Source organism: Mirounga angustirostris, unplaced genomic scaffold (assembly GCF_029215605.1).
Source record: "Mirounga angustirostris isolate CCGP_5_RB_7025 unplaced genomic scaffold, mMirAng1.0.hap1 SCAF_2, whole genome shotgun sequence".
Classification (NCBI taxonomy): domain Eukaryota; kingdom Metazoa; phylum Chordata; class Mammalia; order Carnivora; family Phocidae; genus Mirounga; species Mirounga angustirostris.
Genome location: NW_026991710.1, coordinates 159121405 through 159685910, shown reverse-complemented (window position 1 = coordinate 159685910; position 564506 = coordinate 159121405). Strand labels below are relative to the sequence as shown.

The 564506-nt window shown below is 50.6% G+C and overlaps 17 protein-coding genes and 2 long non-coding RNA genes across 48 annotated transcripts; 9 read left to right on the top strand and 10 right to left on the bottom strand.

Moving 5' to 3' along the window:
- Positions 1-46500: 46500 nt before the first annotated feature.
- GFRA2 (GDNF family receptor alpha 2) lies at positions 46501-132326 on the bottom strand. 3 transcript variants are annotated; one of them, XM_045879970.2, is made up of 9 exons: positions 131230-132326; positions 125658-125972; positions 119876-119959; positions 99484-99838; positions 61810-61919; positions 60912-61052; positions 58862-59034; positions 49133-49186; positions 46501-48239 (listed from the first exon to the last, which is right to left on the bottom strand). In XM_045879970.2, the coding sequence occupies exons 1-9, from the start codon at positions 131267-131269 to the stop codon at positions 48117-48119; spliced, it is 1395 nt and encodes a 464-aa protein (XP_045735926.1). In that variant the 5' UTR covers positions 131270-132326; the 3' UTR covers positions 46501-48116. The 3 variants fall into 3 exon arrangements, with proteins under 3 accessions (XP_045735926.1, XP_064441511.1, XP_064441510.1); XM_064585441.1 differs by lacking the exon at positions 60912-61052; XM_064585440.1 differs by lacking the exons at positions 46501-48239; positions 49133-49186 and adding an exon at positions 54124-56003.
- Positions 132327-223133: 90807 nt separating this feature from the next.
- Positions 223134-227701, bottom strand: DOK2 (docking protein 2). Of its 4 annotated transcripts, none has more exons than XM_045879971.3 (5): positions 227470-227701; positions 226143-226439; positions 225824-225911; positions 224787-224971; positions 223134-224280 (listed from the first exon to the last, which is right to left on the bottom strand). In XM_045879971.3, exons 1-5 carry the CDS (start codon positions 227530-227532, stop codon positions 223660-223662), a joined length of 1254 nt encoding a protein of 417 aa, XP_045735927.1. In that variant the 5' UTR covers positions 227533-227701; the 3' UTR covers positions 223134-223659. The 4 variants fall into 4 exon arrangements, with proteins under 4 accessions (XP_045735927.1, XP_045735928.1, XP_045735929.1 ...); XM_045879972.3 differs by having other exon boundaries at positions 224787-224968; XM_045879973.3 differs by having other exon boundaries at positions 226158-226439.
- A 53456-nt stretch (positions 227702-281157) lies between these two features.
- On the top strand, positions 281158-320908 carry XPO7 (exportin 7). Its single transcript, XM_064585438.1, has 28 exons — positions 281158-281715; positions 282250-282396; positions 284681-284774; positions 285358-285524; positions 286559-286651; positions 289325-289429; positions 290794-290959; positions 291569-291642; positions 293723-293842; positions 296199-296345; positions 297505-297677; positions 299401-299594; positions 300054-300159; positions 303035-303170; positions 303679-303752; positions 304914-304997; positions 305938-305998; positions 306380-306488; positions 307431-307537; positions 309871-309959; positions 310699-310806; positions 313237-313319; positions 313531-313745; positions 314222-314360; positions 316361-316521; positions 317027-317125; positions 317795-317922; positions 319308-320908. The coding sequence occupies exons 1-28, from the start codon at positions 281695-281697 to the stop codon at positions 319399-319401; spliced, it is 3294 nt and encodes a 1097-aa protein (XP_064441508.1). The 5' UTR covers positions 281158-281694; the 3' UTR covers positions 319402-320908.
- Positions 320909-329191: 8283 nt separating this feature from the next.
- On the top strand, positions 329192-351726 carry NPM2 (nucleophosmin/nucleoplasmin 2). 2 transcript variants are annotated; one of them, XM_045879309.2, is made up of 8 exons: positions 329192-330407; positions 330501-330586; positions 330744-330869; positions 348282-348375; positions 349155-349330; positions 349459-349493; positions 350286-350319; positions 350434-351726. In XM_045879309.2, the coding sequence occupies exons 1-8, from the start codon at positions 330236-330238 to the stop codon at positions 350476-350478; spliced, it is 768 nt and encodes a 255-aa protein (XP_045735265.2). In that variant the 5' UTR covers positions 329192-330235; the 3' UTR covers positions 350479-351726. The 2 variants fall into 2 exon arrangements, with proteins under 2 accessions (XP_045735265.2, XP_054364495.2); XM_054508520.2 differs by lacking the exon at positions 330744-330869.
- A 6161-nt stretch (positions 351727-357887) lies between these two features.
- FGF17 (fibroblast growth factor 17) lies at positions 357888-361398 on the top strand. Of its 7 annotated transcripts, none has more exons than XM_064585435.1 (4): positions 357888-358375; positions 359012-359156; positions 359372-359478; positions 360539-361398. In XM_064585435.1, exons 2-4 carry the CDS (start codon positions 359033-359035, stop codon positions 360830-360832), a joined length of 525 nt encoding a protein of 174 aa, XP_064441505.1. In that variant the 5' UTR covers positions 357888-358375; positions 359012-359032; the 3' UTR covers positions 360833-361398. The 7 variants fall into 7 exon arrangements, with proteins under 7 accessions (XP_064441505.1, XP_064441506.1, XP_064441504.1 ...); XM_064585436.1 differs by having other exon boundaries at positions 357901-358307; positions 358979-359156; XM_064585434.1 differs by having other exon boundaries at positions 357901-358375; positions 358979-359156.
- A 220-nt stretch (positions 361399-361618) lies between these two features.
- Positions 361619-390289, top strand: DMTN (dematin actin binding protein). 5 transcript variants are annotated; one of them, XM_064585431.1, is made up of 16 exons: positions 369489-369729; positions 378326-378530; positions 378813-378887; positions 379310-379465; positions 380387-380431; positions 380761-380860; positions 381247-381303; positions 381516-381668; positions 382622-382746; positions 383343-383448; positions 387914-387978; positions 388119-388167; positions 388349-388356; positions 388537-388602; positions 388874-388954; positions 389069-390289. In XM_064585431.1, the coding sequence occupies exons 2-16, from the start codon at positions 378513-378515 to the stop codon at positions 389180-389182; spliced, it is 1218 nt and encodes a 405-aa protein (XP_064441501.1). In that variant the 5' UTR covers positions 369489-369729; positions 378326-378512; the 3' UTR covers positions 389183-390289. The 5 variants fall into 5 exon arrangements, with proteins under 5 accessions (XP_064441498.1, XP_064441499.1, XP_064441500.1 ...); XM_064585428.1 differs by lacking the exons at positions 369489-369729; positions 388537-388602 and adding an exon at positions 361619-361889 and having other exon boundaries at positions 388349-388405; XM_064585429.1 differs by lacking the exons at positions 369489-369729; positions 388537-388602 and adding an exon at positions 369377-369394 and having other exon boundaries at positions 388349-388405.
- A 3051-nt stretch (positions 390290-393340) lies between these two features.
- Positions 393341-396331, bottom strand: LOC123841654 (uncharacterized). Its single transcript, XR_010409666.1, has 3 exons — positions 396182-396331; positions 394928-395003; positions 393341-393984 (listed from the first exon to the last, which is right to left on the bottom strand). It is a non-coding gene; the product is annotated as an uncharacterized LOC123841654 (long non-coding RNA).
- FHIP2B (FHF complex subunit HOOK interacting protein 2B) lies at positions 395602-411420 on the top strand. 6 transcript variants are annotated; one of them, XM_064585422.1, is made up of 17 exons: positions 395602-395743; positions 399571-399649; positions 402099-402271; positions 405044-405148; positions 405245-405367; positions 405592-405822; positions 405929-406125; positions 406374-406482; positions 406702-406778; positions 407143-407332; positions 407809-407954; positions 408054-408182; positions 408353-408443; positions 408649-408792; positions 409129-409269; positions 409461-409561; positions 409792-411420. In XM_064585422.1, exons 1-17 carry the CDS (start codon positions 395699-395701, stop codon positions 409928-409930), a joined length of 2220 nt encoding a protein of 739 aa, XP_064441492.1. In that variant the 5' UTR covers positions 395602-395698; the 3' UTR covers positions 409931-411420. The 6 variants fall into 6 exon arrangements, with proteins under 6 accessions (XP_064441492.1, XP_064441495.1, XP_064441493.1 ...); XM_064585423.1 differs by having other exon boundaries at positions 395605-395743; positions 399450-399649; XM_064585425.1 differs by lacking the exon at positions 405044-405148.
- Positions 411421-412883: 1463 nt separating this feature from the next.
- On the bottom strand, positions 412884-415597 carry NUDT18 (nudix hydrolase 18). Its single transcript, XM_045879984.2, has 3 exons — positions 415303-415597; positions 414196-414409; positions 412884-413925 (listed from the first exon to the last, which is right to left on the bottom strand). Exons 1-3 carry the CDS (start codon positions 415462-415464, stop codon positions 413330-413332), a joined length of 972 nt encoding a protein of 323 aa, XP_045735940.1. The 5' UTR covers positions 415465-415597; the 3' UTR covers positions 412884-413329.
- Positions 415598-419911: 4314 nt separating this feature from the next.
- Positions 419912-435673, bottom strand: HR (HR lysine demethylase and nuclear receptor corepressor). Its single transcript, XM_045879986.3, has 19 exons — positions 435548-435673; positions 433629-434279; positions 432086-432866; positions 430500-430650; positions 430233-430420; positions 428634-428798; positions 427781-427870; positions 427506-427621; positions 426625-426706; positions 426066-426229; positions 425711-425947; positions 425329-425494; positions 425066-425135; positions 424776-424906; positions 424533-424652; positions 424315-424430; positions 422190-422354; positions 421636-421764; positions 419912-421481 (listed from the first exon to the last, which is right to left on the bottom strand). Exons 2-19 carry the CDS (start codon positions 434238-434240, stop codon positions 421419-421421), a joined length of 3546 nt encoding a protein of 1181 aa, XP_045735942.1. The 5' UTR covers positions 434241-434279; positions 435548-435673; the 3' UTR covers positions 419912-421418.
- A 48-nt stretch (positions 435674-435721) lies between these two features.
- On the bottom strand, positions 435722-438525 carry HRURF (HR upstream open reading frame). Its single transcript, XM_045879311.3, has 2 exons — positions 438417-438525; positions 435722-436175 (listed from the first exon to the last, which is right to left on the bottom strand). The coding sequence occupies exon 2, from the start codon at positions 435824-435826 to the stop codon at positions 435722-435724; it is 105 nt and encodes a 34-aa protein (XP_045735267.1). The 5' UTR covers positions 435827-436175; positions 438417-438525.
- A 3834-nt stretch (positions 438526-442359) lies between these two features.
- REEP4 (receptor accessory protein 4) lies at positions 442360-446395 on the bottom strand. 2 transcript variants are annotated; one of them, XM_054508654.2, is made up of 8 exons: positions 445879-446395; positions 444997-445069; positions 444540-444616; positions 444334-444454; positions 443811-443924; positions 443285-443449; positions 442970-443124; positions 442360-442881 (listed from the first exon to the last, which is right to left on the bottom strand). In XM_054508654.2, the coding sequence occupies exons 1-8, from the start codon at positions 445908-445910 to the stop codon at positions 442860-442862; spliced, it is 759 nt and encodes a 252-aa protein (XP_054364629.1). In that variant the 5' UTR covers positions 445911-446395; the 3' UTR covers positions 442360-442859. The 2 variants fall into 2 exon arrangements, with proteins under 2 accessions (XP_054364629.1, XP_045735943.1); XM_045879987.3 differs by having other exon boundaries at positions 443285-443420.
- Positions 446396-450060: 3665 nt separating this feature from the next.
- LGI3 (leucine rich repeat LGI family member 3) lies at positions 450061-457951 on the bottom strand. The gene is made up of 8 exons (XM_045879988.3): positions 457427-457951; positions 456477-456548; positions 455575-455646; positions 455166-455237; positions 454968-455039; positions 454193-454362; positions 453885-454049; positions 450061-451787 (listed from the first exon to the last, which is right to left on the bottom strand). The coding sequence occupies exons 1-8, from the start codon at positions 457630-457632 to the stop codon at positions 450970-450972; spliced, it is 1647 nt and encodes a 548-aa protein (XP_045735944.1). The 5' UTR covers positions 457633-457951; the 3' UTR covers positions 450061-450969.
- A 5635-nt stretch (positions 457952-463586) lies between these two features.
- SFTPC (surfactant protein C) lies at positions 463587-465768 on the top strand. The gene is made up of 5 exons (XM_045879313.1): positions 463587-463655; positions 464359-464520; positions 464774-464896; positions 465152-465262; positions 465631-465768. The coding sequence occupies exons 1-5, from the start codon at positions 463587-463589 to the stop codon at positions 465766-465768; spliced, it is 603 nt and encodes a 200-aa protein (XP_045735269.1).
- Positions 465769-466995: 1227 nt separating this feature from the next.
- BMP1 (bone morphogenetic protein 1) lies at positions 466996-510037 on the top strand. Of its 4 annotated transcripts, XM_045879989.3 has the most exons (21): positions 466997-467364; positions 474333-474446; positions 476733-476897; positions 477086-477203; positions 477512-477690; positions 478447-478552; positions 480013-480137; positions 480711-480826; positions 488926-489028; positions 491634-491750; positions 491979-492124; positions 492223-492418; positions 496075-496200; positions 496935-497095; positions 497475-497655; positions 501717-501842; positions 504794-504921; positions 505293-505506; positions 507132-507382; positions 507834-507996; positions 509288-510037. In XM_045879989.3, the coding sequence occupies exons 1-21, from the start codon at positions 467211-467213 to the stop codon at positions 509293-509295; spliced, it is 2997 nt and encodes a 998-aa protein (XP_045735945.1). In that variant the 5' UTR covers positions 466997-467210; the 3' UTR covers positions 509296-510037. The 4 variants fall into 4 exon arrangements, 3 of the variants coding, with proteins under 3 accessions (XP_064441489.1, XP_045735945.1, XP_045735946.1); XM_064585419.1 differs by lacking the exon at positions 491634-491750 and having other exon boundaries at positions 466996-467364; XM_045879990.3 differs by lacking the exon at positions 507834-507996 and having other exon boundaries at positions 466999-467364.
- Positions 510038-515036: 4999 nt separating this feature from the next.
- Positions 515037-526696, bottom strand: PHYHIP (phytanoyl-CoA 2-hydroxylase interacting protein). 2 transcript variants are annotated; one of them, XM_054508656.2, is made up of 5 exons: positions 526500-526696; positions 522614-522807; positions 521204-521378; positions 518937-519054; positions 515037-517241 (listed from the first exon to the last, which is right to left on the bottom strand). In XM_054508656.2, the coding sequence occupies exons 2-5, from the start codon at positions 522776-522778 to the stop codon at positions 516707-516709; spliced, it is 993 nt and encodes a 330-aa protein (XP_054364631.1). In that variant the 5' UTR covers positions 522779-522807; positions 526500-526696; the 3' UTR covers positions 515037-516706. The 2 variants fall into 2 exon arrangements, with proteins under 2 accessions (XP_054364631.1, XP_045735272.2); XM_045879316.3 differs by lacking the exon at positions 526500-526696 and having other exon boundaries at positions 522614-523540.
- Positions 516866-521153, top strand: LOC135363685 (uncharacterized). Its single transcript, XR_010409665.1, has 3 exons — positions 516866-517003; positions 517146-517210; positions 517631-521153. It is a non-coding gene; the product is annotated as an uncharacterized LOC135363685 (long non-coding RNA).
- Positions 526697-535715: 9019 nt separating the features above from the next.
- POLR3D (RNA polymerase III subunit D) lies at positions 535716-540813 on the top strand. 4 transcript variants are annotated; one of them, XM_045879991.3, is made up of 9 exons: positions 535716-535857; positions 536064-536233; positions 537190-537233; positions 537851-538002; positions 538162-538286; positions 538475-538643; positions 538985-539250; positions 539699-539851; positions 540019-540813. In XM_045879991.3, the coding sequence occupies exons 2-9, from the start codon at positions 536069-536071 to the stop codon at positions 540139-540141; spliced, it is 1197 nt and encodes a 398-aa protein (XP_045735947.1). In that variant the 5' UTR covers positions 535716-535857; positions 536064-536068; the 3' UTR covers positions 540142-540813. The 4 variants fall into 4 exon arrangements, with proteins under 4 accessions (XP_045735947.1, XP_064441491.1, XP_045735948.1 ...); XM_064585421.1 differs by having other exon boundaries at positions 539699-539890; XM_045879992.3 differs by having other exon boundaries at positions 535722-535847.
- Positions 540814-555943: 15130 nt separating this feature from the next.
- Positions 555944-556260, bottom strand: LOC123847434 (small ribosomal subunit protein eS27-like). Its single transcript, XM_045879317.3, has one exon. The coding sequence runs from the start codon at positions 556258-556260 to the stop codon at positions 556006-556008; it is 255 nt and encodes an 84-aa protein (XP_045735273.1). The 3' UTR covers positions 555944-556005.
- Between the last annotated feature and the right edge of the window lie 8246 nt (positions 556261-564506).

Sequence of the window (564506 nt, the reverse complement as noted above, 5' to 3'; positions counted from 1 at the left end):
ACCCATTTAGGGACACAGGTCAACAGAAGGGCCTTCCTCTTCAGTGTGTGGCCCTGATCATTGACATCCAGCCAGAGAGAGAAAGGGAGAGAGTGGGGAGGTCACAGGGGAGGCTCTGGGGAGCCGGGTGTGGGGGTGACGGAAGATCTGGCAAACGTGGCTCCCGGCTGGGCAGTTGGCACACTGCAATGGCGCTGAACTATGGAAGGGCAGGATGAATCTTTGGTAGATCCAACCATCTCTGCCATGCTGAACTTGGTATTGTCTTGTATAAACAAGCAGGAGACTTGGCCCTGCCCTACTGGGATTGGGGGTTGGGGGGGTAGCCTGGGTTGAGAGTAGAAGGATGTATCCACCATGCATTTATTATTACTGTCGTGCATTTATGGTGCATCTACCATGTGATAGGATGTCAGCACCGATGGTAGCATTTCCTGAAGACTAAGCATGGGTGCCAGAGCTGGGCTGCCTGCTTGCTAACTGAGGCATGAGCTCCCCGAATCTCAGTTTCCCCTGCTGTGACTTGGGATCAGTGAGCTGGGTTTTGCCAAAATGAAATGAAGTAATCCACCTAAAGTTCTGCCTGGTTCACAGTATGTGTTCTGTAACATTAGGTATTGTCACAACACATTTACCTGATTGAATTTAATCCCACAACAACCCACTCTGATAAGCTGAAAGAAGCTAACTATGTTAGTCAAGTTTAAAACCCACTAAGCAATAGAGCTGGGAATCCATTCCATATCTATCTGACTAATAAGAAACGAACGGAGCTCTGGGGGTTTGGGGAGAGGGGTGTATGGGGGCCCCCAGGAGGAGTCTGGGTGACTGGAAGAAGCCTGTGCCAGAACACAGGGAGATTAGAAAGCACTGGACCCAAGCCCCCACCTGTGACAGGCTCTCAGACTAGAGAAGAGGACAGCAAAGAGAGCTGGTCCTGAAGCCCCCAGGACATGAAGACATGGGGTAGGTGCTCCCTTAACTCCATTGACGGGGGCCCGCAGCCCACTGAGTACCAGTAATCCCTGGGGCCCCTCTCCCAACAGTGATTATCTCTTTACCAGGCATCTGTTGCCAGTTGTACTTATTACTATTGATTATGCAGCTAGATTAAAGATTATGCAAAGTAATAAACTAGAAATGTGAAAAGGAAGTCAGTGATTCCAAGTGCAGCATATTGAATGCTCCTTGATAAGGAGTGGCATTCAAAATGTTGTTAAATAAGGTGGGGCTGAGCCCACTATGAAGAGTGGGGTCTGGGGAGCAGGGCAGGGAGGTGGTGAGAGTAGTCCTAAAAATCTAGAATTCTGCATTTATATTGTTTTGCATGGGTCGTGAAGTTTGTGCTCTACTTTCATGAAACCCAAACTAGACTTGGCTGGTGCATCACAGGTGTGGTTGATGCCCGTAAGGTGAGGGGACTCTAATTACCAGACCCTCATTCAGAGACTAGGCTTTGACCCTTCATGGAAGGATTGGCAAATATGTGCACATTTAGGGGCGCCTGGGTGGCTCAGTCTTTAAGCATCTGCCTTCAGCTCAGGTCATGACCCCGGGGTCCTGGGATCGAGCCCCACATCAGGCTCCCTGCTTCGCGGGAAGCCTGCTTCTCCCTCTCCCACTTCCTCTGCTTGTGTTCCCTCTCTCGTTCTGTCAAATAAATAAAGAAAATCTTTTAAAAAATATATGTGCACATTTAGATGTTTCAAATTAAAACAAAATGCTTCTGAGGCATACATATCTCTTTTGCCACAATACCCTGCTTCGGTAGTCTTTCTGGATTTACCATCTACCGGTGTCTGTTAAGTCAGATAGAGCATGCTCTGGTCTTGGAAGGCTAGGCTCCAGGGGAAAACATGGGCCCAGAGAAGTCTGTCTCACCCTTCCATCTGGGATTTTTCTGAAATGCCCAGCAATCAGGGAGCCTGGTGACCTTGCTTGGGGATGCACCTTGGGGCCCTCTTGACATGTGACCTTCCTTTAGGTGCCACAAGTTTTCAAATCATAGTCTCCCCCTCAGTCACTATGCTAATCAAAGACCTTACCCTCTACTTAGGACCACATAGTGCCCTTGGTACCTTGCCTGGCCCAGCCCCGGGGCAGGCCGTGCTGCCTTCCTCAGCATCTTCTGCCAACCCCAGGGGAGAGCCTGAGCACAGAGCACACAAACCCTCATCCTTCCACCTGTTCATTTGACGAACATTCATTGAACAGCTATTACATTCAGGGATGACTTCTGATATGATGAAGATGGTTTCTGTCCACTGCCCAGTAGAGGAGACAGTAAACGATGATAAAGTCAGTGAGATCAGTGCTGGAGTAGATGCTAAGTGAATAGAGAGGAGAGAATAACTCGGGCACTGGTTGGTTAATGCCAAGCTCACAGTTATGGACCATCACATGTGGTGCACGACGCACACACACACACACACACACACCCCATTCCTCCAACCCTGTAGCAGCTCCCAGCTGTCCCCAAGGTGCTCAGGAGTAGCAAACTCTAAACCTCCAGAAAAAAATGAACCTGGAGTCGGCTGCTGGGTTGGGAATGCCTCCCTCCGGCACTGCAGTTCCTGGGATGCAAGTACAGTTACATCCTGCAGACCCAGAAGCAGCCCCTCTAAGAATGATTCCTCTGACATTGTGTATGGAGATCAGAGAGTTCCCAGGAATTTCATCAGGACCCCCTCCACACAGCCGGCTCCCCAGAGAACACTGATCTGACCGTGTCACTCCTCGGCTTGAAACAGTTCAGTGGTTCTGCCACTACAGAGCTAATTAAGTCCTCGCCCCTCAACCTACTGTGGACGGCTCTCCAGGATTTGTTGACCACTTCACCTCATCCGCCAGCATTTTGACCTCTAATTCCAAGCCACTGTTAGACACACACTCACACACACATACACACTCACACATACGCACACACACACACACACGTTTTACGCATCCGTGATTCCATGTATACTTTTCCCCCTGCCAGGACTTGTTGGCAGTGTTTTGTTTGGTTGGTTGGTTGGATGGTTTTCTTGGTTTGGTCCTGACTACTCTCCTCCACTCTTCACAAGCCAACTCCAGCACCATCTTTTCTTGGAGGGCTTCCCGACGCTCCAGGCCCTCCAGGTGCTACCATAAAATCCAGCGTCTACCCCACTTATTCTTCACCATAATATATTAACATCTCTTTGCACACTCCTTGAGGACATGAGTCTCTCTGGCCCCCGCCCACGGAAAGCCCAGCACCCACTGGTCAGTTAATGTCGGTCATCTGAGGCAGACAACCCAAGGTGAAACGCATGTCCTCCATGTAATGAAATCTGCTACATAAGGAAGGGCAGGTTGCAATGAATTCCGCGGGTAGTGTCTCCACTGGGCTGGAGAGTGAAAGCACAAGGAGGAGCATCCCCCGGGAAGGTGTCCTGACCTACTGACCTAAATACACTGACTGCTTGGTAGGCAGAACTCAGAGGAAAGGATTGGGTTGGGTTACCGCAGCTCGGTAATAAACCCTCACACCCACCCTGATCCCATCGGTCTCTTTCCACGTTTGCTAACTTTCAGTTAGTAAATTGCTTCTCAAAGACTGAGATGAGCATGTGCTGTCCAGGAGCCACAGCTATTCAGTCTTCTTGGCAACCGTATCTCATTGTATATTAATAAATCAGCATTCTGGCTTATCAAGAATTTTGTGAGTTGAGCGAGTATAAATCAATTTGCCAAGGCCTGATGCCCCCCTGGAGAAAGGAAGATGCAGAGCTCCTGACCTCAAAACAGAGGCCCCGGGCTGCCTGTTTTACCCAGGAGGCAAGCTGCTCAGCACTGACCCATTCCCCCGTCTGTACTACGCGTATCACGGACCAACTCTGTGAATAATCACACAACTCCTGATGGAAAGTAAAGCAGCAGTCAAAAGGGAGTGTAGAAACTACAGCAGTTTAGAGATTGTCTAGGAAAGCCTGGGCATTTCATCACAAAGAACTGGAAGGGATGTCTACAATGAATTGTAATCGATCTGCATAGTGAGAAGAATGTACAAGAGTTCTGCTCACTTGAGCTTACAAACAAGTTTGGGAGTTATGTGGTAAAACAGAGAGAAACTGAACTTTAGACTCAAATAGGCAGGGTCTCAGATCCCAGTTCTGCCACCTACTAGCTATATGGTCTTGAGCAAGTTTCAGAACACCTCTAAGCATCTATTTCTTCACTTAATCTCACTAAAATGAGATTAATAATACCTATTTCACAGAGTCATGATTGAGATATTATGTATATCACATGCCTCATATATACAGTAGGTACTCAATCATTGTTTCCTTACGTGAACCAAAAAATAGGATAAGGACATAATTAAGGGCTAAACTGTGATGCCCACTCTATATACTGTCAGAGTTCAAAGAAGAGGAAACACCCACTGGGGGCTTCGTGTGAAACAGATGGATGGGTTTAAGGAGTGTTCAGCCTGGAACTCTCTAGAGCTATTTCACACCCATCAAAAAACCATCCCAAGCCCCCACTGAGTCCTGCGATCAAACTAACTATCTTATAGCCCAGCCCCCTCACCCCATTATGGGTTTAATGGTGTCCCTCCAAAATTCGTATGTCAAAGCTCTAACTGCCATAATGTGAACTTATTTGAAAATAAAGTCTTTCCAGATATATAAATCAGTTCAGGTGAGGTCATACTTGAGGCGGGGGGACCCCATTCCAGTGTGCATGGTGTCCTTTAAAAGGCGGAAATTTGGACACACTCCCACAGGGAGGGCACCATGTGAAGCTTGGAGTTAGGCTGCCACAAGCCTAGAAGCCACCTGAAGCCAGGATGGTGGCCTGAAATAAATCCCTCCTAGCGCCTGCAGAGGGAGCATGGCGCTACTGACACCTTGACCTCAGACTTGCAGCCTCCGTAAGTGTGAGACCATAAATTTCTGTGGGTGAAGCTGCTCGGCTTGTGGTACTTTGTCATGGCAGCCCTAGGAAACTGTTACACACCCATGCCCACTGCCTCCATTGCTGTCCTGCCCTGAGGGGACACGAAGCCCAAGCCAAGGCAGGGAGGGCGGCAACAGACCCTACACGTACTCTCTCGGCTCGGGGACTGCGAGCTAAGACCTGTGGTCTTCGTCTCCCATTGGCAAGAAAGAGTGGAGGAAGTCCACACTTCAGGTCCACAGTTCCTGAAGACAGAGGCAGGGTGGCCAGGGATAAAAGCTCGGGTAGGCAGCATTTTCAAAGTCTCTGGTCCTGTCTGGTTCTAAAGTCCACTTCGGCTTCCTTGTCCGTGGCTGTCCAGGCTTTGCTTAAGCACAGATGGTTGAGCAAAATTTATTATCTCTTTAAGTTGAAGATTTCATTAAAGGGGTGCCTGGGTGGCTCAGTCAGTTAGGCGTCTGCCTTCAGCTCAGGTCATGATCCAGGAGTCCTGCTCAGCGGGGAGCCTGCTTTTCCCTCTGCCCCTCCCCACTACTTGTGCCCATGCACGCACGCATGCTCACTCTCAAACAGATAAATAAATAAAATCTTTTTTTAATTTAAAAAGATTTCATTAGAAACAACAAATTTTAGGGGCGCCTGGGTGACTCAATCGGTTAAGCATCTGCCTTTGGCTCGGGTCATGATCCCAGGGTCCTGGGATCGAGCCCCACATCGGGCTCCCTGCTCAGCAGGAAGCCTGCTTCTCCCTCTCCCACTCCCCCTGCTTGTGTTCCCTCTCTCGCTGTCTCTCTCTCTGTCAAATAAATAAATAAAGTCTTTAAAAAAAAAAAAAAAAACAACAAACTTTGATCAATGCCAAGTTCTTCCTGTACAGAAATCCAGTTCTTTCTTCCCATAACTTCATCCCTTAGCCTAATATTTCTACACTCAAGGGTCATGTGGAAAAGAAAAGGAAAAATCCAATCCCACAACTTCTAGGCAGCTCTTGCAGTTCTTGAGGACTGAGTATGTCCCCCTTAGTCTTCTCTTTTCTCAGCAAAACATCTCTTCCTCCTCACCTCCTCCCTGAAAGGGAGGTGGCCATGTGTTCACACATAATGGAAGCATTTTACTTAGCCCATATGTCTCAGTCACTATTTCTCCTGCCTTGGGGCTCAGAGTTGAGTTCGTCGGGTCACATGGCTACAGCCCCACCTCATTTCCCAGCCCAGCTCTCACTTGGCGAGAGTCTACTACCAGGTAGGCACTGGCAGGGGTTTGGGAGTACCAAGGGGTTAGGACATAATACATAATATCATTCAGACTACCAGCTCTTAGGCAGGGGGACCTGGACTGTCGGTACAATGTAGGAGGAATAAACCTATTTACCCAAACAGGCAGTAAATGAAAGTTACAGATAGAAAAAAATCAGATACCCTCCAATTGACGTCACACTCCCCAAAAGCTCAGTTAAGCAGAAGATTATTGTTCCCAAAGAGGAAGAAGAGGGAAAACTGAATTGACCTGAAAACCACCCTTGACCTCATTTAAAAACTCCTTTTTCTTTTCAGTCCAATACCCAGGATCCCTTCTTGGGGTGTAAATTCCCTGAAAAGCCAGATCTTTTCAGGACATGAAACTGTTGGCTGCCCTTTTGAGGGCTGAGAGCAAAGAGCTCCAAAATTTATGCACTACATTAAGCAAGATGCCTCAGTATCCAACTAGGTTAAATTGCTTTCTATATTTAAATTGCCTGCTAGCTGGTTAGATGTGGGAGCCACAGCTGTGAAATGGATAGTTCCAGCCAGTAAATAGAAAAGCATAAATCCTAATGGATTAATCTGTTATAATTAGACAATTCTGGATGACTCTGAAACAGAGCCAACTCTTGAAAGAACTGGGAGAGAGGTGGGGGTGCCCGCAGGTGTGGGGGGGGACGTGGCAAGAGAAGAGCAGGAAGATGAAAGGCAAGGTCTGAGGATCAGAGAAAGGTTGACAAGCCACATCCAGGAATGCCTGAGAAAAGTCTGAGATGGGGGGACAGAGGGTTTAAAGAAATATTCCTCTCCACAAAAGAAATTCACACCAAAACCAGAAATTTAAATTATAGATAAGAAAGGAAATACAGAGCATTGGACTCCTCCTCCTTTTCTCATCCCTCTCCTTTTACCTATAGAAGTTCTTTCCTTCTACTTCTCAAAGGGACAAACCCTTTTGACAAGTTTTCTTTGGAGCGATTAGAACTCTCGAGCAGCTAGCCTAAAGCACTTCACTCTGCTCTTGCCTTCCTCCTGCAACAGTTCCCTCTGGCCAAGACCAGGAAACCCAGAGGAGAGGAGACACCCAGCAGTGACAGCCATTCCAGCCACCATCCCAAAGTGAGCAGGGGTGAAGCTGAGAAGTTGAGGTCCGGTTACAGCGGACTAGAGGATGGAGCTGGCCGTGGAATGAGGGCACATCTCTCTGCCGTGAGCAATCCGGGCAAATCCCTCCTCACCCTAGATCAGGAGAGTGAGGATGCCTCGAGAATAAGGGTTGGTTATCTGGGTTTAATCTAATTTGTGGTCTTTTCAATTTGGAGTTCCAGGACAGTCTGAATGCCTGGGTGCTCCCTGGGACCATCTTCTGTCTCAAGACAACCTCCAGGACCAGAATGATCTCCTCACCCAACTTGTCCACCCTATTGCTCCTGTTTCCAATACAAGCCCTTGGCCCCAGGGAGACTGGCCTCTCTATTCAAAGAGACCTCAAAGAGAGAGGAGGTAGGGAGCTGAGGGTGCTCCTGATAAAGAATAGGGACCAGAGGCTATGCAGGCTCAGAGTTTCCTAAGTAACTCACACACACACACACACACACACACACACACGCACGCACACACGCCAAGAGGTACAACTTTGGCTTTATCTGGAGATGAAAGAGAGAGACTGACAAGATAGACTAACAAGACTAACAAGTTAGACAGCAGGCAATGGTCAAGGAATAAGCTGGATTCTTAATTTAGTGACTTACTAGGGACACTGAGAGCCAGGAAATCACAGCTGGGCATCATTTTGAATAATCAGAGCCTGTATTTTGCCAGCTCTATATAGAATGTGTACCAAATCAAGACTCATACCTACAGTGATGCTCTTCTATAATAAAACAGATAAAGTACCAGCTAACCACCCATCTGCCCAGAGCTATGCAAAACTATAAATCCAGAGCCAGATAAATAATCAGAAATGAAGAAAGTGGAATTAAGACATGAGCAGCAGCAAAAAAAAAAAAAGATCTAGAAATAGAGGCCATGCCTGCTATAGGTTCCCAGATCAGGTGTGAGCAGCCCTGGGCCTCCAGGCAGATGCAGGTGCCCCCCACCATGAAAGAGAGCCCATGGGGGGCTTTGGGGAGAGGCCATGGGTCAAAGTGAGGATAGATGGTAGGTAACAAGCTGCAACCAGCCTCTCTCTGTCTCTTAACACCTCCGTCTCCTGCTCCCATCCTCCTGGTGAGCCAGGAAGGTCACCCTATCCTGTATAAATGAAACAATATCCTATGGAAAGAACACTTGAGTAAGTATGGTATATCCATGGCTGGGATAGCTGACTGTTGTAAAGAATATTTAGTTCTTCACATATTAATTTATAAACTTAGTGCAACTCCAACCAAAATCCCAAGGGAATTTTTTTTCTTTAAACCTTAACTAAGTGATTCAATGGTCATCTGTAAAAATAAACATGCATTGATTCCCCAAAAAAATTACAAAAAATAGGAATGATAATCAGAGGAATTTGCTGTGGCAAGTATTAAAAACTGGCCATAACAACAGGGATCAAATGGCATGGAACTTATGGAAGGATCCACAAACAGTTCACAGAAAACCCAAGTGTGTAATGAAGCACATGATTCACACACATATATGAATGTATTTTACAAGTAGATGCCATCTTCAATCTGTCAGAAAAGGGTTATTTGGGACATTTGGTTAATTATTTGGTTAATAATTGAAATTTTTTCATCAAAATTAATGGATAGATGAATTTTATAACCTAAAAATCATAATAAAATCATAAAATAAGTAGAAAAATATAGGTGAAAATTTAATTCCTCTTGGGGAGGAGAAGACTATCTAAGCATAAAGAGAATGACTGAGAAAATATTCCACATGCAAAATTAAAGTTTGTGCATGTTAAAAATCCCTGTTATAAACAAACAGGCAAATGACACATTAGAATAAAATAAGATAAGGATATAATTAAACAGTCCTTTTTACATTATTTATAGAACTTGTATTTAAAAAGAAAAAGAAAAACAACCAATTAAAAATAGGCGAAGGAGGGGCGCCTGGGTGGCTCAGTTGGTTAAGCGACTGCCTTCGGCTCAGGTCATGATCCTGGAGTCCCGGGATCGAGTCCCACGTCGGGCTCCCTGCTCAGCAGGGAGTCTGCTTCTCCCTCTGACCCTCCTCCCTCTCATGCTCTCTCTCTCTCATTCTCTCTCTCAAATAAATAAATAAAATCTTAAAAAAAAATAAAATAAAATAAAATAAAAATAGGCAAAGGATAGAGATCACTATGTAAAAATAAAAATGGCCATTAAACATTTTTAATAATAATATTTAATGCCATAAAATGATCATTCTCAATCATTGCTGATAGGAGTATAAATTGATTAAAGCAAAACAAAAAAGAGCACACACACACACACATAAATGTTCTGGAAAGTGAGTTGGCAGTAAATAACAAGAACCCTACTTCTAAGACTGTCTCCTAAATAATCAGAGATACAGGCAAAGACTTAGGAGCAATGTCTTTTATTGAAGTATTATTTACAAGAATAAAAAATTGGAAATATTCTTAAAGTTCACTAATTGGGGACTGGTTTAAAAACACATCATGCACCTACAAGGTGGATGATTTAAGATCAATGGCATAGGAAAAGGCTCAAAATATAATCTTAAATTTTTAAAAATCAGAGCAGACTGGAAAAGTAGTAAGTAAGGAATTCTGTGAATTTTTTTATTTTTATTTTTATTTTATTTTTAATTTTTTTAATTATGTTATGTTAATCACCATACATTCATCATTAGTTTTTGATGTAGTGATCCATGATTCATTGTTTGCATATAACACCAGGGCTCCATGCAGAACGTGCCCTCTTTAATACCCATCAAAATGCAATATATACATAGAAAAAAAGACTGGAAGGAATTCTTTCAAATGTTAACAGTGGTTATCTCCGGCTGGTAGAATTGTAGTAATTTCACTTTTTGTCTTTAAACTGTTCCACATTTCTCAAATGTAATACATTGACCACGTTCCACATTGGTAATTAGAAATTTAAAGCAATCAAGCTTATTTATGAAAGAGTAGTCCTCCAGTGTTCCAGGAAGAGAAAAAGGGAAAAGGGCCCTCCGTCTAAAAGCACTCTGAAATGGCCCGGATGCTTCCTCCTTGGGCACGGAACAGCGTAACCGAGGCTTTAACTCGGGCTGACAGCAGGATTATTTGTACCTGTGGCCACGCTGCTGCTCACTCACCTGAAGGGAGCTCCCTGCCGGATCCCCTCCTGCCCTAAATAAATCAGACCCCACAAGCCAAGCCTCACTGGCTGCACTTACCCATGTAAATTAGCTTGATTTGATGTTCATAATTGCTCTCCTCAGCTGCCGCACGCACACACGCACACACACCTGCTGTCTCCTCGCATGTGGTCGGCACCCACTGAGCTGTCACCATCCCGGGCTTTCGTAACTCAAACCCTCAGCCGGGTCCACTCTCGGGCTCACACACACCAGGCTCCCTGCTCTGCGGTGTTCGCTCACACTGCGCTGCCTGGAATGCCATGCCCCCTCCCATCTGCCAGGGCACACCCTACCCCCGGTGTAAGTGGCTCTGTAGCTCCCAACCCAAACCATGTGAGCGCTTCTCTGGGCCAGCACTGTGCAGCAGGGACAGAAATGGGCAAGGCCCACCCTCACTGCCTGCAAGGAGCTCCACATCTAGTGCAGCAGACACACAGATGAAGAAATCGTTTTGAACCCAATGAGGAGGGAGCTGTGAAGGAGATAGATGCTGGATGCTAAATGATCGTGGAGGACTTCCTGGAAAAGGTTGTGCCTGAGCTGAGTCTAGAAGGCCATGTAGGAATCAGTCAGGCAGAGGGAGTGGGAGAGAATCTCAGAGAGGAAACAGACTCAATGAAAGCTGGAGTATGGGCAGCGGAAGCTACAGGACACCCCAAACTGAAAGTTGGCGTTCAGGGAACTAGAAGCAGGAGGAAAGGATCAAAGGAAGGAACGAGGTTGGAGAATCAAACAAAGACCAAGTAGTAAAGAACATGGTATGGTGAGCTGTGCTAAAGAGCTGGGTATGGCCCAGGACTTCCACCAAGCTGTCTCTCCCTCCCCAGCCCCCAGTGATCTGCCCAAGAGCACAGTCTTGGACCTGGCTCAAGAAAAACAGCTCTGTGTCTGGCAGGATTAACTGGTCACACTGAGTCAGCTGCCCTGACTGCGACTTCCCTGTACCTCCCATGTTTCCAGATTACTGATGCCTGGCCTGGGTTCTTGTGCATCTGGGCCACATGTGGGGGGCTGCCAGCGGTGGTCCTCTATTTGGTCCAGGTCATCCTCATCTGAACCCTCTCCAATCAAGCTTTCATCTTCATCGTCCTCCAAAACGGTGCTCATCAATGTCACCAATGACCTCCACATTGCTAAATCCAAGGTTCACTTTCCAGCACTCATCAGCAGCATCCAACACAACGCTGACCACACTCTTGTCCCTGATCCACATCTTCACCAGCCCTCCAGGACACCCCCTCCTCGGTAGTCCTCCCATTCTGCTGGGTCCTCGCTCAACCTCCTTTTCTGGTTCCTCCTCATCCAGGACTCTCAACGTGGTTGTGCCTTAGGGCTCAGTACTTGGTCTCTTTTCTAAGGTTTTCATACTGTCTTTCTGATGACCTAACTCCTGAGCTCTTACTCATATATCCAAATACATGAGGGCCTATGTGAAATTCCACTTGGACATCTAATACTCATCTCAAATTTCACATACCCAAAACTGTACTCTCCACCTTCCCCCCACGCCTCAGGAGCCCATTACCCGTGGTCTTCCCCATCTTAATTGCTAGCAACTCCATCCTTCCCATTGCTTGGGTCAAAACCTTCTAGAATGAAATACAGTACAGAAGTTTCAGGATTCTGGCTCAGGCAAAGATTTCCTAAACAGGGTACAAAAGTACTAACCATAAAGGAAATACCAGTAACATTACAAATAAGAACTTCTGTTCTTAAAAAAATATATCCTTAAGAAAGTGAAAGGCAGGGCGCCTGGGTGGCTCAGTCGTTAAGCGTCTGCCTTCGGCTCAGGTCATGATCCTGGAGTCCCTGGATCAAGTCCCGCATCGGGCTCCCTGCTTGGCAGGGAGTCTGCTTCTCCCTCTGATCCTCCCCCTTCTCATGTGCTCTCTTTCATTCTCTCTCTCAAATAAATAAATAAAATCTTTAAAAAAAAAGAAAGTGAAAGGCAATCTAGAGTGGGAAGTGGTATTTACATTGTATATAACAACAAAGGACTGGGGCGCCTGGATGGCTTAGTCAGTTAGACAGCTGCCTTCGGCTCAGGTCATGATCTCGGGGTCCTGGATTGAGCACCACATCGGGCTCCCTGCTCAGCGGGAAACATGCTTCTCCCTCTCCCTCTGCCCCTCCCCACCACTTATGCTCTCTCTCTCTCTCAAATAAATAAATAAAATCTTTAAAAAAAAAAAAAAAAAGGACTTGTGCCCAGAATACATTAAAAAAAAAAAAAAAAGTCCTCCCCAGTGTCAAGAAAAGAAAGACAGGCCACCCATTTTTTAAATGGGCAAAAGACATGAACAAGCATTTTACAAAAATAAACATATCCAAATGGCCAATAAATACGTAAAGACCTGTTCAATTTTATCAGTCATCAGGGAAATGCAAATTAAAACCACAATGAAACATTGCTGTACACACAGCAGAATTGTTAAAATGGAAAAACACAGACGATACCAAATGTGAATAATGGTGTGGAACAACTGGAACACTCAGACATTGTTGGTAGGGGAGTAAGTTGGTACAAACACCGTAAAACTGCTTAGCAATATCTATTAAAACTAAATGTATTTGTATATCCTATGACCTAGAAATTCCATGCTTTAATATACACTCAGCAAAAATGCCTACATATGCAGCAAAAGTCATGTACAAGAATATTCACAGCATCATTATTTGTCATAGCAAAAACCTGGAAACAGTCCAAAATGTCCATTGAGATTAGATAGGATAAGAAATTGTGGTACAGACACACAGCACAATACAGCAATGAGGGAGAGTGAATTAGCAGTGCCTGCAACATGATGAATAAATGCCATAATTTCAAGCGTGGACATCAGACAAAAAGAGTGCATTCCATGTAATTGCATTTATATAAAGTTTTAAAGCAGACAAAATTAATTTATGGTGTTGTAATTCAGATTTATGGCAACCTTTGGGAAGGGGCATGAGATCCCTTCAAAGGAGTGCTGACAGTGGTCAAGTTTGGGATGCAGATGGTGGTTATGTGGATGCGTTCACTTGGCCAGAGTTTATCAGCTTCATTCAGGGTCCTTAGAAGTAAAGCCTAAGGGGGGGCTCCTGTGTAACTGGTTTACAGAGGGGCACTCTCAGGAGGAGCTTGAGGAAAGTAGGAAGAGCAGGGAAGGAGCTAAGCAAGGATGTGCTCTCAGTGGATCACTGGCTTCAGCACGGTCCACAGGGAATGCTGGGGCAGGAATTGCACCATGGATTTGGTCTCACTGTGAGGCAAGGGGGCTGGCCTCTTGTCCCCAGCACCAGTCAGTCATCAGCTGGGAGAGGACAGTGTGTAACTTCCCAGGTGCAGTGCCTCTCACTAGCTGAGGGCAACGCTTTATTGATTACTGTTATCTTCTCTGGCCCCACTACACACACACACACACACACACACACACACAAATTGCACAAGACATTGGTCTGCTTTGTATCCCTAGCACCCAGATCCATATGGAGTTCTTCAGGCACATGGTGGACCTAACACAGTACTTGTGGAATGCATGAGCCTCCCCCTCACATTGCTTTTGGGATGCTGCACAGAATCTGGCCCTCCCATGCTGCTCCTCTGGCAAGGACCCTCCCTGTCTCTGGATTCCCACCCTGGCGGCCACATGCTGCATCAGGGATCAGTATTAGTATCAGGCATGAGTATCAGCCATTCAGTTAGACAGTTTTCCTGTCCTGAAAAGTGCCCTTTCATGGGTCACCCCTTACTTAGATCCCAGGCTCTAGGAGAGCGTGGAGCACAATTTAGACATCTCTTTTACTCCCCACAGTGCTGGGCACGGAGTAGGAGCCCTATAAGGACTAGTGGGAAGGATGAACAAATGTCATTTAAAATTTAATTTAGAAGGTAGCTTCTGTACTAACTTTATAAAAGGATTTTATTTATTTTTTTTAAGATTTTATTTATTTATGAGAGAGAGAATGAGAGAGAGAGAGCATATGAGAGGGGGGAGGGTCAGAGGGAGAAGCAGACTCCCTGCCGAGCAGGGAGCCCGATGCGGGACTCGATCCGGAGACTCCAGGATCATGACCTGAGCCGAAGGCAGTCGCTTAACCAACTGAGCCACCCAGGCGCCCTGTACTAACTTTAAAAGAGCTAATGAAGGGCGCCTGGGTGGCTCAGTTGGTTAAGCGACTGCCTTCGGCTCAGGTCATGATCCCAGGGTCCTGGGATCGAGTCCCACATCGGGCTCCTGGCTCAGCGGGAAGCCTGCTTCTCCCTCTCCCACTCCCCCTGCTTGTGGTCCTGCTCTCGCTGTCTCTGTCTCTGTCAAATAAATAAATAAAATCTTTAAAAAAAAAAAAAAAGAGCTAATGAAGGTATATCATCTTCACCCCCAAAGAGAACACAGGAGACTTCAACAAAATTTCCTCTTTGACTAGCAAGCAAGTTATAGGTGGAAAGTAATGGTAATAAACTGCCTGCAGTTCATTCTGGTTTTAAAAAGTCCACCCAGTGCTCACACACCATTGGCCGGAGATAATCAGTGGTGTGGAGCCGAGGTGAGAGGTCGCCCTCAGCTCGCAGGGCAGGTGGAGACAGCGTCCCCCTCACTGTGATGGATGGCAGCAACCTTCAGCTTTTAATTGCTCCCAAAGAATTCATGTATGATTCAAGCTCCAAATCACACACATGGGGAGAGGAAGGACAGAAGCCAAGGCAAGAGGTTCCATCAGCAAAATTGGAATCACTTGAGAAATGGAGGCAGAAGAATCCCCCATCTTTGCTGCTCTATAAAAGCCTAAGTGATGTTTCTTCCCTGGTTGACTTTTTTTAATTGTCTCTCTCATAAGCTATTAATAACTAATTTCACAATCACTGCATCATGTGATAGTCATAAAATATTGCCTGCACTTTTTCCCAGCAAATTTTAGTATTGAGCCAATAATTGAATCCAAATTATCTATGAAGTTAATTCTTTAGTAGACAATATTTTACACTTGAAGTCATTTTTCACAAGTATTCCGGGATGAAGTAATTGTGGAATTAGCAATGACTTCTTCCCCCTCCTGAGCAAGTAAAAATAAAATGGCTAGGTTCAGTCTGGAGGGTGTCAAGCTGTTATGAATTTTGTTTCTACGCTTCCTCTTCCTAGTTAGAGCCAGCCCTGCGTCCTCAGAAACCACCAGACAACCGGCCATTGCTACTATAGTCTGCTTCTCAGCCAGAGCAGTCCGGGGACCACCTCACAGGTACCTGTCACCCTCTTCAGCCACACTCTGGCTTGTAGCATTCGTCCTTTTCAACTTTTAAGACTGGTGCAGAGTGAACCTGGGGAGTCCAGCCAAGCCACACCTCCCTTGTCTGAGATCCAACCTCCCTTCCACAGAGATAGACCCCTCTAGCCATGCTTGTGTCAATGACCCTGGTCCGTCCACCCCTTCACACTCTCCCACCTCTGGCCACACAGGTTGGAACAGGGTGGACAGTGACCCCGTTGGGGCAATCCGAGTTCCTTCCTCTAAGAAATTGAACTTAGGTCAAAGAAGCACCAGCCGGTCTCTGTTGGTCCTTTGAAATAAGGAAGCGAAATTTCCCCGCGCTTTGCACAGGGTCTTTGCTTCACAATCCCCAAATCTTCGTGGATCTGGGGGAAGAAAAGAACAAGAGCAAGAGGGAGAAGAAGACTGGAGAGGCAGAGCGTGAAGGGAGCACACACATGAGAGGATGTGAGGTCCCAGAGGGGCAGGGTCAGCCACAGAGCCCAGACCCCATTCCAGGAGCCAGGGTTCCGTGAGATCCTCCATCCTCACGCGGCTCAAATAAAATTTGGGGGTTGTTTGGCTCCTGTTTTATTATGAGGACACATTGGGGGAAAAAAAAAAACCTCACATATCTAAACACCAAAAGGCCCAAAGATGAACCATAGCTCCTGACTAAAGGTCTTGAGGATTAAGGGAAAAGGAGGCTCTGCCTAGCAGTACCAGCAAAATTTCTAGAAGTGCCTTTAACAATCTCCCTTCGGAGTCCCCCACATCAGGGTTGCTGCTCAGACCTCTCCACCCCTTCCTCCTTCGCCCTCGACCAAATGCTTCCAGAAGGCATCTGTGGAGCAATACACCCTCTCTCTTATGGAAGCCACCACCCTCTCTCCCCTCACTGCCAAACACTCATGACTCATCCATGACCCCACGCACTGTGAGTGGGTGTCGCTTACAGGACCTGCTCACAGGCAAGGCACAGACAAGGTACATGACCATCCAGGAAGACTTGTAACTTAACACTTGTGTCCCTGTCACAGCTACGATCAAGCCCCTGCTTTTTACAGAACTGAGTTAAGTGATTTTCTGTTATAACAACCGAAAGGGCCTTGATCCAAAAATCCCTGAAAGTTGGCCACACCTCAGCCTTTGCCCCACCCACCTGGGAAACAGCATGAGATTTGGGGCCAAACAGACATGGGTGCAACACGTCAGCTTAAAAAATAAAACAACGAAGCTCATGTTTCTCCATAGGTTTGGGGTAAGCCGCTTTTCCAGAGTCAGGGAAGTTCCCTTCCATTCCTGGTTTCCTGAGAAATTTGTCATGTCAGATGGTTATTGTTCTAAGTGCATATTGAACTTCATCAAATGCTTTTTTGCAAATCTTGAGCTAATCATATGATTTTTTTTCTCCTTTGGCCTAATGTGGTGAATTGCTAGACTTTCTGCTGTTAAACCACCCCTCTATTTTTCAAATAAAGCCAGCATAATTGCAGCAATTGTTTTTAATACGTACATTACCGGCTTCCATTAGCTAATGTTTTATTTACTATTGTTTTCATCTATTTTTGCAAGTGAAATGTGCCTACAGTTTTTTCCTCCTGTCCTTGTCTGGTTTAAGAGGAACAATTAAACAATTCCATTCAATGAATCAGACAGCTTTTGTTTTTCTTTTTCTATTTTCTAGGACAGAAATAGTCCCCATCTTGTAGATTTCATGAATTTCTCCATGAATTCTCTGTAGAACTCCACTGGAACGTGGTCTGGGCTCCCGGCTCTAAAGGGAGGGGTTAGTCATGATTTTAATTTCTTTACTCATTACTGGTCTGTTTGAGGTTTCTTTTTGTTCTTTGACAATTTTGGCATTTCTCATTTTCCTGGAGAGCTATCCAATTCATTTAATTTTTCACATTTATTGGTGCTCCATAATATTTGTTTGTAATATGATTTCTTATTTAAAAAATCTTTTATGTCTGTCATTTTCCTTTTTCATTCAGTTTTATTTGATTATGTCCTTTTTTTTCTCAGGCTTGTCAGGGGTTTGTGTAATCTTATGAATCTTTTCAAAAGACCTACATTCAGCTTTGCTAAGCTTCTGTGATTTTTAATTGTAATTTGCTCTTCGTGTGTTCCTGTCTTTACATCCAGCATTCCCTTTTTTTCTGGAGGCTCATTCTGCCACTACCTTCTCAGCCCCCATAGATGTGTGCTTAGCTCGTATGTTTTCAGCCTTCTAATAAGTGGATGTAAGGCTACACATTTTCCCCTACATGCTGCTTTATCTTTGCCCCACAAATTTTTCCATATGGCTTATTCATTTAGTTCTAAATATTTTGCAGCTGTCTTTACTATTTCTTCTTTAGTCCATAGACTTCTTAATAGTGCTATTTTTTAGTTTCCATACATACATGTTTTTGGGTTTTTTACTGATTTCGAGTCAGAAAACATCATCTGTGTGATGTCAGTCCTTTGGAATTTACTGAGGTTGCCTTTGCACCCTGATTTATGGTGAATGAGAATGTTCTGCCTATAATCAAAATAATGTGCATTTTCTGTTTAAGTACAGTTATATATGTGTGTGACTAGACACACATATTTAAGCATAAGCTTAATAATAAACAAGTTGTTCCATGCTTCTATATATTTAACAAATTTTGTCTGCCTGCTCTATCAACTTTTGGAGAAACATGTTAAAATATTCAACTAAAATATTGATTTATCTCTTTTTCCCTATGTTACTGCAGCTATTTTTATATGTGTGTGCATGTGTATAAGTACACACATACATTTGAGGGTGTATTGTAGATGGGGGTATACTTTTTACGATTGTTATAGTTTTATGATCTTTCATTCCTTACTGAATATTCCTCTTTTTATTTTCTCATAAATTTTCTTTTGCTCCTATTTGCTCACTATATTTTCTTCTACACCTTTATTTCCATCTTCTTGTTGTGTCTCCTATAAAAAATATATTCCTAAATCCTGTGTTTTTCAATCCAATTTAAGAGTCTCTGTCTTTTAGATTGAGTTGAATCCATCTATACCATTGTAAATGGATGTTATGTTAAGAATTGGGTTTGCCATTTTATTTCACCTTTTCTATTTTCCTTACTCTTTCCTCCCTCCTTCTTTCCCACCGGATAGATAAAATTTTCCTCGGCTAGTTTGAAAGTTCTACATTATATTTTTATGGTTCTGACACCAAGTTCCTCTAGTTGTTCATGCCAAAAATGGCATCATCCTTGAGTCCTCTCTTTCTCTCACCAATTCATCAGGCTATCCCATTGGTTCTTCCTTCAAAATATGTCCAGAACCTGACCCCTTACTTCTCACCGACTCTGCTGACACCACCCTGCTCCAAGTCACCACTGTCTCTCATCTGAATTAATGTCATCGCTTCCTAACTGGTCTCCAGTCTTCTATCTTGGCTGCCTAGAGCCTACTCTTCAACCTCAACACAGGGACACACTGATCCTTTTAAGACATAAGAGCATGTCACTCCCCTCCTCAAACCCTCCAAAGTCTCTTCACGTCACTCAGAGTAAAAGCTACATCCTTACAGTGGTTACAGGCTTCCCCATCTCAGATGCCTTCTTCTATCAATCTCTTGGCTCACTCCACTCCACATATGTCTGCTTCCTTGCTGTTCTTCCTACATGCCAAGTGTGATCCTACCTCAGGGTATTTGCACTGGCTCTTCCCTCTTCAGAGAACACTCTTCCCCACATATCCACCTAACTACTTCCTCATTTCCTTCAGGGCTTGGCTTCAGGACATGAGAAGGAGACCTGCTCTGCTCATCCTAGTTAAGGTGTAAGAGTGCCCACCCTGGTACTTCCAATCTCCTTCATATCACTCCATTTTTGCATAGTACTCACGGACTTGTATTGTTAGTTCGTTTATTATATCTACGGAGTACTGTCTGTCTTCCCTCACCCTGTGAGAATAAGAACTTTTGTCTGTTGTGGCCATGAAAATGTGTTGTTCAGATCTCTGCCGCGAGAAGTGTAATTGACCAACAGTCTGACCCCTTTGGGATCCACCACCACGCTCATGTGGAGGCCACACTCCTTAGGGGCTGCTCCTAGTCAGCAGCTGAGCACAGCAAAATGCAAGACTCCTCCGATGGCCAAATTTGGTTCAAGGACTCCCCATCAGCCAGGCCAAACCAGTCCTGGAACTGTGCTTTGGTTGGAAACTCTTTCCACCCCAAGCCTCCTTCCTTCCCTCTCTCCTTCTGCCGGTTATCTGGCCTGTATCACAGTAAGAAGGCTCTCCCTGTCTTTCCTCATTCCTTCCCCAGGAAATCTGATCCCACTGCGGCATTTCCTTGCTGGACTGTGCCTGTTTTGTCCACTGCTGTACCCAAGTGCCACTTGTAACAGGTGTTCAGTAAGCATCTGTGAAGTGCATGTCTAATGATGGCCAAGTGCAAGTCAGTGGCGTTCATCTTAGAGCCCGCCCCCAAGCCCCACCTCAACACTCCCTCAACTGGGGTTTGTAATAGGGAAGGTGAGAGTCTGTCCTTTACAGCCTGGTTCTTCTGACAAGTTGGCTAGCTACATGCTCAGCTAGGATGAACCCAGGGTCCAACTAAATAATCATAACCATTACTTGCCTAGTGGTTTAGAATGTGCAAAGTACCTTTACAGATTATCATATAATCCTCATCCCATTATCTATTTTAAATTTGGTAAAAATAAACACAGAGAGGTTGAGCTGTCCAAGATCATACCACAGAGCCAGGCTTCAAATGAGGTGTTTGTGTCCTAGGCCCTTGATCTTCCCATCATATCCTATGGGCCACACCGAATGAGTCCCAGAGTGGGAGAAGAGTAAAAGTTAGTGACTTCTGGAGAAGTCTTGTTACAGACTATATAGGCTTGCTGATAAGAGACAGAGCAGGCCTGGAGAACCATCTTGGGGACAGGCCCCGTGCTCATAGCTCTATGATGGGGTGCTATTAGTTCTCCCTGGAGTTGAGTTAACATTGAGGTTACAAGCAGCCATTTCCTTGGGCTCAAGGAGTGTAGTGAAGACTTAGCTAAATAAGAAGGTAAGTAGAAAAGAGACACAGAGGGAATGCAGGCTTCTAATCAAGCCTGGGAAGATAAGACTGGACGTTGGACAGAGAAGACTCTAGAATAGACTTCAAAAAAGCCCTCCCATCACCCCCAATTGAACTGAGGTGAGCTCTCTTCCAATCCCATAAACCTAGGAGTACCTTTCATCCCTGCCATCTTGAGGACACTCTTGTACTCAGAACAGAGGAGCAGAACCTGTTCAGCGAACTATGGGTACTTTGGAGCAGGGGAGGGGGCAGGGGACCTAGGAGGGAGGGACAACGTTGATAAGCCCCCACCCCACCCCAAGCATGCAGTGTCAGTGCTCCAATAAGGGCCCAGCTTGGCCTTCAATCTCTGAACTGCCCTAGTGCGGAGCGGTACCCATGATCAGTGGTGGGACAAACATCTATGCTGCCAGCCAAATGAGCCCTTCTCTCCTTTGAAGCCTGGAATAGAAATTACCAGTCTCTCTTCTACTCCGGCCATATCCCCAACCCCTGAGGCCTGCGTGCGCTTCCAGCCAGCTCCATAGCCCCGCTGTGCAAGGCGGCATCCAGAGCTTCCCAACCCACCTGCAGCAGCACCCCGGTGGGGCAACAGTGGGTTACAGCGTATGACATGGAGCCCTGAAGCCCTAGTGGCACCTGGGCAGGGGCTGGTCTCTGGTTGCAAATAGCCTCCAGCATTCATTCTAGAATGCCCTACTGCTGTTATCATTGTCCCTGCAGGCCATGAGGCTGCAAGGGGGGAGGGAGGACAAGAAAAAGGGCCGGAGCTGTAGACCTCTAGTTGAATCTCCTCCACCCTCACCAGCGCACCCACCACTCATTCATTCATTCATTCATTCATTCAGTTAAAATGTATTAGACACCTACCACATGCCAGGCACATTCTGGTATTCTGCAAACTCTTCTTCCAGAGGAAGGCACCCTCTGCCACTAAGAAGCTATCGACCTGTGGGCTTCGAACTTCCATCTATAAACTAGGGATTGAATAGAAGCTGGCCAAGGTCCCTGTTAATTCTGACATTCTCAATGATGGTGGGGAAAATTTGTGGGATATCAACACACTTTTCCATTTACTCTTTGTTCTCCTCCCCACCCCCGCTTTCCTTGACCATTGTCTCAGGAAGAGGACAAACACATCTCCCTGCAGCCTCCTCCTGCCTCTAGAGTGTCAAAATCTTGTGTCCCTAAGTCACTGAGAGTACTCCAGGGTCTGCCTAAATGACTGAGGGGTCGAGGATGCCCTCCTTTCTTTCTAAATAACTTTCCCCCAGTACTGACAGGGAAGAGGAGGTCGACATCTGAAAGGGAGCAGGGATGACCTGGCAGCAACCTCACGGGGGGCTGCCTAGGGACAGCTGGGATGGTGACATCTCAGTGTACGCCTGCATGGGCAGTTACGTCAAGGACCAGAGGGGCCACCCACGCCCCACAGTTTGACATACATTTCAGGAGCCCGGGATGCCTAACTTGAGGCATCCCACGTGGCTGGGGGGCGGGGAGCGAGAGGATGGCTGGAATACCTAAGTCCTTCCTGCCTCAGGTGGGATTGGCTCAGAATCTGGGGCTGTGGGTGGGATGAGGCCCTATAGGACCTGCCCAGAAAGAGCTGGGGAGTGGAACATGCCAGAAAATGCCTCCCAGGGACAAGACTCACCAGCCAGCCAGCTCCCTGGAGAGCTCCCTCTGAGGCAACCACAGCCCAGTTGGATTTTCGCCCGGGTCCCCCTCACCCCACAGCATTCCTTTCCTTAGACCCCTCCATACTCCCAGCAGGCCTCATTCATCCAGGCTGAACCCCGTGTCTGGGCAGCCTTGGTGCCAACCCACTGTCTCTGCCAGCAACAGCTGCACTTTGCCAGCAGCCTGCCGATCAACCGGCACAGGGTCCCCCCGGGTGCCATGAGCCTAGCAACCCCACCTGGTCCCAGTGATGAGAGTTAGAGCCTTGTCTCCCAGGCTGCCCCTGCCCTCGCAGGCCTGTACTGCCCCTCACCACCCCAGCCCAAATTTTGCTCAGAGGACATCGGGCAACTCATGTTCCCATCTGGAGAACCCAGCCAAGCCCCCCAGGGGCTGCCCCTGTTCCTCTCGTGACCTTATTGTGTAGGTCTAACTACCTAACAACTGCAATGTAATTGCATCCTGCCTTCGAAGCTGCCTGCCCAGCAGCTCCCAGGGAATTATGCACTACTTAAGGGGAAAGTGTTGCTAATAGAAAGCAATAGATGAGCAAGGGCTGTCGCAGTCACCTCGCTTCCTTTCCTTAATTTACAACAAACCTCTGTTTATTGAGCCGGTAACATATTTGAACACTGACTCATAAGAGGCCCTTCTTGCAGACGCTGTATATCTGGCAAATAAATCCCCCTCCACTGAGGTGTGTGCAGAATTCAGCCCAGGCAATTTACGGGGCTCTTCGGGGAGGGGCGTGCAGGGGACACTTAAGTTGCGGACCAGACTGCATAGCAGCTGGGGGTGCCTTGCCCTGTGGAGGATCCACCCCTGCAGTGTGGAGCCTAATCCCCACCCCATGGGCAACTCCAGGGAGGGCCCTCTGCTCTCACATTGGAAGGCAGAGATGCAGAGACAGCACCGGACTCTCTGTGGGTGGTCTCCCTGCTAGCACTTCTCCGCCTGCTCCCTCACTCTTTCCTCGACCGACTCCATGAAGAAGGCCAGGCAGGTGTGACCACGTCCATTTTACAGGTGAATAAACAGAGGCCCAAAAAGCAGACGGGCTCAAGGTCACGAAGCTTTTTGCTCATCATTTGTTCTGCACCCTGGGAGGACATCCATATCTTCTTTCTTGAGAAAGGGCAAGGAGAAAAGGTAACACCTGCCCCCCAACTCCCTCCCACTGGCAGGAGAAGGAGCAGTGTGCCAGCGCCTGGTTGAGAGACTCACCATCAACAGTGAAGCTGGGGGACAAAAGGCATCTGGTCGGTGTTAGAGCAGGTTATGACAGAGAAGATTAGAAACCAGTTCGTCTCCCCGCTTGTCACCCTCAAAGCCCTTGAAAGGCAGTTGATAATTAAACCTCATTACCATAGAAAAAGGATGCCTTCCGCCCCAGCCCCACCCTCTGTACACACGCACACGTGCACACACGCATACACCCCACACACGCACACACCCGCACACGCACATGTGCGCACGCGCATACACACATGCCCACACACACACACGCACATGCGCACACCCCCACACACACATTGCTCTCTAGAAGAGAAATAAAAGGCTCCCAAAGTTGTCTCATATTCAAGGATATGACTATAGGGGGGCTATACTCAGGCCCAGTCCAGCCCAAGGAGATGCCTTATGGGTGCCCCCCAAAGCCAGCCCAGGCACCCCAAAATCACGGCAGACCAGGGAGACAACAGAACACAGCAGAGAGTGTGGAACCCGAGTTCCAAGTATCACTTGCTAACTTAGTTACCTGGCTATTCAACTCTCTGAGCTTCGGTTTCTTCAACTATAAAATGGAAAGTATAGCAATCATACAGATTTTTTTTTTTTTTGAGGATCAGGTGACATATTAGACATTTAACACAGTGCCTGGCATAGAGTTGGTGCTTAGTAACTATTCAACAACTTTCCCTTCCTCTTCACTCTTCCTTCCCTGCTAAAATATAACAGCTCATTATCTCCAGAAAACTTTCCCCCAGGTCAAGCTCCCTAGAAAGAGATCCCAGCATTCGGAGCTGGGATTCATGTGGGAGTGACTTCCCAAGGGTGTGCTCCCTGGAGAAATCTGTAAGGAAGAAGGAGCCAGGGTGAGAGCAGCTTCGGCCAGGCCCAGGAAGGTAACCTCAGCAGGGCCCTCCGGGGTCCATTACACATCCGAGATGTCCTGACGCTGAGGCCGGGCGTGAGCCTTATACTCTTGTACTCCTCAGTCACTGACAAAGAGCCCAGAGCAAGGGCGCGAGGAGGTGTGGTTCCTGGCACTTTGGGAAGCAGCTCCCAAACCCCCAGGGCTACCCTCGTCAGGGCCAGTGTTGGAAGCTCACTGGAGCCAGGAAGGGACTCACAGAAACATTCACAGAGTGGGTATCTGTGGGATCGTGGGCCGGGGGAACCCCAGCTGCTAATCAGTTCCAGGCTGCCAAATGGCGTGAGACCAGTACTGCCAAGCACATCAGGATAAGCAAGGGAGAGCTCTAGTAGTCAGAAGACTCCTTGTCGAGCACTGGGAACACCGACAGACACTCTGATCATCTCCCAGGATTACTTCTCATGAAGTGAACAGGGCAGATTGCATTACCTTCTCTTATAAAGAAAGCGAGGTCCAGAGAGGTGTGATGAATCACCCCAGGTCACAAAGCTAATTAACAGCAATCTTAATCCAGGTTTCTGGACTCCTGGCGCCGGCCTCTTTCCAAAAATAGTGCTCAAACACACCCACACGCGTGCACACCATGTGTTGACCATCTACATGAGATTCTGGCCACTTTGCAGCAGGAAGGTGCAGGTTGATGATGTGGAGAGGAGAGGGGCCGAAACCAGAGGGGCCAGAGCCACAAGGAACGGTCCTTCCCTCCAGGAAGTGCAATTCTCAGCTCCCTTGTGGGAGGTGGAAGGAATCCCGGGGAGAATAATGGGGACTTCACATCTCAGCGTGCATTTTTTCCATTTAGTTGCTCTCCTGGAAACATCAGGATGCTGCGGGCACATGAACTCAGGGGAAGGAAAGGAATGGGAGCCTCTGCTGAACACTGTGGACTGGGGGCAGGCCAGGCAGCACTCGCGGCCCCACTTGACCATCGGTCCCTCAGAGGCAGGGTTGCCATGCCCCCCGCGTGCCCACACTTATGCACAGACGCCCACCTCTGCGTGTCAACAGAGTACATGAGTACAGGACACAGGGAGCAGAGCTCTGCGGTGGGGCCCATGTCAGCCCACGTGAGCGGTAAAGACAGGGTCAACGAGAGAGGGGACACTGAAGAGGTTCGGAGGGGGCACAAAGGAAAGTAGGAACTTTCCAAAGATAACCTTGGCTGCTACAAAATCATCTCCATGGGCAGCAGTTCCTGCCAAATACCTTGCACACATGCCAGTCCGTTTGTTTATGTCAGAGCCCTCTGGGCCCCTAACTATGAGAATGTTCCTAAGAGCTCCAGTCCCTGGAGCTTCTCCAGACTGCCCGCCCTGGCCCCCGGAGGACCGAGCTGGGCTCATCTGCCTGGATGCCCCCCTAATGCTTTGGCTCCAGAACCTGGGAGAATGGGCTGCTCTCCATCCAGCCAAGGTGGGGCGGGGGGTGTGGCAGGAAATGGAGCCTGAACTCCTGCAAAATGTGAAGAGACTAGTGGAACAAAAGGTCTGTGTCCAAACAGGGTTGAAGTTTGACACATTGTTGATCCTCCCTCAGTGCTGAAGGTTCAAAGCCACACTGAGAACAGACCAGTGAGAGGTGGGTGGGCAGCCAGGCCACACCCCGCCCCCGCATGCATGTGCTGTCGGCCTGGGGACAGCTGGCCCATCGTCCCCAGGAGCCCCCTCTTTGAGCCTGCCTGTCCGTGCTTTGCTCTGGCCATGGTAGGAAGTCCAGCAAAAGCTGCTCTGTCCTCTAGGGCAAGGGGCTGAGAGATGCTGCCTCTCGAAGGGCCTTCCCTTTACCCCCAAACGCTTGCTGCAGAGAGGTGCCGGTGGAGGCCAGGTGCCAGGCAGGAATGCCAGCTGGCAGGGGCTCTGCAGAAGGACCTGGAGCAGCCCCCCATTTCACAGGGGAGGAAAGGGCAGAGGAGAAGGGCACGCCCCCAGTCTCACAGCTACTCCTTCTCCCTACTCCGAGATGTTCTGCCAACGGGGTGCCGGGATCACAGGTGGAATCCAGGCAGGGTAGGGTGCTGGCGAGGGGGCTGCTCTTGCCAGCATCACACACCCAACGCCTACTACAGGCCGGGCTTGGCAAAAGTAATCTCTGGCTCATGATTCCTTGTTGTTCGCACATTTTGTTGGAAAACCCAAGTTTTCCCAGGACACGTTCTCATTAGTCCTCGGGGACTTCAGAGAGAAAGAGGAAGGAAATAGACTTTTTCCTCCTGACACCAAAAAACAAAAACAAAAAACCCACACACAAAAACTCAAAAACAACCAAGCTGCAAGAGCAGCCAAGAGAGGGTGGGGCAAAGGGCCAGGCTGCAGAGAACCACCACTGTCCTTGGGGATGGCTGGCCTCCACAGCTCGAAGCCCACTTTCTTTCCGTGTCTTGCCCCTCTGGCTGTGGTCCCACAGCGAGCCCTCGCTGGACGCCGCTCAGCCAGAGCCCCTCCGGGTCCCCCTGGCACATTCTCGGCAGCTGAGGGGCTTACAGGGCCGACACTTAGCACAGGGTCTCCAGGAACATCTCCCTAACTTCCAGAGCCCACCCCAGAGACGGCCTCAAAACTGACGCCTGAGGACCAAGACCATGGTCTTGTTTCCTCAGCCTCTGTACCTCCTGCGTGGTCATTACTTGGGTTACTCCTTACTGCTCCCCCATGGGGATTACCAATAAAACCCTTACAAAGGGGGAGCCTGGGTGGCTCAGTTAAGCGTCTGACTCTTGATTTCAGCTCAGATCATGATCTCGGGGTCACGCGATCAAGCCCCACAGCAGGCCTCACGCTGGGCATGGAGCCTGCTTAAGGATTCTCTCTCTCCCTCTCCCTCTGCCCCCCACCTCCCGCTCGCACTCTCTCTCTCTCTCTCTCTCTAAAAAAATAGTTAATTAATTAATTATAAAAACCCTTTAAAGAAAAAGTGGAGGGAGGCTTATGTGCCTAGGCAGCAAGGAGGTGAGGCAACACAGGTAACCTGCCCATGGGACACACGGCCCTGGGGACACACAGCCTGTGGGCAGGGAGGAGACCTCCAGGAGGAGAGAAAGGGGAGGCGGCCCGGTGCCAGGAGATCGCCCCAGGCCACGGAGCTGCCACTGTGACCCAAAGCCCGCCTCTCAGGACTAGGGGCTCCCTCTGCATTATCCCCTCCATAGACACGAAGGCCGTGCTTCCTGGAAGGAGAAGAAAGACCAGAGGGGTCACTTGAAGCATCTTCCATCGGTTTCCTTGAGCGAGGTTTGGGGGTAGGAGAGGGACACTGCTGGGTGGGTGAATAGAGAGATTCATCGGAGCTTTCAGAATGCCCTGGGGAACGGGCCAGGGTAGGGGTAGTTTGAAAAAGTATCTTCAAGAGTATAATACTTCATATTTAAAAACAAAAATAAATGTATGTCATTTTCATAATGCAAAACTGTGGAAAATGAAATCCAACATGCTTTTGATTGCTGGAGAAAGGCACATAACGGCCGTGCTTCTCCGTGGGATGGGAGGACCAGCCTCATGGGGGAGCAGAGCAGGATCCCCAGGGGAAGGAGCAAGATTTCCATGCCCATCCCATTGAAACCAGGGTTTTCGGGACTCAGGTCATGACACAGGGCTGGTCTTGTCCGCCTGGCTCCTGTGGCCACAGATGGGCTTCAGCACTCCCCTAGCTTCCCCCCTCGCAGGGAAACCTGGTGCCTGTGGGAAAACGCACATTCTCAGGGCCCACTGCAAACAGAGGCCTGGGATCTGGATTCATTTTAACAAGTAACCCAAGTGATTCTTAAGATCAAGCTAGGTTAGAACATACGGACTTCCAGGACAAGTCAGATAAAAAATGTATTCATCAAAAGCCCCAACTAACTAAAGAAACCCAAAGAAGACTTGTTCCGTACCTCCCCTGTTCCCCACCACAGAGAACCCTTTGATCCAATCCTTGTTACCCCCCCAATGTTTCTTCATGCAAATACAAGCACGAATGAATATATATATATTCGTATTTCTTCCCATTTTTCCACAAAAGATATGATACTGTTTACATATTCTCTACCTAGCTTTCTTCACTTAACAAAAATAACCTGCAGATCTCCACACATCCCTGCATGGAGATTTCCCTGTTTTTCCCCGCTGCAGTTTTCCACTGGGTAGATGTACCATAGTGTATTCATCCCCTCCCCTGTTGCCAGACATGGGGGTGTTCCCAGTGCTCTGTCAGCAGCAACACCGTCATGAATGGCTTTGTACATATGTGATGTCACACCTGTGTAGCTGTGTCTGTAGGACAGACCCCCACAGTGGGATGGCTGGGCGGGGGGGGCAGAAGCATTTGTGATGGGGGAAGACATTACCAGGGTTTCACCCAGGGAAGCACTTTGCTTTACACCCCACCAGCCATGGCGGAGGCCGCGTGCTTCCCCACAATTTAGCCAGCACTGTGTATCGTCAAGATCTGGGAATTTGCCAGAGCTTAGAGGTGAAAACTGGTATCTCCCGGTGTCGTTTTCATTTGCACCCCTCCCACTGTGAACAGGGTGTGCATCTGTTGGAAGAGGAAAAGACCATTTGCATTTCTGTTTTGTGAATTTGCACCCCTCCCACTATGAACAGGGTGTGCATCTGTTGGAAGAGGAAAAGACCATTTGCATTTCTGTTTTGTGAATTTGCACCCCTCCCACTATGAACAGGGTGTGCATCTGTTGGAAGAGGAAAAGACCATTTGCATTTCTGTTTTGTGAACTCAGTGTTCATATCCCCTGTCCATTTTCCTACTGGGTATGGATCTTTCTGAATTCTAATTCTTTTCAGGTTAGAAGGATTAGCTTTGTGATATGCATTGCAAGTACCTTTTCTCAGTTTGTCATTTGCCTTTTGACTCTACTTACGGTGTTTCAGACATGCATAAACTTTTTTATTTTCACATAATCAAATTTACCCATCTTTTCCTTGGCTTCTAGATTTTGAATCATAGTTAGAAAGGCTGTCCTCATCCAAGGTGATCTCCATGTTTCCTCATAGCATATGTGTGTGTGTTTAACATTTAAATCTTTGTTCCACCTGGAGAGTTTCCCAATGCATGGTATGAAGCACAGAACCAAATTTATCTTTTTCCAAAAATGGCTATTTTGTGGTCCCCATAGCCTTTATTTAAAATTGATCTTTACCATATTGATTTGGGAGGCCACCTGTATCATTTACTAATTTCTTATATATGTGCTGGGCCTATCTCAGGAGCGTTCTGTCCCTTTGGTCTATCTGTCCATGCCACCGCCACACCATTCCAATTACTGAGGCTGTATAGTGTTTGCAAGTTGTCTGGTAGGGCTAGTCTCCACTCCCTGCTCTTTCTATTTTTTTTAGTTATTTCTCAGGGTTTTTGGCTTGTTTAAATTTTCATATAAACTTCTAAGATGCTTTGTCTAGTTCTAGGGGGAAAATAAGACCCATTGGTATGTTATTGGAATTATATTAAATGTATACATTAACCCAGGGAGTACGGGCCTTTTCATGATATGGAATCTTCCCATCCAAGAACACAGGTGGAGCTGGGGGCAGGGGAGAATGAGATTCAGCTTCAGGGTCTGGAGGCCGGTGTGGAATGGGGTGATAAGCATGGTGAGTGTGAAGCCTGAATTGACCGTGTCCTTCACCGCCCCCCTCCAACTAATCCTGCTATGATAATATTTGGGGCCAACATTCATCCCAACTATTCCTAGTTCACTCCTATTACTTGAGATTTTCCAAGAGGACATAAGAGACACTGAAGAAGTTCAGCAGAACACACTAATTTCATCATCTCCTGAACATCCAATTTAGGATTGAGACTGCTCAGTGTCGCTGTGGTGGTTGGTGGGCAGTGGGGAGGACCGAGAAAGACAAGTGACGAGTATAGTAGGTACTTCCCATGTGTTAAGACTGTGGGGTGAGGGCGGGGGGAGGTTTTACAAGGAGAGAGAGATTCCCAGATCCCAGATGGCCCAGAGCACGTAGCTGGGTTCAGCAGCTTGCACCTGCTTAATGCATGTCTGAGAGCCTGTAACACTGACACCAAAGGGGACCATATGCAAAATGGGTTTTAAGTTGAAGAGAAAGGCATTGATGGATAGCAGAGATGGGCCTTGGCACGACGTTGAGATCCATGGACTTAACTTTCCCCTTGTCTTTCCATGTAGGCCCTTCCCTCCGTCCATATGAGACTTCCTCCAGACATATGAGCCTGCCATTGGTCCTGGGCCTGTCATAGTCCAGCCACACCAAACAACTCAAGGTGCTCAGCGGCAGCACTAGCTTCATCCCTCTGTGCGTCCGCAGAGGCTGTTCCTTCTGCCGGGTGCCCTTTTCCCCGGGGCTGCCTGGCATCTCTTGCCCATTCTTCCAGACTCAGTTCAAGCACCCTCTGCTTCCATGAAGCCTGAGCCTTTCCTGTATGCCAAGAGTCGCTGATGCTTAGCCTACCCTTGTGGGGCCCTCCAGGGCTGTGTGCTCTGCACACCCTCTCCGAGCACTTTCCCCTCGACTGTGCCCACACAGTGCGCTTCGAGGACAGCCTCCCCCCTTAGACTCTGAGCTTCTCCAGGGCAAGGACTTCAGAGCTGGATTTAGAGAAAACATCCAGTCTGTGCGTGTACCAATGGACAAGCTAACAAAGCATTACATAGGAGGCCCCAGCTTCAAATCCCAGCCATCTGCCACCACCACTTACCACAACTAAGTGACCTTGGACAAGGTATTAAACCTGTTAGCCTCAGTTTCCATGCTCGTAAGATGGAGAGAATGATACCAGCTCCTCATAGGAACATGAATAGGATTAAATAAGATAACACATGTAAAATGCCTAAAAGGCACTCAATTAATGTTAGTTACTATTGTTGCCATTAATGAGATCTTAGGTAATGAGGTCTGAAGTGGGAGCATTACATTGAACAAGAGGGCGCGGGGCTGGCTTGGGCTCACATTTCCTGTAGGAGAGCTCTTTCTACCACACTCTGCCCCTTGCCATAAATGTCCCTGCTCCCACCGAGGCCAGAGCTAGGTGTGCTGGGCCCAGCCAGTGCAGACGCACTCAGGGGGGCTCGGGGACTCAGGGGCTTTCGGGGATTGAGCGTGCTCAGGAGCAGCTGCCTCAGGGACAGAGAGCACCACAAAGGTTTGGAAGCCTGAGTTAGAGCCCCAGTGGCATGCGGAGCCCAGCAGGACAGAAGCACAATTACAGCACCATGGCCTTTCTGGAGCTTTCCTCAGAAATGCTTACTGAACAGCCAACCCCAACGTCACATAAGGTCCCACTGGAAAACCACTGACAAAGGCCCAGTTATGTAACTGAGACTGCAAATTATTAGCACAAATGCTCCCCAACAGAAGTGGAAGAAATACCCCCTAAGGCCCGAGTCGTTCTCCAGAAGGACACCGCAGAGAAAGTCGCTTGCATTAGCCCAAGTGTCAGGAAAGGATTTTCCTCCCTAGGACAGACTTAATTGAAAACCGTCAGAGAACAGCCTGCCCACCCAAAGGAGCTAAGCCAAGGCCTGGGGGTCTTCCTGGGGGACTGCCACGTCTTTCTTCACTCCCCAGGAAGGTGCGGGGAGGAGGCTGGGGGGAAGAGTTCATGGCACCAGTCACCCATGCATGTGAAGGGGAAGCCCACCCTGCCGGCTGGCCCATGTCCTCCTTGGGCTCCCCCCTGGTCAGCACACAGTGGGCTCTAGATAAATGGTGTTGAATGAGTCAATTTTTCTGCATCTCAGACTCCAGGCCCGCAGGGATTTCCAGAGGACGAGGAGAAGTAGGTCATCAGGGCAAGGGGCAGGGTACACACAGATCACCTCCCCCTACCAGGTGCCTATCGGCCTCCTTGAGGGAGCAGCAACCCCTGGGCCTCCATCGTCTTGCAGACCCAGGTTACTGAGACTGGCTCCGTCTGGGGAGAGATGATTCTTCCAGGTAAGGGTTAACACCCAGCTCTCAGCAGTGTGGAGTGAGTTACCGCATAGATTATAAATTGGTGAGGGCTTCATAAAGAGCCACTGAATAAATAGGCTATGCTTTAAAAGCCCTTAAATGTGGATTTAATTTTATACTGCAATTCGAATTTGGAAAGTTGCTAAATGCCAATCCGTGCGTGTGTCTGGGTGGCCACTCCGAACGGAGGCCTGTGTGTATACATGATAGAGCTTCACAGGCAAACTTCAGAGCCTTTACTCCCCACACCGCCCCCCCTCCACCCAGCCCCGGCCACATTAATACTGTCTTCGGCAACACTGCCTGTCAGAGCTTTTGCCTTTGAACCCAGCCCCAGAGACAAATCAAGTCCTTCAAAGCTAAGCCCCCTGTCTTCCCCTGACGCCAGCATCCCGTGTAAGCCGTGGGCAGAGGTGGCCTTACCAGAAGGCCAGGCCCTCTTGGCTTCTGCAGGCTGGACTGGTTGGTGTTCAGGCTCTGACCTCCTTCCGAGCAAACTTCAGAGACTGTACCAGCTGCCAGACACAGCCCCTGGAGGCGCTCCCACCAGGCACAGGGCAGAGAGCCCTGAACCAGGGGCCCCGCGGCACTTTCTACTCCAGCCGGGCCGCGAGCTGGCTGGGAGATCTCCACCGCAGCACTTGACCTCTCTGGGCCTTGAGCTGCTCGCAGAGAATCCAGATCAAAACACCCGCCGGCCTGCTTCACACAGTCCCTGCGAGGATGAAATGAGATCACGGCTGTGAAACAGCACTTGGGAAACATAAAGCTCCAAGCCTACACCATGGGTAATTACTGTGGCTTAGGACAGAGCCCCGAAGCCATGAACTGGGAGGGCCAATATCCTGGGCCAGGCTCAGTCCGTCCGGGCCAGGGGCCCAACGGAGGGGAAGGTGTTCTCACCTGATGTCAGGAACCCAGGGTCTGGGTCAGGCCGTCTGCCCAGCAGTGTGGCCTGGGGTACCTGCCTAGACCCCAATTTCTCCCACAAAAAGTGAGAAGCTGATCCCTGACCTCAAGGGCCAATCCCAGGTCCATGTGCTGCAAATTCATGAACCAGACCGGTATTTGTCTGGACAGTGTCTCCAGTGTGTTCAGAAGTTTATTCAGGGGTTTGCAGAGCCAGTGTGTCCAGCCAGGCAGTCAAGCTTATACAAAAGAAGTGTCAGACAGAGTACTGGCCTCGAGGAGCTTCCAGGGAAGTAAGAATGACAGGACACGTACGGTGCATCACATCACCACGCTGGACTCCTTCATCAGAAATGTTTGCTGAGCACTCGCTATGCGCCAAATGGACACACTTCACCATTGTGGTCTGTTTAGTCTCCCACTGCCCTTTGAAGGAAATTTCTTTACCTCCATTTTTATAAATAAGACAACAAGAGGTCAGAGAGGCAGAAAAGCTTGCCCAAGTGCACACAGCGGCTAAGTGACAGAGCCAAGAAAATGCGAGTCCTGCACTACTCCAAAGACTATGGTCCGGAACACAAGGCGCTCTCGGGCTGGAGCTGGTGCAGGAGGCGTCGTGGCCAAGAAAGTTGGTTATTCATTTGTTCATTTATTTACATCCCTAACCCCACATAATTCCAAAAGCTTTAGAGTTGTATTTACAATGAAAGGTGCACACTAATTGTAAAAGATCGAAATGTGAAAGATCAAGCCTCATTGAATAGAAAAGCTGATTATGTCTGATGCCTGAACTGAAATGTCTTATATAACCATTTGTTCATTCATTCACCTCTGGTCGATGAGCATTTATTGAGTATCTGGTAGATTTCAGATGCCAGGTGTTCTGTGCTGAGGTACTGAGCTGAAAGACATTCTCTGGCCTCAAGGAACTTAGAGCTGGGGGTGGGGGTGAGCACATGTGTGTGCATGCACACCTGTGTGTACATGTATGTGTTGACTGCGTTGTGCTTGTGTGTGTGTGTGTGTTGAGAGAAAGGGGGGGACATCAGCCTGACAGTGCTCTGTCTGAGGAAAGCATGAATACCACAAGCGCTAAAGTGGGCCTCTGTCCCAGACTCAGGGAGTCCGAGGTTTCCCTGAAGGATGTGTGAGAGAGGTTAGGTAGTACGAGTACTTAAAGTATTATAGCTCCTAAGCACAAAATTTAATTGAGTTTTCTGGCAACCAAGGCCAAAAGGGGAAATATGATCTGTCTATAGTGGTCTAACATCAAGGAGGACTTCATTTTTCCTGTACTAAAATCTAAGATCGTGTACTTCAGGGACATTGCCTATAATGGGCAGTGTCTTCCAGAATGGGCTTACAGACAAAGCAAACCTTCATCAAGCCGCTGTGACTTACAGCGATCCCCCAAGAGAGCCAAGAGTAGAATGTTAGAATGTCCCCCAATGCACCTATTTATACAGGGAATCAAACTCATACAGTCTCCGTATCTGGCTTTCCAATTCTCAAACCTGGTGCAGCAAGTGAGTGAGAAAGACTTGGGTGCGGGCAATGAGGAAATAAGGACACGAGAAGGCAACCTATTCTGTTAAGAGCCTACTATGTGCCAGGCCCCGCACTACATTCACATTAGCTCATTCAATACTCCCAACTCTTCAAAAGAAGGGTCACTTATCCCCCTTTACGGGTGACAAATTGAGACGTACAGAGGTTTGGTGGCTTCCCAGGGTCACTTCGCGGGAGCTTGTCTTTGAAGGAGCTGGATCCGGAACTGGCCCCACTGAGACAGCCCATCCGCTCCAGTGGGTCACCCACAGCTCGCACCCATTCCACTCATTCTAGATTGCCTGAGCACATGCTCCAAACCACTCATTGGCAGAAGACAAGGCAGTCCCCTGGACCAGCACAGGGACCACAGCCTTGCTTTCCTGACTCAGTCAGATACCGCCTCCTTCACACCTTTTCCTCCAGGCCCAGCAAAAGGCCTTGCCCATACTAGTGGAGCAGTCAGTCAAAAACGGGGCACCTGGGTGGTGCAGTCGGTTGAGAATCAGATTTTTGGTTTCGGTTCAGGCTGTGATCTCGGGGTCATGAGATCGAGCCCAGCGTCAGACTCCATGCTCAGTGCAGAGTCTACTTGGGATTCTCTCTCCCTCTCCCTCTGCTCCTCCCCTTCTCTCTCTCTCTTTCTCTCTCAAATGAATAAATAAATCTTAAAAAAAAAAAAAAGCCCCCACCAATGACTACCCTCAGTGATGAGGAACTCGTTAGAACCCCTCTGCCCTTTGCCTGTTTCCCATCTGAGGGACACTGCCACTTCAATGCAGCTCTGAGGGCCATGCACAGAATTCCCCAAAGGGCAAATACTTCCTAGACCCCATCCAAAGGGATGCAGTCTCAAAATCTTATCCATCTTTTATTGTGAGGCAATCTCCCCCATGCACAGGGAAGCCAATTAAAGTGAAAGGGGAAATTCCTCTACAGCCTTCCCTGGGGATGCTTTTCTCCCCATCCACTCTTCTTTTGATTTCTCTCTGAGTTCATGTGCAAATAGGTAATGACATTTTTAAAAGCCAAATGAAGGGGTTAGCAAAATTCTTCACTAGCTGCAAATTATCACAGGAAGAGTGCCATCACGGGGGCCACTGAAGGAAATGCCCTGGACTGACAGGCTCTCAGTCGGATTTGAGACAGGAAGGCAGGTGGACAGGCAGCAGGACCCCCGTCCCTGCAGCGTCGGCTTCCCCCCTGCCTGCTGCCAGGCCCAACCGCAGTCCCCCTGGTCACCTGAGACCACAAGCATCTGGGTGGCTGCAGGGCTGGACCGAAGAGCCGGGTCTCCAGGGCCGTGCCCTGTCTCAGCCCACTGCCCTTCGACTTGTCAGGCAGTCAGCTTCCCCCAAAGGAACTTGGGTTTGGTTCAGAGAATTGTCAGAGTCAACAAGTCCACCCACCCTCATTGTTCTGCCAAGAAGAAATGTGAGCGTGTGTGCCTGTATATATATACCCACTGGTGCGCACACCCCCACCCCCAGCTCACAGCAGAGCAGGGGCACAGGGAAGAGAGGACGGAGAGGAGGGCCCCGCGTCATGCACACGAAGCAGTTTCTTAAGTAGAAGACTGCCAGTAAATTTCAAAACCTTAAGACCCAGGGTTTGCCATTCCTGGTCCCGGACTTCTCCTTTGTCTTGAAAAGTCAGCAGCTTTGTGCACCCGACGGGAGGCCAGGAAACTTTGCCTCTGACCCCTGACTCCGGCCCCCTGACCAGTGCCCCTCACGCCCTATCACCGGTGGCTGGGGGGATAATTATGATAAGGAGGCTGCTTACCCAAATAGACTTTGGATGAGGTTCTGTTTGTTCACCAGGTCACACTGGAACCTTCCCATTTTATCACCTTCCTGAGATTGTATCTATGTCCTCCCCATTTCAAGAGGCAGCTGTTGATCTCGGCTGCAATGGCCTGGTGATTTCTAACAAGCTCCTCGTCCCTCTGCTGACGGCCTTTCTCAATCACATACCTGAACAAGCAAGACTTAATTTTCTCCTTTTATTATCAGTAGCTCCACAAAGTGAATACGCCCCCTGCCCCCTTCTTCTGCCTCTCCATTCAGGGCCCCTCTTTAACCCTTCCCAGCTCAGGCTCCTACCCCAGGTAGGTTTTTCCTTACTAACTTCCCAATTTTTTAACTAGGAGGGTGAACCTGGGTAAACCAGGACACAGAGTGATTTGGAGGGACGGGATGGAGAAATCCAGATGCATGCCAGCTTGATTATAAAATAAGCTTCCTGCAGAGGAACTCCGCTGAATTTGTTTAAAACAGATGTTCGAGTCTCCATCCTCGGCCAAGGATTTTCTTTAGACCCCCTCACCAAATCTGACCAGGTGTAAATCCGTGGTGCTTCACTGGCTCCATGGAAATTTCCCTTTGTTCTACCCACCGGAAGAGTTTGCTAAGCAAATTAATTCCTTTAAATGAGATCATACCTACATACCGCTAGGGTATGTAGGCAACCACCTGAGAGAAGAAACCATCGTTCAGGGTGGAAGGAGGAAGATCAGACTAAGAGAGTCCTGAGTTCTAGGCTCGGCCCTGCTGTTAAGGATGCACTGTGTGGCCCTGGGAGAGAATACAGATTTTGGACTTGTTTCTTTTCTTTTTTTTTAAGATTTTATTTATTTTTTTGTCAGAGAGAGGGTAAGAGCACAAGCACAGGGAGTGGCAGGCAGAGGGAGAAGCAGGCTCCCTGCTGAGGAGGGAGCCCGATGTGGGACTCGATCCCAGGACCCTGGGACCATGACCTGAGCCGAAGGTAGACGCTTAACCAACTGAGCCACCCAGGCGTCCCAGTTTCAACAATAAGGAAAAGCTGTCCCAGGCCAGCACTCTCTGGGCTTCTGCTTTGATATGCTAATTCAAGATTCTCTTTGTTCCTCCCACACCCTGTCGTCTCTCAATGTGCCCCCTGCACATTCTCCTGGGACCCACTGAAACTCCTTATCTACTTTCTTTCAGTCAGTCAACAGACTTTTGCTGAGGTTCCCTCTCTGCCAGGCACTGTTCCAGGTGCCTGGAGATGGCAATGAAAAAACAACAGATGGAGATCCGGCCCTCTTGGAGTTTACACTGTAGTGGAAGGAGACAGGTCATAAATACCGGATATACATACATACACGCACACCCCAAACACACATGAACATACATGTGTATGTATAGTCTGTCAGAAGGGGACACGTGCTTTGGAGAAGTGGAGGGTTAAGAAATGGGAAGTCCTGAAGGAGTGGGCTGAGAGAGGTGTCCTGGACAAGAAGGGACTCATTAACTGGATGACATGTGAGCAGGGACTTGAAGTAGGGGGCAGGGAAGGTAGCTATCATGATTAGGAGAAGAACACTCTAGACAAGGGGAAGAGCCACTGCACAGACCCTGAGGTGGGAGCCAACTGGGCATGTTCAAAGAAGAGCGAGGAGGCAGTGTGGCTGGGGCGAGTGAGCAGGGGAGCGCAACTGGGAAGGAGGTGGGAAGGCGGCCAGCCAGATCCCATGGGTCTCACAGGCCGTTACAAGGGCTTTGGCCTACTACAAAGAGATCATATTACTTGTTAAGCAAGATTCTAAAGTTCAATTTTTTTTTATTCATTCAGATGAGTCTCCCTTGACCTCCCATTTCATTCAAATGAGAAGAGTTTGGTCCCAGCTGATGGAAGAAAATGCATAGGAAAAGTTGAAGAGGCTACTAGTGGGGGAGATGGCGCTCCTAGGGTGAACCCCGTGGGTGGAGGGAGGCTGCCTACCATGCTGACGGGAACCCCATAGTTCCTGCTCTCAACTCCACAGCCCACGGAGAGGATGCTGCCAACGGGCGGAACCGGATGGTGGGGGCAGCGCAGATGGCATAATTGAGATGGAAGCAGACAGCAGCTAGTTCAAGGATCTTGTGGGGACACATCCCCCAAGATGGTTCAGGTGGGCCCAGCCGCTAAGAGGAAGAGCAACCTGACACGAAGGAGAGGGCTCGGAGGAGGAAAGCCCTTACTTCTCCCATTTCTTTACTGAACAAACTCTCCCACGTGAGGAGGTGACACCAGAGAAATGCAGCCCAGCAGAAGACGATGGAAAGGAAGAGGAGGAAAGACAGAATTGCAGGAAGAGAATGACCGTGACAATAAGCCTGAGTTCCGGTGCCGCACAGCACCTCGGCACCAGCTAACCTGCTGAGCCCACCCAGAGTCAAACCCCGCATCTGCCTACCCGAGGTGCAGGCTCTGGACTGGCTTCAACAAAGCAAGTGCCCGAGGCCACAGCCCTTGCCCAACCACAGAGGGTGAAGTAAGGAGAAAGGGGAGGGCCTCTGGCCAGCAGCCCCCAGGGTGGAAGGTGGAGGGATCCCAGGGAGCCCCCATCTTCTGCTCTCAACGCCACAGCCCAGTTCAGAAGGAGGTAGTACCCGTCCCCAGCCCTCCCACTGTCCTGACGCCATCGGACGTCACGCCGGAGCCGTGAATCCCCAAGTCCACATGGAGATGCCCAGGGCCAGGCTGAATTGTCCCCCAGATGTATGTGGTCTTTGCCCAGCGGACTCGGCGGCAGGTGCCAGGGTGCCAGCTAACTCCCAGAGGACTGAGGGCCACTGCCTGGGCTCAGCCCCATCCCACCCACGACAGGGACCCAGCAGTTGTGGCTGCCCCCACAGGCACTCCTCCCACCGCCCGGTGGTCTTTCTAGACCTGTCCTCTCCGCGGCTGCCCAGGCCCCAGACATTGAGATGCGCGCGCCTGGACAGGTTTGAGGGGCTGCCGAGGGGTCACCCCATCACCGGGACAACAGCCCCTCTGGACCATTTCCAGGAGCCAATAAAGTTGCCTCCTCATTTGTTAGAGAAGTTTATTTCAGCAGCGCCCAGGTTGACATGCTATAAACAAACTTCCGGGGCACGGGCATTTTAGAGTCCTTCATGTCCTGTGGCCTCACACTCACCCAGCTTTCTAACACAATGAGAATTAAGAGTGATTTCAGGTTGTGGAGGCCCCTGAAAAAAAGGCCTTTCATCTTCCACAGAGGATAAAAGTGAAGGATGGACCGGGCCAGAAGTGTCATCCCACAAGGATTTGTTCGGCCCACCAGACTAGACTCTGGTTTTTAAATGAAGGACAGTGAGAGTTGCAGCCTTTATTTTAAGTTGTCAACCTCCTGCATGAGGCTGGGCAGGGAGGGGAGGAGGCGAGTCCACGGTGAACCCAGGGAAAACCACGGGGGAGGGTTCCCCAGACCCTCTCTTCTGGCTGCAAGAGCTTCCGCACCCCAAATCATGCTGGCCATGGGGGCTGGGCAAACTCCTCCTGCAGAGATACCTGATGAGGATTAGTCACTTCAGGCCTGGGTGGTCCAAGCGGAAACAGCTCCAGACCCCTGACTGCAAGGCAGCATCCAGGTTAGTTGGGGATGCAAGCGCGGCCTCCCCGGGGAGGCCAGGACATGGTAGGCACAGCTCCATGTGGCCCCAGCAGGTGTCGACTTTCTGGGAAATGCTGCCTTGAAAGGGGAAGAAATGGAGCCAAGCATGAGGGGCGCCACCATAGCCATACCCAGAACGAGCCCCACGGCAGCTGTCCGAAGCTCTGCACAAGACATTTGGTGAAAAATCGGAGCAACCAAGCAGGTGGTGGTGTTTATTGAAAGCGAGATGAATTCCGTCTCCTTCCAAGTCATCCTGTGCCGGGCTGGTGAGTTCAGAAATAGCCGGCAATCATAAAATCACAGAAGCCCATTTGTGGAAAGGAACCTTGGGGAGCAGTGTCTCTGACCCTTCCCTTTGTAGATGAGGAAAGGGAGGCCCGGCCAGGTTAAGTGACTTGCTGACAGCCAGACGGGGGCTCTTGGGGGCCCCATTGCCACACCCCGCCTTCTCTGTGTGCGCGTGTGACCCTTCTTCCCTCCCAGCCCTGGAACGGCAGCTTCCCTTGCTCTTGGCCACAGGTCCTACTGCAGCACATTCAGGAGCCCTCGTGCAAACCAGCAAGCGGCGCCCCCTCCTCAAGCAGGCCCAGGGTGGGCCTACGGATGGGTGAGTTGAGTGCAGCTGAATGTCAGCCCCATCTGCCGCCTGGCCCAAAGCCCCTGCACAGAGCACGACCACAGCCCCCACGCTCTGGATCACACTGCTGTGAGCACAGCCCACAGGGTACCTGGTTTCTCTCCTCTTTCCCGCCCTTCACAGGGCCCTTCCTTCTGGTGCCTTCTCCCAACAATTTCACCTCCCTTGTCACAGCAGCAGACTGCCCTCTCTCTTCCTCCAACCCCAGGATGATTCCAGCCCTGCCATCCATCAGCACTCCTGCCACCAAAGCTCAGTGGTCAGGCTGCCGGGGATCGAGAGCTTGGCTTCAGAGACTAATTAGAGCAAGGAGTGGTAAACGATGACCCCTAGGCCAAGTCTACCTTTGTAAATACAGTTTTATTGGAACACAGGCCCCATGATTTACATATTGCCTATGAAAGGCCGAGCTGGTAGTTGGCAGCCAAGACGGCATGACACACAAAGCTTAAGATACTTATTATGGGGCCCTTTACAGACAAAAATTTGCTGATCTCTGATCTAGAGCAACCTTCCTATGGCTCAGAGAAGTTCAGTGACTTAGCTGATGGATGGCCAGGCAGACTTTGCATGCAGGTCCTCTGACACCCTTCCAGGTGTACCTATACTTCTTGAGGAGAGCCTATGAGCTTGAACATGGCCAGACTCACACCTCATTGCCAGCCTTGTTTCTATAGGGAAATCGCAGAGGAGAGCCAGTTCTGCTCAGAAAGCATGGAGGTAACTCAGAATTCATCTCAAAAGAGGAGCCTGGGTCTCCCTCCCCACAGGTTGTTCCCAAGAGCCCATGGCAGCTAAGTCGCTCTGCTCTTGCCTTGGGCCCACCAGGACCCCATGCCAGCCTGTCGCCCGTGGGTGCTGACATTGCCCTCAGGCCCCACGGCCGATCAATGCTTCCTGGTCTCCATTTGGAGCTGGTGACCTGAGATGCATTTGCCCTGGTGTCTTTGAGCTGAGATGTCACTGCAGCGGCATGTCCTCTGCCTTCATGCATGGAGAGGGGGTGGCCAATCAAAAGGACTCCAGAGAACATGACATTTAGCTGTTCTGTAGCCACTGTCCCCAGTGACCCGTAGATCAAGTCAACTCTGCTCTACAAATAACAAAGAAGTTTCCCTTTTTTCTCTCCCCACCCCTCCTGCCCTCTCAACCCCACTCTGCAATGGTTCAAAGAGTGCAGCCCAGGGGCCTAATGACCACCATGTTCTTGTGTTTGCCACAAGGAACCTGGCTGCTAAGAGGAGCCCTGGCGGGCCGGGCAGGTGCCAAGAATCTGTGGAGGTCCAGGGTACCATGCCCACTGGTGAAGGGAGAGGCCTGGCTGAGTGCCTGCCCACCGTGTGCCAGGCCCTTGGCCATTTAATCCCAACAAGTGTTGCTATGAGGCAGGGACGGCCATCCCCATTTTACCGACGAGAAGCCTGAAGCTCATGCTGGACATGATCAGCCAGCTGGTCGGCAGCATGTACCCTCTTTCCTTTACACCATGGTGTCCCCGAGGCAAGAGCAGTTCAGCGTCAAATGAGCAGGTTCCTAGATGGTGCGGCTCCTTCCTCAAGGGGCCCTCTTGCGGCCAAAGCTGTTTCCCCACAAGGTCCACACCCATCCCAGCACACACGGAGGGGGACCTGGGGTCAGCCACGTCCGCGGCAGCCATGTCTGGTGAGCATGTTCCTTGCGCTTCTCTCCCTTCTTGAGTCCACGCTGTCCTGGACTTAATGAGCTTCGCTTACAAAACTCCCTCACCGTGTGCCCTGGAGGCTGTAGAGAGAAGGGCAAGCACAGTGATGGGGCCCAGATTACCTGGAGACCCCAGGGAAGGGACTGCCTCGGTCAGGCCAGCTGCAGGCCAGCACAGAGCAGGGCGCAAATGTGTGGGCTCCGCTCCGCAACAGCCTGGCCGGGCGGCTCGCGCCCCGACCCACAAGGCAGCCCATCCACACTCGCCGCCGCCAGCCCTCTGTACAATCTTGGGCAGGGTCGCCCCTTGTCTGTGCTTCAGTCTGCTCGTCTGCAGAATGGGGAGACAGAGCCAGCCCCGCTGCGTCCCCGTGGGAAGGAAATGAGTGGATGTTCATGCAATTTTGGAACCGTGTCTGGCACACAGTGGGGGCTATGGAAGCATTAGTTAAATCTCACATATACGTGTTTTTAAATAGCCACATTTCGTTTCAGTTTTGAGTAATGCTATTAAAATCCTCCTAAAATGTTCAACCGCCCTTTCTCTGCTCTGGAAGGTACAGCACAAGAAGGCACTTCACTCCAGAAGTGGAATGTGGCAAATCATGTTCTGATTAACTGATGCTTCCCTGCACAGCCTTGATTCTATAAACCACATCTTTGCAAAGATTTCAAAGCCCTTTCTACTCACGCACTTGTTTTAAGATAGGAGTGGAACAATGAAATAGTATGGCTGGGCTTTTAGAAAACACAACTGAGGGCGCCTGGATGGCTCAGTTGGTTAAGCGACTGCCTTCGGCTCAGGTCATGATCCTGGAGTCCCCAGATCGAGTCCCGCATCGGGCTCCCTGCTCAGCAGGGAGTCTGCTTCTCCCTCTCCCGCTCCCCCCCTCTTGTGCTCTCTCTCTCTCTCACTCTCTCAAATAAATAAATAAAATCTTTTAAAATAAATAAATAAATAAAAATAAAAAAGAAAACACAACTGAACTTAGAAGTTCCAAATGGCTACTTGGGCAGATGGGGCTGCCCCACCTTGCTCAGAACGAGGGTGGCTCCCCAGGCAGGAAAAGCCCCGGGTGTGGGCCTCTGTCTGTCCGTGTGTCTCTCTCCCCCTCCAGAGCTGATGCTGAGTTGAGAAGGGCCTTCATTATCACCTAACAGAACTTTGTAGATGGAAGTAACCAAGGTTGAACAAGATGACAGTAACCAGCCTTTTTAAACCCACCACTTTGATAGCAACTTTTTACCAGTTTTGGCTCCAAATGACTTTGGTTTTTCCTTAAAAAATTAAATCTATTTCTAAAAAATATCTACTCCCCATTGAGACTTTAAAAGAATGGGCAACAGACTATGAATACATTTACTTGTACTAACACGGAGCGTGTGGCCAGTTTTATCCCCTGGTATCCTAGCCTACAAGAAAGGGAAGACCCAGCTTGAACTCACTTCACAAGTTAGAAAAGGCTGACAAAGCATTTCCCCCGCACCAGGCAACACTGGGGCTTTGCGCTTATGTGAGGAAAGGCAAGTCTTTGTCTTATACAGGCATTTGGCAGTCCCTGGGACAGGCCTAGGAAATAGGGACAGGCACACGCACGCTTGTGTGCATGCACACCACCCCCCATGAGGCCCTTGGGCATGAAGTTAAGCCATTACAGGTGGACCGTCGGACCCTGAGAGCCCAGTGACCAGCAGTTAACTAGCATAGGGGGTGGGCAAGAGCCAGGACACAGGTGACAGTTGGCCACCCTGGCAGCCCTGGAGAAGCTTGGCATCAAGAAAGTCTGGTGCAGACAGCAGGACCCAGCTAGGGCCTGAGGATGGAGTCAGGGCTTGTGTCTTAAAAGGACTCAAGAGAGCAGGGTTGGGCTCAGTCCTACAAAACCCATGTTGGCAAGCAGGTTATGAAGGTAGGTGTGGGATGCAGGGACCTGATAATGACCCTGTGTCTGGTCTCAGAACAAGGCAGAGGTCCAGCTATGCAGCCTGCCACTCAGGTCAGCTCAGGACCCGGGCGCAGCTCACTTAATGGAGTCCTCTGTGATCCTGAACTGGCCTTCTTGGATCCACCGCCATCATAGGTCTCCACTGGGCCTTCAGCCCAGTCCCAATGGTCCCAGCTACGTTAGTTAGAGGATGGCAGCAGGGCATGAGCCAGGCAGGAAGTGGATGTCTGGGTTCTTGACTGAGCAAAACTGTCCCAGGCTGGAGGCTTCCCCAGGGAGGGGAAAAGCATTCCTATGTGGTCTCAGTCTCGACAAGGTATGGGGCCTAGCTGCAGATAGATGCATGCCCCAGATCAGGAATCCCCAAGGGGCCAGTGGCAAAGAAAGCACATTGTACAGACTATGCTGACTGGGTAAAGGCACAGTGAGCCTATTCTTCATGCAGCTGACTCTCCCCAGAAGAACCCTAAAATAATTTCAGCTCTATCTCCGGAGCCCCTACCAATCTTCTCCTGATTCCGTTCCTGCTCCTCTTCACTTAACTGTCCCCCAAGCCCAATCTCAATGTCTAGGCCCAAATGTCTTAATGTTAACTAAGATTCATTCAAACCATTAACCTAATTAGCATTAAGGGAGTAGCATTTTATTCTTCCCAGTGTTATTTACATATTTTGAGAGGATCACAGAGAACAGGAATCATCTCAACCAAAGGAATGAATATTTAATAGTAAAATTTCAGCTAGGTGATACCTGGATAGGGAGAGGTTTTAAGGCACAGTAAAGCTGCCCCGCATCCATCCCTCCTTCCTAATGGCACCTCCATTTCCTTTTGGGAAATTTTCTCTCCTTCATTATGCAAGCCAAGGGCTTAAACCACATTAGGAATGTCAGACAGGACACATTCTCCTGTCCCACCAAAGTATGGCAGGAGGTAGGCACAAAGCCCCAGTGCAGCCAGTTGGACAACAGTTGCTGGTCGTTCATCCCAGAGGCAGCAGCATGCTGACCCTGTAGATCATGCCTTCTGTCCCTTCGGATGTCCTTTGGTTCCTGCCCCAGCCTCCCCTGGTCCCCCCACCTTCCACTGATTATGTGAGCCTTTTTCCCCCAAAGCCTTTTAAGTTAACCAGTCTTCGCTGTTCACAAAGAACATGGATTCCCAAGCAAACTCCACAGCCACCGCTACCCGGAGTAAGGCCAGTGGTGGCCGGGGAAGAGAGCTGGCTGTGCACTGTCCCTCCAGGCACAGGCTGGAACACATACATCACACTTATAACCACCATAAGCCAATGGTGGCCAGTGTCTCTGCAACTGGAACCAAGAGCCATTGGGGAACCCAGAATCGGGAGGCGGAAGAACAGCACCTCATCTCCCGGTGGTGACAGGATGGGATCACATGCAGCCCTGACAGTGGGAACACCCCCCACGTGGCAGTCTTCCTCCTCCCTCCCTGCCCTGTGCACACACTCATATGTGCATGCGAACACTCACAAGCCTGCATGTGGGGGTGTGCGCACACACTCAGCCAGCAGGCATCCTCCCAGTCTTTTCCAGGGAGAATCTCTCCAGGAGAATATGGCAGGCCCAGGGTCCAGGTGGAGCCTGGGCAGTAAACGGAGAAAAAGAGAAGAAGAGATGGACCACAGTCATCTTCTTTCTCTGATGGGATCCAGAAGGCCAGGTCTCTGCCTTCGCAATCACATACCTTACATAAACCAGGAGTCCCAGTGGGAATATACCACCTCACTCTATGTAACACCAACAGGACCACTTAATAGGACCACCCAGGCAGCCTTAAAACCCAAACAGACCCGAGGTGTCAAGGTCAAGTTGTCTCCTGGTCCAACCCCATGGCTGCTTTCTTTCTCGTCAAGGCTGGGGCCAAGGGACATTGGCACTGATTGGTAATGGGGGGCGGGAGAGGATGGGTGAAGAAGGGCCCAGCAGGCTCAGCAGAGCCGGGATGCAGAGATCCACCAAGTGGAAAATCATCTCCTAAAGGAGCTCCCTCACCCACACCGAAGACACATGACGGATGGAGACACGTGTGCACGCACACATGCACACACACTCTCCCCAAGGCCCGTCAAGAGCCCAGGTAAGCGGCCAAGAGGTGGCACTGGGCCAAGAACAAAACAGGGGGAGAAAGCACGCCCGGAGTGAGGCAGAAGGCAAACTGCTTCCTAGTATGTTTATTGGAGCCTTGGCTAAGTATGAATACGGATCAGGAACCCCCCTCCACAGCCCAGTCAGCCCGATGGGGGCAGAGACACAGGGAGGCAATCTCCGTTTTTTTCCCATTATAGACAACATTATTAAAAAAAATAAACTTTACAATAATACATTTTCGCTCATCTGTGGGGGTATTATTTCCATAGTTTTGCTTCTTAAAAAAAGGAAAAAAGGGGAAACCACACGATATATGTATACGGATGTGTATATACATATATGTTGAGAAAAGAGTCGCGTTACGTACATACGGTTGGCGTTCGTCTGGGAAATGAGGAGAGAATGTGGAAAAGAGGAAAAGGGATCCATGGCCCCCAGAGCACGACGCCAGCAGGAGTCCCACCAGGCTCTTCTCTGCCCCCTCGGGGACCCCTTTCCCTGGGGCGGGGGAGGGGGGAGACCCACCAAATGGACCCACAAGAAACCAAAAGAGCCAACAAAGGATCACTTCTCTTTGATTTCAAAATTCCTACCACGGAGGAGGAAGCATCAGCCTTGAGCTGGTGCCCAAGGTTTGCTCCCTCAGCCCAAGGGGATGTCCCAGGAGGGCTGAGCCCCCAAGCCCCCTGGAGCTGGCCCCAGCCCCACCTCCAGCCACAGTCAGGGAGCCCGGCGCCACACCCTCCACAGGCATCACTGGGGGTTCCCAGGTCAGCCGCAGACCCACTCAACCCAGACAGAGAGGGCGAAATAAACTCCATTCTCAAAGCCAAGTGGGGGTGCCAAGGTACCCGGCTGGACCCCCAGCAGCCAGCCTCACCGCCCCACTGCCCGACGCCCTCTGCCAGGTCCCCCGCAGGTCCCTGGAGTGGGTGGCTGGAGAGGAGCCACCACCCTGACCCCAGTTCACATCAGCACAGCCTCAAGTCCCTTGGGCCACAGGGGTGTCATCTTGGTCTCTTATGTCAGCAGGATGCAGAGATGAAAACACCAGCAGAAAATGAAGGGCATTTCTAGACCCTCGGACCCTTCCTCAGCACTGGGTTTCCCTTGCCGAGGGACCTCTGGGCCAGCTCTCTGGCTGCCCACCTGCTTGTCTGTTTGGTTTAGAAAAACTTCTCCAGAGAAGAAACCTGGGAGGAGACAGGTTCAGAGACAAGGTGGGGGACAAAAATTTTTTTGCAAGGTGTGTGTGTGTGTCTGTGTGTGTTTCCATTTTGCCAGGCGGGTGTTCTCATCTGTGTAGTTTCCAGAAATCTCCCGACATGGTTCCCAGAGCCTACAAGGCCAGCTTCAGCATCAGGAAGGAGACAGCGGTCAAGGCAGCCGACGGTGTGGCTCTGCGGGGCCCTGAGTTAGGTTTGATCACCTTGTTACTCCCTGGGATGATATTGGTCGTGAGCTGCGGCCATGGCACAAGGGGGGACAGAAGCAAAGACACAACAAGAGATAGAAAACCAAATGAGTCGGCAGGCCCGTGGTCAGGCAAAGAAAAGGACTCAAGAAGGAAAGTCCTCGAACCCCTGCCCTCCTGGTCCACCCAGGGTGCCCTGCTTTCTGCTCCCCTGGAGACAAAGCTGGGCTTCCATGGGGCTGAGCCGAGCCCTCCAGGAGCCAGGGCAGCAGTCCCCAGGAAAAGGGGCTGATGCTGCCAAGTGAGGAAGGGGGTCTATGGACACAGACCAGAGAGGAGGGCCATGGTACTAAGATCTCAAGGAGAAGTTCCCAGGGTCCACCAAGCACCTGCTTCTTGAGAGGAGAGGAGGGAGAAGCTCTGTTCTTCCTGTTCCTAAATTACTTTGAATCCCTCTGCTCCATGAAGCTTCCTTGCCCATCTCTGTCCGAACTCTCTCCTCCTCTAGAAGCTTATGCTTTCTTTCCTTTTTATACATATATAAATACCTACACACACGCTATAGATGTAGTCAAAGATAGACTCCTGTGTTGGGCCTCCTTCAAGGAAGGGACCGTGTCTTTTTCCATCTCTCTCTCTCTTCAATATCATAAAAACAACATAGAGCAGGTGCTCAGGACAGATGTCATGAAGAGTCAGGAAGGCTTGAGAGGGCCTCTGCTCAAGCAGCTGCTTGTGTCTCACCCAAGGAGACAGCCGAGGGCCCCGGGTACAGCCCTGCCTGCACCCCGAGCAGTGAGTGCCCACCCCAATCTAGGCGGGCCAGAAGCTCAACTAGCCCAGCCCATGCAATGGGATCTGGGGGCTCCAAGTCCGAGACTCACCCGAGAAACACCCCCTGCTGGACCCTGCACCCACCCCCCACTCTGCCCCTCACTCACCTCTGTGAAGCACATGCTTAACTCTTTGGAGTTATTGGCCTTCAGCCCCTGTTCCTGTGGAAGAGAAGGTGCTAGTAAGGACGGGCCACCAGAGCCGGCTCTCTGGCCAACTTTGTCCCGTGACTCAAATGAAACCAAATATTCCATGGCCCTGCCACCCACCACTGATGTCATTAAGCACAGGGTGCATGAGAAGATGCTGGCTGAATCCCAGGCAGCTTCTCACACCATCAGCACTGAGGTCCTGTCTCCCCTGGGCTCCTGGACAAGAGACTGCTAACTCTGCTCCCCAACTTAAGGCATTATATAGTAATAAGCCATTTGCATGTCTGTCGACTATGCTCAGAGCTCCTCTTGACGAGGCAGGGACCATGGCTTCTTTTCCTTGCATGGGGCAGTGTCTGGCCTGTAACATCAGCTCAGTAAATGCTTTCCTAGATGCATAAAAGGATGAGTCAATGAACGAATGTCATAGATCAGAACGGGGATCCAAGTGCCAGCTCCAAAAAGCTCTTAAGCCCTTATCTGGGCTTGTGGGGAAGAGAACTGTAATTGATTAGTGATGTCTGCCACTGGTGCATGTTAGGAAGGCATCGGGCAACAGGGCCAGGTGCTGGCCAGTCTACCCTGAACAGATGTGTGGCACCTGGGAGCTCGGGGGCCAAGGCGAGGAATGAAAAAGGAACGCTGGCTTGCTGATGATTCCAGGGTTCTCTATTCCTGGCATAACCACTTGGATGTGGGACCAGAGGGTGTGCATGAGGAACCATCCTTTGTTACTGTCATAAAAATGATCCATGGGAACCAGCTGGGGGACATGGTGTTTCTACCCTGGCTTCAAACGGCTTGGTTCCCAAGGCACTTGCGGGGAATCTCTGGCCACCAAAAGCACCGGGAAGCCCAAGAAATTATTCCTAAATCACTGCTCTTGGCCAGAAGTATCAATAATCCCTTAAACATCATAGGCAATCTACCACCCAGGGCATCTGGTCAGCCAAACAAGGCCCCAGCTGTCACACAGAGGCCAGCCAAAATCAAAGTCTCTACCAATGGTGGAGACGTGAGCACGGTGACGATGAGCACAACAGGAATAGAACCGGGGACCTGACCCAGGAAGATCTCGTTCAAGACTATGGTGCCAGTGACTTCAGGTGCCAAGATCCAGCCCGGTCAAGCCACCCACCTTTGTCCCTGCCGAAGGGCCCTCTGGAACCCAAGGACTGGATTCTAGCACCCCCCCCCCAAGCGCAGCTCCAGCCAGGGCGGTGGGAGGCCACTGCGGGACAGAGCCTGCCCACTCCGCCTAGGGGCTGTGCTGTCATCACAATCTTCCATCCAACTGCCCTCCTCTTCAGCAATCCACCCTCGGGCACCCCTCTGAGCAACTCGCAGCATCTGTGCCATCCTGTGCCATCCTGCGCCACGTGGCCCAGCCCCCGCTTCTCCTGGCATTCTCTCCGCGCTGTCTCTGCTTCCAGGTCTGGCAGGCCTCTGTCCCCTCCACACAGGTCCTCTTCCGGTGCGCCCCCCCCCCCCCAGTGTCACTAAGCAGCCTGCGTGGAAGCAGAGTCAGGATAAACGTCTTCACCCCCACTCCAACCAAAGCAAGTCTGTTTGGGTTTTGTATGTTGGAGTTATACACAAAAATGATTTTTAAAAATAGTCTACTGCTTCCAAAAAAAAAAATAATAATAAGGTTGGAGAAGACAACTAAACTAAGTTACCTCTGAGGCCTGGCAAGCTGCTATGCTGGGACGCCAGTTGTCAGGGTCCTCGGCACAGGCACGGCCACCTCTGGCTCTGGAGGGTCGTGCCCCAGGTCACCCCACGCGGGGGGAAGCCCGGGGAGCACAGGAGCACTGGGACCAGGGGCTCAGCCAGCAGGAAGGAGGTGAGATCTGAATGCGGACACCCGGCAGCCACGGGCCTGGGGCTGGATTTGCCCCTCAGAGCGAGTGGACTTGACAGGCTCCTCTTAAAAGTAGAGAGGAGAGGGGGCTGGTGGCAAATATTTGAGGAAAAAGGAGGCAGGGTAGGAGCAGGAGGAAAGAAGTCAGTGAGAGAAAAGAGAGTAGAGAGAAAAAGGAGAGGCATACCCTAGGAGCCAAGGAGCACACGGGGGGGGGGGGGCGATAGGGAGGAGCAGGTGGGAGCCTAGGGGGCAAGAGGGAGAAGGGGGCAAGGAACGGAGAGGAAGGGAGGGCACAGAAGAGGAGGAGGGTAACAGAGAAGGAGAGGGAGCTGCAGAGGAGGAGTCTCCATCCTCTCATCAGACCCATGTTAACATGAGAAAAGTGACACAGCTCCCTGGGCCAGCCCCAAGGCAATCCAACCCCAGGGTGGTCTCTGACAGGTGCCTCAGGGATTTCGGTGGGAGAGAAGGACTGGCCTCCACAGAGATCAGGGCTAGGACCCGTGCCCCTGCCCCATGTCACCCACTGTGCATCCATCATCCACAGCATTGACCTGAGTCCTTCTGAACCAATGACAAGTCAGTCCAGCAGGCTCCGGGCCGCCGGCCATACGCTGAACGTGTGCTGAATGCCCAGGTGACATCCGGGGCTTCCTCTTGCTGTCCTGAAGTACTTTCTTCGGGAGCTCAGAGATCTAGCTCACAGACTTTTATCCTCACAGACCCGTCCAGCCTGTCCCTTTTAAGCCAAAGGGTCCATGGGGCGCCTGGGTGGCTCAGTCAGTTAAGCGTCTGCCTTCAGCTCAGGTCATGATCCCAGGGTCCTGGGATCGAGTCCCGCATCAGGCTCCCTGCTCAGCGGGAAGTCTGCTTCTCCCTCTCCCTCTGCCTACTCCCCCTTCTTGTGCTCTCTCTCTCTGTCAAATAAATAAATAAATAAAATATTAAGCCAAAGGGTCCTAATCCTTGGTGTCCATCCCCACAGAACCACTCCTGGATCTGAGGAAGGAAGAGCCTGAGAGGCCAGAGCCCTGGGCTCGAGTCTTGCTCATCCAGTGACCCAGGCAAGTCACTTCATCTCCTGTAACCTCAGTTTTGTCATCTATAAAATAGGGACAGACCAACGTACCTCACTGGCCCACTGTGACAACTGCACGAGACAGGGCGCACGGCACAGCAAGGCTCCGCACACCCGTAAGGGCTCCTTAATGCCACGAGGCGTGTGGCTGAGCCAAGCTTAGTTTTACATCCTAACACAGGGCCTATGACAAATGCAGGCAGGGCCCAGGAAGGGGCTGGGAGGTGCAACCCAGGGCCGGCTGGAGCCTGGGGCTTCCCCCGCCCCTCCCCCAGAGGAGCAGCCTCTGCCCCAGCCGGACAGGAGCACCTGACTTCCAGCGGACACAGAGCAGACAGTGAAGGCTGCAGTGATCTCCCCAGGGGCCACCCTGAGACCCTCACCCAGCCCTGGCCACACAGAGCAGGGCAGGGGTTTGCCCACCAGCTGACCTTCTCTGAAAGCAGCCTACGGGCAAGGTACAGAGAGAAGGTTCCACTACCTAATGGCAAAACCACCAATGGCTCAAATCCACTGCCTCTCTCGCCCACCATTAACTTTCCCCCACGGTTCCGCAAGGAGTTCCAAAGATGAATGAGTCACAGCCCTGCTGGCACCCTAGTGAGAGAAATAAACATCCACATAGTCACCTCAGCACCAGTAAAGAATACAGGAGCAAGAGAGGCCGCCTCCCTCCCCAAATCCGCCAGGCTGTAGGCTGCCCTCTGAGGCCGTGCCCCCCTAAGGCTGCCTGTGATGCCCATCCCACCCAGTTTTCTTGGACTCCTATGCAACAAGTTTAGGGGAACAGAGGTGAGTTGCTTCAACCCCTGCCCCACCCCCACCCCAACTCTGAGCCTCTGCTCTCCTCAAGGCCAGCTCGGGGACTGTGGGGCTACGGTGTCCCAAAGGCACAGGTTTGGGCTGCAAGGACAGCAGGGGGCAGACCCTTGAATAGTAAATCCCTCCAACGTGGAGGCAGGCACAGGGACTTTGTGCCTTTGGCTGTACTGCACGTTGCTTCCAGAAGGATGAAGTAGCAGGTGGCACTAGGAGACCTGACTGGGGGAAGGGGCACAGACAGAGGGAGAATGGCAGCAAAGGCAAAGTTCATCCTTCTAGAAATTTCTCCCAGAGGGGTTCCTGCCCAGGCAGTTGGAAGGAATTATCTTCCTCCTCTTCCTTGCCCACCTCTGTCCCCACTCCCAAAGCTGGGTCTGGCAGTCCCAGGGCCCTACCAGTCTGGCCTAGGTGCTGGGGACCAAGCCCAGGATTGCATCCATGGCAACACTGTGTCCTCTGCTTCTGTTCCTGGCCCCAGCCCCAGATCTCAGTGTCCTTGGCCACCTCCCTCCTGCCTGGCCCGCCTAGTAACTCACTCCTCTTCCCTTCCACTCCTTGCCACCCCCTCATCCAGCCCTCCTATCTTGCCTACCTATGACTGTCAATGGTGACAAAGATCAAACAGGTCTGCAGGCGTGTCTCCCTTGCCAACCAATGTCTACCTGCGGTCCCAGGTAGAGGCCTTCCCAGATCACAGGGCTCATCTTCCCACCACCACAGTCCCCAGTTAAAGGCCCTCAGTGGCCCCTCCACACTCCCCATCTCAGCCTGCTCATCAGATTGCATTCCCATCCGTCCTTCCCATGTAAGTACCTGGTGTTCTCACCCAACCCAGGGCCCGAGGCTCCTCTAGACCAGGGAGCAGGCAAACATTTTCTGCAAAGGGCCTGGTTAGTATTTTAGGCAACTCTGCCTGTAGCACATGGATTATACATAAACAATGGAGTGTGACTGTGTTCCAATAAAACTTGATTTATCCAAACAAGTAGCAGGCCAGACTCCCTAGTGGACCTGTTCTGTGCTATGCTGACTGCAAGCCCTTGCTCCCACGTGCCCCTCTGCCTGGACACCCCCACCCACTCTGCTCCAATTCCACGGCGCCACATACTCAGCACTCCCTGTTCTCCCAGGCCTAGCAGTGGGGTTAACTCGGCCCGTGGGTCCTCTGCTTCCACTCCCAGTCCAAAGTAGCCCTCCCTCCTCTGGATCCCATGTCACTTTCTCAGTCTTCCTGGTGTGCTGACAGCTTCCTCCCCCAGCTATCTGAGCATGCATCGTGCCCATCCTACCAGCGTGGGGCCAAGGTACTGGCCAAGTGAGCTGGTCAGCCTCGGAGCCTGGAACAGAGTCACACGCAGTAAGAATCTATGTTGAATAAACGAATGAAGGTCCTGATGGACAAATAAATAAACGACTACAAGGGGAACTAGAGCAAGGGAAGAAAATAAGGACTGCATTCAAGTCTTTCAAAGCTTGGAAAGGAGCCATATTAGTGTATCAGAACTGTTGGACACACTGCCAGGCCTCTCTGATGCCCACGGGCCTGGGCACAGAGATCCATCCCGACAGAAGGCAGCATGAGGAGGGGACAAAAGCATCTGAGGGCTGCTGAGCCTCTTGTAGGTGCGTGATGAGTGGGGCTTGCATCAACCCCTCCAAATGCATTTCTAATGCTCCCACATGTGATGGGAAGTATCAAGGGTAAGAGCCAAAACTGGCTGGCAGAGACAAAAACAGCAAAGGAGACTGTGTGGCCAGGGCCCTGCAGCCCCGGGAAAGGCGAGACTTGAGTCCCAGCATACTGGCCTAGAGAAAACCACAGGGAATGCCAAGGACACTGGAAACAAACCATGAGCAGAGAAAGCAAGAGCCCGCTGCCAATCTCGCTGCCTCTCCATCCACACGGCACCGCCCTGGTCCAGGCCCCATCATGTGTCAGAAGAGCCTTCTAAACAATCTTCACGGATCCTCCATAGAAAGACTTCTTCACCTCCCTACCCTCGTGGCAGGCACACAGACAGCAGCTATGAGAAGGAGGGAAGCTGAACAGAGTTGCCTGCAAGCAAGAATGCACACAGAGCCTGTTCTAGAATGGGGAGCAGGAAGTTCCAATGAACCCCATGAACTGGGGACTCTGGGTTCTCTCCCTCAGCCTCTCTGGAGTACCCACTCAGTGCCACGCACTGAGCACCAGGGTACACAGGGCAACAAAGAGGGTGAGAGGCAGCCCCTGTCCCTCAGGGACGCGCACCTGCGAGAGGGAGCCAAACACATCATGATGGGGGCTGAAGTGAGGCGAGGCAGGAGCAGAGTCAGGGGGAACACCCTGAAAGGTGAATCCAAGCAGGAATCACCAGGCAGAGAGAGGAAGGACAGGCACTTGGCTCCAAGGGACTGACAAGTGCACGGGCCAGCATCTTGCTCACCGCAGCCCTCAGGCCTACCCCAGGGGACAGGATGGCTAGGCTTCAGATCAGGGAGGGGACTCACATAGGGGTGTGTGTATGCACACACATATAGGCAAGGCCAGAGGGAGGGGGAGAGACCATTTTGCACACATTTCCTGCCATGCTTTCTCCAAGTTCTAGAGTGTTCCAGGCAGGCAGGGCTGCCTGGAGCGTGGGCTACAGTCAGGAGTGGAAGCATAGGAGAACAGGACTCAAAACAGCATCCAGGATGCCCAGACACAGGGCCAAGTCGGGGGCCTCCTAGCCCCTGGCTCCTCTGTGGACACCCATATTTTTGCTCGGCAGCCCCACGATGTGGACAAGAGTTCTTCCAGCTGTAGACCCCGCCCCCCACCATGGAAAAGCCCTCTAGGGTAGCAGATCTGGAGGAGGATCCAAGGCAGTGCAGCCAGAGGAAACTGTTCAGGAGCTGCAGGCTGGGGGCTCTGGATAAGTTACTATCCTCGCCGAGCTTCCATCCTTTGGGGTTTCAGGAGGAGATCTCAGAAGGCCCTCTGGTCCTTATGTCCAATCACTTATGTGGGGTCCCCAACTGGCTGCCATCTCTGGGTCAGTGAAGGGGGTCCCAAAGGCTTCCCCAAGGGCCTGGGCCTATTGATGGGGAGGAGGACAGAAATAAGTAAAGTGACCTTGCCTCTCCCTCTCCAGGGGCTGTGTGGGGTACACAGTCCCCCCCACCCTCTCTCCCACCCTGGCCTCAGCCTCTTGTCTCTGCCCTCACTCAGGGACCCCCTTCTGTAGCCGTGGGTGACTGTCACTCCCAAAGCCCCCACAAAGGCCACCACAGAGCCATTCCAAGCCAGCAGAGCTGAGGGAGAGGGTACGAGCTGGGGAGGGGACAAACCACCCACACGGGCCTCCAGCAGGAAGGAGGGCAGGGAGGAGGGTTTATTCACTCTGCACTCCCAACATCTGGCACAAAGTAGTAGGTGCTCACTGAAGATCGTGATGAAAACAGAAGCAGGGGCCCTTCCCCTTCAGGTTCAGTGAGAAAGAACCAGGTATGATGGTTGCCCCACCCCACCCCCGGGTCTGCATCTCTTCCTTTTCTCCTGGAATGGCCATTCTCAGCTGTCCTGCCCACAGTGACTTAGTCACTAGACTGTGAGTGGGCGGTCACGGGGGCCAGGCCTGGGGAGCCCCCTGCCAGTCAGCCTCCCCAGCCCAGCCACCCCCTCCCACATCCGTAACACCCAGCACGCATGGAGCACTGCTCTGTGCGCAAGCATTTCCCCGTACATTAGCTGACTTGCAGATCGTGTATTAACTCCACTGGAATCAAACCAAGCCTAAGACCAGCCCCCAGATGGTGAGTCTGCAGAAAACCAGGCTGAGGCCAAAAGAAACCAGGCAACAGTTTAGCAAACTGCTGAGGGAAAACCGGGGGTTTTGGGGCGGGGGGAGAGTCAGCCATCAGGCCCTGAGCAGGCTGCAGTGGGGGCAGGAGGCCACGGCCTTGAACTCTTCCACACCCACAGTGAGTCACAGCAAGCGTCCTGGAAAAGCTCAGCAGCCACCTGCTGAGTCACATCTCCCCGTGTAAGCCGGCCCCGAGGGACTCAGGACATGGGGGCCAGGGCAGCGCCTGGTCACCTGACAGGGAGTCCAGCCCTGACCAACGAGCTGCCCAGCACTCTAGCATGAAATTGAGGTGTACTTGTGCAGCAGGCCCCGAGCCCCCGCTGGCAGCCACTCACGCATGGCTAGTGTAATTAGGAGCTGCCCAAGGGTGACAGAAACACCTCAGCGCAGATCCAGAGGGGTGACCTCATGGAGGGGTGCAGGGCACGGGAGGGCCCACCCTGAGTCTGACACGAGGGTACTTGGAGGTCAGCTGTTACAGCACAGAGGGGCCCACCAGGAGGGAAGGGGGGGTGGGCTTCCCAACCAGGACGGGCACCCGCACCTGCTCCCACGGTACGATGGGTCCCAGGGCACCGGAACGCCTCCCCCAGGCCCCAAGTCCTCATCCTAGCACTGGGGGTTTTTCCAGCTTTACTGCGGTTATAACTGACCATCAAAAATTGTATACATTTAAAGGGTACAACCTGATGACCCAAGATACGTATACGCATACTGTGAAATATTCACAGCCAATCAACATATCCATCTCTCCACATCTTTACCATTTGCCTTCTCTTTCCCTTTTTGTGGTGAACACACCTAAGGTTTACTCGCTTAGCATATTTCAAGTACACGGCAGGTCACCATCAGCTAGTCTCACGGCTGTACACCCCCCGTGGATGCCGTGAGCCAGCCACCCCCTCAGACCGTGTCCTCACTGCCTCACAGCCAGGCCCTGCTCTCCCCGCCCCCCGACTGTACTTCAGAGCCCCCCAGCCTTCTTGGGAACTCTGGGCCCGACTCCCCCACTGTACCCCACCACCCTCAATCTCACTGATATCCTTCCTCTGTGCTGACATTCTGCATGAGGACCTCTTTTGCACTCTGTTCTGGGGGGGGGGGGTGTGAAAGAAAGTGTCTGTCTGTGCGTGTATGTGTATGCGGGCGAAAACGTGTATACGTGAGTTGAGCGTCGGAGAAGTGAGTTGAGTGTGTGTGTGACAGCGTGTGGTGTGTTGTGTGAGTGTCCGTGAGTATGTATGCATGTGTTCTGACTAGAACGAACCTCCTAAGCAAAGCATCTACGTAGCCACCGGCAGGAAGGCCTGAGGGCGGTCAGCAGCAGGGAGAAAGGCTGAGTGGGGAGCCCTGTGACGTGCCCCCCCCACGGTGCCACACGTGTCCCCTGTTGTGGTACTGACCACAGCCCATGCCTGATGCTCGTTGATTTGTTTGGCCCCAGACAAGACCATAAGGGCCACAAAACCCAGGACTGTGTCCGTTTCATTCACCAGTGTCTCCCTTGCACCTCACATTCATCCTGGCACACGATGCGTACATAACACATGCTAGGTGGATGGATGGATGGACAGATGGACAAACCAATGAGCATCATGGGTTCTGGAGTCTGACATAGGTTTGAAATCTCATTCTACCACTAACCGGCTGTGTGACCTTGGGTATGCTGCCCAACCCTCCTGGGCCAGTTTCCCGTGAGTAAAACAAGAAGACCAACACCTCGCTGTGTGAAAATGCAATGAAACAGGTAGAGAATCTGCTAGCACAACACCTGGTGATTAGCAGATGGTTCGTAATGGTAGCGCTTACATTTCTATGGAGCCCCATGGCATCTAGCACAATCCTCTGATAGGACAGGTGCTTCACGCTTGTAAGGTGAATGCCCAGGGAACGTCTACACAGAAAACCAGCCCCCAACAGCTCCTCCCTGCCTCAGGGTCCCGATCCAAAGAAAGGAACTCTCGCACCCGGTCCCTGGCCCCCAGCTTGCTAATGTCCCACCCCCACCTCTGGTGTCATGGTGTTTCTCTAGGCCCTCAGCCTGCCCCCGGCTCCTTTCCCCCAGCTGCAGAGCCACGTCCCCTCACCTGGACAGATGTGCAGGTGGTGATGACGCTGGTCCCCAGGCTGGTGCTATCGCTGAGGTCATCTGGCAAAGAAGGTGTTTTCTCCACCCGAGGGGCCTGTGTGGCCTGGAATGAGGGGCTCTTAGGGGACAGGTTCACATCTGTGCCGTTGCCAAAGGCCTGGATGGCATTCCCTGTGGGGGGAGAGAGCAGGTAGGCGCAGAGAACTCGGGGGCTGCCCCTCACATCCCAAGGCCGCCTTCTCTGGAACAACCCAGAGCTGGGGAAAGGCTGTGGCTTGTCCTAACTTAACTTCTCCAGAGCTCCTTTTCAGACACTACTTACATCTCACATGTAGAAAATAAAACAGCAAAAGGGAGGTTGGAGAAGACAAAGAAACCACAAGAGAAAGACATGTGGAAGAGGAAGGGAACAGGGGCAGTGGATATGGGGAGCCTGGAAGGAGGCAGCAGGCTGGGCCCAGGGCACCCGGTGCCGCGGACCACTCCCCCATACCAATCCCCCACCCCCCAAGCCCCGCTTGGCTCCTGCACAGGTTCTCCTGGCTCCAGGTTCCACTGCTGGCGTTCCAGGAGCCCCCGACTCAGCCCTCCTCCCAGTGTGGCCTCACCCACTCCCACACCCTTAGCACCAATGCACTGAGGACTATATAATGGGACCTTTCGGACAAAACTGTCCCTAAGACTTGACCCTGGAACAAAGTGCCTCCAGACATCTCCACCTCCAAGTCCAAGACGCACCTCAAGGTCATCATGTCTACGCCCCAACTAGGCATCGCTCCTTCCCGTAGCATCACCGCTTTCTGGCCATGTGAACAGTCTTGGAGGGGCCAACTCTCCCACCCAGGTCCCACACTGTGCCTCCCTAACCGCCCACTTGCCACTGGTGAAACCCACCTCCTAAAGATCTGTCCACTCCATCTCCCCTCGCCCCTCCCTGCCACTGCTCTGCTTCAATCACACTGTCCTCTCTGTGAGCAGGCCTCTGCCCTCTGAGCAGACGTGTATTGGGTCACCTGTCAGAACCACATCCCCACCCCTCCACACCAGAACCAGAGAGTGGGCCTTCTGCAATGCGGGTCTGGCACAGTGCCACCTGCTGACGCCCCTTCAGTGGCCTGCACCACCATCTCCACCACATGCAGGACTACAAGATCCTAACATCTTTAGGACTGCAAGGCCCTTCGTGAGAAGGACTCTCCCTCCCTCTCCAGGTAACTCCGGGCATCCTCACACTCTCTAGTAAGACTAAGTGGTCTGCAGTTCCTATAAACCACCTCTGCCCAAGGTGGACTGGCATGCCCTCCCTGCCTCGTCAGCTGACAGATGCCCACTGTCCCTCAATGCACCAGCTTCTGAGAAGCTTCCAGGGCCTTCTTCTCTGGGCTGACTGGTATCACCGGTCTGGGCTCCTGAAGAGCCCGGTGCAGACCTCCACCCTAGCATCATTCACCCCATCCTGTGATCGTAGTGACCCCCTGATGGTGTACCTCCATGAGACTGTGAGCTTCTCAATGACAGGCACTGTGACTCATCTCTCTGAATGCCCAGTGCTATAAAGAAAGGGAGGATGGACTGATGGAGTGAAGGAAGAAAGGACAGAAGGAGGGAGGAAGGAGATTTTCAAGTGGGTGGGAGATTGAGCAGATCAAGGCAGGCGGGACTTGTAGCCCACCTCTGTAGCCTTTTGAATAGCAATCCGAAGACTTGAAAAGAAACTCACCAATTCTAAGGGGGAATGGATCCTTAAAGGGACAAGTGACAAATGCCAAGAAGGAACCTGGCTGAAGCTGTCAGGATAACAGACCAGAAACTTTTGACCCTGACTTGACATAGGTTCAAGACCCCCAGTGGTAAACTGAGGCTGGCCTACTGACCATTCAGGAGGATGGAGTCTCCAAGAGCACAAAACCCAAGGTCTCTGTAGGTTGCTGGGGAAGCCCCATATATCCCACTGAGCATCCCGGCGGAGAAAGAAGGGGATGGCTAAGGCAGCTGTGAAGGGCCCCTCTGGGACTCGAGGGGCACAGGGAGGAGCTGGTAGGACTTACGGAGGCACGGGTTCTCAGTGAAGTCCCTGAGGAACTTCTCACACTCCTCCTCCATGTTCCCACTCCCACGACAACTGCACCAGGGGGACACCACGATGCCAGTGGGGCTGGAGTCCACATAGTTGGGTGTCATATCAAACCCTGGGCAGGGAGAAAGGGAAGGCAAAGGAGAGAGGAACAGTGAGGCCTTCTCTTTGGGCCCTGGGCCCCAGACACAACAGAGAAGCAGCTTGGGAACACCCCTCCCTCCAACCTGCCCCCGCAAACACACACACACCCCAACTCACAAACACACTCTGAGCATGACTAGCTCTGCGACCAGGGGACCATGGCCACAGGGGGCAGAAGGGTGCGGACACCGAGGACAGAGCAAGACAGCAGAGGAGGTATCCAGGAGCTGCCCCCACCCTGCTTCCTGGAGCGTGGGCCTTTGCATTCTCCACCAGAAGAGTGTGTGGTCTAGAGCCAGGGAGACAAAGGTCCGCATCCTGGGTGTAGATCCCAGGGCCAACATTTACTAGCTAGGTGAACCTGCACAAGTTCCTCAACCTCTCTAAGCCTCAGTTTCCCCATCTATAGAATGGAGATACCAACCCCTCCCTAGCAAGCACTGGTGTGAGAACTAAAATAAGACAGTCGGTATATACCGCTCAGTGCAGTACCTGGAATGCCCGAGCCATGCAATAAACGTTACTTTCTCATTTCAAAAGCCTTATAAGACCTCAGGGCACCCCTCCACCCATGATCAAGGGCTGACCTCTCTTCTGCTTTCCCACTGCAGAGAAGAGCGAGCTCAGGCCATCCACCCTCTGGCCCTGAGCCGGGTGCCCTGCCCGCGGGGAGCAGGGAGCAGGCAGCCAGGAGGCCCCCTGAGCCCAGGTGCACGGGGGCGGCTTACCAATCATGCCAGCGTACGAGCCCAGACACGCCTGGTAATTGTCGGCAGGGCAGCTGGTGAGCGTCTGGTAGGAGGCACGACAATTGGCGTGGAAGTCAGCCAGCCGGGACCTGGTGTCAGGAGAAGACCCAACGGAGAGAACAGGTTAGTCTGGCTGTCTTCCCACCCTGTCTGCGACAGGGCGGCTCCTCCCCGCAGGTCCCCAGGGCGGGAAGAAGCTAGGAAGATGGAGAGGACAAATACAGGGGGACCCAAGGCTTTGGGGGGCTTCAGGCTGGGAGCTCCTTGAGGGCAGGACTTCCTGGACAGCCAGGGACACAGCTGAGGCATGGCGGGCTCAGGCTGGACCTTTCAGTCAGAGGAACATGGAGAGAACCTGGGGTGGGTTTGCCAGGAATGCCCGGGACCAAGGCAGGAAAGTGGGCTCTGCTCTCTGCTTGGCCACACTCCTGCCCAAGGCCTTCAACACATCACTCTTCCTCCCTGCAAAATGTGCCACCTCATAGGATCTATCTGAGGGTAATGGGAGCCAGGCCCCAGGCAGGTTAAAAAAAAAAAAAGAATCCCCCTAAGGTGAGACACCCATGGCTTTCTTGACTGGCCTCTTCTGAATCAGGTCAGAGCAAAGCCTCCCCTGCTGGCCCTCCCCCTGCTTCCCTGTCCCACGAGGGCAGAATCAGCCCTTTCTTCCCCTGGTGACATCACCTGCCGTCACCCCTTCCCCTCTGTTGGCACCCATGATACTGCTTCATAACCACCTGGGCACCTCCCTCCTTTACCATGAGCCGCCTGAAGGCAGACGCTCTCTGACCCGGGTCTGTCTCCAGCACCTGATGTGGAAGGTCCCACGGAGCCCAGGGCACCCAAGTCTAACCTTCCCCAGCACCGGGCTCCCATCAGGGTGGGCACGGCCATCTCACCTCCCCCCACGCCCTGTCGTCACTTCCTACAGGTGAGTGCCCTTTGCCATGGGGTCCTCATGTACCATACCATTTGTGTCTCATAGCAGCTCCAAGCAGGGAGGAATAAGGTCTTGCTCACTGGTATTTTCCCAATGATGGGCACACAGTAGGACCTCAACAAATAGGTGCTCATTGAGAAGGCTGTGGTAGCTACAGGAAGGGCCAGAGCCCAGCCCTTGACTCCCTGCCCCCACTCTCTCCACACCGTAAGGTACCTCACGAAGCCATCCCAAAGGGTGCCCCAAATTCAGCGTCCCTGGTCCTCCACTGGAGCTCTGTCCCATCTGAGAAAGGAGTGGGTAGAGACAAGAGGTTGAGAGGAACACCCTCAGAGCAGACAGCTGTGTGTGTCCCACCACGGGACACATTCTGGTTTGTCCTGGGGGGTGCGGTTTGGGGGAGAGGAAGCTCTTCAGAGGAATTCAACCCAAGGATGCCTCACACAGAGGTTTGGGAGACAGAAGATGAGCACCAAACTAACTGGCCGGGGACCAGGGTTCTCACTTCAGCTGTACCCCTAATTCACGGAGTGACTCGGGCAAGCCCTTACATCTCTGGGACTCAGTTTCCTTATTTATCAAGTGAATAGAAAGTGCTCTTCGTAAAAGACATTTTCACAGTCTGGGCAGATGAACAAGTTCCGTAGAGGGATGGTGGTGTTGGTTGCACAACAACGTGAATATACTTAATGCCACTGAGCTGCACACTCAAAAATAGTTAAAGTGGGAAGCTTTACGTAATGTATAATTTACCACCATAAAAAAATGATTTAAGAAAAGATACTTCCTCATTCATCCATTTATCATTCAATCCTCACAAACACTGAGATCCGAACTCTTTGAGATATGACAAGCAATTGTTGTTACTATCCCACGTTACAGAGGAGGTAGCTGAGACTCAGAGAAGCTACTTGCCCAAGATCACAGAGCTCCTGAGCAGGGGGGCCAGGCTCCGCCCCAGAACTAAGGACAGGGTGGGGGCCCTTTCCAGCAGGTCTCACTGCTCCCGCGCAGAAGCCCTTGAAGGGTCCTTCCACAGCCAACATCCTGCATCCCTGAGAAAAGGAAATCTGCAGTTGTCTTCCCTCTCACTCCTGCCCAGAAAGACACCCTCTACTCCTCACCACCCAGCCCCGAAACAGGGAGAAGCAGCATTTCTACCCACGGCTTCAGCCCCTGCAGAGTAAGACCTGGTCTTGAAGAGCAAGAGCGTCTGTCCTACCGTGTGCCCTGCACATGCACAAAGGCGCTCTGACAGTGTGAGTGAGGTGGCCTCTGCCCACACCTCAGTCCCCCAGAGACTTGAGGGGGGCGGCAGGGACTTTACGAGGTAGAGGGGATTTGGAGGCAAGTGAAACAACAGCTCTAGGCACATGCTGTGGGCTGAAGTGCATCCTGACTCCCAGTACCAGTGGTGGGACCTTACTTCGGAATGAGCTCCTTGCAGGTGCGACTGAGGTGAGGGCAGAGTGGATGAGGGTGGGCCCTCAAGCCAATGACGGCTGTCCTTATAAGAAGGGGGAAAGGGACACAGACATAGTGAGAACACATGTGAAGATGGAGGCAGAGACTAGAGGGACACACCTGCAAGCCCAGAAGGCCAAGGATTGCAGGCAACACAAGCAGCTGAGAGAGAGGCGTGGAACACATTCTTCCTTCGAGCCTTCGAGGGCAGGGTGTCCTGCCGACACCTTGATTTAGGCTACTGGCCTCCAGAACTGTGAGAGATTAAATTTCTCTTTTAAGCCTCCCAGCTTGTGGGACTTTGTGACAGCGGCCACAGGAAACTCTTACAGCCCCTTCAGGGACTTCACTGGTCACTTTGGCCAAGTGCCTCCCTCCAGAAGGAGCCCAGGGCACATAGTCAGGGCCAACGCTAAGGAGCGCTGCAGGTGGGCAGCATAAAGCCAGAACGGAGTTCCTGCGGGGTGTGAGCAAGGAAGCTACTGGATAACAAGCCAAGCCCCTAGTTTCCATCTCCTCCCCACCAAAGGCGTTCAAGTCATCTCTTAGCCCAAATACAGGAGTGCATTCCTATGCCACTTGATCACATTAAGGCCTGACTCCCTCTCAGCGCCTCCCCAAGGCCCACCTGCAGCCCTTCCCCCTGAAGCCCTTTCTGAGTGCCCCGCTGTGTGGATTTCTCCCATCTCCATAGTCCAGCTACACAGAGAGTCTGGACCATGCAATTCATACTGAACTGTAGAGAGAGTCACTGATACCGCCCTATTTGGTCTCTCCAACTGGAATGTATGTTCCCAGAGTGGCAGACTTTACTGATTTCCTCATCCTTCCTCTAAACACGTATTGAACTCCTGCCACGTGACTGACAAAGGATGGGAAGGGTCTGCGTGTCAGTGCAATGTCAGAAGGGAAATCCCAGCTCAGGGGGTCAGGGCAGAATGGCCACCAGGCCAGGACCCAGGGCTTGAAGAGAAGCACAATGCCCACTGCAGCAGACCTGAGGGGAGCCTCCCAGGCAGTTCCACTCCCTGTGGGCACACGGGGCCTCCTTCCCTTCTGCGAGGTGAGTTCTCCACTCACTGACACCGGGAACCTTGAGGATCTTGCCTGGCCCCACCATCCACGAGGCCTCTCAAAATGTCACTGGGCCCCACAGGCTGGAGGAGGTGCAAAGCATGAGCAAGGAGAATGTGACTGTCCACGAAGAGAGACAAGGCCACTGGACAAGAGATGAGAGAAAAGGAAGCCGAAACTAGGTGAAGGAGTCCCAAGTGAGGGTGGGGGGAAGGGCACATCCAGCTGCTGGGAGATGAGAGAGTATCTGTCCCATGGCCATTCTCTATCGCTCACCGCTGAGTGACCTTGGGCAGGCCTGTCATGGCTCTGAGCTGTGTCCCCAGTTATCAAATTGGGTGAGCCATGCCTGCCCATCTCCCTCACGGGGCTACGTTAGATAGCTGGGGCACTTAAAGGAGGAGTCACCTCATCTTCCTTCTCTATCCAGACATCTTGTCCCCAGCACTGTGCCTGCAAAGCACCGGCAAGTGCAAACAGGGAACAGTGTTTCTTGTGTCCAGTAGAGAAGAAGAAATACCTGTTCAACCTGGTTAGGTGGGTCTGCGTCCCATTCAAGGCAACCTGGAAAGACGGCCCCCTCACCCTGTCCCTCACCACAAGGCTCCAGAGTCACCCTGCTGGCCCCAGGTGCACGATGGCCTCCCTACCCCACTGTTACTCTTCATGTCATTCTGAGGACACAGGAAGAGGAATACAGGCCCCCGAAGCTAGGCAACATGCACAAGGCTCCTTTGCCAGACCCCTCAAAACCATGGCCTACTTCCTGTAAGCTGGCCCGCCGGCTCCGTTCAGAGCACAGGGAAGAGAGGAGGTAGGCCCGGGCCCAGCAGCCAGCAGAGGGGCAGGGAAAGGGAAGGGCCGTGGTAGGCCTTCTGGAATCCTGCGTTTCTCCGTTCTCAGCGTCAAAGCAGCCTTGGCAAGAGAGAGGGCCAAACGGGGCCAGTTAGGAGGATGCCACATCCAAGTCTCCAGAAGGTCTTTGATTGCTCCAACTGTCTGCCCCTCAAGACAGGCTGAAGTCCATGGCGGCGGCCCCCTCTGTCAGCATCAGAGACCCAGTGGTGTCAGTTTCCTTCAAGCCAGCAACACGCTGGACTCCAACCCCCAAGCAAACCAGGCCCATGAACGCTCCTGGCCCAGCCCTGGGAGGTGCATTCTCCAAGGCAAATGTTATCCTTTTCATGATGCACAGCCAGCCACCGGGGCCCCCTGCGCCATCCTCGGCCCCTACTGCAGCTCTTCCCTGCAGACACTGTAAGGCCAGCCCTCTGGACTGCTAGGAACACGCTTTTTCCTTGGCCCACCCCCATCACTCTGCCAGTTTCTGCCTTTAAGAATCCCCACAAGAACAACGGCATAGAAGAAAGCACGAGAGAAAGAGAGACAGACAGACAGATGAAGAAAAGCACAGAGAGCCAGCAAGAGAACCAATATGAACATAAGCCAAGTCCATCCCAGTGAGTGAAGGCTGCCAAATGAGCTCAGGGGCAGCAGGTGGCTCTGTCCGAAAAACACAAACCCTCTTTGAGCTGGTTTCACCAGCAGCTGTAGCCTATTCCATCACAGGGAAGCGACAGGAGAGGCACGGAGAGACACTTGACCCCCAATCTGATGAAACAGTTGCCAGATTAAATACAGGATGTCCATTTAATTTGAATTTCAGGTAAACAATGAATTTTTTAGTGTAAATATATCCCATGAACTATCTGGGACATACTAACATTAAGCCAAACATAACTAATACTAATACTAAGAACTTTTTCATTGTTCACCTGGAATTCAAATCCTGAATTTTTATTTGTTAGATCTGACAACCCTATTTGATAGGAAGATGTGCTCTCATAGAGGGAAGAGGCAAGGCTGGATGTGCAAAGATCAACCCACACAAGCGGAAATCACCCAGACAGGAGAGGTGGGGTAGCCTTCCTACAGGTTAGCAATTCTCAAAGTGTGGTCTACAGAACAACAGCATCAGCATCAACTGGGAACCTGGGAGAAATGCAAATTCTCCAGGCCCACCCCAAACATACAAGATCTGAAATTCTAGGGGCAGGGCCCAGCCATCTGTGCTTTCACAAGCCCTCCAGGTGATCCTGAGGCACACTGAAGTTTGGGGATGTGCCAATCTGCACAGGCTGCAGAGCGGGGCTTCTGGGGACCCTTCAGACCCCACTCCCTGGTCTCAGCTTTAATTATCCCCACTTTAGAGGCACCTGGGTGGCTCAGTCAGTTAAGCGTCTGCCTTCGGCTCAGGTCACGATCCCAGGGTCCTGGGATTGAGTCCCACATCGGGCTCCCTGCTCAGTGGGGAGCCTGCTTCTCCCTCTGTCCCTCCCCCCACTCTCCTACTCTCTCTCACTCTCAAATAAATATCCCCACTTCATGACCTAGTCAGGGAAGAAAGTAATGCTTCAGGCCACGACCTGAGAAGGCTCTTGGTCACGAGGCAAAGAGTGCTTGTGTTATACAAACACACACACACACACACACACCAATCCCCACACAGACATACACTTACACTTGGATATATTCTTCTCGGTTCTATGCTTTGGTCTTAGCCAAGAAAAATTACAGGAACCTGTACTTGCCCTTGATCCGAATTATAAATACTTTCCCAAACACATATAGTTTCTCAAATCTGTCTACCCTAAAATAATAAAAGGTGAATCACTGCACAGAATCCCAAAGCATTCCAATGCCAGCCAGTATGTGGCTTTTTGGTTTAAAGTTCTTGTCAGCTTCCCAAAGTTCCCATTTATCAGATTATACCTGTTACACTACTGCCATGGAAACCAATGGGATTCTATCGGTCTATTCGATCTATTCTATCTTCTTCTATAGAAGTGAAGAAGGAGAAAAGGAAGCTAATATTTATTGAGAACCTATGATGTGGTAGACACTGTTACCTCATTTAATTTTCTGAGCAATCCCACAAAGTAGACGTATTACCCAGCAAGGCCACAGCAGCTCTGAGAGGCAGACCACACAGCCTATATGCCCGACAGCCAGCACACCAAGACCAGGCACCTGCTAATGAGGACACGGTCTTTTCTCCGGCTCTGCTGACGATGATTCCAGAGGCAGCCACCAGCACTGCCTCATGCAAATGAACAGGGCACTTGAATATTTCATGGAGGGGAAAAGGGGCTCCCAAGAAGTGCAAATCACTCATGATAGGCCTCATAGACAATTTATGGGAATGCAGAGAAAACGGCTTTAATAGACCCAAGTGCCTCTGGAATGGCTTTCTGAGTCCCCCTCCAGCAGTGCAGGGCTTGGTTAAGTGGGTTCAATGTTATGTGACACTGAGAAAGGGGAAAATGGATTTCACCCACATGGCTGCTTTCTGACACCTCCAGGGCTCACCGTGGACAGCCTGATCCTCCGTCCTTCCCAGGACACTGCCACCACTGATTTCATGAAGTCAAGTCCCAACCTGGCTTCCTTCCCTTCTGTTTATTCTTCAAGTGTGCAGTGAATATTTATTCTATCTGCCCAGAATAGCAGCTCCCCTGGGGGCGGACTGAGAGAAGGGACTTCCTCCTCCAGCCAGGTAGTTCTAGTAAAGGCTATCAACCATGGCACTGTACCGTCCTGGGCCAAAGGTGGCCACGTGACCCAGGCTGGGCCAACCCTACAACTCTGTCCCCGGCCACCCTGACTAGTGCTTTAGGGATAAGGAAGTAACACAAGTGAGGCTAAACAGTGTCCTTCCCTGAGGTTTTCCTGATGGAGCTGTCAAGGAAGAACATTCTTTTCTCTCTGGTTATGAGACACCATAGATGTGAGCCCAGATAAATCAGGACCACAGTTCTAGCCTCACGGTCACAATAAGAATAAACATGCAGCTAACCTGCAGAGAGAAGCAGAAACGAGACAAGGAGAGACAGAGACAGGCCTATTTGTATCTGAGTCCTGGAATACACTCCTACCCTTTCTATATTTTATTGGAAGCCAATAAATTCCTTTTTAATTTTCTTAAGGTAGTGGGGCTCTGTCCCTTAAAACAGAAAAAGCCTTGACTAACGTGTAGCTTTACTGTCTGATTTTATATGATCTTCTCTGTCCAAGTTCAAAGCAACCAAAAAAGGCATACACTGAAAAGGACACAGATTGAAAACCAAACCCACAAAGGGTCTGACTAACCCGTGAGAAAGCCAGCATTGCAGGAGCACCTTAGTGAGAGCTTTGGAAAACAGATGCTAATAAAATTCACGAAGGAAGATGGACCTGGCCTTGGATTCTTTCCCCAGCTTAACTAGAGGGAAATGGCTCAGATGGATGAGCCACAGAAAGCTGCATTGCTATTAAAAATGACAAGGATGTAGATTGTGCCAACATATGAAAATTCAGACATGAAATCACGTGAAGGGATTAAAAATCAGGAGACAATACAGTCTGTGCACCCTGGTTGCAAAAACAGGGAAAAAATGGTAAATATATAAACTAATGAGATCCAGAAGTAAATTTCAAAGATGCTAATAGAATACACTGTTCATTATGTTCTCTTTTAATAAAGTTGCTTTAAGATTGCAATTATTTCTTCAAGTTTAATTGAATGAGGCCTCAGGAATCCTGAGTTATTATAAACAATGATTTTTCTAAGCCTTTGTTTAGAGAAAGTGTTATTGGTTCCAGGAGCATCAGCAAATTTAACTGACCCTCTGTCCCGACAAAGAGGCTGAGAGAGAAAAGCTACCATCTCAGAGAACCGGCTCCTCACTCCGGAGCAGCTCCAATACCTAGGAGCTTACAGGCTGGAGAAAGAAGCTGGTGCCAGGCTGAGAAATGCAGACCAGGCCCTTCTGGACACGAACACGACCCCAGAGCAGGCTGCCACAAGTGGAAATGTCGGCTCTCCTCCCACAGGAGGTCCTGAATTCTTCGAGAGGCCCTCTCCCCTCCACTCCAGCCAGAAGCACACTCGGCCACAAGGTCCAATTTTGACATCCCGACTGCCGACTGGATTGGAGGCTTGGCTTTAGCGACTCACTAGCTGTGTAACCTTGAGTAGGTCATTAAACCTCCATTTCTTCACCAGAAAACTGAGGTAATGATAGTATTTACCTCATATGGTCATGGCAAGGATTGAATGAGAAGATGTCCAACGAGCAAATGTCCATAAGTACTTGGACGGTGCCTGGCACGTAGCGGATGCCCCGGCCGCGTTTGCTGCCGCTGCTGTTGAAATCAGAAGACCCCACTATCCACTCCTGAGCACGCAACATGGTGCCCTCTCCCTTCGGGCCCAGGCACACAACACCTCGGATCTACTAAAAAGCACCTTCTGCATTTGTACAGTGTCACACAAAGTACTTCTCCTGACATCCTCACATTTTACTCTGACGACAGTTCTCTGAAGCTGGGGTTACTACCTCTGCTTTACAGATAGGGAAACAAAGACCTAGAGAGGTTAATTAACTCAGTTGCTATCTCAGCAGCGAGGCCAGAAGACTGAGCTTCAAATCTTAGCTCGGAACCCAATGCGTTTTCCCTTCCATCATGCGGCCCGCCCCCTCACCCTCCATCTTTTTCCCAGCCCACCACCCCCTCCCCTTCTCCCAGCATTCTGAAGCCACAGAACAAGGGGGGTTTGTTTCTCTCTGGTGTCACCCAAGGGAATCAGTGGTGTGCCACCTTGCTCCTTGCCCCCCTTGCCATTTAGCCTGGAGATCCCACGGCATCCCCCTCTCCCCTCCAGGTGAACCTGGAGGGCATCCGTAAGAAATGGCCTGGGGAATGCCATGGTTGGAGCCTCTGCGCCTCCAGCTGACCAGAAACAATCAATTAGACCCAGGCCACCATCAAGAGACAGCTACACCAACCACAGTGGTCAGCCCAAGCCTGCTTTGGGAGAGGATCGGGAGTGTCTGGATGGCTCTCCCACCTGGGGCCCAGAGATGGAAGCCAAGACCATCTCCATCTTCCCAAGACCACCACTGGGTATACTCCTTCATGTCCTCTGAAAACACAAGCAGATAGGCAGATAACCTTTTCTCCATTTTTTCCCAATCCCTTCACCTATGTTCCAAACCTATTATTACCCAGTAAGAAGAGAAAAGAATTAAACATATGCATCATTTGATTTTAATTGAAGGACTGTTCTATTTCATTGAACTGCTAAGTAAGCTGAACAAGAGATTGTGTTTACATAAGCAAACCCCAAGTCACTATAGACTTGCTGTCACATTAAGTCAATACTTATGAAGGCTCTCTATTTAATTATTCAGTGAGGATTGACTTATTATTGTGTTAAGAGTGTGGTTAGCCTTGAGCTAGGTAGCCGGCCAGCTGAAAGATTTCTTTCAACTTTCTCTGAATGCTGATATGGTGGTTCTTGTTGGTGGTATGAGGTTAGGTTTCTTCCCTCTCTCTCTCCCTACCACTACCCTCCCTCCTGCTCCAGAGCAAAAAGCTCCAGATCCACTGCCCTCCAGGTGGGCACAGCAGGAGATCCTGCAGGGCCAGGGAGCAGGCAAGGTCCCAGTTCTCAGTGGCCAGCCACTCACATGGTCTTCCAGGGTTAGTAACCCTAGGAATTAGTCCTGAGATGCTGACACCTAAAGTCCCATTAGCTTACTTTCTCTGTTCTAGCAGTTCCAACATTCATTTTTCCCCTTTCTGATGATGAGGACCTCCTACTCAAAGACCCAGATCCCTCCCCATCTTTGTTATTCTCAGCATTTCCCCTCCCTTCAACCTCCACAGAATGTGTTTCTCGGCCTTTGCAATCCATCCAAGCCCTATTATTCCATGGCATATTGTTATAGAGATTCAGATAGATTCTTACATCAAATAACATTTCCTGAAACCTAACATATGAGAAAAATCTAGACGTAGATGCTTAGCCTAAACTTCAGAGCAACAGAAGAGGCAGAACAGCATCATGGCTAAGAGCAAATCACCTTCAAACCCCAACTCTGCAAATTACAAAGGATACAATCTTGGGCAAGTACTCACCCCTCTGTGAGCATCCTAATCCATAAAAAAGGTCTAGTAGTTTCTGAGAAGGTAACCGAGCTTCCCATATTACACCTAGGGCTATGCCCTGCATGCTAGTTTGCTAGGCTTTTATGAAGGGTCCATTATGACCTGGTGACTACAGCCCCACTGATGCCCCAGACTTCTTCAGCCCATCATGTACCACCCTGATCCCCACCCATAATCTGGACTCCACTGATGTCTATCCTCTCATCTCTCCTCACACTCCTCCTCTCTCCCACCCCAAACCTTGCAGCAATATCGAAGAGCACACATTCCCCAACCACGATGTTTCACAGATTCTTATCCTGTGGAGCTGCTTCTACCAGGAAAGCCACCCCCCAACCATGTCCTCCTTAAACTTCCCCAGTTCACCCTTCTAAACCCAGTTCAGTTGCCAGCTCCCACAGAGCACTTTCTGTGAATGCTCTGCTCCAACTCTGCACATGTTTCACAAACTCCAATTACTGAGTTTGTGCCACCAACCATATCACAACTTATACTTTTCATGTCTGTTTCTCCCATTAAACCATAAGCTCTTTCAGAACAGAAACAATCTTATTCGTGTTTGAATCTTCAGTGTCCAGAGTAGTACCTGACACCAAATAGGGACTCAACAGCCACTGGATAGAAGGAGAAAGGGAAGGAGGGAGGAAAAGATGGGTGAATGGATGGATGGATGGTTAGGTGGGTGGGTGGATGGATGGATGGATGGATGAGTGGATGGATGAGTGGATGGGATGGATGGATGGATGGATGGATGGATGGATGGATGGATGGATGGATGGATGGATGGATGGATGGATGGATGGATGGATGAAGAGTTAGGTGGACAGATGGTTAGGTGGGTGGGTGGAGGAATGGGTGGGTGGGTGGGTGGGTGCGTGGATGGATGGATGGATGGATGGATGGACAGATAAATGAGTGAGTAGTTAGGTGCATGGATGGATGGATGGTTAGGTGGAAAGATGGATGGTTAGATGGGTGAGTGGATGAATGGGTGGGTGGGTGGACGGATGGGAACTATTCTGGAGGCCTGGAAGAACTTCCTCAAAGCAGGAGGAGAGCCAAGAACTCCCTAATACCTCCTCTTGAAAAATAAAATTACTCCAGATTTCCAGCTGACAGCACAGCAAAATGTGTCAACATTGCATTAACTTAGGCACCAAGACCCTTTGGTGGGTCTGTGTTCCTCCTCCTCCAATCCTGCCTGGTGGTTGTTAGGAATTTGGAAAAGTATCTTCGCTATCTCTGGTAATAGCCATCTGCTAAAGGAGGCCCCGGTGGCCTGCAAGAATTAACATACATTCTTAAGCACCACTCTTAACATGAAGAAGTACCTTGGGGCCCTAGAGAGAAAAACACAATGGGTCCCTGTGGAGAAAGGCTGGGTAAATTGCCCATTCTCAAACAAGCAGAAGAGCAAAAGGAATCCGTGATGGGACCGAGTATTTGGGTCAAAATGCCGCTGCTTACAAGCCATAAACCCTAGAACTATCACTGCATCTCTCAGTACCTAAGCGGCTCTGTGACATCTACACGGAAGAGTGGTTGGAATGAAACCACATGTGCAAAAGTACTTTGCAAAACAGAATTCACTCTGTATATGCATACTCTTTTTTTTTTTTTTCGGAATAATAAATAAAGAACAAGGCAGGACTATAGCATCCAAATTCTCTTCTTCAGCTGACTCAAAAGACCAGGTCCCAATCAATGCAGGCAGCCGGACCAGGGGACAGGAGAGGGCTGGGGTGGCAGCGCAGGTAAAAAGCCAGTACACCACAGCCTGTGCCCACCAGGAAGCAGGAAGAACCCCATGTGGCTGGGGTCTGCTCTCAGAGAACACTGGGAGATCACACCCTCAGAGCCACAGAGCCTGCAGGGAGCCTTGAGCCCTCAGCCCCTTCCCCCCTGCCCTCCATCCCAGGCCTTCTAGAGTAGACTGCATAGGCAAATATTCTTCCAATCAGGCAAATATCTGGGCAGCTATGTCACCACTAAGAGTCTTTCTCATTATATAGACTAATGAGAACGCTATGCTTCTCGGGAGCAATTTATCCAGGCAACATCCATTATAAATGACATTTTTCCTGAACTAACAAAGAATGTGAGGCTGGGGAAACTGGTTAAAAGGAAATGTTTAGCTGATACCAGAAATCATTCCAAAATTAATGACCTACCCTCTTGCTGGTCAGTGCTCTCTCTGTGCTCCGCCTCCCACCTGGACCCCCTGCCCTGGCCACCCACGTCCGTCCAGACCACCTGAGCCAGCAGGCTGGGGAAGGGGAGCGATGCCAGCTCCCAGGAATACCCTGTCTTAGGAGGAGAGCACGGTCTTGAGCAGGAGCATCACTGAAGCATAGAAGACCAGATTATTTGTGGTCCCAACTTGCTGAGGCAAGATGAAAAATACAGCAAACTGCAGTTGCTGAACTCAGCTTTTTTTCTTTTTCTTCCTTCTTTCTCCTTCGCTGAGGTTAGTGTTTTACAAAAAGGGCTTTAAAAAAATAAAATCTATAAATGAAGGGGTTCCAACCTGTCAGCTTAAGGTCAAGCACACAGAATGCAGCATCCAGGGAGGAGAGAGCACTGCCATTTGGTTCACCCGCAAGCAGGACACTTACCCATAAACATGCCCACATGCATGCCCATGTGAGGGCCCTGCCACCCTGACACACGCCCCGTACCCCCCAACCACAGGCCCTTCCCCTATGCTCTGACTTACGTGGGTCCTCCCTGTTGCTACCCTCCAATTCCAAAGCAAATGACAACTTCAAGTACCCCTCCAACATCAGAGAGCCGGGAGCCATGCCCCTCCCATGTGGGCGGTACGTGCAGCAGTGCTGATCACAGGGAGCGGCGGTCTTGCAATGGGTCAGCACGTATCAGGGCCTCCCATGGGGAGTGGGCGGGATGGAAATCAAAGGGGACATGGCAAACCACTCAGGGAAGCAGATGGCCATGGGTCCCATGGGCTAGTCACTAGCCCCCTGAAAACCTCTACTGTAAGGCAATGAAACATCAAGACCCTGGAGCTTCTGAGAATTTGAACTGAAGCCTCTGGCTTCACCTGAGAAGAAGATAAAGCGGGCAGACAGACATGCCCACATGGCAAGAAAAGGATGGTGATTCCTATGTGAAGATATAACACCAGGTGAGGAGTAAGAAGACCCTTCGTGAGCTCATCAAGTATTTAAATGAATTTATCTTAGAATAAGCAGACTCTGGGACCCAGTCAAGTTCCTCACTGCTTCTACTGAGGCTCTCACACATACCCTGTGGGGCTCTGCCAAGGCTGAGGTTCAAATGATGGGGGACAGGACACAGGAGTACAAAATACAAAGGAAAGAAAAGCCTGAGTCAAAAATGAGACACAGATAAGGGCAGACACAGGAACAAAGGGAAGGCCATCACAGCCAATGGTGGGATGCGGAGTAGGAAGTGGATCCAGCAAGGAGTGTGAATGAGTGGATTCTTGGGGCAGAATCTAGAGCGATGTCCCAGAGTCTGGATGCAACAAACAGAGGGCTTTCCAGAGCACCCATGCTCCAGCCCAAGCAGAAGAAAGCCCCTGAGGGGGTCTGCTACAGACTGAATGTTTGTGTCATCACAAAATGTGTATGTTGAAACTTAATCCCCAGTATGATAGCACTAGGATGGTGGGGCGCAGTGGGAGAAAAATCACAAACCACCACCCAGACCCACCAGGAAATAAGAGGGGCCAGGGGCAGGCACGTTCTGCTCAAAGAGAGCCACAAGAGAACTATACCACAGGGACAAAAGTCGATCAGGCTGATACATCCAACCCCAGGCCCCAAGGAGCAGTCCTCCAGCTTCCTGCACAGGAAGGTAGCATGTCCCAGCAGGAAAGCCTGATGGTGTCCACGCACAGATGGTCTTCCAGAGGGCATGGTGTTTCATGGTGTTCTTTCTTACTGTCCCTTGGCCTACTGGACATCCTTAGGGGCAACCTGTGTCTCATCTGGATATTGCTGGTGGTGATGTTGGTGTTCAAATAAAGAAGGAGTAGAATCTACCATTGCACTGGAATGAGGTGCAATGAGTTTTGATATATATGAATCTATGGTAATGAAGAAGGTAGACCAGTTGTATAGCTGACAGGAGAGCTATTCTTTGAATACCCAGTTGATATGCTCCTCTGTAATAGTGGGTCTGCAACTAGTGGGTAGATACCCAGGCTATCAAAGGCCTTAAACAGAGCCTTCTCAAACCAGGAGGTAAACTGGGAATGGCAATTTGAGATCAGGTGGCTGATGATCTGTAGGCAAAGGATCTGCAAAGGGTGAAAGCTGCTATTTTAATGAAGGCGTCCAGTACCCCCAAACAATGGTAAGTCGATGTGCACAGAACTGAATATAAATGAAATAAAAAATAATCATACCCCAGGAGGCATTCAGGAGTTCATAGGCTGCAACAGTCTCCCTAGCCTCCTGACCCACCTCTAGGCTCAAATATGCGTAGCATATCTAATGGCAACACACAGAGCGTCACTCCTGGTAGAAGGGGGACACATTCAACATCTTGACAAGGCGGTAATGGCCAGCTGCAGCGGGGCCATGGCCCACACATCATCTCTGGACGCCAGCCTTCCAGGCCAGGAGCCTGGAACAGGAACACCTTTCTATAGCAGACCTTCTCAAAACCCATCCCTTCTGACCCCTCCTGCTTTGAAAAGGAGCAAAGGGGGACAGCAACAGGCACAAGAGAGAACAAGATGCCACCCAGCTTCCATCTTCAGAGCAGAGCCAGCCAGCCTGGAGAAGTTGAAGAGTCAAAGATGAATACCACTTAGTTCATCCCAAAGGAGATTTTTGAGTTTCTCCCAGAACTGAGACCTCAGAGCTGGGTCCCTTGAATCCAGTTCCTGACAAAAAGCTAGACCGGCAGCAGCCCTGCTCCCCCTCCATGATATGGGCTGCTACCACCAGCAACAGGGGCCTGAAGAGGCTGAGAGGCTTCCAGGTCAGGGGCCAGAGTGGAAGCCCGCTTCACAGAAGCCCAGCACCCAGCCCAGAGAGAGGGAGAGCCATGAGGGAGCTGAGCCAGCCCAGGCACTCGGGATCTGAAACCTAGACCTTGGAAACCTATATTTTTATGCTGTTTCGGTTTTCTATAATTACTTCCTTTCAGTCTTGCCTTTGCATGTACTGAGGCCTACCAAACTAATACTAAATAGCAACAGCTAACAATCTGGAGTGTTTACTACGTGCCCTCGAAGCGCCTCTAAAAGCATTACCTTGTTTACCCCTCACAAACACCTGAGACAGGAACCACGAGATTCCCCCACTTTCCAGAGAAGGAAACCCAGCCTTGGAGACAGGAAATGACTCGAGGCATGGCTGGAAAGTGCAGGGGCTGGGACTCGAACCCAGGTGAGTCCAAGGCTGCTGGTCCTTTCAGGGTTTGGATGGCTGCTCCCTTGTGGGATGGAGATTGCCCTCCGGGGTTGGCTAGGACAGCTGCAGTAGAATCTGAGAAGGAGGCCCCAGGGTAGGGTGCAGGTCACAAGGGCAGAGCCAATGCTGCCTGAGCTGGATCACACCGGCCGCTTCCCCCCTGAGGGTCACACCCAGGCTCCACCCAGAGGGCGCTGGGCTTGGCTGCCAGGAGGAAGGTGCACCCCTCACAGGACTACAGCACACCTGCTCCGGGTCTCTGTCCACAAAATCGTGGCCTTTTCCAGCTCCCCGCTCTGCCAGGGGAGGTCACAGTAACTCCTCACCCCAAAACGGACCCCAGCCCATGCTCTCCCAGCCAAGCGCCCTGGCACCCACCATCTCACTCCCACTCCCTTTCCTCAGAAAGCCCCCCTCAGAATCTCCCAGCCTTTCTTGAACACCTGCCCATCTGAGCCCCCTCCTACCTGCCTCTCATGGGATATGAACTGTTATGACCTTTGCCAGGGCCCCCCAGCCTTGGGGGTCACAGTGAGAGCAGCAAGACAGCCTTTCCCTGGCTAATGACCACCCCGGAGAAGTGTGGGAGACCCTGCCTCAGTGTATTAGTGTCCTAGGGCTGCCCGAACAAATCACTGCCAACCGAATGGCTTATAATAACAGAAATTAATTCCCTCACGGTCCTGGAGGCTAGCTGTCTGGGGTCAAAGGTCAGCACTGTGAAGCTGCCAGAGGAGGAGGCTTCCTCCGCTCCTATAGGGGCTGGTGGCTCCCAGCAGTCCTAGTGTTCCTTGGCTTGTAGCCCCATCTCTCCAGCCTCTGCCTGTCTTCACTGGCTTCTTCCCAGCATGCCTTTACGGTTGCTCTCCCCTTCTCATAAGGACACCCTAATCCAGTACGCCTCAGCTAATTCCATCTGCAAAGACCCTATTCAAACAAGCCCAGGTTCCAAGTGGACATGAATGTTTGGAGGGATGCTGTTCAACCCACTGACACTCACCAACCACCTTCCCCTTGCAGCAGGTGCTTGATCTCCCCTCCCACCACCCCCCAGCTCGGTTCAGATGTGGGCTGAGACCCCAGTGTGTGCCCAACCTGGCTGACCACCCCTCCCAGGGCAGCTTTTACTCTCCGGGATCTGACTCTGCTGCCCACTGAGGGATGGCCAGCTCCCCTGCCCCTGCTGGGGGCCTTCCCTGGGAGCTGCCCTGGGGGTCGGAACTCCTCCCAGACCGGTGCCCCAGGACCCGCGTGCTGCAGCGACACCCCACAGGAACAATTCTCACTGCGCTCTCCCCATTCCCTGGGTCCTGCCAGGGAAAGACAGCTACAGGCCTTAGCCTCTCTTCCTGCAGGTCCTCAGACTCCAATCCTATATCCCCTGAGGGCCAGGTGGGCCCCAGCATGGCAGTTAGAGAGGCCATGCAGGATGCTGTTTGGCCGCCAACTCACTATAACGGGCCAGCCAGACCCATGCGGGAGCGTCACCACTCTGTATGACGACAAGCCCAAGTCTCCACACTGGGCTTAGCTCAGTTTTGGAGGCTCAGGCCCATCCATCTGTCCCACTCACACCACAGTGGCTCTCTGCACTGACATTCCATTTCCAATGACTGGGCTCACGGCAAACACCTTGATCGTTTTCCAAAGGATAAACAAGCAGAGGTCATTTTAATAGTAAAAATGCCAGCTGGATAAACAGCAGATACATCCAGGCTACTCTCCCGCCCCGGCATACTCCATCTGCCATTGGAAGAGAGCTCTAGAGAATGCAGAGAAGGCGAAGACATGGGCACACAAACGGCCCCTTGCAGGCGGAACTAGGAAATAGATTCATCAGACTGCCTGTTCCAGGACCTTCTCTAGAGGCCCCCGGTATGGCACTGACCATGGGCACAGCATGCCTGCAAGCATCAAGTTCTTAACCCTCACTGTGAGGACAATCATCCAGGGAGCCAGACAGAATTGGATTTCTGGGCCCCAAACCCGGGAATTCTGTTTCAATAGGTTTTAGGAGGGACCTGGGAATCAGTGTTTTAATAAACATCACAGCTGATTGCAATAGGGGCCACATCTGGGGAGACAATGCAGAATAACAGAAAACACAGCCTTGGGAGGCAGCCTGCTTCAAGCTTCTGCTCACCTTATTAGCTGTGTGGTCTTGGGCAAGTCACTGAAAATCTCTGGTCTGGGTGTCCTTACCTGAGCATAGAGAAATAGTAACAGTGCCTGCCTCAAAGGGTCCTAAGAACATGTGAGGTTGGGTGTGAAAATTCCTAACACAGTGACACGGTGTCTCACATACAAGAGCTCCATCAATGTCACCTGCCTTGGAAGGCCACGTCCTTCTGGGCAAGGCTGGCCGCCCTGAAGGGGATGGCAATCCAGCATCAACTACAAGGGGAAGGGACAGGTCCCCTTTGGCAGCCTTGTTCTCTGGGGTCTGGACAGCAGGGTCGGGCACTTAGGCCTATGCCCAGGTAGTAGATCCCAAGTGGTGCCCACCACATGGGGCAGACAAGATCAGAGCAGGACGGGCACAGGCTGGCCCCAGAGAGCATGCTAGGCCCAAAAAGCAGGTAACTCAGATGCAGCTTATTCCCCATGCACATCTTCCTTTGCCACCCTGAGGCTTTATTCAGTGTCTGTGAACATCTCAGCCTGATCCTGACTGTGACTGGGGGTATCAGCAGGTGGAGAGGCACTCCCAAAGGAGCCTTCGAGCTGCCCAGCCCCCTCACACAGAGGGAGGAGTGCTGGCCATCCATGGAATGTCCCTCAGGGAAAGGGCCCCAGGAGACAAGGGTGGGATCTAGAGGCCCACCTGCCATTCCTTCTCCCGTTGCAGATTTCCCCATTTTACAACAGTGGAGAGCGTAGGTTTCATTACAATTGAAGAAGAAGGCAATTCTGTACAGAAGTGGCCCCTGCAGTTCAGAAACACCTTGGGGGAGCACACTGACAAAATCCACAGACAGCACGCAGACTTACTCACGGGAGGAATTCCTCTTGACTGCGTACAGACACATTCATTCCCTCACGCCCCTCTTGTAACTGCACACTCCTCCCCCAGAGAACACATACACCGACTCTCCTTCCCTCCCACGGTCACCCCTGAAGGGCACAGTGACCCAGGCAGAGTCACCAGGGAAGGACTCTCTCCAGTGTGCTCTTCCGAGAATTAGGAGGCCATCTCCCACCCTGCCCTGCCTGGCCCCCATGTTTCTGAGTCTGGGAGGCCCAAATGCTACCAAGAAAAGCCTACAGGCCCGCAGACGTGTGTTCATACCTGGAAAACCCAGACTCAGACATGCAGCACACACGAGGCCCTGGAGAGATGAGCTGTCATGGGTCACACCACCCAGAGGATTCGAGGAAAGGATGGGCCCACAGGCAGAACCTCCCTGGGCTGGAGGAGGAGGGACTGTAAAGGCAATTTCTCCGGTTGTCAGTGTGGTGGCACAAGAAGAACCCTAGAGACCGGTGAGCCCACGACCCTCACTCCAGAAATGAAGTTGTTGCCCAAAGGGGCGAGCAGCTAACCCAAGGCCGCTCTTTCAGCTCCTGTGTGTGGGCCAGCATGGGCAAAGTTCGAGCCTCATAGAGCACTGCGAAGTACAGGTCCTGTCCTGACACTCAGCAGTTCCAGCACAGTCTCACGTGCCGCTGGGATCTCTCTGTCCCCCACACCTCACACATCCACGCACGCACAGCACCCATAAACACGCATAAACACTAACCAACCATGTCTTCTCGTGCAAACTTATGGAATCATAAGACAGACGTCAACGCAAAGCCCTCAGTTGTTTGTTTTTAACCTCACTGGATGGCAGAAACTTTACTAATGCTCTGAGCCCAGGGTTCTCCTCAGATCACCTACTCCCTCTGTCCCTGCCCCCAATTCTAGAAATAATGCATACCAATTTGTGAAACACAAAAGCTGGGATAAGTGTCATTTCATTCAGCCCTTCTGTTTTCAGATAAAAGGAGCAAACCCCGACAGGTTACATAACACCCCTGAAGTTTCCCAGCAAGAAGGGCTGATGTCGGGGTAGGACTCAGAAATTCTGGCTGAGGCCTTGTCCCTTCCAGTAAGCTGCCAACACCAACCTACTGGCGCTGGCCTCATATTTGAAACAAAGCCCTCACCATGCCTCATTTCCTTCTGGTTCTTTCTATCACGGCACCCCTGCCTAGGACGGACATTACTGTCACTGTCACCGACGCAGTGCTCACCGTCACAGGGTGGGGAAGCGACACGAGGATGCCCGCACGGGTCCCCAACCCCACCGGACACCAAAACTGCCTGCAACCCGATCCCTGGGCCCACAGGCGGTGAGGAAAAGACAGGGCAAAATTGTGCTGTTACCCAAGGTCATCAGGGAAAACAGGACTATGAGGATTTGGTCACATTCTTCCGTGGAGAAAACAGAGTTTGCTTATCCTTATCCATCTCAATAGCCAACTCTAATTCCAAAAGGTCTTAATATGCTCTCTTGTCCCTTTTCCAAAGTCATCTCCCAATATATATTTTTAATCTGAAAGGGCCCCAGCACAAGAGCCCTTCTGTAGGTCACTCATCGGGCAGCCTGCCAGGGGCAAGGAAGCCGCCGGCATGGAGTATAAAGTTTGCACACTGAAACAGATATTTTACTCCTACGAAAATCCTTTCTCTCTTCACTTAGAGTCTAATGGCTCCTGGTGCATACATAATTCTAATACATCGGTGATCTGGTTTTCTGTTCCACGGAAACCCCAAGAACGAGGAAGGGTGACAGAAGGAACCTCCCAGGGGCAGAAAGAGCCTTCAGCAGGAAATGACAGCAAACACGAAGAAGGAGACAGAATGACCAGAAAAGCAAAAACACAGTGACTCGAAATCCACAGTATCTGGGACTAATTAGTGCAGGGGCAAACAGTTCTAAGTCAGGGACACCTGAAGGCATCAACACGCGCTGTCTGCACGACGTAACCAGTAGTCACGGAGAGCACCGTGTCATCAAGAAAAGGTTAAGCTACCTTCTACAACCTCTGTTTAAGGAGACAAAAAGCATTCAAGAACTCAAGTACTCCTGGCCCCTTGCACTGTGCCAGGCCCTGGGCTAGATGCAGAGGTACGAGAACAAGCCCTGGTCTGAGCAGGACAGCCATACACCGGGAACGCCGTGGAAAAGGCAGCCGTGTCTCACGTTCCTCAAGGTGCAGCAGAATATGAATCAAAATGATGAAAGGTGTTTTCCTTTCCTCCCTGCACACCCATGTGCCCCTTCTAGAAAGCGAGCAGGATTCAGAGGCCAGCAGGCCTGGGCATCCCCGCCACTGGAAGGCCTTATTTCCAGACACCTCGTGCAAAGCAGGCTGAGAGCCAGAGCTGCCCAGGGCTTGGCGAGCAGGGCGGGAGAGTAGGCCACTTCCCTCGGGCTGGACGAAACCTGGGGCCACTGCCCTGGGGCCCAGCTGAGGGACCACTGGGAGCAGCTGAACAGGGAGGCCCATGGCCTGGAGGGAAATGCCTCTGGGCAAGTCTGGAGTCAGTAGAGTTTACTGCTGTGACGGCACAGGGGTGCCCAGCAGACACTGAGGGACCCAGGCCCACTGTGGGGCCGGCAGGAGGAACACCACCACAGGCTGAAGACCAGCCTCCCCCGCCCCTTCAGGCTTCCCCGCCTGAGCCTGGGCTCCTGTGTGCCACAGACAGGGGGAGCTCCATTAACTGGGACTGCATTTCCTGTTGGCCAGGATGGGCGGTGGGGAGGGGAGACTGTAGCTGGTTTAGAAATATCAGGATATGTGATCTGACCCCAGAGTGTTGTGGAGTAAAATCCCACACGCTTTACAAGTACAATGCATCCTAAGAATAGCTCTGACTGGTTGGGACGAAGTCGTGTTGGAGCACAGGCAACAGAACACGGCTTCCTGGAAGACAGAGAAGCTCCAAAGAGGTGATGACCTCCAAGGGTCTCCGAAGATGATCGGGCAGGCACTTTCCGTTCCGCAGGGAAACGTCCCCTGCAGGGGCCTGTCCCTGCAAGATCCCAGAGACAAGTTAAGTGCCCAGGGAGGCTTAAGCACAGGCACCTGGAAGGAGTGCTGGGAAAGGGGGGTACAGACGGGGTCCCCGGCAAAGGGCTCAAATCCCAGGCTCTTCAGGAACCTGAGGCAGGAGGGCCCCGGGGTTTGAGTGCTTTGAAAAGTTCATTCTGAGGACTTCTCTGATGGCTGCTCACTGCCAAGGTGTTTGATTGCAAAATCCATTTCCAAATGGCCTGCTCGCCTGTGAGAAGCTACAAGGACTGCGAATCAGGAGCAGCCATCCTCCCAAGGTTCCACAGCCCACCCCGCCTCCCCGCTTCCTCAGGCTGTGGTCGCTCCTGCTTCACACCGACCCAGCCGGCCCCGGCCCCCCTCCGGCTCCCCAGAATCCCCACAGATCACCAGGCACCTGGCCTGCCCACAGCCCAAGCTCAGGAAGGTCATTCCTCATTAGAATGAGCAGATTACAACCCCTGCTTTATCCACAGTATGTGGTTACAACAGAGGGTTGAAGCCCACAGTCCCACCGCTGTGGCCTCTGCCCAGCACCCCACACCTGAAGATGTGCCCTTTCAATTCTCCAAGGAGAAAAGAGGCAAGGGAGAGAACGCCCTGTCTTCCCCCCTCCCACCCCACCCCATTCTAACCACCTGGCAGGTTATCCCAGGCCCAGCAGGGCCCACGGCTGAGCTGGGGGCCACTGGAAACCCTGCTCTAGTTAAAATACATCTATCTGCAGCATTCAGAAAATAGCTATCTACAGCATTGCTTTCAGCTATAATGGAAAACTGATGGCTTTTATCTCCCCAACTTTATGACTATTGATGGGATAGAGGCTGAGGTTTGATGACCATTTAATAGCCGACCCTGTGCAGTTAAAGGAGCATCAGAAAGCAATGAAAGCGCCGAGATGATTGTCTGGCAGAGAATTCTCCGCTGAGGTCCAGGAAGCAAAACAACCACCCTCCCCAGGCTCCGACAGAAGAAAAAAATCAAAGTCATCATCATTTCTGTTTCTCCCCCCTCCTTTCTGCCATTGACCTCTGGGAGGTTGATCCAAAGGGGAGAGAGGAGCAGGGGACGAGAGCAACGTAGGTGTGAGCCCTTACAAAGAAAGGGAGGGCGAGGGAGTCGCTGACTGATGGACACCCCCGCCCCCCACCCCTTCCTGCCCAGTCTTGAGTCCGTCATGGACTGGCTGGGCTTCTGGCCAGACTACAGGGGCTCTGGACTGTCTGAGGGGCTCCCTGGAAAAGAACTAGAAGGAAAGGGAAGGAAGCAGAAGTCTGGTCTAGCCCGTGATCCAGTTGGTCTTCGACCTTCTGTCCACGGCCAGAAGCCAAAAGCCATTCCAGGGCTCTGCGAGTACTCAAGCCTCAAGCCTTCCCTGACATTCCGTCCCTTCCCAGTCTGAGGGAATCTGCCCAGTAGCCCCATCATGGCCCACCTTCCTCTCCAGGTTACTGGCCAGGGCTCTGTCTAGGGGTGGGGGTGAGCACATCATGCTTTTTTTTTTTAAGATGTATTTATTAGAGAGAGAGCATGCCTATGTGAGTGAGGGGCAGAGGGAGAGAGAGTCTTAAGCAGACTCCTCACTGAGCACGGAGCCTGACATGGGGCTCGATCTCCCAACCCTGAGATCATGACCCCTGAAACCAAGAGTCAGTCGTTCAACCGCCTGTGCCACCCAGGCACCCCCACATCACCCTTTCATACATGCAGGGAGGGAATACTGGCATGGCTTCTTTACAGCATTACAAGCACCTTCACTGATCTCTTATTTTCTACAGCAGCCATGTAGGGTGGACAGGACAGATTTGACTCTGTACTCTTTTCAAGAAGGGAACAGAGGCTCAGAAATGTTCCATGTCCCAAGTGTGGGACCCCGGTTTTTGAATCCAATGCACCCACGGCCAAGCCAAGATGCCTCGCACTGCCCCGGGGAAGGTGAGACTGACCTTCTGTCTGGGGTCTGCCACTCCCTGGCTACATGGCTCTGGGCAGATAATTTTACCTCCCTGGACCTCAGCATCTTCATCTATAAATGAAATTTTGTTGGGATGAGTTTCAAGATCTCCTGCAGCTCTGTTTCCAAGTGAACTCCTAGATCGTTGGGGGCTCCACCTAGACACGTTTTCAGGCACAATGTCTTGTTCTTCCCATAGCTGCCACCTTCCAGACCATGCACCTTTGTCCTGTCATGAATAAGGCTGAGAACACTAAGGACAGAGAAACCAAGGCCCTACCCCTGCAGCCCCCCTTGTTATACACCATCACACCAGGGTCCCTCCAAACCACCCTTCCTTCAAGCAGCACAGAAGAAAGGAGGGTGCTCAGGCCAGTGGACGGGGACCCCCAGGGCTCTCCCTTTCCCACCTTTGGGCCAGTTAAAGTGCTTAGATTCACTCTCTCTCTGAGGATCCCTCTACCAGCCCAACCTCCTTAATGACACAGGCCTTAGTTAAAACAACTAGAATACAAAAGCAGAGACAGGCAGAAGAGGTGGCCAAAGTGCATCCTCCTCCACGGGGCTTCTGGGGACACGTTCCCAGCAGGAGGAAGGAGGAGGCAGGGGTCCCCCAGACCTGGTCACCTGCCCAGCTTTCTTCCCACCCTGGCTATCTCCTGGGAGATGAGAGCCCACCTCTGCTCCAAGCGCAGCTCTACACCTCGGTCCATTAGCAGGGAGAGCAGGCGGCTTAACTGCCTCTGTGACAGCACACCCAGGTCTTCTGAGCCCACTGGTTACCACTCGATAGCTACTAGTTGATTTCTCAGGGATTTCCAATCATCCCTGCTGAAACTAGGGGAGGATTAGCAAGCAGCAGGCAATGATCCTTGCTTAGTTTACTTAAAACTCCCCCAGAGAAGCAAAGCACTTAGGAAAACCAAGTGGAGAAAATACACCACCGCCCCAGACCTTCCTTCCAGGCTCAGCCTGCCAGGACTCTCCAGGCCAGGCCTCTCCCATGGGCCCCATGGGCCCACGGCCCCTCACTCTCAACGTCAGCAGCCAGCTCATTTTTTAATGGTGCCAATACCCATACCGATTCCTAAAATTTTCCACGTTGGGCATCATCTTTCCTTGTCTTTGGATAGCTGCTAAAGAGTCCTCTACATATTCCATTCTAAATTCACAGGCTCCATTACAGGCCTCTCCCTGCACACTGCCTCTCAGAAGTTAGAGGAAACAGACCACACTCTCCTTAGCGACCTCCTCCAGCTGAGAGAACCCCAACCAAAAAGAGAAACTAGCCACAAGCACTCACACCCACCGTGGAGACCCTGCTCCATTCCAGTCCCCGTCCTCCCCTCCACCTTAAGGAGGTCCTGAGTCAGGCCCCCAAGAGCTCTCCGGGGTCTTGCTGCCTGGTACCCCTCCCCTCCAAGGGCCTAGAGTGTGCTGTCCCCTACCATCCCACAGGCTTGGATCCTGACACAAGGTTCTCCCATGAGAAGAGTGAATGCACACATGTACGAAGAATTAGTGGGGCATGTCATCTCCCCTCTAAAGCCATAGGGAAGACCAGACCTCCATCAAAATCTGGAAAACCTGTTCGTATGGAGATGTTGACAAAGGTTGAATGCTAACAATATATTTAGAGAAAAAAATAGCTTACAAAACAACATGTACATCATGACATCGTTTTTGTTAAAATAGGTGTATGCATATTTAAAAAGTCCAGAAGTATGTTTTCTGCAAAATGTTTGCCATGGTTTATTTCAGGGTGTTAGAGTTGAAGATGATTTCTACTCTCTTTAGTATGCCTATCTTGCCTGAACAATGTGTTATAGTGAGTGCATATCATTTTATAATCAGCAAAAATGGTAAAGTGAATTCCATTTTAAAAATCAGGGGGAAAAAAAAGAAAGGCGAGGGCAGGGAGTCTCCTGGATCACATATCCATTCTCTTCACTGGACCCCTAAAGACAGGAAGGAGATCTGTGTCACACCTGCTCAGAAGGAACCTACAAAGCCCATCCAACCTGACACTCATTTGAGGCTTGGTGAGGGGCCTCAAGCCTCTGCTTGGTACCTCTGAGGATGGGGAACTCACTACCTAAAAAAGCAACCCATCCCAGTTTCCAGCAAGATCCCAGTCTAGTATCAGCAAAGGGAGGAAGTAGGCCTGCAGCAGAATTAGGATTTAGTATAACTGCTAATCCAGGACCCATCTCACCTGACTCTCTCTCTTCCTCTTACTAAGGAACAAGTTTGGAAACCCCTGAGTCTGCTGGAATTGGGACCAACAGTGGGAGGCCTGGAAGGGGCTAGGGGGAGACCCTCTCTGCTCTGTGTCTCCCCTGGGCATCTCAAAGCTGCAACCACACACACACACACACACACACACACACACACACACACGCATAACCACTCTCCTCCCTCCACCTGTGGCACCTTCTGCTCCAAGGAGGACATTTCTCCCTGCCTGGAAAAGCCAATCCTGCTTCTCCCTCTTGTGCCCCTCCCCTGGAAGCTTCTGCCCGCTAGGACACCCAGCCCTCCCTCCCGCCCCGGCCACAGGACCCTGACTCTACACCACCTTCCATGGCTCTTCAAGCCACAGGGCTCCCCTTCTCTGAATGCCTAGGGCAAGCAGTTTAATCCTTACAACACTTAATTAAGTGTGGCCTCCTCTTCCTATTTAATGTTTTCATACGTGTGAGCCTTGTCTCCTCAAATGAGCTTATACGCTCTTTGAAGGAACTAATGTTTACCTCGTGCCTATCTGCCAGGCCCCACGCTCACTGCTCTTCCTGTATTACTTCCCTTAATCTCATAATCTCGATCCCAAGCCCCAGCCTCTCTCCGGAACTCCCACATACACAAACACTTCACTGGATTTCTACTTGCTTCCAACAACAGGTTTGAGACTCAGACATCTTCCCTCTGTGCCTAGACCTCCTCCTCTTCCTCTCATCTCTCAGGTGATGGCTTTACCAGTCAGCAGACATCCAGGCCAGAGACCATGGCACCAATCTGGACTCCCCCCTCCCTCCGGTCCCGGTCCTGTAAGTCCCCCGGAAGTGACCTCTGAGGGTTTCCGAAGTGTGCCTCGGACCCAGCCCCTCCGCACTAGTCGTCTGCCTCAGCCTGACCTCAGGCCCCATCGCAATGTGGGCCTGGTGGGGCTCTCTGTCTCCAGCCTCACTCTCCTCAGACGCTGTGTACACAGCAGCGCAAGAAATCTTTCCAAAACGCCGGCAGATCAGGTCGTTCTCTTGCTTAAGACCCCATGATTTCCCACTGTCTTCTGGAGGAAATCAGACTGGTTCTCCCGTGCTTCCATCAGGCCCCCACTTAACACACACACGCCCTCTGTGAGGACCAGCGGCCTGCCCCCTTGTGTAGGCCTATTCCTCCCTCAAACTCGGCTCAGATATCCCCCCAAAGCTGCCCTCCGCAACGGCCCCCGGCAGCCTCAGTGGGGAAGGCCTGCCCCTCAAACCAGTACTAGGGCAGGCCTGTGGTTTACCTGAGCATCCTGGGAGCTCCACACCCACAGGAGTCCGCTGAATGGTTACCAAGCGTCAACGTGGCATCATCGTGTTACTGCCCTTATTCTGACGAGGAACACAGAGGCTCCGTGATGTCAAAGAAACTGCCCAAGCTCACGCAACTGCCAAGGTGGGGATCTGAAGCCAGGACTGGCTCCAGCTGCTTCGTTCCGCCCTCTGAAGAACACATCTGGGGAGCCTTTTCTCAAGCAAGTCACAGTGCTCAGAGAGCACCCGCCATGGGCCAAGCAGTGGAGAAGTCGCCCACTCGGGAGGACCCCTGCCAGACTGAAGCAGTGCACCTTGGACAAGGCAGGCTGTGAACAGCTATCCCTGAATTCCCTGTGGCGCCATAATGAAGAGTGAATATCTTACTCTTCCTTCATGCATAACTCAGTGTCCTGCTTCTACTCTAGGTGAGGGCACCTCAGAGACCCTGGGATAACAGGGCCACCAGCACGAGGGCTGTGAGTCTTCCATAAGAGCCTCCGAAAGGGCCCTGAGGGGGACGGCCAGCTCCGGGATACCATGAAGAAGGGGAACAGGGCTGCCTCTTCGCTGTGGATACCACCCCAAGAGGACAAAGAACGAATCCTGGCTGACCATGGGAAAAGGCACACCCCACCCCCTGAACACCACAGAGAGGAAAGCCCATGCAGGCAGCCCCAGGGGCACCTCTCAAGCACTCCTCAGTGTTGTAGTGTCTCTCCTCGCTGAGGACAGCTGAAAAAGCAAGGCTCCTCGGGCAGCACCAGGCTGTCTTCTCTGGGAGGGTGGGTCATGTAGGTTGATCAGAAGAGCATGGGGCTTGAAGAAAGGTCTCTTCTCACATTTTAAGGACCCTTTTGGTCATAGCTAGAAAAGCTGAGTTGGTGGCAGCCATGGCATGGCCCCTCAGAGCCCAGGGAGGACATAGAAGGTGGGGATGTTCAGCGTTCTAATCATATTGCAGTATATGGATCAGCATCAGAGACCATCCGGCAAATGGGGCCCACACCATGGGCTCTCCCCAGGGCTGAGCAGCCTCAGAATCACAGACTGCCCCTGGCCAAGGGTGCGGCCCCAGGCCCTGCAGAGTACCACGGAGGAGCGCCTGAGAGTGCCCACGGGGGCAGTGACCCCCACACTACGCTTCTCAAAGCCAAGCCAGTGGACAGGCTCCCCTTGGCCATTTCTCCACTGAACACACAGATGAGCAACTTCTCCATGCTGCATGGGCTTCCTTTCCTTGAGGATCTTCCCCAGGAAGCTCTGACCAACAAACTGACGAACATTTCTTTAGCTCTGATCAAGCCTCCATAATCACCTCTTCGCCCAAACTGCTAGAAGAAGTCACCAGTGCCTTCCACTTTCCCAAATCCAATCATTAGCTGTGTGTCCTCATCTTTCTGGACCTTTCAACAGCATCTGGCACAGCTATCCACTCCCTCTTTCTCAAAAGTCTCCTTCTGACTCCTGGGGCACCACAAGACCACCACCAACCCCTTAGCAGGCACTTAAAGGTGCCAGGCGCATTCTCAGTGCCTCTGCCCAGGCCAGCCTCTCCCTGGGAGACCCTGCCCATTGCCCTCGCCTTGAATACCAGAAATATGCTAATGACCCCCAGAATTTATAACCCCTGTCAAGCTCCAGATAGGAATGTCTCAAAGGCATCTCAAAATTAACATGCCCAAAATGGAATCCCTGATTTACCTCCCTGCCAAGCCTTTGCCATCTCAGAAAATGGCACAATCACACAGCAAGCTGCTCAAGCCAGAAGGCAGCAGGTTATCCCTAAATTCCTCCATCTCCTCCACTCCATCAAGGTATATCAATTCCATCTCCAAAATATCTCACATCTGCCCACTTATCTCCCTGCACACGGCCACCCCTTGGCCTGAGCGGCCATCACCTCCAGTCTGGTGATACTAGGATAACTTCTTCCCGGCTCTCTGAGGCCATTCTTGCCTCCTCCCTTGGCTCTCCAAACAGCAGCCCAAGTAATCTTTTCATATCATGATTTTAATAATGTCACTAGTTGGCTTCAAAGCTTCCTTCTAATTGTACTCAGAAAAAAATCCAAATTCCTTGTTATAAAACAAATATGTCACGGGGATGTAACAAATAGCACAGGGAACAGAGTCAATAATAGTGTAGTTACTTTGTCAGGTGACAGAGAGTGACTACACTTATCACAGCAAACACTGCGTAATGTATAGAATTGTCAAATCACTGTCACATACCTGAAACTAATATAACATTGTATGTCAACTATACTTCAATCTACAACAAAATCCAAACTCCTTGCCATGGCCGGCAAGGCCCTGTGTGACGTGGCCCTGCCTCCCCGCTCCCAGCTCCACCTGCTCCTCTCTCCCTGGTCCCCTCTGCTCCAGCCATTCTGGCAATGCCAAGCTCCCACCTTCCTCCAAACTTCTGCACATGCTATTCCCTCTGTATGAAATGTTCTCTCCCATCTGCCTTACTTCTGGCTGCTTCGTGCTTCAGGTCTCAGCTTAAATGTCATCTCCTCAGATAAACTTTTCCTGACCCCTGTCCATGTAGCTCCCCCCTTCTTTCCCCATTATCTTCTATTTCTACATCCTGCTCATTTTGCAAATGTTTACTCCTATCTCCTCCATCAGATTATATGCTCCAGGGGGACAAGGACCATTTCTATTATGTTCTCCAGTAAGTACCTAGTGTCTAGCGCAGTGCCTGGCCCCTACTAAATATTTGTTAAGTAAACAAGTCAACACAGTAGTAATATAAGAGTATAAAAACCAGAGACCTCACTGGGAAGATAAAGTATTAAAGGAAAGTCATGCGATCGGTGCCACATGAGGGATCCAGACAAGTTCTAGAAAGCATCGGTAGAAGATAGAGCTAGGAGATGAGGACCAAACAGGGCTGTGAATGAAGGGTAAGTCTTCATGCCATAGATTGCATGTTCATGTCCCTCCAAACTGATGTGTCAAAATCCTGATCCCCATTGTGATGGCATCTGGAGGTGATTAGGTCATGAGGGTAGAACCCTCAGGATGGAATGTGTGCCTTTATATAAAAAGGAAGAACACCAGACCTCTCTCTGCATGCACATTCCAAGGGAGGCCACATGAGGACATAATCGCAAAGAGGGCCCTCTCCAAGAACCTAACCATGCTGGCACCCTGACCTCAGACCACTAGCCTCCAGAGCTGTGAGAAAGCTGTTTGTTGTTTCAGCCCCCCAGACTATGATATTCTGTTCCAGCAGCAGCAAACTAAGACACTAACTAGCAAAGCAGGAGAGCACCCACGTCAATGAGTGCAAGTGGAAATAATCAAGGAGCCCAAGGAACGGTGCAAGATGAGGGTAGCCGAAAGTGTGCCCTAGTCCTGTGTCAGCAAACACACACACAACTAGAAGGGATGCCTCTGGTGTGACCAAAACTTACTGACTTGTACTGATTCTCCCTGCATAGTGGCATCTCCCCCCAATGGGTCATTCCTCCTGCTGATCATCCAGTAACGCAGGGGTTCTCGCGCAGGTGCGCCACCACATCTCTGTGGGGTGTGAGCTTTATGGAGCCCAGACGCCCAGACAGCAAGCCTGGAGAGTAAAGGTGAAAGGCACTCTTTGCCCAGCCATGCAAATACCCCTGCCGTGGGCAGAGCCGGAAGATGTAAACTATATATGCAGGCGGCAGTTTCTCACCCTGTTTACTTTCCCAAAGCCTTCAGCAAAATAATGTTCAACATTCCAACTGGGTCTCAAGGCACCACAGGAAATTCCAAGAGGAGTCACTTGGGCATCCTTGGCCCACAGCTCAAGGGCAAGCAGGACCCCTACTGAGGTCAGCCGCAGGAGCCAGCATGGGATCCTCGGTGCGAAGTTGGGTTTCGGGGTCACCAGCAAGGCTGAAGATCCCATAATGCTGCCCACATAAAGAGTCTCCCTCCACTGGCGAGGAAGATGGTGACTTCTCTACCCCATGGCACTCCTGGGCACAGCTCTGCTCTGGGAAAAGACTGGAATTTTCAGCTCTGAGCTCTGCTCAAGCCCGGGCAGGCCCCTAAGCCAGGTTCATGTGTGGTGGCTCCTCTCCACAAGGGCTGCTCTCAGTGTCACCAAAGTGACCCCGGGAAGACCTGGTAGGTAGCAGAGCAGAACTGTGATGGCAAGAGAACCTGAGTGCAAATGCAATCATCTAGTTTCTCGCTGTAGAGGCAATAACAATAAACACTGTTCTGGCACAGACTCGTAAGCGCCCTGAGGATAAGGACGTCCACCTACTTCACGGCTCTCTAATCCAGTAAAAGACCTGGCCCACAGTGGAGGATCAACAAATGGCTGTCAAATGAACAAAGGAATGTCCCTAAGACCCCCATTCCTCCTGCCCCGGGTGACCCACTGGGCCCAGGAGCGCTGGCTGGAATCCATCAGGGCATCCATTTTGCCCCACCCATGCCTATGGCAGGCATCCTCAATCAGTCACTCACAATCCTCCAGACAGCCCATCCAAGCTGGCCATCTAGAGAAGGCAGAGGTTTGTAAGCTTTGAGAGGTCAAGAAACCCTTTGAGGATCTAATGAAAGCAATGCATTTCTCTCTGGAACATACATGTGAAACGTTGTATATGATTTCAAGATATTCAAGACCTTCTCCTTTGAAAGAAGTGAAGGCTTCGAAGCCCCAGAGCCCACATACCCCCTGCAAATAATCATTTGCTCCTGTTTAGAGATAACCCGCTAAAAACATCAGCCAACAGATTCTATAAAGAGTCCAAAGGATGCTGAGGGACCACTCCAGGGAGCCAAGAATCAAATTTGGACCTGTCCATACACACTGCCTACAGACACCAGACATGCCCCAAGCTAAGCAAGAGGGCTAGCTTGCCAAAGGGACTCCTCCCCATTCCCTGTGGACAACCTTGATGGAGGGGACCCCAACCCCTCTGCCTTCCCAGCAGTCCTTCTGGACAAGGACAGTAGCCACTGCTTGAAGAGACCCAGGCAGCCAGGGTAGCCCCAGGCTAGAATCTATTTATACACATCCTCAGCACCCAGAGGTTAAATTACAGCCCAGGATATGGCACAGGGCCAGCACCGAGTTATTTATGTCCTCTTGGTAGACCAAGAGGAACACGACGTTTCAGAGAGCCTCTTCCAAACAAGGCCTGAAAGGGACACAGTTTACAGGACAACAGAATCATCCTCCCCACAGCTTCACAGCCACACACAACCCACCCCCATGCATGCACATGCGTATACACACACACACACACACACACAATCCAGACCATCCTTCCAATGAGTGTAAGTTGAGAGTAGCAATCAAAAGATTGTTTTTAAAGGAAAAAAAAAGTAGGTCATGGCCCACTGCGGGGCTGGGGTGAGAGAATTGAGCCAGATTCCATGGATTCATTCCAAGAGATTCTCCGGGCTTTCCAGACTCCATATCAGAAGACTTTAAAAGGAAAAGCCTCTCCTGGTCTTAAGTTTACAGGTCTAAAGGCTCAGCGGATATGAACCAGACAAAGGCTAGAGATAGAGTATGCAACTTCTGGGCCAGTTGGAATCTTGGCTAGAGTAGGAAGCTTCCATGCTGATCCTGGTCCAAAGAACCAGGGGAGGACTCTGAAGTGCTTCCCCTTTACCCCCAGCCCCACAAGGAGATGTCCTTGTTAGTGACATTTCACAAGACGGCACAGCAGAGTCTGCTCAATAGCACACTGGGGATGGACAAGGCCTGCCTCTGGGTATGCCCCAAAGCAGACTAACAGGCCTGCTTTAATGTAGTGCCAGGTGAGGTGGGCCAGGAAGGCTTAACAGAGTGAGGACTGGGTGCTAGAGCACTGGGATACAGGGCAGGTTCTGAGAGCTGCCTGCAGGCCAGGGCCTCATCCTCAAAGAGTCAGCTCAAAGAAGCTTCCCCATGGCCCCCATCGAAGCCAGCTTTGCCCATTAAAGTATCCAGGAAAGGAAGGCTTGGGGTCTCCACTTCCTGATCCAAACACCCCAGCACTGTGCTCTCCCATTTCACAGCAAAGATTTCCACCCATGATGCCCACCCTGGAGGACAGAAACCTAAAAGGATCCATTGCTAGGAAGGGAAAGGAGGGCACTCCTTCCTGGGCATAGTGGAGAATGAAGCCTGAGCTGCCTCTTCTCTACATGCCCCCCTCCCGCCACCCGTCTCCACTAGGCTCCTCCGTGGACATGGGGAAAGGGTCTGTGGGTCAGTAAGTCAGGCTTGCAGGAGCATGGAAAAACAATCAGCTCCTCTCCTTGCAGGCTTGCCCCTAGGTCCTTCAAATCTGCCCTCCCAGATCCTCTACCCCAAGGAGGTGTCTCTGCCGTGTCCTCTTGTGCTGAGAGCTCATTTCTCCAGGTATATAACCTCGAGTGGAGCAGGTGCAGTGGGAGAAGGCTACCCCAACAGACTGACTCACAGACCTGGAGGGGCCCTTGGAGATTGGTGAGCATCCCTCTGGGATCAATGAAGAAAAGGAAAGCATAAAGAGTGAAATGGCCCATCCAGGACCACCCGGGAGAATAAGGGCAGGTCTTCCAGCTCGAGTGTGTCCACGACGACCACTTCCGCCCCCCACCATCACTCTGTTTCACCCAAGGGCACCTTTCCCACCCCAACTCAAGCCTCAACGCTGATAGGCAAAGCTCCCCAGAGGACACCTGGCCAGGCCGGAACAATGCTCCAGGCCATCCTCCATCCTTGCCCTTCCACTTGCACGACCACACTTTATAGCCATGTGGGGCGAGGGACTGGGCAGGGAGGGGTGGAGGGATGCCCTGGTTCTAGACCAAGAGCTCACCCTGTCACATCCTGGAGCACCTAGAACTTCTACCCTGGACCCAGTTCAAACATGTAGAGACTGCACTGTCGTGGGTCCTGCGGCGGCTGCTATCCCACTTTTCGTCCTGACGCCCAGAGACCCCTCCATCTGGCTCAGTGCCTCAGACACCATCAGCCCTTAGCCCCGGGGACGCCTCATTCCTGACCCTCCCGACACTGAAACTTGTTGAAACACCCCTCTGGTTCTATGACATGAGGCTTATTCCCCAATCTCGTTCCTGGCTCCCCCCACCCCTGGGAAAACAAACAAAAAGCCCCTCTGGCTCTTCAAACAGACACAGAGCTTCTATAAGCCTGAAACCACCCTACTCTGAAGTCTCCCCCCTCCCTCAGGGCCACAGATGCCCCCAGGAGCCACACATGTCCTTCCGTAACAGAGGACTCATGAAGGGGGTGCTGGGGTTCCTCTGCTACCACTCGCTCATCAAGATGGCTGGGGGGGCCCGCTGCCGTGGTGCACCCGGCCCACATGTGTGCACAGGCTCCTGAAGGCCCTGGCCTGCCATCCCCAGGCTTGGACTCAGCTGGCCCTCCAGCTTCCTCCCAGAACCAGCTCCTGGCCCATCTGTCATTGCACTGACACTGGGTAAGGCAGCCTGGCAGGTCGTGTTAGCACCTAGAAGGAGAGAATGCCTCTCCATCCAAGAACCACTCTGCCCCCTTCCATCGTGTTTTGGGACTCATAGTGCCACTTTATCCCAGGCACCACGAGGCTCAGAGCTCCAGCTCGGTGACTGCTAGATTGCACACCTGTGGCATTCACTCCTGACTTCCTTTGCAAGGCCCTCGGTTTTTTCTTCCAACCATGCTCCTGTTGTATGCAAAGTTTCTTTTGTTTCCTTTTTAAAGATTTATTTATTTATTTTAGAGAGGGAGGGAGAGTGTGTTTGAGCAGGAGGAGGGAAAGAGGGAAAGGGAGAGAGAATCCCCAGGCTCCAGCATGAAGCCTTATGTGGGCTTGATCCCAGGACCCTGAGACGTGACCTGAGCCAAAATCAAGAGTCAGCCACATAACTGACTGAGCCACCCAAGCACCTCAATCAGTGTCCGTAGGCGATAAGGCCTATTTTTTTAAGCAAGCAAAAGAGAAAGGCCCACCTTCTTCACAGTTTTCCAGAGCCCTGCAGCTAGCTCTGGGGATCAGGACCAGAGCCCTCTGAACTCAGGCACTGCCTGTTTTCCAAACCAAACTAGCACTCCCCCTTCATCCAACATAGCCCCAGCACTCCCATGGTACAAAGAGGCCTCCCTTCCCTCTGCAGCCTCTGCCTCGGTACTCCACATCTGCCTCCTGCCAGGCCTAGACCAACCACAACTGGCTTCCACCCTCCACTATTCACTCACTCACATGGATTCACACACTCCCTCACACATATACATCATACACATACACTTTGCTACACCCTCACACTCACACTCACACACATACACGCACATACACACCACGAGGCACCACGTCTCAGTCACTGCCTCCCTCAGGAACCCTTGTCTTCTGGATTCTGGCCCACTCTCTCCTGGCTGTCCTTCCACCTCCGAGCTTCCCTGTCACAGGTTTTCCTTCCTCTGCCCCTCCCTGAAGAACTCGTGTGTCTAGCAGAGTTCTGCCTCACTATCCACACCAATGGCTTCTCTTATCACCAAAACACTGAGGATGCCCAAATCTGTAGGCATCTCCAGCCTAGACTCCCTCTTGGGCTCCACCAACCCACCCTGCACCATTCCACTCACTGATGGAGCTTTAATCACCAACAAGGCACCCAACAGCTCCCAAACCCACTTCTCCACTTCACTCCCTTTACTGGGCATGCCCCCAGGCATAGCCAAGGGGATGACAACGGTCCTCCAGGCACTGCAAATGCTGCACATCCAAACCTCCCCCCACCACACGCTGAATGGCTCCTTCGTCCCATAATTACTCTACTAGGAAACATGGTGGTCCCCATTCATTTGTCCATTCAAGTAATGATTGTGGAGGGCTCACCATGTGCCAGGCTCTCTGTGTAGGACGAGGTGTGGTGTAAACAAAACAGAAATGACTTCTGCCTCTGGGGAACGAAATTTCAACCAATCACCCAGTCTGTCGAGTCTACTTACCAATCATATCTGAAATGATAAACTTCTCTCCACTCCTGCGGCTGCCGTCTTAGTGCAGGCCAGGGCGCTACGCTGGAAAGCAGCGGGATGGATGGATCCCAGCTCCGAAATGCATGAGCTGTGTGACCTTAGGCAAACTACCTTCTGTATCTCAATCTCCTCATGTGACAGATAAAAATGGTAATAGTCATCTACCTTGTAGCTTTGTTGTGAGAATTAAATTCGATAAACCATATAATAAACCGACGTCCAGCACAGAGTAAGCAAACTTCTTGCGGCCCCCCACCTCACAGCCCTCACCACGTGCGCCCACCATCTGCAGCGCCCCGTAAGGCCAGGCTCTCTCCTACCCTCCAGCCTCTGCATATGCTTCTCCAGCTGACAACATTCCCTGGCTTTCTCCTTCTCATTTTTCAAGGTTCAGCTCAAGGCCCCCTCCCCTAGGCTCCCAGGCTGAGGCAGATGTCCCTTCCCGATGCAGCCTCATCTGAGAGCCCACAGCCCTCATCCCCTACCCTGGGATCGCTGCCTCGTCTGTCTCCCCTTCTGCACTGGCTGTTCCTCGCAGAGCACAGCGTTCACCTCTGCACACCCTTAGAACTGAGTGCTTGCTGGGCGCCACGGCGGCTAGAGAAGTGCTTAACAACAAACAGGGAAGGCAAAAGAACTCTAAAGAAGCACATTTCAACTCACTCTAACGACAACCAAAAAAACCCTCCTGATAATTACGCTACACTTACTAAGCATTTCCTCTAAGCCAGGCTCTGTGCTGAAATTTGGGCACACATCACATCCTCTAATCCTCAGGATAACCCTGTGATGTGGGCACGTTTACTCCCGTTTACAGGTGAACGAATGGCGACTCAAAAAAAGTTTACAACTTGCTCCGAGTCACGCAGCTAGTGAGCGGGAAAGTCAAACCCAGGCAGTCAGACTCCAACCCGCACGGCACGGCAGCACCAGCCTACTGGGAGCTACCTCTGTGATTTACCGGAGCCCCGTCCTGGTGGCCACATGACCTCACGGGGACCTGAGGTGGGGGCTTCCTCCAGAGGTGGGACCCAATTCACTGAAGGTCCCTTCTTAGTCCAGGCTCTAGGGGTCTATGCTTTGAAATTCTCTGCTCCTTGGCTTGTTCACCTCGGCTTCGCCACCGAGCTGAGCACGAGCTGAGCACGGAGTAGGCAGACAAACCATAGACCTGCGCCCAACGAAGTGGCCGGCAACGGGGTCTGCGCATGTCCGAGGCCCCCTCTGCGGGGCCCGGAAGCGCAGGGTGCGGAGCGGCGGCGGCGGCGGCGGCGGCGCGCTTACCGGCACAGGTGGTCGGTCCGGCACACGCCGCGGAGGTCCAGGCAGTTGGGCTTCTCCTTGTCCTCGTAGGAGCAACTGGGCAGGATGGTCTGCCGGCGGCGCTCGGCGCACGCCTGGTCTTGGCAGGAGCAGAAGAGCATGCGGTAGGTGTACTCGCTGGGCACCCGGTCGAAGAACTGGCGCAGGGCCTTGTGGCACTTGCGGCGGTTGCAGCGCTCAGTGGGCGAGATCTCGCGGTTGCAGATGGAGATGTAGGAGGAGCGTAGCTTCTTGCAGTTGTCGTTCAGGTTGCAGGCCTTGGCGGCGTCCAGGCAGTGGTTGCTCTTGGCGCTGACCGCCGGGTCTGCCCCTGTCCCTGGAGCGGAAGGAGAGAGCGGTCACAGGCCTGCCCGGGCACCGGAAGCCCACAGCCACCCGCCCCCGGGGGATGCCTCCCAGCGTCCACGGTGCCCTTTGCCTCGGTTTCCTCATCGGTGAAGTGGGGACACGGCCAGGATTAAACGAGCGAATAAACAGGTCCAGGCGCTTGGACCTGCGTAGGACAGCGCCTGGTACAGAGCACACTGTACCTGTGGGGAGCTCTGATGATGAGGACTGTTAACTGAGTCTTATTTAAATCTTACCACAACCAAAATGGCAAGCAACTAGGTGTTCGCAGTCCTGTTCACCAACAGGAAATAAAATGACTGGCTCCGGTTGATAGGACTGAGTGGCAGCTGAGGCAGGATGGGCCCCCAGCCCCTGAGCACCCAGCAACAGCACACTTGCGCGGGCTTCTGGTCGGGGTCCTGCTGGCATTTAGGGAGGGACAGTCCTCATCACAGGATCTTCAGCCAGAGTACAAACAGCACCACTGCCACCACCCTCACCCCCACCATAGGAGCACTGAAGCTGTCCTTACACGTTTCAAAATGCCCCAAGGCGGGGGTGCTGCAGCGGTTAGTTAGTCGGGAGAACCACGAAAAAGGACAGTGCAGGTGGGAGCCCGGGAGTGTGAGGTAGAGGCTGAAGGCCAGCCTCGGACTCTAACAGGGCTGAGCGCACAGCCAGCCAAAGGCTAGGTGTGCTGGATGTGGGACTTGGCGTTAGCGCCATGCCTTTGAGTTTTGCATCGCTGCCCACGGAGCGGAATGTCTTGGACACAAAGCAGAATTCTCAGAAATTGTCAGGTTCCTTTTGTGGTGGCTACCCCATCCCGCAGGTCTCAGCTCTTCTAACAACCACCTGACCCTCCGCTGCCAGCCGACCCCCACCTACAGAGTGCCTCTTGTCCATCCTGACAACAGACAGAGGAGGGAGGCAGGAATCGAGTCTGCACATGCCCACCTGAGACATTCTGGTGAGAGCCAGATGGGAGATCACCCACCCCCACCTCTTGATTTCGCAGATAAGGAAACTGAGGCACTAAGTGGGCAAGGTTTGCCCCAGGTCACCCAGCACACTGGTAGTAAACCAGAGCAGGGACCCAGTCGTGCCAGCACTGTGTACACCATCAGTTTAGCTTTTAGGACCGATGAGCCGCAGCCTCTTCATTCGTTCTTCATCCACCCAGTAAATGCTTGCCAATATTTAGTGAGCACCACCCACGTCATGCAAGGTCCTGGAAGGTGTTGGGAAGGATGCGGGGTGAGGGAGGCTGACACCATGCCCCGCTCCCGTGGCCACCACAGGTGCCTGAGCATTTCCAGCACTGTTCCTGGTCTCCGGGTCTCTGGGTCATTAAAGATCTATCAAACCCCACCTCTGCACAGCCCTCTCTGCTGGGTGCTGTGTCAGATACAGATGTGTAAGAGCTCGTCCCAATTCTCAAAGAGCTCACAAATCTAGCTAGGAAACCAAGAGACAGAATAGCGTAGCGGTTAAGACTGGGTGTTCTAGAACTGAGCCATCGGCATTAAATGGCCCTGCTTTGTGGCTTTGGACAAGTGACTGAATCTTCCTTTGCCTCAGTTTCCCCATCTGCATAATAGTACCTCCCACATAGCCTTGTTGTGAGCATGAAAGAGATCGCTCATTTTTTTCTCTCTCCTGCATGATAACTTTGCCCTGTCTACGAAATCATCCCCGTCAGGTGTTACACCACCCATCTTTAAGAAAAAAAAGCCTCCTAATGACCATACACCCACCGTTAAGCTACCACCCTATTTTTCTGCTTCCTTGAAAGCAAACCCCTCAAAGGAGTTGTCCATTCCAACAGTCTCTTTCTCCCCTCCTGGTCTCACCTGGACCCACTGCAGCCTGACATTTGCCTCCCGCTCTTGTCAGTGGTCAGGGATCCTGGGGCTTCCTCGTCCTCAGCCCATCAGGACACTGGACACAGCCGGTGGCCCCCTCTGGCCCCCTCTCCTCGCTCCCTTCCCTTCTCTGCTGGTCTTCTGTTCTCGCCTAAGCAGCCTTCCGCCTTCTCCTCCAGGGCTCAGCCCCCTCTTCTCTCTGTGCACCTACTCCCCGGGGCCCTCATGGCTTGTCCCCACCCAGACCTCCCCCTGGACCCCAGATTCGTATGTCCAACTGCCTGCCTGCCCACTTTACCTGGAAGGCTGACACCCACATCTCAAATTTAACCAAACCCACGTGTTCCCCGCAAGGCTGTTCCCCAGCCCCAGTCCTCCTGATCCCTCTGAAAACAACTCACACTCCCGGTAGCTCAGTCCAAAAATCTTGGCACTTCCACGACTCCTCTCGCATTCACACACCACGTCAGACAAACCAGGCAGTTCCACCTCCAAAACACATGCAGAATCCAACCACTTCTCACCACCACCACTGCTCCCACCATGGTCCAAGCCATCATCACTGCATGCTGGCAAGAGCCTCGCTTCCCAGTTGCCCTGCTCTGTCCTGGAGCCCACCCCAACCCCTGCCTCAAAACAATCCTCTCATCGCAGCTGGAGTGAACCTTCTAGAACCCAAGGCAGAGAGATAATGCTCCTGGGCCCCAACACTTCCTGTGGCTTCCCATCTCACTCGGGATATGGTCTCTCTATCTGTGCTGTCCAGTACAGTAGCCACTAGCCACACGTGGCCATTGCACCTGAAATGTGGCTAGCCCAAAATGGGATGTCCACACCAGATTTTGAAAATATACACCAGATTTTGAAGATGTGCTAAGAAAAAATAAAAATCATGTAAAGCATTTCATTAATAATTTTTTAGTTTGACTACATATTAAAATAATAATCTTCTGGGAATATATTAAACAAATATATTGTTAAAATTACTTTTACTTGCTTCTTTTTATTTTTTTAATGTGGCTACTAGAAAACTTAGAATTATATAGGTGACTCATATTTCTATTAGGCAGCACTGCCCTTGTATGACCTCACCTCCTACTCTTCCTAGTCACTTCCTCCATTCCAGTCACAGGGGCCTCCTTGCTCTTCCTGGACTGTGCCCTGACCTCAGGGCCTTTGCACTTGCTGCTTCCTCTTCCTGGAAAGCTCTTTCCTCACTTCTTTCAGGTCTCTATTCAAATGCTACCTTGTCTGTGAATCCTTCCCAACCACCCTATACATAAGAAGCTACTCCCATTATCCCTACTCTGATCCCTTTATCCCACAACTCATCACCATCTACCATAGTATATCCTTCCTTAGTCATTTGTTTGTGTCAAATATAAACGCCATAAAAGCAGAGGCTTTATTGGTTGTACTCACTGCTGTACCCATATTTCCCAATGTCTGGTGCATGGTAGGTGTTGAAGACAAATTTAACAAGTGAAAGAATAAATATACTTAGAATAATATTTAATTCCTAACAAGTACTCAAAAGTTGTTGGTTAATATTTTTAAAGAAGCCAAAATGACACAGAGCCAGCAATAGTGGTCAATACAAGACCATGTGTAATCAAGTATCAGTGTGGCCCGGAAGGGCTCAGATGTGAAAGTCAGGGGACGATGGACGAAGACTGGGCCTCACCCCGACTCCCTGCCAACAACAGCCCTACAAAGGCAGCAAGAGAAAAGTTTCTTCTCTTCTTCTTATAAAAAGGGGGATTAAGGCAGAAAGGGAATCAAGGTTGGTTTTCCTACTCATTGGATAAACAGATCTTTATTGAAGGCCCACTATGTGCCAAGCACTTCCTCAGAGACCCAGCTGGAAACAAAGGGGCTGAACTCTGCGTCAGGGAAGTCAGGGTGCTGTGGGAGCAGAGAGGAAAGCATCGTACCCAGACCAGAGGTCACACCAGTGGCATCTCTGCTGAACCTACAGGATGAGTCAGAGGAAGCAAAAAGAGTACAAAGCGGGTCCCAGGCTGAGCCAACAAAGAGCTGGGGCAAAAGCTGGGAGGCGCTGACAGCAATTCAGGATGCCTGGAGATGGAGACTGAAAGAGGAGCCCCGGAGAGCAGAACAGGGGCTTGTCCACAGTGGGGTGCGGCCTCCCAAGCAGTCGCCCTGAGCTGAGGCCACACCATCCTGCCCGGGGCCAGGATCCAAGGACACCCGTCTGCACACAGGCTGTTCTGGGGGCACTCCCTCTACAAAGGCTTCTCTCCCCCGCCAGCCAGGCTGTTCTTCCACGTTCCATGCACCTGTCAGGACGCTGGCGGGCAGAAGGGAAGAGCGAGTGAAGCAGCCTGGGGTGGAGGTGAGGGGAGCGAGGACTGCGAGGGCCCCCGGAGAGGAGCGGGGCGACTCCGCATGCCTAGCAGCAGCTAATTTAGGCCCACGGCTGCTTTTAGGTTCCCCAGGTGCTCTGCTCCCGCTCCTCTCAGCATGTTCCTGAGCTAATGCCGGTGTAATTACAGCCTCAGTACCTTCCATTTGGAGCTTGAATAGTGAAAGCTTGTGCTAGGGGGCGGGAAATGTAAACCCCTGGGCCAAAACTTGGTAAATGTCCTAGAAAAAACAGTCAATGTGGCAACAGCAATTGCCTAGTTACAGGGAAGAGGCCCCTTCCTACCCTCCCTGAGCAGGTGCCTGCCCTGGTGGGGAACGGCCCCTTCGGACCCTCCCGGAGCGGCTGCCCGACCCGGTGGGGAATGGCCCCAGAGGCTGGCTGGGCGCGGCTTTCTCTCCAAGCAAGGAGGCACGTTCCCAGGGCAGGCAGGCCGAGCACACAGGCCCTCCCACACGCACTCTCTCCCACCACTGAGCCGCCTCTCCCCTGGCTCTGGAAGGCTTTTTGTTTTCTCTTCTAGAGCCCCCACTGGGGGAGGAAGGAGGGAGGGCTGGATTGCAAACGGGAGCCTCACCCAGTGTGGGCCTCAGCCCCTTGACTAAACTGTCCAAAGGGCAGGGAGGGAGGCCCCAGCTACCCTCCCCTCGCGCCCCCTCCACACCCCTGGCAGAGACCACACAGGACCAGGTGAAGGATTCAGGCCTAGACCAGCCTGCTCTCTACACTCACTCTGCTCCTCCCTACACGGGTCTCCCAGGCCTGCCCAGAGGAGCCCTGATGGGCCAAGGAGTAAAGGCAAACAGCTGCCCCAGGGAGAGCGAGGGGCATTGAACCAGGCCTGGTACTTTCCAAAACCTCAGGGAACTCAGCCTCCGGCTCCAGCCCCGGGGGACACACTCTGGCTTCTTCCTGCCCTCCCTCCCTGTCCCGCCCTGAGGCAGGCCAGGCGAACAGCTGTAGAGGGGCTCCCTCACCCCAGCCAAGCCTCGCCCACTTCCCCTCTTCCCTCCTGGGGTGCTGCCCTGAGCCAGTGACCAACTGTCCCTAGATCTTCCAACTGTTCTCCTTGAAGTAAGTGTGGGACACTTGTATGGAGCGGGCTTTGCCACACCGCAGTCACCTAGGTCCACCTTTATCATTTCGGCCATGTTACCAGTACCACACGTACGAATATGTAATTTCTCCTTTAAATAAATCTCCTAATACACAAGGGAGATGCATAAATTTCTTCAATTGACTCACTTTTTAAATTTTTTTAAGGATTTATTTATTTATTGGAGAGACAGCAAGTGAGCACATGTACAAGGGGAGGAGCAGAGGAAGAAGGAGAGACTCGCAGGCAGACTCCACACTGAGCATGGAGCCCCACACCAGGCTCGATCTCACAACCCTGAGATCACGACCCGAGCAGAAACCAAGAGTCAGACGCTTAACCGACTGAACCACCCAGGAGCCCCTTTAAATTTTTTAATACCTACCCGGATTTATCCTAAATGATAACATCTCTGTTAGTTCTGAATTTTTCTAACACGTGTAAAAATGCACTGCTATTAAAATGAAAATATTTATTCCCACGCCCATCTCCCATTGCAGCAGCAGGGCACATGCAGTCGGAGGGAAGTCACTGATTTACGGTTGAGGTCCTTCAACTTCGGTGCGTTTGTGAGTCACCTGAAGTGCCTGTTACATGCAGATGCACAGGCGCCACGCCTCCCTGTCAAGAGCTCTATGGCTGGTGCCTAAGAATCTGGATTTTGCAAGTTCCCCCATGATTCTGAGGCAGCCTTCCAAACTTGCAGGACCACTGACTTGGAGCGGGGACTGGGCTGCCAGCGCCCCTCCTCAAACATGCACACACCCGATCCAGCACATCATTTACCAAACCCACCCTCAGCAGAAGGCAATTGAAGGCCCTCTGTGGTCATCAGAGCATGCCCCCAACCCAACCAGGAGGCCCATCAAGGCAGACTTTCCAACCACCAACAGGCCTCTCCCTATGTGAACAGAAATAAGACACCATTCTGTGATACTTGCAAGCCAATGGGGCGCTGGGTGTTTCTGCTCCCCTCCTGGTCTTCCAGGAAACTGCCAGCCTAGTCGCTTGCCCCTAATCTCATTTCCGGCTGCAACGTCCAGCCCAAGCCCACCCTGGTTCCCTGGGCCATACTCTGCAGCTCTGCCACTAGAATGGGAGTCAGAGGGCTGATTCTGTCTCTGCCTCTCCCAGTATGTCAATCCCCAGACAAAGCCTGGCCTTCTCTGGGTCTCAGTTCCTCACCTGAAGAAGGACAGGTTTTGAACTGTATGGTCTTCTACATTTTGTGATTCTCCTGCCTACCCTCACCCCCCTACACACACACACACACACACACGCACACACACACACAAGTGTAAAACATTGAGGGCTGCAGGGAGAGAGGAAGCTCCCATTCCACCTCATTTAGAAACAGGCTGAAAGGAGTCCACCCTGGCCCCATGCAAACACAGCATGTACACGCACAGAAACACGCTCATATATATGAGGGCTCACAACCGCACCTGCATCCTCCATGGACAGACCCCAAGTCCCTGTCAGCTGGCAGTCAGTCACACAGCTGTGAGTCAACAAATATTTTCATGTATTGACCACTTGCCCTAGAAATCCAGCTGTGAACTGGAAAGACAGAGTCCATTCTCTCCAGAGGCTTTCAGTCTAGTGAAAGACTGATGATAAACATATGAACAAATAAATAAGGTAATTTAAAGTGCTGATAAGTGCTATGAAGAAAATAAACTAAGGGAATTCAGAAGAGAATGAATGGGGGATGGGAAGGCCTGTCCTAGGAGGTAACATCCAAGTTGAAAAGCACGGTGGGCAGGAGGAGTGAAACGTGCAAAAAATCCAAGGTAAGAGAATCCCAAGCAAAAGGGAAAGGTCCTGAGACAGGCATGAGCTTGGCATGGTAACATCCCAAACAATCCAAGGTAAGAGAATCCCAAGCAAGTGCAAAGGTCCTGAGACAGGCATGAGCTTGGCATTTCACAGGCCGAAGGAAGGGTAAAGTGGCTGAAGTTTCCTTAATGAAGCAAAAGAAAGAGAAGCCACAGATGGTAGCCTGGGTATAGTAGTGACTACAAAGATGTCAAAAATTGAGCCCATTCTGCACATAACTTAGAGATAAAACCAACAGGATGGGTTGGACACTGAATAAGGAGAAAGAGAAATCCAGGTTTTGGGCCTGACCAGCAGGTGGATGGTGGAATCACTTTGTGAAACAGGAAAGACCTGGAGGGGAGAAGGAGGACAGAACTAAACACATCATTCTGTTTTCACTGAAGTTTGAGATGCCTACTAGATGTCCAAGTGGAGATGTTGAAAAGGCAGAAGGACAAAATGAGTCTGGAGTGCAGGAGGTAGGTCTGAGCTAGAGGCATAAAAGAGCATGACCGACACGGAGGCTATTTAGTGCCATAGGACTAAATGAGGTTGCCTAGGTTGGGGGCGACGATAAAGAAGAGGAAAGGGCTCAGGACAGAGCTTCGGACACCATCATTTAGGGAAATGGGAAGGAGTAGACCAGGAGGTTGGGGAAAGTCAGGTGTCCTGGAAGCCAAGCCAAGAGCTTCAAAGAGAAGGACAGTCAACTGAGTCCAAATGATTGGGGACATAAGGGTGAACAGAGAGGCAAGTGACAATGAGATATAGACAAAACAAACTCTAAATGGGGCTGGATGGAAGGCAGGACAGGTGGGGAGCTAGAGGGAGCCCACCTTCCCCATTGGGTTGTAGCCACCCACACCATCACCTCCACATCCCTTGCCCTCATGGGGACACCCATGCCCAGCTGCCCCTCAAGATTCACTCACTGTCCCAACATCTGCACACTGAGCACCCACTACATGTGGAGCACAGCTAGAGAAATGAACAAAAGCAACAAAGGCTCCTGCCCTCCTGGAGCTTACATTCCAGTCTGAATGAGATTATAATCAAATAACAGATGGAAACTTACCCTTGGCCTAAGCCTCGCTCTGCAGGCTCCACAAGTGTCCCTGCCCGTCCCTGCTCAGGGCTGGACTTGGTGATTATGAGCAGGCACTCTGGCCCTGGCCCTGTGGGGAGGCAGAGGACCTAGCTGGGCCACCAACTAGCAGAGCAAGCAGGTTATGCAAACTCTTTGAGTCTCATTTCTTTTCCTTATCTGCAAAATGAGGATAAACACCCAGCCTGCCTGCACACAGGACAGTGCTGAAGATTAGACAGGATAATGTAGATAAAAATGTCTCTCCCGGTTTCCAGAACGTGGCACATGCACCATAAATGCTTGTTTACGAGTATGTCCCCCACCTGGAAAGATCTTCCCTCCCTCCATCTCTCCATTGTCACATAACCCTGCAGGAAGAGGCCCATCCCGTGTACCCCTTGCTCCAGCCTCACACACAACACCCCAAAAGATAGAAGGGTGCCCAGTCTCCTCACTGGTGATCAAGAGGAAGGCTCCAGAGTGCTCTCTGCTCATCCAGAAGCCTAAGAGAGCAGGAACTCCAGGATTTTCCTCGCCACTGAGAGTGGTGGCCGGGAGCCCCATACCATCTGCATGAAGTGGTACCTCAACTTCCCCAAGAGATGACCTTGCCAATCCCAGCATGCCTCGCCTGCCAGTCCTCTGTCCTCACTCAAGGCCCAGGGATCCAGTGGGACCACAACCTTCGTCCCTGCTGCTCTGGGTGCTGCCCCTCAAACCAGCGGCAGTCCCAGGCTCCCTTATATCCTCAACCTTCTCCAGCACTACCCCTCCCCTCCAGCCCCACACAACACGCAGCCACCCCAGCACTCTCCAGGGTCAGCTGTATTTTTGGAAGCGGACCAACACCGAAAGTCAATTTGATGAATGGCAAATTCACTGAAAATAAATTCCAAAAATCAGTTGCTCTTGAATATCATTTTATATTTTGTCAAATCTTAACCACTGTCAGAGTTCTTTCTCCAATTCTTCAAAAGGCTTATTGGTCTTAATTTTGTGTTTTAAGCAATTAAAAATTAAAATTTCATCATTTCACCTTTTGAAGGGACTTTTTCGGCCACTTTTGAGGGCTCTGTGTCTTTTTAAATGTAGTTTGGGTGGGGTTTTTTTTTTTTTTTTTTTAGTGGTTCTTTTTTTTTTTTTTTTAATTTTTTATTCTTATGTTAATCCCCATACATTACATCATTAGTTTTAGATGAAGTGTTCCATGATTCATTGTTTGTGCATAACACCCAGTGCTCCATGCAGAATGTGCCCTCCTCAATACCCACCACCAGGCTAACCCATCCTCCCACCCCCCTCCCCTCTAGAACCCTGTTTGTTTTTCAGAGTCCATCGTCTCTCATGGTTTGTCTCCCCCTCCGATTTCCCCCGCTTCATTCTTCCCCTCCCGCTACCTTCTTCTTCTTCTTCTTCTTCTTCTTTTTTTTTTTTCTCAACATATATTGCATTAATTGTTTCAGAGGTACAGATCTGAGATTCAACAGTCTTGCACAATTCACAGCGCTTACCAGAGCACATACCCTCCCCAGTGTCTATCACCCAGTCACCCCTTCCCTCCCACCCCACCCCCCACTCCAACAACCCTCAGTTTGATTCCTGTGATTAAGAATTCCTCATATCAGTGAGATCATATGATACATGTCTTTCTCTTTTTGACTTATTTCACTCAACATAATACCCTCCAGTTCCATCCACGTCATTGCAAATGGCAAGATCTCATTCCTTTTGATGGCTGCATAATATTCCATTGTATATATATACCACCTCTTCTTTATCCATTCATCTGTCGATGAACATGTTGGCTCTTTCCACAGTTTGGCTATTGTGGACATTGCTGCTATAAACATCGGGGTGCACGTAGCCCTTCGGATCCCTACTTTTGTATCTTTGGGGTAAATACCCAGTAGTGCAATTGCTGGATCATAGGGTAGCTCTATTTTCAACTTTTTGAGGAACCTCCATACAGTTTTCCAGAGTGGCTGCACCAGCTTGCATTCCCACCAACAGTGTAGGAGGGTTCCCCTTTCTCCGCATCCCCGCCAACATCTGTCATTTCCTGACTTGTTAATTTTAGCCATTCTGACTGGTGTGAGGTGGTATCTCATTGAGGTTTTGATTTGGATTTCCCTGATGCTGAGCGATATTGAGCACTTTTTCATGTGTCTGTTGGCCATTTGGATGTCTTCTTTGGAAAAATGTCTGTTCATGTCTTCTGCCCATTTCTTGATTGGATTCTTTGTTCTTTGGGTGTTGAGTTTGATGAGTTCTTTATAGATTTTGGATACTAGTGGGTGGGGTTTTTTAACCAGGAATTTCACCATACTCACACCAATTCCCGCAATGACATGTTAGCTTTAATTTTGTATTTATAAAAATTAGAACCAAAATTGAAGCATTTCATACTGATGTGATTCACCTAAATCCTTCATCAGCATTTTTTATTTGTAGTGAATGGATGAAGGATTGGAGGCACCAACCACAAGCTAAAATTTTTTTTACTGACTATGAGATATGAAATTTTTTTTACTGACTATGAAAAGTCCTTCTTCACAAAGAAATTCCAAAAAGCCACCTACGGTTGCTGTTTTTACCTTCCTACCTCACACCCTCTCTTCCATCCTCCCCAAATCAAGTTTCCAACCCACGGCCCCACTAAGGACAGTCCAGCCAAGGTCGTTAGTGCCCTCCATGCTGCCAAACGCAATGGTCATGTCTCTAAACTTCTCTGACTTGACCTCTTGGCTACATTTGGCATAGCTGACCCCTTCCTCCCTCTTGAGACCTGTGCTTCCCTTGGCTTCCCCCCTCACCCTTTTCTTGGTTTCCCCTTCCTCATTGGCCCTCATCTCAGTTTCTTTGCTTGCTCTTCGTCCCCTGCATGGAGAGCCCAGCCTCCCTGTCTTTCTGTCCACACACTCTCACTAGGTGACTTCATGGGGCCATGGCTTTAAATGCCACCTATATGCTAATGACTCTCCATCTATACATCAACCCTGACCTCTCCTCAGAACTCCAGGCTTACATCCAACTGCCTACTGGCATTTTCAGGCGGAGGTCTGACTAGCACCTCCACCCTACTGTGGCCAACAGAGAACTCTGGATTACTGCCCCCCCAACCTCTCCTTCCCTCTTTCCCATCCTAATATCCAGCAGTACCATCGCTGTTCAAGCCTAAATTACCAGAGTTGTCCTTAGCTCCGTCCCACGCCAGACCCCAGATCATGCACCCCCTTCACCCCCTACTGTCTTAGGAGTCCAGCCAGTGCAACGGCCTCTCACTGCTTGCCAGCTTCCTCCCCTGCCTGTGCCCCTCCCCGCCCCATGGTCCACTCTCCCACAGCGCAGGAGTAAGCTTTTCAAAAGCAGAAATCATACTGTGCTGCTCAAGTGCCTAAAATCCTCCGTTTCTCATCACCCTTAAAATGAAATGCAGAGTCCTTAACTTGCCGGCAGCATCCCAGTGAGCTGGCCCCTGCCTGCATCTGTGCCCACCTCCCAAACACCACCTCCACCTCACTCACTGGGCTCCAGCCACATGGCCTCCCCAGGCCCCACCCTCCCTCATGGTGTCCCCTCCTGGGGACCTTCCCTTAGATGTGCCCTCTGCCATTCCCTGCACTCCATGGTGGGATCCTTCCTGGGACTCCGATTTTGGCATTTCCAATCTGGAAGACCCACCAGCCACCTCTGTCCTGTCCTCCTATTTAATCCTGCATGGCGTTCCTCACTATCTTTCTGTTGGTGGTGCTGTTCATTTGTTTGTTGGCTTGTCTTCTGTTTTTCTCTGTCTCCGGCGAATTGAAATAAGCTCCATAAGGGCAACTAACTCACTTGGCTTGTTCACTGACACACCCCCAGCCCCTGAAACAGGGCACAGCACGTACAGGATGCTCCTGGGGTTTGAAGGATGAATTCACACACACACCACCTCTGCGAGACGGGACGTAAGCATCCAGAGTTCAACGACATAACCTCCAGACGGTAGGAAGCCCCAAAACACACATCTAAAGGTTTAGTCCACTAACTGTTTTTGTTGATCACGTGAAAATGGCCTTCCCATCTTCAAATGCCCCTCTGTGTTCACCCCTGGACCAGTGTTCCCAGGGCTTCCCTAAGAGGCAGAAAAGAGGGTTGGGGGCAATGATTGCTCCACTGAGGGAAGGGCCCCATCACCCTTCTGCACTTTCCCGCTCAGGCCACACACACACACACACGCATGCATGCACACACCACCACCCCCACACATACATAACATGCTCACAGCACACATACACACACCACCACCCCACACACAAACACGTAACATGCTCACAGCACACACACACCACCCACACACACACACCAACTCATATACACACCACTCCACACACAAACACGTAACAGGCTCATAGCGCACACACACATACACACACACCACCCTCCACACACTCTGACCTGACCCCACTCGGTCCTGTTCCTTTCTCTCTCCAGCCATGGGGTTAAAGGAGTCTATCAACAGATATGGTTGGAAGAGGCATTACCAGGGCACTTACCCAAACCCTGCCTTACGCTGGAGTAAATGAGGTGAATGCAGTTCATGGCTAAACCAGGAGCATGCTCAGGGGAGCAGAATCTTGCAGAGCCATCTCAGGAGCTTCTAAAGAGCAGAGGGACCCAGCCCAGAACTAACCCTCCCCATCACCTCTGCTGGCAGAGCCTGTCTTACATACCCAAGGAGAAGCAAGTAGGTGCCCCCTAGGAGATGTTATTTTAAAAGTACCAGAACGGGTGCCTGAGTGGCTTGGTCAGTTAAGCATCCAACTCTTGCTTTTGGCTCAGGTCATGATCTCAGGATCATGAGATCGAGCCCCTCGTCAGGCTCTGCCCCGGGTGTGGAGGGAAGGGCCCCATCACCCCTCTGCACTTTCTCTCTCTCCCTCTCCCTCTGCCCCTCCCCCCCAAAAAAGTACCAGAAAATGTCTTCACCCCAAAAACCTCACCCCAACCATGACATCTCAAATTCTACTATTAAAAAGTCTTTCTTTAGGGTTAAACTTTGTTCTCTCCTTTTCTTCCTTCCTTCCTTCCTTTCTTTTTTCTCATAGCAATTTCTTCTTTGGACACAAAGACAAAAAAACATGATGTCACCAACACCCTGCTCACACCGTAGGGCAAGCAAATCCTGCCCCCCACTGCCAGGAGCCCTAGGTCACCGTGCTGACAGGAGAGAGCAGGAAAGGAAACGGAAGGGGGACACGCCTCAGCGCCCCTTGATGGTGGAGCCTGCCTCCTCCCATTTGCTCCCAACTGATCAGCAGTTGTGACTGGGCACCTGACCCCATCCACACAGTCACCTCCCCCGCCCCCGTCCCCATAGGCCCCGTCCCGCCACCCCACACCCTCTCTCCCTGGCCATCAGACGGGTTCCTCCTCGGAAGGGGGAGGTGTAAGGTGACAGCTGCAGCTAAAGCCCAGTCCTCGTTGACACTCAGAGTCTCTGACAGCTGTCAGAGAAAGAATGTGACTTTGAAATTTAAATAACACGCTTCTGCATTCGGCTCAGGGAGACAACCTGAGGATAAGCAGTTTATCGCCTAAGCCACCATGCAGGGGGGCAGGGAGGGAGGCTGCCTGCTTCCTCAGTTCCTCCCCTGCTCTCCATCCCCAAAGCACCCCCACCACCTCCTCCCAGGGGCTGCCTCAAAAGGGGCTCTCTGAGACGCACCAGCCAACCAGCTGAGGCTGGGCCAGGAAAGCCCTTGCTCGCCAGTCTCCACTAAGTACCCTGAGGGGAGGAGGCTCTGGGGGCACAAAGGCTCGGGCACCCCCTCAGAGGAGCCAGGGAAAGGAAGGGGCCTGAGGCATCTAGCAGAGCTGAGCCAGGCCCCCACTCTGGCCATGGAGGTGACCTTCACAGAGGCCTGACTCTGGAGCCCAGGACCTAGGCCTCTCCCCACCCAAGGGCAGCTCAGCGCCCCGCCCCCCACCCCAGGGACCCAGGCCCCCTAGCCAGGCAGTCATGCTGAGCTCTGTCCTGGAGAAGTCCAGGGCAGGAGTCCCAAGCACGGAGACCCCAGCGAGGCCAATCTCCCATGTGACACAAGGGTCTCTCTTCACTGTCCTCGGAGCCCACCAGGCCCAGAAGATGGTTCCCATCACCGCAGCTGGGCCAGGCCTCTAAGCCATGACGCTGCCAGCAATGGCATTCCCAGAACCCCCCTCTCCTCTTCCAAGACTTCCCTGATTTACCCAGGCTCCTTGAACTCTTCAGCAGCCCTTGCTCTACACCACACCACCACCAATAAGCCTCCTAGTGGGCGTCTAAATGGGTGTCTGCCCATCCCACTAGGCAGTGAGGACGTGAGTCTGCTTCACTCTAAAGCAGTGTCTGATGTAGTGTCTGGAACACAGCAAGCTCAGTGTTTACTAAACAGGTCAGCCTGGGCCCCATCTCTCCCACAAAGCACTTAGGAGCACCCCGCCCTTCCCTAACCTTCAGATACTCCAAAGATGCAGCACACACAGGCCCCTCAGACTTGCTTGTGCCTCTTCGCCACCTTTCCTTGTGCCGTCTAACGCCACATTGAAGCCATTAGCTCCCTCCCGCCCTCTACAGTGCCCCCGTACCGCGTGACGAGCTATGCATGCATCACCACCAATCCCTGCAGGGCAGGCCCCAACTGCTCCATTTGACAAGTCAGAAGGGTCAAGTGACCCACCCTGTGGTCACCCAGCTGGGAGGGCAAGGCCAAGATTTGAACTAGGTCTGGCAGGCCCTCCCAGTACTCCAGGATCTTCTGTGTGGATATGTATTAGAAGCACAGCAGAGCGCAAGGCACCCACAGGAATACAGAGAAGCATGGACACAGACCAACACCCACGATCCCACACGTGCCCCCAACACATGAGAGTGCTGTAGCACCAAGGGGAAAGGTGGTGCTCATCTGTCAGGGGCCACCTGTCAGGCTTCTCGGCAGGGATAGGGTTCCCTCCATTCCTAAGCCCCCAACAAGGGGACCACTTGAGCCCGACACATCCTTAGGCCTTTCCTGCCCCTAGCCGGGCAAGACGGCCCACCCACCCCAGAGGCTCACTGGCCAACTGAGGCAGACACCGCCCACTGCGTTTTCCTCCAACCCACAAAATGCCCCAGGCCCAGACATTTCACCCACCTCCATGTGTCCCCAACCCTCCACAGTGTGGCTCAGCAAGGCCAGGGTGGCTCAGCAGGAGTCCCCAGGTCCTACTGTCCCATGAAAATTGCCCAGTCACCTCCCACCCAAGCCCCCACCAAGCACTATCATGGGTGGGAGGCAGCCTCATGTCACCAAAAGGCTTGCAACCACTTCCCAGATGCAAGCTTCCAGGCCATCTGCCCTTAGAGAAACTCCATAAGTTTTCAATAGCTACATATTTTAGTGCAGTATGCCCCAGCACTGCGTCAAGGATTTACCTGCAGTATCTCTTTTAGTCCCAGCAAAACTCTAGAGAGTAGGTGTTTCTATCAGCCCCTTGGGAGAAGGGGTGGGCCTAGGTGATCTCTAAGTTCCCTTCCAGCTACAGAAAAGACATATTTGCATAAACGTGCTCTGTGCCCATGCATCTGGTAAGGCCCTCATGGGATGCAGAGGCCCTGGAGGCTCCCACCCCTCACCAAGAATGCATAGCCCAGCCGAGCCATCTGCCGTTGCTTCTCCCTATCCCCCAGGCATGGCCCCAAGGCTACGAGGGAAACTGTTGCCTGGGCCTCCCAGACCCTTCACCCTTGCGTTGATGGCCTCCCTCCACGTGACCCAAGCATGGAACACTTCCACAACCTCTCTCCGCCTGAACAGTCTCTCCCTTCCCTAAGAAGACCTTCTTCTCCTCGCCTGTTCCATCCTCTCCTGCCTCCCCATGTGCGACCAGCCGGGGTGCAGTATTCACAGGGTCACAGACACCTGGGGACGGAGGGGCTCCCGACTTCAGCTCCCCCAAACCCCTGTCCCCTACTGAGCATCCTCGGCACAGGGAGGATGACTGTTACTCTGCCTACATCCATTCTCGGTAACCCCTCTATAGCAACCTTGCCAGTAGGTATCACCTTACCACTATACACGCATGGGCACTACAGCTCGAGAAGGCCCAGTGAGGCCCAAGATCACACTCCCCTAAGTGGCCAGGTCGGGATTCAAACCCTAGACTGTCTGCCTTAAGGCCCACACTCTTCTTGTGCACTAGGCTGCCTCCCTAACCACTCCGCTTCATGCTTGCAAGGGCAGTTGAGTGGCTAGAAACAGGAAAAACCTCACTTCCCCATGAACTCTCCCATCCCACCTGGACGCCTCCAACATCACTGCTGTCATGGTTCAGGGAAGAGCCAGGCTGCTCTCCTCCCAGCCTTGGACTCAGGGCTAACGGGACACCAGTAATCCCAGCCCCAGTCACTGACGCTAGGGCCTGTCTTTGAACTAGGCAGAGAGGAGGGGAGGCTGGTCCTTCCCCCAGGGCCTCTGGCATCAAAGAGTGCTGGAGGAATCCTGGCAGCTTTTATTGCCAACAGATTCCCAGTGGGACTTTCTGAGAACCCCAACAGAGAGAGGAGGCCAGAGATAAAGAAGAACACATGTTCCAGGAGGCCCCAACACGGACCCAAATTCTTAGAAGGAGATAGCAGCAAGAACCCCAAAGCTACAAGAACATCCTTTTCCAAGTCCCTAGGGCCCTGATTAGGCATAGTGCGGCCTAGAGGAGGGCCACAGAGACCCCATGCTCCCCACCCCCTGCCTTTCCACACAAAGATGATGGGGGAAGCAATTCACAGCCAACTCTTGGTGTGTGCATGTGCAGATGGGCTCCATCCAGTTCTACAAGGTGGCAGCCTCATCATCCTAAAGCACCGGTAGAGATCTTGGGTCCCGCAGGCCAAGCCTTCTCAGCCAGCAAGCCACAGGTAGGTGACATATGTGCCCAGAGACTGACCCCACACAGAGGCCCATGTTCCCCCTGAGCACCAAGATGCTCTGCTCACCCTAGTATGCCACCCAATGTTGCCACTGTCTGTGTGCCTTGGTGGGGAAAAATCGGGGAGCTCCACTCCAAGCTTACATTTTCCTTCTTCAGAAAAGAAACATAAGGTCTGGAGCAGGGAAGTGACCTGCCCAAGCCCCTCAGGTGATTTGTGGCAGGGAATGCACTGGCACTCACTCAGGCCTCCCAGCTCCGCATCCAACCTTGTTCCTGCTCTGTGCCCCACCCTGGCCTGCTTGGTATCCTGCTGGCCTGGCCAGGGCCCTCCACCCAGCTCTGTGCCCAAGCTTCCCAGACGGGGCCACCCACGCACCAACTCTGGGGCTACTGTGGGTGGAGTGGGGTCAACTGGAGTGATGAGGGGGGCTGTCACAGACCCCGAAGTTATGCCCTCTCTGTAGGGAGTGGTCCCCCAAGCCCAGGGATCCAGGGTCATGTGGGGGCCATTTCCATCTGGGCAGCGGGTAAAAGAAGCTGATTCAGTGAGTTGAGACCCAATAACTTCCTCACTTGTCAATATCCTTATCTCATGGAGTATCAAGTCCATCACATAAAGATTTTCTGCTAGAAAGATGTTTAGTGGGAGTCCGGGAAACAAACCTCTGACCTTCACCCTTCAAGGAGCAAGGCTAATCTGTGTCTTTGCTGGAGGTAAACCCAATGGCTTCCACCCCTCCAGCAGTACTCAGCTGGCAGGGTGAGAACTGGGTACATCGGGGCTGAGGGCATCCACACTATAGCATCCCATGCTGAGAATATTCTCAACCTGCATCTGAGCCCCGAGGCTGTCCCCAAAGGAGTGGCCCAAGGTGAAGTTCTATCCAAAACCAGTCAGGATCATCTCTGAAGTCTCCATTTCATTCACCACCATCCCCAACCACCACCAGGGCCCAAGGGCAAATCTAGATGGTCACCCTTTGGCCAATGCCTCCTTTCTCATGGGGTTCCAGGATTTCTCCCATCAGGAACATATATATCCTCCCATATCAATCTCTTAGATACAATCTCAAAAATTGGCTCTTGGGTAGGCAAAAAAAGAAAAGTAGGTATTCCTTGGTATTTGCTATGGACTATATTGTGCCCACCAAATTCATATGCTGAAGTCCTAATCTCCAATTTGACTGTATTTCCAGACAAAGCTTTAGGAGGTAATTAGGTTAAGTGAGGTCATAAAGGTGAGAAGGTAGGGCCAAAACCAATAGAAATGGTATCCTTATATTTAAAAAAAAAAAAAAAAAAAAAAAAAAAACTCTCTCGCTCTCTCTCCCCCTCCCTCCCTCCCTCCTCACCACCCCTCCCTTCCCACACAGTGAGAAGGTGGCCATCTGCAAGTGAGGAAAAGAGCGCTCACCAGACACCAAGCCCGGCCAGACTTTGATCTTCAACTTCCAGCCTCTATGAGATAATACATTTCTGTTGTTGAAGCTTCCCAACGTGGTATTTTGTGACGGCAGCCCAAAGAGACCAAGACAGTATTTCTCTACAGAGAATTGACTTTTCTCCTTAGCAGGGGCCAATAACAGAAAAAGAAAGTTTGAAAAACAGTCTCCTAGAGAATTCTTCATTTGAAGGTGCTTAGGGTCTCACTGGAGGGTCGTTCATTTCACAGTTTTCGAGCGCTGCTTCTCAACTGGTAGCAGTCGTGCCCCCAAGAGACATTTGGCAATGTCTGGAGACATTTTTGGTTGTCACAACTCAGTGCGTTGCTACTGGCGTCCAATGGGTAGAGGCCAGGGACACTGCTAAACATCCAACAATGCATGGGACAGCTCTGCCCACGGGAGAGAATTATCCAAGTCAAAACCCCAACAGTGCTGCTGTTGAGAACCCATGGTTTAGAGCAAAAGAAACTTCAGAAGGTTTCGCATACTGCCACAAAACTTCCTAGAAACCTGAGGTCTGGAGCCCTGTACCGTAACAGGCCCCCCCCCGGCCACCTTTGAGCACCAGTGGTGGCTTCCGGAGGAGCTCGTCCCCAGCCCCTACAGAGCGGTGCCCAAGACAGGCAGTCCCTCCCCAGTGCCCGAGCAGGGGCGGCTGCCCTGGGCCCACAGGTCTCCCAGATGCCAAAGGGAAGAGGCCAAGAAGAAGGAACCAACAAAGTCCTCAGACTCCTGCACAGGGACCATGACAAGCAAAGCTAGAGCTCCACACAGTCCTCTCACTTCCCGGGGCAGGCCGGGGCAGGCCGGGGCAGGAGTGGCCGGGACTAAGAGGCCTCTCGGTGGCGCTCAAGAAGAAGAGCCCCCGGGGGAAGGGGAGTCCCAGAGCAGAGCCGAGAGGGGTGATATTACTGCCAAGAACCACAGCTAATGGTTCCTGGGCGGGCCCTGGGCTGCGTTGCCCAGCAGCTCGCTGAGCCCTTCACAACCACTGGCTCATTCAGACCTCACGACAACCCAAGGTAGGTACTCTCCCACTGTGCAACTGAGGAAACTGAGGCACAGAAAAGTTGAACAGCTTGACCAAAGTAGAATTCCAAAGTGCAAGAGCTGGGAACTGGAAAGAAGGACCCCGCAGGGCAAGACATGTGACAAACTAGGAGAGTGACACCAGGTTTCCAATTCAAGACCTACTGCACGGAAGGCGCATTCTAGGCAAGTCCCATAAATGCTCCACTCCACACACAACGTCAGGGGTGGGTGTTATGGTTTCTTCTTTCACAGATGAGGGCCCGAAGCTCAGAAACACGAAGGGGCTTGCTGGTGGAAGGCAGAACCGACTGAAGGCCAGGGCGCCTAGGAGGACTGGGGAGGCCCTAGCATGAGCCCACTTACCTGAGAAGATTGAAGCAAGCCTGAAGATGTCCGAGAGGCGGGAGGTCACCGGCTCATAGGGTGAGGCTTCATAAAACTCCTCACCTGGAAGAAAAAACCAGCGTCAGGCACAGGTTCACCCCTCCCACGGTGCTAGACAAGAGCAAGTGATGCACGAGATGCTGAACATTTCATACGGGTGAATTCTTTCTCTCCAACTAGAGTAGTCTCCCACAGCAGGTCAGTACTGCTCACACTTCCCTCTGCTGACCTCCCTGCATGTCCAGCCCTCTTTTAAGGACTTCCAAATGCTTCTGGAAAGAAAGCACTGGGGAGGTGGACAGCCTGCGGAAGGCCAGACATAAATCAAAGGATTTGAAGCCAAAGGCCCTCCAAGGTTGTTCAGTACAAGTTCCTCATTTCACAAGAGAGGACTCTGAGGTGGCCCAGAGAGGTAAAGACACCTGACTGAGATCACACAGCTCCTTGTGGCAGAGCTAGACTAGACTCTGGTCCCTTGGCCCTCACGCTGACATTCTCCCCCATCACTACAGGTTCGCTCTGCCCAGGCCGCCTAAGGCACAGAACTTCCTCTTTGTTTCCCATTATGTCACCAGAAAAGTCTGCCTGGAGGGGCTGAAGGTCTGCTGAGTGGAGGCATGACCCCCATCTTGTCTGACCAACTCCCCACCTCTGCACTCCCTGCTGGCCTGGCCAGGGCCCTCCACCCAGCTCACACCTGCTGGCTTCTCAGACCTCTCCTCAGGGCTCTGGGGCGCATCAGAGGGCTGGTGAATAGAAAAGCAAGCGAGTGACAGGAGATAAATGGCACAGGGATGCCCTGGAGACCCACCACCTCCTCATCGGGACTCCCGGCCCTTCCACCAACACCTCGGCAGGAGAGGAAATATCCTCTTGAGACGTTACTGTGAGGAGAAATCAATGGATAATCACTCAGACTGTGTGCGTGTGCTGAAGGGGCAGGGGAGATAGGTGATGACCCATAGTCTCACACATTGATTTCCCATTCCCCCAGCACCTGAAGAAGAGCACATGTGCGGTGGCATCCACGGGGCCTCCTGCAGGACGGGGCCAGCCATCCAGAAGAGGGGACCTGCAATCTGCCCGTAAGGGGTGAGGTCCCCCAGAGGCCAGCACTCAAGGCTCATCCGGCCCTCTGCTGGTTCACAGAGCAAGGCCTCTGTCTGCTATAGCTAGCAGACCCCCCAAAAATGGTACAGACCCCCAGATGTTCATTCTCCCCCTGGAGAACCGGCCCCCACCCTTTACTTCACCTCACAGGAGCAAGCACCCTTCACGCCCTGCAACACACAGCACACAGAATGCACTGCACACAACAGGCCCTAAGCGCTAACTGCTGACCGACATCCAAACGGCACTGATCCTTTCAGGCCAGTCTCCAATCCCACCTGCCCCCGGGACTGACCAGGCCTGTACGATCTCAGTGTCCTCCTCTCTACCCACAGGCACCAGAGAAAATCCCAGCGGTGGGGTTACCAGCCACTGCCATTTGTTGGGGCCAAATAATATAAGAGCTTAGGAAGCGTTTTTGTAGGAAAAATGATGTTATGCTGAGCCCTCTATGCACGGGCACCACTGAAAGCGCTTTAGGTGTACGAACTCACTTCATCCTCTTAATTTCTCTACGAGATAGGCACTATTCCTCTCCCTGTTTCATTGCTAAAGAACTGGTCTGAGATGTTAAGTAACCGGCCCAAGGTCACACAGCTGGTACGTGGCAGAGCCAGGTTTCAAACCCAGGCAGCTGGCTCCAGAATCCAAGTACTTAGCCATGATAAATACGGTCTCCAAAATTAAAAGTGTTGCTGAACCAAACTGTTCTTAAGCAAGTACTGCTGCTGTTGGACTTTTCACAGGGTCAGTCTTAGGCCAGCAGGACTGCTCCCCCAGCCCCGGGCCTGTCCTTCCCTCCTGCACCTGGCAAAGCTAGGCACCTGGGTGCACATCAGCTAGTATGATCGACTGCAGAGTTGGGGGGTAGTGTCCGGGGGGAAAACAGCCTCTTGCAGGACTGGCTGGGAAAGGCCCATCCTATTTAAGTCAACTCATGCTGCATGCTCCTGCGGCAGAATTCACCAGCAGGAAATCGGAGACCTGGCCCCTTGGGCATCCCGGCCACCAGACTGACCCAAACCTAAGGTGTCAGATTCCCAGGCCATGACCTGTGCGAGAGGCCTTTGCTCCTCACATCTGAAGGACCAGAATGACCCTGAACTTCAGGGCCACCTCTGGAGAAGGCAAGAAGTCTGGTCTCAAGTGCCCCGTGGAGCCATCAGGGACAGCGCCACCATGTAAATACTGGCGGTGGTGACAGAAGGGACAGTTGAGCCCCAGGCCACAGGTTCTCCCCAGGGCAGTTGGAAAGGGGTCTGGATAAGGAGTCGGGGGCCCTGGTCCCACCAACCCTCCTCCCTGCACCCTCAGCTTCCCCACCAAAGTGGGAGTGGGACAGAATGATCTCTAGGTCCTTTGCAATTGGGAACATCTAGGAGCTCAGCAGAGGCCACATTCCTGCTACCACCAGCTCTGTCCGCAGCTGAGGTCCTCAGACTATGCACAGCTCAGCCTCAGGTGGAGGGAGAAGGTGGCGCCCAGCCTCCAGAGAATTCACACCCGCCAGCAGTGGCCAAGGGGAAGCCACAATCAAAGTCCAAACCAGCACAGATCTCTCCTCCCCACAATCCCCCACCCCGCCCCAGGCCCAAGCCAGGTTATTAAGTGTTATTAAGGAATAGGGAGGAAGTGCTTGCAGCCTCCCCCAGGGAGACCACTCATCCCACACCATGAATAATTAACTCTCAGGTGGATCCTGTCACTCACAGGAACATTACCTACTGTTAAAAGGCCTCTCAGCTTCCCCCGGCCAGCTCTAGGCAGAAACCACCTCTGGCTCCCAAGAACCAGGAATGGGGGAGGGGTGCATTCTGAGGAAGGAGAAAGTAGGAGGTCTACTTTTGTAGGATTGGCCCAGGGGAGGGTTCTCCTAGCCACACGCAGCCCAGCACAGGGGACCACGGCTGAATCAGTGCTTCCCCTCGCCCACCCCGAAGCACACAGTCGGGGGGCTTCGTAGATGGTTGCTGAGTAAGAGAACCAGCAAGCCAGCTCACGCCTCTCCCGTCCCGTACTGCTGGGTTGAGAGGGCCTTGAAGAGCAAAGCGCAGGACGCAGTGTAAAGCCCGTGAAGCACGCCATCTTCATCCAAACGCCCCACTGCCTGGCTCCCACCAGCAAGGGCCTCGGCCCTCTGGCGCAGTAATGCCAGAGGGAGCCACTCGGGTGGCCAGGCTCTCAGGGGGCCCACCCGGCTCTTCCAGCTGGCAGTCCTTCTGTCCCCTCCCCTGGGAATCCTGCAGCCCTCAGCAAGCCCACCCCAAGGTACCGCCCCACTTCCCCTGGGTTGAAACTGAAGGCCTCAGGAAAGAAAACAAGAAACTAAAGAATGCAGCCCTGGGCTCAGGGACCTCAGTTTTCAGGCACTAGAGAGGCATCCTCCCTCACCTCGCAGGGAATAAGAGACATGCACTTTGTGGCACTGTTTCCCTCTCTCTGCTCACCTCTAGCTCCAGGACTCGAGGTTGCTGGGAACGGGAGACTGAATCAGAGGAATTACTTTGCTATTCACGGTGGTGATACTGTTCATAATGACCTGCCCGCTCTACTCCCACATTCAGGGTGTATTGGAACCATCTCGGCACCTGCTCAGAAATCCCTCACTCTCCGGCCCCCACACCCGGTCCCCGTTTCCCCTCCCCTCCAGCACCCTGAGGCCATGCTGCTTCTCCATCTCAGGCTAACCACCGACGCCGTTCCACAGCATACCCCTCTCTTCACCTCAACACTCCACCACTACTGGCCTACTTTCCATTTCAAGCTGCTCCACCCTCTCACATCTTAAAAAAAATCATCCTTTGTCCTCTCCTCCTCACACCAAACTTCTAGAAGTTGTCCACAGTCACCTTTCCCAGCTCCCACTCACTCCCTAACCAGGCTTCTGCTCCCAGTGGCCACCTGCGGCGCTCACCCCAAGGGCACAGGGCCATGCCACCAGCCCTCTCCTGCTGGACCCCAAGTACTGGAGACTGCTGGCCCTCCTTCCTTCCCCGGTCCCCTGCTGTCCCTCCCGCCTCTCTCCCACACCCTTGCAGGTGCCCCTGCCTCCCCCGCCCATCTGTAAACGTCGGTGGTGGTCCCGGGGGCTCTGTCCCCTCCCTCCCCTCAGTGTGTGCACACCCTTGGCCTTGGCTGACCGCAGCTCCTAAATCTCCATGTACAAAGCCACTTCCTCACCTGGGCTCCAACCAGAGCCACACACCCCAAAATTAAGGCATCATCTCCCTGCCCTCCCCCCACACGAAACCTTCTCCGCCTCTTGTGAACGGCCCCATCACCCACCCATTGCCCAAAACAGAAAACTGCCCTCCTTGACTCCTCTCCCTTCACCAAGACCTGTTGGTTCTGCTTCCCTGGACCCTCCCTCGTTCTTGCCGCTGTCCTCAGCCAGCCACCACAACCCCTGGCCTGGATCACAGGAACAGCCTCCAATCTTCACTGTCCTGAAGCCGAGATCGCATGGCCTCCCCTTGCGGGGCTCCCTGAGGCCCAGCAGGTCCCGCACCCCTCCCCTCTCCTCCCCCCATCCCCAATTCCAGCTCCCCACCTGACTACACTGAGTTACCTGTTGGTCTGCGAGTGAGTTCAACTCCCTCCTGAGGGCCTGTGCCCAAGCTCCCCCTCCACCTCCCACACTCTGCCCATATCCCTCCGGGCGTAACTACAGCTCACTCTTAGCCTCGGCTCAGAGGCTGCCTCTTCTAGGAAGGCTCTTAAGACTATAAGAAGCTGCCATGGGGCTCCCACAGCACCAAGTGCTTTCCGACAGCACCAAGTGCTTTCCGACAGCACTGAGGCCACCAAGTGACAGAAAGCCCCTCACTTCTCTGCACCCCCCCAGCTATGAGCTCCATGAAGGCAGAGGCTCCCCCCGCTTGTTCTCAAGTGTTCCCACAATGCCCAGCAGATGATAACTTCTCAATAAACAGTTGTTGAATCAATAAATGACCGTCTGACCAAGGTGGCCAATCCTCCTGCACTATACGCAAATCCTCCACACTGTGGTCTGGAAGGGGATGGCATCGGGGAGCGGGCTGTTAGGGGAAGGGGCGGTGGCAGGTTCCACCTTGGGAGCTGGAGGGGCCTGCTGCCCACACACTGCTCCAAGCCCTGTGGAAGGGGCCTAGGCCAGCCCTGGGGTCAGGAAGCCCCCTGAAGAGCAAGCCTCCTGGCAGCAGGAAGAGCAAAAATGGGACTGCCCTCAGCTCAGAGCCCAGGCCTTCGGGGAGTGGCAGGGGCTGGTTTGCTTGGAGGCACAGCTCTGCCTGCAGCGACCCCCCTCCCGCATCTGCCTGGGTACTCCTGCCTCCCCTTCTCAGTTACCACTGCACAAGTCCGTCCCTCCGTCTGTCCGTCCGTCCATCCATCCTCTTCCTGACCCCTACTGCCCTCCTTTCTCCAGCCTTGTTCTCCTTCTCCCACCACTCAGCCCCCTCTCCTCCCCAGCTGACACTCTGCCCCCTCCTTCACCTCTCCTGGCCGCCTCCAACAACCGCCCTCCTAGATCAGCCAGCTACTTCCTCTATGTTCCAGGCTCCCCTGGCAGGGAGCGACAGAGACCTGGCCGGTTCCCTCCACTACCAAGTCTTCCCCTGAACCTAGGCCCCCACCCACGGCTCCCCCCCACCCCCGCCCCCGCCGGGCTTACCCTCAGTCAGCCCCAGGTGGATGCTCCAGTAGATCTGCAAGCACTGCAGCTCCTTCTTCATGCCCCGCTTGCAGCGACAGTCGTACAGCGGGCTCTCCTGCAGGACCTCCAGGGCCGCCTGGCACTCCTTGTTGGCCAGCATGGTGTTGCGGTCCCGGCCCGCCAGGCACTGCCTCAGCGTGCGGTAGCGGGAGCTGCAGTTGGATTCCGCGGCGCACAGCTCATTGGCCCGGACACAGTCCACTGGGGGGCGCCAGCCGTGGAGCTCGGGGCCCTGCAGGGAGGAAGGGCTGGCCAAAGAGCGGAGGGTCTCGTCTGGGTGGTGGGGAGGGAAGACAAGCATGAATGAGGGCCACCATGACCTCCGACCCAAGATGCAGGCCTGGGGGCTTGGGCCCTTCGGGGAACTTCACACCCATCTTACTCCAAAGCACACCAAGGCCGACTCCATGCTGCCTTCCCCACCACACAACGGGTCTGAGGAAGAGCCCTGAAAGGTTCCCAAGACACCAACATCCCTCCTCAAGCCCAAAGGAGACCTCAAGTTGTCATTGTGCCCTGGCTCTACCAGATTCTCTTCCAATTCCACTTGGTCACCCCTCAGCCCTGGGCCCAGGAGCGGAGCAGAGGAAAGCCCGAAGACCCTCCAGCAAGATCACAAACAGTTGAAAACCCAGGAGGCCAGAGAAGGATGCCACAGCCTCAGCGGAGAGCTGGGGGCTGCAGGGCCTGCCCAAGTGTGCAGAGGAGGACTCTCGCTTTCCTGCTGCCCAAACCTCCATCCACCTCAGTTCCACCAGATGTCCAGCCAACAGGCTGGATTAAACTCGGAAAGCAGCAGGAAATAATTTTACTCTCCTGGTCTGTTAGGACCTCAGAGACCACAGCATCCAGCTCCCCCTTCCCCACCACTTTACCCTGGGGAAACTGAGACCTAAAGAAGGGAGATGACAACTCAAGGTCACACATGGGCTGAAAGGGCCCCTCAGACTCCTGGCCTGTCCATTCTGAGTTCCCAGACTCTAAGAGAAGACCCCAAGAGACAAGCCTGACCTGTGGCCTGAGGCATGTCCAGAAGGGGGCGGCCACACCTTTCCAGCCCAGCCCTCCACACCTTCCAGTCCAAGTGCACCCTGGCTGGACACCTGAAAACATGACTTCTGTGGCCAAGTTGTACCCCAGCCCTGTGGAAAGAAAGTGGTGCAGGCAAGCCTGACAAGCCCCTAGCTTTCTTCCTTGTGTATGTGTGTGTGTGTGTGTGTGTGTGTGGCTTTCTCATCTCTCTCTCACACACACTTCTCTCTCTGACTTCCTTCTAAGGTCTATTTCTCCATCACCTTTGCTCTTTGAATAGCCTTGTGCCCCATCTCTCTCTCTCTCTCTCTCTCTCTAGCACCTTCTACTTCTCCTCTCTTCCCTCTCCTCTCCACCCTTCTCTGAAACCCTCTCCCCCTCGGTCTCTCCTTTTTTTTTTTCCTTCTTTCCAAAAGCCGAATAATAAGCCAATTGCAAAAGGGAGAGAGCTTCCGTCCTTGGACTCTGGCCGTGCACGTGGAGCCTTGCCTTTCCAAAGGTGAACAAGCAGGATTCAACCACCCTTCCTATTCATCACCCTCAGAGCATCTAAACCCACAGTCCTCTAAAGGAAGGGGCTCCGGGAAAAAGATTCATAAGTGAAGGGCAGGGAGAAGCCCACTTGGTCCTGTCAAAATCAAGCTCCCAAAATGGTTTCCTCTAGACACAGACATCACCCCAGTCTTCCTGTCCACTCCAGATCCTGCCCCAGAAAAAGCCCCTCCATATGCCAGAGCCAAGATTGCCTTTTCCAAGACCCAGGAGTGACCTGGGAGGCTTCCTCCATTCCATCCAGCCCAAAGCATACTAAGATCCTAGGCCAGAAGTCCCCTCCTCAGAATCCCATAGAATCTGCCCTTCCCGCCCCCCCCCCCCAAATCCCTATCCAGAATGGCCACTTCTCACTCCTTTCCCCAGTAGGCCCTGCTCGGGGGGTGGGGGGGGGGGGGGGGAGCTACCGTGGGGAGACAGCGACACCTGGAGGCAGAGCACTGTACCACGAGCCTGTCACTCCAGACAGCTGCGGATGGAAAGGACTCCACCACTGGCGGGAGGAGACCTAGCCACAACGAGAGGAAGTAGAAGAGCAAGGGGTAGGCCTGCAGTGGAGGCCATAAGGGCCAGAGAAAAAGATATTCCTTCTCCCGTTGACCATACCTCTGCCTCAGGACAGGAAGAGCTGAAGGCTGTGGCCAGGCTGAGACAAGACCAGAGAAGAAGCCAGCATGGGGTGTGGGCACGAACAGCGGGGCATCTGCCGAGGCACTGGCTGGAGAGGTGTCCTCCGCCCAAGCCGAGGTAGCAGCTTTATTTCCTGGCTTCAGCAAATTCCTAGGTCCCCGAGCAGGACTCAGTGCATCTGGGCCACCCAGGAGCAGCTGAGCTGACCCAGCCTCACTTGCACCTGCTACCCCCACCTAGCCAGCCGGCCAGCCTGCGTGCTAGAGCCTCAAGAATTACCCAGCCCTGGGACTTCCACGGACTTCCCCACAGCGTCCCAGCAGCCTTCTCCCTTCCCACCTTGACTGTGCCTAAGGCCGCACTGTCTGAGACAGCCTGAGAAGGGAGCATCCTGGGCAGGCTTAAAGATCAAGACACTGGCCTAGGGGATCGGGGCAAGAAGGACACGTACCCTGCCTGCCCTACAGGTGGGTCCTAGAGCCCCACAGGACAATCCTCACAAATGCTGGGCTCCTATGCCAAGAGCAAGGGCGTCCCCCATGCTGCCAGCTGGTACACGTGACCAGGGCAGGAAGATGCTCCACAGAGAGCCAGTGCATCCTCTCCCCAAACTCCCTGGCTGCACCCATCCTTGGCTCTTCTAGTTGGCGTCATGACCCCCAGAACCAATCAAGCCCAGACAGAGAAAGAAATAGCAACTGGGAGCCTTGGGCCAAGAATTCTGAAAGAGTAAAGGCCAGAAGGTATCCTGCTGCTTCCAAATTCTAAATCAGGAGAAAACTCAGATCCATTAAGAAAAGACATGTGGAACAGCTTCTAGAGACAAGGGGGACTGAGAGACTACACGGAGCTGCAAACACCCCCCCGCACTGAACAGCCCCACAAGAGCTAGAATGCACACTAGGATACCAGTGGGAAGGGGGCCCTCTGACCAGCCCTGCCCCCAAGTGACTTTCCCCATCTCATTCTCTCCCTGGGAATGTCAACCCTGGAGGTCAGGATGACGGGGCCAGAAAGGCCTCTCTACTTCCAGGCCTCACTCGGAACCTTGGGGGCACACTGAAGACCCATGTTCCTGGCACCACACTTCACTGTGCCCCCCCCACACACACACTGAAGCTGCCTACCCAGTCTCAAGCTCCACAAAAGCCTCTCCCCACAAGCGGAATTTCCAACCAGCTCCCAACTGTGAGCTCCTTGCCAAGGAAAGTGGCCCTGAGGCTGAAGTTTCCTTAATACCAACCTATCCCTTCCTCCTTGGCTGGCCTAACCCAGAGTCTTCTAACATCTGGTGGTCACTCAGTTAACCCCTCCCCCCAGCTCTGGAAAGGGGCATCTCAAGGGAGGGGAACTGAAAGGCTCTGACCAAAAGGACTGCTGATGCCCTGCTACTACTCCTCCTCTCACCACTGCCCCCAGGGTCTCAGACTCCGGGTGCATCTCTGACACACACATACACACACATACCCTTATATCATGAGAACAAAGTCAACTCCACAGCCCTCCCAGCTGAAAAAAGCCTGCCTGCAACATGGGCCCCTAGACAGGACTAAGGGGCCCAGAACGCTCTTCTCCACCCCGGGACATCAGAAGGCCCCTGTGGGGTATAGACATACATAGCTCAGCAGCGGGCAATCTGGCTGCTTATAATACAATTTTCTTTTCTTCTTAGCCCCAGAAAGCTGGGTTTTCAAACCAGCAGTGGGAGAAAAGGTCGGGTTTTATAACAGCCCCTCCAGAATGAGAGCCCACTTGCAGTGGGTTGCCAGGAAAGGCTGCAAGCTCACAGTGGGCCTGGAGCACCTTTGCAGCTTCCTCCTGCAGCCCCTCCCACCCTGGAGACAGCTGCCTCTGGTTTAGGGGGGCAGGACCTGTGAAGGCCACACCCTAGAGCAGGGCCAGGCACCCTGGGGGACCGCAGCTTCTGGGACAGGGTAGAGGCAGGGGGTGGACAAAGGGTCTAATCAGTATTGACTCAAATCCCCTATTCAAGCCGGGAGGGCACTTACTAGACCACAAACATCTTTCTGTGATGGGCACCTACCCCCTCAGGCCTTCCCCTCTCGCCTCCTCCAGGAGAGAAAGGGTACAGTCCTGACCCAGCTAGGCACCCTGGCTCACCAGAGGCTAACAGCAGGCCAGGGTGGCAGGAACAGCATCCACACGGAGGCAGATGTGTGCGCACTCAACACACTCATTACCCAGCTCCCTCTCCAGAGCACCTACCCAGGGGCAGCAGCCTCGCCAGGGACTCCAGGTCAGCACCCGGCTGGCAAACACCTTCTTCCTCACCTCCACTCCCAGAATGCTCTCTCTATACCCATTTCCCAAGCAGCTGAGATTTCACATAGCACAAAAGGGCGCGAGGGGTTGGGAATTCTGGGTGGGAGACTGCCCAGGGTTCAGGGGCACCAGGCAGCCCCTCCTCCCTGCACTTGGAGGAGGGGGCTTATGGAATGAGCAATGGTCTTTGTTCAGATTCCTTTTTTTCCATCACTCCTCTCCCTCTTCACCCAAGGAAGCAAACTTTGACCTCCCTCCCTCCTCTTCCCACAAGCTACAGGGTCCCCAGGCGGCCAGAAGTAGTGAGAGATAGGTAGTGAACGGTTGCTCGCAACGTTTCACTCTTGCCCACGCATCTGGCTCGGGTCTGGGCGGGAGGGCGGGCAAAGGGTGGGGAGAAACTTGAAAAGTGCTCCAGGGACTGGGGCCACTGGAAAAGGGGTTCGGGGAGCGGGAAGTGGGATGCATTTCCCGAAGGGTGATTGGCAGGTGAGGGGATGGCGGCCAGCGCTGCCCGCACCGATGTCCAAGCAGGAGATCCAGAAACCCATGCCGTCCGCCCGGGCCGATCCAGGAGCCGACCAGAAAGATGGAACTGGCATGATTTTTCTCTCCGCGACACAGAGCCGCTCCCCACCCTCCTCTCTTCCAGATCTAGAGTTGGTATTCTTTTTTCTTAAGTTGCCGCAATTTGAACCCATTATTTTGAGAGAAATGAGTGCTAGCATTGTGTGTGAGTAAGCGAGTGTGCGTGTGTGCGGCGATGGTGTTCCAAGTCTCCTTCCCAAGCCCCCTGCGTAACCAGCCAGCGGCGGTTCGCGTCCCTCCGCCCGCAGCCTCGCCGCCCGGCCCGGCTCGATTCGGCAGCGCGGGGGCCCGGCTCGCTCCGCGGCGCGCTCTCCCCGCGGGTCTCCAGCCCGCGCCCCGCTCGCCCCCCGCGTTCCCGGCTTCTCGCCGGCGACCGAACGCGCGGCCCCGCGCGGCCCCCCAGGCTCCGGCGGACAAGCTGCCCTCCCCGCCCGCAGGTACTCACCTAAAAAGAAGAGGAGGCAGAAGACGTTTGCCAAGATCATGTTAAATAAATCCCACAGTTTTTTGTGTCTTTCTCCCTTAGGTAAAAAAAAAATAACAACAACAATAATAATAGCCAAGCAGTGATAATCAGCCCCAAATCCAATGCGGAGATCCCAGCTAGTCCACCCGATGAAGATCCTGAGTCCTGCGATCCTCGCCTCTGGCTTGGGGGGGGGGGGGCAGGAGGGCGGTGGGCTGCCTCTCGACGCCCCCCTTGCCCACTAAAATCAAATATACACGTAAATGAGGGTATATCTGCTTTGCAAGCCGACAGCCTGGTCCTCGCTCTGTCCTCCCCTCCGCTGGTCCGGGAAGGCGCGAGTCCCCGCGGGTCCAATTCCCCTGCGCTTCCCAGGAGCGGACTGGGGAGGTGGGGAAGAGGCGATTTGAGAGTGAAGGGCTGAAAGGAAGCAGCGAAGGTGGGGGTCAGAATAAAATGCAAATAGAGAAATCCACCGACGGTGTTAGCGCCAAGGAACAATCCAGTGGGAGCTTCGAAGACGAGAACCCGGAGTCGCTTCTTTCGCACCCAGACGAAGAAAAGATTCAAAAAAAAAAAAAAATCTTCTGCCGCTAACCCTTGCTCGTCTCACTTTTTTCTAATGGAATTCCAGTGACTGTGTGTCTCTGCGTGCGTGTGTCTTTCTCTCTTCTCTCCCTCCCTCTCCTCTCCCTGGCTCTCGCTCTTTGCTCTCGCTCTCTCCAGCTCTCCCTCGCTCTCCTCTCTCCCTCCCCCTTCTCCCTCTCTCCCTGCTCCTCCCTCCGCCCGCCCCCTTCCCCCTTCGCAGCTCCCTCGCCGCGGCTCTCGCGCCCGCGCCCCTCTTCTCCGCCCGGGGCTCGGCGCTCAGGCTCCCAGGCGGCTGGCGGCTCGGGGCGAGGGAGCGCGGCGGAGCAGCGACACTCTGCAGCGGCGGCGGCGACACGGCGGTGGCGCCAGGAAACGCTGGACGAGAGGAGTGCTTCGCCGCTCACTCCCTCTGCTCGGCCGCCCGCCCTTCCCGGGACTGACCTGCTGCCTTGGCCGGAAACTGACCGGCTCCCCGAGCTACGGCTCAAACCCACCACAGCCTCCGCACCCTCCTCCTCCCCTCTCAGCGCGCCACCGTACCCCCCCCCCACACACACCCCTCGCCGCGGGCGGGCTGCACCCTCCAACCCCCACTGCCCCTGCCCCCGCCGCCTCGGCCCACGGGTCCCGGAGGCCTGGGGAGACTCAGCTGAGGCCGAAAGGCGTGGAGTGTCCAGGACACCCCAGCCATCCCGGGGGCATGGGGGGAGGGGCGCTCGAAAATCCCCGGCTGCGCGGCCGGGGGTCTGGGGAGGGGCTCCACCCTCCTTGGGCGGATGCGTTCTTGGGGCCGGGGAGTCGAAGCAGAGCTTCTCGCCGAAGGCAAGAGAAAAGAAGAAGCCCCTCCAGCGCCAGCTCCCAGCGTCCCCGCGCAGCCTGCCTGCCCGGGTCTAGCCCCTAGCACGCATACACGTGTGCTCTCCACGCGGAGCTCGAGAACTTTCCCCACACGCCCCTGGCGCCCTCGGCCCCCTCACGCCCCGGCGTTGCAGCCCTTCGAGACTCCCTTTCCCCACTCCTCTCCCCTCCCCTGGTGCGGGAAGAAGGCCACGATGCCCGGGCGCCCCGACCGCCTCCTCCGAGGCCGGCTGACCTGCCCGAGCCGCACCGGAAGGATCGGTCAGGGGCTCGCACCCCACCCCGGCGGGAGCACCCGAGACCGACCGGGCCCAGGGCTCCGTGCCAAGCTCGGCGGCCCGCGCTCGGCGGCGGACTGGACTCCGAGAGCTCTCCCAAGGCAGCCGGCAGCTACCCGCTTCGGAGGCTCCGGGTGGGGTCCCCCTCCCCCAGCCGAGAAGGGGGCGATTGATCCATCTGTCGATGGGCCGGGCTCACCGGCGTGTTTTAGTCACGGAATTTACAGTAAACGCCCAGAGGCACCAAAAAGGAAGCGTCTGGCTGGGAAAGGGCTGAAAGAGAGCTGAGGTTGCTGGCACGTTTCGGCAAGAGGCGGCGGGGCCGTGGACACGCGGGGGCACACGCCTACGCACGCCAGGCACCCCAGTTTCACTCTCCCTCCCGACACATCCTCAGCAACGTTAGAGCTGCTTGAGTCCCTCGGTTTTGGTGCACACATTCCTGCATTCAGCTCCGCGCGCACCCCGTGTGCCGGGGTAGGGTACATCCAGTGCCTTGTAAACTTTCCGCGCTACCCAAAACCGGATCTGGGCCGGATCTAAGGTGTATTTGGTAGTGTCTTTTACCATGCATTTTTAAATGAACAAGACTCTATTAAGAAGTAAATGTTAGAAATCGACCTGGGTGCAAAGGGAGGGGTCACTCACAAAACCAGCAGCCTTCGCTAGTGGAAAAGCTAGAGGGAGCAACTTCCATCTTGCGGATTTAGGCGGGAACTCGTCTTCCCCAGCCTTGGAAGCACAGCGTGCGGGTCTCCCCCGAATGCCTCTCTTGTTTGGCTCATCCTGGCGCGTTGGCCGAAGCCCTATCTCCTCCCCATGCCACTGATTTATGCCCGAAGGAGGCTTAGCCCTAGCCAGTTAGTGCAAGACCAGCCCTAGGAAAGCCTGGGGAGAGGAGCTGGGGAAAGCCTCCTCCGGGCAGCCCTCCCTGACTTTGCTCCGGGCCTCTCCAGTTCTAGAAAAAGACTTCACATCTCACAAGGTCTCCCGGCTTCTTTTCCAAAATTCGGGAACTTAAAGAACCAACTTCAGAAAAGTATAGATGAAAGGATGACAAGCCGATAGGAATTATACAGCTGGGGCGTCTTGGACTGGAGGCTAGAGGTTGGCAGCCCGCTATAAATGGACTTCCTCACTCAGCTCCCCCACTTCAGGGCCTTCTGGTCACCCAAATACCCTCCACCATCCCCACACTCTGGTATCCGATGCAGCTTTTCCCTCTTCCAAGGGCTCTATTCAAGGCTCCCAAATTACCACATCCCTCTTTCTCCTCCAAAAATTTGTTAAACTGTCTTTTAACCCCAGTGGGTATACGAAGGACAACTATGAAACATATGTGGAAGCTTCGCCTGACCCCCTTTCAGGTGAAGGGGGCTGAGAAAGCAGCAATGGACACCCAAGAGTGGCTTCCACTGACTTCTCTTGTTGGGTGGGGGGGTTAGAATGTGGTAGCAAGAGGTGAGCGGCTGAGGCCTTTTAGGGACTTGGGGTCACCAGGCCTTCACAAGGACAGTGGACAACACCAGCCAGATCATCGTTTAGCTTGTTGTGGCTGTGGGGCACTCTGGCCTTGGGCCCTCTTTCCTCCCTATCTGTATAAGCTTCTCCCACTACAGCCTACCCTCTGCTGACCCCAGGCCTCAACTTGAGCTGCCCTTACATATGGCAGTCCAAGTGCCATACCATTATTTCCTGAGCATGTGCTGTATGTAAGGCTCCCCTCGGCCAGGATCTGCAGAGGAAATACAGATGAACACATATTAACCATGGGCAATTTAATCTATAAAATCTTTATAAAATGGGAATTTAAAAAAAAACCCTCAAAGAAATTATATGAGACACTGTACACAGAACAGCGAGTCGAATGTCTGGTTCATAGGAAGTTGTTCATAAAATGTCACCCCTTTCCTCTGGGATCTAGGAAAAGGATTGGGAACCTATGACAAGGCATAAAACTTAGTGCAAAATGAGAAGAGAAGATAAAAGGCTACAGGGATCCGAAGACTACTATGTAGAGTATGAGGGATAGGAGATCTTGCAAGAGGGAATCATGGGAGAAAGGAGAGTCAGTAGGTGTGACCAAAAGCCCCTGGGGTTCACTGACACACTTTCACACACCCTCAGGTACTATATTCCTTCAGACCACCTGGAAGGGCCCATCCCAGCCATCCTGAGCTAACCAGCAGGCAAGCCTCCTGCCCACCCACCCACCTTGCCTGTCCCTCCACCATCAAAGATCCAGAAGTTATGATGTGCAAAGGGGAGGGAAAGAGAACACTTAGGCCTTTAGTTTCTTCCCTTTGCCTAGACCTACTCATCTTGTGGAGTGGATTCTCTGGAGGGCAAGAGCAGTAGCAGAGAGGGAAGAAGGACTGGGGGAGGGGGCTGCAGCCCCACTGCAGTACACACACGTGCAGTACACACACATGTGCATATACATACACACACATGCTTACACACACACAGGCACATGCACACACGCATTAGCCACAGAGCTCAGCTGACCAGACCTGTGCTGCCCCCAGCAGAATCTCATCCCTTCCTTTCCTTCAGTGAAGGGAAGAAGGCTGAGTGAGTGTTCCCTTGCCCTGGAGATAAAAACCAACCAGGAATAAAAAGAAGGTGCCAGCTAAGACATGTCAGAAACCAGCATGGGACAGCAGCCCACCAGAGTCTCCTGCAATCAATCAACCAGCACAGACTTATTGGACCCCTTTTCTGTCCCCAGCACAGCATCAGAACTGCCCCTGCCCGGGAAACATTTACAGACAGAGTTACATGCACATGCATGTACCCATGAAAATAGTGAGCAAGGGCGCCTGGGTGGCTCAGTTGGTTAAGCGACTGCCTTCGGCTCAGGTCATGATCCTGGAGTCCCTGGATCGAGTCCCGCATCGGGCTCCCTGCTCGGCGGGGAGTCTGCTTCTCCCTCTGACCCTCCTCCCTCTCGTGCTCTCTGTCTCTCATTCTCTCTCTCTCAAATAAAAAATAAAATAAAAAGAAAAAAAAAGAAAAGAAAATAGTGAGCAACCCAAAGGCACACTGGGGTCAAGTAGGAGAAAAGAAGAGTACCACTGGATTTCAGGACTTGCTGGGGAGGCAGGATTCCAGGTGGACCTGGAAGAATGGGTAGAATTTGGCTGCAACAGAGGAGAGAGCTCTGAGAAGGGGACAGCATAGGTAAACACACAGTGGTAAGAAAGGTTTGAGAAACAGTTCAAGAGTGAGAAGGAACCATGGGCACAGGTCGGCACCGGCTAATGGAAGAAGATCTGGAAGGTCCCATTGCGATGGACAGTGGAGGACCAAGCTAGCGAAGGCTTTGGACTTGCTCCCCTAGAAGCCACCGAAAGTTTCTGAACAGACAAGTGACATGACGAAAATGGTATTTTCGGAAGATTGATCCGACAACTCTGTGAAGGATGGAGACAGGAGAACAGTTAGGAGGCAATTATAACAGTCTCACCCAAGGTAAGGAGGACCTAAAACGGGAGGAGGTGGCGGTGGGCGTGGCGGAGGTGATGGTGGGCATGGAGAAGGTAGTGGTGGGCGTGACAGGAGGTGACGGTGGGCGTGGACAAGGAGGCGGTGGTGGGCGTGGCGGGAAGTGACGGTGGGAGTGGACAGAAAGCAGTGGTGGGCAGGGATAGGAGGAGGTGGGCGTGGAGAAGGGGGTGGGTGTGGCAGGAGGTGATGGTGGGTGTGGACAAGGAGGTGGTGGTGGGCGTGGCGGGAGGTGACGGTGGGCGTGGACAGAAAGCAGTGGTGGGCAGGGATAGGAGGGCGTGGAGAAGGAGGCGGTCGTAGGTGTGGACAGGAAAAGGCGTCAGAGGCAATATCAAGATAAACCTGCAAGCCGTTGGTGACAGTTTGATCATAGAGGCCTGGGAGGGGGGAAATTGCCTCCTACTCAGACAGTGGTCAAGCCAGGATAGGGTGACCAGCCCTGACTTCTCAGGCTTTGCCATTGGAAAAAATAAAGTAACCAGCTTTATGGCAAGATACATGCATGCTGTTATTTCTTTCATTCTTATAATAACTCTGTGGGGTAGGTACTATTAACAGCCCCATTTATAAATGAGAAACCTGAGACAAGAAAAGTGATTTAACTCTGCTAAAGTCATATTTTAAGTGGCAGAATCATGATTCGAACTCTGGCAATTGGGATCCAGGGTTCCTCCCTGGTAACCTATGTGTCCTAAATAAATAAGCAAAGTGATGGCCCTCCAGCCTGTAACTTTTCATGTCCCAGTTAGCATCTTAAATACTCCCTTTCTCCCTGCCCTGCCCAGCAACCAATGTGAAGACATTGTAAAAACTGAAATTTCTTTTTTCTTTTTCCTGTAGTCCTTGTCTCGCCTCATTCTTGGAGTTCAAGTAGAGAGCCTAGCAAGGATCCTGTCCAACATGGCGAAGCTGCACAGTGCCCAGCTCATCCATGGGCTTTCCCAGCCCTGTTCCAGCCCTCTGTCTCCCTCATAATGGCAGGCTGAACACCCTTACCAACACTCCCTCCCCACAGGGCCACTCCAGATCCCTGAGGCCCAGCCTAGAAGGAGAGAACTAGTCTGGGAATGGAGACCAGCAGGGATTTAACTAAACCATCTGATCCCCAAGAGTGAACAGGGCTGCTGGGCTGGGTGGGTGGGATCAGGCTAGGAGAGAAGAAATGCAAACTGCAGGGGGGGGGGGGGGGGCTTGATTTCCGTCAGTGTTCTCTGTGCTTCATCATTGTCTTTAGAGGTAGGCACCGCAGGAGGTGACAATCTGGCTTTACTTAGCCTCTCCCCAGGGCATCAGAGACCTCTCTGCAGCCCCACCCATGCCAGGGAGTCCCCAAGCCCCGGGGTAGCCCATTAGAGAGGGAGGAAGCTGCTGCCGCTGCAGGGATGCAAGAATGCAGGAATGCAGATGGGACGTTACTCCTAGAGCTATCAGAACCACCTTATGTGGCTATAGCACCTCAGAGTTTCATGGCCTTCTCCTCCCCGATCTGGAAGCCCTTACAGCATCTCTGGGAAGGGGGCGTGGCAGGATTGGCTTCCCTTCCAAGCAAACCAACTCAGGCTTGAAGAGGTCCCACGATGTGGCCAAGGTCACAAAGCAGTAGGCAAGTGGCAGAGCCAGGACTCAAAAGTAGGTCCTCCCACACTCTTGTCTAGCGAGATTTCCCCTTCTAACACAGAAACCAAGCAGGCATCCTGCCAGGGTGCTGGGCCTCTCCTCTGCTTTCTCCCACATAGGAGATCATGGAGGAGAGGGAGAAGGCACCCAATAATTTTTGGCAGTGCCTTTCTTTCATCCAGGACAGGTCTAGGAAGGACTGTTTCTCTAAACTTCTCTTTCACCTGAAGTCACAGATATCCTGAGAAAACTGCAAAACCCCATTTCTCCTCTGCCCCCTTCACAGCTCCCCAATGGCAGCATGAGCTGAGCTGGTAAATGGCCCTTCTGAGCTACTGTCAGCTTAAAATACCCCAGCTCACTGTCAAGCCTCCTCCCCAACGGCCCTGACTGCAAAGCTTGCCACCCACCCGTGTTGGCACCATCCAGGCCACGGCCCAGAGTTGTCCTGGTGCCAGCACTGTGCTTGGCAGACCCCAGCTGCCTGGAACAACCCCACAGCCTCTCCTGAGCATGCACACCCTCCCCAGCTCTCAGGCACTGGCAATCTGCCAGGTTACCAAAGGTCAGAGGCAGAATCCAGGGAGGGGGCAGTGATTGCTTCTGCTAAGCTGTGGGGAGCCGGCTCCTGCTGCCTGGTGCCCCCCAGGAGAGCTCTCAGACCCAGCAGCTCCCCACAGGGACTATGTCTTTATTTAGCCAAGCCTGGCAAAGTGGGTGGAGCACCAGAGCTAGGTCTGAGATGGACTGTCACTTAAAGGTCTCCAGGGAGCTGGAAGACAACTCACAAGGGGCTCTGGACAGAAAACAGGGAGCAGAATGTCCCTCTCTGAGCAGACATGCCTTCCCTGGACCCAACAGAGAGTTTAGACAGATGAGCACATTTACCTTTATGGCCCACCTTCCTCACCCTGACCTCTCATCCTGGGAACTTCTTTTCCCATCCTCCAAAATGTTCTCTCCTTACCTCCACCAACCCCATGCACTATGCTTTCCTACTATCCTCTCTCTTGCCCCAGTAGGAAAGTCTGAAACGATGCTACTCCCAAGGGGAGGGGCAGTGTTTAATCCAAAAGAATGAAGTGCTAATGGTAGAATTTCAATCATCATGAGCCTTCAGGCTCTCAGGGTTGAAGGAAACTTGCAGGACAAGAATAAAGAGCCAACAAATGCATAGCACTCAACAGCTTACAAAGATTTTTTTCTGTAAATTCATCTCCCTTGTGCTCCCCCTGTCTCTGAGGTGGGCATTTCTCAGATAAAAAAAACTTGAAGTCAAGACATCAAGTGACTTATCCATGATCACATAGTGAGTTGCTGACCTTGGACTTGAACCCAGACCCAACTGATTCCAAATTTCCTATTTGTGAGGTGGCCTCTGCTCAAACACTTCAGTAAAATAAAAATAAAGGACTTTTTAGTTGTAAAAACGAAGACAATTTCGCAGAAACAGTCACTATGCTTTGGGGTCGCCATGGTGAGTTCTGGGGGCCCCCTTCCCCATCTGCTTCAGGAGTGAGCCGCGCACACCTGGTGCACTGCTTGGGACAGTTCTGGCTATTCCTGTGGCCTGGAGCTCCGTGGTAAAGAGGACTATCCCCTTTCCACAGATGTGAAAGCCAAGGCCTCCAAAGCTCAGCACTTACCACACTCTACTGAAAATGCCTGTTTTCTTGTCTATACTCCTCACCCCACTCAAAGCTCTATGCAGACTGGACCCACATCTTCTTCATCCCCATATGGTCAGAGGCTGGCGCGTAATCAGTGTTCAGGTAAGTACTTGTTGAATGAATGAATGAATGAATGAATGAATGAATGAATGAATGAATGAATGAATGATGTCCCTTCCCTGACCTAAGCTCAGCACAGAGGCTCAGACCTGGGATCGCTGACCTGGGTCAAAGCCCTTCTTTTTCTGGACTATTGGTGGACTCACTAGGGTCTAACTGACCCATATAGAATGCTTCTCTTTCCTCCCATTCTGTTCTCCTTAGGAAGAACTGATAAATCTGACCGAAGGACTTCTTTGCCATTTAAGTTCAATTCAAGCTAGATTAGCTTATATTCTTCACTTTAAAGTCTAATTCCATAAAGACTTAGTACATTAACAGTTCATTAGAATTCCTGATCGACACAATGAACTGCCTGGCTCTCACTTATTAGCATGTAATCCCCCACCCCCTGCACTTCAGCCCAGTGACCCCAATAATATTTACTCTGAAGAAATGAAGCAGCTACAACCTCGGTTCTCCCCAAAACTGGCCCCCCCAAAGTGGGTGATGAAGACACAGCCCGCAGAGAATGGGCAACGGTGCCAGGAACACGGGTCTCTCCCAGGAAAGGGTTTCTGAACAGAGGAAAGAGTAGAGCTGGTCTGTGCCCTCCCACAGGTCATGCTTCCATACTCCGAGCCCCAGCGTGCACCCTGTCGGGGAGGGGGGCCTCCACTCTCCAACCTTGCCTTCCACCAGACTGACCTGCTCTCCCACTTCCTTTCAGCCAGCTGCCACTTCAGAAGGCAGTCTGATAAACAGATCCTAAGCCAAGTGATAATCCATGCATTTTAAGGTTGTCGGTGTGTTGCATTTTCCAGAACTAGCAAAATTGATAACAGTCTTTATGTGTGATCAATCCTGATCAATCAATCATTGAATTCTTCAATACCTTCTTGATACTCCTCTCTGACACATACACATTTTAAAGAAATATGAACAGAGAGACAGGGCCTTAAAGCAAGGTAATGGTTCTCTAATGGTGGAAATCAGGCACCAGGAGAAAGGGATTCAAGTGAGATCCGAGAAGGCAAATCTGCTTCGTTCATGCACTACTCCCCTCTCCTAACCACAGCAGATACTGCTAATTGATCGCAGTTACAACCTCTCAGTGCAGCGCTCCAGGCTGCCATAACCAGTCACTTGCAGTGGGGACGCAAGTTCATCTAATCCATCTGCAAGTGTTGCTTGATGAATTCTCAATGCCCTCCGGTCCTCAGATCTGGGCTTCTGGGAGGTGTCTGGGAAGCTGCTCCCTTCACCCTTCAAATCACACTATTGCTGACCCCACGGTACCCAGCCGTGCCAGGAGTGTCCAGTGGGCGTGTCAAAGGGCTTCTCAAAAGAGAGAGACCTTTCCACTCCCCAAAGGAGGACAGGGAACGAGTCTGTTGGAAGAGACCTACTGGGCCAAGAAAAACAACTGGCCCCTTTTGGAATCTGATGCCTAATTAAAACCGATCCCTGCCCCAGAGAAGCTTCTCCCTGCCATCAGCCCTGAGGGCGAGGGCATCTCTTCCCTAAGTGCGGTTCGAAGCCCCTGCCAGACCACCACACCCGGATGCTCCATCCGTCTGCTCCCTGGATGGGATTCAGGCCACCAGAGAATGAGAAAGGGCTGCCCCTCTGCCCCCCTACCCTGGGGAGGAGCTAGGAATAGGGGAGGCCCCAGGGCTGATGTTCTGTTGGCCAATGAGTGTTCTGGGAGCGCTTAAATGGACTGCACAGGTACGACAATGAGCCAGCCACACATAATATCACCTGCTTGGCAGCTAACGCAGCCCCGCATTTCCCCAGGGGTAGGAGACAGACACCACGTGAACCCCAGCGGATGCACGCAGCTGGAGGGCGGGCACGTTCCCCACCCTGCACACCCCCGTCACAGATCTGTCCCTTCAGAATTCAAGTTGCAGCTTCCTTTCCCACCTCCCTTTCCCTGCGGGCGGGTTCCTTCCCATTTTTTCATGGGGGCACCGAATTGAGCACCGACTACGCTCCAGGCACCGTCCTACTGCTGAGGATATGGCAGACAAGGCCTCCTCCCGCAGGGAGCTCCTGTCCCTGTCCTCTGAGCATCCCTCCTTAGTCCAGCCTGGCCCTTCTCCAGCTTCTAACCGCCCCCCCACACCTGGGGCTCCCCACTGGCCTTCAGAAATAGAAAATGCAAATATAATGGGAATGCCCCCCAAAGCACCCTGGCAATATCTCATTCAGGCCTCAAAATGGCCTGGGCAGTCAACGGGCTGTGATTCTTAGTCGTGAAGCTGGGGCCCACGGCCGGCTGTGCTGCTTACTAGCTGCATGACCTCGGGCCAGTCCCCTAACCTAGCCGCACCTCAAGAAAACAGTGATGATAGGCCTACACTGCCCACACACAGCCGTGGCTCGCTCAGCCAGCATTTAGGCACCTGCTGTAGTAGACACTGACACACAAACTCGACAAACGCTGTCTTGAGTAGGACAATATCGAGGCGCTTCCAACCTGGTTGTGGAAGGCAGATGTTAGAACAAAGAAGTGTAACACCGTTTGGAAGCTAAACACTGGTAGAATTAGAGCACAGTAGGGAGAGGGATTGATTAAAACCTGGATGGGCGGCGTAGCAGTGGGGATTTAAGGAAGTCATTACATAAAGAATTAACATTTCCTGAGCTCTTGCCAGGGGCCAATTCCCATATATGTAATTGCTCCTAGGATGGAAATGATGGTGCGAACCTGCTCTATAGTAAACTGTGGAAAGCTGTCCAGTGAAAGCTATTAGTTTTACCGTTAAGATAAAATGTCAGACCTCAGTCGACCAAAATGGGTTGTATTAGTTAAGCTAGGCTAAGCTACAGCAGAAAACACCTGCAGGGTCCCCGAGGCTTACACTACAAAGGTTTCTTTCTTCTTCATGCAACATGCTCAGCTCAAGTTTGCAGGGAGCACTGCTCCACAGGGATCCAGACTGAGGGACGCGCTATCACTTCATGGCTGCTCCTCCTGGAACAGCCACTGAGGCAGGAGCAGAGAGAGCTGGAGTGTAGACAGCTGGCCAGAGTGATCCATGTCACCTTCACCCATGGCCCATTGGCCAGAACCATGACGTGGTCCTGTCTGACAGCAGTGGGACTGGCAGATGTGGAGAAAGAGATGGAAGGTGTGGTGGGCATCAATGTCTCCATCGTGGGGGCCGAAGAAAAACTCTGCCTCCCGCAAAACCCATTTAAGTATCTGGTAGAAAAGACTTTTGTCAACTGTAAACCCTGCTGCTGTTACAAGACCAAAGAATATCTGTGAAGGGTGCCTGGGTGGCTCAGTCGTTGAGCGTCTGCCTTCGGCTCAGGTCATGATCCCGGGGTCCTGGGATCGAGTCCCACATCGGGCTCCCTCCTCGGGGGGGGGGGGGGCCTGCTTCTCCCTCTCCCGCTCCCGCTGCTTGTGTTCCTGCTCTCGCTATCTCTGTCTCTGTCAAATAAATAAATAAATAAATCTTTAAAAAAAAAAAAAAAAAAGAATATCTGTGAATTAGATGTCTCCTAGGGATGAGTCGAGGGACCAAAGGGAGGTCACACCTGCCGGGTGGAGGGCAAAGCAGGACGGGTTCCTTATCCCCTGAGGAGACTTGCCGACACAGCTGAAACAGCCCCAGCCAGTCCCACTAGATGCAGGCCTCCTTTGCCTCTTCCTCTGGTCCCACACTCCCTTTGGCAGCTCTGCCACAGCTTTGTATTTGTTTATTTTTCCTGCCGGGGTTTTTGCAGTATTTCTCCTAAGTGGGACAGCTACATCAATAAGTTCCATTGCATCACAAGCGTGATTGAAGAGCAGAGGGCTGGCTCGCTGGCTGGGGCTTCTGGTCTGATGCACAAGGCGCTCTCTCTCACACACACACCCTCCACCACGGCAGTCCGGCCCCTTCTGCCCTCTTCAGCCCTTTTCCTTGCCTCCGGCCGCCAATTCTGTTCTGCTCCAGGACCCCTGCTCCAGCCTGCTGGGTCCATACATCCATCTCCCAGAGCCCCCTCCCCAGGTCTTACCCTCCTCCAGCCCAGAGCTTTCACTCAAGACCCTGCTTCCACCTAGAATATCCTTTCGCCATCCCTGCCTGTCAAAATCCTCCCCAGATACACACAAAAATGTCAACAGCAGTTATCTCTGGCTGATGAGATTACAGATTATCTTTATCTTCTTCTTTCCAATTTTCTCTATTTGGAGATTTGGGGGAATGAGTGCATGTTATTTTTATAATCAGAAAAACACAATGAAGTCATGCTTCAAGTCCCTGCCCTCCTGCAAGGCTCCCCCTCACCTCGGCTGACACTTCTTTTTCTCCTCTGAAATTCTGTGGCTCTTGGCCTGATCACAGACTGCTTTGTACTCTAGTGAGTTTGCTGTGTATGAATGTCTGATATCCACAAATTGCAAGCGCTGGGAGAGCAGGGCCCCATTATTCACATCTGCCCTACCCTGCATAGTCCTTGCATATACTATGGCTCCAGGCAGATACTAAGTTATGAGTGACACTTCCCAAATCCCGGGCTTCTAGGGATGGTCCCAGTATAACTCACATTGGCTTGGGGAAGTGGAATCATAGGAAGTTAGAATGAAGGGCCCTTGGAGTGTATATAACTGAATGCCCTGCATCTATTCAGACCGTTTCTGACATTACATTTGCCCACTAATAGGGTTTTATTACTCCCACTATGTGAGCAGCCAAACTAAGCCTAGAGAGGCAAAGCGATTTGGCCCAAAAGTCCAGAACCCACATCTCCTGTTGCCCAGCCCATACCTTAACCACTAAACCACAGCTGCCATTCCAAGACCTAATTAATAGTCATTTCTCCCCCCCAGTCAGCACCTGGACATGGCTTGCCAGGTTAATAATTTGTTCATTAGGCGCCTAATGAATTACTTGTTAATTGCTAACTTGATGAACAGCCAGCAGTCCCCATCTGCCTGGAGAAATGGCAGCGAACAACCGCACAAGGGCCAGCCAAGCCCCAGCCGCCGGAGAGCAGGAACTTTCGGCCTGAGCATGGTGGCAACAGCTCCCAGGAGACAAGCCTGTCCTGGCCGGCACCCTGAGCACTGGCAGGACACTGTTTCTGGGCCTGGAAGTCCCCTGCAAAGGTCCAGAGCAGCCCGGATTTGCCTCCCCTGAACCGTTCTGGCCCCCGCCCCACAAAACCTCCCCTCATGATTCCCTTTCAGTTTTATTTTCTCTGTGCTCCCACCACTGGAAGTTAGCACCACTCAATTTAAACTTCACCTATACACATAGAATTAGATGCCATTGTGTTTTCTCTGAGTGCCAGGCTTCTCTCCCCATCTTGAAGGCAGCGACGATATCTTCTCAGACTTTAAGCTTGCCAAGGGTGCAAACCACCTCTTTCTTCTTCATGCCGGTGTCTCCTGGCCGCCTAGTGCCCAGCTCACTGAGTATTCATTAAAGGCGTGAATACTTTGTCCTTTTCTTTGTAAATCTACATTAGTCTGCTCAGGCTGCCAGAACAAAATGCCACAGACTACGAGGCTTAAGCAACAGGCATTGATTCTCTCAAGCTCTGTAGGCTGGAAGTTCAAGATCAAGGTACTGGCTGGGTTGGCTCCTGACCAGGCCTCCCTGCTTGGTTTGCAGGTGGCCACCTTCTCCCTCTGTCCTCACACAGTCTTCCCTCTGCATGTGAGAATCTCTGGTATCTCTGTGTGTGACCAAATGTCCTCTTCTTAATTGGATGTGGGCCCACCCTAACGGCCTCATTTTAACTTAATTGCCTCTTTAAAGACTTTATTTCCAAATACAGTCACATTCTGAGGCCCTGAGCATTAGGGCTTCGCACAGGAAGTTGGGGGGGGGGGGGCGGTGACACAATTCAGCCCCTAACAACTCTCCCTTCATAATGCCTACCTCCATGCCAGGCACATATTAAATATTTCACACGTGCCCCAAAGTTGATAGGCATTCTGTTTTCTCCGGGGAAGGGCTCATCTCTGTGGCCTGGGCTCCCAATCCTGCAGAGGCCCCTGAAAGACTCTAGGGCGGAGTGTTCAAGGTGAACCCCTTTGGTGCTGTCGGCTCCGAAATCCTAACAGCTCTGTTAGTTTGGAAATCCTTTCAGAGCAGCACTGAACAGAGAGGATGATTGTTGATATTTGCATAGCAATTTTGTTTTATCAGAGCACGTTCCCATTTCATGGTGTCCATCGTAGGGACAAAGAATTGAATTAAGGACTTTCCCGATCAAGCTAAGCCCAGTGTGACTTCCCCTCCCAGGGTCCTTCCTTTCGAGCCCCAGTAGGACCGGCCTCGGTCATTTTCTTCTCTGTGTCTGCACACCCAGGCCGGGGCCAAGGCACAGAGGGGAGGCTCAGGGGAGGTTTGGCCTGAATGATAAGGGAGCTGCCAGGAAAGCCTCCACAGGGAGCAGCAAGAGGCTGAAGACTCAGAACTGACCGCCCCCCCACCAAGTACCCCCCTGGCAAAACAAGCCTTAGGGCCCAGCAGATGGCTGGCTTTGGTATCTCAGGATCCCCCGCCCCCACCCCCACAGCCCAGCTTTTCAGTTAAGGCCCTGAAGGCCAAGGTTAAATTGAAAATGAGTCTGGGAAATAATATATCTATTATCACTTTCACACTGCTCCCAGGAACGATAAGGAAAACGTGTTTACAGTACAATCGCAAAATGATTTCACATATTATTTATTTTTATCCTTTATATCACAGGTATTTTTAGAAGCCGCCTCAAATCCACTGTGGAATGAAACAGGGTATGAATTTTAAAAAATACACTATTTCATGTCATCCTCAGAACAATGCTTCAAAGTGGATTTAGAAGGATATCATTATACCCATTTGACAGATGAATAAAGCAAGACAGAGAGAGGTCGAGTATTTGCCCAAAGTCATTCAGGGAGCAGATTCATAAACCGGACCTTCACTCACACTCCAGTCCACTTCCCTGGAGTCACTGGATTGGTGTGGGAGGAACCCTGAGGAACAGATCTGGAGAACTCCCTTCTGAGGGCAGGACGGAAGAGAAAGGTCAGCAGGAGCAGTTCCCAGATTCTGGCGGCAGCTCTATCTTCTTTAGCAGACAGCACTTTTAAACAATTTGCATCTGAATGATTTCAGCTGTGGGGCAGACTCCCCAGCCCCCACGGGCCCCACCATGCCCTGCCATATCAATCCCCGGCTGTCCCAGTCCACATTGCCATCAGGACGCTCAATGCCTTTGGAATTTGCAACCCGTTTGATCTGTGAACAGCATCCTTGCAATGGGCTTCCTGGGGCAGCCTCACGGATGTCAGGGGTGGGAGAGAACTTCAGGTATGCTACAGGGCTCAGGAAAGGGAGTAGGGGGACAGCAAATGCAAACTGCATGCCCCTCCTCACCCAGCAACATAATTCTGCCAAGGTCAGGCAGACTCTGCACCCAGTGCCTTAAGACCCAGATGCTGCTTCTCCTACAGTCCTGGGCATAAGCGGACCCCACAATTGTTATCCTCCTGATCATCCTCTAATATGTGGTATGTAATAGGGACAGAAGTAACAAACCACGGTCTCTCACCCCTCAGCTCGAAAAGGAGAATTTGTGAGCCCCAAGGTCTCCCTCGAAAGCCAAATACAAAAGGCACATAGCAGATGACACTCCCCCCGCCCCCCGCTGATGAGCACAGGTCCCCAAACCCAAACAGGCCCCTGTCGCTATCCATTACTCTGGACTCAGGGAGTGGAAATGAGCCACAACATGGGGTCTTCTCCACACGTCCTCACCAGGTATGTCTGTCTCTAGCTTGGGTATAGTCAGCCTCCCCCTTTCCCCACCTCCCCTAATTGGTCTAGAACCTTAAATTTCCTTTGTCCCGTACTGATGTCCCTAGTCCCTTCAAGTCCCCCCCTCCCCAGGCAGAGTCCTTCCTGGGCATGTGCTGCCTGCATAGATCAAAATCTACAACCACTTGGGGCCAGCTCCTTGGCTCACTGAGGATCCAAAAGGAATGGGCTCTAGGGGAGCAGGAACACGGCACACGGGACTGAGGGAACGGAAGCATCGAAGGAGCTGTCACTCAGAGACCCAGTCTCACCAGGACCAGAGCAGTGCCAAGGATCCAGGAGAATGCCATCCCCGGAGTGGGCTATGGGCCCTGGACCGAGCAGATGGCAATGGTGGGAGTGTCAGTTGCAGAGGCCTGCTTCTCAGGGACTCTGGCTAAAAGAGGAGGTGGTGCGGGACCAAGGCTCAGTTCCCGGAAAGAAGCCGTGGGGATGAGGTGAGAGACGCACTGAGGCACACCTAGTGCAGCTCACGCCCTGGGTACCAGGCTTGGGGACGGAGAGGAGCCCTGGCAAGCAAACAACCCCCGGGGGGGAAGAGGGACCTGGAAAGCCACCCGGCCCCCCTCCGGACATCAGGGGAGGGGGCTGCCTCTTGATGGCCTTGCCGAAATACTTGACAGTTCTGCCCTCTCTGGGAAATCCAGCTTCAAATCCCACTGGCTTTGGGGACAGGGCTGTGACTGGCCTCTCCCGGGCCCCGAGAGAGAGATGGAGCAGGATGCCGAGAGCAGGAATGTCCCAAACCCTCAGCAGGGCCAGGACAGAGGACACACTTGCAGCCACGTCCTTGGAAGTCGCTAGGGCCCCCATGGAGCAACCTCCCGGCAGCGTCCTCCAGGACAGTGCACTCCCTGCCTCTCACCTCCCCCAGAGCAGAAGCCAGAGCTGGCCTCCTTCGGAGGTGGCCTCATAGAGGCCTCCCCATAGATGGTCCTCACTGCACTGCAGGAGGTCTGGGCTGAGGTTGGGGGTGGGTCTCCCCAAGGCTCCAACCCTGTCTAAGGTCCCAAGCCAGAAGACCTTTACTTTCTGCTTTTCCAGCTCTTAGAAGACTTGGGGCAGGTTTTCCCAGGCTGGATCATACCAACAGTTGAGTGTCCCTCCCAGGATAAAATCCCAAAACATCTCTCCCTGGCAAACACTAACCAAACTCACCGTCAGGGGCCCAGGAATGTGGAGTATCCCCAGTCCTCCATCCACCTGGAGCACCTGTGGGTTTGGGGAGTAGCTCTTATCTCCATCTTGCATAAGCTTTATATTCCCAAAGTTCTGGGCCTTGCCAAGGGCTCTTCAAATGCCAGTGACCCTGAGGACCTCCTGCATACAAGCCTCCCCTCCCTCCCCACAAGCTGTCCTAACGGCTAGTTTCTGCAGGACTGAATGGAGATCTACTCTACCCACATCCGAGGGCACTCATTGCAGAGTCTGGCTTAGTTTTTCTCGTGTTTTGTTTTCTTTAACTTTTTTAAAAAATTATTATAGGTTCATAAGAAGTTGTAAAAAATAGTACAGATCCACCTCCTAGACCCTTCATGCAGTTTCCCTGAATGTTACAATTTATATAACTATACTACAATAGCAAAACCAGGAAACTGACGAGGTACAGTGGCACAATGTGTGTATATAGTTCCCTGCCATTTTCTCTCACGTGTTGATTCATATAACCAGCCCTGTGATCAAGATACAGAACTGTTCCATCACCACAAAGGTCTCCTCCTCCTCCCCCTCAGATACCCTCCCACCCAGCTCTTTCCTCCCTACCCTCAGGCTGTCACTCATCTGTTTTCCATCTCGAGAAGCGTGTCATTTCCAGCCTTTGCCCCCCACAGGGCTAGTGGGCATGGAAAGCTCCTTCAGGGACTGGGCAAACCCCAGCTGAGAAGAGAATTGACCAGGGTGGCAGGCCTGGGACAGAAGTGACTCAAGGCACAAGGAGCTCAGCCTCACTTGGATTCAGACAACCCACATACCTGGAGCCTGTGTGCTGCAGATCAGTCCTCCCCTGCCCATGTCGGGCCCGCTTGTCCCCTTCTGCTTCTGTGCCTGTTACTGCCCTGAATAGCATCCCTACCTGCCCAATCCACACTCCCTAGTGAGCTCCATAAAGCAGCCTGCTCTCTGCTGCCCCCACCAGGCAGTTTCTGCTCAATGTATCCCCGCCACCCAATTTTAATTTGAAATCCTGCTTCCCCATACTGTACCTACATAATTCATTTTTATTACCTAAATATGGGGCTTAATATTTGTCCCTATTAAATTTCATCTTGTTTGTTTCAGGCATCATTTCAGCTTATCAGGATGTTTTCAAGCCCTCAGCTCTTTCCCTGGACCTCAATTATCCCTTCTAACTGTCATCTAAAAATTTAATAATCCTGCTCTCTGTGTCTTCACCCACATCATCAATGAAATCATTGAACTGAAGAGGGTTTAGGGCTGAGTTCTATGGCACCATACTAGGAGTCTCACTTCTTGCCTGAGATTTGAGATTTAAGCCATCCCCTTTAAGGACACTATGGGCCCACCCAAGGGCACTACCAACAGAAGATCATTTTTTATCATTTCTTCACAAGGCTGCCATTAGTGATTTTACACTTGTGAGTTCAAAGATTGACCAGCCCAAGTAGCTAGGTCTCATCAGCCTCTACATATAAAATGTGGTCACATTTCCTTTCATGCCCAAGTTAGTATGGCTCTGAGTCCTCACCCACTTAACCAAGGGTCTGATTCCCAAAGATTACCAAGAATTCCCAGGGTTGTATACACTTGTCTAAAACTCAACCCTCCTTGAGGTTACCTGGCTGCTACCTGCAAAGAAAACAGAAACTTGAAGTCTAGGTCCTCTTACTGGTTTTGCCATAGATGTCTGTCTACCTTGCAGGGGCCATGATGGCTCTCCAAGGTGAGAGAGAGAGGGTACCACATCGACTCAGGACCCAAGTCTTTCACTGTTAATGGGAAGTCCAAAGCTTTTTCCAGGCCCTCAGTGTTCTAAATTTGCCCTCGGCCACTATGGAATTCAGAGCCACCTCCCCGCCCCACCCCAACGTACATCCCCCTGCCTCGTGCTAATGGTCTTGGAGGCCTGGGCCCGGGCAGGACTCCCCCTTATCTACTGGTGAGGTCCCCCCAGGGAGCCATGCTGCTCTTGCCTGCCTGTGTGCCTTAGATGCAGCCATCCAATGTGGCAATGTGGCAATGGGGTCCCCTTCCCCAGTCTCTGCGGGGACCACCGCCCTCTTGTGTATGTTCAGGATAAAAATAGAGACTTGTGAGAGGGAGAGCCTACAAGGCCACCCACCCCACAGTACCTAAGTCCCATGGACACATGGACAATACTGGGAGAAGGGTAACTCTCACCTACCACCCTCCACCCTCCGCTGAGCAAAAGTACCCTGCCACACTGTTATCAATCTAACAGCTATCAAAAAGAAGGAAAGAAGGTGGGTTGATCTGCTTTGTTCTAAGTGAACTCATGTTGGCTTCTAGCAATCACCTTTCTTTTCCAAGAACTCACAAATCATCAGTTTCAGTCATCTGTTTTGGAATTTTGCCAAGAATCAACATTGAAATTACTGAATAATCTTTTCCAGAATCAGGAAAGTTTCCAGACTATCTGGGCCTGATGAATGAGTAAGATCTTTAAGTGGAGGCCAGGCTTCTCCAAGCCCCACCAGCTGTTCCTTGCCCCTCACTCACCATCATGGTCACACACACGCAGAAGGCATCCCCCCCAGGACTACACAGAGAGGACCCGCAACCCCTCTAAACATGGACCTGCCATCCAGTACAAAGACACCCAAAGTCAACATCCCTGACTCTTCCCCACCTTTTCTTTTTGCCTCATTCAGAATTGCTCTGTCCCCTCGCCCCTCCCCAGGAGGTAATAGACATCGTCTTCATAGCTCTGTAATTGTGACCGGCTGAGTAGCCATGTGATCACAGGGAAAGGGGAGCCAGGCGCGCGGAAGGTGCTCCGCAGGCTCTGACCCATGCTGCAAACACACCTCCATCTGTCAGTGGCGGCGCTCCCTGTGTGGGGAGTTGATGGAGCGTTGACTGCCAGTTCGCTAACGTCCTTGTCTGCGGACGCTGCAAAGACATGGTTTTCCATGGAGGAATTCTAAGGCTTAGACTCAAGTCTTCTCAGAATTATAGTAATTAAAGTTGAGAAGAGCATCACGACAGAGCCCCTCCTTAACCTGTCATTTCTGGGCTAACGACAGGACTTCAACTTCAAGGTCACGCTGTCCTCTCAGATGCCCTCCCTCTTTCCTTCCTGCCCATTCTCTCTTCTCCAAGCCGGGCCTCACCCAGGGAAGGGCCCAAGCTTCCCTAGCCACGAAGGAAAGGCAAACCAGGTCCCCTGGGAAAGCAGGCACCTTCGAAACGCAGCTCAGGGGAGCCAGTTGGGTCTTACTGGGCTCATTCATCTAGGCCTTGTGGGGGGTGGGGGCTGGGTCAGAGACAACATCAGAACTGGAAGAGAGGCAAACCAAGAAACAGACTCTGAACTACAGGAAACAAGCTGATGGTTACTGGAGGGGAGATGGGTGGAAGGATGGGTGACACAGGGTATGGGCATTAAGGAGTGCATTTTGTGATAAGCACTGGGTGGGATCCTACACCTGAAACCAATATAACACAATATATTAACTAACCAGAATTTAAATAAAAACTTGGGGGTGGGGAAGAAAAGAACAGCAACTGTGAGCTGCAGGATACCAGACACATACCCTAGTCTAACCTAACCCTGACTTCACCGCTAACCCCTAACCCTAACCAGTGCCATAACACTAACCCTAAACCTCACACTCTGGAGAAAACTCTTAACTGCAGGTTACCAGGCACATAGCTACACCCTAACCCTGACCCTGACCCTGACCCTCATGGTAACCCCACCCCACCCTCACCCTCACCAGAACCCCCACCCCCCACCCCCCACCCTCACCTTCACCGTAGATCTGACAAAGTGGGTTCCTAAACACAGGATAAGGAAAACTGAGAAGCAGCCTAGTTATTCTCAGGAAGATACCAAACCTTTAAGAATTGGTAATATTTTTGAAAATGGGTATGGAGGTAGAGATAAAAACAGAAGGTACAATTGAATATCTATTTAAAGAGCATTCAGAGGCCCAAATCCCCTCCTTGGCTCAGCTCAGTAGACAGCTGCCATGTCTATTCTCACCCCAGCAGAAGTCTGGGGTTTTCTCCTCTGGAGAGGTGTCTGAACTACATGATACCAAGCACATACCATAACCTTAACCCTGGCCTTAACACTAAACATAACTGCAACCCATAACCTATAATGTCTAATGCCTAACCCTTACCCTAATGCTAACCTAAACCTAACAATCTGAAGAGGTCTCTGAACTGCAGGATACCAGGCACATACCCTCACCCTGTGCCTCACCCTGGCCCTAACCCGAACTCTAACCCTAGATCTGAGGGGGAAAAAGGAAGATGTCGTGTATATATATACCGAATGTGTGTGTGTGTGTGTGTGTAAATAATGGAATATTACTCAGCCATAAAAAGGTACAAAATCTCACCATTTCCAATGACACACATGGGGCCAGGGAGTATTTCGCTTATGAAATAAGTCAATCAGAGAAAGACAAATACCATTTGATTTCACTCATGTGGGGAAATTAAGAAACAAAACAAATGAACAAAGGGAAAAAAAGAGAGAGAGGCAAACCAAGAAACAGACTCTTAACTCTAGAGAAGAAACTGATGGTTACAGGGGAGGTGGGGGGGGGGGGTTAAACAGGTGATGGGGATGAAGGAGGACATGCGCTGTGATGAGCACCAGGTGTGGTATGGAAGTGTTGACCACCATATTGTACACCTGAAACAAATATTACACTGTATGGTCACTGGAATTAACATACATACATACATACATAAAAACTTTAAAAGAAAAGAAAAAAGCTGGAAGAGACCTCAAATACCATCCAGACCTGCTAATTCCACAAATGAAACCGAGGCTCCAAGGAGAGAAATATCTTGTTCAAGTTCAGTTGAACAGTCATAGAGTCATAGAGCCAAGATGAAACCTCAGTTCTCCCAGTCCTGGTTTATTCCACTATCCCAGGACGGTTTATTGAAACCAGGCATTGTGCTAGGTGCTTTACCTAATTATTTCTAATTTTCACAGCCACTTTTTGAGGTCTCATTATCCTAATTTGGGGGTTGAGAAAATGGACTGATTTGCCCAACAGCACACAGATAGAAAGTGGTGGATGAGGAATTCAAGCTCATTAAACCATCCTCTCTCATAAAGATCTATCAAGGGTGGACAGAGGCAAGTCTAAGTGGGTTTGTAAACACATTAGAGTGTCCCAATGGGAGAAGCCCTTTTAAACTACCTTGTGGAATGTCCCACTGATAACATTCAACTCAACATGTTCTTCACAATATGAACAGTAAGGATCCCATGGGGCCAAATGTCGACAGACAGGGTGCCAAGAAGGAAAGATGCACCTGAGTACAAAAGACAAAAGTTTCATGGAGGAGGTGTGCCTGGAGCTTCACCTCCAATGGTGGTTGCGGAGGTGCAGGGGGAAGCAAGATCTGGAAAAGCAGATGAGAACAGGGAGGACCCTGGAATGCATGGAATCTCAGGGAAGACCTGGTAAGAACCATAAGCTTCCCATGGGTACTGGTGGCTATACGTGTGGGAGAGAGAAGGAACGCAGACTCCCAACCTAGCTCCTAGGTGGCTGCCCGCCCCTCCCCATTCTCCAGGCCCTGTCCCAGAATAACTGGAGGATGGTGCAGACCTCAAAGAAAGTGACAGGATTATTCTGCTCCTGGAGCACTTGCTCCATACACCACACTCCTACCCAAGCTCTTGGGAAGTTAAGAGGCTTGGCAGAGAGAAACCAGAGGAGAGGGGTTGTGGGGTGGGAGCAGAACATGGCTGTGTTTGTGGGGAAGATGGCCCTAGACAGCTGGGGAGTGGGGCGGAGGAGGGGACCTCGCATTTGTGCACTTAGGCGTAGCATGACATAACGCTTACAGGTGGAGGGGCTCCGCTTTCTCGGCTCTCCCCACGAGGTGGGACACTTGCCATGTCATCATCAGTTGAGTTATACCAGCTTTTTCACTGTTTTTCTTTGCGAAATGAAGATGATAATAGTATGCACTGCACAGGTTGGTTGTGAGAATTAAATGAGATGCAAAGTACCTGGTGGAGTTGCTGGCACATAATCAACACACAATAAATGTGAGATTTTTATTATTGTTTTTATTTCTAATCTTGATGAAAAATGTATAATTTTCACACTGCTATAAAACTAAGAGAACCACGAGTTAGGTCCCACAAATTTCATTGCTGAATCATGTACTTTGGACAGTTCTATGACATCTGTGTTACTGAAACAAAAATTTTCCTTCTTAGGCAAGTCGGAAGGAAAGTGCTCCCTCTCCCACCCCAAGGCAGTGCTTATGCTCATAAACCACTTTTTCATTTCAAGGTGATTTCTAACTGCTCCTCATCACATGCTCATGGTATAATTCTGAGGTCAGCGGGGCAGACGGTGGTATACTTCCATTATTAGGTCCTGAAACTCATGGCAAAGGAAGTTTGTTGGCTGGACCTAAAGCCGGATCCCCAATGCCTCCCTCAGCCCTCAGTCCAGCAACACTGAACACAGGTGTCTCAGCAGGCGGCCTCCCCATCTGCCCGAGCATGCACAGGTGTTCCTATTTGTGACCTGCCCCTGACCTTCACTGAGTCCTGATCTCTCCCAGGCTTCAGCCAGACAGGATCCTCACCTGGGAATGAGATGTTCAGAATCCTGAGGGGGTTGGAAGCATATAAAAAGATAATAAGATTATTCTTTAGCAAGGAGCATAATGCAGAGATGTTTTTCCATCCCACAAGGGTTTCTGGCCCCCAAACCTGCCATTCCTAGCTCCACCACCATCCCCCACTCTTGTTCACAACTAACTTCTTGCTTCGCGTGTCCTGCTTCCAGAAAGACTGTCAGGCATACGTTGATGCTGTCGCTCCAGGAGAGAGGGGGCACAGCTGGTGATGTTCTGATTGGTCAAAGCCCATGTTCTTCCAGGGGTCAGAGATATTCCAGGTAGGAGCTTTTTGGAGTATCACCCCTGCTGTTTCCCTATTTCCCATTACCCCCATATGGCCACTCCCCTACAAGTAGGCTAACCTTTATTCCCCAAACAGCTAGGCTTACCCTCCATGGTCTTGCTCAGGCTTCTCTCCTAGAATGACTTTCCCTTACTGATCCAGCTCCTGCCCCTCCTCCAGGACCCTGGTCAAGGGACTTTCCTATAGGAAGCACCTCTAGACCCATCTCTAGGCCACAGTGTTTACCACCCTTTCTAGCTCCCACAAGTCTCTATCATACAGACTCATTTTTTATCAAACTGCAGACCCATTAGAGGGTCATGGAAATCAATTCAGTGGGCCACAATGAGTATTCTTTAACAAAATGGAATAGAATACCAAATATCAGAATACGTTGCCAGTGATATTGATCCCGGCCAGAGGGGTTAGAAGCTAGAGCCGCTTCCATCTGGGAGGGAAGGCCCCTGTCCACCGTCTGGTGTAAGTAACAAGACAACAAGCCCCGAGGACAGGGACTCGGCGCCTCCGCTTCCCTCTCTCCCCAGCACCAGGAACCAAATAGCAGGAGCTTAAAAGTAAGGGTTGGTGAATGAATCATGCAGGTCAGGCTAGATTACTTCATGATAACAAAAGAAGAAACTCCCCATGGCTTCACATGGCTTGCTTCCCACTCATACAAAGTTCACCCCGGTCCAGTGCCCTCCAGGCAGGAGCTCAGAAATCTAGGCTGCTCGCATCCCATCGCACTGCCTGCTGTGTGGATGCACAGAGTTCAGGTAACCATGGCAGGAAAGAGAGAGCTAGAATGCTGTACGCAGCGCCATGTGTCATGCCCCCTCCCAGCCACTGGCCAGGGCGTGTCACATGGCTCCCCCAACCGCAAGGAGGATGGGAAATGCAGAGAAGCACATAGATATTTGATGAGCAGTAAATGTCTCTACCACAACGCGGCATGAGACATGTTGCCTTGTGACTTAACTAGGCTTAACTCTGGGCATATACCTTTCCTCCCCGGCCACCCAGTTATTCATTCCACAGAACTTCTGGGGGTCTGCTCTAAAGTCGGTACTATGCTGACCTCTGGAAACACCGGGATGACTAAGACCACGTCCTAGTTTGGATCACCCCAGAAGCGCACCCTGGGCCAAGGAGCAAGGTGGCTAACCTGGAAGGTCCCAGGAATGCCAGCAAGGTAGAGGGCAGTGGTCCAGAAGATGTGTCTTACTAAGCCCACTACCTCAGCATGTGTCTGAAGCTCAGGCCCACAGAGAGGCTCTGGGAAACAGTGTGACTCACACCTCAAAATTATCCCCACTTAAGGGTTGAGGGAGTGGAGACATCAACCCATTCCCATGAGCCGGTCATGAAATCCTCGTCCCCCTTGCCAGATTCTTGCCTTTCCAGGCTCTCGTGTCCAGCCCGGGTCACATAACCCAGGTCTGGCCAGTGGGAAGTGAGAGGGGATCTGTCGGGGAAGGTTCTGGGGCAGCATTGGCTTCCCCGAGCCGAAGAACAGATGGACTTGCTGCTGTGCCTTTCTCTCCTCGTGCCCTGAACGCGAACGTGACGCCGAAGGCCACTACACCCCCCGGGGCTTGAGCAGGACAACCAAATGCGGACACGCTAAGGATGGCAGAGCGGGAAGGGAGAAGAGGTCTGGAATCCTGACAGCGTTGCTGAATAGCCAAAGGTCCGGCAACGGCCCGTCTTCCCGTCGGTGCTCCGGACTGAGGCCGTGCTTGTGCCAGAATCCTGCACATGCCGCCCGACACCATCCTAACCGACCCAAGCGGGCAGTCCTGGCCGGGGCAGCTCTGGCCGGAGGTCGTGCCCGGGGCTGCAGGGAGGCTTGGCCTGGCCGGACCGGGGTATAAAAGGCCCACTTTGCCATGCAAAGGAGTTCGGCGGAGAGGTTTACAGAGCTTCCAACAAGGAGGCAACAGAGTTGTGTTAGAAACCAACGACCTAGGGGCGCCTGGGTGGCTCAGTCGTTAAGCGGCTGCCTTCGGCTCAGGTCATGATCCCAGGGTCCTGGGATTGAGCCCCGCATCGGGCTCCCTGCTCAGTGGGGAGCCTGCTTCTCCCTCTCCCTCTGTCTGCCGCTCTGCCTACTTGTGCTCTCTCTCTCTCTGTTAAATAAATAAATAAAAATCTTTAATAAAAAAAAGAAACCAACGACATCAATCCTATAAAGGACAATCTATCACCGCCTGAGAAACATAGCCGATCTCCTCTGAGTAGCGTCCAGGACGAGTTCGCTTCTCCGCAGGCTCTAATACACTCCCCACTTCAGACGTGTTGAATCGAATTGAGATGCAGTTAGCCTAATTATTTTCATGTGACCCCCACTGCTTCAAACAATGGCTAGCACCGCTCAGAGAGGCTTCAGTTGTGCTTCCGGCTCTGCTGTAGCCCAGCCGGCGGCCTCGGCCGCTTCCCTCTCCGGGCTCAGCGAGCTCACCTGCACGGGGCAAGTGGAGAAACCGCTCTCACTTTTTGCAGCGATCCTGGGGGCTGTGGCTGACTGCATCTGGCAGGCACAAGAGGGGTTCCCGGCTCCCTCCTCTTTACTCCCACAAGACGGGCAGAGGAAGTTGGGGGACCACCAAGTGCCGAGCCGAGAAAGTGGGGCAGTAACTGTGCCACCCCCAGCCTGACTGGGGAAAGGAACACTGCAGATCGAATACACATCTCAGATCACCCAGGTCCCAACCGAGATCTTTCTCTACGTGGAACACACATGCAAGTTTTTGGTTTTGTTTTTGATTTTGACTCTTCCAACTATGTTTCCAAAACCAAGGATGAGGGGAGAAGGGAAATCAAATGATTTCTCATGTCACATTCAAATAAAGAATGATCAATTAACCCCCCAAATTAGGTATATAGTGGGGAGACCTACAAAGATGAGGCGCTGGACTCCATGTTCATACACCCATCAGCACTGCAGTCTTAAATTATATTTGACATTTAATTAAAACCCCAAGGCAGTGAAGTCAAGAGCTGAACTGCTTCATTTCTAGAAAAGGAGCTGCTCTTTAGGATGGATTCATTTATCTCCTGTCACCAAAGGCATCAGCACACACCCCCTACCACCACCCCCTGCACCCCAGCCCAGCTCCACTCACTACTGCCAGGAGAAATACAATAGAGGCAGAGATTGGCCAAAGGGACCCTCCTCCCTCGCCCTCCTCTCACTGGCACACGCTCCCTCAGATTCCGTAACTGCCAGAAGAGAGCTGATCCTTCCCAGGTTCCATGCCACCCGGAGCCAACGCCCTTCCTGGCCACCTACCATGCCCCACCCCCCAGTTCCCATTCAAGGCCTTTCCTAAAGACAGCACTTTTACCTGTCCAAAGACATGAAGGTTTTCAGCATTGAGTGTCTTTTCCTTCTTTCCTTCCAACCATTCTCCCCCCCCTTCCTTCTTCCCTGGCTGCCTGCAGAACTCACTGAACAGACTCCACATTTTAGGGGCACCTGGATGGCTCAGTCAGTTAAGCGGCCGACTCTTGGTTTCAGCTTAGGTCATGATCTCAGGGTCATGGGATCGAGCCCTGTGTCAGGCTCCATGCTCAGCGGGAATCTGCTTGGGATTCTCTCTCTCCCTCTGCCCCTCCCCTACTGTCTAAAATAAATAATCTTAAAAAAAAAAAAAAAGCCTCCCCATTTTAGGGCTGTGCTAAATGTGACGGGGACACAAAGACCCATAGGACTTAACTCCTGACCTGGTGATCTTTGGGTGGAAACCACAAAACTCATGAAACACTGACCGTGGGCACTAGATGTAATGAGACAGTGTGTAGTTCGCACCAATGAGGGCTCCAGACGACAGGAGCTTTGGGGTGGGAGGAAGGAGAGACTCAGGTGTGTAGGAAGGGCTTCAGGGAGGAGCCAGGACTTGTGCTGGGCGCCAGAGACTGACAGGATCTAGAAGGACAGGAGGAGAGGCACTCCAAGAGAGAGAAGAGCGTATGCAAAGGTCCAGAACCGGGAACTGGTAAGAACGCTTTCTGCCTACAGCGGCGGCTCCGTTAGAGGGGTAGAATGCACAGGGTGGAAGAAGCTGGTGCATGCCAGCAGCAGGGTCAGCACTTCGTCGGGAATCCTGGAGCCCTGCGGGCCCTGCAGGGATTCTGGGGCGTTGGTGACTGCAACACTACAGCTGACTGAGATTGTGTTGCTTTCCGACTTTGCTCGAGCCTGGCTGTGTAGCCTTGGGCGTGCTGCCTTCTCTCAGAGCCAGATTTTCTTCCCTCCATGAAATAGGGAGGGTCACCCTCTCCCGGCTTCCCTCACCTACCTTTCAGGACCAGATCAGTGCCAAACGGTACCATGTACCAGGTTTGGGGAGACAGGGAGTGTCCCTGGACTGTTCCCCCACAGCTTTGAGGTATCAGAACACATGGTGCTTCTCTAATACAGATCACAACTCCAGGACAGGCTGGAGACACATTAGCAACGCCTCAAATACACATAAATCTCATTCTGCTAAACACAGAGCATTTCATAACCTCTAGACTCGCCTGTTTGCAATTTCATCCCCAGAAGGTTTAGGAGGTAACAAAGGCAACAGCCGGCTCAGGCTTATGTCTGACCCAGCAAGAAGAAACTACTGAGTACTGGAAGTGACAGAAGCCATGGACAGAGGGACAGGAGCTTAGGAGAAAGTGAGCATGTCATCTTAGAGTTCAGAATAGCCCAGAAAGAGAACAGTGGTGCAGTCACTGAGAGAAAAGGTGGCTGCAATCCTATGACCAGACACTCTAGAGGGGAGACAGCTGGAGAAAGGCGGGTAGCAATTCGTGGAGGCAAGATTCTCACTATGTGATTGCAAAGTATTCCAGCAGGGAAGAGAGAGGAGAGAAATCTGAAGAACACAGTAACTATCTCGGCCTCACTAGCAGCTCGCTGGCTTCCGCAAGAAAGCAGCCTTACCAAGCTCCTATCTCCTTCTACGTCACGGAGAATGATCTCTGCCCTAAAAATCCAGTTTCAGCCACATCACTCCCCAGCTCTAGACTGTTCGTGGCTTCCTCTCTCACTGTGAACGGCCTGCCCAACATGGCTGTGGCTCACCCTTCCAGCCACAGCTCCACCCTCACCCCGGTCACATCTGATGCCCTAACCAGGGACAGGCAGGTTGTAGCCCACAGGCCACGTGCAGCTCACCTCCTATGTTTGTATGGCCAACACGCTAAGAATGGTTTTCACATTTTTAAATGACGTTGGGGGCGGGGGGGATCAAGAGAATAATAGTTTGTGACACACAAAAATAATACAAGTTCAAATCTCGATGTTCATAAATGAAGTTATATTGGCACACAGCCACACTCATCTGTGTACCTACGAATGGCACTGGTTTACCTACGACCCATACTGGTTTCCTAGGGCCGCTGTAACAAAGTACCACAGACTGGGGGGCTTCATCAACAGACACGTTTTCTCACAGTCCAAGATCAACGCTGTGGCAGTGTTGTTTTTCCTGAGGCCTCTGTCCCTGCCTAGTAGACACCACCTTCTCTCTGTGTCCTCACGGGGCCTTCCCTCGCACATGTCTGCATCCAGATTTCCTCTTCTTATAAGGACACCAGTCATATTGGATCAAGGCCCACCCTAGGGACCTCATTTTAACTTAATCACCCCTTTAAAAACCCTCCCTCCAAATACATTCACATTGTGAGCTACTGGGGGTTAGGACCTCAACATACGGATTTGGGGGGACACAACTCAGCCCGTAACACTGCCTACAGCTGCTTTCGCGCTACAACGACAGAATTCAGTCAGTGCGACCGAGACCATATGGTCCACAAAGACTATTACAGATAGATTTTACTGTCTGTAGACTAGCTACTTCTGGCCCTTTACAGAAAAAGTTGGCAGACCCCTGCCCTAGACAATCTGGACTTGCTACAGATTCCCGAACGGTACACCTTGCTTCTATATTCTGAACTTATGCTAGCATTTAGATGCCCTCTCATTTTCACTAATAAAGCCCTTCCTGTTCCTCAAGATACCAACACTGGCAATGCCTTGTGTGTGAGCACTCCAGGGGGCATTTGCATTTAAGCCAAAGAAATGAGTCAGTCTCTCATGAGAAACTCTCAAGTCATCAGACACGCTGAGCAGAAGTGCGGTGGCCCCCCATCACACTCCGCATGTTCCCCCTGAGGGTAGGTGTCAAGGGTTGGAGGTGGGGCAACAGGAGATATGGCTGAGGCTTAGATGTGGATGCGGCTGTCATCACCGAGGGAATGAGTGGGTCTGAAGAATGAGCTTTAGAGATACAAGAGGGAAGAAAATGTGGCAGGAGCTTCTAGGCCAGAGAGCTCTAAGAGGTAAGTAAGTGTCAGAGGAAAGGAGAGGGGTGGGGAGGGGAAGGGCAGCCAGAAGAGCCGGGAAGCCAGTAACGGGCACTAGGGAGGGAGCTTGGAGGGAGTATCCCCTGGGGACAGGAGGCCCTGCAGCACCCAGTGTCCCGGCACCTAGGCTGAGATGCTGGCATTTAAGGGAAGGGTGGGCTGGAGAGGTGAGGCAGGAGCCTGCGGTTCTCACAGGTCAACTGGGCATGAATCTGTAAAGAGCATATCAATGGGATGAAGAAGTAAAACGGTGCCAAATACCTCAGGTCCCTCCACACGGCTCCTTCAGTAACTTGACCCCCCGCTCCTGCTGAGGCGGACAGGCCTGGGTGGGAAACCCCCAACCCTTCTCTCTGGCCCCACCTCCAACCCCACTACAAACAGCAGGGGACAGATATGTCACAAAGTCAGTCTGAAGGGCACCAAAATATAACCTGCCCAGGTACACACAGGACTGGCCCAGGCCCTGACTCCAACTCCGCCAAGCCTTAGCTCTGTGACTTTGGACAACTGTGTCCCTCCTTCAGCCTCAGCATCCTCATCTGAAACACAAGGGGCTGGCTGACAAGCAGTGCTGTCATGGGAGGGGATGGCTGTAGGGGATTGGGCATAATGTGGGCCTCGTGGAGGCCTGACAGTTGCGGGGGAGGCCTGAGGAGAGCAAGGCGAGGGCTGGCTGGCTGCAACCCAGAAACCCTCCCTGGGGCGTGTCTGCTCTGAAAGCTTGATGAAGGTCTGCTACAAGGAAGGAGAGTGATCTTGCAAATGGGGGCCACTGGCAGAAACAGGGTATCCTTGGCACGCTGAGCTCCGTGTGCGCGTACACACAAACACACACGGCGTGTACCCCCTGCCTGGGCCATGCCTTCCCAGCTGAGGCGGAAGGAAGGGGCTTGGCAAGGAGGTAGAGCTAGAGAGGGGAAGGGCGGAGGGAGATAGGCAGACCTCGTCCTGCCATATAACTTTCTCCATTTTATCGAGAGAGAAACTGAGGTCATCCTCAGTAAGAGTATTCTCTTAAAGAATAAACTAGAAGCGGGAGAGAGGCCTCAGGCACCGACAGTGGTCTGGATCTCACTTCGACCAGCAGGGAGGGAGGGAGGCAGGAAGTGCCTGTGGTAAATGAAGATGGTTCTGATAGAAGGTGTGCTGGAAAACATCTCACTCTCCATAGAGGAAAAAGCCACAACCAAACAGAGCAGCCATCAGCAGGGAGGAAAGAGAGGAACATTCTGGGCACGGAGGGCTGTGGTCAAATAAATGGCTCCACACCTCATCTCCTTGCCCTCCCTGGTGTGTATGTCCAGATGCCCAACCACTTCCACCCTCCGAGAGGCGGAGCCTTCGAGGGTAATTCAAGCCCTAGGTTTCCGTATCCTACCCTTCATTTTAAGACACGATACTAGCCCCTGACAACTGGACATGTCCAGGCCTCACTCTCCAGCACGGACCTCCATGGGGATTTCTCAATCCATCACAAACTCCTCGCAAAACAAAACTCATGCCTGTCTTCTTCATTCTGCTCTTTAAGCTTTAAGTAGAATGGAGTCCAGGAGCCACTGGGGAAACCGGTGTGAGTGCTTGTGGGTAGGAGTGCCTTTCCTAGGGGTCGTGGAGGGGCGGGGTGGCCAGGGAATCCACTCCTTCCTCCGGAATTCCTGGCCTGGACTCACTGCACTGTCCAGGGAGGTGACGGCCGCCTCAGCCAGCCCAGGTTCTCTCCATCGGGCTGGGGGGGGGGGGGGGGGCCTGAGGGCTGATTCTGGGAAGGAGTTCCCTGAGGCAGGTGTTTGCCCACACCCTCATGCTGAACATCCCCCCTATCACACTGTGGAGCCGTCACCCACAATGTGAGTGAAGGCCCCAGTGGGCCCGTTTGAGCGAAACACACTTACTTCTTCCCAGTAAGTGGATTTCACTCTCAAGCGCTGAACTGCTCCATGCCCGTACTGCCCGTGCTATCCAGGGGCCTACCTGCCCTTTGGCCTAGAAATGCTTCTCTCAGGCTCCCTGGCCCCCTTGTTCTGCGCTTCAGCACGTCCTCCCCACCAAAGGCAAGGGGCAGGGGACTGAATTCTCTGCCGTCCTGGTGCCACTGGTGTCGTGAGGCCTGTGGGGGGGTGGGGGCGCTAGGTCTCAGGGGTCTCCAGTGGGGAGTGTGGGAGCCCCAAACAGCACTTAAGGAAGCAGCTCCCCCCAGCCCTCACGGGTTGCCGCTCCTGTGCTCACAGATGCGTCCCTGCCTCTGTCAGCATCCTGTGGCCGCTCTAACAAATTACCTCAAGCTGAGGGGCGGAAAACAAAAGAAATTTATTCTCTCACAGTTCTGGGGGCCAGAAGTCCAAAATCAAGGTGTTGGCGGAGCTCCGCCCCCTCCAAAGCCTCTAGGAAGGGATCTTTTCTTGCCTCTCCCAGCTCCTGGTGGCTCCTGGGTTCCTTGGCTTGTGGCTGCATCCCCCTGGTCTCTGCCTCTGAGGTCACACAGCCTCCCCCATGTCTCTGTGTCTCAAATCTCCCTGTTCTTTCTCCTATAAGGACACCATTCCTAAATCTAGAATGATTGTATCTCAAGATCCCTAATTACACCTACAAAGACCCTATTTCCAAGCAAGGTCATGTACCTGGATACGGGGGTTAGGACTTGACATATCTTTTGGGGGGACATGATTCATCCCATTACACTGGTCTACTGGTCATTCTTTTGAAGGTGATCCCCTCAACTTGGAGGTCCCAACTCACTCTGTGAGTTCTCGGAGGCCGCATCTTACTCAGGGGCTTGGCAAGGAGGTGGGGCTACCGGGAGGGAGGCGGCAGAGGGAGGTGGGAGAGCCAGTCCCGCTGCAGCCCTGCACCAAGCCCCCGTTTCCCAGGGGCCCCATAGCTTGCCCCAGAGCAGTCCTCCCGTGTCCCCCTTTTAGCATCCTCGTTCATACTACCGAACCCCGCTCAAGCTGTGCCCCCAGCTGAGGTGCCCTCTCTCCTTCCCTCTGCCCACTGGGTCCTGCCTCAGAGCCTTCCCTGACCACCTGAGCCCAGAGGGACAGTGAGGAAGGAAGGGCTGGGCCCCAAGGCCCTAACCACTGGCTCTGTCCCCTGCCGGCTGCTTGAGCTCAGGTAAGCTTCTCAATGTCTCAGGACCTCAGTTTCCCCACCCGAAAATGTAGACAATCCCTTTCTCACAGATTAGTGAGGAATAAACAGCACAACGCTCAAGAAAGAATTTCCAACAAATGTTTGTTCTTTGGTCATCTGATCTTCCCTTCTCCGAAACTAATGCGAGTTGTATCGTCACTGCCCTTAACTGTCATTCTAGGTCATTCTGTTGGCCTTGTCTCCTAGGGTTGAGCTTCTTGAGGAAAGGGACAGAATTTTCAGGCTTCTCTGGCATCTCTTACAGCACCTGGCATAGCCTTTAGTCAGTAAAGACCTTATGCCTGGAATAAACACCCTGGCGATGCCCATATGTCTGTATTTCAGACTAAAGAGGCAGCCCTGGCCTGGGTCCCAGACCTTGTGTCCCTTCAGTCACCTCCCGGGTCTTCTTACCCCCAGGGCCTCATACCTCATGGGAGAGGCAGGGCCTGCCAGGCTCCTGCAGGCAGCAGCCGAGCTGGGGGAGGCGGGCTGGCAGTAATGGAATGAGAGGCACTGAGATCCAATTCCGAAATGATTAAGGTGAGAGGGACAAATTCCAGAAGCCAGTTGTTGGGTGTAATCAGGGTGAACAACGAATCATGGCCCCTGAAAAGCCTGAGGCCAGACAGGCTGGGCCCATCCCTGCTCCAGGAGGACCCCTGTGGTCAGCCAGGCTGAAGGAGATCTCTCTCCATTAGGTCCTGGCAGGGAAGGGCGAGCAGGCTGCACTGCATCATCTGGGTGGAGCAGCTGAGTGGATGTGACATAATTGAATGAAGCCTCTACCTCCTCCACCCAGAGCGGGGGAATTAGCAGGCCTGACCCTCGCCTCTGGAGACTGCATTCAGCCCTCATCTGCCTGCATTGTTCCGCTCCGCAGCCACCTACCTGGTCGGGGTGCTGGGAAGGGGTGTCAGGAGGGGGCTCCCAATAAGGGCTACAAGAGGGAAACGGGGGGGGGCAGAGGGAGATGGGCAGGGGGAGGGGATCAACCAGGGAAGTCCCAGAGGAGGGGGTGACGGGGAGGAGGTGACAGTGATGGGCAGGGGAGGGGAACGAGCCAGTGCTTGCCAGACTGCCAAACAGATAGATGGCAAGGAGATAGCCCTAGTGAGAGGGAGGATGGGGATGGAAGGGCCGGGAGGAGTGGAGACAGGCAGGGAGCAGGAGACGAGAGCAAGATAGGCAGAGAGATAACATGACAGCGGCCAGAGATAGAGAGATGAGCTGAGCGATGGAGGAGAAGAAGGCAGATAAAAAGAAGCTTAGTAAGAAAGATAGACTGACGGAAGCTGGAGGAAGAGGCAGACGTGAAGATAGGAGCTTCGTGGAATAATGCTGGAAACTTTTCCCTCAGTATTAGCAAGATGCCATGTTCCTCTGTGCACTCACTACATGACAGGTGCTGTTCTAAATGCTCCACTTTATCTCATTTATTCCTCACAACACACTGTCTTACAGTGATGACGACGAGGTTGGAAAGGATAAATTACCTGCACAAGGAGACCCAACTAGAAAGCAAAGGAGCCAGACATGACCCCAGGCCTTGCCTGATTTCACAGCTCCCTCACCATCACACCCGTGGGGGGCCCCTCTAGGTTCAGCCCAGGTGACCAGATACACCTGACCAGATACAGAGAACTTTTGGGTGGCTGCAGGCAGGAGTGTGGTCAGGGGACGGTGTCTTTTTTGCCTCTTCTGGTCTCTGCCCCCTTCTCCTGAGACCCCTGGCACTCGCCCTTGCCATCTGCATGGGCCTCTCCAGCTCTCAGCTGGCCATCACAAATATGCACAGAAGTGTGGGCCCACGTCATTTTAAGGTATGGCCTCTGGTAGGAGTGCTTCATTTTAATAGGAGGCTCAGAGTGTAATATGAGAAACACTCGGGGGACAGGAAGTGTTCCCTACAAGCTTTAGTAACCGGACGTGGGCAGATCCCCCCATGCATACTCATCAAGCCAGTTCTGGTGTGACTTGCTCCATCCAGGTGGGAAGAAAAGATATCTGGATACACATGACTTATTGCCTTTGTGCCCCTGGACCACCTCCCCATGGAAGATTCCCAGCCATAAATAGGCACCAGCTTAGAAGGCTTTGCCAGACAGACCAACCCAACCTCCCCGCCAAGAGTCAGGGTCTCGCTGCTGGTGAGGACCACCAAACAACCGCTCCCACTCACCGCTGTCCTCCCTAGCTGCCCTCCATCAGGAGTCAGAGGGGCTTCGGGCTAGGATGACCCCCACATGCCTAGCTGCTGGGCACTCTCTGACCCGGCCAGATGGCTCTCTGGGTCTGTCCAGGGCCCGCCGCCCCTCCCAGTACCTCCCCAGTCTCCTGTGGGGAAGGGAGCAGGGTGCCCATTTCAGCTCATGGCTCGCCAAGAAACACTGAAGGGGGGCAAGAGCCGGTAGTTTCCTAACAGCAAAGCTGGGATGCTCAGCACCCAGGAAGGAGGTGCTGATCGCTCCGCCCCCTCTGCTCTGGTGCAGCAGGGGAAAAAGCAGATTAATCGCTCCACTCTGCCCACAGGAAATGGACTAGCAAAGCAGGCAGGGGAGAGGCACAGAGGGAAGGAGGGAGCGCAGGAAGAGGCAGGCAGGCGGGGGACTAGAGAAGAAACACCAACGATGGAACTCAAAGCTGGAAGGATAACTTCATCCAGGTGCCTCCACTTTCACCTCTAAGGACCCAGCTCACCCAAGGGATTCACCCAAGTTCATCCAGCTCGTCCTGACCTTGCAATCCCATTATCAGATCCCAATCTCCGGCTCCAAGGGGAAGCTCATGGTTTAGTCACCAAAGGCCTTGGAGTCTGGCTCTGCCCCAGGAACCAAGGGGCTGACTCCTCTCCTGCTCAAAAACCCCATGTGGCTTCCTTAACCAAGGCGCCCTCCTGAGTCTGGCAGTCAGTGCCCTCCCCACCCAGCCCCAGCCTACTCTGCACCGTGTCTGCCACCAGGGCTCCCCACATATCCCTGATCAAGCTTGCTCCTTGCTGTGTAGTGATGTCCTGCACTCCCCCACCTTGGCTCACACTGGAATCCCTTTTGCTTCAGTGCTTCTCCAGATGTCTACCATTCTGGGAGGTCTTTTTTGGGGCTCCTGGACCTCAGGAAGCTCTCCCTGCTCTGGGCTGCCATGCCACATTTGTTGTCCCTCTCTTTTATTTATTTATGTTTACTCAAGGATAATTAACATACAGTTATATAATAATATATAATGTTATTATATATTATAAATAATATATAATAATATAACAGTGCTATATTATTTTCAGGTGTACAATATAACGATTCAACAATTCTATATATTTCTCAGTGTTCATCAAGATACTGTTGTACCTCTCTTATGGAGAGAGGAAAATAACCTTTATTGAGAATTATCTCTACATTCAATATGCCTAGTATCATTATCTCTCTTTACAAATGAAGAAACAGATTCAAGAGGTTAAGTAACTCACTCAAGATCACACAACTATCAAGCGAGTGGTGGAGGCAGAAATCAAATCCAAGGCTAACTCTAAAACACTGTTGTTCTTTGTATTATAGTTGCTGTATATTGCCCATTCACGACCTCTTGGGCAGTTAAGTTCTTTGATGTACAGACTATGCCTTCTTATCTCTCTATATCTAGTGCCTAGCAAAGTGCTTAGACACTCCAGATAACCATTTTTAGGATGGATGGAGGGATGGGGGGATGGATGGATGGATGGATGGATGGATGGATGGATGGATGGATGGATAGATGGATGGATGGATGAGTGGATGGGTGGTGGGCAGTTGAGTGGGTGGATGATAGAGGAGTATGATATCTCCAGCTTGGAAAGGCCATGCAATTCTGTAGAATGGGGTTTAGGTACCACTCCAGGGATCATGATCAGCCACCAGCTCTCAGCAGAGCCTTAGGAAAGAGGTGATGACAGAAGCTGCCTTGGAATCTAGTAGGTGGAGAGTTGCTAAACCACCAAAACAGGAAATGGCCACTCCAACAAGTGGCAAGGATTCTTAGACTTGAAACTTCATCATTGGACTAGAACATCCTTAGAGATAATAAGGTCCAACCTCTCATCACCTTTTCCCTCCCATTCTGCAGATGAATAAATTGAGGCTCAGGGAGAGGAAGCGACATGCAATATCACACAGCTAAGTGATCATGGGCACTCAATTTCTATAGAAACACAGTGACTCTATATAGGGCTACAGTCAGTTGGATGCCTTAGATGATATTCAGTGCTATATCCTGATGCACAGGAGCCTCTGCTTGGAGACCCTTTGTGAGGGACCTCGGAAAGATGTACTTCAAGGGAAGTCCCTCACCACCAAGCCCCAGGGGCTGCACCTTCTCCCTGTTAGCATCCTCGCCCAGCCTGAAGGGGAGCTTGGCAGTGAGCCCACTTAGACAACCTATGTGGCTCCATGTCTTGGCCCGCCTGGGAAGGACTCCTGATCTATTCCACCTGCCTCCATTTTCAGAGGCTGCTGTAGTCCCAGGTCAAGTCAACTTCTCCAGGCCACCCTAGGTCTAGTTTCTGGGCAATTCCCCTGGGAGGTGAAGCCTGCCCCCTACACTTTGGTTATAGTTATTATACTCTGCCCTTTGCTCCAAGGGGTGTGGGCAATATGTCCAAATACATTTGCTGTGCTTTGTTTGGGCCCCATGACAAGTAACAACAGTCACCCTGTAACAGCTTCACAAAGTGGGAAAGAAAGGTGAGAACACCACCCTTACTCCAGGTGGGGAAACTGAGGCACCAAGCAGCACCAGACAATTTGTCCAGGCTAACCCAAGAAACAGAGGCACAGCAAGAACCTCCGGACCCCTCAGTCCCAGCTGACCCAACCCTGCCTGCCCTCTGGATCTCCAAAAACTCCAAAGGCAAAGCCGGGCTGAGAGAAAGTCCTCCCTGAGAGACAGTAGCTGTCCTTCCTCCCCTTTTATTCCAGCCCACATCTTTCTTTTACTCATCTTCGTCCCGAGTGCTTAAGCCCTTGAAGGAGCTTCAAATGGAACTCTCCAAAATTCCTAGATGAAGGGGAGCAGCTGGGAAGGGCCCCCAAACCAGCAAGGAACAATCAAAGGCACAGGAAGGAAGCACAGACACTCGGTGCAAACAGCAGGAGGAGGTGATGGAGCGGAGCAACCCACTGGGGCCAGTGAACACCCACAGCACCCTGTTAGAAGCATAGCGGGGGCCACAAGGCAGGCCGGTGCCCCCACCCATACACCTCCAGCTGCACTCATGATGCACTGAAGTCTGCAGAGGCAGAGGCCTGCGTTGTAGGCTCTGAGAAACTCCTTGATTTCTTTTCCTCCAGTGAGCAGGAAATGAGACAAAGCAGTAGCACTGTCCCCCCACCCCCTGCTCCGGCACCGAATGAGATCCAGAGGCCAAGCACTGTTATCCAGATCAAATTCCTCTTGGAACAGTGCCCGCCTTCCTCCCTGCCCATGCACCTCCTTCTAACGCTCTCCCATTCCGCTCTTAAAAAGGTCAATGGAGACAAAAGTTGCAGCCCACCATATCCAAAAGCACCTGCTGTCAAGGGCGGGCAGAGACCTACTTGCCTACTGGCTGACCCAGAACTCATCCCAGGGGCACCTCAAAAACTCAGGGTCTGGTAGACAGGGTCAACCGAGGGCACCTGAGACTTGATTTCTAATTCTGCCTCTGCTACCACCAAGCTGTGTAACTTCCCAGCAAATCCTGTCCCTCTCTGGGCCTCAGCCTATCTGTGTAATGAGGGAGCTCAGATGCTGCTGAGGAGACAGGGGGAGGACTTAGCAAGGGGACTCTGGGCCCTGCATCTCATCCTGCACCTGAGCAGCCCTGCTTTTGTCTCTTATTTTTCAGGCTTCGGGTAAGATTTCATTTGAAAAAAAGATTTGGTAATTGTAAAAAAAGAAGAAAAATTATTAAATCCATTGGCCTAGAGGTGACCTCTGTGATTCCTTTCTTCTCTCTGTCTCATTCTGTGATCCCACACATGCACGTATATTTGTTATTGGCTACCCTAACCTGGACAGCTCTGATTTCACACATTCTTTCCTGTGGTCCCTACGAGATGGTCATAGTCACCGGGCTTCATGCCCTGATTTAGATTCAGAAAGTAGGTACCCCCTGAACCTCTGGCTGAGTGTGTAAGACATGAGCCCCACCCTGAAGTTCAGAAAACAGGCGCCCCCTGAAGAGGTAACAGCTCAGCCAGGACATCTGTGCCAAGTGTGGAGTGAGTGTTTTAGCCAAGAAGGGCAGCAGGGTCCAGGAAGCAGCGGTGGCTGTGGGCTGGGCTTCCCAGAAGTGGGTTCCACTCAGGAACACAAAGATTCCAAGAAGGGATTACACTGGGCATGTGGGGGCTCAGCAAATGGATTAATCAGGCTTCAGAAGTGAGCAGGGAGATAAGATGTTAAGATCCCTGAGTCAGAATGCCTGGGCTTAACTCTGATTCTGTCATATAATTGCCTATCACTCAGGCAAGCCATTTACATTCTTGGCCTCAGTTTCCCCATCTATTTAAACAGTACCTAGGATTCTAACCAGCTGCCTATGATTCTCCCCAGCTCCTGCCTCAGGCTCTTTCCTAGGGGTGGCCTTGGCCATGGTTTTCATGGGAAAAGAGAAGGACAAGGCCCAGACAGGTCAGATGGAAACCCGCAAATTAGAGACCAGACCTAGAACCCAGGCCACCCTCCCCTGGTTCTGCCTCTGCCACACTCCGTAGGTTAGGAGGGGACACAAAGAGGGTGGGAGAGAGGAAAGGCGGAATGAAGCCATACCACATCCCACCCACCCTTTGTCTTGCCAGGTTCATTAGCAAGCCTGGAGGAATTCCCACTGCTCAGAAGGGAGAACTCCTAATGAATATTCATAGTCACCAGAGGCCTCATTTGCATCATCAAATTCCCTAAATGCCACAAGAAACAGCAGCCTCTGTCCTCTCTGGCTGTCCCCTCCTGGAAGAGGGTAACCTGCCAACCTAATCACTGTCACTCCAGCAACCCGCCCACCTCCCTCACTTCATCCTGCCCTGGCCTTCCCTGTTTGCCCCAAGGCCCCAGGTGGGTGTCTGTCGAAACCCTCCACTACCAAAAACCCCCAGGCTGAGCAAACAAGGTCTGAGCCAGGCAGGTGGGTTACCCATCACTGGTGAAGGAAGACAAACAGACCCAGGGGATGGGGATCAGGTTGGCAAAGCTGTAAAAGGAGGAGAGGTGTCCCTTCACCCCTCTGGGAGAGGCGCAGGGCCCGGGATGGGGATGGGGCGGGATAAGTGGTTTCGCTGTCTCATAAGGTGGCACCAGGAGAAAGAGATGGGAAGGAAGAAGAGCATCATGCCTGCATCCCTCCCTCACCACGCAGGCCTCCTTCAAAATGCAATTTCCATTTAGAACCATCCAGAGGTCCATCAGTCAAGGACTGATTAAATAAGTGGTACCTCCTGCATGTGTCAGAATATTATATGGCCATTAAAAAGAATGTGGTACAGGTAAAAACAAAAACCCGCAATGTCCACAATATGTCGCTAGTGATAGAAGGAAGTTGCAGGAACTGTGCTTAGCAGGTCCTGCTTTTGTAAGACAAATAAACAGTCAGTCAATCAAAGTGAGTGAATCAACCAGAGAGACTCTGTAAGGGCATACCCTAGCGGGAAGGGTAAGGGAATTTGTATTTTTCATGTGAGATGTGTTAAGTATTTCCTTCCTGTCACAAGTTTGAGTGCTTTACAACGATCGACCTTATAATCAGAACAAGAAAATGAAATGGGAGCGAACGCAAGTTTCCCCTGGAAAGATGGTGGTGTTGCAGCTACAGGCTGCCCCCGGCCCCAGGCTGGTGGGCCCTGCTGAGGAGGGGATGTCTGTCCGTGTGGTCCCCTTCCCTCCCCTGACAGCCCTGCAGGCCTGACTCCAATCTGGCCTTGGCCTTGAAATCAGGCTCTGTTTACTTCATTATGCATTTGCCCAAGGCTCACTCTCTGGAGAAGCTCATTAAGTAACTTTTGTAAATTCTTACCGATTTACAAAGCACTTACACATTTTCATTCATTCATTCAGAGCCAGTCCTCAGCCTGTCCCGTGAGGCAGGTGCAGGGCGCTGGGATATGACGACCCAGTGAGCCACAGGGAGCCCTGGACAGGCCCTGTCGGCGCAAGACCCTCAGGCTATGTCACAGGTGTTCCGGGGGGGTCAGAGCACAGTGGCCCCCGTCCAGAGCTCGGGGTGATCCTGAGCTTCAGGGAGGCAAAGGCCTTAGCCGGATGAAGAAGGGGGGCAGCACATAAATGTGAACGGGCTCTCACCCCTGGACACCTCCTGCGTGCCAGACCCCATGCCGAGGAGCTTCTCCTCCCCATTCGATCTCCACCACAACCCTCAGAGTGCAGCCGCCATTATCCCTCCTCTGTGTGGAAGAAGCTGACAGGCAGGTGGGTGCACGGGAAGGGAGGAAGAGCATCTCGAGTTCACAAAAACGAGGGAGAGAGGCCCTACTCTTCCACCACGGCCCCCACAGGGCCCCCACCTCCCCGCTGCACTTGCCCGCACCTCTGGGCTTGACTAAATAATTCAGAACCTTCCCCTGGATGCCTGGACTAACCAACCAAAGTACAATAGCATTCGAAACCCAGGGTCTCCCAGGCTCCCTGGGTCTGGAAACAGCTGGTTCTGCCTGCTTTTACCTACCCCCACCCCCGACCCCGCTCAGCACTCTGCAGCCACATGGAGAGGCGTATACCCGGCACAGTGATCCCGGCGGATGGGTCTCCTTCAGGGTCCTCTGAACAAACAGGGCTCGTGGGAGTCTCCATGTCTTTGTTCGTGCTGTTCCTCTGCCTGGAATGCCATTCCTACACATCCCTGTGCACAAAGTATAAGAAGCAAATGCTACTCCCATCATAAAACCTTCCTCATTTGTTCCAACTGGGCTCATCTTTCTCAGAATGCTTCAGGTGCAACAACACAACCTAAGTGCTTAATTGTTTTGAATGACTGACTTCCGTGTGTTTGTGTGTATGTGTGTGTGTGTGCGTCTATTTGTGCAAGACCGTGGGCATGTCTGTGCGTGTCTTTCTCTGTGTAAGAGGGTGGGTGTGTCTCTGTGTGTGCGTGTGTGTGTGCTCAGGTGTGCGTGTCCTTATTTACCTGTGTGAAAGCAGGGATATGTCTGCATGTGCACGTGTGTGTGTACACAACAAATTGTAAACCCCTGAGGGCAGCACGTGGCCCTGTTCCTGCTGAGTGTCCACACTCCCCAGTCCACATCGGTCACAAGACAGGAATTCTCTACATCTGCCCCCATGGGCACAACCTCCAACTCCCACTGCCCCCCCAAGGAGTCCCCTATTGTGCCTGTGGTTTTACCAGGCCCTCTGCACCCTCCGGGGCTGGGTGTATAGGGAGTGGTCAATGCATAGATGTTGGCTGGTCCTTGGATCTTGCCTCTCTGGCTGGTACCATCTCCTCCTTGTCGATCACTCCCTCTCCCACCCGTGGTCACCTCCTAAAAGCACCCTGCCGAGTGACGGGGGCCCCGGAGCAGAAGTTTCTATCTGTGTCTCAGAAACCAAGCCAGGGCTCCAGCCCAGAGGAGGCAAACCTGAAGTACTCATTCCATAGCCCTGAGTCCCGGGGGCCCTCCCCTCCCCAGAAGATGCTGGGTGTCCTACCTTGAGCCTCCCAACCAAGTGCAGGGAGCAAGGACTGGTTAGGGAGCCTATCCTCCAGAAAAACAACTCAGAGAGGTGGCCAGAGTGACTTAGGGCCTCAGCTACAAAAGTGGGTCACCATGGGGAAAAAGTGGTTAAAAAAAGAAGAAATCTGTTTCTGGAACATGGTCTCAGTGCTGACTGGGAGCTGAGCATACCCTGAGGGAGCTACAGAAATCTCCCTCTTTCTTCACCAGCAGCCGCCTGCTCCCCAGTCCCTGGCCCCAGCAGCCCAAGTGAACTCTGTGTAGAAATGAGGGCAAACTGGGGGCCTCTGTCCCAACCCACTACCACTCCCCCTACTGCCACCTCCTGGGGGCTCCTCTCTCCATTCAGTGGCCCTGAGCCAGCACTGGGCCCCTGGAATGGGGACATCAGGGTGTGGTCTGCCTCTCTCTGCTTTCTGGGTTGTTTCTAAACTGCCTCACTTCCGGCAAAGCAGGGCACACCAGGGAGTGAGGACACTGAGCTCCAAGAGGGGCAGGCCAGATGCACAGACACTACCCAGGCCAAAGGGGAGGCCCCAAAGGGGAGGGGGCTTGCCCACGGCCACCCCCCTAGGGAGCAGCAGGGTGCGACTGACAAAGCCTGCTCATGGTGCTTGTGCTCATAGGGCCGAAGAAGAGGGCTGGATTGCAGGCCAGCGCACCCAGGGCCAGCACCAGGCTCAGCCCGCAGCACATCCATTTCAGACGGTCGCTTCACTGCACTCAGCCTCAGTCTTTTGATCTCTAAAATGGGAGAACGGTATCTATTTTATGGGTCGCTGTGAACACTGAATGAAATACTATATGCAAAAGATCTCCATACAAATGTAAGACATGATTCTTAGGCTTATCTATGGTCCCCTCTACCAATAAATCCCCAAGATTGGCCACATGTTGCTATCTGCTGAAACTGGGTTGGGATGGGAGTTCATTCTACCGTTCTCTCTCCTCTTGTATATTCACGAACTTTTCCTAAATAAATGTCAGCACCAACACAAAGCTGTGTTTCTAAGTTTCCCCCACCACGGCCCGCCCCCCAGCCGACCCACCCCCCAGCACGGCCCACCCCCCAGCACGGCCCGCCCAGGCCCTGACCTCTCAACGGCTCCCACACATGCAGGCCAGAAAGACTGTCCAAGGCATGGACAGCCTCCTAGACGCCACCCGAGAAAGGTAGAGAAGCAGTCACCATGGGGTGTCTCCTAGAGGCCAGTCCCTGCAGAGCATGTGATGTGGCTATCATAACAACTTGATTGATTGATTGATTGATTTCTATTCCCATTTTAGAGATATGAGTGACTAGTTTTATTGTTTTTTAAGATTTTATTTATTTATTTGAGAGAGAGAGAGCGAGAGAGCACAAGCAGGGGGAGCTGCAGAGGGAGAGGGAGAAGCCGACTCTCCGCTGAACAGGGAGCCCCATGCGGGACTCGATCCCAGGACCATGACCTGAGCGGAAGGCAGACGAGACGCTTAACCGACGAAGCCTTGCAGGTGCCTGAATGACTAGTTTTAGAGTCAGATTCTGGCCAAATTCCACACCTCCCCTGCATGCTCAGCCTCAGTCCTGCTCAGCTTTAAGCCATCGACATGGAAAGGGGGCTTCTTTTCTCTGTTTTCTTTCTGACCACGGGTTCATCGGGGCCATAATCACGCTCCATGGTGCGTAGCACGTTATTAAGACAGCGTCCAGTAGAATAGGGTCCTGTGCGTTTCCCCCCTTTTCCTTTCTCAGTCGTCACTGTCCCCACTCCGAATCCGTCTCCTCCACATAGGTACCTGCTCCAGGATGTTTGCTGAATGTCCTTAAATATGCATATATCCTGTAAATTATAGAGCATTGTTATGAATATGTGTTTTGAATTTTCATAAATGGTACTGTGTTAGGAATGTTATTGGCAGTTTGGTTTTTCAGTCAGCACTGGTTTTTTGTGTTTTTTTTTTTAAAGATTTTATTTATTTATTTGAGAGAGAGAATGAGAGAGAGAGAGAGAGAGCACATGAGAGGGGGGAGGGTCAGAGGGAGAAGCAGACTCCCTGCCGAGCAGGGAGCCCGATGCGGGACTCGATCCCGGGACTCCAGGATCATGACCTGAGCCGAAGGCAGTCGCTTAACCAACTGAGCCACCCAGGCGCCCAGCACTGGTTTTTTTGAGATCTGTTTGCTATAGGTGCCTGATTAGATGATCCCAGCACTACACAGGTTCCCTCAGGAGGCACCCACCACTGCCCCCTTGTCCATCCCCCACTGATGGACACTGAGAAGGGTTCCCACTTGCCTCTGCCAGAAACAACACACCCTGTACTTCCCATCATTGCTGTATGAGACCTTCTCCTGATCCACCGCTGGGAGTAGGCTCTCTGGGTCATAAGGCAGACTCGTACTCAAGGTAGTCAGTGTTTGTAAACTGCCTGGAACAGTGTCTAAAACACAGAAGCACTATGTGAGGTGTGATCAATAAAAATAATTTAAAAAAATAAATAGCACTAAGTGTGCCAGATTGCTCTCCAAAATAAGTAAACCAATTTACACCCCTACCTGTGATTCAGGAGAGGACTTGTCTTCACACATCCTCATCAGCTCTATGATTCGTCCACCTTTCTGACTTTTGCCATTCTGATGAGCTGAACATTGTATCTCAATGTTTAAATTTACATTTTCCTCTAATTCATAGTATTTAAACCTTCTTCAGATACTTGTTAACCATTTGCTCTTTATTTTCTAAGGTGTAAGCAGTGTTTGAAATATGCCTCCACTCTTCAAGGTAATCCAGAGAATCTTTGTGTCCACCTCTGGTGGGATTTTATGTCTTGAAAAAAAAAGGGGGTGGTGGGGAGAAGAGAGAGAGAAAAAGGAGGGGAAAAAATGTGGCAGAGGAGGAACAGAGAAAGTTGTTTTCTGTGTGGGTGAATTGTTTCAGTCCACCAACAAAGGCCCCTCCTGGCCTTGCCAAAGGCCCAGTCCACACAAGGTGGCTCACACACAAATCCCCTTCGGGACTTGTTCAGACACAGCTTCCTGGGCCCCATCCCACCTCCTGACTCAGCTTCTCAGGTCCTATCCCAGTTTCTGATTTGGGGTCTGGGTGAAGCCAAGAATTTGTGTTTCTAGCAAGTTCCCAGTTGGTGCTGATGCTACAGGTCCAGACCCCCCACCCCCCTCTGAGAACTTGCTACCCCAGCCACCTGGTCACCTTGGGCAGAGCTCCACCGGCAAAAAACGTCAAGGAAGCCTTTCAAAGGATGTTAACATCCAACCGGCTGCCCGCAGTGGCCGCCCACAGTACCCGGGCCTCCTGCAGGAATTCTGTCAGCTCTCACCTCCAGGGCCTGGACTAGAGCGAGGGGAATGAGGCCCCTGCAGAGCAGCAATTAAGGAGGCACTGCCTCTCTAGGGCCGAAACTGCAGGGTCAGCACAGGGGGCAGCCCGTCCTCAAATGTCCTCAAACGTCACCCTGCAGTGGCCTCACCTGCTCCGGCCGGGCCCTGCTCCTGGCCAGCGACAATAACGACACATTGTGTTCTAGCACTTCCCTCGTTTCAGCCTATTCCCATGCAGCACATGATCTCGCTTGATTCTCAAGACGACCCTAAGCGATCATCCACCTCCATTTGACAGATGCAAACAACACTGAGGCCTGCAACAGGTCAGGGAAGAACCCCCTCAGCCGGGCCAACCCCTTTGGACCACTGCTGCCCCGCATGTTCCAGGCCTAAAGGAAGCAGCACAGACCCTCTGCCCGGACAGCCACCACCATGCTGCCTGCCAAAGCCCCAGAGGGGCCGCGCAGCCCCACGTTCCTCAGCTCCTCCCCATCGACCATGCTGCTCACCTCAGCCTCTCCTTCGCATGCTCCCAAAGCTCTCTGAAAGAGGTTGTTGGGGCTCTCTGCCCCATTTCAAAATGGAGGACACGGAAGTTCAGAAAAGTCAAGGGCCCTTCCCGAGGCCCTCAGAGTGAGTAACAGCACTCACTCTGGACTCAGCTAGCCTGGCCCGCTGCATTCTTCAAACCATGCCGCCCCTTCCCTTCTGCTGCACTGCCTCAAACATCCTTCCTTCCTCTTTCTTAACTGCAGATAGTTCAGACCCCAGCCTGCCTCCTCCAGGAAGCCTTCCATGCCCCCCCATCCTTTCCTAGGCTCTCCCACAGGACTCTGTATTAGTCATAGTTCTCCAGAAAAACAGAGGATTGGTTCATGTAATTGTGGACACTGGCAAGTTCGAAATCCGCAAAGTAGGCCGGCAGGTTGGAGACCCAAGGAAGAGCTAATGTTGCTGCTCAAATCCAAAGGCCATGTACTGGCAGAATGCTCTCCCTCAGGGGAACCTCAGCCTGGTTTCTCTCAAGGCCCGCTTTCTCTGAGGCCAGCCACCCCATGAAGAACAATCTGCTTTACTCAAAGTCCACTGATTCAAATGTCATTTCATCTAAAAACTACCTTCAGAGTGAAATCCAGACCAGCGTTTGGCCAGTATCCCGGTACCATGGCATCGCCATAATGACCCTAAAGTTAACCACGCCAGACCCTGAACTTCCCCGCTCCGCCTGCATCAAACTGAGCCGTGTACTGGTCTGAGTCGCCACCAGGCCGTGCACGCCCCGCGGCGGCCACATGTCCGTCTTACTCATTGCTCTCACCACAGATGAACACAACACAAGGCCCTGCCCCTGGCCCCGAGCACTGATGGAGAAGTGGGGCTAGATGTCACTGCCTGCCACCACCCGGGGCTGCTGCCCCAGCACACCCTGCCTTTTAGTCATCGGCGTGGGTGGCCTGCTTCCCCATCCTTCCTCAGCTCTGCCCCAGAGCAGAGCCCCTTCCGATTCAGCCAGTGCCATTGAGCACACGGGGGTGGGCCCAACCATTGTGGCCCTAGGGAGACCCCCTACAAGGGGTCTCCTCCTCCCTCCAGGCAACTGCTCACTCCTAGGGGCCCTCCGCTCATCTCTGTTTGGGGCCGGCCCCTACTACAATTGCTTTCAGGGGTAGGACTGACTGGGAGGCTACACGGCTGGCTTCCCTGGGGAGACACCAGTGCTTAGAAGAGCAAGGCTGCACTAGGAGAGCCTAGGGCCCTGGGTCTGCCCCCGGGAGGCAGGGCTGGGGGACAAAACACAAAACCTGTCCTTGCCCTCCTCGCATCCCCCAAACCTTTTACCTGGGTGATGTCACATAAAATGCATGTCAAACTCTGTTTTAAACCATCCCTGGTCACCCAGGGATGGAAGCAAAAGAACAAAGGGGTCAAGACAAATATGTATAACACACACACACAGAAGAATACACTCTGTACCTTTTATGTTCCCATGGGCAGGTGGAGCCCCCCCGCTTCCTATGTCAGCCCCCTCCCACTAAACACATACACACTGGTCCCAGTTCAGGCTTGCCATTTCCCTGGCTGGGCCCAGGAAACAACGATGTGGAGCGGAAGTTGAGTACCAGGAAATAGCCTACAGCCAGGATTGTGGAGGCAGGACCAGCCAAAGAGCCCCTCTGGAGCCAGAAGGGCAGGAGAAAAGCTCTGAGGGCCAAAAAAAGAGAGAAAGCTAAAGCTGGCAGGACCAGTCTAGGGGGAAATCACCAAGGAGGCACCTGGAGAATGAGATGCAAATTCTCAGGGCTGGGGGCCGAAGAGATGCTTATATGCAAATGAGCAGACCAGGCCTCTATTGGATTAAGCTCAGTTATATTTTTTAACCCCCTTTTGGCAGAATTCATCCCCAAACTGAGGGAGAAGGGAGCGCTCTCTCCATTCTGCAGAGGGAACAACTGAGACCCAGCCATGGAGAGTGTGTGAGTGGGCAGTGGAGAAGCAACCAAGTGCCCAAGCTCGGGGGGGTCCAGAACCCCGTCCCAGATCCCACCCCCTCTCCACCCCCCGGAACCTGCTTGCAGCCTGAGCCACAGTGTACAGACGACCCCGCACCTATCTGAGGGGCCAGGGTGGCGTCAGGCGGTAGGAGCGCAGGGCCCGAAGGATAAAAGGGTGGAAAGAAGGCCCCAGGAGGCTTGGCCGTGGATACGGAGAAGGAGGAGGAAGGAAAGAGGCACAAGGAGGGCAGGGGCCTAGAGCGGGGTCTGCCAGGCTTTCTGAGAGGGGAGCAGAGCAGAAGAGGCAGGAGATGCAGCTGCCAAGCAGCTCACTTGCAGGGCAGGGGCTCCAGGAATTTTGAATAGGAAGCCTGGGGTCTAATTCCTCTTCTGCAATAGATGTGTGACCTTGGACAAGTCGCTTAACCTCTTGAACCTTGGTTTCATCATCTATAAGGTGGGAACCAGCCATGCTAGGCTTCCCCAGTGACAATGTAACCAAGGATCAAAGGAGGTAATGGAAGTGAAAGACTTTACACAGTGCTCTGCAAACGGGAGCTCTCGTCACTAACCAGGGCATCAGCCAGGGAGTGGGGGTCAGAAGGGAAGTGTCTTCCCCACCATTGAAAGAGACTGGCTCTGTTGGCTTGCGCTGGGATTCATTCCTACTGTTTTCTACCTGTCAAGTTCCCATACCCAGTGATTTGAAGTCAGGTCAACCCTTAATGGTCTCAGAATCAGGACACTTGGCTTCTGGTCCCAGTTCTGGCACCAGTCACCAGGGTAGCCCTGGGCAAGTCACTTGCCCTGTCTGGGCCTTAGCTTCCCCATGCGCAGAATGAGGATTTTGAACCTGATGGTCTCTGAGGCACAGCACCGAAGCCTGCTTTTGATGCAGAACAAGGAATTCTGCCGAACCCTTAGCAGCTGGGCGACCCATGAGAACTCAATTTGTGTTTTGTTTTAGCTTGTGCTTCTTTAGCAAGAAATTCTTCTCTGCATTACGTGGAGAAATCAAACGCATTTTCATTTCCTCCTCAAAGAGAAGAGAATGGCCTTTATGTTTCTGAGAATGAGGCCTTTCCTAGCCTGAAGAGTGAGTCAACAGGTCTTACGCAGTGACTTGAGGGCAGGGTGCTTTTTGGCTGGCTCTCAAATCCTATCATGGAAGGAAAAATGGGGAATTCAGGCCGTTGTGGGATGGGCCTAAAAGAAAGGCTGGCAAGGGAGTGTGGAGGAAAATGGGGGTGGGAGCTGGGAGAAGGGGCCCTGACCGTGGGTTTGGACGATGAATCCCATCCCCGCAAGTGCCCCCGAACGGGTCCATGGCCCAGAAAATGTCAGGTCTGTTACACCCGACTGCTAGAGGGACAGCATACGGACACCTTGGCATGGTATGGGGATAGATCAGAACAACATGATTCTCAAGAGTTCACCTGCGGGGGGCGCCTGGGAGGCTCAGTGGGTTAAGCGTCTGCCTTCGGCTCAGGTCATGATCCCAGGGTCCTGGGATGGAGTCCCGCATTGAGCTCCCTGCTCAGAGGGGAGCCTGCTTCTCCTCTCCCTCTGCCTGGACCTCTGTCTGCCACTCTGTCTACTTGTCCTCACTCTCTATCAAATAAATAAGTAAAATCTTAAAAAAAAAAAAAAAAAAAGAGAGAGAGAGAGAGAAAGAGCTCACCTGGGCAGGCAGCCCCACGGGGAGCCGGGGCCCATCTGGCCTATAACCACATACCTACACACTAAGTTTCTGGTTGTTGCTCAAGAACACACAGAGCACGTACAAGCTCTGGGGACCCCTGGATGCCCAACACACCAGGAGAGAGAAGATCCCGCTAACCTGAATTTAGGGCCAAACTACAATGTATTGGGAGCCAGAAACAGGGGTGATGGACACCTCAGTATACACATTCACTTGTATTCCTTTACTTTGTTCTGAGAAGGGTTTGGGATGAACTTTGCCTGGTCACCACAAGCCAAGTTCAACATTGTCTGGAAACAAATGTGGGCATCATCAAAGACAAGGCCAGATGATGGCAAACCGCTAAGTCCACTCTGGTACCAATGACAAATGATGACACTGAGGTATGAAGAAGGTTTTTATGTCTGTCTGCCAACTTCCTGGGATTTATAAGTCAGCGTATTCGTTTCCTAGAGCTGCCGTAACAAATTATCACAAATTAGATGGCTAAAAGGAACAGAATTTATTCTGGAGGCCAGAAGTCTGAAATCAAGATATCCGCAGGGAAGGCTCCTCCAAAGGCTCTAGGATAGGATCTTTCCTTGCCTCTTCCTGGCTTCTGGTGGTTTCAGCCAGACCTTGGCACCCTTGGCTTACAGACCCATCACTCTAATTTCTACATTTGTCTTCACATAGCCATCTTCCCTGTATGTGCATCTCCATGTCTAAATTTCCCTCTTCACATAAGGACACAGTCTCTGGGTTAGGGCCCACTCTAATCCAGTATCACCTCATCTGAACGTGATTACACCTGCAAAGACCCTATTTCCAACCCTATTTCCACAATCACAGGTTCCAGGTGGAACATGAATTGGGAGTGGGAGGGGACACTCTTCAACCCAGGATAATCAGTAAGCTTTCATTTTATCTTTATGCATACAAAAGAGAATATCACTGCCGAAGGATAGGCCTCTGCGAAGCTCTATTCGACTGTCCAACAAACATATTTCCTCTAAGTTAAGGGACAGAGATGAATGGGACATGCCCACCAGTTCAGGCTGGGAGCACAAGCCCACGATTGTAGGAAGAGCATAGTCTGGGCAAGGGCAGCTACTGAGGGGCTGGGGGCAGTGAGTGAAGGACAGACAAAGCTGAGTTGCAAACAAGGCACCGCAAACCAGACCAAGAGGGGACTCCTCTGCACACAAAGCGCTCTGACTCACACGGGCCCCTCGCCTCAAGCACAGACAGTGCACCGACCCCGTAAGAAGCATTTCTGTACCTTGGCACTACCGACGTTTTGGAGAGGATAATTCTTTGTTGTAGGGTGCCGTCCTGTGCATTGCAGGATGCTTAACGGCATCCCTGACCTCTACCCAGTAGATGTCAATGCAAGTCCCCAGCTGTGACACCAGAAACTGTCTCCAGACATTGCTAAAGCTCTCCTTGGAGGCAAACCTCGCCCAGTTAAGAACACTGTCTTAAAGGTTCAGAAACAAGTGTCCAGAAAAGAAGTAGGCTATACTCCTGACCACTAGAAAGGCCCAGACATTTGCTGATACAGGCTTGCTCTCCCATCATCCTCCCAGCCCCACCTTATTTAAGAGAACATCTCATGAACTGTTGAGGCATGATTAAAATTATGCTTATCGTGGGTACCATCACTCACTACCAGAAGCTTGGACCTCACGATAGAATCAACTGGCAGAATCCAGGAGCCTCGGATGCAAGACATGTTAGAATTTTATCAGTGGGCAGGAAGACAATTTGGGATCCAATGAAAGGGACCCAGAAGTGGAAATGGCCCCACCCCACCCCTGGGCCCAAATCAAAGAGCCCACCTTGAGTCCCGTCGACTATTACTGGTGTCCACGGGGCCAATGGACATGCTTTCCTGGCGGGATCCCTCACTGATTTCACAGAGGTCTGTGTAGGTTTCAGCAGAGGCGCAGGAAACGCCTTGGAGGCGCAGAAAACGGTCTTAGCATAAGAGTTGGCAAACGTTGGCCAGAGAGACAGAGCCCCAGTCAACAAAGCTACGATTCAGGCGGGTTCCATCCCACTGAGGAGCTGCCCGGGCCAAACGGTGGGACCAGTCACGCCCAGCTGAGCTTGGGGGAAGCCAGAGCTCATGGGTACCGGGGGACACCAGGGACCCACCCGTGACACACATGGTGTGGCCACGAACGTTGGTTGCCACTGGCGCAGCAGCTGGATCCTGTCAGAGGGAAGGGCCTGGCACCTGCTTAGGGCTGTAGCACTCAGCTCAGAGCCCTGCCTTCGTGGTCCACGCTGCAGTGGGGGGATTTTCTGGCTGATAAATCGCCCATCCCCCTTGAACGCAGAATTCGCAGTGAAGTCCTCCGTTGTCACCTCTGAACTAAGTCAGTCCTGACATTTATGGGGTCCAAGGAAAGCCTGCCGTTGCAGAGACTGAGGGATGTGGCCTGACATGGGCAGCAGCAGAGCTGGGCTTTGGACTGGGATGCGCCTCAGGCTGTTTTGCCTACAGTAGGTATCTTAACCTCTCTGAGCCTCAAAGTTCCCCTCTATAAAATGGAAGGAATGGGAGGTAACCTACATCGAAGGACTTTAGAATTAAATGAGACGACAGGGCGCCTGGGTGGCTCAGTTGGTTAAACGACTGCCTTCGGCTCAGGTCATGATCCTGGAGTCCCGGGATCGAGTCCCGCATCGAGTCCCGCATCGGGCTCCCTGCTCGGCGGGGAGTCTGCTTCTCCCTCTGACCCTCCTCCCTCTCATGCTCTCTGTTTCTCATTCTCTCTCTCTCAAATAAATAAATAAAATCTTTAAAAAAAAAAAAAAGAAAGAAAAACTTCTTTAAAAAATAAAATAAAATAAATGAGACGACAGACATAAAGCTTTGGCACAGTGCTCAGTACAAAGAAGCCCTCAGCAAACGTGCTTTATTGTTATGACAACCCATCTGGCAGACATTCCAGGAGTGACCTGTGCTGTAGAAGTGGTCCCTGACAGCAGGTGCACGGGAGCATCTGCTGGCCAGAGCAGCAGGACTTAGGGAGTGTCTAGGCAGTACCCGCTTCCGCATTCAAAGACAGCCACCCCGGCACTCTCTTTGCAGCTTCAAGGGCTGGGAGAGCAGAGCCCCCCAGAGGAAGGATGCCTCTGAGATCGTCGGCTGTTCCAGCCCCAGCAGAGAAGTACGGGGCTCCCTGTTCCCAGCACCTGCCCTTCAGGGGTCTTTATTTTCACTTATCAGGGAGCCACGAGCTGTGCACGTGAGAAGCTGGTGCAGCGTTCCTGGGCGTGCTTATCGGCGGTGTGGCTCCCAGGTGGCCACCAGCTGGGCTCAGGGCCTCTGGAGCATCAGCAAGCCTGCCCTCCTAGCTCTCCCCACCACCCTTCGGCACAGCCGCTGAGGTCCAGAGTCCTCATTCCAGACCGCAATGCGAAGGTGCACCTGCTGAAGGCAGCAACCCACCTCAGGGTGACCCCCTCAGGGAGCTAATGAGTGGGCAGGGCCACGGCTTCTCAAAAAGGAGTCAGAAGCCCCGGGTTGCATTAGAACAGCCCCATCAGAGGCTAGAGCCAACAAACGTCCTCAGATAGCCTCGGAGCCTCGGGCCTTGGCGAGGAAAGTCAGGGCCAAAGCTACTTGGCAACAGGTGCCCATCGCTTACCTCCCTTTCCTCTCTCAGCCCACATCACGCTTTATCATAGAGATCTGTCTCCACCGACCCAGGAGAGCACAGGCCGTGGCTGATCTGCTCTTTGCTATCTCCCCAGCACCTGAATAATTAAATACCTCTAAGATACAGAATGTGAAAAAACAAAGCATGAGTTATCATTAAATCAGATGACCTCGAAGCATTTCATGAACCCAGTATCACTGATGCTAATGCCCCACGGTCTGAGAAGACTGTGGAGACTGCGGTGCCCCATGATCAAGGCATTTAATACAGTAGGACATGGACAACCCAGCCCAGCTGTGACTCAGCTCCTCCCTCTTCCTGGACCTTGCCCAAGCCCATGGAGAGGAAATCTGTAGAGACCCTGCGAATAATTGTCACTTGCTGAATAACACCAGAGTTAAGCACCTAAAATGTAGGGCATGTAGAACTTTCCCACGCATCAAAAACTCCAGGCGGAGAACCATATTCTGATATTGTCCTGATCTTGGTATCAACAAAAATAAACTCGTAAGAGGTTTTCCTGAAAGCCCACACCTTCTGCCCATGTCAGTGTCCTAAGGGAAAACAAGAGAAGTGTGAAATTGGACCTAGTGTCACCTTCCCAGACTACCCCATCTTTGCTGCTACAGTTAGCCCTCCCTCTGCCCACCCCCCACCACAAGGCAGGGTCTATATGATCCGTGACGTGTTTGTTCTCAAAAGGAAACAAGGGCTTCCAGCCTTCATCCAGCAACTCCATTTCTAGGTTTTCCTTCCTTAAGAAGCAAGAATTGTAAAACCAATTTAACTCTTAGGAAGATGTCCCATGGTATTGGACTTACCATCCCAAGGACACTTCCAGGAATGTCAAGCAGTTATAGACCTCTGAGTCTGCGTCAGGATATTATAATAAACATAATCCACCACTTTGGACCAGTGACACTTCACCTAACCCTATCTGGGCTCTGCTCCGCCACAAGATGCCAGAGAGACTGATAAGCCAATTGCTTATAACTTGAGAGCAACATCCTCTGGGTACAAATTGATAAAGAAGCCCTGGAGATTATCACAAAAGTCAAGAAGCCTTAAAACTAATTCTCTGTCCTTGCAATTATAAACCCTTTTTGAAAATCTTTTCCAAGGACGAGCCTTCCCTCTTAATTATGCCACGATGTATGCATCTCTGAAATGAGAGATTCTGCTCAGCATTTATGACTACATGCTTATCTTCCAGCCTGAAGATGCACTTCCCATTGCTGATGTGCTGAACCAGCTACTATGCCAGGTTCCAGAAAACTGCCCCTGACAGCAGCCTCCCGAGGGAGCAGATGGCAAAGATGGAGGTGTGAAGGAGACCTGGTAAGGGGTGCAGGAACACGATGTGGTGCAGAGCAGAATCGTAACAAAGACCCTGCTCCCCTAAAGGAGAAAGGACCCCTCCCCTAACCCAAGCAGCAGAACAGAATGGGGGACTTTCAGTGCAGGGGCAGGCTGGAAGAACTGAGCAGACAAGTGGAATACATGTCCCCATTTTTAAGGGCTTTGCAAGCTAATGGGGGGAGACAGTGCCCACAAAGGCTGCAAGTTAAAGATCCCAGTCAATAAGGCAGAGCCAGTGTTGTAAGAGCTCAGAGCAGAGGTGGCCAATGGGGGACTTCCGTGGAGCAGGATTCTGACAACAGGAGACTGGTCTCTCTGACAGTATTTTCCCAATGCGCGATGGAAGAAGTGATGTTAAGGCTCTGAGGCAGCTGGAAAAGGGCCCCAAAGCCCTCCCAGGTGACAGCAAGAGGAGAGGCACAGAGGTGGGTAGAGACTGGCAGAAACCAGCAGAGTGAGACGAATGTAAGAACTGGGAACCCAAACTCCAGAAGCTGGGTCACCTTGGTCCTGGTTGGCCTGAGGCAGTCCCAGTTTACTTCCACTGTCCCACTGTCATTATTAATAATGTCCCCTTACAATCTCAAAAGTGTCCTACTTTAAATGAAAAATTATATGGTCACCCTAGTCAGAAGGATCTTTGCGTGGTCACCTTCCATTTGTGGGCAGGCCTCCAACACACCCGGGGGTCCAAGAGCACACGGCCCCCCTCCTGAAGAAGTCTTGCCAGCCCAGATCTTCACACATCCTCATTCCTGCCAGGAGCCTCTGGCCCCAAGCACCCAGAGCCCTTTTCTCCCCCATCACCATCCCTGAGAAATCCTTGTTGTCCCCAGAAAAGGGAAAGGGGTTCATTTAAATTTTAAAAGCCATTAAAAACCTATGCAGAACAAGAAACTCCATGAACAAATGAAAAGATTCTACCACAGACTGGGAGCAGACAGCTGCCATGTATGCAATGGAGAATGGGTTTGTAGTCAGAATACGCAAGAAATCCTGACATACCTAAAGAAAAAGACAAACCACCGAATGGGAAAATGGGCCCAGAAAATGAGTAGGCAATTCACAGAAGAAACCCAAATGTCAATAATCACAAAAGGATGTTCAACCTCACTCATAATTTTTTAAATATAAATTGAAACAACAAGGAGATACTCTTTTATACTCATCAAATGAAAAAAAAGAAACAACCTTTTTTAAGTCCGAAATGTCAAGTGGTGGTGGGCAAACAGGTACTCTCATACAGTTTGATGGGCGATCGCTTAGCAGAACAACTTTGTTCTATTTGGTAGAGTAGAAGATGTATGTGCTCCACAACCCAGAAATTCAACTCCTCGATACATGTCCTAGAAAAATTCTCTCACCCATGACATAAGGAGACCCATGTCTCCCTGTACAGTGAATACTTAGGTGCCCAAGAGTAGCAGTAGTAGACAAAAATCTAAACGTCCCTTGACAGAAGAATGGACAAATCTGTTTGGTATGGTCACACAATGACTATGATACAGCACTTAAAACGAATACATGATCCTGGAGTCCCAGGATCGAGTCCCGCATCGGGCTCCTTGCTCAGCAGGGAGTCTGCTTCTCCCTCTGACCCTCCCCCCTCTCATGCTCTCTCTCTCTATCTCATTCTCTCTCAAATAAATAAATAAAAATCTTAAAAAAACGAATAAACCAGAGTTACAAGAATCACATGGATAAACCTCAGTAATGTTGAGGGGGAAAGCAAGTTGAAGATTTACTGCCTGGATACACTTTCAAATATGCAAAACTTTATATATAGTTTATGGAAACATATGTACGTAGCAAAAGTCTAAAATTATGAGTGGGATGATAAACTCCAAATTCAGAAGAGTATTACCTCTGGGGAAGAAGGTCAGACATGAGGGGCGCCTGGGTGGCTCAGTTGGTTAAGCAACTGCCTTCCGCTCAGGTCATGATCCTGGAGTCCCGGGATCGAGTCCCGCATCGGGCTCCCTGCTCAGCGAGGAGCCTGCTTCTCCCTCTGACCCTCCCCCCTCTCATGTACTCTCTCTCATTGTCGCTCTCTCAAATAAATAAATAAATCTTTAAAAAAAAAAAAAAGAAGAAGGTCAGACATGGGATCCAGGAGGAGGAGGGTTCAGGGGGCTTCTATTGGATCTGTAATATTTTTTTAAAAATGTGAAGCCACTAGGCAAATGTTAAAATTTAACAAAACTGAGTGATAGGGAAATGGATGTTCCTTATATTATTAGCCTCTCCATTTTTTTCCGTATTCCCAAAATATGAAGAGGGCGGATGCATGAGGTGGTACAGGCCTGCTGAGGAGCAAATTTATAAACGAAGAGGCCACGGCTGACACAAGCCTGGATGTGCCACCCTAAGTCCTTCACATGGCCAGCACCAACCCTACATGCCTGGCAGCGTCGAGTGTGAGGCCAGGATGACTCCCAAGCCTCTGGCTCAATGGGGACAGAGCTAGTGGGTGGGAATGTGGTTCCGCTCAGTCTCCTTTCCCTCCTCTGTCTCTGGCTGCCCCTTGTTGATCGTCTTCCCTGTTGGTCTTTAGCGCCTCACAATGTCCTTGGACAAGCTTCCTCTCCCCTTGGTTGTGTCAGAGAAGAACACAGTTTTCACCTACCAGATTGACAAAAATTACAATGGTTGACACTGCCCAATATTACAGGTATGGATGTGTTCCACCACACGCTGGTACAAGAAATGTCACATTACTCATTTGTCTAAATCCAACTAAACTTGGCTACAAGACCTCACTCTCCAGGACTGACAAAAAAATTCAATCTTAGTCATGATTTGAGGGTGCCTCTCCCTTTTGAAGATCATACTAAAGCCCTTGGGAGGATTATACATTCCAAAATGGGGGAGAAGGGGCAACTCAACTTTAGTCCATCATGGGCACCACTGTGATGCCCATTGTCCCAGGCGCCATGATCCTCCCCAAGGCACCAGCTCCACTCACTCCATGCCAGACTTAGAAAGAGAACCCAAGAGAGGACACATCACTTAGCTCTATCTCCTGGAATGTGGAAGCCACCCTCTCAGAGGTCCAGCCGCCTCACACGGTGCTGGCAAGTCCAGTGCACACCCCTTCCTCAGGGACCTGCTCTCCCCAGCCCACCACGGGCAGCCGCCCCCTGCCCATGCCCCCACCCTCACCTTCCAAAGCCCCTTTGGATGCCTACCCTGATGTATTGTTGAGTTTGGGGGAAAACAGCTTTCATGGACTCAATTGTGTTCCCAAAAATACATATGTTGAACCCCTAACCCACAATGGTACTGTATTTGGAGAAAAGAGGTAATTAAGTTTAAATGAGGATATATATGGGTCAGGCCTTAATCCAATAGGATTGGTGTCCTTGTAAGAAGAGGAAGAGACACACAGAGAAAAGACCATTGGCAAGCCAAGAAGAGAGGCCTCAGGAGAAGCTGGCTTTGCCAGCCCCTTGATCTGGGATTTCCAGCCCGCAGAACTGTGAAAAAATAACTTTCTTTGTTTAAACCGCTGGTTTGTGGTATTTATGATACCCCTTACAGACTAATACAGTGTCGGGGCGCCTGGGTGGCTCAGTCGGTTAAGCGACTGCCTTCGGCTCAGGTCATGATCCTGGAGTCCCCGGATCGAGTCCCACATCGGGCTCCCTGCTCGGCAGGGAGTCTGCTTCTCCCTCTGACCCTCCCCCCTCTCATGTGCTCTCATTCTCTCTCAAATAAATAAATAAAATCTTTAAAAAAAAAAAAAAAAAACAGACTAATACAATGTCTAAGGGTGTGTGTGTGAACTGAGAGCTCCAACCCTCGAAGCCAGGCAAGGGGCCCCCGCGGCCTGTGCAGTGGCTCTCCACGTCCACTCTGCTTGCCATTGGGATCGGGTGACCCTTTGAGTGTGAGTAAACCCCCAGAGATGGGAGGTGGAGGGGGCCCAGGGCAGAGATCCTGGTAGACTAATACAGGAGGCAGGTTGACATGAGCATGTTTTTACCCAAGCTGCAAAACATTACCAGGGATGATCTCTGGGCAATGGGAATAGAAAGGAAGTGTTCTTCCTTTGATTTGTCTGTATTTCCTCAATGTTCTAAATGAGCACATACTGCTTTTGTAAAAATGAAAATAGTAAGTTTTTAACTCTTAAAATCTCTGCCATCCTCTGGGCCCAAATCCAAAGCCACTTTCTCCATGTGCGTCTCCCGCAGAGCTGAGCGCTTGAGCTTTTCCTTTTGGGAAAGCCCATGAGAGTCGGGCTGCTCCCATGCTTCCTGTCTGGGCTGCAGTTACGTATTATGTGCGTGATTTTGCTCCGCAGCTAGTCACCCACCTCCCCGTGGCCCTCAAATAGCGCCCTGCCCACTCAATGTGGCCCTGTCCCATACTAACATTAAGCACTTTTTCAATCATGACAACAAAACTGAACAATAGCTATGATCTTCCTCATTTTGCACATTTGGAGTGTAGAGCTCAAGTGTTGACGAGCCATGAGTCTCAGGGCTGAAGGAGAACAGAGACCAGGCCCGTCTGGCTCCAGGTCCTCCCGGCATAACCACAGACCTGGCTCCAGGTTGGACCCCCAGCAGGAGAGACCCTGAATCGTGGGCTCTCGCTGGGCTTCCATATTCACCTCATCTGGGTCGGGCGGCTCTGGCTGCCATTTCAGGCAAAGAAGAGTGTTGGCGTGGGGAGAGGGCCTGGGTGAGCGTGGCGCAGAGTGCTGAGTGCCCTCTTTCTCTGCCCTGCCTGGCCCTGTAACAGCCCTATGTTTTCAAGGGAGATGAAAAAATTCAACTCAGGAGTGTAGAATTGCCAACCTCCCACAGATAATCGACTACAGCACCGTCCTCCAGCAGTCTTCTCGGTGATAAAGGAGGTATTTTGATCTCCTTCTTCCTGATTCACGGTTCAGAACTGGGACAGGGAAGAGAAGGTGTCCTATGAAGACCCCCGTTAAGCGCCACAAGAGTCCCCCCGGCCACCGGCAACCCTGCTGTCCTTCCTCCTGTTCAATGTGCTGGGCTACCTCTGGGGCAGCATTTCTCCACCTTGGTTGGCATGATTGGTATTTTGGACGGGATAACCCTTCATTATAGGGGCTGTCCTGTGCTGTAAGTGTTCCACAGCATCACTGGGCTGCCCCTGGGTGCCAGAAGTCTCCCCTCACGCGTGACAACCAAAAATGTCCGCAGACATCACAAAAGGACTCCTGGGAGACAAAACTGCCTCCAGTTGAGAAGCGCCGCTCTAGAGCTTTGTGCTCTCAGTCTTGTCCCCCAACACAGAGTCAGGACCTGAGCGGAAGTGTTGGGCTGGGCCCTTCATTATCAGACACCAGGGAGCACAAAGAACACAACGGAAGTGGGGACCTCGACACGGAATCACAGGTACATTCCTAGCGGAGAAAGTTGAAAGCAATGAAGGACCCATTCATTCAATGAGGCAATCACCAAGTGCATATCTATTTACTGGTGGATTATTACACCCTGGGTGCTGTGCTACCTGTTGGAGACACAAAGATCAAGAAGATAAACCGAGTCCTTGCTCTCACATAGCTTTCTGTCTGTGAAAACAGACATTACACAACCGGTTGCCATCAAGTGTGTTAAGGTTGATGATGGAGAAGTATGGGGGGCCTCTGAATGAATTTACAAAAGATGAACTCAGGGGGGCACCTGGGTGGCTCAGTCGTTAAGCATCTGCCTTCGACTCAGGTCATGATCCCAGGGTCCTGGGATCGAGCCCCACATTGGGCTCCCTGCTCCGCAGGAAGCCTGCTTCTCCCTCTCCCACTCTCCCTGCTTGTGTTCCCTCTCTCGCTCTCTCTCTGTTAAAAAATAAATTAAAAAATCTTAAAAAAAAAAAAAAAGATAAACTCAGAGATTAGGAGAGGACCCTTTGCATCACCTGGAACTAAACAGTGTTGGTCTATCTGGCAAGTTGCCTTTTACCCCAGCCAGCCCCCGTCACCAGGCTCATCAGCCCTCCCCCTCAGATCTGGAAGCCTGGCTGTGACAGGGAGGCCCCACGTACCGAGGGTGTGTCGGGATCCAGTTGACTTTGCTCCCAGGTGTAACTTCTGATTCCATTTTGAGCCAGCTGAGGCCGTGGAGTAATCGAATTAGGCAAATATTATGGGGAAGAAAATGGGCCTGTAAGTAGCTTAAAGTGATGGAAATGACCTGAAGGTGGCCATGCAAATGGTCTGTATAATATCCTTTAATAACCCTGTCCAGGCAGCCCGAGGAGGCAGGCTTCCAATAATGAGGTGTCTGATTGGAATAATGTTCAGTGGGAGAATGTGTGAGTGTCCGCATAAATCAGGCCTGGAGAGCCTCCCCAATTAGCCGGGAAGGAGCCAGGCAAGGTGGGTGCCAACGCTACGCGGGGAGGCTGCCGGGCAAGCCGCAGACATGGGGGACGAAAATTAATCATCCTCACAGCAATCCTGACATTTTACAGCACTCTAACCCTTTTCCACTGCAACAGTTCACCTAATCCTCACACAGCTGTTCTAAAGAGTAAATGAGATAATGTCCTCTTGTGAGATCATTAATGGCCAGTTTGGGTCATGATGTTAGCCCCAGCACCCAGCATGGTGCCTAGCACATAGTAGCTGTTCAATAAACAGAAGCTGGTAAGGCCCACGTAGCAGAGAGATGACGGTTCTCCAATCATCTGATTTTCTCTTTCTTGGCACTGGGGACACTAGCAAGCTCAAACACATCCTCAGAGAGCTTCCTTTCCCCTCCATTGCTTCCCCGTGGGGGTAGATGAGCTTTGTTCTCAGCAGTCAACTACTTGAGAAATGTCAGTTCCCCTCTTGATTCCCCCCATCTCTGCCCCAGCTGACAAGAAGCTGGGTAGAATGTTTCACTGGGCCCGCAAGATGCCTCATGCATTCAGTAACTGGGTACCGAGGGTCTACAAGGTGCCATTCATTCATCTCTATATTCAAAACTAATTGTTGAGTAGCCAGTGTGAGCCAGGCTCAGGCACACGGGGGAGGAGTGAGAAATGGAGAGCAGCACCAGCCCTGGGAGCCCAGACCTGGCAGAAGACACCCGGCCTGTGCGCACGCCTCCTGTCTGGGGCACCAGAAGCAGAGAGCCGGGCAGGTCACAGAGCTTCCGGCGAGAGGAGCGGCTACCGGCTCCCCAGGGGTTCCCCACTCCGGCCCTATGGGCCTCACCACTCACCTCTGGGAAACAATTCTATTCTCTATTTCACAGAGGAAGAGACTAAGGATCTTACCAAAGACGGTGAAGCTGATAAGTAAAAACTTAGCTTCAACCCAAGTTCCAGACACCACATCTAGTCTTCGACGTGTAAACAAATGCAGGTGGTAACCAAACTCACGCGCACACCACAGCCTCACTGTGCAGACCCCTAAGTGACTGCTCACACGTACATGAACACCCGGTGTCCTCCTAAGCGCGCCCACGCACAGAGGCAGCTCCACACGCACGTGCACACCCCGGCAACACCCCGGCATGGCACCTGACCTCTTGGGCTTTTATCTTCTGGTGCCAAAGAGTAGTCATTCGGTGGGGGAGCAGCTAAGGGGCCTGCATCCTGTGCCAAGATGGAAGAAACTTGACCCACAGTGACCTTGTTGTGATCACCCGAAGCCCAAACAAATTGAAGATTCCTTATAGAAAATCCATTACGTATAAATGCACTACCTGCTTGGGGGGATGAGGGGTGATGAGTGTCCGCCCTGCCTTAGCTCAGAGGCTACTATAACAAAATACTGGAGACTGGGTGGCTTAAACAACAGGCATTTGTTTTGTCCCAGCTCTTGAGGCTAGAAGTCTGGGACCAATGTGTCAGCAAGGTGGGTTTCTGCTGAGACCTCTCTTCCTTGGTTTACAGATGGCCACCTTCTCACTATGTCGTCCCCTGGCCTTTCCTCTGCTCCTGTTGGCGGAGGGGCGGAGGGGGAGAGAGAGAGAGAGAGAGAGCGCACACGCACAAGTGCTTGTATGTCTCTTCCTCTTTTTTTTACAAGGACACCAGCCCTATCAGATTAGGGCTCTACCCTTATGACCTCATTTAACCTTAATTACTTCCCTAAAGGCCCTGTCTCCAAATACAGTCAGATCGAGGGTTAGGAGTTCCACATAAATTTGAGGGAGTCACAATCAGTCCACAATACCTCCATACCATGAGCTGGAGGCAAACTCGGGGGCAAGGAACATAGACACACATCAAGAGCTACGTGTCACATTCGCCCTGGGAGCAGCCCCCGCAGGGACTGGGCGGCTGCACACCTCACACGCAGCCTCCTTCCGCACCAGAGGCCTGCAGCATATGCTCCCAGAGGAGGAAGGCCGTCACAGTGCAGAAAGGCTAAGATGCAGACTCTTCCCTGGTACTCAGAAACCTCCCCTCTGGCCCCTCCCCAGCCCCTGTAGACAGAGCTGGCGGCACACCTGGTCCCGGCGCAGCGGGAAGTCACCTTCTGGGGCCCTCGGTGGCCCTGCTGCAGCCACAGCCTTCCCACAAGCGTGTCTCAGAGAAGGAGAAACGAATCTCCATGAGCGGGGTATCACCCAACCCGGTCAGCGGGGACATCGGATGCCCGCTTGCGAAGGTAGAAGAGCATCTGGCCATGAGCCCACCCATGGCCCTCGTTTTACAGACAGGGAAGCTGAGGAAAGGGTTTGCCCAAACTCTAACTAGTCTCCACACTGTGTGCTACCGGCTTTCATGAACCTGTAACCCAAACTTCTTTCAGCCAGCGTCCAGAGTGGTGTTTCTCAAAATGCAGGCGGAGGCCCCCTGTGTCGGGAGCATACCCCAGGAATCTGTTTCACGATGTCTGAGATGAACCCCAGCACGTTACTAAGCTCCCCCCAGTGGAACTGGTACACTCCGAAACTCGAGAATGATGCCCCAGAGGAGTCTGGTCTGCTGGAGCAACTCCGAAGCTACTGAGCGACACAGGGACAGGGCGAGGAGCCCTCGAATGGTGCGTGGTAGGAAGGCGGTGCCCGACCTGTAGCCAGCACAGAGTTTGTGGACAGCCCCACGCGGAACAGTGCAGGGACAGGAGACCCCACTCAGTCAGCAAGGTCAGCCGAGTCCACCCTCGGGATCAAGAGAGTGCCATTACCACAGTCAGATTGTCCTTACATCAGAAATATAGGCACACTCTTTCCTTTGGGGACCCCAGGATTTGGCTCAGAGAACGGTAATAGCCAGCCGAGCATGGAGACCCTGATGCTTAACTTGGAAACCTCATGTACATAGAAGTATACCAGACATTTGCACACTGGACATTCCCTCAGACAACCACCAAGCGGTGCTGGGCTGCGCGGCCACCCAGTGGCCAAAGGACAAACTGCCTCGCCTGACCCCTGCCTTTTTAGCTTTCTGTGATGGTGCAAGACTCACCTCCCCTTTTCTCTACCTTTTCTTACTTCTTTCAGGTGACTCCCTCTCAGAGCATCTCTCCCATGCATGATCACACCGACATTCTTTTTAATCCCTTTCCTCTTATTAAATTACATCACTTGGGATTTTCAAACTCAAATGCCTCCAGGGGCCAACAAGAAAATGTTTTCATTACATGAAGAGGACCTGGTTGGGTAGGCACCAGCCTACTGCCACCCTGTGGAAGGTTAGTGCCAGAGGACCAGGTTGCCAGGCTGCCCAGAGCCAGAAATCTGGAAGCTTTTTAATGACATTTTAATATCCTGGCACATAAGTTTTCCTTTAAAATGCTATGTGGATACTGTATTGTACACAGATGGCCCTTAACCGACAATGGTTGGACCTAACGATTTTTCAACTTTAAAGCAATATTCATTCAGTAGCAACTGTACTTCAAATTTTGAATTCGGGTCTCTTCCTGGGCTCTCGAGATGCTGGGATCCTCTCTCGTGGTGCAGGGCAGTGGCCGGGAGCGCAGCCCATGGCCAGCAGTGAAGGCGAAACCCCGATACACTGACAACCATTCTGCCCCCATACGGCCCTTCTGTTTTCACCTGCAGTACAATCCTCAATAAATTACGTGAGATGTTCAACACTTTATTATAAAATAGGCTTTGCGTTTCATGATTTTGCCCAATTGTAGACTGATGGAAGTGTTCTGAGCCTGTTTAAGGTAGGCAAGGCTGAGCTACGTTTGGTGGGTTAGGTACATTAAATGCATTTTCAACTTAAGATATTTTCAACTATAATGGGTTAATCAGGACGTGACACCATCATCATAAGTCAAGGAAGACTTGTACTTGAAATTTGCTAAGAGGGTAGATATTAAGTGTTCTCGCTCTCTCTCACTCTCTCTCTCTCACACACACACACACACAAAGGAACCTTGCAAAGTGTTGGATACGTTCATTAGCTTGATTGTTGTGATTATTTCACAACTTATACTATTTCATAACATCGAGTCATATACCTTACATATTTGTCACTTACACCTCAATAAAGATGGAAAAATAAAGTAAAATTTTTAAAACTACAAAAATGATTGCTATGGGGGCCAGCATGGCAGAGGCCCAACAAAATCCACCTGAGGGCCACACTCGTGATGCTGGGATGACTCTTGTCTCCCTTCTTGTCTCTGCCTTGCCACTTTCCACAGCTACGTCCAAACCCTTAGACATGAGAGGAGGACTTAGGTCAATGCTGATAGGAGGAAAACTTGGGCTTTTAACCAAAATCAGACACTTAAAGAATCCATGCTATCAGCCTCCGTCGCAATCCCTTGAGAGAGCCCAGACTCTCCCCAACACATTTCCATAGATCTCCTCCTCTTCTAAATTAATCTGCTTCCCTCAAGCACCAAGATTCTATATAAATAAAAAATGAGTTCTTATTCAATGGAATTATTTTTCTGTTTTGTTTAATTACTAGTATTTTGACAGCATTATTTTCTACCATTTCCAATGCAAATGCGCAGTGTTCCTGCTTCATTGTGGATTAAGCTGGGGTTTATGAGCGAACCCTGGAAGCTAACCACCACTTAAAACCTACTCCTGTGGAGAAATGTGTGCTAAATTCCTAAGATCCAACTTTTACAGATTAGCTCTGGGAACTCCAGCCTGGTGGGACCCTGGGGGCCGCCTGGCAAAGTGCTGTGTTTTGAGGGGTGTCTTCTCCTTTCACACCACTCTTACTAGTATCACAGGCTATGAGTGTGGAAGATCCTTAGAAATCAGGTAGGCCACCCTCTTAGGTCACAGATGAGCAGAATGTTTACATGTGAGAGTACAGCAAGACGGAGTGACATGCCCCAATTCACACAGCTAGACAGGGACTCAGGCCCCCAGATGCCCAGTGCAGAGACTAGAGCCTTTTCAGATGATGGGAAATATCATGGCCACAAGGCAGCCAAGTGAAAAAAGAAGTAAAACAATAGCAGCCAACATGTATTGAATACTCGGTATGTGCTGGGCACCATGCTAGGCACTTCTGGGCATTTACCTTCCAAAAGCATATTGTTTCCACTGTATGGAAGAGAATTCTGAGGTTAAGATGTCAGCCCAAAGTCACACAGTAAGTTCAGAGTTAACGATCACAGTTAATAAGCAACAGGGAATTCAGGCAACTACACTCTTAATCAAGAGGGTGTTTCCAGTTGCCCACTTATCCCCCTGCCCCCCACACCCCCAAAGGAAGAGCTTGGCCACCTAGCCATCTGCTGGAGGTAGTGCTTCACAAACCCCAGATTTGCATCCTTCTTTCCCTGTTGTAAGAGAGGGGGTCCTTGTGGTGTCAGATTTTTCTGTTGAAAAGTACGCAGTAGGACCTTTCATTTCAGGTAATACAATAAATAGTCTAGATGTGCAGAAAATTCTCAAAGTGAAGAACATCAAAAATATGATGAATAAAAATAAATTAATTTCATAAATACATAGATGAGCTGGGAGAAAGAAAAATCCTCAAAGGCCAAAAATCATCGAAAAGCCCAATCTTAAGGAGGTAAGTGCCCACTAAAGCCTGGGGTGAGGAGAATCAGATGATTCCATTAGCCAGGAGCTTGGGTTTTAATGAGGACCTGAGGGTAAGGAGCTTAAGAGACAAAGTCTGGGCTCAAGAGGAATGGGAGGCATCTGAAAGGCCCCATTACAAAGCTGGGACACTTCTACACCCTAAATAAATCCACCCCACACCTGGAGATGGTGGGGATTCCTGCCCATCTCTGCTCTGGGTAGAGTCTCCCTGATAATTCCTAATCAGGGTGCCTGGGTGGCTCAGTCAGTTAAGCGTCTGCCTTCAGCTTAGGTCATGATCCCAAGGTCCTGGAATCAATTCCCGCATCAGGTTCCCTGCTCAGAAGGGAGCCTGCTTCTCCCTCTACCTTCCCCATCCCCCGCTTGGGAGCTCGCTCTCTCTCACTCTCTCTCATTCTCTCTTGCTCTCACAAAAAGAAATGAATAAAATCTTTAAAAAAAAATTCCTAATCAAAAAATGGCCCTCATGTGGATTGAGGTCTGAAACTTTTACCAGCTGTGAGACACCACAACAAAAAAAATTATTTTAAAGTGGTTTTGCTTGAAAAACACAAACACACAGACCCTCTCTGGAGGAACATAATTCAAATTTAGACATCAAAGAATTCCTGCAGATAAAGCACTAAAGAAATGATTTCAGATCTCCATACTTTTGGTCCATTGCAGCATTATTCACAATAGCCAAGATATGGAAACAAGCTATGTCTCTACTGACAGATGGATAAAGAAAATGTGGTATAAATATACAATGGAATCTTATTCAACCTTTAAAAAGTAAGGAAATCCTGCCATTTGCAACAACATGGATGATCCTGGAGAGCATTATGCTAAATGATATATGTCAGAGAAAGACAAATACTGTATGATATTGCTTCTATGTGGAATTTTTTTTAAAAAAATAGTTGAACTCATAGAAACAGAGTACTACAATGGTTGCCAGGAACCAGGGGGTAGGGGAAATGAGGAAATGGGGAGAGATTGGTAAAAGTTATAGAATGAATAAGTTCTCAGGATCTAATGTATAGAATGGTGATTATAGTTAATACTCTATCATATATTTGAAATTAGCTAAAAGTTCTTAAACAGTCTCACCAAAAAAAGAAAAATAGAAAGAAAGAGTAACTATGTGAAATGATGGATGTGTTAATTCACCTGATTATGGAAATCATTTTGCAATATATACATATATCAGATCATCAGGTTGTATACTTTAAGTATATTAGAATTTTATTTGTAAATTATACTTCAGTAAAGCTGGCTGGGGAGGAAATGATCTCACAGTCATAAATTAGAGGACACAAGATGGTGAACATCACTAACCATCAGGGAAGTGGAAGTTAAAACCGCAATGAGGTATCACTTTATACCTGTCAGAATGGCTAAAACCAAAAAGACAAGAAATAACAAGTGTTGGCAAGGGTGAGGAGAAAAGTGAACCCTCGTGCACTGTGGATGGGAATGCAAGCTGGTGCGGCCACTGTGGAAAACAGTATGGAGGTTCCTCAAGAAATTAAAAATAGAATTACCACATGATAGTAATTCCACTACTAGGTATTTACCCAAAGGAAATAAAAATACTAATTCAGGGGCACCTGGGTGGCTCAGTCGTTAAGCGTCTGTCTTCAGCTCAGGTCATGATCCCAGGATCCTGGGATCGAGCCCCACATCGGGCTCCATGCTCAGCGGGAAGCCTGCTTCTCCCTCTCCCACTCCCCCTGCTTGTGTTCCCTCTCTCGCTGTCTCTTTCTCTGTCAAATAAGTAAATAAAATATTTTTTAAAAAATACTAATTCAAAAAAATGCACCCCTATGTTTACTGCAGCATTATTTACAATAGCCAAGTTATGGAAGCAACCTAAGTGTCCACTGATAGATGAATGGGTAAAGAAGATGTGGTATATATATATAGATACACACACACACACACACACACAAAATGAAGTATTACACGGCCATAAAAAAGAATGAGATCTTGCCATTTTCAATAACATGGATGTGGGCTCCAAGGTGCTGAAGCCAATCCAAGTAGTGAGTAAAAGTAACAATTGACAGTCACAGGACACTTACTGTCAGCAGTACCCTGTGCTAGGAGCTCTACATGGACATATCCCTGGAGTCTTTAACTGCCGTATTCAACCAGTCACCCTAAGCTGCCTTAGGAATAAGCTTAAAATAGCAGAATTAGAGGGGCACCTGGGTGGCTCGGTCGGTTAAGCATCTGCCTTCAGCTCAGGTCATGATTCCAGGGTCCTGGGATCGAGCCCTGCATTAGGCTCCTTGCTCAGCGGGAAGCCTGCTTCTCCCTCTCCCCCGCTTGTGCTCTCTCACCCTCTCTCTCAAATAAATAAACAAAATCTTTTTTTAAAAAAAATAGCAGAATCAGAAAGGACATTATCGATCACCTACTTTCAGGTATTTCAAACTGCAAGTCTTGCAATCTTTGTCCTGCTAGATAGATAGATAATAGATAGATGATATGCATAGAGAGAGAAATGGAAAAATGATAGATTAGATAGATAGATAGATAGATAGATAGATAGATAGATAGATAGATAGATAGATGATAGATAGATAGAGAAATGTGCACACAAATATATATACACAAATGTGTGTGTGTTAGGGTTCTCCAGAGAAACAGAACAATAGGACATACATACATACATACATACATACATACATACATCCCTATATGTTTGGAGGTGGGGGGAGGGTGAGAGAGAAAGAGAGAGAGAGGGAAATATTTATGATGAGGAATTAGCTCACACAGTAAAGAAGGCTGAGCAGTCCCAAGATCTGCATGCTGGAGACCCAGGACAGCTGGTGGCACAATTCATCCGTAGCCCAAAGGCCTCAGACCCAGGGGAGCCAATGGTGCAAATACCAGTCTGAGGTCAGGAGTTGAGATGACTCCGCTCAGGAAGTGAGGAGGAAAAAGGGGTGAATTCCTCTTTCCTCTGCCTTCTGTTCTATTTGGCCCCGCAACGGATTGGATGGTATCAACCCACACTGGGGAGAACAATTTACTTTACTGAGTCCACTGATTCAAAGGTTAATCTCATCCATAAATACCCTCACAGACACACCTAGAAATACCCTCACAGATATACCTAGAAATAGTGTTTCATCTGGGCACGCCATGACCAGTCAAGTTGACACATTTTATATATATATATATATATATATATATATATATATATATATACACACACACACACACATACACACACACAATGTATATAATGTGTGTGTATATATGTATATATTATGTATATATATATACACATACATATATAGGTATGTATTATGTGTGTATCCACATACATTATGAACACATATACTGGGTCTCAACGTAAAATGTATTTCTTACTGCAGATCAAGGTTAAAAAAAAGTCTAGGAAATACTGATATAGCCCCAAGCCACTGTTTTCTTTCGTGGGAACTGAGGCCCAGAGAGGGAGCAACCACAGTTGCTGGCCTGGCTAAAGCAGAGTTCAGACAAGGGCCAGGGCTTTCTGTTGCTCCCCATGGCAGCAGGTGGCACTGGGAGCCTTCCCCATTGGCAGCCATGGGCGGGGAAGCTCCCTCACGTGCCCTTCGGGGAGGGAAGCACAGAGCGAGTCTGGCTCTGCACAAAAGGGAGCATTCAGTACTTTGCCTTTGGTGTCTCTAACTTCCCAGTGATGCCTCCTCCTTCCCTACCACTTTGGCAGAAACACCCGGGGCCTTTCTGCTGTCTCTACTCTCGTATTAGCAAAACCTGGTCCCGGGAAAGGAGTTAGTAACCTTCACACAAACTGCACATTATCCCCATGCTATCTTCTTCCTGATTATTTGCTCTTGTACTGAGGGATTGGAAGTTTAAGCCAAAGACAAGAATTTCTCATCCTAGAGCTTTTCCCTGGCATCAGCAAACCAGCAGAAAAGCTTTGAGGGCAGCAGTGGGGAAGGGAGAGGACACATTTGGTCTCTCTGATACCTGGTGACCCGCTATGTCTAGTGCTGGATAACCACGTACCACCAGCAGACATGGGTGGTCCTAAGGGGTGCCGAAGGGGTTGGCATTATTCTCTTCCCCTTGATCTCCTCCAGCTGTTCTTCTCTCTGAGAGAGAGCTCTTTATCCTCTGACTTGCAAGGTTGATAAAGATTAACAGCTACGACTACGAAGTTATAAATCTGCTTTTTTAACAGACTTAGCAAGATTTATCATTCTAGATAAAGTCTGTCCCTTCAAAGCCATCACCTTGGGGGACAAATCATTTACTTCAATGATGCTTCTATTCATTTCAGGATCACTGTTTTAAGAATATTAATAATTACCAATTATGAAGGTAATTTTTTTGATCCTGCCATGGATCAAAAACTCCACCAAGCACTTCACACACTATACCTTATTAAATCCCTTAAAAGAAGTATTGTCCCCTTTAGACAAGACAAGGCTAGTTTTATTCTGTCTGTATCAGACCTCATCAGTGGCCACAAAAAATCTAATCCCCAATTTTAGTCATCACACTTGGCTCTAAATGACTTTAGGTTGTTCCAGAAATCAAGTCTCCCCTTGGAATGCAGACTGACCCCCACAGAGAACAGTTAGAGAGTGTGTCATATGCTCAGTTGGATTTCCCAAAAAGGAGTTCCAGCAGTATTTTCTTTTTTTTTTTTTAAGATTTTATTTATTTTTTAGAGAGCGAGCGAGAGAGAAACAGCATGAGAGGGGCGAGGGTCAGAGGGAGAAGCAGGCTCCCCGCTGAGCCGGGAGCCCGATGTGGGACTCGATCCCAGGACCCTGGGATCATGACCTGAGCCGAAAGCAGACGCTTAACCATCTGAGCCACCCAGGCGCCCCTCCAGCAGTATTTTCTGCCATGGCAACATCTTTGCAATAAGTTCATGGCCCAAGATGACTACTTTGATGTTTGAACATGTGTGTGTATGTGTGTGTGTGTGTGTGTGTAATTAGCCAAGGTATTCCAGAGATGCAAGCTATGCCCTTAGAAAAATCTGCCTAAATGTCTGACCTGGTACTTGAAGAGGGAAGAGTAAGAAGAAGGTGTCACAGATGACACCTCGTCTGACATCTGACAGATGAGGTGGTGTGGCCACCGTACCACCTGGTACCCTCCCATCTTGTCCTGTTCCTTTCTTCTCATCCCACTACTGCATTTCCGTGACTGCACCCAGCTTGCAACAGAGGGGCAGCGCGGTTCTCAGCTGTAGGGGTCACCCCACCTAGGAGGCTCATTCCCCTGTCAGTCCGTAAGACTTCCAGTGACAGGGCTCCTAAGGGGTTCACCTGATTTTTTGACCCCTTCAGCTCCTCTTCTCTTTGATGGACAGTTGAGATTTCTCAGCCTTCTGTGGGTGTTTCACAGGTTCACCGTCAAGCTCCACTTCACCAGATCTATGTTACTCCTTCAAATACAGAAATTCTGGAGTGCCACCTGTCATGTGGGCTCTTAGTGCCACTCGGCAATCCCACATTTCCTGAGCCCTCTTTCTTTCGTCTGTTCCCTTCAAACTTCCAATGCCTCATCCCTACCCTTTATCTCCAGCCTGTGATTCTCACTCCACTGAGAAGAGAGAAGTAACCGGAACACCAAGACTCTCACCACGGGATCTGCCTCTCTCCTGCCTCTCTCTGCCTTCCGTCCCACAACAGTGACCCACCTGCAACATTTAATCAACAGGCTGAACACCCCCTCTTCCTCAAAACAAGTTTTTCCCACGGCTTCCAGGACAGCCACTCTCTCTGTCCTGGTTCTCTCACACGGCCCGCTGCCCCTCCCTGGTGTCTTTGCAGATCTGGCCTCTAGCCTTACTGATGGAAGTGCCCCAGGGATCAATCCTTTGCTTATCTTTTTTACAAACACTCACTTTCACAGTGAGCTCATTCTGCTTCATGGCTTTAAAATGCCATCTAAACTCTAATAACTAACTCATAAATGCACATCTCCAGTCCCAACTCCCCGCTAAGTTCCAGGCTCCTGTGTGCAACTGCCCACCCACCATCTTCACCGGAAAGTCACATCTACCTTTAACTACTCCACTCAGAACCTTCGATCTTCCCTCCCGACCTGCACATCCTGACGCCTTCCCCATCTTGGAGAATGGCAACTCCATCCTTCTAGCTGCTCAGGCCAAAAAGCTCGGAGCCAGCCTTGACTCCTGTCTCTCACAACTGATCCCACCAGTAAATCTCACTGGATCTACGTTCAAAGAATATTCAGAATCCAGTCACTTCTCAACCACCTTCGTACTGTCCCCTGGTCTAAGCCACCCTCAGCTTATCTGGATCCTTGTAACAGCCTCTCTCTGCTCCCACTCTTGCCTCTCAGGGACTACTCTCAGCACAGCAGTAGGGTGATCAATTTAAAATTAGGTCAGAATACTGACTGCTCAAAATCCTGCATTGACACTTAGGATAAAATACAGCATCCTTACCCACGTGGAAGCACCCCCCCCCCCGCACCCCGCTAAAACCTGGCCACCCACTGCCTCTCTCCCTTCCTTCCTCGCCTCTTTCTTCCCACTCACTCTGCTTCAACGCCCTGACCTCTGCTGTTCCATTCCCACCTTCATGCTTGTGCTCCTCTGCCAGGAATACTCTTCCCAGTCCTCTTAGACTGCTTTTTCTCCTTAGCCCTATCGCCACCTGGTGTAGCAGCTATCTCCCCCTCCCCCAACCCCAACAGAGCTTCAGGGAACCAGGGACTTATTCTACTTGCCTTCCTGGCAGTGCTCAATAAAGTCCTCCTACCTGTGCCTCTGAGAAACTCCCCCTGGAGCAGCAGCTGCCTCTCTGTTCTAGAAGCCACAGCATCTGCTGCACCTCCCCACCCCCACCCACCTCGCCCACCTATTTGGCCCTTTCCACTTGTCCTTCCCCCATGGTGAGCCCATGAGACCAACATCCAGGGAACTGCAGACCAACATCAGGGAACTGCAGTGCTTTGCACCCAAGAGATTCTCAGTGAATGTTGGCTGCTTACAAAGAGGTCTCTACAACGTTGATTTTGTGACCCAAGGGGGGCTCACTGAGGGCACTCACCCCAACCCTGGGGGCACCTACTGGCCCCAGGGCTGACGTAGCAAAATGCCCATTCAGGCCTCAAGAACACCACCTGTTCCTGAGCGCTTGGCAGGTCTTCACATTCCCCAGCCCAGCTGGCAGGGGAAACTCACAGCCTTCCCACCCTCTCAGGACCCCCTTGGGCCTCGATCCTGGCCCTTGGACAGGCCTCCAAAAGCATTGACCACACAATGAAAAAGTTCTCCCTTTTCAATTCTCTCTCAAAGACCTTACCATGGAATGAATTGTACCTCTCCCCCAACAAAAGAAAAAGATATGTGGAAGTCCTAACCCTCAATGCCTCTGAATGTGGTCTTATTTGGAAATAAGTTTGTTGCACATATAATTAGTTAAGATGAGGTCACACTGGAGTAGGGTGGGCCCCTGATCCAACATGGCTGCTGTCCTTACAAGAAGATGGCCTTGTGAGATGGACACAGGGAGAGGCCATGTGACCATGAAGGCAGAGACTGGAGTGACATGGCCACCAACCGAGGAACAGCAAGGACGGCCAACCAAGCACCTGAAACTCGACGCAGCAAGGAAGGACTCTCCCCTACCGTTCTCAGAGAGCACAGCCCTGCTGACATCCCAACTCTGGACTGTAAGACACTGCAAGACAAGTTACTGTTGCTTTCAGCCACCCCATTTGTGGTAGCCTTAGGAAGTTCACAGAGATCCTGCTTACCTCGAGAAGCTGTCATCTGGGGCTAGAAGGTTTTTAATGCCTTTCCAACACATACTAATTCTCCTTTTTACAAAGCAAAAACAGTCCTCGGGCTAAGAGATTTTGGCAGGAAAGGTACCTAACTAAATTTTAATAACCTTGTTTTGATCTCATTATATTTATTTTTATGGTTACCATCTATTTCTGGCAAGTGATAACTGGTTTTCCTTGCACAATAGTAAAACAAATTTTGTTTTTAAATAGATTAAGTTTAAAATGAGTTCATTGAAAGAAAAACATTGTCATATTAACAAAAGTGGCATTAAAATATGGCAAAACTAGCAAGGACAGGGATGGTGATCAAAGTTTGGCATGTACCCTCTCAGGGAAGGCCAAGGCCACCTCACCACCGTACAGCTACCTTTGAGTCCCTCGTCACCATGCAAAATTAAAAAAAGGAAAGAAAGAAACTGGCAGCATATAGGATTAGAGGAAATACGACATAGGCAAAATTGTCTTCACATCGGTCCTGCCTTCCTACACCCTTTCCCCATAACAACCCATCCCCTCCCACCTCATTGGCCTTCCCTCACTTGGGGGTTGGGGCCTACGTATGGCCAGGCCCCCCCCCTTGTCGCCGAAGAAGACTGATCTGATAAACCAGGTCCCACTGAGCTTGAAGTCAGAGGATCTGGGTGATGGCCGCATCACAGTCACTGACAGGCTCAGTGACCGTGGGCAAATCCCCCAGATTTCAGTTTCCTCTCTGCAAGAGAACATAAGACCATCTTTAGAATCTCTTCCAGCTCTGGATTCTTTGCTTCTGGGATGTTAGTGACTTAATGCATTCCCCTCTTAGAGACTCATATTTCACTTTGAAAGAGACCCCAGGAAAGGGATGAACAAATTCATAGGAACGATGCCCCAACAGAGGAATTCCAGGCTCAGTGGCATGTGCAGGAGAGATATTTTCAGGGTGATGGGGTCGGGTACCTCTAAAATCACACCGTGGGCAACCTCCATCTCTACGTGAGGCTGGCTTCACCCCAGATGATAGGACTAGCATCATCTCAGACCCCTTTGCTCCTCTATGGGGGCTCCTGCCCCCCAGGGTAACTGCTTTCCACTCTATCAGGGATCAAGTAGCCAAATCTCTGATAGGGCTAAATACCACACTTTTAGTTTTTAAAAAGGAAAATACAGGTATTTATTTACATGCATGTTCATACACACACACACACACACACACACACACACACACACCCAGAGTTGGGGGCAGGAAAGGGCCAGGAAGAAAAATCAGCTTTGACAACCTAATAAATGTCAATTTCTGAGGGGGGCTGAGTTAGAAGATGAATCCTCACAACTTTAATTGGAGACATGATGCTCTCACTTTGCCAGGCAGCCCCGCCTCTCCCCCAGATCCCACCACAGATAGCAAGGCCCTTGCTTGCTCTAACTGACAAGAGGCCTCTGTCTGCTAGGATTTGTTTCTGGGATGTCAGAGATGTAAAGGGGAGAGGGTGCTCTAATGCCTCCCATCCTCACCCCCATTCCCCTCCGAGAGGAGAGGCAAAAAGCAGCAGGACACGGGGCTCAGCAGCCCTCCAGATGGTACCCACAAGATCCAGTAGGAGCAAAGGGGCCCTCCGGACTAGTGATGGTTCTCCTCACCTCACAGAACTCAAGGGTCTCTTTTCTGACCCAGCAATGATGTTCTAATCCAGGTACAGTGGACGAAAGGACCAAGAGCCGGAGAGATGGCACCGAGCAGGCAAGGGGGCCGCGGGCCTCGCCCCCCATAGTGATTCAGAGGACCGCACCAGAGCCAGACGGCCTGTAATCGCAGCCCAGCTCCACCCGCGCCCTCAGATAGAGTGCTTGGCCTTTCTGTGCCTCAGTTTCATCATCTGTGAAATGGAGATCATCACAGGGCCCACCTGGAAGCATTGCAACAGGATTACACAGCCTGATTCAGGCAGAGCACTCGCACTCCTGCCCTGGCGCCCGGCGGGGCCTTCCGCAGCCCCGCACGCCGCTCCGCGCCAGAGGGCTGAAGCCAGGGCTCCTGAGCCAACTGGGGAGGCTTGGCGCCATTACCCAAACAAACGGGATGTCATGCATGAGGCAGCTTGGCTGGGTCAGACAACGACCAGTCTGACCACCCTGGGCGGGACCTGCAGCCCTCCTCACAACCCTGGGCCCACCGTGTCACCCTGACCCACCTCTTCCCATACAACATGGAGGAACGCTTTTCCTTCGGGACCCCCGCTGCAACTGCCCCTGCCCTCTCCCAAGCCCCCAAGCATTCTGCTTTTGTCTTCCTGCAGACTCTGGTCCTAGTCATGCCGTTTAGCTCATTTTTGTGTTAGCGATGGCCCAGGTAACTAGCATCTGTACAGTGCATTCCAGTTTTATTGACATGTTTGAATTGCTAATGCACTTACAGGTTTCAAAAAATTAAAAATACATATTAAAAGGCAAACAGTGAGGACTCTCCCTGACACTCCCATCTCTCATCCTTCCAGATCCCAACCTCATCCCCCATAGGTAGCCACCTGTTATTAGTTCCTCAGAGATCCTTCCGGAGTTTCATTATGTAGGCAGAAGCAAATATTCCTATATCCTCCTTTTTTAAACACAAAATGCAGCGTATTGTACATACTGTTCTCTACCTTGTTTTTCTGCACTTGACAGTATGTCTCATACAAAACTTTCTACTTCCTGTTTACAACTGCATAGTACTCCTCGCGTGGGTGAAACATAGTCTCCTAAAAAGACTCCTCTTGATGGACACTTACATTGTTTCAAATCTTTTCCCATTGCAAACAAGGCTGCAACAAATAGCCATAAAGATAGGCCCTTTGCACTTATGCAAATATATTTGTAGGATAAATTCCCAGAAGTGAAATCGCTGGGTCAGAAGATCTATATATTTATAATGTTGATAGCTCTGGCCAAATTGCCCTCCATAGAAGGCTATACACATTTATCTGCCCATGAGAAATATGAGAGTGTCTGTTTCTTCACAACTTCACTGTTCGAGTGTATTATCAAATTTCTGGACTCTTGCCAATCTGATAGGTGAAAAAATTATTTATTTATAAATAAAATATTATTATCATTTAATTTTTATTAAAAAATTATTTAATTTGTATTTCTCTTATTCTGAATGAGACTGAACATCGTTGTATACGTTTAAGAGCCATTTGTATTTCTTTCCCTTAGATGTACTTTGCTATCCATTCATCTCTTTTGGTCTTCACAACACCCCTGTGAGAAACAGAAGGCAAGTATTAATAAGATTGGCATTTTAAAATGATAAAGCTAAGGCTCAAAGCATTTAAGATACTGGCTCAAAGCCATAGGCTGGTATGTGGCAAAGCCAAATTTCATCCTGCATTTTTCTTCCGTCTGCCGTGAATCACTCCCCACTGAACCCAGAACAGTGCTGAGATGCGGCCAGAGAAAGGGCCAGGGGACCAGGAGCTGGACCTGGCTTCTCACCGTGGCTCCGGAGTTAGAGGCTCTGTGCCTTTGGGCCAGTCCCTCTTCTAGGGGCAGACTTTCCATATCTATAAAACCAAGATTTGAACTAAATCACTAAGGTCCCTTCCAGGAAATGATTATAGTGGGAAGCACTCCATGAATCTTTTATTATTATTTCTTTTTGAGCGGAGGAAATAAAACCGTTTTCAAACCTCCCAAGATGAGAACTTTCAAATCATACCCGTTCACTTGAACCTAGTCTAATCAGAAGCTTTATGTGAGGAGGCAGGGGATGGGAGAAAGGGGGGCTTCAGGCAGGGTGGGGAAGGAAGGGGGGCCTGTTGCTGGGGCGCGCTGGAGTTGCTCCATTTTGAGAGCCGATGGCAGGATTTTCGGGTGTTTTGCAAGCCAATTGACGTCAAACTGATGACTGAGAGATGGCTATATATGGAATATTTACACCATGGAAATCAGCAAATGCTAGAAATAATGGCCTCCCCATCTACTACCCCCAAGCCAGTTATTCAGTATCTCCCGGCCCTTCTCTGCTGGAGAGTCTGCAAAAATCATAAGCAACAGGGAGACTGGGGAGTTGAGAAGATTTGGGGGAGTGTGGAGGATTCCAGGACTGTGCTGAGCCCACCAACGCCAGCACGGTGCTCAGGCGGGGCAGCTAGGCCACCTCTCCTCGTCACCTCCGGACCTCCAGGGGGAGAAGATGACCACGACGCTGGAGCAAACTGCAGGGCTCGAAGCCCTGCTCCCTCATCCTAGCAGTGGGACCTTGGGTAAGTGGCTTACCTGCTCTGCCTCAGGTTCCTCCTCTGAAAAATCAGGAAGTGACAGCCCACCCACCTCCAGGGGGTTTTGTGAGGACTCGGGAGTTAATCCACAGAAAGACTTTAGAAGAGCGCCTGGCCCAGTGAAGGCTCAGTTAGCGCCGGCTCTTGCACAAGAGCCACAGGCAAGCCTGCTCAGGAGAGCCCGGGGAGGGAAGCCTCCCTGTCTGTTGCTCTGGGACCTCGGGCAGCTCTCTGGGCCCCTCTAGGCCTGTTTCCATGCCTGTAAAGGACTGGATTGGACTGAAGTGGACTGACTCGTCCCTCTACTTCTCTAGGGCCAGCGTTCCCTGATCCCGCTGTGTCTGCCCGGGAGGAGCGCAGCTCTCTGAGGCATGCCACCCCAGGCTTGCTCCCTCCCGCCCTGCACCCCTGCACCTGCTATGCCGCCTTCTACCCACCACAGTGATCGAACTCGCCAGTCTCTCGGCCTGGAGCAGCCCCCTTTTCTCCTCTCCCAGGTTGGGAGTGCGGCGGCTGCATCACCTCCCCCTGGAAGCCTTCCCTGATGTCCGGGTAGAGTCAGGCCTCCTTCTATGAGCCAGGCACCCACACTCTGGTGCTATGTGTGCAGACCCCTGAGCGCTTAAACACACCATGCTTTGAGTCTCTCCCCATCTCCCCACTAGACTCCTTGAGTCAAGAATTTGTTGCTTTTTTTTTCTACCCCCTTACCTTGTCAGAGAAGACCCTCAATGATGGAATGAGGGAGGGAGGGAAAAGTGAATGGAGAAATGGACAGAGGGAGGGAGGGAAGAAAGGAGGGTGGGAAGGAAACCAGGTACTTTCTGAAAAAAGCCCTTGCCCCCCCACCTCAGAGCGCTATCCCAAACCTTGACTTTCTGCTGCAGGGTGACCCCTGTAACTCCACATAGCTCCACCGTTCCCCCCCACCAAATCTTGGTATGAAAAAAAAGAGAAATCACCCAGATTAGGGCTGGGTAATGAGGCATGCAAGGTGAGCAAGCACCACATTCCTCACTCATTTTGGCTGGTCCAGAGCTAGCAAGCTCCACTCACTCGTTCTTCCTGCCAGCCGGGGGAACATTTCCAGCTGGTCTGCCAGGGGGCTGGCTCCCCACAGTCTTCTCTGCTGGGACCCAAGAGCTCTATGGATCTTGGGGCTTTAGTGAAGGAGGAGGTGGGCAGGGACAGATGGCAGGTCCCTTGGCACTTGCACACCTGAGAGTGAGTGCCTCAGGTCTCAGTGCTGGCAAACACCAAAAGGCTAGCTCTTTCTCATAGCCACACCCCCTACCACGAGGTTTGCCCCTCCTCCAGCCGTAATCCTAGCCCTTCCCTGCTTGATTCTTCCCCATGGCACAAACTGATATCCCATAAATTTTGTTTCTTATTTGTTTATTGTGCCCCTCTCCCAAAAGAATGTGAATCCCACAAGGGCAGCGTTTCATCTCTTCTGTTCACTCCGCATCCCCAGGACCGAGAACACTGTTTAGCACTTCCGCATGCTTGATCAATACTTGTTGAATGAATGGAAAAATATATCTCCCACCCTCAACCCAAACACACACACATGCACATGCACATGCACACTGATACCTCTACCCAGACCAAATTTCTGGCTGTTATCTATGTCTCACTAAAATGATAATAACTGAGATGTTGGCCAATAATGAACTTAAGGCATGACTACTTTATAGAGGTATTTACATTTTATAAGGGAGGCCTTTAGAAATGATAAAACCTTTCATGAGCAAATGGAGTGAAGCTATAATGGTGGATTATATGGGGGAGATATTTGGGGGCCCTCTCCTGCCCTGCTCAGAATGCCTCAAGGCAGATGAGCACAAAGTGGGGAGTCAAGCCCCCAAATTTCACAACCAACAGCTGGGCCACCTCTAAGTCCAGTTCAGCTCTCCCCAGTTCCCGAACAAGGTGTATCAGCTGTCCAGCTCTCTCCTCTTCCCCTGCCTAGCCCCCACAAGAAGGTCTCATTTTGTCTTTGTCTAGGTAGCCACGGCCAGGAGTGAGTTCAGGAGCGTATGGCTCTCCAGAGCAGTGGTTCCCAACCAGGGCCAGGAGTGGCCCAGTCTGAAGCTCCTGGAGGTTCCCTGGCATTTTAGTTAGGTGTTACTAGGTCCAAAACCTCAGGTGCCCAGAAGAGCTGGCATGCTGGCACTCTGGGCTTCAGACCCCACAGTGAAGGCCAGAATGTTCATGGATGAAGCGGGAGACTGCACAGAGCAAAGGGGATACATGAGCCAGTCAATGACAGCTTCCTTACCAAGCATCCTATGAGTGCAGAGCACATGCTTGGGCCCCAGGGAGAGGAACGTCCTGTGCCCCAGGTCACTGTCTCCTCCCCCCAGCACCCCCAACAGCTCTGATTGGGCCAGGTTCGGGCTGCTTCAGGGGAGCCAATCCAGAGGCTAGCCTTGGGAGGACCCCCGAAAAACAGAGAGTGCTTCAGATTGTGCCTTCACTTAGGAAGATCGCCCATGTGGGGGATGTCTGAGCTTGCCCATCAGGGGACCCCAGCCTACTGAGGCAGCTCTATCACTCCTCTTAGGGGTGCCATGAACTGCTGGGGAGGGTTTCTTGAGTCCAGACCTCCCGGAGAAGGAGCTGATGGTGTGATAGGGCTGTCCGTCCTGCAGCCCCACCTTCTGGGGGCAGGAGGAGGCCCTGAAGACCCAAGCCATCAGTGACGTAAAGGTGCCCACACTGGCCAGCAGTGACAAGCCTGGGACATTCAGAATGTGATGGCATCCAGATGTGGCAACTGAAGGACACCCTCGCACCCCCACCTGCTCAGCTTTAGCAGGGGCACACTTTAAAGTGCCGGGATGCTCTCTCAGATGGAGACCACACCCACCCCCTCAGTTCCTGAAGAGCATAGCCTGGGTGGGGGGTGGAGAAGGCAGTAGAGAAGGTTTCTGGGTTACCCTAGAGAGGGGGTGGGGTGGGAAAGGGCACTAGGCCTCCAGCCAGAACTGCTCTATTCTCTGGGAGCAGGGCAGTGTATAACAGGCTCTGGGGAGCCCAGCCACTCGCCGCCAGGACCCCTAAGTGCAGCCCCTCCATTCCGATAGTCTCCATTGATCTCCTGGAGATTTTGCCAGTTGGTCAGTTCTCTATCCCATTTCTTCTCGTGGCTCCAATCTCCTCCTCCTCAGGCCATCCATCATCTGTCCCCCTGTCTGGATCAGCAGTTAGGGGCAGCCTCCTAAAGGAGCCAGGCCCAAGCCTTGGTGTCCCATCAGCCTTCCCACAGGTGCCAAAGACTCCCTCTGCCCTGGCACCTTTATGCTGGGTCTGGCTGTTTGTGCTGCCTCCGCCAAACTTCAGAGGGAGCTGGCTGGCCACACCAAGGACAGGGGTAGCTCCCACCTCCCCACCATGGGGCCGTCCTGTGTGCCATTCACACTGCTCTCAGTCCCGTGCCTCTCAGAAGCTCAGTGGCCCCTGAGATAGGAGCTGATAAGAGTTCAAGCACCTGTTTGCCATGGGGGACTCGAAGATAATGACTCATGATGGAATAGAGGCGCACGATTTCCACTTGCCTTCCCAGCTAACTCTCCTCCCATTCTGCCACCTGCCTCTCAGAAGTTCTCTTGTCACAAAGGGTGCCTGGTGCCACCCACCATGCAGGTGCATGCTGGGACAGGCTTGGCTGAGTCCCACATGGCCCCTTAGGAGCCTCGTGACCTTGAGCGAGTCATCAAGTCTCAAGTCTGAACTTCAGTGTCCCCATCTATAAAATACAAGAACACTCACTGTTTTGAAAGAACAGAGGAGAGTATGGAATGCTCTGGATTCTAGGAAGCCCTGTGTCCAGGAGAGGGGCTCTCATCCCCCCAACTGCTCCAGCTGGTACCCACACCCAAGTGCTCGAGATGACATGATACAGTGTGACGGAGCAGGCCCGGAGGCTGACTGTGACTTCCACAACCCAAAGCTGCTGTCTCCCCCTCATGACTCCCTTTGTGAAAAGAACAAAGAGGACCAGGCGTATGGCTGAGAGGAGAAGCATGGAAGAAAGCTACATGGAGCAGAGAAGGGTTCGGGTCAAGGGTGAGTCAAACTTGGAGACAGGCATTCCTGGGAGCTGAAAGAGGGTGAGCCCAGCTGGGAGCATGGGAGGGAGGAAAGGCGGCTGCACTGTGGGAGAGCTCTAAGGCCACCTGCCAAGGAAGGTGATGAAGGATGTTACAGCCCTTTGCAGGCACCTGCTAATGAAGGACCCCAGTCCATGATGAGTGCCCTTCAGATGTTTATGGCTAACCCAGGTACTGGCTGTCTTGTCCTCTAGCACTGATGCAACCTCCACTGAGACCACCATGCCTATGTCTTCTGCTCCTGCACTTCTGTGTCCACTGGGCACCAGAAACTCCTAAGGGATCTGCTGACAGCGCTCGGCATCCTGTGGCAAAGCAAGGAAACTCTCACTTTCCCTTTTCTGTCTCAACCCCAACTGTAGGAAATGCCCAGATGTGCAGCCAGTACTCCAAGTGAAAGAGGGGTGCTGAGAGACAAGACCAAGAGATAGACACCCAAGCACAGCTCCACTGTGGTCTATGTGAATGGCACCCCTGGACTTGTGCAGTGCACAGCCTGTGGCACTTCATGGTGGCCACGTAGATGCTGTACAGTCCTTAAAGCACTCCATCTCTCTGACAACTTGTGTGCTCTATTCCTTGACCAAGCTTGTCTCCTTGTTCATTGCCCAACCTGTACAACCATACACAGAGATGCTGCAATGCCATCTCCTTCCTTTATGGTGAGGTCTCTTCCAGAAAGCTCCTCTGTCTCTCATGCTAGAGGACCCACCCTACCAGTTCTCTAGACACATCTGAACCCCAGCTGTGGGCCCACTATATGTTTAAATTAAGATTTTGAATTCATATTTCCCATACTCCCTCTTGTTGAAGTCATTCCTGCTGCCTTGGCAATTGCCCTAAAACAAAGGACTATAGAGTTAGTGGTCTTCTAATCCAGCTCCGTCACTTTGCAGATAAAAAAAATCAGGGCTCAGAGAGGGGGTGTGGCTTGTCTAGCATCTCATGGCCAGTTAGTGGCAGAGCAGGGATCCGGACTCCTAGTTCAGTGCTCTGTCTGGTATCCCGTATTGTCCCCATCATGGACATACAAGGTTAAGAGCACAGAGTTGCTGAACAAGCAGAGATGCCCCAAACCCAGAGCGCTCTGTACCGCTGCCCCCCTCATTGCCTTCGCCATCAAAGGAATCAAAGACTTTTTTTTTAAGGAGGCAGCTCTGTTTTTTCTACTGGGAAGCAGGGCCCTGTGCTGAGCCAGCCAAGCCAGAAAGCAGGAGCAGGAAAGCACAGGTTGGCTATCAGGATCTGACAAAGCCTGAAGGTCCAAATGCCTGTAGGGAGGTAGGTGGCCCAGTCCCTGCCTTAGGTTCAGGCTGGGCTTGGCTGCTCAGTTCTGCCCAGCTGGTAATGCAGGCCCCAGACACTGGATGCCTGGCTCTGAATGCCAGTTCTTACTGCCTTCAGGTTCCTCTCCAGCCTCCTGGGTCCACGAAAGCCTGCTGGGTGCTCTGTGCCCCTGGTCTATGCCCAGCCAGGCCCAGACAAGCCCACCCCGGCAGGTCATGCTCACCTGACCTCCTCCCTTCCTCCCCCAGCACCACCTCCCACCCCCAGACCCAGCCAGCTTCCCACTCCATCTCAGCCAGCAGTTCTTGAGAACCAGGATCTTTCTCACTGGTTCTCAGGCATAACCCCAGGTTTGAACAAACCAGCCTCTCGGGCACCTGGCAGCACTGGATCCAGGCTTTGGTGACCACTGTGCTGTTCACAAACTGTAACTTCTTGAGGCTTCTCCTTCCTTTGTGACCAGGCAACGTGGTCTTATCCCAACTGCTCGCCCCCAGCTCCCCTAGGGATCCCCCCTCCCCATCTTGCTGGAAACTCCGGTCCCTTGCCAGGTCGCCATCTCAGTTTGTTCCTTCTTATGTCCACATCTTCCCGACCAGCCAGGTCCAACCATCTGCCTCTCCCCGCTCCCTCTCCTCCCCACCAATCCTTCAGCCGCCCTTGCCCCATACGCGTTCCTGGAATGAGTTGTTGAATTGTTCCTGTCTGCAGGAGGAAGTGGGAACCTGGGAGCCCAGAACCAGCCCCTACCCTGCTGAGAAAAGCTGCTGCTGGGGATTAGGGTCAAGGATAACACAGGCAAGGAAGGGGGAGTAGTTATTGGAGGAAAATAGAAAGAGAATAGGACCGCATAGCATTCCTTTCTGTATGGGTCAGTGAGGTAACCAGCAGAAAATGAACAGCCTCGGTCTAAGCTGCCCTTAATTAACCTGGGCCTCTGGCTCATACCCCTGGGCATTTGCTCAGGGACTTGCAGGGGTGACATTGGGGGAGCGAAGACAGCTTTGCTCAGAGAGCATCATCGCTAGGAGAATCAGGGATCCCCACCCCTTGGTCCCTCCGCCATGCACCTAAAAGACTGAAAATGATCTGCCTGTGGGTGTCACAAGACTCGACATCGCGATGTGTTCCTTTGCATTAAGCACAACTGTAAATAATTTCTAATAAAATGTAAATACATCTGAGAGAGATTAAAAATTAACTTGGCCTCAGTTTCCTTAAGTGGAAGATAAGGACTCAGGCGAGAGGGTTGCTAAGGCCCCTTCGGGCTCTGATGTTCTGCTCCTTGAAAGGTCACAGGAGAGGGGTTTCTCAGCTCCCGGGGCACCCAGAGGGCCCCGCTCTGGAGGAGTCGGGCTGAGATGCCCAGGTGGGCACAGGAAGACAGGTGGGCACCAACAGGGGAAGCCTGCCAGTCCGCCATTCTAGGCAGAGGTTGGCCTGCGAAGAAGCTGGCTCTGCATCCAGGGGTCAGTCCCCACCAATCCCTTCTTCTAGACCCCAGTCAGCCCCTCCTCCCTGCTTCCCCCAGTCAGCTGGCAGACTGTGCTTCTCACTGGGCTTCACTTTGCATTTTTAAAGGCCGGTGCTGGGATTCCTGGAGTCAGTTGGGGGAATGTTTCTGGAGGGGGAGTCCCACGGTTCCACAAACCATGACACATCGGGGATCCCCTGAGGTCCCCCCCAAGCCAAGTGGGCTTCCTGTGTTCTTTCCATCAGGAAATAGTTATCTATGCCTCCCCTGCACGGGGCACTGTGGTCGCTCAGTGCCGCGGGTACAACAGTAAGCTGGGAAAGAATGAATCCGCCCTCAGGACGTCTGCAGTCCAGTGGGAGAGATGGCCAAGTCCCTCAGAGATCTCTGCGTCCCTTCTGCCCCCTCCTCCTCAGCCTCCCCCTCCCACCACCCCTCTGCTGCGTTTTGATCCTGCCAGGTGGCAGGCCGCTACAGCCCCCCAGGAGCCTGCGCCTGCCCTGGGGTCCCAGCTGCCAGGCCATGAGTGGGTGCAGAGGCTCGGATAAAAGGGGGAGACGTCGCCTGTGGCTTTTGCTCTCTGGCTGTGCCTCAAGCCGGTGGCCTGCCAGTCTATGAAGCAGCCTACTTCTAAGCCCTCCCGCTTCTGGACATGAAAGCGCCACTCAGGGCTGCTGTGCCTGAGTGCAGAGTCCCCTCGGGAGAAGCCTGTAGCCAGTGCCGAGAGGCCTTTGATGTGGCCCCCTCCCCTCTCCTTGACTGTATTCTTGCTTTCTGTCAAAGTCCTACCTCTCCTTCCCAACAGGTCCTCCCGCTTCCACAAAGCCCACGTTCAGCCCCCAGAGGTAGGGGGCTCTGCTTCTCTACGCTTCCACGCCCTTGCTTATGAAATGGGGGCAGCTCACCCTGCCTGCCTCAGTGCACGGCTGGAAGTACAGTGAGGCTGTGGGTAAGACAGGAGCTATGTAGGTGCCCGGCGCTGCTCTAGGGGCTCTGTGCTTATTCCCTCACTTAGTCTTCCCAACCAACCTCTGAGGAACATAGTAGAGTAGCTCCATCTTACAGATGTGCACACAGATGCTCAGAGCAGATGCGCAAGGACACGCAGCGAACAAGTAGCAGAGGCAAAATTTGAATGTGGGTCTGTGTGCCTCGCCGACTACCCCAAACTGCCCCCAAAGCCGCTTATAAATAAGGAAATGCTGTATGGACTCAAGAGCATTATTATCATCCCAACTGCCATGGTGTCTTCAGGCACACCTTCACGCCACTCCCCCCAGCTCTGTCTGAAAGCAGAAGGCTGACCCCGTGCCCGGATGCAGGTCCTGGAATTACTCAATTCCAGCTCCCCACAAGATCCTTCCGAACCTGGTGCTCCCCCACCACAACCCCTCCTGAACTCACCAGCTACCTCTGTCTGGCCCTGGGATCCAGGAGCTGGTGTCAAGAAGAGGTCTGCAGACGTGAGAGAGAGGCCGGGAGGAGAGGAGCAAGCCTGGCCAGGGCCGGGAGATGGATGGGCCCTGCTCCTTGCTGGCTGACATTGGACCGGCCTGGGAGACGAGGATCGGAGCAGGGCAGTGATGTGCAGCTGCTGGCCAGGGGAAGCCAGCCTGATGCCTAATCAGATCAGATGCCCCTGCCCACAATCCCCCCCCCCGCCCATTCCTCTACCTCCCTCTGTCACTCACTGACCTCCCCCCCTTGCTTCCCAGCCTTGCCCTCCCTGAGGTCTCCAGCTGCCCCAGCTGATTTTATAAATGGCCTTTGCAGGAGGTGGGCACCTTGGCTAATTGAATCAGTGCCTAGGAGGCAGGAGGCTGGTTAGCATCACAGCTGAAAGGTGGTGGCAGCAACAGCTTGAGTGTGACCATTAGGGAGGAGTCTAAGTGAGCAGAGTGGCCCAGGCAATCTGGACCTCCGTATATTCCGAGGTGTCAAGGTGGGAACTCACCAGGGGGCCCTGGATGCCCCCACCATGAGCCCAGAGCAGACTCACAGGGTAGACCACAGGCCAAAACACACACGCACACACACATACCACTCATGCTCTCGGCAAAAAGAAAATATAAAGAGGGTGAGAGAGAGAACAGAAACAGGAAGAATGACATAGTGTGCTTGCGTATCTGCGCACCTACGTGACTCTGTACACGTCTCTAATGGGCACCGCTCATGAGGCCGTTCTTCCCTGCCCCAATGTCACCTCTGCATAATGATCAGCCAGGAAAAGCAGTTTCTAAGTGTCCCGGTCACAGCAGAGCATCTCATGGCATCAACAGCTGCCAGGGAGCAGACCCCAGCGCCATGAGGACCTTTCCTGGAGACCTGTCACTTGGTCCCCTGGAGACCAGTCTGTTCCCTTACCTATGAATTTGCCTCTGACAGCCAGGCTGGCACAGAAACACTTCAAGGAAAGCTTTACCTCTGTGTTTCTGTTTGAGATGGATCCCTAAGGCTCACCCGGCCGTTAGTCCATTCAGTCAGCATCCCCGGCATAGCCACTCTGCGTGTGGGCTGCACGAGGGCAGGGGATGAGTCTGCGTGGCTCCCCCAGCTCCCCCGCTCTGGACGGGGCGGGGACGTGGCACGGACTAAGGGTGGTGCCCACGTCCTCGGCGACAGTGCGGTTGCGGCTGGCTGCCCTGGCACTCCCTGTGGGATGACCCACCCACCTGGTCACGTCTCGGGAGAGGGACACCAATGGCACGGTCATTGTCCTTAACAGCTGCCTCAAGGACTTTCATTACCCCTCCCAACTTCCCCAAATGCTCCACTTCCCCTGCCCTCCCGCCCTCACACCCACCTTTCCCTAGGGCCCCATCTACCACTTCCCTTTAGAGCAAAGAACAGAAGAACTCAGAAGTCCCTGGATCTCTAAGGAGAGGAAAGCGGGGAGGAGGGGGCCGTTTTCAGCTTAGGGGACCCCACCAGTAGGAGGCAGGGTCCGCAGGGCTCCAAGTGGGATTTGAGCATCCGAAGGGGCAGGGTCCCACACGCCAATTCCTAGGGTTATCCTCCATTCTTGAGCAAACACAGAAGTTCCCTGTCAGCGCCAAGCCCCCACACCTGGTGCCGCTAAGCCCCCAGTGGTCTTTTCCACAGGCTAAGACTGCCCCCTGCCGGGGTGAGCCAGGACATCCACCTCAAGTGCCGCCTGGGGAAATCAGAACTGTGGCATCCTGGCTTAGGAGTCCCCCAGCTCCTGTCCCGGCCTGGGGAGGGGAATGACGGAAGCACTTAGAGGCCTCGGCCTTCCTGCTTCCACTGTATTCTGAGGCTGGGACTGGACGGTGGCAACAGGGACAGCCCTTTGGCCCAGACAAAAGAGGCAGGGCTCTGTCTCTGGCCTGCTCACCCATTGCCTCAACTTCCCTTAACAAGGGGCAAAGGCCTGGTTTGAGATAAAACGTCGATCACAACACACCCACACCAGAGAGGCCCTGTCTCATTTCCCTCCTGAGCTCTGGCGCCCCTTTCCAGCTGCTTTTAGGACTCTCCTGGCTGGATACAATAAAGCCATCTTAACCTCTACACGTCAGAAACCAAGCTCACCTTCTTCACCAAACCTGAATCTTTACAGAAACTCTATTTCTCGGCGTTCCATGCCCAACATGACTCCAAGATCTGCAGGCCCGATCTCGACATCTTTTGAGTCCATTCTTTTCTGAATTTCTCCTTCCAAGGCAGCCTCAAACCATTCCTAACCCCAGTCCCATTTTCCACAGCGCTGGTGGGGTTATTGCCCTAATGCACAGCTCTTCTGGGACTCTGCTCAAAAGCCTCATCGTGCCTCCTTCCTCTCGAATCCCTCCTTCCACAACATGGTTGGAAGCTGCCTTCCCAAAAAGATGGCTGCGTGTTCCCTCCACTCTGAATATGGAACTCCTGCCTGAGCACCTACATACCCCCACACATCCTCACTTTTCTGCCCATGATGCTCTCTTCACACACTCCTTTAGTCTTCATCAAATTCCTTCCCACCCTTGGAGATCCACCTTCCAGAAGAAGTCTTTCTTCACATGTCCCATGATAAGCAGCTGCCTCCTCTGGCCCCCAGGACCCTGATTCCCCTCTTGTGGCACTAATGCCCCCCTCTTGTAATAGGCCCCTGTGTCGTTGTCTCAGCCCCCTCTGGGCTGCCAGCATCTTGAGGCCAGGGCAGTCTAGAGCCTGACAATGCTCCATAATATTGGCAGAATTGGTTGGTAGCAGAAGTGTACGGACACGACATGGCATAATACTGACATGGACTGAAAGCAGGTTTTGATGAGAGGGAAGGGTACAGGACATAGAGGCTGACCTGTAGGGAAGTGGGATACTGAGGGCCTATGGAGAATGACAAAGCAGGAAGAGTTCTCAGAGCCTACATGGTGGACAAAGAAGGCAAGTCTTAGGAAGGCAAGGAATTGATCCAGGGCCACACAGCTCCTTAGTCCCACTTCTAGTGCATAAGAGGCTCAGTGACTGCCAACTCTTTCCCACCCTCCAGTACAGCTTTTCGCATATATGCCCTGCTTCCCCACTATTTTCCTGGGGTTGACCCTAAGCTAACAAAGGGTTAGAGATGCTTAAACATCCTTCCCAAGCTGCCCTGACTTTCACAGACCTGCTACTCTGTGGACAAATGCTTGGGACCCAGCTTAGGCTCAGAGAGGATCTTGCTGCTGGGACAGGAAGTATCAATGGTGGCCAGCTGAAGCATTCATCCCCAGGAGGGCTGTGGCTGTCGCATCCCATCCCCACCCCACAGCACTGATGCCACACAAAAATATTCCAGAAATTTTAATGCCACAGAGAAGCCCAAAACCTACAGAAAGCGACAGCCATCCTCCCGGGTGCCTGGAGCCAGGGCTATCCCCAGCAGGCAGGAGGCCCGCACAAGCCAAGGAACCAGGGCAATTTGCTGACATCCTTTTGTCCTCTGCCCTAAATGCCCAAGGTTCCTTTAGGCCGGGGAAAGAAAGAAGAGGAAGTGGAAAGGGGTAGGAGGAGGGTGCGTCGCTTTCAGGCACTCTTCCTGCATGGGGATGGTGACTCATGCAGCAGGCCCTGGGAGGGACAATTCCTCGGACCAGACTAAGGTAGGCCAGGCCCAGGGTTCCGGAAGGAGCAGAGGGAAGTTCCTGGAATGCAGCAGCCAGGAGGAGTAACCAGCAGAAACTAGAAGGAAGGCCTGCTGCCACCCTCCCGCTCCTTCTCACGGACCTCTGACCCCACCCCCGGGGGGACAGGCAGGCTTCAGCATCCACAGGCTTCAGCACCCGTATTTGATAAGGTCTATGCCTTCTCCACCACCATCACTTTGGGCCTTTCTTAAGAATGACATTGTCATACTCAGTTCCCTGTGGCCAGCCAGAGGCAGAGAAGTCCTGCCCTGCTGGGTAGACGTGCTGGAGGCTGCCAGGGTCCCTGTCAGCTGTGGCCTGCCTCCTCCAGGCCTCACCCTGGGGCTCCTGTGGGCTGTCATACAGGGACAGGACAGCCACTCCCTCAGGCTCATCATATATGTGGTCAGGTCGCGGGGGTGGGTGCTCCTCAATGCTGTCATACAGAGGGTCCGTGGGGGGCTGGGGAGGGACCGCCAGGATGCCCCTCAAGCTCTTCCCCAGGTTACGGGCCACTGCATCGAAGGGCACTGCATACTCCCCCTCTGGGCCCCGTGGCCGGGCGGTGGGCACTGGAGTGGAGGGCGACGGAGGTGGCAGTGAGTCGTGGGGCCGGGAGTAGGGGCTTTCTGGCCGGGGCAGCACCGCGGGGACTGTGGCTAGCTGGGTTTGGGGCCCAGGAGGGGCGCTGTTCTTCTGGGCAGAAATGGCTTCTTCCAGGGCCAAGAAGATCTCGTTGCCTTGCCGCGTTTCAAACTCAAAGTTGCCCTCTCCAGAGATGCAGCGCCGGCCTGCCTCGAAGGAAAAGGTTACCTGGGTGGAGGGGAAAGGGAGATTATTAGCCAGGCCCCAGGGTGGAGTTGCTTCCCCTGGACCCAGCTCCCAATCACAAACCTGTCACCTCCAGCTTCCCTCCACAGGAACTGGGGGAGCTTCTCCCCAAGCTCGTTCTCCTCCCTCTGGGTTTTTTCCCTAACAAGCAAAGCCCTCACTCCTCTCCTTTCTTTCTCCCTCCCATCCAACCAAATACAGAGCTTGGTATATATTCAACCTCAGGAATGCCAGCCACCATTCACCCCTCTGACCACTCTACCTCTTCCTGTTCTCCTGTCCTTCCACCCCACCTCACTCTCCCACCCCCACCTCCACCCCCTGGCTCTTTCCCCACTAGCTCTTTTTCTTCTGCTGGCTTTTATCTCTGTCTTTCCTTCCTCCTCCCATTCTCTCCTCCTTTGAGGGCCCCTTTGCCCTCTCCCTGACAATCTCTTCTCTCACAGCTCTCCTTTCTTTCAACCTGCCCTGTGGCGGCCCCTGCTCACCTTGTCCCGCCCAAAGCGCCTCAGAAACCTGTAGGGCCACTCAAACAGCTGGGTGCCCAGCTCAGGGCCACTCCACAACTCCAGGGCAGTCTCCCCAGCCCGGAGGGTATAGGATCCCCGGAGCCGGCACCTCTCACTGGCTTCTGTGGGTCTCATGATCACAGCAAACTCCTTGCGGGGGGCTACTGGGGAGGAGAGGGGAGAAGGCGGTCAGTGGGAAATAGCTGGCCTGCCTCAACTCTGCCCTGCTCTAAATGAACGTGCCAGAGGCCTCCAGAAAAAGCATTAGCCATGTGCCCATGACCCCATAGCCTGTGTCTTGAAGGCTGAGCTGCCCTAGGACAGGTCATACTCCCCAAAATGCCAGATACCTCCACCCCCTCCCCTAGTCGGCATCATGCCCTAGCCACACGCACCCCGACCTTGTGCCCACATCCTTCCTGCCCCTGTTGCCAGAGCCACAGCCTTGTCTTCTCCATCTAATCTCCCCCCCAGCGCAGCCACCTCCCAAAGTCCTACTGTCACGGCTGCAGGTGCAGCTGACCCTGCCCTCCCAGCTCTCAGCCTACCCACCCACTGCTGACGCCATCCAGCGCCTTCTGTGAGGTGGGGCTTGAATGTCACCCTGTGTCCATTTGCTCCCCCCACACACCCAACCCGGTGGGCTAGATGTCACAAAAAGGGACTGCCTTGTCAGCAGAACGCTCCCTTGCCACAGGACACTTTAAATCCACAGAAGCAAAACCATTCTCTTCTCAGACAGAGAAGGACAGAGAGTCCAAGAGCAGCACCTTACTGACCCCCCCCAGCCTGGCCCTCCCCCAGCCGCAGGGCCTGGGCAAGAGGGAGTGAGCTCAGGGCAGGCCTGGCTCCCCCACGCCGGCCTCTCCCGGAAGCGATGCAGAGAGACCGATAAGGGGCTGGCCGGGCCTGGGGGCAACCACAGGGCAGGAAGACTCACATGCGGCTGTCGCCCACAGCGCCACCCCACCACAGCCCTGGGGAGGCCACCCCCCGGAGAAGATGCAGCCCCTCACCTGCTGTCGTGCCGCTGTACAGCTCATTCTCCTCCATGCAGGGCCGGCTGCCCTTCCCCCCAGGCCCCAGCAGCTCCTTCCTCTGGCCCTGAGGAAGACGCCAGGGTCTCACCGCTGGCCCCCATGCCCAGCCCCACCTCCGGCCCAGGCCTTCCTCCAGAGCACACTCAGCCTGCTGTCCCTGTCTGCATTCTGGAATGGGGTCCCCCCCTGCAAGGAACTGCCCCCAGCATCCTGAGCTTGGCTCTTATAACACCTGCCCACAGCAAGTACCGAGTGCCCCCCTCCCACATGCCATGCCCCCTCGCCCTTTCTGTACCCAGAGATGGCTCACAGGGAAGGCCAAGAGGCAGATGGCCTGGATCCAGTCACTGCGCTCTGCGGCGGGGGCTGCCAGCAGGTACAGGCGCTCCTTGGTCTCCAGGAAGAAGGCGCTGGTGTCCCGGGGGCTGCTGGCCTCCCCACCGGCCTCAGCCACCCGTAGGCAGTCACTGAGGCGGATCACCCTCCTGGCAGCCTCTCCCCGGCGCGGCTTCTCTGGGCCCTCCTGGAGCTCCAGCCGGGCCAAGGCGCAGTCTGACTCTCCATACAGCACAGCCCCAAACCGGCGCCATTTCTGAATCCAGATGCATGGCAGGTGGGGTGCCAAGAGGGAGCCACCGAGAAATGGAGACATGGTGACCAAAGGGGAGAGGAGGAAGCATGGGAGAGGTCATGGGGCAGCATTCAGGGACAAGGAGAGAGGTGAAGATCACAGGAGACCCAAGGAGTCAGAGAGAATAGCAGGGACCTTAGCAATTAGAAATCGTTGGAGATCTGCCCCCCACAACCAAGGAAGAGACAGTGACAGCAGGTAGAATGCCGAAGGCAGAAAGGCACAACGGTGAGCCCATGGAGGCAGACTGCAAGGCAGGCCCAGCCAAGATCCAAGTCAAAGGGCAAAATCCTCTAAGTCCCTGAAGCCCAGAGGAGGGATGAGAGGGCAGCACAAGGGCCCTGACCAGAGACCATGGTTCTCGCTCTGTGTGAGGTCTGGCAGAAGGCCCCAGGCCAGGAACTTCAGTCCACCCTCTTGAACCTTCCGGCTTCATCCCTTGACAGGTTGGGTCATGAGAGAGACAGAGAAGCCCTAGTGTGAATCAGCTGAGGGAAAGAGGACTTCCTCATTTAAAGAGGCCAAAGAAGGAAAAGGAGGCTGGCCACAGAGACCCCCGCTCAAGCTTGCCACCAGCCAAAGTCACCCCACCAGAGCAGGAAAGAGAGAAGGAACCCCACTGCAACCCCGAATTATCCCCTCTGCTGCTCCTTCCCGTCCCTTCCCTTCCCAAGCATCCCCGTGACAAGTTACCACAGAGCCAAAGAGGCAAGAAATGGAGTTAGAGCCCTTCTTTACCCCCCTCCCCATTGGTGAACTGAACAGCCGTCTGCAAACAGCACAGTCTGGGGCCTGGCTGGGGAAGCAAGCGGCTGCTGAGGAAGGACTCCTCCCAAGCTTGAGCTCTGGGTCTAACATGGTGGGTGGCATAGTGCCTATCTTCCCATAAGGGTTTTGAAACATTCGGGGGCTCCTCCTCCTCCCCAGGGATTTCCAGCAGCCCCCCCACCCCCAGGCCTTCTGCCCAGTCCCAGCACAGTCTTGCTCCTACCTTTCCAAAAGTCTGCTGCTGCAGCAGGTGTAAGAAGCCCTGTTTCACTGCCACTTCTTCCATCCTCCCACCGTGCCGGCACCCCAGCCCTGCAGCTCTCTCCTTCCACGCCAGCCCTCTTTTTCTCCTCCCTGCTGTGTGTTCCCCCTTCTCTCAAGTTCATTTCCTCTCTGCCTAGAGTTTTCTGCACTGTTCTCGTCTGCTTGATGACGACAAACCGATGGGCCCTGTGGTTTCTTGGCTGTGTGTGTGTGTGTGTGTGTGTGTTTGATGAGTGAGTTTCATGCACAAGCTTCCTGCATTTTCACTGAGTAAGATAATTTCTGAAAAGCTAATTTCCAGTTTTTCGGCCAGCAACAACTCAGGTACAGAAGCTCGCCAAGGAGTCACCAAACAAGGGAATGGCTGACCTAGAGCAACAGAGAGACCCAGAACCAAATTCAACAATAAAACCAATAGCAAAAGGCCCTCATACTCAAGTGGGATGCTCAGCATGACACAGTTGGAAGAGAACTTAAAAATCAACCAGACTAAGTCCTTAATTCAAAAATGAGTAGACTGGGAGCGCCTGGGTGGCTCAGTCGGCTAAGGGTCCGACTCTTGATTTCGGCTCAGGTCATGATCTCAAGGTCTTGAGATGGAGTCCCGTGGTCATGGTCATCAGGCTCCACACTCAGCGGGGAGCTTGTCCCTCTTCCCATACCCCTCCCTCTGCTGGCTCGAGAGCTCTCTCTCTCTAAAATAAGTAAATAAACCTTTTTAAAAATAAAATAAAATAAAAATGAATAGACTGAGGCTCAGGAAGATCTGAGGGACGTGTTCAAGGCCACCAAACCGGAACCCAGGTCTCTCAGCTCAGTAAGAACTAAGCCACACATACACACACCCAGCCTACAGAACACATCAGACAGAGCTCACCACTTTCACACGCAGCTGCAACTGTGTTTCATTCCAAGAGGAGCACTCCCTGCCCCAGACAACTGCACAAACACACAGCACCTTCTTGGGATTCTAGAAACATGAACATCCCCACACTGAAACATGCTATATTCCCAGAGCACATCCAAACAGTTGGAGTTCACCTTCTTTCCAGCCTTTGTGAGCATTATAAAGGCACTAGAGTTTCATGTGGGGATTATCTTTTTAAGTTACAATAGCAATCTCTTATATTAAAAAAATCAAAAAAGCCTTCATAGTTGCCAAAACAAAAGTACTCCTTCGTTACTAGAGCTTCCAGGCACACAATGTCACCGGCCATATTATCTATCCCTGGAAAAAGGGAATGCAGGCATGAACCCACCTGTTTGCAACTCCCCTGAGGTCACAGGGCTGGTGGGGACAGGAGAAAGTACCAGGGCTCCTGATTTTTTAAAAAGATTTTATTTATTTATTTATTTATTTATTTATTTATTTGAGAGAGAGTGCATGAGAGAGCATGATGGGGGAGTCAGAGGGAGAGGCAGGAGCACTCCCCGCTGAGCAGGGAACCCAATGCCAGCTGGATCCCAGGACCCAGGGATCATGACCTGAGCCAAAGGCAAACATTTAACTGACTGAGCCACCCAGGTGCCCCAGGGCTCCTGATTTTTAACTCAATGATCTTTTTATTGCTGGCCCCTAAGCGCAATCCCGACTCTATGCAAGAAAATACATTGCTTTGGGGAAATCTAAGGTCCCCAGAAAATATTTAACTTAGAGCCAGATGGTTTAGAGAAGCAATCTGATGGAGGCATGGTGCAGAAATGTTGGGGAACCAGAGAATTCGACAAGCACTCTTGGGGTAACCCCATAATGGGTGCTTACATAACCGGGCCATTTCCTCTACCACAGGGGTTTGTTTGCCTTGGGAAGGAGAGCAGAGCAGTGTACTGCTCAGACCATCTGCTGTATATGCCGTGTGCTTTACCAAAACAGCTTTAAAAGATGAATGTTATGAGCTCTGGGAGGAAAGGGCTGAGTCACGTAAAGCTCACGGCACTCAGCCCTGCTGCCTGGATTTGAACAGGTTGATCCAGAGATCAAGGGAAAACCAAGGATGCTGGTGTGTGAAAAGCTCCTTGGGAAGTGGTTAGGAGTATGGAAATGGGGCAGGGTCTATTCTGTCTCTTTAGTCCCGAAGGAGAGGCAATGCTACCTGGGAGCTATTTGGTCTTTGGCCATCAGCATCTTCTTATGGAGTGAGAAGAGCAGAGCTTTTAGGGTCATCCTGGAGGCTGCCAGAACAGTGCCTTTCCAACATTAATGTGAAGATCCTGTTAAAACTGCAGATTCTGATACAGCAGGTCTGGAGTGAGACCAGAGATGCTGATAGTGCTGGCAGGTGGGCCAGACATCAGTCTGAGAAGCAGAAAAATAGAAAATACCTCCCTCCATTACTCTGATTGCCTTTCCCTAAGGCAAATTGGATACATTCCACTCGGAACCACAGGGGGGCACCCGAGCTTACCAGATTACTTAAAAGTTATTTCTACCTGGAGGCCTGGGCCCCAGGTATTCCAACCACATGCCATCCCTTGCCTCTGGTAGCTGGAAAAATTCTGTGGCTGTTGTCTGCAAATGGAACAGCAGGAATGTACTATAAGCAACACACTTTAAAGGCCTCCTACTTTCCCTGGCAGGCCTTGCGGGATCCCTGCAGTGGGAGTACTAATTCCGGTACCTTCCGTCTGGCCACAGGCAAATCCTGTGAGCAGAGTCCCAGAAGACAGAGCTCCAAGACACAGCAGAGGGGCAGAAAATGAGAGGCCCTTAGGTTACCCAGGCACCGATGATGGGAAGAGAAAGCATCCTAAAGGGAAGAGTCCCAGTGGTTTATACTGAGGCACAAGTGGGGTTTGGAGTGCTCTTTGGTTTCTCTTTGCTTTTATTGGAAAGGAAGGGACATACCACACCTCACCTGTGCTTCAGTGTAAGCCAAGGGATCCTTTCATTTACACTGGTTTCTCTCAGTAGGAGTTAGGAACCATGCAGGCCAGAGAACACAGCTCCAAGAGCTTTGCAACTTTTTGTTATTATTCTCACCAGTGATTAGCAACTAAATCCTTAACACAAAAGTGCTTGTGAGCTTGTCTTTGGGGGCCACAAAGGAAGGAGCAGAGACTGTGTCTGATTCCTTGGGCAGACTTGGAGATTAGGTGACCCCCAAGCGACGGACAGGTGGAGCACCTACCCCAGTGGTAGCACTGGGCACACAACAGAAAAGAAGGTTTACAATGGGCACGGAGCTGGTGTGGGCCTGAGAAGGATGGAGAACTGAGGAAAGAGACACGTGACCTGGGGTCATAAAGATCCTCCCCTGCTTCCCCCCAACCCAGTGGATCCTGACTGTGCAGGAGGGAGCACAACACCAGTCTCTCGAGTTTTGTTTCTAGTCTCACCCTTTCTCCATTAAGTATTTCACTTCTCCCAGTACAAGGAAGGAGAGACCCAGTGCTTGAAGCTCTCTGAGAAGAAGGGCTTATAATAGAATGAAATAATTATGTTACTTAACATTGACATAACATTCCAAACGCTTTATGTTCTCATATGAACCCACACACAACATAGAATGAGACAGAGATATAAATAAGTTAATTAACTCAGAAATTATTTACTGAGCATCTACTCAGTACAGAGGGACTAGGGACACAGCATAAAGAAGACAGAAAGTGGTTACTTTCTAATTGGAGACCCTGACAATGAAAAGAGTAAGCAAGTAAATAGCTTTGGACCATGATCAATGCTGTAAGTATGGCAGGGATGGGGTCAGAGGATCCTAAGTGGTGAGAAGATAACAATTGAACTAAGAAGTCAATGACAGCTGGGAACTAGCTACTTAACGATCTGGAAAAACATACCAGGCAGAAGTGACACCAAATGCAAAGGCCCTGAGACAGAAACACTGTAAATGTGAGGAGTTGCAAGAAAGCCAGAATGTCCAGAGCATTGTTAACAAGATGGAACATGGTAGAGATAAGGTCAGATTATGTGGCTTCTCGGGCCACAGCAAGGATTTGGAATGTATTCTAAATGAAACTGAAGGCCACTTAAGGATTTTTAAGCAGGGGTATAATGATCTAATTTGACTTTAAAATGTTCTGCCTCTGTATGGAAAACAGATTATCACAGGGCAAGACAGGAAGCAGGAAAACTAGTTAGGAATCTATTACCAGACCCCAAGAAAAATGTGATGTAGCTTAGACCAGGGTGTTAGCAGTAGAAATGAAGAGAAGTGGCCAAATTTGGGTATGTATTAAATATAGATTAAGGGGCGCCTGAGTGGCTCAGTCAGTTAAGCGGCTGCCTTCGGCTCAGGTCATGATCCCAGGGTCCTGGGATCGAGCCCCGCATCGGGCTCCCTGCTCAGCGGGAAGTCTGTTTCTCCCTCTGCCTGCCACTTCCCCTGCTTGTGCTCTCTCTCTCTCTCTCTCTGTGTGTGTCAAATAAATAAATAAAATATTTAAAAATATAGAGAGAGATTAAATGGGACTTGCAAGTGGATTGGATATAGGGAACTGTTGAGATGCTAGGAATCAATATAATTCCTGGGTTTTCAGCTGAGCAACTGGGTAAAGGGTGGTACCATTTACTGATAAAGGGAGGATGGAGGGAGAACCAAGTGTGAGGAGGAGGATTGGTGGAGGAATGGTTGGGGGCCTGGACCACAGAGAGCTGTTACTCCCACCCAATCAGGCAAGTAATGAATTGGAAGACTGCCACTGCAACTGTGACTCCAAGAATATACCACTGCAGCTGCTATGCCAAGGTCAGGAAGCCCCTGACTCACCATCCCCGCTCAATTCATTCAGGGAGCTTATGATTGGACACTGAAGGTTGTTGGGAAAACAAAACACAGCACAACACAACATTCCAGGGGTTAGGCTTGCCAGAAGCAACAGTCAAAAGCTTCTGCTTCACTTCTACCTCCAAAATCTCCCAATGAATCTAATTGGCAGAGGCAATCTTGCATACAGAACCCTAGCTGCAAGGAAGTCTGGGTAATGTAGTTTTTAGGTGTCCTACGTCCGCCAACCAGAACGAAACGCTAGGAGGACCCAGGTTGAAATGAATGCCGAGCACCAGTCCACTCTATCCACAACAGAAAGTGCTTCACTACCACCTTCATTTCCATTGCAGGTGGTAGCCCCCTGCCAATATAAACTTCAAACAACCAATACTCTCAGAATCCAGCGAAAATTTAATCTGGGGGCCTTGATTGGAAGCAAGAGTGAAATTCAACGGAAAACAAAAACCAGCATTATCTAACACTGATAATTCCTGGTGGAAAAGATTGGAATTGGCCTCAGCGGGCAGGGACTGACCTGATCTGACCCAGGGGGTTGACTATCCCAGTAAGACTGAGCCCAGGGGTCCTAAAACCCCTTTATCTGACCCCACCACCACCACCTTTCCCAGCATCTGACCCCTCTCAGGAGGCAGCCTAGAGTACTGATTAAGATAATAATCTAATTGTGAAGATTGGAACAGTGCCTTCTGCGTGTTCCCATTGTCACCACTATTTGGCGGCTATTCCCATGAATGTTTCTGGAGGAGAAAAGGACAGACACGAAAACAGGGAGATCACTATTCAGGTTGCTGGTAAAACACAGGATCAGAGAGCAGTGGCCCTTACCACTGGAGCAGAGCTAGAAAGACTAAATAAATTCGGTCGACGTCGGCAGTTCATTGGAAAGTAAAGAATAATGCAGACATCCTAAGTAGGGGGGTGGGGGTGGATACCGGCGGTGGACGCAGGGAAGACCGTTCGGGGGTGTGATGTAACAGCAGTTGCACGGTGGGGGTGCGGGGGGCATCCAGGGAGAAGTCGAAAGGAGGACACTCGGGAAGAGAGGACTCCACCAGGTGCTGGGTTCTGGGCAGGGACAGGTCCCGGCCCCCCTCCTGGAGCCCTCACCAAGCCTACGAGCTGCAGGTAACCCCAACCCCCGCTCCAGCGCCGGCCCGCAGGAGCCAGCGCGGCCCCTTTAAAAACCATGTAAACAAAGCTTTGTTCCCCCGGCTCCCCCTCCCTTCGCGCTCCCCCAGCCCGCTCCTTCTTCCCACCCCCCGCGTCTCCGGGCCGCTGACGTTGCCCGCGCCTTTACGCCGTCCCAACGGCGCTGCGCATTCTCCAACCGCGGCCCCGGCCGTCGGGGCCTGCGCAGCCGAGCAGCGCTACGCCGCGAGCGTAGCGCGACGAGCCCCCAGCGCGCAGGCGCAGCGGCGACGGCGGCGGCGGCGGCAGCGGCCCCGGCCGAGGTGCGCGCTGGGGGGGAGGGGGGGCCGGAGAGGAGCATGAATGGAGCAAAATGGCGGATCATGTGCAGGTGAGAGGAGCCGCGGGGGGGAGGCGGCGGCCGCGGAGAGTGGGGAGTGGGGGGCGCACGCGGACCAAAGGGCTCGAGCCGGCTCGGGGCTCGCCAGGCCCGCGCCACCGCCACTCGGGGCTCCGGAGCCGCCGCCCGTCCCAGAGCTCCGGGGCCTTTCCCGCCTCCCGGGCCGGGGGCCTCCTCCATCCCCTCCCACCCGGTCCCACGCCTCTCGCGCGGGGCCAGAGGTGCAGGAATCCGTGCCCCGGCGCGCACGGCTTACATCGTTTATCGGTCACTGTCTTCCCGCTGGAAGGAGGCCTTCCGCAAGTCGTCTTGCCCCCCAAGACGGGGTAGGGAGGGAGACCCCCTTGTCGGGTCTGCCCTGAGGGGTCTTCCCCATTACACTCTCCAGCTCTAAACAAATAACAAAAAGAAACCTCACACTGGTAAATCTCCCTCTCCCGAGTATTTCCCGCCGCCTTCCTCTTCACGCCCCCGAATACAAGAGACCCCCCCACCCCGACCTGGCCTCCTTCCCCCTCCCACGGATGCGCCCTTCACTCCCACACTCCCAGTCGCACAGCCTATGGGGCCGAGCTCCCCAATCCTCCCAAAATGGGTGCTCAGGCCTGGGCCCGCCCGCCCTCCTGTCCCCCTATCCACAGTGAAGGAGTTGAGTGCCCACATCTCCTATGAAACGCGGGGTGGAGGGGGGTGTGTCTGAAATGAGATTCAGTGTTGGGTGCAGACGTTGCTGTGGAGGGTCTTGATCGGGCCAAGAGCTGCCCCAGGCGTGCTTTGGGCCCAAGCCACTTTCTTCAAAGACATGGCACAGGCCCTAGGAAGGGACCAAACCTAGTAGTAGCTGAAGGAGTGCAGGGTTATTTCTTGTAATCTCGATAAAGTTTTTCTCTCTGTGCTCTAGACATATTTTTATGACCGTTTATTGATATAAATCTGTTGCCAGAAGCTTTCAGATTTTCTAGGTAACTGCACAGATTTGTGTTGTGGGAAGTATAGAAAGCATAACAAGTGTCACCTTATTTTGGATACTATATAGTACCATTTCTCAGGTAAAAAGAATGATCTTATTCTTGATATGATGTGTACAAGAAACTAGAGTGGTGTGACTTCTATCAGTGGTTTAATGGGAGAGAAGGCACTAATTTTCAGGCCCAGGGATCAGTGGAGTAGATCTTTGGGGCATGAGGGACAAGTTATCCGGACAGAATTACAAAAAATTGTAGCCACAGATGGAAAAACCACAAGATTTGTGTTTTAAAACCAGTATCGTGGCCTAATTCAGAAATAGCAGTAAAACTTGATACACGGTGATAATAGTACTACTAGTGCAGCACCTTGAGTTTTATAGCAGTCATTTCTAAGAAACATAAAGGATTTTATGTGATTAAAAAATAAAATTCTTCCATCCTAAAAGAGTAGGTAGGTAAGAATTATTTCTCTTTTTAAAGGCCAATCAGAGTACAAAATGATACGAGATTTACGTAAGATCCAGCTAAGAGGCCAAAAGCATTTTGACTCTGGGTCTAGTGTTTTCTACTGGGGAAAAAAACAGTGTCCATGAGCATTCCAAAACATGGTTTGAATGGATAGTCTTTCTGAATGATGATTTGGAAAGCAAAGGAAGTCAGTTTACTTTTATGAATATACATTTGTTCTATCTCCTGTAAGGAGTATCTCTTAATATAATCTCTCTCATACCTTGAACCCAAAAGGCTGTCATTTCTCAAAAGAGGAAAGTCAAGTCGCATCAAAGTAATTAATCTTCGTAGCATTTTTGGCTCAAAGGAGGGTCTGTCGTATTTTTAATAAGGTGATATTTTTCTCCCACCTACCCAAGAATAAAAATCTACCAAAGTTAAGAATTTACTAACTTTTCGAAACAGGGGGGAGTATGCCAGCCAGTGTTTTATTTTACTTTTAAGAGCTGTAGTGTGTTATTCTTTGTATTAGCAGTCTTCATCGCAAGAGAGTAAGTTTGTGAGGGAATTTTTTTCTCTTTAGATAGATTGGGGCATGTTGCTTTACTTTGTTAGACCACTAAATCAGTTTTAGTATTGGAGACTCACAGATTTTTCCCTGGTACTTCACTGTAGCAGAAAACCTTTCCAAGATGATGCTCTCCCCAATATGGAATGAGTAAATAAAAGGATTAAAAGCAAATCTGAAGTCGGTTGAGGGGTGATACTTTTCTCATAACATTACTGGAACATGAAGTTTAAAAAGGAGTCTGTTACAGATTCAAGACAGTGATTATTTGAAAGTTTCATATGTACTGCTAAATAGTTGAGTCATTTTGTGTCTAGTACTTTTCTGAACCACCAGGGTGAGCAGTTTTGTTGTTGTTGTTTTTGGTTTTTGGTTTTGGGGTTTTTTTTTACTGACACTAAGCGAGTGTCATATGATTCTCAGGCTGAAGTCCTGAGCATCTCTTCTGATACGTGTTTTATGGAAGACTTAAGTGTTACAAAACATTAGTAATGGGAAAATTACAGCATTTGCTCTTTCAGCTCTGTCGTTGTCATAGTCAAGCCTCTTTAGAAGAGTGGCTATAAGCAACTCAACTTAACAGTGGTGGGTCTCTTGTTCCTAGATCACCTTATCTAACACTCACCATGCGACAGTGATTACAGAGCATTGACTGTTAAAAAAAAAATCAAACTCAATTGTATTTATCTTCAGTTGCTCCCTTTCCTTTTTTTTTTTCTTTTAAATATCTAAACTTAGATGAAGTTAATGAGGATTCAGTATCTTCAGTTACTGGCTAGTTACTGCAAAGAGAAGACAACTCTTAGTGTACAGTGGTAATGAAAAAGATTAAGAAGAATCAGATGTTAGCTTGAATAGATCTAGCTGGTGTTCAGGATCTTGAAGGCAAAGGAAAGAGCGTATAATATTATACATAATAATATCCATTACTTAATTTTTAAGTATATGAGTATACTAAATATATAATTATAATAATATAAATGAAGAATAGTTCTGGGGTTTTGTTAGATTTATTATATTGTTATGCTGAGCCTTACACAGAATCTTAAAGTATTATTAACTGGGCTCTGCATAATGACTGTAATAACAGAAGATACTGTTTTCAAATAGTCATATTTTATTTTAAATTTAAGGTATGGTAATTAAATATTGATCACTGATGTAACTTTCGGGAGTCACACAGAAGAATTCTTACAACTGGCAGGTTAAAATTTAAGGGTGTAAAAGTTTAGCCTGATGATGGCAAAATTGTAGTTGTATTTTCAGCTTTCAAAAATATGTCAGGAAATGATTGGAGCTATGGATAGTCCCATTTTGAGAAGGGAGTTCTGTACAACTTTTGAGAATTTTAAATGGAAAAACTCAGTAACTTTTGCAACTTTTTTCAGTGATACCATAATGCTTAATGTGTACAGGCCATTTGCTGTACTGTACACTGCAGAGAATTCAGAGCTGAGAAAGACACAGGAGCCAGACTGCTGAAATGTCAAATTCTGCTGCTCTCTGGGTAGGCTTCAAAAGTGCACATACAAGAACTAATACATTGATTTCAAAACATGCTACATTTGTATTGGATGATACTGAAATAGCTATATTCCCTCATTCACCCCATCTCCCTCTTCTGTGGATTTATATAAGTGATCTGTCTATATTTTGGAACATACTTAATTTACTTAATAATTCTGACTTTAGTATATTTCATCTTGTGAGAAAAGCCTTCAGAAAAATTAAGGTATGCATGTGATATCATTCAAGCACTTACACGGTAAAACATAAAACATTATGTTATAATGGAATCTCTAATTTAGATGGAGGTAGGAGAAAGAAGCATTGAGAAGATCCCTATTCTGTATCTTACAGAGAAACTAAATTCCATTTGATGCAGAAATTGGTGTTCATAATCACCAGCTATATTTTCTTTTTTCTTGGTTAGGTTTTTGGTTTTGTTTTAAGATTTTATTTATTTATTTGAGAGAGAGAGGGGGCGTGTGTGTGCGAGTGGTGGGGAATAGCAGAGGGAGAGGGAGAAGCAGACTCCCCGCTGAGCAGGGAGCCAGAGGTGGAGCTAGATCCCAGGACCCTGAGATCAGGGCCAGAGCTGTAGGCAGACACTTAACCAGCTGAGCCACCCAGGTGCCCCTCTTGGTTGGATTTTGAAGCAATATTGTACCACAGCCTTTCGAGAAGGAAATACTCCCAATTTAAACCAATAAGCTAATGTCTCAGGTACAACTACTGAGGTTTTTTTGCTCACGTCAATATATATAAGGAAGGTAGTGTTTAGAAATTGCATCACCTTTTTTTTTAAACACCAAACGTATATTATCCCACAGAATTTCTGAGTCAGGAATCAGGAAGTGGCTTACCTAGACCTTTCTAGTTTAGGGTCTTTCATATGCAGTCGGTGTGTCAACTGGGGCTACAGTCAGTCTCAAGGCTTGACTGAGGATGGTGAATCTGCCCCAGTTAGTTACTTGCACGTTGCTGGACTGAGGGCCACTGTGCCTCACTGGCTCTTTCACAGGGAGGTTTCACAGGGGCCTCTCCTAGTACATAATTTTGAAGTAATTATTTTTTACATGTATAACGATGTCTGCTTTGTATAAGTGACCCATCTTTGTTACTGTTTTTTTTTAACCTCTTAGTGAAATACACCTTCAGACAGGTACACAAATCACGTGTTCAGCTTGATGAGTTTTCACAAAGTGAACACTTGTGTAGCCAGCATCCAAATCCAATATAATCAGTGCCTCAAAAGTCCCTCTGATGCCCCCCCTCGATAACTATCCATACATCCTCCTAAGGGTAACTACTATCCTGTCATTTGATTTTTAAATACACTTTTAGAAGTCAAGCTGAGTAAGACCTGTCTCTGAGAGCTTGAACTTCAAAGCTAGGGAAAACAGTACAGAGCAGTGGTTCTTCACTTTTTGGGGGCAGTTTGGTTTTTTTGTGGTGTGTGTGTGTGTTTGTGTGTGTGTGTATGTTTAGAATGTGATGGAAGTTGTGTGCTCTCCAGGAAGGAAAAGCATACCTACACAAAAATTTGCCTATAGTTTCAGGCCAGTCTTGAACTTTAGAACTAAAATTTAAAGATAGGGCACCTGGGTGGCTCAGTCGTTAAGCGTCTGCCTTCGGCTCAGGTCATGATCCCAGGGTCCTGGGATCGAGTCCCACATCGGGCTCCCTGCTCCGCGGGAAGCCTGCTTCTCCCTCTCCCACTCCCCCTGCTTGTGTTCCTGCTCTCGCTCTCTCTCTCTCTGTCAAATAAATAAATAAATAAATCTTTAAAATTTAAAGATAACGTTTCCTTTTAGGTGAAAATGCTCACCACATTTTTTGAGAAACTAATTTGTAAGTGTTTCTCTTTTGACCCATGTGAAAGGGTCGTTCAGGATCACAGTATGTGTTCCTGGAGAGTTCCATGCAGGTTGGATTTTTAAATACTGAATTCTCGAGACTGATTAATAGAGACTATTAAGTATCTGCTAATGTCCTGTTCCTAGTGCTATATAGACACATGGAAAGAAGTATAAGATGTGATGTCTTATTTTCAGGGGCCTTGCATTTTAATTGGGGAGATAACAAGCCTGGGTTATTGAGTTGTGAATTTATAATGAGACCATGGATTTTTCAACATGTCCCTGAATGAGGGGGCTATTACTCCCATTACTTCCCCCGCCCCCCATTCCAGTACATCTGAGCTCATGCCTCACATTTACAGTGACTCACTATAGCAGGGAATTCTCAGTGGAATGAGATTGGGGGGGGGGGTTCCAAAATCCTTGGGGAAAGGAGAATTGTCAAAAACCGGGTCCTAAAGTATGTTATATTTGCATCCCTGGCCCTTCACCCCTTTATAAACATTCATGTGTCCTCACACAAAGACATCCACACTCACACTCTTACTACCATAAATGGAAAGGATGTCTTTGAGAGAAGGCAGAAATGGAAATTTCATGTTAGCATTTATTGGACTTTCAGCTGCTTGCCACTTTTCATGGTCTCATTTAACGCTTACAGCAACTCTCTAAGGTAGGTATTATAGAGATAATAGTCATGGAATTTTCCTTGGTCTAGGCTGATGAAAGGACCTGGTTTCTCTGGAAGACTGGAGAACTGTTGGAAGCTTAGGTGATGATTGTGATGGTAGTTATTGTCAAACTTAACTGGTGTGGGATCTTGGTTGGGGGAGGGAAAAGGGAGATGCCAACATTTATTGAGTATCTGTTAGCCAGGCATCCTGCTAAGTCCAATTAATTGGGCAACTCATCTAGTCTCTTTGAGCCTGGATTAGGTGATCTGTTAAGTCACTTACACTTTGAGCATTCTGACGGGATTTCCAGTTGTCATCCTTACCATTCTCTCCCAAATAAACCACCCTGTTCTTAATACATAATAATAGTATACTGAATTTTCCTTAAACATTTGTGCTCATACTAATATTTCCATTTCATCTCTCTTAAATATGCCTTCCTCTATCCTCCCTCCCAATTCTTTAAACTCCCAGAGTATTTTTGAGTGATTATCTGTAACACTTCACAAATTGAGCTCCAAATAATAAGTAAAGAGGTCTCTTAGTTGGACAGTAAGCATGAAAAACATTTCTTTTGGGACAAGGAATTGACATTATTAGATGTTGATGCTAGTATACTAAAAGTTTATTCTCACTTAAAAGTCCCTGGATATAGGTGCATGGGTGACTCCGTTGGTTAAGCATCCAACTCTTGATCTCAGCTCAGGTCTTGATCTCAGGGTCGTGAGTTCAAGCCCCGCATTGGGGCCTAGCGTGGAGCCTACTTAAAAAAAAAAGTTCCTGGATTTAAACTTCTCTTAAAGAAAGATTAGTTAGATGAAAAACCATTAGAATGCTTTCTTAAAAATACCTCTGCAAACAGATTAATGAAATATCCCTTGTGCTACGTCAGGAAGTTGTAATTTTATAGCTGCACTGGCCTTTTAATGTTTAAGTGTATGAACTTATGTTGGACACAAATACTGATCTCCTTGGTACTTTGTATGGTAAGTTATGATACTTGAAATGTGTAGTCTCCAAATTGAGAGTTATGTTAGACATTTATTTGCCTGAAAGCTTGAGTCACTTGTACAGTTAAAAGCGTTGTGTTTAAGGCCAGAAAAGGGAAACGCAGGGGTTTTTTTGTTTGTTTGTTTTTTTTAAGATTTTATTTATTTATTTGAGACAGAGAGAATGAGAGAGACAGAGAGCACATGAGAGGGGGGAGGGTCAGAGGGAGAAGCAGGCTCCCTGCCGAGCAGGGAGCCCGATGCGGGACTCGATCCCGGGACTCCAGGATCATGACCTGAGCCGAAGGCAGTCGCTTAACCAACTGAGCCACCCAGGCGCCCCCGCAGGGGTTTTTTAAGTGTATTTTTCAATTCTCTTTAGAATTCTTTGCAGAGTTTTGAAAGTATGTATTATTTCAAAAGGCAAAAGTCATTTCAGGGCTTGGATTCTTAACCTCATTCACCTCCACTGACTCCTGATTTTGGTGTTTTATTTCTCTCTTCCAAAGGGACATTGTCTAGTCAAGCATGAAATTAATTTGACTATAGGAAGCTGTAACATATAGTTCTCTCTGAAAAGAATCTGGGAAGCCAGATGTATATTTCACATACCTGTACTCAGCTGAAAAAAATTCATCCAAATTTTGCCCAAGGTATAGCCACAAATTATTTAGAATATTATTTGTTATGTGTTAGGTTTTTTTTTTTTTTTTTTTTTTTTTGGAATCATCAGCTTGTCATTGACCCATCTCAGGAATCCTTATAAGGTCTTGTCAAAAACTAGTCTGAGGAATACCCAAGAATTTGAAAGAATACATAAAACTTCCTGGGAAATGGGACCTTGTTTTCCTTATTAATATTTTGAACTGATAACGTTGTTCCATAGATCAGCAAGTTTCATCAAGCTTCCAAAAGACCTGTAATGAAATGTTTTTAAACAAACTGAACCTGAGTAACAAGGTGTATTTAAAATAAAGACATTATCCCAAAGATGTTACAAATGAAAACCTATTATAATGTAAAAGATTACTTACTAATTCTTGGAATTCTGCATTGTAGTTTAACTTAAAAGCCATGTTCCAAACAGGGAGACTTTCAACAGAGTGTTGAAAACAGGAAAAGTGTAGGTTTACAGAATTCCTAAAACCTTTCCTCAAAGCTCTTCGATTTGCGTACCCTCAAGGTACCAGGGGCACATTTTCAATGAGAAGTGATAGTGTGAGACTTCAGACTAACTTCAGAGCAGGCTCTATAACCAGCACCTTGCTTACCCATCTCCTCAAATTTAAATGGCACTTTTTTTTTAAAGTGAGTATATCAGTTCCTAAAGATTGCTCTGTGTAAATCTGATGCCAGTGGAATGAGATTTTCCTTTAAATTATCTTTATGTGCACAGTAAATTGCATCCATTTAAGATGTACAGTTTAACAAACACATACCTGTTACTCCTTCACCATGATCGAAATACAAAACATTTCCTCCTAACTCTGCCATCTATCCTTCCCCCAGCACCAGACAACTCTGATCTGCTTTCTGTTACCATAAATTAGTTTGCATTTCCTGGAATTTTATGCAATAGACTTACTGTGTATTCTTTTGGGTTTTTACTTCTTTTACTCAGCATGTGATTTTGAGATTCGTTCAGGTTGTTGGGTAGTATCAGTAGTTGCCTACTTTTTGTTGCTGTGTAGTAGTCCATTGTATGAATAAATATATCACATTTTATATATCCATTCACACCTTGGAGGGATAGTTGGGTTTCCAGTTTTAAGTCACTCTGAATAAAAGGGCTATAAATATTCACATGCAAGGCTTTGTGTAGACATATATTTCCATTTTTCGTGAGTAAGGTTAGCCTCAGAAAAGAATGGCTGGGTCTTATGGTATATTTAACTTTTTTTTTTTTATTTGTTTATTTTTTTAGAGGGCGGGGGAGGGTCATAGGGCGAGAGAATCAAGCAGGCTCTACACCCGGCACCAAGCCCAACGTGGGGCTCGATCTCACGACCCTGAGATCATGACCTGAGCCGAAATCAAGAATTGGACACTTAACCGACCGAGCCACTGAGGCACCCCAGTATATTTAACTTTTTTTAAAGAAACTGTCAATTTTCTTAAGCAACTGTTACCATTTTACTTTCTCACCTGCAGTGTATAAGAAAGAATTCCAAATGTTACCTGTCTTCACCAACCTTTGATATTGCCATTCTAGTGAGATCTTACTGTGGTTTTAACTAGCATTTCCTCTATGACTAAGGGGGTTGAGTATCTCTTCATGTGCTCACTGACTTCAGGTATTTCAGAGGTTTGCAAACCAGGCTGGTGGTTTGGCGCCACAGCCTGTTTTTGTATGACCTGATAACTTAAGAACAGTTTTTAACTTTTTTTTGATGGTTGAAAAAAAAAATCTAAGAGTAATATTTCATGGCACACAATAATTATATGAAATTCAAATTTCAGTGTTCTTAAATCAAAGTTTCATTGGAACATAGCCATACAAGTTCCTTAACCAATTGGCTGTGGCTACTTTTATGCTAGTGTCAGAGTTGAATAGTTGCAACAGAGACCTGGTTGACTTACTGGCCCACAAATCCTAAAATACTACCTGGCACTTTACCAAAAAGTTTTGCAGACTTTTTGCATATTTGTCCCTTTAGATCTATTGCCTGACCTTTGGGTAGGGGAGGGAGTAGCCCAGCGTGGTTCTAACCCAAGCCCAGTTTGATAGGAACCAGATCAGGCTATACTTTTTTGTTGACAGTGGCATTCTCAGATCTCTGCTGCACTGGCCAAAATGGTAACTGCTAGCCACATGTTACTATTTAAATTTAATTAATTTAAAAATTTAGTTCTTCAGGGGCACCTGGGTGGCTCAGTCGTTAAGCGTCTGCCTTCAGCTCAGGTCATGATCCCAGGGTCCTGGGGTCGAGCCCTGCATCAGGCTCCCTGCTCAGCGGGAAGCCTCCTTCTCCCTCCCCCACTTCCCCTGCTTGTGTTCCCTCTCTCGCTGTGTGTCTCTGTCAGATAAATAAATAAAATCTTAAAAAAAAAAAAATTAGTTCTTCAGTCACATTGACCACATTTCCATTACCCACTAACCTTGTGTGGCTAGTGACTACCATATTGCACAGTGCAGGTAAAATATTTCTTTTATCACAGAAACTTCTATTGGACAGTGCTACTCTAGAATAAGAAAAACTTGCCAATGAACCAAAGGGAATGGAAGCAGAAGTGGAACGTAGGTTATAGAATTACTTTCCTGGGTGCCTATAAAAGTGAGCTAGATCCTCATTCTTCTAGGTATGTGAATGCAAATGCCTATTTTAAGGTGTTTATTTGAGATTAGTTACTGTTTATACCCTGAGCCTAGGATATGTTCTGTTCTGTTAGCCAAGTGAGGCGAGGAAGCAGTCAACTCATAAAAGAAATTCAGAATTTTACTGATAGGAAGTAGTGTCTTAAGGACTTTAACCAAAAAAACACCCTAAGCATGTATTCTTCCCCAAAGCACTTGACAAAAACAAACCTAAAATTCCTGTGTATTTTGAAACCATTTTACAGATAAGGCGGAGAATATTGAGGAAGGTATTAAACCATGAAGTCATTTATTCAAGGTGCTAAGCCTTGATATACTAGCAATTCTGGTTTCTTTCAGCTACTATTTTTAAAATATTACTGACCTTAAAATTTTTCATAATGATAGCATTAGCTTTGAAAATAACTCAGAGGGGCGCCTGGGTGGCGCAGTCGGTTAGGCTTCCGACTCTTGGTTTCGGCTCAGGTTGCAGAATCTGCTTGAAACTCTCTCTCCTTTGCGCCTCCCCCTGTACATGCATGTTTTCACTCTCTCTCTCTCAAATAAATCTTTAAAAAGAGAAGAACCCAGAAATAAGTTAAAATGGTTGAGATAGCCTATTTTAAGATTGAATTTAAAGGCTTTCCTTCACATCACTAAAAACTGTTTTTTGTGATTCTGCTCTCGGGGGCAGGCAAAACTAATTATAAGTGGAGGTCAACAAATGTATTACCGCATGGTCATCCTCTTCTTTGGCAAAAAAAAAAAAAAAAAAAAAAAAATTATGTAATTATTATACCTGATGAATTATCTTGTTTGTAACATAGAGATGTTTATAAGGTTTTGTGATTGGTCATGTCAATGTGATCTATCCTAGAAATACATGTTTTGCTGAAGTAAGAATCTAAATGCACAAGCTCACACTGAGAAAGTGGCATATGGGTGTTCTGTTGATGTTCTTGTATATAGACCTAAGGAAATATGTAACAAAGGGTATTTTAGAGGCTTCCAGAAAGATAAGATTTTTAAACAATTCTTGTCATTTTGGTTTCAAACATAGTTCTTGTCACATTCTTGAACTGACCTGATGTGTCTCATATGTACCCTCGATGTGTCCCCTATTTGCTATTTGACAGAATGTTGTTGTTTAGAATAGTATCATCCTCTTGGTGAATTGGTAAGATAGGAGAAATGACAACTAAATACACAGATCAGTAAACATTACTTCATTTGGCTGATATTTTTTATTTTTTGATTGTGTGCTGTGTGCTAGGGAGTAGGTATATAAAGGTGAATAAGGTATAACATCTACACTCAAGGACCATAATAGCTAGGAATATATGCCAGTAAGGGAAGTAAAAAGATACAGGTGATATGACACATGTATGCATAGAGTATAATGAGACACACATGTCAGTCCTCCCTTGGAGAGCCAGGAAATTCCTTTTTTTTTTTTTTTTTAAATTTATTTACTTTAGAGAGAGAGTACAAGAGGGAGAGAAAATGTCCAGGAGACTCCGTGCTCACAGGGCTCGATCTCACGACCTAATCAAAAACCAAGAGTCAGATGCTTAATAGACTGTGCCACCCAGGCGCCCCCAAGCCAGGAAAGTTTTCTTAAAGTGGTGAGCGCTTAAGCCAGATCTAAAAAGACATAAAAAAATGAAATAAAAATAAATAAATGAAAAGACGTAGTGTTCTCTAGGTCAATAAGCATACCAAGTAGAGAAATAATACCATAAGGAAAGCTGTATATGTTCATGGAACATTCCAGGAAATTGAAAGCAATTAAGTATGGCTTCTGTATAGGAAATAAAGAGGAGCTAGGTGAGAAATGAGACTTTAATGGTAGGAAAGAACATGAAGAACCTGTTATATCATAATAAGGAATTTGTTCTGTAGATGTGTAGTTGAAGGTTTTTAAGTAGAAGTGATGGAATAATCGCATCACTGTGTTGATGGTATAGAAAACTGATTGGATGTGGACAAAGTAGGAGATAAAGCAGTAGTCTATGCAAGAAGTAACTGGGACTTGTATTAAGGTCATAGCTTTGAGGATGGGGACTAGGAGATTGATATTATGGAGGTTACACTTGGTGGGATTTGACAGTCGAATGTATAAAGTGAGAAGGCAGATTCCACATTTCTGGGCAGCTAAGCAGACAGTGAATGAATGAACAAGATGTTGAAGAAGTAGTAAGGTCAGTCTCAGATATACAGATTTTGAGGTGCTGGTGTACATTTGAGTGGAGATACCCGGTAGACAGTGTTTACCTGTTATCAACTTGGATTAGAACTCACATAAACATAGTGAAAGCCCATTTCAGTAGCCTTCAGATGTTGTAAATACATGTAAAATGTTAGCTGTTCATAATACACACCTGTCTGATTTCTTAGTAAGTTTACAGCAATCTTGCAAAACTTTAGTGAAACTGATGTTTTATTCTAGTTTGTATTCTGCAACAGCCTCAAATTAGGAGCAGCACTGGTAAAATACATTTGACAAACAGCAGTGAAATTGGCATGCATTTAAAAAGAAGAGTTCCTATTTTCAGGAGTTTCAGTAAACCTTATGATGTTAAACTGCTCTGGCCACCGATACCTCTTAAGAGTCTCATTCTTATTCTCTGAGCTAGCCGGGCAGTTTGGCCACCAATACCACTTAAAGGTTTCTTTATTGTTAAGGTATTTGAAACTAAATCTACCTGATCTGCCCTTGGTCTGTTTTGTCTCTCCATCTCATCTTTAGCTTTCAGAAAACAGATGAGTTTTTCTTTTATTTCCCCATCATAACTAGTGTTTGAGGGGTACCGAGAAGAGACTTCTTTTTAAAAAACCTATTTCTTCTATTAGAAGATTCTTCTAAATCTTCTGTTTTGCAATTTGCCTGTCCTCCTTATTTGCTGACTTGGTAAGTTCCTGGAAAGCATTTTTCATAGATCATATAGTAGTGTAGACTTGAAAGGCAAATTGATATTTTACAAAACTGTTAAGAGAAAAATTATTTCGAATTCCAGAGAATCAGAAAACCAGGATGTATGGGGTGTGTATGCTAAAACTTCTTAAGAAATGTTTACTTAATACTCTTTTTTTTACGTTTTTTATCAGAGGGTAAATAGGGAACTCTGAATTCTTTGCTTCTCCGAATCAGAGTTCAGGGTTCCAAGATTAAGTATTTGTGATTGCTTTTATCTCTTTTCCTTTAATGTTCTGTTTTGAGTTTCTTATGCTCCATTTTTGTTGAATCTTCTAAAGGAGTATATACAGTGTTCGGGGTTTTCTCTTGGGAAAAGAGAACTAAGAAGCTATCTTCTGACTTTTTAAGCCAGTAAAAGTCCAGTCCTCTTGGGGCGCCTGGGTGGCTCAGTCGTTAAGCGTCTGCCTTTAGCTCAGGTCATGATCCCAGGGTCCTGGGATCGAGCCCTGCATAGGGCTCCCTGCTCTGCAGGAAGCCTGCTTCTCCCTCTTCCACTCCCCCTGCTTGTGTTCCCTCTCTTGCTGTCTCTCTCTCTCTGTCAAATAAATAAAACAAAAAATCTTAAACCAAAAGTGCAGTCCTCTTTACACCTTTATTTCTGAAATCTTTCATTCTTACTAGCAAACTTCTAGAAGTTTATTATCAATAGTTAGACTGCATGTCTTAATAGATTAGAGGAGATACTGTCCTAATATCTCGGAGTATTAAATCTCAGCTAGGCTCAGAAACTGCAGGTTGTTCATTCTTGATACCTGTGATATACAAGCATATAACAGGTATAAAGAAGTAACATACAAAATGGAACATTCGAGGAAAGTTAACTCTGATGTGTACTTAATATACACATCGATTTCTTTTAGAGAATCAAGGATGTATTTCTATAAGGCAAGAAAGTATTATTCAGCCTGTGGTATACTGTAGTATTTTACTGCCAAGATTATAGGTGTGCAGCACATTCTGAGGTTTGAGAAAACAATTGAAATGTCTTCCTCCTTTTCCTGGATTTTGGACTGTTAATATTGTTACTGTTGTTTAACCAGTGATGTGGCTACAGTTTGAAAATTCCTCTAATTCAAGCCTTCAAATCATTGGTTCCCCAATCACATAAACAGGTTTGTTTAAAATGGAATACTGCCCTGACCCCCGTTTTTAAACAGACAACTATTTTAATGATGTATTATAGTAGTTTGCTTTCTGTTTAATATTTTATTTATGTGGGTGTATTAAGAAAGCATTTTAAAGCCAGTTAATATTTCTCCACCAAATGTACTGTTTTTATTTACACACAACTGAATGTTGAGAATGTTTCATTTATGACTGCAATAATTATGTTACATGTCCATGGTAATCAGAATGATACCATTAATGGGTTAATGAAATGGGATTAGAATTATATAATTTTTAAGCTAGAAGGAATCTTAGAGTGTGATGACACAATTAAAAAAATTCATATGCCCTCTTTTTTGTAGAATAGCTTTATATTATTGTTTTCTAGAGATAATGTAAGAATTTAAACTTTTCCAACCATAACAATCTTAATCTTAATTTTGTTATGCAATTAACACAATTAAAGAAAAAGTACAAGTAATCATGCCTAAGGAAGGTTTAGACAAAAATGGGTTTAGAAAATGGTTTCTTTAATTACTACTTCACTTCTATGGGTCAGACACTGTGCTAAATACTAGAGATAAAGCAAAGAACAAAATAGGCATGTTCCTTGTTTATACTCTAGAAATTGTACCAATAAGTATAAATTTACAAATTTTGATAAGTGATAAGAAGGAAAAAGTGTACTGATTTCTTATTTTTTTAAAAGATTTTATTTATTTGAGAGAGCACAAGCTGGGGGAGAGGCAGAGGAGAAGCAGACTCCCTGCTGATCAGGGGGTCTGACTTGGGGCTCCATCCCAGGACCCTGGGATCATGACCCAACCGAAGGCAGGCACTTAACTGACTGAGCCACCCAGGCACCCCTGATTTCTTAATTTTATTATTGGGTAGCGATATGAAGGGACAAAAAAGAAATGACAAAAAGAAATGATATATTTAAGGCCCTGCAGGAGGAAACCTCCCCTCAGAATTGGAACAGACTATCCTGACTGAAGCTTATTATGCCAAGAAGGGAGAGAAGGCTACAGATATTAGCACGCGCTAGAATGTGATGGGTTGCTATGCAGGCATTCACACCAGATTTTTCAGAGATTTGAGTGATTTATTAAACTATTCATTCCATAAATTAAATGGAAAAAGCAAGGAGTGAAATTTGGTGTAGTATCTTGATTCTGATTTTCAGTTGCAGGAACAGAGGTTGTAATAGTAAAAGGTGGAAGTCTGCCACAGAGTAGATCATGATTGTGTGATTTTTTTTTTCTTCCTATGTTGTTTTCAGTTTAGCTGTTGGAATTAGTCATGAGAAATGATATGACTGTCTTTTGATGGAGACTGTCTTTTGAATAGAATACCCTTCCCCTGGGGCACCTGGGTGGCTCATTTGGTTCAGCTCAGGTCATGATCTTGGGGTCCCAGGACTGAGCCCCATGTGGGGCTCCCCGTTCAGCGGGGAGTTTGCTTCTCCCTCTCCCTCTCCTTCTGCCCCTCATCCAGCTCATGTGCATGCTCTCTCTCCTTCTCTCTCTCAAATAAAATCACACACACAAAAAAGAATACCCTTTCCCCAAGATAATTTGTTATCCCTAAGGAGTGTACTGGTTATGTGCATATACATTTAAAGTTGTGTTTTGGTATATCATGTGTATATTTATGTGTGGGCATGTACCTTATTATTTAGTTTCAACTAGCTGGAACATTGATCCTCATATTCATAGAAAATCGAACTTTTCCTGAAGAAAACTTTGGTTAAATCATTCTATTCTGGATATATTGCTATTTATGTGAAACAGTATTATAAACTTACATTTTTATTATACTTTCAGTTTTATCTACTGAAATTCATTTTTGGATAAAGATATAATTTGACTTTTTCCGCACGTGGATTTTCTCAACCTGATTTATTGTATCATTCGTTCAGCCTTTCTCCACTGATCTGTGTTGCCACATCTGTGGTACAGGTTTCCTTCCGGTGCTCTGTCTGTTCCATTGGTCTCTTTCTCTATCCCTGTGCCCGTATCATACTGTGCTAATTTTTTTTTTAAGTTTTATTTATTTAAGTAATCTCTAAACCCATTGTGGGGCTCGAACTCAGGACCCTGAGATCAGGAGTCACTCACTCTTCCATCTGAGCCAGCCAGGCGCCCCTCATACTATCCTAATTGATGGAGCTTTGTACGTTTTGGTCTCTAGGAAGGCCGGTGCTCCCAGACTTCTTCTTCAAAATGGTCTCCATTTTTCTTGGCCCTTTTTTTCTTCCACATGAATTTTAGGATCAGCTTGTCAAATTTATCAGATTGGATCTGGGTTGCTAATGTTTTATTTGGGATTTTTGTTAACTGTTCATAAACGAAAATTGGCCTATAATTTTCCTTTGTCATACTGTGCTCTCCCTTTGTCTGGTTTTGGTGTCAAGATTATACTAGCCTCAGACTCAGGTGAGGAACTTTCCTACTTTTCCCTCCTCTCCGTTCCTTCTTTCCTTGCTTTTCTGGAACAATTTAAATAAGATTGGCATCAGTATTTAAATGATTGGTACTATTCACTATAAAACCATCTAGCATGGTTTTTAGAAGTGGGCAGTAGATCTACTCAGGTTTTCTTTTCTTTCTTGAGTCATTTCTTGAGTTGTAATTTTCTAAATTTTCACTTTATCAAAATTTTCTAATTGACAACGTTGGTAGAATTTTTTTTTCATCTCTGTGCTATCCTTCTGGAATGAATTTCCTTCTCTGATATCGGCATCCTTTAGTAATTGTTTCAACAATTTGAACAAGAAACTCTGTCCACTTTTGTCTGAAAATGTTTTTATTTAGCCCTCACTTGTGAAAGATCATGTAGCTGGATATAGAAGTAAAGAGAGAAAGTTATTTCATTGTCTTCTGTCTTTTGCTGTCAAGAATTCTGCTGTCAGGGGCGCCTGGGTGGGGCTCAGTTGGTTAAGCGACTGCCTTTGGCTCAGGTCATGATCTGGAGTCCCAGGATCGAGTCCTGCATCGAGCTCCCTGCTCAGCAGGGAGTCTGTTTCTCCCTCTGACCCTCCCCCCTCTCATGTTCTCTCTCTCTCTCTCATTCTCTCTCTCAAATAAATAAATAAAATCTTAAAAAAAAAAAAGAATTCTGTCAGTCTTCTTATTTCTTTAATAAAACTACTCCATGTTTTGGCTGGGACATACAGACTGGAACAGTCCTAATATTTTACTCCTTTTGTCCTGGGATCCCATGTGGTTTAACATTCACCTCGGACAAAAGTGTCCCAGTTTAAAGAATAAATTATGTAGTCACTCTAAGATTACCTCTTTGTTTTACATGTTTTACTACAAAATGGGTGGGTTGATTTTATTTTTTTATTCTAATTGATATATGTTGCATTTTCTGAAATTGGGGATTTGTGGTTTTTATCAGTTCTGGAAAATTTTCTGAATATTACCTTTTGTGTTCTCTGTCTTCCCTTCTGGAGGCCTTTTTAGACATATTTAGGATCTTCTCGTTCTGTCTCCTGTATGTCATAACTACTCTCCTATTTCGTGTCTTTATTTCTCTTCTATTATGGGGAGTTTCTACGGATTTCTCTTTTAGTTCATTAACTCATTCTTCAGCTGTGATTATTCAGGTGTTTAACCCGTCTACTGAAGCTTTTTATTTAATTGACTTATATTTTCTATTTTCACAGTTTCATTTCATTTTTATTCAAATCTGCCTGTTCTTTTTTTCATAGTGTCTTGTTCTCTTAAAGTTTTGATTACTTCAACATCTGTACTCATCTCTGTCATATTATCTTATGTGAATTTCTTAGAGGTTTAATTCTGCTGTTGGTCTGCAGATTCTTGCCTTCTTCATGTGTTTTCAGTCTTAGATTATGAGCTAAACTGGAATAGAGATTTGTGTGTGAAAACCTCTGTGGTCTGGATTGGAGGTGTCCTCTTCCAGAGAGGTTTTGCATTTAACTCTACCTAGCCCAAAACTCTACCTAACATCATTGGCCCAAAGGCAGTTACTTGTTAGTATTGTGACCTGTGATTTCCTAAACTGGAGTGTCACACCAGTCCTTGGTTACAGATTCTTGGATTTTTTTTTTCCTTTACTGAGTTCAGATTAACGTAGACAAGCTTTCTTATTATCTCCCAGTTTGGTGAGATTTTACTTATATTTTAGTAGTATTATTTTTAGTCTGCCCTCTTTTTGAGCCACTTTATTCTCTGGTATGAATCCAGAATCCCTGGGAACTTGGTTCCAGCTCCCCAGCCAGTGCAGGCCCAGAGCGTCTCCAGTCCTCACATGGACATCAAAACATAAGCCCCTACATTACCAAAACCAAAAGCCAACATGCCCGAGCTGCACCAGGACGGTCACAGGACATGCTTGCTTCTCTGGTTTTTAGTTCTCCTAGTTTTGGGCCCTAGCTGGTTTCTTCTGCTCTTTAGTTACACAGCCATGCATATAAAAGGATTTTTGTCTTATTTAAATAGCAGCTCTACATGTTTGTGTCAGGAAGGTTGGAAGCTAACTAGTGTGCTGTTTTGCTGGAACCAGAAGTCTAAACCTGATTTTCAGTGTATCTTCAAATGCATAATTTCTTTTGATTTTTATATCAAGGTGCAAGCTTCTTCCAGGTAAGCAGACTAGTTGGAAATTAAGCTTGTTGCCCAAAGTCACAGAGAGACCTGGGATTAAAACTTGAGTATTAAGCTCCAAGTGTAGGTCTCTTGCCAACGCTCCTTCTTTTCCACTGAATACAAACAGACTTATACAAATATATTAGTTGGTGTGTATATTCATTTTCACTGAATAGCTTGGCTTTTTGCTTCTTTCTCATAGATGGGATTTTAAGAGGAATTTATTTTGTCATACAGTCTGGTTTAGTGGAGGGAGCATTGGATTTGAAGCCACATCTGAATTTTAATAGCAGTGTAACCTTGGGCAAATTCACTGTCAGAGCTGTAGTTTTCTTGTCTGTGAAACGCTGTCTGAGGTATTGGGACTGCCTCCTAATTAAATCTGTGACCCCTCTCGTGCCCATTCCGAGTCCCTGTGAAGAGTCTGTATGGGCAGGATCTTGCTTTGCTCGATTTCTGCAGATCCCAGGGCTTTAATCTGCTTTCCTTATTTTTGTTAGTTGCCACTATCTATTCTGTCCCTTGGGGCCTTCTTTCCCTAAACATTTTTATGCACTGTCTTCCCCTGAAACAACGTCCTAGGCCTCTTCCTTCCTAATAGCTGTACTCCTGATCACCAGTAGAGGACTGGTCAGAGTAGCAACAGCAGTGTATGCTGAGCCCTCTTCACATAGCAGGTGCTTTGCTAAGTGTGTTTATACAGTTATCTCATATAAGCCTCATGACAACACAGTCGGGACCATGTTATTTTCATTTTATAGATGAGGAAACTGAGGCACAGATAGGTTACCTAACTTGCCCAATTTCACTTGGTAAGTTACAGAGTAGAAATTCAAACCCACAAATGAACTATTTCCTATAGTTCTGCAGTATACATTAAACGACACCAAATTCTTATAGTAGTGGCCCATGATTTATTGTTGCCTGACTCCCTTCTGAGATGGAGCTGGAGGCATCTGCCGTTTTGTTTTATTGTCTTGCACACCAGGCTCTCTGGTCTCTTCCCTCTGTCTTCTAGCCCCACTTCTAGGAGAATCACCTGGGGCCCCACCTCAACCTGCTGAATCAGAATCTTGATTATGGCAATGAGGTGTTTTTTTTTTTAAGAGCACCCCCAAGTGATTCTGACTAGCAGTCACTTAGAGGTTACTGGTGATTATTTCTTCCACCATGACCTCTCTTTACATCTAGAAGATACAATCACCAGAACAATTTTTGCCCTCTTGTTTCACAGAAGCAGTTTGAATCTGCAGTCACATCCAGGTCGCTAGATTTCCGCCCTATAAAGGATGATTATGTGTGATGTCTGTCCTAACCAGTGATGCTCTAATGACTAAATCATACATACTCTGTGATAGTCTCAAAAGATTAATCCCCGAACTTTCCTGAATCTTCACATTTTGTGGGATGGGACCACAGTAGCAGCATTTGTGAAGTACTATACTTCTTGGCTCACTGGTCTGTCACCTGTTCCACACACAAAAGGGTTATGGGGTCTTAGAAGTTGGGAAACTACATATTGTATCTCTCAGAAATTTATGGTGTACATTAGCATACTGAAGGACCCTTAGAAATTTTGCTTTGTTCAACTTGTCACTTCCCAAACTGGAAGCTCTTTTATTCATGCAATTCTGTTAGTAGCTAGTGTCGAACATGCACTACTCTCTAGGCAGAATTTTCTGTTGTCTTTTTTCTTTTTGTTTTCATTTGAAAGGGGAAATAATATCTACTTCATATTGGGTGGTTCGGAGGATGAACTGAGAGGTAAATGTTGAGTAGCTAGGCTACTCTTCACATATGTAAGTGCCTTGCTACTACATACCAGGCTCACCAAATTAAAAACCTTCCTTTGTCATCAACCTGTGAACCTGTCACTTTAGACAGACTCAGACTTTGACTAATCAAACCTATGAGTTCCAAAGTTGTACTATATTTAAAATACCTAGCACAATAACAGCTCAAAAAATTCACATTTGCATGTCTTCTGGAATTTTCAACATGGCTAGAAAATGTTTACAGCATGTGTGTAATTTACATAATTATTGGTAGATTATAAATTAACCACCATAAAGCACACACAAATTCATTTTGATTGAATGAATCAGTCAATTGGTCAGTCTTATTTGGGCTTATTAAATATATTTCCAAAACACACTTGAGTTCAGTCATTAAACTTTTTATTTGCTTTTTAAAACATCTTGATGTGTTATGTTTCAGGTAGAAGCACTTTTGATCTCTCTATTACCAAGAACATTAAATCTTAGTATTCACATAATAGGAGAGACTGGTATCTCATGTTTTGCTGGCTGACCAATAGGAGCTGAGCTTAGTATACTTTTCAACCTGTGCTTGTCTACTTGTTTAGGATTCTGAAGTAGCTCTTAGCTGTTTCCTTCCTGTTCCCATCACTGTTCTAGTCACTGTAGTGTCCCTATCTGTAACAGCCTTCCAGCTGTCAAAGCAGGGAAGGTATTCCTTTTTTGAGTTTATTAATTACTGAAGGCTCACTAAAATCACTGGAAGTTATTGACTAGTAACTTTGTTTAATTGGAGAGGATCAACAGAAACTGAAGCACCCTGGACCAACACGGAAACCTGCATTTCTGTTTCTCAGTGCCTGATTCTTGGTATTCTTGTTTCTCTTTTTTAAAGCATTGTATATTTGTTGAGCAGCTGCTGTGTTCAAATTGGTATTTGGTTTTTGCCAGTAGAAATGTTGCATGGGTAAATGAGAATCTTCAGAGGTCTTAGAGTAGTTTATAAAGAAGAGGTAAATTTTGTATTAAGTCCCATTTGTGTTAAACTGTTTTATTACTAGACTTTCTAAAGTTTCAGAGAAATAGAATGTGGATGATGTTTATGAATCTTGCATAACAGTTTTTGTCAAACTTTCTTACTGAATAGTCCCTCTTAAAAGGGCAGATGGTGTGTCACAGAGCCCCAACATTGATTTAAGTTATTTTGGCTTCAATGTAAGAGATATTAACAAAGATAAAATTAGGCATAAATTCCACAGGGCTGTCACTCTTCCACCACTATAAACAATTATAAATTTAAAACAAGCCACAAGATCAATTATATTCCAATTGGCCACATACATTTCATATGCCAGGTGATGATGTCTGTAATACTGCTGTGCTCTGAGTTCTTTTTTGCTGAGATAAAATTTACCATTTTAAAATATATCACTCACTTTTCCAGTGTATTCAGTGTTGTGCAGTCATCAGTACTGTCAAATTCCAGAACATTGTCCTCACCCCAAAAAGAAACCCCATACCCATTAAGAAGTTTCTATAAGTTCTATTTTGAGTTCAGCATGCCAGGACTACTGGGTGTCATGTGAAGACCCAATTCTCCAACCATTTTTCTGTATTCAAAGGACTAGAAACTCTCATTTATACTATAACTTGACCTTTACTTTGTAGAACGCTTCGTTTACATGTTGAGTCTACCTCTGCATCTTTTTTATTAACCCTCAATTATTAAAGTATAACTACTTGGCACTAACCCCAAGCAGGTATGTGAGCACCAAAATCACGAGACAGTACTTGATGTTAAGGGGATCAGACAGATCCAAAATATGGTTATTTTTTTTAACAGTCATAAAAATGGGAATACATCATTATAAAATTCTTGTGGAGAACGCAAGGAACACTAAGACTGTTTCTGAGGATCCGAGATTGAGAAACATTGTTATATGTAATTGTTCAGGTCTTGTGTGTACTTAATGAGAATGAGGAGCATGGGCATGTTAAAACTCTTCTACTTTATTTTTTTTTAAAGATTTTTATTTATTTATTTGACACAGAGAGAGAGAGAGAGAGACAGCTAGAGAGGGAACACAAGCAGGAGGAGTGGGAGAGGGAGAAGCAGGCTCCTGGCCGAGCAGGGAGCCCGATGCGGGGCTCGATCCCAGGACCCCGGGATCATGACCTGAGCCGAAGGCAGACACTTAACGACTGAGCCACCCAGGCGCCCCAAATCTCTTCTACTTTAAAATTTTTACAATAATTGCCCTGCGGTGTGGAAAATACCTTTTTTGAAAAATCTTTTTTTTTTAACATTTTATTTATTTATTTGATAGACAGCAAAAGAGGGAACACAAGCAGGGGGAGTGGGAGAGGGAGAAGCAGGCTTCCCGTGGAGCAGGGAGCCCAATGCTGGGCTCCATCCCAGGACTCCGGGATCATGACCCAAGCCAAAGGCAGACGCCTAATGACTGAGCCACCCAGGCGCCCTTCTTTTTGGAAAAATCTTAATTCCTTTTAGTGAAAACAAGGTTTTTGTTTACATACTTTTTCCCCACCACTGGGAACACGATACTTCTCTCTTTTGGAAAACATCATATTGACAATAAAGTGAAAAACTTCATTTCTAGCTCTTTTATTCTTATTTCCTTATATATCTTTATAATTAAAAAAAAAGGTTAAATACAGAATGTGCCCAGGATTTTCAAGTAGTAACTTACTTTTGGATTTTTTTAATTAGAGTAATTACTTCCGGGAGCACCCGGCTGGCTCAGTCTGTAGAACATGCGACTCTTGATCTCAGTCCGGGTTGTGGGTTTGAGCCCCATGTTGGATGTAGAGATTACTAGAGTAATTACTTCCAACAATTGAATGGCGGTGTTGTTTTGGTTGGTTTGTTTGTTTGTTTAATGCCAAGGTTAATGGAGTCAGAGTCTTATAAAATAATTGTAGTGTGAACTCTGTTTAGGTGTACATGGATAATTTTTTTTAACATTGTATCAGGAAAACAGCATCACCAAAACAGACAACTTTTTTTTTTTTTTTTTTTAGTTTATACTATCCAAAAAGATGAGAGGGTTAGTGGGGCAGAGTGGCCAGAGATGAGGCCAGAGACCAAATGGTGGTGTGCTTTATGAGTTAAGCTAATGAGATTTCCTTGTATTCTGAAAATCAGGAGGAAGTCTTTAAAGAATTTTGTAAAATATAATTAGCAAACACTTCCCAGCCTTTTTAATTTTATCTGAACTTATTATCTCCACACAAGTGTTAAGAAAATCATATTTTTTAATATACCCTGAGTTTTTTCATTTAAGAACTAATTAGTTCTCAGCCTTTTCCATAACTAAAATGTCTTTGCTTATGGAGAGGTACCTTTTCAGGTGTGAAGCTGATCTTTACACAGCTAAATCTAATGTAGTTAAATCTAGCCCTTGGTGGCCCAAATGTGCTGTTTGAAAATTTGGCAGGAAGATTAATTAAATATGTTTAAATCCATTAATTCTTAATGATATTTGAAAGTAATAATGAAAATGATTGGTCACCATCAGAGGATGATAGGAAACTAATTCATTATCCTGAAAACTTATAAAGGAAAATAATCAAGTATTTCCCTTGCCTTTTCTATGTGAACTGAACCAGTAGATAACCAAATAGTAGCTAAGGGAGAGAATCGCTTTATAAATGTATTCCAATTAATAAATGAAAAAGAAATTATAAAATTAAAGTATCACTACAGTCTCCACCAACTAAATAGATACAGGCAGTGAGCATCAGTGGCTCCCAAGATTGCAAGAAGACCAAATTGGGCATTGCGTGTCTCCTCTAGTCTTGCCAAAGGGGGACAGAACCTGAGTGTAATCCAGTCTCTGGATTCATCTGTCAATTTTTAGGTTATACCAAACACAGGAACATGCCGAAGTACACCAAGACTTTGCAGTCAACAGAATCCAAACCTGGGGAACTCTATAGGTAAAACAGCCCAGATCCTTCAGTAGATAAATTATAGGGAAGTGAAGGGGATGCTGGCTCTCCTGTGGCTTAAAAGAGACCTAATAGACCACCAAAATTTTTTTCATATGGGAAAAACAAAACTGCAGTGTCCAGGGAAGCACACCATAAAAAGAAAATGTCAAAGGAGTGAATAATTTAAAAGACAGGATAATGTCCTGTCCAAAGGCAGTGCTGGACAAAATTACTGGAGTTAAGAACTTGATAGTTTATCGAAGTTCCTTTAGGTGTAATCAAATAAAATATTTAGGACGATAGTGTTAGAATGCTATGGGGATTGACTGTGTTTCAGAATATTGTTTCATATCATCTGAAACATACAGGCTCCTTTATTCTTTGGATTGCTGTAACTGAATACATCTCTTTCACAAGTGTTTGTTGCTCTACTTTGTTTGAAGAAATAAGATTTCTATTTCCTGTTTCTTCCCTTCCATTTTCCCCAACGAGGGTAGGACTGGAGATGAGATTTCTCATTCTCTCCCCAAATACCATACATTTAAAAGACACTCTGCGGTGGGAAAGTTGATTGCTGTTTGTTCAACACCATGTTAAATGTCATGGGTCCCAAACCGTTTAAACAGTTTTTAAGGAATGCAGGGAGTGCTCAGCATCACTCTGTTGGTATGCTTTAACACCATACTAGATTAAAGGAATTCTGTGTAGCTGTTCAGATGTAAGGTATATTTATATGTGTGGATATGGAAACAAATCACCCATTTGTATTATTAATTTAAGAATGCAAGGTCTAGAACTAAATACAGAATGTTCCTGTTTGTGTAAGAAAATTGTTTCTCTTTGTGTAGAAACAGATGTTTGTGTCTTTGGGCACACACACAGTTATGCTTGTTGTATAAAGAAAGTTTCTATAAGGGTAAAAGCAACTTTTACAGTGGTTGACTCTAGAAGATGAAACAAAGGATTAGGGTGGAGGGAAGGTAAAAATAAAATCTTTTAAAAAAATCTTTTTTTACTCTATGAATTTTTAGTCATGTGCATATAATTATTTTAAAATAAATTAGTTTTTAAATGGCAAAAAAATAAATGTCGGGCGCCTGGGTGGCTCAGTCGGTTAAGCAACTGCCTTCGGCTCAGGTCATGATCCCAGCATCCTGGGATCAAGTCCCACATCGGGCTCCCTGCTCAGTGGGGAGCCTGCTTCTCCCTCTCCCTGCCACTCCCCCTGCTTGTGCTCTCTATCTCTCTGACAAATAAATAAATAAAATCTTTTAAAAATAAATAAATAAATGTCATGGGAAGATAATTTATAAACTCAATAGTCGGTAAAGCAAAAAAAAAAAAAAAACACAGTAAGGCAGCATATAGTTAAAGTGTAAAAATGTGTGTTGCTGAGTTCAGCGTTGTACTGAAGAGTCAGTTTGATCTGAATATTCAAAAAGGCTTCATGAAGGATTTAAGATGAGTCAGTAAGGCTAATAGAAAAGGGAAATGGCGCCTGGGTGGCTCAGTCGTTAAGCATCTGCCTTCGGCTCAGGTCATGATCCAGGGTCCTGGGATCGAGCCCCGCATCGGGCTCCCTGCTATGCGGGAAGCCTGCTTCTCCCTCTCCCACTCCCCCTGCTTGTGTTCCCTCTCTCACTGTCTCTCTGTCAAATAAATAAATAAAATCTTTAAAAAAAAAAAAACCACAGAAAAGGGAAATGTTGTAGATAGAATATATCTGGATTTCAGATTTGATAAAATCTCTCAGAGTATTGTCTTAGACATTAGATAATTGGCTGAAATGTAAAATTTCTTAGATATTTGTTCTTGGTCTTAGGTATTTGTTGAATCACTGAATTGAATAACTAGTTGAATGACCATAACAAAGAATGCTATTAATGGATCATTGACAGCTAGGAAACAAGTCCCTCTTATGACCAGGGGTCTGACCATGGGCTTATCCTGTTTAATATTTTTAGCAGTAACTTAATTAAGGACAATCATTCAATATGCATTTATTGAATACCCCCTGTGATTTATATACTCCAATATGACAAAAGTAATTAAGATATTTCCTATTTTTTAATCTCAAAGGGCAATAAAGGAAATGATCAGATAAACAACTGCTGGAATATAAGTATAACACACTGTTCATATACAGGGTAAAGGGGTGGATTGTTTGATAATGTGAACTAGAAAGATCTCAATATATTGGCTAGAAAAATTCTCCAAATCTGACAAGATAAAATGTTACACAAATAAATGCAACATCCTGCCTGTACATGGGTATAAAATGTACAGCGATCTAGTGTAACAACATGTTTGGGGAAAAAACAGGACTTCAAATTCCTAGTAGAATGGCAGAGTACATTACTTAAAATTCTTCTGTACAACACTCAAAAATGCTTAGTAAAATATTAAAATAATTCCTTTTAAATACATAGTCAACCTTACACCAAAAAAGTAAGGGAAGTCCCTTGGGAGCAGAATTAGTAGGAAGATAGAGTTCCCTTTCCTAATGTATGGCAAACCAATTTTTCTGAAGTACCCTGTCACTATAATATAAGTAGATCTGTTAGAATTTGAACAAACATTGACAGGCTTGCAAGAAATAAGGGAATCTCCAAGTCCCCCAGCCCTGTTATATAATTTCAGTGAACCCACCCAAACTGGAGTATGGGAGTGAGTGTTGAAGTGAACATCGCTCTAGGGTCAAATGCCAAAACTAAACACTTGTTCCTACTGCAAAGTGAAGAGGATAATGCTGAAATTTCTGTGTTAATCCAGAACCCTAGAAAATAGCTAGAGTTGTTAGCTCTCCATGGCCACTAGCAGATTAAGAAAACATAGGTACTCAGGATTTCTACAGACTTATTTTGAGCAATTAGGAGTTTATATTATCCCACACACAGAAAAGGTCCCTGTAAATGAGTTTTGGCAGAAACTAGAAGCAACATTTTTAGATTACCCCATCCTCCCTAGCTAGCCCCACCCCAGGTACTGCAAATCATTAGAGACTTAAATTAAACTATGTTTGAAATCTTAACAAAGTAATGAATTTTTAAAAGAAAAATCAAGGAAAGAGTGATCATCAAAAATGACAAAGCACATTTGACAAAAAATCAAGTAAAATATGTTTAAAAATATAACCATTGAAATTTTTAACCCAGTGAATAGGTTAGTATATTTGACATAGCAAGGAAGAGAGAGAGCTGGAAGATCTGATGTAATTATTCAGAATACAGCACAGGGAGACAAGCACAGGAAAAATATGAATGGTTAAGGGACATGGAGGACAGAATATCTAACATACCTAGAAGGAGAGCATGGAAGAGAGACATCTCAACAGCAACCTGGAAGCCAAAAGATAGTACAGAGAAAAATAAATGTCAACTTAGAATCGTATACCCAAGAAAAGAATCTTTCAAGAATGAAGGCATTATCAGTCATTTTTAGATAAACAGAAACTGAGTGTACCATCATTAAATCTTTAAAAACTTCTATAAGGGATTCTTCAGAAGGAAAATACCCTTGAAGGGTTTGGTTGTGTGAGAAGTAAAGGTGAGCAAAGAAATTGGTAAATATAAGCAAATCTAAACAAACATATGAAATAATAGTAATGTCTAATTTTTAGTACTAAAAAGACAAAACCAAAATAACGGACAATAACAAATATAACACAGGAGAGAACTGATCATAGTTCATGTTCTAAGGCCATTGTGTTATTCAGGAGGAGGGACAAAGTATTGCCTAACTCTGGCCTTTTTGAGAGTGTGTGATAACTAGTATTGAGGAGAAAAATAGAATTCAAAAACTAGCAAACAAAAAACTTTTTAAATCCAAAAAATGGAAAGAAAAAGCAGAGAGAGAACTAGGACAAATATAGCAGAAAGGAAGAAGGAAGAATGAGTCCAGGATACATTAGAAATCGCAAGTATTAAGTAATCTCAGAGTCCTAAAATCCAATTTGTCTGAGTGGACTAAAAATAATAATATAAAAGAAGTAAGCTTAACCACCACCCCCACAACGTGGTAACTTCCAATGGCTTTTAGATCTAAAGGTGAACATAAAAGAAACAAAACTTTAAAAAAATAATATAGACTAATAGTCTTGTGATCTTAGGATAGGAAAAGATTTGTTAAACAGGGCAAGCAAAATACTAATCATACTAATCAGGAAAATAATGATAAATTGGACTATTAAAATTAAGAACTTCTCTTCCTCAGAGACACCATCAACAGTAGAAAAAACAATCTATAAAGTAGCGGGAAAGATTGGTAACAGTAACCGGTTTAAAAAAAAAGCCTTTAGAGATCAAAAGTCACTAAATAACAAAAGATTCAGCTCTTGTACTTGTATGCATCTCATGAAATAGCTTCAGAATGTATAAAACAATAACTAATAAAAGTATAGAGCAAAACTAGAAATCTATTATCATAGTAAAAAAAAAGTCACTGAGTCATTGATAGGGCAAAGAGCCAAAAAGAATAAAGCTACAAAAGATTTGAACACAAGTTAGGTTGGATTTGATGGAGGTACACAAACATGGTCTTTAAGCACACATGGAACAGCTGCAGAAATGAACAAGAGTCAGGGCACCTGGCTGGCTCAGTCTGTAGAGCATGGGATTCTTGATCTTGTAGTCATGAGTTTGAGCCCCACATTGGGTATAGGGATTACTTAAAAATAAAAATCTTTAAAGGGGCACCTGGGTGACTCAGTCAGTTGGGCGTCTGCCTTCGGCTCAGGTCATGATCCCAGGGTCCTGGGATAGAGCCTCGCATCAGGCTTCAAGCTCCGCGGGGAACCTGCTTCTCCCTCTCCCTCTGCCTGCTTCTCCCTCTGCTTGTGCTCTCTCTGTCAAATAAATAAATAAAAATCTTTTAAAAACTTTTTTTTTTTAAATCTCTAAAAAAAAGAAAGAAATGAACAAGAATCAGAAAACTGCAGTGGTAAGTAGGCCCTGTAAGCCCAGAAGAATGAGCATGATGGATTTGAAAACCAAAGAGACCAGAGGGTTTGTATTGTGAGTGGAAAGTAGATTTAGAATGGATAAATTTCAAGTCAGATTGCTTACCAAATTTGAAATAACACTCACCCTAATATATTGATCTAAAATTGAAAATCAAGGGGTGCCTGGATGGCTCAATCTGTGGAGCATGTAACTTTTGATCTCAGGTTTGTGAGCTTGAGCTCCACATTGGGTGTAGAGATTACTTAAAAATAAAATCTTAAGAAAAAAAAAACGCTCTTTAAAATTGAAGTCCAGCCCTTAATTAGAAGCAGAACGTAAATTTCAAAGTGCTTTGAAGGCTTTTTGGTTTCTTTTTTTGAAGGCATTTTAAAGTGTTATTTTTTATATATTAGGTTGAACCACATAAAATTGCCACTTTTATAGATCAAGAGTGATTGGATATTTGGCATTTTCGTATAGCTCAAGCTAATACAAGGTGAGGAAATGAACTTTTCTGGGTTTGTTTTTGGTTTTTTTTATTCATCTCTTCCAGAAAAAAAGTGAGTATTAGTGAGTATTAAAGTATAATTAGTGAGTATTCATCATCCTATCAAAAGTATCTGTGCCAGAATCTTCGTGAATTTGTTTAATGTTTTATACTTCAGAAGATGTCTCAGGCTTTGGTAATGACCTATTCTCAGACTGCAAGGATATGGTGGGATTATTTCAAAGAAACCATCTTGACTCCTCCAAGGATTCTTAAAGAGCCAATACCCTAGAGAGTCTTGATACTGATTGTGTGGTCTCATACGTAGTTGTTTGAGTCATCACAAAGAAACACCGCCCCTGGGCCTGGGGACTTCTGGCAGCAATAGCAAATAAAGAGTCCTGAGATAGGAACAGGGTCCTGAAAGTTCCCACAACTCGTTTTGCTAAGCTCTGTGTTCAAAACTCGAGATGTCCTCTGGTTTCTGTTGAACTGTTACACTTTTCAGAAAATTTCATACATCGACACACTAGTTCCAGATATTAACATTCTAGGCAAAATGAGTTTATTTTTTTCTCACACTGTGAAACTTAATTTCCACTATAATTAAGTGACTTTTCTTTGTGTAACACAAATCTTCCTGGTTTAACCAACTTGTTTTTTGGGATCCATTGTTGCTCCAGTAACTATAAAAGGCTGACAACAGAAGTCATCCTTAGTGCATTGCCGGTCCAGAGGCAATTGCTATAGCAGAGCCGCCTTTCTCCGGAGCCTACATATTAAATAACATGAAACTAACAAGGAACGAAGATTCTTGCTGTATGCAGTACTTCTGCCATCATCCCTACTCAGATGAAGGTATATTTGTGCATTCATTGTGCCAGAGTAGTTACAGACAGGTTTAGCATTTGAGAATTAATTTGTTTTTTTTTTTTTTTAAGATTTTATTTATTTATTTGAGAGAGAGAGAGCATGAGAGGGGGGAGGGTCAGAGGGAGAAGCAGACTCCCTGCGGAGCAGGGAACCCGATGCGGGACTCGATCCAGGGACCCCAGTATCATGACCTGAGCCGAAGGCAGTCGCTTAACCAACTGAGCCACCCAGGCGCCCCGAGAATTAATTTGTTAAAAGCAATGTGTTTAGGGGGAGGAAAGCAGTGTGGTGTAAAAAGTAGTGTTAACTGTGGCTGGCTTTAAAGGCTAAGTGCTTCAGGACTCCCTTTCCCCCTGTGGCAACTAAGGCGTCTCAGCCGCTGCTCTTAACTCTACCAGGAGTCAGGTAAAGCTTCTTCATGCCAAGGACAAGGTTCTTAAAAAGCTGTCCACCTCAGTCTTTGAGTCTCATTGTCATTTATTGTTCAGTCCTAAACTTTACTGAGCACTGTTGATTATTTTTGGTAGGGAAATGCAGACAGAACTTTCCTTTATTACAGTTTGGGAAGTCTTTTAACTTTCTGAAAATGTATGGTTAGGAGCACTTTGCTTTAAACCTAATTACCAAAGTAGGAACAGGTTTAAGTTCCAGCAGGCAATTTTAGAGTCATTCTTACTAGGATCTGGTTTTGGTTTGGTTTGGTTAAAAAAAAAAAGCATACATATTAGATGTGTTTGTCTTTGGCTTAACTCACAGCCATATCCTAAAATACTTGTTTCTAGTTGGGCTAAATGGATCTAAAGTCATTTCATTTCCTTAGAAGTAGTTTCTTTAATCTCGTTTGTCTCACAGGCTCTTATGGACATTTTCAAAGAAACACTTGTCTGGAGATTTAATTAGCATTTGTACCATTCGATGAAGGAATACTTCATGTTCCTAAACTACAGGAGTTGGTTTTTGTCCCTTAAAAGGAAGAGTAAATTGTTCTCCCCATCAGATAAGTAAGATTTGCTGGTAAGGTTATGTGGAGAGGTTTAGGTCACATCATGTCTGTTTCCGGGATTATTACTGTTGTTTTCATTTCAGGGGCTAGATTGTCAATTTCACGTTCTCTTTACCAGCCTGCAACTGTCACATGGACTTTCTTTGGAAGTATCTTGCAATACGCCATTGTTAATTAAAAACAAAAACAAAAAACCAGCATTGGTTGGATGAATTTTATATGTATTTACACATATATTCCTATTTCTTTTTTTGTAACCTTTAAATTAACTCATGTAAAGTTTTATTTGCCTTTTACTTTTTAAAAAAGAAGAATAACTACCAATAGGATTTTAATATCCTGTCTTAAATTTGTATAGGAAATGAGACATATACATACACATAGTTGGTAGGTACCCAGCCAAGTGATAGTCTTTCCCTTTTGAGGACCTCATGTGTGTTGTCTTAATCTCTAGGGAATCCTTGTTAGGAGTCATAAGTAGATGTGCCCTCTTTGGTTAACTCCCTCACTTTCTAAACATTTGGCTCATTTTTTCACCTCTCTATGAAGCCTATCTTAACTACCCTAGAATACTATAACCTGCAGCTCTTCTTCCTCCATCCCACACACATACACTCACTTTATCCTCCTTTCCTTGCTCCCTTTGTTTCCATAGTATTTATCGCCTTCCAGTATACCCTAAAGTTAATGTACTGTGTTTATTATGATTTGTCTTTCCTCACTATAGTGTCACCTCCAAGAGGGCAGGGGTCTTTGTTTTGTTCACTGATGTATCTCAAGCATTTAGAACGGTGCTTGGCACATGGTAGGCACTCACATATTTGTCACTGAATGAATGAGTCCTGTTATCTATGTGATAGAATAGAGGTACCAAGTTGGGGAACTTCCAGAGTCACATAGAGTCTAAAGCAGAGCTGCCCATGAAACCTCTAGTTAAAACTCTCCTTTCCTGACTTTAAAAATCACTGTTCTTTTCTTTAGTCTGCCATTCTGCCCCTGTAGTCAAAATATTGATGCAGCCCTCCAGCATTTGATCACACTTGGAGAAGACAAGAGCCATATAGATGTGTTATCAACTATTTTGTTTTGGTCTCCAACTATGCTAATGTTTTTTCAGAGCCTCGTGTTCCCTTCCTAGTATTTTTGGAAAACTACTTTTGAAGAGTATTTATGGAACTTACATTAAGATCTTAGGTTAATTATGAGTGTATAAAGTTGCAGTTTAGTGTGACTTGTGTGTTGCATATGAAAGAGGAGATCCCAGTGCTGTTTGAACAGTGAGCATCCTTGAAGGTGACGGAGACACAACAGAATCAAAATAGGAGTGACTGGTGATAACCCAACCCAATCTCAAAAAATTTAAATAAAAATTGTTCAGTATCATCCCCCTCCATTGTTAGAGTTCCTTCTTGTTATTAGTGACCCATTTAGCAGATGTCACTTGTCTTCTTTTCTAGGATATCAAAATCCTTTGGCCTGCCTATTTCTTTTGAGAATTTAGCTCAGAAAACATATATCAACTTAGGATGTCAGAGGTGGCAAAATACCAGTAGTCATTTCCTGCAATAAGTTTATGAATGAAAACATTAAGACTGTCCAAAAATAATATTGGTATGTTGTACACACTACATTTTTTTATTTGCACATTTTGTTATTTATATGTAACGACAGATCTTCTAAAATTTATGGTAACCGTGGTTCTCCAAGTGAAATGAGTATTGTTTTGGGTTTTTTAAAACTGAGACAAATGCATGATTAAGCTGCAGCAAGTTACAGAGAAAATATTTTCAATTGTCAAAATGTGCCAGAAATGTATTCAGAATTTTGAAAGGACAGAACATGCTATATAAAATAGAAGTCCCATAAGGCAAACCAAGATATATTTTGCTGATTTTTCTATATGTATGTAATATTTCAGTGGCAAGAGGTAATAAAAGTAACGGGGGTGCCTGGGTGGCTCAGTTGGTTAAGTGTCCAACTCTTGATTTTGGCTCAGGTTAGGTCTCGGGGTGGTGAGTTGGGCTCTGTGCTCTCCGGGAGAGTCTGCTTGAGATTCTTTCCCTCTCCCTTTGTCCCTCCCCCCACCCCCCCACCCCACCCCTCACCCCCCAGCGCACATGCGCATGTTCCCTCTCTCAAATAAATAAATCTTTTAAAAAAAGTAACAGTTATTTTAAATGAACATTTGTTTAATAGGACCTTATAAATCTAACTTTTACAGATTTTTCCTACATAGATCCTCTAGCTTCTCAGAAGAATATTTTTTATCAGATAGGTATAACATGGATTCTAATTTAGGTATGCAGAAGGGTGGCTGGTGGCTTAGTTAGTAGAACATGTGACTCTTGATCTAGGGGTTGTTGAATTTGAGCCCCACATTGGATATAGAGCTTACTTTAAAAAAAAATTTTTTTTAATTCAAAAAAATTAATTTAGATCTGCAGAGAATCACTGTCTGTTATATCGTCTTTGTGAATAGCGGTGTTTAGTGCCTGTGTATTAAACTAGAGAATTTTAACCATTTTATTGCTTTGTCAGTTGAACCAGCAGGGTGAAAGCTAGGATATAAAATGTCATGTTTTATTATAGAACATTGGCTAGTAAACCAGACAATATTAAAATAAAATTTGAGGAGCGAAAGTAGCACTTTTAAACTGTCAAATTAGTTTTTGATAGACTTTATATTTTAATGTTCTAAAAGAGCATTTCTAGGTTTACAGAAAAATTGAGCAGAAAGTTCCCACATACCTCCTTATCCTTTCCTACAGTTTCTCCTCTTATAAACATCTTGCATTACAATTGATGAGCTAATATTAATCCATAATTATTAAAGTCCACTGTGTTGTACATTCTGTAGGTTCTGACAAATGTATAAGACATGCATCCATCATTACTGTATCATACAGGATAGTTTTGTGTGCTGACATTCCCTGGGCTCCACTATTCTTCATCCCTGTACCCACCCCCCCCCAGACTCTTGGCAGCAACTGCTCTTTTTACTGTTCTGTAGTTTTGCCTTTTCCTGAATGTCATATGGTTGGAATGACACAGATAAAAGCCTTTTCTGATTGGCTTCTTTCACATGGTAATACGTATTTAAGGTTCTTCCATGTCTTTTTGTGGCTTGAAAGCTCATTTCTTTTTATCTATGAATAATGTTCTGTTGTCTAGATATACCATAGGTTGTTTATCCAATCACCTATTGAAGGACATCTCAGTTGCTTCCAAGTATTGGCAATTCTGAATTAACCTGCTGTAAACACTGATGTACAAATTTTTGTGTAGACATAAGTTTTCAACTCATTTGGGTAAATACCAGGAGTGCAATTGCTGGATCATATGGTAAGAGTATGTTTAGTTTTGTAAGAAACCTCCAAACTCCCTTCCAGAGTGGCTGTACCGTTTTGCATTCTCACCAGCAGTGAATGTGGATTCCTATTGCTCCACATCCTTGTCAGCATTTGGGGTTTTCAGTGTTTTGGATTTTAGCCATTCTAGTAGCTGCATAGTAGTTTGTCACTGTTGTTTTAATTTGCATTTCCCTGATAACATATAATCCGGAGCATCATTTCATATGCTTATTTGCCATCTGTATATCTTGTTTGGTGAGGTGTCTCTGTTCAGGTCTTTTGCCAAATTTTTAATTGGGTTGTTATTGTCGAGTTTTAAGAGTTCTTTGTATATTTTGGATACCAGTCTTTTCTCAGATATGTGTTTTGCAAGGATATTTCCCAGTCTGTGGCTGGTCTTTTCATTCTCTTAAGTAAATTAGATTCTGTTTGTAAATGCAATTTCTATCAGCCATGGAAATTGTAAGAACTAGCAACATAAAAAGAAGGGGGAAAACCCTAAGACTCCTGAAGTTCCCTGAATATTCACCAGGCTAGTCACATTTATTTGGATAGCCTGTTAGTAAAACTAAATATAAATGCTTTAATCTGAATCCTTTTTTATTTAGTCAATGTAAAACATAATAATCAAGTTTGGTGGTTGGTGGCCAAAGATAATTGATAATTCTGCGTTTGATCCCTTTCTTTGCTCTGTTATATACAACTGAGTGTTTAAATGGCACTTTTAATCTTTGGTTTTTTTATTTTTTCATTTTTTATTTTTCAGTAGGCTCTACGTCCAACATGGGGCTTAAACTCACATCCCCGAGATCAAGAGTCGCATGGTCTACCGACTGAGCTAGCCAGCCACCCCACTTTTAATATGTTTAAATGATTCTATACAAAATACACCCAAAACTCTAAAGTTTGAATCTTGTACCAAATTGATATTAAGAACACAAAACTAAAATAATAAATGCACCCTGGCCCAACAGTATGCCTCTACAGTGTAACCTAAATTAATAACTCAAAAACAAATCGCTCTTGGAAAACAGGACTAAATGAAGAGAGTCTGTACAACTCACATAGTTTGGCTTCTTTAACCAAGAGGCTATTACTTTCTGACATTTAGAAGCATGTTTGTCCATGCTTGCTATATGGTAAAAATCATTAATAAATTTGTAATGAAAAAATCTGATGATATCAGGAGACAGTATCATTACAGCTAAAATTGTTAGAGATGTAGTTTGACACTCTGAACAGGAGTATTGAACTATTAAAGGATTGTTCTCCCTATAGATCTGCTTTTAAAAAATGAGGTTTCAGGCTGGCTTGCGACTCTTGATCTAGGGGTTGTGAGTTCTGGCCCCACGTAAGGTGTAGAGCCTACTAAAATAAGAGGTCTTAGGGAAGTGGTTAATATAGCAAAAAAGCTAATTTACAGGTGTGTTGTTTGTACTGCAAATTTGGGTTCCCAAATGCCTGGGTGTTGGCTTCCTTTTGTAAGGTGATATACTTGGCCTACATAGTCTGTTCTCTTACTCAGCCATTTTCATAGCAGAGTACGTTGTTTTGGTCTTTTACTACTGTCAGCATGACAGAATTAAGTTCCATGAAAGGCATTTGAGAGACAAACAACCTTATTTATAAAGGAAGTGAAGGTGGCAAAAACCCAAGTATATTGTTCCTTTTTTTTTTCTTACTGGAACTCCATTTATAAATCATAGGGTGCAAAATGTTTATGCCTAAAGCCTGTCACCAATTTCTAAAATGCTGTGAAGTACCACACGATGCAGTATTAATTTCAAAGCCACCCTTTAATGTTGCACAACTGCCTTTGTTCTTGGAACGTTAGCTTAAAATGATTACACAGTTCTATAGAAAAGCTTTCGGAAGTTTAAGAGAGAGTGGTTACTTTGTCAATTGAGGGCTCTTCTACTTTAACATGGATTAAGGGGAAGTCTTAACATAAGAATCCTCACCCAGCTATTCTCCATGGCAGGAGGGATCTTAGTGATGACTTCTTGAGCCACTTTGCTTGAATAAGGCTGGTTGCTTGGATGGATAGCACAGTTATCATCCTAGGATCTCCCTCCACCGCCACCACCCGCCCTAGGGATTTCTTTGATGTCTCTCTAGTGTTGGCAGCTCCCATTTTCTGCATTCCGTGCTTACCTTTATATATGGGGTTACTCTTATTTTGATGTGAAGCACTTTCTTTCCATAGGAGCACGGGTGATAGATTGTTGTGGCTCTACAGGCTAGAAATAGCTTTGTTCTACCCTCACACTTGATTACTTGTTTGTCTGGGGTAGGTATAATATTCTATGTTGTCATTTTCCTTCAGAATCTTGCAGATATTGTTCTGTTGGTTTGTTTCCAGTGTTGCTTTTGTGATGTCCAGAGCCATCTGATTCCTGATCATTTGTATGTGACCTCACTTGGGTTTTGTTTTTATTTTTTGACCCCAACTCCCATCCTCCCACCCTCTGGGCAGATTGTAGAATCTTTTTGTCCTCAGGTCTCAGAAGTTTTACTTCAATGTTCCTTGGCTTGATTTTCACCTATGATGCTGGGCATTCAGTAGACCGTTTCCTTCCTCTTTTTTTTTTTTTTTAATTTTATTTATTTATTTGTCAGAGACAGAGCCCATAAGCTTAAGCAGGGGGAGCAGCAGGCAGAGGGAGAAGCAGGGTTGCCACTGAGCAGGGAGCCCGATGCGGGACTCGATCCCAGGACCCCAGGATCATGACCTGAGCCGAAGGCAGATGCTTAACCTACTGAGCCACCCAGGCACCCCCCCCCCCCGCCCTTTCCTTCTGGTAGCTAATGTTCTTCAGTTCTAGGAAGTTAACTTGAATTATTTTGTTGATAATTTTCTCTCCTTTACTATTCTCTGTTTTCTCTTTCTGGAACTCCTGTTACTTAGATATTGGACCTCCAGAACCTGGTCTCTGATTTTATCTGTGCTCTCTCATTTTCCATCTCTGTCCTTTTACTCTACTTTCTGAGAGACTTTAATTTAATTTTCCAACCTTCTGATAAAACATTTTATCTCTGCTATCATATTTTTAATTTCTAAGGTCTCTTTTTATGTTCTTTGAATGTCTTTTCTTAGAGCATCCTGTTCTTATTCCACAGTTGCAATATATTTTCCTGTCTCTTTGGTGAGCTTAATATTTTTTTCTCCCCCCCCACCTTTATCCCTTTTTTCTTTTTCTTCATGTTTCCTTCTCCCTGCACAACTTCATTTGTTCAGGTTGCTTTTTGTGTGCTTATTTAGATTGCAATTGCTAAAAGATAAACTGAGGTATATTAAAACTTGAGAGAGTTTATTTGGGCAAAAATTAGCAAGCAGCATCCAATCTAGCAGACAGAAAGCTCAAGTTGCTGCACAAAGTGAAACACTTATAAGCAAGAAGGAAGTGGAAACAAGGAAGTCCTACTAGGCGAAAAAAAAAGGGGGGGGGTTGGTTATTGCAAAGTTACTTTCCTTTAGGGGATGGCAGGGGTCTGTCAGGCAGATTACCTAAGGGGTGCTGATCAGGTGACTCCTGATTCAAATGGTTTAAGATTCCATTCCTGGGAGAGCCAAACCTGTAATTCTCAGTTTGGTGACATGGGGATTAGCATAAACAACTCCATTTTGGGCCTGTTGTCTTGTTTTAAACACGTCTTCCATGTTAAAGGCCTTCTTTAGGTATCTAGTAATCCTTGATTATTTGCTCATAGTCAAGATTAAGAGACTACAAAGCTGACTGGAAAAGTGTGAGTGTGCGGGTAAGGCTCCTTTGCTTGAAGCATCACAGTAGGATAATCTGACTGTACCATTTGTTGGGTAACCCCTGTATCAGTCATCTTTTAAGTATTGCCTTTCTCAGGGGAGTATCTTCCAAATTCCTGCCTAGAGAGTACTGTCTGGACGCTGGCATTTCTGGGTAGAAGGAATCAAGTAGGGGAAGACTGCATACCATTCAATGTCCTTGTAATTGACCTGTTAGCTTTGTGGTGCCCGTGTCCTCAGATGTGCTTTTGAATGGCTTGGTGTCTTCCATTCCAGAGAAAGAGGGGCATGGAGTGAGGGAAAATATCTGGAATCAACTTCTCAAAAATATTTTCATCCTGTTCTTCCTTGCTTTCGCCACCCTACTTCACCTTAACATCTGAGCAGGGAGTACCAATCATGTTGGTTTTCAGATCTTCTCAGTGACAAGGGATGTGGCTTTCTTGAGTCAGGTAAGTCAGTTACCACTGATTTTCTGGATTCCAAAATTTTGTTGCTGTTTGTCTCCTCTCCTATCTTCCCCATCCATGCAGGATTATGACTTTTAAAAATCCCAGTAGTGTTCTTTTAGTTGAGCTTTGGGAAGGAACAAAATTAGATGTGTGGTCAATCTGCCATTTTAATCCAGAGTCCCTTTAGAAGCTTTTAATAGTTAGACTTAACCATTTATACAAGACATTTTTATGAAGCTCCTATTATGTGCCAGACACTTAAACACACTTTTGTCTTTTCCATCTAGTGTGTTCATTACTGCTTATTAGCTAAAAATCACAGTACATAAATAATAGAAATGCAGTTTCAGCAAACATTTGGGTCAGTTGTGCAAGAATTCTAGTAGGAAGTTATAAAAGTTAATAAATACCTCTATTTTGAGATAAATGCCCTTAACAGTGGCAACGTAGTCCACTTTCTGTGAGGAAACGTGTACTGAATACCACCTAATGATGCCAGAAATACGGTCAGACCTCATTATTCATGGTGGTTCTGTTGTGTGAGTCACCAAGAACACAGAATTAGGAAATACTAGAACATTGCTCCTATAGGATATATACAGGGTTAGGTTCCTGCAGACCTCTGGTCACAGTATTTTCATCAGTCAATCAACCTGTAACCTTGGTCTTTTTCTGCTTCTGTTTAAAGACACCATATTTAACATGTCTGAGTGAAGCTTTACACATGTATTTTCAGACAGCCTTCTTGGCTTTGGAACACTGGACAGTACTTCAGCACTGTGCTTGAACCATTGTAAACAATAAACTCAAATATGTCAGCTATACTTGCTTAAAAATTTTAAAATAATAAAATACTTTTCTCAAAAGAAAAGTAAACAGCAGAAAGCACAAAACTGTGAAAAGCATGGCACTAAATAAACCACAAAAAGGATGCTTACACTTGTTCACTGTATGAGAGCTGAATGTTGCACCTCAGCTGGAATATGTGTCGAGTGACTTAAATTTTTCACCATTCTGAGTATGTTTGTGAGTGACCACCAGATTGCTGCAAGTATTGATTTTGGGGTTACAAATTAATTTTAGCAAGTAGATAAATTCACAAGTATGGAATCCACAGATAATGAAGATCACTTGTATATCTTAGCCCCAATCCCCCTAGCTACCCACCCTTATAGGGAAAGTCATTTATTAACCCCTCTAGAAGAAACAGTGCAGTTTTGGTTGTTTTTTGTTTTTTAAGATTTTATTTATTTATTTGACAGAGAGAGCACAAGCAGGGGGAGCACAGAGGAAGAAAGAGAAGTAGGTGCTCCACTGAGCAGGGAGACCGACGCAGGACTCTATCCCAGCCAGAACCCTAGGACCATGACCTGAGCCGAAGGCAGATGCTTAACCGACTGAGCCACCCAGGCACCCCAACAGTGCAGTTTTTATATGCATTTATCCATGTGCTTCTAAAATGTTTTATTTTTTAAAGATTTTATTTTTCAGTAATCTCTACGCCCAACATGGGTCTCGAACTTACAACCCGGAAATCAAGAGCCGCATGCTCTCTACCAACTGAGCCAGCCAGGCGCCCCCAGAGTTTTTAATACCCAGTGTAATTGATAATAGCCAGTAATGAAGTCAGTCATTAACAATCTACATAACAATACCTTACTGACTTTTACAGCCTCGTGAAGTATTTCTATTTAAAAGAAATAAAAACTGGGGCGCCTGGGTGGCTCAGTCGTTAAGCGTCTGCCTTCAGCTCAGGTCATGGTCCCGGGGTCCTGGTATCGAGCCCCACATCGGGCTCCCTGCTCAGCGGGAAGCCTGCTTCTCCCTCTCCCACCCCTGCTGCTTGTGTTCCTTCTCTCTCTGTGTCTCTCTCTGTCAGATAAATAAATAAAATCTTTAAAATAAATAAATAAATAATTAAAAAAAGAAATAAAAGAAATAAAAACTAGTTTGAAAGATTTGAGTAACTTTTTCATACTCCCACCGCTAGTAAATAGAGGAGTGGGGATTTGTCTGACAGCTAAGGTCTTAGTCATTACACTACTCAACCTCCCCTCCAAAAGAATCCTTATTCTGCTAGGTCACTGAAGTTGTTTGTGAGTAAAGCTCCCATACTCTTGTGAGAGGGATGTGTGGGAGTGTTACCAAATTTATTTTTTAAGTGTAATTCTCTCTTTAAGAAAATTTGTCCTGACTGTGGCTTTCGTGATTATCTTAATATTTGCTTACTTTTAAATCTGATTTCCTTATTTAACTGAAAGAGAAAGAATAGTATATTACAATCACAGAATTTTAGAGCTGGGAGTGTCTTTTGAAAATAATATAATAAAATCCATTTATTTTACACACGAGCAGACAGAAACTTCAGGAAATTAATTTGCCCCAAGTCACAACAGTTAATTACTAAGACCAGTGTCCAAATTGCTTTAACTCTCCATCTGTCTCCTCTCTGCCTAAGTTTTAAACAGATCCAGCAAAGAGTTAGTACCCAAAGTTATTAGCCAAAATCTATGGTATGCACACTGGTTTTTACCCTTGAGATCTTAGAGGGAGCCACTGATAGTAGACAAAACTACATTAGAGCCCAGGGAGGAGGCACTCAGAGGCATGCAGGAACTGTGGTGAACTACGAGAACCTGCCCGAGGCAAGTGTCATCTGATTAGCAACACTTGAAAATGCAGGTCCAGTATTATCAGATCCTTGAATTTTTCTTGGGAAGCTCGAAAACCAGATACTATTATGAAATACTGGCAACTATGTCTAACTTTAAAACCACGCTGTAAGACAAAAAACAGCAATGTATGTGGGCCAGTTTGAGGCTACCAGTAGTTTGAAACCCGTACTTTAGAGGATTCAGCTGACGCTGCAACTTTCATTCCTTACTCCTGAGTGACAACAAGAAGGAACCAAAACCAGGGCTTAGTGACATGCTAAATGAAAACACTTGAGTGAAGTTTATAAGTCAATAAGCCATTAAGTGACCAGGCACAGTTAATCTGTTTACTTCTTCAAATAGGTTGTTTACATGTATTTTGGCTGCCAATTACCCACAATGCAAAGATCTTACGTATTTATTACAAGTTCGAATTGATTAGTATTTTGAGGCTAAATGTAGAATTCTGCAGTCTCATATGTTAGCAGACTTGCTGTCCTTATCTAATGCATGCAAAGCTCTGGCATAGTATTATCACTTGCTGGAAATACATAGTTTATCTTGTTTTACGGCAGTAGACGTTACACAGCATCTGCAACCAAAAAGTTTTACTCAGCCTCGTAGTACTCTCAGACATAGAATGTCCCCCAGAAGCATCCAGAAGCCTTACCTTATTTATTTATTCATTTATTTATTAAGAAAATAATGGAAGTTATGGTTCTGAAAGCATGAATTGATATGAAAGTACAGCATTCTAAATCTAGAGTGTACCTGTTGGTTATGATGAACTTCTTTTCCATAAATATCAGAAAGAAATATATGAGAGTGACTACCTGGAGAACTGTGGGAAAACTGTGGCATTCAACCATCTTTTTTTAAAGCTTCTCATTGAAGTATAACATACAGAAACATACAAATTAACCAGTTAGTGGATTTTCTCAAAATGAACGTACCTGTGTAACCAGCACCCAGATCAAGAAATGAGCTATTTATCCATACTACTGTTGATGGACATTTGGCTTTCCATTTGGGAACGATTACATTTGGTGCTGCCTTGAACATTCTTGTACGTTTTTTGGGGGGGTTGTTTTGGGGGGGGGTTGGTGGATTTAGCACAAATCTCTGTTGGTTATTTACACAGGAGGGGAATAGCTAGGTCATAGGGTATCCATATTTTGAGCTTTAGTAGATGGGAGTCAATTTTCCAGTGTGTTTGCACCAATTCAGACTCCACTAGCAGCGTAGGAGTTCTTGTTTTCACATCCAAAGCAACACTAGATCTTGGCTTTTTTATTATAATCGTTCTAATAGATGTCTCACGTGGTTTGAATTTACATTTCCTGACAATTACTGTGATTGAGCACCTTGTCATTTGCTTATTGGCCATTTGTATATCTTGTAAAGTGCGCTGGCTTTGTAAATTTTTTTCTTTAACTTTTAAAAATAAGTAGTTTGCATTTATAAACATTCTCATGGGAGAGCTAGCTACTTCCCCCCCTTGACTTCACTGCAACAAATAACATCTTAGCGATCTGCTGATATATGTATAAAACCATAATGGCTTTGGCCCATAGGATTGCCTTCTAGACAACATAAACAAGAGGAATCTTTTGTGGAATGTTCTTTTTAGGCCATTTAAATTATCAGCATTTACAATTGTTAAGAACAAAATAAAAGTAATAAATAGAGACATAGTTTTTAAAAATTTCATTTTTAGAATAGCCTTTTGCGTTTTTAGGTTTTTTGAATTGGTTTTATGAATTCTGATTGCAAACAATCAGCTGTAATATGTTCCTAATTAGAAAAGTTTATTTAGAAGGAGAATGTAGCTCAAATCTGTCCTTTAAAGAGATACTTATCTGTATAGTTGTTGGGGGGTTTTCCTGCTTACAAGTAATATATGGTCGTCAAAAATTCAAAAGTTACAGAAATACATAACATAGAAGTTGACAGTTTCCCATAATCTTACCTCCCAGAGATGATTGGTTTGTATTCCTCCAGATTTTCTTCTGTGAATTTGCTAACATATATCACGAATGATACACACCACATACAGCTTTGCCACTTGCTTTTTTAACCTAACAATTAACTGTTGTTACTGGATCTTTAGGAGTTTTAAAAGATATTATCTATGATAATTGGGTACTCATTATTGACAGAATGCCTTATTGAATAGATAAATAATAAAATGTAATTAGTATATTAATTTTATTAACCTTACTGATAGAGCTTCACAATGGTTCACCTGGCAGTTTCATTATGCATCTTTAATTAACACAGTGTTTTCCTAGTACACCAAAAAGTTCCAACTAAAGAAGATGTAAATTAATGTAGTTTATGAGCAAGTTGAAACTGGATTTATTTTTTTCAGCAATTTTTTTTTTGTATACTTAAGGCATCCGAATCATGAAAATTCAGATCCAGAATTGGTAGATCTACTCTACATTTTTCATGAGAAATTCTCCAAATGGAGCCTGCACTTCACACTTCGTAATAGGATGGTGGTTTCTGATCATTTCAGGGGGTGCTGGTGGCTGTCAGATTAAAGATGTGCTCTACAGAGGACCTGCAGATCTGACTAGTCATCCAAGGGTTATGTTTGTTTTCTGTTCAGTACTGAGCATTATGGGACTGTTATCAAATCCTTCCTAAAATTGTGTATCCTAGTCTCTGATTGGAAATCTCCAAGTGAATTTTTTTTTTTAAGCAGTGAGGCTAATTTAAAAATATATACTGGTAGGCTTTTTAAAAAGCAGTATTTTACAAATTAAAATAAGTTCCCAAAGTACTCTGCTTTGTGGAGTAGTATAGCATCTAACCCAGGAACAAGCTTTTATTTTCCTCAAAACTCTTCCTTATATTCTAAGGTCTATAGTCTCAATTGGTTGCACCTTATATTGAAATGAGAGTAAACAAGTTGCATTTTCTCTATTCAAGTTTAAAAGACTGTATAAAATAATATCGTTGCTAAATATTAGTGAAGCAACTTTTCTTTCAGTACCTTCATCTTAACTATCACTGCTGAAATCAGTGTGGTCAAGGTTTGGGGGTTTGTCTTACATTTCTTGTACTAAAGCCACACTTTGCTAGTGAAAGATCGCCTTCCAGCTTTGTGAAGTATTTCACCCAAATGTGCTTTTCTGTTCAATGAGACCAGATGGATGTTTCTTTGTGGACTATACATTTGGCAGTCTCAGGAATAGAAAATAGACATTCTTCTCTAGAGGCTTTTCTGTGATGGAACTGGCATCACGTAATAGTTGTCCTCAGTAAGATGGGTGGATGGGAGAAGGTTTAATACAGGTGTTACTGTGCAAAGGGGGGGAAATGCTGTGATGTGTTGTTGCTATCCTAAATGTGAAGTACCACTTTTAATAGCTAATCAAATAATTGTAGGATAAATTGTTTTATCAGGGTCCCAAAAAAGGTGATTCAGAATAATCTGTTAAATGTGCTTTAGAAACATTAGGAACCAGAAGGCATAAAGATAAATGTGTCAGTCTCCTCTCCTTCCTTGGGTAATATGTGTAATATTCCCAAATAAAATGACTGTTAACCCTGTGGTTTTTAGATGTTTTCACTAATTGTTTGGGAAAACAAAATTGTTTCCCATCCGTTCTGGAAACACAGAAACAGGGCTATAGTTCTTCAAACTGTTTGTGTAAATGGTCAAATTGCTTTTTTGTTTTTTAAACAGATTTGTTTCCTGAGCTGAGAACTCATTAACAGACTTACCCTGCAGTATGTTTTTGTCTGCTGAATTAAAGCAGATCAAAACAAAACAACCACCGAGAAAGCCCACCATAACCTGCATGTAGGGTTTTAGCAGTAAGGAATTACTGGTGACAGATGCCTAGCCATTGTCATGTGAACAACTTTGTTGTAATAAACATAAACAAGAGATGCACTGGGGGTGCTACCAGAACTGATTGATCAGACTTTAAGGAGAGTCATTATACCTTAAGCAGCATGACTATGTAGGGAGTATCTCTGTTCAGGATATTGGAAAGCTCCAAGTGTGTGGTGGCTGTGGGGTTATGAGGCAGCTGCTGCTCCCTAATACCTAATACCAGATTTTATAGCTATTTTCAGTTTTAGTTAGGGTGACTTTCTGCTCATGACTTCTGTTACCTTTTTTTTTTTTTTTTTTTTTTAATTAATCTCTACACCCAACATGGAGCTCAAACTCAACAACCCCTGGGATCAAGAGTCGCCTGCCCTACCAACTGTGCCAGCCAGGCACCCCTGTTAACCGATTTTTAAAATAATTCTTTTCCTTTTTTTTTTAATCATTTTATGGGGGGTGGGGAGACCCAGCCTGCTAGGTTGAAACAAAACCTTGTGAAGGAGATTTAATCCCTTGCTTAGGAACGTGGGGATTTAAAATTAAACTGATTTCATTTGTCAGTAAGATCTAGGGCCAATATTGTAAGCGTATCATTTTCACTTGTGTTTATGGAATATATGTAATTAATTTGCCTTATCCTCTTCCTTGTGTTCATAAGCTTTTGAAAAAATCAGGTACTACTTATGGGACTTCACTGAGATCTAACTTTTTTGTAAGTGCAATTTCCTCTGTGCTTTATTTATTTTTTTAAAGATTTTATTTTTTATTTGACAGAGAGACACAGCAAGAGAAGGAACACAAGCAGGGGGAGGGGGAGTGGGAGTGGGGAAGCAGACCTCCCGCTGATCAGGGAGCCCTATGTGGGCTCGATCCCAGGACCCTGGGATCGTGACCTGAGCCACCCAGGGGCCCCTCCTCTGTGCTTTTAAATTCAAAAAGGTATTAAGTGAGACTCCTGGAAGTCAGAGAGGAACAAGTTAAACATAAGGCTAATCAGAGTCCCAAGATGTTTTAAAGGGTGGGTGGTTGGTTTTGTTTTGGAAGTAGGGGTTGTCGTGTCTGTTATTGGGGAGCTCTCTGAAGTGAGAACTGCTGATCTTAGAGTGTCAGTATTTGTCTTTCTTGTTTCCTTTGGGTTAATGTTTGAAATTTATTAATCAGGTTGAGTAAAATAGATATCCTCCCCTAAGGGCTTTCCTGCTTCGTGGAAAAGCTGTGATTTATAAAGTAACACCATAATGAAATAAAGCGATCCTGAAAAGCCTTGGGCAGACAGGTAGTGTAAGAAATTTTAGGCTATTTACCTGGGTCAGTTTGTTTAATTATTACTGTTGTTATTATTTCTGTTCCTGTCGCAGTTGTCATGTCTAATAGTAGGATCCGTCATCCCACATACTGTTTAAACCAAATCTTGCTTGCTACTCTAGAAAATAGGCTCAGATTTCTTCTTAAAGTCCAAACCATTCCTTTGAAGACTAACAGATGTTTGCCCTCCTCTTCAGTCCGTGAAAGGTGACAGTTAAATGAACTCTTACTGGTTTCTTTCCTCTTTGCTTTTCAACACCACAGTCAGTGGAAGTAGATTTGCATCCCTTTCTGCCATCCCTTTGGGTTTTTGACTGAAGCACACGCCCATCCCCTTCCTGCCTCCCTGGAACTGGTTCAAGATTTGGAGAGAAGGGTTTGTTTGGGGGCGTTTCCCTGGTCTTATCTCCGTCTGAGCATATGTGAGGGTTGCATTTATTTTGACCCTTGCACTTTAAATTTGAAACCGAAGCAAGAGTTTAAAGTACGACAGGAGAAGAGAGTCTGCTGAACTTTAAACATGAGGGACCCAGGGAGGAAGGTGCGTACATGCATTCTGAAGCTTTCTCATAGAAGTCGGCCATCTTTATTCGTACACATAGTTGTGAGCCAGTAACTACTAGGAAAAGGGAAAAATTTTAAATTACAGAAAGATCTATGTGACACTTACATTATGTATTTATGTGCTTAATTTTCCAGCAATGCCTCTAGTATTGTTTTGAAATTGATGGCAGAACAAGTAAATTCTGAATTTTTATTTGAAAGCCTTTTGGAAAAGCTTGGGAGGATGGGTATTTGCAAGGAAAAATGAATGTATCATTTGTGATTGACCTCCAACAGAATGACTAAAAATGTATGGGTATTTTAGGTGTTTTATCATTTTGTCTTCTAAAACATAAAATTTAAAAAGCTGTAAGTGGTTATTATTAGATAAAGGTCACCCAGATTCTCCTCAGAGTTGAGAAACAAGTCTCTCTCCGTTGATTAGTACTTACCTTCATCTAGTGGTTTTGTGCACAGTACGTTGTATATATAGTAGGCCGGACTGATTTCTTTCCTGACTGATCTTTTCCAGAGCCTGGCCCAACTAGAGAATCTGTGCAAACAGCTTTATGAGACAACAGACACAACCACTCGACTCCAGGCAGAGAAAGCCTTGGTCGAATTCACCAACAGCCCTGATTGCCTGAGCAAGTGCCAGCTGCTCCTCGAGAGAGGAAGTGTGCGTAAGATTTGAAAACTCCTGAAGGAGGAGAGAGGTTCAGGAAAATATATTCCAAGTTTAAGGGCGGATTGGGATAGCTTGTGTTCCTTAATCCTTCTAGGTGCCTCTCTGCCTTCTTAATTTCACCTTTAAAAAGCACCATCGCTAGCTGCCAGGTTGACAGTGAAAGGACACACAGCCTCCTCCTCAGGAAAATCTCATTGAACATATACTTTGCTCTGTCATTTTTCATCTTGAATCACATTTCTGGGACTTTCTTTCTGTTTTTCACACTTAAGTACCACCTCGGATCCTTTACAAAGGAGCCAGAGCTGTATACGAATGAGCCTTCTTACCCACAGAGCCCATGTCACCGTGCAAGCTCCCCAGTGGTCGCTGTGCTGTCGCCTCTGTACCACAGCTGCTGCTTACTGCCTCGGAGGCATGGGGGGAACGTTCCACAACAAGAACCACCAGAGGTTCGAGCTTTTAAAATGCAATCAGAGCCTCTTGGAGCTTAAAAATGGCAGTCCAGTGGTCAGTATCATGCTGTCAGTGAGACCTGGTTTGGTTAAATTAGTATTTGGGGCAAGATGGCGGTCTTAGGAGGGCTAAGAATCCAGCCAGGGTATCCTGAAAGGGCCCGAGAGAGTCAGAATCCCAACTAGACCAGCAGCTAGCACTCTTACTTCAGACTGGAAGGACATGTGGAAAGAACAAAAGCAGTTAATTTGTTTTGAAGGTAAAATTCTGGATGACTTCATGTTTGAATTTTCATTGACAGTGTAACAGTATTTGTTCAGTTGGCTAAAAATTATCCTTTAGTAGCTAAGAGAGCTAACTGTTTTTCCAAGCATCAGAAGGTTACAGAGCCCTGGTCAGAGACCATATAGTGCTCTGTTCTGTTTTCGCATGTAGTATGTTGTAAATTTCTTTCCAGTCCCTTAGTCTTAGGATTGACCCACTTATATTCGTATATTTTGTGCTCCGGGAGGTGCATAACCAGCTCTTCCAGGTGACTCCCACTGGAGCCCCACAGTATCATCGTATCATCTTTGACCCTATTAACTCTGGATCCTCATGTTGACAGTCAATAAATAAAACAAGCTGCAGTAAAACAGGATTGGTGCAGTACTAAAAACAATCATAGTGGAATCTTCCTTTTAATCTCTATGGACTTCTTAGTGACGTAGCAGGTTTGTTGGAATTGTGTATAAAAACCATTTAGATGTTGCATAATGTCTAGTTACAGTTGTATGCTGTATTCTACAGTTAGAGTAGCCTCTCATGCATTGTTAGTGATTTGACACACCTGCTCTAATCAGTTTAAACCATGTTCAGGGGTGTTAAATAAAAATCACATGTCAAAGTCACTTTATAGATTTTTTTTCTTAAGCGTAAATTTTTTTATAACTGGTGGCATTATGCAGTGCCTGTGGATAGCCTACTGTCTTAAGGATTCTTAGTGTTATAGGAAATTATCCTTGACCCTTAATTAAATTATTTTAATAGTCCTGAGTCTGTCCCTGTTATATAGGACATTATCGTAATAGAGCCACCTAGAAGAATTTGCACATGGCACTTTTTTATACATTATGATCAGTTAGAATACCGGAATATTTTATTCTCCATAAGGTTAAAATTCATAAAATCCACATGTGAGAATATGATAATGCTGTTCCCTTGCATAGGGCATAATTTTTCTTTCTCATAAATAACTGGTATAAATTTACTTTAAAACTAGCATATACATCCCCCAAAGCTGTACCTGATTGATAGCTGTGCTGATGTAAAGATACAGGTTAGGAATTAACTCTACAGCATAATGTAATGGCTCCCTCTAATGCTGCTTTAAAAAAAAAACAACAACTTTCTAATGGTATACTATAGCAATATTTTGAGTTGAAACTTTTGAAGCATCACTATAACAAGGCTTTTGACAGAAGATTTCTTGGTTTAAATGAAAGAAAAGATCCATCTTCTAAAGATTTGTCTTGTATCTTTCTGAAATGATCCTCTCTAGCATGGGCCCCCTCTAAGGGATGCAGAATCTGCCCTGGATTCAGGTCAGTCAGGCCATTCGCTTCATACTGCACCTTGTTCATAACTGAAATCAGCTCAGTGAACACATACTCTGTGTGGGACTCATTTTTCCTTAGACCCTCTAAAATGCGGAGGATTGACTATTGCAAAACTGATTAATATTTCTTGAATCTCAGCATAGATCTCCAAATAAAAAAACCTCATGACTGACTAACTTAATAAAATTGAATTCTAAGTCCTTTTCCCCGTCTTTCCACAGTCCTCTTACTCCCAGTTACTGGCAGCTACATGCCTTACAAAGCTTGTATCACGCACAAACAACCCTCTACCATTGGAGCAACGCATAGATATTCGTAAGTAGAGAATTGATCTGTTTTCAAGAAATTAGTTTGTTTAGTGATGTGCTTAGTAATAGTTAAATTTATGTTGCTTGTTTGATAATGTTCTGGAATTGGTAAGCATACAGAATATGTAGAATCCAGGTCCCCCCTTCCCCCCAGAATTTGGGGCTTTTGAAAGTAAAGAGGATCTTATATAATTATTTCTAGATAAAGTCTTAAGTCATCCCTTTTGTCGTCAAGAGGTTTCTTTCGTTCAGTCCTTACTGCCATTAATAACTAAGAAAAATGTTGTTAAGGAGTTTGAATTCTGTGCAGGCATGTTATTTAACTATCTAGTAGTAGATTCAAGGCTGCCGTACTCCAGGGTCTTCACTGTGACAAGTATAAAATCCTGAATTGGAAAGCCCACTAATCTTAAATTCAAAGTCCCATTTCTCAGTCACATTAAGAATTAAGGGAATACAACAGAAACAAGAATTAAGGGAGCTTAGGGGAAATAGGCTAAACTTATCATTTCTTGGATGCTTAATATATTTAAAGATGTGTGGCCTTCCCTGGCAGAGCTTTCTGTTATGCAGAGTTTTTTGTTTTGTAGGGAACTATGTGCTCAACTACCTTGCCACTCGGCCAAAGTTGGCTACTTTTGTGACACAAGCACTTATTCAGTTATATGCCAGAATCACAAAACTGGGCTGGTTTGACTGTCAGAAGGACGACTATGTCTTCAGAAATGCAATCACAGACGTCACAAGGTTCTTACAGGTATGACGTATATATGTGATGTGATGTAGTAGGAATGTGAGAAGCAACATGTATATGTTTATATAGTGATCTACTTTTTAAAAATTACACAAAATGGAATTATTTTGTACATTCTCTTCTGTGTCTTTTTTGCCTTTAATATTCCTTGGCTTTACATGCTTACGTGTCAGCACAGACAAACTCCGGTTTTTCTAATGCCTGTATACTATTCCAATCTGAAAATACCATCACTTAATAACTAATGTCTTATAGGTGGGCATTTAGTTTGGTTCTATACTTTGACTGTTAAGTAAACACTTCAGTAAATAAGTTAAGTAAACTTAAAATACATATACACCTGCCATACTTGGAATAAGTGTGTTTGTAGGGTGAATTCCTAGGCTTGGAATTATACAGTCAAAGGGATATGTGTATTTTGGGCTTTCAAAGACATTTCCAAATTATCCTCAAAAAAGGTTGTTTCCTACAACAATTAAAAGAGTGCCTGTCTCTATACCTCCACCCCGGGAACTCAGCTTTTTTATTTTTCCAATTTAATAGGTAAAAAGAATTAGTATCTCAGCATTTGAGTTATGAATGAGACAGAACAAATTTTCGTATGTTAATTTACTACTTGTTTGTTTTTTTTTTTTCTGTAGAACTTCCGATTTGTATCTTAAAAATCTGGAGTTCTTTGTCTGTTTCTTATTGTTGTATGTGGTCTCTTTGTGAATTATGTTACACATCCACTTGTCACTTACCTTAAATGTATTTTGCCAGTTTCTCTTTGTATAATGGGTACGGTATAATGCTTATGACTATTTTTGAAATACAAAAGGTTTCAGTCTTGATGAAGTCAGATTTAGCATTCTTCCTCTGTGGCAGTTATATTTTATGTCCTGCAAAGCAACAGTTTTAAACTACAATTCCTCGCTGCCTTATCTGGGCAGTTTTAATAGCTACACAGGACGCTGCCACGTCAAAAGCGCGGCTGCACCGCCATTGCTGAAGTCTCGCTGCACACACCAACTCGTGCCTCACATTGTTTTTACCAGGATAGTGTGGAATACTGCGTCATTGGCGTCACTATTTTATCTCAGCTAACCAATGAAATTAATCAAGTAAGTGCTACAGCCTTCCTCATTGAAGTAAGTGCCATATTTTTTCTTAGTATTGGTGTTTTCTGCTATGTGTGAGATGATCTTTTTTGGCAGTTGTGTGCTTTTGCGGTAAGTGATTAATGCCCTTTGAAACAACAGTTCCGTTGGATTTTCCTCTGTACGTGCAGCCTACCTCGTTCTTAACATCCTAGTCCCCTTCTGTCTCCAGAACAGCTCTCCTTGCTGATATCAATGTTCGTTGTGCGAGATGAAAGCAACAGGCCTAAGTCAAAGCCTTAATAAATCACTGCTTTGCTAATAAAAGAGAATGTGTTCAAAAAGGGGGTCACAAAAGTGGAACCAGACCGTTTGTGTGCCACTTCTGCTAAATACATTAATATGTATTTATAACCCTTTAAAACTCAATTCCCATGTGCTGCTATTAAAGGCTTCTCTGGTGGTATTTTTGGAATGCATAAAACATTCTGCTAAATACCAAATAATTTTTTGAGTAGTCCTTCTTGTCACAGGTTACTACAGAGGAAAACACCAGTGGCTTTCTTTTGCTCTGGCTATTATTTTTTTTAGTCATTTACTTTTGTATCCAGCTAAAATTTTGTAATTATTGAACAGGCCAGTATTAATATTAGTTGTGACATCTCACCCTTCGGTCACCAGCTGTAAATTACATCGGCATCACTGTTGCTATTGCGCATATTTATGCAGACCTTTTATTAACCCTGAGAATTTTAACTGTGAGGTAGTACTGTTTTAAATGCATCAGCTTCTAGCCATTTAAACTCTGGAGTCCATACTGTGTTCTCTGTCACATGCACTCCCCACTATGGTCAGTAATTATCAAAATAATAATAGCTTGTACTCTTGAGAGACTACTGTGCAGCAGACGCTGTTCTGAGCACTTTACTGATAGCAGCTAATTTTATTCTCACCGTAGTGCTGGGAGGTAGGTTCCATGGCTGTTCCATTTTCTAGGTGAGGAACCTGCAGCACACAAAGGTCAATAATTGGCCTAAGGTATCCCAGTTAGCAAGCAACAGTATCTGAATTTGAACCTGCACAGTCTTATTCCAGAGCCTGTGCTCTTAACAAATAACTTATTACTGAACCACTATTACCTTTGTAATACAAGAACACGCATTAACTGAGAAGAGAGATTGTGGGGTTAATGTTCTCCTCTTCAAAGCTTGGCCCCACGAAATCACCAATGTTGATACTTTTTAAAACTCCGAAATTTTATTTGTCTTTCTTAATGGAACAGTAGAAATGTGTGTAATGTACTTAATGTGTGCAGTTATTCTCTGTATTATGATCAGCATAACCGATTATATATGGAATATGGTATATAATCTGGCAGTGCCATATTATCCAAGACATTTATGATAATACAGTGACAGTGAAGCTAGAATTGGGGGATACTTTGAACCTCTGCAAAACTTAGTTTTCTGTTGTTTTTTTGGTTGTCAGATTTAAATCAGAAAGCATATTTCTGTTACCAGCCCTGTCTGAACTTAGAAATAAAATCAAGGGGAGGGGTGCCTGGCTGGCTCAGTCGAGGGAGCATGTGACTCTTGATCTCAGGGTCGTTAGTTCGAGCCCCATGTTGGGTGTAGAGATTACTTAAATAAATAAAGCTTTAAAAAAGAAAATCAAGGGGAGTCCATAACTTGATGGTCAGAAATCTTGCTGCATTCTTTAATGTGCCAACAGCAAATGCGCCCCCTCTTGGATGAATTGATTGGTATATAGAAGAGACTTAAGCTTTCAGTAGGTGGTTGGACTAAAAATTCCCTTAGTAACCTTGAAATCCCTTTATTCCACTTACTGAAGTGTCTGTGTGTCAGGAATAGAGGGCGTACTAAAGAAGTAAAAGACAGAGTTCTTAACCATAAAAACCTTTAAAGTTTGGCTGAAAAGAGGGGCACCTGGGTGGCTCAGTCGTTGGGCGTCTGCCTTCGGCTCAGGTCGTGATCTCAGGGTCCTGGGATCGAGCCCCACGTGGGGCTCCCTGCTCGGTGGGAGGCCTGCTTCTCTCTCTCCCACTCCCCCTGCTTGTGTTCCCTCTCTCGCTGTGCCTCTCTCTGTCAAATAGATAAATAAAATCTTTAAAAAAAAAAAAAAAAAGTTGGGCTGAAAAGAGAGGAACAGAGGAAAAAATGAGAGACTGATGCTGCCCTTCAATTAAGTGCTCACTTCTGAAATAGAGACTACATGTTGAAATAGGTTAGAGAAGGCAGAGGGTGTTATGGGCTATTGTCAGTTATCCTAAGTTCATGGCTGTCAGTTAAGAACTGCTTTGGAAATTCTGTGGCAACTTTAGTCTTGAGTGGATTGTTTATCAAGCTTTGCCACTGTCTGTTTCTGAGACTGAGCCACAATACAACATGCTAGTAATTATTAGCAGTATCTGCCAGCAATTGGTTAAATTTTACCTCCCTAAATGCAGAGGAAATTAAAACTTTACAGTGGAGATGCTCATCCCTCTTTCTGTCTTCCGTCTGTAAGCTGTAGACCTATCCTGCTGTTAGCAGCTTATTGTCCTTTGCATCCTCTCATTATACGTGAGTTAACCGTGATTTAAACATTAAAAATGTATTTTTATGTAAGTTGGTTTTATTGGAAATCCTAGTTTATTTCAAGTCTATATGAAAATTTTTTTTTTTTGCAATTCTAAAACTTGGATTGGTTTATCTTTTTGCACAGGCCGACACCACGCATCCTTTAACCAAGCACAGAAAAATAGCTTCTTCCTTCCGAGACTCATCATTATTTGATATCTTCACACTTTCCTGCAATTTACTAAAACAGGTGAGATTGTAGATTGGGTCCTGCTTCCCAGCCCCCTTTGAAAGGATGAGAATGAGTGGGGATCTGTTAGAGGTCAGTTCCATGCTGACCCCTTGAGAGTTGGTGCAGCTCTAACCATCACCATCTCTCACATGATGCCAGTCTCCAAGATGTGGAAGAAAGTGCCACACTGACGACTGATTTTAGAGAGGGGATTAGAATTGCCTCATTTCAGAGCCGTTCCCCTAAGCAAAGCGCAGTAAGTGAACACGTATCCCAAAGAATCTAGTTTACCACGAAGTTTGGGATTTTGTTGTTTGCTTTTTTTATACCCACATAAAATCTTTCTGCATGGAATAAAGGCATATTGGCTTTATGGTGTTTGGATTCTTAGTGCTCTAAAAGCAGGTTCTGACTGCATTGTTAGCATACTGAAACAGGCCGGCTCCCCTGCCCCCTACTGAGTTACAGGCGGCACATAACCAAGCAACATCTGTAAGGAAAAGTAGATTTTGAATTTTTAACATCCATTTAGATTTCATAACCTGAAGGGGTAGACCGTTATCCCATAAGGAAATTACCTGTTTTAAAACAGAAAATGGGTGTTGAAGTTCATTTAGGGATGAGTTGAACTAGGAAAGAAATGCTCACCTGTGAGTCCTACCCATTTATAACAATCTCTAGGGACCTCCCCATAGAAAGCTAAATGGGGTTAGCCTCTGGCTGTTCGTTCATTTTGGGTTGTTTGTTTGTTTTGGGTTTTTGTGGGGTTTTCTGTTCTTAGTCTCATTTTCCATTATGTCGTGAGTTTTAGAAGCAAGTTAGGATTCTTTGTGTTGTCCCAGTTAATGATATTTAGCTTTTTCCTCAATTACCTAGTTCTATCTCAGAACTCCCAGACAGTCCTCAGGATGGGCAAGCTACCTAGCAAAAGCTATTATACCCCCTGAGGGGGGAAAGCTTTTGAGAAAACTGAGGATTGACTCCTCCTGGCTGATACCATCAAAAACAATTAGCCAGCTAGTCACTGAGGTCACCAGCCCCATCTAGAAATACCTAGGATCTCATAGCAAATGGAGTAACCACCCATCCCATATTGCTTCAGAATCCCCTGTGGTCAGTATGTCTACAACATGTAAAGAATACATGTCAAAAGGGGGATTTCTTTAAATACCAGTTCCATGTTTTTATAGTAAATAAGGAGCTAGGATTTTCATAGTGACATTAAGGTGACAGAAGTGCAGCCTCTTTTGCAGGGGAAACATCACTTTATTGAGTTGAAATACTGCCCTCCTTTTCTGGCTTAACAGCCTTCTCAGGAGTCTGGCACCAAGCTTGGAAGAGGGAAGTGATTGTTTGGGCTCATTATGTGGTGATTTTTACAGGCTTCAGGAAAGAATCTAAACTTGAATGATGAAAGTCAGCATGGCTTGCTCATGCAACTGCTCAAACTCACTCATAACTGCCTAAACTTTGATTTCATCGGCACTTCTACTGATGAGTCCTCAGATGACCTGTGCACAGTACAGATTCCCACCAGCTGGAGATCAGGTAGGAGCACTGCACCAGCAGGAACAGACTGCTGCTCAGCCCCACACCGTGTCTGCGGGATGGTCTAAGCAACCCCTGGCTAGCCCTTGCTTGCTGTTAGGGAAAACTTAGAAAGTCAGCATCTTTCTTAATACAGTGAGGAAGAGGGTGTTGGAGGAACCTTACAGATCCCTCAGCCTGGGAGATCTTTTTTAATTACTGGGTTACTAATGGATGTGAGTTTGACCTTCTTGCATTCATCACCTAGAGACTCCTGTGATCTTACTCATTTGAGGTCATTTCTAGGTTTAAACACGAAATCAGAGAAAAGGACTTGTGCTTATGCTTGTTTTGTGTTCTTCAGGATCAAACATCTTGCATTGAACATAGTCCTGACTGTCTTAAGTTCTCTGAGAATCACAAGAATGAATCTGTTCCTTAGAGGAGCTGAAACCTAGTGCTTTAAGAAACAAACAGGGCAAACCAAAAGCCTCTCTTAGCTTATCACTTGAAAGGAAGTAAACCCTGTGAGAAGAAAAAACAGAGGACGCGCCCCTAATACACAGTGCTGTAGGCATGTCACTAGCAATGAGCGACGTACTCAGTAACGGCTCCTCTGTCTTTTTTCAGCGTTCTTAGATTCTTCAACTCTGCAGCTGTTTTTTGACCTGTATCATTCCATCCCTCCTTCATTTTCGCCTCTGGTGAGTCAGGACTACAGTTTCTAAAGCCTAACCTACATCTAGAAAGTAGCAATGGTGAATGAGCCTTATGCTCATTCATTTTGTTGTACAAAATCATGCAAGTAAAGCATAGAAATGCTAGGGTTAGTTATCTAGCCTTTTGTGGTAAAACGTGTGGCCTAAACGTTCTCGCAATAAAGTCTTAACTTAATTCTCTTTAAATTATTCCTCTCTGATGACAAATTGCTGTAAATGTCAAGCTCTTCTGGTCTCATCTTGAATCTGACTTTATACTGGACCTCAAACAGCCTCAGGCTAGAGTTGGGGGGTGGGGCGGGGCGGGGATTCAGCTTGTATTGTCTAATTGAAGATTATCCTGCCCAAGAAAATTTTAGAAAAATCCTTCAGGCACATGTTACATAAGTGATAAATGGAAGCTGTAAGGGGAAGGCAAATTTGTATACTTTTCTGGATAACATTCGAGAACTCTTGGAAATGATGCATTTCTCCTTTAAAGCAGTAATTACCCTCCTCAAATCTCAAAATTCATCCAGGTCCTGAAAGACATTGGCCTAGTATTTCAGACTGTTTGGTGTAAAATGCTACCATACAAAACACACAGATAAGACAGTAAAGTAATGGGTGTTTTACATAGTTTTCTACAGTAGGCTGTTTTCCTGGTTATTATGGTACTTTTCCAAATGTAGACCTTAGCTTTAGTAGAAACGAATTCAGTGGTTTGTATCGTTAAGTTTACTTCAGGAAAAGGTAGCTCACTCAAGAGAGAGAGTCATAAAAGGACTCTTAGTAAAGATGTTGGCAACACTAAGGGAATCCAACAAGGTGAGGTGAGGTACACCCTCTAGAGGGTGCAATAGTGGGAAGCCCCAGGGGGCACGGGGGAAACCCTGGAAAGAGCTAAAACTGTGTCTTAGGGGAGGGCTGGGCAGCACAGGGAGAGGGACACTGCCAGTCATGGCCCAGCCAGGGGTCCAGAGGGGGTGCCTCTTTTCTTCCTGCCCTTAATCTCCTTTTAGTACTATCCAGTGGTTGAAGCCTACTAGAGGCAAGAGGGCAGCGGAGCTCTGGCTGTTGGTGGACAGAAGTCAGCCTCCCAGGGAACAGAGCATGTGGAGAAGGATAGAAGACAGATATGGAGAGGCAAACAATATAAATATCTAGCACAGTGGGGAAAGGGTAAAATGTTTTCAGTGTAAAGCCTATTCTTTTCAGGACACAGATCTAACTTGGTTATTTCATTATGGCAAAGCCTGATTAGCCAAAAGTCTTCTATTTATTTATTTATTTGACAGAGAAAGAGATAGCGAGAGCAGGAACACAAGCAGGGAGAGTGGGAGAGGGACAAGCAGGCTTCCCGCTGAGCAGGGAGCCTGATGTGGGACTCAATCCCAGGACTCTAGGATCATGACCTGAGCCGAAGGCAGACGCTTAATGACTGAGCCACCCAGGTGCCCATGATTAGCCAGAAGTCTTAATGAAACAGAGAAAACTAAATCTAAACTAAAACTAATAAAACAGAGAAAACTAGATCTTTCTATATTGTGATAACTTCCCACTATTGCACCCCCTAGAGGGTGTACCTCACCTCACCTTGTTGGATTCCCTTAGTGTTGCCCACATCTTTACTAAGAGTCCTTTTATGAACTATCTCTCTTGAGTGAGGTACCTTTTCCTGAAGTAAACTTAATGATACAAACAGAGAAAACTAAATCTTTACTTAACCTACGAATTGTATGGTATTTCCAAGCCTTAAGTATATAACTTAACAAGAATCAAAGAAGCCCTTGGGTGGTCAAAGAATAATACCTAAATGAATTTCCACACTGTGAATTTAACTAGTTGTTATGGTAACTTGGATTTAATGATCTTTTTTTTTTCTTTTAATAAAGCTGTTTCCAGTATCCTCAGCTGCACTCTCCTTGATCTTTCTATATCGTGATAATAGTAGCAAGAAGTTGAAAGAACAGAGTTAACAGCATATGTAAAGAAGAATGTTCTAGGAGGGGAAGGAGGGAAAAGATAGTATGGAGGAGCCATATCATCTTTTTAATCGGTTGTCTTTGGTTGTGCCTGCTTTTAGGTATTATCCTGTTTAGTACAGATTGCCTCAGTAAGAAGATCCCTGTTTAACAATGCAGAGAGGGCCAAGTTTCTCTCACATCTTGTTGATGGTGTTAAACGAATACTGGAAAACCCACAGGTAAGATTTTTGAGAATTTATTGTTTGAATACATATTTAAATATATGTTGTGTGTGTGTGAGATTAGTATGTGCCTCTCTGTTGAGTCAGAAGGAAATCCATCTAGAGGCCACACTTAGCAGAAATCCTAGAGAACAGTTCAGTGTGTCATTCTCAGAAGATTTAAGTGAGTCTGTATCTGTAGGCAGATTCTTTTTTTCTTTTTTTTTTTTTAAGATTTTATTTTTTTGTCAGAGAGAGCACAAGCAGGAGGGGAGCGGCAGGCAGAGGAAGAAGCAGGCTCCCTGCTGAGCAAGGAGCCCAATGCGGGACTCAATCCCAGGACCCTGGGATCATGACCTGAGCTGAAGGCAGACGCTTAACTGACTGGGCCACCCAGATGTCCTGTAGGCAGGTTCTTTTTTTTTTTTTTTTTCTGTAAGCAGATTCTTGAGAGTTTACCCAAATGAGGAGTTTGTATCCTCCAGCGTCAGGAATGCAAGAGTTAGGGAAAAGGATCACTTTGACACAGAAAAATAAGGAGAGAGCGCTAGTCATTTTTCCCCCAAGAAATTAAGAATCTAGAGTTTGGTTTTTGTTTCTGTTTTCCTTTTTTTTTTTTCTTTTTTTTTTAATATACATTATTTACCCAAGTGTGTAGGCCTGCTTTTAGGTGGGAAGGGAGATATTGCCCGTTTAGTATTCAATCCATAACTCGATTGCCCTTTTTGTGTTTTTCAGTCTCAGAGATTCAGCCAACACCTACTTTTTTTTAAAGTACCACTTCTCTACACTAGGAAGTACCAAACAAGCATTTCATTTTTAAATATGCTCAGTTCTGGGGGCGCCTGGGTGGCTCAGTTGTTAAGCATCTGCCTTTGGCTCAGGTCATGATCCCAGGGTCCTGGGATCGAGCTCCACATCGGGCTCCCTGCTCAGCGGGAAGCCTGCTTCTCCCTCTCCCTCTCCCCCTGCTTGTGTTCCCTCTCTCACTGTGTCTCTCTCTGTCAAATAAATAAGTAAAATCTTAAAAAAAAAAAAAAAAAAAAAGGCTCAGTTCTGTCCCTCTTTTTAATAATTCTTTTTTTTTTAACTAAAGTACAGTTGACTCAGAATGTACGTTAGTTTCAGATGTACAACATAGTGAAACAACTCTCTACATTGTTATGCTCACCACACAGCACTATTATATTCCCTGTGCTGTACCTTTCATCCCCAGGACGTCTTCACTCCATAACTGGAAGCCTGTGCCTCCCACTCCCCTTGGTCCATTTTTGGCCATCCCCCCATTGCCTCCCCTCTGGCTACCCTCGGTTTGTTCTCTGTATTTATGGGTCTGTCCCTGCTTTTTTTGTTTGTTCATTTGTTTTAATTTTTAGATTCCACATATAAGTGAAATCCTGTGGTATTTGTCTTTGTCTGATTTAGTTCACTTAGTATAATACCACCTAGGTTCATCCACTTTGTCACAAATGGCAAGACCATAGTTATTTTTATGGTGGGGTAATATAATACAGTGTGTATGTATGTGTTCTATATATGCGTATATGGAACATATATAGATATATAAACCACTTCTTTATCCATTCATCTATCAATGGACACTTAGGTTGCTTCCATATCTTGGTTATTGTAAATAATGCCGCAGTACACATAGGGTTTCATATATCTTTTCAGATTAGTGTTTTTGTTTTCTTTGAATAGTTACCCAGTAGTGAAATTACTGGATCATATGGTAGTTCTATTTTTAATTTTTTGAGGAACCTCCATACTGTTGTCCACAGTGGCTGCACCATTTTGCATTCCCACCAACAGTGCACGAGGGTTCCTTTTTCTCCACATCCTCACCAACACTTGTTCTTTCTTGTCTTACTAATCTAGGAATTAAATTGTTACAGCAATAATGATATATTGTAAATAAACATTTGTGTAACTTTGCCACTGAAGTATAGTCTTATTTAATGATAAATTTGACAGATGGAAAAATGAAAATTTCATGATCTCTGATTAGTGGGAAGCAAACAGACCAGCCACATCTTCAATTGTACCCCTTTTCCGTTATTAATCCGCTTTACAACTTTAGACAAGGAATGTGATCCTTCTGAGCTTCCATTTCAGACTTTGAATTGAGGCTAATAATTTCATCTCACAGGATGATTGTTATGAACAGATGAGATAATAGATGTGACCATCTCTTTTAAAAGTGACTTTGTAAAAAATTGTTTTTAAATATTCTACAGATGTATCATTGTAAGTGAGGACCTGTAGCTGAGAAGTTAAAGTAGATTCTCCCCTCCCCTTATGCCATCCCCAATATCATTCTGGAAGTATAGTGCATCACATGTTACATTTTATTTTCCTCCTGTGCTGTCACCAGAGTTTATCAGACCCAAACAATTACCATGAGTTTTGCAGACTACTGGCCCGATTGAAGAGTAACTATCAACTGGGAGAATTAGTAAAGGTGGAAAACTACCCTGAGGTCATCCGATTGATAGCTAACTTCACAGTGACCAGCCTACAGGTTTGTCTTTGCTTGTCTTTCTCTTTCCTACACATTGGAACCTCTTCTCTTGCTCATTGATTTTAAAGTTTAAAGAATACGGGCATACCTCATTTTAATGCACTTCACACATACTGCGTTTTTTACAAGTTGAATGTTTATGGCAGCCCTGCATTGAGCAAGTGCATCAGTGCCATTTTTCCAACAGCACTTGCTCACTTCATGTCTCTGTTGCATTTTGTTAATTCTCGCAATATTTCAGACTTTCTCATATTTGTTATGGTGATCTGTGATCAGTGATTATGACCCTGAAAGCTCAGGTGATGGTTAGCACTTTTAGCACTGAAGTATTTTTTAGTTAAGGTATGTACGTTGTTTTTTGAGACAATGCTGTTGCACACTTATTATAGTGTAGTGTAAAACAGCCTTCTTATGTGCACTGAGAAACCAAAACACTCATTTGACTCGCTTTATTGCAGTGGTCAGGAATCAAACCCGTAGTAATATCTCCAAGGTGTACTGTATTCCCTTCTCCACCCACCCCCGCCAACCCCCCGGCAAAAGTGAGTATCAGTATAGGGCAACCTGCAGAGTAGTTACTGCAGCCTGCTCATTTGCCTTACATAAGTGCAAGGAGTTTGGTTAGAGGAACATGTGGGAATTGCAAGGATAATATTTAGATTATCACTCTGAAAAAGGCAAGATTGGAATGGAGTGAGACAGAAGAGTCAAGAGAGAGCTAGTGACCTCTCTTTCTTAGTCGTGTAATATAGGACAGTGGTTCTCAAATTTCATGGCTTGCATCAAAATCATCTGGGGAGTTTGAAAAATACAGGTGCTTGTGTTTTACCCCCATAATTTCTGCTTCACTAGATCCAGGGTGGAGCCTTGGTGTCTCTATGTCCAACAAGTTCTCCAGGTGATTCTCATGGATACTAATGTTTGAGAACCATTTACACAAGGCTTTCTTTGTGGGAAGGCTTACACAACCAGCGTAGAACAGGTCTTTTTATTAGATGCTTAATCTCTGAAATAATAATAAGCACATTGGATGGATGAGTTGTCATGCACAGAACAAAGCTCATAAACATTTATCCTTTTTTTTTTTTAAGCCTTTTTCCTTTGTGTGAAGTGTACAAAAAATGAGAAATGTGCCTCCTGCTCTTTTGGTTTTCCTTAGCACTGGGAATTTGCCCCAAATAGTGTGCACTATCTCCTGAGCCTATGGCAGCGGCTGGCAGCCTCTGTGCCATACGTGAAAGCCACAGAGCCCCACATGCTGGAAACTTACACTCCTGAGGTCACCAAAGCCTATATCACATCCCGTTTGGAATCTGTGCACATCATCCTGAGGTAAGGAAACTGGGACAACTGCCTGGTGTCAGACTTGCCAGAGGTCAGACACCCAGTTGGCAAAAGCGCACTTGACTTGGGCCTCCTTGGAGGTGACGCCGTTAATGGCCGTTTCCTCACGTCAGCCCCGAATAGCAGGTGGAGCATAAAATCTGAGCGAACAGGCTTTCTCTGCAACATCCTCATTCATGTCCCCGTTTTCTGCCCTCCTTAGCCATCTCTTTGAAATCAAGGTATATCAGTATTCTGTTTGCCCTTGCTGATGATTCCTTTTCAACATGACAGGAACATTTATAACCAATAGATGATAAGAATTATATGTAAGTTATAGGTGGTTTAGTTTCCTGAAAAAGAAGTGGATAAATAAGATGACACAGTCCAGAGATTACTAGCAGAGGTAGAATCCTGGGCAGCTGATTGCCGATCGCATTACAAGAATGCATGGTTTCTGTCTACCTTGACTGTTAACTGGACCAGAAATCTATAGCTAAAGAAATGTTAGATGCTTTCAGAAATGACCTATATAAAATGAAGTTATTCTTTGTTTAGGGACCTGTCTTTTAGGGGAATTGACTTGGACTCTGAAGGTCTGGGTTTTCTTGTTTTGGTTTTTTTAAATCAGATCTTAATTGGCATTTAATTGTCATAAGAGTTATAGGCTCAACTGTTAACGACTTGAATCCTTTGAAAATGCAAGTATTTGTGAAGTCCACTGGAAAGCATTGTTCTATCAGCTACATAATTTCTGTTCTTAAGGATTCAGGTGGTTTCAGTGAGGCATTGTTGAGGAGTGGTTACAGGTGTGGGCTTTGGTCCCGGATAGCCAGTTAATAGCTGTGTGCTCTTGGGCAAGGTTATTAAAAGGATTAAATTACTATGTTCTGGCCCAGTGTGTGGACCATAGTACACACACAATTGTGAACTCCAGTAATGGTCGTGGTGGTGCAGCTGTTGGGTTGTCACACTGTGATATAGCAATAGACAAAGAGCTCAGAGTATGACACATTCCTAGCTCTAGGAGCCGATAGATAAGGTAGGACCTGGTGTAGATCCATGGTGCCTCATCTGCGAGTCTGAAATGCAAGACATGAAAACTAAATTTTCTCTTAAGTTTGGAATCAAAACTCATTTGGTGGCAAAATTTTACATGTGCTAATATGAGACCATTTAGAGCCTTTTTTAAAACTTCTGCTTTGTATGATCATTCCTGATGGTTATATATTTTGCTACAGGAATATTGAAGTTGATACACCAGAGAGCTCATTGAGGGTTCATATCACATGGTAGAAGCATCATATTGCCTCTTTAAAATCTGAAGATCTCTGAATTCCAAAACACATCTGGCCACCATCGCCCCACACAAGGACAGGATATTTGTAGTCCCAAAGCTTATTAGAGTTAAGAACAGCAAGAGACTAAGAACCAGGAGCTCCTGGGGTGAGAAGCATAGGACTGAGAGGGTCGAGGCAGACTAATGTTAAGGGAGCAGGAATTCAGATTAGAAGGCTGGACACCAACTCACAGAGTGTATCTAAAGAAGACGGACATTAGGGTGAAGACCCCCATCTTCCCACTTCTGATATTCCTTTCTTGGTAAAAGGTAGCGTTAGGCTGTGGGCCTCTGCCATTGGAAACGGTGGCTAAATGCAGAAGAACGGGAGCTGTTGTGGGGAAGTCAATGGCATATTTTAAGAGAGCGCCTTCCTTCCTCCCTTGGGAGCAGGGATGGCCTGGAAGACCCTCTGGAGGATACCGGCCTGGTGCAGCAGCAGCTGGACCAGCTGTCTACCATCGGGCGTTGTGAGTATGAGAAGACATGCGCACTCCTCGTGCAGTTGTTTGACCAGTCTGCCCAGTCCTATCAGGAGCTGCTGCAGAGTGCCAGCGCCAGCCCGATGGATATCGCGGTGCAGGAAGGTGAGTGGACAGTGCTGAGGCCTGAAAGGCGGGGCTGTCCGCACCCCTTCACTCACTGCCACCTCTCTTTCCTACCTGCCCTCCAAAAGGACTCTTCCATCATCCATCGCCTCCATCTACACAAAAGAATATTATGAATAAATGCCACAGGGCTAGGGAAGAGTAACTGAAATCGTGTCTACATGGATGTGTTTAACTTCAAGAAAGTGCTGGACTCTAAAAATAATGATCTTGTCTGATAGGGGATCATTGGTTATCTAATGAATTTCCCCCTCGGCATCACCCTTACCAGAGCAGGGTGATAGCTATACTTGGTAAGAAAAGTTAGACCTCATGGCTTTACCATAGTGTTCTTAAGATGACAGAAGCTCCTAGTAAGAAACGCACCTCACTGTGAGGAAATTTCTTCAATGAAATGACCACTGGAGAGGACACTAATAGGTCTTCTTCCTGTTGCAGGAAGGCTGACATGGCTGGTTTACATCATCGGCGCAGTGATCGGTGGCCGGGTTTCTTTTGCCAGCACTGATGAGCAAGATGCTATGGATGGCGAGCTCGTCTGTCGGTAGGTGCTCTCACAGAGGCTTTTCATTTCATTGCTTTGACCACCACCTGTTTGGGTCCCAACATCACAGAAACTTGGCATGCTTCTATGCTTTCCTCCCCGTTTATAGAATATAATCTCATGAAGCTGATTGCCCATGAAAATGAAGGACTGTTACAGGTCCAACTTCAGACATTTTATAAATACAGCAAAAATTCTACCTACAGTCTTTACTGAGAAAACACTTGCAGTAATTCAGCAAGGAAATGATGGATACAGAATTAGGAAAACCAGAGTAGGGAGTAGCTTTTAGTCTTAAGGACAGTATCTCAGAGTTAATGAAATGTAGACTGCTTTTGCCATAGCAGAATAAGACTAAGAGGAAAATACTGTTCTTCAGATATCCTCAAATATGAAATTAAAGAGTTTCTACAGCCTTTCAAATCTCTTGACATTTCAAATCTCTTGACATTTCAAATTTCTTTTCCACCTAGAGGATTTCAAGTTGTTATTTTATATCTATGTAATTCTCATCCATCTTTCTAAAAACCTATAAATGAATATTTAACAATTTCTAAAAATTCACCTAACATAGAAATATAAAAGGCAGGATTTTGGGGGTCCCTGGGTGGCTCAGTTGGGCGTCTGCTTTCAGCTCAGGTCATAATCTTGGGGTTCTGGAATCCAGCCCCGCATCAGGCTCAGTGGGTCTGCTTCTCCCTCTCCCTCTGCCCTTCCCCCCGACTTGTGTTCTCTCTCTCTCTCTCTCTCTCTCTCTCTCTCTCGCAAATGAAATCATTTAAAAAATAAAATAAACAGGTGCGCCTGGGTGCCTCAGTCAGTAAGCGTCTGCCTTCAGCTCAGGTCATGATCCCAGGGTCCTGGGATCGAGCCCCGTATCGGGCTCCCTGCCCGGCGGGAAGCCTCCTTCTCCCTCTCCTACTCCCCCTGCTTGTGTTCCCTCTCTCGCTGTGTTTCTCACTCTCTCTGTCAAATAAATCTTTAAAAAATAAAAATAAAATAAAAAGGCAGGATTTTTTAATACTCTGCCACAGAGGTTCTCAAACCTTTTCATCAGGACCATTCACCCTCTTAAAAAGTATTGAGGATCTCAAAGAGTTTCTGTTTATAAGACTAGCTATCAATATTTATTGTATTAAAAAATAAAACTGGGGGCGCCTGGGTGGCTCAGTCGTTAGGCGTCTGCCTTCGGCTCAGGTCATGATCCCAGGGTCCTGGGATCAAGCTCCGCATCGGGCTCCCCACTCGGCGGGAAGCCTGCTTCTCCCTCTCCCACTCCCCCTGCTTGTGTTCCCTCTCTCGCTGTATCTCTCTCTGTCAAATAAATAAAATCTTTAAAAATAAAAAAAATAATAAAAATAAAAATAAAAAATAAATAAATAAAAATAAAACTGGGCCTTCTGGCTGGCTCAACCAGTAGAGCATGCAACTCTTGATCTCGGTGTAGTGAGTTCGAGCCCCATATTGGGTGGAGAGATGACTTAAAAATAAAATCTTTTGTAAAAAAATTTAAAAACTGAGAAAATTTAAATTTATTCCCTTAAAAATAACAATAAGCCCCATTACATGTCAGCATAAGTAATGTTTTTTTAAATATTTTTCAAAAAAATTAATGAGGAAAGTGGCTTTGTTTTAATGTCTGGCCCAGAAGTCAGCTGGATTCTCTTACCCGCATCTGCACCCAGTCTGTCATGGTGTCACAGGTCCAGTAACCCCTGGACAACCCACTGTACCCTCCTGTCAGAATGCAAGTAGAAGGGCAGATCATGTTTCAGGATGGTGTGTGAACAGACTGCAGCCTTGGGGAAATGCCACCCTGAAGGGTTCTGAACTTTCAGATGCTCTCCTTAGAGATAAAAACATTTTAACATGATGCCTTAGAATAGATTGGTTCCTAGACATTTCAGTCCATAATTCTTATTCTGAAAATCCCCATTTTTCTCTTATCAGATGCCCATCTGCCCTTAGGTGCCTTAATCCTGACAAAAGTCTCCATGGCATGTCACACTGGCATTTTTTGAAGAGTTGAGCAAAGATTTGATAAGAATGAAAGCTAATAAGCTTTCTGATTTCAGCAGCCTGGTGTGATCCTGTGTGTGTGACATAAATTGAATTTAGAGAATGTCTTGTATCCTGGTTCTCACACTGAGCATTACAACATCATGCCTGAGTCTAATTCACTCATGATACGTCAAAATGATAGTTTACCTGTTCTCACATCATCAGAATAACAAATGACTCACTTGTAATAGCATTTTATTCATTCAATATTTACACACTTTCATTCCAGTATGCTTTCTTTTGCGGGGGGGAAGGTGCAGGGAAGAGGTAAAGGGATGAAGTCACGGGTAGCATATCTGCTCTTGGTCTCTGGAACTTTTATCTGCCCATGGACATTGCCCTTCATGTGTCCATTCCCTTCATGGCTCTGTGAGAAAAAAGATTGAGAACCACGGGCTTAGTCCAGTCTCCCTCATTTTATAGATGAGGAACTGGGACTTAGAAAATAAATTGCTTTACTTATGGTCTCACATAAGTTTCAAGGAAGACCATTACCCCAGTGCCAGTGTTTTCTTTTGTTTTGTTTTCCCACTATTTTTAAGCCAATTACTAGTTCTGCCTTAGTCTATAGTCTTGGTGGACTGAACTTTTAAACCTTCCAACCATCATTCATACTCATTCTTCAGCTGTGGTTCCTGTGGGGCAGAAATGGAGAATTCTGTTCTCTCAGCAGAGCATTGAGCCTGCAGAGAATGCCTTTCAGATAGGATGGGTAAGGAGAGGAGATACATAGGACTATTTGAGGGTAGGTTGGGTTTTCTAGAGTGACCAGGATATCCTGCTGTTGAGAGAATCATTGCTCTTCTTCCTCTAGGGTGCTCCAGCTGATGAACCTAACAGATTCTCGCCTGGCTCAAGCGGGTAATGAGAAGCTAGAATTGGCCATGCTGAGCTTTTTTGAACAGTTTCGTAAGATCTACATTGGGGACCAGGTGCAAAAATCCTCTAAGGTAACAGGATCTCAATTGGCTCCGCTTGGTTCTCACTTATGTAATTGCTGACTGAGAAACATCTGATAGCAGTTCAGACACAGATTTTAGTATTAGGATGGTCCAAATGTCTCTTCTTCATCCGTAGAATTTTGAGAGATTCATTAAAAAATTGGGTCCATTTCTGTAATGTTCCACGGGCTTAACAGATGGCCAGTCAGAACATCTGTTGGTTTCAACATTGGCAATTCTCAGCCTCTGTACATGAGTTGATGTTCAGAACAGCAGAACGTTTTGACAGTCTTTGTAATCTCAGGGTTGAAGGGGACTGATAAGATAGCTCAGCATCTTTCCAGTATCAAGTAATACTTAGAAACTAGCTTATTATCCCTTCAACAAAGACCTCCTCTACACTTTTGTCCATTTTCTTCCACATCTTACCCCTGAATAAGGACAAAAACAGTGTTGGGATGTGATTTTTCTAATCCATATTTTCTGATTACTTTCTCTTCCCTTAACACAACACCAGCTGTACCGCCGACTCTCAGAAGTTCTGGGCTTGAATGATGAGACTATGGTCCTAAGTGTCTTCATAGGAAAAATGTAAGTGTTTGGCTTGCCATCAGCAAGAGTCCCTTGCAATCCTGTTGCAACTGTAAAATGTGATCTTGGCATTATGCTGCCAGTGCCTTGGTATTCCAGCATTGATCGTTTGCGTCAGAAAATTGTGCATTTGAGTGTGTGACAAGCTGTGCTTAGAGATATGGCCCGGCCCCAGAGCATTCCAGGCTTGTACAGGCAAGGATTTAATTTGTTCATGTGGAATCTCATCTCTAGCTTCTGGAATCACCAGTGAAACCCTGTCATGGCATTAGCAAAATGGACATCTCTGCCCCAGTGATTGGTTCTCAGCCTCTCACCCAATCACCCTGCTGCCAAGGATGCCCAGAGTGGGCATTCACTTTCTGGTGCTGATTTCCACTAAGTGTGCCCCCCCTCAAGGAGGAGAGCCCCACTTTAAAACAGGCTTTTCCTCTCAAGAAGCATCCACACCCTTTGAGAGTCTTGAATCTGCAAAATCGAGTGCTATTTGAACTGTCTTCAAAGTTGGAGCTCCTAATTGGCCCTTTTTCGTTTGTTTTGTTTTTGTTTTTGTTTTTTAAGTTATGCCCCTTTGTTCACATTTTCCCCTTTTTAAGAGCTCAGTATCTCAAAGCACACACTAGGAGCCTAATATTTTACCCAGGGCTGTGTGCAAAGTGACATTTTGCCCCCTTCTAGCCATCCCAATCCTAAACACTCATATCCATGAGCTGGTTAATAATTTAAGATGCAAAAAACAAAGGGGGTCTAAAGGACTCTGCCAGCCAAGAACCCGGAAGCAAGGGCTACTAGAATTCTGCAGCTGACAGTGGATGGTGCAGGTGCAGAATTGCATACGTCTGCATGTTATCACTGCCGCAGAAATCTCTTACCCTTGCTGCAGAAATCAGCCCTGGAGTGCCCCAGAATTCCAAGGGCCTGGGTATGGGCCAGTGTAGCTTTGGAACCAAGTAGTGAAGATTATCTGAAGGATAATTTTTCTAGTCAACCAAATGTAAGTACGGAGATTTTATACCCATTTTTTGTGGTTGTGATGTCTGTGAATTGGTGATGCAGATGTGTGGTGACTCTTGATGGATGATTTTCTTCTTCTCCCAGCCCTCAAGGAAACCAGGCAAATCAAAAGTGTCTCCTGCTTTTTTTTTTCTTTTTGTCCTCCAGCATCACCAACCTGAAGTACTGGGGCCGCTGTGAACCGATCACCTCCAAGACACTACAGCTTCTCAATGACCTCTCCATTGGATATCCTTTTCTAAGTCAGCTTCTGTGCACAGCAGGAACTGTGGCTTGCCATGGTCTTAGAAATCATGACCTCCTGCTGTTTTCACTTTCATTTCGTTTTATATGTGCTCAAGTATCCTCCATTCTCCTAGGAGCCAAAGGCAGTACCCACACAGAATCCAGGGATAATTGCAGACTCCAAATATGAGCCATCCCACAAACCATTTCTACAGATTTATCCCTGGTTATCTCTAAGATCCAGAAATGCCCAGCAGATCTGTCCAATCAGTATATACTCTGTAGCCAATATTTTTACATCCTCAGTGATACAGAGTCCATCTTGATTGTTTGTCAGCCTTTTGGTAGAAGCAGCCTGATTACAAGCTCTGCAAGAAAAGTAGTGGCTATACTCCCTCTTGACTTTGACTTGGACCAAGTCTGCTATAAAGTTTGAATTGCTCTGAGACAGCCTTCCACAACCAGGGGTCTGCAGGAGACTAAACCCTATAAAAATGAGTGACTTTTTTTCTCAGTTATCCCAGAGATTGTACATAGCTAGTACCATTCTAAATGCATAGGAGAAAACTTAATTCACCACACACAACTGATGCCTCAGGCAGGGAATTAGGGCTTACTTCACTCTTAGAAGCCCCAGTGAGAAAAGCTACCCTAGGATATTCATGATTCTTGGGGGAAACTGCTGGGTTTTATCTCTTCTCTTACAGATGAGTTTGGTATGGGTATTCTGTCATTGATCAGTTAAATACTGCTTAGTAGAGAACACATCTTTTTTCCATTTGGCAGGTGTCATTTTCAAGTGTCTAAGGAAAATAAGATAATCTGGGTATGGAACTCATAGTCAGGAAAGAAACTGTACTTACTTTATCCTAGAAAGCTGCATTCTGCATTAAAGATTCCTCATTTGTACACACTTTCCTTGACCTTCTTTCTTTGTCTTCACATACAGTAGTGTAAGGAAACTAGTGAAGCTTAGTGCGGTACAGTTCATGCTGAACAATCACACGGTGAGTGATTTAGCACCTCTTCCTGGTTCTTTCCAGCCAGCCACACACACACTTCCTCAGCCATATAAAGGGGGTGTTTTCATTTGAGGTCCATAGTGCCCCCCAAGCCAGAGACTGCTCCCTGACTCCCTTCACACTGCCAGATCACACTTAACTGGCATCTGAGTTGTGATGATGGTGCCTACTGTTATTCATACGAAGATAAATTAGTTGTAGACAACAACAATAATCCAAAAAAAATTTTTTTAATCCCCCTCATACTCTTAAGAAGACGAGATAGCCATTAGCTTGAAAAGGCTCCATAATTCTGAAATTCCTGGCTTGCCTTCTGCCTGTGACCCATGTCTTTATCTTTTTAACTTGTCTTCTTTTTTTCAATAGAGCGAGCACTTTTCATTTCTGGGTATTAACAATCAGTCCAATCTGACAGACATGCGGTGTCGGACTACCTTCTACACAGCACTTGGGCGTCTCCTCATGGTGGATTTAGGTACTGCAATAAATCCTAGAGGCTCGTGCAGTAGTCTGGCACTGTGCTAAATTCTTACTTGAGCATAGAAAACTGGATGTTGGGGAGGTCTTTCCTGTTGTTTCAATAGTAAGAGAACTGTCTGAAATAACAGTCTGATTTCACCAAGAACACACCATGCTATCACGGTCCCTGTAACTGGAAGAGAACAGTATGTGCCAGAAGTTTCATCTGATGTGCAGTGGATTTAAAACCTATTCATATATCTCCTCTGCAAGTTAAGAGAATTGAGAATCCTAAATGCATCTTGTTGGCCAGATAACCCCTCCACCCCAAATGAAGGCGCAACCCACCTAAGACCATCAACAGAACCTTCCATGCCCCAGTTCACTAGCACATGTGAACCCACAGGGCTGAAGAACCTTTCTAGCTCTATTGTGATATTAGCAGTTTTGGGTCAACTAATGACTGAAACTCAATGCTGTCATCCTCATTTTGAGCTGTTTATGTTTAATCCTACTACATAACATTAAAAACCTAGCTTTATGGAAGATTAGTGAAAAGAGAAGTGTGAAGAGAGCCTCCACAAGCACCTGATTCAAGTATGAGTCTCATCAGGTTCTCATACACCAGACTCAGTCCTTTCTCAGCTGACTGTTAGTTCTCACTTAAGAAGTAAATAAAAACAAAGTATCTTGTACACATACAAACCTCTGGTATTGTGGCTCGGTGTCGGAAAAAAAATGTGGACGTCCCTGGACTGGATGATTTCTGCCTCTTCTAGTTTAAAAATTGATCTATTTACATTTCATTCTGAATTTACTACTAATACCTGTGGGGATTAAAGGGGCCCACTTGAATTATCCTTGGGTCTGCTCACCTTTCAAACCATCTTATTTTCCTTGCATACACAGCTTTGAGTTTTTTATATTGGAGTCACAGCCTGGGTTGTTTCCCTTACAGGAGAGGATGAAGATCAGTACGAGCAGTTCATGCTGCCACTCACAGCAGCGTTTGAGGCTGTGGCCCAGATGTTTAGCACTAACAGTTTCAACGAGCAAGAGGCAAAGGTGAGTCCTTCACCCACTGGCCAGCTTCTGCTTTCTGGCAACCCGACAGAGACTAGATTAGCTAGCACTGCAGAAAATAGTGCTCATCCATACATTTTCCACTGATTTCACTTTTTAGGTAATCTCTTGGACTCCTGGGATTTTGAAATAGAAGAACCAGTAGAGACATACAAAGTCTTATTTTTATGCCGAAGTGTGTTCTTAAGCAGCACTTAGAGGAGTTTTTGTCTACATTTTCAAATGTGGTAGCATAAAGTTGTATATTTTTCTATTACCTTTTTAATCTGTGTTGTATCTTCAGTTATGTTCCCCTTTCATTTTTAATACTGCTTATTAGTGTTTTCTCTCTTTTGATCTAGATCAGTCCTGCCAGAGATGTGTTTATTAGTCTTGGCAAAAATAAGTTGGGTTTTTTTTTGGCTTTATTTAAACTCTGTTTTCTGTGTTTTCTATTCTATTTCTACTCTTTATTTTCATATATTTTCCTTAGGGTTTCTCCGTTGTTCTAACTTCTTTTCAGCCCTCCTTCTTTCCTGATGTAATCATTTAAAACTATAAATGTCCCTCTAGGTATATTATTCCACACATTGGTTTTGGGTGTTTTTTGTTTTTGTTTTTTTAATTGTAAAAAAAAAAAAAACGTAATGTAAAATTTACCAGCTTGACCATTTTTAGGTGTACAGTTGAATAGCATTAAGTATACTAACATTGTTAATGCTCTAAGTCTTCAGAGTCTATAGTTTTTATATGTAACGTTTTCATTATCATTCAGTTTTTTGTATTATCTGATTTCCATTAAGATTCCTTCTTTGACAGGAGTCATTTAGAAGGCTTTGTGAATTTCCATATATATGGAATTTTAAAGTTACTTTTAGTTATTGATTTCTGGCTCTCAGAATTATCATTTCTTGATTTTTGCTCTCTTCATCTTCACACACACCTGCTTTCCTTATCTGTAGGTCTCTGCACCAAAACCAGAAGACACTAGGCTATTAATATTTGTAGGACTTTATTGCAGTGTCCATAATGACACTGAGGCTGAATTACAATCACCAGATACCAGGAGTATTGCCCCCAAAATGCCAGGCTTTACCTAATATTCTAAAATTCTGTTTTCATCCTTAGAAAGCCTCTTAGTTTTCTGTCTCCAAGTCATCAGGGAAGTCAGAGAGCAACACTACTTTGTCCAGCTCTCTCTCTTCTCTTTATACCAGTGTCTTGAGTTAGATACCATTCAAAGCTGAGGTTAGTGTGGAGCATGGCAGTAACTTGAGCTAGAATACCAGCCAATACCAAGGTTAACTGAGGGATATCAGTGAATAGCCGCCCTTTTCATCACTTTAGTTCCATACAAAGCAAGTAAAATTAATGAAAAGAACCATTTTGGCCATGAACTACAAGCATGATCCATGTCTTTGTTAAACTTCATGTAATAAGTCTTTTAGAGTGACCATGTCTTAGACTTGGAAACAGCTTATGTATCAGTTTAGGAACAGAACTTTGCTTAAAGCAGGCTGTTATGTTAGCAGAAGCGCAATCATTTTTGACAAGTGAATCAGGACACCCAAATGTGCCATGTCCTTGAGCCTGTTGATGACTGTTAGCTTTTCAAAGCAGTCTTACTGCTTTTCAAGGCCCGTAAGACAAGTAAAAGTTCTACTGAGAAAAAGCAGTGGATTTGGAGTCTTGATGGTATGAGTCTTAACCCTGGCTCTCTTACCACTTAGCAGCGTGACTCTGGGCATGGTATCTGACCTCTCAGGCTGCGATCTCTTCTATAAAAGCGTAACTTCACAGCTCCAAGACTTGACCCATCAGTCTTATTTCCAGGCACCCCAGCCAGAGGGGCAGGTAACCTGTAGGCTTCTTTGTCTTCTCCCAGCAGGGTCTGCATTTGATCTCCTGTGGCACCAGTGCCTTTGTAATTAGTTGTGGTACTGGACCTTTAGGATATATAGTCCTTCTGCCTCTTGTGTAAATGTTTGGCCTTTTTTTTTCTTTTTTTCTAACTCTTCTTGAATCCAGCTTTTTTGCTTTTCTGCTTTTTACAAATATGAATTATCACATTAGTGTCTTAAAACTTTATCAACCTCTTGTTTTGCTGTGATGGACCAGGAATCATTGCTTTTTCTTAGTATATAACAAGCTTCCAAAACTAATTATCCAAGTGAAAAAGATCCCATCCTAGTATGGAAGAGATCAGTTCAGAATGTCTGGGAAGGAGTATTTGTTGAATGATAGAAGAATTTGATTACACATTTGTGACATCCCCATCAAGTAGTTATATGTTTGGTTTTTCTTCTATTTTAATATATTTTTGCCTTCTACTACAGCGAACTCTGGTTGGTCTCGTAAGAGACCTGAGAGGGATAGCTTTCGCCTTCAATGCCAAGACCAGCTTCATGATGCTGTTTGAGTGGATGTATCCTAATACAGATCGGGAAGGCTTGCCACTGAAAGCCTTAACTGGAGTGTGGATGGGCAGTGGAGGCATCAGGGAAGGGAGAGGGGGAGGATTAGGGAGGCAACGAAGGCAAGGACTTGTGCCCAAAGACCTGCCCTGTGTCTCGTAAGCTGCCGTTCCACGGTGGCCTAATAGCAGAGGGCTGCCTGCTCAGGTCAGAGAGACGGGGAAGTGAGTGCAGTCGTTTCCCACGTTCTCTTCTGGGTCCCAGATGCAAATGCCTGTGGAAATGCTGCACATGAAGTTTGCTACAGTCAGAAAAAAGAGACGTTTCAATCTACTAAAATAAGACAGCTTTCCTAGGAATGAGAAAGTCTAACCTTGTTGAATTCATAACCTTGAACAAATCCTTTCAAAGCTGAGTGCCTCTGTTTCTCCAATAGTTATATAACAGAAATAGCTTATTTCCTATCATGTCATAGAAGGGAAAAGAAGATAAATTAACAATGAGATACATTATTCTCTTCAGAACAAAGTCATTATGTAAATGACAGTGCATTATTATATGCTTATTACAATTCCAGGAGCGCACAGTCACCTTAGCACCTTCGGGTTAAAAGACTGCAAGATTAGCAAGCAGAAGACAGGCAGTTGGAGAACTTTCATTTGACAGTTTGTGCTTGGCCAATGCGGAGAGATTACTTTCAATTCTGTACCTTTCTGGATTTAGAATTCTTCCTTAGCTTTTCATGTACAGATATCCATCCTACATGCCAATTCTCCAGCGGGCAATTGAGCTCTGGTACCATGATCCAGCTTGTACCACTCCTGTGCTCAAGCTGATGGCTGAGTTAGTTCATAACAGGTAAGCTGGACGAAGATTTTCAAAGGACACAACTGCCCTTTTATATGAGAGAATTCTGGGACGATAGATTTTAGCTCGTGTTTGGTCAGATTGTGGAAGATAATAACATTTCACTGCTTTCAGAATTTGAAAAACGTCTCTAAAAGTTAATGTGTATATATATGTTTCGGTTTGTTTGGAAGAAGGGTGTCCCAGCCACACAAAGTCATAGCTGCTTGCAGGAAATAAGTCACTTTGGAAAGAGTCTCAAGATAACCCATTCTTGGGCGCCTGGGTGGCTCAGTTGGTTAAGCGACTGCCTTCGGCTCAGGTCATGATCCTGGAGTCCCGGGATCGAGTCCTGCATCGGGCTCCCTGCTCGACGGGGAGTCTGCTTCTCCCTCTGACCCTCCTACCTCTCATGCTCTCTGTCTCTCATTCTCTCGGTCTCAAATAAATAAATAAAATCTTTAAAAAAAAAAAAAGATAACCCATTCTTGGGACGTCTGGGTGGCTCACTCTGTTAAGTATCTGCCTTTCGCTCCTCAGGTCATGGTCCCAGGGTCCTGGGATCAAGTCCTGCATCGTGCTCCTTGCTCAGCGGGGGAGCCTGCTTCCCCCTCTGCCTGTAGCTTCCCCTGCTTGTGCTCTCTCTCTCCCCCTCTCTCTCTGTGACGAATAAATAAAATCTTTAAAAAAAAAAAAAAAAAGATAACCGATTCTTACGAGAGGTGAATCTGGCAACCAGTATTCTGACTTTCCTGCCCACATATAAAAGTTAACATTTAGTAATGGTGTCATGTCCACCACATTTCAAAGTTCACATTTCAGAGAGGCAATTGAGAGTAATGCCAGACGCATTAGGATACCCTGTTTTAAGAAAGGTGTCTGTTCGGCAAACTGCAGCTGGATGGGTAAAGACTTACTTAAGAAGAAAGTAAGACAGACTTCCAAAATACTAAATTTTAAATTTACCCAAGAATTCAGGGATGGAGGAAAATAAAAATCCACCCCCTTGACTTCACTAGAATTTCGGGTCCGTGTATCTGCCTCTCATGGCACTTCTAAGAGAATTAATTTTTAAAACTACTTTAGTGAGGGGTGGGTAATACTCAAAGAGCCGATAGCCTCCCGGGAGCCTCACAGTCAAGAGTTATTCATTTCCAGAATAGATATTTGAGAGCGTCTACTCTTTGCCAGCCACTTTCCTAGCCGTTGTGCCAGACAAAACCTCTCCCCTCTTAGATGTTACATTCTGGGAGAACAAACAGTAAAACAAGCATGGAAAATGATTTCAAACAGTAGGAAGTGCTATGAAGAAAAAAGTTAATAAAACAGGGGAATTGAAGGAGAGGAGGGAGAATCGACCTCTCAGAGAAGGTGATGTTTAAGCTGGGATCTGAATGACAAGAGAGATTCTGGTAGCCCTGCAAAAATAAGGGGAAAGAGTGATCTAAACTGTGAAAACTGCAAAAGTCCTAAGATGGGATGAGTCCTAAGACTGGAGACAGAAAAACGCCACAGGCTGGAGCTTGGTGAATGAGGGAGGCCGTGGGAGGGGAGGGCTCAGACAGGCAGGCCGAGGCCCAGCCCTGTAGTGACTTAGTCCAGCAGGAGTGAGGAAGGCACGCACACTCTAATGCCAGTGGGAAGCTGCTGAAGTATTTGAAGCACGGGATTAAAATGACCTTGTTGACATTATTACCATGTGAAGAAGGGGACTGTAGAGGGGCAAGAGTGGAAGCAGAAGAACATACAGGAAGTGGATAGATTCAGGGCATGTTGTAGAGCTAGACCTTGATGGATCCAATGTGGGGAGGAAAGGAAAGAAGAATCAAGAAGGACCCCTGGGGGTTTGAGGCTTTAACCAACCAGAGTCAATAAAAAGACCAACTAGCAGCTCATTAAAAGGTGGCGCAAACCAAAGAGGTGCTCTGGTCCAGGGAACAGTCAGGAACTCAGAACTCAAGTTGTTTCAAACGCTTGCCTCACCTACTTTTCTCTAGTAGCAGTCCCAGTCCCTTCACCTCTTTTCTTCTTATCAAGTGGTAACAACGTTTGTACCCTCCCTTAGTTGCCACCGAAGCTATAAAGGTAAACATAGGTTAATGTCTGAAGGGTCGTGATTTAGTCCTTCTAAGAAATGACTCACAGAAGCCATACTTTAATCAAAATGGAGAATTTTAAGAAAGTAGTTTCATCTGCTGCCTCACTTTTCTTTTCAGTGTTTTCAATTTGAGAAGCAGAACTTGAGTCTAGCATGTCAGTCTTCAAGATAGAAGCTCTGTCACTAGTTAAATATCTTTAACTTGGTTACTCTACATTAGGATAGGTAATCTGCACATCTTAGTGCAAAAAGAATCACCCAGGGTACTCAGATGAGAGCCTGAAGTTCCCCAGTCTTCCAGTAGCATACCTCTGACTTTCTCTGCCTCTGTGTTCTCTGCTCAGATCCCAGCGACTCCAATTTGATGTCTCTTCCCCCAATGGCATCTTACTCTTCAGAGAAACCAGCAAGATGATAACAATGTATGGTACGTGCTTTAGAGGAGCAGAACCTTGAGGGTGATTTCCAACTCAGTCACCACACTGTATGCAGTGTAGACTAGCCCTGGCAAGAGCCAGGACAGTATGACAGGGCCCCTGGCACCAAGGGCCTTTCGAATAGGAGGGTTGAGTTGGTGACCTAAACTGTCAGTAATAATGTGGTTGAATAAATTGTATATATCACGTCTGTCTACTCAGGCAATCGCATCCTGACACTAGGAGAGGTCCCAAAGGATCAGGTCTATGCACTGAAGCTCAAGGGCATCTCCATCTGCTTCTCCATGCTGAAGGCAGCCCTCAGTGGGAGCTACGTCAATTTTGGAGTCTTCCGTCTCTATGGAGATGATGCCCTGGACAATGCTCTACAGACCTTTATCAAGCTGCTCCTCTCTATTCCCCACAGTGACCTCCTGGTAAGTGTTAAGCTTTATTGACAGGATCCGAGCCCCTCATCATATTCAGGTGTTTTTGGTTGTTTTGGGGTTTGGGTTTTTTTGTTATTTTGCCTGACACTATGATTGAATGTTTCTCTGGAGAACTATAAGCTAACTCCAGTTAGCTCTTTTGTCTTCCCATCTGAAGGGAACTGAGCTGTTTCATTTAAGATCTTACTCCCTGTTGGGGTGCCTGGGTGGTGCAGTCAGTTGAGCGTCCAACCGTTGGTTTCAGCTCAGGCCCTGATCTCAGGGTCATGAGATTGAGCCCCACGTTGGGCTCTGTGCTCAGCGGGGAGTCTGCTTGAGATTCTATCTCCCTCTCCCTCTGTCCCTCCCGCTTATGCTCTCTCTCTCGAATAAATAAATCTTTAAAAAAAAAAAAAAAAAGGTCTTGCTTCCTGCATATTGAGGTACACCATGCCTAAGTTGATTTCTGTCCTCTTCTCCCACAGGACTATCCCAAGCTCAGCCAGTCTTACTATTCACTACTGGAAGTCCTGACCCAGGACCACATGAACTTTATTGCAAGCCTGGAACCTCATGTCATCATGTATATTCTCTCTTCCATTTCTGAAGGACTTACTGCACTTGGTGAGCACATGGATTGTTTGGTTTTTACCACTTAACAGAAAGGGAGAACTTTGCCCCAGTATCTGAAAGTGTTACTGCTTTGGGGTATATGTATGACTCATGGATACATTCTCATCCAGAAATACTTATCGACCCTATCCTGAGGACCAAGCACTGTGCTAGGCACTAGGGGTACAGTAAGTATTAATAACCACAGTCCCTGTCCTTTAGGAGCTTTTTATCTGGTAGATGAAACAGACATGTAGACCAGTGCCTATTTACTGCACTTACCTACTTCCGCACCACAGTGGGGGTGAGGAGGGAGTGCTGTGAGAGCTATCAGGAAGAATACCTAAACTTCTGGTGTTGAGAAGTGGGGTCAGACAAGGCTGGCCAAAAGCACTGATAAAAAACCATGGGCCAAAAAGCTGCACAGGCGTTAGCAGGTTAGTGGGGAGGCTTCCTAGCAGCAGGAACAGCAAGTACCAGCAGCTGCAGGCAAGAGAGAGTCAGGAAATCCAGATGCCCAGCACACTGGTGCAGAGAAGCCAGAGAGGAGTGGGCGGGGCAAAGCCGGAGACCACGCAGGGGCCCTCATGCGCATCAGGGTGTTGGATTCTTTTTTTTTTTTTTTTTAAAGATTTTATTTATTTGAGAGATAGAGAATGAGAGAGCACATGAGAGGGGGGAAGGTCAGAGGGAGAAGCAGACTCCCCACTGAGCAGGGAGCCCGATGCGGGACTCAATCCCGGGACTCCAGGATCATGACCTGAGCCATAGGCAGTCGCTTAACCAACTGAGCCACCCAGGCACCCAGGGTATTGGATTCTAACCTGAGGACAGTGGAGGCTATGGAAGGCACTCACACAGACAGCTCCACAGGTTTTTCATCCTACTCCACCTGGTTCCTTGTCAGCCCTTTTGTTCCTAGGCTACCATCAAGCAGTCTCAGTAGGTATGCATGTATTCAGAGAAAGAATACATTTTTTTATATTAGGCTGAGCAAAACAAATAGGAAGATTAAGTCACCTGTAAGATAATCACGATATATTGCAAGTGCACATAGAATGACTTTTGGATTGCCTGCTGTGGTGAATTACACCTCCATGCCCCTTCTTCCATAGGCATTTACTTCCAGCAGGTGCAGAGCCATACCTAGGACATCCAGCGAAGGGCTCCGACCCTGCTCTGGAAGGCTATTTTATAGCTTCTTGAAAATCGAGGGACCTCTGCATAAACAGAAACAGAAGGGCTGACTCTTTTAAGGGTTCATCCCTTAGTCCTCTGGCCTGTGCCTCACCTCGTCAGAGCTCTGTCCACAAGCCGTGCCACAGCATCCCCTTTGTAAAATGCGTAGATGAGTCGCAGCTTCCCCTCCCAACCCTTGCCCACCACACTCCCCGCAAAATGCTTCATAGATAAAGAATACGGTACCTCTAACAGACTCTAAATGTTGATAGACGGTATGAAGCTGGGTTTAATGACCTCCCCCCAGTAACTCAGACTTCTTGGATTCTCATCACAGCTTGTGCAGTTATTAGCAGTGTGATCTGGAGGCGAGTCACATAACCTCTTCAGACTTTGGTTTGTTAAAATGGAACAACTACCTCCCGGAATTCTCAAGAGGGTAAATTAGAGATAATACCTATGAAGTCTTTAGCAGAATATCTGGCACAGTAGAAGTACCTGCTGTATGTAAAGTATTCGTTATTTTTTATGAAGCAGAAGACATGCATCTGCACCACATTAAGCAGTAATATCGATATTAATTAATATATTGTCTATTACCACACACTCACTTTCAAACTTAGAATTGGGCCTTGCTATATGATGAGGGTGAGAGGTCAACAGAAAGTACCCAAACACAGGCCTTAACTGAGCTGGGGACAGTTCCCAGTCTGCTGGGGTACCTCTACCTCTACCTCTACAGGCTCTCAGCTAAGGGCAACCCCTTGGCTGCCCACATCACCATCAGCAGCTCCATACCCCGGCTCTAATCCACCCCTCCCTCTTTCTTCCAGACACCATGGTATGCACAGGCTGCTGCTCTTGCCTGGACCACATCGTGACATACCTCTTTAAGCAGCTGTCACGGAGCACCAAGAAGAGGACGACACCCCTGAACCAGGAGAGTGACCGCTTTCTGCATATCATGCAGCAGCATCCAGAGATGATCCAGCAGGTAAGGAACGTGAGCTTTAGGAGGCAGTGTGGGGTGTCCGGCAGTGGAAGAACCTCTGAGAGGAGAGGCCAAGCAAAATGGGGAGGCTGGCATCTCACCAGCCTCATGCTGCCGAAGTGAAGTGTATGCCTTAAAATTGCAGTGGATTTTGAGTTTGCTGAGTAATCATCAGATATTAAAAAAATCTGGGAAGAAAAACAGGTTCTGAATCGTTTTTCCGAGCGTCACACCAGCCCCTATGCCTCGGACCTGTGCTCCTTCCACGATGACGACTGTGGCCACCCGTTGCCATAAACGGAGCCTGAGTTAGCAGTTGCCAGCTGTAAGGCTTGTACTCCCATCTGCAGAGTGGCCACAAGAGTACGGGATAAAAGGAAATAACTGACCACACAGATCAAACCATATGTTTGCCATTGCTTTATTTGTATGAGGCATCTTTCCAGAAGGAAGATTTGCCTTGGGTAGCTTACACACTAGATCACTGCCTCAGATGCTCCATTTCCAGATGCTGTCAACGGTGCTGAATATCATCATCTTTGAAGACTGTAGGAACCAGTGGTCAATGTCCCGGCCCCTACTTGGCTTGATACTACTTAACGAAAAGGTAAGAGAGCCATCTCCCTGGTGCTCAGAGCCAGAAGCATGGGTAGACACATGTTTGGCTATAGGAGAAAGGCTATAGGAACACCCCACGATGGTGAAGCCGAGGGAAAACAGCTCATTTTCTGAGCATGTACTGTTCATGCTTTGAACAGTACATAATCACTGAACTGTTAGAAGTCAGCATGTGTGGCAATTCAGACAAAGGATGAGGAAGTGTTACTAGAAGAGAATATACCTGGAGAGCAGACCACCAATGACCTAAATTCTAGTTCCAGCTCCACCATAAACAAACATAAGTCTAGAGAGTCCTGTAAAAGAACCTGGATCAGGGGCACCTGGCTGGCTCAGCTGGTAGAGCAAGTGACTCTTGATCTCGGGGTTGGGGGTTCAAGCCCCACACTGGGTATAGAGATTACTTAAAAATAAAATCCTTTAAAAAAAAAATAGAACCTGGATCAGATGACCCTTAGAGTGTTTACAAATTTAAAACTCTGACTTTTAAGTAAGATAAAGATACATTATCTTGCAGCAAATACTTACTTGAATCAAAAAAGGTACCCCATTTTGGTAGATAATTCTGTGTTTTGGAGAACATCCCTTCAACCTTGCAGATGAGGGAGGGCTAATCCCTATCTCCTCTCCTTACCCTGTCTCACTCCTTGCCCCACAGTATTTTTCTGACCTAAGGAACAGTATCGTGAACAGCCAGCCACCAGAGAAGCAGCAGGCTATGCATCTGTGTTTCGAAAACCTGATGGAAGGCATCGAGCGAAATCTTCTTACGAAAAACAGAGACAGGTGAGTGTAGGGGGCCCTGCAGAGAAGTCCTAGGCAATTTCTCAAGTCATCGAAACAGGGGAGACTCCTTAAGAGTCTTTTTTTTTTTTTTTTTTTTTAAGATTTTATGTATCTATTTGACAGAGAGAGACACAGCGAGAGAGGGAACACAAGCAGGGGGAGTGGGAGACGTTGAGAAGCAGGCTCCCCGCTTCGCTGCCAGAACCTTAAGAGTCTTTTAGAGAAGGGCGCCTGGGTGGCTCAGTCGTTAAGCGTCTGCCTTTGGCTCAGGTCATGATCCCAGGGTCCTGGGATCGAGCCCCGCATTGGGCTCCCCGCTCCGCGGGAGGCCTGCTTCTCCCTCTCCCACTCCCCCTGCTTGTGTTCCCTCTCTCGCTGTGTCTCTCTCTGTCAAATAGATACATAAAATCTTGAAGAAAAAAAAAAAAGTCTTTTAGAGACCACCTTAAAGCAGTGCTGTCCAGTAGAAAAGCAGGCCACATACGTAACTTTGAACTTTTTAGTAGCCACATTAAAAAAAGGTAAAAAGAAACAGACAAAATTCCTTTTAATACATTGTATTTAACATATGCAGATTATCATGTCAATGTGTAATCCATACTTAAAAACTGAGAATTTTAACATTCTTTTTATTGTACGAAGTCTTCAGGGTCCTGTGTATTGTACACTTAGCAGGGCATCTCAAGTCAGATGCTAAATATTCATTTGAATTACTTGATTTGTATTAAGATTTCATAAAATTTACAGTTGACAAAGTAGATTCCCATATTCAGGTATACCAGACATACTTAGAAGTTGTCTAGTTGTCAATTGAATATCAGGCTTTTCTGAATTAATGCTTAAATTTTATTTTTTTTAATTAATTTGAAAAATGGTATTTTCGTTTAAAATTAATTAAGGTACAGTCGGGGAACTGAATTTTAACTTTCATCTGATTTGCTTCGGTTCTTCAGCTGAACTGGGCACACTTCAAGTGCTCAGTAGCCCTGTGTGGCGAGCGGCTGCCGTACTGGACAGCAGCACGGTGCTTTAGCACAAGTGTCCGGCATTAAGCACTGAGTGAGAGGCTCGTTCTCTTCAGGCCCTCACTTTGGGAGGGTTACTTCCCACCTCTGTCAGATCCCTTTTGTGCTGCCGTGAGCCCAAGGTGGCCCTCAAAGCCCCAGATTTGACCAGATCTCAAGATCTGCCGCAAGGTTGTCAGGTTGAAAGGGTTGCAAAACTAGCCCAGCTTCCCCTTAAGGTCTGAAGACTGAGGTTAACTGACCTTAGAAACAGATGCATACGTTCTGCCTCTCAGTAGCCGCTTCGCTGCCAGAAATGTCTTAGTCCAAGACCTTTCCCCTCCACCCTCCTCCCCCAACCTACATGCATCCCCTCTGCAGGTTCACCCAGAACCTGTCGGCATTTCGTCGAGAAGTCAACGACTCGATGAAGAATTCCACTTATGGCGTGAATAGCAATGATATGATGAGCTGACACCTCCTTGGACTCTACCTGTACAGAGCAGCGCCCTTTGGTCTGGCCCAGAGGGGCAAACAATTACAAGGGAGAGGGCCTGGCTGACCCTGGCTCCCTCCTCCAGGGGTATGGGGAAAATGGCAGAGTCACCTGGCTACTTCCCCAGGGAATAGGGGTGTGAGTGCACTCACTAGGGGGCAGGGCGCTGCTGGTTCCTGGGGGTTGGGTGGGAAGGGTGGTGGGAGGAGATAGAGACACAAATGTGTGAGACTCCAGCCCCTCCTCCTGGGGCCACCCCAGGGGGCGGGGGGGGGAATCCCCAGTGTCCTGCCACAACCTGCCTTGTATAAACATGTACATTTTTTCATAACATTTTGAACAAGGTTTATATTGACTCAAGTTTAAAAACAAAAAGTGTGACTGAAAAATTTTTACAGAGTCTAGTGCACCAATGCTGATGTGAGGGGTTGTGTATGCGAGTGAGGAAAAAATGTGTATTCTGGTGGCCTGAAGCTTTACTGGACGAGGATGTGTGAACGTGCAGAGATATATTTAGTGACACAGTGTAGAGAGGCAAAAAAAAAAAAAGTAAAAATTCCAAATGTATATTTTTTCTTATTGCCCTTTCCTTGCCCCCAAAATTATCACTTCCTGTTACTGTATTACCCTTGTTATTAGGAACTCTAAGCCATGTGGAGCACCATCCTTCCCCTTCAACCATAGATGCTGCCCTAGGTCCCTCGGCCTCTTGCAGTAACAGACAACTCCAGCTAAAAGTGTTTGGTGTTCTAGCTTCATCCTTTTTCCCACTTTGCTTATCCTCATCCTCAGACAGATGCCTCTTGCTTTTACAAGTCAGATGTAATTCTATGATTTAGGGTTCTCGGTCTCTGTAAAGGTAGAGACCAGAGAGAAGGAATTGAGCCAGCTGCTCTCCTGGTGAGCGATTTGGATGAGTCCACCAGAGGCCCAGTTGCGTGGCCCGTAACTTTGAGTCTTCCCCAGCCCTTGAGGCAGTGTGTGTGGATGTGTGCGCATGGATATTTATATATGTACCCTGCACTCGTGAATGTATGAACTGGAGGAAGTTACTACAGTGGAGGGGTTCTTAATAACAAGGTCTGCCTAGCATGAAGTATTTAACAATCTCCCACCCCTTTAAAAATATACATTTTTATAAAATGAAAACCATAATAAATGTTTTGAATATTAAAAAAAAATTAACCTACAGAAGAAAATTAATGGAGAAAGCTATTTGCCTTGTACTTTTTCCACAATTGCTGCCGCTAGTTGTACGCATCTCTAGTTCAGCTCTTGCCCATGGGACACTCATCATCAATTAGGTTTTATCTTTATTTCTCTCCTCTGCCCCTAAAAACAAGCCTGTTAATTTTTTTTTTCCTTCTCCTCTGGCGACTGTGTGGTGAATCCTTTCTTGCGTGATCAGGTTGCGGATAGACTTGTAAGGGTGTTTGCTGCATACAGTGTAAGCATTGTGACCGCCAATAAACTTCAATGGTTTCTACTGACCTGGCTTCAGCAATCAAGTCTAGTGTGTCTATAGGGACATGTCTCACTCTAAACACACAAAGATGTTTGAAACATGCATTCGTAAAAGCCAGTGGATGACAGGTGCCTCTCGCCCTTGTAAAATTAGCTTCTCATTCAACTAAGTCTGACTCGATTTCTTTTACAAATATGATTGTTTTAGTTGAGACAGATCTATACAGATAGATATACAGTGCTGCTGGCCACAGGTAGAAAGGTGAAGCCACTGGGCTGCCTCTTCTAGGTAATAACATGGCAACCAGCAGAGAAGTAATAATTGCAGAAAGCCCAGTTTTGTTAATGTTCCTTTTTTTTTTTTAAGATTTATTTATTTAAGAGAGAGCACACAGGTGAGCAGGGGGAGGGGCCAGAAAAGAGGGAGATAAGCAGACTCCCCACTGAGCGGGCATTGTGACGTGGGGCTCCATCCCAGGACCCTGAGATCATGAACTGAGCCAAAATCAAGAGTCTGACGCTCAAATGACTGAGCCACCCCAGCGCCCCTTTGTTCATTTTCTGACCTCTGCCCTCTTACGAGGGCTGGGCTTCACTCGTGAGACCCTGACAAGCTCAAGGATAAGTTCTCTCCCTTGCACCACTTTGCAGGCCTCATGGGCCAGAATTCTCAAATGAAGAACACTATAGTTAATGAGGACTATTTGTCATCCCCATACTATGTAGTACCTAGACATAAGAGAACTTAATTGCCAGGAACATTGTATCTGTGTCTGTATCTTAATGTAGATTTATATCCAGTGAATCACAGGCTCTAGAGTGCTACTTAAAAAAAAAAAAAAAAAAAAAGATTTATTCACCTTAGAGTGTGCACAAGTGGGGGAAGGGGCAGAGGGAGAGAAACTTCCAGCAGACTCCCTGCTGAACTCGCATGAGATCACAACCTGAGCCAAAACCAGGAGTCAGCACTCAACGGACTGAGCTACCAAGGAGCCCCTAGATGCCTCTCTTGCCCACCTTATCTAGATATCCTGATACCTTTTCTTTGCTGTTTCAGTGTCCTGCGGACTATCTTGATCCTAAGTTATTTTGAAGGCAAACATTTGTATTCTCAGGGCTAGAAGGCAAGTAGAATTGATTCATCTTAGCCAAGTCTGTCTTTAAGCCTAAGAGAAATATAAAATGGTCAGGCTTCATTAATAGGCAAAGCACTCCAGTCACATGCCCCAGTGACCTGGAATTCTAATTCTGTAGTAAATAAGATAAAATTGTAAACAACTTTCTCACGGGTACTTGAAGAACCCCTCTCCCCCCAACTATCTTGAGATGCTGCTTGATCAGCAAAACCCCAGGCCCCTCCTTTCCCTTACACAAAAAAAAAATTTCAGAGGCAAGAAACTCACCATAGATGGTGGCCTCCTCGTTGCAACCCTAAGTGCAGTCCAGTCATGACAAACCACCATAGTTAAAATCTTCCACAACCACATCAAACTTTTTAAACAGTGAAGGTGTTCCTTTCTTGGCAGTTAAAAGAAGGGGCACCCAAAAAACAGCCAAGTAGGAAAATTTTTTCTGGTCAAATTATCAGCAATGTAACATGATCCATCCTTTAAAAAACCAGTTATCTTTAAACATTGGTTTCTGCCAAGAAGTCATGTGGAGGTTTTATTCAGTTAAAACATGAGTTTATTAGTTTCTAGGCTATCCTGGGCACTATGGTTATCAAGTCAAGTGTCTTTACACAGTGTTTCCTGACACAGACTGTACCTTACACGTTGACAAAACACCTGAAGTCTTTGTGGCAGATTACTAAATTGTATTATGGATGTACGTGTTTTTTTGTTGACTCTGCCCAAATAAGGGTTATTTATTCCCAGTAAAGTATAAATCAGAGGAAGAAGAATTTGGCCAAGGGTCAAATTTTTACATTTTTAGATTTTAAGAAGTAATGACTTTCACCCAATTGTTAATTTTCTAATGACAAGTGACAACCTACTAAGAAATAAGAGTTTTATATTCTGCAAACATGAACTTTTCTTAAGAACTTGTGTTCTTTTTTTCCACCCAAGTGGAAAAATGTTCTAGCACCTTATGAAATTTCAACCACGTGCAGACACAGACCACCTTCCAAAAATATTCACGGTCATGAGGTAAGAGGAATTGAGTGTAGAGAGCCAAAGCACCTCTCTGTATCCTATTTGCCACCAGCCAGCCCTCCCCCCACCCAAGATTTTTGGCTAGATCTACAAACACACCTAAGTTGTTTTCTAATGCGCCAAAGTGCCAAAGCAAAAAAGAAAAGCAAAGATAATTACAGGGAACCTGCAAAAGCCATAAGTCTGATAATAAGGCCTTGAAAAATGTAAATGGTTGTGACTTTTAAAGTCCTACTTTAGATATTTCAAAAAAAAAATTGAAAGGATAAAAATGTACATACCAACCATAATTAATACAACTGCCAATTAAGTGCTAGGTAATGTCTTAGGTCTTAGAATTCTTGCCTCTTGTACTTTTCTCCTGGGTCCATTACATCTATTTTGCATTTTTTAGATCCCCTGGAATTCACTGGTCAGCCACTTTGGTGTATTTCAGGAGCAGTGGGTCAACTAAACAAATCAGCTGCCAGACAATGGGACATCGTAGGAGTAGAATGGAGGATGGGATCAAGCTTAGACTATTATCCCCCTTCCCCAAAAAACCCTTATGGTCTTCACGGCAGCCTGACTGCTGCTGTCTGTTCATTCATCAAATACTTAGTATCCACTTCAGGACAAATACCTTTTTGATGGTCAGCAACAGAAAAGGAAACTCACAAGCAAAAAACATCGGCAAGGCAAATTCATTTCCACTCTTCGGCATAAAATCCCTCAACAGTACAAACTGACTCCAAAACATAGTGAACAGTACTTAAAACACTTACACAAGCACCATACAATTATATTTTTAACTGATAATCATGAAGACAGACTTCATAATAGACTTAAGCATACAGCATCACCTAATGGGCCAAACCACCCCATTATCAGTTACAAAAGACTGAAGAGTGACCAGTGGGGAATCTCCTAACCCTTGCTACTGGGTAACAAATTAAGTCCAGGCATGTCTGAATTCAAGGTTTGAAGGACAACCAAACTCAGGAAAAAAAACTGACTCCTTATCTGAAGCTCAGAGGGGCCACTATACAGAGTCTGATATTGTAAAAGGGTGGGCGAATTTAAGAGTAGTATTCTCAAAGCCAGAAAACCCAAGCTCTCCTCAGCTCTTAAAGACTCATTATACTGTGCAATGAAGGTAAAGCAAACTCTAGAAGCTGAACTAACTCAACTGGAAAATCAATGAAAATGAAACCACTTTTAAGAGTATAGCAGACCATTATCGTTTTTATTTATCAGAAAGCCCATGCCCCACCCTTTAACACCTGGCAGTCTGGGATAGGTGCCACAAAGCAAATCAAGTTACCAACTTTGCCAACCAGACTACAAACGTGCAGCAGAGCCCTTCCATTCAACTACACATCTGCCACTGCCATCTCTGCCTCCACATCCTACCTCGTCTTTCCCCCGTCTGCACAACCATCTCTTCTCAGTCTAAATTTCCATGCCCTTTGCCCATCTACCCTTTTAAAGACCCAAAGTAGAACCCCATTCCCTCTCTGAAGTCGCTCCCTATTGTCCCTGTCCCGAGTCTTACAGCCTACTCGGGTTTATTTGAGATACTCCTAATCCTCACTCTCCCCGCCTCAACAACCAAAATGTGCTCCTTACGAGCGGGGACCAGATGGTAAGGGGACCGTGAAGAGAAAGTAGTTGGACTAATTTGGGTGAAGGCCCAGCGGACAGGGCCCCCGGCTGCCTGGTGTGGGCGAGCTAAACGCAAACGTCGCCACAAGCCTCTGCTGAAAGGAAAAGAGCAGAAGCTGCTGACAGCTCCCTGATCTCGCGAAGGAAAACGGTAGAGTTCACTCCCGACCCCCCACTTCTGCCGCCAACAAACCGCCGCGCCCCGGAAAAGGTTCCGCGCGTTCCTTCCGTCCCCGTCGCGTCTGCGCACGTAGGTCCTCTCTGCCGGCGCGTCTCCTCGGCGCCACCGTTCGCTCCGCCTCCGCTGCCCTGCGCAAGCGCAGTCGTGACTCCTGACTGCGTTCTCGAGCCCTGGGCGCCGGGGCTGGAGGGATCGTTCTTGGGGAAGGTGGAGTTGGGCTACGGCGGCCCCTGGACCCCCACCCAGCCGTGTGCCCGGTAGGGGTTCGAGTTCACGCGTGCCATGGCCTCACACCCAGTGTCCGCGGTAGTAATCATAGAGGCACTGTTCAAGGACTTGGTCCCTGGCTGGGAAGGACTCTGGAGTGGGCAAACGGGCTGAAAAGGATGATCGTTGGCGGCTCAGTATACCCTGGGAGTGCGAAAGAGGGCCTCCTCCTTCCCCCACGTCGAGCCCTAGCAGAACGAGTCATTAGGAAGAAGGCAGGGAAGAACACTCACAGTGCAAAAACACCGAAGCATGAAACCTTGTACCTTTCTAGAAGTTGCAAAAATAGCACGGCTGGAGGGAAAAGTGTAGCTAGCTCTGTACGTGTCTGCTGGTTGAGGGGTGGTGCACCAGAGGTTGGGATTTGATCCGAAAAGCCTCAAGTTTCCAGAGGCTACATTACAAAGCAGGCTAATGACCAATCTTTGTTGGATCTACCAGCTGGTGGGTAATGAGGATTTGAACCAAGACCCAAGACAAGGACTGTTGGGTGAGAGTTGAGAAAGACTAGAGAGATAGGGGGTGGAGGTTGGAATCAACAGACTTTGGATGTAAAGAGTAAAGGATAGAGGATTCTGGTAGGATTCCCAGGTTCTAGAATGGAGCAGCAGCTGAGTCAAGGCAGAGGAAGCATGAAACAGTATGGGGATGAGTGCAGAGCTCTTGGTGAACCTGAATGGAACTCTGATCTAAGGAGACTTCCCTGCTCTTGGACAAAACATCAGAAAACAAGGAGGAACACTTCCCAGTAATTTTATAGAACAAACATCTCCCTTGATACCAAAACCAAAGACATTAAAAGGAAAAAAAAAAAAAAAAGCCTTTAGACTAATAGACCTCATAAACGCAAAAAATCTTAAAATATAAGCAAATTAAATCCAGGAATATATGAAAAGGATAATACATCATGACCAAATGGGATTGATCCTAAGAATGCAAGATTGGTTTAAAACATTCAGAAAACCAGTAAATGTAATTAGCTGTATAAACGAAAGAGAAAAAGCTGATCATCTCGATAGATAAAGAAAAAGCACGTGACAAGATTCAATACACATGAAAATTCTCAGCAAATTAGGAATAGAAGGAAACATTCTTTACCAATTAAAAGCCATCTACGAAAAGCCTACCACCAACAGAATGTAATAATGAAAGACTGAACGGTTCCCCTAAAAATCAAGAACAAAGAAAGAGTACCTCCTTTACCACATCAATTTAACATTGTACTTGAGGTCCTAATCAGAGCACATAGGCACTTAATTAATTAACTAATTAATGGTTCACAGATCAAAAAGAAGTGAAACTATTCACAGATGTCACGATTTGGGGCTCAGAAAGCTACTGGAACTAATAAGCGAATTTAGCAAAATCACAGAATACAAGGTCAGTATAAAAAACCAACTATTTCTATATACTAAAAATAAGCTATTAGAAGATGAAATTTCAAAATATATACTATTTGTTCTAGCATCCAAAAAACATGAAATACATAGGAATAAATTTAACAAGCTATGTGCCAAACTTGTACACTAAAATCTATAAAACATTGCAGAGCACAATCTTTAAACAACTGGAAAGATCATAAAATGTTCATAGTTTGGACTCAAAATTGTGATGTCATTTTCTCCCTAAATTGAACTATGCATTCAACAAAGTCCCAATAAAAATCCCAGAAAGTTTTTTTGTAGAAACTGGCAAGCTGATTCTAAAATTCATTTGAAAATGCAAAAAAAAATCTAGAATAGCCAAAACATTTTTGAAATAGAAGAACGGAGTTGGAGAGCTCCCCTACCTGATTTCAAGATATACCATAACGCTACAGTAATCAGTACTGAAGTGTTGGCACTAGGGCAGACAGATCGATGGGACAGAAAAAAACTCCAGAAATAGACCAATATGTACATGCTTAATTCATTCTCAACAAGAGTGCCAAGGTATTTCAATAGACAAAGGGTAGTCTTTTACAAAAATGGTGCTGGAGTAACTGGGGATCCACTTGAAAGAAAAAAAGAAATGAACCTCGACCCTTACCTAACACCACACACACAAATTAACTTCAAATGGATCACAGATGTAAAAGTCCAAACTACAAGATTTCTAGAAGAAAATTTAGGAGAAAACTTTCGTGACCTTGGGTTAAGCAAAGATTTCTTCGAATACCAAAGCCATGCGCCATAAAAGGAAAAAATTTATTGGACTTCATCAAATTTTAAAATGTCTGCTCTTCAAAAGATGCCATTTTAAGAAATGAAAAGACAAGCCATAGGCAGGAATAAAAAAACCTTTGTAATGCATATACATGACCCAACACAGGTATCCAAAGTGTATAAAGAACCCCTACAATTCAGTAACAATAACCTAAAATAGACCAATTTTTAAATGGACAAAATATTTAAACAGGTATTTTGCAAAAGGAGATACACAAGTGACCAGTAAACACTTGAAAAGATGCTCAACATCACTTGTCATCAAACAAATACAAATAAACAGACGTCACTATATACATCCGCTAGAATGGCTAAAATTAAGAAGACTGACAATGCCAAGTGTTGATGATGAATGGCCACTGGAATTTTCATACATTGCTGGTAGAAATGCAAAATGGTACAGGAATTCGGAAAATAGTTTTACAGTTTCATATAAAGTTTAATATATGCTTACAAAATGATCCAGCAATTCCACTCCTAGGTATTTACCAAAGAAGAACTAAAACATATATCCATGTGAACAAAGACTTGCTCTCTAATGTTAATGGCATTTTTATTCATAATATATGTCTAAAACTAAAAACTACCCAAATATCCATCAAAGGGTGTATGAGTCAGAGACGTATCACAAGGAATTGGCTCATGCAGTTATGAGGGCTAGCTACAGGTCTGAAACCTGCAGCGCAGGTCATCAGGTAAAGCAAACTGGAAGGTCTCTGGCAGGAACTGAAGCTGCAGTCCACAGGCAGAACTTTTTCAGGGAAACCTCAGTTCTGCTCCTAAGGCCTTTCAGCTGATTGGATCAAGCCCACCTGTATTACTGAGAGTAATCTTTATATAAAGACAGCTGATTATTGGTGTTATCACCTCTCCAAAGTGCCTTCACAGCCACATCTTCATTAGTGTTTCATTGAGTAAGTGGGTATGATAGCCTAGTCAAGTTGACACATAAAACTGACCAGCAGGTGACTGGGTATACAAATTGTGGAATACTACTCAACAATAAACAGAACAAACTACTGATAGAAGTAACGGTATGGATAAATAAGCCTCCAACACATTTTGTTCAACAAAAGAGGGCAGACGAAAAGACCCTGTAGGATTCTACTTATTTGAAATTCTAGAACAGTCAATAATGATCCACAGTGTCAGAATAGGTAAGTGCTTGCCTGGTGCCAATTAGACATTAGGGTGAGGATTCTGACTGCAAAGGGAAACAAGAAAACTTGGGAGAGTGATGGAAATTATAACTGGACTGTGGTGGGGGCTACCCAGCTATATACATTTGTCAAAATTCATCAAAATTATGCACTTTTTAAAAGATTTTATTTATAAGTAATCTCTACACCCAATGTGGGGCTTGAAACTACAACCCTGAGGTCAAGAATCACTTGCTCCACTGACTGAGCCAGCCAGGCACCCCAAATTATACACTTTAAACGAGTGCATTTATGTACATAAATTATTTCTCAGTAAAGTTGATGTGTTAAAAAGGGGGGGGGGGGGAGCTGATTCCTGCACAGCAGAAGCTCCAATCAAGGTTCCAGAGAGATATGTCAGTTCCTATAGCACTATTTTTGGAAAAGACTATCTTTTCCCTATTGAATTACCTTGGTACTTTTGTTGAAAAGCATTGAACCTTATATGTAGGTGAGAAGTTTCCTGGATGGGCGTGGAGGATAAAAATGCAATCAGATCAACTATACTTCATGAAAGAGAGAAAGAAAAAGAAAGAAAGAAAAGAAAGAGAGAAAGAGAAAGAAAGAGAGAAGGAGGGAGAGGAGAGGAGGGGAGAAAGGGCAGGAGAAGGAGAGGGGAGGAGGAAGGGGAGGGGAAGGAAGGAGAGAAGAAGGGAGGAGGGAAAGAAAAGAATTTAATCAGAGAGATCCCTAGTTATTTCTGACTTCAGAGATGTCACATGAGCGAGACAGAAGGGGATGTGGTCACTGGAAAGCCTCCTCCTCTTCACTACCCCTACCCCACCGAAACAAACATTTAAGAGCTGCCCTGTGCCCTATGAACGGCTGTTTGTTCAATGACTGGTCCTCATAAAGTGTGTCCCACGGTGTATTCCTCACCAGCTGCCACAGCAGCCTCTCTGGTGACCAAACTCATTCCCACCCCTTCTTGGCCATGGGAGAAATCATCCTTCTGGAAACAGGGCTCTTCTCTGGGGACCCTAACCCTGAGGGACCGGCCCTCCTGGCCTTGGAAAGGGCCCGCACCTAGAGGGTAGGGAAAGGGCAGGAAGGACGGCGACGAGCAGGAAAAGCCTTAAAGCGGCTTCCCATGGGGTGGCGAGGCAAGTCTAAGCTCGGCCGTCTCACCCAGTAGGCCTTGGTGAAGCCCCGGTGGTCCTGAAGGTGCTGCTCACGGCCTGGTCCCGGACCCCGGCAAGCAACTTCACCTGGGAACCTGTTAGAAATGCAAATGACCTTGGCCCCACCCAGCCTTCCACCGCCCCGCGCCGCGGAGATGGGACCCGGCCCTGCGCTTTAACAAGCCGTCCAGGTGCGCCGAGGCAGGGAGAGGAGGAAGGAATGGCAGAGCGGAATGGAGAAAGAAGGGCCTCTCCTTTAAGACTGAGTCGACGCCCCCGTGCTGCCCCTTCGCGAGCCCCCTAACAGGCTGCAGTGGGCGGCGGCGCTCAGGTGGGGCTGGGAGGAGGCGGGAGCGCGGGAGGCGGTGGCGGGCGGGCGAGAGGGCCCGGCCCAGGGGAGGGACAGCCGGGACCACGACGGCACCGACGGGGCTCCCAGAGCACCCGAAGGGCCCGCCGGGGCGGCTCCCATTCCCTCTCCAGCCCGGGCGACCTAAGCGTCGAGCGCCCCGCTCCGCTGGCCCCGGGACTGCGCCGCTGTACCCGCGGGGGCTTGGACTCGGGGCGGCGGGGCGGGATGCGGGTGGCCGCGCTGGGCGCCGGGCGGGCGCGGGCGGCGGGCCCGGCCTCGGCTCACTGCGGGCGCCCGTTCCGCACAGCCGCGGGGACCCCGGCTCCCGCGCCCCGCGGCATGAACCTCAGCAGCACGAGCAGCGCGGCCGAGAAGGCGCCCAGGGCCACGCTCTGGGGTGAGTGAGGGCCCGGCGGCTCCCGAGACCGGGGGCGGGGGGGGAGCCCCTCCCCTGAGCCGGCCCGGCCCCCTCGCTCCTCTCCCTTCGCAGGCTGTGAGCTAAACCAAGAGAAACGGACTTGGACGGTCAAAGCCCAGAAGGAGGGGAAGCAGGACTGTAAGCTGTTGCTCAGTACGGTGGGTGCCTCCCCGCCGGAAGGGTGGTCGGATGCAGCCGGGAGGGACTTGGCCAGCTGCGGAGGGCCAGGGGCCACTCTCTGGTCCCAGAAGGTGGAACAGGGTTTCCCTCCGCTGCCCTCCGGTGACGAGGTGGCCTGTCTCCAACCGCTCTCAGATTTGCTTGGGGGACAAAGCCAAAGAAGAGATGAACCTCGTGGAAATCCTGCCCCCAGCCAGCCAAGAAGACAAGAAGACCAAGCCCATCACCATCGCCTCGCTTCAGGCGTCTGTGCTACCCATGGTGAGCCTTTCCCCGCAGGCTTAGGGAGACTGCCTGCCCTGGGGCGCTAGGAGGCCTTGCTCAGGCTTCACCCCCTGGGTGGGGATGGACAGACACCAAGGGGGGATACAGTCGTTCTGCAGTAGGGCAGTCCTGCCTGAGAAGCCGTATAGCCCATGACTGAGAGCCCTGGATTTCGGAGGCAGAGAGCCCTATTTCCATCCCAGCCCATCCTTTACGAGCTGTGTGACCTTGGGCAAGTTAACCGCTTTTCAAAATCACGTTTTTAAACCTTTTGATGCTGGTGACAGGACACCGTTGATGACTTCCATACTGATTGTGTATCCAGAAATTCTTTTTCTAATTATCTTGAGTTCTTTATGCAAATCATCGTTGTTAATGGCAGTTTTGTGTCTTTTTTAATCCAACTACACGGTCTCGGACCTCCAGTATAATATTAAGTAAGATTATAACGGTAAATGTCCTTGTTTCATTCTTGATATATATGTATATTTTTATAGATTTATTTATTTGAGAGAGAGAGAGAGAGAGCAAATGTGCATCAGCTTGGTGGAGAGGGAGGTAGTCTTAAGCAGATTCCATGCTGAGCGCAGAGCTGGATCTCCTGACCCTGAGATCTTGACCTGAGCTGAAACCAAGAGTCGGCCGCTTCCCTGACTGAGCCACCCAGGAGTCACTATATGTATATTTTTAAAGGAATGCTTCTAATGTTTCTCCATTAAGTATGACATGTTTGGTAGACACCCTTTTTCAGGTCAAGGAAGTCCCCATCTAGTCCTGCTCTCCTTTTTAAAACTGGGATTTCTTCATTTAATCATAAATGGTTAGCAAATGCTTTTCTATTCAGATAATCATAGGTTCTTTCTTTAACCTGTTAATGTGGTAAGTTATATTAATAGAATACTATTCCGTCAACTTTGCATTCCTAAAATAAACATTATTTGATCATACTATAAATTTCTAGATTTGCTTCGCTAATATATTAAAACTTTTTTAAAAAAACTTATATACTCATAAGTGAGGTTGACCCATAAACTCCTTATCTTATTTGGGTGTCAAGGCATACTGGCCTCATGAACAGGGGGATGGAGTGTTCTCTCCTTCTATGTGGTGGAACAGTGAAGGTAAGACCAATATCATCTGTCCCTGAAGACCTGGGAGGCCCATCTGTAAAACTGTCCTTAAACTTTTTTTTCCCTCTATCTATGAGATCTCCCTAGATCTCATTCATTGGCCAGGGTTTTAAAGACCATTTATACAAATGAAGACTCTGATATTTATTTCTGTAAACCCACTCTCTCTTTCTCTCTTGCTCCAGATCCTCTGTCCAGCTCAATGTATTTGATACCTAAGAGATAACCCATACTTGACAAATCCAAATCCAAACTCTTGATTTTTATCAATAATCTCTTCCCCCACCCCCAAACCTGATCCTCTCCCAGGATATAATTACTCTTCCAGTTAATCAGGACAAAAACCTCCTTCTCAAACACTGTGTATCACCAGCAATTCCTGTTGGCTCTACCTTCAAACATACACCAACCAGTCTGACCACCTTTCAGCACCTCCCTACTATACCCTGGTCCAGGTGACCATTACCTCTTGTTCAGTTTTATTGCAGGGCCTCCTACCTGGTCTACCTACCCTTTACCCTTGGTTTCTTATAGTCTATTCCAGGGTTCAACATACTGCAGAATTAAACCCAGCCCACTGCCTGTTTTTGTAAATAAAGTATTATTGAAACACAGCCACACGCCTTCATTTATGTATTATTCATGCCTATTTTCACTTAGTAACAGCAGAACTGAGTAGTCTCCGCAGAGACCATATGGTTCACAAGCCTAAAATATTTACCGAATATCTACAGAAAACTTTTCCCCAACTCCTGATCTATTCTATGCACAGCTGCCAGAAGGATCCTTTTAAATTTTTTTTTAATATGTATTTAAGTAATCTCTACATCCAATGTGGGACTCAAACTAACAACCCCGAGATCAAGAGTTGCATGCTCTTCTGACTGAGCCAGCCAGGCGCCCCCAGAAGGATCCTTTTAAACAAAAGTCAGACCACATTGCTTCTCTACTAGAACACCTAGGTCAGTGGCTTTCCATTTCACTTCGAATGAAATCCAGGATCCTTTATGTTCTGGCCTGCAGAAACCTCTCTTAATCTCAACCTTTGCTACTCTCCCCTCCCTAACCCTGCTCAAACCACACTGGCTTTCTTGACTGTACCTTGAAAATTCCAAACATACCCCTTTCTAGGAGTCTTGCATTTAATGTTTCTGTGAGAAGGACACACTTGCCCCCAACTTCAATTCAACCTTTGCTCATATGTCCTCTCACTGAAGAAGTCTTCCCTGACCACAAACAGCACCCCCTCTTCCTACCCTTCAATAATCACTTTTTCCCCCATGGGACCCATCACTGGCTCAGTCTTCATTTGTGCTTTGTCTTTCTCCCCAGCCAGGATCTAAGCCTCAAGAGAGCAAGGACTCTGCCTGTTTCGTTTACTGCCTTCACCATAATGCCTATAGAATAGTGCCAGGTATATTGTGGAAACTCGGCATATAGTGAATGAGTGAGTAAGGAAGTGAACAAACTAGGTGGGACTGGTTTGATTTTAAACTATTGTCATTTATTTAGTAGTTTTGGGTCTCAGTGTTTCCATTTCTTTGAGTCGTTTTTTTATATCTGCTTTATTGAGATATAGTTTATATGCAATAAGATTCACAGTGTTGGAGCGCCTCTGTGGTACAGTCCTTAAGCATCTGCCTTCGGCTCAGGTCATGATCCCAGAGTCCTGGGATCGAGCCCCACATCAGGCTCCCTGCTCAGCGGGAAGCCTGCTTCTTCCTCTCCCACTCCCCCTGCTTGTGTTCCCTCTCTTGCTGTCTCTCTGTCAAATAAATAAATAAAAATCTTTAAAATATATATATATAAAATATATAAATATATAAACACTTATATATAAAATATATTTATATATTTATGTATGTATAGATATAAATATATAAAATATATTTATAAATTTATATATTACTTATCTATTATAATATAAATAAAGTCTTTAAAATATATTTATTTATTTCAAGTATTTTCTCCTAGTACATGGCTTGCTTTTTCATAATAGTTTTTTTGAAGAGCACAAGTTTTTAATTTTTACAAAGTCCAATTTGACTTTTTTTCTCTTTTTTTTTTAAATATTTTATTTATCTGTTAGAGAGAGAGAGAGGGAGCATGAGCAGCGGGGAGGGGCAGACGGAGAGGCAGTCTCCCCACTGAGCAGGGAACCTGATGCTGGGCTCAATCCCAGGACCCTGACTGAGATCATGACCTGAGCCAAAGGCAGCTGTTTAACCGACTGAGCCACCCAGGCACCCCTGACATTTTTTTTCTCTTATGGTTCATTTTTTTAGTGTCCTGAGAAATCATTGCCTAAACTGAGGTCACAAATGTTCTCTTCTAAGTTTACTTCTTGGAGTGCTATTGTTTTAGCTCTGACATTTAAGTCGATGATCCATTTCAAGATAATTTTTTTGCATGGTATAAAGTAAGGACAGTGAAACATTTTTTTCCAAGTTTCTATCCAGTGCTCTAGCACCACATTTTTTTTTAAAAAACCATCCTTTCACTATATTTGTATTTGTTAGCATCTTTCCATAAATCAATTGCCCATATATGTATGCAGATATTTCTGTATTGTTTCATTGATTTTTTACCTTTACTTTCATAACAGTGATTTGATTATTGTAGTTTTATAGTGAATCTTAAAATTAGTGTGATTCTTCCAACTTTGTTGGTCTTTTCCAAAAGTGTATTGGCAAATTCTAGGTCCTGAGCATTTCCATAGGAATTTCAAAATAGGCTTTCTTTAAAAATCAGTATTTTGGGATTTTGATGGAGGTTGTATTGAGTCTAGAGACTGCTTTGAGGGGAATTGGCATCTTAACAATTGTGAGTCATTAGTAATTGAACATATGTTTCTCTATTTGTTTAAGTCTTTCACTTTTCACTCTAACATATGTCTTTAACTTAACTTTAACTTTTCCTACTAATATTTTATAGTTTTCAGGGAACTGGTCATATACATGCTTTGTAAAATCTACCCCAACATACTGCATGATTTTGGGTGCTATTGAAAATGGTATTAATGTATTTATTGAAAGATAATTCATGTACCATAAACTTTGCCTATTAAGGTAAAATCAGATGGTTTTTGGTAAATGAAAGGTGATGTAACCATCACAATCTAAGTTTAGAACATTCTCATCACCCCAAAAAGTAACTCCATACCTACTAGCAGTCACTCCCCATCCCCCAGACCTGCAGCACTAGGCAACTGTTAATCTATTTTCTGTCCCTCCAGATTGGCCTGTTCTGGGCAGTTTATATAAATCATAAAACGTGTGGTCTTTTGTGACTGCTTCTTTCACGTAGCATAATGTTTTTAAGGTTCATCGGTGTTGTAACCATCACAATCTAAGTTTAGAACATTCTCATCACCCCAAAAAGTAACTCCATACCTACTAGCAGTCACTCCCCATCCCCCAGACCTGCAGCACTAGGCAACTGTTAATCTATTTTCTGTCCCTCCAGATTGGCCTGTTCTGGGCAGTTTATATAAATCATAAAACGTGTGGTCTTTTGTGACTGCTTCTTTCACGTAGCATAATGTTTTTAAGGTTCATCGGTGTTATAGCATATAACAGTACTTTTTTTAATTGCCAAATGATATCCATTGTATGGACAATACCCCATTTCAGTTATCCACTCAGCAGTTTATGGAATTTGTTTTATTTCTACTTATTACGAATGCTATTGTGAACATTCATGTACAAATTTTTGTATGAGCACGTGTTTTCATTTCTCTCGAGCATATACCTGGGGGTGTAATTGCCAGGTCATATGGGAGCTTGACATATATAACATTTTGAGGAACTGCCAAATTGTTTCCTAAAGTAGTCACACCATTTTACAATCCCACCAACAGTGTGTGAGGATTCCCATTTTCCGACATCTTTCAATGCTTGTTATTGTCTGTAATTTTGATTACTCATTTTATTGGGTGTGAACTGGCAGTTCAGTGTGGTTCTTTTTTTTAAGGTTTTATTTATTTATTTATTTGAGAGAGAGAGAGAGCAGGGGAAGGAGCAGAGGGAGAGGGACAAGCAGACTCCACACTGAGCATGGAGCCCAACATGGGGCTTGATCCCAGGACCCCAAAATCATAACCTGAGCTGAAATTAAGAGTCAAAGGATGCTTGACCTACTGAGCCACCCAGGTGCCCCCAATGTGGTTTTGATTTGCTTTACCTAATGACTTACGATGTTGAGCCTCTCTTCGTGTTTTTATTGGTCATTTGTATATATTTTCTGGAGCATTGTCTATTCAGGTTGTTCACTCATTTTTTAAAATTGCACTTGAGTTTGATATTTTAATATTTGTCTCCTTTAAATCGTGTGAGTTTTTATATACTCCGCATACAAGCCCCTTACCAGATGACTTGCAAATATTTTCCCCCCTTTTCTGAGTTGTCTTCTCACTTTCCTGATGCTGTCATTTGCAGCACAAAAGTGTTTACTTTTGATGTAGTCCAGTTTATGTTTCATCTTGTTGCTTATCCTTCTAATGTTGAATCTAAGAAACTGTCACCTAATCCAAGGTCATGAAAATTTGCTCCAATGTTTTCTTCTAGGAGGTTTATAGTTTTAGTTCTTATAGTTAAGTCTCTGATCCATTTTGGGTTCATCTTTTTTTTTTTTAAGGATTTTATTTATTTATTTGAGAGAGAGAATGAGAGACAGCACGAGAAGGAAGAGGGTCAGAGGGAGAAGCAGACTCCCCGCCGAGCAGGGAGCCCGATGCGGGACTCGATCCAGGGACTCCAGGATCATGACCTGAGCCGAAGGCAGTCACTCAACCAACTGAGCCACCCAGGCGCCCAAGTTCATTTTTGTATACAGTATAAAGTATGCAAATGGTGAGGCACCTGGGTGGCTCAGTCAGTTGAGTGTCCACTCCTGGTTTCAGCTCAGGTCATGATCTCACATTCATGGGATCAAGCCTGCATCCGGCTCTAGGCTCAGTGTGGAGTCTGCTTCATATTCTCAGATCCTCCCCCTCTGCCCCTCCGTGCTCGAACTTGCTCCTGCGTGCACTCTTGTGCTCTCTCTCAAATAAATAAATAAAATCTTTAAAAAAATGTTTTAAAAAATAAAACAAAATAAAATCTCTAAAAAGAGAAAAAGAAAGAGGGGCCCCTGGGTGACTCAGTTCAGCATCTGCTTTCCACTCAGGTCATGATCTCGGGGTCCCAGGATCAAGCCCTATGAGGGCTTCCTGCTCCACAGGGAGTCTCCTTCTCCTTCTCCCTCTCCCTCTGCCTGCCACACCCCCTGCTTGTGCCCGCCCACCCTCTCGCTAGCTCTCACTGTCAAATAAATAAAATCTTAACAAAAAAAAAAAAAAAAAGAAAGCAAAAGTATGCAAATGGTATTTTTAAATGTCATTTTATTGCTGTTCAGTAGTAGTATAGTTATGTAATTGTTTTTGTATTATCTGACCTTGCTAAACTTGCATATAAGTCCTAGCACCTTTTTGTTGATTCCTTAGAATTTGTTATGGATTTATTCATGTTATCTATGAATAAAGTAGTTTAACTTCCTTCATTTCTTTTTCTTGCCGGCCTTCACTGATGAGGACCTCAAATATAATGCCGAATAAAAGTAGTAACAGCAGGTCTGTCCTTGCTTTTTTCCAGTCTTCTATCGTTAAGACAGATGAAGGACTTTTGTAGATGTCCAAATGAGGGTGAAGATGTTCCCTTCTAATTTCCTGAGATATTTTGTCATGAATGGTTGTTGAGTTTTGTCCAAGAATTCTTTTCTGCATCTGTTGAGGTTATTTTTTCCTTTATCCTGTTACGTGGCAAATTACATTTATTGATTTTTCAAATTTTATTTCTTTTAATGTTTTTAAATTTTAGGGTATGCTCCATGCCTAACATGAGGCTCGAACTCACACCCCCGAGATCAAGAGTGGCATGAGCCAGCAATACATAAAAGGACAATACATCATAATCGAATGGGACTTATCCCAAGAATGTACAGTTTTATATATTGCTGAATTCCATTTGCTAATATTTTATTAAGGATATTCATGTTGGGGTGCCTAGCTGGCTCATGCCACTCTTGATCTCAGGGTTGTGATTTGAGCCCCATGTTGGGTATAGAGATTGCTTAAAATCTTTAAAAAAAAAAAAGATATTTGTGTCTATATTTATGAGCAACATTGGACTGCTGTTTTCTTGACATTTCTTGTTTCTGTCTCGTTTTAGCATTAGGGCAATGCTGGCCTCATAAAATGAATAGGAAGATACTCTTTTCTGTTTTCTGAAACAGTTCATGTAACTTTGGTATTTTTTTCTTAAATGTTTTGGTAGAACTCAAGTGTGAAGCAATCTGGTTAACTACAACTTAAATTTCTTTAATAGATTTAGGACAATTTGGGTTGTTTTTTCTTAAGAGAGCTTTATGTCTTTCAAGGAATTTTTCCATTTTGTTCAAGTTGTCAAATTCATTGGCATAGAGTTGTCCATAATATTCCCTTCCTTTTCTGTAAACTCTGTAGTAAACACTATTCTTTTGTTCCTGATAATGGTAATTTGTGTCTTCTCTCCCATTTCCTTGTACAGTCTAGTAACAGGTTTAATATTTTTATCCATCTTTTCAGGAACCCACTTTTGGTCTCAACTTTTCTCTATTGTTTACCCACTTTTGTGTTTTATTGATCTCTGTTCTTTATTTCCTTTCTTATGTCTATTTGGATTTTAATTTGCTCTTTTTCTAGTTTTTTAAAGCAGAATCTTACTTTTTTTTTTAGACCTTTGGTCTTTTTCTGATACAAACATTTCATGCTATGATTTTCTTCTAAGCACCTTTCTGACTTCATCCCACAAATGTTGATAAGTACAGTTTTCATCTTCATTCCATTTAAATTATTTTATAGTTTTCTTTAGTCCCTGGGGTATTTAGAAATATGTATGTTTTTCTAAGATTCTCGCATTGATTTCTAAATCTGTCTCATTGTGGTCTGAGAAAATACTCTATATAATTTCAGTCCTGTGTTCTGACTTTTGTGACCCATAATATGGTCTAGTTTGGTGAATATTTCCTTAATGCTCAAAGAATGTGTGTTCTATGGTTGGATGTATTGTTTTATTACTGTCAATTATATCAAGTTGGTTGGTAATTTTGTTGGAGTCTTCTGTATCCTTATTCATTTTCTGCTACTTGATATGTTACTGAGAAAGGACTGTTGAAGACTTCAACAATAATTATGCTTTTGCCTATTTCTCCTATCAATTATCAGTTTTTACTTCATGTATTTTGAAATTATTTTATTAGGCACATATACTTCTAGGATTACTATATCTTCTTGGTTAATTGATCCCTTTATTATGAAATGTCCCTCTTTATCTGGGGTAAATATTCTGAAGTCTACTTGGTCTGATTAATTTAGAACATCTAGCTCCCTTTTGATTAGTGTTTATGTGCTATATTTTTCCTATTTTTTTTATTTTGTCATTTTACTTGTAACTTCTATCTCTCTCTATAAAGTAGGTTCCCTTTAGATACCGTATAATTGAGTCTTCCTTATTTAGCCAATCTGGTCATCCCTGCCTTTTAATTAGAGTATTTGGATTGTTAATATTTAAAATAATTATCAACAAGGTTGGATTTTAACCTATTGTCTTGCTATTGGCTTTCCTATTTGTCCTATCTGTGTTCCTTTCTTTTTTTTCTGGCCGCCTTTTGGGTTAGCTAAGTGGTCTTTATGATTACATTTTCATCTCCACTATTGGTTTCTTAGATATACCTCATCTCTATTATTTTTTTAGTGGTTGCTCTAGAATTTATAGATGCATCTTTTTTTTTTTAAGATTTTATTTATTTATTTAATTGACAGAGAGAGAGAGAGAGAGAGAGAGAGACCGGGAACACAAGCAGGGGGAGTGGGAGAGAGAGAAGCAGGCTTCCCGCGGAGCAGGGAGCCTGATGTGGGGCTCGATCCCAGGACTCTGGGATCATGACCTGAGCCGAAGGCAGTCACTTAACCAACTGATCCACCCAGGTGCCCCTATAGATGCATCTTTAAATTACAACAGTCTATATTCAAATAATATTATACCACTTCATGAATGATATGAGAATCTTGCTACAGTATACTTCATTTCCCATTTCCCATCCTTTGTGCTATTCTTGTAATAACTTTTATTTCCACATATGCTATAAATCCCACACTACATTGTTAATACTTTATTCACTACCCTGAGATCAAGACCTGAGCTGAGATCAAGAGTCAGATGCTTAACCGACTGAGCCACCCAGGCATCCCTTAAGTTTTTATTATTTTAGTAACCTCTACACCCAACATGGGGCTTGAACTCACAACCCCAAGATCAAAAGTTGTACACTCTTCCAATTGAACCAGCCAGGCACCCTAGACAATCTATATTTTAAAGAGATTAGAAATTAGAATAAAACGTTATGTTTACCATTTCTGGTCCTCTTCATCCTTTGTGTAGAACTCTAGGTTGACTTTTTTGCCTTCAACACTTAATAACATTGCTCCATTGACCTTCTAGCTTGCATAATTTGGAGAAATCTAGTATCCTTGTCTTCAATCCTCTTTATGCAATGTCTTTTTTTTCCCTCTGGCTGCATTAAGATTTTATCCTTATCACTGGATTTGAACAATTTATAAAATGCCTTGAGGTTCATTGAACTTCTTAAATCTGTGGTTTCATTGTTTCATCAAATTTAGAAATTTTGGGGCGCCTGGGTGGCTGAGTTGTTAAGTGTCTGCCTTCGGCTCAGGTCGTGATCCCAGGGTCCTGGGATCAAGCCCCGCGTTGGCTCCCTCCTCAGCAGGGAGCCTGCTTCTCCCACTCCCCCTGCTTGTCTTCCCTCTCTCGCTGTGTCTCTCTCTGTCAAATAAATAAATAAAATCTTAAAAAAAAAATTTAGAAATTTTTTGGCCATTATTCTGCAAATATTTTTTTCTGCTCCCCACTTCTCTCTTGGGGAGTCCAATTACAAGTTTATTAATTGTGTTCAAACCTACCTATTTTGTCTCCCTGATCTATCAATTACCAAAATGATTTGTGTTAAAATTACCAATTATGATTGTGGATTTTCAGTGGATTCCTCTTAAAATTTTATTATTTGCTTTATATATGTTTATTTTTCAATTAAAATTTTTAGATAATTGTAGATTTACATATAGCTATAAGAAATAATACAGAGAGATCCCTATATATTTGCCCAGTTTTCCCCAAGTAACATTTTGCAAAACTGTAATATAACATTGAAATGAGGATATTGACATTGATACAATCGAGCCATCTTGTTTAATACAACTTCATCACCTAAGTTCATATATTTAGCACCAATGGGGCAGGGAGACAACAGGGATCCTTCAAAATACCCTTTTATAACCACACCCACCTCCCTTCTGCCTCCTGTTCTATCCCTAACCTCTGTCAACCACCAACCTATTCTCCATTTCTAAAATTTTGTTCTAGAAATAGTATCATACATATGTAACTTTTTTGGAACAGGTTTTTTTTTTTTCCCCTCAGCATAATCTCCTGGAGTTTCATCCAAAATGTTTTGTGTATTCTTTTTATTGCTGAGCAGTATTCCATGGTCTCACTGTACCACAGTTCAACCACTCAGCTGTGGAAACACTGAGCTGATTCCACTTTGGGGCTGCTATGAACATTTGTGTAAAAAATTTTATGTAAGTATAACTTTTCCTTTCTCTGGGATAAATTCCCAAGAGTACAATTGCTGGGTCATATGGTGGTTTCCTGCTTACTTTATTAAAATGCCAAAGTGTTTTCTTTTTCTTTTTCTTTTTCTTTTTTTTTTTTTTAAAGATTTTATTTATTTATTCATGAGAGATAGAGAGAGAGGCAGAGGCAGAGGAAGAAGCAGGCTCCCCGCGGAGCAGGGAGCCCGATGCGGGACTCGATCCCAGGACCCTGGGATCATGACCTGAGCTGAAGGCAGACGCTTAACCGACTGAGCCACCCAGGCGTCCCGCCAAAGTGTTTTCTAAAGTGGCTGTGCCGTTTACATTTTTACCAGTAATGCATGGGTGATGCCTTCTTCTGCATCCTCACCAACATTTAATGTTGTCACTATTTCTGTTTTTAGCCATTCTAAAATGTGTGTCTCAATATCTCCTAGTGCTTTTAAGTTGCATTTCCCTAATGGTGAATGACGCTAAACGTCTCGTCATGTGTCTGTTTGCCATCTGTGTATTCAGTAAAATGTCTGTTCGTGTCTTTTGCCCATTTTTAACTTGGATTGTTTTGTTACTGTTGGGTTTTGCTAATTCTCTATAGATTCTAGACACTAGTCCTTTGTCAAGCCTATGGTTTGCAAATATTTCCTCCCCAGTCTGTGAGTTGTTTTTTTTATCCCTTTCCAATGAACTTTTTTGGAATAAAAATGTTTAATTTTGATGAGGCCCATCTTACCAGTTTTCCTTTTATGACTTTTGCTGTTAAGTCTAAGAACTCTTTGCCTGCTCCAAGGTCACAAAGACTTTCTGTGTTTTTTTGTCCAAAAGTCTTATAGTTTCACGTTTTGCATTTAAGTCCACAATCTGTGTAGAGGTAACTGTGGTAGAAGTTGTGGGGTTTAGGTCAAGCTTCATCTCTTTGCCTCTGGACGTGCAGTTGCTCCAGCACATTCATTGAACAAGCTGTCCTCCTCCCTTTAACCAATCGTGCACCTTCGTCAATAATCAGTCACACATGTCTGTGTGGGTCTATTTCTAGGTCTTCTGTTTTATTGATCTTTGTGTCTCTCCTTCCAATACCACACAGTGTTGATACTGTAGCTATAGTCTATGCATGTTTAGACTGTGTTGTTGGTGCATATGATTTACAGAATTATCTTCCTGGTAAACCAACATAAGTTTTTCATCCCTAAAAATGCTTATTGAATTCAAGCTTACATCATCTGCTATTAATTTGTTTTCCAGTTTTCTCTTAATATCCATTTTCCTTTATTCTTTAGTAATGGAATTCATGACTTTTAGCTGGCCACAGGCTACTGAGAATAAGGCAAGGCCATGAAGTTCTGGCCAATGGAATGTAAGCAGAAGTGGTAAAGTGTCCTTAAAGAGAGATCATGTGACCATTTTTATCCCTTCCTCCATCCTGCTAGCTGGAATATGGATGTGATGGCTAGAATGTGAGCAGCCATCCTGGACCAGAAGGTGGAAGCCATATATTAAAGATGGCGGAGTAACACAATAGGAAGAGCCTGCATCCCTGATGCTTGAAGAGCAGTATACCCACAGCTGACTGCTTATATCCAGATTGAGTTTATGTGACAAAGAAACAAGCTTCTGTGTTGTATAAGCCACTGGCATTGAGTTTTCTGCTGCTTGTTAGCAAACCTAATCCTAACAAATACAACTAGCTTCATTTTTGTTTTAAATAGTTATGTTTGCAGTAACAGAGACCCAACTACAGGGACTCAAACACATTCAAGATTCATTTCTGTCTTGAATAGAAGACATCCAGAGATAGGCAGTACAAGGCTGGTAAGATGGCTCGATGGTCACCAAAGACCTGGGCTTCTCTTCTCTTTCTTCTCTCCTTGGTTCAAAACTTCCATCCTCAAGATCATCTTATAGTCCAAGAAGACTGCTGCAGCTCCACCTCTCACTTCTGCATTTAGGGTAATAGGCGAGAAGAAACAGGGGGAGACCAAAGGGGCTTTTCTCAGTTCTCTGTCTACCTCTTAAGGAGTCTTCACACAAGCACCACCCACGAAATTCTGCTTACAACTCATTGGTCCGGAAATTAGTAACATGATCACAGCCAACTACACAGGAAACTGAGGAATACAGTCTTTGGTGGGTACAGTATTTGAATAGTATCAGAACACTGCTATGATGGAAAAAGGGAAGAATGGATATTGCAGTAGCCTTGAGAAGCCTCTGCCACACCTGCTGGGTATGCTTCCATATCTTTTCTTCAACATTTCTATGTGCTTATGTTTTAGGCATGTATCTTACAAGCAGTAAATAGCTATGTTTTATGTTCATCTATCTGACCAATATAGTCTGTTTATGTTTACTGTGATGCTAATATACTTGGATTTATTTGTAATATGTACTTTGTGATTTTATATTCCTTGCTTTTTCATGTTTTGTTTTTCTTTTTTCTCCTTTTTCTGTCTTTTATTAGATTAAGGTTTCTTTTCCCCTTTTCTATTGGGTTGGAAGCTGTTGAATCTCATTCTGATTTTTATTAGTTCTTAATTTTTTAACAATCATGCATGATTAGTCTAAAATTAATATTTTATTCCTCCCCCCAAACAATCAAGGAAGATTTTCTATTTACCCTCTTCTTTTTTTTTTTTTTTTTTTAAGATTTTTTTATTTATTGAGAGAGAGAGAGAGAATGATGGAGAGCATGAGGTGGGGAGGGTCAGAGGGAGAAGCAGACTCCCTGCTGAGCAGGGAGCCCGACGTGGGACTTGATCCCAGGACTCCAGGATCATGACCCAAGCCGAAGGCAGTCGCTTAACCAACCGAGCCACCCAGGCGCCCTATTTACCCTCTTCTTAACTTACCTGTTATCATGCGGTGTCTTAGCTTCAGCTTGTTTTAAACCCACTCAATACTAGTCAATACTAGTATGATTTTGCTTTCCAGTAATGCTTGCTTGGATTCTTCTTTGTTGACCAAGTTGGTTGCTCACCACTGCTGCTTGTACCCACTTCTTCCTTTACCATGTAATTGTCCTCTTTTTTAAAAAAATTTCTTTAAATTCAGTTTAGTTCACATATAGTGTGGCCTTAGTTTCAGGGGTAGAATTTAGTGATTCATCAGTTGCATAGAACACCCAGTGCTCATCACATCACATGCCCTCCTTAAGGCCCATCACCCAGTTACTGCATATGCCCCCACGCCCGTTCCCTCCAGCAATCCTCGGTTTCCTGGAGTTAAGAGTCTCTTAGGGTTTGCCTCCCTCTCTGTTTTATCTCATTTTTCCTTCCCTTCCCCTTTGTTCATGTTTTGTTTCTCAAGTTCCACATATGCGTGAAATCATAAGGTATTTGTCTTCCTCTGACGGACTTACTTCACTTAGCATAACACCCTCTAGTTCCATCCACGTTGTTGCAAATGGCAAGATTTCATGCCTTTTGATGGCTGAGTAATATTCGTGTGTGTGTGTGTGTGTGTGTGTGTATACCACCTCTTCTTTTTGTTTTGTTTTTTTAATTTAAATTCAATTAATTAACTATATTATTTGTTTCAGGGGTACGGGTCTGTGATTCATCAGTCTTACACGACACCCAGTGCTCATTACAACACATACCCTCCCCATTGTCCATCACCCAGTTACCCCATCCCCCCACCCCTCTCCCCTCCAGCAACGCTCAGTTTGTTTCCTAAGATTGTGGGTCTCTTATGGTTTGCTCCCTCTCTATACCACCTCTTCTTTATCCATTCATCTGTCAATGGACATATGGGCTCCTTCCATATTTTGGCAATTGTGGACATTGCTGCTATAAACATTGGGGTGCATGTACTCCTTCAGATCACTATGTTTGTATCCTTTGGATAAATACCTAGTAGTGCAATTGCTGGGTCGTAGGGTACCTCCATACTGTTTTTAAGGAATAGGAGGAAACTCCATGCTATTTTCCAGAGTGGCTGCACCAGTAATTGTCATCTTTTTGACACCTCATTGAGTAGGTCTGGGAGTAGTGAACTTACTTGGGCTTTGCCTGGAAATATCTTTATTTTACCCTCATTCCTTCATGATAGTTTGGCTGTGTATAATTCTACATAGAGAGGTAGTTTCCCTCAAAATTTTGAAGATGTCATTCTATTCTTCTGTTTTTTGACGTTGCTGTCAAAACCTTCAGTCTGTCTGGTTATTGTTCCTTTTTTGGAAATCTGTCTTTCCTCTTTGGTTTATTTTAAGATAACCTCTTTGTTTTTGCTAGCCACCATTTCACTATGGGATGTTCAGGTGTACATTTATTTTTATTCATCTGTTCAGAACTTAGGTTTCCTGGATGTGAGGATCTGTGTCCTTGATGGTTTCTAGAAGCTCTTGGTTATCACTTGGCGTATTGACTCCATTGCTCCCAGTCCCTTATTGTGATGAGATGCATGTTGGATCTGCTCATTCTGTCCTCCATACCTCCCAGCTTCTCTTTCATATTTTGTTCATCTGTCTCTCTGTGCTGAGTACCGGGCAGTTTCTTCACAGTATGATTCCAGTTTCCTGATCCTTGTTTTAGCTGGCTTATTCTGCTTTTTAACTCTTTGTTCAGTCTAGAAGCTGCATTTGGTTCTTTTTATTTCTCCTAATACCTGTTCTTACAGTTCCTACTTTTGTTTATTTGATTTTCATCAATCTAATTTCACAATTGTTTAGATTATTCTTTTATCTCAGGTTCTTGCTTGTGCTGGTCTGTGGTCATTTTGTTTCCTTCTGCTCATTCTAGCAGGATTGTGTCTTGTATGTTTTTTGTGATTTTTAGATGAGGAGCTGTCTTCAGGGTCTTGTTTTTTTCTCTGAAAGAATTCCATGTGAAAAAAATTGACAGTATCCCAAGAGAACAGTTTTGTGTTTGTGTCTGCCATTTGCCCAGGAATGTCACCAGTCTGGGATTTTATACAAGTTTCTGGACTTGGCAGTACTCACCAAGTGAATTCAAACTTTGTGTGGGTGAGAGGTACAGCCATGGGTTTTTGGGTTCTCACAGGAGACTTATTTATCCCCCTTGCATTTCCTTCCTTCAGTAGTGGGGGCAGGGGGAGTTCCTAGTAGGTGGGTTTGGAATTCTGCAGTCCCCTAGCCTCTCCCTGACCCTGGAGCTTTTTACTGAGGTGCAACCCTTAGAGGGTCCTAGCCTCCATTCAGCGGGCTCCGTGACAGTGTTCCTCTTTTGAACCCAGGCCCTGTCTCCTGTCCCCTGTCCATGAGTGTGTGTTAAAACCTAAGGCCACGGGATGCCTGGGTGGCTCAGTTGGTTAAGCATCTGCCTTGGGCTCAGGTCATGATCCCAGGGTCCTGGGATCAAGTCCCGCATCGGGCTCCTTGTTCAGTGGGGACCCTGCTTCTCCCTCTGCCTGGCTCGCTCGCTCGCTCTCTCTCTCTCTGGCAAATAAATAAATAAGATCTTAAACTCAAGGCCAGAGCTGTTTTCAGGCACATCTCCCCCTCAGCTGCTTATGGCACCTGCGCTTGCCACGCTGTCCCTTCGTTTCTGGTGCATGGGACCTCTTCTGTGTTACTATTCAGCCATGCAATGAAAACATTGGAATATATTGTATCCAGCATTTCTGGGTGTTGATGGCTCCAGAGTTTCAGTTTTCGCTTATCTCCTTCCTCTCTGAGCCCAAAACTCTAAATTAATCTCCCTACGCCTCAGTTCTCTCCTCTGTAAAGTCAAGGCACCTCCATCATGGGATTGTCATGAGGGGTTCGATGAATAAAGTCGGTAAAATGCTTAGCATAGGGCCTGGCACACGGTAGGCAGTCAATAAATGGGAGTATCATCATTGATACTCCAGAAAATTTGGAAAGTTTGGAGAAGTATAAGGAAAGGAAATATCTTACTGTCCACTGAAAATTATGGGTCACACTTAAGAGAAGTCTAACTTTATTCATATGTATATCCACACACTACTGGTACTGTACATACCACTTTGTGTCTGCTTTTCTCATTTGACTCATATCTTATTCGAGTGGGCCGCCATAACAAAATACCATAGAGTGAGGGGCATTTATTTTGTCACAGTTCTGAACGTCTGAGACCAGGGTGCCAGCAAGGTCGGATATGGGGAGGGACCCTCTTCCTGGCTTACAGATGGCCGCTTGCTCTCTCCGTCCTCACACGGCAGAGAGACAGAGCGAAGCCTCTGGCCTCCTTTACAAGGGCACTCATCCCATCATGAGGGCCCAGCTCCCATGACCTCATCTAATCCTAATTGCCTCTCAAAGGCCCCACCTCCAGATAGCCTCACACTGGAGGTTAGGGCTTCACATAAGAATTTGGGGGATACAGTTCAGTCGGTGGCAATCACACTTCTGTACTGAACAGCTGCCCCTCAGCTTGGAAGCCTGTCTGGGATCTTTAACAAGAGCGGGGTTATCAGATTCACATTCTTCTCCGACAGAATCCACCTCAACAGGAAGGGGCTGATGACACAGTGAGGCCCAGAGAACCTGAAGTGTGTGTAGGTGGGGTTTGGGGAATCAATTCTGAGTGTTTCTGCCAGAGAGCAGCCCCCAGGCAGCCTCCAGGGGTGAGTGAGCCCATCTTCTCTGCTCCTGCCCCTGCATCCCTCCCCCTGCAGGTCGTCCTGATGGGACTGGAGCTTTCTCCTCCAGTCACTTTCCAGCTCCGGGCTGGCTCTGGACCTGTGTTCCTCAGTGGCCAGGAACTTTACGGTAAGTCGGAGCTTGGACCTGGGGAAGGTCTCAGAGTGCAGTGCCTAGCACAGGGCCAAAGGGGGAACCGGCACTCCAAAGCTGGAGGGATTCTTGAGTTATTAGCGAAAGTCCCCAAAGGCAACATGATTGCCAGTAGTCTGGACTGGAAGTCCTCCTTTACCTCCCTGCCTCTGTGGGCCTCAGTCCCCTTGCCTCTAACACCAGGGTGGGGGTATACTTGGTTTCATCTCCAAAGAGCAGTTGGGAGGAATAAACGGGATATTCAGGAAAAAGCAGTTTGCGGGGTGCCTCGTACTACCCGCACGGAGAATGTTAGCTGCTGTGAGGCGCGTCGCTGGAGGGGCAGTACGGACCCCAGCAAGCCGCTGTGCTGCGGACTCTCTGCCTAGCCTCCTCTGTGCGGTTGTCCCTCTTTCATCAGGGCACTGTCCTACCCCAAGACGCTGGCAGGCTCTACTTCCCTTAGGATGAGGTCTGCACTCCTTAGCTGCTCCCTTCGCTGGCACCCTCCGCCCACCCTCCCCTCCTCTGACTCCTTCCCAGCCAGAGCCACAGCGGGCCACTTCCCCTGCCCTCCCCCGCCACCCCGGCTCTCCGGGGTTCCGGACCCCTCACCCCACCCGAGCCTCCACTTTGTCAGAGAGGCCAGAAAGGGTCTAGAGGAGGTGGCAGGTGCTGGCTTCCCCAGGGCAGCTCTGACGGCAAGACGCATGGCAGGACGGGAGCCAGGCAGAGACCCAGAGCTCTGCGGCCCTGCCCCCTTCCATGCACCGCAGACACTGCAGACCTGTCCTGGGAGGAAGAGGAGGAGGAGGAGGAGGAGGAGGAAGAAGGTGACAGCAGTGAGGTTGACGACGACGACGACGACGACGTAGATGTGTCCCTAGAGGAGGAGACCCCTCTTAAACAAGTCAAGAGGCTGGCGTCCCAGAAGCAGACAAGCATTGCCAAGGTGAGGGCAGGGACCCCCAGAGGCTCCTCAAAAGCCTGGGCCAGGCCTGCCGCATGCTGGGTGCCTGAGTGTGCCAAAGCCTGGGCAGGGCCCTAACCCGCCCCATACCGCTTGTGTTTGGTTCCCAGAAAAAAAAGGTGGAAAAGGAAGAGGAGGCCGTGAGGTAACTCTTTCCCTCTATTAACTCGGCCGCGATCTTGTAGCGGGGGTATGTGGGGCTAGGAAGGGCCTGGCATGTGTGCACACGGGTAGGAGCCTACTGCCACAGCCTCTGGGGAAAGCATTAAGGTATTCTTACCTTTTGACCTAATTCCACTTACGGCAATTCCTTCCAAAGGATCCCATCCAAAATATGGGTAAAATGATAGGCACTGAGATACGCATTATTCAAGTAATAGTAAAAAATGGAAGCATTCCAAATGTTGACCAATGTAGTATTTGATTAAGCCATGTCACATTTTCCCAATGGAATGTGACCTATGAAGAATATAGCATCCTGGAAAATGTTTATTGAATTTTTAAAAAACAGGATATTAAGTCATTTTCATGTTATTTCACATGTTTTTAGAAGAAAACAAAGCAAAAAGCCCTGAAAGGAAACACACCAAAATGCTAATACTGGTGGGGAAATAAAGAAAATAAGTAATTTAATCTCTATTTGCTATATATTGTGCAACATAGTTAAACATTACTTTTATAATGAAAAAGACCCATTTGTGATAAAGAAAGCAGATGGAAGCCTGAGAAGAAAAAACATCTTGTTTAAAATAAGAGTCAGAGTGGTTCCCGGTAGGGGACAGGTGGAGAGGTGAATTCGGCAGCTTCCAATTCTCCAGGTCACAGCCCCCTGCTTTCAGTGTGGGCACTAAGAGGGTCTGGGCTACTGGTGTCAGGCTGAGCACGCTCTTCTTCCCACCCACATCCCCTCTCCTTGCCCCACCCCACCCAACTCCAGACCCAGGCTTAAAGAAAAGAGTCCTGTGAAAAAGGTGAGTACCAGAAGAAGGGGCTGGTCCTGCGGGGGGGGGGGGGGGGGGGGCGGGGGGGCGGGGGACGGACAGAGGGAGGGAGTGGGACACTGGCGCCCTCCCTTCTCTCCATAGGCCAAACCCACACTCAAACCTAAAAAGCCCGGATTCAAGAAATGAGGAGCCAGGAGTGGCCTGGCTGCAGGGACTGCGGGAGAGCCAGCTAGAGCACATGCGGGGTGGCCTTCCTCGGCGCGTTCCCCAGGTTCCCCCCACCCAGCCTCTCTCCACCTGAGTCTGAATGGGCTGGAGCTGTTGGGGGCGACACAAGAGGCCCTCACCCCCAACTCTCGAGTTTCAGCAGGACCTGGAGGGAAAAGCTCCAACCTCGGGGCCACAATAAAGTTTGCTTTGTCAGGACCTTGTTTCTGCCATCTGTTCCCAGGAGCCGGCCTTCTTGCTGGCTGCAGTGAGCCCGTGTGCCCGGCAGAGGGCGGCCGCGGGCCAGCTGGGTTCTGCTCTGCTCTGCTCTGCTCTGCTCTTTTACCTCCCCTTACCTCCCTCTCTTGTCCTCAAACTCTCACCCACTCCCACTCCCACCCCCCCACCACCCAGCTTCAGGGAAAAAACCAAGTGTCTCAGCCCCTTGCCCAGCTTCAACTTTCTGCTCCTGGCCTGAGGGAGGGAGCTCCAGCTGGTGTGAGTCTTCCTGTGCCCACACTCCCTCGTGGCTGGCCCATTTGCCACGTGCTGAACCAAGGGGTGAGAGCTGCCCACCCTGCCAGGAAGGTCCTTGGCCCGTCAGACTAGCCTGAGGATCTTCTCTCCTGGCCCTAATCACGTCTGTCTGTTGTCCAATACACAGGACGTCTACTGGAACCCCGGAGGTGGGATGCTAGTTGTGTGCTCCCAGTCTTGCCTCCTGTTCAGGGTGAGCTCCTGCTCATTTGTGTGCAGATCTGTGTCAGGCAAGAGCCCGGAGGCCTGGACCTTCAAGGACACCCTCCCAGGCAGGGCACATGAGGCAGGCTTTACAGAGGCTCTAGAGGGTCTCTTACAGGAGGTGGACAGGTAAACACTCTTAACTCCCCCGTGAGGCATCCCCCAGGACAGTTCCTGGAGCCACGGAACAGGGCTCCCCAGGGTGTTCGGGTGAGGCAAAGGGGGACTGGCAAGGGGGTGAACGACCTGGAGCCTGGGTCACCCATGGTGACACACAGATGGCCCCCCACTTGGGCTTATACTTGCAGGGCCTCTGCTGGGCTTCTCCTGGCCCTCCCCCACACCTCCACCAGCCAAATCTGAAGTGGGCCAAAGGGGAGATGGCCCTGCCTCTCTCCAGGATCCGGAGGCAGGGTCCCAGAAGGTGGGCGGTCTGAATGCCAGCATGGGAAGGTCCGCAAGCAGGCTTTTGTGTCCGTGTTCAGCCTCCGGTTCTCTTGAAGCCAGGAGAGATGGAGGAGGGTAGGGCCAGCGTTCTTGCTGCTTGCTCTCTTCACCCCATAGGACAGATGTGGGCATCGCCCCACCCTCTAACAAATGAGAATGAGCCACTGACCTCGGGTCACCCGGACAGCAGTTCACATCTGGCTCCAGGTGGGCAGCAGGCATTTCTCATGGCTTCATGCCACAGTGACACAGGGTGGGACAAATTCTTCACCTTCAAGTCCCCTCCAGCCTCGTGGAAACAAAAGCCAACAACAAAATGTCAGTTACTGTCCCGTGCTTTGCAGGATGTGAAACAGGCTAAGTTCCAGGCTGGAGAAGTACTGTTGGGAGATCAGAGGAAGCCCCTCAAAGGAGAGGAGTGACAAGAAGGGGGTGGCAGGCCCCAGGAGTAGCCGGCAGAAGGACACTTGTAGGAGCAGGGGCCAAGAATGCAAAGGGCCTGAGGCAGAGCAAGCTTGGGGGTCTGAACAAAAGAAGATTGCCATAATTGCAGGAAGAACGCACTGGGCGTGCTGGGCGTGCTGGGCGTGCTGGGCTATGGGTGCAGCCAGGAGGGCCTCCCGGGACTCACTCCCGTTAAGCCCAGCTTCTCAGACCTGGAAGATGAGGCACAGAGAGGTGAAACAACTTGTCCCCAAGGCTACAGAACTAGTGGAGGAACCAGGGTTCCTGCCAGGTAGTGTGGCCCCCAGCTCTTTAACCACTCCGGATGGGAGGGGGGAGAGCCCCGCAGCGGAGCGCTAGGAAGTCTCATGAACTGAAAGCAGTCGTTAGAATGCAGGACAGGAGTTACACTGGGCAGCCCCCAGCCACACAGGGACTTCTTCCCTCCGCCGCCGCCTCGCCCCAGGCCAACGCCCCAACAGCCTGGCTGCACCCGGGGTCTGCACAGAAGGGCCGGCGACAGCTACACCACCGACTTGGCCTCCGAGTGCTGGCAGGCAGTAGGGACCGAGCGGCAAAGATGAAGGGCTCCCCGGCCTGGACCCGTCCATGTGCCTTTTGCCCTGCCCCAGCCCCAGCGCCAGCCCTTCTGTTTCTCAACAGGAAAAGGGTGAGCCGGGTCGAAGCAGGTGGTGACAAGTGGCAGGTCTGCAGGTGGGCCCTGCGGGCTCTGTGTCTGCACCAGCTGGGCTGTTAGAAGGAGCAGGCGTGAGACGCCTCAGTTGGGGGGTGTTGAACTTGGCACTAGGGGGTGGGGATTAACCAATGCAGCCCAGGCTACTTCTCACTTCCCTTATCACCTCCTGCCACCTCCCCCCATAAATGTTAATGAACCCTACCTTCTGCCTCCCAGCTCCCTCTAGTCAAGGGAGAGAGTGGGGCAAAATTCAGGTAAACTGAGTCTGGGCCACATAAGAGGTCTAGGGTCTAGGCCCCTTGCCGCCATTCTTTTGGTCCTTGACACTTTTCAGGGAGTGTCCACCTCAGTTGATGCTCACGGTGGCAGTTTTGACAGCATCGATAATGGCCATTTCCTTTTTACAAATTAGCAAGCTGAGACCAGAGAAGTGAAGGGACTTGCCATAGATCACACAGCCCATGGAGGACAGGGCCTGGGGATGGGGATGAAATCCACGGAACACTCTCCATGCTGCCTCCCCTCTTGGAGCCCAGCACTGGCCTCTCCGTAGGGGTAAAGGAGCAAGCTGAGTCAGAAAGCCAGGCCTGCGGGTGCACAATGGGAAGGGACAACGAGCAGATGTCGCACCATGAAACAGGCTACCCAGCCATGCCCCAGAGCCCCCTGGCACAGACCCCTGGCTGAGCCCCAAGGCCAAGCTTGACTGCTGGCATCTGTTACCATGGAGACCCAGGCCTGGCTCAGGGGCTGGCCAGTGACAACAGGCCCCTCTCCCACCAATAGGAACCAGGCACTCAGGCTCAGAAAACTGGGGCCCAGACAGCGCTAGGTGGCACTCCCCACACCTGACTCCTTATTTCATTCCATCTCCCAGCTCACCAGTCAACCCCACAATTCCAACTCTGAACTACCTCCATGCGTCTGCTCTTACCTGTCATCCCAGGATTGAGGGCGGCAGGAGGTAGCCCTGAGTACCCTATCCGGGAGCTAGGAGCAGGCAGAGATGTGGGTGAGGTCGTGGGCTCCCGGAGAATGGAGCCAGAGCCAGCACCAACCACAGCAGAGAGGGAGATTCAGGCATTTCCTCGGAAGAGGCAGAGTTTAAATCCTGCCCCAAATGGAACAAATGTGGAAAATGATCAGGAACATCAGCCTGGGCAAAAGCAGAGAAGCAGGACAGTCTGGGGCATGCTGAGAAAATGATGAGCACTGGACTGGGAGTCTGGTTACCTGATGCCTTGTCCAAGTCATGCCACTCACTAACTAGCTGTGAGACCCTCCCTGGGCCTCCTCAGGGACCAAATGAAGAATCTAAGAGCCCTTCCGGTTTTGGGGTTTTTTTGTTTTTTAAGATTTTATTTATTTATTTGACAGAGACACAGCGAGAGAGGGAACACAAGCAGGGGGAGTGCGAAAGGAAGAAGCAGGCTTTTTGCCGAGCAGGGAGCCTGATGCAGGGCTCGATCCCAGGACCCTGGGATCATAACCTGAGCTGAAGGCAGACGCTTAATGACTGAGCCACCCAGGTGCCCCAAGCCCTTCCACTTTTGACAGTATGATTCCAGTATGGTTCCAACCCTGGACTCCCCCAGTTACAGGACTACCTCCGCACTCCCCAGGCTAGGTCAGGCTCAACAGGACCCTGAGCCCCCCGTGGGGCACCGTGGGCGGAGCTGGGAGCCAGGTGCTGGAGCTGGACTGCTGGAGGTGGCCAGGAGGTGGCCTTGGGGCTTGTCTGGGGGGGGAGAGGTGGCAGACAACTTTGTGGATTGATCTAGCTCAGGAAGGTGAGAAGGAGGCCTGGAGGTGAGAGTTTCGCCCTCCTGCTCATCTCTTTAGGTAAATACATCCACACCCAGCATTTCCCCTTCTCTTTCCATCCTGGGGGCACTTAGACCTCAGAGCCCAGAGCTGAGGTGTGAGCTCTGCTTCCCGATGCGGGGGCTTCCCTCGGAGATCCCCCTAAGCACGAGCCCGCTTCCACAGTCACCATCACCCACATTCTGTAGGGAAGGAACAGTTAGAGTCCCTGGTCACCAGCTTCTGGGACCTTGGATATCTCAGCCCAGAGGGCGTGGACACAGCAGAAAGTCTCCGGATGAGATAGAATAGAAAGAGCATGGACTTTAGGAACCTAGTTCCACCATTCACTAGCTGGGTCATTCTGAACTAACTACCTACCAGTGTGCCTCAGTTTCCCTGTCTGTCGAATGGCATAATACTGGGACGGTACAGAGCAGGGTGGGACCAGAGGTCATGTGAAGAGGCTGGTGGGCACTTCATCCCAGGCAGCTGCTGGTGGGCGCAGGGAGGAGGCCCTAGGGACAGCTGCTGCCCCAGAGAGGATGATGGGTGAGGCCCAAGAACATATTACACCTTTTGGCGTCTGCTCAGTGCAGTCATCTCATTTGGTCCTCCGACATCCTGAGGTGGTACCGCCCCATTTCTAGGAGAAAAGTGCCCAGGCCCAGAGAAAAGTAGCTCACGCCAATGCACCAGCTCTTCTCCGAGTCTGTCTTTTCTGAGACGGGTCCTTCCACAGCCCCAGCTGCACCTTCTCCCCCATCCCTGGCCCCCCACCTGTTGCACCCACTATTTGCTGCCAGTTGGGACAGCCTTAACACCTCCATCCCAGTGGCCAGACAGCAGAGAGGGGGAGCAAGGGGTCACAGAGGCAGTGGAAGCAAGCGCTCCTAGCCAAGCCCACCGCCTGCCCCCTGGAGGGAGGCTCCTCCTTTTAAGGCTGCTTCTGGGAATTTCCACCCCCAGAGCCAGACTCAGCAACCCCTGTCCCGGAATGATACCTGCACTCTCCCTTGGGGAGGTGGGGCACCGGACCTGAGGGCAGGAGAAGCTGGCCCTGGGAGGGGAGGAGGGGCCCTCCAGTCCAGGTCTGAGGGTCAGGAAAAACGGGGGAGACCACAGGGGCCAGCCTCCTTATCCAGCAGCTCCATCCTCTGTGCTCGGGTAGCCCAGCAAGAGGCTGGCGGCCCCCGCCGGTGGCTGCTTAGCCGGCTCACTGGCCAGGAAGGTGGACACCTCACACCTCAGTCTCCCAATTACGCCCTCCTCCCCCACTCCTCCTCCCCTCCCTTCTCTCTCCTCCTCCTCCCCTCTCTCTCCTCCTCTCCCCCCTGAAAACCTGTGGCTTGAAGAGACCTTGGCTTCTCTGGGACTCTACCCCTGGGGACTGCCCATATCTGCTCCTGAGTTTGGGGGCAGGGGGGCAACCGCCCCAAGAAATCTCTCCGGCGATGGGAGCCACCCGCCTGCTGCCCAACCTCACTCTGTAAGTGTGCTCCCTCTCTGGACTGAAGTTTTGTCGCCATTTCCAGCCTGGGGCAGACCTAATCTTACCGGGACCCCACACGGAGGGGCTGGGGGGGTGCCTGGTTGCTCGCCCTGGGTTGACGGCTGGCACCCACACCAGGGTCTGCCTTGTCTTCCCACACAGGTGCCTGCAGCTACTGATTCTCTGCTGTCAAACTCAGGTAGGCGGGCGCCCCCCCCACCAGCTTTTTCCCATCTCCCCCCACCCCACCCAGCTGGGGCGGGTAGTCTCCTCTCGGCAGGTTCTGGTCTCCCCCTGGATACAGATGGTTTTTGAGGTTGGGGGGTTGGTGTCAGCCTTTGGAGGCGGGTAGAAGGGGCTAAGGCACATTTGGGGATTCACTGAGGTCTTTATCTGTCCTCCCTCCATGACCCTCCCTGTCCCTACTTGTCCTGGAGTCTCTGTTTCTCTCTCCTTATTGCCACACGTGTTCCTCCCCCACCCAAGGCTAAATGCATGGGGCAGCCCAGGCTTGAGGGATGGAGTCTGGAGTGGTAGGTAGAGGGCAGAGGTGCTGGCTCAGGTGAGGCTTGTACTTGGAGGTACCTGAAAACACAGGTTTCCATGCAAAACCACTTGTGCGTTCCACTTACTACCCCACACCCCCCAACACGGATGTCCTGGGGGGCCACTGTCCTGGGGGATTGAGTGGACAGTCAGAATGCCCAGCCAGGGCGGGGTGACTCCTTACCTACAGGGCAATGAGGTGAAGCCCAAAGAGGTTTTTTTGGGACAAGATTCAGGGTTTGCATCTCCACACTCCCCCCACCCTATGTCAGCACCCCCCCCCCATGCACACCCCCCCACCCCAAGCCTCAGCCCCCTGTGCAAGGCTCGGTCCCTTTTTGTGATCCTCCATAAAAGTGCAGCTATTAAAATGCACTGGTCCAGAACCGCTCTGGGGAGAGATCGCTTGGCTTTCCCAGGCCAGAGGCCCGCTTCTCTTCATATCCAGTGGGGACTTTTTTTGAAGGTAAATGCCTTTTCTCTGGGAGAGGGAAAGGGGCTGCCTTTGAAGCAGTGGGGGGGTGGGAGAGAGAGAGACAACTCCCCCCCCTTTCCTTCCCCCTTTTGCTCTAGCCCCCGTTCCAGGCCTTTTGCTTCACACATCCAGGGAGAGCAAGAAGAAAGCCCCCAGCCTGGCCGGGAGGGGGCTAGGGGTGGGCCCAACCTGTTCTGGAAGGGGAATTAGCACAATGGTGAGGCTGGCCGGGCGTTTATGGCCTGGCTGAGGCCCCATTCAGGACTCAGGGAAGGTGGCAAAGCTGTCCTTTCCCCCTTGAAGTGCCCCCTCACCCCCCTTGGAGGGGGGGCCGGCAGGCCGGACCATAGCTATGCTTGAGGGGCCGTCTGACAAGCAGCTGTCTGCAGCAGTGGAAGGGGAGGTCCCCCTGCAGCGGGAACATGAAAGGGACAGGCCAGGTCCCGCGGGGAGAGCGACTTGTGGGCTGTGGGGTTGTGGGGGGGGCGTGGGGCTGCTTTTGTGCAAGGCCTGAAGGGGGACAAGGAGAGGAGGGGGCTTCAGGGGGGCCCTCTCTGCTCCTGACCTGGAACAGACAGCCAGAAGAAGGCTGCCCGCCAAGAGGGGCGGAGGGCCTGAACCTGGGCCAGGAGGCTGGGGGCTGGGGACAGGCCGGACCTAACCGAGGGTCCTGGGCCAGCCAGACCCCACTCCCTGGCAGGGAGGCAGGCCCCCACCCCAAATTCCAGGGTGGGGTGCGGGTCGCACTTCGCTGCTCTGAGTCTCCAGACCCTGCTCTCATAGGCAGGGGGGGGTTCTGGCGGCACTCCTGGCCAGTGGCTGAGCTGGAGTCGGAAATGAGCAGTGACACACATGAAGGGTTAACCCTGAGCGGGTTACAGGGTCAGCCTGGAGCCGCTCACTCACCGCCCCTTTCCTCAAAGCTGATCCTTCCGGCTCTGGCTCCTCCCTCTACAACAGAGTGGCCTCTGACAGATGCTGATCTGGGTCCAGGTCTGTCTCGGTGGTTGTGACTGGGCCTGGGATAAAGGTGGCCCTAGGGATCTGGGGCAGAGAAAGTCTGGGGCAGAGAGAGTCTGGCCAGCACGATCGGGCGGAGAGAGAAACATTTGAGCCTAGGGTTGAGGCTGTCACCAGCAGCTGCCGCTGAGAAATGGCATCAGGTTTGCACCTTACTGGAGAGGGAGGACAGGAAGTGGTCTGTTTTTCTCCCGCTCAGTGTTGCAGATAGGTAAGGAGAGACTGGGCCTGCGGCGGTACTCGGCCAGGCTTGGCAGCGCGCACGGTGGAACCCGGGGAGCAGGCAGCAGGCTGCAACATCGCCCCCACTGGCCACGAGCCTATTACATCGTGGCACAGGCAGGCCGGCGCCTCCCGGGGGCGCCCCTGGGCCACCACCCCTAGCGCCTCTTCCTGCTGCGGCCTCCACCTCCCTCACCCCTAGAGGAGGGAGGAACACTGAACCGGGGCCCGGCGTCTCTGAGAGCCCTGAGCACCCAGGGGCAGGGGCAGGGGCAGGGGAGGCGGGCAGGAGCTCGGGATTCCACAGTTCGCGCTGAAATTGGGTTCCTTCTAGCAACCAGAGTCACGATTCCAGGTGGGCACTAGATCACCAGATGTCCCCCAAGCCTGGCAGACAGAGAGCCCAGAGGTCACGACTGGCTCACCCACTGGCCTGGGAGGATCATATGTCCCCTTGCCCTGCACCTCTGCTTCCCAGGACCAATGGACCTGCCCGCATCACACTCACCTCCACACCCCGCTCCCCTGGATGGACCGGTGGTGGTGTCACCCAAAGCAAATTGACACTATTTTTCCCTTGGTAACCGCAAAGGGGGAGAATCACCCGTCTCCTAATTTTAACCAGTACGTGAGGGACCAGGGCGCCATGACCGACCAGCTGAGCCGGCGGCAGATTCGCGAGTACCAGCTCTACAGCCGGACCAGTGGCAAGCACGTGCAGGTCACCGGGCGTCGCATCTCTGCCACCGCGGAGGACGGCAACAAGTTCGGTGAGACCCAGCCCTCGTCAGAGGCCACTCACCCCCTGGCCTGCCTAACCTGGTCTCTCCCCAGATCCTGTGCCAGGGCAGGGGCCCAAGTGTGAGAGCCTCCCGGTGCCCCCCCGCCCAAGCTCGGAGGTCAGGCTGGTTGGGGGGCCCCCTGCCACACCCCTGAGCCGGGAACCCCCATGGACAGAAGTCTTTCTCCCCCTCCCCCGTCACAGCCAAACTCATAGTGGAGACGGACACCTTTGGAAGCCGTGTGCGCATCAAGGGTGCTGAGAGTGAGAAATACATCTGCATGAACAAGAGGGGCAAGCTCATCGGAAAGGTGAGACCTGGAAGGAGGGCGAGTGGTGAATGAACCAATCTTACCGCCTGCCCCACAGCACCCCACTCCCCTCCACTGGGCCCAAGCCAGGACTACTTCTACTCACACCCCAACACTCAGCCACTCTCTGGTTTCTCCATGTAAATGAGTCCCTGTGGGTCTAGAAGCTCTCAGAACACTTAGTGACCCGTAGTCTCTTCGGCTCTGATTTCCGGGCTATGTCCCGACAGCAATCAGTCAGGATTTTAGCACCTACATGAGATTGCAGCCTTCATGTTGAGGGTTAAGTGCTGATCAGGGCTGAGAGTGGGCACTCATACACGGCCACAAGCTCCTCCAAGGTCAGTGGGGCCCCCAGAATCCGTCCAGGAAGATGCATACTGCCTACAAAACTGCCTGCTAGTGTAACCTCTCCACAATGGCAGGCTCAGCACTGTTGTGTAGGGAGAATTCCATTTCCTTTAGCATTTGTCAATCCTGGCTTCTGATTCTGGCTGTTCTCACCAAATATTTGCTGATTTCAGTCAAGCCTCAGGCTTCTCGTCTATAAAAATGGGCATAGGGTCAAGGCTATGGATAAGGTCAAATGGGTGGCTGTGTGGTTCCTGACATTGTCTTTATTCTGTAAACATTTGCCCCTTCTTTTCATTAGAGGCTGCTTGTTGCCTCCTTTTCCTCCACCCAGCAGTTACCATTCGCCCACACTGAGGAGTGTTCTCATGTGCTGAGTACCCACTGAGTACGCACTGCAGAATAATCTGGATCTTTATGCCACGTCTGGGGAAACAGGCTCGGCATGGCTAAACACCGTTCTCAAGGTGTACAACTTGCAAATGACAAGCCTGTGTTTAAGTTCAGATCTGACTCCCAGCAAAACTTGTTCCTTTCTCCCACTTTTGCCTCTCCAACAAGGGCACCCGTCTCACCTCACCAGGCAGAAGTCCTTGGGCACACAGCCCCCATCACTCCCTCCTTTGTCCTACAGAATAGGCCCAAAAGGCTGACAAGCCAGACAGGTTGGGTGGACAAACTCCCCTCCTCACCCTCCTTCCCTCCGCAGCCCAGCGGGAAGAGCAAAGACTGTGTGTTCACGGAGATTGTGCTGGAGAACAACTACACGGCCTTCCAGAATGCCCGGCACGAGGGATGGTTCATGGCCTTCACGAGGCAGGGCCGGCCCCGCCAGGCTTCTCGCAGCCGCCAGAACCAACGAGAGGCTCACTTCATCAAGCGCCTCTACCAGGGCCAGCTGCCCTTCCCCAACCACGCCGAGAGGCAGAAGCAGTTCGAGTTCGTGGGCTCAGCCCCCACCCGCCGGACCAAGCGCACACGGAGGCCACAGCCCCTGACGTAGTCGGGGACACTGGGGGCAGCCGCCCCTCACCAGCCTTCCCATCCCCTTCCCTTCCTGATCCCAAGACTGGGCTGGGGTGGAGGGAGGGGAACCAGAGCCCCCAAGGAGGACCCTGAGGACCACCAAGCGTCAGAGCCTCCAGCCAGAAAGGGGCGGGACTGCCACAAACCAGGGCTGGGGCCTCAGGGCAGCCGCCCCAGACACCCCCCCACCGCCCCACCCCCGCACTGGAATAGGCCCCGGGGGTGGGGGTGGGGCAGACCCCCAGGCGGGGAACTGTAGTGTTCCCCTGGACGCAGGCTCCCTGAAACAGGTGGAAAGGGCAGCAGATTCAAGGCCTTGCAGACACTGTCAGGAACTCTGCTTGCTGAGACTTCCTCAGTCTACTTCCAGCCTCCAAATTCCTCCTGGCCAGACTGTAGGAAGGGACTTTTGTGTTTGTTTCAGGAAAAAAGAAAAAGGGAGCGAAAAAAAAAAAAAAAAAGAGGGATGGCCATTCTTCACATTCCACTACCCAGGCCTGCACCCCCATCCCCAATTTCGAGCCCCAGAATAAAACCATTTTCCTGCAAACGGGTTATTTGAAGGCGGGGTGGACAATCCAACTCCCAAACTGCGGGGTAACAAACTTGCCTCTCCGAGAGGCGCGGAACAGAGCCCGGGCGAGCCGTGGGAGCCCAGTGGCCCGGGGCCGGGCGTGGCCCGGCAGGTGGATGGGGCGGCGCTCGGGGCGCGGCGGGCAGCGCCGCCCGCAGTGGAAGCGGGGCGTGGGTGGCCCGGAGAAGGCCCCGCACCTCCGCCTGGCGCGAGACTGGCGGCCCGGGGCGTGCCCAGGCCCCGGGACCGGCGGGCGCACCCCTCCCTCCGCGCGGGCTCCGGTTTCCTGGCTGGCACAGCGCGTCCCGTGCTACCTGTTGGGGCGAAGCAAACCCAAACCCTCGGGCGGGCGAGCCGCCGGGGCCGGGGCCGGGGCAGCAGGCCCGAGAGCCCGGCACGGCGCCCGGGCGGCCCGCGGACGCCGCAGCCTCCTCGCCGGTAGCCAGATTGCCGTTTTCCGGTGAGGAGGGGGGGCAGGGGGATGGGGGAGGAGGGCTCGGCCGAGCGGAAGGGGGAGTGAGGGCGAGAATGCGTCCTCTTGTTCCCCAGGTCCTCGCGGGGGGCGGGGGCGGGGGCCACACCTGAGGGGAAGTCGCAATTAGAGGCGGCGGGCCCGGCCGCGCGGCCCAGGGGGAGGGGGAGCCGCGGCGGGCGGAGGGGAACGGCGCCCCCCTCCCCCGCCCGGGCTTCTCGGGTGGGCTTTCCCAGACGCCTCCAGGTGTGCTTTTGGGGAGTGGAACTAAGAGGCCATAAAAACCGCCTCTTTCCTCCTCTGCGCTGGCTTTTAATCTTGTTGAGGGGAAAGCCCTTCTTAGCAGGGCTCCCCGCCCAAGCCCGCTCTTCTGTTGTTGGACCCCCAGCCTCAGTTTCCCTTTCCTCTGCTTTCTGGGAAGCTGTTGGAGGGAAGTATTATGGAGAGAGAGGAAAAAGGAAAAAGGATGAATAGACCTCCCTTCTCCCCACTTTTCCCAAGAATGGCCTAAAAATAAGGACCGATTGGGAAGTTGGGGAGGAGCCTGGTTTAGTCAAAATGGGAGGTGGGTGAAGCAGCCGTCCAAGTCGGTGGAGGTTGGGGATCCCTCGCCTCTCCTTTGGTGAGGACTGGAGCAGTCTGACACCCCCAACTCTGAGCAATTTAGAAGGCACAGCCAAGAGGGAGGTCCCCCAGGCCCCAGGACATTCTCCCCCAGCTTGTCATAATTGCTTTGCACCAGGTTGCCCCCGCCCCATCACAAAGAGCCTTAATCCTGGTGAAGACTGCAGGAGATGTGTTGGGGGTCGTTTTCTGGGGGTTGGGGGGTAGGGAGGGTGGTCCGGAGCCACAGCTGATAACTGGTGAGTTCAATGGGATTTTAAACACAGGGGCACCGCCCAGCAATTACCTGAGGACAAAGGGTTGGGGCCCCCAGGTGTGGAGGTCTGGACTTGGGGGGCAGGGGTAGGAGACTGGGAAGGAGGTGTGTTGGGGAGGGGGGCTCTTACAATCCTGCTGATTCCCGCAGGAATTTAAGACATTCTTTAAAACTCTAGACTGCCTCCCCCCAGCCGGGCTCTCAGACCCACCCCACCATCCCTGGCTGGGTTAGAGACAGCTTCAAAGGTGGACGGGGCCCTTTGTCTTGCCTCTGCTTTCTTCTCCGCCTTTCTCCCGCCCCTCCTCCCTCTCTTTGACCTCCCCAGCACGGACAGGCCTCTGGGGGCCGGCTCCAGAAAGCCCTCACTGTTTCCTTTCTTGCTTTCTGAGGTGAGACCTGGTGAGGGGGGGCTGAGAGTGGGCAGGGTGAGGGAGGAAGGCGGCCTCGGAGGTCTGTGCCATCTCAGAGTGCCTTGCCCCGCCCCGAGCCCCAAGCCTGGCACGTCTGACGCCTGCTGGTGGCCTTGGGTCTCTGGCTTGGCTCTCTGAACCTTCTTACCACACCTTTTCATGCCTCTGCCAAGTCCAGGCTCCATACCCAGAGGGTGTCTTCATACTCTGGGGAAGTCTGTTCAGTTCATTCTTCTAAACTGGGGCTGATTTCAAAGATGCGGAAAGGAAGAGGCCAATGGAATGGATCTCTGAAAATGGGGTCTCAAGGGATTTAACATGGGTGGGGGAGGAAGAAGGCTTCCTTGAGGACCTCAGACCACTCCGCAGCTGGCTGCAGCAACCCTGGCTGCCTCTGTGTGCCGGAAGGTTCTAAGCAAGTGTGCAGATGGGGGTGGACACCGTGGGGGAAGACTTGGGGCAAGATGAGTGCATCCCTCTCCGGGAGGATGTGACAAAGTGGAGGGAGGCGGCAGCAGGTGTCTCAGATCCTGTGCTGGTTAGGATTACCAAGACCTCCAGCTAAGAATAGCCTGCATATTGATCTCCCCTCCGCTGTCCTGTCCTCCAACAGCCAGATGAGGCAGAGGGGGAAATCCACTCACTTTCTAGTCCCTGCAAGCTGGCTTCTATTAAAGTCACTCTACTGAGCCCTGTCCTTCATACTTCAGTGGCCAGTGAGCTCCCTGGTTTCAGACCTGGGCGTCCCCAGCCTCACAGCCATGAAGGACCACCCCTTTTTGAAGCTCTGTCCTACCTCTTCATTCTCTGTTGCTGGGACCCTTCTCTTCCCTGGCTCCTCTTCATAGAAACATTCCCTAAGATTTCTGCCTTTCTCTTCTCGCCTTGTTCTTCCTGCTGAGTCTCTCCTAGCAATGCAGCACGTCAGCTGTCAGCCCCTTGCACACCACTGCTTTCTCTCCCACACTCAGAAACTCTGCACCGCTGCCAGACCTCGCTGGGGTCTGTCTCAGTTAGTACAGTAGCTTTCCAAGTCATGTCTCTGCCTCCCGACACCCCTACCCCCTCCAGGATATCACACGGTTCGCTCACCCTACCCCACCCTAACCCACAGCTCTGCTCGCGTTATGGGATCACCAGTGGACTCCTTAGCTCCTGTACAATCCCGCCCAGCTTTCCTTCCCAGCCCTGTCCCTACAAGTCCCCTCCAGGAGCTCTGGCAAGACAGCAGCCCTTGCCGTCCGGCCAGCACCCTGTGCCCATCTTTGATCGTGAGGTTCCTACTGTCCAGCACGCCTTCCTCCAGAACGCTCACACGCCCAGACCGCTGCTGTCTCCTCTGCTCTGTAGACTTGCCTCCTCTCTTGGGCTAGTGGTCATCTCCGGTGCCCTGGGGCTCTCTGGCCACCCACTTGCCCTTGCCTTATGCACACATCACTGTACTTATTCGTGCTTGTGGGATGGTTGTACTACAAAGCAAGTGCCTCAGATGTAGAAGTAGTCCGTCTTTGCCTCCCCCATAGTACCCAGCACAGGACGTTCCACAGAGTAAGTATTTATTGAGGGAATTAAACCAACTGAAGGTCCAGAAAGAAGTCCTTGGCCCAGCACCCTGCAGTCCCTGGAGATGGAGGCAGAATGAGAACCAGAATCCTGCCTCCACCTTCCATCCTTAGGTGGACTTGGACAGGGATGGGTCCTAAGCACTTAATCCACAGACTTATTTATTCCCTACAACGTACAAGCACTGTGCTAGCCCTTCAGTTAACAAAAAAGACGGACAAGATATGGTATCATCCCCTGTCAAGATCTCCAGACACTTGAAACTTAAGGACTTTCGGAAATCTCTCTCTCACACCTAAGAAGATAGCAAAGTGGCATTTGGTACAGCCCAAAAGAGGAAAAAAGGAGATAGGAGCTATTGGAAATAAGGACACTAATGTGTACAGAACTCCAGAGATGTGCCAGGCAGCATGTGAGAAATACTCACGTATAACCCCTTATTCAGGGGGTAAGATTATTCCCATATCATGTGTGGGCGAGCTCAGACTCGGAGATATTAACTCATTCGTGGTCGCAGCTAGGGAGCATTACAGTCTACATTCTTGCCTGTCTTCATCACCTGAGTGGGATGTTCTCCATTTCCGGCCAGGCATGGTGGGTTCCGGGATGGGAGAGTACATGGGGCCAGAGCTTTGGGAAAGGCTGGGGTTTGCATGATCTTTAAGGATGAGCAGGATTTCAGGGGCGCTTGGGTGGCTCAGTCGGTTAAGTGTCCGACTCTTGATTTCGGCTCAGGTCATGATCTCAGGGTCTTGAGATCCGCATCAGGCTCCAAGCTTAGTGGGGAGTCTGCTTGAGATTCTCTCTCTCTCCCTCTGCCCCTCCCCCCACCTCTGAACAAATAAAAGAATGAGCAGGATTCCAGTCCGCAGACAAGACATGCAAGGGAAAATACTAAGAGGGAAAACAGCATGAGAAAAAAGGCTTTGAGGCAGGAAGCTGTGAGGCGTGTTCAGGGGAAGTTGAGCAGTCCATGGGTTTGGCTAGAATTGTAAGTTTGCCTGGAGAAGTGGCAGGAAAAGATTGGGCCACACTAGGGAAAGTTTTGCGGTAGCAGGAGCTTTGAGAAGGAGAGTGATCATGCAGTTGTGGGTTGGGGTCTGGGGGAGAGGCTAGTCTTGTGGCAGCATGCTGGGGGCTGAGGCTCTAGGGTCCCCGAGACAGAGGGTCCAGTGTACAGAGGTGGGGGGGGTGGTACATGACTTCTAAACTCTTGAGAAAGGGTCACTTCTAGGCCCTCATCCTTCCTTTTATTCCTGTGGCCCAGTTGTCACCTTTCCCTTCTCCTTAGGTGCCTAGGTACCCTTAGTCACCCTCCCCAGGAGTTAATGTTTAGACGGCCCAGGCATAGGGGGAGAGTCCCTGGTGCTCCCAGTCCCAGCAGGTTGGTGCATGGGGCGGGGCGAGGGGCAATGGAGTGAGACCAAGAGAAGAGAAGCCCATTGCACAGGCCTTGCGGAGGGGGCTGGCGGCGGGGCCAGAGTCCAGTCAGGACATCTGGCACCAGTGATCTTGCTGCAGGAAGGAGCCAAGAGCTAGGTGTGTGGGGCCTGGGACTGCCTGCCTGAGAGGGGCAGGAGTTCCAGCCCCTATTGTGGACGCAAGGGGCCATCCTCAAGGCCTCAAGGCACTTCTGAGCTTACAGGTACGTTAGTCCCCTCAGCAGCTGGGTATGGCCAAGCGGTGCCCAGGAAGCCTACCCTGGGGCCTGGACAACAGGCACTGGTGTTCAGTGTTGCCTGCTTCTGGGGGAAACTTTTTGCCTCCCCTCTCATCCCAGTCTGAAGGGGAGACAGGCAAGCGACAGGGGAGGATGGTCCACCGGCCCTGAGGAGTCTGGGGCCTTCTCAGGGGGAAGGGGCTGGTGGGCAAAGCAAGTCTCACTGTCAGGCAAGACCAGAGGGGAAGTGGAGCATGGCAGGTGAGAGAAGGGTCTCCTGGCCTGGTTGTGCCCTCGCCGTGGGCACCGACACACACACACACACACACACACACACACACACACACACCAGGATCCCTCTCAGTAAGGAATGACCTTGACAGCTACCATGCCTCAGGCCGACAGAGGGAGCCCTAACTCTGCACTCTGCAGTCGCCTTGGTTCCAGGGTGGGCTGGTGGCAGACTCTTCCTGCACAGGTGGCTCTCCCACCCCGTGGAAGGACATTCCTCTAGAGTGGGGGGCAGTGGGAATGGGCTTTTGCAGGATTGGAAGACTCTCCTCTTGGTCAAGGGGAATGAGAGGGTTCAGGACTAGGAGGAGGTGCTCAGAGACAGCTGAGGTCAGGTGGGGGGCAGACTTCTGGGCCCACAACCCCGTGTCCACCCCAGCCATGCTCAGGGCCTTGCCTTCCTGCTGGAAGCCACCCTCTGACTCTTCAACAGAGGTCATCCCTCCCTGTTCCTATCGCTCTTCCCCTACTGCACACCAAGCTTTCTGGAATGGGGGACACTGCCCAGTGCTGCCTCCATCTGCAAGGCCGTCCTGCTCTCTGGCCCTAAATTAGGGCTGTCCTGAGGCCGCCCCGGGAGCCAACCCCAGAGCCTCATGGAAGGGGGTAGGGGAGACTCAGGGGGAGCCCTGGCCCCTGCAGCTCCCCCACCCCCACCCCAGCACTGAGCAGACCTGAGGCTGCCTCCCTCCATCCCTGAAGAGGCTGTGGGAGCCACAGCCACCTCCTCCCCCCTCCCTGCTGCCGCCGCGGCTGAGCCGGCAGGTTGTCTTGGCAACGGGAGGCGGAGAGGAGATGCGCCGAGGGATGGAGGTGTATGTCACCGAGGAAGCTGCCGGGCTCCTGCCCCACGCCCCAGGCCCCTGAAGGTACCGGAGAGCCCTCCCTTCCCCCTCCCCCTCCCCCTCCCCCTGCCCTTTCCCCTGGCTTCCCCCACTCCTTCCGACGACGACGTGCTTGTTTCGCAGAGGAGAATGTTCCCCTCGTCCCGGCCCAGAGACTCCTACCCTTTCCTCATGAGCCACCTCATTCCAGGCCCCTGTCCACAGCTGTCCTTCCCCGCAACAGCTCATTCCAACCCGACCTCTGGTCACCCTTGCACCGGAAGACAAAACTCCTGGGGTGGGGCCTGGGGGCGGGGTGGCAAGTGGGAAAACCAGGGGCCCTAACGGGCTGCGGTGGAAAAGCACCTGGTGCTCGGTGTGCCGGAAGGCTGGCAGGAGGCTGCCCACAGCCCAGCCGGCGGGGCCCGGGCAGTGAGGGTGGGCTTGCAGGGAGGAAAGCAGAGACCAGGGCTGGTTTCCCAGAAAGGCCTGGGTCCCCCCCCTCCAAAGCTGTGGCCCCTCCTGCCACATCAAAAGTACACCCCCTCCTGCATCATGTCCTGACCTTTTTTTCCTAGTTAAAGGTTTCTTCCCCCACCCCCAGGCTTTCTGGTTCCTTCCTACTGGGCCCTCTCCCCAGCCAGTCCCCAGCAGCTAAGCCTGGATTCTTTCTACTCTTCCTCAGCCACTCAGCTGCCTGCCTTCTTCATTTCTCCTTTCTCGCTGGAGCCCATCCTTCAGAATTCATTCTTCTCTGTCTTCCACTACCCCAGACATCCCTCCATTCCTGTCCCTATCTGTGCCCTCCCGTCCTCTTTTCTTTGAGAAAGAGGTCCAAGGCACACTCTCATCTGTCCCCCTCAAGCCCCTTCCCCTGTGATTTTCCATTTGGATACCCCAGAGCCCCCTCCCCACATTCTAGATTTCCCCAAGGACAGCTCATACCATCAGCTGACCGGCTGTGGGCAGCAGTTACCAGGGCAACAACAAGGGCTGCCTAGGTAGGCAAGTCTGCTGTGAGGTGGAAGGAGACTGGGGCCACGGCCAGGGTCAGCCAGCTGGGCTCCCTCCCCTGCCCCCCAGGGGTCACAAATGAACCAGGCTCTGCGCTGAGCTCAGAGAGAACCAATGGGCCAATGGCAGGGTCCTGAAGTGGTGAGGGTTTTCCCATTCAGGGAAGGCACATCCTGTAGTTCTGGGCTGGGACCTTGGCATCACCTGGCAGGAAATTGCCTTCTGATGCAGCTGCCCTGGTGAAAGACGGGGGGTCCTTCTCACAGTTCCCAGGGGATCCAGGGTACCAAAGGACAAGCCCAGTCTCCCGTGCTAAGGACCGGGTTTCTCAGATCCTCCCATTCAGGCCTCCCCAGGAGGGGGTGAATCCTTCCTTGGGTGACCAATTCTGGCATTTTGCCCTCTCCCTGCCCCTGAGCATCTGTGCCCTTTAGCACCCCAGGGAGGCAGGGCCCCCAGAGGCCTGCGTTGCTGCTTTTAGGTGATGAGTAGGAGATGCAGGTGCTGGGAGGAGCCAGGTGTTGTCACCCCTCGGTTATCAGTAGAGCCCCCTTTTGCCTCCACCCCAACTCAAACCCTGGCTGTTTCTGCGGAGGCTTGAGGGGCTGTGTGTGTGTATGTGTGCGTGTGAGCGAGCATGAGTGTTACAGGGTTGGGGCCATGGGAGAGGGAAAAAGGCCAGCAGCTCGCCGAGTCTGCTTCCGATTCCGCTTCGTCATGATGCCCGGTTAATGCTCCTCTTGTTTGAGATGGATTGAGCTGCAGCGAGTGATCGAGGTGGAAGAGCAGACAGACACACACAGACACAGATGCACGCCCTCGGGCCGGCCACACACTATCAGCTGGAGGTGGGGAGGTTCAGGGAGGGAGGAGGGAGGGGGCAGGGCCCGCCCCGCCAGACGCAGGCTCCAAGCGCCAGCTCGTGGAGAAGCAGGGTGGGGACGAGGGGGTGGGGGCCCAGAGCGTAGGTCCCCTCCTGTGCCACCTCCCCCCCCCCCACCCACCTACCCCAAGCCGGCGTTTTTCCTGTTATTTGTGCTCTGGGAAAGCACGGCTGGGTTCCTGGAAGAGACGCCTATTACCTTGGCTCTTGAGAAAAAGCGGCAGCCCTGGGACCCGGGCCGGCGCCTGCCGCCCCGGCCTTGGGGCCTCAGAGCGTCTGGGCCCCACTGTCTGGGAAGAGGTAGGTGCCAAGGTCTCCCACCTCTCTTCCCCTCTGTGGGCACTTCGGGCTCTGGGTGGTGGCAGGGATCCTCCGGGGAGGGGGTCAGCTGTGGCCCCTGTTCAGTGGGAGAATGGTCGTGCGTGGCCAGACCCTGGGACTAGCTGGGTTTGATCTCCTCAAACCTGATTTGAGAAAGAGGGTCGGGGTGTTTTATACTGTCACCCAGTACCCCCTTCACCTAGCTGTGCTGGGCAGAAGTCCAAGCAATGGGATGAGGGGGACAGGGGTGGGCAGGGGAGCTGTTCTTTCTTTGCTGAATAACAGGGAGCGCGTAGGGAGGAGAGAGGAAGGGGTTGCCAGTCTCCCTCCCAGTGTGCCACAGATCTTGAGAGGGGAGCCGGACACACAGACACCTGAATGCTGGTGGTGATGGGTGTGCTCCCTGTGGGGAGGTGCCTGGGGAGACCCTTTCTCGCCCTTGGCTGGCCAGGCTGCAGTGAGAGCCGAACGCAGACTGAGGTTGGGTGGCAGGGCGTGGCCGCAGGCCTGACCCCCTGCTGGAGTGCTTGAAGGGGCTGGGGCTGAGCAGACCTTCAGGCCCCGAAGGATCCAGAGGCACCCTTTTGCTAGTTATGCCCCTTCCTGGGCAGATGCGCCTGGTGTTTCCCTCCCGGGGGACGGTGTTGCCAGGGTTTGAGAGTCAGGGGAGCAGGGGCAGGTGTAAGAGAAGGAAGGCAGTCAGGCCTTGGGAACGGGGGAGCAGGAATGCTCCCGGGGAATGGGTAAATGGGGGGCACTGTGTTCCGGGACACGTGCACAGCTTAGAGAGGGGGTGTCAGCACGTGACGCGGGTGATTGTGAGCATGGAGAACGGCTGCCGGGGAGGCTCAGTGCGTGGGGGTGAGGGGGCGTCAGTGGCACCGTGTGTCACTGTGGGGGCCCTGCCGGGAGAGTGGGGGCGTGATCTTGCAAGCAGGGTGCATGGGTTCTGCAACTGTGTTTCAGTGTGGGCTCCTGCGTGTGTGGGTGAAGTCCACACAGTGTGGAGCTGCGTCCGCGTGTGAGCCGCCGTGCTGCTGGCCTCTCCATATGCTGAACACTTGAGTCATACTGTTCACGTCGTAGTGCAGGTCTGTAGGGATTCCTCTTTTGGAGCTCACGTGTGTGTGTGTGTGTGTGTGTGTGTGGACACCAGAATAGTGATATCCCCAGAATTCAGAAGCTGAATTTGGGACACAAGACCCTTGTGTCTTCCCTCTCAATCCAGCTTGTGTAAGTGACAGCATAACGAACCAGCCGGACCGGCTATAAATAGAGACCAGAGCAGGAACATGCTGAGGACCACGCGAGCCTGAGGGGTTGGGGGGGACTCAGAAAGAGAGGCCTCTTCAGAGGGAAGGCAGAGAGAACGGCTACAGAGACCCGAGAGTGATTTAGGAGAAACTGGATGAAAAGATGCATATTTGTGTGAGGTAGGAGGAATGGAAGGGGGTGCCTGGGCCCAGGCCTGCTGCCATCAGGGACAAAGACCAGGCAGGGCCTTGAGCAGGGGGGTTCTCAGACCGGGACCCAGATTCGGGGGCCCACCTGCCCCTGCCTGGGGCTCCATCAGAGCGTGAGAGGGTGCTATATAGTGCTGGTATTAGAAGAACCCCAACCCTCGTCCTAGCAGATGGAGCAGGGCTTTAAAAATGGGGATGGGGAGGAGGAAAGGAGAAAAGGGGAGAGAGGGTACAGGCTTTGGGGGTGCTCCACGAACCCCGGCACCAAGCTAGGAGCCCTCCCCTGCTCTCGCACGCCCTTTCGGGGCAAGCGTGGGTGCCCCCTACACACACACACACACACACACACGCACACACCCTCGGTCCTCCCCTGCTGCTGCTGGTCTGCCCCTGCCCGCCCTTCCCCACTCCACCCTGGGATGGGATGCTGTTTTGGGAACTGGTGACCTAGCTGGATCCTGCCTTTATTTCTGGCATTGAATTGTTGCCACAGTAACTGTGGGGGTGGGGCCGGGAGCAGGACAGTGTGAAAGGGAAACAGAGCCGAGAGACGAAAGATGAAGAAAGAGAAGAAAAGGGGAATGGAAAGCAGAAAGAGTGGAGAAGGAGCAGGGAGGGGGCAAGGCAAGGTGGTCCCACTGTGAGTGAAACTAGAGAAAAGGGAGAGGGGCAAAGTTCCTGCCCACCCTGACCTCAGCCCGCTTGGACGCTCGTTTGCCTCATTTCACAACTCGCTTACTGTCTGCACCACCAGAGTCCAGCCTGGCCTGACCCTGCCCAGGGGCACGGGGCCTCCCTGCTCCTTGTCCACAGGCGAGGCCGGGGAGCAGGAATCTGGGTGGCTCCATCACGTAAGGTTAGCCAAGGCCCAAGTTCAGCTGGAAGTGGGATCTTCAGGGACCCGCTGAGAAGTGTCCATTGGCTTTGACCTGAGACGGGTCTGGGTAGGAATTCCAGCCTGACTTCTATTTGGGTGGCCATTGGCATGTCATCTCTCCGCTGTAGTTCCTCATCTCTAAATGGGGAGGGCGCTGCCTGCGTGAAGGGCAGAGGGGATGCATGCATGTCCCTGGCACAGTGGCTGGCCCAGCGCGAGCGCTGGTTGGCTTAGGACTTAGGACGGGAGGCCCCCAGCTGTGGTTCTGCCCCTTGAGCCTTCTTCTTTTCCCCGTCCAGGGAGGAGGCAGTTGGGATGGGCGCTCGGGGTTTATCACCCCGCAGCCCGAAGCCCGGAGGTTCTGGTCGCTGCGGAGAGGCAGATGCCAGGCGGGCCGTGAGAGGCGGGGCTGGGCTGGTGGCCCCTGATAAGGCGCGGCTGCGCCCCGGGAGGGCGGGGCACAGATGGACGAGTGAGGAGCACCCCCATCCCAGGGGAGTGAGCAGCTGGGAGGTCCTCTCCACCACCTGGGCTTGCCTGCCTCCACCGCCTTTCTTTCCCTTTCCTTCCATCCCGCCCTCCCTTCCTGCTGCAGCCTGCCCTCTTGGTCTCTGTCCACCGGAGGCTGCTGGGATGGGGGCAGCGCATTGTGCCTGTGTGACACGGCCGGGTGTGTCCAGAGGGGAGAGAAGGTCAGGACTGGGGGAGGGGGACAGTGGGTGTTGACTTGAGAGGGAAGGAGCTTTGGGGGAGGGGGCCGCTCCTGGCGGGAGTAAGCAGTTGCCTGCATGCTGGGATTTGAGAGAAGCCAAGAAAACCCTCTTTCCCTCCCCCTCTACTTCCTCTCTCCCTCTCCCTCCTGAGAGAGAGAGAGAGGACACTCCACCCCACACATTTTTCCTTAAAATTTCACCGGTAAGAACTTCACTTCTTAAGGCGAGCCCCAAATTAAAATGCCGTGCCCTGGAAGGTAAGCGATCAGCTGGCTGGCGTGCGCTCTACCACACTGGGCACTGGCAAGCCAGCCCTGGTGGAGTGTGGCCCCAGGGAAGGGAGACGCTGAGGCTCAGCGGGGAGACCCAGCCCAGGGGACGGGCACGGGCTTGCAGACCGCCCTGGATAGGAAGGGTCTGGGGAACAGAGCAGAGACATCATTATTTCAGATCACATTTCTTTTTTTTTTTTTTTTTTAAGATTTTATTTATTTATTTGAGAGAGAGAGAGCACATGAGAGGGGGGAGGGTCAGAGGGAGAAGCAGACTCCCTGCCGAGCAGGGAGCCGGATGCAGGACTCGATCCAGGGACTCCAGGATCATGACCTGAGCCGAAGGCAGTCGCTTAACCAACTGAGCCACCCAGGCGCCCTCAGATCACATTTCTGAGTGGCCATGGCTGAAGGCAGTGTTGGTGCACGTGTGAGTGTGGGTTCAGGGCATGATTGTGCCCCGCTGTGACTTGGATCATCGTGGACCCTTCCCCTCCCTCCTTGCCTGGGCGAGTACCTCTCTGATATACAGTCATCGCCCCACTCAGTACCCCCCGTCCCCCCTCCCCACACACACACTGATGTTCAAGGGGAGGGTGCCAAGGCCACCACCAGGCTCAGCCTGAGGCTCCAGAACACATTGAAACTCTCTTCTCCCTGGTGGCTCAGCCATCCTCACTCCCCACCAGTCCTTTTCTACTCTCTTCAGCCTCTGTCCCACCAACCTTAAGATCTGCATATGGCCTTCCCTGTCACTTTTCCTGGGAAAATAAGGGCCTGGCCCAGGCTACAGGGCCCTGTATTGTGGATACCAACTTTCCCTTTCCTGTCCTTCAGGGAAGCCCAAGTTTTCCTTCCAAAGCCAGCCCGCCACTTGGTCCTGGACCGCATCCCTCCCCCTGCAGGGACCCTATATCCTCTCCACTCTTCCCTCCCCAGTGCCTACAAAGGAGTTCCAGTCTCCCCTTTCCTTAAACACCTTCAGCCAATCTGGCCTCCTCCAAAGCCACTCTCCAACCCCCTCCGGCCCTTCTGTCCCACTCCCCTGCCTGTGTCCTAGCCAGGCTTGCCCTGACAAGGAGGCCTCACTTTTCCTCTGGAAATGCTCCTGGAGGCCACTGACATGGAAAGCCATACTCCCTCTAGCACTTCTCTCCTCTGGCCACAGACTCTTTTGGCTTCATGACTTTTCCTCAGCCCTTCCCTCCCACCCTCGTTCTCCATACTTACTGCACTCAAGTGCACTAGATACACCCCCTGCCCCCAAGGAGCAAGCCATCTCCTTTTCCTGGTCCCTTTCATGCCATCTGTGATGATTTTTCTTCTAGTCCCCTAGGTGTTTCCTAGGATGCTGGTTTTGAACCTCTTTCTCCCTTGGCAACCTCATATGCCGACTACCACCTCTAGTTAGATGACTCCTAAATCTCTCCAGCCTACCCCTCCCTCAACCTTTGGTTCCTCTTGGACATTCCACCTGCTCATCAACTGTACCCACCTCCACCTCAAGCAGGCATCAAGTGAACTCACTGCTGCCCCTTCTTCTGTCTCTGAGTCAGCCACCTACCCCTGCCCTGGGGAGCTCTCCAGATCGAGTCTGTTTGGCACATTTTGCCTCTAGGATCTCTACCATTTGCCTCCTGTCCATCTTGGGCCATGCGCACAGGTCTAGGCCCTCACAAGCCCATGCTGGAACTATTCCTGTAGCTTCCAGGCTGGTCTCTGTCCATGCTGCCCCTTCCTGTCCAGTCCCACCTCCCAGGCTGCAGCCACATTCATCATCCCAAAGCGTTGCTTGGATCTGTCTCTTCGTTGTTTGAAAAAAGTTTCTAAGCGTTCTATGGACCCTGTTGCCCACAAAATGCAATCTAAATCCCCTGGTCTGGGTTGGAGGCCTCCATAATCTGACCCCCAACCTCTTGCCCAACACATAGCTCAATCTCATGAGCTCTACAATTTAGCCATATTTGCTGTTCCCTAGACAGACTCAGTGCTCCCCGTTCCCCACCTCCCCCCCACCGCCCCATGCCCCTACTTTTGCTCATGCTGCCTTCCTTCTCTTTCAAGAATCCATTCTTTAGTTTTTGCACGAACTCAAACTGGGCATTCAAGGCCTACTTCAAATACCTCCTCTAAGGAATCTTTTTTATTTTCCCTTCTCGACACGCCAGCAGAAATGGTTCCTCGTCCTGTGACCTCTCACAGCTCCTTCTGTTATCTTATCTGCTTTGCGTGGGAGTTATCTATATACATTTCTCATTTCTGCAGGGGCAGCTTGGCTCCCTTGCCTCATTTTCTTTTCCCCATAAGACTTATCACAGAATGTTGTCTGTGGTTATTGCAGAATAGGTGCTCAGGAAGTATTTGACGAATGGATGGATAAAGCAATATATGATTGGGTGGGTGGGTAGATGGTTGGTGGATGGATGGATGAGTGGATGAATGGAGGGATGGATGGACAAGTGGAGGAATGAGTGGATGGATGGATAGATGAATGGATGGATGGGTGGATGGGTGGATGGATAGGTGGGTAGATATATGGATGAATGAGTGTTTGGCTCTAAGGCTTAAGCCATGCATACAGCTAGTGTGACAATGGCTATTAACTCAGTAAAGATCAGGGGCGCCTGGGTGGCTCAGTCGGTTGAGCATCTGCCTTTGGCTCAGGTCATGATCCCAGGGTCCTGGAATCGAGTCCTGCATCGGGCTCCTTGCTCAGCGGGGAGCCTGCTTCTCCCTCTGCCTGCTGCTCCCCCTGCTTGTGCTCTCTCTCTCTTTCTGACAAATAAATAAAATCTTAAAAAAAAAAAAAAACACAGTTAAGATCAGAGAGGAGTGAAAGAGAGCTAACAGCTCTTTGAATATGTATTAGAGTTTATGCTGATCCTCAGACACCTAGTTATAAAAGCATTACAAAGTGAGAGCTAAGAAGGCCGGAGAAGGATAAAGCTCTGGAATGGAGTCCTTCCATGGGCACCAAATACCTAGTGTGACTCTGACAGCAAGGGACTTGTCTTGGAGAAAGCTTGACTCTAGAATTCCAAGAAGACTTGAGAAATGTGGCAGATTTTAGTCTATCCCCACAATGCACCTGGCACAGTACTAGCTAGGCACTTTGAACCATGCCAGTGCTGAAGACACAGTCATTTTCAGCTCCATGACTCTGGACAACTTTTTAATCTCTTTGAGCCTCAGTCTTCTCATCTGTAAAATAGGTCTACCTTATAGGGATGTTGGAGGGGATGAAACATATCATCCTTTTAAACTGCTTATTAGGGGAGCCCAGCTGGCTCAGTTGGTGGAGCATGTGACTCTTGATCTTGGGGTTGTAGGTTCGAGCCCCATATTGGGTGTAGAGATTACTTAAAAATAAAATCTTAAAAAAAATAAAGTGCTATCAAAGTACCTAGCATGAGCATTCAAAAAATGATGGCAATTGCTTTGTTATTTTGCCCTCCAGAAGTTAGCACTCATTCTGGTTAGTGAAAAAAACATGTTCCTGTTTTAGGCAACATATAATCAAGGGCTAAGTTATATGGGTCTTTTTTTCAGTCCCACTGGAATTCAGAGAAGGGTGATCAGAAGGACTAGAATAGTAGGGGAGGCCTCCGAGAGGAGGAGGGTTAGGATGGACCCTGAAGGACAAGTGGGATCTGGGAGACAAGGAGGTGGACAGAGAATAATGGAAGGGCATGCGCAGAAGCAGGAAAGTGGGAGTGAGGGCTGCTCGGGCAGCAAGCGGGTGGTTTTGGTGGTGGAGAGAGGGTGAACCGAAGAATGGTCTGATACAAAGTAACAGATGATAAGATTGGGGGCACCAATGGCCTCAGTCTTTCATTACCCCCTGCGGTAAAGAATGGCTATGAAAGAGACATCTAAGTTCATTAGTCCTTGAGGAAAAATAAATAATAATAGCTAATACTCAACATAGAATTTACAATGTTTTAAGCACTTTACCTGTTATAACTTATCTAATACTCAGAGTCTCGCCATGACATAATACTGTCTTCCATTTCACAGACGAGAAATGTGAGGCACAGAGAGAGTAAGTAACTTGCCCAAGGTCACACAGCTGCTGAGTAGCAGAGTCTATACTCACCCCCAAGAACTCCAGTCCAGAGCTCATGCTTTTAATCTCTACCTTATGCTGCCTCTTCCCTGTACCTGCTGTAGCCATCAGCTCTCTTCACGGCCAGCAAATGGAAAGATAGTCCCACTGCCACCATTGCTGGAAGCTCAGCCAGGCATTCGCTGAACAGTTATTATGTGTCCAGCACAAGGGGCAGGGGGAGTTTTGCTAAGGGAATTAGCGATGAAGGCTGAAGGTGAAGACACCAAGACATGGCCCCAGGGAACTCATAATCTACTGCAGCAGACAAGACCCAGCTCTCTAGGAGCAAAGAGAGAGCAGTGTGGGGCGGGATGGCTTCCTGCTGAGCCTCAGGGGTGCTGTCCTGCAGTGAAGCAACCGTACAGAGGGCAGAGGGCAGCCGCGCGCAGGCGTCCTGAGAAGGCTTCGGACAGCTGGGATGTGGCCTCGGCCCCAAATCACATGCCTGCAAGTGAGACTGACTGCTGGACAGGGACAGGGATGTGGGGGCTGTGGGCTCCCTGCAGTCTCCACTCCCATCCTCCCTGTAGTGGAACCCCGGGCAGGGGACAGGGACAGGGACACAAGGGATGTGGGCTCCCTCCAGCCTCCCCTCCCTTCTCCGTGGCACCCCGCCCCCCACCCATGACCTGACCACTCATGCCAAGTCAGTTTGGCTCCATCCCATCCTCCCCGTCTGTCCACCTCATAGGTTCAGTAGGACCCTCTGGGCTATGAGACAGAGGGGCGCACAGTGGACAATGGATTGAGGGGGGAAGAGGGCCAGGGGCCAGCAGAGAGCCAGAGAGAGAGGCCACGCGGCAAGGGCCGTGGGGAGTGAGAAGCGGGGCGTGAACCCGGCCTGCGGGCCCAGGGCAGGGCAGGGCCCGGCAGGTGTGACAAAGCAGGAATGTAGAGGCTGCACCGGAACGGCTGACCCCTGTAGTCATTTCCTTTCCAGCCAGAGAACAATGGCTCAAAAACAAGTGCAGCCCCTCCGCTTTCCCGCCTCGCCGTCCCCACGCGCGCTGGCCTTCCCGGGGCTGAGCGAACGGAAAGCCGGAACCCTGGAGGGCGCTGGCTCCCTTCCGCCCTGCTCTCCCGAGCTCCCTTAGATCCGGGGCCCCACCGCCCTCACCCGCACGTCCTCCCTCCCCTCGCAGGCCCGGCACTCGGTCCGCAGCCGGAGAGTCACTGAGGGATGAGGACGCCACAGCCCGGCGGACCGCACTTTCTGCTCTCGTGGCCCCGAGCGCGCGGCGCCCAGGAGCCGGGCCGAGCCTGACGCCCTGTCGTCTCCCCTCGCGCACGGGGCTCTGCGAGTGACCCGACCGGCCGGCCCCTTGCTGCATGGAGCGGCTGCAGAAGGTGCGCGGGGGCCGCCCCCACGTCCGGGCGGTGGCCTGGGCAGCGGGTGGGGCCAGGCTTCCCCGCCGAGGGTCAGGTCGGGAGTCGACGGTGCCACCTGGTGGCTGCCCGCGGCGCCGCCCGCCGGGTTCCCAGAGGCCTAGGGAAGCCCGTCCCCGCCCCCGCCCCCGCCGCCCCCTCCCGCCCTCCGGCCCGGGGCCCTCCGCCCGGTGGAGAGCCCTGCCCGCTCCCGGCCCTGGCACGCACGCTCATTCCCACCCGCCCGCCTTTCACTCTCCCCAGCAACCACTTACCTCCCCTGGGAGCGTCAGCTCCTCCCGAGGCTCCAGTGTTCCCGGCTCTCCCTCCAGCATCGTGGTGAGTACCTCTCGGCCACCAGCACCCTCAGGCCACCAGCACCCTCAGGCCACCAGCACCCTCAGGGAGGGGGTGGGGTGGGGGACACGCTGGGCCGCTTCACCCAGAGCCTCCCAGACCATGGTCCTGCCAGGGCTGCTAGGCAGAGAGAAGCCAGAAAGCCAGAGAAGTTTCCCCACATCCACCTTCTGCTGGTCTGGTCCTGCCTCGTTGTACCCGAAGTGCTAGGTGAAGGACTATCATTTTTTAAGGTGACTCTCTAAACCCTTAAAATTAAAACAATAGAATTATTAACTAATAGGAACTGGCATCTCAAATGGCTGCCTGTTTTCTTCCTGATAAATCGCAAGTCTAGTTCCTAAGGCCAGTACTCTAGGTGAGGCTTTCGGCACATCTGCTCCATTCCTACCGTTTCCCTTCAGGCCAAGATGGACAATCAAGTGCTGGGCTACAAGGACTTGGCTGCCATCCCCAAGGACAAGGCCATCCTGGACATCGAGCGGCCTGACCTCATGATCTATGAGCCCCACTTTACCTATTCTGTCCTGGAACACGTGGAGCTGCCCAGAAGCCGGGAGGTGAGGGGTGGGAGGCTCCTCTTGGACGGGACTTGGGGGAAGGGCTCCCCCAGCCGCACAGGGGAGAGGTGGAATCCCTCTCATGCTTCCTTTCCTGGAGGCCAGACTCCAAAACAAGAAAGGGAACTGTGGGCAGAAATCAACCAGTGGTCCAGGCAGTGTCTGTGGAGAGCAGGCAGAGACCGGCTGGAGGCTGGAAGGTAGTTCCATGTAGAGAACAGGGGAGGCCATGTTTGAATGGCAGCTGCACGGAGCTGGGGGCCGGGGCCGTGGAGGAGAAGCGTGGGAATGGACAGAAAGAGCAAATTGGCCCAAAGCCCTCAGGAACACTGGACTGGGAGGCTGGAAGTCCTCGCTGAGTGACCATGTGAAGGTGTGGTTTCAGCTTCCCCTCCTGTAGAATAGAGGTGATACATCTGCCCATCTACCTCACCAGCGATTTCAGTGCCAGAGATAACTCACAGCAACTACTCTGTAGACTGTCTTCCAGAAAGGGATAGTGTCACAGCTGAGCAGTGAGCTGGAGGCAGGCTGTGGGGAGACGTAACTGCCCTGCACGGAGCCCAGACTCCATCCTGGATGCGTGTGGCTCTTGGCCCTTCCCCCTGGGTGCTAGACTCTGAGGACAGGGCCAGAGCCACCTTCAGTTGGCCCTCAGAGCACAAGCACACTGCTGCAAGATCCATGCCTTCTTCACGCATCCAGAGAAAGAGAGGACTCTGCCTAGGACAGCGCTAAGAGGGAGAAGGATGGAGGGCCAGTGCTGGGAACTGGCAAGGACTGAGAGAGAAGACGTGGCTCAGAAATTGGCTGGGCAAGGGTGCAGAGTTGGGTGGGGGATGAAGTGGCCCCTCCGGGGTTCTAGGGATGAGCATTTCCCCCTACCCTTGTGGCTCTGACCAGCCTCCTCTCCATCCGCAGCGCTCACTGTCACCCAAATCCACATCCCCCCCACCATCCCCAGAGGTGAGTCTGCCCCACACCTGACACTTGCCCAGCTCCCCACCCCCACACAGATGCAGAGCCCACGGGATGACCTCATCCTGTCGCCGACCAGCTCTGGGTCCATCTGTCTGTCTGACCCAGGACCTCATTTAACCCTTACTCCCTGGGTCAGACACCATCAGCAGGTCGAGTCCTTGGATACCCTTCCTCTGCCCTGGGGTTGGGGGCTCATGGGCTGCTGGGGTGGGGGGACAGAGCTGGTGGAGTGAGGTGAAGCAGGGTCTCCATGGGTTGGAGAGGGCAGAGTGGGGGACCTGGGAGCTTCAGTCAACCACACTTCTGCTCTGCAGGTGTGGGCGGAGAGCCGGTCCCCTGGAACCATCTCTCAGGCTTCAGCCCCAAGAACCACCGGGACCCCCCGGACCCCCCTACCCCATTTCCACCATCCTGGTAGGTTTTACTGTCAGTGTGGTGGCACCCTTTCCCTAGGACCTCTTTTTCCTACAGGGACCCAAGCTTCTTATTCTCAATCCTCTACTCTCTGGGGTATATCCTCACCCTAGAATGGCCGGACCCCCTGATGCCAGGACCCCAGGCAGAACTCCCCAAAATAATGGGCCCTGTCATGCCTTTGTTCCCACCCAACGAGAAAAGTGCAAAAAGCCCCAACCCCCTGAGGGACAGTTCCAGAAACTCTGGTTCTGTCTTGGCTCTGGGCAGGAGCCTGTGAATTTCCTTGCTTTCTCCTATCCTGTTTGTGCCCTTCTCCTTACTGAGCTGGCCTCGCCACCATCAGCATATCCTTCTTCTCATCGGCTCTTGCTCCCTGTCCACAGAGACCACCCGCCCGGATTCCAACATCTACAAGAAGCCACCTATCTACAAGCAGAGAGGTGAGGGCTCCCCTCACTGAGCTGGGCTGGGAGGCCATGGGAAAAAGGCTGTTCATAACACACATAACCTCTGCCCTGTGCCCTTTGTTGTGCCATGTTTTCACACCCACGGTGCCACAGGTGTGAACAGGGATAGGAGAGGGAGTTGGGGGCTAGGGTGGGCCCAGGTGGCCTGGCTTGGGGTGGGGACTGACCCTGGCCTCCGCCTGCAGAGTCCACGGGAGGCAGCCCTCAGAGCAAGCACCTCATCGAGGACCTCATCATCGAGTCCTCCAAGTTCCCTGCAGCCCAGCCGCCTGACCCCAACCAGCCCGCCAAGATTGAAACCGACTATTGGCCATGCCCCCCGTCGCTGGCAGTCGTGGGTAGGAGACCGTGTTGGAGAGGGGAGGGGAGGCCCAGGACACCGCCTCACAGTCCCTGTTGAAGCTCCACGAACCCACCTTCTCTGCACTGCCACCCTATGTCCTTCATGACCCCCCTGGCTCATCACTATTCCCTGCCTTCCGCTAGCTCTTGGTGTCTGTGGCCCTGCTTGTTGGTCTTTCAGTCCCTTTCCATTCACTTACTGGACCACTCAGCAGACATTGACCAAACATCAGCATCCCAGGCTCTGTGATAGGAGCTCTGAAAAAGAGAAAAAGGAATGAGACAAGGTCTTGGTCCCCAGTGCACTTAGGTCGTGTGACTGTGTTGCCTACTTAGCTCTATCACAAGGCTAGAGAATGTTACTTTTCTTTTCTTTTTTTAAGGATTTTATTTCTTTGTTGTAGAGAGAGAGAGAGACAGAGATAGCAAGAGAAAGCAGGAGCAGGGAGGAGAGGGAGAAGCAGGCTCCCCACTGAGCAGGGAGCCCGACACAGGTCTTGTTCCCAGGACCCCAGGATCATGACCTGAGCCAAAGGCAGACGCTTAGCTGACTGAGCCACTCAGGTGCCCCTGTTACTTTTATTTTTATTTATTTATTTTTTGAAAATTTTTTCCTTTTTTTTTAAAGATTTTATTTATTTATTTGAGAGAGAGAGAGACAGAGATAGTGAGAGAGAGCACAGCTGGGAGGAGAGGGAGAAGCAGGCTCCCCACCGAGCAGGGAGCCCGATGTGGGGCTCGATCCTGGGACTCTGGGATCATGACCTGAGCTGAAGGCGGATGCCCAACTGACTGAGCCCCCCCGACGCCCCTCCTTTTATTTTTTACAAAATAATGTGTAGTGTTCCCTTGAAGGGGCAGCCCAGTGGCAGGCACAAAGCCAGCACCTGCTACGTGCTTGCTGAGTGAATGGTGGATTGACGAGCCTGCCTTTGCCGGTGTTCCCCAGAGACAGAATGGAGGAAACGGAAGGCATCTCGGAGGGGGGCAGAGGAAGAGGAAGAGGAGGAAGATGATGACTCCGGGGAGGAGATGAAGGCTCTCAGGGAGCGTCAGCGAGAGGAACTCAGTAAGGTAGCATCTCGCTTCGCCCCAGCCACCCTGCCCGTGTCTTCTTGGGGACAAAAGTCCCAGGTCTCTAGCTGTTCTGTTCTGAACGGTTTCGTGCCTGAAAAACATCCTCGTATGAACATGAGGAATTCCCCTTCTTCCCAGGACATCAGGTTGCTGCTACTGAAGGGACACCAGGATTTCATGCTGCTTTGGGGGAACACTAGTTAACTTGGGATTAAAGGAAAGAAAAGGGTGCCCACCTCCCAGTGCCAGGCTTCCGGGAGGCTAAGTTTGTGGGAAGAGGAGTAAGGAGAGCAGGAGAGAGGATGTTAGGAGTCATGGAAAGGTCACCGAGAGTGGCCTGGGCTGGTGCTCTGGGAGAGTGACCTGGGATGCAGAGGCCACTTGGATGCAGTTACACGGAGCAGCGCTGACTCCTTGCTCTCGAGGGTGGCCAGACCCAGCGTGGTAGCACCATCAGACCAGAGTGACAGGCCCCACGGGCTCCAGGGCACAGCCCAGCCACTCTGGAAACCTGTCCCCAGTCCTGCCTGCAGATACCCAGCTCCGATGGAGAGGAGAACTGAGTACGGAAGTCTTCCTCTCTCCTTCCCCAGGTTACTTCCAACTTGGGAAAGATGATCTTGAAAGAAGAGATGGAAAAGTCATTGCCTATCCGGAGGAAAACCCGCTCTCTGCCCGACCGGACACCCTTTCATACCTGTGAGTGCCACGGCCGGGACCCCCAAATCACCTGGCCAGACCTCGAGGCCAGAACCAGAGTCTGAGTCTGCCTATCATATGGGGGGACAGGGGACAGAAGATCAAGGCATTCATGCTCTCCTTAGGGCAAGGATACCAGTCATGGAATAAGACTAGATGATAAAGATACTATCAGCTAAAGCAGAATGAGCCAATTTCATTTCATTGACCAAACGTTTATTGAATGTCTAGCATATGCTAGACACTGGGGATTAGAAAGAGTCAGAAATATATTCTTCTTCAGTAGCTTCCAGTCCAGGAGGAAATTGACATGGAAATTAAATGGAAACTGGGGTCAGTGTAGTGGGGCCATGCTGTGATGACATGAGAGGCACACAGTGAGTGCTTCGAGGGGACCATGACAGGGCCTGGGGCCAGAGGGCTGTGGGGGGGGGGGGTAATTAGGTCTGGAAGAGAGAGACAAAGTGAGTGGGGGAGAAGGGCACTGCGGACACTGGGGACAGCATGGGCCCAGAGGCAAGGAACAGGAAACATTCTGGCCAGCTTACAGGACCTGCAGGAGCCTGCAGTTCCAGAACCCAGAGTGGGCCTTGGGGTGGCAGGGATTAGCCAGAGAGACGGGGGTGGCCTGAGCTTTGGGTACTAGCCTCAATCATTTGAGTCTAGTCTGGACTTCCCTAGAGCAGCACGGCTGGAGCTGAGGGAGGGAGATGTGAGAACCCAAGCTGAAACTCTGAGGCCTCTAAAAGCCTAGCCTCGGAGCCACGGAGCATCACTCCTCCTACCTCCTGTTGGTCAGAGCAGCTCAGGAGCAGCCTAGACTCAAGGGAGGGGAGAGGCATTCTTCGGAGACACTCCACCGCATTTCCCAATAGGCTGGGTAAGGGCTAAAGCTGTCCATAGGTCCAGAGAAGGGCAGGGGGGTTTAAAAAACATGTAGGAGTTGGAGTCAGCCGAACGGAGATGATGAGGGAGGGGGCTTGGGGGAAGAACAAAAGGACCAGTTTGGGACATGCTGGCCTCGAAGCACATGTAGGTGGGAGCCAGGTCTTACTGAGTTGGAAGCTTGCAGGGCAAGGTGAGTCTTCAGCTTGTGTATAGTAGTAAGACCTTGAGAGAAAAACGGCATCACGGAGAGAAGAGAGGGAAGGGAGGACGTCGAGGCTGTGCCCTGGAGCGCTCCCGCCCCCAGCGAGATCCGGATGCGGAGGCAGGCCTCCGGCCTCCTCGAAAAGCCTCTTGCTCCGCAGGCTGGGGACTTGGGTCTGGGAGCGGGTGCCAGGAGAAGTTGAGGTTGTCTGCTGAGCAGAAGCAGGGTGAGGCTGGGTGAGGTTGGGAAGGTTTGGACTAGCCGCCGCAGGGAAGGGGCCCTGGTGCACCGTGGTCCGTCTGTAGTGAGGGAGTCTAGCAGCGTGGGCTTTATCTCCATGGCCCGCCGGCAACAGGCTGATCCAGGGTTAGGGCTTGATAAGGCAGGCGCCGAGGGAGGAGGGGCCGGGGGAGCTGCTGACCCCCGGGGCGAAGGTCGGGGGTGGCGGTGGGGAGATCAAGACCCCGGAGGTCCGCATGACACGAACAGATGTGTTGGGAGTGAGGCCGAGGGGAAGCGGCAGACAGGGAAGGGCGTGGCGTGGTGGCTGCAAAGTGGGATTCCCGGGCTTCGGAGGGCAAGGTGCAGCCGTTGTGGACAAGACCCCGGGTGGTCGTTTGAAGGGGCTGCCTCATGCGGAGTGGAGCTGGAGGCCACCGGCGTGTGGGATTCAAGGAGCCGTAAGGGCCGTAGGTACACAGACATCCACAGAGTCACTGAGAGCACCCAGGATGATATTTCAGTATGAGTGGGAGGAGTTACGATAGGGCCATTTTAGAGAACGTAGACTAGCGAAGGCCTCAGGAAAGAGGCAGATGGAGAGATGCCCCGAAGGTTGGATTCAATCTTTGTGTTCCACCCGATTTTGCTATTCAGTCAAAATTAGCTTTTTAACTTCCATTTCGGCCTTGCAAAGTAGAATAGCCAAATGTCTACCTCATCATCATTTTTGGCATGCCTGAACTTGTATGTGACCTGTGAACACATGATTGCATAGGTTACGGTCATAGCTAATCAACCTCAACAATTTCAGAAGTTTTTTTAAAGGTGTTTTTTTTTTTTTTTTTACTTATTAGAGAGAGAGAGCGTGTGAGCAGGGGAAGGGCAGAGGGAGAGAGAAAATCCCAAGCAGACTCCATGCTGAGCCCGGAGCCCAATGTGGGGCTCGATCTTAGGACCCTGAGATCATGACCTGAGCCTAAAGCAAGTCGGACACTTAACCTACTGAGCCACCCAGGTGCCTTCAACAATTTCAGAATTATGAACAGGCATGTCATTCTTTGTAGTAACATTGAAGTGGTCACTTTCAAACATAAATAAGCATTCTAAAAGTAATTTGAAGTGAAAATTTTATGTGTTTTGTAGGTTGAAATTCTATCAGTCACTTGAAATGTAAATGTATACTTATTCTCACAAAAGTGAAATGCTGGGGCACCTGGGTGGCTCAGTCTGTTAAGTGTCGGCCTTCAGCTCAGGTCATGATCCCAGGGTCCTGGAATTGAGCCCCAAATTCGGCTCCCCTGCTCAGCAGGGAGTCTACTTCTCCCTCTCCCTCTGCCCCTTCCCCTGCTTGTGCTGTCTCTCTATCAAATAAATTAAAATCTTTTTTTAAAAAAAGTGAAATGCTTCAGTAATGAATGATCTTTGTAGAAAGATAATTTCCTGCACAAAAGTATTAAAAAAAGTATTAAGAAAAGAAAAACGAGTTCCTCAAAACACATTTTGTTCTCACCAAACTTCCAAACAACAGCTTTTAAAAGGATGTTTTAAGAAGACAATTTTGATAGTTTTGAATCTATCAAGGCTAAACCTTCAAACAAAAATGTTTATCGGGATGCCTGGCTGGCTTAGTCAGAGGAGCGTGTGACTATTGATCTTGGGGTCATGAGTTCGAGCATTTCATTGGGTATAGAGATTACTTACTTAAATAAATACACTTTAAAGATGTTTATCAGGGCACCTGGGTGGCTCAGTTGGTTAAGCGACTGCCTTCGGCTCAGGTCATGATCCTGGAGTCCCCGGATCGAGTCCCGCATCGGGCTCCCTGCTCAGCGGAGGGTCTGCTTCTCCCTCTGACCCTCTTCCCTCTCGTGCTCTCTGTCTCTCATTCTCTCTCTCACAAATAAATAAATAAAATCTTAAAAAAAAAAAGATGTTTATCAAAATGATTGCCATAGAATGCCAATGATTTCAAGCACTTGGATATGAAAGAGTTTTGCGATATGGCCAAACTAAGAATCTTTTTTTTTTTTTTTAAAGATTTTATTTATTTATTTGAGACAGAATGAGAGAGAGAGAGAGCACATGAGAGGGGGGAGGGTCAGAGGGAGAAGCAGGCTCCCTGCCGAGCAGGGAGTCCGACGCGGGACTCGATCCAGGGACTCCAGGATCATGACCTGAGCCGAAGGCAGTCGCCCAACCAACTGAGCCACCCAGGCGCCCCAAACTAAGAATCTTAATTACAAAGTTCTTTTTAGGAAAACCTGTTAACTGAAACCAGTTTTCTTGAGTTACAATCTGCGGTGCAAGAAAGCTAAGTGATATCATGAAATGTGTAAGTTGAAAGTTACATCTGATCTTGCAAATGGGAAATCTATATATATAATTTTAAGTAAGCTTTACACACGCTGTGGGGTTTGAACTCGAGACCCCTGAGATCAAGAGTCCCATGCTCTGCTGACTGAGCCAGCCAGGTGCCCCACAAATGTGACGTATATTGACTGCTGGTACAGTCTAGCAGCTGATGGTGCAGAGGAAATGATCATTTCTGTATTGTATCATCAAACGTCTGAGATTTGATTACTAATATTGCTAATAATAAAATTGTAATGATTCAATTATTTTGACTAAATTTCAGATATATTTTTGTAGCCCAGAATTTCATTTTATGATGGTGAGCCTCATCCTCTGGCCATCATTGGCTAACTATCAATTTTAACACTCAAGCATTTCACCCAGGTGTGTGTGTGTGTATTTATTTATTTTTTTAAATATTTTATTTATTTATCTGAGAAAGAGAGAGCACAAGCAGGGGGGAGGAACAGAGGGAGAGGGAGAAGCAGGCCTCCCACGGAGCAGGGAGCCCGATGCGGGGCTCAATCCCAGGACCTTGGGATCATGACCTGAGCCGAAGGCAGATGCTTAACGGACTGATCCACCCAGGCGCCCCCAGATGTGTAGTTAGTTAGCTCAGAGCCGGCTGCACAGTGCGACTTGCAGAAGGTAATGGGCAGGAGCCAGAAGCCAACAGGGGCCCCCCCGGGCCCCCCAGGTCCATGTTTCACTGCCTTGCTTCTGGCAGGGGAGACCAGGGAGGCAGCCCTCTCAGGAATGATAGACCAAAGGCACTGAGTGGGGCCTCTTGCTCTCTTGCAGCCTTGCATGCAGGCACATCGAAGTCGTCTTCTCTCCCCGCCTATGGCAGGACCACGCTGAGCCGGGTAAGGTCCCAGACCAGAGATCACAGACCGTGAGGGAAGTGTGCCTTCGGGCACCTCAGAGGGACTGAGCTACTTGGGCACCCTGGGGGAGCAGTGCCGAGTTCTCCAGCCTCCTTCTGATCCCTTTGTGTCCTTTCTAGCTACAGTCCACAGACTTCAGCCCCTCTGGGAGTGAGACTGGAAGCCCAGGTGAGAGGCAGGGCCGCCCAATGCCAGGCGAGCTGGGAACGGGGCCTCAGCAGGCCCCAGGGCAACCCGCGTCTGTGATGTGGGCAGGGCTGTGGCTGGAGGTCGGGGAGGCTGAGCTGGCAGGTTTGGAGGCCTGCTGACCTTAGGGCTGCCTCTGGACAATGATTTTTGTCTCCCACAGGCCTGCAGGTGAGTGCCTTCTGGAGGGAACACACCGAGCAGCAGAAGACATGGACGGGTGACTGGAGAGTTGGGGGGGGTGGAGGGTGTGGGGCCACAGAACTCCATGGTGAGGACACAAGAAGCCAGGGTAAGGCTGGGGAGGTCTCCCTGCCCCACTCTGGCTCACTGCGGCTTTGGTCTCCCCAGAACGGAGAGGGCCAGAGGGGGAGGATGGACCGGGGGAACTCCCTGCCCTGTGTGCTGGAGCAGAAGGTGAGGGGCAGGGGCAGAGCCAGGGGTGGGGGGCAGGGGACAGAACCATCTGCAGTGGGGGTGGGCCAGCCAGCCGGTGGGGAGAAGCCAGGGAAGTGAATGCACTAGGGGTCGATGATGGGAGGGGCAGCAGGGAAGTTGGGAAGATGGTTGGCAAAGATGGCATGAGCCCCAGTGGCCCTTGCAGGCTGATAAGGGGCCCAGGGAGTTGAGGGGGTTATGGTGACAGGAGACTCTATGGTGACAGGAGACCCCCGCCCCTCTCCCTCAGATCTTTCCCTACGAAATGCTGGTGGTGACCAACAAGGGGAGAACCAAGTTGCCTCCCGGTGTGGATCGGATGAGGCTTGAGGTATGCAGAGGAAATGTGTGGGGGAAATCTGGGGCCTCTTTGAGTGCTCCCTTGGTCAGTTGGCCCTGCCCCGAGCCCCTGTCCCTAAGCTGCCTCCATATGTCCCCTTTCCAGAGACACCTGTCAGCCGAGGACTTCTCAAGGGTATTCTCTATGTCTCCTGAAGAGTTTAGCAAGCTGGCCCTGTGGAAGCGGAATGAACTCAAGAAAAAGGCTTCTCTCTTCTGACCCCCCCCCCCCGCAACTCCATGACTGACGCTCTCCCCTTCTGCTTCAGGGCTCTGGAGCTGGGGCCACTAGACCCCAAAGCATCATCTCTTCGGGGAGCAGGGCGGGGGGACGGAGGTAGAGTTGGCTCCATTCCCCAGGTGAGGGGGAGCCAAGACCTCTGCAGTGCTGGGGCTGTGGGACATGAACTTGCTTCCCCACAAGGAGCCAGGGGCCCCCTTCCCTCCTCCCTGGTCCTCACCGCACAGGGCAAACCCAGTCTGGAGCCCAGCACACACAGAGATAATGTTTGCACCCTCTCCCCACCCCACCCCCACAGGAAGGTCCCCATAAGAGAGTGACGAGAAAGGAAGGCAGCACTTAGTGGTCAGGCATGTTGGCGTCTTGACCAATGGGTGGGTAGAACCCTCGGGCCTGCTAGGAAGAGGGTGAGGGTGGGAAGCCGCCAGGCAGGCAGGGAGAGCCGCAGGACTCTGTGCACCCAAGCACGCCTCCTCACCTCACCTTGGACAGCTTCCCCTGCACCGGGGCCTCTGGCTTCCCTGACTCTTAGCAGGAGCAGCTTGAGCTCAGCCTCTAGCAACGAGGTCACCCTGTCCTCCAGCTCACCATGTTCTCTCCTCGTGACTCCTAAGCTTCAAAGCCTCTTGCTCCAGCCCTGTGGCTTCCCTAGAAGCCTTGGCTTAGAGTGGAGATGTTGCAGAACCCTGGCCCACCGTCAGCCTCCAGGCAAAGTCAGCTAGACTTCTAGCACCCAGGTCCTGGCTAGAACCAGGACCTTGGACGGGATCAAGAGGCCAGGCTGAGTGTCCTGGCTACCAGGTCCTGCCCATACCCCTGCATCCCCACCACGCTGTCTAAAGAATGTAATTTATTGGGGCACCCCCCAGCTGCTTTCTCTCCTGACTCTCTGCCCTACCTTAATCACACTCCCAGCTTCTCTTCTCTACAGATACATATGTGTATATAATTATATATATATTTTTGCCTGGGTCTGGGTTTTGTTCCTGCCCAGACCCTGGCATCCCTTTCCAGTGTGTGTGTGTGAGCTAATGCTGTGGGAGGGGGACTCCGCTTGGAATTAAAAGGTTGCATTGGGTCCCCAAATCTATTTGTTCTTTCTGAGCCACCAGATCTGGGTAAGAGGGAGCGGTGATGCCAGGCTGAGGGAAGGCTTGGGAGTGAGGGTTCAAATGGGGAGCCCTGAGGGTTGGAGGAGATGGGAGACAGCGCCCCACTGTCCTTCCCGCAAGCCCGGGCCTCGGAAGCAGGGCTGGCCTAGCAGCGTCCCAGCTGCTGCCCTTCTTCAGGGGCTGTGCGAGCACAGAGGTGTGGAGGAAGGGCAGACAGTCACGCTCTGGAGACTGATACGAAAGCCAGCTGGGGGCAGAGGCTGCTTGTCCTGTGCTGAGGCCCTGAACGCTCAGCTTGGCAGTCAAGCTCATCAACATCTGACATGACTGCACCCTCCAGGGCCTGATACTCCCAGTCTGATGGGGGGGCCAAACACAGAGAAGGTCAACAGTGCATGAGTAGGCGGTCAGGCGACTACTGAAGAGCAGGCAGGGAAAACCAAGCACTGGAGAACCTATGGGTGAGATCAAGTGGTCCGCAGGTTCAGTGGAGGCTGAGGGAGGAGCGGGTACCATGGTCTTGGGTGACTTGGCAAGGCCTCCCAGGGGGGCACAGACAGGGAACTGGAGTGTGGAGGTGGGTGGAGAGGGTGAAGAGCTGACAGGAAGATCAGAAGGAGGACATCATGTGTGGGTGCCAGTGAAGGAGGGGCCGGCCTCACCTGGCAGACAGAACCCCGATGTGGGCGCACGAGGAGGCGTGCTGTCAGAGGGACCCTGTGAGCTGGAGTGTGAACCCAAGAGCTGGGACCTGATTCAAGTCTGCTACCCCCAAGACGAGTTTCCACCCCTTTTGGCTGAAACAAAAGCAAAGTGGGTAAGAATCTCAAATGCGAACAATTATTTTAAGTTGTAGGAGTTCTGGTACATCTGCAACATTGTTTTCTCCTTTCAACAGCCTGTGAGGTCCGTAGCTCAGATCATTTTAATCCTTTCACGGAAAGAGAAGGTTGTAGAAGAGACCGTTGTTCATCTCATCCGAAGCCTGAAGCTACATGCAAGTAACGAGTGGAGATAGTCCTGCAAGGTTCTCGACTGCTAACCCAGGACTTGCCCAGTATATAAGCAGCTGCCTCTCGAGGGGCAACAGGGAGGACAGACGAGGAGGTGGAGAGAGAGAGAGAGAGAGAGAGAGAGAGGAACAGTTACCCAATTTTAGGTGTTCAGCCAATGTTTGGAGGGCTTGCCCTGTTCCGGTACTTGGATACAGTGGTGACAAGGCCAGCACCCCATGTTCCACAGAGTTGCTGGGTGTTGAGCAGCAAGGGGTGCTGAGGCAGTGTTTGGTCACAGGTCACTGGGAAGTGCTTTTGGTGGGCCGATTGCACGCTGAGCCCGAAAGCATTTTAAGTTCTTGAGATTTGGAGAGACTTGAAATGGAGCTGGGTCCCTAAGACAAAACCTTAGGAGAATCTCTCAGTGCCTCTTCCCACCACACCCCCCCCGCCCCCCCCCCACTCTTGTAGGCAGGCACATGCATATGAACAGATGCAAAACCTTGGTGATCACTTAGTCCAGGGGTTTCCAAACCTTTTCAGTGGCAAACCTTTTTTAAAAAATTACATTTTATTATTAGTAATTGGAATACACTTACAAGTTGAATTTTATAGCTACTTATGATGAAAATGAATGAGAACAAAGAAACTTTGATGACTAAAAAAATTTTAAGTCAAGATTTATGTCCAACAGTTGCCTCTTTATCGCATGCAGGAGCTAATTCACTATTGTATTTGGCTGCGCTGTATCAGGAAAATCCTGATCCACACAGATAAGTACTTACAAAATTGTATGGCTTAAAAATGCACACAAATCCATTCACACTCCTCCCGTGGAGCTAGCACAGCGTCAGTGTCCCCTCTTCTTGGAGCTGGGCTTAGTGACTTGCGCATTTAAAACAGTTCACCCAGCAATAGCCTTGGCCCTCATTTAAACTGACAGGAGGAATGGCTTTATTCAGAGGTCTTCTCCCAAATGAGCTAATCTGGCAGACTTTAAATACAGCTGACCCTTGAACAACATGAGGGTTGTTTGAAAACAAAGTCAGAAATCTGTATATAACTTCTGACTGCCCCCAAATTTAACTGCTATTAGCCTGTTCACCAGAAGCCTTACTAACATAAACAGTCGATTAACATGTTTCTTATGTTATATGCACTATATACTTGTTCTTACAGTAAAGTAAGCTAGAGAAAATATTTTTTGAAGATTTATTTATTTATTTATTTGAGAGAGAGAGAGAGAGAGCACAAAAGCAGGGGGAGGGGAAGAGGCAGAGGAAGAGGGAAAGCAGACTCCCCGCTGAGCAGGGAGCCTGATGCAGGACTTGATCCCAGGACCCCAGGATCATGACCTGAGCTGAAGGCAGACTTTTAACTGACGGAGCCACCCAGGCACCCCGCGAAAAGAAAATATTAAGAAAATCATAAGAGAGAGGGGCGGCTGGCTGGCTCAGTTGGAAGAGCATGTGACACTTGATCCCAGAGTTGGGAGTTCGAGCCCCAAGTTGGGTGTAGAGTTTACTAAATAATAATAATATTAAACTTTGAAATTTTTTCTAAAAAAGAAAGAAAATCATAAGGGAGAGAAAATATAGTTAGAGTACTATACTGTATTTATCTAAAAACTGCATGTATCAGCGGACCAAAGCAGTCCTAACCCATGCTGTTCAAGGGTCACCATACCTTGGTGGGCTCTAACGCTTTGGGCATGTAACACATACAAATGTGTCCACTGACTGTTATTAGAACTTTTAAGATAAAAATTTAAAAGTGAAGCCAAATGAAAGGTTATGGATTCCTGATGCACTCCCACTATCACCTGGAGTTCCTTGGGGAAAGCGGATTTAATCCCTGCAGCTGCTTCCCTAAGGAAGCAGGCCCAGAAAAGCCCAGCACAAGACTGGACTCGGGTCTCCAGCTCTCCCATCGCCTCTCCGGACACAAAACAGGCTCCTTACGTTCTGGCCTAAAAGCCTCCTCCCGTTTCCCATAGGGATCCTCACAGGGGCCCATTTGCAGACGGGCTATTTTTTTCTAATTTTTTTTTTTAATTTTATTATGTTATGTTAATCACCATACATTACATCATTAGTTTTTGATGTAGTGTCCCATGATTCATTGTTTGCGTATAACACCCAGTGCTCCATGCAGAACATGCCCTCTTTAATATCCATCACCGCGCTAACCCATCCCCCTCCCCCTCCCCTCTAGAACCCTGTTTGTTTCTCAGTGTCCATAGTCTCTCATGGTTCATCTCCCCCTCTGATTCCCCCCCTTCATTTTTCCCTTCCCGCTATCTTCTTCTTCTTCTTCTTCTTCTTCTTTTTCTTTTAACATATAATGTATTATTTGTTTCAGAGGTACAGGTCTGTGATTCAACAGTCTTACACAATTCACAGCGCTCACCATAGCACATACCCTCCCCAATGTCTATCACCCAGTCACCCCATCCCTCCCACCCCCACCACTCCAGCAACCCTAAGTTTGTTTCCTAAGATTAAGAATTCCTCGGGCGCCTGGGTGGCTCAGTTGGTTAAGCGACTGCCTTCAGCTCAGGTCATGATCCCGGGGTCCTGGGATCGAGTCCCACATCGGGCTCCCGGCTCGGCGGGGAGCCTGCTTCTCCCTCTGACCCTCTCCCCTCTCATGCTGTTTCTCTCCCGCTCACTCTCTAAGAAATAAATAAACAAAACAAAACAAAAAAAAAGAATTCCTCATATCAGTGAGATCATATGATACATGTCTTTCTCTGATTGACTTACTTCACTCAGCATAATACCCTCCAGTTCCATCCACGTCGTTGCAAATGGCGCAGATGGGCTATTTAAAAACGTTTATTTTGGGGGCGCCTGGGTGGCTCAGTCCTTAAGCGTCTGCCTTCGGCTCAGGTCATGATCCCGGGGTCCTGGGATCGAGCCCCACATCGAGCTCTCTGCTCAGCGGGAAGCCTGCTTCTCCCTCTCCCACTCCCCCTGCTTGTGTTCCTTCTCTCACTGTCTCTCTCTGTCAAATAAATAATCTTAAAAAAAAGGGTGAGGACCCTCCTTTCTAAATAAATAAATAAAAACATTTATTTTTCCCAAGCAGCTGTCAGAGAACTGAGATCCAAATGCTAGCCATGTCTGGGCTGGGCAGAATGCTGCCCCCACCCCTGGTGACTTAGGCCGGACTCCAGGCTCCACTCAGGGTACACAGCCACCCTGGGAGCGGTCTGCCTCTCCTGGGCCTCAGCCTGACCGGTGAATGGGCCCCAAAGGGCAGGGCTAGTGCAGTGAAACCCAAGACCCCACAGCTCTAGATCCTACAGCTTTGTGGTAGAAGCTAACCTCCTCTAGTGCCACCCTTAATCCCTGACCCTCTCATCATATGTCAGTGGTCAGCAGAATACATTTTGCACAGATACCAGCCCTCTCCTCAGGAAGATCTTTTCATTCCCGAGGGTTGGAGGGTAGCAGTGGAGGCGGTAGGGGAAACGGGCTTTAAACTGGTGGGGTTGTCTCTCTAGACATTCCAGGAAATGTCCTGGACATTCCTGCTCTTGTTAAGGGTTCTGCCTGTGTAATTCTTGGGCCCAACTTTCCGGGGCAGGAGGCCTCTTGACATAGGAGACCTACCTTCTGTTTCTTTCCTTGGCGCTGCTAGGACAGCCCGGCCGGTTGTTACTTCCTCTGCAGGACCTCTGGAGCAGTGCTGTATCCTCGTAAAAGAACAAGCAACAAGTGAAATTAATTTTCATCATATACTTCATTTAACCCAATAGATCTAATATGTTACAATTTCAACAGGTCATCAGCATACATCACGAGTGAGCTATTTTACATTTTCTTTTTGCAGTAAGTCTTCAGAATCCGGGGTATACTTCGCCCTCCGCACCTCTCAATTTGGACTAGCACGTTTGTTTCGGTGCTCCACAGCCACGTGCCGACAGTGGCTACTGTGCTGGACAGGGGGTGGGGGTAGGGGCATCTAGAGACTTACAGGACCCATAAACCTTCCCATTCCTCGCGGAAGAAACTCCCGGTCCCACTCGTCCTTCTCGCTGCCACCTGGCTCCCCCCACGGGGCCGCGTGAACCTGCTCCGCGGCGCCCCTCCGCTGCGGCGCCGGGCTCCAGGGCTCCCCCCCACCCCCGCTCTGCCGGGCCGGGACACTTCGGCGCCCGGCCTCCTTCCCGACCGCGCGGGCCGGGCCTGGCCCGGCCAGGGCGGCGGGCGGCGGGCGGCGGGCGGCGGGCGGCGGGCGCCCCCAGCGGGCCGGGGCGGGGCGGACCAGGCAGGGCCCCGCCCCCTCGCCGCGCCTCCCGGGCCGCCCTCCGCCCGAGAGCTTCGCCGCCGCCGCACCGCCGCCACCGCCGCCCGGGAGCCGAGCCGGGCCGGGCCGCCAACATGCTGAGCCGGCTCGGGGCGCTGCTGCAGGAGGCCGTGGGGGCGGTGAGGCCGGGGAGGCCCGGGCGCGCGGGGCTAGGCCGGAAGGGCGGGCGCGGGGCCGGGGGAGGAGCCGGCGGGCGGGCGGAGGGCGCGGGCCCGCTTCGGGGAAGGGACCCCCACCCAGGCCGCGGCGCCCTTTCCCGGGCCTCCCCTCTCCCCCGTCGCGCCCCTCCCGCACAGCCCTTCCTGCTTCGCGTGGCCTCTTTCCCGATCGCGCCTACTCCCAGCTCCTCTCCAGATCGCCCCAGCCCCTAACCCTTTTCCCCAAATGGCTTCCTGTTTATTTTTCCTGCTCCCCGTTCTCAGTTCGCTCCCAGGTCCCAAACTCTTCTGTGCTAGAGGGCTCCCTTGTCACCCAGTAGTTTCCTCCCCAAGGTACCTTCCCCAGGCCCTTTGCCTTCCTCCACCGCCCCCCACCCACGCTCCTCCCTTCCTGGTCACCTGGGCTGGGAAAATAGATGCCCCTTGCCTTCCTTCTGAGCCCCCAGGCAACCCCAAGACCTCAGTCAGGCGCGTGTGCTCTCAGCCTCCACTTGGGAAGTTCCGGCCCAGATTGGCCACGTCCCCAGGAAGTGTGTATATATACAGTCCAGGGGTGGGTGGGCGCCTGGCCCAGGGAACAGCCTGCTGCGGGGCACAGGGCGGTATCCAGAATGTTATCTCACACCACACCGGCCCTGGCCAGAGTGACCTTGAGTCAGGAGAGGCCAGCAGTGGGGGGACCTTCTGGAGGCCATAGGAGGGAGAGTTTGTGTGTTTGCCATTATCTGTCGGGTTGAAGGCTGGTCAGAGGCCAGTTCACTTCATTCAGCAAGATAAAAGTGCAGTTTAGATAGACTAGGCCGAATGCCTTCTGTTTAAAGTAACCTTGTCAAGAATCTGTAAAGTTAACAGTTCTTTTGTCTCGAAGTAGAGGTCTCCTCTAATTGATCAATTTATTATATTCTGTCCGATTTGCTCAGGAGAAACAACCTTGTGTCCCTCCTCCTTTCTCCCCCTCTCCAAAACAGAGCTTATTATAAATGAGAACAGTCTCAGCCTTAATCAAACCTGTGAAGAAAGTGAAAAGCTCCTCCCACCTCTCCTTCACCTGTCCCCAGCCCTGCCCTTCCTGATGTCCAGGGCATCCCACCTCAGGAGGGGGTCCAGAATGATCTTGCCTTCCCTTCCTCCTTGTCTCCAATTGAAACAGCTGTCATCTTAGAAAGTGATGTGACAACCCACTTCATACCTCTCAGGAAAGCTCCATACACAGGGTGGGAGACGGGCCAGAGAGAGCCTTAGTCCTGAAAGTGACTTTCTAATCCTCCCAGTGCACGCATTTCAGCATCAGGGCCTGGAGGAGGGATTGGTGGTCAAGGGAGGTATTTTTAGGCAGGTGATTTTTGGCCCCTGAGTATCAGATACATAGACAATGCCGTGGAAGTTTGGCTGGCCCCATGTAACTGTCAGGAGAGAGGGAAACCCCTCTTTTCCCCTCCACTCCCACATGGGGGGGGCATAGGTCTTCCCCTGGGTCACCAGGTTAAGACCCCAGCAGGTTGCTTGACTCCTTGTTAAGGAGGAAGAGTGCTCCTTCCTGCCCTCTTCTGACAAAACAGAATAGCAATCGTTAGGGTTCTTTTAGAAAATATTCTTTATTATTATTAATAAAGATAATGAAGATTAGTAATTTAATAATTTCTCTTTAAAATAAATCATTTGGTACAATTTCTTTGGAGTTATAGTAGCTAATAGTAGATTGAGGTGAAGATGATCCCCTTGCTTTGTCTTGACAGTCTGTTTTGTTACAGTCTGTTTGCTGCCGTCTGTGTTCTCCCGGGTCTCCTATTCTTACTGGATTGTTCGTTTTCAGCATAAGCCCAGCTTAAGGGTTCAGGAGACTACAAATGAATTTTGAGGCTAGATGAGAGCCCATCACAGCACTGGAAGATGACTTATAGTGCTGGTCAAGGGTCGGAGGGCTTTCCTGAGCAAGGAACTATGGAAAGGATGTCTAAAGGAGTTTGCTGAGATATTTAGTAAATGCGAATGAGTAGTCATTCGTGGCAGAGCCCTTTAGGGGCAGGCAGAGCTAGAAAACACAGAACCCAAGCCCTCAGGGAGCTCACAGTCTAGTAGAAGAGAAGACTCTAATCCCACAATCACAGTGTCACACAGGATGTGGTAAAAGACAGTGGCCCCATGTGGACGGTGTGCTTGGAATGACTGTGGGAGGTACCGCTCCAGTAAGGGCCATGCCCTACCTCTCCCCCCCCCCCCCCCCCCCCCAGCTAACCGTGAAAGAAGACAAGGTTGCCTGGGCAGCCAAGGGTTGAGGGGGAGAGTTTCAGGGCCTCTGATTCGGTGTTACTGCTTCATCCTCCTGTCTTCATGGCCTTCTAACCGTTCTCCCTGTCTTCATCATCACAGAACTGTCAGCGGACTCTGCCTAAAACACTGCTTAGCAGACGTCCTTGACCTGCCCCCGACTGCCTGCACAAACAGTCGTGACCTGGTGATTCGATGTTCAGGGGCCCACACGCTCCTCAATCCATCCTTATCCCAGACACTTTGCAGAGTTCCTTCCGCAGGAACCGTCTTTCCTTCATCTCTAACTAGTGACTTGGGACTGCATTCGTCCCGTTTTAGTTTCAGGGTAACCTCAGTAAAGCCTTCTGTGTTCCAGTGCTCTTTTCCCATGGGTCATTTTCCACCTGTCCCGCATTCTCACACGACTTCCTACAGCTGAGTTATTTGGGGCGGTTTTCATATTCTGTTCTCCCTGGCACTGGGTCTCCGGCAGCCTTGTACTGCTTACAGCGTCTGGCATAGTGTCTTGTACAGAGGGGCACTCAAAAGATACTTCCGGAACGAATCAGGAGTAGACACTCAGTTCTGTGCTGCAGTGAAGTGTGAGGTTAGAGAGATGCATCCAGGAACTCTGGTGAGGCCTTTGCGGAGCTGGTGGCCCTTAGCTGGACCTCACTGGTGACCGTTCGGATCTAGGCAAGTGTAGGGGGACACAGGGCCTCCTGGGCAGAGGAGTGGCCTGAGCAAACACGGAGAAGTAGAAATGAGCACCTGTGGTGAGGGACTATTTGATTATGCATTTTTCTCCTGTATACGTTTACTCTGCAAGGAAAGAGAGTGACAGCTCTTTTTTTTGAGTTTTCAGGGAAAGCAGTTGTTACCGGTGTGGAGATGAAAAGATAACTTCTGGAAGAGGGGCAGGTTTGGGGCTTGCTCAGAGCAGAAATAGAATTCCCTGGGGCTGCAGGCTGTGCATCCCCAGCTCCTCCAGCAGCCTGCAGCCTTGGACAAAAGATGCAAGCATGTTATAAGTAAGGCACCTCATGAATCTTATGCAAACATTACCTATCTGGCTGAATGAAGCCTTTCGATGGCCTCGAACACAGATTTGTGCAGACTCTCGGACTGAGAGGGGCCCGAAAACTTTGTCTTTGCCACGTTTTCCACGCGTATCATTTTGATTTTGTTGTTTTGGGGGCGCTCTCCTGTTTTCCTCTGTGTCCCTCTACAGTAGCGTAACCACGTTGAGACGACCTGTTTCTGTGTCTGTCCCCCCGACCAACGTTCTTAGATCTTCCGGGCCAGGGACTGTGGAGTCATGACTCATAGCAGGAGCACAGCGTCTCCAGGAGAGAGGCGGGCTGGGAGAGGTGCCAAGAGATTGTCCTGGAGAAAACGCCTTCGTGTTCCCTTTCAGAACCTGGATCACGGCGCCTCCTCCAGGGCCTGGCACTGACCCGAGCCCTGGTAGATGGTGGACCGTCCGTTGTGATGAGTGACGGTGGCGGCCCCTCATGCCGAGTCTGCTCTCTCCACAGCGGGAGCCCAGCATTGACCTGCTGGAGGCCTTCGTGGAGCACTGGAAGGGCATCACGCACTACTACATTGAAAGTACAGGTGGGAGCCCTGCAGCCAGTGGGGAGGAAGGTGTGGGCCGCGTCCCCATGCCAGGCAGAGATGCATGTGGCCTGGAGAAGGTGACGAGGGCTGCACAGGGGTTGAGAGTGGGGGCTGGCCCCACCCTGACCTTTTGGGAGAGGAACTGTGTGAGGTAGGAGTGGGGACGCCACTGAGCTGACTGCAAGGCAGAGGCTGAGCTCCACTTGCCCCTCGCTTCCAGCGAGGCAGAGTGTCTAGGCCTGCGGTCCTCAGGACCTGTGTCCAGGGCTTACTGATTAAAAGAAACGGAATCAAGTCCTCCTTTCCCTGAGCTAACTGAGAGGGCATTTCCCTTATAGAAATCTAAGGTAGGAGGGCAACAAATGCCGATGCCCATAACGTGCCTGGGTCCATGTCCCCCAGCTGACACCCAGACAGCAAAGCTTTGGGTAATCTGGGCCCAGCAGGATCACTCCCTAAGGGGTGGAACTGGATTGGCTGCTTTGTAGTCAGTATGTTGGTATTGGTGGACACACATTGGTTGCCAGGTAACCCTGTCCGGCATCCCTGGCTTTCTACCTCCGGGTTCAGACTGGAGTTTGATTCCAGTCTACCCCTTTCCTGAAGACTTGATTTCCAGCCTGAGCCAGCCCAAAAAATTAAAAAGCAGTCTTTGGACACTTTGAGGGACCCCCCCCTAAGTGTCCTTTTAGACCAGGTTTCCCGATCTTGGCATGGTTGACATTTGGGCTTGACCATTCTTTGTGGTGGCGGGCTTCTTGGGGCGCATGGTGGGATGTTTAGCAGCAGCTCAGGCTTCCACCATCCCCATTGCAGTAAGTATAAATATCTCTTCAAACATTGCCAAATGTTCCCGGGGGCAGAATCACCCCCAGTGGAGAACAACAGCTTTAAACCAAAGATCTTTTTTTCCTTTTTTGAGCTAATAATTGATGTAACATTGTATCATGTAACTTGGGTGTACAACATATTGATTCAATATATGGATATATTGTGAAGTGATCACCACAATAAGTCTAGTTAATATCCATCACCCTAACTAGTTACCAATTTTTTTCTTGTGATGACAACTTTTAAGATACTCTTAGCAATTTTCAAATATGCAATACACTAACTATAATCACTATGCTGTATATAACATTCTCAGGACTTATTTATTTATGAGTTTTTATTTTTGTTTTTGTTTTTTTTGTTGTTTTTTAGAGAGGGAGGGGGCAGAGGGAGAGGGAAAGAGAGAGAATCTTAAGTGGGCTCCACGCCCAGCACAGAGCCTGATGCAGGGCTCGCTCTCACAACTCTAAGATCATGACCTAAGCCGAAATCAAGAATCAGACACCCAACTGACTGAGCCACCCAGGTGCCCCAGGACTTACCTACTTACTTACTTACTTATTTATTAAGATTTTATTTATTTATTTGACAGAGAGAGACACAGCGAGAGAGGGAACACAAGCAGGGGGAGCAGCAGAGGGAGAAGCAGGCTTCCCACAGAGCAAGGAGCCCGATGTGGGGCTCAATCCCAGGGTCCTGGGATCCTGACCTGAGCCAAAGGCAGATGCTTAACCAACTGAGCCACCCAGGAGCCCCAGGACTTATTTATTATTGGAAGTTTGTACCTTTTAGACTGAAGGTCTCTTGACAGAGAGCCCCAATCTGCCAGGATGTAGGAAAAGATCCAGAACTGACTTCAGGTCCACCTGGGGCTTCACCTGAACCCAATCCATTAATTTCCAGAACAGTCCCTAGACCATAGGTACAGGGATGGGTGAGGTGAGCTGAGCTGTGTTGTTCAAAAGCCAGTGCTTTCAAAATAAGCTAGGGGGTGCTCCAGGGCCGGTCCCAAAGCACCAAAACTTGCTTTATGCAAACAGTCTGTCTGAGACTCTCACCAAGAAAGCCCCAGCTTCTCCATCAAGACCTTTGCACAATGGAGCAGGTTTGCCTCCAAACTCATGGTCATGCACGGATTTTTTTTCTCCTTTGTAAAAAAAATTGTTTCTCCTTTCTGCCTCCTGTGAGTGTAAAAAGGAACCGGAGGTTTACCTCTCCGGAAGTGGCTCTGAGACAACTTCTAAATTCTATGACAGAGACCCCTGAGCCCCCGGCTTCTCAGTCGGGCCCAGAGCTGACCTGCAGCCTGAGCAGTGTACCCTCCTGGACACCCCCGGGGTTAGGAGAAAAAATGATGCTGCCTCCCTCTGATAAAGCACTAGAGTATGCACACGTTCCCAGTCAGAGGGCTGTATCCTGGGCCTCATCCAAAAGGTCTTTTGTCTTTTTAAATATAGAGGCACCAACTGTAAATTTCCACTTCCTCTGGTCTTCGTTCGAAGCCAGCTGTGAACCGGGCCTTACTCCAGGTGTACCCTCAGTCTCCCTCCACCCCCTGGGCCGCAGGGGCTCGACCTCATCACCCCACTCACCCTTGTTTCCTGAATCTCATTAGATGAAAACACCCCCGCCAAGAAAACGGATATTCCCTGGCGGCTGAAGCAGATGCTGGACATCCTGGTGTACGAGGAGAGGCAGCAGACGGCAGCTGGGGAGGCCGGGCCCTGTCTGGAATACTTGCTGCAGCACAAAATCCTGGAGACGCTGTGCACCCTGGGCAAGGCCGAGGTGGGCACACCCCGGGGAGCCCCTGCGGCCCCGGCTCGTCCCTCTGTGTTCCCGTCCCATCGTGTCATGGAAACGCTGCCGTTATCCAGTCAGGGTTCATTCAGCGAAGGTGTGCTAAGAACCGGCCGGGTGCCAGGCAGGGGCCTCGGTGCTGCAGACCCAGCAGCTACTAAAACAGACGAAAGTTCTGGTCAGAGGTCACTGGGGGGCCCGCACGCAGCCTGTCCAACCATGACAGGTCATGGAGAACGGTGAAGCGGGACGGGGACCCAACAGTGTGGGCAGGCCGGTTTCAAACACGGGCGCAGCTCATTTGATTGCGGTCCACGTGATGGTGCTTCACAAAGCCGGCATTTCTTACACGGCGGAGGTTTGGGGCAACGGGGCGCTGAGAAGCTCGGGTGGCACCATGTTTCCAGCAGCATCTGGTCACTTCACGTCTCTGCGTCACATTTTGGTAATTCTCAGTAATCTTTCCAACTCAGTGATGATATTCCTTACAGTGATAGGTGCTCAATGATCTTTGATGTTGCTATTATAATTGGGGGCACAAGTAATGCCCCTGTAAGACAGCTCCACTGACCAGCCCTTCCCCATCTTTCTCCCTCTCCTTGGGCTCCCTAGTCCGCGAGACACTACAATATTGAAGTTCGGCCAACTAATACCCCTCCAGTGGCCTCTAAGTGTTCAAGTGAGGAAGAGTCACACGTCTCTCACTTTAAATCAAAAGCTGAAATGATTAAGCTCGGTGAGGAAAGCTGAGATGGGCCAAAAGCTAGGCCACACAACAAACAGTGGGCCGGGGCGAGAATGCAAAGGAAAAGTTGTTGGAGGAAATTCAAAGTGCCTCGCGGTGAACACGCGAACGATAAGAGAGCGGAACAGCCTCACTGCGGACGCGCTGAAGGTCTGAGGGGTCGGCCTAGAAGAGCAAACGAGCCACGACGTTCCGTTAAGCCAAAGCCTGACCCTGAGCCAGGCGCTGACTCGCTTCGGTTGGGCGAAGGCTGAGAGCAGGGAGGAAGCTGCAGGGGGACCGTCGGGAGCTGGCAGAGGTGGGTCCGAGAGGTGTAAGGGAAGACGCCGCCTCTGTAACATCAGGGTGCGAGGGGAGGTGGCCAGGGCTGGGGTAGATGCTGCAGCAAGTTCTGCGGGAGACCCAGCGGGGTAAGTGATGAAGGAGGCTACGCGGCGCAGCAGGTTTCCAATGTGGATGAAACGGCCTCTACTGGAAGAAGACGCCAGCTAGGACCCTCAGCGGCCGGGGGGACGTCAGTGCCCAGCTGCAAAGCTTCCAAGGGTGGGCTGACTGTCTTGTCAGGGGCTGAGGCAGCTGGTGACTTGAAGTCGAGGCCAGCGCTCATTGACCATTCTGGACGTCCCAGGGCCCTGGAGAGTCGTGTTCGTGCCACTCTGCCTATGCTCTGTGAATGGAACAACAAAGCCTCGGTGGCAGCACTTGGGATCACTACGTGGTGTCCTGAATACTTTAGGTGCCCTGTGGAGACCTACCGCTCCGAAAAAAATCTTCTTGTCAAACCACGACTGCTCACCGACAATGCACCTGGTCACGCACGAGCTCTGATGGAGAAGTAGAACGAGACGATGGCTGTTTCCTGCTGACACGGCAGCCATGCTGCAGCCCGGGGAGCAAGGAGGCATTCGACTTCCAAGTCTTATTATTTAGGAAATACATTTTGTAAGGCGGTGGCTGCCATAGATAGTGATTCTTCTGATGGATTTGGGCAAAGCAAATTGAAAACCTGGCAAAGATTCGCCATTCCAGGTGCCACTAAGAACATTCGTGATTCATGGGAAGAGGTCAAAATATCAACATGAACAGGAGCTTGGAAGAATTCGATCGCAACCTTCATGGATGACTCTGGCGGGTTCAAGACTTCAAAGGAGGAAGTGTGGGGGAAAGAGCGAGAGAACTAGAACAGGAAGTGGAGCCTGAAGATGGGACTGAATGGCTGCCATCTCATGATCAAACTAACAGATGAGGAGTTGCTGCTCATGGATGAGCAAAGAAAGGGGTTGCTTGAGATGGAATCTACTCCTGGGGAAGACGCTGGGAAGATTGTTGAGATGGTAACAGAAGATTTAGAGCATTGCATAAACTTAGTTGATAGAGAAGCGGCAGGCTGGAGAGGACTGGCCAATTTTGCAAGAAGTTCTACTGTGAGTAAAATGCTATGGAACAGCATCACGGTGATACAGAGAAATCATTCATGAAAGCAAGAGTCCATCCGTGTGGCCAACTTCACTGTTGTCTTATTTTAAGAAATGGCCCCAGCTGTTCCCACCTTCAGCAACCCCCACCCAGATCAGTCAGCAGCCACCAACAGCGAGGCAAGAGCCTCCACCGGCAAGATTACAACTCGCTGAAAGCTCAAATGATGGTTGGCATTTTTTAGCAATATTTTAAAATTAAGGTTATGTACATTGCTTTTTAGACATAACGCAATTGCACAATTAATAGACTACAGTATAGCATAAACATAGCTTTTGTATTCACTGGGAAGCCAAAAAATTAATTTGACTTGCTTTCTTACGATATTCGCTTATTGCAGTATTTGCTTTATTGTGGTGGTCTGGACGCAAACCTGCCTGTCTCGGAGGTGTGCCTGTAGTGAGGGAAGGAGGCTTGCAGAAAATGTGGTCTCTGAGCGGTGACCAAGGGAGGATGGTGCTGTGGCCCAGGGGTGGGGAGCATTCCAGGCAGTGGGCAGGCTCCATCTTCTGACGGGCACTCTGTTCCTTGACACTCAGTACCCCCCAGGGATGCGACAGCAGGTATTCCAGTTCTTCAGCAAGGTTCTGGCCCAGGTGCAGCACCCCCTCCTGCATTACCTCAACGTCCACAGGCCTGTGCAGGTGAGGGGCCAGGAGACCAAGGGGTGTCTGAGGGTCAAGCCCTCTCTCTTCCCTGCTACCCCATTCTTCTCTGTTTCTGATTTGCTTCCCTTCTAGAAGCTTCTCCGACTTGGTGGAACAGTTCCTGGATCCCAAACAGAAAAGGAGGAGGTACAGTTCACCACCGTCCTCTGCTCCAAGATCCAACAGGACCCAGCCCTGCTCACCTACATCCTGGAAGTGAGCACCTCTGTGAGGGACAGGAGCGGGAGGGCTCCGACCCCAGGGCAGGCCCCTAAGGCCCTTCTGAGGAAGCAGAGGGTGGAGCAGGTACTCAGGCGCCTAGGCGGCTTCCTCTCTAGCTCCATGCCGAGGCCCTGACAGCCAACACATCCTGCATTCCCAAGGGGCATCGTGGGGAATGGTCTGCACCGTGACGTGGCTTCACCCGACCTTCTTTGCAGGGTAAAAAGATTGTCAGGAGGAAGAAGTCATTCAAAGAACCCACCACCCTGCCTAGAGAGGCAGCCAGCATCCAAGACAAGGACCACCCCCGCAGCAAGGCTCCTGACATGAGTCCCTGCGGGGCCCGGGCCTTGAGCGCGCAGCCGCCTGCCGAGACAGAGGAGGAGCCGGATGGAGCGGCTGGAGAGAGCAACCTCATCACCTCCCTGGTCGGGTTGTGCAAGAGCAAGGTGCTAGCTGCCGAGACAGAGTGGGCGGGGATGAGGAGGGCGAATTGCTGGGAGGGGATCTGGGCATTCAGGTGTATGGCCCTGAAGTCGTACCCCTATCCCCTAGAAAGGCCGGGTGGCTCTGAAGGCCCAGGAGAACCTGCTGCTCCTGGTCAGCGTGGCTTCACCGGCAGCCGCCACCTACCTGGTGCAGAGCAGTCCTTGTTGTGCCGCCGTGGTCGAGCACCTCTGCCAGCTCTACCAGTCGGTGCCCCCCTTCCTGGACCCGGCGGACGTTGCCGCACTAGAGGGCGTCAGCTGGAGGTAGGCGCTGGGCCCGGAGAAGCTGGCCTACGGCTTCAGTGGCAAGAAGCCCTCCCTGTCCTCTGCTTTTCTAGGAGGGATGGGGACCCCTGCTGGCCACCCTCTTGCTGAGGGCACAGCCTGTCCTCAAGGGCTTTCCCTCTCGCTCCCCCGCCCCGCACCAGCAACAGAGGTTGCAGGGAGAAGGGGCCCAGATTCTGGAACATCCCTGAGGTGGGCCTCACAGCTCCTCCCTTGCTCCCCCTCAGGTTGCCCAGTGCCCCATCTGATGAGGCTTCCTTCCCTGGCAAGGACACCTTGGCTGCCTTTTTGGGCTGGTTTGATTACTGTGACCACCTCATCACAGAGGCACACATGGTGAGCCGGGGCCCCAACAGGTCCCTCTGTGGGGGTGCCCCGTGGTTGACCCCACTCCCTTCCCTGTGTCCACCCTGAGGACCAAGTGGGTCTCTCAGGAGCTAGGCAGGGCCCCCGGGCTGCCTATTGTGTTAAACGCTGTGCAAGGACACGGTTGTTTCTCAATGGAAAACTGTCATGGAGGTAAAACGTGCTTAAGACATGTTCTTTGGCACCTAGGTGGTTGCAGACGCCTTGGCAAAGGCTGTGGCTGAGAAGTTATTCGTGGAGATTCTGCAGCCCCACCTCCTGCATGTGTAAGTCTATGTCGTGTTTCCTTGGGCATGGCCGTGGTTGGGCCCAGTTGCTCACCCCACCAGGTCCCTTCCTGTCCCTAAGGCCAGGGATCTCCTTGGCCAGAGTCACATGGGTCTGCGGGCTCCATGGTTAATGTTTGCCGGGCCTGGCCCCCTGACAGCCATGTGGCTCAGAGCCACACGGGCTGACTCCAGGACCTCAGGAGGACTAGGGAGCAAGCAGAGAAATACCAGGGAAGGCATAAGGAAACCCGGAAAGGGTTCTGTCACCCCCACATGTGTTCACTCCTGGCTCCCTCTCTGCTCTCCCCTCTCCCGCCTGGCTCTCAGCCCCCAGGCCTGGCTCAGTGCTCTCTCCCTGTAGTTCTGAGCAGAGCGTCCTGACCTCCACCGCCTTGCTCACGGCCATGCTGCGTCAGCTCCGCTCTCCTGCCCTGCTGCGAGAGGCTGTGGCTTTCCTCCTGGGCACAGACCCACAGCCTGCAGCCCCCGACGATGGCCCCCGTACTCTGTGCGCTCACCTCATCGGGCACTGCGACCACCTCTCTGACGAGGTAAGGGGGAGGGCGTCGTCCGACCCCTGCCCAAGGGACCCCCCGAGTGCTTCTCCCTGCTTGCATTAGCTTACCAGCTGGCACTTCCTTTGAGGCATTGAAACGTATGCCCCCCCAAAACAGTGACTGCTTTTGTCACACGGTGATGTTCTGTGATCAGATGCTTGCCTTGTGACTTTATGTTTTCCAAACCTATTTCATATTCACTTGGCTTGTTTGAGGCTTACAGCTACTCTGAGCTAGGTGAGGCCACTATTTCGTTTCTCAGCCATGGAAACTGAGACACAGAAGAGCCAGTTGGCTCGCTTGATAACATACATCAAATCGGTAACAGAACCAGAACGGGCAGACTTTCGGCTCCCAGACCAGCACCCACCCACTCCCCCCAAAACCTGCCACCTGCTCTTTTCTTATCTGAGTGAGCAATTCCCAGGGACCCCTAGAAGCCGGGGTCCTGCTGACCCTTTCTTACCCAGATCAGCATCACCACCCTGCGGCTATTCGAGGAGCTGCTCCAGAAGCCACACGAGCAGGTCATCCGCAGCCTGGTCCTGTGCAACCTGGAGGGCCGCCATTATGTGGCCAGGGGCTCACCCGAGCCCGAGAGCTACGAGGACACCCTGTAAGTGAAACCCTGCGCCTCTGGGAGGCCTCAGGCTGCTAGGACCCACCACGGCCCCCCGTACCCCCGCACTTGCTCATTCATTCATTGGTGCCACAGAGATCTGGAGGAAGACCCTTACTTCACAGACGGCTTCCTCAACTCCAGCTTTCAACACTCAGCAAAGCCTCCCCCAGCCCCTGCCACCAACTCAGATGGCAAAACAGCAGTGACTGAGATCGTCAACAGGTAGGGAGCCATCTGGAAATCTAAGCCACTTGAGGTTTGTTCCGTCTTTGGCCATAGCCCTGAGAGAGGCACAGCCCAGGAGGGAGTGTTCCCTCGGGGCTGGAGTTGGAGTGGGGAGGAACAGGGCAGCCCGGACGGTGCCCCTCCACACCTAGGGTCTTGTCTCTCAGTTTCCTCTGCCTGGTTCCTGAGGAAGCCAAGACCTCGGCTTTCCTAGAGGAGACGGGATATGACACGTACGTCCACGATGCTTACGGACTGGTGAGTGTTGAGGCCTCTGCCAATGCCCACTTGTCCCTCAAAGCCAGGGCGTTGATAAACTCCACCTTCTCCCTCTGTGATCTGCCCAAGGTGCTCCCTGCTCCAGCCAAGAGCCTCGAGTCCGTCCTTCCTCTGTGGTTCCCACGGTCTGCGGGGTGCCTCCTGACCACTGGGCCCACCTCCTCAACTCTCACTCCTGTTTCAGTTCCAGGAGTGCAGCTCCCGAGTTGCCCCTTGGGGCTGGCCCCTGGGCCCCACACCCCTGGACCCCCATGAGCCTGAACAGCCTTTCTTTGAGGGTCACTTCCTCCGAATGCTGTTTGACCGCATGTCCCGGATTTTGGAACAGGTAGCCAACAGGACTGGGCCCTGGCTACGGGGTGAGGGCCCATGGGAGAACTCCAGGCAGGTGCCCTGGGGGGGTTTGAGTCCTCTTTGGTTCTTCAGCTCCATATCCCCCTCCCCCACCCCTCCCACTTCTCCAGGCGGGAAGCCCCATCTTGCCTCTGCTCTACACGCCCTAACATGTTCTGGCCCTCAGCCCCAGGGAATCCGTGACACACACACATCACGTGAGACTCCCACCCCCGCACACGTTCACACTGGCCAGGCGCCTTGCTGGGGGAGTGCAAAACTGCTCACCGCCCCCTGCCAACCCTCGGCTTGTCCACTGTGCTCCCTGCAGCCATACAGCCTGAACCTGCAAGTGACCTCAGTCCTGTCCCGGCTTGCCCTCTTCCCCCACCCCCTTATCCACGAGTACCTCCTGGATCCCTACATCAACCTGGCCCCTGGCTGCAGGAGTCTGTTCTCTGTGCTCGTCAGGGTAAGGATGCCGGAGCCCAGGGGTGTGTGCCCGTGGGGTGGCAGGAAGAGAGGGGATCAGGAGGGGGGTGGGGGCCGCAGGAGTGGGCACTCTGGACAGCTCCACCCCTCCTCCACTGCTACAGCAGAGCTAGGGGACCCTGCATGAGTGTCATCGGCTCCCACCTCAGCCGTGTCTCATTCCTGCTCTAGGTGATCGGGGACTTGATGCAGAGAATTCAGAGGGTACCCCAGTTCCCGGGAAAACTGCTCCTGGTGCGCAAGCAGCTGATGGGTCAGGTCCCTGGGGAGCAGTAAGTAACCGAGGGGAATGGGTGCCCAAGCACGGACCCTAGGGTGGGAAGGCAGACTGCCCAAGGATAGTGGGAGGGGCATAGGCTGGGGAGGAAGAGGGCCTGTTGCTGAGCTCGGTCTTCACTCAGAGGTGTCTGCCACTGGAATGTACCTCATGGACACTGGGATGTCATACTGGGCACACTCCCGCCGCCTCCCAGCCATGACCACCCCATGCTGTCTCCCTCAGGCTGGACCACCAGACTCTCCTCCAGGGAGTGGTGGTTCTTGAGGAATTCTGCAAGGAGCTGGCTGCCATCGCTTTCGTCAAGTTCCCCCCACATGGTCCTCACCTGCACCTCCCCCCTCCCCGAGAAGGGCACGTCTGAGCCAGGAGCAGGACAGGAGGGGAGACTTCTGTCCACACCTCTGCCCACGAGCTGCCTCGTACCTGGCACTGCCGCCACCTCCTGCCTCCCAGGCTGGGGCTTGGTTCCATCTCTACCTCCCAGGCACCTCTGCCTCTGAGGACGCCTGGGCTTCCACTCCCAGGTTAACTCAAGAAGATCCTGGCCTGTCAGCCACACGAGACTGGGCTCAGGGAGTGGGTCTCCAAGGAGCAAAAGAGATGGCCTCCCAGACAGCATGGTGTCCTCGGGGCCTTCTCGGGGGAGCTGGGTAATTGCCAGGTGATCACCCAGACCCAAACCCTCACGTGTCCTGTGCCTATCACCTGAGTCGACGGGCCATTCGTGGCCAGGGCCAAGACCTGTGGCTCGGTTCCAGGGGCACAGGGGGGAGTGAGTGATGGTTCTGAGGCTGGTCAGGACCGCAGGCCAGAGACGGGGGTGCAGGAGCCCCATCTCTGTCAACGCTAGGTACCACAGACACTGCTGAGACTTGACATTTTTTCTCCTGCCTTCTTGGCTTAATCCGTGGCAAAGGGGCAGTGGATAGCCGGGGAAGCCCACTCTTCCTACCCAGCCCTCCTGGAGACTGTTGCAAAATTCCCAACCGCCTCCTGGCAAATATCCAAAGCATGCTCCGCGCCCAGGCGGGGGCAGCTGCTAATGAGAGCCTTGGTGTAACTGCAGCCGGGGCGGGAGAGGCCTTGGGAAGTGGGGGGCTGGGTGCCAGGCTCCGGCTCCAGCTGCTTTCTCTCTGGCACCTCTGAACCCGTCCCGGCTGGTCCTCAACACCTGGGTAGAGGGGCTCAGAGCCTGGCCCTCAGCTTTCCACCCAGCCTGCAGTGCTCTTGATGGAATACTCTTCGGGGGAGCCAGGGAGCTCGGGACAGACGAGGCCGGGATGCCCACCTGACCCCAGGCCCCCAGGGCCCGGCGGGGAGGCGCTGGGGCGCAGGCAGCCGGTTGTAGTGGTGTTCTCCCTGCATGCCCTTCACGGCCGGGGCTGCCACCCCACCCGGCCTGAATCTGTCTCAACCTGCAGGAACACACAGGCGGCGCCAGGCATTACCTCACGGCAGGACTGCAGTGCTGGCTGCGCTCCTGGGCAAGGAGGAGTGGGCCAGAGCCCCTTTCGCTTCCTTTTCCTGCCTGTGCCGCTTCTAGAAGCCGGCCGCAGGTTGCCAGGAGGTGACATGGAAGAGGAGGAACTCAGTGACCTCTCCCTCTCCTGCGTTCCTCCAAGCCGCTGCTCTGAAGGACACCGTGCATGGGCATGCATGCGTGTGTGCGCACATGGGTGTTGGCGTGGGACCAGAGAGCCGAGCTCACAGGGCAGATTGAACTCTTCAAGTCAGAAAAACGTCTGAGCGTCCGGGAGTCACAGAGACTCCCCTCCTCCATCCCCTTCAGCATTCACACTGCGTCCCCCCAGACAACACAGCAATAAATGGTTTGGTTGCGTGGACACAGCGGCCCTGTTCGCCACTCTTCGTGTCCTCCTGTGCAGGACTCCACTGCTCATTCAGGCCCATCTTCCTCCCCAAGAAAGACACATTCCTTTTCCAGCACTGGAGTGGAGGGAGGTGGTGTCCTGGGCAGGGGGGGTGGCGATGGTGGTGGTAAGTAGAGACAGGCTCCGGCAGCGCACATCTGATGTTCCTCAGCCCCTGCCAGGAACCAGGCTCCTTCTTGGCCAAGCAACGCTTTCTGCCCAGCTTACCTACAGCTGAGAGCCAGCTAGCCTTGGGAGACGCTGGGAGAGAACGGGCCATCTGGAGCATCTGTGTGCAAGTCTCATTTTGGGGTGTTTATGTTGTGAGTTGTGTGAATGCTTTAGTGGACCTATTTTAAAAACCTGTCCCTAGGTGTATGTGTGTGGGGATGCTCTCAGGAAAGTAGCTGAGCGAACTCCAAGACAGAGCAAGTTGAAAACTCGGACAGGGCTGATGAGTGGCTCTTACCTCTTACCATGTCACAATCACTGGGTTTGCTTTTTACAATACCTGTGGAATGGGTGTCTCTGGGGGTGGGCCCAGAGTTGTTTTTAAAGCTCTCCAGGTGATTCTAATGGGCAGGGTCGAAAACTACTATAGGCTAAATAAAGTGGGAGCAAAGATTACCCTTTGACGGGGATATGGACTGGTGGGTCCCTCAGATACTGAGAGAAGTGAACCAAAGTGAAAGGGTTCGATTCCATCATGTGGGAGATGTTTGTCCTCAGATGGCACAAGAGGATTCCTACCACAGCCTAAGACAGAAAGACAAGATGGCAGCCAAGAGAGGATGGGAAAGGGGGCCATCAGTGTCAGAGTGGAGTTACCTCAGAAGGGAAGCCTAGTCAAGCGTTCCCTTGCTCAGAACCAGAGAACTGTATTACATGCAGTGGGCAGCACACGATATATTTTCTTTGTTCACTTCCTGTGGTTTTCCCTTAAGTTTTAGTAAAGTTCTTTTTTAAAAAAATGATTTTTATCATGATTCTGCTGGGCTGAGGGGAAAGGAATAAAGGGTTTTGGTCTGGCTTGGGCTGGAGTTGTAGAAAGGCAGAGGCAGGAGCCTGGAGGCCAGCAGAGCGATGCCGGGAGGGAACAGGGAAGCTCAAGGAGATGAAACCCCGCCAAGAGGCAGGACCAGCTTCTACTTTACAGCTCCTTGCCCACCTGAAGCTTCCGGTGTTCTCACTGCTCAAACCCCAGAGGGGATGTGGACACATCCTGCCCTGGCAGGCAAGAGGAAGAGAGCCCCAGTGGACCACAGAGGCTATGGTGGACGGCAGGAAGCCTGCCCACCCCAGTCACCCGCAGTCTGGGACACGAGCTTGCTGTCTGGGAAGACCTGGGTGGCTGTGGTGGGACAAGGGGAGGAGCTTCTTTCTTGATACAGTCCCCCCTTCCTGCTCACTTCCTCCCCCCACAGAGACATTTAGGCAGGAAGGCAAAGCAAGTGCCACCTATTTACTCAGCAAGGGGCCCACTCCCTTGGAATGACCTCCCCCAGCAACCCAAGTCCGTATTCTAAGTGCCTGAGAATCTGGATGTAGGCCTTTACTGAGGCAAGCATGGAAAATGATGAGTAGGTGCCCTCTCAGGTTCAGAAAGTTCTCACATCCCCTTAGGGAGTAGTGCCCTCATCGTGCCCACAGGGCAATTAGATCCTTGAGCTCTGAACTCCTTGTTTGGTTAAAGGCACTGTCCTTCTGGTGCAATGCGGGGACCTGCTCCACAGAGAAGGAAATTACCCTGAGAACTAGGAGAATCACCTGCTCCTAAGGCAACAAGACCCCTGACTGCCAACTTCCTGCCTCCCTCAGAGGAAGGCAGAGCCGTGGTGGGGGAGGGGAGGGCCCAGGAGCCTGGCTCCTTGCGCAACGATGGCACCTTCCTATCTGTTGACTGGGACAACAGATGATTCCTGAAGTCTCTGTAAGAGCTGGCTTTGTAGGTCTTCCTCCATCACCTTCCACCAAAAAAAGTTCTCACCCCGAACCTTTGGGGGCTCACTCTGCATACCTGGGTTCCGAAAAGCCACAGTCACCAGCACATTCAGGCAGATGCCATCTGCATGCTCTTTGCCCAGATGCTGCAGTCCAAGCAACCCCTTGGTCTCCACTGCCAAGTGGGGCAGGGCCAGACACCCCTGTAGCAGCCGCAGGACGGCCATCTTGATGCCACCCCTTTGCTCCATGGGAGTGAGGCCGCAGGCGGTGATGGGCAAGTGAGGCATCCCCACCGTGCCCACCAGCACCCACACCGTCTGGACGCTGGTAAAGGTGGCCACGAGCCGCTGGCAGACCAGACTGCAGGGAAGCTCCTGGGGCAGAGTAAGAGGGTGCCTGGCTTGCTGGCGGTACTGGGCGGCTAGCTCTACCAGGTGCAGAATGTCCTGGGCTCGCAGCGGAGTGGGCAGGGAGGTTCGTGGGTACCAGCCAGCCTGCAGGGACTCTGCATCTGCCTCCTTGGAAGTCTTGAGAATTCCACCTGGAGGGGATGTCGAGGATGGGGTGGGGGAAAGGGTGTCTGTTGAGAGAAGTGCTGGGTCCGGCAGATTAAACGGCCACCCAGGCATTCCAGCCCTGACCTACACCAGGGTTGGGGTTGGTAGGGGTTGGTAGGGGCTGGGAGTCAAATCCACAGGCTGGAGATGCCAGGCTTGTACCAGACAGACTAGGGGCTCATCTCACCAGAGGACAAGCTGGGGGAAAGGTGTCAGCTGCCCCCTGCCAAACACTGCCACCAGGTGGGCCATACCTGTGGCTCGAGCGAGGAACACAAAGCGGATCCAGGAGGGGCCCCGCTCCTCCACAGACAGCAATGTCAGAGGCTCACAGTGCAGCCCGGCCTCCTCCTTCACCTCCCGCTGCAGTGCCTCCACGATGGTCTCCCCAGGCTCCATTCTCCCCGCGGGTAGGTACCAAGACCCACGGCACTCTTTCTTGGCCTCCTGGATCAGTAGCACCTCATCCTGAGGGGAGAGAGAGGAGCCTCGCTGGGAACCTTCCCTTGCCCTGGGGTTAGATCCTATCTCAAACACAGTCACCCAACACCCCCTTACTGGTGCACACCTCAAACTGATGAGCTCTCCAGGGAGTTGGCCCTTGTGTGCCTGGGGGCCGCAGCTGTCTCGTTCTGCAATTTATCCCTCTGCATTCAGACTTCCATTTCAGAAAGGGGCTGAGATTCCCGGGAGCTGTTTCAGGGGCTAGGGATTAGGCCCCACAGTGAGGTTTGCCATGTGTCCTGCACTGACTCCTGTCTATATGCCACATGTGTCTCTGTGTACCCCTCACCTCCCCTGGTGATTTACAAACCGCTTGTGGCAGGGCCTCACACTGGGGCCTAGGCTTTACAACACCCCCCAGCCCCATACAACTCCTACCTATGGCCCTGGCCCCTTCTAGCTGGCGTTGCAGCAACTTGCACCAGGATCAGCACGAAAAGAGCACCACACAGTGGGACAGAAGGTCTGATAATAAGCGCCAGGCGTGCCATTACTGTCCAAGGGGCTCAGAGGAGGTCTCTGAGGCACTGGGCAGATCTTTGAGCCCACTAGCGGCAGGCACTGTGCTAGATTCTGGGGAAAGGGGAATAGGACAGGCCTCTTCTCAAGACACTGAGGCCTAGCGGGAGGAAATAAGCAGGCTCCCGGGCCTCAGATTCCTCTTCAGTACAGGGGGACAATCTCAGGGCTGGGCCGCACAAGGCTCAGATGGTAAGTGTGAGTGAGAGTGCTTTGCAAAACTGGGAGGCACCACGCACCAAGAAGTGGTGGCTGCTGCCGGCAGGTCCTCTGTCCCCACCGGGGCTGGCTGCGCGCTGCGGAGGGCCGGGCGCCGGGCCCAGCCGGCGGACGCTCACCTGCTCGTTGAGGAACACGGCCAGCACCACGTAGCAGACGTTCTTCCGCAGCCGCACGGGCGCCAGGGGCTCCCCGGCCGGCTCCGAGTCGCAGCTGTGCACACTCAGCCCCTGGCCCCCCAACACCGCCGCCAGCGCCCCCGCCAGGCCCTCCGATGCCATCGGGTCCCCTGGGAGGCGGCAGACGGGCCCCCGCAGACCGACCGCGCCGGGCAGGGTGGGACACGGGTGAGACAGCGGTCCGCCGCCGTCGCCCCCTCCCCCTGCCGACTCGGGCCAGGCGCGCTCGCGAACGCGGAAGCGCCGGCGAGCCCTCCGCTGATAGGCTACGCGTCACCGCGGCCTGCCCGGATTGGCTGGCTCGCGTCGGTCATGGCGGGGGCGGGCGCAGTCCGTGAACGGGTTAGGAACCGGGCCTGGGAGGTGGGCGCCGCGGACCGGCTTCTGCTTCTCTCTCAGTTATCCGAACCCTCCCCCGACCCCCCCCCCCCCCCGCTCCGGACATTTCTAGCCACCAACCTCGCTAATTCCTCCAGCAGGCACTTGTAGGCGCGGGCTCCGACGATGACGTCATCCTGCCTGTGGGCTGCGGAGCGCCACTGTGGCCAGCGACAGTGACGTCACAACAAGCCAGATGACATCACGGAGGCCCCGGGGCCGTGGCTGGGACCCACTGTTCAACTTTGGGCATACACCTACCGTGGCATTGCCCAAATCGATCACTTCCCAAATAACTTTTCTTCACTAAAAATGTACTGCATGTCACCATGGCAGGGGGAACATTAGCTCCTGCCTTGGAGGAGAGTCTGACCTCGAGGAGGTGGACATAGACATATAATAAAACATCAACTGAGGGTTATAAGCCAAGTGCTAAATGAATGGCTTGGGCAAGAGGTGTGACAGGTGCTCAGAAGAGAGAGGGAGCAGGGCTGGGATGGTCAAGGTGTGGCTGGCCATGGGAGGAGGGCATTTGGGGCAGAAAGAGCCTCCATCGGTGTCCTGGCCCCTTGCCCACTGCATTTCCCAAGCAGTTTTGGGGCCCTCTCCACTGAAGACTGAGAGCCCTGCTAGGGCAGGGACCAGGTCCTGCTCCTTCATCTTTGTTCCCCCCCACAACCAGCTCACAGGACCTGGTGGCCTGGCGCTTTGAGAGCAGGGTGTGGGTTGTTTTGGCGAGTTCCTACTTCTCTCCCAGACTGACCTTTCCTCCTCAGAGCTTCCTTTAACCTACTCTCAGGACAGGAAGGCAGAGCCAGCTGGAGTGAAACTGTGAAGCCAGCCAAGTCTGGGCTCCCCATTCCCAGTTGAGTTTCCCCTTTCCCTCCTGCCAGCTTTGTGCACCTTCCTTTTAAGAAGGTGTAGACAAGGGGCGCCTGGTTGGCTCAGTCGTTAGGCGTCTGCCTAGTCCCCTGCCTAGGCCTCCCAGTTTTGCCTCCTGGGATGGAGCCCCTTGTCAGGCTCCCTGCTCAGTGGGGAGTCTGCTTCTCCCTCTCCCACTGCCACATCTACCCTCTAGGCCATCTGTAAGGTGCAGACATTCGGTGGATCCTGAAACAGAAAAGGGACATGAGTGGGAAACTGGTGAAATCCCAGGGTCATGATCTCAGGGTCCTGGGATTGAGCCCCATATCGGGCTCCCTGTTCCGCGGGGAGCCTGCTTCTCCCTCTCCCACTCCCCCTGCTTGTGTTCCCTCTCTCGCTGTGTCTCTCTCTGTCAAATAAATAAAAATAAAAATCTTAAAAAAAAAAAAAAAAAGGTGTAGACAAAGCACTGGACTTGGAACCAGATGCCCAGCCACAGCTCACTGGCTGGCTCTGTGCCCCTGGATGAGTTGTGGGCCTCAGTTTCCTCATCTGTAGACTAGGCTCATAATAGACCTTCTTCCATAGAGTTGTTGGGGAGTTGAGACATCACAGGAGGAGCTCTGTAGACTGTCCAGTGAGGGTCACCGTGACCAGGCAGCCCAGCCCTGGGGGGTGGGGGGGCGAGCCCTCCTGGCCACAGCACTTGGTGCGGCCTTGCAAAGGCCCACTGTCATGACAAATGCCTACAGGACTGCCACACAACTATACTCTCAGGAATTCCAGCCACACCAGCCTGGCCTCCTCAGGCCCCTCTCGCATCAGGAATTGACTGCAAGTTCCCTGGGGGCAGGGCCCTGTGTTACGTGGTGGGGCATCCCTGTCGGGCCCACAAGCTTTTGAGGCACTTGCTAAACACTGCTGACCCAACCCTATCCAAGACCCCTCTCCTCCCGAACGCTGGAACTCACGGGCCGAGAGTCGGGCCCCAGGGACTGCAAAGCAACTTGTCAACGTATTTGCTGTGGTGTGTGTGTGTCCGCACGTTGGTTTTCACATCTGTGAAGTGGGGACAGCGTTGGTCCCAGACTCCTTTCTGCCTCCCAGGGATGATTTGAGGGAGAATGAGGTCATGTCTGGCAGGGCTGTGAGAGCCTCAGAGGCAGCCTAAGATAAACACCAGACTGCCTGGAAGAGCAGACTGCAGCAAACCACCGCCCCACTCCCCCATTATCACTGGGAAAAGCTCTCCTCCCCTGTTAAGTGGACCTAATCACCCTTGTGGTGAGGAGCACACGAGGCAACAGGAAAGCCCCTTGTAAACTGAGAAGGGCTGCACAGGCAGAGGGCCCTCAAGACAGTGTACCCGGCCCTTCTGAGTGCCGAGGGAAACAAGAGAAAGTAGGCTTTCTCAAGGCATCGGGTGGAAGACAGCACACACCACACTGAGACAGCAGAGCCCTAAGACCCACAGGAAAAGCTGAGGGAGGAAAGGGGGCTGAAGGAGAAGCCTCCAGAACCAGAAACAAAGAAAGTTCTCTGTTAAAGTTTGCTCTGCATCCCCCATTCCCAGAGAGGGTGGAGCATCAGCGGGTGGGGGCGGCTGCGCAGCATGGTGGATAAGGGTGGCCAAACTGGTAGACGTCCTAGTACAGTACTCCCAGCACCCACGGGAGCAAAGCCGGAGGCAGCCATTTCCGAGCATGTGGACACACATGCGCGGGAAGGCAATGTAGGCAGCCTTGGAAACAGGGCCAGGGATGGGCAGGCAGGGTGGAGCAAGGGCGTCTGTGACTCTAGAGGCCTCTACGGAATAAGGAACGCCGTCCCCTTGCAAAGCAGGGCGGTGAGGAGGGCAGTAGCCCAAGGTACAGGGAGGGGGAGGTTTGGCTGAGCCCGTGCCCTGCCACTAGCTTGCTGAATGATCTCGGGGGAGCCACATCTACCCTCTAGGCCATCTGTAAGGTGCAGACATAAGGTGGATCCTGAAACAGAAAAGGGACATGAGTGGGAAACTGGTGAAATCCCAGTAAACTCTGTTGCTTGGTTAATAGTGTATGGATAATGATTTCTTGTTTTGATTACTGTGTCATCTTTGTATAAGATGTTAACATGAGAGGAAGTGGGAGGAAGGGTAATCAGGAACTTTACTATATTTGTGACATGACTGTAAATCTAAAATCATTTCAAAATCAAAAGTCTAAAAATGTACTTTATAAGAAAAGAGAGGGGCGCCTGGGTGGCTCAGTTGGTTAAGCATCTGCCTTCGGCTCAGGGTCCTGGGATGGAGCCCCTTGTCAGGCTCCCTGCTCAGTGGGGAGTCTGCTTCTCCCTCTCCCACTGCCCCTCCCCCACGATTGTGCGCGTGCGCACTCTCTCAAATAAAAATAAAATCTTCAAAAAAAAAAAAAAGGAAAAGAGAAAAAGTTAGCACTGGTTGTCCACATGCTGGAGTCACTCCCAGCTCTGAGAGTTGCACTTTAGTGACATGTGGGCCAGTGAGAGGGGCGGGAACAGAAGGTGGACAGTGGGGATGCTGGGAGAAGCAGAGGCCCCAAGGGCAGCACCAGACTGGGGGTGAGCCAGCTGAGCTTCCACAAGGAAGAGGGCCACCAGGTGCCCCCAGGCGTCTCAGGGTCAGTCCCCACCTGGACTGGCTTCCTGCCCAGGGCCAGTCCTGGAACATTTGGTCCACCTGCTGTTTACAAGAGTCAGACCCAATATGCCCTTGAGGATGCTGTGGCCTGTCATGAGATGGGAGGCAGGGCAGAGAGGCCTGTGGAGAAGAGAGAGGCCTGGTGACTGGGCCACCTGTGTCTTTCCACAGGAAGGACCCTGTGTTTGGGGTTCTAGGGTGACATTAGGACACAGCTATATAAGGGGAAATGTACGTAGGGAAGAGTCACTCGGTGCCACTTGGAACATGATCAGCTATAAAGTGTCCTTGTTGGAAGGAGGACAGAGAGGACAGCAAGCCCATCTGCAAAGTCCATTAAGGGCTGAGACTAATGTAAAGGAGGCTCTAGTCAGGAAGCTTGGTTCAAACCCCAATTCTGCCTCTAAACCTGCTGTGACCTTGAGTGACTCACTTAACCCCAGCCTGCCTCTCTCCTCTTCTGTAAAATATAAAAAAATATAAAAATGTCTACCTCAAAATCATGAAAAGGGGTTAAATAAGATGGGTTAAATGAAAACAGTTGCAGAATAAAGTGTAGGAGCTCCTTGATTTTCTTTTTTCTCTATCCCATGAGAATATGAAAATAACCTAGCTCTGCAAACAATGAAGAAACCGGATTTTTTTTTCTTTCAAATGAGGAATGGTTATATGAATCACAGCAAAGCCACAGAAGGGAACACAAACAGCCATTTAAAATGGAAGTTAGGTAGCAACACAGAAAATGACCACAAAACAGTGTTAAAAGGAGGAAACCGAGTACAAAACACACCAACTCAGTCATGTATAAAACAGCTCCTTGGAGAAAATACGAGGAAATACACCAAAATGCTAATAGTGGTTGGGTTGGGGGTGAGTGGAGGTGAGCTTACAGGTGACTTTTTCCTATTTTCTGAAAGTATATTAGATTTATAATAAAAAATTTTTATTTCATAAAAAAAAACATTCCCCAAACCATTGCAGGAACAGTTAGGTATCCCAAGAGTCGGAGCATGCTGGCGCTACGATGTACAAGAGCAGGCGGGCAGGCAGAGCCACGCAGAGGGCCCTGGGGTTGGGGAGCAGCGAGCCAGTCCCTGGGCAGTGGGCCTGGGGCCGGCCACGGGCACTGAAGGCAGATGGCTAGGCAAGAGCTCTTCTGGGCCGCACTCCCAGAGCTCCAGGTCGGGCCAGACAGGAGAGCTGGGGTAGCCTGCAGTTCCGGGCAGCCTGGGGCTCCCAGATCTCTGTAGCCCCAGTGTGCACAGGAAGGCTGAACCCTGGGGCTCTGCCTTGTCTGCTGTCTGCTGTTGGGAGCATCTTCAGGGCCCAGCCCCTGGAAGATTCCATCTGCTCCTCAGTGGGAAGGAAGGACCCAGGCCCCAGGAAGAGGAGCAGGCCCGGGTGTTTGAGGTCCCTGTCATGGCGCCCCCCAACCCCACTCCACTTCCTTGTCTCCCCTCCCTCCCCAGTCCCTGTGGCCCTGCCACTCCAGCAGCATTCACAAAACAACAGCCTTTAATGGAAACCATGAAGGAGGGAGGTGAGAAGGGGGAGCAGGGACAGGGCATCACCCATATCATTTCCTCCAGCCAAGCCTGGGCAGTCTCCTGATGTCGCCCCCCCACCCCCACGCTTCACTGTTGTCTGGCAAAAGGGCAGGATTTCGGCGGCCCCTTGTCCAGCATGCCTGCAGCGCGAAGGGCCACCCTGGAGCCCAGTGAAGATGTGGGTGGCGTAAGCAGAGCTCGGGCAACAGGTGGGACAGTAGGGGATGAGGCAGCAGAAGAAGGTGTTGCTTAAGCCAGAACGATTCCCGAGGTCCCCCAAGGAAGGGCTGTTTGTCTCTTGGGTTCACGGGGCAGGGGTCAGAGGGAGTCATTCACCCCCACTGTGGGCCTGGTACCGTGGAGAGGGATGCAGGGACGGAGCAGGTGCCAGCCTGTGAAGGGCAGTTGTGAGCTTCGATGGCACTGTGGTTGTTGGCTTTAGGGCCCAGGTTGGGGTGGGGAACAGGGTGCCCTGCCTGTGCCCAGAGTGGAGCTTGAGGGATTGAGCAAAAGTTCCCAAGTCCCCCAGCGTCATTCTCTGCTGAAGCTGTGCCGGGACTGAGCACCTGATCTACCTGCCCCCCAACCTACCCCAGACACTCAGGGTCCCCCTATTTAGCCTCCTGTAATGTTCCCACAGACACCTTCACTGCTTGGAACACAGCCCAGTCCATCTAGAAGAAAGAGAAAGGACAAGGTGTTTACAATCACATTCCGGGGCTCTTCCCACCCAGAATGCCCCTCCTGGGCCCAGGCTGGCCACTTGCTCGGCACAGAGTGGATTTGCTGTGCCATCCCAGCCACCCTCCTGGCCAGCGTCACACTCACCTGGGCATAAAGCAGGCGGCGGTCAGGGGACAGGCTGGGTCCCTGGTGGCAGAGCTGAGCAGAGAGGGCAGAGGTCTCCGGGGACAGGAAGTGCTGAGTGACACTCACAGTGCTTACCAGGCCCTGCACCTGTGCCAGAGGGGAGGTGGACAGAGGGTCAGTGGAGACTCGGGCTCACGCATCCTCCCCCTGCCCCTCTTGTCCCCGAGGTCTACATCCCATAACCACCCCCACCCAGCTCTCAGAGAGCCGAGGCCCTGGATCCAGCACCAGGCACCTCAAAGGGCATGGCCAAAACTAGGCCCACGGGAGGCCAGAGAGGGCACAGGCAGGGTGAGCATCCGAGGACACGAAGCCCAGCAGGGCTAAGGTGACTTCCGGACCACTCAGCCTCTCCTCCCCTTACAGTGGGGTGGGACTTGCTGCCCTGCCCAGCGCTCAGGGCACTGGGAGGGGCGAGGCCAGGGGGGTCCACCGGAGCACTGTGGTGTCTGCTCTGGCCGCTTCACATGGTCTGAGCGCTCTGCAGAGCCCTTGGCCTGCTGGGGAAGCACCTGGTGGGGAGCCCCGGCAGGCACCAGCACGGCCTCTCCAGGGGCCTGCAGCAGGGTCCAGCAGTTCACGCCCCACTCCTCCCGCAGGCGCCGCCGCAGCCCTGCATCCAGGTAGCAGTAGCCCGGGGTGCCAGGCTCCAGGTTGCCTGCTCCGGCCGGGCACACCTCAAGGAAGAGAAGGGGGAATGAGCAAGGGGGGGAAACGAGGAAAGGGCTGCAGGATGGGGCACAGACTTCCCAAAGGCCAGAGGCGCAAAGGCCAAGAGCTGAAGTGGTCAAATCTTGAGGGCAGGTGGGGGCGGCCATAGGGGCGGGAGAAAGGGCTAGGTGGTGAGGGGCTGGGGCTGCTCAGGTCGGAGATTTGGCTGGAAAGATGTAGAGGACAGAATTAGGGGCTCCAAGGCTGGGGGTCTAAAGCCCCACTTTTCTTGGGGCTAGATGCCTTAAATAGCCTCTGTGTCCCTGGCCCTGGACCCCTTTCTCCAAAAACCCAGAAAGATATCCTGCATGATCCCAACTCATAAACTGTCTATACCAGGAGCTCTTAACCTGGAGTCCTGTGAATGTCCTGCATTGTGTGCTAAATTGTAGGCCACTAGATAGCTCTATGTCCCTGGGGAGACCATCTAAAGCATCAATCAGATTAATCTAAGAACCCAGATCCAGCAAAAGCCACACAGAAGCTCTGATGCACCGTGGATGTACACGCTTGCCTGCCAGGCTGAGGTCTCCAAAGCAAGCGTGGCTATGGGGGAGGGGGAACCTTCATCAGCCCAACCAGAGTGGGGAGCTCCTTGGGCAGACAGGGATTCATGGGAGCCAGAGAAGGAGATGCCCAGGGAGTACCTGCAGAGGTGAATGCTAGCGTCATGCTCCACCTGGCCGCCAGCCAAATCCACCCCTTCAGTAGGACCTCAGCAATTGTCCCTGGGCTTAGGACTCAGGGTTCCAAGACCGGGCCATGGGGAAAGGGGAGGCTGGTGAGCCAGCCTGGACCCTAGGGTGGCCCCAGGCAGGTGCCAAGGCTCTTTTGCCCTCAGAATCCATCCTGGAGCTAGATCAGTGTTTCCCAGGCCACCCAGTGAGAATATGCCCCTCCAACCTTCTCCGTGAATCATCAGGTTTGGCCATATGAGACTGCCTAGAGCCACCACACCCAGACTAGATGAGGCCATCTGTGTATGAAGGTATGCTTCTGTCTGCTTCCTTCGGCGTGTTCCAGCATCTGTGTGTACATTTACAGATCTCTGTGTGTTTGTCAATGTGTCTGTAGATATGCATGCCTGTGGGCAGGATGGTGGTGGTGGACAGCCAATACCTACATGTCTGTCTGTGTGTGTGTTGGTGTGTGTCTTTAGCAGGGGTGACACTTGGAGGATGGCTTTTTCCCAGGACAATCAGGTTTCAGCTGGACTTTAGAACCCCTGGGCCTGCCCTAACCTTAACACTGGCCTTCCACCTCCCCGGCCCCCTGGAGCTTCCTGCCTCCTGCTTATCCCCTCATCTTCTCCTTCCCTGCCCCTTGTCTTGGTCCATTCTTTCCCACCTACCATGCTGCCTCCCTCAGCCCTCACTTGCTAGCACCCCAAAGAGCATCTCCTCATTAGCTGTAGATCACGGGGAGGGGTAGCTGCAGGAGGGCATCTCAGATGGGCTTCCCTTCGCCCTCTGCCACCTGGAGCCCTTGCAGGGGAGTCTGTCTGCCCCCAGGAGAAAGAGGGCTATGACCTGGTCTCAGGTTTCAGCTCTACCACTCAGCCTCAGTTTACTCATCTGCAAAATGGGAAAGCAGCAGTGCCTGCCACACAGGTGGTTGTGACAATTAACCGAGATCATGTACCCAAAGCCCTTACACAATGCCTAGCCTGCAAAAGCTCCTGCTCTCATTTCATCTCTCAGTCCCTGCTCACTCCCTGCTCTTTCTGTGTTCCCCACCACGCAACTCATAAGGTCCCAATCTGCCTTCTCTGAGTGAGTCAAGGTCGTCCAGCTCACCTGGGGCATGGGGAGAGTGAGCACATGGGGCACACACAATAGGGAGAGCTTCGGGGGGCTGGGAGTCCCTACTTCTAGGGAGCACGAGGGCAGCACAGGGGAAGGGGAGGGCTCCCAGCTCTTTCCTCACCATCTGGAGAAAGCGGCGGATGCGCTGAGCGTCCTGTGCCCGGAACACGTGCCAGACAGTGCTGACCTGGCTGCCTGGAGACCAGAGCCCCTCCCCGTCCAGGCCTGAGAGGAAGTCTGTGGAAGAAAAATAGCTCGGGGGGGCCCGGGGGTTGGGGGGAGAAACAGCATGTCAAAATCTACGGACTGTCCGACCCCTGCCTCTGGCCCAGGACCCACCTTTCTGTGCCCGGTGCCAGGTAGGCGGTGGGGTCTCAGCGCGTACCAGGACGCTGACCAGGTCGGTCACCTCCACACAGAGATTCTTGGTCCCCAGGTGCCCACGGTGTGGGCTCACACCTACACGGAAGCAGAGAAGAGACCAGCGGGTCACGGGCCCCAGGATTTCGGCACAGACATGCTTGTGCCCAGAGGTAATAGGCATGGGATCAGGGGCTGGGCAGGAGTGGAGTGGGCACTCACCATAGGCGGCCCACAGCTGGGGCTCCAGTGGACGCAGGGCGGGGCCAGGTGGGAGGTAGGAAGCCAAGTTGAGTTTCCCATGGCGGGCACAGTACTCAGGGAGGGGCAGGCTGGCAGCCAGGTTCTCCATCCTGGAGGGGGCGGGGTCATGCCCAGCAGACTCAACCCAGGTACCCGAGATCCCCTCAAAGCCCACCACTACTGGGGTCACTCCCAGAGGCAAGAGGGTCACGGGGTGGGGGGCCAGGGGCTGGTCAGAGTCTAGGCAGGTACTATGCTACTATACACACCTGCTGGTGTCCTCGTCCCCCAGAGCTCTGTGCAGGAGGAGGATGGAGCCCTCGTCTGACTTTGGGCGAACTAAGGGAGGAGACATGCCATTGGCCTGGGGGAAGAACCTCCTTGCCCAGAGGACCCGGGCCCTGTGGCAGCAAGAGGGTCTAGCTTCTGCCCTGGGCTCTGCTTCCAGCTCCCCCCCTAGGGTCACCATGGGACTCTGCTGCCACTTGGCTCAGCCTCCCAGCTCCCCCTGCCCCACATCAGGGACACTTACTTTCAGGCCGGGAGAATCCCTCCCAGAACGTTGCACTGTGGAGGCTTGTGGGCTGGGGAGGCCCAAGGGGGGTCAGTGCCTGCACCTGGCCTCCAAGTGCCCCAAGAGCTTCGGTCCCCCACAGGTTGCCTCGCAATGTCCTCTGAATCCCTGACACCAACACGGGCTGTAGTGAGGAAAGGCAGAGGGATGCAGGGAGAACGACCGGATGGGCAGCCCCCTTGGCCAGGCCGGGGCATGTTGTAGGCAACACGAGACCCACGTGGGGACCAACCCTGCTGCCCACTCCAGGTGACGGGCCAGGTCTCCCTAGGCCTCGGATGAAGGCTCTGAGGGTAAGCGAGGCCGGGAGAACTGGGAGTCAAGAGGCAAGGAGCCTCACCTGGCCCTGCCTCCAGTGCTCCTGGAAGACATGGAAGCCTCTCTGAGGCCTGGGCTCCTGCAGCCACAGCAGAGCTCCGGGAGGAGGCAGCCGGGGCCGCACTGGCGAGAGGGGCAGGCCCAGGCCTTTGCGCAGTCCTGGCCCGGCCCGCAGCCCCGGCCCCAGGGCTTTCTCCTGGATCTTCCTTTCCACCACCTGTGCGATGATGCTGTCCAGGATGTTGGTGATGCGGTCGTCCTGTGTGGACGGAAGGCCGGAGGAGCAGGAGGACTCAGGACCTGCCTAACCCCACAGGGAGGGCCAGCCCAGCCTGTGTCCCCAGGGCCCCCAGGCCTCCCTCTGTGCCCTTGCTCACGCTGGGCAGGGCAGGAGTGACCGGGGCAAAGGCCATGTGTATCCGCTCGTGCCCCAAGCAGAGTTTGACAGCAGTGGAGGCCAGCAGTTCACAGAGAGAGGGACAAGGTAGGGGCCTTCGGCTGGCACGGTCCTCTGCCGGGGTCTCAGTGGAGTCCGGGGTCTCTGGCAGGGAGGAAAATGGTGAGGGGCTTCCCCTTTCTCTCGAGGCTCCACTGCCCACAGGCTCTGCCCTCGTGTCCTGGCCAAGTCTCTCTCCTCACTGGCCCTGCCCGGCTCAGCTCTGCTCTGGAGGCGCTCACCTCCCACTGCCTGCCGGCAGCTTCCCAGACCTCTCTGGAGGAGAAGGAGGGGCTCACGATGGGGGTCTGACTGGAGAGGGGTGAGGGGACTTGTCCTAGATTTCATTTAGATTTATTTCCTCGGGAATGACTTGAGAAGAGTGATGGAGACCATGGGGGCACAGGATGGCTAAAGCCATTCCAGTCTGTCCTGGGAACGCCAACCCCGCAGCCCAACCTCCCTGCACAGTCTGAGCAAGGGCCAGGGGAGCTACTCACCCTCTTTGATGTGCTTGGTCCTGTTGGTGTCCCCATTGCAAGAAGACTGTGGAACTGGGGGAGTTTTCTCTGTCGACTCCTTCTGTTAAACCCATCCACCACCCCCCAACCCAACCAGAGATTTAAAAGCGGCAAACATAGCTCAATCCAATTCAACCCACAAGTATTAACAACAGACTAGAAAATTGTGTTTAGAGGGAGCAGAATGTTATGTGATATAACATTAGGTTGGAAAAAGTTGCTCATGGAATTCCATACACAGTATTGATCTAAAATGACAAAAATAGGCTGAACAAATATATAGACAAGTGACTGGAAAGACATACGTCAAATTGATAACGGTGGCATGATAGCCTATTGTTGTATTCTTCCTTATACTTGTTTGTATTTTCCATAATGGGTATGTACCAGTGTCTGGCACACAAAATGCATTCAATAAACTATTTCTTGAATGAATCATTTTTATAATAAAAGCATGAACTTTATAAAAACTTTGTAAAATGCATACTGAGTGCCTGCCATATGTTAAGAGCAGGACATAGGGAGAAGGTGGGCCCATACTCGGCCCGCAGGAGCCCATGCCTGGGGAGTGGAGAGACAGGGCCTGCCAGCGAGCAGCTCCGGCATGATGGGGCAAGTGCTAAGCTGCAACACACATGGAGTGGCAGGAGCTCTGAGCAAACAGAAAGGGAGGTGGGGCCGATGCTAGAGCTTGATCCATGGATCCTGATCCCCAGAGGAGTGTGAGAAATAGCTTGATTTTAGCCAGCGTCCATGTCCTTCATCCCCAACAAAAGACAAGGGCCAAACCCGCCCAGTAATTTCCAGACACACTGCCCAATCTTGGGGCCCTCACCGGCTAGTGCTGCCCAGCTTCTTACCTGCTGGCCCCCATCCCCAGAGGCCCACACTCGGGCATCAGCTTGGCAGGGGCAGTGCCCCCGGATGTCAAACTTGACCCAAATCTCGTGCATGGCGGTGCTCAATTCTGCCAAGGCTGTGAGTGGGGAGGGAAGATGGAGTTTGGTAGTGAGCGTGGACAGAAGGCCATCCCTGTGCTGCTTGGCCTCACCAAGCAGGAGGGCATGGGATTGGGCTGAGCCACATGCATATAGGACCCGCCCTCTGCATACCCCACCCCTCCAAGATGGCTCACCCTGGCTAGAAACGAATTGGGTGAGCATCAGGGAACTGGCAGTATGCCCGGCCTCTTGGGGACACTCCTCTGTGGACTCCTCCTGAGGGCCTGTGGGGTAGGAAGAAAGAAGCTGCAGGTCAGGAAACCAAGGTAACCACAGCTTAAGGTCAGAGAAGAAGGACAAGGGTATGATATCTAAATCAAGGGACTCGACAATCCATAAAACATGGGCTTCTGGGACACTTGAGTTTAAGAATAACATAGGATCCTTTGCTTGCCGAACGCAGTCTTTAAAATGCTGACATACATTGCCAGACTCCAAGATGATCTTGTAGAATACAGTGTTCTCAAACATTTCTGACCCTGGAACTCTTTTTGGCTACCTCTACTGGAACCCTGGGAAATTTTAAGCCCTCAGGTGACTGAGAAGGAAGAAGCTGAGAACCATGAAAAGAGTAAGACTTGGGATCACAAGGTCTGAGTCTAAATCCTGGACCCAACACTTACTAGCTGTGTGACCTTGAACAAATCACTTAACCTCTCTTGAGTTTTTCTTAACTGGAAAATGGAGGCAATATACCCACCTCACAGTGTTGTAAGGTTTAAAAAGGTACAAGCTGACAAAGTGGGAGGCATAGAGTAGGCACTCAACTTCTTTTAAGGGTGGGCAAGGACACAGGCGTGGCCCTCTGATCTGGGGAGAGGGAAAAGTCTGCTCTAAGGGGCATTGAGCCGTGGTGGCTGAGGCTGGAGCTGGGGGCGGAGGGTTTCTTGGGGAAAGGCAGCCCAGAAATGGCCACAAACCTTAGAGCCGCCCTTTCGAGGCCCCCGTCCCTACCCTCCCGCCCTCAGCCCCCAGCTCCTTTCCTACCTGCTTTGTCCCTGGCCCTCCTAGCACCCGCCATGCGACCACAGGCCACACACAGCCGGTGGCTACAGTGGGGGCATTTCCAGTGGGTGTTGAAGAGTCCGCGGTGGCAGCGGCTGCAGCAGCGTGGAACGCCTTGGTTGTCCTCTGTCCTGGCGGGTCCCTGGCCTGTTGACCACGGGAGAGAACAGGGTCAGAGGAGGCTCAAGCCACAGTCCCTTCTGAGGACCTCCAGGCAGGGATGGAGCAGAGCAGGAGCGGTTTCTGCTGTGGGGCCACCCTGGAAGGGAGACAGGCCCCTGACAAACAGGCTCTGTAAAGAAACTCCCCATAGCACTGTCTTCAGAACACCCTCCCTGGGACAGTGCAGGCCTCACCTCCCCAGTTCCTGCCCCAGGGATTTCCCCATCGGCCCTGAATTACCAATCCACACCATTTCCAACACAGTCCTCCACCCACCTCCCTCCATCCCGAGGTGCTGTCCCTTCAGCGGACTCTGTATACCAGAAGAGGGAACCTTAGGAGGCCACTCCTTCCCTCACCCACAGTTTCTGACTAAGCCCTCCTCGGTCAGTGGGAGGACGCCAGTGAGCATGCGTTCATTTACTCATGCTACAAACACCTTGCCCTGTGTGGGGCTGAGTGCTGGGGACGCAGAGCTGGTCAGGGCTCAGAGCTGCCCTCCCAGTGCTCACATTCCAAGAGGGGAGATGGGCCCATAAACACGGCAGTGATCATGACACCACAGGGTGGGTGCTGGAGTAGGAGAATGGGATAGAAGGACAAGGGTGGGGATAGTGGGGGCAGCAATACAAATGGGCCCCAAGTGATGAGTAAGTGTTCATTCATCGGGGAGAAAGGGAGGAGAAGGGCATTCCAGACAGAAGGAACAGAGAGTGCCAAGGCCCAAGGGGATGGACAAGCTGGGGTGAGCTGGGGAGGATGGGCCACCGGGTGATGTGGAGTGCTGGGAATCCAGGCTGAGGGAGTGGCAGGCTAGACTGGCTGAGGAGAGGGGGAGGGGGCTGGACTCTCTGGGACAAGAGGGAGCCACCAATGGGCCCCTACCCAGGTTGTAACCCTACTGCAGGGGTGTGCACACATTTTCAAATGCACACTTGGGGTTGTGGGAGGGCATAGGAGGGAGAGCCTGAAGCCAGAGGGACCGGCTGAATGCCTGGCACCCCACCAATCTTTTTACATCGGCCCAGACCCTACTAGCCTCCTAGGGCCATGAGCCTTGAACCGCAGGGAGGGCCCCCACCTTCCAATGCCCTTAAAGACACTTGGCACCTTGTCTTGTTTCCCCAGCAAACCCAGAAACTCTTAGGCAGCTGGACTGGACCAGGTTTCACACCCTCCCAACATCCCTCACCCTGGCAAGACTTCAGAACTCATGTCGACTAGGAGCCTAAGCTAGGAACAAGGGCAAAGCAGGCAGGAGCTCTCCTGAGTTAGTATCAGGATGGACAGTGCTAATGGGAGGGACGGCCCCGGGAGGGAGGGGCCCACACCCTGCAGGCCCCATGCTCCGTGTCAAAGCACAGTGACCACAGGATCCAGCCTTCCCCGGCTCCTGCCAGCGCCGTGGGTCCTGCTCACCTTCCCGCTGCGCCCAGGCCAGGGCTTCGCGCTCCCTCCGCAGCAGGCGGCATAGTCGGTCCCCCAAACCACTTAGCAGATGCTTGGCAAGGCCCTTGCTGAGCCAGGCCTCGGGGCCAGACCCTCCTCCCTCCTCCAAGCTGGCTGCTGAGTCTTCCTCCTGTGGCTGCTCCCCTCCCAGAGGCAATCTAGAGACAGGGCACAGGAAGGTAAGGAGGGAGCCCCGACTGGGAGGGTGCCGGGGGCACCCAGGGGCAACGGGCTCACCTCGGCACTTGCTGGGAGTGGCGGGCCAGCCCTCCCGCCTCTCCAGCTGCATGGGTACAGCTTTGGCATGGAGCCATGCCTGCCAGGGGAGCCGAACAAGATGTATCCTGAAGCCCTGGGTCCTGGAGGCTGGCCCTGCCATCTTGGGGTCCTGAGGAGACAATGAAGCTGGTCAGGAGTCCGGGCTTCCTGCGCTTACGTGAACCCCAGGCCCTACCTTTAGCCCCCAGCCCACCCACATGCAGAGCCTGCTAGTCCCTAGGCCCCGGTCTACGAAGCCTGATTTGGAGCTAGTGAAAGTGACCCAGACAGCCAGAAACTTCACAAAATGGGCTGGGCGGAGAGCCGGAGAGTGCCCTGACAAGGCCTGAAGGCCGAGAGGAGAGGTCTGCTGTGCATGGCTGGAGCAGCTGGGACGATCATCCTGCCCCACATGCAAGATCCAGTCAGTGTAGACGTCATTTTATCTTTTTTTTTTTTTTTTTTTTAAGTAAGCTCTATGCCCCAACATGGGGCTTGAACTCGCAACCCTGAGATCAAGAGTTGCATGCTCCACTGACTGAGGCAGCCAGGCGCCCCTCAGTCAGTGCAGACTTTGGATAGCTCCACAGTGGGCTTGGTGATCCCGTTGGCCTCCTGTCTGCGTGAGGAGACAATCTGGCATGGGATGGAGGGTGCCGGAAGGTGAGAAGTCCGGAGAGTTTCAACACAGGCCACAGGTGCAGTAACCCAAGAAGGGAGAGGGGCCAACAGCTTCCCAGCCCCGGCAGAGGCCTGCGAGAGCACAGACAGACTGACGCCACGTGCGGGGGTGCCTGGGTGAGGCCACTGAGAGCTTCGATCCAGGCCCAGTGGTCCAGGAGGCTAAGAAACTGAAGTGACACTGAAGAGCTGAGACTGGGGCCGGCAGTGCTGGAATCACAGCGTGACAGAGGGTCCAGGATGCACCCAAAGTCCTACTACGGGCCAAGTCCAAACTGAGTTTCCATGACCCGGCTGGCCGAGGGAGGAGTTGTTCGTTCCTGGGGCAGGACAAGGGGTCCTTCAGGAGCGGTGGTCCCTCAGACGGGGCTATGTGGCACGATCACAAAGATGAATGTTTACTGAGTGTTTACTCAATACAGTGCCACGTATTCTTCAAAGCCCTTTCTGTGAATTATGCCATTTCATCTTGCGACAGTCTTTACGAGGTGGATGCCATCTTTATCCCCATTTTATAGATGAAGAAACTGAGGCCCAGAGAGGTGAAGTAACTAGCCCAAGGTCACAAAGCCCCAGGCAGCAATGTCCGGACCCAGGCACTCCGACTCCAGAGCCCATGCTCTGAACCGTGTTGTGACATTGCCGCCGACACATCACGGCTTGGGACAAGGGCTGACCTTGTCAGGGGAGGCAGATGGAAGTAAGAAGCCGCTTGCTGGCAGGCTCTGGCCTGTAGATGCTAAGGAACTCCCAGAGAACCATCACACCCGGTGGGAAACCAGACCACTTGTGTGATCCCCTCCTAAAGGGCCTAACGACCCCACCTCCCCGCAGAGCCCCAGTCCTGGCTGCCCCCTCCCAGGTAGGGCCCCCTGCACCCTTACCTCTGTGGTCATCATGCTGCACGGCCTCCACCTTGTTCCCAAATGATGAGTCCAGCATCTCCTGCCGGCCTCTGGCCCCCTGCCCCACACTGCCTGGGAAAGGGTCGGGCGGGCGCTTGGCAGCTGGGCTTCCACCCACTCCCTGGACCTCAGGGCTGCTTGCCCTCTTGAGGGCCTGCAGCTGGGCAGAAGGGCTCTCCTCGTCCCCAGGGCAGCCACCGGGACACCCAAACTGCTCAGAGTGTCGTGTGAGCCATGTCTTCTTTAGCTTGGTGTGATGGCTGGGTGGGCAGGCCCTGGGACCAGAGGCCTTGTTCACTTCCTCGTTGGATTCACTGGGCCCGATGGTGCCGCCCTCCTGGCACTTCCCACAGGGGCCAAGACCTCCATCTCTAGCAGGTGGGTGAGATGAGCAACAGCCTCCCTGGGTGGTAGGAGGCCCAGGAGAGGGGCACCTTGATGTGGCTGATGGCCCCAGATGGTACCCAAGGCTCCCACCCCCCGGTACAGCCCAGACGTTGCCAAGAGTATGAACCAGGCCTGGGGGGCACGGGGACCAGGGGGTCCGGGGAGCAGAGTCCGGATGCCCCAGGAGGAATGGGCAAAGGTTCTGATGCCTGCCGACTCCTGCCTCTCCATCTCTCTGGTGGAATGAAGGTCGCTCCACTTCCCCAGTTCTCTGGAGATGCCCACCAGAGGCTAAGCCTAACAACCCAGGTTCTGCGGTTGCCAATGGTTCCTTTGCCAGCCTGAGGATGCTTGGATCCTTGTGGTAAAAGCCCTAAAGAGAGGAGAAGGGGTAGAGCTCGTGCTGACTTTGATCCCCAGTGCTTCAAAGGACGAGCAGAACTGCCGACCAGCAGGTGTGCACCTGTGTGGCCTTAAGGGTCAGGAAAACACTGAAGAACTCAATCCTGGTTTGCAGACCCTGCGCCCAAAGTGCCTCCCCACTGCCCTGCTTACCCCCCTCCCCCGTCCCTCCCTGGGATTTCTCAGACCTCCGCACAAATCCAGCAACTAAAGGGTTAGTGCTTGTCACCACCAAAGGGCCTCTGAGGATCCATTTAGATTGTTTGATGATGAGTATCATACTGGTCTTAAAATAGTTTAAATCTTATTCCTGGGCGTGGGGGTGGGTTGCCGGGGGGGGGGGGGGGACAGGTGCCATAGACACAGGCCATGGGGACACCTGCACATCCCACTCCCAGATAGAGGGCCTTATCTGCCCCCTGAGCTCCGACCCCAGGACGAGACCAGTGTTCAGAGGCCGCAGTTCCCAGGGCCTTGTTCTGGGTGGACAATGAGTAAGCCAGTCCCTGAAATGGCCCAAAGGCAGGGAAGGCTCAGTGAGATGGAGCCGCTCAGAGGAGGAATTGCTTGGGGCTGACTCTGTCTGAGCTGACAGGCTCCTCTACTAGGGTGCTGTCTTATGTTTTCATCAGAACGGAAGAGCGGAGTGCTGTGGCCAGGCAGGGCTGCTTGAAAACACTGAGCTATCTTGTGCAGCCTAAGCCCCAGGTACCCTCTCTGCTCCAACACTCACCTTGCTGCCTAAGCCGAAGGCAGAGGGCTCTTTGGGCTGCCCCCCTGAGTACACCCAGGGGTGTGGGGCCAGGGGCCAGTCACATGGACGCTCTGGGGGCAGGCTGGACACTAGGTAGGGTGGCAAGCAGGTGGGCACCCAGAAGGGAGCTTGCTCGAGGATCTTGGTCTCCAGAAGGAAGGGGCAGTGCAAGGGCCGGAAGGCCACAGGGTCACTCTTGGGATGGCCACCATTATGCTCAGGAATCAGGGGGCCATAGCGAGGCGGGTACGCTGAGCCACAAAGTGCCAGTGGGTGGGTAAGCATTGCCTCCTTCCAGCGCAGCCCCTCCTTGCTACCCAGCCAGTTGGCCTTCCTCTCCCCATTGCGGGGACCTTCTCCCTCCACCAGTGGGAGCGTGTCCTTGGGGCTCTGGGGAATGCCAGGGGGAAACCAAGAGTCTGGGGTGCTTAGGACACCCCTCCAGAAGGGAGCAGGCTCTCCCAGGCACAGTGCACCCCGGCGCAGACCATCTCGAGGCAGGGTATCCGGCTCCTGTCCCAGGATGCCCTTCTCAGGGGCTGTCTTCTCCCAGGCTGCGGTGTCCTTCAGGAAGCTGGGCGTGCTCTCCATCACTCTCCTGCCCTCATGGGGCTCTCCCAGAGGGGGTCCCTGGAGCATAACCAACAAAGCATGAGCTTCTTAGGCACATGCCCCAAGCACCGTGACGCCTGGGGCAGAGCTGGGCACCGCCCTGGCAACACCAAGGCGGCTCAAACCAGTAAGGCAAGTGCCAGCCTACAGCTAGGCTCCACGCTGCCTGCCCACATGCAACTCGAAGGACCTGCCTGGGTGGGATACTCACGTGTGGGGAGGTCAGCCCTTGCCCCAAATGCCCAAGCCCACCTGGGCCAGAGCCCCTCAGCAGAGACCGCCATTTCTAGAATGATATGTCCTTGCATTTGCTGAGCCTGGATCCTGGGCACGAGCCACGGGGCAGGGCAAGGGGCGAGAACCCAAAAGTTGAGGTCGGTGGAAGGTACTGCATTAGAGGACAAGAAGGCAGGGTCCCGGCTTTGACTCAGCACCTGCTATGTGACCTTGGGCAAGTCATATCACTCCTCTGGGCCTCAGTGTGCCCTTGTGTAAAATCGGGTTTGGAAACTAGCAGTCTCAGAGGCCTCTTTCCACATTGCAGTCTGTGGGACCGGGGGTGCTGCTTGCCTACCCCCATCCCTCAGCCCCACTCAAGCTTGTAGGGGTGCAGGCAGGGTGGGCTGGAATCACTGGGGAGAGCCGCCAGGCAGGGCTGCTGGCTGGCATCTCTCCCTACACTTGGGCAGTCCCTGGTGTGTCTCTTCCCAGCTCTCTGTGGTTTCTTGGCTTCCGAAGCAGAGTCCCAGGACAACTGCTGGGGGCTGAGATCTCCACCGCAGCCCCCAAGGGAAGGAGTGAGCCAGCACAGGAGAGGGGGATTAAGAGGCCTCAGCTGGGACGGGTCAAGCTGCTCGAGTCCAGCAGGCAGTGCCAGGGCCGCCAGCGGCCGCTGGTAACTGCAGCCTGGCAGGGGGAGGAAAGGAGGCGGGGAAAGCGGGCTGGGCCCCAGAGAGAGGCAAAGGAGGGAAAATTGAACGTGCGTGCAAAGGACCAGGGTGACAGGTGGCACCGGAGCCGCAGCGCTCCCCCAGCGCGGCCCCCTCGGCGGGCTGGATGAAGCCCCAGAAGGCCCAGGGAGCCGTGACAGAGGTCGCTCGGGTTTTCTGGGGCCACGGCTCCGTAGTGGCCCAGCCCCGTCGGGCATCCTAACTTGCAGACCTGTGGCGCCGCCCGGAGAAGCACAGGGAACTCACTCGCTGCGGGCGGCCCGGGCTCGGCTCAGAAATGCCCCGCTACGAGTGTCCCCAGAAGGCCCGCCCCTGGCGCCCCCTCTCGGCGCTTACCTGGGCTTCGCGAGCCGGGCGCGGCGCGGGCGGCGGCGGTCGTCTTGGCCGGCGCCGGGCGCCCGCTCCCCATGGGCCGGCTCCGGGGCCTCCCGGCCGGCGAGCGAGGACGCGTTCTCCCGCTCTCTGCTCAGCGCGCTCGCGTTCTCTTTCCCCCGGGGCGGCGGGGGCGCTCTAGGGCCGCAGGTTGGAGGGGTCGGATTCCGGGATCTGCAGGATGCGGCACACGGCGCGGATCGGCCGCACCAGCTTCTGGGCCGAGGCCGTGGGTTGCGCCATGGGACGCCGAGACTCCGTGCTGCGCCGCGGGGAGGGCCGGGCCGGGGCTAGGGAGCGGGTGCCCCCGGAAGGAGAGTGGGAGCCGGGCCGGGGGGAACGTGCGCCCCGGGTCGGAGATGGCCGAGTAGGGGTGGGGGGAAAGGCCGAGAGGCCGGGGGAGGGGATCGTGCCTGGAAGTGGGGGCCGATCCCGGGTCCCAGGAGAGAGGCACCGGCGAGGGCGCAGCACGGCGCAGCGCGGCTAATGGAGGGAGAGCGCGGCGGACAGCGCAGCAGGACCTCTCATCGCCATCGCCAGACGCGCAACTGAGAGTGGGGAAGCTGCTCCGCCGGTTTCCTCCTCCAGCACCCTGCGGGAAACAGGAGCCCGTGATTCGGCGGCCCCGCCTGGGCCTGCCCCCTCCCGGGCCCCGGGGGCTTCCGCCAACGCCCCGGCGATGCCACCGGCTGCGCACGGGGAGAATGAGCCCTTTGTTCCCCCCTCCCCCCCGCGGCACCCGGGCGCCTGCCGAGAGAGGCTCCCCCGGGGCAGCGTGCCAGCTTCCCAGCCGCCCCACCCTCCCGTGGGCCCGGCCCCGGAGCCTGGCAGGCGGGCAGCACCCCCACTATAGGTGCCAAGCCCGGGAACTGGAGCAAAGGGCGGGAGGGGCCGGACCAGGCCACGGTGGGGCGGGGTGCCCCCCGGGGTGCTAGGGCGGGGCGGCTGGGGGGGAGCAGTGCCAGAGCTGGCAGGGGCAGTCGGGTTCTCACGGGTCAGTGATGGGCGCCTGACCCACGCCAGCCGACCCTGTGGCTCCCGGAACACTTGCTCGTGGTCCTTCAGCTCTGGCACATGGCACACCCCGCTGGCCCATGTCTGCCCTGCCTCATCCTGACCTGGCCAAGCTGCTCTTCACCTTCTTGACTCAAGCCCCCTTCCGGGGCCCAACAGCAGGCACCAGGTCCTGCCTTAGCAGTTCTGGGGAGACCTAGGCTCTAGTCTGTCCCTACTCTAAGGGCCTAGGTTTCAGCAAGTGTCCAGAGAGGAGGTGGGCCCAGATGAGGCCGGACACCTGCTCCAGCCTGGCGTTCTGGGGGTCTGCCCCATCCCAATTCCTAGTGCTTCCAGGCCCAGCACTGGAGAGGAGCCCATGGGAGTGGCTCCTGGGAGGGAGCAGAGAGGAGGAGAGGAAATGGGAAAGCAGGGCACCCTCCACCCGAGGAAGCATCCCGGCTCTTCTGCGGGGGTGGTTCCAGAGCACAGACACAAACAGACAGATTCAAACACACACAGACAGATTCAGACACACATAGAAACCCACACGCCCAACGGAGCTTCCCTTCCCTGCAGGCCCCCACCTCCCACCCCACAACTCCCTTTCCTCCTTATGGAAGCCATCCTTGGCATGCTTTCACCCAGCCTGGGACAGAGGCAGTACCATCCCACCCACCACCATCCCATCGGAGGGATGAGTTCTCTGATGCCTCCAGCCTGGTCCCAAGTCACCACCCCTCTACCATCCCTGGAGAGGGGAGCCAGGAAGAGTTGGGAGGGAGCCTTCTCCCAAGAGACTGAAAGAGAGGCAGGAATCCTTTTACCAGCTGAGGAGAAGAGGAGGGGGCTCAAGAAAAGGAGGCCCGAAGGGGCGCCGGGCAGGACTTGGGTCATGTTGGCACCGACTCACTCAGCCCCTCCGCCTCCCCCCAGAGGCCGCTTCTGTGGCAGGGCAGGCTGGTAGGGGTTGTTTACATGACTGAGTTATTAACACTGCCTTCCTCCCCCAGCTCCCCTGAGAGGTGGCCTGGACCTCAGTGTGCCAGGGGAAATGATCGTGGAGGGTCTAATGTAGACTGCGATGCCAGAGTCCCAGGCCCCAGACCCCCCCCCAACAAGGCTGGCTCCAGGTGCAGATAGGGAGCTGGGGCGTGCCTGTGGTCCCCCGTCTGTGTCCTCTGGCAGCTGAAGCTTGTGCGAGAGTCTGGGGGGAGATTCCTTCAGCTTAAGGCCTAGAAGAGGCTGGCTAGGGCAGGGTGGGAGCCTGGGTTGTCCTGGACGCTGAGGGCCTGTCACTGTCATCCTCAAGGAGATGGGTACTGTCCCAGGGAAGGAGGACAGACATCTCCCCACACCTCACCCCCAGTTGCCATGTCTGCTTTGTCAGGTTACAGTCTCTGGACAGGAACAGGACTCTCAGGACAGGCTCCTGAAATGCCCAGGGGGCCACGGGGGTTGGGGGAGAAGGCGCTTTCCACCCTCACCAGCTCCCCATCCTGCTCCACAGCCTATGCCACGGGCCCACAGAGCCCTTGTAGCTGGCTGTTCTGTGCCTGAGGACGCAGCAGATCGAAGGAGACGCAAGAGATACAAACACAGAAGGAAAGCCACGCACGGGTGGACACAATGCTGGATTCATGGACAAAGGCAAGCTGACCAGCACCCCCAGAAGCACCTGGGCCCACCCTGGGCTCACACCGACCCCTCACCCGCGCGTGTGCACGCGCACACACACACACACACACTGATACACACACACTGATACCCACATTCATGCTGACAAGCACGGCAGCACTGCCGAGCCGGCTACCCTCACGCTGTCCCCAGAGCCCCTTACCTGGGCAAGCACAGTGCCCCTCGGGTGGAACAGCCCCCTGCCCAGGGGAGGGCAGCAGGCAGGGGCGGGGGAAGGAGCCCCGGAGAGTCAGGCCAAGCTGCCACTAATCCGGGCGGGGAGAGGGGGGGGCACCCACGTCAGAGCGGGGACTGCCGGGTGGAGGGCATCTGAGGACATCCCCTCCCACACACGCGGCCGTCTGGGCACCTAGCCCTACTTCCCCAGCCCCTCCATCCTTCAGACAGCTGAGGCTGGCCTCCCCCCACCCCGCCCCCCACCCTTGTGGCAATGCCTGGGGGGGGGCATGGGGGGGCGTGGGGGAGGGGGAATACGGGGGAGAATTCTCGCAGGACCTGGGGTAAGGGGGAGAGGAAGGAAAGTGTTGGAGATGCTTTTGGAGCCAGGAGGAAGCTCTGGAGCAGATGCCCCCCTCCCCTCGTGCCCACCCACCCACATCCCTGACCTAATTCCTCTTCTCAGTCCGCACCTCCCCTATGCCCCTCCTCCCTTCCCCCACCTCCTCTCCCCTGCAGTCTAACCACCCCGGTAGAGAAAGCTACCTCATTCTGCCCCAGGCTTAGGACCTTCTGCCTAGCAACCCAGCTCTGGCCCCAGGATTTCCTGAGCAGCAGGCATCATCCTCCTGCTGGGGTTTCTGCCCCCTACCCAGCTCTAGGGCGTCCTGGCCAGTCCCTGATGTTTATCGGGGACAAGAGGTGAGAGCCTGGGGTGCTCTTGTCGACCCCCTCATGGGCGGAGCAGTGCCAGCCCAGACTCTCCAGTGTTGGAACAAGAGGCTCACTACCTGCAGCCTCAAAGTGGCAGCTATGACTACTGAAGGGGCCAAGAGCATCCGGAGGCCAGAGGCAGGAAGGGGCACCCGGATGGACACGGAAGGGCCACAGGCTGAAAGTGGCTGAAGAGGTAGGGCGAGGGAGGAGCTACCCAAGGTCGAAAAGCAGGTGGGGCGGTGTGGAGGCAGGAAAGGGGAGGCCAGGAATTCAGGCCCCCACACACCCGGCAACTGGGAGGCAACGGAGGACCTCCTCACCCTCTCCTCACCCCCTCACACAGGCCAGGTGGACTGGGAAGCTGAAGAGTCAGCCCGGGGCACAAAGCGAGTGGGGCTAATACCTGGGCCAAGCTGAGGCCTGTTCTTCCCAGGGGCCTGGCCGAGGCGCTTCATCTCCTACTCAGTGCCCAGCGCGGAGCCCAACATGTCTGTGCTCCAGGCTGGTTGGAACGGAGGCCCAGCCTTGATCTGCCTGGGCATCTTGGTGGATAAAGGAAGGCTGAGGGCCAGGGCAAGCCAGAGCCTAGGGGTTCCTAGGGCAAGCCAGAGCCTAGGGTGTCTTAGGGCCAGGAGCCCCATGCAGAGGAAGACAGTGCCGGTGGCAGATGTCTCTGTCATTCTCAGAGGGACATGGCAAGCCCCGAGGGAAGCCCAGCCCATAGCCAGTGTTCCCGTCTCAGGATCACGTGTGTGCTTGGCCAGAAATGCCCCAGAACTTGGAATTCTCCTTGCCCCTTCCCCTCTGGCCTCAGAATGTCTTAGAACCTGTATAACTGCAGCAGCCATTTGGGAAATGTGTGTTCTAGAGACCCTGGCATTTTCGAGGCTCTGTGATGGGCCCCAAGGAGCTACAGTGCACGAAGATGAATGCGCAAGGCCATCTCTGCCCTCGAGGAGCTTAAATAGTCACTCAGGGCATTTGTTCTTGTACCAGCACAGCCCATGGTGTGCCCAGGTCCAGGGAGCAGGCCAGAGATCGGAAGCCTTGGGAGCTTGGGGAGGGGTTGGCGAGTCAGAGAAGGCTTCTTGGAGAAAGCAGGTCTGTAAGGAAGGCTATGGGGGCTGTTCAGAGGGCGGGAGATTCATACAGCCAGAGCAAAGGCCCGGGGGCCGACGTGGATGAACGAGTGAACAAGAGCGCTCAGGAGTCAGAAAAGGCAGCAGCTGTGGGGCAGCCAGGCTAGCGAGGAGGTGGGGGGCAGGGGGAGGTGAAGATCTTGTGCCTGAGAAAAGTGTCACCATTTCTGCCCAGGGGCCCAAGGGACCCTGCAGCCCATTCTAAAGCCCATTCTAGGAATCAGGGCAGGTGAAGCTCCAACTCCCTCAACACCCCATGGCTTCAGGCCTCCCCCAGTGCCCCCTTCCTCTGAGCTCATGTCTCATTTGCCCATTCATCGCACACTCCTCTGTTGTGCACCCCCAGCTCAGGGGTGTGGGTCCTGCCATTCCACGTCTGCCACAGCAACTTCTGGACCAGCTTGCCTCGTGAGACAGGGCCCCCATGCACAGGCAGCACGACGGAGACAAGTTGCTTCACCTCTCCAAGTCTCCGTTTTTCCATCTGTGAAATGGGTCTAAGCCCTACCGGCAGGCTCGTCAGGAGGAGTCAAGGAGACCATCTCCGCCCCGCGCAAGGCCAGGTGCACGACCGATATTCGATCCGGGTCCGTCTCCTCCTTGCCTCATCTCGTTCTGCACAGCGGTCAAGCATACCGACTCTGGAGCCACACTGCCCGGTTCAAAGACGAGTTCTGCCATTTATTGGCGTGAGCTGTGTAACCTCGGGCAGATCACCTGTCCTCTCAGTGCCCATCTTCCCATTTGTAAAGGGGTGTTATAATAATAGTACCTGCCTCAGGAGGTTGTTGTGAAGATTCAGTGACTGTATGTTAGGGGCTTAGAGCAGCACCTGCTGGGTAGTCACGTCCTAGGTGCTAGCCATTCCTAGACTCTGCATCCTGAGTATCTCGAAACATGCCTGGCACCTGGGAGATACTCAACAGAGATTTTTTGAGTGAATAAATGAAGAGATGAGGCAACACCATGATGCAAGAGAAGGCCTAGATAGGAAGTCACTCAACACCAATAAGTGAGGAGCTAAACCACCCCAGACGATTAAGTGCCTTCCCCAAATAAAACCCAGATAATCCCCACACCAAGAGTTAATCCATACTCCTCAGGTCACTCAGGGTTACCGCCGTATTTCCCCTCTTCCCATCCACCTCTTTGCTTAATCAAAAGTGGGAAGGAAGCGCAGGTACGGGGTGGCTGAGGGGAGCAGCCCTGGGACACTGTGGTGAGACCAGCACCCAGGGGCCGGAGGGGGCAAAGCCAGCAAGGGCTGCCCCAGGGAGTAGAGTAGGGAGAGCCTGGGTCTCAGAACAGGGGAGACTCCGTGGACGGGGCAGCAGGACCACTGACCACAAACAACATGAAGGAGCAGCAGAGAGGGCCACTGGAGGCCAGGCCAGAATTTTGCATGTCTCTCCAGCCAGCCAGCCAGCCAGCCAGCCAGCCAGCCAGCCAGCCAGCGGTCAGGCCCCTCTCAGGCAGGGCTCTGGCCAGCCTCCCAACCCCGCCCTCCTTGACCTGGAAGCTAGGGGCAGCCCAGACCCTGGCAGCTGCTGCCCTCTCGCGGCCGCTCTGAAGAGGTGCAATGCTCCCAACGCCAACCTGGGTGTTGACAGGCACTCGACCCCTAGAGCTGGTCTAGGGACCCCCCCTGGAGACCCCCACGGGCCCATGGAGGAAGTTGGCCTCCCCAGGCCTAATCTGTTTACAGCTCCAGCTAATCCCCATGAGATTACTGTGCTGCCTGAGTTCCCTCCACACCTCTGCTCCCACTGGCTTCTACTTCCCATCAAGGTCCAACCCCATCTCCTCCTGACTATAGTCTTAGACTCTGACCCCATGCAGGGGTGCCCCCCCCCCGCAGTCTCCCATCTGTGTTCTCAGAAGTCTCCAAGAGCTTCCTGTGACAGTACTTGCCACATCACAACTATATGTCAATGGCTACCTCCCCCAGAAGACTGGGTCCTTCTGGCAGTCTGTCTGTCCTTTTAGCCCCCATCCTAGGCCCGGACTGACCTACAGCAGGCTGTTTAATAATGTGTGCTATGAGCACCAGGAATACAAACCAGGACAAAGAGAACACTTTTATGTGTTTATTTACCAAAATATGCATAAACCTGACCTCATTCACCAACACAAAACATACAACCAGGACACACACCTACACACACACACAAGGCCTTGGAGGAGGCTGTCAAGTACTTTGAAGGACAGGAAGAATGAACACAGCTGGGTGGACTTTTGGTCTCACTTGCAAAGGTTTGGAAAGGACTCTGGTCCCACACACCCGGGAGGGTAGAAGGATGAGAAAGACTATAAATAGAATCTTGGGCCCAGCCTGCTTTGGTACGTTACAGGTGTAGCCCTGTGCATGGCCCCAGCAGCACCTGGCCCTTAACGACACCAGGAGCCAAGAGGACAGGGCCTGAGCAGCTGGTGTAGGTAGGTCAGACGTGCAGCCAGAGGTCCCCTCCGAACAGCCCCCAGTGCCCCATAAGGCAAGAGGTCAGATTAGACCAGGCTCTGCAGACCCTAGCTGTTCTTGTCTGAAGAAATGGTCTTTTTCCTTGTCCGAACCTTCAGGGAGCGCGAGGTGGTGCCCTGGGGGGAGAGAGCAGGTACCACCTGAGGAGGTCTAGGCCCGAGCACCTGGACAGCCCACCTCCCTCGCGCCTTCCTTGCCACTGACCTCCCGCACCGGCGGCTTCCTCTTGACCACACGCAGGCTCTGGCTGCGGCCGAGAGGCTTCTCTCGGGGCCGGCTGGGTGGCTGGGGAACTGCCTCTGTGTCTGACCAACACGCATCGTCGGTGTCGCTGTCCTGCAGGCCCCCTGCCCGGTACCCTGTATAGAGGAGGGGGAGGCCAGGGAGGCAAAGCTGGGTATTTCCATAGTCTGAAGGCCTCGAGCCAAGCCAGGCCTTCTAACCGCTGGGGAAGCCACGGCTTGCATGGAAGCAGCATCCCCCTTGGAACAAACAGCTCCGGATCTCTCTCCCACTCACCGATGGGCGGCCTGCAGCGAGGTACTTGGTCCTCCAGGTAGAGGGGATCTTGGTAGGCGGGGGCAGGGGCATCAGGGATGGAGCGCAGGTCCTGCATGGAGAAGCTTCGCAACCTTCCGGCCAGTGCGCCCTGACTCTGCAAGGGCCGGGGAGCCACCGCGTCACCTGGAGGGATGGGGCAGGGGATCCTAGCAGGAAGCGGGCTGAGCCAGGGCAGCTGCTCAGGGAAATGAAGGGGCCCAGGCCTCAGGACTGAAAGCAGCTCAGTTACCTTCTAGCCCGATGCCTTTGTGGCACCAACAGGAAATGAAGGCCCAGAGAGCAGGACCAACAGCTCATGATCACTGTCCCAGCCAGGGAAGTCTGAACTTCGAGCTCCATCCTCCTGCCAACACCCCACCTGTCACCCCTCACCCTGTTCCCCGGCATGCTCAGGTGCTCTCTCTCGGCTCCCTGACAGAGAGCTGGATGCCCCCAAAAAGCACTGGGAGTGGGAGGGCTGCTGGGGGGCTGGGACCCAGGGCACCTTGGTGGCAGCCTGCACAGCGGCTGAAGCAGCAATGTTGAGGCCCCGTTTCCCAAAGCTGAGCACCGTCTCATAGCTGCGCTCCTTGGCCTGCACGATGCAGGCGTCAATCTCCTGCGGAGGACGGGGAAGGGGAGGAGGGAGGGGGGCGGAGTTCAGCTGGACAGTTGAGTCACTCCTGTGCTGCAGACCACACCTCCCTGCCCACCCCCACCTACAGGGCACTAGCAACCACGTGGAGCAGGGCTCCCCACCCACCCATTCCCACACCTCCATGAGTGACCACGCACAGCCTCCTCCCACCATCCCCGAAACAACTTCCAGCTGGTGTTTCACACTCTCAAATGGTCATTCACATGTGCTCCCATCCGATCATCACGAGAGAGGAAGAAGGCTAGTTTCTGTCAAGGTCCCACAGCAAAACGGCAGCAGGACTCAGATTATCACCCAGCGTCCTGAGCCCGAGTCCAGGGCCCCTTCCTTCACACCCACCCGTTTCCCTCCCTGACTCCCCCCAGAGTACCTTCTCATGACGGGACAAGGATGGGTGGACAAACTTGCGGTAAAGCAGGCTGGCCCCTTTGGTGTAAGGTGATAGCAACCACAGCACAAAGGCCATTTTGATCTCGTAGTAGAAAGGGAACCTGTCAGAGCACAGGGTGGCAAGGTCAGCCAGGCTGAGCGTGGGCCGTCACCTGCCCACCGCCCGCAGACCCCCTGCATGCATACCAGGAAATAAAGATGTCTGTGAAGGTCTCCACGGCCATGAACAGTGCAAAGACTATCCAGTACATCATCCACCGGACCTGGGGGGTAGGGGGGTCAGAGGCCAACAGCTGAGCCTGCAGAGCCAACTCCCCTGTCCCAGGCTGACCCGGAGATTCCAGAGAGCCTGTCCTGCTGCATTCTCCCGGCACCTGGCTGGCCCTAGAGAGTTGCCTCTGAGAAACTGCCACTCATCTCTGTACCCACCCCCAAGAAGCTTCACCCACACGATTCTGCACAGGCACCCCAATAGCCTGCCTTCCAACCGCACCCACTCTGCTTAGGATATGCCACCTGCTTACCCCCCGAAGGAAGGGGAGGCCAGTTCAGACCCTCCCCACCTCGCCAAGTCCTACCATACTCCCAAGGTTGTCATCCCACCCAATCTAAACCAAGCCCTCCTGCCCACAGTCACACTCACATATTCACGAATGTTCTTGGTCTTCACAGCCTTGTAGGAAGCATAAGCTGGGTACAGCATCCCAAACACCAACCTAGAAGAGCCCATAAAACAGAAGGGGAGTATGAGGGGCATCATGTCCTCCTGCCCCCCACCAGGTGGCCACCTCCCTCCCAGGGGTGAAGTGACAAGGGTCTATCCTGTTCTTCCCGCTTGGCTTGCACAACCTGTGCCTGAGTCAGTGCCCTGGAGGCCACCTCCCCACCCTGCTGTTTACAAACACCCCAAGCCTGCCCAGGCCTGCACCAGTGGCCTATGGGTGCATGATTGAGCAGGAGCACACACAGCCACACACAGGCGGGTGGGAGGCAGGCTTCGGAGCTGGTGAGAGCACCAGGCGGTCCCCTCCCATGGACATGCAATCAGGCTAGGGCCACCAGACCTGGCACTGCCAGGTTGCAGACAGGAATATTGGAGCCATCTTTGGAATACTAGATGGTGAGAGGAGGACAGAGTGGGGAGGCTCAGGCCAGGGTGGTGAGTCATGTGACTGCTCAGATGGGAAGCAGGCACCTGGAATCTCCGCCCACAACGTGCCACACCACCTTGTGTTTGCTAAGGGGCTGCAGGCTGGCGTGAGGGCCTCTGTCCCACACGCCTGTCTGCAGTGTGTGTGACTGCGGGAGGGGTCGCCATGAGCCAAGGAGGCTTTGGGGGTGGAGAACAAGCAAGGGTGCCCGATGGCACGTGCAGGCCCGCAGGTCCGTTAACCCTTGTGGTGAGTGTTGAGGGAGCTGTGACAAAGCACAGAAAGCCCCTTTTCCCACCAGACGTTCCCATCTTCCACCTCAGGTGCGGTCTGGTTCCTGGCGGTAGAGGGTGTATGAAAGCAGCCATACTCACACCACCAGGCGACAGATCATCCAGGACACCATCCTGCAGCCTCGGGACGAAGGGGGAACCCCCACAGAAGAAGACCAGGGGGACGCTCACGCGGGGCTGGGATGGGATAATCAGTGGAAGTGCGGGAACCAGAGGGGCGCTCGGGCTGCCCCTTGGCAGAGGCGGAGCCCGCCGCCCCCCAACTCCGCAGTGCGCAGAGCCTGAAGAGTGGGGAGACCCGTGGGCTGAGGCGAGGAGGCCGGGGCTCGAAGGAACCGACTTGGGAGCCGGTAAGGGCGGGCACGTTCTTCCGCCCCGCCGCGCTCCGGGGCAGTTACGGCTCAGCCCCGCACTTCCTTCTGCGGGAACCAGGTGTTCGGCTCTCGCCTTGGCGCTGCTGCGGGTCCCGGGCCGCGGGTGGCGGTCACGGCCTTCGCTCGTTCGGGTCCCCGGCCACCGGTACCGGCCTCGGGGCGGAGTTTGCAACTCACTTGAAAGTTGCACGGAACTAGGCTCTGCCCAACCCCTGGTCGCCGGCGCTTGGCGCAAGCGCAGTACGGCCGCGGAGGGGGCGGGGCGAGGTCAAGGAAGCCAGGGGCCTGCCCCTTAAAGGGGCGATGCGCCTCCTACCCGTGGATGGGGCCCATTAGGTTGAGTAGCCGCCCTAATTGGAAAGATTAGGGGGTGGCAAACAGCAACAAAAAAGGTGGGTAGGAGGAAACGAAGGAAACTCGGAGTCCAGAGTTTTCGCGGCTCTAACCTGGCTTCCCCCTTTACCTCGTCTTTCCCTTAGGTAAAATGGGAAAAAGCATGGGATGGGTGCAGGACCCCGGTTCCAGGCTCACGCCCAAGTGGAAGGAGGCTTGGCTGAGCGCCAACAGATCCAGGTCTTGCGGTACTGGGTCAGGAGATGCATAAGCGCCTCAAGGACGCTGAGTTGACTTAGAGTGAGAGCGGGAAGAAGTAGGAGAGGGAACCTGAGGGACTCATCACTCCCATGAGTCTCACCTTGAAGAGTGGGTTTCAGGAGTTAACTTCTCTCTGGGATACCTCTCTAGACCCCGCATATCTGGTGGGCTGACCGTGATAATTTGAGAGATTCTGGGCAGAGCCCCTAGCCACCCCCCTTTCTTCTTCACCAGAAGTTTGAAGTTCTACCTTTTCCTGTGAGTCAAGAGCACAAACATCCCTGAGAGCTGAATCCTATCGACAAGTGCCACTTTGTAGCTAATTTTTGTATGCAAGGTCTTGACCTTTACAAAGATCCTCCCTCCCCCACCTTTTTTTTTTTTTTTTTTTTTACCATTTAGGAAATATATTCCCTGGGCCACACTGGTTGCTGGCTGATATGTGGGTGATGGGTGAATGCTTGGCTTGATCAGTCTTCTGAGCAAGGCCCAGGAAGGGGAGAGGGAACAGAGAAGCTCCTCCAGGGGCAGATGTATAGGGGGAAGAAGGTGGGAGGCTTGAAGGAGAAGGCAAGCTTTGTTGCTTCTAGAACTTTGCATGTAGGACTGCATTCTTTGTATCTCTTCTGCATAGTGCCTCATTCCTCCCTCTGACAATGGGGACTATGCCTCTGTACCCTGCGCAGCCTCCCCTCTGCTTCACAGGGCTGAGGTGAAGGAGACATCAGAGTTACCCAGAGCCATGGGGATGGGAAACTTGGACAGTTACTACTTTTTATTAGAGCCATAGTTAACACCCATCACCTACTGAAAGGATGGAATAGGTAATGATGGGGGCCAGGGAAAGGAGGCTTCCTGGGAATAAATAAACAGGAGGTAATTATGTAGTCTTAATTACTATCATCCATTTTATTGGTGTTGTTGAGTGTGAGAGCTAGCAGTGAAACTGACCCACAGGAGAAACTCCCCTGAGGCCTCCCTCTTCCCATCTAACCACCCCCTCACACTGGGCCTCACTCCTACCCTATGTTGGAAGAACAAGAGACTCCAAGAGCTAGAGTCCCACCACCCATCTCTAGGCACGACATTGTGATAGAGGTGAAAGTCGAGCTTAACTGAGGAGACACATCCTTGTCTCCTGGGAGCAGAAGGATGTGATTGACCCATGGGGGCGGGCTCGGGAGGAGCAGGGGGCTGCAGAAGAGGGAAGGAACACCCGTTCCTCAGGAGGTAAGAGTGCCTGGGCTCACTATGTGCATGTGTACCTTGGGTCTTTTGGTACCTGCTGCAGAATCACCTCCTCCCTGGCTGCCTTCCAGAGTCACCTGACCTGACATAAGCATCTACCCCCACTTGCTAGCGAAGAGCTCTCCTGTGCCCACTTTAAGACCATCCCCATGGGGAAGGTCTCTCACATGGAGATTCCTGGTCCTGATGACTGCACTTAGAGACTCTAAGGGACATCAGAGGTCTGCTCCCGAGAGCAGGACTCAACGTGGAGGGGCATGTGCTGGGAGCTGAGGGGTGCAGAGTGAGAGGACTCTGTCTTTCATGGCCTTTGGCCGTGAGATGTTGACACAGTCACCCAGCTACACTGGGTTGCTAAGCAACTCTCTGGACACACAGATGACCCCCAGAGCAAGTGACCAGGCAGGCGTACAGCAGGCTTCATTCCCCATGTGCAGAAAGCTGGGCATTCAAGGGGAGAATTGTCTCCCACCGCTGGGAGTTCCAGGGAGAGTGACAGAATGTTTATCTTTCCACCAGGCAACAGAGTACCAACGTGTCTGGGACACTCAACCCACTTACCCCAGCAACTTCTCCCTGGCACAGCCTGAGGGCCCATTCCCCATTTGAAAAAGCAGGACAGTGTGGCTGGGGGTCCTGAGGGGCATCTGCTAAGCCAAGAGCACACGAATGTGGTCGGGGGCAGGCTTGCGGGGGGCAGCTGCCGCTACAGGAGAGACAGAGGGCCCAGGGGCTCTGAGACTGGAGGGTGAGGAGCCCTAGTCCACAGACCGCAGTTCTCCCCAAAGACCAACCTCCTCCTTTCCCACCAAGCACCCTTCTCTGAGCCACCTCGGCACCTCACAGAGTCCTAAAGACTGATACGAGTCACAATGCTGTGTCAGACACACTATTCCACGGCTTTCCATATGTGAATGTATCATATAATTCATACATTTAAATCTCACACTAACTCTGTCAGCTAGGTATCTTGATTATCCACATTTTACAGATGAGAAAAATGGAGATACAAATGGGCTAAGTATCATGGTTGAGGCCGCCCCTGCCGCAAAGTGGCAGGATCAAGAATTGACAGAGTAGGTTTTAGTGTCTACTTTACAGAAGGAGAAACTGAGGGCTAGGGAAATCAGTGGACTTGCTCGAAATCTCACACCTAGGGCAAGGGCTAGCTGCAATGGAACGGAGGGGAGAGGAGTGGAGGGACTGCTGAGCTTGTCTTTGGCCATGTTGGTGGGAGTTGACCTGACGGAGGGACAGAGCCCAGTCTCAGTGGGCCCCAAGACTGTGATCTCCAGGAAGGAACAATTGGGCTATGAGTCAGCCCCAGGTGGTAGAGACTAGTCACACTTGCTCCGCACCCGAGTGTCATCATCGTGAACTCCTGACCCCAGCACCAGCTGACCGTGGGATACCCACTTGCTCTTCCGAAAGACAGCAAGGAAGAAGGAGGTCTGAAAGCTAATGCTGGCTGCCTGGGAACAGCAGGGACAGAGAGCACAGCCTTGGCTCTGTTCTGAATGAAACGGCGGCCTGTGACCGCAGCCGTTGGACACCTGAGAGCCAGCAATGGGGTGGGAAATTTTTATTTGCAGCAGTGAGTCATAACACTGCCCCCAAGTGCCCCTGGGCATCGTGCCCCAGTAGGCCCTCCACAGTCTGGGCACAGGGAAGTTTGCCCACCTCACCCCATGCCTTCTCCGCTGGCCTTGCCACTCCAAGCCATTGCCAGCACACAGCAGAGGGCAGCAGGAGCTTGGCTCCCACGTGCTGCTTCTACCGGACCCTCACCCCCTCCACCACTCAGCTTGCACTAGGAGGCAATGCTCCTGGGCCCTGCCTCTGTGGATTGGAGAGGTACCGGGATCCCCAAGACGCTCTCCAGCCCTCCTCCACTCTTGGCACCTGCCCAGTTGGCTCGGGTGCTTGCCGGGGCCCTGGCTCGGCCAGCACTTGGACCCACCTCACAGAGCCTACACTGCTCAAGGTCCACATCCCAAAGGCGGGGCTGAAACAGGGGATGGTCTGAAGCTGGGGCGGTCACAGTAAAGAAAAGCTGAAAGGTTTTTATCTGGGTGGTCTCCCGTCCACAGGTGAGCTGAATTCAAAGTCAGAGCAGGAAACTCCAGTGAGAACAGAGAGGGCCCTCAGAAGAACTCAGGGTCTGCTTTGTTATTGCTTTGGGCAGAGGGGCTTTGCCCCCAGGAGATCAAGCTTGTGCCCAGAGGCTCGCACCACCATTCCCATCCTATGAGCTACAGGGTGGGCACACCAGGGATGAGCCGAGGAGGGCAGGTACCATGTGCCTTCTCTAAGAAGAGAGTCAAGGTGATGAAGGAGAGCCTCTTTAGGCCGCACTGAATCTGCATGTGTGCACACAGAAATGGGAGAGTCAACGGGTGTGTGTGTGTAACTGAGGGTGTCCATCAGCGTCCATGTGTGCATGCAGAAGGAGCATAGCGCGGGTGAGTGAGCCCAGCAGCGTGAAGGATGTGGCCGCGGGCTGCCGTGCTGAGCATGAGCAGGTAAACAGACACCTGGAGCACCAACAGAAGAGATCAGAGAGTAGGAAAGCTAAGCTGAAAAACGGGAGGGGGTGGTTCTGCACCCCCATACTCCTCCCCTGGGGCCAGAGTCCGGGGAAAGCAGCTGATCAAGGAGGGGGGTGGTCTTCGGGTAGAGTGTGGGGTTGGCAGATGTCCACGTATGAGAGGGCACAGGGCCGCTGGGTTGCCTGGCACATCTACAAGTCTCCATGCTGATGACAACTACGGTATGAGTGTCTCCCCTGGGCCTGCCCACAGTGTGTGCCCATGCTCATGGGGGGGGGCGAGGGGGGTGTCTGTGAGGCCATGTATGCAGGTTGGTTACGTGTCTTCACACAAGCACACATGCTGCTCACAGAGACTTCTCTTCAGCCTCCAGGGGCCGCCTGGGCACCCAGAGGCTCGGCACCCCTCTAGGCACTGAGATCCACCACAATGTGTCGGTACACGAGCGTCTGTCCCTTGAAGCTGGGGGCCAGGAGCAGGTGCGCGTCCCCAGCAGGCATGTAGCAGAAGGCCCGAGGGGCCTGCACAGCCAGCTCCTGGAACCGCACGAACTTTTGGCGCCCCTCGTCCCACTGGTAGATCTGCGTGAAGGAGAAGTCACTCCCCAGCGCCAGGTAGCGGCGGCCGCCCACGAGGAAGGGCTGCATGGCCAGGGAGCCCCTGGAGGGCAGAGCCTGCACTTCAGAGAAGCGGCTGCCCTCCCAGCGCAGGATCTTAGAGTCGCCGATGTAGCGGCTGAGACACAGGTAGCTGTCGCGACCAGCACGGAAGTGCTTCACGGCCTGCGCATCAGGCACCTGGGGCACCTCGCCCTGGGCCACAAACTGCTTCTGGGTGCGACTCCACTGATAGATGACAGGCGCCTGGGAGCTGCTAGACACAATCAACCGTGGCTTGCCCTCGCCATCCACAAACTCCAGGTCAGTGTCACGGTGCCAGGCGTGCAGGGCCTGGTGGGAGTAGAAGCCATTCTGGTGCCAGCGGTAGAGGCTGGTGGCACCCGCCTTGGAGCTGTCAGCCACGGCAAAGTACCAGTCGCCGTCGATGCGGAAAGCCTCGAGGTCGTTGGGCTTGCGCACGCGCTGTGGGTCGATGTCCTGCAGCTTGGTGAAGCGTGTGGTGTTGGGGTCCCAGTGGTAAATATAAGAGCCCCCGAACAGCTGGGCCACAACCACGTACAGCTGGCTGTCCACCACCATGGGCTTGCAGTGCACGGCAGAGGGGGCTGCCGGGATGGAGAGAAGCAGCATCAGGCAGGGTCAGGCAACAGCGGGCCCACCGCATGCCACGCCCCTGGAAAAGGGGGCCACTCCCCTCCAACGCTGGCCCAGAACTAAGGCTCTCTGCTACAGTTTCCCTCTCACTGAACTTCATCCGCTTTTCCCAGCTAATAATCTGTCTCAGCGTCACTCTCCCTCCACCCTTGCCCCCAGGGTTTAAATATCAGCTGACACTGAGCACAAAATAGGTGTCCCTAGATATTGACCAGTTGTTTATCCATAATGTCGATTACTGAATTTTTGTTCTGTGAAGTCCCTGTGCTAAGTGTGAACAGATTGCCTCAATTAATCACTCTGAAATGAATCCTATTATTTTGCCCATTTCACATGGAAATAAGTAGGCTCAGAGTCTAAGGGACTTGCCTAAAGCTACCTGGCTGGCCAGATGCCAGGCAGCAGAAGAAGGAAGAGTCTGAGCCCATCCACAGCCAGGTGATAGAGCCAAGGTACATACAATGACAATTTGATGTTTGTATAGTTGTGTATAAAAACACATTATCCTAAGAATTCCCACTTTTGAAGGGGCTTTTATGTACAAGATGTCCACACAAATGTACTTTTTCTCAACAACCAGATTGATCTTACCCCTTCTCAGGCACCCGAAGCACACGGGGCCACACTCTTCACCCGTCCTGGTGTCCCTAATTATTACCTCTCCTCTCCTCCTTCCCAGCACTGCTTTGCCCACCCTCCTCCTCTCCACCTCTCCCCCCAAGAAAGCCCATGCTGAACCCCAGGGCTCTGGCAGTCACCCCAAAGCCCTTCCACAGCCTTGTTCCACCTGCCCAGATACTCAGGATCCCCCAGCTCCCAAGCTGCAGCTCAGACCCTCCATGCCCACACCCCCAAGAGTGCCTCAAACTCCATCTGGCCATGACTGGGCACATATCTGCCCTCAAACCTGCTCCTCCTCCTCCTCTGTGTTCTCAATTTCTGTTTATGGCTCCACCTAGGAGCCCCATCCAGAAACCTGGAGCCATCCCCAACACCTCCCTGTCCCTCACTCACCCACAGCTGATCAGTCCCAAGTCCTGTCAACCCTCCCTTCTGCTTTCTAATACTGTTTGTGTAGGATTGTTATTATTTCTTCTGTAAATGTTTTCTAGAATTTACCAAGGAGACCATCTGGCCCTGGAGTCTTCTTTTGTGGGAAGGGTTTCTTTTTTATAAAGACTTCAAATTATTTCAGAGATGCAGGGTAATTTAAATTTTCTGTTTCCTCTTGTGTCAGTTCACTCCTCCATTCTAAATCTCTCTCTCCATCCCCACCTCTGTTGCCCCAGTCCATGCTCCAGCACATCCCCCTAACAGTGTGCCCACATGTCTTGTCCCATGCCAAGCCACTCACCACACTCTATACAGAGAGAGTGTGCTAAAATACTGGTTGGTTTGTTTAACACACTCTGCTCAAAGCCTGCCTGTAACCTGGTCCTCATGTCTCTTGGGTCTCATCTGCCTCTTTCCACCTTGAACCTTATGCCGTAGTCATATGACCTGTTTGTGGTTTACGCATGCACGCACTCATGCACTAAGCTGTTGCATACCTTCTTGAATTTGCTCATACTATTCTCGCTGTCAGAATACCCTTCCCACATTTTTTCTCTGAGCTAAGTCTCCCTCAGCCTTCTAGACTCAGCTCAAATTCAGTGGATCCCAAATTGAGCTCACGAGCCACTCTTATCTCCTTCTTGGCTCACTGGCACCACCCAGTACTTAAGCCAGGCACTTAGGCATCACCTCTGACTCTCCCCCACCCTTCAAGACTCAGCTCAGGCATCCCCTCCACCAGGAAGACTTCCTTGATTGCCCAGGGTAGGCCTCTCCTTTGTGGTCCCAGAGCATCATATTCATATCTCCCTCCTCATACCCACCTATTATATGGATGTTCTCTGTGTATGTATTGGCCTCTCCCCAAAGACTGGAAAGTTATTATGGGCAGAGACCATGTCTCATCTCTGCCTCTACCCCTAGGAACTCAGTGGGGAGGAACAATGGAGGCCACGCATTGGGGGGGCCACCACAGCCAGGCCGGGGGTAGGTACCTGGGATTCTATCATAATCTCGAAGCTGCCGTTCCACATAGTCCCACTTGAGGACGGTGCAAGCACTGGCACCTGGCTGGGCCAGAGCCAAATAGAGGTCGCTAGAGTAGAGGAAGGGCTCGGCTGACACCGCTGGGAAGGACAGGGTCTGGTACAGCACGAAATCTGCAGGGACGAGAGGTGAGGGGTGGGAAGAAGAAGGGTAAGAGCTTGTTGGGGGATAAGGGCTGCTGGACTGGCAAGGCGGAGGCTGGGGGTGCTTCCAGGAGCTGCCCTGGGGAGGCCTGCGGTGGGGGGGCACCTCCTACCCGTGGTGATGCAGTCAAACTCCCGCAGCGGCAAGTCCTGCACCTTGTGCTCTTGGAAGCGGGGTGGGCTGGCGCAGTAGATGGGGGCCACCGTGGTGTTGGTGTGCGCCAGCCACTCCACCAGCCACTTCACCTTGCAGTCGCAGTTGAGCGAGTTACCCCGCAGGTCCCTGGATCGTGAGGGGGATGGAGGGAACCCAGAGATGAAGAGGGTCCCAGCTGCTCTACCCCCCGCCCCCCCGGCCCCGGGCTCGCTAGGCTTTTGGAAGTGGGTATAATCAAGGCTGCTCCTCGCTGCTCACATGGCATCTTTGCACAGATTAGAGAAAAGTTCCCCTCGGGCTAGATGCACCCCCATGGACATGTGCTTGGCCAGCAGAGTAGGGGCCGAGTTTCAGTCCCTACTGGCCTCCTGGGTCAGGTGCCTTTTGCAGGGTATAACCTGTACAACTATGTTGCATCTCAGTTCCTTCAAACCTTCCACAATCCTGGGTTCTTGTTGTTGTTGTTTTTTTTCTTGTGTAAATACTGATTAACGATTGTGGCTATGCTATAGGACTTTAATGTACATTCAAATCAAACATACATTTAAAAAGCACATGTTTAAGAAACATATACATATATGTTGTGTATCTCCTTCTAGGAGGCGTCCCCAAACCCAAGCCTTCCCAGCTTCTGAAGACCTTAGGATCTTCCCAATTCTAGCTCCCACACCACCCTCTCCTGAGATGCACCCCTCTGTGGCATTGTCGAAAGAGGTAGGGCTCGGCCTTACAAGTCACTCAGGATGTCCAGGGGCCGAAAGATGTCTCTAGGCAGTGTCTGCAGGTTATTGTTGGCCAGTGATCTGCAAGAGAGACCCCTGGGTCACCTGAAGATCTCACAAGAGACCCCTGGGTCACCTGACTGAGGCCAAAGGCCACAGGAGATGCGGGGTTTGGGTCCCATGTGTGTGTATCCATGATGTACTCACAGGTGTGTCAAAGACTTGAGTCCTCTGAAGGTAAACTTGGATAGTGCCCAGATGTCATTGTTCTCAATGAAGCTGGAGACAGTGAGAATTTGTCTTAGATGCCACTCAGTATCCCAGAGCTATTTCCCTCTGCCCCACCTAGATTCCTGCCCATGGTCCTGAGACAGGCTTCCATTCTGATTCTGGTGACATGAAGCCTGTGGTGACCGGGCATCCGGGCAGGATAGTTTAGGCAGAGGGATGGATGAAATGACCCTCTGCTTGGGTCCTGCAGTCAGAGGATTCAAGGGCTCTCCCTCCCCGTTCCCCCCTTCCTCCAGCCTTCCTTATTCAACCTGCCCTCTCAGCCCACCCAGGCCAGGCTCCCTCCTCCCTTCTGGTTCCCATTTCCCCACTCCTTGCCACACACAGGTACTGCAGGTGCGACAGTCCTGTGAAGGCGTTGTCTCCAATCAGAGTAAACTTGTTGGAGTTGAGTAACCTGGAGAGATAGAGGGGGAATTAGAGCTTCCAAGGGTGTGCCCACTGTGCCAGCCCCCCAGTCTGCAGCCTCACCCTGGGGCTTCCTCACAGTCCCAGGGCCCTGCTGCCCCACCTTGGGACCCCAGAGCAGCGCGGCAGCAAGACCAGCCAGGAGCCTGTTCTGGGCCCAGAAGCTTTTTGCTTCAACGGTAGAAACAGTCAGGGGCAGATCTCTCCTGTCACCCCACTGTGTCTCTCTGTCTCTGTCTCCATCTCCACTGTCTGTCTCCCTCCCTCACCCCAGCTCACTCAGTCCCTCTCAGACTGCTGGTGAGTTTGAGGGTAACCCGTGGTGAAAAGGAGCTGGGGTAACTCAAAGGCACTCTCTCCTGCGACTGGGGCTTCAAACAGAAACAGCCACTGTTAAAATTCCACACCCCCCACTTCCCTCCCTTTCAACCCCCAGCTCTTTCTTCAAATCTTGGTCCCTGGGGTCAGCTGTCTCTAAGATGACCCCTCTCCCCTGCCGCGTCCACCTTCTGGCACCAGCCCAAGCTACTGCACCCAATTTCTTTGGGTCTCCATTCCTAATTGGGCCCCAAACACCCACTCTTGGCTTTTGCATGCAACCCCCTCCTTCCTTCTCCCCACTGCTGCTCCCTGCACCCTTCCTGACTCTATGCCGCTCCACCTTTTGTGGCTCTCCTGGCCAGCAAAAGTAAGGGACACCTGCATCTTCACCTGCGATGGCTATGGCTACGTGCATTTGCTCGGCTCTCCCCAGTCCAGGGTCTGTCCTCTTCCACTGCCCCACCCCCTACCTGCCCTACCCCAAGGCCCTGTCCTTACAGGAACTGTAGCAGTGGCAGGTGGGAAAATGCTCCATCCTGGATCTCCGAGAAGGCAGCATTCACCAGGGTCCTGCAGGGGACAGTGGGGTCAGTGCTGTGGGGACTCTGCAGGGACTGGGGGTGGAAGGGCACACAAGGTGAACAGGGCAATGGTTCTACACACACTTAGCCTGGACACTCCCCATTTCACCAGCCCAGGCCCCCTATCTGGGGCCACCCTTCTCTTCTCTTTATGAAAAAGTCATTGCCTTCCTTCATCACTCCCCCCCCCCCCCACCCCCCGCCACGTCCCTGAGCACCAGGGGCCCCCGGCTGAGCTTCCCCTTTCGCCAAAAGAAGGTTCCAGTACCCACACCTTCAAGACCATCCCAACACCCACCGTGTGCTGGGTGCAGTTGAGGGATGGGACACTGGGATGGGGGTGGGGGATTAGTATCCTGCTCTCAAGGACCGCACAGCCCATCTAGTCCCTGAGGCCATTTACTGCAAGTGACAGGCTGGCTGGCCCAGTGCAGAGTGGATGGAAGACCAGTGGAAGGCGGCTGCCCGGTGCCAGGGCTCTGTGCGGGTGCATGTCACTTCTACCCCTCCCCCCAACAAGAAGCCTTTCTGCCCTTGGTGTGACATCACAGGCAGGGGCCCACATGCTCTTGTAAACAACCCCTCCCCCCATGGCCGGAGCCCTGCACACAGTAGGTCTCACCGAGCTGATGGTGGTGATGATTCATTCTTGGCCATAAACTCCTGTTTTCCCCAGCCATGGCTGCTGAGCCTGCATGACTACAGAACTCCCTGCCCGGCTGATGCCTTGAATCTCCAATCCTGAGGACCCCTGGAGTCCTGCCCCCCACACTTTGTAGAGGGGGAGCATGCATCCACTCGCAGAGGGCTCTTGCCTTGCTCCCTCTCTCCGCTCCCCCACCTCCCAAGCCAGGGCAGGACACTCACAGAGAGATGACCTCGGAGGGCAGGTTCCTGGGCACTGCCTTAGAGTCCACGCAGAAGGCGGTGTCCCTGGTGCAAGAGCAGCTGGGCGGGCAGGGGGGCGTCTTGGGGGGCCTCTTGGCACTGACTTGCAGCATCAGGCAGAAGCCGAGCGCGGACAGCGCCAGCAGCCGGAGCCCGGAGCCCCGCCTGGCCCGCAGCCCCGCCATGCTGCCTGCAAGCTCGCTCGCGGACCACCGGCCGCAGCCCCCGCCCCGCGGGCTCTCCGCCACCCAGCGCGGGCTGGCACCTCCCGGCCGCCGCCGCCGCCGCCGGCTGCTGCCGCAGCTAGGGGCCCGGCCGCCCGCTGCGGAGAGCGGACTCCTCCAGCCCTCGGGCGCCGGCTCCGTCCCCTCCCCTGCTCGTTCTCGCGCGCCGGCTGGGAGAGCTGCGCGGGCCCGGAGCCGAGCGCGGGCTGACCGGCGGGGGCGGACGCGGACTGCGGCGGGGGCGCGCGCAGGGCGGAGGGCGGAGGGCGCAGGGCGCAGGGCGCAGGGCGGGGACGGGGGGAGTCCCGGGCTGGGAGTAGCCCGAGAAAGGAGTGGTTGCGGCCCTGGCCGCTGTGCGTCCTAGCAGCGGTCTCGGGTCTCCGGGGGGCCGTCTGCTTGCATGTCCGGCACCCAGGGAGGCTGTCGTGAGTGCAGGTGTGCGAGGTGTGCATGTGCCTCCTCCGCGTCTGCACGGCCCCTTGCACTCAGGCCCCTATCGCCTGGTGGGGGCATTTCCGCATTGTGGGTCCACGTGTCTCTGTGTGCCTGTCCCTCTGTCGTGGCCCTCAGGGGGACACATCCTCTAAACAAGAGTTCATGGGTGTGTCATCAGCGACATGTGTGTGTAGCTGTGTTCACATGTGTGTCCACGAGCCAGTGAACAGAATGTGCCTTTGTGTCTCTGTGAGCTGAAAAGGGAAATGTTTGTCACTGAGTTGGAGTGGGAGTGTGTGGAATTCTGGAACATCTCTCCCTACCCAACCACGGACTGTTGAAGCTGGGTAGAGCCCTGGACATTTTCCAGTACAGCTCTTTGTCACAAATGAGGAAACTGAGGCCCAAAATAAGAGGAAAGCAGCCCAGCTTGATGTCACATCTACTGTGTGTTATGTATTCTATGTACTTAATCCTTCCAAACTTTTAAGGTGGATGATATGAATCCCTTTTTACAGATAAGAGAGGTGAGGCTGGTAGTACCCAAAGAAAGGGACAGAACAAGGATTTCAACCCACTCTGCCCAACTCCAAATTTCATAGTCGTACTTTTTTTTTTTTTTAAGATTTTTTTTATATTTATTTGAGAGAGAGAGCACAGGCAGGGAGAATGGCAGGCAGAGGGAGAAGCAGGCTCCCCACTGAGCAGGGAGCCCAACATCTTACCCGATCCCAGGAACCTGGGATCATGACCTGAGCCAAAGGCAGACACTTAACCGACTGAGCCACCCAGACGCCCCCACAGTCATACTTCTATACCAGGTGTTTCCAAAGTGTGGTCCAGGGAGTCCAGGAGAACCTTCCAGGGAGTCACTGAGGTCAAAACAATTGTCCTAAGAATGTTAAAACTTAATTTTACTTTTTCACTTTCACACTCTCACGAAAATACCCTGGAATTGTCCAGAGGCTACATGATGTATCTTCTTACTAAGCCAGAAATTAAAGAGATTTGCAAGGGGTACCTGGGTGGCTCAGTTGGTTAAGTTGATTTTGGCTCAGGTCATGATATCAGGGTCCTGGGATCGAGCCCTGTGTGGGGCTCAGCGCTCAGCAGGGGGTCTGCTTGAGGATTCTCTCCTTCTCCCTCTGTCATGCTCTCTCTAAATAAATAAATAAATATTTAAAAAAATAAAGAGATTTGCAAAAATGTAAACAATGACACTCTTGTCTAATTTTTTGCTTTGTAAAATAATTTTTTTTAAATTTGTGTTATTTATCTTAAAACATAGAATGGGTTTGTTATTGCAATTTCATTAATTAATTAATTAACCCTTTTCAATTTCTCAGTAAATATCCATATGGTAAATATCAATAGCTATAACCCACATAAACAAAAGCTCTTTGGAGTCCTCCATATTTTTTAAGAATGTTAAGGGGTCCTGAAACCAAAATGTTTGAGAACTGCTGCTCTCCGCTGTGTTACCTCCCTGGGGGGGGGGGGGGCGGTCTGTGTGCGGGATTGACTGTGCCAAAAGTTCGGGGGTACAGGACCAGGGGAGCCTGGAAGTCAGGTGAATGGGCTCCCAGTCTAGTGTTCTTTCTATATCAGGCCAGGAAACTGAGATCACTGGGTTTAAGATGTGTCCCCAGCTGTCCCCAGCCTCTGCCAACAGGGGCTTCTCTGATTGGAGCTTACGTCTGTCCATGTTCTCTCAAGCAGGGATGCCCCGTCCCTCTGATGCTCACTTGCCACTGCCCATCCAGCTGCTCGTGCAGCTCTCTGTATGCCAGCGTGAGGGAAGACAAGCAATGGGGATGGGGAGGGCGGCCGGGGCAGCTGGGTACCATCCCCACCCGTCCCTGGCACGGCTCTGCCCAGCGCACAAAGGGCAGAGTGAATCTTGTCCCAGCCCCTGCAGCTGAGGAGCTGGAAGGGGGAAAAGAAAAGGCTCACATAGAAGGGGTGGCTCTGCATCACCTACAGTTCTCCCAGAGGGATTTAGCCCAGAGACAGACAGAGAGGGGGAGTCTGGGCCCTATTCTCAGCTAGCGAGAAGAGGTGTTTTGGGGGATGAAGTAGATGATGATAATCATGATGATTGGATTGATGATGTCATTGGATCTTCACAACAGCTTGGAGAGGGGGACAGGATAGGCAGACTAGTCCCATTTCACAGTTGAACACACTCAAGCCTGGAAAGGCAGAAAGACGGATTCATTCAGGGTCCCAGAGCTGGCCAGTGAAGCAGCAAGACTTCCACATGCTGAAGAAATGAACTCTTGACCGCTCACCTGGAGCCCCTTCATGTTTGGTGACCATCCTATCCTTGAATATAATTACATGTTGGCTGTGTCGTGCTCCTTGCCCTGCAGCAGGTACAAAGAAACCTCAGGAAAGCATGGTCTCAGGGCCAGTCCCAGGGAAGATAGGGCAACACCAAAACTCCCACATAACTGATGAGAACAGCAGTGTGTGCTAAATGGCAGGTGAAAGGGCAGCAGGAGGCCAGGAGATTTTGGAGGAGGGAGGGGGGCACCGTAGCCTGGGCCAGTGAGGTGGTGGGGCAGCTGCCGTTGGCTCTTGCCTGGCCTTGTAGGGCTGATGGCACTCGGAGAGGTGGAGAGGCATCGAAGGTGGGATTTCCAGGAGGGAGAAACGGCCTAAGTAAAGGCCAAGATGTGAGAAGTCTGCAGCAGAGGGCTGGTGTGGGGTGTGGGGAGGGGGGCGGGGGGGGGCGGGGGACAGCTATCCATGCCCAGCTAAAGGTCCCTCCTCGTTTCCTGAAAACGAAGATGAGGACCCCAAGACCTCTACTGGGTCAGTGCCAGAGGGGTTGGTGCTAGCATCTGAACTCCCCTTATGAAACTTGAGGGCAACCTTCTTTCCCCAACCTCCAAACAGGCAAAAACAAGTGGAAGAAAAAAGAAAAAGAAAAGAAAAACCACAAAGCTTGTGAGAATTACAGCCAAAGGGCAGCCTGCAGGGGAGACTGAGGACCTGAGAGAGCAGAGGCTTCTTTCCAAGAGAGACTCCTTTCTCAGCACCAGCTGATGATGGCAAGCCCTACACACAGCGCCCGTTCGGAACAAGCTCCACAGCTGGACCATGCGGCCCCCTGAGATGCCCGCAGGGACCCCGAGATGCTTGCAGTCCTCCCTGGCTCTCCTGCTGGCCCGCTGCCCTCCTGGCTCAGGCCCAGTGCGTGTGAGTCAGCCAATCAATCGCAGCGTTGCCAGGACAACCCGGGGCGGGAGTGGGCGCGCTGGGGGCGGGCAGGGGTGGGCACCACAGGCAGCGGTCTCCTACATCCGGCTCCTGCATACCCCAGCGGAGGCTGCACACGGTTGAGAGGAGGATGCCTCCCCCTCCTCCCTGGACCCCACCCCCACCACTGCTCCTAGGACACTTGCTGCTAGAGGTTTCAGCAAATATTTAAAGGGGCAGTTGGGGGGGGTGAGGAGGGGGGTGGGAGCAAACACTCCCTCCCCTCCCCTCTCTCCTTCCCTGAGCTTCTCAGGCACTCTCAGCTCAGATGCCATGCTGTTGTGCAACCTGGAGGCTGAAGGCTCTCCTGCTGAAGAGGAGGTCCTCGTGGGGACAGGGCAACCCTCCAAGGCTGGAGAGCTGGGGGCCAGCTCATGATTGAAGGGCAGGGCCAAGGTGTAAGGGAGCCCCCAGGCCAGGGACAGGAACTGGGGTGAAGTGTTGGAGCTTAAGTATCAGGAGGCTAAGGGAGTTAGGCCCAGAGGAGTGAGGGTGGGGCTCTGACTTCGACACTTAGAAAGTTCCAAGGGAAAGGCACCGTAGAGACCACCTGGCCCAGCAAGTGGAGGAAAGCTCAAGAGAGGATGCAGCCATTGGTCGATTTAGTTTAGTACAACCAAGCAACAGAAGTGGCTTTGAGGAAGGAGGTAAAAGAGATGGAAGGGAGAAGGAGAAGGTCCAGAAAGTGCATCACATTGGGGTGAGGAGCATTCTCAGGGCAAATTTAGGATCCGAGGGTATAAACAGAGGAGCCTAGAGGGATAGGGTCATAGGCAGCACCAAGCAGGTGAGATTCCAGAATGAGGAGATGGGGATCCCATCAGTCACTGCAGCCAGCCCTGTGCAAGGCTGTCTGGGCACAAGAAACGAGTGTCAGGTGTGGAATCTGCTATCAAAAATGGTTCCCTGTTTACTTGATGCAGAGAACCCGACAAAATCATTCCCATCAAGAGGTTCAAATCTTCACATTCATTTTAAGAGCACTCATGAAACTGCCCAGATCATCAAGGGCAGGTATATCCCCAAAGCCACCAAGTATCTGGAGTCACTTTACAGAAACAATGTGGGCCATTCCATCATTATAATGGTGGAGCTGATAGGTGTGCCCGGGGCCCAATAGTGGGGCTGGACACAGGGCCAGCAGCCTGAAAAGAGTGCTGAACTGTTGCTGCGCATGCTTACAAATGCAGAGAGTAATGCTGAACTTAAGGGTTTAGATGTAGATTCTCTGGTCATTGAGCACATCCAGGTGAACAGAGCCCCCAAATGAGCCATTAAGTTTACAGAGCTCCTGGTCGGATTAACCCCTGCATGGGCTCTCCTTGCCACATTGAGATGATCCTTCCTGAAACAGAGCAGATTGTTCCCAACCCAGAAGAGGAGGTGGCACAGATGAGAAAGCCCACAAGAAACTGGAGAAACAACCACGTATGGCCTGGGAATAAATTCAGCATAAAATAAATGTGAATAAAAGTAAAAGCAGGGGGGGAAAGCCTTTAGCTTCCAAACATGCCCATAGCAAAGGATGAAAAACCACACATTAGTAGGCAAAAATTTATAGCCAGAGGGGACAGTTTTCAGAATTAGGAAAAGAATGACTAGCGGCAAGTTTGAGGTTAGGTACCAGATGTGTGGGTGGAGGCCAGGCAGGTGGCATACTTGAAGTGAAATGTGAGGCTCTCTGAGAAATGGCCACATATGAACCCCCACACTGATGCCAAAGCATCCATCTGCCTTAACAGGGCCTCCTGGGTCCACAGGCACTGCCTTCTCACTCCCCTTCCTGGAGCTCATCCCTCTGCACGGGGGGAATTCTGTTGGGAAGTGTGGTGGACTCCCCATTGGGTCAGACCCCTGGCTGCCTGAGAGGTTCAACCTGGCAGAGGGACAGGAAAAGCCACAAGACTGCAGGGGCAGGTGCCAGCAAGAAAGGCGGCCAATGCCAGGAAGACACCTACAGTGGGAGGTGCAGATTGCCCAAGGGCAAGTTTGCTCAGCACACCCAGCTTTGCTCTGGCCAGGGCCAAGAGGACTCATGGGCCAGGGCCAAGGGCCCTCAGGCGCTCTCGCAGCTGGCTTATCGGGACCTCAGTTCTGGAGGGCCAGGAACAAACAGGCTTCAAAGCCAAGGGCTTAGCTGGCAGAAGGAGGCCGGATCCTTCACCTCTGTCCCCTCTCCCTACCAGCACATATAAGACCCTAGTCACACTTGGGAGATGAGAGGGGAAGGCGCCTACAGCAAGATGGACGTGGGCAGCAAGGAGGTCCTGATTGAGAGCCCGCCAGTGAGTATGACCGTGTGTGTACATGTGTGTGAGCTGGGCCCTGCCTCATCCAAGCTCTCTGAGCCGGTGTCTTCATCCACCTTCATTCACTTCATTAACCTAGGACCGTGCTAAGTTAGGGCAGGGACACCAACCACTAAGGCAGAGTCCTTCGGGGAGATGGACATGGCAACTGATCATTCCAACGTGAGGGGCCGAGAGCCACCACAGTGGTCAGTGGAAAGGGCTGCAGAGAGCACCGCGTAAGCAGACACTATGCGGGGAGTCACAGGAAGCTTCACAGAGAAAAGGACATTTGAGCTGGCTCCAGAAGAATAGGTAGGAGCTCACTAGGTGGAGAAGGCAAGCATTGCAGGAGGAAGGGGTAGAATGTGTAAAGGCAGGGAGGTGTGAGAGAGCATGGATTATTTGGGGGAACAGAGAGGGATGGGGATGGCTGGGGTGCCAGGGGTCTGGAGGAAACAGCAGGAGATGAGACTGGCGAAGCAGGCTCCCTTGGGTCTCTCCACGCTAGACTTCATGTTTAAGCCTTTCTGTTGGAATCCAGACCACCTCCTCCAAGAAGCCTTCTCTGATCTCAGCCCTCCTCTGCAAACCCATAGCATTGGTGTCCGGCTCTGGGAGGGTGTCTAGCTTGTGCAGAGAGAAGAAGGGCCCTGCTCATGACCTCATACCTGTCTCCCTGCCTGTCCCACCACGTCAGGACTACTCGGCAGCCAACCAGGGCCGTTTTGGCATCATCCCCTGCTGCCCTGTGAGCCTCAAACGCCTTCTCATCGTGGTCGTGGTGATAGTCCTTGTGGTCGTGGTGATTGTAGGGGCCCTGCTAATGGGTCTTCACATGAGCCAGAAGCACACTGAGATGGTGAGCAGGCCCAGAATGGGGTGGGCAGTGGGTAGAGGACACGCCAAACAGAGGGGCTGGGCGGGCTGGGCAGAGAGTGAACTGTCGGGGGGTGGGGGAATGGAGGGGAGGAGGCAAGGGGTGCCTCAAGAAAGGACAGAAGCAGGAACAGGGTGGCAACTCCGGCTTAGGCTTTAGAGCTGAGGGTGGACATGGGGACTGAAGGGATGAGTGGGGAAAGAGAAATACCAGGCCACCCTGTGCCCTCCCCCAGGTTCTGGAGATGAGCATTGGGGGACCAGAAGCCCAGCAGCGCCTGGCCCTGCAGGAGCGTGCGGGCACCACTGCCACCTTCCCCATTGGCTCCAGTGGTATTGTAGTGTATGACTACCAGCGGGTGGGTATACCGGACTTCCTGATCCTGGGGCTGGGGCTGGGGGCCAATGACAAGACTGCTAGGCCACCCAGCTGTGCCACTTCATGCACATCCATCTCTCCCCAGCCCCTAGCCCTTTTGCCTCCCCAGGCTGAGCCCCAGATTCCAATAGGACTCCCTCAGGTGCCTAACCTAGAGGGAGATGGCCCAGGATCAGGGTTAGGGAGTGAGCGAGGCAGGGCCTTCTTGAATGAACTCTGGGCTTCCTGTGCTCAGCTCCTGATTGCCTATAAGCCAGCCCCAGGAACCTGTTGCTATGTCATGAAGATGGCTCCGGAGAACATCCCAAGTCTTGAGGCTCTCACTAGAAAGTTCCAGAACTTCCAGGTAGGTGTGTGGGTGAGGAGGAGTGGGTTGTCCCCTTCCCAGGGCTGCTGGGAGGAGCATTTGAGATGACAGCTATTTGCCACCTGTAAAGCGTGGGGGCTGCCAGGTAGGTGCCCGTCTCTAAACTCACCTGTACCACATCTTCCCTACCAATTCCCCAGTCCTTCCCTGATGCCAAGCTGCTGGCCTCAGCTGAACCTCACTCCCCGGGGGCTTCTGACTCCAGCACAGCCCCCTCTTCACTGGTGAGGAAAGCAGGGCTTTTCGGAGGCTTGGAGAGATGGCCTGACACACCTGAGGTCCCACAATAATGCCATAGGTGAGACAGAAACTCAGTTCCCAGGCTCCAAATTAGGTGCTCTTTCCAGGTCAAGCCTGCAGTGTCTACCTCCAAGCTGGGCCAGGAGGAGGGCCATGATGCTCGCTCAGCATCCCCTGGGGACCTGGACTTCCTGGGCACCACAGTGAGCACCCTGTGTGGCGAGGTGCCCCTCTACTACATCTAGGACCCCTCAGGTGAGCAGGTGTGACTGCTAGGGCCCCGAGCAGCAGTGGCCCAGGAAGGCTTGCGCCACCTTGCCATGTCAGCTGACCAGGAACTGGGGAATCCACTGAGCTGGGCCATCTAGGGAGCTCAGGGGAGGGAAGTTCATAGACCGCCCCCTCCCAGTCCCTCTCCCTCACATAATAAACAGTGTTTCTTTGCTTCTCAGGGCCTGTGGAAGCCCCAAGTGAAGAGGAAAGATCCATGCGCTAAAGGTCTTTTGCAGAGAGATAGCAAGCTGCTCCTACCCACACCACAGGGACTGGAGCTGGAGAAATGGGAGCTGTGGGGAGAGGTGGGAGCGGGCAGAAGAGATACGGCTCCTAGGGCCAAGGGGCTCCTACCACGAAAGAATAAAGCAGCCTGATTGAAAAACAAAGGGTGCACCTCTTGCATCTTCCCACACGCCCTCAGTCCTGCTCCTGGTGGGGCCAGTTAGGGGCAGGGGAGGGCCCTGGGGGAACGACGGGGCTTTCCCCTCCCCCCCCACCCCGGTCAGGGCGTGATGGGGGACAGGGGGCAGTGGCGAGGGGACTGGGCAATCCACGGGCTTTAGGCGCCCTCCAGTGGTATCTCCCAAGGGAGGACGAGAGACAGAGACAGCCAGAGACCGACAGAACTAGAGAGACAGGGACCGCGATGGGAGAGGGCGAGGGTCCGAGAAAGGCTGAGACCGAGCAACCGAGAGACGCAGGCAGAGAAACGCAGAGACCGAGGGGGCGGAGGTGGGCAGAAGCAGCGGAGCGACCTGACAGCGTGTCCCGCTGCCCGGGACCGGACTCGGGCCCCGCGCCCGCGTGACGAGCCGCCGCTAGAGGGCACCTCGCGGGAGCGGCCGTCGGCCGGGCACCTCGGGGCCCGGCGCCCCCTCCTCGGCCCCGCCGGCCCGCGCCCCGGGCCGCCCGAGCCCCCTCCCGGGGCGGGCCTGCTCCCGCGGTCCCCGCCCCCGGCTGGCGCGCCGCCCGGCCCGGCCGTGCGCTGTCCCGGACCCGAGGGGGGCCGAGCTCCGGGCGAAAACCCGCCTTCCAGCGAGCTCATTTCCCTAAAAGGGGGGGGGGAGGGAGGGAGGAGAGAAGGAAAGAGGAAAAGAAGGGAAGGGAGCGGAGAAGGCTGGAGGCGCAGGGAGAGGGCCGAGGAGCCGGGCCGGAGAGGGGGCGGGAGACAGGAAGGAGGGGGGCGAGGACAGGGAAGGGGGAGAGGTAGGGACGCGCGAGGGGGGGCAGCGCGGGGAGGGAGCGCGCGGGCGAGCGGAGGGGAGCGCCCTCCCCTCGCCGCCAGTCCTCCGCTTCCCCTCTCGCCGGCTCCCGCGTCCGGGCGCGACCCGCCGCCGCCGCCCCCGCCGCCGCCGCCGCCGCCGCCGCCGCCGCCGCCGCCACCGCTCCTGCCGCCGCCGCGCCCTCCAGCATGCCCGGCGTGGCCCGCCTGCCGCTGCCGCTCCTGCTCTGGCTGCTGCTGCTGCCGCGCCCGGGCCGGCCGCTGGACTTGGCCGACTACACCTATGACCTGGGGGAGGAGGACGACTCGGAGCCCGTCGGCTACAAAGACCCCTGCAAGGCGGGTAGGCGCCCCCCACCCCGCCGACCGGCCGGGGCGCCTGGGGCCGGGGCGCGGGCAGGCCCCGCGGGGAGGCGCGGGCTGCTGAGGGTTTGGGGTTGGGGGAGGACAGTCCAGTGTGGGAAGCCGGGAGCTGCCTGGTTGGCAATGCAGTGGGGAACAAAAGAAAGAGGGAGAGAGGGAGGGGGAAGTTTGGGGGACTTTTAGGACTGAAGTTGTGCTGCTATTTGTGGAAGCTGCTGCCGCTGCCCTCTCTTCCCAGAAGATTCCTGGGACAAGCTCTTTGGGTCCAGGGAGAAACCTGCGGCCAAGGAGGCTTTTCCTCCTGCAGGAAACTTTTCTGGCCAAACTCCCGTGTGTGTGTGTGTGTGTGTGTGTCCGTGTGTGTGCCTGTGTGCCTGTGTGTGTGTGCACTTTTCCCTTGTCCCCCATCTCGGGCTCCAGGACGTTGCTGTTTTCCAGCCTGTCTGGGCTGCCCCCAGGCTGCACATCTGTCTGCCCAGGGGGTGCGGGAGGCCTGCATCTCCGAGGAGCAAGTCTCCTGAGGCCCCTACCCAGCCCAAGTGAAAGAAGAAAGTTTTTCAAGGGATCCTCTGATGTCATGCTCCCTGGGTGTCCCATGGTCCCCCCACCAGACACAGCAGCCTTCTGGGACAGAGGAGACAGCTGTCAAAGTTAGAGAAGCCAGCCAGGGAGGGGGGATTACCTCTGCCCTTAGGTGCCAGAAGTACCTACCAAGGCCAAGTTGGGGTGGAAAGGGGAAAAACACAGAGAACTCAAATACTGTGTATCCGCTCTCTTAGTCCACAGACACTGGAGGCTAATTAGCTGAGGTCAGGGCCCCAGAGTGTGTGTTTGTGTATGTGTGTGTGTTCTTTGTCCATGTAGACCCCATGTAACCCCTTCACTCCTGCTGGGCCCAGAGGGGTCTTGCCCCTGGAGTGACCAGATGGCCAGGCACTCAGGCCATTTGCCTAATCAGATGACCCTGAACAGGCTGCCTGGGACAAGAGAACACACAGGCCATAAGATATCATCAGAATCTTTCCTCAACTTCCTGCCTCTGATTTCAGCCTGTCTCCAAATAACCAGGGACAGGGGTAGTGGCCCAGTCCCTAGAGTTCTAGGAGTGCCTGTATGTGGTATAAGAGGTTGGGTCCCTCTAGTCCTGACCCTGGGCTCCCTACTTTGGGTGAATGCATCACACACAGCAACCTACAGAAGAGGTAGACCCTTCTTCCAGTGGGAGGAGAAGCCAAATCTCAGCCTTTCTCCACCCTTGCTGGGTTGTGGGTAAACCAGACATTAGCCATCATCTTTCTCCCTGGGCTTGGAGTGGGCATGAGGCTAAGCGGATGGAGCTTGGGCTTTGGAGGCAGGCAGACCTAAGCTGTCAATCCTGGACCCACAACTCATTAGCTCTACTGCCTGGGGAATGTTAATTATCATCTCTGAACTTTGCTTTTCTCACCTGTAAAATGGAACTGATAATATGTCTCTCTGTAGAGTTGATGGCAAGGATTAAATATGAGAATATATATAAAACACTTATTAGAGATTAACACACAGTAAGCAATAAATGTTTGCTGCCTATTCCCCTGTTTTCTGTGCCTCACACTCTCACTTCATTTTTTTCTGAGGGAATGGGCTGGGTTTGCTGGAAGGGAGTGTCTCCCTGTCCCTGTCCTTGTGTCACTTATTCATTCAGCTGATCTACATGGACTGAATGCTTATAATATGTGCCAGGCCCTGGGCTTCATGTTGGGGGAGATACAGAAAAGTGTAAGACATGGCCCCTGCCCTCAAAGGGCTTCCAGTCTGGGAGGGGCATAAGACGCGTGGGGATGTAACCAACCGCACCAACCAAGAGGCGTTCTGTGCCACCTTGGGAGGAAAGGGCTTAAAGGCTCAAGGAGCCCCTTACCCCTCTGCAGGCCTGGCGGTGGCAGTGGCAGAGAACCACGGCTCACAGCAGGCTGGGAAGGTTTGGGGGTTCGTCATGGAGGAGGGAAGGCCTTGAAGAATGGGTAGGAAGTCAATCTGATGTATTTCACTCCTGGAGGGATTTGGAGTGATTTTCGGAGGAGGCGGCAGGAGGCTGAGGCTCTATCCCCAGTCTCAGATTTCATGCTAGGGTGGGGCTGGCTGAGTTGGAACTTCAAACAAGGGCTCTGGAGAAGGCTCTGCCCCAGGGTGAAGTGAGGCTGATGGGGAGCTGGGCCAGGCCTGGGGGTGGCCGAGAGGGCCCGAGAGCCTGACAAGGCCAAGAGTCAGGGTCAGATCCAGGCCTCCCTCCTGGGGGTGACTGCTGCAGCCTTGCCTACCTCCACCCTGACTCCCTAAGACCCCACGCCAACAGCCTCACACCTTGCGTCCCTAGGCTCTTCTCTCTGTTCATGTTGCTGTGTCCTCTTGCTCCCTCTAAGCCCCGCCGTCCAGGTGCTAGATGTGATGATGGCAGGAGCACCAGGCTTTGCCTCCTTTGGGTGCCCCTGATCTGCCTGCTTAGCTCTGCTCCCTTCACCCTTTCCAGCTCTCTCCTCTTCTCCTCCTTGCACACGGAGGACCAAGAATGAAAGTCCTGTTGAATCCCCTGGCTCACCTTTCAGGATAACCAGGCCCCTTCATTTGAGTTTACCTCCTGCACTTACTGTCAGAGGTAGGGCAAAATTGAGGGCAGTAAGGCAAAATTAAGACCCCTGATACCCTGGAGAGTTTCCTGGATCTTCTGGGCAACACTAGAACAATAGGCGGGAAGCAGAGTTGTTCTATGTGTGTGCTGAGAGCTGGTTCCACCAAGCTCATTCTCTGGTGTGCAGGCCCTCATGTGCACATATGAGCTCTCTCTGTCTCTCTCTCTTTCCTTCTCTACCCCTTGCCCAGGGAGATTGCGAATCAGCCCTGATTTCTTATATGTTAGGATGCCAAACCATCAAGGGGGATCTTCCCTGAGATTCCCAGCTCTTGGCAGTGAGCCTCAGGGCTCTGGGAGAGATGCGGGAGGCAGGAATGGGGACACAGCTGCTCCCAGAGGCAGAGAAGCACCTGGGGAGTGCCCTTGAGCCAGTGAGGACCTTACTTCGGCCCTAGCTGGCAGCTCAGAGGTTTGCTTGCTCTGAGAAGATGAGGTGGGCTAGTAGCTTACCAGCCCTCATCACTGTCCCCACCCCAGGGGCCTTGTTGCCCAGGTTTGGACTTCAAGAGGCCTCAGTCACAAGTTTTGGAGGTTGAGAAGTGATCCAGTCTCTTGCCAGACCACATTCCCCCTCCAGACACTCTGAATGAGTCACCCACCCACCTATGCCCCTGCTCCCTGAGTCACCTTCTCTTTTAGGTCCCCCAAGGGAGGAGGAAAAGACTTAGAATCTCCCTGGGCTCCAGATGGAGGGGGACCAATGGGACTCCCCAGAAAGAAGGAACTCTCAAGAGTTCTAGTTTCTCCAGAAGATATTGGGGGAGGATGGGGCGGGTGTAGAATGTGTCACTCAGGCCACTAAGGGCCTCCTAAGGATATCCAGGGGAATCAGCTAATCTCTCTGTCTCTCTGTCTCTCTCTCCACTCCCCCCATTCATTTCTAAGGGTGCCCTTCACCTTTGGGAGGTATAGCCTGTGAAATGTGTACATGCAATAATTTGTGTGTTTGAATACACTAGGGCTTGCACAGGGAAGTAGTCAAGAGAGTGTTTGGGCACGTTTGTGGGTGTACTCCTGCTTTATGGGCAAGTCCATCCAACTGTGCATGTGGGTATTCCTGAGTACACGTTGGGGTGTGTGCAGATATGCACCTGTGTAGCAGCATGCAGCTGTGATTAAGTACGTGCCCATGTCCGTGGGAGCTTGAGTATGTTCTCCCCCAGCAAGAAGCTTGCATTTGTGTGATGGGACATGCGTATGCGGATGCCTTGCCGTGCCCCAGGGGAGGAGACTCCGGAGCCAAGAGGCCTACCTAGAGGATGGGCACACGAAGTCCACCTTACTCTTTCTTTCCTCTCCTGCCCCCAGCCTGACTATGGAGTGGCCATGAGTGCTCCCGGCTGGTTTACAGCCAGAAAACAAAACAAACTTTTGATCCTGTGTTGAAAACAACTACTACCCTGACCTTGACCCCAGGACTTCCTTCCGGGTAAGGGGGGTTGTCCTGGACTCTCCAGCATCCAGATTCCCTAGCTTCCCCATGGGGGAATCCCAAATGGGCAGGGCCTTCAGGCTCAACTCCTGGCCAGAAGGCTCCCCTGCCCACCCCACGCCTCCCCACCCCCACTCTGTTCCCACACATTCTTCAGCCATGACATCCCCACCACAGGACGCCCGCTCGGCAGAAGAGCTCTGTGGCCATCCTAGGGCCTGTTGCGCCTTCCGCTTGCCCTGCCCCCCACACCGCCCTGGTCTCACAGGCCAGCACGGTTCCGTGGCCTCTGTACTTGGAATTCGAGGTTCTGCTTCTGAGCACTCTGGGGCTTCACTCAGCCAGGAAGCCAATGGGGGTGAACCGATATGCCCTTGGAAAGTGGAGAGCTGATCTTGAGCTTATGGGGCTGTTTGGGGGGTAAGATTAACAGTGACCATTTAGTGGGTACTTACTGCGTTCCAGGCTCTGTGCTACGTGCTTTATTTACATGCCTTATTTCATGCAGTCATCCTGGGAGACAGATTCTATCGTTAGCGCCTTTTTATGTAGGAGAAAATTGAGGTTTAGAAGAGTTTCTGTGACTTGTCAGCTAATAGGAGCCAAGCTGGGACTCAAAGACAGGTCTGTCTGCCTACAGAGACTTTGTGCTTTGCTGCCATGTCCAAGGACGAGTCTAAATGTGCAGCCACGTGTGTATATGATGGTGCCCATGGGTGTGGGCACGTGAACCCAGAGGTGTCAGTGTCTGTGCAGAGGTGAAAGGTGTGTCAAGGTGTGAGGGTATCCGTGTGGCCTGCGTGTGCCTGTGTGAATGTTGGCATTGTCTTCTCGGAGTGCACCTCTCATCCCACCACCTTTGCGTGCCAGCTAAGAAACGTCTCCTGCTGCCATCCAATCAATTGCTGAGCCAAGTCCCCCAATGGTGACATTTTATGGGAAAAAAAATCTTTCTCATGTGGTGGAAGAGATTCTGGGCCACTTACCAGCTGGTGACCTTGGGCAAGTCATTTCCCTTCTTAGGCCCAAGTGTTCTGATCTCTGAAGTCAGGGAGGTGGGCTGGAATCTAGCCATGAGGTTATCTCTCGAAGAGTTTGTAATTGCACACTCGTAGGCAAATGCACAGGTGGAGCATGATTTAACGGGCATGCCCTGAGTGGGCCAGGATTAAATGAATTCATTAATGGGGAAGCACTTTGTCAACTGGGAAGGTGTCATTATGGCTACCATTACTGGCTTACTGGGTTTAGAACTTGCAGTTAGTCTCTGTGTGTTGGAGCTTGTGCATGTGTGTTTTTTAGAACTGTCTGTGACCGTGCATTTTGTGTGTGTGTGAATGTGTGTCTGCGTGAGTGTCTATTTTTGTGTATGGGAATTTACGATATGGGTTCTACAGCAGTAAGGCACTTGAACACAACAAGTGCTAGACTGGGAATCAGGAGGCCCATGTTACGAATCCAGCCTCTCCAGCAACTAGCAGTGTGGGAGATCATTTCCCTTCCAGGCCTCAGTTTCCATATCTGTAAAATGGAATGTTGGCCTGGATAACTGCTAGAGGGGACTCCCACGTTCTGTCAATCCAGGTCTAGGTTGCATCAGAGTATGTGTCTATGGGCATGTGTCTTTGCAGGCCCAAAGAATATCGATGTGATACTTGACTTGAACAAACACTCTGGAGTGCCTTCCACCTGCAAGGGTGGTGCGGCGCTGCTTGGGGGGAATGGGAGTGGGGAGCATATCTCTGTGACTTCCATAGCTCTGTGTTTGAGGGCATGGCTGTGGATGTCACCATGTGCCTGATTCTGTGTATGGTGAAGTGTGTGTGTGTGTGTCCACCCAGTGGGCCATCTGGGGCGGAGAAACCTGTGTGCAAGGCCTCAAGGTTAAAATAATTTGTGTAATGCTGCCCGCCAGGCCTGTGTAGCACTCGGATGAAAAGCAGATGTTGCCGTGGGTGGAGCTTCAGGGAAGCTGCTCCCTGAGCTCCACCCCCATCCAGCTCAGCCTCCCGCCTCCCCCAGCCCAGCCCGGTGTGAAGCTCGCTTCTGAGCTCCTTCCAGAGCACTCAGCTCCCCAGCTTCCTCCTGCTCCGGACTTCTCAAAAGGCAGGCGGATTCTTGAGCCCATCTCTCCAAAAACATCTCTCCCCAGATCCAGAAGTCAAAATGGCCTATTCAGGGGGCTCTATGACCCCCCCGGCCTTCCTTCCTCCAGAGAAGGGACCCTGAAACTGAGAATAGGAGTCCCTCGAGAACAGTTAAACTTCTTCCTCCTGGCAGGGCAGCTCCGTTATGTGTCCTGGTTTCCCTCATATGCCTCTCTGCTCTGTTCTTATTCACATCCTCCCCTCCATCTTTGAAACCGCCTTTGTTGAGTGAATACCACATGCTCAGCGCAGCACCAGGGTTATGGGCCCACAGAGTAGACGCTCTGTTATCTGACCCCCTTCTGCTTTCTTCATAGCACGCATCACCATTCTTGAGTTCAGTGTTTGTTTATTTGTGTATTGTCAAAGGTTAGCTCTACACAAGCAGGGACCTCTTCTATCTTGCGCATCACTCGGCTGGTGCCTGGCCCACAGAAGGTGCTTCCTAAGTATTCAGAGTGATGGGAAGAGTGACATGGCCGTGTCTTCCTCTGGTAGGGGGTGGGTATCAGCTTTGCTGGATTCCCAACTCCAAAGTGAGCACGAGTCTCCCGAGGGATCCTCAAAGCCAGTGCCCTGCTGCCTTCTTCCTCAGAAGGCATTTGCAGACTAAAGTTGCTATAGAGGAGCCCCTGGCAGTGGGGCTGCCAGTACTGGGTAGAAGGATTAACTCCCCCGGCCTCTTCTTTTCTCTCTAGCTGCCTTCCTTGGGGACATCGCCCTGGATGAGGAGGACCTGAGGGCCTTCCAGGCACAGCAGGCTGCAGATCTCAGGCAGCGGGCAACGCACAGGTCTTCCATCAAAACTGCAGGTACGCCGGGTACAGGCTGGGTCTCCTATGTCCCAGAAATGGGTTCCAGAATTGGAGAAACAAGGAACCTCCCTGTTTCCCAGCCAGGCCCTCTCAGGACAGAGCCTATGAGCTTGAACCCAGCATAATGGCTTGTCTTCCCTTGGGATATCTTTATCCCTTCCCCCAGAGGAACAGCAAGTATAGACAAACCCAGGAGCCAGAACTGACATTCTTTTTGCTTACAGTTTACAAAGGACTTTCAAAAGCATTATCTAACTTAACTGTCCCCAACCACCTGCAAAGGTAGGTGTCAGGACAACCCCTGCCTTGCAGATACAGAAACTAAGACCCATGGGGGTAACATGACTTGTTCACGATCACATAGCTGGTCAGTGGCAGAGCTGGGACAGGAACCCAAGCCTTCTCACTCCAGATCTGAGGCTCTTTGCTCAACACCCCAGTCCCTCCTGCCTTCACCTCGTGCTCCCACTTTGCAAGCTTTTATGCATCTTTCCAAGCCCAGCTCCAGAGCTTCTCTGGTGAAACCTTCCCTGATCGTCCCCCCAGCATGCCTATACCTCCATTCGCTCTCTCTCTGCTCTCTGTTGACCATGTTAGTATCTCACTCAGTGAACCACGTTTCAGTGGTTTTTCTTTTTTAATACGTTTATCTTCCCTGCTGGACTCAAAGCTTTTCAAGGTCAGGGATGGGTCCTTCTCATCTCCGAGTGTGGCCCAAGCAGCTAGCAACCCACCTGGACCTTGTGAATGGGTGAGAGAAGAGGAAGAGTCAGGGCACAGGCCGTTTCGTTTCTGTCCAGCCTTGTCACTGCTCTGGAACATGGTGCTGCCTCCAGGGAGGTCTCCATTGCCAGGGACAGGGATTCTCACCTGGAGCCCATGCTGCACACACTCTGCTGGGGCCAAGCAGTTGCCCTGTCCTGCACGAGGGAGGCTCGTGGCACAGGCAGCCGTGGAGTAAAGGTCAAACTAATCCCAGAGAGCAGCTGGCACTGGAGGGTGACGTGGTGGCCTGATAACTAGCAAGGCTTCCTGGGCCTCAGCGGGGACCAGCAGAATGGAGGGGTTGGAGCGCCTGGGCCCACCACGAACCCACCAGGTGACTTTGGGCAAATCTTCAGCCTCAGTTTCCTCATCTGTCAAATATACATAGTGATGCTTGCCCAGTGCATCCCAGAGAGCTACTATGTCACTGGAGAACGTGTATTTGGGAACACTGAAAGACATCAAGATCCATATGCTCACAAGGAAGAAGTTTTATTAAGTGAGAAGGGACCATTTCCTAGTCTCAAGCCCCCTGCAATCCCTAGGAAATTAGGACACCATGGTTTTCTTTTCAGTTATGGTCAATTCTCGCTCTCTCTGGTAGTTTTTTTTTTTTATTTTTTTTAAAGATTTTATTTATTTGAGAGAGAGAGAGAAAGAGAGCACAAGTGGGAGGGGGGAGCGGAGGGAGAGGGAGAAGCAGACTCCCCGCTGAGCAGAGAGCCCGACGCAGAGCTGGGTCCCAGGACCCCGGGATCATGACCTGAGCCGAAGGCAGACGCTTAACCGACTGAGCCACCCAGGTGCCCCAACCCGTGGTAGTTATGAATAGAGCTATAGGATAACCTTGTTCCATAAAGTCACTGCGAACACTGAATTCACAAATCCTAAGCCATCCATCACTCCTAGGAGAAACACAATGTTCGCTTCCTGCTAGCTTCTCGTCATATGTGTGACCCTGTCTTACGTGTGTTTCTGTTTAAAGACCCCTGATTTAATACACAGTTGATTCATTAACATTGAGCCATGGCCAGCAGCAGTATGACTCATGACCGAACAAAGCTTATGTAACTAACAGACATGTATGTTCTCCATAAGGCACATCAAATCCTTCTAGCACTCGGGACACCAGACAGCACGGCAATGCTTCAGCACATCGGGGCGGAAGGGAGTCATTTTAAACAGCAAAGTCACCAGCAAAAAGCCCCAAATGCAAAAAAATTGGCACTAAATAGACTATGAAAAAGATACTTATTGACAGTATGAGAGCTGAAACAAGAAGGCGGTGTCACCTTGTTCCCCCTCAGTTGGACATGTGGGTGACTCACACTTTTCCCTGCTCTGTGCATGTCAGCAAAAAACCATGAGAGAGCTGAGGGTATTGATTTTGGGATTACAAATAAATTTTAGTGAGTGGGCAAATATGGACTCCCCCTAAATGAGGATAGATTATATAATTTGTTTCCTGCACCGCCCCTTCATTCACTTGCTACCAATGTCTTCCTCTTCCAACCCAAGGAAATTCTTCTACCTTCGACTGCCAGAGCTCCAGTGGGCAGCTGCAGAGGAGAAGCCGTGGGAGATGGAGAGGCAGGTCCCGGAGCCGGCGGGCAGCAACATCCAGACCAGAGCGTGTGTGGCCCGATGGGGTCATCCCCTTTGTCATTGGGGGAAACTTCACTGGTGCGTGTGATGTTGGGGGGCCAGGGGAGCAGCCTGCATCTGGGCCTGGCCGTGGGGCAGCCGGGTCGTGTGTCGTGGTAGGAGTGGTACCTTCTGTGTACCTGTCCAGTGAGAGGCTGACAGCTAGCAATGGGTGGAGATGGGCCCAGCTGGACACTGTGACAACCTGGTCCCCTTCATCCTGGCAGGCAGCCAGAGGGCAGTCTTCCGGCAAGCCATGAGGCACTGGGAGAAGCATACCTGTGTCACCTTCCTGGAGCGCACTGACGAGGACAGCTATATTGTATTCACCTATAGACCCTGCGGGTGAGCAGGGGCCCCTGGGCACTGCACCCTCGGCCACCACCCAAGCCATATTCTGCCCTGGGCCCTGCTGCTGCCCCAACGGGGCCTGACACTGCGTCATCTGTCTCCCTCCCACCCCCCTCCCCTGGGACTTCTCCCCAGGAGCCGCCTGGATGTGGCTATGACCCCTGCACACAGCCTGGGCATCCCACGCTCAGGCCCCTCCCCCGCGCCTCACTCCCCCGCCCCCCTGGCAGCCTCGCCCGGCCCCTGAGTGGATGCACTCCCCCAGCTCGGGACCGCCCCCCTGAGCTGGCCCCGCCCTCCAGGTGCTGCTCCTACGTGGGTCGCCGTGGCGGGGGCCCACAGGCCATCTCAATCGGCAAGAACTGTGACAAGTTCGGCATCGTTGTCCACGAACTGGGCCATGTCATCGGCTTCTGGCACGAGCACACGCGGCCAGACCGGGACCGCCACGTCTCCATCGTGCGCGAAAACATCCAGCCAGGTAGCACCTTGACCTTGGCGCCTAGCTGTGTGCGCACCTGCCCCAGCACCTGCTCCAGGGCCTCTGGTCGGGGTGGGAGCTGCTGCCTGGAGCCATCGCTTTTGGTCAGCTTAGTGGGCAGCCCTTGTCCAGGGCCCAGGTTGGTCCAGATGCTATTGGCTCCCTGCCGGTAGCATCTCTGAGACCCTTGATCAGTTGTAGAGCTGCTTGGCAGGGCCGGGAGAGATCCTGGTCCTGGACACAGAGGCCATCGGGAGCAGCCAGAGCCCAGCTGCCCTGGGGTGGGGGGTAGTTTGTGGGGGGAATTGGCACATCCCCCAAGCCATCTCAGCCTTTCTCTTCACTTTTCCCCAGTCTTCTGCCCTCTGCCTGGTCTCTTCTCTAAGGGTTTTTTTCTTTCTTGTTTCTCCTGGCTACCTCCCTCCCCTCCCTTCCTGCTTCCTTCCTCCCTCCCCAGGCCTCCTCCACACTTCCCTGCTTTCATCTCCCTGTGGTTGTAGAAATGGGTGCTTCCTTTCCATACTCCCTGAGCCTTCCCTCCAGCCAGTCCTTGTTGACCCTGCCCCTCTGCTGGACAGACTCTTCTAGAGACCCACCCCTACCCTCAGGCTCCCCTTGGCTGCTCCCCGGACCCTCAGGTAGGGGGGCACCTCTCAAGTGCAGGGAGGACCCCACTCCCCACCCTGAAAAGGTGGCACTGCACCCCACACAGACCCACCCCTCCCACCCCCCACACCTTTTTCCTGGTCTTCGCAGGGCAGGAGTATAACTTCTTGAAGATGGAGCTCCAGGAGGTGGAGTCCCTGGGGGAGACCTATGATTTTGACAGTATCATGCACTATGCCCGGAACACGTTCTCCAGGTGAGAGATGGGGCCTGGCCTCCTCTGGGGCAGCCCGATCCCGCCCTCTGTAGGCCATTCTCTTTGGGCCTCTCGCTTTGCACTAGGCTGCCCTGCTTGGGCAGTCACCAAGGACAAGAGTGGACTTCTGGGTGGCTGCAGCCCCCAAGCAGAGGACCCGTGGGAGCCACCTGCCTTGCTGTCCTCTTCCATGATGGGTCCATGGCCCGGCCGGGGCTCACAAAGCCTAGTACCGTGTACCCCGAGGGCACCTGGCCCAAGAGGCTGAAAATCCAGCCGCTCTGCCTGCCACGTAGATATATGCTGTGGTTCCAGAACTGTATCAGTCCAGCGGAGCTGAGCTTTTTCCCTCATCTGTCAGCCAAAAGAGGCACGTTTTTCTAATTGGGGGCATCCTTTCTAATCAGTCTGCCTTTTTGTAACTGGCTAGTTTGTACAAAGGCTCCCTCTTGGCCTGAACTAGCCTCTCTTCCCTGCTCACAAGCGCACGCACACCGACTCCCTTTCCTGGGCCCACGTTCCCAGAAATCACAGCCAGAACCCCCAGAGGTAGTGGCCCAGCCTCCGCACCCCGAGCTTCTCCTTAGAGTGTGGGAAACGGCCCCTCCCTCCTCTCCCTCAGGCTCCCCTTCCCGGCCTGGCCTTTCCCATGCCTGGCTCTTTCCTCATCCTCTGTCTGCTCTCCTGCTCTGTCCCGCACACAGTGCCCCTCCTCAGTCTCGCCCGCGTCCAGACCTGAGGGAACAGAGACCGAGGAAGGGTGGTGAGGTCATCCCGCCCCTCCACGGCCACAGACCTCCCCTGGACATTTCCCACCACATCCTACCCTACCCCCTGCCGAGTTCCACCCAGCTGGGTGTGAGTCAGGGTCCCTGGGGAGGTGGAGGGCCGCCTGCTTCCCTTTGCCCTGCTCCTCCCAGATGGCAACACCCAGGACTTAGCAGGCAGGAACTCGGGGGGACAAGAGGCACTGATGGATCAGGAGTTGCGGGGCTGTCCCCAGGGTCTGGTCCGGCCACGCTGGAACTTGTCGAGAGCAGCCTGTGATAGGATGTGCACTGGCCCTGGTAGTCCTAGGAGAGGTTCAGCATGAGGGCCCGCGGAAGCAGGGGCTGGGAGAGGCTGGACCCATGATCGCTAGGAGCCCGAAGCTCTCCTGAGGCTGGGGACTGGGCCCAGACTGACAGGGGCACCGGGAGGTCCCCGGGGCATGCGAAACCTGCGTCCCTGACATCCCAGAGTATTCCTGGGGCTCCCCCAGGCTCCAGCTGTGTGACTGCCACGGAGCAGGGTGGCTGCTGGTCAGTGGGCAGCATAATGACAGGGTGAGATCTCTCCACCCGTCCCTGACCCTACGGAGGAATGTCTGGGCTCTGGCAGGATCGTGACCTTGGGTGCACACAGGCACGCCACCCCTCCTTCCATCAGACTCTCACCCAGGTCGGGCTTTTCCTCCTCAGGGGCATCTTCCTGGACACCATTGTTCCCAAGTACGAGGTCAATGGGGTGAAACCTCCCATCGGTCAAAGGACCCGGCTCAGCAAGGGGGACATCGCCCAGGCCCGCAAGCTCTACAAGTGCCCAGGTCGGGGCAGGGAGGGACGGGCCAGGGAGGGATGGAGGACAGAGCCTGAGGCAGCCAGTGGGCCAGGATCTGGGGCTGAGGAGGTTAAAGCTGTGAGTCTTAGAGAAGGCCAGAGGCTGCCCAGTGTTGGGGGTGGGGGCACCCAAGCAGGGGCACTGTTCAAGTTAAGGAACCAAACTGGGGCTGGGATCGGGTGGTGGTGAGATGTTGAGCCCCACACCTTCCAGGCGTCTGGGAGAAGAGGACAGTAGGAGCAGTAAAGAGGGCTGGCAGAGCAGTTCTCAGGGAGTGAGGTAGAGTGAGGCCACCGAAGGAGCTTGACCTTACCTCTGGAAACCTTGTTGCCTTGACAACAGTGCATCCTGTAGGACTAGGCTGAAGAGGTCAGCAGTGTGAGCTTATATGTGAGGAGCAGGGAGGGCATCTTAAAGGGACAGGACCATCCTGGACTCCCTCCCCTCCTCAGCCGTTCTTCTCGCCCCCAAAGGATGCCAGAGTACAGGGCGGGAAGCCAGAAGGCGGGGGGATTGGGCATCTGCAGCCAGCAGTTCAGTCATTTCCTTTCCTTGACAGCCTGCGGAGAGACCCTACAAGACAGCACAGGCAACTTCTCCTCCCCTGAGTACCCCAATGGCTACTCCGCCCACATGCACTGCGTATGGCGCATCTCAGTCACACCTGGGGAGAAGGTAACTGAGCGTCCCCTCCTCTGCCAGGACCCCAGAGTAGGAAAGCATAGTCGTTTGTGGCTGTGAATGACCTACCTGGGAAACGTAGACCCATTCACCCCATAAGAAATGGAGCACTGCCTCAAGGAGGGGCTTCTAGCAATTGTTGTAAATGAAGGCTGACTCGCAGAGAGCACTTGCTACGCGAGAGGCACTTTTCCAAGCACTTCTCAGGTTCACCCACAGGGTTTTCATGTGGACTCTGGACCTCTCACCCACCCCTGCACTTTCCATGTCCTTTCGTGCATTTTGGTTGTTTCCAGGAGCCAGCTTTAAGACTTTATTGCCCTTGATTGGAACATGGCACTTAATGTGCTAGCGCAGTCTCGAGCCCAACTAGATTTTATTCCTGGTCATGTTGTTCGGTCCAACAGCTCTCAAGACCATTCGGAATCCGAGTCCACCGTTCAGCACGTGACCGCCTCTTTTACTATGTCCTGAGCTCTTGATAAGCATATCTTCTGGGTCTTTGGAACCTGGTCTTTGACAGAAACATTGAACGTGACATGAATCAAAGCAGATCCAAGATCCCTTTCTGAGCTGACATGGTTCATCTGCAGACTTTGGGCAGAATTATTCCACTGGCTGAGACACCACTTAATGTCACTACCACGACCTTGTTGACTGGGAAGTGAGCTTCTCAAACCATGCCTTTGTCATCTTGATAAATGCTGAATATGTAGACGGACTGCCTTACCAAATCAAATCTACTGTTCCACCAGTTGGGAAAGCGCCTTTTAAAAAGGAAATGACATTTGTCTGATATGCTTTGTTTCAAGTGAACCTGAACTGGTTCCTCGTAATCAAGTGTCTCCTTTCTAAATGGCGGCAGACTGTTTAATTGGGCATTGACGTTCAACTCAGTGGTTTGCGATTCCCAGAATTCACTCCAAACCCTCCTTCCAACACACACATGCATGCGCGCACACACACCCCTTTTGAAAATTGGCAAAGCTTTTGTTCTGAGTTCTCAAGATTACAGACACTGATCACATCTGTAAGTTATTTGAGTGTCCTCTGATGTCATTTTGGAGCCTAGAGGCAAAAGCCAGTTTAAAGAGGTGCTCACTGACTCTCCTCCAATGTGATTCGGTTTCCATTTCCTTTCCAAACTGTGCTTATTTTATTTTTTGCAATTTCAAGAGCATTCTTATTTGTGCTAGACTTCTATTGAGGGTTGAGTAATTCCATCACCTCTCGCAGTTAACATTCTGTCATCTTCCCTCAAAAGTGAACCCATCCCCTCTTTGTTCTTTTTTTTTTTTTTTTAAATTCTGAATTGAACTTAACAATTGCTGTCCTTTTGCTGCCTTGTTCTGACCATGCCCTGGCTTCCTTTATCCTTCTGCCAAAGGTCTCTGCTGCTGCAGCCTTTGGAGATCTCACAGCTGATAACAATAAAAACGACTAATGATTATTGAGCGCATTATCAGCCAGGCATGTGTTAAATTCTTTATGTGTTATGTCTTGTAATTAATACAGTGATATTCTGGGCTGCCGCTAATGTTATCTCCATTTTGCATATGAGAGAGCAAACTTGGAAAAATTAAGGAACTTGCCCAAGAAACTGGATTATGACACAAAAATCCATGATTGCAATACTGTGTATTCTAAAGCCCTGTCCCATATCAACAGTTGCTAAAGCGCGCTTCCACAGACCGCTGTGCCCACTACTCGCCCAGCACTGGGGGCCAGAAAGAGGCACGAGATAGTCCCGGACCCGAGGAACATGGAGTAGGGTAGAGCGTTGCCGTCTTTACTATTCAGAAGATTTGCTCCGTCAGCAGGGATCGGTCTCCTTCCCTGTGGTTCTGACCTGGAACGGGCTGGCCCTGGTCTCTAGTAGACACATGGCCGGGCCCCAGGCGCCTCCCTGTGTGCCTTGGGACTGTTCTCTCCACAACTCCCAGGAGACTCCCCACCAGGGAGAGAAGGAGGCTACAGAGAAAAATTCCAGATTCATCAGTGCGTGGTTGCAGAGATAGAAAAAGTTAAACTCACTCACGGTCCTGGATGCAATTGTAGAGTTGTAAGTGAGCCAGAGATGGGCCCCCCGGGGGACAGGAGCCCTTTAAGGGCTCACGGAGGCTGGGGAGCCGGGGAGGATGGCTTTGGGACATCACGGCCGCCATTCTTCGCTGTGCACCCATTAGGTGCCAGGCGGAGTAGTAGACATCTCGTGCGCACGACCTCGTTATTCCTCCCATCAGTTTTGTGGCGCGGATGCAGTTGTCCCTTCTGTATAGACGAAGGAGTCGGGGCTCAGCGGGCGAGCGTAGCTCTGCCCAAGTTTACACAGGCAGTTGCGGTGGAACCAGCATTGGGTTCCAGGACTGTCCGACTCCAAAGTCTACGCTCTTTCAACAGTCACCCTGGAATAAACCAGCCTGCGTTCGGGCGTGGACTTTGATGTCTCCTCTGTGCTGAGAGGTTGTTTTGCCTCACTCTCCACTTCTCTGATTATTGCCAGAAGTGCGAGTGATACGTAAATGTTATCTTATACGGTTATGCAAGTCAGGGAGATGTCAGACAAGAAAGAGCCACTTGGGAAGGCTTCTTTTAGGACCCCCAAGTCTCTGCACTGCACGTCATTAGCAGCTGCCCCAAAGAGGACTTAGTATTTCCCAAGCCAAGAACCAGCCCCTGATAAGCAGAAAAGTGGTTTCAGGAGATCATGGTCTATTGTGCAGGGGAGCCAAGAAGATAAGAACTGAAAATGTCTTTTGGATTTGGCAGTGTCCACCCTCATTCCCATCCCTGCCTTGTGATAGCCTGCCTATTCTTCAAGTTCCAACCCAAATCACGCCTCCTCTGTAATGCCTTCCCTGACCCCCACCCCTGTCCCCCAGCTGGGCAGAGATGAGCCCTCCCTTCTCTGCAAGGCCTGTGCCCGACCCTCCCCTGAGTGCCTGCTTCCCCGTGCTGAGGGGCGTGGGTGGCGGGGGGGTGAGGGGAAGCTGACCCTCATTCTCTGAGCAGCTGTTAGGCCAAATTGAGCGGCAGGCCGGGGGGGGCCACATGGAGTGGTGGTTCAGGGTGTGAGTTTAACAGCCAGAGGGCCTGGGTCTGACTCAGGTCTGCCGTGCTGTTTACCGGTTGTATGATCTCGGGGAAGTTACTTAACCGCTCTGTGCCTCCGTTTCCCCATTTGTAACGTGGGCCTGGTGGTAATGCCTCCCTCATGGGGCTGATGATACGAGGACTGGACGAGTTAATGTACGTGAAGTGCTTAGAGCAGCGCCTAGCTCGTGGTGCGGGTCCACCAAGGCTAGCTGTTACTATCATTCTGTAGTCTTACTCTATTAACGGAGCGATCCCTGGTCAGCCTCCCTGCGTCCCCCATCCCCCATCTGCCTCCCGCTACTTCCAGATGCTGGTATGAACCGTTTCAGATTGCAAAATCTTTTTTTTTTTTTTAAGATTTTATTTATTTTTATTTGAGAGAGAGAGAATGAGAGAGAGGGAGTACATGAGAGGTGGGAGGGTCAGAGGGAGAAGCAGACTCCCCGCCGAGCAGGGAGCCTGATGCGGGACTCGATCCAGGGACTCCAGGATCATGACCTGAGCCGAAGGCAGTCGCTTAACCAACTGAGCCACCCAGGCGCCCTCAGATTGCAAAATCTTAAGCGAATTCAGCTCCAATAGTGAAATTATCTTTTTTGGAGTGGCATACACTGTAGTGTATATATGTAGTATATATGGGTGGCATGTATGTATGTTGTATGTGTGACTCATACACGTGTCAGTGTTATAAACCTTACGTGTATTAACTCCCTGAGTCCTTTGAGGTAGGTGCTATTACCATTGTCATCTTACAAATAAGGAAATGGAGGCACAGAGGTGTGAAATGATGAGCCTCAGGTGGTCCAGCAAAGGCAGACGGAAGGCAGGCTGTGGGTCCCCAAGAGTCGACATATTGTCCCAATCTCTCCCTAACTGCAGCCAACAAATGTGAGGGGAACTTCCCATATGCGGGGTGCACTTGGAGACTCCGCACTCGGTGTCTCCTTTAATCCCCCAGCGCCTTAGGATCGCCTCCATGTTTGAGGCACAAAGAAATCAAGCCACGGGCCCAGAGTCACCAGCCAGGAAGTGGTAGAGCCGGCCAGGTTTTCTTTGGCACAGGGCAGTGGCCCTGCCACCAGAGCACAGCTCTCTCCACATGACAGAAGTTGTTACAACGCTTAATTAGACATCTCTGGTCTCAATATAGCCACGGCTGTGCCTCCCTGGAGGATGCCCCTAACCACCAGCACAGGTCTCTTCCTCCTGAGTGAGGTGACCACTGCTTCCTCCTGCCCTGTCGGAGGTCCCGGGTGGGCCCTTTGGGGTTGCGCCGGCTGGGTGTGGTCTCTTCAGAGGATGTGAATTCATCTGCCCGGGACAGAGCCAGAGTTGTTTCCGGGGATGAAGGGAAAGTTGCTGCCGTTCTCAGCACAGCTGCTGAGCAAGTTGATGGGCAGCCCCGGGGAGGCCACATGGAATAGTGGTGAAGGGCGTAAGTTGAGGAACCAGAGTGCCCTCCCTGGGCCCTCTGCATTCCTTCTTCCGTCCAGCAACTCCTTAAAAGATAGTTTTGATGTTCGTCAGCTACAAGGATGATGTATCCATGTTGTAAGAATTTTGAAAAATAGAGGCATTCATAAGGTAAAAAGTGAATATTCTCCCCTGGATCCTCCTCCAGATCCCACTCTTCAGAGGTGACTAGGCATGAGTAACACTTGCTATGTCCTTCCAGGCCCTTCCAAGAATGTGTGTGGATATGTGGTCTTAGGTAACTTGCCTTTCACTCAGCAGTTAATTGTGGTCAGGGTTCCATGTCCACAAATCAAGTTCTACCTCAGACGTATTCATGGCTGCTTAGCATGTTGTCATCCCCATTTCACTGCTCGGCCATCCCCTGCAGGTCTCCACTGATGGGTGTTTCATTTAAGTTTTTTCTAAGTTTTTAGTATTACCAAAATCACTACAATAAATATCTCAAGACTTAGATCGTTATACACTTGGGCAAGTATATCTGTAAAATAGATTCCTGAAAGCAAAATTCTAATCAAGAAATATTTATGAAGCAACTACTACATGCCATGAACCAAAGATTCCGTAGTGAATTAAACAAAATTCCTGTCCTCATAGGGTTTACATTTTGGCGGGGTTGGGGGACAGACAAGCAAATAAAAAGTAAATGCAGTAGGTTAGATGGTGATAAATGTCACAAAGGAAATCAGCAGTAGGAGATAAAGGAGTGAAGTGGGGGTTACTGTTCCATGTGGGAAGGCCTCATTCACATCAGATGAGTTGGAGTAGAAATAGACAGGAAATGAGGGAACACTTTGGGCAGATAGCTGGGAAGAGCTTCTAGGCAGCAAGTGCAAAGGCCCTGAGGCAGGAGCAGGCTTGGTGTGTTTGAGGACCAGCAAGGCCAATGTGGCCAGAGCCAAGTAAGCAAGGAGGAGATTGGTAGGAGATGGGGTCAAAGAGATAGCAGGGGGTTAGACCACAAATGACCTTAGAGGACATGGTGAAGACTTTGGATTTTACTCTGAGTAACAAGCATGAAAGGATTTTGAGCAGTGGGGAGGTAAGATACGATTACATCATGAAAGGTCTGCTGTGGTGAGAGGTAGGATCAAGAGTAGGGACTATTAAACTAATCTTGGGAAAAGATGATGGCAGGGCCAGGACTGAGAATCAAGAAGGGGAACAGGTGGTTTGAGGAGAGAAGAGGAGGATTTAAAAGTGTGCCTGGCAGCACAAAGGGCCCAGTCGACCTCACATTTCAAGTGAAACAGTCAACGTGCCTGTATTTTCTCTAGCCACAACATTTGACCATCCGGGAAGCACCGAGTAGGTAGAAAGTCGGATTTAACCAGGGGTGCAGTTTTCAGGAAGAGGATCAAGAGAGTTGAGGTCCTATGTAAGGAGGTGATGATAAAGATAGACCATGGATTTGCTTTGAAGTGAGATGACTGCTCCAGGCCTTTGCCACCTCCTCTGTGTCCTACTTTGGGCATTTTCTAGAAAGATGAAATATTGGGCACACTGTCTGTCTCCAGAGCAAGAGCCAGAACAGATTTTCAATGTCAGTTTTTCAAAATATGAGGACTTTTATCTTTTTTTTTTTAAGATTTTATTTATTTATTTGAGAGAGAGAGAATAAGAGAGAGAGCATGAGAGGGGTGAGGGTCAGAGGGAGAAGCAGACTCCCTGCTGAGCAGGGAGCCTGATGTGGGACTCGATCCAGGGACTCCAGGATCATGACCTGAGCCGAAGGCAGTCGCTTTAACCAACTGAGCCACCCAGGCGCCCATGAGGACTTTTATCTTGATAATAACAATAGCTCTCAATGATGGCTAATAATAATCATCAAGAGTAATGTAGTGCACTTTTCAAAACATGGTTTTACTCGATTACATCTCAGAGTACCACAGTTAAGAAACACTTCCCAAAACGCAAACACATTTCACCCCATGTACGAATCAAAAGAAAAGAAGCAGGATGGGCTGTGGGTTCCAAGCTAGGCAAGGAGAGATGTACGTGAAGGTAAAAGGCAGGAAAACCCCTGTTGAGGGTCATGGTGAATTGGAAGGGTTGTTGGACTCCGTAGAGAGCAGTGGGCAAGGAGAGATGGGGGCCCGTGGTTGGACAGTGGGGTTCTTGAACCTGAGATTATGTGGCGGGGGTGCGCAGTTAGTGGTGATAACAGGGTCTAGGGCATGATGTGCCGGGTGTGGTGGAGAAGAGGTAGAGAGAGGAGGTCATGGCGGAGAGGCCAGGAAACGGGAAGGGTCGTCTGGGTGGATGTGGAAATCACTGAACATTCTGCAGTCCATGTCCGTGTCAGGAAGTGACTGCGAGCAAGAGCTCTTCACTGAACTACGGACCGCAGTCGCTGGTGCCGGCTTTGGGGTTTCCATTCTCGCCTCCACTCTGACTGCCTCTAACTCTGCAGGGTGCCACAGGGGACACGGATCTCCTTATCCTCTTTCCCTCCAGCAGGAAAGCCAGCTAGATCTAACAGGTGGGCCCTCTGGGCCATCGTGTGTCCTCTGTACACACCTCTTAGGTCACAGGGAACTGTTCCCTGGAGTCCCTGCTTGTTGGACTCTAAATACACAAGAGGCTTTGGGGTGCATTCTGGAAACTACTAAAGCAATTTCTCTCCTGGAAAGTGTGCTTCTCTACCTGTTAATATGCCCACCTGCTGGAGAGAGTTGGACCTTACCGAAGTGTCAATCGTCCCTCCAGTATTACGTGACCAGTTCGTGAGCTCATGCTCAGGAGGCACTTAGGGCAGCGCCTGTAGCCGTGAGCTCCCGTGTCAGGCTGAGGTGCTCTTTCCTCATGTTATGCTCAAGGCCACTGAGGTCAGAGAGCTTGGGTGATTCCCCCAAGGACTCACATCGGGAAATGCAGAGGTGACATTCCAACTCAGGCCTATGTGCGTGGAGTCTGAGTTTTTTCACTAAGTGAGCTTTTCAGGTGTATATATCCTTCTGAATCCTAAGCCCCTGGACAGGGACAGACCTTAAACCCATTCACAGGAAGGATTCGGATCCAGTATTCCCCTCAGCCACTAGCATGACCCCCTGCCTGGAATCGGCGTTCATAAATATGTGACCACCGGTGACTCAGCCCTTCTTCTCTGCCTCTCCTCTCTGGACCCTTCATTCTCATTTCAGAGCCCCGCTACCCACATGCTGCCTGGGCCCTTCCTCTCACTGAGACCTCATCCCTCTAAAGGTGCTGGATTTGTGTTACTTAAATCCACTGCGAGGAGAGCAGGGTTTAGCCAGAAGCAATGGCTCCTCACGAAGGGGATCAGTAAAATAAGACATTTTATATAGATTCCATCAGGCCACGTATGTTAGGTGAGAGCCGGGATGTCTGCGAAGAATGCTGGCCGTCATTGGCAGACAGCCGGGGAGAGGAGGGACGTTTCTGTGCCCGGAGCTCATTTTTGGGACCCCTTCACTATTCACAGAGGGGGAGGCAGGCCGCCGCCGTGGGCTGGCGAGGCGTGGGGGGCTCCGTAACCCTCCTCCTCTTCCCATGTCCCCTAGATCATCCTGAACTTCACGTCCATGGATCTGTATCGCAGCCGTCTGTGCTGGTACGACTACGTGGAGGTCCGGGATGGCTTCTGGAGGAAGGCGCCCCTCCGAGGTAATGGCACTAGGCCGCCCCCCACCTCCTCTGCGGCTGAGCCCTTCGGGGTTTTAAATTGAAGTCTGATTGACATACAATATCTTCTTAGTTTCAGGTGGACATCATAGTGATTGGATATTTTTATACATCACTAAATGGTCCCCAGGATAGGAATAGTTACCATCTGTCACCATACGACGTTATTAGAATATTATTGATTATATGCACTGTGCTGTACCTGACATCCCCCATGCCTTATTTATTTTATAATTGGAAGCTTGTATCGCTTCTCGGCCTTCTGGCTACGATCAAGTGTGTCGCTAGAACCTTGTATCTCTTAATCCTTTTACACCTATTCTGTCTATCCCCCCCCCGCCGCCCCCGGCACCCATCAGTTTGTTCTGTGTATCCATGAGTCTGTTCATTTGTTTTGTTTTTAGACTCCACATATAAATGAAATCATACAGTATTTGTCTTTATTTCATTTAGCACCATACCCCCAGGGCCATCCGTGTTGTCACAAATGGCAAGATATCATCCCTTTTCTGTGCTGAGTAATATTCCACTGTATGGCTATCCCACATCTTAGTTATCTGTTCATCTACTGTGTCCATCTCTTGGCTGTTGTAAATAATGTTGCGATGAGCAGGAGGGTGCACATAGCTCTCCGAATTGGTGTTTTCATGTTCTTTGGATAAATACCCGGAAGTGGGATTGCTGGATCATAGGGCAGCTCTATTTTTAATTTTGGGGGAAGCTCCATACTGTTTTCCACAGTGGCTGCACAGATTGACGTCCCCACCAGCAGTGCACAGAGTTCCCTTAGCACCACGTCCTCAAACCTGTTCTCACTTGTCTTCTTGACACCAGCCAATGTGACCGCTGTGAGGTGACATCTCATGGTAGTTTTGATTTGCATTTCCCTGATGATGAGTGATATTGAGCCTCTTTTCATGTGCCCATTGGCCATCTCTACAGCTTCTTTGGAGAAAAGTCTATTCAGATCCTCTGCCCATTTTTTATTGGGTTGTTTGGTTTTTGGATACTAACTTGTGTAAATTCTTTATATATTTTGGATATTAATCCCTTATCTAATATATGATTTACAAATATCTTCTCCCATTCAGTAAATTGCTTTTTTGTTTTGTTGACAGTTTCCCTCACCTGACAGAATTGCACAGGCTAATTCCTTCTTAGAACTACTTAGGTCACAGTCTCTTCATCCTCCCCTGAAACCCAAAGCCTGGCCAAGGGTGATCTGGCCACCCTGGTGTGGGAGCCAAGAGTCCCAGTAGAATTAGTGCCTTCTAGCTCCATCTCTAGTCCCTTCCCCGATCTGGACCTCAGGGTCCTCGGTACGGGCTTCTGGGCCTCCCACAGAGGTGATGCTCAGTGTGTGGGTCGCGGGAGTCATACAAGTGACAGAGGGAGACAGACAGGCACAACTCCACAGCTCCAGGCTCTCTTCCTCGTCTGGGCACTTTCAGAGGCTCCATTTTCTCCCTCTGCAAGATCTGGCTTAAGGGTAGGCTGGCACACCACAGAGGGCTCCCTACCTGGCACAGTGGCCCCAACTTGTTTGCACAGGAGACTTTGTCCCTTGGTGGTGAGGGGAGTGGTGAGTAAGTGGGGGGTGAGTGGTCAGAGCACGGGACAGAAGGTGCTTTAATGGCATAGAGTTAGGGCCAAGAGAGGCTTTTGCTTCAAGCCTGAGGAGCTGTATGCATTCTCCTCTTCCAATCTGGACATACTCCTAGGAAGCCCAGGACCGCCCATTAACATTAGAACCTTTGTTCCACGTCCTGGGCCTGAAGCAGGCTGACCAATCGTTGCTAACCATCTCTTCTGATATTTGAATATTTCTTATTAGTCACCCAAAGCAGCTGTCTTTACAACACTTCCTCCTGGAGACGTGGTAGCGTGTCCAAGATTCCACTTTCTTTTTCATAACTTACATTCCTAGGTCAGCACCCTCTGTCCCTTGCCGAAGGTTGGGAAATACCCAGTCTTCTTTGGAACACACAGTCATCCCTCATTGATTCTTGACTACAAAGGATTCCACAAATGGCCAGCCTCATCTGCTGACACGGATCCTTGTCAGGGTTTATTTCAAAGGGGACATTTTCTGACCCAGTCCCTAGATTCTAGGATTTACTTGGGGCCCTCTGGCATCTCTTGCATTTGGTCACATGAAAACATTTTGTAATGTACAAAGAAAGGCTGTGTTCATTCTTGGTGATTACTTGTTTGCATGGAGATCAAATAAGAAAAGTAATGATAAAAAAAAAAAAGTAATGACGGCAATATGCTCCTTTAAGAAAAAGTAAATAAAACATAGATACAGCTGGTTATTGTGAGGAGCCCCCTTTCCTCCCCGAACTCATATTCCATCCCTCAAGTGCACAGAACCCTCTAGAAGGCTGGTACGCTCTGGCTCTTCAGGGCCCTGCTAGGTCTTGGACCAGACTCAGGCCACCTGCAGGGTCTTGGGATTTTGTGCCAAGTGCAGAGCAGGGCCAGAGCCCCTGAGGCCCCTGGAGCAGCAGGGCGGGCTTCCTGGTGCAGGGAGGGGAGAGCGCCCTGCTTCAGGCCTCACTGCCCTCTGTGCACACTGTCTGCACAGGCCGCTTCTGTGGGGGCAAAATACCCGAGCCTATTGTCTCCACCGACAGCCGCCTCTGGGTGGAGTTCCGCAGCAGCAGCAACTGGGTCGGAAAGGGCTTCTTTGCCGTCTATGAAGGTACTGCGGAAGCGTGACAGGGAGGAGTCAGCTATGGGGTCCCCGGGCATCCCAGAACCGCCTGCTCCTGGCACCGCAGGGGCGAGGTTGAGGGCCCATGAGGGAGGATGCAGAGATCCCGGTGGGATTGGCCAGGCCCGGGGGCGCTAAGAAGCTGGGGGACGTGGGGAGGTCTGGAGGAGGGGGAGAGAGGGGCTTTCTCACTGACCTCACGCTGTGTCCCCAAAGCCATCTGTGGGGGAGATGTGAAGAAGGACAATGGCCACATCCAGTCGCCCAATTACCCTGACGATTACCGGCCCAGCAAAGTCTGCATCTGGCGGATCCAGGTGTCTGAAGGCTTCCACGTGGGCCTCACCTTCCAGTCCTTCGAGGTAGGTCAGAGACCCTTCGGTCCCACCTCTTCGTGGGCTTCCGGTGTTGGGCCCTGGCAACCAGCGCTCCTCCAGCTGACCGAGCCCCCGACCCTCAGATCGAGCGCCACGACAGCTGTGCCTATGACTACCTGGAGGTGCGTGACGGGCACAGTGAGAGCAGCACCCTCATCGGACGCTACTGTGGCTACGAGAAGCCTGATGACATCAAGAGCACATCCAGCCGCCTCTGGCTCAAATTTGTCTCTGACGGATCCATTAACAAAGCCGGCTTTGCTGTCAACTTCTTCAAAGGTGCTCCTTCCCGCCCCCCACCCAGCCCAGCCCCATGGCTAATCCATCCCCTTCGTTCCTTTTTCTGGCTTTTGACATTGCATTGTATTGTGGTCAGAACCCTTAGCCTGAGATCCGTCCTCCGAAAGCATGTTAAGCGTACTCGACGGTAGGGCCGACTGTAAGCACAGTGCGCGTGCAGCACATCTCTAGGGCGTGCTCATCTTGCTCGACCGGCACTTCATGCCTGTTGATCATTTCCCATTTGATACCATTTCCCCCTCCCCTAACCCCTGGCAGCATCATTCCACTCTGTTTCTTTGAACTTGACTTTATTTATTTATTGGATTTGACTATTTTAGATAGCTCAGGTAAGTGGAATCCCGCAGGACTTGTCTTGTCTGTAACTGGCTTATTTTACTTAACGCAGTGTCCTTAAGGGGCACCCGGGTGGCTCAGTTGGATAAGCGTCTCAGGTCATGATTTCAGGGTCCTGGGATCGAGCCCCGTGTTGGGCTCCGCGCTCAGCAGGGAGTCTGCTTGAGATTCTCTCTCTCCCTCTCCTTCTGCCCATCCCCCCACTCATGCTCTCTCTCTCCCCCCCTCAGATAAATAATCTTAAAAAAAAAAAACAAAAAACATAATGCCCTTAAGATTCATCCATACTGGGGGCGCCTGGGTGGCTCAGTCGTTAAGCGTCTGCCTTCGGCTCAGGTCATGATCCCAGGGTCCTGGGATCGAGCCCCACATCGGGCTCCCTGCTTCGCGGGAGGCCTGCTTCTCCCTCTCCCTCTGCTTGTGTTCCCTCTCTCGCTGTGTCTCTCTCTGTCAAATAAATAAAAATCTTTAAAAAAAAAAAAAAAGATTCATCCATACTGCATATGGCAGAATTTCCTTCTTTTTTAAGGCTGAATAGTATTCCACTGTGTGTACGGAACACATTTTTTAAATTGAAGGATAATTGACGTACAATATCCTATTAGTTTTAAGAATACAGCATAGTGATTCGACTGCATTCCCTATGCTGTACATTGCATCCCCCTGTCTTATTTATTTTATAACTGGAAAATTGTACATCTTAGCTGCTGTCACCTCTCTTGTTCATCTCTCCAGCCCCTCCCTATCAGTTTGTTCTCCGTATCTATGAGTCTGTCTCTGTTTTGTTTCGTTTGTTCATTTGTTTTGTTTTTAGATTCCACATATAAGTGAAAGCATGTGGCATTTGTCTTTCTCTGTCTAGCTTATTTCACTTAGTGTGAATTCACTTAGTTCATGGTGTCACCAATGGCAAGACTTCATTCTTTTCTGCGGCTGAGTAATATTCCACTGTATGGCTCTCCCACATCTTCTTTATCCATTTATCTGTCAGTGGACACTTCAGATGCTTCCATATCTTGGCTGTTATAAATAACGACGCAATGAACATGGGGGTGCGTATATCTCTTCAAATTGGCGTTTCATTTTCTTTGGATAAATACCCAAAAGTGGAATTGCTGGATCATATGGTAATTCTATTTTTAACTCCTGAGGAATCTCCATACTGTTTTCCACAGTGGCTGCACCAATTTGCATTCCCACCCACAGTGCAGAAGGGTTCCCATTTCTCCACTCCTCTGCCAACACTTGTTATTCTTATCTTTCTGATACTATCCATTCTGACAGGCGTGAGGTAATATAGCTCAATGTGGTCTTGATTTGCATTTTTCCTGACGATGAGTGATGTTGGTCTGTTGGCCATCTGGATGTCTTCTTTGGAGTCATGTTTATTCAGATCTTCCTACCATTTTTAAATTAATAGTTGTTTTTTTAAATATTGAGTTTTATGAGTTCTTTATATATTTTGGATGTTAACTACTTATTGCACATAACATTGGTAAATATCTTCTCCCACTAAGTTGCCTTTTCATTTTATTGTCGGTTTCTTTCACTGTGTGAAAGCTTGTTAGTTTGACGTTGTCCCATTTGTTTATTTTGCTTTTGTTGTCCTTGTCTGAAGAGACAGATCCAAAAAAAATATCACTATGACCAATGTTAAAGAGCTTATTGCCTGTGTTTTCTTCTAGGAGTTTTATGGCTTCAGGTCTTATATTTAAGTCTTTAACCCATTTTTAGTTTCTTTCTGTGTATAGTGTTGATAAGTGGTCCAGTTGCATTCTTTGGCATGCAGCTGTCCAGTCTATTTATTAAAGAGACTGTCGGGGGGCCCCTGTGTGGCTCAGTTGGTTAAGCGTCTGCCTTCGGCTCAAGTCATGATCCCGGGGTCCTGGGATTGAGCCCCGTATCAGGTTCCCTGCTCAGAGGGGAACCTACTTCTCCCTCTACCTCTGCCTGCCGCTCCCCCTGCTTGTGCTCTCTCTCTCTTGCTCACTCTCTCAAATGAATAAATAAAATCTTTAACAAAAGAGAGGGACTGTCTTTTCCCCATTGTATATTCTTGCCTCCTTTGTCATAGGATAATTGACCATGTAATCACGGGGTTTTTCCTGGACTCTGTTTTCTCTTCTATTGATCTATTTTTCTATTTTTGTGCCAGTACCATACTGTTTTGATTTATTTGTTTTTGATTATAGCTTTGTAGTGCAGTTTGGAATGTGGGAGCGTGCCACCTCGAGCTTTGCTCTTCCTCAGGATTGCTTTGGCTGTTCAGAATCTTTTGTGGTTCTGAACGGGTTTCAGGATCACGTGTTATAGCTCTGTGAAAAATGGTATTTTGATCAGGATTGCATCAGATCTGTAGATTGCTTTGGGGGTATGGACGTTGTAACAGTATTAATTCTTCCCATCCTGTACCACATTTTCTTTGTCCTCATCTGTTGGTGGACATTTAGGCTGTTTCTACATTTTGGCTATTGTGATGTTGCTGCGGTGACTTCACACGTTGTTTATTCAGCAATTCGACACAGAGGCTCTAGGAGGGATGCAGAGACCCTGGTGCCCTCCCTTGAACTGATGGCCTAACTGGGGAGAAAAGGTCAATTCCATTGAAAAACTGCATATCTCATTGACTAAATGACAAACTTACATAAAAGTAGTTTGCACATGGTAGGTCCTCAACTCTGAATTGAAATAATAATTCAAGAGTTGCCTTAAAGTCCAGAAGTTTGTATAGAAGAAAGGCCAATGAGGCACGGAGGCAGAAAGTGCTGTGGAAGCTTGGGGAGGAAGCCAGACAGTGTGGGTTGTTGTTTTTTTTAACTGGTGTCACGGTGGGCAGGTCATCTTCTGAATCTCATTTCCTCATCTGTAAAATGGGGATAGTAACAGTCCCTCCATCACAGGTCATGTCAGAATTAAAGGAGAAAGGAGGAAATAGTACTTAGCCAGGGAATGGCATACAAGAGGAACCAGTCCATGGTGGCGGCCACCAGCCCAGCCATTGTGGTCAGAGGAAGGCTCTGTGGGGGTCCGCCTGTCCCCTCTTTCAGGTCGTAACCTGTCCCTTTGGGGCTCTCAGGAGTAGGGTCCCCTGGGGACTGAGTTGGGGCTGGGTGGGGCAGGGAGGCCCACAGCCTCAGAGCTCTGAGTGGTCCACAGCCGACTGCCGGTCCCTGCACTGGGGCTGGAGGTGGTCACAGGAAGCCTGGGGGACTGTGGACCTGACTCGCGAGCAGAGGGCGGGAGGAGAGACCCAGGCCCCAGCCTGGCAGTCATTGACCCCCTTTCCTTCCAACTGGCAGAGGTGGATGAGTGCTCGCGGCCCAACCGCGGGGGCTGCGAGCAGCGGTGTCTCAACACGTTGGGCAGCTATAAGTGTAGCTGTGACCCCGGGTACGAGCTAGCTCCGGACAAGCGCCGCTGTGAGGGTGAGTGCCCCCCTCCCCGGGACCCAGGTCCTTAGCCAAGATTTCTCCTGCTCTTGGACACTCCCCTCCCTGGAGGGGCTGGGACTCCCTAGAACGTTCTTCACGACGGGGGGACAAGGAAGACATTCTATCCTGCAGGCCCCCAGAACACACTTACCAAGTGTGACGCACTCTGGGTTGGTTTTGTTTTGTTTTGTTTTTCATCTTTATTCGCTTAAAATGCTGACCTTGACCGACTGATGGATTTCATCACCCTCCAGAAGGGTCATGATCCCCAGTTTGGAAACCACTGTCCTCAGACACACACTGATTTTTTGGCCTCTCCCAATACCCGGCCCAAGGTGAAAGCTGGTGAAAGCACTCCCTGTCAGAGCCTCCAGCTCAGCCTGGTCTTGCCTTCCCTCCCTGCCTCGCCACGCTTCCAGTCCTCCCTGCACACTGGCCCAGGCTTCCCTGAGCCCCTCACCCCCCTCCTCCCTCTCAGCAGATGTCCTGGCGGTTCTGTCGCAGAGAAAGTAGAAGTGTTCACACATACGACTCCTCAGTTCCTCATACTCTGAAGATAACCCCCCCCCCCCGCCTGCTTCCCTCCCGTTCCTGAGAGACGAGACACAAGCCCCGGGACTGCAGGGAATCCAAGATCCCCATCTCCCCAATGCACCCAGCACCTGTCTCTGGCCCGTACCTAGACTGGAGGCTCCTGGCAGGTGATGGCACCTCTCTTGTCCCCCCAGCTGCCTGTGGTGGCTTCCTCACCAAGCTCAATGGCTCCATCACCAGCCCCGGCTGGCCCAAGGAGTACCCCCCTAACAAAAACTGCATCTGGCAATTGGTGGCCCCCACCCAGTACCGGATCTCCCTGCAATTCGACTTCTTCGAGACCGAGGGCAATGACGTAAGTGCTCATTGGGCTGAGGCGACGCAGGAAGGTCTGAGGCGTGGGAGCCGGCTTCCTTCCCTATAAAAGAAATACCCAAAGAATGTAGAGGAGGAGAGACTGCTCCCAATTCCAGGAAGCAGGGGAGGGTTGGGGAGGAGGGCTTGAAGGCCAGGGAGCATGCACGTGGCGATGTGGAGCGAGGCAAGACTTGGGCCTTGTGTGGAGAGCACAAGAAGATCTAATGGGGTTGACGTGGCACCTCTTTGAGTTATTAGAGTCTGTAAAGTGGGTGACTAAAGACAAAAGGACCCACACAACAGGGAGCCTTCCCAGGTAGGGGTGGTCAGGGGAGACTTCCTGGAGGAGGCAGGCCTGGAGCTGCCCTGCCCTGCAGGTGTGCAAGTATGACTTCGTGGAAGTACGCAGTGGGCTCACAGCCGACTCCAAGCTACATGGCAAGTTCTGCGGCTCCGAGAAGCCCGAGGTCATCACCTCCCAGTACAACAACATGCGCGTGGAGTTCAAGTCCGACAACACAGTCTCCAAGAAGGGCTTCAAGGCCCACTTCTTCTCAGGTAACCCGGACTCCCCAGCTCTGAGCCTGCCTCCCCTCCTCCCTGCCACTGGACCCCTGCACTTTCTAGCCCTCCCTGTTGCCAGGCCAGCAGGCTCTGTCCCCTCCTCCCCCCACTAGCCCTCCACCACCAGGCCAGCCCCTCCATTCCTGAACCCCATTACTCCCGAATCCTCTGGGCTATATGGGAGCCAGCCTGAGGATGGGCAGGACACAGACATGCAGAATCGAAAGGAGAGGGCTTTCCAAGTATCAGGAGCCATTATGCCGAGGTCCCAGAGAGGGCAGGCCCTGGGAACAGGGAGTTCATCGTGGCCAGAGAACGCGGGGTACATGCAGAGGAGGAGGATGTTTGCCTTGCGCTGTGTGGGCCAGATGATCTGGCGGCCACATCTCCGATCAGACCCTACACGTGCCAAGCGGGTTCATGCCGGGGCCTTCAGAAAAGATGAGGAGCCTCCCTCTCTTCAACACCAAAGCCTTCCCACTCACCCTCAGCCCACAGGTGGGGGACTCAGATCCAACCAGCATATGTTTATTGAGAGCTGCCCCGCATGAGGCTTGGCATCAAGTCCCTCTGATGGCCTCATCTTTGGGTGGCCTGAGAGGCAGCCAGCCCCTCTGAGCTAGGCCTCCAGGGGTCCCAGAGACCTCTCCCCTGTTTTAGTCATCCCTCTGTCCTTCATCCTGGGGCAAGGCTGGTGGTCTTTCAGAGGCAACTGGACCCGGGACATAGTGTGGGGTGGGGATTCCATGAAACTGAGTGGGGGGAGTGGGAGGCAGAGGGAGTGGCTGGAGCGGCTGGTTTTCTGGGGGAGTGTCCCAGGGATCCTGATCCCCAGCAGGCCTGGTGGGCCGGGCATGGGGTGGCAGGAAGGCAGGAAGCCCATGGCCCAGCCCATGCTGCCTTCCTTCTCCCCTCCTTTGCCCAGGATCCTGCATCCTCGAGCCCCTATGTTGTGGCCCTGCCCCCCTGCCTGCCCCACCTGGATGCCATGCACTGCCCTGTGCCCTGGTCCCTGCTTGGCACTGCCAGCCATCCTGCTCTGCTTACAGCCCCCCCCAGCCCCTGCCCCCTACTGCTGGCTGAGACCCCTCCCCATGCAACGCGAATCCTTTTCTTCCCTGTGCCCACCTGGAAATCCTACAGGGTGCTCACCAGAGGGCTGAGGGGATGTAACCCCTACTCGGGGGTGGGCTCGGTCCTGGGGAAACCATTACCTGCTTACTCTTGTCTCTTCCTGCCCTTCTGTTGCTCCAGTCTTGGAGGGGGGAGGGGGACCAACACCACATCTGTCAGGCCTAGAGCCCAGGGCTCTCCACCCCCGGGTACTGCCCTGCCCTGGCATGACACTGGGCCAACCACCCCTCAGCCCCGCACAGACACACACACGCCTGCACACCCGCACACGCACACACATGCGATGCCCTGCGGCACAAGAAACCTGCAGAGGACCCTACCCTCACCGGTGGGCATCAAGGTTGAGCCCTCAGGGCATGGGGCATCTGACTCTGGCCCCCCAGGAGGGGGGCTCTTTGGACTTTTGGGACACCCAGCGAGGAGACCCTAAGCCAAGAAGGAGAAGAAAGAGCCTGAAGACCTTCATTCTGACCCCAGCCACCTTCCGGGGCATTTGGCACTGGAGGGTGAGTGCCATCTCCCTGTCCGGGCCCGTGTCCACCCTCCCTGCTCCTGTCCCTCCTGCAGCCTGCTCCCCTGGTTCTGAGGTGAGGCTACCACTCCCGCCCGCCCCCACGCCCGAGCCCCGCCCCCCCGACCCCCCCACCCCCCCTGCCTCCTGGGACGCTGCAGCAGGCCTTCCTCAGGACTCACCTTTCTATCACTTGGCCATTCAGCCACCCACTTACCCACGCACTCATTCACGGGCAAGTATTTCTTTTACCCCTCCTATGTGCCAGGCAGTGTACTAGGTGGTTAGGGTACAAGTATGAGGAAGGCGTGGAGATCAAAACATTTCCGGGAAATTTTCGCTCAGTTCTTGAGCTGGGACCCCTGAAACTCCCAGCATAGTCACAGGCGAGTTCCTGGGCAAACCCCCAAGTCATAGGGTGCCCCTCACCCCCACCTTCCTGCAGGGCCCTCAGCCAGGGTCCCTGGTGAGGTTCTAACTGAGAAGGAGCCCTGGGAGGGACTTGGGGACTCCATCGCTTGGCCCTGAGTACCCACAGGCCCCAAGGGGTCTGGCCCACCTGAGAATGGAGTGGAGAAGCAGGGCTCCAGTCCTCAGCCCCTCTGCTGATGGAGACCAAGAAGAGGGCTCCCTTTGTCGAGGACCCCACCTGGCCATTTGAATGGCAGAGGGCATCTTTCTACCTCAAGGTTCCCCTGTGGAATTCTGGGTGTCCATTCAATGTACACACCTTCCCCGAATGCCTGCCTCTGTGCCAGGCACACAGTCCCCAAAGTGAGCACAGACAGACTGGAGAATATGTGGGTGTGACACACGCGTGCCCGGAACCACGTGTTTCTCTGTGTGTCAGTGCACGCGCGTGTGGGTGTGCTCGTGGGGGAGTGCGTGTGTGTGGGTTGACCCGAGCTTGAGTGGCTGCATGTGTGGGCACACTTGAGTCCGCCGGGCTGCTGAAGAGCCTGTGGTCTGCGCACGTGTGTGTGTCTTCGTACCCTCGTGTTGGCCCCCAAGCACCTGCCGATGCACCCATGCCTGTGTGTTGGGACCTGTGCTCGCCTCCTCACACAGGTGTGGGAGTGAGGAGTGCGGTGGGTGCTAGTGATGTGCGGGCACCGAGTAGCATCCCGTGCATGGGTGTACGCGTCCCCGTGGGTCGGTGTCTCTGCTGCCGCGGTGGGACCACAGTACGTTCCTGCGGGGATCCTGTGTCTGTGGGCACGTTGGCGTGAGTGTGAGCAACCAAAGCCGCAGCGGCCGGAGTGAGAGCGCGGAGCTGTCAGCCAGGCCCACCCTTTCCGACGGCTGCCCCCCTCTAGCGGAGATCTGTCTCTCTCCTTCCCCGTGTGCAGGCCTCGTGCCCATCTGCGGCCCCAGCCACTGGGGACCCAAACCACTTGGTACTCTTGGATCTGTCCTTCACCAGCTCCACCTCTCACCTCCTCAACAACGGCTCCAAAGCCCTCCAGGCCTTCTTCCTGCCCCAGGCTTTCTCCCCATCTGTCCCCTGTCGCTGTGCCTCTTTCCACCTGCTGTTCCTCTTTGAGCTGGCTGCCCCGGACATGGCCGCCCCGCATGTGTCTCCCACTGCCTTCCCGCACTGCCCTGTGACTCCGCCTCCGAGGCCCGGGCTGGTGTTCACTGCTCTCCCTCCCTGGCCCCTGCCCTCCACCCCCACCCCTTGGTCCCTTTTCTCCTTCTCTCTCTCGTTTCAGAAAAGAGGCCGGCTCTGCAGCCCCCTCGGGGACGCCCCCACCAGCTCAAATTCCGAGTGCAGAAAAGAAACCGGACCCCCCAGTGAGGCCTGCCAGGCCTCCCGGACCCTTTGTTACTCAGGAACCTCACCTTGGACGGAATGGGATGGGGGCTTCAGTGCCCGCCCACCCCCCACCTCCGCTCTGCCATTCCGGCCTGCCCTCCTTCTGGCCGGACAGAACTGGTGCTCTCCTCTCCCCCTGTCCCCCTCCCGTGGACAGGGGACCTTCCCCGCCCCCACCCCCTCCCATTTTGATGGTGTCTGTGACATTTCCTGTTGCGAAGTAAAAGAGGGACCCCTGCGTCCTGCTCCTTTCTCTTGCAGTCTGCTTGTCCGTGTGTCTGTTTTTCCACTTGTCCATCTGTCCAGTAAGCAGGTAATGGTAGAGGGTGCCCAGGTTGGTCAGCTCCAGCCCCCAGCCCTCCGTCCACCCCACTTCTACTTTCTCTCCCCACAGCTGGGCCGCTCGGCTGGCTCCGCTGGAGGCACCGCCCGGGACCCCACCACCACCACCACCTCCACCACCACCTCCACCACCACCATGGCCTGGGCCCCCCGGGGGGAGGAAGCCCAGCCAGCCTCCCGCTGCCCCTGGGGCGACCACCCGGCCCTCAGCCCCGCACAGACCCGCGCCCCGCCTTGTTTGCTCCCCTGCAGACAAGGACGAGTGCTCCAAGGACAACGGCGGCTGCCAGCAAGACTGCGTCAACACGTTCGGCAGCTACGAGTGTCAGTGTCGCAGCGGCTTCGTCCTCCACGACAACAAGCACGACTGCAAGGAAGGTGAGCACTACCAGGGTGGCCCACCCAGGGCCCCAGGGACTGGAGGCCGGGGCCCAGGAGGCGGGGGAGGGGGGTGCCACCGCCATCTGGCTGCGGGTAGACTCAAGGACATGAGTGGCCTCTGAGGTCACCTTGTTTGGCCTCCCACCGGGTCCACAGACTCCCCCCCCAACACTTCCATCTCTCCTTGTGCCTGTCAGGAGAGGAGGGGCTCACACCTGTCCCCGATCTCCATCTTGAGACTGAGCTGGTGGTTAGTTCTTAAAACCCGTGTCCCAGTCCCTCTCCCCCTAACGAGTGTCCTCTGCAGAGGCGAGATGGCACGGTGCTGCCCGGCCCAGCCCTGCCGCTTGGCCAGCTGCACGCCCCCGAGGGCCTCCGTTTGCTCCTGTGGGACAGCCAGGTGGTCACAGGCCCACCTGATCAGGGCATGGGGCTCCCAGCAAGCATAGTCGTGTATGTCAACCGTACAGGTCACACTTCTGACCCCCGGGGACACTCAGAACAGGGTCACTACCTCCCCAACACTCAAACCCTGCAGATATTTGGAAACAGCTCCGATATCATCCGATACCCCTGTGGACATGATACAACACTGGCCTTCCATGTCGTTAATTCTATAGTGTCCGCAGCCTGCTGAGGACACACTGTGTCAGCAGCACGGCATCGACTTGGCTCTGCCACTGAATGTCTGTGTGACTTGGGCCGAGTCACTGTACCACCCTGAGCTTCAGCGTCCTCACCCGTGAGGTGATAAACAATGGGACCTACCTTGCCACATGCTAAGTTTCATAGATCTCACTCGAGCACTTAGCACAGTGCCTGGCAAATGCCTCTTCTCACTGTTATTAGGTGGACAACCAAGGGACCAACAAATTAACTTCTAGCTAAAATAAACAGAATTGAAGCTCTCAACAGTGACCCAACGGACGCTCAAGAGCTTCCAGTCCCATCAGTGCAGGCTCCCAAATATGGAGTTCCTGCCTCACAGGGCCTCCACATCTTTTAGCTGGAGGGGACCTTATTTTGAGGTTGTCCAAAGTGCACTCTCTCTCTCTGTACTGTATAAAAAAGAGTACATCAACACCAACAGGGTAGCCGGGTTTGCACTTCTGGGTGGACAGCCTGTACATCGTGCAGAGTCACTTTAGAAGCCTTCAGGTGCCCCACTCACACGCTAGGCGAGTTACGAGTCAGTATTTCCTGAATTCCTGCAGAGGGTGCAGTGCGGTGCAGAGTTCGGCATGGGGCTCAAGAGGGGGGGTCCCTCTGCCCCCAAGGAAGTTGCAGTCTAGCTGGGGGAGAAGTGGGTGTGCACCCAGAAGTTGGAGGGAAGGCCAGTGCAGAGATGGGGAACGGCAGTAAGTGTGGCAGTGGGGAACCACAGAAGGATGACAGACACAGCCCACAGGTCCAACATGGAGAGCCAGGGGCTCCACGTGCCTCCACCAACCGGAGCCTCTGCGAGGCCCGCCCCCTTGCTCTCAGGGCCTCGTGGCTGTGCGTTAGTCCTATGAGCCGCTGACCGTAGGCAGCCACCCGTCCCTCTCTCCTCCCCAGCCCGCAGTGCACTGGTTGCCCGTTTTCCCCGGAGGCACCTGTCAAATTGGATGATAATAAATAATGAGCATCAGCTCTTAAATTTGTTTGGGAGGCCACACTTTCAGAGGCAGACGGCAGATTGCAATGGATCGAGGAAACTTAAGTAGTGAGAATGGGGTGACAACAAGTTTTCTTGATGGTCAACTGAGAAGAAAATGAGAGAGGACGGGCAGCAGCCGGAGGGGAACATAGGGCCATGGGAGAGCTATTTTAGGATGGGGTAAAGCTTAGGAAGGCCCACAGGCTGGTAGAGCCAGCACAGAGAGTGAGGGTGGATAATGTGAGGTACAAAGGTCCCCAGGTGGTGGGTGGCAGTGAGCTCCAGCTCACAGAAGGAGAGGCAGCTTCTTAGAAACAAGGGAAGGGGAAGGTGAGTTTGCAGGTGGGGCCAGGAAGTTGAAGTTGTTCCTATCTGAGGCCCTGATTTTCTCAAGGAGGCAGGAGGTGAGCTGGTCTTCTGGGTAGGAGGGGCTGGGAGTTGAGAGGGCTGAGGGTTTGGAGCCATTGTTGAGGAGTTGAGGAGGTGAGAGGTGGAGCTGGTGAGGGACAGATCCAAGAGTATCAAGTGGTTTGGGTCTCCAGTGGTTGGGGTCACAGATGGGTTCTCCAAGATGGCATAGTTAAGGACAGTGTGTTGAGTAGCGGCGGTGATCAGCCGTGTGGTCCAGCCAGATAGGAAAGTAAGTTAAGTCAACCAAGGAGGAAATATTGGGAGAAACGAGAAGAACCAAGGCCATGGAGGGCTCTCTAAAGCTGAAGAAGCAGTGAACGGACAGTGAGGGCCTGAGCACCCTGGAAGAACAGGAGGTGGTCACAGAGAGGTGATATTTGTAGCATGAGGAAATGGTGGGTAATGGCAAGGCCCAGTAAGGTCATAAGCAAGCCCACCTCGAGGAGAAGAAGATAAGCACCAGTAGAGCTGAGAAGATCAGGGACAGAGAGGCCAGCCCTAGGATGGCAGCAGGAGTGGGTAGAGAACTGAGGCAGGTGCCAAAGTCTTCTGTGAATGTGGAGGTGTGGCAGGAGACCGAAGGATGACAGCATCGTGGAGGGCAGAGGGGGTGTGGCCAGATGGCCTCAGAGATCCAGGGTTCTGCACAGGGGCAGCTGTGAGGGGGGCTTCCATGGATGCTACCAGGCAGGGCCCTGCACGGAAGCCCGCAGCTAGATTTCCCCGCCTATGGGTAACGGAACAGAAAAGAAGTCATGTAAGCCTTCCATCCGTTGGCAGGTGAGGGACAGGAGAAAGAAGCAAGGAGGGCAGGAGGGAAGGGCTTTGTTCCTTTCCTCACAGGGGGCACTGGAGCCCCGGGGTCCTTGCTGATCTCCTTCCCCTCACTTCCCCACAGCTGGCTGTGACCACAAGGTGACATCCACTAGCGGCACCATCACCAGCCCCAACTGGCCTGACAAATATCCCAGCAAGAAGGAGTGCACCTGGGCTATCTCCAGCACCCCCGGCCACCGGGTCAAGCTGGTAAGGCGCCCCCATCCCAGCCCGCATGGGCGCCCCGCTCCTGCATGCCATCCGGCCGCCGCCTATTTCCTATCGGCTCCAAAGCCCTGGGTGACTCAGAGCGATGCAGACTGCAGGCTGATGCCTGGCTGAGCCCGCAGGGCTGTCACCCCTCTGAGGATCCTAGTGAGCCCCCCATCTGGTTTGGACAGAGGCCCTGCCTGCCATTGCCCCCCCCCCGGCCCTCCCTCCTTGCTTCCAGCCGTGCCACCAGCAGTGACCACTTCCTTGGGTCTCCAGGAGCTGGGGTCCGGAGGCCTAGATCTGGGGCCACCTGCTGCCCACCCCCCCAGCCACATTCTGAGTTTGCTGTCCTCCCTCGTGCCCTCCAGACCTTCGTGGAGATGGACATCGAGTCCCAGCCCGAGTGTGCCTATGACCATCTGGAGGTGTATGACGGGCGTGACGCCAAGGCCCCTGTCCTGGGCCGCTTCTGTGGGAGCAAGAAGCCCGAGCCGGTCCTGGCCACAGGCAGCCGCATGTTCCTGCGCTTCTACTCGGACAACTCCGTCCAGAGGAAGGGCTTCCAGGCGTCCCACTCCACAGGTGAGGCCGGCTCAGGCCAGGGCGCTGGGCAGCCAGTGCCCTCATGCTGTCTTGTTCTGCAGCCATCTGCTGGTCCTGGCCCCAGAGGCAGGCCCACATTCAGGAGGCTCCCATGGAGGGTGAGGAAGAGCGTGTGAAGGCACAGCTAGACCAAGCCTGTGGCCTGGGTGGAGAGAGACTGTGTTCCAAGGGCCGAGCAGGGGAGCAGAAAGGGAGCACTAAAAGGAGAGTGGGGGGGATCCTGATTAGGGGCTGTGAAGTTGGAAAACAGAGGGCAGTGACGACAGTGGGTGGGGAAGCCAGGGATGGGGAGGGAAGCCCCAGAGTCCCCAGCGGTAGGACGCCTGACCATGCAGCAGCCCACCCACATTCCAACCCCCAAAGTCACTCATCCGTTCATTCTACAGATACTTATTAACACATAACATGTTTGAGGCGGTGTTGTAAGTGCCTGTCCCAAAAAGGAAGCAAACATCTCAGCCCTGGAGGGAATTAGGAATCAGGGAATTAGTGATCCCTTGCCCATTTATTCAGCAACCCTTTGCTGAGCTGTGGCCCCATGTGAGCCTCAGCGGGGCACATGGTGATGAATCAGGCAGGAGCCCTTCCCCCACCCTCAGCCCAGGAACTCCCAGTCCAGAGGTGAGCTGGGACATGCACAGATAAAGAGAGCATGAGGCAAAACATGATAAGCTCTAGTTTCGAATGGGAGTTGGTGGGGTCATTCCAGCCAGGGGAGGAGCCCAGGCCCAGCCACAACCCCAGGATAACTCGGGGTGTATACAAGAGACCGCAGGTCATTTCGTTTGGCCTGAACAACGGGTGTGTGAGGACAGCCATGAAGTGGAAACAAAGCATCAGCAGAGATAGGCTGGAGCCCAGGCTGGGGAGGGTGTCAGATGGGGGCTTCACAGGCTCCTTGTGGGCCTTGAGCCCCCTGTTGGGGCGTCCCCAGGACTGATGGGTCCACAGCCTCCCCTCCTCCCTTGCAACTCAGTTCCTGCCCTGGGTCCCGTCCCACCCCCTTCCCACCCCTCCAGGGAAGCATAAGCACCGGGAGTCCTAGGGGCCAGAGGGCTTTCCCAGGAGGATGGGCGCCGCTGGCCCTGCCCTGCGTGCTCTCATCTGCCCCTCCCAGCAGAGGGTCACAGACTGGAGGCCCGGAACTCTCTCTGGCCCTCAGACGTGCTCTGTTTGGCCCACATTGTGTTTTTTAAAAATGTGAGCCAACATTTAAAAATCAAGAGTTTTCACAGAAAATCCAGATGTAGTTCTTCTCTCTGAAGAATGGAAGCTCTGGCAACGCAGGGCCCACATTCTTCCAGGGCAGCCGTCAGAAGGAGCAAATTAGCAATGGCCTCTTTTGACAAGCGTGCCCCCTGCTCCCGGTGCCTCTGCTCAGAGTTGACTAACAGCCTGGTGTGTCCCCGGGCCTCTGTGGGCATCGGTCCAGAGGCGGAGCAGCAGAGCACCTGTCGTGGGCCGCGTCCTGGGCCAGGTCCACAGCCGCCCACCACTAGCCGTGTGGCCCCCCATCCAGCCATGAGGGTTCACCGTGGCGAGGTGCAGTGCCTGGCCCTCGGCCATGCTCAGAGATGCTGGCTGATCTCGTTGTCCTCCCACAGAGTGCGGAGGCCAGGTGCGGGCAGAGGTGAAGACAAAGGATCTTTACTCCCATGCCCAGTTTGGTGACAACAACTACCCCGGGGGGGTGGACTGCGAGTGGGTCATCGTGGCAGAGGAAGGCTATGGCGTGGAGCTGGTGTTCCAGACCTTCGAGGTGGAGGAGGAGACAGACTGTGGCTACGACTACATGGAGCTCTTCGATGGCTATGACGGCACAGCCCCCAGACTGGGGCGCTACTGCGGCTCAGGGGTGAGACCCCGCCCCCCCTGTCCGGCGCCCATGTGGGGTGCCAGGGTGGGTGGTAGCCCAGGCCCGGCCCCTTGCAGGAGCCCAGAGACCCTGCCTGGTGGGTGGCTGCTCATGGAGGCCCGCCCTGCCCCAGGCCATCCCCACCCAGGAAATTCGGTCCCTTTTTGGCCAACACTGTGGTTTCTGCAGCCTCTGGGACAGGCCCTGCCCTGACCCAAGCCTGCTCAGCACTAGTTTGGTTGGACCTACCGGGTGGCTTGCATCTGGGGAGGAGGATGGAATTCCCTCTGCCCCCCTCATCCCTTGTTCCAGTCCCAAGGCAGCTTACCAGGGCCCAGGATCAGGGGCAGAGGCTGGGACAAAAAGCCAGGAACCTGGGGCCTGAGCCGAACTGTGCTAAGCAGTCATTCTGGCTGAGCCATAAAAACACCCTCATCTCTTCCACTGCCAGGTACCCTTCTTGGCGGGAGGCCAGCTGGTCCCAAAGCCCTTGGTGCTACTGTCCGAGCAGATGCGGGACACTGCTTCTTGGTCCATAAAAATGGCACTTTCAGAGGCAGTGGGCAAAAGTTTGCTCCATGGGATTTTAACCGAGGTCACGGGAAACCACAAAGGTGGATTTATTTTCCTCTCAGTCAGAGCTTGTGGCTTCTTTTGTTTTTTTTTTTTTCTTTTGTTTTTGTGAATCGTTTCCCCCTTCAGAGAACATCATCTTCCCCTCTCCATTACACACGAGTGCACGCACACACACACACACATACACACACACCCCCTCCCTCCCGTCACCTCCCTGGTCCCTCACCTGTCTCATGGACATGCTCCAGGGCAACCTGGGCACCCGAGGAAGGGTTAAACTTCCCAGCGCTGCAGCATCCACTGGACCCACCATTAGTCCATTGAATGTGTCCTCAGGACAGAGCTTCAGCCTCTGTAGGACTGGGACAGGGTGGAGAGGTGGGGAGGTGGGGCAGGAGCGGAGCACACAGGCCCCTCTCCTGCCTGGCTCACCACTCTGGAATCCCCTGGCTGCAAAGCCAGCACCCCCTCTCCACTTTGCCCATTGTAACTCCCTTGATCTGGCACATTCCAGTGAGCCACACATCAAATCCAGTGTCCCCAGGTGGCTTCTTCCAGAGACTTCCACCGGGCTGGAGCCAGCGGGAGGGGACCTGGGAAAGGAACCCAATCCCGTCAGGGCTTCCTGGCAAGGTTACTGGAAATGTCCCCAAGGTTCTCGGAAATGATGCTTTCTATGCCCTGAGAGCCAGGGCATCTATGTGCTGATGCTCTGCGGGTAGCTCTCACTTGGAGGTCCTGCAGGCAGAGGTGAGGAGGGGCTCGCAGGAGCCTAGGAAAGGGCATCACCTGAAGCTGCCCGCGGCCAGAACGGGGGGAGGACAGGAGGGGCATGGGCACATCTGCATCTGGGGGACCCAGCTGTCCTGCCTTCCCCAGGAGACAGCTGAGACAGTGAGAAGGCAGCCTCTCAGAACCCACTCCCTTTGTAAAACCCTTTCACAATCATCCTCTCACTTGCTCCCCCCCCCCGCCCACCAGCCCTTCTAGGCTTGGAGAGCAGGGAGCAATTCTCCCATTTGCCCTTGAGGGAAGCGAGGCCCAGAAGCGAGCAGTGCCTTGCTAAGACTTCACAACTAGCTAGTTCATAGCAGTGCTGGGTTTAGAATGAAGTGTGACTCTGAACTTAAGACAAGTTCCTCTATCCCCTGCTTTCTTCCCTCCTCCAGGCATCCCCTTAAACTCCCACTGGCAATAGTCTTCCTCCTGCTTCAAGGGGCTGGGGGAATCCGGTGAATGTCTGGGAGCCGCCCGCCTTCCTTAGAGCAGGGGATCCTGGGGAGGAACAATAGCAGCCTCAGCCTCATGCCCATTCCTTTCCTCTGTCAGCCTCCTGAGGAGGTGTACTCGGCGGGAGATTCTGTCCTGGTGAAATTCCACTCAGATGACACCATCACCAAAAAAGGCTTTCACCTGCGGTACACCAGCACCAAGTTCCAGGACACACTGCACAGCAGAAAATGACCCGTGCCCTCATGGGGGGGGAGGAGGGTTGGGGACGGGAGGCCTGCTGCCCTCAGTCACCTGGACCGCACAGTGGGAGGTGGGCAGGAGGTGGGCACCTCGTCCCCCGGGCGCCGGGACCTGCGGGCCGACGGTCCAGGCGAGGTTGTCCTCAGGAGGCAGGGGAACTGGACTCCTTCACGATCCCTTCCTCCTTGCCCCCACCAGAGCAAGGGGGCCAGGGCCGGGAGCCAGAGCCTTCACCGAGACACTTGAAGTAGCCATTGCTCTCTGGGGGCCTGGCCTGCTGGGGAGAGCATCTGTCAGCAGGCCCGCCCAGCTTCCCTGCCCTCCCCACACGCTGTGTTGTGTATTGCTGGTGGCATATCTTCATTGTCACGTACATTCCCCACCCCTTCTCCAACCTCCGTTTGGTTGTTTTAAGCCCCCAGTTCCCCCACTTCCTGGGGCCGGAGTTTCCATATGAGTCCCACGGGAGCCACAGTGGGGAGATGCAGGGGAGGGGGTGGGGGAATGAGACAGAGCTTGTCTCGGGCCCAGCGGCTGGTCTGCCACACCAGGGCACCCCAGCCAATAAACGGGAAGTGTTACAGCGAGTATCTCGTGCCAGATGCTGTCTGGAACATGAGGGGGTGTGGGGGGTGGGCATCTCATTCCAGATGTGCAGGCTGCTGTGTCTGGGAGCGGCCCGCAGCCGGGACACCTGGCCTCGCTGGCTGCCCTTCCATCCCTCGATTCCAGGACCCCTGAGGGTGTGATTTCACACTCAGGCACACACAGACACAGCCTCCTCGCGCACTTCAGCCCGTAGGCGTACGGCACACACACAGTGCTCATAGCCCTCCCACACGACGTGAGCAGTGGAACATTCTGTAAAGAGGCTGTTTGGGGGGGGAGGGGGACGTATGTAAAAGGGGCTAGGCATGTTGTCTGTCCAGCTGGTGTCCACCCGGGTTTTCTGTCTCTGTCTAGGGAAAGGGGTGGGTGGGCTGGAGGGTGTCCCGGGAGAGCCCACCAGAAGCCAGAAAACTGGCATCAGCCTGAACAGATCCATGAACTGGCCCTGAAACTCTGCCTTCCTGAAGGTCAAACACTGAGTGCTGGCCCCCTGCGGGTCCTTCTCTTCCCATGCAGACAAGAGCCAGACACTCAGCAGCCACTGAGCAAACATTCCAGCTCTGGCCCCCTCTCCCAAGGCTGTGTCTCGGCCGGCCTCCTCCTTCCTGCCATGGCCTTCTCCCTCCCCAGCCAGCAGTGAGGCCCAGACCTGATTCCCAGAGGCCAGGAGGAGAGAAGTCACATCCCTGCTCCCTCCATTCAGACGAGCCTCTCTCTCTCCTTTCTCTTCATGGATCTCAAGGGGCAAGAAAGCAGAGAGAGGACCTGGCTTCTTTGGCCTGGGCTGGCCACTCCCCTATTTCAGAGAGGGCCAGGCATCCTGTTCCCAGCCCTGGGGCTCCCTGAGATCCTTCGGTGGGTCTGTAGGTCTTTTCCTGGCCTCAAGCCCCTCCCTATTGCAGAGGCCCGTGTTGGGCTAGAAGCTCTCTGGACTGTGGGAGGGGACCTACCCCCAGGCAGCAGCATAGTATGGTGCACCCCAGACAGGCCCTTTTAGCAGAATGCAGTAGTAGAGACCAGACACATTGCTGGCACCCGATGTGTAGGCAGGACCCTCTCCTAGGAAGCTGGCCTGCTCCCACTGTCAGGCTGCCACTCTCTCATCCAGTCCTGACGGCAGATGAGCCCGGGAGGTCCTGCAAGGGAGGGGGTGATGGGCTGAAGGGTTACCGCCTACTGTTCCAGGGAGGTCACAGCCTGGGACGTGTGGCCACCGTTCCCTGCCCCCACCTCCTCCGACCTCAGTGCTCCGGACAGCCTGGAGGCTCTGAGCGGGATGGAAAGGCCCCCAGACCATTGGAGCTGCCTGGGCATCTCACCCAGACACTTGGCCAACCAACTTGGCATCAGCTCCTCCACAGCAGAATTTGTAGTCAGTGGTCACAGCTCTCTCACCAGCCCTCCACGTTCTTCTGAGGCTCAGAGGCCCATACTCCCAGTTCACGAGCCACATGTCCAGAAGGAGCCAGGATCCTAACCCCACCCAGACTTAAGGGCTCCAGCCCACAGAGAGTAGCCGGCCCTCCACTCTGTGAACAGCCATGCCACAGCCTGTCCCAAGACTCCATCACCACCAAAGACTCAGACCCCTCTAATGATGCAGGGACCGTGCTGGTGGGCCTTCCCTGTCCGCTCTGGGCCCATCTTCGGAGGCTGCCTCTGGGTGGTGGAGGCTGCTCAGGAGCTGGGCGCAGGCCACTGATACATATTCCAGAACTTAATCAATGCATGTGCTCTCAGAACCCCACCCACCCTCACCTTCTGGCTGCTTCAGGGTTCTAGACTAGACCAGCTCCGGGCAGCGCTGCCCAGCAGCTCAGCTGACTCCATGTCAGAGGAAGGTCCCCTTGCTCCTACAACTGTCTGCAAGTCCTTGAGGGCCCCCTTGGTCCTGAGGGCATGGCCAGGAACAGAAAAGCTGGGATGGACCTGCCCCTGACTGTGCTCCCAGCTCGAGATTAGCGCACAGCCTGGAGCTTCAGACTCCTGCCTCTGGGAGCACCTTTGTAGCCCGCAGAGGCGGGGACAACAGTGTTAGCCTGGCAGTCAGGGGACGTGGCTCTGCCATCCTTTGTTCAGTGGTGCTGGCCAGCTGCCTCCTCCCTGGGCCTCTGCTCCCCAAGCCTCTCCCCTGTCCTCGGCAACCCTTCCTGCCACAGCTGAGGTGGACAAGAAAACCCAGGGTCTAGTCTCCAAGCAGCCAGAGGGCGGGGTTCCTCACCAGCAGGGGGGTGGGGGATCTTCTAGGTCCAAGTGTGGCTCCACTATAGTAGGAGGAAAGTCACATGCCCCGCACCCCGCTCTCCTCCTTCTCTTTCCCCCTTTTCCCTTCCCCTCCTCCTCCCCCTATCTGCTTCTGTGTCACGAAAAGTTCAAAAGCTTGCATGCAAACATAGCCAGTTTCGAACACAAGCTCTACCATTTGGTGGCTGTGTGCCCCTGGGTGAGTCATTTAAAATCTCTGAGCCTTAGTTTCTTCATCTAGACGGGGGAATGACAACACATTCAGGGAAGCAATGAGATGCCCTTTGAGGAGATCCTGATACAGTGCCTGCAAATAGGAGGCTCTCCATAATTGCGCCTTCTTTTCCTTCCCTCTACCAGACAGTTTTCCAGTTCCTGGACTACTCTCTTTCTATGCAAAAAGGAAACTTCTGGGTACACTAGTTTCCAGTTGAGCATTAGGAGCTGAGGGCAGAAGGATTCCTGCCAGAGAAGGCCATGCTTAGCCCACAGCAAGGCGGGGCTTGTGGGGCAGCAGGAGACATTTCTGGCTAGCTGGTAGCCTTTCTGGGCACCTCCCAAGTCACACCCTGTGCTTGACTGTCCCTACACACAGGGCTGTTCTAGAATCTGTGAAAAGATTTGCTGCTCCAGTTTGCAAAAATAGTAGTGCTGACTTGGGGAGTGGGGAGAGGGCAGCCAGATGTTTTCTCCAGAGAGCCACGAGGCCCCCCCATCTCAGCCTCCTACTGACCAGCCTGCTTCTCCTGCTCCAGCCTCCTCCCAGTCCCACACCCTCCCCTCCCCCATCTCAGAACATCTGGTTCCAATCTCCTCCAGATGCTGTGGCCAAGCTATTTTATGGCCAATCACCTCAGCTCAGCTTCCTGAAGGCCTCCCTCCATTTGGGGGAATGGTCCCTCCTCATCCCTTTCCTTGGGACCCCAGCCACCTTTTTTCCTAACATGGAGAAGAGACACATACCAAAACCATACGAAACTGTGAGGGTCCTCAGAGCTGGCTCCTCCCTGCCCACTACCTTGGGGAGACTGTCATCCATCCAAGATGAAAAGAAAGATGCTGGCCCAGTAGGGAAGGAATGGGCAGAGCGGAGAGACAGAGACCGACAGCTGGGGGCACGAGGGCACGTAGCCATGTGTATGCGTTGGGTGGGTCTGTGTGTTTGTGCCCGCACGGCAGAGCACCCCGCTTGTAACCCGGAGGCACCCCGTGGTGGCCACTGCCTCATTTTCCCTCCCTGCCTGCATTGGAGCAGGGCTAACTTGGGGCCCTCGGCCGGATGGTGGCAGCTACAGTCCAGGGTTATCCCTCACTTTGTGGCTCTCTGTGGCAGCCATGTGTGTCTTCTAAATCCAGTCTAGGGAGGTGGTGTGTGTGTGTGTGTGTGTGTGTGCGCGCACGCCCATGCACACACACTCGCACGTAGACCTCTCTCCCTCCACCAGGTCAGATTAGAGGGACAGGGGCCAGAAGGGACCTCAGGGCAGATTCCAGCCAGTGCCCTGACCCAGCTCTGACAAGCGCCTCCAGCAACCGGAGAGCAGAGCAGAGCAGCCATCTGGAGAGAGCAACGAGAAGCAGGCTCTCTGGGGAAAACTACGTGCGGCCCCACCCCCACCCCCCCCTCAGTTCGCTGCCTTCATCCCCCACTAAAGAGGACACTGGGAGCCAATCTTTCCCTAAGAAACCCAGAGGGTTCACAAAAGGAAGACTGAAGCCTGCACCTCTGAAGGATTCTGAAAACCCCTCTAGGGTGGGGTGGGGGTCTCCTGACCAGAGGAGGGAAGGATGGGCCCTGGAGGTCATTCCCTGTCTGTGGAATTCTGGACACCCAGTGCTGCCCACTACTCCTTTAAAAGAAGGCTCCTTGGCATTTGTGACTCCACAGCCCCCCCTGGTGTTATTCAGGATCAAGGTGCAGCCTTGATCAGCCAGAAGAGATGGAGAGGGGAGACCCTTGAGAGGGCCAAGCGCTGAGACCAGCCTGCCCATAGTCTTACTGCTCAGGCGGCTCCTGGCAGACACTAGGGGAGACAGGACAGTGGAATGGGAAGATTCCAGCTTCTGAATCCAATCCAGGCACTGTTGCCTACCAGCTGTAAGACATGGGCAAGCCTTTTATTTAACTTTTTTGTGCCTCAGTTTCTTCATCTGTTAAATGGGAATACTATGGCAGAGGGCCACTGTGAAGACTACATAAGCTGATGTGTGTGAAAGCACTTGGCCAAATGCCTGGCCCATAGTAGGCCCTCAGGAAGCGGTCATTTGCCCTTCAGCATTCCCCTAGCCCAAGGAGGCTGTGCCCCAAGCTCTGGATGACACATGTTCATTTGGTCCTGAGCCAGGCAGTGTCAGTGAGGTGACTCTAATTTTTCTGGAGCTTTTCTACTCCAGCAGAAGATCATTTTAATGAGTCCATAATAATAGACGCAGAGGTGACTCAGATCTGCAAATGAGGAGCCCTGCTGGGGAGGGGAGAGTTGGGCTCTGGGCGAGGGAAATTCAGCAGCATCTGGGTCTGACGCAGTGGCAGGCTGCTGCATTGGGAAGGGCTCCAAATAGGGGACCTTGCTAAGGTCTTCAGATTGCCACACGTTCCCCTCTCATAAGGCCTCAGTTTCCCCTTCCGCAAAGTGCGGGGTAGCACCAAAAGACCTCCAAAGTCCCTTCTAAGCTAGAGATACGGCTTTGCTTTCTGAGCCCTGCCTCCCACAGCAAGATCTGGAACACCTTGGAGACAGTTCCAGATGTCTTGTCCTGGGGGACATCCCCAGTTGAGTTCCTCTGTGATTGTACAACTTGCCTACCCCACCCCTCCCAGAGCTCAAAGAGATTCGGGGCTCTCAGGCCATGGTGGTTTATTGATGCACGTCGCAAGCACAACAAGGCGGGTGTGCCCCCAGCTCAGGACAGACACAGGGCCAGGGGAGAGCAGTGGGCCACCCCCCAGAGCAACGCAGTCAGCAGAGGGGGAAAAGGCCTGGGGGCCCATGACCTCTCCTCCATGCTTCTCCCAGGGCCCCCAGACCTGCTCCGTGCCACCGAGACAGCTGACCACACCACTCCCTGTGGCTACACAAGAGGCGACCAGCTGTCCCACCTGCACCCTTACTGAGATATGGCCTTGTTGGCCTTCTGGCCCCTTCGGTACTTCATCACGGGGATCTGGCTGTCACTGTGGGGGCTGCTGTCCTCTGCCTGCCATCACCTCCACCATCCCCTGAACAGCTAGCTGCCTCCATGCACACCTCCACCTGCCCCCCGACTTGGTTCGTTTATCCCAGGGGTCCACCCTCACCACCCTCATGACCCATACCAAAGTAGGAAATAGGCGAAAACGCTGGGAGGCCCAGGAAGCCATCTCCAAGAACTCCCCAGGGAAGGGGCTCTCTGCCAACGGGCTGGCGGTGGGCAGCAGACGGTGCCGGTGGGCGGGGCGTGAGGTGCGGTGGCAGGGAAGCCACAGTCCCGATCACACGCAGGCAGGGTGCAGTCACGGCCCCGTGGCAGAGAGAGCGAGCAAAGCGCACAGTCAGGCAGGGTGCCGGGGCTCTTGGGAAAGCCCTCAATTCTAGTTCCACACTGGGTCCCCTCGGGGCAGGAGGCGGCCCCCTTCCGGCTGAGAAGGGTTACCTCTGGGTCTCAGGGGTCTCTGGCCCCCTCCTCGACCCCAGTGGCTGCCACCGCAGACCTCAGTGCTCTGAGCAAGGGAGAAGGTACGCTGGGGTACACATCATCTCCAGAGGAGAAAGGAAAAGTCCCAACAGCCCGGAGCCCCCAAAGCCAGGAGGAAAAAGAGGGCCCCTTTCTAGAGGGCAGGTGGAGAAGGGGAGGGACAGCTCTCCCCATGCAGGAAGAGGGTGCTGGGGGGGTCAGAGCGGTGCAGGAGACTATGTATAAAGGGAAAGGGCCAGGCCTGGAGTCAGAAGCCCCCCGGGCCGGCACAGAGGGGAGGGGTATCCTGTGGTTGGCCCTGAGTGGGGTGGGCGGGGCTGGAGAGGAGCACCCGCAGCTCTCTGCAGCGCCTCTGGGGGCGGGCAAGCAACACTTGGGCTCTGGCCCGGGGTGGCTGCTCAGCGACAGCCCCCAGGCTGTAAGTTTCCATGAGGTGGAGGCCGGGATGAAGCAAGAAACAGCAGGACAGGGAAACCAGGAATGGGGAAATCTTCAGAAATCTACCCTCCTTCCACCAACCTACGGAGGCTAAGAAGCATTACCAAGTCCACCAGGGGTGAATAGGCCACGCCTACCAAGGGGACACCCTCTGTTGCCTCTAATGCCACGGGGTGGGAAAGGGGGAGGCTGTGGCGTGGAGGGAGCTGGGGGGGGGGCAGGGGAGAGAAAGCCAGCTCCCTGAACCTATGCCACCCATCGCCACCCTGCCTGTCATCTCTCCCTAGCCCCCCAGCTCCCCAGGAGTCCCTAGCGGCCCACACTGATGTTGCAGGTCTTGCAGCTGGGGTCTTTCTTGGCGTCAGCAGTGGACAGGCTCATGAGCTGGTGCCCGCTGATCTCCCCCAGGGTGCCCAGGGACAGGTCAACGGGCTCGGTATAGATGATCTCCAGGATGAGGTCCTGGGCATGGCGGAAGATCAGCTCCCCATCCTCCACGCTGCAGGTCAGGAACTTGTTGCAGGCAATGTCCAGGAGGGGCAGGCGGTCACGGCAGAAGCGGTCCCCCAGGGAGCCTTTGGGGGCCAGCACCAGAATGGCATAGTGGTAAGCTGTGTACATACAGTAGAAGTCCGCAAAGTAGAGGTTGGTGCTGGGGTTGAAAAGGCGCTGGGCAGGGATCTGGAAGCGCCAGCGGCCATAGGGGGAGTCCTGAGGAGGCTGGCCTGTGTTGAACTCTGTGTTGCAGCTGAAGAAGACCCCGTGGAGCATGCCGCTGGTTGGGGAGCCATGGCTGCCGCTGTTGTCCTTCAGGTAGGGCTGCAGCATGTTCCCGCAGTGGGTCCTACCCACCCCGGGGAAAAATGCCAAAGGGAAGAGAAAATGCCGCTGGTTAGCTGGGCTGACGCTTGGCTGCTGTGTGTGGTTGAGAAGGAAGCCAGCCCAGCTCCCAGCTCTCCCACCAGCTGCCGCCTCCATCAGTCGCAAATAGAACATTCCAGAATGTGAGAGCAGGGAGAGCCCTGGAGATGGGCTGATGCAAGCCACTCCTTCACAGAGGAGAGGTCTGAACCTACCACTCCCCATCTTAAAACCCTTTGATGGAGCTTTCATGAAAAGCAAGGCCATCAAGGTCTGGTCTTTCTGACCCCACCTCCCACCACCCCCACGCCCACAAGTAACATTCTCCAGCCACACGTGAACCCCAACTTTCCTGCCTCTGTGCCTTTGCAGTGCTCTTCCCTCTGCCTGGACTGCCTTTCCCTGGACCTCTCTTCACCTGGCCCAGCAAACTCCTAATCATCCTTCCAGGCCCAGCACAGGTGTCCCCTCCTCTCCAAAATCTTCATCAGGAACATCAGGCACTTGTATTCAACAAAACTTTGCCTACTACGTGCAGGTACTGAATTTTACCCAACAATCACACGTACTTCTTACATTCCGTCTGTCTGTACTGTCCCGCTGATAGACTCTGAGGTTTTCAAGAGGGGGGACTCTGCCCTTTATTCATCTTTACATCCTGGCACATATGGGTGCTTTCTCTCTCTTGCGTGCTTGCTGAGAAAGGAGCTGGAACTGGGCCAGTGTGCTCACCACTCACCTTGCTGCCTCTCTTCTTTAGTACAAAAACCAAAGACCCCATTAGCTCCCTGCCATGCTGGGGTAGGGTGGGAGCACCCCACCCCCAGCTGAATGCAATGACAAAGACAGTAAGACTAACAGGTTGCCCTAGCCCAGCCTTAGAAGGACATGGACTTGGGGCGGTGTCAGCAGGCCTGGGGAGGGTGGGCAGCCCCAGACCCGGCTTCACCCTTGCCAGGTCCTGGATGTCCCAGGTGACTAGTGACTTACTGGCTCTCTGCGCCTCAGGCTCCCCATCTGTAGGCTGAAAGGGTTGGACCAGATCATCAATTGGATCAAATATTTTTGGACTACAGAGCCCCTCTCTTTCTTCCCCAAAAGATATTATACATAGGCAGTTGATAAGCAGTGAAATTGAAGCTGCTCCAGTTGATCGATAGATGTGGGGCCCACCGAGCCTTACCCTAATTTCCTCAACAACCCCTCAATACCCCCCTAAAATGCCCTGTGACACCTCCCTGGAGTCTCCAGCCTCCGCAGCACACAGTTTGAAAACTAGGACCCTTCATGCACAGAATCCTCTCACCCTGTGCTCCCCTCACCACCTCCCCCTGGGACCCAGGGCCTGAACTGGAGAGACAGCTGACCCTTGGCATTAGAAGCCAGTGAAAGGAACTGTCCCAAAGGAGGAGCAAACCCAAGATCTTGTTCACCCAGGCCAGTTCGCATGGTTCCCCCAGGCATCCCCATCCTGAGAGCTCTCTCCTCCCCTGGAGCCCAATCCCCAGCAGCCAGCCATCCCCCCAGAGCCAGCCTGTGATAAGAGGCCATAGGGACTCCATAGGAGGGTCTGGCAAAGACAAGGTGGGCGTGACATCAGACAGCCAGGGCTGTCCAGGCAAAGCAGAGCCAGGGGCGGAAGGCGAGACCCAGGCCCCTGCTGGGGGCCACGCCGTACCTGGCGTGCTGGAAGTACTCCTTGTGGTGGTTGCGGTAGAAGACGGAGAAGCGGAGCATGCGGCCTGCAATCTGCTCAGCCTTCTCCTGCAGCTGGGCCAGGTGCTCCTTGGCATAATCTGCAAGAGTCCCGGCTGGTAAGGGCCAGGCTGGGTATCACAGCCTCATGCCCCCACACTCACCCACTGCACACGGAGTATGTCAGCCCACCTCCGTCCTCAGAGCAACAGGGGATACCAAACAGTCACAGCACCTTGGACCACATAGGAGCAAGCCAGGTGGCCCAGCTGGGAACATGGACAGCTGGATGCTGTTTGTCCTCATCACCCCTGCACTCTCATTGCCAGAGGCTCAGCTCTCTGAGTCAGAAAGGGGCAGGGGCTGCCCAGTTAGACAGTCATGCTGGGGGCTCCAGGAGCTGTGATCCCTGGCCATCCTCATGTGAAGAACACCAGCAAGCAAAAGAAGGATTGAGAGGGAAGAATTTGAGGTCCCCTAGGGGGAGCTCCCCAAATCCAGCAGGTAGAAGGCCATCCATACCACCCGCACGGAAGCCAGTTGTCATTATAGGTAGGGGCTCACGAGGGGCCTGCTGAGCACTGACGTGAGTGGGTAGCCAGAGCAGGGTCGGAGGCAGTGACTGCTTCGGCATCCTGGGAGAAGCAGGGAAGGCTGGAGACAGGATGGTAAGACCAGACACTTCCCAGGGCCAGGACCAGCGTCTGGGGCCCTGAGGCTCAGGCAGGGCTGCTGCCAGCCAAGACAGGGCCTTTGTACAAATTAGAAAAAGGTGCCCTTTCCTCCTTGCTGATGCAGCCCTGGCCAGGGTGCTGGGTTTGGCAAGAGTAGTGGGAACTGGACTGCAGCCATCCCCAGCTCCCCAGTTTGAATTAAACTCCCACTACATGTGGAGTTCTGGGGTAAACCAAGAGGCTTTTCCCGCAAGGAGTGGGAGCACCTCCAGAGTGGGGTTTTGCATCCGAGCTAAGAAAAAGCACCGCTCGAAAAAGAATGGCAACTCAAGGAGACTTAGGGCATGGGCCTTGGCAGAGGATGGAGCCAGCAGCCTCAGAGGCCCGGGGCTAGGAATGTTCCCTGCCCCTTCCTTGTGACAGAGAGAGATCTGGAGCGGTTCCCCCTGTGGACACCTAAAGAGTGGACTATTTGTGGGGCAGATCCTGGGTCATCCATTACCAGGTACACATAAGCCTGGTGCTTGTTCATACTGGAATTTGCCAACTTAATTCTGCGAAGAGGGTTTGCAGGACCCCTAAGTAGGGGTCAGGTTCCCAGGCTAAGTGGGGGCTCAGGATGAGCAAATGGGATTATTATTATTATTACTTACTGACTGTCCTTCGACCTATCATGGATAAACAAAGTGTGGTCTATACATACAACGGGGTATTATTGAGCCTTAAAAAGGAAGGACATTCTGACACATGCTCAACATGGATGAACCTTGAGGACATGATGCCGAGTGAAATAACGGAACTAATGCTCCAGTCACAGAAGGACAAATGCTGCATGATCTCCCTCGCAGGAGCTACCGAGAGGAGTCAAAGTTACAGAGACACAAGTGAAATGGTGGTTGCCAGGGGCTGAAGTGAGGAGGAGAGCTGTCGTGCAGTGGGTGTAGAGTTTCAGTTTGGGAAGATGACAAAGTTCTGGAGATTGGTTGCACAACCACTGTGAACGTACTTAATACTACTGACCCATACGCTTAACTGGTTAAAACGGGAAACTTTGTGTTATGGGTATTTTACCACAATTCAAAACAGCATGCTTGCCCCGAGCCCGAAAAGGAAGTGCATCCCTGTTCGGAAGCGGTGTTGGCAGCCCAACTAGCAGTGATGACGTCTGCCTCCCTCCCTCTCCATGTCAGACTGTGGGCTTGGCGGGGGGCGGGGGCGGATCTCATTGGGGTGCCTCCCTGATGGCCGAAGCATGGTGCCCGCGTTCAGCAGGTGCTCATAGCGTCTGCTGGGTTAAGACGCAGCCCCCTCCCGACCCTAACTAAGACCGATGTGTCAGGGCGCCTGGGTGGCTCAGTTGGTTAAGCGACTGCCTTCGGCTCGGGTCATGATCCTGGAGTCCCGGGATCGAGTCCCGCATCGGGCTCCCTGCTCAGCTGGGGGTCTGCTTCTCCCTCTGACCCTCTTCCCTCTCGTGCTCTCTGTCTCTCATTCTCTCTCAAATAAATAAATAAAATCTTTAAAAAAAAAAAAAAAAAGACCGATGTGTCAAAGCAGTGAGACAGCACGGCCTCACCCCCGGTGCAGAACTCCACCGTCTCGCTCCAGCCGGACACGAGGTACTCCCCGTCACTCTGCTTCACGGCCGTCTGCACAGCCACGCTGTACTCCGTGCGGGGGCTCAGGAACCAGTGGCCTCTTACTGTCATGGGCAGTGGCACGGCTTTGGCCACAAGCTTGGTGGGGACATCCTGAGAAATGGGATGCAGAAGAGCCGAGAGTCAAACTGGGGGTCGCGCCCAATCTTGGCATTCCTCCAGACCTCACGCTCCCCAGATGGCCCCTAGGCTGCCCGAGGAGGGCCAAAATCTCAGAGATTCAATGGCTCGGCGCCCTGGCCACCATTTTCCTGCGGAAGCAAGCAGTGGCCATTGGGAAGGCCATACAGATACCCCCCAGCCCTTTACCCCTCAGTAATGCCCCCTGATGCCCGTTCTCTTGGGAACTAAGGAGAAAGGCCATGGGGGTGGAGGCCGAAAAGTTGAGGGCGGCGAGACCTCCGTTTTTGAGGGAGACTTCGAGAGCTCTGCACACTGCAGTGCCGTCTCCACGGCAACGGCAAATGCTGAGAGCCAGGGAGGAAGGGAAAATATGCCTTATTCTTTGGGGGGGGAGGGTTAAGGGGGTGGTGTTGAACATTCACGTCACCGTGGCAACTGGCCTGCCAAAAGACACCCAGATCGAGAGAGCCAGTTCCAAAGAGAGAGAGGGTGAGTAACCCACATGATGCAGTCGTCGTGGGAACCAGCTCCTTCCCACCTCACTCTTCCCCCTTCCTCTCTGCCAGCTTGAGGAGATGGGAGCCTTCTTCCCACCCACCCCCATCCCGGCTTTAACCCAGGGAAAGGACACCCCAGCCAGCAGAGGACTCTCCCATGCTGCTTTCTTAAACCCAGCCACCAGTAGGCCGGAGGGCCAGGGGCAGAGAGGATCACGGCGGCCCAAGAGGGAGGGGTCAATGAGGACCAAGCAAAGGGCCCCAGCCCTCCCATGGCCTATGTTGCCCACACAGTCAACAATAAAGCTGCTTCCTGAGTCGGGGGCTTTGTCATACCCTGAGACTCCAGCCCCCGGTGTGATGTCTGTGGCCCCCCTCAGGTTTTCCTGCCCTGTCTGAAGCCCAAGTCGTGATGCTGATAATGGCGTTCACGGGGGCTGGGCCCCAAGCCAGACACCACGCAAACATTACCTCACTGAAGCCTCTCACAAGCCTGCGGGGGCTGGCATTATTATTCCCTTTTTACCAGTGAGGGAACTTGGGCTCAGTGAGGCTAAATAACTTTCCTAAGATTACACTGGGAGAAGAGCCTGGGTTTGAACCAGGCCTGTCGGACTCCCAACCATCACCCACCAGCAAGCGCTCCATTACCCTGCCTCCTTCAAGGAGGGGTATGAGCAAGAGGCCCTCTGCGCACCCTCCACTCACCCGGTGCTTGAACTTGTTGGAGTTCTTGTTCTCCTTCTTGTTAAGGTCAATGAAGTAATGGGTGACCCTCTCCAGGTCACTGTTCTCCATGGCCCAGGAGATGCGGAAGGAGTCACAGGTGATGTTGTTGACCTCGATGCTGTGGGGCGTGGACAGCAGCTCCATGCTCCCCTCTGGCTTGGCTCCTGTGGGGACTGAGGGGAGAGGAAGCAGTAGCCCCTTCCTCCCCATCAGAGTTTTCTGGAATGTCTTGTTCCCAGCATCCCTTGCAAATTGGAACCTTGGAAATCCACTGATTGCACCTGCCTCATCAAATCAGATGGGAAGAGTGCATGGGAAGATGGAGGGGTAGGACCAAGGGTGAGATGGGGTATCCCCCCTAGGGGGGCTCTTGGCTCTCCTCAGAGGGGTCTGCAGAGCAGACGGCACCTGACAGGTGGCAGAGGCAGTGGGAATGCTGCAAACACGGGGCAGGACAGATTCACAGCAGATGGAGCCGAGGAGGGGGGCCCTCAGCCAGCAGGCGTGAAAAGAGGAAGGGGTGGGGGTGGAGAGAACTGTATGAGGCTGGGTAGGAGAGATAGGAAGCGCCCACTGAGGAGACCCGTGTGAGGGTTGAGGCGGGCAGAGGGCCCTGGCAGCCAAGAGGCCAAGGGTGCCAGGTCGCTCAGGCTCAGGCCTCCCTTCTCCCTCGGGGTGACTCAGGGAGGGTCACCAAGACCAAGCTGGGAGTCCAAGCGCCACGGAGATGCACGTGGATATGCCAGTGGTGGGAGGAGGCAGCATGGGCCACAGCTCTTCTCCCGCCCCTAACTTTGCAACTATCACTCTTCCCTTTCAGCTGATCCTCTGTTGCTTGACTCGTTTGAATAATTCGTTTTGCCTTTGACATCTACGACAGGCTGATATGTGGCGATAATCGCCCAAGCATCATCTCATGCAAGCCTCGCCATAGGTAGGTACTTTTATTATCCCCATTTTACAGATGAGTTCACTGAGGTTGGGGCGATACCGAGATGCTAGAGGTCATGCAGCTATAAAGTGATTTGAACTCACATCTGACTCCAGAGCCCAAATTCTTTTTTTTTTTTTCAGATCTTTTTTATTTATTTGACAGAAAGACACAGTGAGAGAGGGAACACAAGCAGGGAGAGCGGGAGAGGGAGAAGCAGGCTTCCCGCGGAGCCCGACGCGGGGCTCGATCCCAGCACCCCGGGATCCTGACCTGAGCCGAAGGCAGACGCTTAACGACCGAGCCACCCAGGGGCCCCCAGAGCCCAAACTCTCTATCATTAAGCAAAGGCTGTATGCGCACATGTGAGTGTGTGTGTGATACGTGCCATGTGTATATGCGTAGCTACACATGGTTTCACTGTTATTTATCTTTCTTCCTTCTATCCTTCCCTTTCCAGTAGCTACATTTTCTCTCACCTTTCCTCTTTTCTCACCCCTTCGCTTCCACCTGGGCTGCTAGTCCACACCCTGGCACTCACCTGGGCTTTAGCTAGGAAGAGCCAACTCTGGCCCTGATTGTGGCCTGGCTCTGGGACAGGGTGGGAAGAGAGATGGGGAGGGAGCGGGGCGGGACTGTCTCTGGGACAAGAACACGAACGTGGGTTGGACTAGCTCCCGGGCGTTTGCTTAGTGCCCAGTGGAGCTCGTGGTTTCCCGGTTCATTCCCAAGCCCCGTCCCAGCACACCTCAGCTTTCTGGAATGTTGTTTCCTTTCCTCCCCTTTCTGCTTCTTCTCTCTTTGCCCAGGCGGGAGGGGTGAGGGTACCTTGTGCCTTCGAAAGCAGGGACTTCTATTTATAGCTTCCAGAAGATCCAACCCACACTTGCCTGTCAGTTAATCTGTTGTGGAGCCTGGTATCTCTAAATTCATCCGTGGGCTGCCTGAGTGGCAGGCATAGGGGGAAGGATATGGGTGATGCCCTTCACCCGTTCCAGGGTGCTCCCTGAGCCCATGTTTCCTTTTGGCTTCCTACCCTAAATTATGAGCCTGCCTGTCGTGAAATTTAGCCAAATGTCAGTGGCTTGTGCGCAGGGAATCCTGTGGTAAACAAGCATGGGGGTGCTACCAGGTCCATCCCCGAGAAAAGCAGAATAGGATTGGGAAACAGCTGTATGATAATAAACCAGTTTATAATTCATGGGGACAGATGTGGAGACTGGGGGAGTTGCCATCCTCTGGGCTCCCAGTGAGGAGCTCCCCAGGGAGATACACGCATGCACCCACATGCACACACACACACATGCACCAACACAACACACCAACGCAGACACACTCCCACCCCACAGAGGACCTGAGGGACCACCTCCCACCCACAGCAGATTCAATCTATGCCCACCCCACAGGTGGGCACCTATTTCTGCCTCAATACTCCTCTCCTCAGACTCTCCCTCAGAGACAGGGCCAGCCACGGGGCGGGGGGCTCCGCAGGACCTGGCTCATCCTTTCCTTTCTACAGTTCTAGAAGAGCTAAGATTACTCCCCCGTGCTAGCTTGGGAGAGTGGCCGTGAGTGACACTTGGGAGAACAGCAATGCCAGGGTGGACCAAGGGTGGGTGTGAGCCCCAGTTCTCCAAGCCCATGACTGGGGAAGGTCGGGGTGTGAGGGACAGGTTGAGACAGCACCTGAGGAACAGCCGCACTGCCAAGACAAGCATTACACACCCACACGCAGACGCACACACGCACACATGCACCAAGTGTGCCCACCCACACCTGCCACACAAGACCTGCGCACACCTCCTCGGACCTTCTCGGTCCCACGCACTCACCTACGCACTCAGGTGCCTCCACCCCCTTCCACATTCTAAGAATGTCCCACAGTTTGCCCTCTACAAGCTGTCACCTCCACACAGACCCACACGTGTTGAAGTCCAGAGGCTCACGCACACACATATACGCACACCTTCTCGCAAGCCATATTTGGGGGAAGAAAAAGAAAGCCACAGGCGCCAACATGCACGTGTGCTACCTCCACAGAAGGCATGCGCCCCGTATGCCGGCTTGCACACGCATGTACACTCACACGCACGTCAACCCCTGCCCAGATTCTGGTATTCTCTCTCCAATCTTCTCCAGGCTCGAAGACCCAGACTTTGAAAACGTGGTTTGTCCCTAGCCACACTCTGCCAGCCCTGATCCTCCACACGCCGACAGGTCTGCACACCTACGTGGGTCTGCGCACGGCCAGCGGCTTCTGCCCACGCTCTCCACCTACCTACCCCTTTCTGCTCTGGAGCTGCCCCTCCCCACACAGAAACCCTTGGGTTACATGCACTCCCTCCCTCAACATGTCCTCCCACACCCATGACAAGTGGTATGTCCACCCCATAAATATACTGCCTCACTCTGCCCCCACCCACACAACCCAGAGGCTACTCGGATAAGTGATCCCCCCACACACGTAGCTCACATGTACAAGAAACATATGTCCCTAAACATGCCAGCCAGCAGTGGAAACCCACACAAGAGCCTAAGTGTGTGCATACAGAACTATCTACGCAAGCAAACCTCCAGTGGCCTCGCAAGCATGCATACATGCTGTACACACCGATATCCCTTGCCCATGCCCCTCCAGAAAAGCCACCCACAAGCCGGGGGGGAATCTTCCCCCACCCCACTCTCCCTGTTGGCATCGCTGACTGCAGCAGAATGGTCACGGGGTGACTAACTGTGGTGCCCCTGGGGACGGGACCCAGCTGTTAATCCCTTTGCCAAGGCCCTGGGGGACAGGGGACAAGGTCGTTGGCCCTGGCAATCCAGGTGGGCACCGTGGGCAGTGGCTGGCCCCTGGTGCCCCCAGCTCCTAGCCCCTTACCCCCTCAGTCCCTCTCAGAATTGACAGCGGGATGCTCTGGGAGGAAGGGCACTCACCTGGCTCCACGGGGCTCTGCAGAGGAAGACCTGGAAGGGAGGGAAGGGAGAGCCCTCTGTGCGGACGTGCTCTCCCCAGGGAGAGGGGCAGCGGCGATGCCGGGGTCACAGGCAGCGGCGCTCGCTCGCTCCTCCCGCTCCTCTCGAGGCTGCCAAAGAGGCTTCTTCCATGCCCCGCAGGCAGCTCCTGCCTGGCTCTGCAGCGCACGGCTACTGCCCCCAGACAGGCGATCTTCCCAGCCGAGCGCAAGGGGAGGCAAGAGCGAAATCACAGCAGCGTGGAGGAGAGTGAGAGGCAGAGAAGGCGAGAAAGAACGGGAGAGCCAGACCGAATCTGGCTCCACCAATGGGATCAGAGGCTGCCCAGCGTCAGGTGACAATAAGCAAGCTTGGTCCCTGCTCGCCTGGGCTGGTGGGAGGGGAAAGGGCAGAGGGTCTCCCAGGAAGCTCCGCTGATGTCCTCAGAGACAGCGGCGGTGGCTGCCACTTTTCCCCCCGTTCTTCCAGAACAAGCTGCCCTCAGAAGTCCCTCCAACACACCTCGACTTGGAAATCTCTCGCTTGAATGCAGCCCCCGAACTTTAGGATGCTGGGAGAGGGGTGGGGCTGAGCCCAGAGGCTTGGGAGCCCCCAAACAAGGATTCTGACTGGGGGAAGGGAAGGTGAGCTGTGACGGGAAAGGAGTACGGGGGTTCGTCTTCAGTCCGGATTCTCTCTGCGGGGACTTTGGCTGATCCATGGCTCCATTTTCTTACCAACTCTATCAAAAGATATTACACCCGTAGAAGATCCCCGATCATCTAGGGAGAGTCCTCTGGCTGCTCAGGTGTCCCCAGGGAAAGGAATGAGAGAGAGAGAGAGAGAGAGAGAGAGAGGTTGTGGGGCAGCGAAGGGTGTGCAGAGGCAAGAAAGTGGGGGTGGGAAGAACACACAGGGAGCTTGGAGTGTTCTCATCCCAACCAACCATCTGGGCTACGGAGAATACTATCTGCTCTCTTATTGACAGGCGGCTTTTCTACCACCCGATGAAAACCTCAGAGACGCCACTGTGAAGAGCACTCAAGGAAATCTGAATCAAACAACCAACAGTGACAAGAGTATGCACAGTGTGGAAAAGCATGGGCTTTACAGTCAGACAGATTTGGTTAAAATTCCAGTTCTATCACTTTCTAGCTGGGTGATCTTGGACAAGTTACTCAACCTCTCAGAGCTTCGATTTCTTCATCTGTCAAATGAGACAATAAATACTGAATGAGAAATTATGTAAATCACTCAGCTGTGGGCCTGGTACAAAAGAAGGGCCCAGTGACCCATCAGAACTGTTGTCATTGCCATCATTATTAATAGTGTCTGCCTGCAAGGAGCCCGTGGTCTTTTAGGGGGAGGAAAGGTGGACATAAAGAACAAGAAATATACAACCAAATTGCAGGGTACAGATAAGGATTCAGAGAAGGAGGAGTCAGAACCAGCTGGAGTCCAGCCAGAGCACAGCCAAGAGGGGACTGTGGAAGCAGGAACATGGTGGGGGGTGGGGAGGGCTTGGTGCAGGGGCAGCGGGCGGACCTGTCAGGTTCTGGCTAAGGGCTCAGAGTGCCATAGAAGGCATGAGCTGAGTGCAAGGGACACTCACCGAGAGGGACTTGGGGGCTGCAGACATCAGCAAGCAGCAAAGGTTAGAGGAGGTGACAGTGGAGCAAACGTGAATATTTTACAGAAAGCAAAGACAAGCAGAAGCCAATCCTTCCCTAAATGGGTGTGGAGAACCCAAGCAAGTTTGGTCAGATCCTGAACCACAGAATGCAGCATGGTGCATTACACCGAGACAGGATTAAGCACTCCCTTGGCCAAACATAAGTAGGTCCTGCCCCTCACACACCTACACAGAAATGTTGCAATTTTGAAGGGATGCAAAACGTAGTCTCATGGTTATGGCCAGCACCAGACATCTGGACCAAAACTTGGCCCTACAACTAACCTGAGGGTTGGTGTGAGCAAAAGTCAGGTTCTCTGAGACTCGGTTCCCCCCTTAAAAGGAAGACGTGTCCTAGCACAGCTCTGCCTCCCACCTTCCCAGGATGGCACGCGGAGTGCGCATGAGATCATGTGTCCCAAGGGTGAACAGTAGCCAACTGAATGCGCTTTTGTGGAGCTGTGTGATAGCCTCAGGGGAAGGCACAGACCCTATCAGGGCTTCTGCTGCTTCCTACCTCTGAGGACTGCTCTTCAAATCACATGAGAAAACACATGGGGAGAAGAGAGCTTAACAACTCAAATAGAATGAACGCTATGTGAAACCAGACAACTGTCCAGATGCCCTTCTGCTGCAGTTTTATTTTTAATAGCTTTTTATTACACAAGGAATACATGATCACAATAGAAAGATGAGAAATTTTGATTCTAAAATTGAAGAGAGAAAATCATTCATTTCCCCCACCATTCAGATATATATTTTATTAACAAAAATAGAAAGTGTAAATACTGTTTTATAACCTGCCTTTTTCACTTACCAATACCTTTTCTGTTCATTACATAGTCTTTCTACAGTATTGTTTTAAATTGCTGTGTATGGTTCTATTGTCAGGTCATACTCCAATCCCCTAATCTACAATGAATATTTTGCTTTTTCTCCATTCTAGACAACACTGCAATGGACAATCTTACAGCAAAACTCTGCCCACACCTTAATTATATCTCCAATAAGGGCGCCTGGGTGGCTCAGTTGGTTAAGCGACTGCCTTCGGCTCAGGTCATGATCCTGGAGTCCCGGGATCGAGTCCCGCATTGGGCTCCCTGCTCGGCAGGGAGTCTGCTTCTCCCTCTGACCCTCCTCCTTCTCATGCTCTCTGTCTCTCATTCTCTCTCTCGCAAATAAATACAATCTTGAAAAAAAAATTGTATCTCCAATAAAATATTCAAGGGTATAGACCTTATTTGGATACTGACCTAAACTGTTAAAAAAAGAAAACCCTATGTGACAATTGGGCAATTTGAATACTAAGGGGGTATTTGATAGTATTTAAGAATGATACTCTGATAATGATATTTTATGGTTATTTTTAAAAAGAATATCCTTCAGAGATACATACTATAATATTTATGAGTGAATGACATGATATCTGTGACCTATTTAAAAATAATCTGGAGGGGCGCCTGGGTGGCTCAGTCGTTAAGTGTCTGCCTTCGGCTCAGGTCATGATCCCAGGGTCCTGGGATCCAGCCCGGCATTGGGCTCCCTGCTCCGCGGGAAACCTGCTTCTCCCTCTCCCTCTCCCCCTGCTTGTGTTCCCTCTCTCTCTGTGTCTCTCTCTGTCAAATAAATAAATAAAATCTTTAGCATGGACAGGTGAAACAAGATTGGCATGGCCACAGATAACTGTTGAAGCTGGGTACTTGGAGATCCAATAAGCTATTCTCTGCACTTTTGTGCATGCCTGGAAGTTTCCATATTTAATATTATATCTAGAGTATGATTACAATAATAACAAAAGCAATTTTACCATTATTATTAATTTTATTATTTTATTGTTAAACACCAAGACCCTATGAATGGGATTCTCACCACAGCCTTGAGAGGTGGAACTATCAACCTTATCTTAAAAGAGTTGGCGGTGGGAAATGAGACTCAGCCCATAAGAGGCAAAACTATGTTCAAAATCATGTCTGAGTACAAGGGCTGGGTTCTTCATGGTAGAAGGACATAGAGCAAATAGAGTGTGAGGCAATAGATAGAAGCTGTAAGTGAAAAAGACCTACAGTCTTAATACTGTTTGTGAATTTTATAGACTCAAAATGTTTACCTGTATTTCCTCATGGTTGAGCTAAGTGCGGGGATTTCCAGGGCCAATGAATGCAGACACATCCAGACAGCTCATAAAAACCACTTTGTTCATTTACATGTGTTGGCAATGACAGGAGTGGGCAGTGATTGTGTATAAGAACTGTATGGATTTCTCAGTGCTTATTTGATTTATCGTTTTGAAATTATATTTAGACCTCTTACAACCCTCACTACTTTGAACTTTTTAAGTTTTTTTAGCTGTTTTTTACTTAAATATTTAACAAATTTAAGATGGGAAAAATGCTGAATTATATTTAAGCACACTGAAAAGCTATAGAAGAGACACTAATGAAATGTTGGAGGGGCAAAAAGAAACTTCAAGGGACAAAGACCAAGAACAATGAAGAAAGAATCACAAGCCCAATAAGAAGTGGAAGGACTGATAGGATGAATCCACGGTACTGGAATAGTCACCGAGCTATACCCAGAGGGGAAGAGCACAATGTAGAAGCTATGGAATACCACTGGGCACTTCTTGGCAAGATACCAGGGACAAGACTTAAACGTAACAGATACACAAACTGCCGCCAGGACACAAAGCCTTCCCTCCACTCGCTCAGTATTTGCTTACTTATTTACTTACTGCATTAAGCAACCTGCATACAGAGAACCTATAGAGAAGACATATGGACATGTGCAATGCAAGGATGGCTTTTACATCAGTGGTGCTAAAGTTAAATCACTTGTACAATCCACCTGGAAACAATACACCCTTTTATTTCTCTAATGCACATCTGGATTTGCTACTTGGTCTCAACACAAACTGGAATTTATTCGTTCATTCAACAAAAATTTATTGGGTGCTTACTCTGTGTCGGGTATTGTTTCAGGCAGTGAGGATACTGTAGTGAAGGAGGAAAATAAGTCCCTGCTCCTTTGGGGCTTTCTTTCTGGTCGGGGGGAAGACGGAGAGACAAACAAATTCTAGAGTCTATTAGGTGATAGTGTCATAGAGAAAAAGAAGTCAGTAAATAGGAATACGGAATGTCATGGGGGAGGTTACAATTTTTAATAATGCCATCAAAGAAGGCCTCCTTGAAAAAGTGACTTTGGGATAAAGAAAAAAAAATTATTGAAGAGAGGAGGACAGCCACGCAGAATTACATGGGGGAAGGGCATTCCAGGTAGCAGGTGCAGAGGCCCTGAAGAGGGAGCATGCCAGATTGTTCTGGATAGAGCAAGGGACAGGTGCAGTTGGAGCAGAGTGAGTGAGGGGTGTGTGGTAGGAGTTAAGGACAGATAGATGGTGGGTGGAGGGACAGATTAGGTAGGGCTTGTATAGGCCAGTCTAAATTCTCTGGTTTCTACTCTGAAATGGGAAGCCTCTGGGAAGTCGAGAGCAGAGATGTCACCTGATGTGAAATATGTTAATTATGCTATGTTACAACTAAACTGACAGGACCCAGGTGGAAGCAGGGAGGTCAGTTAGGAGGCTATTAAAATAATCGTAGCAGAAGAAGAAGAAGAAGAAGAAGAAGAAGAAGAAGAAGAAGAAGAAGAAGAAGAAGAAGAAGAAGAAGAAGAAGAAGAAGAAGAAGGGGAAGAAGAAGGAGAAAGAAGAAGAAGAAGAAGAAGAAGAAGGAGGAGGAGGAGGAGGAGGCAGAGAAAGAGGAGGAGAAGAAGAAGAAGAAGAGATGATGGCCAGGCCCAGGGTGTCATGTGAATGTGGTGAGAAGTGGTAAGATTCTGGAAAAGCTGATGTACTGGATGTGTCACATGAGAAAAAGACAGGAGTGAAGAATAACTGCAAAATTTTGACTTGAATGGCTAGAAGGATGGGGTTGCCACGTACTGAGATGGGGAACATTTCGAAGTAGGTTGAGGAGGGAATCAAAAGTTTGAATGTGGATGTAGGTTTGAGATGCCTTGTAGAAATCCAAGTGGAAGGGTGGGATAGGCAGAAATACACATTGGTGTTCAGAGAGGTCCATATTGAGATAAGCACTGAGGAGTCATCAGCATTCAGCACAGGGTTTGAAGCTGAGAAACTTGAAACAGAGCCAAAGGAGTAAGTATAAAGAAAAAAGGGAAGAGTTCTGAGGACTGAATCCTAGGGTTCTTCAGTGTTCCGAGGTCAAGGAGATGAGAAGGAACCAGCAAATAATGGCCTGCAAAATGATGCAAACAAATCAGGAGAAATTACTCATAGAGAACATGTAATGGCTTGAGCTTGGATAGCATTTTCATACCACACATTCCTTTTCTTCTACTGACACATATTCAAAACAGTTTCTTATTCATTTAGTATTCCCAATGCCCAACAAGATTTCACAGAAACAGTCTTGACAGAATCTGTTTACACCTTCTGAATTCTGCATTTAGAACAAAAAAACTATATTTGCTCTTAAGAGTTTAATTATTAATTTCATTAAGTTATCAGACAACAATAAGATTATCACCTTTACTATGAAATATGTAGAAATAAAATGTTATTAATAACAATTAAGATCTGCTAGAATCACAGATGCGATGACATGGGGTTCAGCTGGTAAGGATTTACTAGTTTCTTTTGAGGCTAGATAAAAGAATATACACCCTTTGGAAGAAAACAGAGGGGGAGGTGTTAGAGCAAATAAAGAAAGGAGAATGGTGTGGGGCATCTGGGTGGCTCAGTCGGATAAGCCTCTGACTCTTGATTTCAGTTCAGGTCATGATCTCAGGGTCGTGAGATTGAGCCCTGTGCCAAGCCTGCAGCTCTGCCCTTAGCAGGGAGTTTGCTGGAGATTCTCTCTCTCCCTCCCCCACCCCACCTCCCCACCCCCGTGTGGGTGCACACTCTCTCTCTCTTAAAAAAAAAAGAGAGAGAGAGAGAAAAGAAAGGAGAATGGTGCCAAAAGTATATTAGCCTAATTAGAGGGAACACTGGAGAATATTCTTAATGGGAAATTATAGTAACTGTTGTTAGGAAGCAAGCCCCCAAATGTTAAAGATAGAAGTCTTGATTTTTAAGTCTTCTCTCCTCTTGTCTTGTTGGGGTGAAAAATTTTGCAGAAATCCAATCAGGATTGCAGGAAGGAAACTGCTTTCCTGGTTAACAGGAAACTGGTTAAAGGAATTATGGTGCAAGACAACAATGTGGAGTACTATTTAGGCATTAAAAATTATAATTTAGAAGTATATTCAATAACTCCAAAAATGTTTATAGGATATTGTTAAGAGAAACAAAAGCAGATTATAGAACCATATGTAAAGCACCTCAATTTTTAAAAAGCCACATGCATAGAAAAACAACTTCAAGTATGTAATGGGTGACTTTCATTTCCTTCTGGGTGTTTATTAAATTTTTCCAAATTTTCTAGAGTGAATAAGTATCTTCGTAAAAAACAAAACTGGTACATGTGTGTTCATAGCAGCTTTATTCATAATAGCCAAAAACTGGAAACAACCCCAACTTCCTTCAAAGAACAAATGGTTAAACAAACCATGGATACTTAGTAATAAAAAGGAACGAACTAGTGATACATGCAACAATTTGGATTATCTCCAGGGAATTATGCTGAGTGAAAAAAGTCATCCCAAGAAGTCACATACTGTATGATTCCATTTTTGAATGAGTTCCACTTTTGAAATAACAGAAGTATGAAAGTGAAGAATAGATTAGTTGTTGCCAGGGGTGGGCCGAAGAGAGAGAGGTGTGGCTATTAAAAGGCAACTAAAAGGGGGGCACCTGGGTGGCTCAGTCGGTTAAGCGGCTGCCTTCGGCTCAGGTCATGATCCCAGGGTCCTGGGATCGAGCCCCACGTCAGGTTCCCTGCTTGGTGGAGAGTCTGCTTCTCCCTCTCCCTCTGCCTGGCTCTCTGCCTACTTGTGCTCTCTATCTCTCTGTCAAATAAATAAATAAAATCTTTAAAAAAAAAAAAAGGCAACTAAAAGAGATCCTTGCATTGATGGAAATGTTTTATATTTCTACTGTATCAATGTCAATATTCTGGTTGTGATATTGTACCATAGTTTTAGGACATGTTTCTATTGGGGAAAACTTGAGATCTCTGTATTATTTCTTAAAACTACATGTGTATCTGGGGCACCTGGCTGGCTCAGTCTGTTAAGCATCTGACTCTTGGTTTCCGCTCAGGTCACGATCTCAGGATCAAGAGATAAAGCCCAGCGTGGGGGTCAATGGGCTCAGCGTGGAGTCTGCTTGTGATTCTCTCTCCCTCTGCCTCCCTGCTCATTCTCTCTCTCCCTCTCTTTCTCTCTTAAATAAATAAATAAATAAATAAATCTTTAAAAAACCTGCATGTGTATCTATTATGTCAAAAATTTTACTTAAAAAACAAAGTACATCTTCTTTTGGCCCCTACACAAGTCTGAAAGGTTGTCCTAGGTATATAATCCAGAAGAAGAAAAAAATGTTAAATGCACCAGATGTTCACTACAGCGTTATTTACAGCAGCGGGGGCGGGGGGGGGAGACAATCTAAGTGTCCAAATAGGAAAATAGGCAAATCATGACATAGACCCAAGAATTACACATTTGATACAACAACAAAGAAATGTTATTTCAAAAGGGAGGATTCAAAATTGTGGTACAACGACAGCTCTACAAGGGGATGGCATTGCAAAAGTTTTAATAGTAGTGAGTGGCAGAAATGTTTTCCTCCCCTCAAACTTTCCGCAATGTTAAGTGGTTTTTAAATGGTTTGGGGGTGGGGAGAACAGTAAAGGCATTTTTTTATGTTAAATTACAAATGAAGGAATCACCATAAAAGTTCTTTAAATTCGTCCCTCCCAATCGAGCAAACTTCGTTTTTCGGTTCCGGGCTTGGAACGAGAGCGCACACAGGGGTCCGCAGTCAAGAACCCTGAGAGCGCACACGAGGGTCCGCAGCAAGGAGCCCAGGGCGGGTGCCCTTAGGCACCCCCAATTAGTCCGCTGTTGCTGCCCTAGCGCTGCGCCCACAGCCCCACCCCAGGATCCCACCAGCAGTCCAGGGAAGGGACCCCCAAGCGAGGACGAGGCCGCAGCCCAGAGTACAGTGACCACTCCAAGGTCATCACCGAGCCCACAGCCGCGGCTCGGCCCGGCCCAGGACTTCCCAACTCTGAGTCCGGGTCTCGCTCTCCGCCCCGCGCCCCTCGCCCCGTCCCGAGCCACGACCCCACCGCTCCCAGAGGCTCCACCACGGCGAATCCCCATGCTGGGTCGCGGCGGCCGCCACGGCCCCCGGACCCAGAGCTGGGCGCCTCTACCCCCTCGGCCCGGGCCAAGACCCCCGAACGCTGCAGTGCAGCGTAACCTAGACCAGACCCCTCTTCCATTTTCGCCCTCTCAACCCAGCTTTTCCCGACTCCGGGAAGAACCGGGAAGAGAAGGCGGAGGGGAGCGAGGCGCCGCCGCTTAAATACTGTGGCCCGGCCCCGCCCCCCGACCTCACTTCCGCCCCGCGGCAAGATGGCGGCCCCCGGGCCCTGCCACGCAGACTTCCGCCGGGCGCAGAGACCCGGGACAATCTGCGGGCCGCGGCGGAGGTGAAGTCGGGAGGCGCGTGGTGTGGAGCCACAGCCCGAGTACGCTGGGGTGCGTCTCTGCCTCGTGCCTGGCCGGGGGCCTGGGCAGAGAGCGAGCCAAGTGCTCTACCTGGGTGGTCCGGGGAGTCTTGCCACGTGGAAAGGAAGGGACGCACTGCCTGGGGGGCGGGAGGCCACGTGGGTGGTGTTCCGCCCAGGGTCCGTGTGTCCGCCCCCTCGAGTGACTTTGTTGCCCCTTTCCTTCTTTTCTGCCAGGCAAAATGTCGCAAGGAAACGCCGCGGGCGAGCCGAGTGCTCCGGGAGGTCCCCGCCCCCTCCTCTCTGGGGGACGGGGGCTTATCGGGCGGCGGCCGGCGCCTCCACTCACTCCAGGTCGCCTTCCCTCCATCCGCTCCAGGGATCTCACCCTCGGAGGAGTCAAGAAGGTACCAGACGGCACCTTTCTAAAGAAACCCTACTGCCTTGAATTCCAGGACCCCGGGGTTCAGCTGATGTTCACGTAGGGCCTACCGTGTGCCAGGCTTGGTATTGGGCCTAACAAAACTCGCCCCCAGACTTTGCTGACAAATTCTGGGGAGTCTGCCTACCTTCAGGTCTAGATACTGGTTACAAGATGTTGACTGGTTCTCAGAGATGGCTGAAGGGCAGAGAAGCCTAATTACTCCCCAAGCAACTTGAGCAGTGCTTATTTACCTTTTTTATGTGTTTCGGACACCTTTAAGAAACCCATGAAAGCCAGCAAGCATAAACTTTGCCTGCAGTTTTAGAGAGTTCTGTATTCGCCATGGATTAAAGTGGCAGGCTGTGATCTAGAGTATAATGAATTCTAGGCAGGACACTGGAGGCTCTGTGTCCTTTTCTGTTGTGTTTATGACTGTAGATGTAAGGACAGCCTTGAAATTTAGTGGGGGGAGGGGGGCCTGTAATAGAAGCATAAAACAGCCAGTTTTCAAGACTTGTTTGCCTTGGGAAATGCTGGTGGCAGCCTAGCTGTATCATCTGTTTGTGAGTGCTGGCCGACTTCCTACTTGAGCCTTGCTGCTAGAGCTCTTTCCTGTGATACTCATGGTTTCTATAGCAGTTTGATGACAGGAAGTGAGATTAGACAAATAAATTTTCAAACTTATTTGAAAAGGGCAGAAGCTGAGGCTGCTAGCTTAAATAGGTTTTGGTGCCCTGTTCTGTGTGTAAGTCCACTGCTATCATGACAAGATGTTTGTCCCTTTTAAGTACACGTCTGTCTCTGTAAATCATTGACAACAGTGGGTAATATAGAATGGTGGTCTTGGTCCATACAAGATGCCCTCTGAGAGTTTTCATTTTTCTCTGTACTTTGGGATCAGAACTTACCAAATCAGTGACTCCCATATTTTACTTTCAGAAAACCTTCACCCCAAATATCATCAGTCGGAAAATCAAGGAAGAGTAAGTAACTGGGCCTTCTAAAAACTTTCCCCTTATTGTTCTGAATTTGGGTCTTTTGGGAAATAACTGGGTATGTGGCTCAGAAATCTAAATTTGTGTATTAATTTTTTTCACTAGTGATTTTGGACCCTGGCTCCCAGGTGATTCTAATGTGCAAGGTAAAAAATACTGATGCCTGGAAGTCCATCTCTAGACAGTGGTGATTTAACTTTTTTGCAATGAAACAGAATGATTATCTTTTACAGCTGGAGTTGAGACCCACTAGGTTAGACAAAAACGTGTCAGATTTTCACTTACGTTCTTTTGTATTACAACCCTCTTGCTTTCAAGCAACACTAAAAGGTCCACATTTTGGGATAGTCTCTGTAATTCAACTTTTGAGTTGTAGTTCTAATATATACTCTCAAGAAGAAGGTAAAGTAAAGCAAACTGAAGGGACACTGCCCCATCAAGGAAATAGAAAAGGTGCTAGACTTAAGATTGGGTTCTGCTTCTTCTGATACAGTTATTGTCTCATTAATTCTCCACTCAGGTGGAGTAGCGTGGTATGGAAGAGTAAGACCAGTTCTCTGAGGCAGAGTGAGTGAGTGTTTCCCTTACTCCATTCTCTTTTCCAGGCCCAAGGAAGAAGTAACCATCAAGAAGGAGAAGCGTGACAGGGATAGAGACCGACAACGAGAGGGGCATGGACGGGGCCGGGGCCGCCCAGAAGTGATCCAGTCCCACTCCATCTTTGAGCAGGGTCCAGCTGAAATGATGAAGAAAAAGGGTACAAAGCTTCTGGGGTTCTGGGAGGAAGGAATCAGTGGATTTCAGTCCAGACTGCCCAAGAGAAGGGCAAGGGCAGTAAAATCCCCCTGCTCCCAGTTTAGTTTTCCTTGCTGTTGGCCTCTTCCGTACCTCTGGTGAACTGAGTGATTTCCCACAGGGAACTGGGATAAGACAGTGGATGTGTCAGACATGGGGCCTTCTCATATCATCAACATCAAAAAAGAGAAGAGGGAGACAGATGAAGAAACAAAACAGATCCTGCGCATGCTGGAGAAGGATGATGTAGGTACCACTAGGCTGGGAGGAATGGGCTTCTGGGGAGGCAGGCCTGGGGGGAAGAAGAGCTCTCTGATGTCCTGGAAGCCTGTAAACAGCAGGAATCTTCAGTTAGAAAAGGGTGAGGTGGGCTGCAGTCCAGGTATGTGTGCATGCTAGCCAGACCATGTGACCCGCTGACTCTTCCCTGGTAGTTCATCGATGACCCTGGGCTGAGGAATGACACTCGAAACATGCCTGTGCAGCTGCCGCTGGCTCACTCAGGGTGGCTTTTTAAGGAAGAGAATGAAGAGCCAGATGTTAAACCTTGGCTGGCTGGCCCCAAGGAAGAGGACATGGAGGTGGATGTACCTGTTGTGAAAGGTACTCTGTGTCCATTAACGTCTCCTCTCCTTCCCTGTGGCTGCCCTCCAGGAATCCTCCCTAGGAATGAGCCTCCCAGATTCAGAAGCAGGTCCTCCCCCATTCCAGCTGTAAAATACATGACCCGAACAGGGACACCGAACTCTCACTCTCAGGAGGTTCGTACTGACACGGATCCGTGGGCCTAGCCTTTTAGATAAGTCACACAACTCCTGGATCCTTCATAACCAGTGATTCCCTTCCACTTCGTGGCTGAGTGACAGTGAAGCAGAGGGGGATGAAGGGCTGCGTACAACGACATGGCCACTTCATAGCTCTTCCATTTGTGTTACCTTGGGCAGTGAAAGAGGAGCCCCGAGATGAGGAGGAGGAGGCCAAGATGAAGGCTCCTCCTAGGACAGCCAGAAAGACCCCGGGCCTCCCAAAGGACGTATCTGTGGCAGAGCTGCTCAGGGAGCTGAGCCTCATCCAGGAAGAAGAGCTGCTGTTCCTTCAGCTGCCAGACACGCTCCCTGGCCAGCCGCCTACTCAGGACATCAAGCCTATCAAGACAGAGGTGCAGAGCGAGGATGGACAGATGGTGGTTATAAAGCAGGAGAAAGACCGGGTATGCTTAGGAATGAGTTCTGTGAAAATGCCGGGGAGACCAGGAAGGGAAACGGTGAGCTGTTGGGGAAGCAGAGGTGTGCCACCCAAGCTGAATTGTCAGAGTAATACCCATTTGTTCTCTCTACCCACAAGGGACGTGGGGCTTTGTACTTCAGCCCCTATTACATTTTTCCAGTGAAATATTTTGAACATACACAAATGAGAGAACATAAATTCTCAGGTACCATCACTCATCTGCGGCCGTTAGCAGTATTTTATCCATTTGTTCATTCGTTTGCTTTGGGTTTTGTCGTTCAGCCAATAGCAGGGAGCCCTGGGGAAAGGCCCTCTGGAGGAGCGCATTCTAACCTCTGCTGCTGCTGCCTTCCTTTGGAAAAGGGTGTCATTCGTGAAGGATGGAGGAAGCAGCTCCTTACCCAGTTTCCATCTTCTGATTCTCTCCACAGGAAGCCAGGCTGGCAGAGAATGCTTGTACCCTGGCTGACCTGACAGAGGGTCAGGTTGGCAAGCTGCTCATCCGCAAGTCAGGAAAGGTGCAGCTCCTCCTGGGCAAGGTGACCCTAGATGTGACCATGGGAACCGCCTGTTCCTTTCTGCAGGTGAGAGCCTGTAGGGTCACAGTAGGGGCTCCTTAAGAGGTAAGGAGTGTTGAGGAGTCCGTGCTAACTAAGGGAGAAGCATTCTTGGGATTATCACGTGAAAATCATAGGACCGAGTAGTGGGCTGTGTGGTTTTGGTTCTCATCGCTGTCTCTGTTGATTGGCAGGAGCTGGTGTCCGTGGGCCTTGGGGACAGTCGGACCGGTGAGATGACCGTCCTGGGACATATAAAGCACAAACTTGTCTGTTCCCCCGATTTTGAGTCCCTCTTGGATCACAAACACCGGTAAAATGAGCAGATGGAGGATGATGGTGACTGTGCCCACGGCTGCTGCCTGCTCCAGACGTTTTGTTCTCAAATCTGTGCGACCCAGAAAGGGCCTGTTTAGCCCACCCACTCCAGCCTTTGGCAGCCATTGTCCCAGTTTTCCCCACAGGGCCCACGTGGCTGCCTCCCACGGCAGCTGGGAACGGCACAGTGGCCTACCCACGGCATGGATCCTGCACATCCTCGCTGCTGGGGGACTTGTCCCTTCTATTTATTTTTATATTTATGTCTTATCTCTTCAAGTGACTGTACCCTCCCCAGGTAGAGAGGGGAGGGTCTGTGGGAAAGTCCAGGCTCCTCCTCTTGCTGACTGTCTTGTTCTCAGGGTAGGAAGCATAAGGACGGTTGCTGCTTTTGCTCCCTTCTCCTTCCCAAGAAGCAGCGTTGGAGAGAGAGCAGGGAATTTTTCAGTCTGGGACTCAGTGCTCAATCCCAGCTTCGTCAGTTACTAGCTGTATGACCTTGGACAAACTACCTAACCTTTCTGAGCCTCATATTCCTCATGGGACAAAAATGAGGATAATACCTACCTCACAGGGTTGGTGTGAGGATGAAATGGAATGTTGTAGATGAAAACTCCTTGCACAAGGCCAGATAAACACGGTGGGCACTCAATAAATGTTAGTTCCCCTTCCCTTTGCCTGAGTCTGTTTTCAAACAAAATAGAGATGCCAAGAATCTCTCGGAAGACGTGACTGGAGCTGCTCTCTCCCTGCCTCCTGACTGCATGTGCCGTTCCCCAGGGCCGGAAGCTCTGAAGGTGCAGGTCTGGGCCCTTCTCTGCCCGTTTTCTCCTGAGTGCTGCTAGCCAAGTGCTGCCTGTTCGCTGCGGTGAGGCGCTGGCGGTAGGTTCTACCAGAGGGGAACTCAGAGACTCCTCCTAGCACCCTACACTTGTCTTTGGGTGATATCGGGGTCCCAGGACTCATCCCCCACCCCTAAGCCCTGCAATGACTAGCAGTACTCTTGGCTTCCATTTAAATATTTCCCGACAGAAGCCTGTGCGCGCTCAGAATTATAACCACACTCAAATACTGCTGAAAAGCAACCCTGTAGGACGGCAACTAAGGTTTTATTGCGCAGCGGCTTCTTTGACACTTGACGGATGACCTCCTCCTTCAAAAGCTTTGAATTTGAGAGGCCCCCCTGTACGTCCTGTCCTACCATCACCAGCTCTATATCCCAGTCCCTGCTGGCCACAGTGGCCTTTAGTCCATAGGTCTGTCACCTTGTTCCTTTTACCAGATCATCATGCTCTTGATCCTTCCAGTGTGTCATTCCTGGAGGAGCAGCTTCTCTTCCCTCATCCCCTGTCCACAGGGCTGGGTTTTTTCCCTGGTTTGGCGGTAGGGGACATCTTAGAGGTTAGGGAAGGCTGCCTGGAGCAGTGTCTGGTCGTTAGAGACCAATGTCACAGCCCCTTTTGCTGTGAGCTTAGCCAGCTGCCTGTGCACCAGCAGTGGACCACACAGGCTCAGTAAGAGTGCCTCCTCCTGACTTTGAGGTGGCCCCGGAGGTTTGGGATGGATATGCCTTCCTTTAGTCTCACCTTTCTGTCCCATGAGTCTGTTTTTCGTTCATGACGACTGGGGTTTTCCTATGCCGAGCCCCTCAAACTGCCTAGCCAGCAGCAGTGAGGGGGGCTTGAACATTGGCCTTTCTGAAGCTAAGAGCTCTCCTGAGCTCCATTGGTAGTGTTGTTCTGGTGTCTTCTTGTAAGAGACAGAAGGCTTCTGTGGAGACATGAACCATGGAAGTTCTATTTGGTCGAAGGCTGAGCTTTGTTCTCCGGGCTCCAGTGCTTTCTTCTTTTAGATAGCCGGTGCACTGCCACTGAGCCTCTATTGTAATCCTCTTTCTCTTCTGTGTCTTTGGTTCAGAAACAATCTTGGGCTTTTCTGGGCTAACTCAAAGGCTCTGCCTCGTTAGCTCTTGGGTATTTTGCGGTCTTCAGCTCTCCCAAGAAGCTCGAGGAAGAGCACATACCACCTTCACATTCTCCATTTCAGGTATCTTGGGGATTGACTATTAGGACCCTGCATCAGAGTCCCCATGACCGGTCTTTCTGTCCCCGATACACGGAATGGATGTCATCAGTGAAAGTGTGGAAAAAAGATGAAACAAGTCTGCTTTCTTGACCAAGCCTCTGAAGCATACATTTCTACCAACAAATAAACGCAAATAACGGGAGGAAAAAGCCTAAAGTCAAAATTCATTATGTGTGAGTGCAAATGTTTGCAAATTTATTACTACCTGCATCTACATGTAGGCATTTTGGTACGATTCGAAGAGAGAACTACAGACTTGTTCGTTTTTCTCACTGTGCGAGTGGAGTGACCCGTGTGGGTTCTAGAGCCAGGGTTGGGTTTGACTCCACCTCCACCAGTAACTTTGGGGAAAATTACTTACCCTCCCTAAGCTTGGTTTCATTTGTTTTCTATAAAAATGAGGTCATAGTAGCCGTTTAATAGGGTGTTTGTAGATTAGAGTGAACATAAAGCATTCATTTGGTGCCAGACAGAAAAGTGCTTCTGCGGAGAGTGAGCAGCCGCACAAGGGAAACAGGAAGCTGGGCTGACCGTGGCATAAGCAGTAAGCATGTTTCGTTCTCCTGTAACGAGAAGTCTAGAGAGAAATGGCTCCGGAGTTGGGTGGCAGCCAAAACGTCATCAAGATTTCCTTAGGTTCGTTTGTTCTGCTGGCCTCCGTGTTGCAAGGTGGCTGCTTACAGCCCAGCATCATTTCTTCAAATGAGTGTCCAAACCCACAGCAGGAAGCAAAGTAGACAGCGGTAAAGGAACTTTCTCCTCATTGTGCTCTTCGGAACCCTTCAGAAGCCCAAAGACACTTGCCCCCTACGTCTCTCTTGGACAGAGCTGGGTCACCCTTGGATGCGGTGCTGCCAAAGAGATGGGTGGAGCAGTTTGTCCCCCGGCCTTTGGCAACCTATTGCTACCTGAGACAGAGTTTTGTTAGTAGGGAAGAAGCAGGAATGACAAGAAAGTCGAGGTATATCTAGGTGGAATTTTTTTAAATCTTCAATTGCCTTTTCTTCTAAATACACCAGTTTTAACATTTTGGTACATATTCTTTTTCAGACTCTAAAATTGTATATATTGTACATGATAATATAAATATTATATTGTCTCATCATGTGCTTTATCTTAAAAACACATACAGTTCTTTGTTGATGAACATCTTGTACTTCAGATATGTCTGAGCTAGCTGAACGAATTAAAGACAGGGTCTTTTAATCCTAGACCTACCCCCATGGTCCAATTAAATTGACTACTTAACACTTGGCTCTTTAAAGGAAAAGAGGCTTATTTCTTAGGTATTATGTGAAAAATGACATCCACTGCGTGTTCGCCCTGTGTTCCCACCCCCAGCCTAGTGCAGGACATTCACAGCTGGGGCATTTCCCCTCTTCAGATGGCTGCAGCTAGTGACAGATGTGGTATTTACAGCTCCTCTTGGATATGGTTCAGCTGCCAAAGTTCTACCAATAGAGGGTAGGGACTGGAGTGTGGTTGGGTCTCAGGGGTATCCTCCGAAAAAAATGGAGAGAGAATGCCAACTCTAGTAACTCCCTCCCTGTGTAGCCAACTTCTGACTCAGTTCTTCTGAAACATTTCTTTTGTTCCCTTGTATTGGAGCGGTCACTGATCCAACTCCCCAAGGACTGAGGTAGGGGCTAGGCTTTCTTCTAGTTGGCTCATTTACATCTAAAACCCAGTCAGTCAGGAAAAAAATGCAGTCTTGATCACCATTGGCCCAACAACTATCTTGTGTATTCTTCAGGGTTCCGTGGAAAAATAAAAGCCATTCCAGTTATTCAAGCAGAAGAGTTTAATACAGGAAAATAAGTGTTAACAGACTCTTTGGAAAGCTGGAGGAGTAATAGGTTGAGCCTCCATGAATCAGAACGCCAGAGAACTCCCACCAGGGGTGCAACGACCTCTACCATAGTCGGGAGAGTGGAGAATCCGGCTACGGAGCTATTGAGTTACAGAACACCGCAAAGCTGCAGTCTGGTGATCACGAAATCCCCAGTCTCAGCTGCCTCTGGAGAACCACAGAGCTGAAGACTGGACGCTGGGACACCTGAAGAAAAAAACGCCCCAGACAGAGGGCCTCCTGGGGGCTAGGCCATTGCAGCGTAGGATAGATACATCAGTGACAAAAGAGGAAGATGTCTGTCCTGACAGCTTTCATTTTAGTGAGGGGGACAGACAATAAGCATAAATAAGTAAGTTTTGTGGTATTTAGAAGGCGACAAGCGCTTGGGAATTGTTTTTAAAGGGTAGGGGGAGTCTACAGGTGGTAGCTCAGCATGTCAGAGTTGAAGAAGTGAGCTGGCAGGATCCATAGGGGTGAAGACAGCCAGAATCAGGAGCAGCAGAGGAGACTGGCTGGAGCTGAAAGCAGGAAGGAGAAGGGCAGCAGAGGAGGTGTGGGGTGGGTGGTCCAGGTCAGCCAGGGCTTTAGGCCACTGAGAGGAGTTGGGCTGTCTTCTAAGTGAAATGGTTCACTGTCACAAGTGTTATCTGGGTTTTAAAAGGCTCACTTGAGCTGCCAGGTCGAGGCAAAGATAGAAGCAGAGATACCGGGTTAAAGGCTGCTGTAGTCATCCCGGCGACAGATGGCTGTGCTGTGGACCGGGGTGGGAAGAGCGGAGGTGATGGGAAGTGCATGGATCCTGAGTAGTTACTTCAAAGGTAGAGCCAGCGTGGTCTGCCGATAGAGTCGAGGTGGGCTGTGAGGGAAAGAGAAGAATCAGACTGCACAGCTTTAGCAGCAGAAAACAGCTAAAGTGGTAGGAAGACGGCCTGCCTTCCACCTTTCAGATCTCAACTGGTGGAACCTAATTCACATCCAAACCCTGACACAAGAGATTAGGGGAAATGTGGTATTCCCTTTCTTTTTTTAAATTTGTTTTATTATTTTTTATTTACTATTATTATTATCATTATTGTTGTTATATTATTGTTATTATTGTTGTTATTATAATTATTATTTTGGTGGTATTCCCTTTCTAGCCTCAGTAATCAAGTGGCACTTGAGTGCCCATAAGCTGTATTAGCCACAGTCGGCTTAAGGATCCAAAATTTTTTTTTTTTTTTAAGATTTTATTTATTTATTTGACAGAGAGAGAGATAGCGAGAGCAGGAACACAAGCAGGGGGAGTGGGAGAGGGAGAAGCAGGCTTCCCCGCCGAGCAGGGAGCCTGATGTGGGACTCGATCCCAGGACCCTGGGATCATGACCTGAGTCGAAGGCAGACGCTTAACGACTGAGCCACCCAGGCGCCCAAGGATCCAAAATTTTAATAAAAGCTTTCTGTGACCATGTCATGCTGCCAATCCAAAGTTAAAGTTCTCTCTGATTCATTCCTTCAAAACAGTATATTCCAAATGAAAACACAGTCAGTACGTAAAACTAGCCATACTCAATGGGGCTTTTAAACCTTTCCCCCAGGCAAGATAATCGTAGGAATTCTTTTGGAAATGTCTCAATTATTTTCTTAGGATTCTTTATTTAAAAAGGCTTTGCCAAGTCAGTTCTATGATGTTTTTAAGGCTTTGATAGATACTGTCCTCCAGAATGCTCATACCTATTCACACGCCCATCAGCAGTGTGCAAGAGTCGCTTGTGCATTTGTAAAGATCGTGGATCACCACATCAAAAACCAGTGATGTATTGCATGGTGACTAACATAATAAAATTTAAAAAAATAAAAAATAAATGTATAATCAAGATTCTTTTAAATTATATAAATGTAAAGCGATGCTGGGTAGCAGATCTGACCCGTACTCCAGTGGAGAGATAACTAATGTTCCCTCTCTCCTTCCGTCAAACATCAGAGAGGGTTGATGTGGGAAGAACGCGCTGCTTCCTCAGTTGGGTTATATATGCTTTCCAAAGGTCAGTGCTCATTTCTGCCAGTTGTCTTCACTGGTGTAATTGTGGAACTCAATTAAACATTGCATCAACTGGGGCGCCTGGGTGGCTCAGTCGTTAAGCGTCTGCCTTCGACTCAGGTCATGATCCCAGGTCCTGGGATCGAGCCCCGCATCGGGCTCCCTGCTCAGCAGGAAGCCTGCTTCTCCCTCTCCCACTCCCCCTGCTTGTGTTCCCTCTCTCACTGTGTCTCTCTCTGTCAAATAAATAAACTCTTAAAAAAAAAAAAAATTGCATCAACTAATAAAGTATGAGGCTAAGAGAAAGTATTTCTGATGAAAATAAGGTAAATATGTAATTAAATATTACATAAATTGATGAACAGTAAGTGCTAAAACAAAGTTCTCCTAAACCAAAGCAAATGCTGTGGAAAGACTTGATAAAAGTGAGTCAATAAAAAATACTGTTGAATTAAGTGTAGGCAAGGAAGACTTTGTAAAGATGGGGGTAATTGTAAACATCCAGGGTATTGCATTCACATGGCTTCACAACTTCCCTAAGGCTTTGCCTTTGCATTCTGCTTTTGAAGAAATCGAAACTGGTGATCTTGGTGCATTATGGGCATGTGTAGTTTCCGTGGAATGCTAATTAGTGGAACCCCACTCAAAGAATAGGACTTGTCCCTACACGAAAAGACCAGTGGATCAATGTCCATTAATAAGTGTCAAGTTAAATAGCTATGTTTCTTTCATTAAAAATGTTCCCCAAAATATGAGTTAAAATTAGATTCAGCTGTGAACAATGGAGCCCTCCAAAAACAGTGGTTTAAACAAATAGAATTTTATTTCTCTCTTGTAAAACTCTAAAGATGCACGGTCTGAGTTGGTGTGGCAGCTCTGCACCACAAAGACCCAAGGGCCTCAGGTTCCTCCAGCTTATCTCCCTATGGTATCTAGGGAATGGACCTCATCCTCGTGTTCTAAGTGGAAGACCAGAGCTCTGGTCATTTCATCCCCACCTCAGGCAGCCAGATAAATGAAAGGTTCATAGCCCTCCCCCTTGCCAAAGGACAGGGTGTGTATCATATCTCCTTTTAGGGAGGTTCCTGGGAGCTGTCTCATAATATTGATTATATATCTTTGTTCAGAGAGTAGAGACGTAGTCACCCCTGGCCTTGAAGGAGGCCGAGAAATGTGGTCTTTGTCTTGAATGAACATATACCTTCCTAAGAGTCAAGGTTCATGACCATGGAAGAAGGAAACAGGATATTGTGGAACAATGAGCAGCCTCTGTCACATCTATTCAACTTACTTTAACAATAACTGAACAGGAGCGCCTGGGTGGCTTGGTCTGTTAGGCACTGATTCTTGATCTCAGCTCAGGTCTTGATCTCATGGTTGTGAGTTCAAGCCCTGCACTAGGTTCCATGCTGGGGGTGGGGAGCCTACTTAAAAAAATAAAAAAATAACTGAACAACTGCTGGTCCCAGTTGTGACAGGGAAGAGTTTCCAAGGCACATCACTTACCTGAGCAAACCCACAATTTCCTCTATAGATACCATGCGTGGTCATTATAACCACTTCCTGCACACACTCTCAGCACCCTTGCCCTTCTCTCCTGCGTTATTTATTGGAAAAACTCCCACTTTTAGGTAAATCTAAATCTCTGCTAACTCTGCATTTCCTCTGAGAGCTTAAACTTGGCTGAAGAAACACCCGGCCAAGGTGATGGTCTCACTTTAAGACCAATAATCCACATTTTCTTTGTCTATTTGTTTTCCTCACTCCCCAGAGAGTACAGCTAACCCCTATTCCTGTGTCCTCAAACCTCCAGCACCTCTCCACTTCTCAGTCCTAGGTGACAACCCTGCTTCTCACTAAGAAAACAGAAGCACTTAGAACACGTGTTCCCTCCATGACATCGACGGGTCGGTTTGCATCTGTGTCCAGGTACGCAGCCTCACCTCCCATTACCGTGGATGAACTGACTTGCTCCGCCCTGAGACCAGACCCTTCCCTGGGGCACTAGATTCCATCCCCTCTTCCCTATTCCAAGGATATTACTCCCAACAACTCCCTATACAATACCCCAATTTCCCCCTCTATTAGATCAGTTTCACAGGTTACAAATAGGCTCTTATGGACCCATCCGGAAAACAACAAATTTTCCTTCAAGGTTGAGTTGGCCTCCAGTTAACCTTTTTCCTCTGCTTCCCTTTGCAGTAAAACTTCTTGAAAGAGTTGTCTTTACATGTCTCCATGTGCTCTCATTCATTCCCTCTTGAGCCCATTCCAAACAGCTCTTCTCAAGGTCACCCGTGACGTCTTTACCGAACAATAGAAATTTGCAATCCTTACTTGATGGAATCTGTTACCACATTTGACACAGTTGAGCACTCATTCCTTCTTTAAGTACCTTCTTTTATTGGCTTCGGGGTCACTGCCCTCACATTGGATGTGCTCCTCATCCTTCCTGGTATCGCCCCATCTCCACACCTCTAACTCTTAGAGGGTTTCTCTTGTCCTCTCATTCCCTCAGCAATCACATCTGGAATTGGCTTTAAACTCTCTATGCCCATGACTTCCAATTTATTGTTGCCAGTTGGATTTCTCCTGTCTCCCATCCTTATATCCAACTGCCTATCCTCCCATCTCTTTTTGTATGTCTACTAGGCAACTTGACCCTAAGTACCAATTTGGGGGAAATATAGGGACCAAGAAACATGTTAAAATAAGCCATGAGAGTCCAGTCAGCAAAATCTTGATTTTGTCTGCAGGACAAATGACTCCATTTCTTCAACAAACAAGTTGTAAGGGATAAAAATGAAGAATCAGGAGGACCCTATGTTAAAAGAAATTTAAGACAGAATGTCAATCAGTTACAATATATGGACCTTACATGATATAGATTCTGAGAACTGCAAAAACTTCTCAACATGAAGACTCCCTTCAAACCCCTGCCCTAAGAAGCTTGACCAAACTTCAACATGGCTTCTAGCAGCTTACGGCCCTGTCCCTGGGACAACCCAGCCCCTTTTGAGTTCCTGTTTGGAAAAGCTCAGAGGTGTCAAAAAAAAAAGTTGCTGTTTGTTGTAACAGGTCTCTGACATCGGCCCCATCTCGTTTTCTTTTCTTTTTTTTAAGATTTTATTTATTTGACAGAGAGAGATACAGCGAGAGAGGGAACACAAGCAGGGGGAGTGGGAGAGGGAGAAGCAGGCTTCCCGCGGAGCAGGGAGCCCGATGCGGGGCTCGATCCCAGGACCCTGAGATCATGACCTGAGCCGGAGGCAGACGCTTAACGACTGAGCCACCCAGGCGCCCCCCCATCTCGTTTTCTTAGAGCACTCACTAAAAAGGGCTTGCGATGGTGAATCCTTCCTCTGTTCCTTGAGATGTATGTGTATCTTCTGTAACTCCGAATGTCTGTCTCAAGGACCTGAAAGCCATTCCTCTGAAGTATAATCAGAAAGGAGAGGTCTTTGGTCTCCCTGTCTCTGGGAGGATAGATTCCTAACTTCCCATAATTGCCAGCTAGCAGACATTGCTGGCCTAATCACATTTACAGTGACCAACCCTTTATAATTTTTAGCATGAGGCCCTGCTCTTCATTCTCCGTTTAAAATGCTCTGTTGCCTCTTCACAAATCCGAATGGAGCTCAGCTCTTTTCCCTACTGGCAGTGGTTACTGAATAAAATCTGTTTTCACTGCTTTAACTAATATCCAGCTTTATCTTTGACATTTCTAACAAATTAAAAAAAAAACTCAGGAGGTAATCTTGTATATCTGTATATTGACTAGATATTTGATAATATTAAATATTTATTGTTAGTTTTTTTTAAGTAATGGTGTTGTTCTATTTTTCAAAATCATAATTAAAAAGTATTTATCTGGAATGTTGTCACTTCTCACCACACTTTCAGCATTATCACTCTTGACCAAACCAGCATCCTCTCTTGTGGGACTTATGACTGCCTATTAAACAATCTGCCTGCCTCTGTGATGCCAACCCCCAACCCCCCCACCTCCCCCCACCCGGCCACCAGTCTGTTCTCAACACACAGCCAGAGAGATCTTGGTGAAATGTGCCATATCATGCCACTTACCACCTCACTCAGAGTAAAAGCCAAGTCTGTTCAATCTACCAAGACCTCATGGATCCTCACGTGTCCTCTGTGATCTCATGTCCTACCCTCCTGGGTCACTCAACTCCAGCCACACAGGCCTTGCTACTTTTGAAACAAAACAGGCAGATGCCAGCTTTAGGGTCTCGGCATTATTTCCCCCCTACCTAGAATCCACTTCCCCAGGGGCTCCCCCTTGCCTAGAATCGACTTCACGTCTTGTTTCCTCACTCCTTCAGGTTTCTGAGACTACAGAACCTGACCGCACTACATAAATTAGTGAGGCCCCCATCCCCCACACTCCTAGTGCCCCTTTTCCTGCTCCCTTTTTTCCATAGCATCTACCACCATCTGACATATTTTTATTTCCTTTTTTTTTTTTTTTTGCCTGATATTCCCCTTAGAACATAAGCTATGTGACAGTAGGGACTGTTTTGTTCGTTACTGTTTCCCCAGAACTTGAAATAGTTCCTTGCACATAATAGGCACCAAATGAATATTTGTTGAAAGAATGAAGGAATGGCTATTCTTACGTAGGTTGTAGGTGTGTGCTAAAGAATTGTTCCACATTTCTGAGCAATTGCAAAAAAGGACTTTGCAAGTCTCCTCGCTTCCTCCCAAGGGAAGACTGTCCCTCACTTTTCCAGAGAGAAGAAAGGATCTCATTGACCTTGTGAGCAGGGCTTTGGGCCAAGTCAATGTACTGTTCTAGTGGCTTTCATTGCTGAGTATGTAATTGGCATTGGTGTTTTCCATGAACGCACTGTGAATGCTCATAAATGCCTGAAGAGATTAGATCAATCTGGAATTCTGCATCAGGAAAGTGCTAGTGATTTGGGGACTGTGCAACCTTATGACCCCTTGAAGCTAAAAATCTCTCTGATTCATCATTTTCCTGATTGATCATTTTCCAGGGAGGCTGCCTCCACCAGGAGGCACCCCTTTTTGTGGGGGGGGAGGGGGGGTTGCCTCCCTCATGTGGCTAAGAGGTATACCTCTTTTGAAAAGCAGCTTTTAGGGGTGCCTGGGTGGCTCTGTTGTTAAGCATCTGCCTTCGGCTCAGGTCATGATCCCAGGGTCCTGGGATTGAGCCCTGCATCGGGCTCCCTGCTCAGCGGGAGGCCTGCTTCTCCCTCTCCCACTCCCCCTGCTTGTGTTCCTGCTGTCGCTGTGTCTCTCTCTGTCAAATAAATAAAATCTTTTAAAAAAAAGAAAAGCAACTTTTAGCTTCTATTGGGTTCTTGTCAAAGCTGAACACCTGATGGGGCTGAAAAACATGCCCGTAGAGACCCTGTGACGGTTATCTTGGGGGCGGGCGGGGGGTAGGTTAATTCAGACCCAACAACACATAATGTGGGAAAGGGCCTGAGAAGCCTCACTTATCTGATGGAGATGGTATATTTAAGTCTACAGCTACCTGGCCTCGGTGGCATTTTCAGCTTTACGTGAAGAAAAGGCAGCTTTCCCTTTGGGGGAAAGGTTATCCTCCACTGCAGAGCTGAAGCAAAGCCACTTGCTCAGTGGGATTCTCGATCCACACAGGTTGCCCTAAATGCCTGGGCCGGGCTCTCTGACGGTCTGGCTCTGCTGAAACCCCTGATGTCCCCCGGGGCCTCTGTGGCTGGTCAGCGTTGGTGCCAGCTACGTGGAATGGAAAACAGATGTGCTCACTCCTCTCAGTGGGCAGAACTCAAAGCCATCCTCACAGCTCCAGCCAGTACTCCCTGATGAAGCTTGTTACATTTTTACTGCTTCTTGGGCTGTTGACAATGGCCTAGCTGTTTCGTCTGCCACTTGGAAAACTACAGACTGGCAGATTCTTCCCTCTTTGGGGTCATGGACCATGGAAACAAATCACGGCTGCTGACGGAGCTATTTGGGTCTCTCGGGTAGGTGCTCATGGTGAGGGTCCATCCTCTGAGACCGACCAGGACCAAGCTGCAGATGAAGCTTGCACTGTCCACACAGCCACATCCGCTGCCTGGACCCGTGACTGAAGCAGACACGCAGCACAGCCCCCAGCATAGACTGGGCCCTGAGTAAAGACTCTGTATTTCAGATGCACCAGCCGTTACTGCATGCCAGGCCAGCGACTCATAATAAAAGTTGAACTGTTTGTCTCTTGGAGAGGGAGGCCCATTGCACAGGGCGAGGCAGTTGAGTCCATCGAACATTTGATCCCCTCCTGGGGCTACTGGTGGTGGCTCACCACTGTTGATCATTTTTCAGGTTGCAATCTTGCTGCAGTGTTGACTCTGGCTAGCTCCTTGTAGCCCTTGAAACTGATACTTGTTATATTTCTGGCTTTTCAGACATTTGCAGTCTGACCACGATGCACCTTTGATCGCAGTGGGCTCTCAAGCTACTCAAGGTGTTTGACGGCCCTCTGTATTATCCACATCCACAGGCGTCTGGGATTGTGGAGCATTGGAATTGATTCTTCAAAAATCAACTCAAAATGATTTCTGATCCTACCTCCATCACCTCCTCCTGGTTGGGGCATATTAGTAAGGCAGTGTGGTCACTAAATTTGACTGTTTTAGAAAGCAATCATTTCTTCTTGGCCACTCCCTGGTACTAATCAGGTGAAAGGTGGGATGTTCTACAGACCTATTTTAAGAATTTGAGATTCCCTGATGCACATGATGTTTCTTTCTTCTGAAGGCAATCCCAGCAGACCTGGTAGCTTCACCCTCTGGTGGCTGCCCAGCCAAAACAGGCCCAGGGGAAGGGGATTCAAGTTTAATGCTGATAATCAAGATTTTGGAATATTGTTATACAGTTTGTTAACATTCACACTATAAAGGAATATCAAGTGTGACAATCTGATTTTGAATTCCCCTCCAAGAATTTTTGCCCCAAACTAAACAATTTTGTGTGAGACCCACAGTTCCCAAACCATATCATGCACGCCAGGGTGCTGCAGCAGTAAGCCCATGGACCACCAGAGAATATTTTAAATGTTCAAGGGAGGGGCGCCTGAGTGGCTCAGTCAGTTAAGCAACTGCCTTTGGCTCCTATCATGATCCCAGGGTCCTGGGATCGAGTCCCACATCAGGCTCCCTGCTTACGGGGGAGCCTGCTTCTTCTTCTGCCTGCCACTCCCCCTGTTTGTGTGCACGCACATACACACTCTCTCTCTCTCTCGACAAATAAATAAATAAAATCTTTTTTAAAAATTTATAAAAATAAATGTTCAAGGGAAGCACAGTGATACTCAACATCCGTGGGAAACTGTGTGAACCACTAGTATAAGGTAGATCGTGGTTCCAACATTGGATTATTATCCAATTAACAATGTCATATCTTTGCACAGTTGGGTTTCCTACAGTTGCTGTGATAAAAAGCACGTATTGTGTGAATATCAGTGTGGAACAGGCAATGAGCATCCAATCTGATGCCAAGGTTTGAAAACTCGTACAGCTCCCAGCACATCCCATTAGCACGTAATTATGGTTACTTAAAAATAGAATAAAAGTATTATTTTTCTTTCAATTTATATGTATTATTTTTTCAAATGGCTACAAAGTGGTGACAACATAAATATATATTAAGATATATGCCTGGGTGGCTCAGTCAGTTAAGCGTCTGCCTTCAGCTCAGGTCATGATCCCAGGGTCCTGGGATCAAGCCCCACATCTGGCTCCCTGCTCCGCGGGAAGCCTGCTTCTCCCTCTCCCACTCCCCCTGCTTGTGTTCCCTCTCTCACTGTGTCTCTATCTGTCAAATAAATAAATAAATAAATCTTAAAAAAAAAAAAAGATATATGGACCTGGGGCGCCTGGGTGGCTCAGTCATTAAGCGTCTGCCTTCGGCTCAGGTCATGATCCCACGGTCCTGGGATCGAGCCCCACATCGAGCTCCTTGCTCGGTGGGAAGCCTGCTTCTCCCTCTCCCGCTCCCCTTGCTTGTGTTCCTGCTCTCGCTCCCTCTCTCTCTGTCAAATAAATAAATAAAATCTTTAAAAAAAAAAGATATTTGGACCTGACAAATTAATAATGGGATTTTTAGGTGTTTCTTTTGTCCTGAGTTGCTGTGAAAGAAATTACTCAGACACTAGGAACACAACTGATTAAATTTTATAAAAATACCCTTGTCCCTCTTATATCTGATCCTTCTGGACAAATGGTCTGGGTGTGACAAATAGTAAGTTTGTAGTTACTGGAATGGAACACAGTGGGAGGAGCATAATGAATTAGGCACCAGGGAGGAACCACTTCGGTCCCCTGGAAGGGGTGGGAGAGGGTAGGACGTTAATAAGTCTTCCAGAACTGCCTCTAGAGCTTCCCCACAAAGGAAAGCACCCTGCTCCTCTCCACCTGTTGCAAGCCCTTGACACTGAACTGACTGCTCACCTGGCCTTCTGTTCGATCACCATTCTCTTTAATCTTAGCCAGGGTCTATCAGAAAAAGCAGAAGCCAGTCCTATCTCTGCCCCTTCCACACAAAACACCCATCAGCACCTCTGGATCTCATCATCACTCCCCTATCCATTGATCAGTCATTCCATGGGTGGATGGATGAATGCCACTTGGCTGGTAGTATGGACAGGTAGAGGACGGTGAACTGACTGCCCCCTAGCAGTCCCTCAAAAAAAAAAAGGGCTAAGCTCTTTGAACACCACTAAGAACCCTAAGGATTACAATCCTTCTGGGAGGCCACATTGGAGATGTTGTCAGGCTGTACCCCTGACTGAGGTAGGGTCCTACTTGGGGGACCCAGCAGTTGTAAATCTTCTTTTTTTTTTTTCCAGGAGCACCGTAAACACCTTTGGTACATGGAAGCCAAGTGTTAACTTGTCTGCTTCCCCAAATCATGGTGACTTGCACTTAATGGTGAGTAATGAGAGACCATAAGAACACCACCAGTAGGGGTGCCTGGGTGGCTCAGTCATTAAGCATCTGTCTTTGGCTCAGGTCATGATCCCAGGGTCCTGGGATCGAGCCCCACATCGGGCTCCCTGCTCAGGCAGGAAGCCTGCTTCTCCCTCTCCCACTCCCCCTGCTTGTGTTCCTGCTCTTGCTATCTCTCTCTCTGTCAAATAAATAAATAAAATCTTAAAAAAAAAAAAAAAAGAGCACCATCGGTAGATCACATAGCTCTTAGACAACTGCAGAGATCTCTTCAAAATGAGGCTGTCCTTTATGACTTGGAGATAACTAGCTTGTTATTCATGTGCAGTCTGTGGGGAGTTCTCTTCATGATAGGAGTTGTCCTATTAGAAAAAGTACTATGAAATTTGTCCCTGAATTTAGCTGAAGTGATCAATGACAGCACCTTGACTCTGGAAGGTATTCAGATCAGAACCCTTTCTTTCCAGTTCTTGACAAAAATTCTTTTAGAAGAGCACATGCTACATAATAAACTCTATATGAATATTTGTTAAACAACAAGCACATAAAACCAATAAAGCCTGTGATCTGTGTTATTCAAATCTTCCCTAACCTTACTGATTTTTTTGGTTTGCTTGATTAATCAATTACTAGGAGGTGTATGTTGTCAACTTCCAGTTTGTCAGTGGATTTTTCCATTTCTCTTTGTATTCATCATTTTTTGTTTTACATATCTTGATGCTATGTTATTAGATGCATATAACTTTAGAATGGTTAAAATTTCTTGAATCCTCCATTATTTTTTTTTGCCCATAATCAAAACTTTATTGAAAAAATGACAGCAAATAGATCACTGTTGTAAACCATACAAAATTAAACATAATTACATTATCTTGGTAGATTAACTGGAATTACTAAACTCATAAGGCTTTCTGTGATATAACACAAATTCAAGAGGTCGTGTGGATCATTAGCGTTGCTTTCTTCTAAATAAACACCCCTCTGTGAGTCTGGCCTTTCCTCCTGTTGGCTGGCACAACACTGTTGAACAGCCTACACAAAGAACCGCCGTCTGAGCATGGCTGAAAACCGTGGTAACCTTGTAACAACCTGGACATTTTACATCCAAAAAATAGGAATTTGGGCTCTGAACTAGCTGTTTCTTTTTGTGTTTTTTCTTTTCCTCTTCCAAGGATGGGTGTAGTAAATCTCTAGCCAAAGGCATATTGATCCTTTCGCAATCCCAGCCAGTCCCGATCTCTGAATCCTCCATCATTATTAATTGACTCATTTTTTCCTTAATAATACTTTTACTTTAAAGTTATTTTGTCAGGGCGCCTGGGTGGCTCAGTTGGTTAAGCGACTGCCTTCGGCTCAGGTCATGATCCTGGAGTCCCGGGATCGAGTCCCGCATCAGGCTCCCTGCTCGGCAGGGGGTCTGCTTCTCCCTCTGACCCTCCCCCCTCTCATGTGCTCTCTCTCATTCTCTCTCTCTCAAATAAATATAAATAAATAAATAAAGTTATTTTGTCAGAAATTGATACAGCAGCACGAGCTTCTTTTTTCTTTTCTTTTCTTAGCATTTGACTTTCAACCTTTCTCTATTATTATGTTTTACGTCTATCTCTATCTAATTAAATGTCATATCATTGGATTTTGTTTTTAAAATCTAGCCTGACAATTCTTGCCTTTTACTTGGAAAGTTTGGTCCATTTATATTTATCATAATTACTAATACTGTTCGATTTATTTCTACCACTTAATTCGTGCTTTCTCTTTGTCCAGATTTTTCTGTGATTTATTGTTCTTCTTTCTTGACTTTTTGTTTGGATTGATTGACTTTTTTCTAATTTTTCCTCATACTGATTGAAAATATATGCATTTTATTTCTTTAAATGTTTCTTAAAATAGGACTACCACATGATCCATATGATCCAGCAATTCCATATACATACATATATATTATTCAGCCATAAAAAAGAAGTAAGTCCTGCCATTTGCGACGACATGGATGGAACTGGAAGGTATTATGCTAAGTGAAATAAGTCAGACAGAGAAAGACAAATACCATATGATCTCACTTACATGTGTAATCTAAAAAACAAACAAAGGGTGCCTGGGTGGCTCAGTTGGTTAAGTGTCTGCCTTCAGGTCATGGCTCAGGTCATGATACCAGGGTCCTGGAATCGAGCCCCACGTTGGGCTCCCCACTCAGTGGGAAGGCTGCTTCTCCTTCTGCCTGCTGCTACCCCTGCTTGTGTTCCGTCTCTCTCTCTCTCTCTCTCTCTCTCTCTCTCTCTCAAATAAATAAATAAAATCTTTTTTTTTAAAGATCTTATTTATTTATTTGATAGAGAGAAACACAGCGAGAGAGGGAACACAAGCAGGGGGAGTGGGAGAGGGAGAAGCAAAGCAGGCTCCCCACTGAGCAGGGATCCCGATGTGGGGCTTGATCCCAGGACCCTGGGATTCTGACCTGAGCTGAAGGCAGACACTTAATGACTGAGCCACCCAGGCATCCCTAAATAAATAAAATCTTATAAAAAAAAAAAAGGGCTCATAGATATAGAGAACAGACTGGTGATTGCCAGAGGCGGGGAAGGTGGTGGTGGTTGGGAGAAATGGATGAAGGGCATCAAAATGTACAAACTTCCAATTATCAAATAAATAAGTCATGGGATATAATGTACAGCATGCTGATTATAGTTAATAATACTGTATTGCGTATTTGAAAGTTGCTGAGAGAGTAAATTTAAGTTCTCATCACAAGAAAAAGAAATTATTTTTTGTGACTATGTAAGGTGACAAATGTTAACTAGACATATTGTGTGATCATTTCACAATGTATACAAATATCAAATCATTACATTGTACACCTGAAACTAATATAAAGTTTTATTTCAATTATACCTTAGTTTTTAATTAAAAATTTAAATTGTATGCTAATTATACTTCAATAAAAATTATTATTGTATCTTTTTAGAGAGAGGGAAAGAGCATGAGCCAGGGTGGGAGGGGGGCAGAAGGAAGAGAGAGAATCTTTTTTTTTTTCTTTTTTTAAGATTTTATTTATTTATTTGACTGAGAGAGAGAGCATAAGCAGGGGAGTGGCAGGCAGAGGGAGAGGGAGAAGTAGGCTCCCCGCTGAGCAGGGAGCCCAATGCAGGGCTCAATCCCAGGAGCCTGGGATCATGACCTGAGCCAAAGGCAGGTGCTTAACCAGCTGAGCCACCCAGGAGCCCCAGAGAGAGTGAATCTTAAGTAGGCTCCATGCAAGGCTCAATCTCACGACCCTGAGGTCATGACCTGAGCCAAAATCAAGAGTCAGTTGCTTAACTGACTGAGTCACCCAGGCACCCCCAATACAAATTATTATTATTATTATTATTTTTAATTTTATTTATTTATTTGAGAGAGAGAGAGAGAATGAGAGAGAGCACATGAGAGGGGGGAGGGTCAGAGGGAGAAGCAGACTCCCTGCCGAGCAGGGAGCCCGATGCGGGACTCGATCCCGGGACTCCAGGATCATGACCTGAGCCGAAGGCAGTCGCTTAACCAACTGAGCCACCCAGGCGCCCCAAATTATTATTATTTTTAAAAAAATATATTTATTTATTTGAGAGAGAGAGAGCACAGAGGGAGAGGTAGAGGGAGAGAAAGAATTTTCAGCAGACTCCCCACTGAGCATGGAGCCCTACACAGGGCTCGATCTCATGACCCTGAGCCGAAATCAAGAGTCAGGCACTTAACTGACTGAACCACCCAGGCACACCCCCCATAAAAATTATTTTTAAAAATTTTAATATGCAAACTTTATAATGTTTTAATTCTAATTACTCTAATTACTAATTAAAATGTTATTTTTCTTTTTTAAAAAATATTTTATTTATTTATTTACTTATTTATTTATTTACTTATTTATTTATTTGAGAGAGAGAGCAGGGGGTGGGCAGAGGGAGAAGCAAACTCCCCACTGAGAAAGGAGCCTGATGCGCACGGCTCAATCCCAGGACCCTGGGAACATGACCTGAGCCAAAGGCTTAACCAACTGAGTCACCCAGGCACCCTTAAATGTTATTTTTCTTAACCTTCTGGCTCTACCTTTTTTTTTTTAACTTCACTGTGTTGGATACCTCTATGCCTCATTACAGATCCTCTCAGCCTTACCTCTCTTTATATAGCCAGCTCTGTGGTGAACATCTCTGTGGGCACTCACCAGGTCTACACAGGTAGAATCTGATAATGCCTAGCCTCAGACTTGCCCTGTGCATCTCCTGCCTTCTATCCTGAGGCATCTATGTTCATGTCAATGCATAGAAGAGCACTGGGAAACCATGGTGCACCTAGAAAATATAAGGAGTTAACACACCTTGAGGTGAGCCTTTGACCAAGGGAAAGGAGAGAATCAATGGATACACTCATCCCACTTACTCTCGCTGGGAACATCCGCCAGGATGAGTAGTCTTGATATGTGCTTCATATGGTTTCTCAAATGATCCTGAGTGATGGAGCAACCAGACCTTTGTAGCAGTGGCCAAATTAATCATGTATCCTTGAATGAGCACTCCTGCCCTCCATCATTCCTCCATCCCTCACTCTTGTTCCCTGGCATCACACACAGACCAATAAAATCCTTGCACTTAAACTTCTATCTCAGACTCTGCCTTCTGAGGAATCCCTGCTAAGCTACCCACCTATCAGACATTATTATTACTACTTTATTCAGCAAACTACTTTCTTTTTTTTAATTTTATTTTTTTTAATTTTTTTAAAGATTTTATTTATTTATTTGACAGATAGAGACACAGCGAGAGAGGGAACACAAGCAGGGAGAGTGGGAGAGGGAGAAGCAGGCTTCCCGCGGAGCAAGGAGCCCAATGCGGGGCTTGATCCCAGGACCCCGGGATCATGACCTGAGCCGAAGGCAGACGCTTAATGACTGAGCCACCCAGGCACCCCAGCAAACTACTTTCTTATGACTCCTTTTTTCATCTCAGATTTTTCATTTTTCTTCATTTTAGTGTTTAGAAATTCTTTTAGACAGGGTTTGTTGGAGGTAAATTTCTCTTTTGTGATCTCTCTTTCTCTCAAAATGTTTTATTTTTCTCTTGTTGAAAGAAAATTTCACTAGATATGCAATCTCTAGGTTCACAGCAATTTGTTGTTGTTTTTTCCTTAACCTTTCAGGTCTGTGGATATATTATACCACGGTCTTCCAGGCTTTTTCTATTGAGCCAATTTTCTTTCATTTGTAGAGAATGTGTTTCTTCTTAGATCTTCTCTTTGGCTTTGATATTCTGTAGTACAACTATGATGCTAAGTGTAGATTTATTTTTACTTTTCTGTTTGAGATTCCTTGGGCTTTCTGATTCTAGAGATTTGTATCCTTCATCAATTCTGAAGAATTCTCAGCCATTAACTCTTTCAAATATTGTCTTTTCTCTTTTCTCTATATTATCTCCTTCTCAAACTCTGTTGGATCTTCTGTTTTAACTTTGTTCTCCATGTGTTTCAACCTTTCATATTTTCCATTGATGCTACATTCTGGGTAATTACTTCAGATTACTCTCGTAATTCATGATGGGCCCCCCTCAGCCATGTCTGCTCTGTTGTGTAATTTTTTCCCCTAGGTATTTCATTTCAATTTTTATATTCTTCATTTTTAGAAGCTCTATTTTGGTTCTTTTCAAGTCTGCCTAGTCAATTTTGGTAGCCTTTGCTCTTTACTCATGATTTTAATTGCCATTTTTATTTTTTAAAACATATTATGGATTCATTTACATTGTGTTCAGTGATCCTTGTTTTGAGATGTTTGTGGGTCTGATTCTGTTCATTGCAGTTTCTGTTTGTTTCCTAATGTGTATTTTAAAATAGCTTTATTAAGGTCTATGTTACAAATCATAAAATTGACCCTATTCAAGTGTTTAATAATTTTTTGTAAATTTATCGAGTGGTACAGACATCGCCATAAATCAATTTTAGAACATTTTCATCACCTTAATAAGATCCTTTTAGGTTCATTAATAGTTCATCCTCATTATTCCTCCCAGCCCCCAGCAACTGCTCTTCTACACTCTGTTTCTACCCATTTGTCTTTTCTAGACTTTTCATATAAGTGGAATCATATAACATGTGGTCTGTGCCTGGCTTCATTCACTTAACATAATGTTTTTGAAGTTCATCCATGGCATGTGGCATAGTTTGTTCCTTTTTACTGCTGAATTTATCCATTGTTTAGATATACCACATTTTGTTTATCCATTCACCAGTTGATGGGCAGTTAGGTTGTTTTTAAGCTCTGGCTCTAATCAGTAATGCTGCTATAAACATTTGCATGCATGCTTTGTGTGGACGAATGTTTTCATTTCTCTTAGGTAGTTACCAAAAAGTGGAATTTTTGGTTCCTACAGTAATTTTTTGTAAACTTTTTGAGAAACTGCCAAATGTTTTCCAAACTGGCTGCACCATTTTACATTCCCAGCAGCAATGTATTAAGGTTCTGGTTTTGCCACATCTGTTTTGTGTCAGTCTTAGCCTATTGATAGTGATGCTATCAGCTAGGAATGCCTGGGGGCACTCACCTGACATTCACATACTTCTTGTGGCAAGCCCCCACAGGTATTCCCCTGACCAGAGCCAATGTTGTGCTGGACCAACCCTTGTGGTTCTTAGGATTCCAAGACCCATCTCAGCACCAACCATTAGGGGACTTTGGAAAAAAACCAAAGTTTATTACCCACAAGTCCTGGAGGGTACACAGTATGCCTGAGGGCCACACAATAAGGTCTAGGGGAGAGAGAGGAAGAAGAGAGAAGGAGTGTGTGGGGGGGGGACCTGGGGTTCTGCCTTTATTAGGATCAAGGGTGGGGTTTTTGTGGGTTTACTCTTTATCTGGTGAATTTAAAACACAAGAGCATGGGGTGCCTGATTGGCTCAGATGGTGGAGCATGTGACTCTTGATCTCAGGGTTTTGAGTATGAGCCTCACATTGGATGTAGAGATTACTTAAAAATAAAATCTTAGAGGGGCGCCTGGGTGGCTCAATTGGTTAAGCGACTGCCTTCAGCTCAGGTCATGATCTCGGGGTCCTGGGATCGAGTCCCACATGGGGATCCCCCTGCTCAGTGGGGAGTCTGCTTCTCCCTCTCCCTCTCCCTCTGTGCGCGCGCGCGCTCTCTCTCTCTCTCTTTCATTGAGAGAGCGAGAGAGACCACGCGCGTGCACACGCATGAGTTGGGGGAGGGGCAGAGGGAGAGGGAGAATCTCCAGCAGCCTCCCTGTTGAGTGCAGAGCTGGCTCAGGGCTCAATCCCAGAACCCTGAAATCATGACCTGAGCAGAAATCAAGGGCCAGCTGCTTAACCAACTGAGCCACCCAGGCGCCCCTTGATCGCAGACTTCTCTGCCTCCAAAACTGTGAGAAATAAATGTCAGTTGTTTAAGCCCAACATGGGGCTTGATCCCAGGACTCCAATATCACAACCTGACCTGAAGGCAGATGCTTAACAGACTGAGCCACCCAGGTGCCCCTCAAATAAATAAATCTTAAAAAAAGAAGAAGAAGAAGAAGTCCATGATCAAGGTGCTGGCAAAGACCCTTCCTTGGCTTGTAGACAGCCACTTTCTTTCTGTGTCCTCAAAGGCCCTTTCCTCTTTGCTCACCTGGAGAGGAAAAGAGATCTCTGGTGTCTCTTCTTCTTCTTAATCCTATCAGAATAGGGCCCCTACACTTACGACTTCATTTAACCTTAAGTACCTCTGTCCTGTCTCCAAATGCAGTGACATTGGGAGTCAGGCTTCAACATATGAATTTAGGGAGGGCAAAATTCAGTCCATAACTTCCTGCCCTATGGCTTCCCAAAATTCATGTCCTTCTCACATGCAAAACACATTCACCCCATCCCAATACCCCCCCCCCAAAGTTTTAACCCACTCCAGCATTAACCCCAGTACAAAGTCTCATCTGGATATTATCTAAATCGGGTATGGATGACAACTGAGGTTCAGATTCATCCTGAGCTAATATTCCTCTCCGGCTGCAAACCTGTGCAGAAGAAACAGCTTTGCCTCCCAGGCTCGGGGTGGGAGTGCCAGCCCTGATGATCTCTGAGTCACCTTTGGGGTTATTCTTCCGTCTTAAAGGATAAAACATGCTGAATAGTTCTATTGTCCTGTCCTCGAGAGTCCCAGAAGTCCAAAGGCCTTCCTTTCTTTCATCCGGTCTCTGCTTCTTTTGGTCCAAACTGGCAGTGTCTCTGCCAGCATAATCCCGTCTTTACTCCTTGTTCTGCTGAGATAGCTGATTATCTCCACAGTTAATCATGGATAATCTCCTAATGGGGTGGATTGTCTAGCCATACCCTTGGTGTTCTCTCCAGAACAATTTTTCTCATTTTTGCAATATGGATGGGTTGAGAACTTTTCAAATCTTCAAGTTCCTTTTTGCTTAATTTTTCCTTCAATTTACTCTCTCTCCTCTCACATTTTACTAGAAGCAGGAAGGAGAAGCCAGGTCTCACTTTCAACATTTTGCTTAGAAAACTAAATATCCAAGTTCATAGCTTATGAGTTCAACCTTCTACAAAACACTAGACCACAATTTAGCCAGGTTCTTTGCCACTTTCTAACAAGGATCACTTTTCCTCCAGTTTCCAATAACATCCTCATTTCAGGCTGAGATCTCACCAGAAGCACCTTTAACATCCATAATTCTACCAGTAGTTTTTTCAGGACAATCTAGGTTTTTTCTAGCATGCACCTCAAAACTCTTCCAGTCTATATCAACCACCCAGTTCCAAAACCACTTAAATACATTTTTATGTATTTGTTACATCAGCATCCCACTTCGTGTTTCCAAAATCTGTTATTAGGGTTCTCTAGAGAAACAGAACCATTAAGATACATATATAGTGTTGTTCCAGTCTGAAGGCTAACAGGCTCAAGACCCTGAAAGAGTCAATGTCTTAGTTTGAGTCTGAAGGTGGGGGAAAAGCAGCTGTCTCAGTTCAAAAGCAGTCAGGTAAGAGGAATTTTCTTTTTTTCTTTTCTTTTCTTTTCTTTTTTTAAGGTTTTATTTATTTGACAGAGAGAGACACAGTGAGAGAGGGAACACAAGCAGGGGGAGTGGGAGAGGGAGAAGCAGGCTTCCTGCGGAGCAGGGAGCCCGATGCGGGGCTTGATCCCAGGACCCTGGGATCATGACCTGAGCCGAAGGCAGTCGCCCAACGACTGAGCCACCCAGGCGCCCCAAGAGGAATTTTCTTATTCCAGAGAGAATCAGCCTTCTTGTCCTAATCAGGCCCTCACCTGATTGGATGAGGCCCACTTATATTACAGAGGGCAGTCTGCCTTATTCAGTACCTCAGTTCAAATGTTAAGCCCATCCAAAACACAGAATAATGTTTGATCAAATCTTTAGGCACTCCAGAGATGGCGCAGTCAAATTGATTCATAAAATTAACCATGACAGGGG

Excerpts from the sequence above, each read along its gene's own strand:
- HRURF (XM_045879311.3), bottom strand. The coding sequence starts at position 435,826 with ATGGCGCAACCCACGGCCTCGGCCCAGAAGCTGGTGCGGCCGATCCGC.
- DMTN (XM_064585431.1), top strand. Across the intron at positions 378,888-379,309 it reads GCTCTCCCTCCAGCATCGTG|GCCAAGATGGACAATCAAGT; the intron begins GTGAGTACCTCT and ends GTTTCCCTTCAG. Across the intron at positions 381,304-381,515 it reads ACCTATCTACAAGCAGAGAG|AGTCCACGGGAGGCAGCCCT; the intron begins GTGAGGGCTCCC and ends CTCCGCCTGCAG.
- PHYHIP (XM_045879316.3), bottom strand. The coding sequence starts at position 522,844 with ATGGGGAGGAAGGGGCTACTGCTTCCTCTCCCCTCAGTCCCCACAGGA. Across the intron at positions 519,055-521,203 it reads GGTGGAGTTCTGCACCGGGG|ATTATGCCAAGGAGCACCTG; the intron begins GTGAGGCCGTGC and ends GGACTCTTGCAG. Across the intron at positions 517,242-518,936 it reads GAGTACTTCCAGCACGCCAG|GACCCACTGCGGGAACATGC; the intron begins GTACGGCGTGGC and ends CGGGGTGGGTAG.
- XPO7 (XM_064585438.1), top strand. The coding sequence starts at position 281,695 with ATGAGGGACCCAGGGAGGAAG. Across the intron at positions 296,346-297,504 it reads TCACAGTGACCAGCCTACAG|CACTGGGAATTTGCCCCAAA; the intron begins GTTTGTCTTTGC and ends GGTTTTCCTTAG. Across the intron at positions 307,538-309,870 it reads TCAACGAGCAAGAGGCAAAG|CGAACTCTGGTTGGTCTCGT; the intron begins GTGAGTCCTTCA and ends CTTCTACTACAG.
- NPM2 (XM_045879309.2), top strand. The coding sequence starts at position 330,236 with ATGCGGGTGGCCGCGCTGGGCGCCGGGCGGGCGCGGGCGGCGGGCCCG. Across the intron at positions 330,587-330,743 it reads GTAAGCTGTTGCTCAGTACG|ATTTGCTTGGGGGACAAAGC; the intron begins GTGGGTGCCTCC and ends AACCGCTCTCAG. Across the intron at positions 330,870-348,281 it reads AGGCGTCTGTGCTACCCATG|GTCGTCCTGATGGGACTGGA; the intron begins GTGAGCCTTTCC and ends CTCCCCCTGCAG.
- LGI3 (XM_045879988.3), bottom strand. The coding sequence starts at position 457,632 with ATGGCGGGGCTGCGGGCCAGGCGGGGCTCCGGGCTCCGGCTGCTGGCG. Across the intron at positions 455,647-456,476 it reads CTGCCACTGCTACAGTTCCT|GTTACTCAACTCCAACAAGT; the intron begins GTAAGGACAGGG and ends CTATCTCTCCAG. Across the intron at positions 455,040-455,165 it reads CTCAAGTCTTTGACACACCT|ATCACTGGCCAACAATAACC; the intron begins GTGAGTACATCA and ends TCTCTCTTGCAG.
- REEP4 (XM_045879987.3), bottom strand. The coding sequence starts at position 445,910 with ATGGTGTCCTGGATGATCTGTCGCCTGGTGGT. Across the intron at positions 444,455-444,539 it reads ACAGACATCTTTATTTCCTG|GTTCCCTTTCTACTACGAGA; the intron begins GTATGCATGCAG and ends GTGCTCTGACAG. Across the intron at positions 443,125-443,284 it reads TCGCTGCAGGCCGCCCATCG|GGTACCGGGCAGGGGGCCTG; the intron begins GTGAGTGGGAGA and ends TCCTCTATACAG.
- LOC123847434 (XM_045879317.3), bottom strand. The coding sequence starts at position 556,260 with ATGCCTTTGGCTAGAGATTTACTACACCCATCCTTGGAAGAGGAAAAG.
- BMP1 (XM_045879989.3), top strand. The coding sequence starts at position 467,211 with ATGCCCGGCGTGGCCCGCCTGCCGCTGCCGCTCCTGCTCTGGCTGCTG. Across the intron at positions 467,365-474,332 it reads CAAAGACCCCTGCAAGGCGG|CTGCCTTCCTTGGGGACATC; the intron begins GTAGGCGCCCCC and ends TTTTCTCTCTAG. Across the intron at positions 496,201-496,934 it reads GGACAAGCGCCGCTGTGAGG|CTGCCTGTGGTGGCTTCCTC; the intron begins GTGAGTGCCCCC and ends TTGTCCCCCCAG.
- HR (XM_045879986.3), bottom strand. The coding sequence starts at position 434,240 with ATGGAGAGCACGCCCAGCTTCCTGAAGGACACCGCAGCCTGGGAGAAG. Across the intron at positions 430,651-432,085 it reads GCAGCATGATGACCACAGAG|GACCCCAAGATGGCAGGGCC; the intron begins GTAAGGGTGCAG and ends TTGTCTCCTCAG. Across the intron at positions 424,431-424,532 it reads CTGGCACCGGGCACAGAAAG|ACTTCCTCTCAGGCCTGGAC; the intron begins GTGGGTCCTGGG and ends TTTCTTCCACAG.
- NUDT18 (XM_045879984.2), bottom strand. The coding sequence starts at position 415,464 with ATGGCATCGGAGGGCCTGGCGGGGGCGCTGGCGGCGGTGTTGGGGGGC. Across the intron at positions 414,410-415,302 it reads CCGTGTTCCTCAACGAGCAG|GATGAGGTGCTACTGATCCA; the intron begins GTGAGCGTCCGC and ends CTCTCCCCTCAG. Across the intron at positions 413,926-414,195 it reads GTTCCTCGCTCGAGCCACAG|GTGGAATTCTCAAGACTTCC; the intron begins GTATGGCCCACC and ends CATCCCCTCCAG.
- POLR3D (XM_045879991.3), top strand. The coding sequence starts at position 536,069 with ATGTCGCAAGGAAACGCCGCGGGCGAGCCGAGTGCTCCGGGAGGTCCC. Across the intron at positions 536,234-537,189 it reads CCCTCGGAGGAGTCAAGAAG|AAAACCTTCACCCCAAATAT; the intron begins GTACCAGACGGC and ends TTTTACTTTCAG. Across the intron at positions 538,287-538,474 it reads GCATGCTGGAGAAGGATGAT|TTCATCGATGACCCTGGGCT; the intron begins GTAGGTACCACT and ends CTTCCCTGGTAG.
- GFRA2 (XM_045879970.2), bottom strand. The coding sequence starts at position 131,269 with ATGATCTTGGCAAACGTCTTCTGCCTCCTCTTCTTTTTAG. Across the intron at positions 59,035-60,911 it reads CACTGAGAACCCGTGCCTCC|GGAATGCCATCCAGGCCTTT; the intron begins GTAAGTCCTACC and ends CTCCCCCCACAG. Across the intron at positions 49,187-58,861 it reads CCACCTGCACATCTGTCCAG|GAACAGGGGCTGAAGGCCAA; the intron begins GTGAGGGGACGT and ends TCTCTTCCACAG.
- SFTPC (XM_045879313.1), top strand. The coding sequence starts at position 463,587 with ATGAGAGGGGAAGGCGCCTACAGCAAGATGGACGTGGGCAGCAAGGAG. Across the intron at positions 464,897-465,151 it reads TAGTGTATGACTACCAGCGG|CTCCTGATTGCCTATAAGCC; the intron begins GTGGGTATACCG and ends TCCTGTGCTCAG. Across the intron at positions 465,263-465,630 it reads GAAAGTTCCAGAACTTCCAG|GTCAAGCCTGCAGTGTCTAC; the intron begins GTAGGTGTGTGG and ends TGCTCTTTCCAG.
- DOK2 (XM_045879971.3), bottom strand. The coding sequence starts at position 227,532 with ATGGAAGAAGTGGCAGTGAAACAGGGCTTCTTACACCTGCTGCAGCAG. Across the intron at positions 224,972-225,823 it reads GTACAGCGGCACGACAGCAG|TAGCCCCCCGCAAGGAGTTT; the intron begins GTGAGGGGCTGC and ends TCTCCTCCCCAG. Across the intron at positions 224,281-224,786 it reads GGCGCTTTGGGCGGGACAAG|GTAACCTTTTCCTTCGAGGC; the intron begins GTGAGCAGGGGC and ends CCCTCCACCCAG.
- FGF17 (XM_045879310.3), top strand. The coding sequence starts at position 358,916 with ATGGACCGGTGGTGGTGTCACCCAAAGCAAATTGACACTATTTTTCCC. Across the intron at positions 359,157-359,371 it reads GGAGGACGGCAACAAGTTCG|CCAAACTCATAGTGGAGACG; the intron begins GTGAGACCCAGC and ends CCCCCGTCACAG. Across the intron at positions 359,479-360,538 it reads GGGGCAAGCTCATCGGAAAG|CCCAGCGGGAAGAGCAAAGA; the intron begins GTGAGACCTGGA and ends TTCCCTCCGCAG.
- FHIP2B (XM_064585422.1), top strand. The coding sequence starts at position 395,699 with ATGCTGAGCCGGCTCGGGGCGCTGCTGCAGGAGGCCGTGGGGGCG. Across the intron at positions 405,823-405,928 it reads TCGGGTTGTGCAAGAGCAAG|AAAGGCCGGGTGGCTCTGAA; the intron begins GTGCTAGCTGCC and ends CCTATCCCCTAG. Across the intron at positions 409,562-409,791 it reads GGTCAGGTCCCTGGGGAGCA|GCTGGACCACCAGACTCTCC; the intron begins GTAAGTAACCGA and ends TGTCTCCCTCAG.